Source organism: Vipera berus (assembly GCF_964194415.1).
Source record: "Vipera berus genome assembly, chromosome: 1".
NCBI classification, from domain to species: domain Eukaryota; kingdom Metazoa; phylum Chordata; class Lepidosauria; order Squamata; family Viperidae; genus Vipera; species Vipera berus.
In genome coordinates, this window is record NC_138202.1 from 297,983,101 (window position 1) to 298,470,744 (window position 487,644).

The 487,644-nt window shown below is 40.1% G+C and overlaps 1 protein-coding gene across 1 annotated transcript; it reads right to left on the bottom strand.

Moving 5' to 3' along the window:
• Positions 1-165,453: 165,453 nt before the first annotated feature.
• MDGA1 (MAM domain containing glycosylphosphatidylinositol anchor 1) lies at positions 165,454-486,897 on the bottom strand. Its single transcript, XM_081315387.1, has 17 exons — positions 486,810-486,897; positions 382,579-382,718; positions 375,636-375,810; positions 365,635-365,831; positions 354,027-354,159; positions 342,962-343,231; positions 341,866-342,195; positions 333,646-333,939; positions 281,918-282,187; positions 276,609-276,754; positions 226,999-227,176; positions 225,831-225,854; positions 215,456-215,608; positions 213,790-213,921; positions 176,949-177,073; positions 169,634-169,742; positions 165,454-165,928 (listed from the first exon to the last, which is right to left on the bottom strand). The coding sequence occupies exons 1-17, from the start codon at positions 486,874-486,876 to the stop codon at positions 165,837-165,839; spliced, it is 2,835 nt and encodes a 944-aa protein (XP_081171513.1). The 5' UTR covers positions 486,877-486,897; the 3' UTR covers positions 165,454-165,836.
• Positions 486,898-487,644: the final 747 nt, after the last annotated feature.

A 487,644-nucleotide genomic window follows, 5' to 3' on the forward strand; every position in this document is an offset into this window, starting at 1 on the left:
TCTATTCTCCAGAGGCACTTGATTATTCTTTCAGAGCCAAAGCAAAATCACTGTCCATTTAATTTCCTTTGTTTCTTCATTAAATCACACAGAACTTCCCTGTACTTAATTGTTGCAAGATGTGTTGCAGATGTGTAGGACTTCCATGCATGGAACAATGAAGCAGGCCGGTTGCATCATATGGAGCCTGTGCCCACCCCAGCTCCGGCAATGCAAAAAAAAGTCACGATACATCGTGACACATCATGTGACGTGGCGAGTTTGACATCCGTGCTATAGAAGATAGATATTAGGATATTGAGCATAGTCTAACAGCCTAGATTGGGATAATGGCATAGATAGCTCTTTGATCAACATAGGAACTCCCTTCAGTGTGTGAAATGGGCTGCAACAATCTAATGTACACCTGCCCTACTTTTCCTTATTGGCTGTCTGTGATGTACAATAGAGAGGTCATACAAAACTGTGTACCTTTAAATAGTTTACTATGGTGTTTAATGAATTAATGAAGAATATAAGAAAGGCCATATAGTCATCCATACCATTTATTATTCATCTGGCAGATCAATATGTGCAGATCAGGAGAGAACAAATATTATTCTGTTCCTCACCAAATGCCTATCTTGAAGGTACGCAGCATTGTTTGCTCATGACTCATGCTAAAAGCAGCGTAGTTAAATCCTGTAAGACAAAATATTGGGTAACAGAAAGGGGCAAGTCTGGTGGCTGCTGTTGGCATCAAAAACCTAGTAATAAATGTTTGAATTTCAATCAGGCAAACAAGTTTTGTAGGCTGCAATCTGGAACATGGAAGACCACATTCGTTGCAAAAAAAAAAAGGCAGATTTGCACAGGCCACTCTTCTGTCTGTCTGCCTCTTTCATCTATGAATATATTCCCATTTTATAAAAATCATTTTTACACTTTCAGTTGCAAAGATGCACATGTATTGCAATTTAACTAGAAGTTAAATTGTAAAATGCTTCTGAGGAATGAGGAGCATTCCTTATGTAATTCTGTGGCTCATTTTCTTGCTGCAATGATTACATTAGAGGAGAAGTGGGCTGGGCCAGACCTTAAATATAGCAGCACATAAAGTGCTACTTAAAGCTGTAATGTTTCATATTATCAGTAAATTCTCCTTAATAAATATACATAGATTAGTGCCTCATCAAAACTTTATCCATTTAGAGTAGAATAAAATGTAGAATAAAACATACAAGAACTATATCCGGGAACGACTTCCCATTGCCCAGTGCGCTCACACAGAGAGGGCCTCCTCAGGGTGCCGTCGGCTAGACAATGTCGGCTGGCGACCCCCAGGGGGAGGGCCTTCTCTGTGGGAGCGCCAGCCCTGTGGAACCAACTTCCCCTTGAGCTCCGGATGGCCCCGGATCTCCGGTCCTTTCGCCGCGGCCTTAAAACATTCCTTTTTCATCAGGCTGACCTGGACTGACGACAGGGATTTTTAAAATGTTTTTTAATTTTTAATTTATTAATTTTAATTTATTTTATTGGGGCTGTTAATTTAATTCTTTTTAACTTTTGTATCGCTGTATTTTATTGTTGTTAGCCGCCCTGAGTCCTTCGGGAGATAGGGCGGCATATAAGTCCCAAAAATAAAATAAATAAATAAATAAATATCCCCTTGCTTATCGACTCATCTTTGTATGTATATATGAATACCATATTATGCCATAATATCAATTGCTTTTTAAACACATTTGGACTTTATTAGGAAATGATGTGTTCATTTGAAAAGAGAAGTCTAAGGTCTTTGTTCAAACTTGAGAATTATTTCCCGTTTTTTTAAAATTATTCCAGAACTGAAAATGGATCATCACTTTTCTCTGAATCCTAGAATATTAACTGCTGCTGAATAGCATTATTAATTTTAACACAATTCTTTTATTTATTAGCATGGCATTGATATGACATTCAATCTCAAAATGTCTTTGCTGTGAAGCAGAGTTGTAAAATTGAGAACTGAAAGATTCTTTAAAGGGTTGCTTATCAGTTAACAGGGCCATTATTAGAATAATATACTTTTATGATAAGTTGGTCAAGACTGAATGTCACAGAAAGTCTTCTTGGAGTCAAACTTTTCCTTTGCATAGTGACCTGTATGTCCACGAGTCAAGGGCAAGCCACATACAGTAGATGGAAGAGAAATAATTTCTAGCCTTGGGTGAGCAACCCTAGCTCTCCAGATGCTGATAAATCATTGTCCCTAGCATTGCCCATGACAGTTGTTAGGGATTTAATCCTGAAACATCAGGAAGATTCAGGATCTGTGAAGTGGAGCAGCATATAACCATGTAATGAGGAGGCTGCCAAGCTGTGAAGATTCTTTACATCTTATGCATAGATGTATATATACTGTAAACAGTACATTAATTCCCCATGCCACAGGTTCATATACTATGGCACAAGGGCACATTATCACCTTAAATCTTGGAAACAGACTTCAAGTGCGCTTCACAAAAATTGTTAGCATATTGTAATATTCAATATCATGGGTTTGGGGTTCTTTGGCCCATGGGTCTTGGATGGGGTGGCACTGCCCCAAATAGACCCTGTCAGTGGTGGGATTCAGATATGTGAACAACTGGTTCTCTGTGTAGATGCCGCTTCCAGAAGTCCGTTCTGGGCCTGGGCAACAAAAACTTAGCTACCAGTCCTGCCAAACTGGTGTGAACCAGCTGAATCCCACCACTGGACCCTGTACATAATCTGGGGGTTCTCCTGGACTCATAACTCTTGCTCAAAGAGCAGGTAGCAGTCGTGGGCAGGAGGGCCTTTGTACAACTGCAGCTTGTGTGCCAGACTTGCCCTTTTCTGGACCAATAATCCCTTCTCACAGTCACTCATGCCTTAGTTACCTTCCGTCTTGACTACTACAATGCGCTCTACATGGGGCTACCCTGGAAAAGCATCCAGAAGCTCCAATTGGTGGAAAATGCAGCAAAATCCATGGTTTTGTGCAGACCTCGATGCGCACATGTATCACTTCTCCTGCAGGAGCTGCATTGGTTGCTGATTTCCTTTCGGGTGCAATTCAAGGTGCTGGTTGTCACCTTTAAAGCCTTTTATGGCTTGGGACCAGGTTATCTGAAAGACTGTCTCTTGCCAGTCACATCTATCTGATCCATTAGAGGGGAAGGCAAGGAATGTTGTGGGTCCCGTCCCCTAAGGAGATACATCTGCCGGGACCCAGAAGAAGGACCTTCTCTATGGTGGCTCCCTCTCTCTAGAACATTTAATTTTAATTTAATTTATTATCATTTCTATACCGCCCTTCTCCCGAAGGACTCAGGGCGGTGTACAGGGCAAGAATAAAACACAGAAATTTACAAAAATTAAAAGATAATTAAATGCATGCCCGATTAAAATACAATTGATACATAGTAAAAACCCCAATAAAAATGATAAAAAACCCCACCAATCCCCCCTCAGGCCAGGCCGGCTTGCTCGAACAAGTATGTTTTCAGATCGTGGCGAAAGGAGCGCAGATCGGGCGCCGTCCGGAGCTCAACTGGTAACTGGTTCCATAGCTCCGGGGCGCCCACAGAGAAGGATCTCCCCCTGGGGGCCACCAGACGGCATTCTCTGACCGGTGGCACCCTGAGGAGGCCCTCTCTGTGGGAACGCACAGGGCGCAGGGAGCTTGATGCCGGCAGCAGATGTTCCCTGAGGTACTCCGGCCCCATGCCATGGAGGGCTTTGAACACCATTACTAGCACCTTGAATCTCACCCGGAAGACAACTGGCAACCAATGCAGCTCACGGAGCAGAGGTGTCACGTGGGAGTATCGGGAGACTCCCAACACAACTCTCGCGGCTGCATTCTGTACCAGTTGGAGCCTCCGGGTGGTCCTCAAGGGAAGCCCCATGTAGAGAGCGTTGCAGTAGTCTAGACGAGAGGTCACGAGCGCGTGAGTGACCGTGCATAAATCATCCCGGCTTAGATAGGGCCGCAACTGGCGCACCAGGCGAACCTGGGTGAAAGCCCCCCTAGTCACGGCCACCATGTGATCTTCCAAGGTAAGCCGCGAATCTAGGAGGACTCCCAAGTTGCGAGCCCTATCTACGGGGGGTAATAATTCACCCCCCATAGAAAGAGATGGAATATCCGAATAGACCCGGGATGAAGGTATGCAAAGCCACTCAGTCTTGTCGGGGTTGAGTTGAAGTCTGTTCCTCCCCATCCAGACCCGAACCGCCTCCAGGCAACGGGACATCACGTTGAGGGCATCACTGGGGTGGTTTGGGGTAGAAAGAAAAAGCTGGGTATCATCAGCGTACTGATGATACCCAACTCCAAAGCCACGAATGATCTCACCCAGTGGTTTCATATAGATGTTGAACAGGAGAGGCGAGAGGACCGACCCCTGAGGAACTCCACAAACGAGAGACCTCGCGGTCGACCTCTGCCCTCCTGTCAACACCGACTGCGAGCGTCCCTGGAGATAGGAGGAGAACCACTGTAAAACCGTGCCTCCCACTCCCAATCCCCTGAGACGCCGCAGCAGGATACCATGGTCGATGGTATCGAAAGCCGCTGAGAGGTCTAATAGGACTAGAACAGAGGAATGACCCCTGTCCCGAGCCCTCCAGAGATCATTCACCAGCACGACCAATGCCGTCTCCGTGCTGTGCCCGGGCCTGAAACCCGATTGGTACGGGTCTAGATAATCCGCTTCATCCAGGACCAAAGGGAGCTGATGCGCCACCACACTCTCAACAACCTTCGCAAGAAAGCGAAGGTTGGAGACCGGACGAAAGTTGTTCAATACAGCTGGGTCCAAGGCAGGCTTCTTGAGGAGGGGCCTCACCACCGCCTCTTTCAAGACGGCAGGGAAGCTACCCTCACTCAAAGAAGCTGATATAACTGCCTGGAACCAGCTGCGTGTCCTCTCCCGGGCTGCATAAACTAGCCAGGAAGGGCACGGGTCCAATAAACATGTGGTGGAGCTCAGTCTCCCCATAATCCTGTCCACTTCCTCCGGAGTCACAGAATCAAACTCCTCCCAAGTGATATCGACAAGACCACCCGCGTCCTGATCGCCAGACTCTGCCCAGTCGGAGTCCAGACCGGTCCGAATCCGAGTGATTTTGTCCGACAGATAATTGTTAAACTCCTCGGCACGACCCTGCAAGGGTTCCTCCCTCACCTCCTGATTAAGGAGGGAGCGAGTCACCCTAAACAGAGCGGCCGGGCGATTATCTGCGGACGCGATAAGGGTAGCGAAGTGATTGGACCTCGCCACCCTTATCGCAGCGAGATAAGACCTAATATGGGTTCTTAGTCGCAATCGGTCGGATTCGGATCGGCTGGACCTCCAACCGCTCTCTAGGCCCCGTCTCCGGCGCTTCATCTCTCGGAGCTCCGCGGAGAACCATGGAGCTCGACGGGATCTGCATCGGGTCAGGGGCCGCAAGGGTACAACTCGGTCAAGAGCCTCAGTGGCTGCCCTTTCCCAAGCTTCCACTAAGGCATCTGCCGAGCTGTGAGTGGGGGAGGCAGGTGGGGACCCCAGCGCTGCCTGGAATCTCGCGGAATCCATTAAGCGTCTGGGGCGGTACCATCTAACTGGTTCCACACACCCACGGCGGGGGGTGGCAAAACGGAAGACCAGCCGCAGGAGATGATGATCGGTCCATGACAGGGGCATAATAATTGGGGAGCCCCCACCAAGATCATCTAACCACCGACCAGATAAGAAAACTAGGTCAAGGGTGTGGCCTCCCTCATGAGTCGGTCCTGAAATTACTTGCGTCAGGTCCATGGCCGTCATGGAAGCCATGAACTCCCGAGCCAACTCAGATGATCCTCCCAGAGATGGTAGATTGAAGTCCCCCAAAACTATAAGTTTCGGGAACTCAACCACCAACCCAGAGAGGACATCGAGAAGCTCAGGCAGGGCTGCTGCTGCGTGACTAGGCGAAAGGTACACCAGCAGCAAGCCCAACTGCGCACCAGGGCCGCATCTCAAGAAGAGAGACTCACACCCGACTATCTGCAGAACGGTGGCCTCCCGCGGAGCTAAGGTCTCCCTCATAACAACAGCCACTCCCCCACCCCTACCCTGAGCCCGAGGCCGGTGTAGCACCCGGAAACCTGGTGGGCAGAGATCAGCCAGAGGAATACCGCCCTCTGGGCCCAACCAAGTCTCCGTGATGCAAGCCAGGTCCGCCTGCTCACCCTCGACCAAGTCACATCATCCTTGTGAAAATTAGACTGGTCCCCATTCTAACACACATTTGGAAGGCCCTGAAGATGTGGTTCTGCCAGTTGGCCTGTGGAACCCAGAGCAGGAGGGAACTCATTAAATGGCTGGTATGAATGTGTATTGTCACCGGGGTAAGTGTGTGTGGTTTTATTTTTATTTTTATTTTTATTACTTTTACTTTTATTTCTTTTATATTGTGCTTTTATGTCTTGTAAGCTGCCTTGAATCGCCATATGTGAGTAGGCGGCAATATAAATTTTCTAAATAAATAAATAAATAAAATAAGGGGCAAGGATTCATTCTTAAATTGACATATAGAAAAACCTTGGTAACCCTATTTAATCACTCATGTTTTTATGTATTTCATTGTATAAGCTGCCTAATTGGGATGACTCAAGGCAACCTAGAGAAAATTTAAAAATACTTCATAAAAGCCCAGCCACGGGGGAACCTGTAAAATCAAAATATCACCTTGGCAAATAGAGAACAGGTAAAAAACATTGAAATACCATATTGCTAAGTGGTCTGATAAAACACTTGGGCTTAGGGCCTGCTACAGGAGTGGCATTTGTAAAAAAACAAAACAAAACAAAACAAAACAAAACAAAACAAAACAAAACAACCTGGAGCATGCCAATGCTACCATATCTTATAGGAAAGGCAAAAATGATTGGAAAAAGGTGGCCCCATAAATGTCCAAGCCTTAAGTATTAATTTAAAATTAATAGAACGTTAAGTTTGGTCCCAAAGGTGCTTTTTCAACAGACAACTGGACTTTGTTTTTCCTTGAAGACGTTTTGCTTCTCATTCAAGAAGCTTCTTTAGTTCTTTCTCTGAGTCAGAATTGAAGAAGCTTCTTGGATGAGAAACGAAACCTCTTCAAGGAAAAACAAGGTCCAATTGCCTATTAAAAAAAGTACCTTTGGGACAACCCATGACCTGGATGACTGAGGCTCTCCTTAAAATGATCAGTTTTGTCTTGATCCTATCAGAGTCTATCCTGCTTTTCTAGCCTAATAAGAGGCAAAAAGAAAATTACTGTATGCCAAGATCTGCTTTTTTTTTTTTAAAAAAAACTTGCTTCTGCCTTGCTTTGAGCTTGTCTGCCCTATACTTTGAGTTGTGCAACGATGATCTCAGTTGATCTGGCTCAACACTGTCCAGAGGTTGCAGCTGATGTTGTTCGGTGGAAAATGTCAGCAAGAAAAGCAACAGCAGCTATATCCTGAAGTGGCTTAAAGAAAATAATTTTTATTAAGAAAAAATGGTAAAAAAATCATAATAATTACCAGAGGAGCAGAGGTATGATCTCCCCATTCTCTTGAGGGTGGGGTGGCTGGCTTGGGAACAGCCATGTGGAGAGCACTAATCAACAAGTCACAGTTACAGGAAGCTTACCTTGATGAAATTGCTTCATTGCTATTCACAGGGTTAGTGAAGCAAGTGTCCAGAATTGGGTGCTAACTGAGGAAGCAATCAGCATTTCTGTAACTTCTCAGTATTTCTGAATAGCCTTCCCATCCCATCCCCACCAAACAAGAAAAACAGGCCTGTGGGGAGGAGGAAAATGATTAAATTATTACTAAGCGGCATGTTATGTCATGAAGCTGAGGTCTATGGTTGATTTTTAAAATTAGGTTCTTTTTCTAACTCCTCTCACTAATCTTTAGTTCTCATGACATTTTTTTCCTCCTCTAGGTTTTTTGGTATCAATTTGTCACCACTGAGACTAGGAAAGAATGGGAACATGACTGATTTCTCAAGCAGAGCAAATGAGACAGGTCTGCAGCCTTCTTATGTGACTCATGGCATATTATAGTCAAGTTAATCCTGATATCTGCAGTGCAGCCCCACTGCCTACCTTGTGATTTACTGCTCCACTGCCTGCCTAAGGAGAGACTCGAGCAAAATCAGATCAGGAAGAGGCGGAGCCTAATGCTTGGCTGTGTAATCAAGATGGAACTGGTAGAGCCAAACATCACATCTGTAAGTTAGGGCCCTGTCAAACTAGGATACTTAAGTATTGTGGTTGCCTTGTTGCTAGCCTGGTTCAGATATTGGGGTTGCCATGAAACATATATGCTATATTGATTCAAGTCCATACAGTAGTATCTGCAAAAAGGGGATAATATTCTGTGATATTTATAATAATTATTAAGTGTCTGCACATATTTCAAAGTTCAGTATCAATGCAATAGCTTCATTTCCCTAGTCTTTGAGATTTTGCACAGTGGACCTGCACAAACTCTTTATTAACTAGATGTGCGAAATCATGACAATTTTAAATGCCATCATTGTCTCCAAAGAATCTGTGATTTTTGAGGATGAACCCTGGCTTCCTATCTGTATCTGTGAGGTATGGAGCTTACTACTATTAGTCTGCTACTTCGTGATTTTATTAACTCAAATGCAAACGCTGATGTAGAGCCTCATTAGGAAATGACAGATGTTTATCCAGATATATGCATGGGCATACACGAGAGGGGGGACAAATGATGACACATATGTCATAACATCATCAACTATGTGGTGCAATTTAGCCTCTTGCATCAGACTTTGTGACACTATTACATAATTGTACCACTTTTATTAATATCTTGATGCATGTGTTGACTTTCTGATGTTATTGTGGCTTGCTAAAACACACACACAGACACACATCTCTAAAAGAAGTATATGACCTGTTATTCTCCCCCCACTCCACCAAGACAAAGATTTGTATGAAAATTCCATAAAATATGTATCTACAAATTGATATGTATAAATTTAAAACTTGCTCAGCAACCTGTGTCCTGTTGAGTCCTTCTAGTCCAATATCCCTGGACTTTCAAGAAGACGTTTTTCTGGTTCTGTCTCAGATGTTGATGACTGAATGTGGGGTTAACCTCCTCAGGGTGCCGCCAGTCAAGGAATGCCGACTGGTGGCCCCCAGGGGGAGGGCCTTCTCTGTGGGCGCTCCGGCATTATGGAACCAACTGCCGGTGGAGCTCCGGACGGCATCAGACCTCCGAACTTTCCGTCGTGGCCTGAAGACCCACCTATTTGAAATGGCTGGTCTGGCCTGACGGGGGATTATGGGTTTTAATTTGTCGTTTTAGATTTGTATTACTGTTTTAACTGGGCATGGGTTTAATCTTTTTTAATTTTTGTATTGTCTTTTTTATATATGCCCTGTGAACCGCCCTGAGTCCCTACCAAGGAGAAGGGCGGTATACAAATTAAATAAAACTTAAACTTAAACTTAAACTTAACTGCATGCAAACCATGGGCCGTGGCTCAGAGATACAGCACATGTAAAGATATCAGATTCAATTCCTGGTATCTTCAGACACCCTTAAAAATGTTCTAATAAAAATATATGAAATAAAAATATGAAATAAAAATTTCATAGTGATGAAAAACTGTGTCCTGATGATTTTTATGTCTACTGCTCAGATGCTAACAGTTGATAGGTTATTTTATTATTCTTGGTCTCATTATATGATGATGATGATGATGATGATGATGATGATGATGATGATGATGAATGAACCTTTATTGTCAAAGTACAACCATGTATACGTTAAGATTGGCTGAGCCTCCCTTCGTGCCCCCACCCCCAACTTACAGTGACACAAACCCTCCATCTTATTACACCATGTTAGTGAATTGCACAATGCACCGGCCTCTCAAGTCAATTCTCTATAGTAGACCAGTAAAAGAGGGTCATAAGCCGTTGTTCTACCCTGTTCTTCTGCAAGACCCTGAGAAAGTGGAGTCTTTGTTGGGCCTTTCTGGCCACCTGGGTTGTATTAACTTTCCAGGTCAGATCTTTGTAGAGGTAGACTCCCAGAAATTTAAAGGAAGAAACTGTCCACACAGTCCTCCCCAATGTAAAGTGTGGCAGGTTTCTCCTTTCTCCTCCAGAAGTCTAGCACCATCTCTTTCATCTTGCATATGTTCAGGTGCAAGTTGTTGTTACAACACCATATGGATAGTTTTTGTACCTCCGCCCTGTATGCTGTCTCATCCCCACCTGTAATAAGACCCACCACAGTAGTATCATCTGCGAGCTTAATTATCGCAGTAGATGGGTTGGATGATACACAGTCATATGTGTACAAAGAGTACAGGTAGGGGCTAAGCACGCAGCCCTGTGGTGAGCTGGTGCAAAGCTTCAGGGGGGTGGACAAAGCAGACCTGACCCTCACTGTTTGTAACCGGTCCCTAAGAAAGTCTTGAATCCAATCGTGGATGGAGGGGGAAAATTTCAAGTCAGTCAGCTTCTCGATGAGAGTGCTCAGCAAAATGGTGTTGAAAGCCGAGCTATAATCAACAAAAAGCATCCTGACATAGCTTCCAGGTTTCTCAAGATGACTTGCTACAGAGTGTAAAGCAGTAGCTATGGCATCGTCTGTTGACCTGTTTCCCCCTGTAGGCAAATTGATGTTTATCAAAATCCAGTGGGAGTCATGTCCTGAGATGTTGGAGAACCAGTCTTTTGAAGCATTTCATGACTACAGACGTTAATGCAACAGGTCTGTAGTCATTCAGGCACTCAACTGCAGTTTTCTTGGGGACTGGGACAATGGTAGCTGCTTTCAAGCACGATGGTACACATGCCGTTTGCAAGGAGATGTTAAAAATCCTTGTCAGGACCCCTGCTACTTGGTCGGCACAATTCTTAACCACTATCCCTAGCACCCCATCTGGGCCTGTGGCTTTGCTGGGATTCACAACCTTCAATACAGTTCTCACTTGGTCTTCAGATAGGGTGAGTTGCTGAAAATCAGAAGGCCAGTCAGCAGAGGCTACGGGGTCTGGTCTTTTTACCTTGTAGTGAGCAAAGAAGATATTCAGCTCCTCAGCCAACGAGGCATCAGTGTTAACCATGCTCCTCATACTGCCCTTGTAGTTGGTTAAGTGCTGCAGTCCCTGCCACACTTGCCTCGGATTGTTGTCTGCTAGGTGATTCTCCACCTTGTGTTTATATTGCTGTTTTGCCATCCTAATACCTCTTCTAAGATTTGCCCTGGCCTCTCTGTATGTGTCCCTGTCCCCTGCCTTAAAGGCAGAACCCCGGGCTCTCAGGAGTGTTCGTATCTCTGCAGTCATCCAGGGTTTACAGTTCCCGTAAACTCTAATGCACTTTTCTGTTGTTACACTATCAGTGCATGTTCTAATATAAGAGAGTATGGCATCTGTGTATGCATTCAGGTCTTGATCTTCGAATACACTCCAGTCAGTGGTTTCAAAGCAGTCCTGCAACTGGCTGAGAGCACCCACTGGCCAGGTTTTGACCCTTTTCGTGACTGCCTGAGTTCTTTTCCTGAGAGGGACAAACTTTGGGCACAACAGGAGTGAAAGATGGTCGGATGTACCCAGGTGGGGGAGAGGGAAAGCTCTGTATGCTTCTTTCAGATTAGAATACATGTGGTCTAAAGTGTTCTTCCCTCTGGTGGGAACTTGCACATACTGTACAAACTTGGGGAGAAGTGTTTTCAGACAAGCTTGATTGAAGTCCCCAGACACAACAAGAGTGCCCTCTGGGTGAGTTTGCTGCTGCCTGGTGATGACGTCATACAGCTTGGAAAGTGCCGTGCTGACATTGGCATCAGGTGGAACATAAACAGCTGTAATAATTACCACAGTAATTTCTTTAGGCAAGTAAAAAGGCCTACATATGACAGTCATCAGTTCCACATCTGGGGGGCAATACGTGTAAACTAATCTGGTGTTTGCACACCAGTCACAATGTATATACACACAGAGTCCTCCTCCTTTGCTCTTACTGGAGCCTTTATCTCTGTCAGAGTGGTGAATGACTCGGCTTGTCAGCTCCACTGCTGCATTCGGTACATCTGGATGTAGTCAGGTCTCCGTGACAACCATCGCACAACATTCACGGAGAAGCCTGCTTGCTGCCAACTGCAGCTGTAATTGGTCAATTTTATGGATGAGGGATCTGGCATTGCTCAAGAGAAGACTCAGCAATGCTGGTCTATGAGGCTGCTTTCTGAGTCGAATCAGTATCCCAGCCCTGCAGCCACGTTTTTGCTTTTGCTCCTTTCTCTTTTGCTTACGTCGTCTCCTCCCCGGCCCGAAGACAATCCATGGAGATTCTGGAGGCCTCGCTATGCAGTTTGGTATGTTATGGGACTGCTGAAAATCGCTGGTAATTCCAGATTGCCTTGCAAGCCCAATGTTTAGCAGCTCTATATGTGTGTAGGCTAATTAAGCCCCTTGCACTACACTCTGCACACTCATCCATACACACATTAATGCAATCACCACACACCAGTACCGAGAGCTCAGGGCTGCTATGTGTGAACGTGCCACCATCTTATTATTAATCTTTCCCCTGCTCTTACATTAAACAATTCTTCAAACAGACAACTGTTTCTATTATAGACCCATCCTATATAAAGTAGGATATTTGACCATCCAAATCAGTGTTGGGAAAAGGATGTTGAATAATATTTGTGACCATGGCTGATGATGTGTGTCAAGTGAAATTTGAAGCAAATCTAGAAGCAAGATAAACAGATCTGAAGTAGATTGATAAAATTGCTGGGAGATCATATTTGATTCACTGAAATGCTTAGGGAGGATCAATTAAGATATTGGGGGGGGGGAAGTTACTGATATTTTTCAGTATAGGGAAAGTTTTATACATTCTTGTGTTTGTTTTTCCTTGTTGTCCAAAAATGAAACTTTCAATTAATAGTTCTTTGTAACTATATGGCTCCTTAAACTTTGGAAAGCAGTCCATAGATCACAGGAAAAAAATGTTTTCCTATGAGGTATGTTTATTGCTATTTTTTTAAAAAAAAGACACCTATGTTTTAAAGTTAGATTTTTTCTTTCTGTCTTGACTTTGGTACTTTTCTTGTGCACGCTGAGGATCAGCTTCTAATTCCCAGTTACTCAATTCTCTTCAAGTGTACAAAACCAACACAGACTACAGTTGAGCGCCTGCAGCAGTATGACAAGGTTGCATGCAGCTTCACGGGATGATGTTATGTTCTACCATCTACAAAAATGAACAGGGAACTCTTGTCAAGATCAAGGCTGCACAGCTATGAGAGCAGCCAAATTTATTTCATTATTTTGATTCCTTTGTCTCATTTTGCATTCAGAGCCCAACTGTGCTTGGCTAAGCCCCTGCCCTCAGGACTGTGCAGCATGAGTAGATAAAGCATAATAAACTTACCTTCTTCCTACATCAACAAGAAAACAAAGAGAACAACAGCAGTGGGGGATGCAGAAACCAAATCTGTTTGTTATCTGCATTGTTTTATTTACTTAAGACATTTTGCTGCTTGCTCCATTAGGAAAAAAAATCTTCATTAAGAAAAGAAAACCAAACATCATATTCTCCTTCCCTTTCTTCTTTTGGTATCACAATTTTATCCAATAATCTCAAAATGGCTTCCTTTTTCCCATTACAATGAATATCCTCACAATGAAATAGGTTAAGTTGAGAAACATGAATGTATGAACTCATCCTGCCTATCCATTTATTACTTTGGCTATGGAACAAATCCTTTTAATAAAGCATTGTAGACATGGCACTATCAAATTGGGTTTAAACGTGTTGTTTTTTTTTATTACTGTGTATATTGTGTATTCCTTGAAGCAGTTCCTTTCAGATTTAGGGTTTTTCTGTATGGCCTTAAGCTGCTTCATTTCCATGCATAAACTGGCTGGAAATGAGGCTGGCTTGAGAAATCTCTTTCTCTATTTGAAGACCTTTTCCCACTTTGGCTACTGTGCTGGTCTGGTTTTCTGTCTAGCCTGTGCTTACCACAGTCCCCAACTGGTGGATTTTCCTATTTCTTTATCTCATCCCTCATGCTGGAAAAGCATGCAGTGCTCTGTTTCCTTTCTGTTGGTATTTCTTGAAGACTCATGCTTTCATGCTTCAGGCATCTTTATATTTGACACCTTCCTGCCTAAGGAGAGGAAAAGCAGAAGGAGAAAAACCACTGTTTTACCTGTTATTTTTCCTGTTATTTGGACTAGAAGAGGAAAGTTGACAGAACTGTCAATTTCACTTAGTGTTTTTTTTAAAAAAGAGAGTTATGTTCCATTAGTGAACATGTAAAATAAAAACACAGATGAACCCACTGTTGTTGTTGTTGTTTTAAAAAAAGGTCCGGCAACCCAGCATATTCCCTTTTAATCTTAGGCTCCATTTCTACTCAAACTCACAATTAATCATTGGGGATTCAGAAATACCACAAACAGGTGGCTGGATAGAGGTGATGGGTAGGGAAAATATGAGTGGGGGGAAAAAGAGCAGCTGAAAGGCTCATTGCTTTATTTGCAAAATAAGAAAAGAACCCCCCCCCAAAAAAAAACCAACCCCCCCCGAACCCAGAGGATCAGCAATTGAGATCCATTCAGACAAGGTTGCCAGCTCAGCACTCAAGAAAAATTAGCTATTGAAGGCAGTGACCACCAGTTGAAGGGGAAGGATATTCCTGTCATAGAGCACGTTAACCCAAACGGAATATTGTGATCCCTAATTTTTACTTTTATAATAAGCTATGTTGAATATTTTATAGAAAGTTTAAAGAATAAATGCTCAATATAGCAAACTACCAAGGTCAAGAAATCCAAGAGAATTTAGATATGGACCCCATATCCATCACCAAGAGGTAGGGAAACTAAGATAGATCATAATCGAAGTTGTTGAAGTTTTTTACATACACCCAAACACACACTGTCTTGTGAGGTTTGCTGGAGCCAGTCTCAGTTTACTGGGCCAGAAGAATAGACAAGCATTGTAACAATTATATACTTCTGAAGTGAGTGTAACCTTATTCACAGAAATGGCACAATCTCTGCAAATAATGGATGCTGTATAAAATGAATTTGTTACATAATAAATAGTCAGAATCACCCATGTTTTGCAGGAAACATAAACCAGACAAACACAAATTAGAGTCTTGAGTAAAGGGAACTATATAAACTAAAGTATATCAACCAAATATTTAAGTTGGGGAGGGTACTTTAAAAGTGGGATCAGGAGATTTGGAGCCCATATGGAGAAGAAAATGTGCAGCTTGGTTTTTTAAATATGTGTAGGCTTTACAACTCTCCCGGTTCCAAGCTAGTATGTTTACTGAGTGGTATTCCTAGGAATTCTGTGATTTATAGTCCAGAGTGTCTGGAGGATGCTTGTATGTCCAGAAGGGTCAACAGCTGTTTCTTTTGGATTAGGAAATATGTGGCAGAGGAAATATGATTTCTTATCACCATTTCTATAGAACCATTGAGTCGCTTTTAAATGTAATAAGAAGCATGGATAAGGAGTGGCATAAGCTTCAATGTGCTGTTTATGGGACAGTCCTTAAAAGCTGATTGACTTGAAATAACTGGCTTACAAGGAGGCAGGGAATGTAACTTCCAATAAAGATGTCTTCTACTCAAATGGAAACACTCCCCAAATAGCACCACTTTCCCTCTTGAATTCTCATTCAACCTCTGGTCATTAAAAATTAACCTCAAATCTGTTCTTCATTAACAACTGCCAACTTCATTCCTGGAGCTTCTAATATCCATTTGCAGGGCTCTGTTTAAGCAGTTTGTCTCTTAACACGTCACTGTCCTCTGACACATCTGGCTGTAGTGTAAGAGTGTCAACTGTCCTGGGTCAACCAGGCAGAAACACAACTAGATGAGTAAAATCTACTTTATCGTAAGGAAACTTTAACAGAATCTTGCAATCTGAAAGTACAAAACCTACCACCACCACTTTTAACAGCTTGATTTTATTTTCTTTCTATTACCATTAAACTTGCTTTATCTGATTGTTCCCCAGGCAGCATCTCTTCCCCTTGTCCTCCAAGGTCATCCAAAGAATCCATTACAGAAAGCTGGTTAAGATTGGCTTAGCTGGTCAAACCCTTTCAAGTTTTTATATGACCAAATTTCCATTCTACTAGCCACAAAGAGGACTTTCAAGCAAATGCACTCAGAAGTTTATTCCTTTTGAGTTGTTATTTATATTTGCCACAGTTTGTCTACTAATCATGGATTCTACCTTCCAATGTATTATCTTAGTTGATTTATAGATGATTAAAGATGATTTTTTTGGTCTAGTATCTGTACTTTTCAGCAATATTTAGATGATTTTAGTTCTCAGATAAATGATTAAACTAACTAACTAAACTGTTAAGTGGAGAAAAACATGCATGGGATAAAAGTGTCATAACCCCTTGCCCCCCCCCAAAAGTCCACTGTAGCCTGCCCACTATACATTTTTAAATGTTGTGCACATAACTCATGAGTTGGCAACATGACATCTGAAAGCCCCGGGATATCTCAAGGACCTCTCAAAAGTCACTGAAAACTGGAGAATATCTCCAATACCCCTTCATGGATTACTGCCTTGTCGTGGCGAAGGGGCTTGCGTAATTCAATGAAGCTATGAGCTATGCCGTGCAGGGCCACCCAAGACGGAAAGGTCATAGCAGAGAGTTGTGACAAAACGTGATCCACTGGAGAAGGAAATGGCAACCCACTCCAGTATCTTTGCCATGAAAACCCTATGGACAGTACCAAAAGGCAAAACGATATGACGCTGGAAGATGAGCCCCTCAGGTCGGAAGGTGTCCAATATGCTACTGGGGAAGAGCAGAGGGCTAGTACTAGTAGTGCCAGAAAGAATGAAGCGACTGGGCCAAAGGACTGGGCCAAGGACACTCAGATGTGGATGTGTCTGGTGGTGAAAGGAAAGTCCAATGCTGTAAAGATTTTTTCTCCATAGGAACCTGGAATGTAAGATCCATGAATCAAGGAAAGCTGGACGTGGTCAAACAAGAGATGACAAGACTGAACATTGACATCTTAGGTATCAGCGAACTAAAATGGTCAGGAAGGGGTGAATTTAATTCAGATGACCATCAGGTATACTACTGTGGGCAAGAATCCCTCAGAAGAAATGGAGTAGCCTCCATAGTCAATAAAAGAGTAGGAAAAGCAATACTGGGATACAATTCTCAAAATGACAGAATGATCTCAGTTCGAATCCAAGGCAAACCATTCAATATCACAGTAGTCCAAGTCTATGCCCCAACCACCGGTGCTGAAATGGATGAAATTGACCGGTTCTATGAAGCCCTACAGCACCTTATAGAACTAACACCAAAAAATGATGTCCTTATCATCATGGGAGATTAGAATGCTAAAGTAGGAAGCCAAAAGATAACTGGAATAACAGGCAAGTTTGGCCTTGGAGTACAAAATGAAGCAGGGCACAGGCTGATAGAATTTTGTCAAGAGAATATGATGGTCATAGCAAACACTCTTTTCCAACAACCCAAGAGATGGCTTTACACATGGACATCACCAGACAGTCAACACAGAAATCAGATTGACTATATGCTCTGCAGCCAAAGATGGAGAAGCTCTATACAGTCAGTAAAAACAAGACCAGGAGCTGACTGTGGCTCAGACCATAAGCTTCTCATTGCAAAGTTTAGGCTTAAACTGAAGAAAGTAGGGAAAAGCACTAGGCCACTCAGGTATGAATTAAATCATATCCCTGTTGAATATACAGTAGAGGTGACAAATAGATTTAAGGAATTAGATCTGATAGACAGAGTGCCTGAAGAACTATGGACAGAGGTTCGCAACATTGTACAAGAGGTAGCAACTAAAACCATCCCAAAGAAAAAGAAATGCAAGAAAGCAAAATGGCTGTCTGAGGAAGCTTTGCAAATAGCTGAGGAAAGGAGGGAAGCAAAAGGCAAGGGAGAAAAAGAAAGATACACCCAATTGAATGCAGAATTCCAGAGAATAGCTAGAAGAGATAAGAATGCCTTCTTAAATGAACAGTGCAGAGAAATAGAAGAAAACAATAGAATAGAGAGGACCAGAGATCTTTTCAAGAAAATTGGAGAGATGAAGGGAACGTTTCATGCAAAAATGGGCATGATAAAGGACCAAAATGGCAGGGACCTAACAGAGGCAGAAGAGATTAAGAAGAGATGGCAAAATTACACAGAAGAACTATACAAGAATGAGCTTAACGTCCCTGATAATCACAATGAGGTGGTCACTGACCTCGAGCCAGACATACTAGAATGTGAAGTGAAGTTGGTCTTAGAAAAACTGAGCAACAACAAAGCTAGTGGAGGTGACAGTATTCCAGCTGAGCTATTCAAAATCTTAAAAGATGATGCAGTAGAAGTGCTACACTCAATTTGCCAGCAAATTTGGAAAACTCAACAGTGGCCACAGGATTGGAAAAGTTCAGTTTACATTCCAATTCCAAAGAAAGGCAGTGCCAAAGAATGTTCAAACTATCGCACCATTGCACTCATTTCACATGCTAGTAAAGTTATGCTTAAAATCCTACAAGCTAGACTCCAGCAATATGTGGATCGAGAACTACCAGAAGTATAGGCAGGATTTCGAAGAGGCAGAGGAACTAGAGATCAAATTGCTAACATACGCTGGATCATGGAGAAAGCTAGAGAGTTCCAGAAAAACATCTACTTTTGCTTCATTGACTATGCTAAAGCATTTGATTGTGTGGATCACAACAAACTGTGGCAAGGTCTTAAAGAGATGAGAGTACCAGACCATCTTATTTGTCTCTTGCGGGCCAAGAAGCAACAGTGAGAACTGGACACGGAACCACTGATTGGTTCAAAATTGGGAAAGGAGTCCGGCAAGGCTGTATACTGTCGCCCGGCCTATAACTGAAAGAAGCTCAGGTAGATACCACCTTAATTCACATGGCTATAAGATTGGGGATGGGGAAGTATAATCAGACTTGCACAATTGTGTTATTATAACCATTCTCAATTAAAACAATCTTCCTAGTCTGATCTGCCTATTGGAACTGATAAGTATCCAGGTATTGCATGATATAAAGGTAAAGGTAAAGGTTCCCCCGCACATGCGTGCTAGTCGTTTCCAACTCAGTTTCAAAGCCAAAGAGCCAGCGCTTGTCCGATGATGTCTCTGTTGTCATGTGGCTGACATGACTAGATGCCAAAGGTGCACGGAACGCTGTTACCTTCCCACCGTAGTGGTCCATATTTTTCTACTTGCATTTTTATGTGCTTTCGAACTGCTAGGTTGGCAGAAGCTGGGATGAGTAACAGGCACTCACTCTGTTATGTGGCACTCGGGATTCAACCCGCCAAACTGCCGGCCTTCTGATCGACAAGCTCAGCGTCCTAACCCACTGAGCCACCATGTCCCTTATTGCATGATAACACAGCATAATTTCTCCAAAATTGCTAAGCCTTGACATATTTTTGTCTTTCTTATTGACAGTTGTTGAGTCTGGGATGTTATGGGGCAACTGCCTGTGTGTTTGAATTCTAAAATCTCAGAACACTTTAGCTTCTTCCTTTTCTATTACTTTCTCTATTTTATGGTCTCACCAGTTCTTTCTCGCAGGCAAATAGGATTTGTTGCAGATCTTTCAATGTGTTGTGATTCAGGGTCAGCCTGTGGGTTCGGCAGTTGGGTCGGACGACTCAGAGGAGGAGGGGGGTGTTGAAGACCTTGCTGAGGGGGTTGAAGATCTTGCTGATGATAGCCCTCATCCAGGCCCCTCCCACTTGGTCACCACGGAGAGCCAGCTGTGTGAGCCTGACAGTGTGGATGAAGATGACCCACAGCTGGCCCTGTTCAAGGATGCCCGATGCAGGAGGCAGTCAATTAGGAGTAAACAGAGGAAGGCAATGGGGCTTCTCAGAAGGAGGCAGAGAGAAGCCATGCCCTGAACTCTATATAAGGGGAATGTCTGGGAGGGCTGGTTTGCTGAAGGCAACCGCTCGGATGGTTCATGTTTCTTAAAGCTCCTGTTTCTTGGTTCGTGTCTTGTTTGTTTTTGTAGCTATAAATTTGGCAGGCGTAATTCCAGCCTCTTGCCGGTTGTAAAGGGGTTGTCCCTGCCTTTTCTGCAGGGCCGGTAGCAGGCTGGTACAGAACACAATGTACCATAGTTGCTACTTTATCACGCTGTTGTAGTCAGTCAATGCAGCAGCAGTAACCAGGTGGTCCACTGTTTCTTCAGCTTCTTTGCAGAGGCTGTACTTGCGGTTTGTTGTTGTCTTCTCAGTTCTGGGTTTGTATGCATTTGTTCTTTAGGCTTGGTCTTGTGCAGCCAGAATTAACCCCTCTTTCTATTTTTTCCACTTTCTTGTTCTTAGCCATTGCCAGGTTTTTGTTATTATCTGATTTGCATGTATTGGCCATGTAATATTATTATTAAATTTATTTGCCACCCTTCTTGCAGTTTGAGTGGTTTACAGTGAGATAAAAGATACAAACAATTATAAAATATAAAATTATATTTTATCTCACTGTAAAACACTCAGAATCACCTCAGATTAAAATTACAGATTAAAATTTCAAAAAAGTAAATAAATTAAACAAATTAAAAGCACAGGTTTGGAGTGGAGAGATGGGTATATGATTCCTAATATAAATTTGCATAATATACTGTACAGTTTGGAGCAGCCCTGAACCTTCTACTTGACCATTTGTTGTTAAGGTGAAGCAAGACCATACCGTAACTACCTTTGCAGTCTCACTAACTTTGCCAGAGAGAGAGAGAAAGAGAGAGGGACAGGAGAGAATAAAAGCCAAGCCTTGTGATGAATTCTGGCATCTAAAATCATCTGGCTCACTTGGGTCTTTGCAAGCTGAATTAACATATGCTGGCATTTGATTTAAATTGGGTATATTGGTAACTAGATTAATGTTGGCATTCTCAGTTGGTATAATGTGAGTGCTCATATGTCCAAGGTTTAATTACTAAAAATACCTTCAGAGAGATAGCACTTGATTATCTCATGTGACACAGAAACATAGGGCAATCTACTTGCTAACTGGAAATAGGAAGCAACAGTCTTTCCCTAGGGAAGGCTAATTCAGGAGATACTTTTGATATGTTCCTTTGTTATTGAACTACAACAGCTATACACGTTTCCAATTCCTTGGGGAGTATGTATAGTTCCAACAATAAATCCTGGAATATTACCATTTATTTAGGAAGTAGTTGTGAGATCACTTCATTTATTTCCTCTATATCTGTCTTTTTAATAAGCATTTGTACCCATATCTTTTATGAGTACTTTTAATCTTGGCACTAGGCTCATCCATAACATGCATATTTGCTTGGTCACACCAGTTGTGTCATTTGGACACCTGGCCCAGAAGTAGCCGTTCCTTGAAAGATCTTCTTATGATGTCCCTTTTTCCCTCCTTCTGCTGTGTCTGCACCAACAAGGGATGATGAATATAATATATTATTTGAAGACGAGCAAGAGGTAATTGAATAATTTTGGAGGGTTTCAGAATGCTTTATTCTGACCTGATTGTCATAAAAATAAAAGCATAAAACTGCTTAACCACTCAAGAACAAGCAGTGCTTTCTCAGTTTCCCTTCACAAGGTTTGCATTATCATTTCGGTCAGTATCAACAGAGCAATTCAAAGTAAATATGGAGAATCCTATAAAAGGAAAATCTGCAGTCATGATTTTAAAATAACAGGCTATTATTCCCTCTAGAAGAATCCCACCGTTTTGGAATAAAGTTAACTGCAAATGATATATTTCAGGTGAAAAATGAGTCCCACAGAGAAATCAAGGCATCTGAAACCATTCATGCTTGAACAGCCTTAGGAGGATAGTTGCTGTCCTACACAGCGAAGCAAAAATACGGTAAGCCCTTCTTCTTAAGTATCAGAAACTATGTACAGTTCCTCCAGGTGGAGAATTGCAATGGCAGCTTCTGGTGAATAACCTTCCAAAACTGAAATGATGCCATTCTCATGCATAGCTTGGCAAGTCTTTTGTGCTGAAACCAGCTACCTGTAGAAATGAAACCAGGAAGAATTGCTGGCTGGAGTTCAAACTGTTCTTCAGCTCTGGCAATGATGCTGGCATTCTGTCCTGACAGCAGTTACTATGACCCCTGAATGATGGATTCTCCTGCTTCTATACTCCTTTCACTTGTGCCAGGAAATCAAGTGTTATTCACTTCGTGTGTGTGTGTGTGTGTGTGTGTGTGTGTGTGTGTGTGTGTGGTGCGTGATTCCACTGATGCATATTTGCTATGTATGCCACATGTGCCACTTGGGCTGGAAGGGGGAACTGGTAGAGCTCTTTGCAATTCTACCTTTTTTAAAAAAAAGTTGTGTCATTTCACTGGTCCACTGGGAAAACTGTTTTTTTTTAAACTTTCCATTTTTATCAGTGAATCTGTTTGTTTGTTTTTTTTAAAAAAGATATAGTATTTCACTCTCCACTGATGGTAGTGGAAAACTAAAAGGTCCAGTGATTCCTCAACCTTCACTGATCAGCTGTCATTGCTACACTGGTACAGTAGCTTCAGAGAACAGATTCTTGGAAATATGGCTGAGACTTGCCTTCTCAGAGGCAGACTTTCTGAAAACGGCCATAAAGAGCAGAGGAAGCAGATGGCAAGTTCGTACCAGCATAAGTTGGAAAGCACCGCTCTTGATGTGGAGCAGGTAGGCACTATTGAGGAGGCTGCTGTCAGGAGAGAGGTGAGCTAAGGTTGATGTCATCCGTTCAAGCCCTCCAAATGAGACTGCTGAAGCATTGCCCACCAGTGGTTAGCAGGTACTTCAGAAAGACTCAAGACTGGCAGCTGAGTTTTCTGGATAAGAAGTAGAATGAAGGAATTCCTGTTGCAGCACAGATGTATTGAGCAATAAACGTATCTGAGATTTGGAATACTTTGTATTTTTAACCTTTCTTTTTGGTACTGATTTTTGATTTGCCTTATATGCTCTGGTTATTTTTCTGTCCAGGAAAACTTTAAATTGCTGCCCACAGCCTGATTATTTCATCACTTTCCGTCAACCATCTTTAGTGAAGCTATCTATGAAGTTCTATCTTTCAAGTTCTATGATCCAGAACTTATATGGCAATGAAACAGCTCTTGTAGGTCACGTCATCTTGACATTAATCATTATTAATAATATTTTTAGATGCTTTTCTGATAAAATGTTCATAGAATTGAGAAAAGGTCAAACCTTGCTAATAATAACAGTGGAAAAAAATAAAATCCAAACATATAAACAGGAAAAGGAGCAGAGCTATATTATGGAGCAGTCTCTAATCAATCTAACCCTTTCCAAAAGAATAAGACTCAGTGGGTTAGGACGCTGAGCTTGTCGATCAGATGGTCGGCAGTTTGGTGGGTCGAATCCCGAGTGCCGCGTAACAGAGTGAGCGCCTGTTACTCGTCCCAGCTTCTGCCAACCTAGCAGTTCGAAAGCACATAAAAATGCAAGTAGAAAAATAGGGACCACTACGGTGGGAAGGTAACAGCGTTCCGTGTGCCTTTGGCGTCTAGTCATGCCGGCCACATGACCACGGAGACCTCCTCAGACAAGCGCTGGCTCTTTGGCTTTGAAACGGAGATGAGCACCGGCCCTTAGAGTCGGAAACGACTAGCACGCACGTGCGGGGGAACCTTTACCTTTACCTTTTAACAATCCTTCTTGGCAAGGTGAGAGCTTCAGTCCAACGTATTTGGAAGGCTGGGAAGGCAGGCCTGATTGGGAGAGGTGGCGATAGAAGCTATGGAAAGAGAAATCAAAATTAATCATCCAAAGAAGAAGTTCCAAAGGCTGGGTGACAGGATAGTCAATTTGTGCAATTTGTAACCTCGTTTCTTTGTATTGCTGATAAATATGCCTTCACATTCTTCACTATTTGAAATTTCCAAAAACTTTCAAGTGCAGTTCAAAGTAAAGGATATTACCCAAATCCTGATTAGTTATTAGATTTCCAGCATTTCCGGAATTTAATTAATTCTGCTTTATCTCAAAAGGCTAAACTAGGTTTGGACCTAATTAGTGCTTGAATGGAAAATCACCAGAGAATCCCAGCACTGTACATTAGAGGGGGAAACCAAACCAAACCAAACCAAACCAAACCAAACCAAACCAAACCAAACCAAACCAAACCAAACCAAACCAAACCAAACCAAACCAAACCAAACCAAACCAAACCAAACCAAACCAAACCAAACCAAACCAAACCAAACCAAACCAACAAAAACCCCATATTCTAGGACAGGGGTGTCAAACTCAATTTCATTGAGGGCCGCATCAGCATTGTGGTTGCCCTCAGGGGGCCAGGTGGGTGTGGCCTGGGTGGGCGTGGCCTACTGGGTGGGCGTGGCTAGAGTGCATATGGCCTGCTGGGTGGGCGTGGCCAGCTCTACATCGTTCGCATCAAGGGTGCCTATGGGGGCCTGGGCAGGAGTGGGACAGATCTGAGGGTCTCTGGCAGAAGGAGGGTCTCTGGGCCAAGGAAGTGGGGGCCGTTCCCTCACTGTTTCCAGGATGGCTTCGCGGGCCACATGAAATCACTTCGCGGGCCGGATCTGGCCCCCGGGCCTTGTGTTTGACATGTCTGTTCTAGGAGAAGGCAACAACAAACTGCTTCTCCATTGTTGCCAAAAATATCATGTAGCTATTGTCATGAAGCCACCAGGAGTTTGGTTCACCTTGAAGGAGACCTTACCTTTCACATTAAATATGAAAGCATATGTGCTATTTTAGGAGTAAAAATACCTCAGTTGTTTTAATAAAAAATATACCCAAGCTTTATTGCGTCTCACTTTCTGATATAACTTTATTGACATTACATTACCCTCACATACTGTTCTTCTATCAGATGGTTTTATATATATATATATCTCAACATGAAGAATCCATTTCTTTAGGTAGACATGCAACATAACAGAGAAACACTCCCCCACCCAACTCATGAAGCCCTCTGAACTGGAACAGAATTATTCCTGTGTTTCCTAAGCTCCTAGTACACCATCTAGCAATTTATTTCAGTTTATTCCAGATGGGCTCTCAGTATGGCTTAGAGTCAGACATTATAATCAATTTAAATCAGCCAATATTAAAAAAATACAACAACAAATAACAGATTAAAATCATCAAAATCAGGTGGACTATAGCTGCTGGAACTACGAGACAATATTAAATTCCTTCAGCTATATTAAATAACAGTCATCATAATGACTACCTGGTTATTTACAAAGCTATTGTAGTCCAAAGACTTAAGTTTTCATCTTAGCTACGGCAACATCTTAGAGGCATGGAGCAAATTACTTTCCACATACTTTTCCTGAAAATTGAAAATAACAAAGATCTATGTTATGAGGCTGATACAAGGGTGAAATGAGTTCAGGTTCGAATTAAAAGTTATGCAAGCTATGCTCAAAAAGGCTAGATCAGTTATGCGGTTCAGACAGTGTCTCATAAATACCCAGCATTTCCATGACAGGGTCTATAGGAAGCTTCTCCAAGGATAGGGACTTTTGAGCAGCATGCTTTATGTGCCCCAGTGGAGGAGAGTAACCCCGTTTTTGTATCAGTTTCTTAGGTTCCTAAGCAGAGATCTTCCCTACTTGGTGAAGTACCTCCCAGAACTTTTCTGCAATTCTCAGCCTACATGACAAAAATCTCATTTTCTGACACAAACACAGCATCATCTTATAGAATATGTTGCAATCTGTTAGCTCAATCCTGGGAAATCAGTTGTGCTTATGATCTTGCATAAAATCTTCCTTGAATTGAACTTGGCCAGTGGTAGATTACCTGGTTGCATTCATGTAGTTTTCTTATCAATATTTATTGGATTCTGGGATAATCTTTTTACTTTCTGAGATTTTCTGGTGGTCTCCCATCTATGTTCTCATGAGGTCTTACCCTGTTTAGCTTTTTTGTGATCAGAGAGAAATAGGAAACAGCAAATATCCGTTGATAATGTTTAAGATGAGGATTTTGAGAATCTCATTCTATTCTATAAATGGCACCAATCTTTGGGAGAAGAGCTGCAAAAATGTTTGTGTTGGTTAAGCATTAACAGAACCAAAGTTAGGAAATTACAGAGTTAAAAACCTTGCATAGATTCCGTAGAATTATGGTGTGCCATGCATTGAAACTTAATAATTAGGGAGATGCTTACATGTGATGTCTATCTGCATGTGAAGGTGTGTGTTTAATCATCTATCAGTGTGAAATAATAAACCATTCAATAATTAATTGAGAAAGTCCAAACTTCATATTCCAAAGCTCTGGCTGAGGGTAGGCACTCAGCATTTGCAGAGAATTGATGTGCAAAATAATTGTCTGATGAAAAAAAAGAAAGATATTAACATGCAATTTCCTAGGTGCCTCACAGGAATTCATCACAGTAGGTCTAAGGCTTTGGATAGGATTTACAGCAGTAATTCATCACTAATTAATGTTTTAAATTGGACTAGATGTGGGAGGAGTAAATTCTAAGTATTTCATAACAAAGAAGTAGGATAATGGCTGACAAAAAAGGCTATATTTCCTTTTGAGGATTTGAACACTATGGCTTTGCAGATCAGGAAGATAAATTCTGTCTAACTTTTCATGCTGCTGTTTAATTAATTCCCAAATATAAGGTATTGTATCCCTCCAGCAATGGAATGTTAGCTTTATTAGTTTCAGGGTTCGGTTGCCTCACAAGGAAATATTAGGTGACTGAGGATGTTTCTGTAAGGTATGATCGATTATCACCAAATAGTGGGCTCCCCTTTACTTGAGAGGCCCCAAGGGCTAGTTCTTGAGGATTAATTTATTGGCTAATGGAAATTAAGACTAGTTAATTAACTCAAGGGCCACAATATTGCAGCCTTTTCCATCCTTCAATGAACATGTTGTCAACATCCAGCTTGAGAATCCAAATAAAACTCCAGTTTCATTCCGTTTCTGAAAGGTTTACTGTTTATTGGATACACTGCATTATGTCAAAGTGAAACTAACTCTGAGGTTCCAACACCAATTCATAGACTTAAAAATAATTTTCTCAGCCAAACCCCCAGTGTCTTATGTAGTGCATATCAGCAAGTTCACTTTGTTATGGGAACTGTCTGTTTTAAATCCACACCTTTTCTGGTGTCCTTGACAAGGCTTCAGGCTCCCACAGTCTTCAGCTGAATCAAAGAAATTTTGTTTCTTCTTCTTACCCACTTGAAAGTAACACCTCCGCCCCTTAATCTAAAGGCAAATTGAAACATAGAGGCTCATAGCTGCCAAAGTTTCATCCCCAACACATGTCTTTAGTGAATCAAAAATGAAGAACTTCATGGTCTTTGCTGTCAAAAGGAATAACCTTTTTGCCCTTTCACTTCGGCCATGGAATTGGCTACATGATGATGAGGTTATTGTTATCGCTACAGCTGGATATATAAAGAATGGCTCTTGTAAAAGAAAGAATTACTGTTGTATGTATAAGTGTTGAAACTCCTGGCAGAAGTATCTTCTGCCCTGCCTCTATCATAGGCAGGGCAGAAGATCTATCTAACTATCTAACAAAATGAAATTCAATTGTGAAAAAAGTAAGGTTCTGCATTTAGGCAGGAAAAATCAAATGCACAGGTATAGTATAGGTGGTACCTTGCTCGATAGTAGTAACCGTGAGAGGGATCTTGGAGTCCTAGTGGACAATCACTTAAATATGAGCCAGCAGTGTGCTGCAGCTGCCAAAAAAGCCAACACAGTGCTAGGCTGCATTAACAGAGGGATAGAATCAAGATCACGTGAAGTACTAATACCACTTTACAATGCCTTGGTAAGGCCACACCTGGAATACTGCATCCCGTTTTGGTCACCACGATGTAAAAAAGATGTCGAGACTCTAGAAAGAGTACAGAGAAGAGCAACAAAGATGATTGGGGGACTGGAGGCTAAAACATATAGGGAACGGTTGCTGTAATTGGGTATGTATAGTTTAACGAAGAGAAGGGTGAGGGGTGACATGATAGCAGTGTTCCAATATCTCAGGGGCCACCACAAAGAAGAGGGAGCCAAGCTATTCTCCAAGGCACCTGAAAGCAGAATAAGAAGCAATGGATGGAAACTAGTCAAGGAGAGAAGCAACCTAGAACTAAGGAGAAACTTCCTGACAGTTAGAACAACTAACCAGTGGAACAACCTGCCTCCAGAAGTGGTGAATGCTCCAACACTGGAAGTTTTTAAGAAGAGCCTGGACAGCCATTTGTCTGAAATGGTATAGGGTTTCCTGCCTGAGCAGGGGGTTTGACTAGATGACCTTCAAGGTCCCTTCCAACTTATTATTATTATTATTATTATTATTATTATTATTATTATTATTATTGTTGTTGTTGTTGTTGTTGTTGTTGTTGTTGTTGTTGTTGTTGTTGTTGTTGTTGGATCTGGGCCCTGGACTCAGGGATTCCTCTGTGGGGCCTCACCTCCAGGCCAGGGCCTTTTACTTCACAACCTGAATTGAAACTTTACATCTGGAAGCTGAAGGGATAGATTTACTCCTAGACCTCCATTCAGGTGAGAAGTGTGACTTCAGGCCCAGGCTGATCTGTCTTGACTGCTCAGGTAAGGAGCCCTGCTTCTGAGCCTAAAGCTGTAGCAAGGTAAAGAGTGACAGTGGCATGGAGGACAGGTGAGCAAGCAGCTGGAAAAAAAGTAACGGTACCTTATGGACCATGCTTTTGAGACCAGTAGACTAAATGATCCCTCCCAGCTTGAGGATTCTATGACTATACCAAGGATTACAGATATAAAGGTTCAGCTGATCATAACATGAAATACAATGGTATTTCCAGCACATATTGATCTCTAGGCTAGAAGAAAGTAAAACCATCTCTTCTTCCTTTTCAACATCAGTTCTAGACCTAATTGAAGCCTTGTTCAAACATTCATTTGCATCTGTGAGGACAAAATCAGAGTAAAGTGGATATGTGTCAGGGCCTGCCCCCCCCCCCCGGGAAGGCCAGAGCAGGAAATGACACAACACCTGTCATTATGTCATTGCTCAAATGATACAGATGATGAAAGTTGTGTCATGATGCATACGATGGCTTTGTGATTTGTACTAGCGAATTCTACCTCCCCATGTGTGTTTTGTGCATGTTCACTCTGTCCCTCAGTTCTGCTGCACTGCGTACTGTAGCTAAACCTGAACAAATCTACATGGCTTGGGACCACATTGTCTGAAGGACTGTCTTTTTCTAGTCATAATTACCCATCCTACCACAGAGCGGGGAAGCACAGAATGTTGTGCTACATCTGGTGGGACTCAGAAGAAGGTCCTTCTCCATGGTGTCTTCCTCTCTTTGGAACATCCTCCCTGCAGAGATTAAATTGGTCACCACTTGGACACACTTTCACAAGGCCCTGAAGATCTGGTTTTGCCAGCAGGCCTGGGATGAAGGGAACACTCTGGGAACCCAGAGTGGAATGGAGAAATCAAGTGGCTTTTATGATTGATTGTTGTCACCAGGAGAGGTGGGGTGGGGTGAGGGTTATTGTTTTTTATTGTTTGTATATTGGGTTTTTATTTTTGTAAGCCACCCATAGTAAGTGAGTGGCCATACAAGTTTTCTTAAATAAATAAATAAAAAGTCTCCCACACAAAATTCATTTGGTAGAAAAGGAGCCCTTTTCAGCCATATTGCACGATTCCTGCAGGAGAAGGTCAAGGGACAGTTCATACCAGTCATAGTCATTCAGGGGAACAGTCCACACATTTTATACCAGTCCCCCACCTGTCCTGCTAAGAAATTTGAAATTTCCAATAATTGAGAACTGCAGTTTCAGCATTGGCCTCCTTAGGGTAACATAGTCAGCAAATGTTATTACTTGCTGCATCTTACTTATTAATTAATCAGATTTATATCTGGCCTTTCATTCTTTCACTCAGGATTATGAAACTTCACCAAAAATATGAGAGAGGGACACTCCTGGGGTGCAGGCTCCTTTCTCTTTCTTAAATGATAGCATATAGCTGCCTTTTAGAAGCATCACCCATGGATTGTCAGGTCCAGCCACTAATATAGGTTTCCAAGAGTGGAAATCAGGGCATGCCACTGCAACCTAAAGGCACCATTGTTATAATCGCAGGAGGAAATGTTCCCTGCTTGGTCATTCAGAATTAGAGACAAGTGTTATGTACTGGGCTTGTGGTGATACACCACATGTGTTGCTGGAGCAGCTAATGGCTCCCCTGTAACCCAGACTAGCTGTCTCCTGTCCTGCAATTGGCTAGCCCCAGGAGGCAAGAGTGGGTTCAAACCTATTGGCTGCCGCCTAAGGGCTAGACTATATATTGTGGCTGGTTGCAGCCAAGTTTTAGTACAGTTCCAGCAAGAATAAAGTATGAGTTATCCTGTACTCAGCCTCGTGTCGTCATTCCTGCACCCAAGAGCCCACGACTTAACAACAAGGAAGTCAGGGTGAAGGTAAGAAAGGTAAGCATTTAGCATACCAAAGTGGGCTGACTGAAACTTCTTGGTGGGTGTTAGTAATGGGTCTCTAATTCTTCCTTTAAAAATGCTCACCTATGTGCAGGCCACTTTGATAGGAAATCCAATAAGCATTTACAAGCTCCAGCCATGAACGAATGGGTTCATAAAGCAAGAACTAAGGATAATCAATATGCTCCTTGGGGGCAAGGAGAAAGCACAGAGAGCCTTTGCTAATCACAGGCACAGCTGTTGGCATTATTTCACCAGCTCTGTCTATACCACTGGAGCAATATCCAAGCCTGGGCTGACTTTCCACCTCACCTATTCAGGCCCAGCTATATATATATATATACACACACAGTACCCTTCTTGTAAAGATCTGGCTGTTATTTCTTTTCTTCCTCGGCATAAGAGTGTGTGTGTGTGTGTGTGTGTGTGTTGGGGGTGAGGAGCAGAGAGAAAGAAAGGAGGGGCACCTCTAATGTCAGCTTATAGCAGCAGTGATCAATAGAAGAGCAGAATAGTAAGAAGGCCCTCTGGGGAGAAAGCTTACCAATAGGAACTGTGGTTTGGAGAGAAGTCCAATTGTATAGCACTGCCACTTCATAAATATCACAAAATCATGATAACCAAAGGGAGTCAGGTAAAAGCCCCTGAGGGAATTCTCTGCATTGATTAGCCTTCCTTGAAAAGCAACATAGGTGCAATTCTCCTACTTTTCCTCACTTAGCAAACCTGCTGAAGTAGCCAAATTGGAGAATACTTGCTGTGACTCAAGACCACCCAGTAATTTCTATAGCGCCACAGGATTTGAACCTACATCCATCCATTTTGTTTTCTTCTCCTTTAGAGAGTTAAGCAGGGTCAAATTGCCATTTTAATCCCACTACTTGCTGTGAAATTGGGCCATCCATTCTATAGCTCTGCCCTTTCAGAGCTACCCTAACCTTGCAAAAGTTTATTTCAGGCCCAGCATGGCTCCTTAGGACCAAAAAAAAAACCCCCACAAAAAAACAAGCTTGTAAGAGCATAAGATTAGAGCCATGAGTTCTGGGTTGCAGAAAGGACATTTTTTGTGGACCCAATCCAGTTGCTCTAATAGGAAAGACACAAGTTCCATGTGATGCTTTTTCCGTAGGTGTGGAGAAAATCAATTTGAAACTGGGGAAAGGAGTAATTGGTTCAAACAACTGAAGAACCACTTCTGCATGAAATAAGAGAGGGAAAAGGAAACTCCAATAGACTTTCAGGATTATACTAATATACCTACAGGAATAAGTAGAGTTCTAGTATACTGTAGGTAGCCTTTGTTTAATAGTCAGTCACTTAGTAACTGTTCAAAGTTACAACAGAGTTTCCCAGACCTACTTATAGCCTGGTTCCAGAGTTCTTATGGCTGCACCCCCAGCCTGGTCACATGATTGTAATTTGGGTGCTGGGTAACAGGATCATATTTACTGCTGTTTGCAGTGTCCAATTGCCACATGACTGCAATTTTCAAGTTTTCTTGACAGTTTTTAGCATTTACTTTTGTTTTGCAGGAAAAAAAAACATTGAAGAAAACAGCTTTGCTGAACAATTGTGGCATTTATTTAACAACCACAATATTTGGTTATAATGAGGTATAGTTTGTGGTGACTTGCTTAAAGACTGCCATAACTTACAATCATAATTCTGGGCTCAGTTATGGTTGTAAGTCAGGATGTGTAATTCTTATGGTGTCCATTAGACTAATTTGGTCTACTTCAGGGGTCGGCAACCTGAAAAAGCAAAAGAGCCACTGGGAACCAGTTCCATCACACATAAAAAAAGTGGGAGCCGCGCACGTGCATCCACGCACGTGCATAAAACAAAATGTTTTGCGCATGCACAAAATGTTGCTTTTTGTGCATGCGCATGCGTGAATACATGCGCGCGGTTCCACTTTTTTATGTGGATGCACCTGCACGCCAGCGGCGATGGGTCTCCGTGGTGACGGGCGCTGGGTTGCGGCACCGCCTTCAGCCCGGGTGTCACCGGAGCCACCCCCGGGACCTCCAAACTGCCGCTCAAACACCCGTTTGGAGACCTGCTGGCGCCGGTTTAGAACCGGCACCAGCAGGTCTCCAAACCTCACCTCCGCCCGAACAACAGCAGGTCTCGACACGGGTGTTCAGGCGGAGCTGCGCGCGCAGCTCTCCAAACCTTTGGAGAGGTGCGCGCGCAGCTCCGCCCAAACAGCGGTTTGGAGACCTGCTGGTGCCGGTTTAGAAAGCTGCCGCGGGTCGTGGCAGCTTTCTAAACCGGCACCAGCAGGTCTCCAAACCGCACCTCTGCCCGAACACCAGCAGGTCTCCAAACGGGTGTTCGGGCGGAGGTGCGAGAGAGGTGCGCACGCAGCTCTCCAAACCTTTGGAGTGGTGTGCGCGCACCTCCTCCCGTTCGGAGTGGTGCGCATGCACCTCCGCCCATTCGGAGAGGTGCGCGCACACCGGGCGACTGGGAGCCGCAGGTTGCCGACCCGTGGTCTACTTGAACGGTTGGCAATAGTTTATAAAGATTATCTCATTGATTTGTGGGAAAGACTTTGCATTTCAGTTCTTATCCCCCTCCCCCAATGAAAAGGTAATTGGAGTCAACTTAATTAACCCACAGCACGTCTGAAGAACCCAGACAATTAAGAGCTAATAGTGAGGGGAGAGGGAGAGAGAGAGAGATTTGATGGAATGGAATCTCAAGTCCTACTTGGAAATCAATAGAAATAAACATTTCTATATATCATAACTGCTAAATTACAACTGTCAACCAAGGCAGGTGCTTCATGTTGAAAAGTGAGATTATAAAAGCTCAGCCTAGCATAATACCAATGAAGAAGAAAAATAACAGCTCTCAATAGAAACAAGCATGGCTGCATAAAAAAACTCTGATAAACTGAAAGACAAAAAGGACAAGTATAAAAAGTGGAAAGGGGCACATAACTAAGGCAGAATATCAGCAAATAGCCCAAGCCTGCAAAGATGAAGTGAGCAAAGCTAAGACTCAGAACGAACTAAGGCTTGTGACAGAAGTAAAAAATAATAAAGAAAGCTTCTTTCAACATGCAAAAAACAAGAAAAATGTCAAGGAAATGATTGGTCCATTAGTGGGAGAAGGTGGCTAGCAACAAGCAATAGGGAGAAAGCAGAACTACTTAAGTTGTTTTTTGCATCCATCCTTACACAAAGGGAAAAAACAGTTTAACCTATCAAAAATAATACGGTAAAAAACAGATTAGAAACACAAGTTAAGATAGGCAAGAAAGTGGTAAGTGAACACCTGTCCGCTCTAGACAAATTCAAATCACCAGGACCAGATGGACTACACCCCAAGGTTCTGAAGGAACTGGCAGATGTGATATCAGATCCACTGAATGATATCGTTCAAAGATCCTGGAGCACTTGAAAACTACCAGACGACTGGAAAAGAACTGATGTAGTTCCCAACTTCAAAAAAGGAAGGGAAAAAAAAGATCCAGGAAACTACAGACCTATCAGCCTGACCTCAATACCTGGGAAGATCCTGGAAAAGATAACCAATCAATGAATCAGTGAACACTTAGAAGCAAATAAAATTATAACCAAAAGCCAACATGCATTTGTCAAAAACAGATCATGCCAAAAAGATCTTATTGCATTCTTTGACCAGGTGACAAAATTAGTGGACCAGAGGAATGTTGTGAATATAACTTACTTGGATTCAGTTAGGCATTTGATAAAGTAGACCACAACCTACTAATTGGTAAGATAGAAAAATGTGTGTTAGACAGCATAACTACCAGATGGATTCGTAACTGGCTGACAATCGCAGTCAATGTGTAGTCCTCAGTGGAACCTCATTTACATGGAGTGTATGCAGTGGGGTACCCTGGGGCTCTGTGCTCTTCAACATCTTCATCAATGATTTGGATGAGGGGATACATAGGGAACTCATTAAATTTGCAGATGACACCAAGCTGGCAGGAATAGCCAACAGTCCAGAAGATAGACTTAAGGTACAGAAGGATCTTGACACACTTGAACATTGGGTGCTAACAAAATGAAATTCAACTGTGAAAAAAGTAAGGTTTTACATTTAGGCAAGAAAAAGCAAATGGATAGATACAGTATAGGTGGTACCTCACTCAATAGTAGTAACTGTGAGAGGGGTCTTGGAGTCCTAGTGGGCAATCACTAAGTATGAACCAGCAGTGTGCTGCAGTTGCCAAAAAACCCAACACAGTTGTAGGCTGAATTAACAGAGGGACAGAATCAAGATCACGTGAATGTTAATACTCCTTATAATGCTACCATACCTGGAATACTGCATCCAGTTTTGGTCATTATGATGTAAAACAAATGTTGAGACTCTAGAAAGAGTGCAGAGAAGAGCAGCAAAGATGATCAGGAGACTGAAGGCTAAAACATATAAAAACGGTTGCTGGAATTGGGTATGTCTAGTTTAATGAAGAGAAGGATGAGGGGTGACATGATAGCAGTATTCCAATATCTCAGGGGCTGCCACAAAAAGAGGGAGCCAAGCTATTCTCCAATGCACCCAAGGGCAGAACAAGAAGCAATGGATGGAAACTAATCAAGGAGAGAAGCAACCTAGAACTAAGGAGAATTTTCCTGACAGTGAGAACAATTAATCAATCAAACAACCTGCCTCCAGACGTTGTGAATGCTCCAACACTGGAAATTTTTAAGAAGAAACTGGACAACCATTTGTCTGAAATGGTGTAAGGTTTCCTACCTGAGCAGGAAGTTGGACTAGAAGACCTACAAGTTCCTTCCAACTATTCTATTCTATTCTATTCTATTCTATTCTATTCTATTCTATTCTATTCTATTCTATTCTATTCTATTCTATTCTATTCTATTCTATTCTATTCTATTCTATTCTATTCTATTCTATTCTATTCTATTCTATTCATAATGTTCAGAACCTTAATTTCAGAACCTTAATGGGTCATGCTGCATTTAGGGTATCCTCAAACTGTTGTACAGGGGCCTGTTTCATGCAACCATGTAATCAAGATTTTATTTATTGATTGATTGCATTTAATTAAATTATTATATGGTTGTTATGATAGAACCAGAGAATCAACATTTGGGGAAAGTGTTTTATTTTGTCAACTTAAACGTGGTCTTCTAAGATACATTTGGAATCAAACTAGAGGTAAGATGAATTCTTCCATAATTATTTCTGTTCAGCCTTTTTTTGAAAAAGCAAACAGTATGCCCTTAAGTTGATCAAACTTTAACTGTTATCTTCTTTATTCCAAATTCTTTCCTGTCCATGTAGGGAATACATGAGTAATAATTAGTAGTCACCAGTCCTCATATTCCATAATACATATTTAAGTATCTTATATTTGTCATGGGCTGTTAAAAAAGATTTAACCTTTAGTTGTATAAAAGACCAAACCTGATGATACTGATCATAAGCAAGAAATGCCTTTTTAATGTGTGTGTGTGTGTGTGTGTGTGTGTGTGTGTGTGTGTGTGTGTGTGTAGAGAGAGAGAGAGAGAGAGAGAGAGAGAGAGAGAGAGAGAGAGAGAGAGAGAGAGAAGAGCATTTGCTTCTCAACCCATGACTGATCCTAATAGAAAGAGCTTACTGTGGATTCTGAAATTACAACACTCTAAGAAATTGGCACTCTGCAACTATAGCTGGGACTGCTAATGTGGTAACCTAGAGGAAGAAATTGCTTGCAGTCAATTGGTATGGAATTCCAGCTTGTGAAAATGCTTCTAACCTCTGCAGGAGGACAATGAAAATAAAGATGTCTGATTAGATGCAGCTTATCAAGGTGAAGGTGGATAAGGCAGCAGTGCCATTTATTCCTCATTCCAATTGACAGAAGCTATAATACTAGGCTTGGTTAAAGCTGACCAAGGGAAATCTATGCCCAATTAGATTTGGTTGGGCTACTTATTACTGTGTACAACATAATACAGAATAATATAGAAGTATGGGCCACTCCAGAATATTGGAAGAAAATGAGGAAATAGCCAGCAAAAGAGACTGAGAAAAAGATGCACGTAGGTAGGAGATGCTACATGTGTGAATTAAGTTTCTTTGTCTATATTGTTCTTAATACAAGGTCTTTCATGGACTTACAGGGAGTTCTGGGGCAGCCTCTTGAGACCAGCTTATAAAAATCCAAACAAACATCCTCAAGAGTTTGATACCATTAGATATTACGTGTACTGTATATTTGGAGTTCATTATCTCCAAATTACTTAACAGCCAAAGAATGTGACCTTGTGCCCATCGGTTTATTACATGTCTAACTGCTGCTCTCTGAAAAATCAAATTAAAAAAAAACCTCTTATGTTTTCTTGGACCTCTGTGGGAAGACTGGTAGTTTTGAATGCTCCTTTTAGAAGGAGCAAAAACAACCAAAAACAAAAAACAAACAAACACCCCCTCCCCCAATATCATAATATATCCTATGCTTTTGATGTCATACAGAATCCTAACATGTTAGGAATTCCATGAGAAATGCATCTCCAATGGACAGTAAAGAAAGCCTTTCTTACAGCTGGGATAAAGAGAAATGGCAAATAACTTTTTGAGTTATTGCAGATGTTTTTCACTTAATGTCCAGGATTGGAATGAGTGAGTAGAAAGATGCCAAAACACAATATATTGCTTATGAATTTGATTTGGGCTTGTGGCACTTCCATTTACCACCTTACCAGAGAGGGAGAAGTAGCAGACAGTGGAGAAAGAATTATTTTTTAAAACAGAAAAGGCAATGTTGTTGTAGTCTGACATTATTACAGGGACAATACTACTGAAGCAGTAGGCGTGAGCTTAAATGGACTCCAGAAGATGGTAGAGGACAGGAAGGCCTGGAGGAACGTTGTCCATGGGGTTGCGATGGGTCGGACACGGCTTCTCAATTAACAACACTACTTAGTTTCTGTTTTTTAATTATTAAAAAAGAATTTTGGGGAGTGAATCTGTGCTTTTCTTCTATTGTTGAACTACAGTTCCAATTTTCTCTACCCGTGTCCATTTGTGCTGGGGACTCTGGGTGTTGCATTTCAGCAACATCTGGCAGGCCTAGATGCCTCCACCACATAAATACCACTATGTTTGAGTGGAATATCTGAGAGAAAGAGCTCAAAAAATGTTCAGTCCTCTTTCAAAACATACAGAAGCCAAAATTAAACTTTGAAATCACTACCAGGCCTGTGGCCATAAGTGGTACGAACTTCATCAACAGCACAGTCGTCAGCCCTTTGCAAAGCTGAGCCCCAGCATAATTATCCATGAACATCTGCCTATGAATTACAAGCAGTTTTGTGTGGAGGCTCCTTTTTTCCTTTTTTCTGGCAACATAGTATGGGGAGAGGCTTATTTTCATTATGCAACCTTCAGGCAATTTCCATATAAAGATCCTGAACATTGCTTCCATGTATTTAGCTCTGGCTGGTAGTGATGATACTGGAATTATCGTATGAAACTGGCAACAGAATTGGCTGTTTACAATGTTGGAACCACTTTAATTTCTAGCATAAGAATTACTACGGAGGAACAGTTTTCAGCAACAGGGAAAAGAATCCATCATCATCGTTATTTTTTTTTAAAAGCTCGCCATTATTTGACAATGGAGAGCTTTTAGGAGTGGGATTTATTGGTCGATTTTTTTAGGTAGTAGTAGATTTTGGCCAATAATCTTTTCTCCAGTTTCATCTGTATGGTATTGATGGCCTTCTTCAACTGGATGACAGAATTCTAAGCTAGCTCTTTTCATCCTCTTCAGAGGCACAGAATATAAAGTTGTTTGCTGCAGATCCACTGGTAAGCTTGAGTCAAATTTAATTTGTAACCCTTATCCCGTCAATTTTTTGCCACTAGTTTCTTGGTGAGCTGCCCAAGCAAAATAAAATAGGATGACCTTGACACTGAGACTCAGTCATGGCTGGGACCTAATAGAACACATTAACTCACATCAGGAAGGGAAAATAACAGGCAGCTGAAATAAAAATCCTACTAGAGATGCAGTATCTGTTTCCTACCTTAGGGAATATTTCCACTCAGACAAGTTAAAAACATAAGAAAGGCTCTGCTGAGTCAGACCAAGATCATCTTACTCTAACATTTTACACCTCACTAGCCAAACTTGAGCCTCTTGCATATTTGCAAGCAAGAAGTGGAAACAACCCCTCCACACACCGCATCCCCTTCCCTTGCAACTGGGTTCATGGAGGCATTGCTGTTCCCAGCCCAGAGGTAACCCTGAATTTTCAAGATCAATAAATTTTGGCAAATATGTCTTCCTGATACATATCCAAAAACCTTTCTGAAACTATCGAAGTTAGTGACTTTTGCCACATCTTATAATGAAGTTCATAGGTTAATTATGCAATTAATTATGGGTTAATTATGGGAAGAAATGCTTTCTTTGCCTATTTAAATGTCCTTCCACTCAACTGCATTGGAAAGTCCTAGTCCTAATATTGAAAGAAAGTGATAAGAATATTTCCTGTGTGCCTTGCATGATATTATACACCTCAGTCATGTCTTCCCTTGGTTGCTTTTTGTCCAAGCAAAAGAGTTATAAACCTGTTATATTTTAGCTCATGGAGAAAGTACCGGTATTAAAGACCCCAATCATTTTGGTTACATTTCTTGGCACAATTTTCAGCTGTATTATATCCTTTTTCCAGGAGGGCAATCTGAATTGCATTTCAGATGCAAATATAGCATAGATTTGTGTAAGAGCGTTACACAAGAGCATGATGGCATTTTTCACTTTCAATCTATTTTCTAATAATTCTTAGCATAGAATTTGCTTTTTCCATAGTTGCTGCAGTGGGTTAACAGACACACACATACGTACACACACACACACACACACACACACACACACACACACACAGGCAAGATGATGATTAAGAGTGTCATTATTTTGTGTTTGTGATAGTGTATATTAGATGATTGAAGATTAAATAATGGAACACAAGTAAAAGTGAGAGATTGTTGGGTGAAGGAAGCCTGGGAGTAAGAGAAAGTGATTTGGAAGAATGATGGAACTGGATTCTGGTTGATGGAGTTTGGTGAGATATAGAGATAACATGTTGGAAGAAAGTCAGTTGTGAGTGCTTTGCTGCTTGGGAGAAGTGATCTCACACAGTGGAGTAATAATAATAATAATAATAATAATAATAATAATAATAATAATAATAATAATAATAATAATAATAATAATAATAATAATTATTATTATTATTATTATTATTATTATTATTATTATTATTATTATTATTATTATTGATGATGATGGAAGGGACCTTGAAGGTCATCTAGTCCAACCCTCTCCTCAGGCAGGAAAACCTATACCATTTCAGACAAATGGCTGTCCAGTCTCCTCTTAAAAATTTCCAGTGTTGGAGCATTCACAGCTTCTGGAGGCAGGTTGTTCCACTGATTAATTGTTCTCACTGTCAGGAAATTTGTCCTTAGTTCTAGGTTGCTTCTCTCCTTGATTAGTTTCCATCCATTGCTTCTTGTCCTACCTTCAGGTGCTTTGGAGAATAGCTTGACTCCCTCTAATCACCTTTGTTGCTCTTCTCTGTACTCTTTCTAGAGTCTCGATATCTTTTTACATAGTGGTGACCAAAACTGGATGCAGTATTCCAAGTGTAGCCTTACCAAAGCATTGTAAAGTGGTATTAATGCTTCACATAATCTTGATTCTATCCCTCTGTTAGTGCAGCCTAGCACTGTGTTGGCTTTTTTGGCAGCTGCAGCACACTGCTGGCTCATATTTAAGTGATTGTCCACTAGGACTCCAAGATCCCTCTCACAGTTGCTACTATTGAGCAAGGTATCACCGTCCTATACTATACCTGTGCATTCAGTTTTTCTTCCTTAAATGTAGAACGTTACTTTTTTTACCATTGAATTTTATTTTGTTGGATAGCGCCCAATATTCAAGTCTGTCAAGATCCTTCTGTATCTTAAGCCTATCTTCTGGAGTGCTGGCTATTCCTGCCAGCTTGGTGTTGTCTTCAAATTGGATGAGTTCCCCATCTATCCCCTCATCCAAAGCATTGATGAAGATGTTGAAGAGCACTGGGCTCAGAACAGAACCCTGGGGCACCCCACTACATACTTCCCTCCATGTAGATGCAGTTCCATTGAGGACCACACACTGAGTACGGCTGGTCAGCCAGCTACAAATCCATCTGGTGGTGATGCTGTCTAACCCCCATTTATCTATCTTATTAAGTAATAGGTTGTGGTCTACTTTATCAAATGTCTTACTGAAGTCCAGGTAAATTATATCCACAGCATTCGTCTGATCCGCTAATTTTGTCAGCTGGTCCAACAATGCAATAAGATTTGTCTGACACGATCTGTTTTTGAAAAATCCATGTTGGCTTTTGGTAATGACTTTTTTTTGCCTCTAGGTGTTCGCTGATTCGTTGCTTGATTATCTTTTCCAAGATCCAAGTATATAAGATTGCTTCCTGGTTGAGATATGTGTAGTGCATATTAGAACAATCAGCCTTTAGGCAATTCAATATAATGCCCAATAAAATTATTGGATAATCATTTGAAGAGACAATTGGTATCATGTCCAGAAAACAAACTGTGGCAGAATTCCTGGATTCCTGGAGTGTTAGATCACTTTTGAGAGACGCTTGATCCAATTTGGAAGATAGTTTGGGATGAACTATTTTCCTGTATGGAATCATTCTCCCTGGGCCAGAAGAGAAAGCCAAGGGTAGCAGCTGAGATGGATTTGTGGAAGAAAGACAGAGGCTGGCCTGGAGTGGCAGAAGTTCTTGTCTTCCTTACCACCCAAGGAAATACTGAAAAACCTCCCATGCAGTCTAATCATTGGCACATTGTAGTAAAAATAAATATCTGGAGATTGCGTACTGCTGGGTTGCAGGAAGAAAAAGAAGACAGCTGTTTCCCAGGAGAAGAGCTGTAAAGAGTAGAAAGGTATCAGAACCTAGTGAGAAAGACCTTGGGACTTACATGAACTATTGGGGAGGCAATTTTTCAGCTATGGACTGTGTGATCAGGTTTTCAAGCATGAAGTCATGATATATGTATATTGATTTGTGCTACAGTGCTGGAACAATGGTATTGACTTTTAATTTCAGAGAAAACCTGGAATAGGAACACAAGAAATAAATAATAAAAGTAAAAATGAATACCTGAGCTTTTGAGATTTTTCATTGCATCGAATTTGATTTTCATTGATATGGGGCTTTTGTGCCTTTCAACATTCCCTCTTCCCTCTCATGGCAGATTAAACTGGATAACACAACACATGTATTTCATTTGTATAATTTATTTGGGTTACAAATAAACCATTTTCTTTTCTGATGCCCAACAACTGGTGCAGTTTCTGGGTGTTTTTTTTTTAATAAAATCCTGTTTTGGGGGAATTGTGGCTCAGACATTGCAGGATTTGGGAGGGTGTTCCAGTTGGAGTGAACAACTGGAATGAGAAAAAAATCACTGTAAAAAGATGATGCTGGTCCCAATTAAGCAGCTGCTTAATATTGCCCTCATTTTCATTATACTCTTCTTAATGTTTCTGTCTCTTCTTTATCTCAGGACTCTCTCTATTCCCCCCCCCTTGTTGCTCTATCACCCAGTCTTCACCCCTCTCTATCTCCTGACTCTTTTTACTTTAATATTAATGGTATCCCAAAGCTTATTCCAGCTAAGACTGAAAGCAGCATGTGGACGAGAACTACCAATAGAAGCATTAGCTAGAATCAAAAAGGGGAGGAGGGCTATAAGGCTGTAAACAAAGGGCACCCATTATTGAGGGCAGCTGGTGAAGAACAGGTCCACTCTAAGTGGCTCTTTATCACCGCGAGTAGAGCGCATCCTCCTTCCTGAATGTGAATCACAATCCATTTGTAAAATAGGTTCTATTTAGCCAGCCCTATTTACTGTCCTGGTAAATGTTGATGTGAACCCTTGTGGCTCTTCTGTGCCCAGGTTTCTCTCCCCCCCCCGCCACCTGAACCAATTTATTAATAGCAGCACTTGAAATTCGCAATGAAAACTGTTAAATAGCGGGTTTGTTGGCGCAGGAATGAAGAAGCGTAACTGAGTACAGGGTAACTCATAGTTTATTTCGTGCAGAAACTGTACTGGGGAAATGGCTGCAACTAGCCACAATATATAGTCTAGCCCAGGGGTCGGCAACCTGAAAAAGCAAAAGAGCCACTGGGAACCGGTCCCATCACACATAAAAAAAAGTGGGAGCCGCGTGCGTGCGTCCATGCACGTGCATGCACAAAAAATGTTTTGCGTATGTGCAAAACGTTTTGTTTATTGCGCATGCGCAGACGCACATGTGCGGTTGCCACTTTTTTTGTGTGTGATGGAACCGGTTGCGCGGTGGCGATGGCCCGTTTGCAGAGCCGACATTAATCTGGCACCCAGTCAAACGGTCACCTCCTTATTGTGATGCCATCTTTCAACCACCCGCATAAAATTTTCTGGCAAAGCTTCCGTAATCTTAGAAATACAGGGAGCAACACAGAGCGTGAGCCTTTTGTTTTTTCATTACGAGAAAAGATCCTGTTGTTAAAGTGCTCTTTTCCCCACGACATAAAAGCCCAAACCTTACAAACTGGCAGCCCTCCTCCATTGCATCAGCTCTCCACACAGCCTAGTATTGTGCTGATTTAATTTAACAAGTCCCGGAGAGTTCCAAGGAACTTGCTCCCCAACTTCGATGTTTTCCCATTTCGACAAAATGGCAGAACCCCACCCCTCTTCTTGGTGCCATTCGATGCTTTAATAACTACGAGAAAGGCAGAAATTTAGCACGATCAGCCCTCAGGCAGCGCTGGCTGCCCCAGTATTTCTGCCTCCCACGCAGCAGAAAGAACACAAGGGGCGAGACTGGGTGGAGGGGGGTGGCAGAGATACGACAAACCCTTGAAAGAAGCCTGATTCCCTTTTCCTTACCCGCCGCGATCGCCGAAGCCTCGCATTCTCCCAAGCAGAAAAAGGGGACCTCTGTGCGCAACTACGTGAAGAGTAGCGCTGAGAGGCCCAACCGCGCCTACTCTGAACTTTCCTGCTGCTTTGTGGCTATAAAAAGAACTCCCGAGACTTAATTTTCCCAGCTAAACAGCCGACAGGTTTGGTTTTTCTGGAGCCTCTGAGAGCCGAGTCGCGTCAGGAACTGCTTGGCGCTCGTTAAAAAGCAAACCAGCCTTTCTTCTCCGGCCTCTTAAACTCAATGAAATATGGAAGTGCAGTCCATAGCATTTCCGTTGCCATCGCTTAGTTCAGCGCCACATTTTGAGTGGAAAAATTGCCCAGTTTCCTTAGAAACTGGCAAGTTATGTGTGCTCTGCAATATGTAAAGTTTAGTAACGGGCCGCAGCAACTTTCCATTTGGAGAGGTGTGCGCGCAGCTCTCCAAAGGTTTGGAGAGCTGCGCACGCACCTCCACCCGTTCGGAGAGGTGCACGCGCACCTCCACCCGTTTGGAGAGATGCGCGCGAACCTCCACCCATTCGGAGAGGTGCGTGCACACCTTTCGGAACGGGCAGTGGCGCCGTCCATTGGGAAAGCTGCCGTGGCCCGTTTGCAGGCTGCCGCCTTCCTCTGAAGGCGGCAGCTCTGCAAACAGGCCGCAGCAGCTTTCCCAACGAGCGGCGCCACTGCCCATTTGGGCGGAGGTGCGCGTGCACCTCCACCCGTTCGGAGAGATGCATGCGCACCTCCACCCATTCGGAGAGGTGCGTGAGCACCTCTCGGAACGGGCAGTGGCGCCGTCCATTGGGAAAGCTGCCGCGGCCTGTTTGCAAGCTGCCGCCTTCCTCTGAAGGTGGCAGCTCTGCAAACGGGCCGCAGCAGCTTTCCCAATGAGCGGCGTCACTGCGCGTGCGCACCTCTCTGAACGGGCGGAGGTGCACGCACACCTCTCCAAACCTTTGGAGAGGTGCGCGTGCACGTCTGCCCATTCGAAGAGGTGCGCACGCACCACTGCCCTTTCGAAGAGGTGCGCACGCACTGGGCGACTGGGAGCCGCAGGAGACGGCTCAAAGAGCAGCAGGCGGCTCCGGAGCCGCGGGTTGCCGACCTGTGGTCTAGCCCTTAGGCGGCAGCCAATAGGTTTGAATCAACCATTACTGCCTGGAGATAGCCAATTGCAGCACAGGAGACTTGTAGTCTGGGCTGCTGGAGAGCCGTTAGCTGCTCTAGCAACCCACGTGGTAATCCTCAAGAGCCCAGTACATAACAAAAACCATTCCCCCTCCTTTCCTTCACCAGAGGATTGAAACAGAAATCAGAAAAATAATCTCTAACACAAGTTGGTAAGTCTTGAGAGGCTGCATAGCAGATGGTTCCAAACTTCTGCTTGCTTTGTTCCACTAATGGGATGCGGGATAGTTTACACTGTAGGGAAGAATTACTCAGTAGAAGGCAAGAACCTCATCTCCCCACTCCCCCAGTTTATTTCTAGCCTTTTTAATCATATATTTGTTTGAGCTGATCGCTAGCATTCTGTAATACTTTTCTCTCATTGTTTCAGAATAAGACAATCCCTCAACCTAAGACATGGCAGGACCTAGACAGAATAGGGAAGACTCAATTTTTCCTTCTACTTGCAATCATTTGCTGTGAATTTGACTTGAAGAGAAGGACATTGGGTTGAGGCTCCATAGTATTGGAGATGTGCAGTTGTGCAGCTGGATAAATGAGAAGGTAAAGATAAGGAGTTCCTGCAGATTTTACTCTGTTACAGTGTTTTCCCAAAAATAACAACCATGTCTTTTTTTTTGCCTTCAAAAGAGGCACCAGGTCTTATTTACAGGGGATGTCTTACTCACCTCTGGCACAGACAGCCCCGCCAGCATGTCCACTTCTTTTGCAGCCGAAGGAGCAGTTTCATTATGCAGCTGCATTCCAGCCTGCATTTTGCAGTCAGGCCTTTCCAGAAGGCCTACGCAGCTGAGTACTGAGCTATGGATTGAATCCATAGCTCGGTCCTCGGCTGCAGTAGCCTTGCAGAACTGAGCTATAGATTGAATCCATAGCTCAGTTCTTGACTGCACAGACCTTCTGGAAAGGCCTGTGATTGAGAAATGCAGGCCTGTCTGCAGAAAATGCCATAGAAGAAGTGGGCTGGCAAGGAGAGGCCTGGCTGAGAAGTAAGCAAGTTGCAGGGTGCATGGGGCAGTTCCACACCCCCACCCATGCCCTAGCTTGATTTTTAGGTGTGTGCTTTGCCCCAAAACTAGGGCTTTTTGGGGTAGGGCTTATATTAGGCCCAGCCCCAAAAATTAAGCTAGGGCTTATTTTCAGGGTAGGCCTTACTTTTGGGGAAACCTGGTAGTTGTTGTCAACTATAGGGAGTGGTGCTCATGTCCATTTCAAGGCCATTGAGCCAGTGCTGTCCAAAGACATTTCTGTTGTCATGTGGCCAGTATGATATCACAAAGTGGTATCTATTTATTTACTTGCATTTGCATGTTTTTGAACTATTAGGTTGGCAGGAGCTGGGGCAAGGATGGGAGCTCACCCCATCCTGTAGCACTCAAGTCTCAAACCTGGGCCACCAGCTTTCCAGCCAACAAGCCCAGTGCCTTAATCACTGAGCCACCATGCCACCCCAGATAAATGAGAAAGCATAGCAAATGTTTTTTTTTGCTGTAGTCTGAATTAAAGAGGCTTAGAGTCCATAACTGGGAGTTCATAATGCATAGTTTGAATGTAAAGTGAGCATTAGTAATCCATGATGGTTAACAGTAGGTAGAAGCTGTGTGACTTGGCTGCTTAGAAATAGAGACATTCTGCAAGAACAGACAAAAAAGTATATTTAGCCTAGACATATTTATTCTAAACTATACATAGGAGACTATATATGAAAATAACTCCTAGGTGCTAAGTAACAAACTTTCATTGTTTCAGCAAAGATCTAAAGTCAACAGGAGGTAAGGACAAATATATTCTGAGTATGAATGTTAAGTTCTGGATAAATGTTCTAAGAGATCTGTGTATTGATTAGCAAGGAAGGGTTATTTCAACACTCATAGACAATAGAAATTTTCTCGAACTCTATGGAACCCAAAATCAGAAGAATCAGAATTCTATATGGGATGATTCCCTATTGCTTAGAGAGCTTCCGTGGTACTGGTATTGTGGAACATATCTCACTTCAAGTGTTAAATCTTGACATATCTAATCAAGGAATTGCTACTTAATGCCTGAATCAGATTCTAATATTTTGTTGTCTATACAAATGAGTCTCTTCTCATCTCATCATGGCTGCTGATTTTTAAATTGTTATGGCACTATTAACTGACAGTAGTTCCTACCTCTCAGTAGCTTCTCAGTATGGAAACCAGCTTAATATGTCAGAAAGGAAAAGAGCTGTGACCTCATGCCCCAAATCATTCATCCAACTAACTATTGTGTGATAAGCTCATGAGTGGTAAATACATCAATTAACATTACAATCAGAGCTATTAACCTTTGATTCATTAAATGCTGGGATTCCACAGTGTAAGGCTAGTTTCTTAATTAACCTGCAGTTAGGGGTGAAGCCAAAGCAAATTGTGAAACAGATCCTTTTCACTGTTAAACTCCAAAAGGAATGAATTGGAGTAAGGAACAAGGGCAAAACACACACTTCCTTTTGATTAAGGCATCAGGCTAGAAACTGGGAGTCTGTGAATTCTAGTCCTGTCTTAGGCTCTAAACCAGCTGGGTGACCTTCTGCTAGTCCAGGGGTGTCAAACTCGCCACATCACGTGGCTTATTGAACTGAGATTACACCACACAGTAAACCATAAACCACGGTTTACAAATTGCACTTATTACAGCAGAGGTGAAAAACTGCCAGCCTGCGGGCCGGACGCATCACGAGGAAACTGCACCCACCCCATTGCTGGCAATGGGGAAAAAGCTCCTATACGTTGTATGACATCATGTGACATCGCAAGTTTGACATGTCTGGATTAGAGTAACAGGATGCACCATGTCACAGCAAACTAACTGCCTATTGGCTTAGCTGCTTATATGAATGTAGCCACTGTGTATGTTGCCAACATTTAAATGAAGTAACATTCTTGTATTTGGTATCTTATTTATTTTTAAACTGAATAAACCATTGACCTTCCTTATCTGAAATGTATGCTTGCCATGGAGTTAATATGAGAAAATGTTGTGCGTTAGTCTCTCCGAATGTAAGAAGAAAAAATTCTTTTAGGAAATATTGAAAATTTAGCCAGAGAGGACTGTTTTCATGGATATTGATTTATGTCTGATTCTCCTTCTCTCCAAGAGTCTTCCAGTCCTGAGGGTTGGGGTTTTCTTAGCCATAGAACACATCTAGCCAACAAAAGTGTCAGGCTGCTGATTGGAACATATAGGAGTTGAAGTCCAACCTATGTGGACATTGCTGTCTTTATTCTGGACAGAGAGAACCACTGGTTTGAAAGAGGTCAAAGAGGCCATCTACATTAAAATTGAACAGCCCTCTCTCAACAGAGAGGGAGGGATATAATAAAGGGACGCGGTGGCTCAGTGGGTTAGGACGCTGAGCTTGTTGATCAGAAGGTCGGCAGTTTGGCGGGTCGAATCCCGAGTGCCGCGTAACAGAGTGAGCGCCTGTGACTCGTCCCAGCTTCTGCCAACCTAGCAGTTCGAAAGCACGTAAAAATGCAAGTAGAAAAATAGGGATCACTCCGGTGGGAAGGTAACAGTGTTCCATGCACCTTTGGCATCTAGTCATGCCGGCCACATGACCACGGAGACGTCCTTGGACAAGCGCTGGCTCTTCGGCTTTGAAACGGAGATGAGCACCGGCCCCTAGAGTCGGAAACGACTAGCACGCATGTGCGGGGGAACCTTTACCTTTACCTTATCTCCTGTCTTTTCAGCAGATCCAAGAAGATTGCACACACATTTGCACTCTGATTCAGGAGACCCTGAGGGCACAGATAAACCCCCAGGTGGCATCAGTGATTCTCAGAGAGAGTGCTAATGACCAGTTGATTGCAAGGAGCATAAATCCTTCCATTCTCCTCACCATTCAATCAGAACTGAAGAAGCTTCTTGGATGAGAATCGGAAAGTCTTCAAGGAAAAAACAAAGTCCATTTGCTTTTTGGAAAAGGACATTTGTGACAACCATGACCTAGATGGCTCCATAGAGAAGTAATAAGCCTTGAATGGGCATCTGGATTTGAAGGACATTTAACTGAATCAACACTTTGAATCAAATTTTCAAATGAAATCTTCCAATCTATTTTAAACATCAAATTTTGTTTTGATGCTTGGAAAAATTGGAAAAAAGGTTGGAGATTTGGTTAGAGCTCCAAATATTCTTGCTGCTTTTCTCTACATATAGAGACAAAATTGAGAGAGGCACTCAGTGGAGGGATGGGCTCCCTAATGCTAATAAGCAACTGGTTAATAGGTTTTTACTCCTTCAGCAAACCCTTCTGTGGCAGATTCTTCCATTCTTTGATTAACTTTATATTTAGAGAAGTTGACTTGGAGGAGGAGAGAAAAGGAGACTCAGTTTTCATTGTATAAGGGTATCTGAGATAGTTGGCTTGTTGCCTCTCTACTGTGTATGTATGTAAATTCTATTTCTTTATATCATATAGTATTATATAGCTTATAGTGATAGTACACTTCTCAGACTTTTTTAAAAAATTGTTGAACAAGCAGCACCTAACAGATTATTCCAATCATGCTGCAATAAGAACCTATCATCCCAGAAAAAATGTGGCCTGGAGGATTTTGTAATGTTTTGTAAGAACCTCTGAATAACTTTTGAAATGTTTGATGTTTACTTAAATACTATCTACATTCACGTTAGCCCTGAGAGGTAATACCGAAAACTACAACTGGGAGTATTAGCTCTATTCTTTATTGTTACATCAATATAATCTTGCAAGGCTAAAAGTATTTCTCCCCTCCTTTCTTTTTATTCCCTGGAAAACTAGAAAGGTCCCTCCTGAAATGCTTCCCATGGGCTGAAATATCTTTTACACACCAGTTTTCCTGTCTGCAGCTCACCCTCCTGTCTCCCAAATGTACATACATACAATTCAGCAATTTCTGCATAGGCTTTTTGTAGGACAGTTTGGAGATTACCGTGCTATACTCATCCCTGCTACCTCCTTCTTAAAAATGATACTGAAGGGAATATATTTTTTTTAAAAAAAAGATAATTGCAGTTAAATCCCTGAGGCTATTTGAAATGCTGTTTCTAAAGAGTCTGTCATTCCTGCTATTTCAGTCCACTCAGGTGAAGCACCTGAATATATTTTGATTCTTTCCCGTTATAATCTATGGTAAAAAAATTCTTGAACTGAATCTCAGATCTGCTTAAATCATGTTGCCTTTGAATCCTGAGTCATGTATTTAACCAGAACTTTGCCACCAGTAAATTGTGAATTCAAATCAGATGTTGGCTGATTTGTACCCTAAATTACCAGATATCTGAACAGACAAAGGAGGACACAGACAATTGGAAAGGAGGACAAAATGTGAGAAAGAGAACACACTAAATCACTTAACTTTCTTGGCATCTACATTAAAAATTATAGTGAAAAATTATATGGACATGGATGTATATACATCCATACCCACACATAACCAGAACAATACTTAGGCCTACATGTATATGAAAGTGTTTTTCCCAGCATCAGAGAAACCAGTTATTCAATCACAATATTTTTTCCAACAAATCTTTATTTTCAAGAATGTATGCTAGCAACAATATATAAGGGCCAATGACACTGTGATCACCCAGGGCATGGCACAGAGGCAATGCAGTCAGCTGGCAATTCAAACCACCCTTTAATTGCTCCAAATTGTCCCCAAATGCTCCCATGTTTCTGGCAAGTCCCAGAACAAAATAAGACACACACACCTTCAGCAGCGTCTGGCTGCAAGTAGTTTCATATACAGTTAGATTAGAAGAATTATTTACTCAAGGCCACGTAGATAACAAGGAATGAAACATACATCCAAAATCTAATGAGTCTGTGAAAATACAAGCTTGCCTGAGCAGTTTCAGAAGAGAAGCCAAAATTCAATCAGAGGTCATTGAACACCAAATCAAGTTTGTCAGCCAGTCCAATGGTCAGGGTTTCCAAGCAGAAATCACAACACAGAACAAAAGATCAGAGAGTTGTTTCCAAGATCAGCAACAGCACACAAAACTCCAAGAAATCAGCATTTGTTCCTGACAATTGCCCCTCCCCACAGCGTCTCCTTAAGTCTCAGTCTCCAGGTGTGCCTCGTGGAGAAGGGCAGGGCGCTCTCCTTGAGAGTAGTTGAACCTGCCTGCATTGTTCCCTCCTTCTCTCCACTCTCCGTGCTCTAGGACCAGGAGGGGTTGGCCCTTGCTCATTGCCTGAGCTTTGTCTCTCATGTTCATCCTATCCCAATCCTGAAAGGCCCTGGCCTGCCTCTGCCTGCTGTTCCCCACATCCCTCTGAAGCCACAGACACCTCTCCCTCGACCTCCATCAGATTCAGGCTCCGACAGAGGCATGACAGACACACTTTTCAAATCTCACCACAGAAACTTAGAACGTGTTATGTGATTTTCAGACCACAGTGATCATAGATTTGAAGGAGCTAGATTGAAGCCAATTTCCGGAATCAGGAAATAAATTAAGTGATGTACACCCCAGCAGCTGAATCTGTCAAGAGACTGAGGAAAAAGAAGCAGGCAATTAACAAGGTCACAATACATAAAGGTTTGAATGACTACTGTTGTGCAAACAGTCCCCTTCAAAAAACAACAGGCAAAAAACCCCAAACCAAAACAAAAACCTGACAGTGTTTGATTTTAAGGTGATTTCTGTTGGACAGAGGATAGGTCCTTGTTTAGCCAGATGTTTGGTAAACCTGCTCATGAAGCAGCAGGACAGAGCCTGTACACCACTATTATAACTCTGCTCTCTCAGAAATTCTCCAGATTTTCCATTCCTTAGGTCTCCTTGGTGTAGCTGATTCAGGGAATAGCTTCACCTGGTTCTCTCCCCCTTAATCCAGGTGTGTCTCTCTCTCTCTCTCTCTCTCTCTCTCTCTCTCTCTCTCTCTCTCTCTCTCTCTCTCTCTCTCTCTCTCTCTCTCTCTGTGTGTGTGTGTGTGTGTGTATGAAGACCCCATGGCCTACATACATTTACAAGCGAATATGAAAGACAAAAGGTAATAAACCTGAAACAAATTCAATAGCACTACAGAGGCCTGTAACACAAGCCCTGTGACTAAGGAAATCAGTCCCTCCTCTCTTGGGAGATAGATCAGACTCACCTGTGATAAATAAAATGACTTTATTTTTTTATGAGTGTAAATATGTCTTTCAAGCTTTTGCTAGTCATAAGTAAAACCAATAAATGGTGGATAAAATAAAAATGATGCACTGCTAATATCGCAAACAGCACCTCTTGTAAAAATTCTCATAAAAAGCAATAACAAGAATAAAATCTTGGGATGGAACTCAAGGTTTGCTGGATCTGTTCTTCAGAGACCCCCAAGAGGCATTTAACCTATAATAACTAAGCTCACATAGATAGAATATACATCAGAGACAATAAATTACCAGAAACAATAAAGATCTTTGCTTGCACATAAACATCAAACTAAACCAAAGACCTTGTTGCAATGTTTCCCCCTGAGACACTTATCTGCCCTTTACAGACCATCTGAGTTCCTGAAGCAGAAGAGTCTTGGCTTTCCTCAGATCTCAATTTTTCTGAAGCTGTAACTTCTAATCAAAAGTTTAGGAGAGCAATCTCCTTCTTTTTCCTAACTTTGGTTATCATCTCTCATTTTCCTGAAAATTTGCTTCCTGTTTTTTTTAAGGTCAAAGGCTTTTCTAACTTGATTAGGACAAAGTGAGGTGGGTGGAATTTCTTCTTACGTGAGACAAAGTTGCCTTGGGCCTGAAATTCACTAGTGCCTTTGTTGTAGGCAAAATTTGAGTTGCATTTTTGTCATTACTTTAATCTAAACAGAAAGTTCAGAAAGGCATCTCCACTAAAACAGAGGAAACTATAATACTAGGATTTATTTTCTTGCTTTCATCGTATTCCTACCAAAGAGTTTCTTGAGAAGTGTCACATCATACTTTCTAATACTGTATAAGATCCCCAAGGACACTCTCATTAAATGCATGATACATTTGCAAATCTGTGTCTGTGAGAAAGAGAAATGGCTGGACAATCACAAAAGAGTTGTATTGTCATCATCATCATTATTTGAACACAGGCCAAGGCACACCATCCTCTCTTGCATCTGAGGAGAGCTCCATGTGTTAGTGTAGAAGGCAGACAGCGTGACACGTACAGGTCTCTCTTCCAACCTTCTATTAGCATCTACCACCCCTCAGAATTTGCCTCCTAAAACAGCTTCCTTCATTTACCTAATGATAGGACCAACCCTGCCAAGGTCATTGTTTCCCCATTTGTCCTTCTCAGTGCTTTTTTTGTAAAAGAAAAAGGTGCCGGAACTCACACATGTTATACAACCCGCCTTGCCTACCCTACAAAGTTCCATCCAAAAAAGGTGCCGGAACTCCGTTCTGAGCGTTCAATGAGAAAAAAAGCCCTGGTCCTTCTCCTACAAGGTTGTTATGGTGATAACAAATAGGACTTGCAAAGGAAACAAAGAACACTGGGATGAATAGTTGAGATGGTAATAAATGGATAAAATATTGACAATCTGTGATGGATGGATTATAAGTCACATCAGTATAAGTTAGAGTTCTGTGGGTGAAGGTACAAGTTCACCTTTCACATAGGCAAAATAATTCTGAGTTGTATTCCATAAGAATAGGTGGGCTAAACGTATGGTGCTGGAAATATTCCAATGAATACCCCAAGAAGTGTAACACATTTAAGGGTGCATTTCCACTATATTAGTAAAGAAATACACATATTCCTTGTGTTGAGAGGTTATAAATATATGTTAATTAATTGAACATAATGCATCAAGCTCACAAAGAACTTGAAAATGTGTCTGGATAATTAGTAGCATATCTTCAACTATTTATTTGTTTTTTAATGCACTCTTGCTGCTACAGAAAATGACATTGTTTAACTAACCACCATGTTAAAAAGGGAAGGCTACATACAAAGCACAGCTTTTATTTATTTATTTATTTATTTATTTATTTATTTATTTATTTATTTATTTATTCTTAGATGTTTATTCAGCCATTCACTCAGGAACTAAAAGCAGTATATATAGTGCTCCTGCACAGGTTTTGTATAGAGACAATGCCAGGTTTAAGCCTTATTTCCAGGCAGGGCTAGGAAAACGTTTCCTACGAATCTGTATATGAATTATGGTTGATGGAATTTGGTGAGATATAGAGATAACATGTTGCAAGAAAGTCAGTTGTGACTGCTTTGCTGCTTGGGAGAAGTGATCTCACACAGTGGAGCTAGTACAACAACAACAACAACAACAACAACAACAACAACAACAACAACAATAATGTTGGAAGGGACCTTGGAGGTCATCTAGTCCAACCTCCTGCTCAGGCAGGAAACCCTATATCATTTCAAACAAATGGCTGTCCAGTCTCTTCTTAAAAACCTCCAGTGTTTGAGCATTCACAGCTTCTGGAGGTACCGTATTTTCCGGCGTATAAGATGACTGGGCGTATAAGACGACCCCCTACATTTCCTGTTAAATTATAGGGTTTGGGCTATACTCGCCGTATAAGACTACCCCTCTTCCAATGCACACCAAATAAAAATTAAAAAACATCAGATTTGATTTTAATATGGTAATTTCAATTCAAATGCTTATGACATGCAGGTACTTAGTAGGAAAACTGTCACTTATAAACATAAGGCTGTTTGTCTTCAAACATGTAAACATAAAACAGTGCAAGTGGATTAAACATTAATAATAATAATAATAATAATAATAATAATAATAATAATAATAATAATAATAATAATAATAATAATAATAATAATAATAAGTTGGAAGGGACCTTGGAGGTCATCTAGTCCAACCCCCTGCTAAGGCAGGAAACCCTATACCATTTCAGACAAATGGCTGTCCAGTCTCTTCTTAAAAACTTCCAGTGTTGGAGCATTCACCACTTCTGGAGGCAGGTTGTTCCACTGGTTAATTGTTCTAACTGTCAGGAAATTTCTCCTTAGTTCTAGGTTGCTTCTCTCCTTGACTAGTTTCCATCCATTGCTTCTTGTCCTGCTTTCAGGTGCTTTGGAGAATAGCTTGGCTCCCTCTTCTTTGTGGCAGCCCCTGAGATATTGGGACACTGCTATCATGTCACCCCTCACCCTTCTCTTCGTTAAACTACACATACCCAATTCCAGCAACCGTTTCCTATTTTCCTAATTCACTTTTTCACTTTTCCTAATTCACTCTAAAGCTTTCCCTGCGCAGAGCCTTAAGTAACACCAGCTGCCTGCAATTAGTGCAGGTTCTCATCCCACCAGGCTCAAGGTTGAGTCAGCCTTCCATCCTTCCGAGGTAGGTAAAATGAGGACTCAGATTGTTGGGAGCAATAAGCTGACTTTGTAATAATGCTGCTTGTGGGGGCGGGTGAAAGCTCTAATAAGCAGGCATATACATAGAATGAAGGCTATTGCTAAGCACATTGATTTGTGCTTTAAATTGTAAGCCGCCCTGAGTCTTCGGAGAAGGACGGGATATAAATGGGATTAAAAAAAAAAGACCAAATGGGAGATCCGCTCCAGGTTTTCCAGCAAGCCCGCCCAGTTCCTGAGTCAAATGTGTCCTTAGAGCTGGCTACGGCATTCCCCACCTGCCTTTCAAGTTGCTCTTGCATTCCCCACCTGCCTACAGCTGCTCTTCAACTTTAGAAGGAAAGACGCCCAGACCCCAGCCTGTAAAAAAATCACAGACTGCAGCTTCTACTCCAATTGGTCCCGCTTTCCCTGCGCAGACTAAATGGAAGATCTGCTCCAGGTTTTCCAGCCAGCCCTGTCCCTAAAGTTTCAGCACCCGGCGTATAAGTTGACCCCTGACTTTTGAGAAGATTTTCATGGGTTAAAAAGTCATCTTATACGCCGGAAACTACGGTAGGTTGTTCCACTGTTTAATTGTTCTCACTGTCAGGAAATTTCTCCTTAATTTTAGATTGCTTCCCTCTTTGATTAGTTTCCATTCATTGCTTCTTGTCCTGCCTTTGGCTGCTTTGGAGAATAGCTTGAGCCCCTCCTCTTTGGGGCAGCCCCTGAGATATTGGAACACTGCTATCATGTCACCCCTAGTCCTTCTCTTCATTAAACTATACATACCCAATTCCAGCAACCGTTCTTTATATGTTTTAGCCCCCAGTCCCCTAATCATCTTTGTTGCTCTTCTCTGTACTCTTTCTAGAGTCTCAACATCTTTATTACATCGTGGTGACCAAAACTGGATGCAGTATTCCAAGTGTGACCTTACCAAGGCGTTATAAAATGGTATAAACCCTATTAGTTTTAGATTGCTGGAGACAGGAATGTTCTATATCCGTGGTGGAGAACCTATGGCACGTGTGCCACAGGTGGCACACAGACCCCTCTCTGTGGCCACGTGTGCCATCGACCCAGTCCTAGGCCTTTGTATGCAAAAAAAAAAAAGGTTCAGTCAATCAATCAATTGCAACTTCTCGTGAGGAAAAAAAGATCTCGCAAAGTTGGAATTGATTGATTGAACTTTTTAGTCCCACCCAGTCTGCCGTTACCACTGCAGCCACACCCACCCAATGGGCCACGCCCACCCAGCACCCAACAATGCATAAGTGGGGTTTGGGTTGCAGTTTGGGCACTCAGTCTCTAAAAGGTTTGCCATCACTTTTCTATATCAATTAACTCATTGTCCCCATTGTTCAGTTTAAATATTTCTCCAGAAAATCTGTGAATTTAATGCCAAGTAACTCAGTCCCTTTCTTTGATAGGTATAAACAATCTCTTTTTTACATTTTTTCATTGGACATTGTGACTAATATAAATAAAGCCTTCCCCTTTACACCACTCCTTTAACCACATATTGAATTCTGCTATATGCTGGCCTTTTCCATTTTGTTCCTTATACACTGGTAAAACCTCTGAAAAAGTAATCCTACAGCCTATCCTGCTAAGTTCCTGCCCCAAGCTCTGGAAATCATTCTGCACAGAAAGTACATCTTTTTGGAACAGATCAGTAGTGCCAAGATGTACAATAGCATCCACCTCACAGTCCTTGCTGGTATTCTTGACTATCTTAAAAATATACTTCTTGTTCCTCCTGGCAGTAGCACCTAGAAGACACCTGACCTCTTTCAAAACCTCTGAATCCTTTCCTAAATTTACATCCCTTATAACTGAATCACCAACCAGAAGGTGGCTTCTCTTTTGGGATGCCTTGCTCTTCTTGCATGACTGATGTGTAATACCTGATTAGCACTTCTCCCTGTCAAAAACAAGTTCTTCATCTCAGACCAAAATCCCCTGCTTATTTGAGTTATCATCACAACTACCTTGACCTATCTCCTTAATGTCCCTATTAAGGTCAGCAAGGGCACTGTATCTGTTATGCAGGGACACAACGAAAGCTTTGTGTTCATGGTTCACAACTCTCACCCTGCCAGATCCCACGGTTGTCCATACTGCCCTTCTCCTGCAGGATCTTTGTAGTAAAGAGGGCTGATAGTGTGGCAGCTCAATAGAGCAGAAGGGCTGAACTGGACACCTAATTTCTGCCTGAAAAACACAGATTACAGACTCTAGATAAATAATCTATCCATGTAGACCAGTAATTTGTTTTCAGATAGGACAATATCAAATTTGAAAAGAGTACTGTGAATGACAACTGCAAAACAGGTATTGCACTAAACTAAGCCAGACATTCTGAAATAAAATGAAATCACAATCTCAGACCCACTTGCCCTGAATGTACTACTGCTGTTTTAGATTTAGATACTGCTATCCTTCTCCTCTGCACTGCCCCTTAACTCACAGCTAGCAGCTGTTCCCAGCAGCCCCTGGGAAGTTCAAATGCAATAGAGATCCAACCAGTAGTTCATGTAATATGTGTAATAACATTCAGCACATGCAGGATTAACCTTGAAGAACCAATGGTTTGATATAGTATATGAAGTGGCTTTCTGTGTTAGGTGAGGACATCATCTGGCTGTCTTTGTCTGCTTTAAGCAAAGTCAGGCCTAATTAGTACTTGGATGAGAAATTTCCAGGGAATTTAAGGACTGTAGGCTAGACTAGAAAGTTAATAGAACATCCCCAAAGAAGGCAGTGGCATGCAACTTTCCTTTTATCACCAAGAAAATTGCATAGATTCCGCATGGCCAGTAAGATCAGGTAGAATTGATAGGTTCTGTCATATTGTAGGACCTGGGAGAAGCATCATCTCTGTAGCTGTGCCTATCCCATATGCCTCCAATCCTTGTGGAAGATAATTGTAAATCAACATAGTTTAGGACTATTTCATAAAACCTCTAACATCTTGGCCTCTGTATGGAAATGTTCCTATTCATGGGTTATGAGCATGCACTTAGTGCATTTAAACAATATATTAAAGACCAGGAAGTCCAACAGAGTCTGTCTGCTCTGCCCATGAGAAAACCATGCTGTTTTCTTGAGCAATCAGCACCCCCCTTCTTCACAAATCAGTGAGATAATTATATGCTTTTTCTAAGCTTCAGAGGGCATTAACTCCAGCACATTGTAATGCTTTTCCTCACAGCAATTCTGTTGGGAGAGCGTTACAATACAAAAAAGTCCCATATGAGTTGAGATTTTGCCCCTGTGGTCAAGGAGCCATTGAAACCACAGCTCATGTCCTATTATATTGTATGCTCTATATCAGGGGTTCCCAACAAGAGGTGCAAGACGATATTCTGGGGGCGGGGGACAGGGATGAAAACTTGGGTTTAGAAGTTTCAAAATTATAGTGTATATGCATAATTCTTTGCCGTTATTTTGAACTTTTGGAAGGGATGCGAGAATATATCAGAAGCATTCTAGAGGTGCAGGATATAGAAAAGGTTGGGAACCACTGCTCTATATGAATACACAGACTTATTTTATAACTCCCGACCTGACAAAATATCCGAGAAATTCTGATCTCTTTTATGTACAGCTGTTACCGTCAGATCAGTATGATGCAGTTTCTTTGAACACAGCTAACTTCTGCTATACCAGGGGTGTCAAACTCAATTTCATGGAGTGCCGCATCAGCACTGCGGCTGCCCTCAGGGGGCTGGGTGGGTGTGGCCAGGGTGGGTGTGGCCTACTGGCTGGGCATGGCTAGAGCGCGTATGGCCTGCTGGGTGGGCGTGGCCAGCTCTACGTCGTTCGCATCAAGGGTGCCTATGGGGGCCTGGGCAGGAGTGGGACAGATCTGGGGGTCTCTGGCAGAAGGAGGGTCTCTGGGCCAGGGCCAAGGCAGTGGGGGCCGTTCCCTCGCTGTTTCCAGGATGGCTTTGCGGGCCGCATGAAACCACTTCGCGGGCCGGATCCGGCCCCCGGGCCTTGTGTTTGACATGTCTGTGCTATACTGTCTGTAAAATTAGGCAGAATTTGACTGCCCATTGATGATCTCACCACTAACCGTAATATACTCCTATGTCTTGTTCTGTTCTGTTCTATTTTATTATAATGTTTTAATTTTTCATTCTAGTCAGTAACCATAAGCTAAGACCATAAAAGCTTGATTGATTCACATGGCAAGTTTGCACAATAGGAGCCTTGGAAAGTTAAAACCAACTCCCTGATTTTCTGCTTCCATGTGAACAGTATATCCATATCTTATATATGTCTTATGTTCTTTATTTTTCAGCACACGTGAAACATTACAGTATATTGTCAGGCAGTTTGTTTTTTCTATAAGCAGTAAACAAAATGCAGACTAGCCAAAGGGAAGAGACGATGTCTGTGAACACAAAGGAGGATAGAAGACCCAAGAGGCTGGTTCATATGTTAGACACCAAGGATACAATAGTATAAAAACATGAGAAGCCACAGGGCAATTCTGAAGAACGTAATCAAAACCCAGATTCAGAAGGGAATAATGCATAATTGGTATGCTATCTAGTTTGCCTCTGAAAGTTAAAAAAAAAACATTGGCAGAACAGGAAAAGACTCCATGTTTACAGCTCCCAATTCTGCAGTTTGTTCAATGCCTCACAAATGGCAAAAATTGGCCATGAATCCATGCTACAGACCTCCAAATCTTTAAAACTGTTTTTTGAATTTTGTTTTTAACATTTTCCTCCTGCTCTGCTGTTATAGATATTTCAGAAATATTTTCATTTTTCCCAGGAGCTGGAGTCTGATGTTCCTTAGAGAATCACATGTCTGAAGGAAATCAAAGAGACAATAACATGGAGCTTCAATTAAAAAAGAATCACCGAACACTAATGGGAAAGTAATTGAACTAAATTGAAACATAATTGGAAAAATTATGTGACAAGCCTTGGTATAATACATTTTATTTTAATTTGAATCTAAGAGTTTATGGCTTCATGCTAAAATCTTTAACTTCGTGAATGCAGTGTTCACCAAAAGGGATGTTTTCTCCTGGGGTTGGAAGTTGAAACCCAAATTCTTCAGATAAAAGGATGGTTGTTTTTTTTAAAAAAAAAATATTTGAACCCTTCTAAATAGGATGTGGGGTTGGAGTAGGGTGTGTGGGTAGAATAGCCAATGAAACTTGAATGCTACTCGGAATTTGTGCAGGAATGTACAATTTCCATCAGCATGAAGAATGCTCCAGGCTTTGACATGTTTAGGGGAATATTCCAGAAATGAGCAGAGGCAAATCTTGTATTTGGGGAGACTGTTTTTTAGTGCCTTTGAGTCAGTGTTGACTCCTGATGACTACTTACACAAGCCCTTGCAGTTTTCTTAGCAAGATTTTGGAAGCAGTTTGATGTTGCTTCCTTCCTAGGGCTGAGAGAGGGGGACTGGCCCAAGGTTACTCAGGTGGCTTCAGGCCAAAGGTGGACCTAGAACTTATAGTCTTCTGGTTTCTAGCCTGTTGCTTCACTACAACACCAAACGGTTGCTCTTGCTCTCTCTTTTTTAAGAGATTGAGAATCCTTCAATGCTGAATTCATAGAACAGATCGCTGTGAGGTCACCTAGCATCCTACTTTCCAAATCCCAATGGTTCATTGACTTATCCTCTAGAAGTGCCAACCTCATTTAGTCTTATTTATGCTCTGTCTTCCTGGGTTTCAGAATTACATGTTTTTTTTCAGATTGAGGGCCAGACAGTGCAATCTGGCCAACCTGATGCACTTGAATAGGCCGCTAACCCAGGCATGTCTGCCACATTTTTCCTTTCAATCCTGTTTTTATGCTACTTTAACTTTTTTTCCAGATTTTTAATGTATGATCTAACACCCCTGAGAGCTCCCTTATAATGTGCCATGTTTTATTCAAGATAGTTTTCAGATGAGCTCTCTGCACACTGAGATGGCCAGTGAGGATTAGATAATTGCCAGGTTTGATTGTGCCATCCATTCAATTCACTGTCCTCTTGCCTACATTAACCTTTCCTTCCCACTGTTTCCAGCTCCTGCTTGCATATGCCTTCATTTCCATTCCCTTTTTCCTATTTTATCTGGGGAGGTATCACCGTTCATTTGGACTTTCTGACGTCTTGCCATTTGAACTCTTGTCATAACAAAAATGTTCCCTGTCTGTTTTTATCCTTTAGCAAGGTCACTGGGTTTGGTCAGAGAATGAGCTGCTGTGGAAAGAGTTACAGGTCCTTTGGTCTCTCCTTGTAATATGAGGCAGAGAAACAGAAGAAACTTCATACAAGAAGTTTGAAGTTTTGTTACCTGCATTAAAGAGGTCAATTTAATTGGCTTGCCAATAAAACACACAGACACACACAGAGACAAAGACAGAGACAGAGACAGAGACACACACAGACACACAAATACAGACATACACACACACACACACACACACACACACACACAGAGAGAGAGAGACAGACAGACAGACAGACACAGACACAGACACACACAGAGAGACAGACACACACACAGACACACACACACACAGAGAGAGAGAGAGAGAGAGAGAGAGAGAGAGAGAGAGAGAGAGAGAGAGAGAGAGAGAGAGAGAGAGAGAGAGACTGAGACTTTCAGAAAAGGGGCTTGATGTTTTCCATAGTTATACTGCATTAAGGGGAGTGCCACAGTTCACTGTGGAGTACACTTACAAAGCCTGCTTAGAACATTATGAAGAATAAATATAAGAAGGCTCCTTTACATGACACCTTTCTCCATTGTTGCATTTCTGTATACTGGACTCCCAAATTAGGATGTGAATAACCTAGTTCATTTTAGCACCCAAGACCTGGAATAGAAATTCAGTAGACAAAGGATGACTTCTATGGAAACATTTGTTTCTGAGTTGTATATTACTCAAATTTAAGATGCTGGCAAGCTTTTGACACTTAATGGTGTGACATTTCTTTCTGGTTGGCAAGGTAATTTCTAGTTAGGTTGTCTGCTTGGTATATAAAAGATACTTGCTGTGGACTCTCAACACATACAAGGTATTTCATGGATAATATCTATAAGCTTTTGATCTTTCAGCAGCTGTAATAATTCTGCTGGTGCTCAGCTTAGGTCTCTGTGCTCTTCCTATAGTCCTTTCCAGCCTCTTTTATTCCTTTGTGCTTTTGTTGTTGTTTATACTCAGTGATTACCACACCTTTGTGAAAACCTTAAAGGCATCAAATTATTACAACATAAAATCATAACCCATACAAAGCCAGTTAAAACCTAAGCCAAACAGAAAGATCAGCCTCATATTTTACAGTCCCTTGTAGCATACTAAAAATGTGTGAATGTGTTTCCAAGCAACTAGCAGCTTTAAAGCTCCGATCTTATCATATTTTCAGAACCTTCAAGCTCCTAAGATCAGAAAACTGCCATTTTTCAGGGTAGGGGGATTGGAATGTGGAGGGAGGTGGCTAACCAGCTATCTTGCCCTTGAGATAGGGAAAGAATTATTTCAGGTTTGAGAAACATTGATCCCTCTGTTCTTATGCCAGCTTTTCCAATCTGGGTCCCATCCAGATGTTTTGGCATTTCAGCTCCCATGTCAGCATTCAGCCAATATGAATCAAGTTGCAAGGTAATTATAAGAACTGAAGTCCAACTGGAAAACAATCGGAAAGCACAAGGTTGGTTGGACAAGTCGGCTAAGAGCTTTTTTTCTCTTGCTCTCTCTCCCTGACTGCTGACATCTTTCTCTGCTTCCTGTTCCTTCCACCCTCTCTGTCCCCCCATAAATTTTCCAATCTAGGTTAGTTAGGTGAGCACTCAGCCTGTGCTTATCAAAAATGAATCAAATAAAGTGGCTGCAGCACTTTTATTACTTACAAATGCCTTTGGGCTCCAGTGTATATGTAGGAAGCCTGCCTGTAAGTTTAGGCTGTTCTCTTTTAGAAATGGGACTAAATAATAGTAAGGTGAACAAAGATTAAGACTGAAACCACATTGGGCCATTTTCATTCAGCTCACTTAACTGAATAGCCATCTGGTTTTGGGCTCCAGTGAGGAAAGATTTCCAGCGGGACACAAAAAAGGGGAGCTTTATGGCAGATGTTTTCTTGTTTTGTACCAGCTTTCCCAATGTGGTACCCTCCAGATGTTTTGGGATTTCAACTCCCATTTCAACTTAGCCAATATGAATTAAGTTGCAAGGTAATTATAAGTCCAACACATCTGGAGGGCGTAAGGTTGGAGAAGTCTGTTTTAGGGAATAAATATGTAGTGTAATAGGAATGTGTCTATCTCTCTGTCTCTCTATTTCTCTATCATCTATCTGTCTGTCTGTCTGTCTGTCCATCCATTATCTATCTATCTATCTATCTATCTATCTATCTATCTATCTATCTATCTATCTATCTATCTATCTATCATCTACCTATTATCTATCCACCATGTTTCCCTGAAACTAAGAACCGGTCTTATTTTTTTTTCCTCCAAGAGAGGCACCAGGTCTTTTTTTTGGGTGTGGGTGTGTGTCTTAGAAACTTTGATTCTGGGTTTCACTGATTAGATTGATTTGTTGTTACAGTTTTTGTTGTTGGCTAGTTTTTACTATTGTGAAAAAGTAAAAAGTTGAGGCTCGACGTTAATGCTTTATTCTACTGCAACAGGGAAAGTCGGAAGTCAATCTCTTTTTCTTCCCCTCTCTTCCCCTCACTGTCTTCTCCCTTTTCCTCCCCATTGTGACCTACTATTTGCTTTGTATTTTGTATTTTCTTTTACATTTTAATAAAATGGTTAATTAAAAAAAGGGTTGGGGTGGGTGCAGTCATGAAGGACTTTATACATGATAGTCAGTCTTTTGAATTGTGTCTGGAAACCTATAAGTAACCAGTGCAGCAAGTGGAAGAGAGTCACTGTTTTCCTTAGTTGTTTTTTACACCACCGTTTCATCCTATACCAACTGAAATCTCAGAATAGTCTTCTAAGAACTATTCTAAGAACACTTGGCACTTTTCCAAGTGTGAGGTGATGGGAACCTGACTATAAGCAGAACATCTAGTTCCAGAAATGATCTGTATACCAGCAGGTGCACCAGCTGAAGATGAACAAAGTCCTCTTTGCTATGGCTTCTACCTGCCTTAAAAGCAGGAACTATGGGTCCAAGAGAACCTATAGAGCCGTGGTGGTGAACGTATGGCACAGGTGCCACAGGTGTCACACCGAGCCCTCTCTATGAACACGCGTGCTGTCGCCCCAGTTCTAGGCCTTCAGCTGGACTTGATAAAACCTTTTCACTTTAGGCCTCCACCACCACGTACAAAAAAGAAAGGTTCAATCAATCAATCAATTTCAACTTCTCGCAGGAAAAAAAAAGTTCTCGCAAAGTTGGAATTGATTGATTGAACTTTTTAGTCCCACCCAGTCTGCCGTTACCACTGCAGCCACGCCCACCCAAAGGGCCATGCCCACCCGGCACCCAATGATACATAAGTGGGTTTTGGGTTGCAGTTTGGGCACTTGGTCTCTAAAAGGTTTGCCATCACTGCTATAGAGTATGGACCTGCTTCTTTATAACCAGCAATGCCTTAGAGCAGGGGTGTCAAACTCTCAACATCATGTGACGTTTTGCAACGTATTGCGACTTTTTTGCAATTGCCGGCAATGGGATGGGTGTGGTTTCACTATGATGCATCCGACCTGTGGGCCGGCAGTTTGACACCCCTGCCTTAGAGGGACAAAGACTAAACCTCTTTAGGTCTATCTAGCTTTCAGGCATAAGGGCACCAACTAGATTTCCTGTTCAGCCCAAGATTGAGACGTACCACTGAATATATATGACTTTTTGTACTCTGGACTGACAGATGACTATTCCCAGCAGATTCGCAGAGCTGTTAACTTAGCCCTAAGGTACTCTACATTAGAGTGGCCCTGATTCTGATTTCTCTTCTCTATTGAATGACCATTCCGTTAGGACAGGGCAGAACCGTTGTAAAACCATCCTTCTAATTTCCAGGCCTTGCAAGGAGTGCGGGGGGATAACATAATCAAATGCCACTGAGATGGCCAAAAAGTCATTATAGGTTTCTATTCATTTATTGAAAAGACGTTCCAGTCTGCCTCTGCCAAGGGGTGAACCCAGACTGACAAAGATCCAGATAATCCACTGCTTCTTAGGTTTGCAATAGTGGTAAATATCTGTTCTTCCTAGATCTTCTTCTACTGAACTTCAACCACTTCCTCCAGAATCTTCCCTCAAAAGGGAGAGATGGTGATGGGGTGGTAATTGTCTAAATTTGCCAGGTTTAAGGCATGTGTTGTACCACCCTCTCTTAGAGGCATTTGGAACCTCTCTAATTCAGTCCTCTCTCTGGTGGTCTGAATAAGTCAGGAAGGGCAGGGCTCCAGCTCATAAGTAGCAATGCTCATGCAGCCGATGACCTTGTCCGCTTCCTTAATGTTCACAAGATCAAACAAATCTAAGATAATCAGGCAGGATGTCACTCCAGTCATCACATCATACTCTGCATAAGAAGTGTCAAGCTCTGGGTGACTATGAATGATTTAATCTTTAAAATGCTTCACAAAAAGGTCACAGCACCCTGCAGGGAAGTTTTCCTGCCTGCCAATCCCTTCTCTTCACCCTGAACAGAGTAGCTGAATGGCATTTCAAAGCAGCAATGAGGGCAGAAAAGTACTGATGTTTCACCCCTTTATTGCCGCAGTGTAGACTCAGACATAAGCTCCTGTCCATGAGCAGTCCTATTCACTTCTTATTTCTCATAACTGTCACTCTAGGTATTTCCTATCTAATATTCTCTCCTGGAAGATGAAAAACCAAAAAGCAGCCCTGGGGTGAAAGGGAGGGGCATTCTTGTTGATTCAGAATTTAAATAGTCAGCATGAAACACTATGGAATTGCTCATGCGATTGTTGTATAACCCCCCCCCCCCAAGTGTCATACCTTCAAACTAGACATCTCAGGAAACAAACATAAGGATTACAGGTGTGCTGCTTTATTTTTGCAGATTATAATACCAGAATCTTGTGGACCTGACAGAGTTTGTCTCTTTGCCCTCTGGGATATCAAACAGAATCAAGGCAGGATTATTTTGACCATTTTTCCCCTCATGCTTTCCCCTTCCCCTGAATGAAGTTTCTCCTCTTTTAATGGCTCCTGCGTTCCTTCAGGGTATCTCTTCATTTCTCCATATAATATGCCCACTGGAAACCAATAAGATTCATAACACACTGGGACAAACCATCTTAACTAGTCCCATTATCAAAAACCTCAGGGTAACAATAGAATGATCCAACAATGACTAAAAGTGATGGAAATATCCCCTATCTTCTCATCATGAACCAATTATTCTGATGTAAAGATCAATGTCTGGTCACTTGTATGAGTTGGACTAAATATCCCATGAAGGCCATGAACTCCTGGACTTTAGCTGATCCTGTCCTCAGAATAAGGAGTTTGAATCACCCAGCATCAATACCTGAAGGGAGATCAAGCCCCAGCCTAGAGATAAAAGTGAAAAGGATACAGCAGGACAGTCAATATACTAGTAGTAACCTGAGTCAAATCTGGTTAGAAAAGGTGATCCTGCAAGTACATAGGTATCCAGCTACATAAGTCTTTATAAATAAAAATACTACTTTTATTATGTGATTGAGTTAGATCAGGAGTCTTCAAACTCGGCCCTTTTACAGTGTGACTCATGGACTTCAACTCCCAGAATTTCTCAGCCACCGTGCCTGACTGAGGAATTCTGGGAGTTGAAGTCCATGAGTCATAAAAGGGCCGAGTTTGAAGATCCCTGAGTTAGACTCAACTTCTAATGGCTACCAGGGCACTTCAAGAAAGCAACAGTACAGGAGTTTTCTGTTGTCTTTTTCTGGGAATTCACTGATGGTTGACCATCCAAGTACCAACCAAGCATGACCCTCTTTAGCTTCCAAGCCTAGACAAGGCCAGCTGAGTGCTGCCAGCTGTATTTTTTAAAAAATTTATACAACACAGATAGAATTGGATTACAATAATTCTTTCCATCTCTTTTTCTTTTCTTAGGTTAATATGACATGTCTTATTCACAGATATGGAGGGTGCCACTTTGGAGAGCACTTGCAATGTGTACTACAAAATACTAAAAACAGGTAAAGATGAAAATTTGGGCTATTATGGTCCAACAAAATTCACTTGTAGAAAAAGGCAGATATTAGTGGTTTTTCAAAGACAAAAGCTTTCTGTTGATGTTGATTCACAATTATAGGGACAAACAACTTCAGCTAATCAATAGTTGCCCATGTAGTTCTTTGTAGCTTGAGCTTTTTATAGGAAGAGAGGCAGCCAATATCTTTTGTAGGATTGAAAAAAATTCCTGTGAGGCTATTTCTCTTTGTGACACATACTACAAAGTTGTAACACTAATCAAGGAATGGCTGACTGCCAGCATATAAATATGATCATGGAACTGTATGCTTAATTTTACCACAAGGTAAGAATGTTGGTCTCCTAATGAAACCCTCATCTGAGACTATGCATCTAGGCAGTCTCTATGTCTGCTTTTATGAAGCCTGCATTCAGTCATGGGTAGGAAATCTCTATATTGAAGGAAAGGTAGTCATCCATGATTATGATGATAACTTAGAGAATTGGCATGGCTCCAGAATCCTGGTAGTAGGGTTCATCTATTTTCCCCACCTCACCTCCATGTTCTACCTAGTGCTAACGTAGTAAGTTTAGTTTAGTTTAGTTTATTGAATTTATATACCGCCCTTTTCCCATAGGACTCAGGGCAGTTTACAAAGTATTTAAAAACGTCAATACAATACAAAAGTTAAAGACAGTTAAAATAATTAAATTTAATCCCTGAACAAATATAAAACCCCATTTAAAAACTCTCAGCCTGGGCCGGAAAGCTCAAAGAGCCAGGTCTTCAGGTCCCGGCGGAATGACCAAAGGTCGGGGGCAGTCCTAAGCTCCATGGGCTTAGTGACTATTTTAATTTTTGATAGTGCTCTAATATCACATTATTTTGATATGGTGCAGAAATTCAGATGGACGAATAGCCCCAAAGAACAAGCAGGGCATTTTTTTAATCCCATTTATATCTCGCCCTTCTCCGAAGACTCAGGGCGGCTTACAATCTAAGAAGCACAAATCAATGTGCTTAGCAATAGCCTTCATTCTATGTATTTGCCTGCTTTCGCCCCCCCCCCCAAGCGGCATTATTACAAAGTCAGCTTATTGCTCCCAACAATCTGGGTCCTCATTTTACCTACCTCGGAAGGATGGAAGGCTGAGTCAACCTTGAGCCTGGTGGGACTCAAACCTGCACTAATTGCAGGCAGCTGGTGTTACTTAAGGAGGCATTAGCCCACTGCTCCATCAAGGCTCTATTTGTTGGAAGAAGCATAAAAAAAGTCCACAGGGGGATGCAAGAGAGTGATCAACGTCCATTTTAATATCTGCATTGCTCATGTTACATGTAAGTAGCTTCAGTTGCAGGGTTGAGTCTACTCTTGATTTTTTTACACTCCTCTCACCAATGGCTGCTGCAGCAGTGAGCATTTTGCTAAGATTTCCCCCAATGTGGACCTAACCTTTGCCATCTTATCCTTTCACTTTATAGTGTGATTGTGATAGTCCCAGTTCTGAAAATACTGTAACTCCCTAGTTCCCTGTGTTTTCCCTACAAACCCCCCTGGACTTCATAATTTTCCAGGAGAAAAAGCACTGTTCTTCTCTGTTATGAGCTCTGAATCTCGTAATATGTTAGAACTGAGATGAGAGTCCTGATTCCCTCAGCTATGTGGGCTCATATATCCCCTTTTGGTTATCATCTAGAGCCCCCTCCAGGATTGTGCCACTGAAACTTCCTAATAAATTGCTGAGCTTCTCAGTTCCTAGCAAGAGAAATTAAAAGTAGCAAGGCCTTTGCAAAGAAACTACAAACAGCAAAACCACACACCATGACAACAAAATGAAACACTCTGATTCATAGGAGAAAAATGGGTCCAACTTTCTTTGTGTACTATTATGATATCATTGCTTCGGCTCCTATGGCTGCAAAAAAGAACAGTGAAAAGTGGAAGGGGGTTCCAACTGCCCAGATATTGCTCATTGATGCCCACAATTAATCTGCTGCCCCTCCCCAGCATGGAACTAAAATAAAACACAATTAATCCTAAAGATAACCACCTGAACCATTATATCTTATTTCCCATTTAATTAAATAATTAAATTAGTCGAATTAGTTGATCTGATTTATATCCCATTTTTCATTCAGGAACCCAAGATGGCAAACCTGGTCTTCTGTCTTTTGCCCACAGCATCAATTCTCTGAGGAAGGTTGGACAAAGAGAAAAAAAGGGAGTGACCAGTCCAGAGTCACTCTGTGCTCTTTCATGGCTGAGTGTGACCTGGAATCTGGGGCCTCCTAATCTTAGTCCAAGTCCTTCTCCAGCGCATCATACTGGCTGTAGCCCTGCTTCTCTTTCTCTATTGCTCCTTTGCTAAATTTCCCTGATGATATGTAGGTGGAGCAAGTATAGTTTCAAAGACATAAAGGTATGGAAAGGTAGAGTGAATGGAGCTGGTGTCAACTAGGGGAAGCTAGGTTTTATTTCAATTTTTCTTCTTTGTTGTGTTTAACTTGCTTGATTTCCTGTTTCTTATTCCTTTCCTGAGCAATGCATAATGTAGCTTATCTTGCAAGGGAATAGTATCCTGGGCAGCTATATAGATACATATCCATATCCATAACTAATTTTCTCTTTCTCTTCTTCCCTCCCTCTCTCTTTCTCTCCACACCCACACCAATGTACATAGGCACATATAGACACAGCTACATTTATGTTTGTGTGGGTGTGCATCATTAGATCTTGCACTTTACCGTTTGCACGAGATAGATCCGTGTCTGACTTTGCACATGAATATTTAGTTTAGAGCTGAGGGAGTTAAAAAGGCATTTCCCTGCTTTGACTGTATCTGCTTAGATGCAAAGATGTAAGCTTCTCTGTATGAAAATTGTCTGTACTGCCTGTTAGAAGAAAATATTGTGTGCATTGGGCTGCAGAGAAAATGAGGTGTGCAAGTGAATAAATACACACACTGTTTTACATTTTAAAACAGGATGTAAAAAGAACCAAGCTTTCCTTTAATAATTCCGTGCTATTCCATAATAATGTCTGATAAATAGCACATGTAATTTGCAGCAAATGGAGAACACCTGCTTGTTCTGCTGCTTTTGTGGCAGAAGGCAATGGGGGAAGTGGGGGCTGGGGAGAGAGTCCTCGGGTTGGAAAGGGCAGCCATATTGTGCTATTTTTTTCCAGGGCATTGCCATATAGGTAACAAGGATAGAAAGCTCCTTTTGTCCCCCCCCCCCGCTCCTACTGCTTGGTAAGATAACGAGGTCATTGCAGGCAGCACTGGTCAGCCATTTGGGCATTGATCAGTTTTACCATGTCTGTAAAAGAGATTCTTAAATGAAAAGAATGCTATGTTTTGTGTTGTGTAGTGGGTTTCTTGGAAGCAGGAGGCAAGACGAGAGGGTTCAAACAGGAACATTGCTTTATTGTAGTAACAGGAACAGAACTGAGAACAGAGGTTTCTACGCAACTACTTATACGGTTGGTCACTAGGCGGCGGCCACTAGGTTTAAAAAAACCTATTCCCACCCCAGAGCCAACCAATGATTGTCCTGGAGACTGCATGTCTGGGCAGCCAGCGACTGTTACACAGACGCCCTAATTAAGCAATCTCAAGCAGCATTCAAGACATGTGAAAACAGTTCAAGTAAAAGGCCCAATACACTACATTTTGTTTTGACTTTTTTGTTGTCGTTTTTTCTGTCTTGAGTTACTAACAATGGAATAAATGTTTTTATTAAGCATCAGATATTCCCTTCATCTCTCAAATTTTCTTGAAGAGATCTCTGGTCCTCCCTATTCTATTGTTTTCTTCTATTTCTTTGCACTGTTCATTTAAGAAGGCATTCTTATCTCTTCTAGCTATTCTCTGGAATTCTGCATTCAATTGGGCGTATCTTTCTTTTTTTCCCCTTGCCTTTCGCTTCCCTCCTGTCCTCAGCTATTTGCAAAGCTTCCTCAGACAGCCATTGTGCTTTCTTGCATTTCTTTTTCTTTGGGATGGTTTTAGTTGCTACTTCTTGTACAATGTTGCGAACCTCCGATCAAAGTTCTTCAGGCACTCTGTCTATCAGATCTAATTCCTTAAATCTATTTGTCACCTCTACTGTATATTCAACAGGGATATGATTTAGTTCATACCTGAGTGGCCTAGTGCTTTTCCCTACTTTCTTCAGTTTAAGTCTAAATTTTGCAACAAGAAGCTCATGGTCTGAGCCACAGTCAGCTCTTGGTCTTGTTTTCACTGACTGTATAGAGCTTCTCCATCTTTGACTGCAGAGTACATAGTCAATCTGATTTCTGTGTTGACCGTCTGGTGATGTCCATGTGTAGAGCCGTCTCTTGGGTTGTTGGAAAAGAGTGTTTGCTATGACCATCATATTCTCTTGACAAAATTCTATTAGCCTGTGCCCTGCTTCATTTTGTACTCCAAGGCCAAACTTGCCTGTTATTCCGGTTATCTTTTGGCTTCCTACTTTAGCATTCCAGTCCCCCATGATGATCAGGACATCATTTTTTGGTGTTAGTTCTATAAGGTGCTGTAGGGCTTCATAGAACCGGTCAATTTCATCCTCTTCAGCACCGGTGGTTGGGGCATAAACCTGGACTACTGTGATATTGAATTGTTTGCCTTGGATTCGAACTGAGATCATTCTGTCATTTTGAGGATTGTATCCCAGTATTGCTTTTCCTACTCTTTTATTGACTATGAAGGCTACTCCATTTCTTCTGAGGGATTCTTGCCCGCAGTAGTATGCCTGATGGTCATCTGAATTAAATTCACCCATTCCTGTCCATTTTAGTTCGCTGATACCTAAGATGTCGATGTTCAGTCTTGTCATCTCTTGTTTGACCACGTCCAGCTTTCCTTGATTCATGGATCTTACATTCCAGGTTCCTATCTTTACAGCATCGGACTTTCCTTTTACCACCAGATACATCCACAGCTGAGCGTCCTTTCGGCTCTGGCCCAGTTGTTTCATTCTTTCTGGCGCTACTAGTACTAGTCCTCTGCTCTTCCCCAGTAGCATATTGGACACCTTCCGACCTGAGGGGCTCATCTTCCAGTGTCATATCTTTTTTCCTTTTGGTACTGTCCATGGGGTTTTCATGGCAAAGATACTGGAGTGGGTTGCCATTTCTTTCTCCAGTGGATCACATTTTGTCAGAAGTCTCTGCTGTGACCTGTCCATCTTGGTGGCCCTGCACGGCATAGCTCATAGCTTCTTTTAATTACGCAAGCCCCTTCACCACGACAAGGTAGTTATCCATGAAGGGGAATTTTCTATATAACTAGGAGTTTAATATCTTGCTATGAACTCCCCCCCTCCCCGCATCACTGAAATCTGTTTGGCACTTCACCCTTCTGAAATCTTAGTGGAGCCATGTAGATACAAACTAGAAGCTTTATGTGCTGTAAATTCATGTCATAATTCACACACACACACACACACACACACAAAAGCTTTTGCACAAGCTGTGCTACTCCCTCTATTGCCTTTCGAAAGCCAATAGGAATTGCTGCTGAGCACGCCAAAAGACTCGTTTGGCAAACATTGCACAGGCAAGTTGTCTGCAGCAAAGGTGAGTTGGCAGGAACTTTGCACCCCTCCCTGCTGCCCAACTACACCATCAAAACTAGGTAAGTAAGAGAGGACAAGGAGTGGGAGGTGGGTTCTGTGGAGTCCATGTGCACTCCTTCCTTGAGCTCACCCATGTCAGCCAGGCTGGTGGCCTACCCGGTACTGGACCTGCACCACCGTAGCCTCGCCCTGTGCCCCCACGTGGCTGCCTTGCAGTGCCTGGCCTGTACTGCCTCCGCCACCTGCCCCACGCAGCCCCACCGGGTAGAGTGGGCCCCGCTGCTCCCACAGCACCAGGTGTGCCGGCTCCAGGGGGCAGCCTGCCGCCAACACCCCTTGCCCCTGTGACTGCAGCAGTGGTGCCGCCCCGCCTCCTGCGCCCGCCAAAATGAGAGTTCTGGTATCTTTTTTTTTAAAGAAAAAAAGCAGTACATATACATATGCATATGCATATGCATATACATATACATATACATATACACATACACATATACATACACACACGCACACACACACACACACACATATATATATACACATATACATATACATACACACACACACACACATATACACACACACACATACATACATACACATACATTTTAGCAAAACACAAAACAAAATGCTCCTTGTCATTCTGATTAGCAAGCCACTTAAGTGTGGGTTAAATGGCATGACAATAATTTGGATTTGAAAAATTGTGTTCAAAGAGGTTTGTTGTGAAACTGCAGAAGGAATTGAGCACTCCCACATTTTTAGTATTGACTGGCATGAAGGTGCAGAGGGAATGTTAACTGGCAAGATAACAAGAGAACAGAAGTAAAATTGGAAAAGATTTTCATAAGTTAGAGAAATGGCCTGAACATAACAAATGAAATTTAGCAGAGACTAACCAATGTTTCTAACTTTAAAAAAAGTCAAATGCAGAGATACAGGATGAGAAATGCCTTGCTTAGTTACAGTAATTGTGAAAACCGATCTTGAAAGTGTAGTTAGCAGCAGATGGAATATGAGTCACTAGTGTAATATGTGGCTGTAAAAAAAGGCAAATGCAATGTTATTCCAATGTAATTTTATACTTCTTAATCAATAGGATGCAGTCATAGGAAGCAATGCTTCCACTATTTTGTGTTAGTCAGACCTTATCTTAAGTATTATGTTCTGTTCCTAGCACCACATTTTAAGAAGGAATCAAACACACTGGAACAGCTTCGGAGAAGAGCAATGAGGATAATCAGAGAGTTAAGTCTTGTGAAAAGAGAAGGAGAAAAAAAACCAGGACTGCCTAGCCTTGACAAGAGAAAACTGAAAGAGAATATAATAGTATTCCTGAAATACTTGACAAGATGTCACACCGAAGTAAGGTCAATAGCTGTTCACTATGATCCTTAAATGCAGGACACAATCTGATTGATCCAAATTATGGGAGTACAGATTGTGATTGACTGCTAGGAAAAAAGAACCAGAAGTAATAGCACTCAGAAATATATTTATTACTTAGAATAGAATAGAGGTGGAAGGGACCTTGGAGGTCTTCTAGTCCAGCCCCACGCTCAAGCATGAGAACCTATACCATCTCAGACAAGTGACTGTTCAGTCTCTTCTTAAAAACCTCCAGTGATGGAGCGCCCACGATTTCTGAAGGCAAGCTGTTCCACTGGTTAATTGTCCTCACTGTTAGGAACTTTCTCTTTAATGCCAGGTTGCTTCTCTCTTTGATCACTTTCCAACCATTGCTTCTTGTCCTGCCCCCTGGTGCTTTGGAGAATAATTTGACCCTCTGTTCTTTCTGGCAGCCCCTCAAATACTGGAATACTGCTATCATGTCATCCCTATTTCTTCTTTTCTTTAGACTAGCCAAACCCAAATCCTGCAGCCGTTCTTCATATATTTTAGTCTCCAGGCCTTTGATCATCTTAGTTGCTTTTCTCTGAACTTTTTCCAGTCTCAACATCTTTTTTGTAGTATGGTGACCAAAATTGGTTGCAGTATTCCAGGTGTGATCTCACTAGGGTTTTATAAAGTGGTACTAATACTTCACGTGATCTTGATTCTATGCCTCTGTTTATACAACCCAAGATTGTATTAGCTTTTTTGGCAGCTGCTGCATATTGCTGTCTCATAGACAAGTGATTGTCCACTAGGACTCCAAGGTCCCTCTCACAGTTATTGTTTTTGAGCCAGGTCTCACCTAATCTGTACTTATATCTTTGATTTTTCCTGCCTAAATGTAAAATTGCCTTTCTGCACATTAAAACTCATTTTGTTGGATAGGGCCCATTGTTCAAGTTAGTTGAGATCTTTTTGAATCCTGAGCTTGTCTTCTGTGGTGTTGGCTATTCCTGCCAGTTTGGTGTCATCTCAAATTTGATGAGGTCCCCTTCTATTCCCTCATCTTAGTCATTGATGAAGATATTGAAGAGTACTGGGCCTAAGTTGGAACCTTGTGGTACCCCCGCTACTTAGTTCTCTCCATGTGGATGTAATACCATTGAGGACTACCAATTGAGTACAGTTTGTCAGCCAGCTACAAATCCATCTGGTGGTGGTGGTGTCTATTCCAACTTTTTCTAGCTTACCAAGCAATAGATTGTGGTCTACTTTGTCGAATGCCTTACTGAAATCTATAGTATGTCCACAGCATTTTGCTGGTCTACTAATTTGGTCACTTTATCAAAGAATGAAATAAGATTGGTTTGGCATGATCTGTTTTGAACAAACCTGTACTGACTGCCAGTTATAACTTTGTTTGCATCTAGTTGTTAGCAGATTTGTTTTTTGATTATAGTTTCCAGGATCTTCCCAGGTATTGATGTTAGACTGATTGGTCTATAGTTTCCTGGGTCTGTTTTTCCCCCCTTTCTTAAAGATGGGAACCATATCAGCTCTTTTCCAATCCTCAGGTACTTCCCCGGTGCTCCAGGATTTTTGAAAGATATGGTGCAGTGGTTCTGAGATAACATTTGCCAGCTCCTTCAGAACTCTGGGATGTAATCTATCGGGTCCTGGTGATTTATATTCATCAAGGTTGGATAGGTGTTCTCTTTCCATTTTCTTATTTTAATTTTTGTTTCTAGTTTGTCTTTTGCAGTACTTTTTTGGTATGTTGTGCTATAATTTCTTTTTTTTTTATTTAAAAAGTTTTACAATACATTTTGACTTTAATCCCCCCCTCCCCCACCCCCACCCAACCCTCCCTATCCCTCTCCCCCATTCCCTCCTCCCCCCCGACTTCCCAGAGCTAAATACAGGGTATAAAATCAAAAAAACAAACATAAGCACCCCTATGTTATCAGCAATAAACTATTAATTCTATCTCCCTCTAGCTCATGTAAAATGAATACAAACAATATTAATATTACAAATAAAGTAAAAAAGAAGAAGAGAAAAACAGAAAAAAAGCTTTACTCAGAATAGATTTTCTTAATCCCAGTCCTTATTCATATTAATTTCAAAAAAAAGAAAAAAAACTTTTTCACCTACTATTTACATTCTCCAACCTTTCTCTAATTTCTAGACAAATTCTCAGTTACGCGCCAAAAGCGCCTATCTCTATTAACCTTAATAATCTCCAACCAAACTAAACCATGATCAAAAATAATTCTTGCATGTATCACGCCAAATGTCTCACAGTTCCAAATCATCCTTGAGTTCAAATAAAAAGAGTAAAAAAAAAAGTTTAAGCAGTCTGTAAGACAACTTGTTATTAATTAGGAGCTTGCATACCCATTCTTAGTTCAACACGTACTTTTAGTCCATAACCCTAATATACTTTTCTAACAAACAAATAACATCAATCTTAAATTGTGTTAAATATTTAAAAAAAAAACTTTCTTTCTCCTCTATGATAAATTTAATCCATTGACATTCTAATTTAAAAATTTAATCAGCAATCTTGACGCCCCAAAGCTTTTGGAGCACGTCTGTCATGACCCCCAAAACTTCATTGGACCGCGCCCCTCCCACAGCTTCACTGTAAATACACTTTGGAGATTCCATAACTTTCTGCTGGTCTTGCTCTTGCTCTCGTCTCGCTCTTCTTAGGGCGGCACGCGTCATCCTCTGGCCTCCTGCAACATCCGATGAAACTGCATCTTGATCCCCTCCAACACCATTGTCCTCTATCTGTCTATCTGCAACATCTTGAAGCTTTCCCTCGCCGTATCCCTTTACAGCTTCCAAAAATGATAGGGGGGTTGCTTTTAACACATTGCTATAAAAATCACGTGCCTGGGCCACAGTAACCAGACGATGTCTTTTACTTTCATGCGTCACCACCAGTCCAACTGGAATCTCCCATCTAAACTTAATATCACATTTCTTAAGTTCCTGTACAAGAAATGCAAAATCTTTCCTTCTCCTTAAAATCTTCGGAGGAATCTCTTTTAAAACCAAAACTTCTTGCTCAGCCACTACCAATTTAGTATCATAAGCAGCTTGAATGACTTCATCTCTAATTACTCTCTTTGTAAAATAGACCACCACATCTCTGGGTAACTTCCTTTGTCTTGCAATCCATGAATTTACACGAAAAACTTTGTCCATATTTCCCTCAATTTCAGATGCTGGCTGGCCCAATACCCCTTCCAGAGCCTCAGAAATCAGCTGCTTTAAATCTTCTTTACAATTCTCCTTTAAACCCCTGATTCTAATAGCATACTGCATCTGATGATACTGAACAAGGCTCAATTCTCCGTCCATTTTATCCCTTATATTTTCATTTTCTAATACCTTTGCTTCTAATATAGAGTTCTTTTGACTGAGATCCTTCACTTTTACATCCAGCTGTTGCACACATTCAGCTACAGATTCAATCATAGACAACATGTCCACCCTCATTGCTCTAAACTTCTCTTCCATCTTCTTCTCCAATTTCTCCATTTTCTCCTCCATTTTCTCCTCCAGCTTTTTCAACTTTTCATCCATCATGTCAGACATCAATTGTGAATGATTTCCAAGAGCATCTTGTAAATCCTTAAGCATCAATGCCGGAGGAGGTGCAGGAGGAAGCAAAGCTTGCAATGAGGTCTGTTGCACCAGGGAAGACCCCGCACTCCGAAGAGCTTTAGAAGTTTTAGCCGCCATCTTCCCCCACTTTCACTTATTGCGCACTTTCACTTTAAAGCTATAAAATCCATTGAGCTAGAGAGTAAAGATAAGAGTCCACATCACCTTGACCTCCTGTACCGCTCTGCCTGCATCTTGACAATCAAAAGTATTTCCTTTTGGCAGGTGTGGTTGCTAACGCCTGGCTCTGCTCCATAAATCCCGGAGCAGGGGCACTGCGCAGCTCGGAGCAACCCAGGCTTCGGGGGGGCTCAATCCTTCAGCCGCCCAAACTCTCAGCTCAGGCGGCCCCGGAGAGCTCAACCCCTACCTGGGGCCTCACCCCCTCCTCTTCTCCCGAGGAGGGGGCTTCAAATCCATCTAAACAGCTGATCGGCGCTGTTTACGATGGAAAAACACAGCTGCGGAGCGGGCAGCCCGAAAACGGCTGTCTTCGGCGTCGCGTCACCACCGGAAGTCTATAATTTCTTTTTATGTGAAGACTGATGCAGAGAATAAGTTAAGCAGCTCTGCTTTCTCCCTTTTGCTTGTTAGATAAGTTGGGTTAGATAAGCTACTTAGATAAGTTTTTTATTTTTTTATTTTTAATTCCATTTATATTCCGCCCTTCTCCGAAGACTCAGGGCGGCTTACAAGCTTAGCAGTACCCTTCATTCTATGTATATGCCTGCTTGTTAGGGCTTTCACACACACCCCCAAGCGGCATTATTACAAAGTCAGCTTAATTGCCCCCAACAATCTGGGTCCTCATTTTACCTACCTCGGAAGGATGGAAGGCTGAGTCAACCTTGAGCCTGGTGGGACTCGAACCTGCACTAATTGCAGGCAGCTGGTGTTACTTAAGGAGGCATTAGCCCACTGCTCCACCAAGGCTGTGAGTTGTGAGTTTCTCTTCGCTGTATATATTGAAGCAGAAGCTAGATAACAATTTGAGAGCCGGTTTGGTTACTGGTTAAGGCTAAAAATCAGGAGAACTGTGGATTTTAGTCACATCTTAGTCACAAAGCCAGGTGGGTAACATTGGGTCACTCACTCTCCCTCAGATCTGGGAAGCAGGCAACAGCAAACCACTTCTGAAATGTTGCTCCTGCAGTTGCCAGGAGTCTCCCCCCCCACCTCCAAAAGTCAGCCAGTTATGAGGGATTTTGATCCTTGAACTGAAAAGAGGTTGGACTTGAAGGCCTAACAAACTCTATAGCATTGTGATGGAGGAGGGGAATCAAAGAATGCTTATTTCCCCTTTTTCCTGCTCCTTTTAGACTTCCCTTAGGCTTGCCTACTGTGCTTGGGTACTGTAGAAGAGAATGGCTAGGCCTTTGATTTGATCTAGCAACTTCTAGCAAAGAATGTTTGAACTTCAAATCCTAGTAGTGCTGGTTTCTGGCTTTTTTTCTTCAAGGAAAGGTGCATAGAGAAACACAAGGACAATGTAAGCAGCAATCATGAAAGAAAGCTTTAGAAGACAGGGAATTTATCATATTAACTGTAATGTGGTGGGTCCGACGCAAGGAAGAGACGCCAGCCGGAGTACCGGTTCAGCTCTTTATTGGGAAGTTCTGTACCTGGCGAACAAGGGCTACCTGGGTTCCTTATATACTTGGCCAGGTGGCTAGGTGGCTAACCAATGGGGTTGGCCCTAGGTTTCCCGCTGGAAGCTAGGTTTTCCCGCCAACCGTTCAGGCCAACCCCCCCAGTGGCCGCTGCTATGCAGGTGACCTGCACCTGGATACATAACATTAACCATCTGCATATTTGTGTGTGTGTGTGTGTGTGTGTGTGTGTGTATCTTTTATTTGAGAAATAAAGTATCAGCACTACATAGTCAAAACCAGAAACTAAATTGCCCTCCCCTGGATACAAAGTAACAAAGTGCAATTCCCTCCTCCAATAAGCAGTCATAAATCACAATCCCCAATTAGCTTGAAGCTCTCAGCCCAAACACAATCAGCTCTGGGCCCAATGTCCTTTGGTTCCCACAATTAGGTTATTACTGTTATGACTAGCTGGACTCTCATCCCTATTCCCCCTCCCAGCAGCAACTAATTCTAAAAGCAATAGAGAAAATGGCTGCATTTCCATCTCTTGTCAAAGCAAGAACATCCAATGTTAGCAGCATTGACATCTCTCCACAAAAACAAAACAGTGCATATTAAACAAATACATCATTTTTTTAAAAAAAAAAGCTACGTTGACATTAGCGTAAAGTCTTGATTTTAATCTTACCTGCTAGTTATTTAGCTTATTGTTTCTCTGAGTAAATTAACATGCCACCTGGCCTTCCGCCCTGCCAGCTATATATAAACGATCTTCTTATGTGTTTTCCTTTTTGTGTAGGAATTGTTAATATAGCTCTTTGTTCAGATGAAAGGTAAAAAGATGAGACATTAGGAAGGCATGGGTCTCTGCATTGTTCTTAGCCATGCTGCCACAGTGGCATCAGAATCAGCTTCTGGTCACCATTTTGAATAAAGGCAAAGAGTGTTCTCCAAGCACCTTGAGGGGAAGGAGTTTACAACTCAGAAGGGAAAATAGGGTTCATGAATTGATTGCTTTGAGGAGCAAAAAAGGGAATTTGGAATAAAAAAATCAGGAGAATTTTTTTTTTTTTTTGCTTAGTAAGGCGTATTTTCAACTTTTAGTGGGGATGTTTTTCCAGCTTGGCAACTTTAAGATGTGCGGACTTCAACTTCCAACATGCTGGCTGAGAAATTCTAAGAGTTGAAGTCCACACATCTTAAAGTTGCCAAACTGGGTAAACAATGTTTTAGAGGTAGTAAATATTCAGCTTTCTTGATACCTCAGTTATAACTAGATGGATTTACTGATAGAAGTGAATATTTACAGTAGCTCAGGTTTGAACTAAGGGTTGACCTTAATGTGCTTTGAGTTTGGCTATTTTCTTGCTTATGTTTCATTACCAAACTAGGTGACATCATCAGTGCTAGTAGGGAGTGGAATTTACTTTTATTTTATATAATAATGGCTTGTCCTGTCAGTGTTGGTGGTTCCTTGATTGGGCTGCTGTTTACCAATGATGTTTACTGCACTAATGATGTTACCTAGTTTGGCAATGAAACATCCGCAAAAAAACAACCAAACTCAGAGAGCACCAAGGACTCCACAGATGGATTTCTTTAGTAACTAAAACGCATCCTGGATTAACTAAAATTAAGATATCCAATGGGAATGTTTACTGATGTTAAAAGCCTTCCAGATATAAAAAGACTTTGCCAAGTGCTCGAAGAATATATAGGCACAAGAGGTTGCCTTTCCTGGCACTACTAGTTAGTGGTTGAGGGCCAAAGTGCCAGCATAAAAGAGTCAAAGGTTTTTATAGGACAAGGACAGGAAAACATTCTTCTATAGCATTACTATTGGGTATTGGCCAAACCCTGGCAAGCATTCCTGAAGATACCAAGCCTTGAAACACAGCACTCAGCATGTATAAGGAAGGCTGAAGAGTTAATCCATTTGGGACCCCTTAAATCAGGGGTCCCCTAACCCCCAGTTAGGAACCGGGTTGAGCAATTGGCGGGTGAGTGAGCATCTGTGCATACACGGGATCTAGTGGAAAAAATGTTTTCCATGAAGCTGGTCCCTGGTGCCAGAAAGGTTGGGGACCACTGCCTTAAATGACTTCAGCAAGGGAAATGGGATGGTCTCTTCACTCTCATGAAATGAATCAGATCATCCCCATTCTTGAATTACTTTCCTGAGGGAAATCAATGCTGCTTAACATGGACTAAATGGTATGTGCTCTGTACCTGCTTCTGGCATCTCATGTTGGTCTTAAGAAATGGAAGGTATTACTGGGGTTGACTTGGTTGCTGACATTTCAGCTGGTACTGAATGGTCATGTGTTGCAGGGCAATTTTTGGAATTCACTCCCAAATAATAAGGTACCCAGAGTGAGGGCTGCTCTAATGATAGTGCAAATAAGATAAATACTGCATTGCCTTATAGTAGCAATATTGCAAGTGGGCTACAGAAATCCAAATGAGCACTAAATGGTAGCAAAGAGTTAGATTTTTCTGTATTTATTTGTTATAAGCTGATGTTTGCAGCCCTTGACCTTTGTGCTATAGGACAATTACAGTAGAACATTATGTTCTTTCAGCTTATTTTGTGAGACGTTTCAGGAGAGATTCTGATGATTAACCTTCTATCCTAGGTGTGTGCCTTTGATGCACAGTACCATACATACATATCTGTAAATTTACTTGGTAATGACTATGTGGAAGTCTGATTTTCACAGTAGGCAGTAGGCACAGTATATATATATATATATATATATATATATATATATATATATATATATATATATATATATATATATATATATATATATATATATATATATATATATATATATATATATATGTGTGTGTGTGTGTGTGTGTGTGTGTGTGTGTGTGTATGTATGCGTATGTGTATATATATATATGTATATGTATATGTATACTGTATTATCTATCTATCTATCTATCTATCTATCTATCTATCTATCTATCTATCTATCAATCTATATATAGACAGGGACGCGGTGGCTCAGTGGGTTAGGACGCTGAGCTTGTTGATCAGAAGGTCGGCAGTTTGGCAGGTCGAATCCCGAGTGCCACGTAACAAAGTGAGCGCCTGTTGTCCCAGCTTCTGCCAACCTAGCAGTTTGAAAGCACGTAAAAATGCAAGTAGAAAAATAGGGACCACTACGGTGGGAAGGTAACAGCGTTCCGTGCGCCTTTGGTGTCTAGTCATGCCGGCCACATGACCATGGAGACGTCCTCGGACAAGCGCTGGCTCTTCAGCTTTGAAATGGAGATGAGCACCGGCCCTTAGAGTTGGAAACGACTAGCACGCATATGCAGGGGAACCTTTACCTTTACCTTTTATATATGTGTATATGTATGTATATGTATATGTGTGTATGTATATATATATGTGTGTGTGTATATATGTATATATATGTGTGTGTGTGTGTATAAACAAACGAAGTGAACACTGGGATAGAATAAGAAAAACTAAAACAGTTTTTATTGCTAAAAGATCAAGCTTTCGTTGGCTAACTGCCAACGTCGTCAGGATGGAAACGCAGGGGTGGGGAGATCGCGTTTATACTGTTGGTGTCTGCACTCTGCTCATGGAGCATGTCACCAATCTGTTTGTTGAGGTCAGCCGTATTTCTTTGAGTTGTCACGCATCCGTTTTTTGGGGATGTAGTTGTCTCTGGGTATCTGTTGTCAAAAGTGAATTGCTGATAGTTCTATGTGTTGTAGCCATAGCTGTAGTCATTGCCCGTGTTCTCATACCAGAGGTTCTAAATGGCTGTTGCTCTTCTTCTTCCCACCCCCAGGGTGGTTGTGTGTTGGTGCAGTCTTGATTTTGATACAATGAGGCGCTCTGTGAATGCTTGCGCTGTTTCCCTTCATATCGCACACGTCGTTCCTCTTCCCAATTCCTTAGTGCCTGGTATTCAGGGGGGAGATCTATGTGCCGGTTGATAGAGGAGTGGTTTCCTCCTACAGGAATGTGTTAAAACAGGATGCATTCAATGCTTTTGTATCAAACAGGATTTTGGAAATTACAGTCATAGAACAAGTTGAAGGAATCAGATTGAGGAATGCAAAAGTATTTGTATACATTTTAAATTTTATAGTGTTTTTACGTTAATATGATTTCTTTGTATTTTTATGATTGTTTTCTATATATTTGTTGTTTTTATTGATTGTTATATGCCACCCAGAGTCTCTTTTTGTGAGGTTTGGCAGTTATATAAATGTGATTGATTGATAAATATATATATAAATAATTTGGAGGTTCACTTGCCCCTCCCTTCTTTATTTAATTTAAAATATATTTTAACACCTCAACAAAAGAAATACACCACAAAAATCAACAAGCAAATAGGCACAAGGTGAGCCTTCTATGTAGAAGTCCTACAGAGCAAATTAGAAGATATAAAAGCAAACAAAGAGCAGTGAACCATGATGAAATTAAGTAGCCAAATAGCAGTAAATTAAAAACGAGTGATAGTTTTACAGAGGGATGCTGTTGTAGCAGTTAGCTCTTTGTACTGCATGCCATACCAGGGCTTTTAAAAGTATGTAGGAATCCTGAATGCAGGTTTATAGATTCGGCTTGCGAATTTCTTTGCTTCTTCCATAAGAAGGTTGGTAAAAGGCAATGAGCAAGAAATTTGGGTCTGTCCATCTTGTATTTCATATTTACACAGAGGTAGATGTATTGGCTGCTTATATTGAAAAGAATTATAGCTTTTAGTGCTGAAGTCAAAACCCAGTCAAGATGATGGGGATGAATTTATAAAACACCCAGCTTTTAAGAACATCTAAAGCATCTGGTATAATTTGGAGGGGAAAAAAAAGCATCTTGTATGATCAGTGCAAGTAGATAGAAAACTGTTTTCTATCAGGTTCGATTATTTGTCCATGTAGCCTATTATTATGTATGCCGAGAAGTAGCATCTCCCTGGGGGGGTCTCCAGCAATAGTCTCTAGCACAGGGGTGTCAAGCTTAACTTCATTGAGGGCCGCATCAGCATTGCGGTTGCCCTCAAGGGGCCGGGTGGGTATGGCCAGGGTGGGCATGGCCTACTGGGTGGGCATGGCTAGTGCGCGTATGGTCTACTGGGTGGGCATGGCCAGCTCTACAACGTTCGTTCACATCAAGGGTGCCTATTGGGGCCTGGGCAGGAGTGGGACAGATCTGAGGGTCTCTGGCAGAAGGAGGGTCTCTGGGCCAGAGCCAAGGCAGTGGGGGCTGTTCCCTCACTGTTTCCAGGATGGCTTCGCGGGCCACATGAAACCACTTTGCGGGCCGGATCCGGCCCCCGGGCCTTGTGTTTGACATGTCTGCTCTAGCACATCACATTTTTAAGAAAAACACATTGAGATCTCATGGGTCAACCTGAGAGTATCTGTATGCTCTCATGGAATGGAATTCAGCTTATCAAAGGATCTTCCTCTCCTCTCTTCCCCCTCCCCTAATGTTTAGCAGACAAATCTTGTACCACTTTGTACAGGCTACACAAATATAATGAACTTTCCCATCCACAGCTACTGAGATGATCCACAACTTTTAATTGGTTTCTCCAGCTTCCTTAAGACTGGAAAGGGGTGGGGGGTTGCAAAGGGAGAAAGAAGAAAGTTCCTCTGCCTAAGCATTTTCTTTACATCATTATCTCACATTTATTGACAAACTGTGAAACTCTGAAAAGGTTCCAAGCTGGAATCCACAGATTTATATTTTGTTAAATCAGTTAACAAATCTTTCTATGCACAGCAATGAAGAACCATGTATTATTTCCTCCCGGTATACTTGTACAGTTCCTTGTCTTGTAGTACTCCCAAGATCTGTTGATGACCAGTTGGTAGCTTTTAAAAAACTGTCAGGATAAAATACCTCACCCGTCAGTTATGATAGCTGAGAGCATTTCTGTTATGTACTGGGCTCATAGTAATACTATGTGGGTTGCTGGAGCAGCTAACGGCTCTCCAGCAACCCAGACTACAAGTCTCCAGTGCTACAATTGGCTATCTCTAGGTGGCAATGGTTGTTTCAAACCTATTCGCTGCCGCCTAGGGGCTAGACTATATATTGCAGCTAGTTGCAGCCATTTGCTCAGTACAGATTCTGCACGAAATAAAATCTGAGTTTTCTTGTACTCAGCTACGTCGTCTTCATTCCTGCGCCAAAGAACCCGCTATTTAACAATTTCTATATTCAGAAGCAGTATAAATAAGGCACGATGAGGACAGGCAATGGGAGAGAACCCTCGCCCAGGTGTGCTCTTTGTGGAACTTTACAGAAGCAAAAAAAAAAAAAGGCTGGGGTGATAAGATAAAAAGTCTGATGTTAGAACCCAGTCCAAACATGAAATGTGAATATAGAGAATGGGGTTCTTCAGCTTCTCTGATAAATTTTAGGTCGCTTTCCTCACTTGCTCATAATCATGTCAGTCTGGCAATATCTCTTGTTCTGCTATGCCCCCATGATGTCCTTTTCGTCTTGAACCCAGACTATTCATCATCCTTAGCTGTTCTGATGTTAAAGCAATCTCTTCCTTCGTTTTCAATCTGGCAGGGTTGGTGTGCTTTGGGTTCCATTGATTAAACAGTGCCATCTGTTGAGATCCCTACTATTCTGTAGTAGCTCCTGTTCTCTGGAAGAAGACTTCCCCCCTCCAGATTCAAATGACTCCCACTCTACAGATATTTTGGGGGGCCTTAAAGACCCTATGCTTCATCTGGAGAGGATGACTCACGCCCCTTTCTTTCTTTCTACTCCCCTCTGGGTTTGCTTTCTTTGCCATTATTGTTCTTTTGCTGGTGCTATTTCTGTGCTTCTTGCACTGTTTCTTTGTATTTAAATATTTTAACAATTGTAAACCACCCAGAGCCATTGGGAGTTGGATGAAACAGTTTGACTTTGACACCCTTTCCCCTGGAGAGAAGTCAACTGACTTGAAATGGAAGCCATAAAGGCCACAGCAAATTTCCTGCCACTACAGTTTTCTGTCAACACAAGAATGGGCAATGGCCCCCCAGAATCCCCTCAGGAACACCAAGATAATAGGAAGTCCTCACTTATGAAAAGATATAACTCTGGGTGGTAGCTCAGAAGCAAAGAGCTGGGGATCTTATACATTTGTGTTCTCACCGAAAGCACAAATGAAAGCCATCCTTTCCTTAAAATGGGGCAGCTATATACTTCTACACACCCATAGGGTGGGAGAATGCAGCAACCATTTTTTTCTAATCCATGGTAAACAGATGTATCATATTTCCCTCTTTTGGCATGAAAACAACAGCTTTATGCTCACTGGGCAATTACTAATTTTCTATTTTTGCTTTGAAATAGAAGCTTCACCACAGAAGCTTGCAGCTACAGTATAAGACCTTATATGCTTTCTCCTCCCCCCCCCCTTTTTTTCATAGACACAGAAATGGCTTTAGTTTTACAATGAAAGCAATCCAAGAGCTGACCTAATGGCTAATGAAGTATGTTAGCAATTGGGGATGGAAATAGTTGTTTAGAGTCAATATGCAGCACTTGTAGGATGTCATGGGAACACCCTATTAAAAGGGATGCCTAAATTGTCTGCCTTAGTGGTGCAAATATCCTGAAAAGGAAAGACATAGTGATGGCTTGGTTCAATGCTCGTTCAATGAAATAAATCTGTGAGGGAATGTTATAAAGTAGAATGTAATATTATCTTTTAATACCACTTCTAAGTATATTTAATAAGGAGGACTGAAGAGGTCTCACTGCATAGTACACAGGCTTAAAGGCATATTTTATAATCCATTTCTAAAAATACATTTAGAACAAGAAAGAACTTGGGTAAGAGAGAGCTTTTACATTTGGAAAATTCTGATCTAAATATCAGACTCTTTCTATTTCTGCTTACATTAGCTTTGTTCTCAGACTCCCGTATCTGGTTTGCACAAATCTGAGTGGCCACTAGGTGACCGCATTAGCTATATCAAACGAAGATTCTAATCCATGTAAGTTTCATAAGCATTAATCTACTATATTGCTTTTTGCTTTTCAGAAGCAGTCCTATGTAATTTAGAATATTAAAAAATATTACTGAAATTACTTGAAGAAGCATTAAAATAATTCCTAAAGGCTGTTAGAAAATCAGAAGCTGGAAAGAATAGGAAGTGGAATTTAATAGGAATGTGAAATACATAGGGTATCTAGACACCAAATTAAATCTCATATGTGAAAAATCCTTAAAGAATGTTAGTGTTTTTGGCATGACATTTTTTTAACCATTTAGCTTTAACTATACATTATATAATGTTCCATTGAAAGACAGAAACAACATTTTCAACAGTAAAGCTGTATCAGATTTTGTTTTATTGATATCTGCTAATACAAGACTTTAATTCTCTGAACATTTTTTATTCAAGAAGAGGATGAAAAAGAAAATATATAAAATTACTGTGGTTGACTTTCACACAGTGCCAAGTTTCTTATATTGATCATTCCATCTGTTGTAGGCAGCTTTCTAATTATCTATGTGCTCTGTAGTATTGAGCTGAATGATTCCATTGATTATCAACAGCACATTTCTTTTTTACATCTTCTCTATTCCCTGTGGAATTCTTTGCCACAGGAAAATTTGCAGCAAGAATAGCTTCCAAAAGCATTATATTAATTCACATGATGTGTCAAACTTTAGTTAACTCAAAATGCAGCTTCCATATTTAGAGAAAGTATATCTCTGAGTACTAGAATAAGGTTTTTTTAAACAACACTCTTCTAGCAAATTCTTCAAGAGTCTTTAGCTAATGGTTGTATACGACTCTCATCCTAAGTTCAGAAGTCTTCTACAAGCCATCTTTTTAGATTATTATGAGCACAGGGTTGGGTTACATAACCTCTAAGATTCCTTTCAATACCTTAATTCCAGGATACTATGATTTAGTAGCCATATTGGACCTGAGGGGAAATGGGTACAAGTAAAGTTGAGGACAGAAAGGCAGTAGGTGTGTAGAGGTATACCATTTCTATCCAATCTAAATCAATATCACATGCATCCAATCATTATTCTGTTCTATCAACTTCGTGTTTTCTGAAATTAAAAAATTAATCTACATAAACTTTTTGTTTTTGAAATTAATATTGTTGAAGATAACACAGCTGTTGTCCGATTCTTTTTCTAACATGTATACTTATGTGCACTTGGTCCAAATATAAACTTTCTGTATGTGATGTTTTCTAGTGGACTTTAAATTCCATGCTTGCCCATGTTTGGGTAGGTTCTATTTTGGCAGGCCACATAGTTTTTCTGACAGATTTCTCTAACTTTCAGAAGGGATGAGGAAATGGACAGAACAAATCATCCACCTCTTGGATGAGAAGTGAGACGTCTTCAAGGAAAAACAAAGCAAGTCCAGTTGCCTCTTGAAAAAGCACCTTTGGATTAGGCATGAAAGCTTAGCCAATCACTCTCTCTCAGCCCAACCCACATCACATTGTTGTTTTTGTGGGGAAAATAGATGGAAGAAGGTGTATTGGATATGTCCACCACCTTGACTTATTTATCAAAATAATAAAGGGAAGATAATGAAATAAAAATTATACTAAACTGTATCAGTGTCTGAAATCTTCAATGCAAACTTGAAGGTCCAGGAAATATTATCATCCTTGAACAAGTAATACTATACTTACTGACAAAAGCTTTAATTAGACTTTAGTCAACTAAATCCCATCAGTGTCTTTTATGCCACTGCAATTCTAGGCACAAGGGATGAGTAGGTCATGATCTCAGGCAACTTGATTACAAGGGTGCAAAATGATCCATTATGTTATTTATTGTGATTGTATTTGTATTACTTAGTGAAATTTGTTGCTTCAATTGTCCAAATAACTTGATTAGCCTTGGATATGATGCACTTTACTTTGGGAAGTGAAAGATGCATTTGCTGCTCCATTTCAGATCAATGATGTTTCAGTAATTAGAAAGTTCCCACGAGGCATCTAGTTGCTAGATGAAAGCGGCCTTCGTTCTACTTCCTCTGTGCAGCTCCCTTATGGATCTTTGCTTTCCTAATGCTCCAAATTGTGTTGTCCTGTTTTGAAAGCTGCAAGGGTACTGGCAGAGAGGGCTGGGCAATAGCTGCCTGTCTGTAACCCTTGATAAACACCATGGTGCAGCCAGCGTGAAATGAAGAAATATTGCTTCTGGTAAATATTTATTTTATATCAGAAATTAGCATACCAAATGTAATTAAAAACAACTTTATGCGTACATTCCCCCTTCCTCCAGTCTGTCAAATGACAACTTGGAATAACTAGTCATAAAGAAATGCAGCCTTAATTAGCAAGCACCAGAGCCTACTATTGCCATCTGATAATTACACCGCAATGAGCTTCTGAAATTAGATCTTCTTCTTCTTCTTCTTCTTCTTCTTCTTCTTCTTCTTCTTCTTCTTCTTCTTCTTTTCTTCTTCTTCTTCTTCTTCTTCTTCTTCTTCTTCTTCTTCTTCTTCTTCTTCTTCTTCTTCCTTCGTCTTCATCCTCATCCTTTTGAACTTGTCTCTCAGAAAAAAGCTTCATAAATGCTTTGCTGATTACATCACCTGAGTGACACCTGCTTTTTTTGTTGATGAGGTGACATGAAAATGGAGGAAAACATTTTCCCATTGTTGTGGTCTATTTAATCCATGCAAGGAGCATCTTCACCTTCCTATTACACCATGTAGTCATTGAGCAAGTATCTCAGATGTTTCTTCTTTGTTGATGTCTAGATTGTAAGATTTTTTTTTGCAGCAGGAATTGGCTCTTTTGTACTTTTTAACATGCCATAGACAGTGATGAATATATAGGAATAAATTCTGAAGCCTAGAAGAAAAAGTAAAACATTATACACATCTCCAACAGAAATCTCTTATTAAGCAGAAAGAAAGCTGTTGATTTCAGTCTCTTGCCTATTAAGACATTTTCTGCTTTTCTATAACAAAGGGTAGGATGGGGGGACAATAAAAAAGAGCAAAAAGTTTAGGAAAGATGCCTATTAGTTATTGTGTTGTTGAAGAAGATCTTCCTAAAGTAGAAATAAAAATGGTTTATAATTAAGTTCAAGTTTCATTTTCCTAAAATGTCTTTAGATGCCATTTGTAAGAGATAGCATGATACAGTGAAAACTATTGTCTTAAATTAGAAGAATCATGGCAAAAGTGCAGACTCAGCTATCAAGGTTGTCAAATAATTCTGGGAAATCACCACTGAACAATAAACTCTGAGTTTGTTCAAGGTGCATACATCTGAAGGGAAGGAATTCACTTGGGGCTTTGAAAACATTCAAAGCCTTTTAGACTTGATGTTCACCATAATTAGGTGAAGATTTAAAGGATAGTAGTGTGCAGATAAACATAGAGGGTGACCGTTTCCCCCTCCTTTGGTTGATTTCCCACAAGTTCCCTCAATTGACAGGATAATTGGCTTGATCGAGTTTCTTTACCTTGTTACAGTATTATGGTTAAGGACTGCAGATGAGGGACAGGATAGCTGGCTTGACTGATTATCATATTGAAAAACTTCTAAGACTTGTATCATTTTAACAGTGTGGAAAGGATGTCCTCATTGTGTTCCATAAAAATGAAAAAGAAGCATCTTATGGGATTGCAGCCCAGAGGCTGAAGTATCCAGATATTGGTTGAATATGAGAAATAGATTCACTAAAATAAAAAACATGAAGCCTTGTGTGGAAACAAAATGCTATTCATAAATGAAATTTGAACCCGAAAATTCTTACCTTTTCTTGAAAAAGAAGAAATATTGAGAGAGGGAGAAGAATGTGAGGTATAGAGGTATAGACAGCAGATCAGGGTCATCTGTTCTTTTAATCATATTCAAACAGGTATATTAAACAGATAGTGCCCCCTCTCATAGATCAAATCCTCCGTTTTTTAAGTCTTTCTTTCTTTCTTCCTTCCTTCCTTCCTTCCTTCCTTCCTTCCTTCCTTCCTTCCTTCCTTCCTTCTTTCTTTCTTTCTTTCTTTCTTTCTTTCTTTCTTTCTTTCTTTCTTTCTTTCTTTCTTTCTTTCTTTCTTTCTTTCTTTCTTTCTTTCTTTCTTTCCCAAGCAGCTTTCCAGGACAAAGCAATTAAATCATCCTAGGAATCACCAGTCTCAGTAAGAGTGGAAGAAAATTTCCTCTGGTTTTCTGGTCTTTATATATAGCCTTTATAATCCAGTCCCCATAGTAATATTTTATAGTAATCCTTTGTCTCAAGTATCCTGAAAATTATCAGTCAGGCAAGGTTGCAATCCACAATGTTCCCAGTGTTCAGAATGTTCAACCTCCCTGTAGCCAGAAGTATTCAAAAGTCAAATTTTTCTTTCTCTCCCACTAGCTCTTGAGATTAAAAGTCCAAGCTCAGTAGGTATTTATAGTCCATGAAGGTTAGGATGATAAATATTCCGGTTTGCGTGTGCGGCGCCAGCGGACATGCGAGAAGAACCCTGAAAAGGGTCAAAAGTCGCCCTGGAGGGGCGACCATTGTGAGAAGGCCCTCCTTGCGATTGCGGAAGGGTGGCAGCCCTCCGCTTGATCCAGAGCAGCTCCTCTGGCCTGAAGAAGAAGAGATCGGCCATTAATATGGCCTATCATTAAGCTGTTCCCTGATGAAAGCCAAAAGCACGATCAAGCACAACGAAGCAATCTGAAGGATCTGGGTGAGATCTTACCTTTCTTACTCCCCTAACTACTTTCCTGTGGAACTTTCCTGAAAATTCTCTCCCCACTTTTGAAAGAGCGGCAACTACTTACTTGGGGAATTAAAATTTTAAAGCCTTAAAAGAAACAAAAATTATTAACTGAATAATTAAGCAATTGTATTTGTACTTTTGGAACTCTTCGGCTATTAAAAATCCTTATTTTTATGGGAACCTACTATCCTATCTACCTTTTAAGCTGTGAAAGAAGGGCAAAAAGAAAAAAAATGGATTTTTATAAGTTTGGAAAAGATGTTACAGGCTAGTGAGGGCATCTTGTGGCGAAACCTGATACAGCAAGTAAACCTCCTCTCTGTTCTGAGATTTGGCTCAATTTCAGATTTGACCTTGATATTATCTTTAAAGATAAGAATTGGCAACACCTGGCAAAACAACTTTTAGGGATAGTGGAGGTGGACATTTATTGGCTTTTATTAAAAACAGCCTCTATGAAACACCTATCTGTAAACATCAAAGAAATGGAAGAATTTTTTCCACCACTTGACTATAAACTCATACTTGAAACAATCCTGGCAGCAGCTGAGCAAATGAAAGCCAAACTGCAAAATAAATCTGACAGCTTAAATCTACCAAACCAAAATGTGACTTTAACTGATGAACTGACAATTCAAAAACCAGGAAATTAACATCAAAATAGGGGATGCTAAAGAACAGCAAATACAATCTACTGAAGACCTTGATGCCCAAATCTTGACTCCAACCACAAAATTTACAATCCAAAAAACAACAGAAGCCAAAGAAAGCAACACTAAGATGGAGGATGCCAAAGGCCTTCTAATACAGTACATTGAGAATCTAGCCAACCAAACAACAACCAAAACACCGGACATGACCTCTTACCTGAACCAGATGGAACTGGAAGAAGAAGATTGAACTAATGACAACTATACTACACCAAACACTGAGTACTGATTTATTAAAGCAACAGTTTAATAATTATAAAGGGGAGATTTCTCTTGAAAAACTGACAATTAGATGGTCTCCCTGGACTCAAACAATATGTGTAGGAAGAAAGGGAGAAACACTTGAGAATTTAAAGGTACTGACATGGAAGCCTGTCTGGCACAAAAAAGAAAGCTAGAATTAGATTTTAAAAAATGGGGTCTTTCCCCCCCTCCTTGCTAGTATTTCTAATGACAGAGCTTAAAATTTTCTTTAAATGGACCAAGGGAAATCTTCAGAAGATATAATCTGATTTTTATATTTAGATTTTAGATTTCTAAGGGAAAAGAAAACTAGCTATTAGAACATAACTTTGAACTATATCATAGAATTTGGAATGATATAACAAAAGATTTTTTTTAAATAATTGATGAACTATTAAGAAGATAAACAGAATATATTTGTATAAAATAAGAATGAACTGAAATGAACAATGTTTGTATTTTAGACATGATAATTACTATATAATCAAATAGGGGAAATGTGGGTTACCAGAAAATTAAGTTTTCTAGATACTATAGGCTATTTTGGAACACTGTGTTGCAATTAAGTAAAATTTAACAACAGGACTTGGATATGTACAAGTGAAAATATATTGAAAATTGTTCTAATTGATTGTGTCACAATTAGAAATATATTAATTTGATTATGTTATTGTAATTAAGGGAACTGGAGAGGGAACTCTTGTTGATATAACTTAATAATAATAATAAGTAAGTTGGAAGGTACCTTGGAGGTCATCTAGTCCAACCCCCTGCTCAGGCAGGAAACCCTATACCATTTCAGACAAATGGCTGTCCAGTCTCCTCTTAAAAACTTCCAGTGTTGGAGCATTCACCACTTCTGGAGGCAGGCTGTTCCACTGGTTAATTGTTCTACTGTCAGGAAGTTTCTCCTTAGTTCTAGGTTGTTTCTCTCCTTGACTAGTTTCCATCCATTGCTTCTTGTCCTGCTTTCAGGTGTTTTGGAGAATAGCTTGACTCCCTCTTCTTTGTGCCAATCCCTGAGATATTGGAACACTGCTATCATGTCACCCCTCACCCTTCTCTTCGTTAAACAACACATACCCCAGCAACCGTTCCCTATATGTTTTAGCCTGCAGTCCCCCAATCATCTTTGTTGCCCTTCTCTGTACCCTTTTTAGAGTCTCAACATCTTTTTTACATCGTGGTAACCAAAACTAGATGCAGTATTCCAGGTGTGGCCTTACCAAGGCATTGTAAAGTGGTATTAGTACTTCACGTGATCTTGATTCTATCCCTCTGTTAATGCAGCCTAGCACTGTGTTGGCTTTTTTGGTAGCTGCAGCACACTGCTGGCTCATATTTAAGTGATTGTCTACTAGGACTCCGAGATCCCTCTCACAGTTACTACTATTGAGCAAGGTACCACCTATAATATACCTGTGTGTTTGATTTTTCCTGCCTAAATGTAGAACCTTACTTTTTTCACCATTGAATTTCATTTTGTTAGATAGTGCCCAGTGTTCGAGTCTGTCCAGATCCTCCTGTATTTTAAGCCTATTTTCTGGAGTATTGGCTATTCCTGCCAGCTTGGTGTCATCTGCAAATTTGATGAGTTCCCCATCTATCCCCTCATCCAAATTGTTGAGCTGATCACAAAAGATTTTGTTATTTGTTATTGTTAACTTTTGATCACCCAACCACCACACTGCTTCATAAATATTTGGATGTAAAATTAAAAGGTTGATTTCTTATATTTCTTATATTTCACCTCAATAGATTTTTCCCCCAAAGAGAAAATCTTAACAATTATCTCAGTTCTCAGCTTTATCAAAACTGTAGCTTTGTATTACTTTCGCTCAGTATTGTGTATTTCTTTGGAGCCTTTTCCAGGAAAATCAGATGTAAAATATTAAAGAAAGGATCAATATTCTCATCCAGTCCAAACATGCTGTTTACAATGTGCTGATTAAAGCTTTTGTTCTTTGGTTGTCAGTAGCTAATGGCCGGCTGCAGAGGTGTGGCCAGTCTTTCCACTGCTGGTTTAGAGGGCTTTCCTTGTATTGAACAGAGAGACCGCCATCTCTCTGTGATCAACAAGGCACCCCTCCTTCTCTATCCCCTCTTTGGGGTGACTTTAGACCCTTTTCAGGGCCCCCAGCTGGGTGAAATTGGGTGCAGGAAGGCAGAGCTCTGCCTTCCTGCATCTCGCCTCACTGCAACGCAAAACTGGAAGCCCAGTCCAATATTTTGTTAAAAGGTAAGCCTAATGATAACTGGTTATACTTTTATCTGTTGATTTATCTTAAAGTGAGGACATTTCAAATGAAACCAAAATTGTAGACTGAGAAATTTATTTATTTATTTATTTATTTATTTATTTATTTATTCATACATACATACATACATACATACATACATACATACATACATAAATACATACATACCGTATATATTTAACATTACTTTTAACCCAACCCAGTGGGAAAGGTTCAACAGAATAAAAACTGACGGTGACTTTGGGCCAGTTACTCTCTCTCAGCGCAACTCACAGGTTTGTTATTGTGGGGAAAACAGGATGCAGGTAGTATTATGCATGTTGGACATACAAAAACAAGCAACAACAATCATAATCCAACAACACACATATTTAGATAGAATTCACAATCAGATGAGACCACAGAGATGGTTATTTTTACTGTTTTCATTTGCTTCCAAAAAACAGTGGGTGGGATTAGAATTTTTGTGGGGAGAGAGTTCCATAAAAGTGTGTGTGGGGGAAGGCTACTATCCTGGAGGGCTGTCTTCTTTTTCATACCCCAAGGTATGCAAGGAGGGAGGACTGTCAACAGGCCTTCTCTTGACAATGAGATTCAGAGGGGGCAGATTGTATCCTAGCAAATTGTTACCTCATATATTCTTATATTGTACTGTAAGGTAATGACCAGCCATTTGAATTGCCCCTGGATATCTCAGTGTAGCAACCTTAAAAGAGATATTATTCTGCACTGGTGGGCCTATCCCACCAAGAGTCTAACTGCTGAATTTTCTGCCAGCTGCAGTTTTCAGTCATTCCCAAAGCAACCATGCTCAGAGCACATTGACAAAGTCCAGTCTCATGTTAATCAAGGCATGATTTACTGCCACTGAAACTCCAAAGTTGATGGAGCCGGAAGAACCTCTAAGGCTTTTGCAACCATCACTTCAAGTCAGGCAGACATTAGCTTCTAAGTTTTACTTGTCATCTCAGCTTCTGTTTTGCCTTGGCCCCTTCTTCTTTTTCTGCTCAGCTGCATTGCAGTGTTGGCTGCTGATGAATGTGCAGGGCACCTTTATTTATTTAAACTATAGATCATTGCAATTTTCAAGTATAAAGTACAGAATAAAACAGCTTAAAAATCGAAAGTGTATTGTAGCTGAAGTTATCTACCATTTGTGCTGATCTAACACGTTGGTAAAGGTAAGGGACCCGGTGGCTCAGTGGGTTAGGATGCTGAGCTTGTCGATCAGAAGGTCGGCAGTTTGGTGGATCAAATCCCGAGTGCCGCGTAACAGAGTGAGCACCTGTTACTCGTCCCAGCTTCTGTCAACCTAGCAGTTCGAAAGCACGTAAAAATGCAAGTAGAAAAATGGGGACCAATACGGTGGGAAGGTAACAGCATTCTGTGCGCCTTTGGTGTCTAGTCATGCCGGCCACATGACCATGGAGATGTCCTCGGACAAGCGCTGGCTCTTCGGCTTTGAAACGGAGATGAGCACCGGCCCCTAGAGTTGGAAACGACTAGCACGCATGTGCGGGGGAAACTTTACCTTTACCTAACATGTTGGTATATATTTGCCACCATAAATGCAAAATAAGATATCTTTTCCATAATGTTCCTGTCAGTGTTAGCTAACAATAGGTCCCTTTGTTGGTTCAACCAGTAAGGAATTCTTGACAGCTGATATTTTAGAAATCAGTGTCCTACCTCCTTATAAATAGAGCAGCTCAGTGGGAATTGTTTTCAGCTTCACATGCCTGACAAGTACAGTACTGTATTTCACATAAACCCTCATTTAGCAACTGTCTTATTTAGTGACTGTTTGCAATTACAATAGTGTAAATGTATGTTTAAGGTAAAGGTAAAGGTTCCCCCGCACATGCGTGCTAGTTGTTTCCAACTCTAGGGGCTGGTGCTCATCTCTGTTTCAAAGCCGAAGAGCCAGCGCTTGTCTGAGGACATCTCCGTGGTCATGTGGCCGGCATGACTAGACGCCAAAGGTGCACAGAACGCTGTTACCTTCCCACCGTAGTGGTCCCTCTTTTTCTACTTGCATTTTTACATGCTTTCGAACTGCTAGGTTGACAGAAGCTGGGATGAGTAACAGGCGCTCACTCTGTTACGCGGCACTCGGGATTTGACCTGCCAAACTGCCGACCTTCTGATCGACAAGCTCAGCGTCCTAACCCACTGAGCCACCGCGTCCCTCAACATACATTGTATGTTTACAATGATGTAAAAGTAACTTTATGACAAATCTTCACATTTATGACCTTTGCAGTCATACTGTAAAGCTGAAATGCTCTATAAGCACAGTTGTGGTTCCACTTAGTGAGGTGCTGGTCTCACTATGGCTGCTAAATAAGGAATATCTATAAATCTAAAAATAGTCAAGAATACCTAGTCAAGAATAGGAAACTCTCCTAAGAGGGAAGCCATATCTCAGATCTATGAATACTTACTTGGGGAAAAAAAGTTTACTCCTCAGAATTCTCTCCAGTTAAATAAGCATTGGAGCACAGTCTTCACAACATCCAGAAAATCACCCATTGTTGTAGGTTAATTCTAAGATTGAAAGACAGGCTGGATTACATCAAGGCCTTTTATTAAGTGCACTCCATACTTAATTACTTGGAAATAATTCCAGTTGAGACTTGGTCTGAATTCTTGGGATTTTTAAATTTTATTTTAGATAAAATATGTAATAGAGTTCTTTTCCCATTGGCAATAAAATGTGAAGTTCTTCCTTGAGGCTTTCTTGAGATTTTTCAGAATGTTCACCTTTAATGTCAGATGTTTCTCAGAAATTGGCTATTATTTGCTACGCCATTTCATGAATGTATACTTGTAAGTATATAAAACACTGGGATAACAAGGTGGGTTTGTGTGGAAGGTATTTTCAGTGCAACCCCCAATGCAACACCAGGGAGAATAGAGTGAATTTTTCCACTCTCAGTACTAGGGTTACCAGATGTCTCCCAGTGCATGAATTAGTGTCATTTGCAAATCAAGTTGCAATGGTTTAAGTTGCAATGGTTAAAATTTGGTTGGGTGAAATGTTAGAATATCAGTTTTCTAAACTTACCTTTTTCTTAATTCAGTTTGGTTTGTTCTAATTGAGCACCCACACAATTCCAGGTACATTCATTTCAACGGGAGACTTAGCTGCAGTAATTACATGTCTTTCGTACAAGAACTTTTAGCTTTTTCTGTATTGATCCAACGTTTTATTTTTGTACTTCCACAGAGTGCATAGCTCCATTTAAGCTTTGAACCAAATCATTTTCTTGTCCAGAATTATATGGCTATTTTGATTTTCTCACAAGTGCCTGATTTTGGTTATTAGTTTTGATTTTTTAAAACAGATTTTGGGTTGAGTTCAGAAGCAATGAATGTAACCTGTGTCTCATCCTGCCGCTGAAAGGAAGAAGCTGAAAATTAGAATATGTGCTGCAGGCCTGTTTCTTGTTTATGCATTATTTTATTGTCACTTGGGGATGGGGGCTTGCTTATCACTGTTATTTCTTTCATTACAGGCACTGGAGGGTGCTATGGAGATTTAGTAAAATCCTTCCAGTGAGTTGGGAGCAAAGGGTACCGTATGGCTGGAACTCTGAAAGATTGTTACAGTTCTATAGCGTGAACTTCAATAAGTGAGGGACAGATTCGGCTTAATTGCTCTCCCAAGGCAAATTCATTTCTTAATTAGAAGATATTTTAAAGTCCTTCTCCTTCTGATAAAAATGTCTTGTACCATGAAATAAAAAAATAGTACTATTGCTGTGTAGTCTTTGTTAAGACCATCAAATTGTGAATTGTGCTGCAATAGAATGGCAAGCTGCACAGTGGCTTTCCACCTTTTGTTTCTGAAGCAACAATATTTCTATACTGCTACACTGATGTTGCAGCTAGGGATTTTCCTGGGGTATCCCTTCACAAACACAACAGTTTAGTTTAGTTAAGTTTAGTTTTATTGAATTTTTATACCGCCCTTCTCCCGAAGGACTCAGGGCAATGAACAGGGCATATAAATAGAAATACAAAAGTTAAAAAAGGATTAAATTATTGCCCGATTAAAACAATCAAAATATAAAAAACATTAAAACCCTAACATTCCCCCATCAGGCCAGGCCAGCTTGTTCGAATAGATGGGTCTTTAACCCGCGCCGGAAGGAGCGAAGATCCGGTGCCATCCGGAGCTCAACCGGCAGTTGGTTCCATAAAGCCGGGGCGCCCACAGAGAAGGCCCTCCCCCTGGGGGCCACCAGCCGGCATTCTCTGACCGGAGGCACCCTGAGGAGGCCCTCTCTGTGGGAACGCACAGGGCGGAGGGGAGTCGACGCCGGCAGCAGGTGGTCCCCGAGGTATTCCGGACCCATGCCATGTAAGGACTTAAAAACCATCACCAAGACCTTGAACCTCACCCGGAAGACAACTGGTAACCAATGCAGTTTCTCCTCCATTAGACTGCAATCTGAAGAAATAAAAAGCTTATGGGGATAGAGAGGAGTGGGACCCAAAACAGGACTTCTGGCTATTATTTCTGCCCAATTGCTTTGTAGAACAAAGAGCTTGAACTGAAAGGTTGTACTCTCCTAATTGTTATTTTCTTATTACCAATTTGTTCTTTGAAATGAAGCAAAATCCAACAAACTTTGGTAGATGCAGGATCTTTTTCTCCTGTGCCACATTACATTCTTTAGGGTTCAGGATTTTTTTCTTCCCCCCCTTTATTTTCTCAGATGATGTAAGACAGCAGAGTCATTGGTTAACTTTTAAACAAAGAAACAAGGTGATGCTTATGAAATAACGTATGGGTAGTTTCACTTGTTTTTACATTGCATCTACAGTATTGGTACTTACCTACATTGGCACTACAGATATTTGTAAGAGCAATTCTAAGAGCAATTGCAATTGAGCAAAACTTCATTACCTTCCTGGAAATCCCAAAGGAGGCACCAGCAAGCAAAGAACAAACAATTTTATTAGTTTGGGACCAGCATGCAGAATAAGTCAGAAATGGGGCCATGAGCTTTGCACACCAAGTGTGATAGAGAGGGACATGATTCTGGGTTTCTTCTGTAAAGGAACTTAGAGCTAACCTTGATTAGGATGGGATGTGGTCAAGAAATTATTCAGTCCAGAGATAGAAAAAAAATCAAAATAAATCCACTTTAGTTTTGTTCTGTGCATTCAAGATTCTGTTATTATACCCTAGAACAATGAAGTACTACTATACCTGCAATCCCTGCGCTACACTGTCTATTCCTTTCTTATGCTTCTTTCAGGATCTGGACTGGGTAATCTCTTGTCCAAGTTCTTCTCAATTTTTATATAGTGCTGTTAGAATATTATCATGACTCTGTAACCTGATTTTTCCTGTGCACTGTTGTTTGTCATAAATTAAAGCGATATTCCTAATCTTGATTCCTAGACATATACAAGTTTTCCTAGGATTTCTCTCAGATATGAATATTCACTTATACTTCTCTTCTGTAATATGGTGGCACAGCAGTTAGAATGCAGTATTGCAGGCAAATTCTGCCCACTGCCAGGAGTTCGATCCCAACCGGGTCAAAGTTGACTCAGCCTTCCATCCGTTTAAAGTCAGTAAAATGAGGGCCCAGATTGTTGGGGAAATATGCTGACTCTGTAAACCATTTAGAGCTGTAAAACACTATGAAGTGGTATATAAGTCTAAGTGCTATTGCTATTACTATAATATAAACTTGGAAGAGGGAGACCCTGTGTCTTTGATTGGCAAGTATACCACCCATTCATCAAACCCACTGATTCTGATTAAAGATAGCTTGGTTACATTTATTTATTTATTTTTATTTATTTATTTTATTGAATTTATATACCGCCCTTTCCCGAAGATCCTTGTTTGATGTGAGTTGTGGTTCTTTGCCTCGTCAAGACATTTTTTAGAGAGCACAGTTCTATTTGTTTCTGCCAGGCAGAAATTTTTATTGCAGCATTGCCAAAAGGTGGCAGTGACCTGTCATAAAATCACATAAAAGGTCAAATCTCAATTGACAAAATTCTTCCTTCTCTGATATGTATTAAATACATAGCAACCTGACATTGTGTACCTATCAAGCACTTTTGTAATGGCTAGACTTGTTGGGCTATCTCTCTAGTTCACCTTTGCTAGCAGCCCACTTTCCTTTTCTTTTCTTCCGCCCACTTCTCCATAGTTTATTCTCCTGCTGAATGTCTTAATAATGATCTCACCTTCTGTGAAGCTGGCTGAACCACAAGGTCACCCTAAGTGGTCTGCTTTGTGTCTGTGATGCTAACTCACGGGCATTCTTTTTCCTGGCATAAAAATATCTGAAACTACTTCTCCATGGCCTCTGCATTTGCTAGCCTTTCTTTTTTTTTTCAAGTGGTGAAAAAGAATAAGTCTGGAGGGTAATTTAGTGTATTTTACTGAAATACACATTTTAATGAGAAAGGAGGTAGTTTATTTATTTAGAGATTGTGATCAAATATTTATGTTATAGGATTTATCATATGTGCAGTCTACCATTATATATGACATATCAAAATTGCATGTTGTACAAACTGTAGCAAATATAGCAAGCTGTATAAGAGATGTATTCTTCCAAGCGCTTACTAAACTATTAAATAAATTTCATTTTTAATTTTTTGAAAGAGGATTATGTTTAAGGCAATTTAAGTTGTCATATTAGAAAAATATAAAATGCTAAACCAATTTGGAAAGCACTGTGGTTTTTAATAATGTATAGAACAGAACAGAACAGAACAAAATAGATATGGAAGGGACCTTGGAGGTCTTCTAGTCCAGCCCTCTGCTCAAACAGGAGAACCTATACCATTTCAGACAAGTGACTGTCTAGTCTCTTCTTAAAAACCTCCAGTGATGGAGCACCCATGATTTCTGAAGCTGTTCCACTAGTTAATTGTCCTCACGCCATTTTGTGTGTTCTATGACAAAAAAAGCCCTGGTCTTACTAGGTTTTTTTTAAAGTGGTACTAATATTCTAGATGATCTTGATTCTATGCCTCTGTTTATATAACCCAGGATTGTATTAGTTTCTTTGGCTGCTACTGCACACTGCTGGCTCATAGTCAAGTGATTGTCTACTAGGACTCCAAGATACCTCTCACAGTTACAGTTTTTGAGCCATGCCTCACCTAATCTATAACTGTCATGATTTTTAAAGCCAGATTTGGAAAAGAGTACTTTTTCTTGATTCTTTTTCACTTGCCTCATGTAGTCCTATGTTAGCTGAAGTCCAAGAACTAGATACAAAAAAAACCTACCTCACAAACATGTACATAAACTTATGTATTTTGCAACATGCCTCACTACACAATGATGTCAAAACTATAATTGTGTAATCACATACGTAGCTAAATCAAGGAAAAGAAATACTATTAGTTTCTAGCTGCAGATATTGTTCTCTTAAAATGCAAATGCTGACCTTTCTCCCTCTAGTATGTGATAAAATGGGTTCTAGCTCATGCAGTAATACATGGGGGTCTTGTTTTTTTTTGTTTTTTTTTTGCTCCTGCAGAAGATTAACACGATTGCTCCTCTGGGATTTGGCATTTTAAACCAAAAGGTTTCTTTCTTCTTTTAATGTAAGCTGGACCATAAGCTTTATCTTCCCTCACTTTTATCTATTAACACTTGGAATGTGCATAAATACTCCATCAGTTTAGCCAATTGCTATGAAAAGGTTTCTTGCCATGACTGCAATGCAATATATATAATATATATGACAGATAGTGGCAGACGTTGATAATAAGTGTTTAAGGTAAACTAGTGAATTCATACAAAATTGATATATTTAAATTTGGACTCTATTCTTTGAAATGCTTTTTAGTTTGGCTGACATGATAGCTAATAACTCTACAGTTACTCTGAAGACTGCATAAGACTGCATTTATGTTATATTTATATTTTCATATAAATGGAGAATACATGAAAGTAGATAGGTCAGGAACTTTCAGTGTCTTAGCCTCAGTGGCGTAGCGTGGGTTGTCAGCACCTGGGGCAATTTGCGCCCCCTAACCCGGTGACGTCATGGCACCGCCGAAAAGACGCGCCCCGCAGCGGCGTAGACTTTCCAAGAAGAGTCGCGCGCATGCGGGATGCTTCCGGGTCCCTCTCGAGGGCGGCTGGGCGGGGCTCCGACCTGCAAGAGCCGCTGCATTCAAGCTCGCACGTGAGCCCCGCTAAATAAAGCCACGCATGCGCACGAAGCTAGGCCAGCCGGCCGGCGGGTCCGTCTTCGCTCGGCCAAGCCTGCCGGGGCGCCTGTGGGGCGTTTGCGGTTGGCCTGAGCCTGGGCGGAGAGTTGGGCGCTTCTATTTATTTTATTCAGTTTATGTGGCCGCCCATCTCACCTGCCGGACTCGTTTCGCTTTGCAAGAAAGAGCAGCTCGAGAGCGGAGCCAAGCCGACTCTGTGCAGCCCTTGGGGCTCCCTGAGCAGCTCAGTGCGAGCACGCCCCCCCAGATGTTGCGCCCGGTGCGGCCGGCCCCCCCTGCACCCCCCACGCTACGCCACTGCTTAGCCTTTACAATAGATCTGGATTACCTTGATAGTTTTCTTTTTAATTACTACCTTTATTAATTTTCAATAGCAAAATGCTTTATTAAGATATAATTTTTCAAGTCTGCCTCTGTTTTTCCCCTCCTTCCGCCTAAGTCCAGTGAGTTGGTGGTGAGGATCCAGTCTGAGTATTTTTCTAATACTTTTCCACTTCTATGGGCTTAAGGCATGCTTCAGCACTTGATATTGTCCTAATAGCTTCTGGATGTCTTCTTCAAGATCTCCATCACTCACAACACTTGTATTTATCTTTTGCTTGTTAATAAATCATCCTAATTCTCAGGAAGTAGGTAATACCAAGTGACTATATGAATACAAAGATAAATTTATACTTAGCCCTCAGGGGATGGGATCTATAGGAGACCATGGAGTAGGGCAAAAGTATTAACAACTGACTGGAATTAATTACAGAGGTTAGAGAAAGTTACAAATGCATGTTATAATATTGAAGAATTTGGTGAAGGTCTATTGGACCTTTATTCATTATCTTTGAGAAGTGCTGGATGACTCTAGGAAGGCAAGTGTTATTCATACGTTCAAAAACTAGAGAAAGGAAGATTCATTAAATTACAGACCAAATTGTTCTGATAGCAAAACATGGAAAGATTTTGGAATAAATGATAAACGAATGCATAATCACATTAAAAAAGATACAGTAATTATCAAAAGTCAACATGATTTTGTCCCAAACAAATTTTGCCACATTAATTTTAGCTCATTTTTTTTAACCAGATGACTTTCTTGATAGTTTGGGAAAATGCTGTACAAGTGATATATCTTGATTTTAGCAAAACATTTGCAAGGTAATTTTTGACATTCTGATTCAAATATATAAGTGTGTATCAAGTGGATTGACAAATAGGCGAAACAACAACAATAAAATCTAGAATTTTGTAATCAGTTAAATAGAGAACACCTCCTTGCAAATACTAAGTAATGTAAAATCTGTTTTTATAAGATCCTTTCCTTGGCAAGAGTACATATTGATTCCAGGCAGACAAGTGGAGATGAAGGCTCCTCAGCTATTTAGTTCTTTCTTTCCTCCCAACAACACCTGCCATTCCTCTACCCAGCCATTTTCCACCCAGCAAACTCTGCAAACATTTTAATTCTGTGCCCAGCTCTTGTTTGCTGGTTTGTAAAATATTTGAATTATATTTTAAAATTTGACAGGCTGAGGAACTGCTACCACCTTCGGTGACTGCTTATTTCAGATGATTAAACGAGAAATCTCATTTCTGATGTCTTAACTAGAGAAGAAAGGGGATTAAAGGAAACTTTCAAATAAATAGCATGCAGGTGCCTACTGGGTCAAGCTGCGTTTGTAATTCAGGAGCATAAATAGGTGGATTAGAATGCACAGAGGACTCCTTAATCACTGTAGCCTGTGATGTCTACAAAAGCCTTCTCAGGAGCAAGTAGAAGGTCCTGGACTGTTGATCTTTAGAATTGCAAAGAATCTTTTGTCTATGAGATGTGCTAAAAATGATGGCTTTGCCATGACAGCCATGAGCAGTATGCAGCATTTATACGGAACAATGATATGTTGTATAATTTGGATAGAAAATGGTTAATTAAATAACTTTGTTTTTTTATAGTAATCTTATTAAACATTATAATTATAATGCAAACTAAAAAAATAAAAAAATAAAAGTACAGTAAAAAAGGGAAAAGAAGAGGAAAAGCAAATAATGAAGAAAAATAAAATAAATACTGTATATAAAGAAGTAACTTCCCCATTCATCATAAGTACAAACAGTTTTAGTAATGTGTCTTCTCCAAAATACAACAAATTATCTCTTCCCATATCTCATATCTTATATAACCAAATCCTTAAAGCCTCATCAGTTCAGTCCTGATGTTAGCAAAAGTCTAGTAAGGGGTACCTGAGATAATAACATATCCGTTTTAACCTTAATTAAATAAGGTAAAGGTAAAGGTTCCCCCGCACATGCGTGCTAGTCGTTTCTGACTCGTTTCAAAGCCGAAGAGCCAGCGCTTGTCCGAGGACGTCTCCGTGGTCATGTGGCCAGCATGACTAGACGCCAAAGGCGCACGGAACGCTGTTACCTTCCCACCGTAGTGGTCCCTATTTTTCTACTTGCATTTTTACGTGCTTTCGAACTGCTAGGTTGGCAGAAGCTGGGACGAGTAACAGGCGCTCACTCTGCTACGCGGTACTCGGGATTCGACCCGCCAAACTGCCGACCTTCTGATCGACAAGCTCAGCGTCCTAACCCACTGAGCCACCGTGTCCCTTTTTTAATTAAATAAACCCTCTTTATATTCCTTCTGTTTACCTCTAACATTCTTGATCTTTATTCCCTTCAAATAATGTTGTTGAACTTGATTTCTTTTCATTTTTTCCTTTGTCCCTTCTCACAAAATTCTTCAAAACTTTAAAAAGACTTTTTTGTAAATCTAATATAGGATGTTGGTTTGTTATTTGTATATCCCTTTTAATTACTAAAACATCAGCTGGCTTCTTTATGTCCAGTGTGATATCTTTTTCCCTCTCATTCTTGTAGTCTGTCATTTTTAAATCCACTTTCAACTTAGTCTCAATCTTATCGGGTAGCATTTGTTCATCTTCCATTATTTTTTTAAACATAGTCTATAGAGGTAGACTCTCTTAAAATTAACTTCTGGGTTCTTTGTTCATAAATATCCATCAATATCTCCAATGTTAAATATTTTGCTTCATTCTACAATTGTAAGTTGAGTTTAAGTGTTCTTCTTTCATCATATCCTTTAGTTTTCTCTAGTGTCCAATTTTTAAAGTCTTATTATTATTATTTTTAAAAATCAAAACAAAAGCATTTTCCCATGGGAAATTGGATTGTAATTCCAAAATCTTATTTCAAATTCATCTGGATCCCCAGTTTATTTGTAACTTTCCAAAATCAAAATTTTCACCCCCTTTTTGATGTTTATTTTAAAGAAAATGTTTTTTTAGGGTTTTTTAGGTAGTTAAAACTTCTTTTGCTAAGGATTGAAGGAAACTCACCTGTAAAACATCTGGATCCAAATGTTCCCCAGTAGCTGAAAACCAATCAACAAGCATTTTGCTAAACCAATTAGAAAAGTAATTATGTAAACTCAGTGTCCTTTCAAATGCACTAACCACAGCTTGAGCAAGAAAGTTATTCCTTCATCTCCCAGAGTTCTAAATCAACTGGAATCACTAATTTGTGGTCTCCTCATGAGGAGCAACTGTCTGAAGCAATTTGTGGGCAATCTCAAGTCCTCTCCTTGTCCAGACAATAAAGAACCAATATATTTACCAGCTCTTCATTCCACCATGTTTGTCAGCTCCAGCTTTAGCACATCTTTTCTTTCTAAAGTTAAGTCCATAACTTTGGATTATTTGGTGTTATTGAGAGCTTTTTAGATGGTAAGAAGTATTTATAATTTGTAGTATCATTGTTCATTGGTTATTTAGGTCCATTACTTCTGACTCATAATTCTGGCAGCATCAGTGGTGCCCAAAATGTTCACAGTGATCCCTGATCGTATAGAAGGTTGCCTATTAATAGCTCAATGTGGAACCAATCACTATAGCGAAACATGAGACTTCCAAACAAGGTGTGAGTACTCTGGTTCATGGTCCCTGAAAGCAAGTTGCTTGGTTGAAGCCACAATTATGGGAACAGAAGGTACTGCCCCTGTTGAATTATGAGTAGTAGACAGTATGATGTCTCTGGATTATCTGGGCTCTACTTGAAGGTCAGATTGTTCTTGTGCTGTCTAGAGGCTTATTGTTTTATTAATTGCATAGACTACTGCTGCACATCACCTACACAAGAATTTCCACAGGACCAGCTAACTCCCTGGTACATATTGCCCTCAGATTTTAAAGTTCTCAATTAAACTAGAGATTCTTGATAGAATCATAGCAGTTCCTTGCAAGATATATGGAAGTACAACCATGGGAATATTGATTCACTCATTCAGTTATATTTTCCAGCAAAGCCACGGGATTTGTGAACAAGTGTGGCATTCAAAACTGATCCTATATGCATATATATTGTACTGCAGAATCGATTCAAAATGTAATAATGTAGGTAGGAAGCCTCTTTTTTTAAAAAAGAGTTTATTTTCTGGTTCTCTTTTTTTCCTCCACTAATTGCCTGCACATTTATAGCTTCTAGAGAAGAAGCTCTGTGATGCAAAGAGCTGTTATATATTTAAAGTTCTGTTTTTTAAAAAAATAATAATAACGCTAAAATAAAAAATTAGGCCAGTTGGATTATATAAAGTTTTGTAATAAAATACCTTTGTGCTTCAGAAATGTCAGTGTTTAATTAATTTAGAGAAATGATGGTCCCAGAAGGAAGAGTGAGGATCAGGTTTATAAGGAGAAGAATCTAAGAAGATTAGCTCTGTTGTTTTCTCTTTTTTATTATTATTATTATTTAAAATAAATCTACATCCCTAATAATTCAAAGCCTGAATGGATGATTGTATGGCAAGATCCATAGCAGGGAGGACCAAAAATCCAAAGAAATGGATTTATTGTTGGACCTCTGGGAGATTTGCAGTAGATTTGAAAGAATTTCTATTTAACAATAGTAGGAACAAAATCTGTTTTTGTTGTAAACGAATTTGCTCTAAAAACAGCAAGAAAACTATCCCCTAGCTTTAACTTTGGAATCTACACATGCATAGTCTTCAGATTACAGATATCCTTACCTAGGGAAGTTTTTACTCAAAATTTTGAGATCCTGAGATCTGCTTACTGGACCTTTAAAGATAGTAAAGCATCTTAGAAATAGATAATTCAAAGCTTATGAATTGATCCCAGTGGTGGTTGATATGTTTCCCTAATCCAATCTTTCTTCATTTCTTCAATGGTCATTGTTGCCTGTTGTGTAAAATAGATTAGAAATATTGCTAAGCTATTGAAAACTGCTTTGAGATCTACTGTAGAATCCGAATTAGCTTCTTTAATTCCTGTTCTAAGCCATCACACCCTTATGCTATAATATATTTCTTAAGTTTTCAAGGTGCCCTACTGCTCTCACTTGATTCTGCTGAAATAAAGATAGCTACCTTTTTAAATAAGGTTATTTATGGTCTAATCACTGTAGATACATATTTATTTGGAAGTTACTTTTAAAAAATAACATAGTATAGCTTAAGAATTCTTTTGTAAACATTTTACTTCTATAAGTGAAAAATAAAGTGTTTACTTCCTGGACTCTACAGCAAAACGTTTGTGCATACTTTCTAATAGAAATTGATTTGAATAATGATGCTACTGTTACCTCTTTCTTAAGTTTCAATTATGTAACCAAAATTAATTATTTCTCTGTAGCTTTCCCTGAACTCCAACTTCCTCTTATCCATATAAGATTTATTACTAAACTGTTCACTGCAAAGCTGCTTGGAAATCTGCAAAGTCATGGTTCCAGTTCCAATCTCCAAATATTAAGTCATTAGCATAATTGAGAGATTAAATATCATGAGCTTAGCACTACTTACCAAGGCTTATTGGTATTATTTATGGCTTCCTTTGGGCCCAAAAGTTCTGGCAGCAAGGGGACTGACCAATAAGAATGTACTGCTCGTAGGAAGCTCTTTAAATTTTTGCATGCTTGAGTTTGACAGGAATCAAATTAGAAATTGTTTTGAGGCACATGTACTGGAGTGCCAAGTATTATGAAAGACAGAAAACCAATGGGGGGATTTCATATTATGTTGTCACATGCCTAGATTCAATTGCTGCTCCTTAAGCATTCAGACAGGAGGGAATTGGTCCAAAAAAAGCCAAAAGGGAAAAGGAAGTAAAGAGATCTTGTTAAGTTCTCGGTTCGTTGAGACATTGACGAGGCAGAACGGTGAAAACAGTAATGCCTTTATTTAGTGCTCAGCTCTATTTATCCGGGCTGCCGCTAGTCGGCAGTCAATGAGATTAAACAATATCTTCCTGCCTTAAAATGTAAAGTAAGAACTCCGGAGACAAGCTGTCTGGAGTTTAACTGTAACGGCTGTTAACCATTGCACACACAGTTTACAAGCAACTTATCTCAATACATAATAACCCTTACACCTAGATGGTGCAAATCTTAAACAATGTACATAGTCCTTTAAATACATTGGTGTTTTTCGCTTTTGCTCCAAGCGTCTTGGAGCCACTGGAAGTTCCTGGTCTACCCGCTCGCTTGCCGGACTGGATAGACCAGGGGCTTGAGACCCAATTGCTTTGGATCTACCCAAGTCCCTTTGGCTGGCCTGTTCCGGTAGACCCGAGCCAAAGTCCATTTGTGCTACATTCTGAGTTGAGCTGGCAATTGGCGCCGGTTGCTGGTTCCGCTCAAATGGTGCCGTCTGAATGAGCGGCATTGAATTGCCTGCCGATAGTCCTCCCTCTCCATGGCTGAGTATCTCATCAATAATTGCAGGCTCTGCAGGTGGGGCATTGACGAATCGCCCCTGGGTTAGCTATGAAATGAGTCTTGTGCCAGCGGTTGGTTTGCTAGCCTCTGGCACAACTGGTCAATATGCTGCTGTATCACTCTGCCATCTTCCAGGACCAATTCATAAGAAAGTGGCCCTGACACCTTACCAACCACTGCTACCACCCACAGTTCCCCTGGACCATAGTTCTGGGCCCAAACCCGGTCACCAACTTGGAAGCATCATGGTGCTTTTGGCTGTGCAGTGTTGGAGGCAACTCTGTCTGGATGCAGCCGATCCAGCTTAATAATTAAGCGTCGACCCCATCTAATTTTGGCTGGGCTTCTGCCCATTGAAGTGCAGGGCATTGTGCATTGGCAAAGTAAGAAATCTGCTACCCTGTGCTGCCAGTCTCTGGTTACAATCCTCTTTAAGGAGTCTTTTGTCATATGGATCATATGCTCCGCTTGGCGTGCCTTATCAGGTTAGCCCTCAGGAAAGACTGGAATTCTGTAGCAGTAAACTGAGCCCCATTGTCTGAGACTAGCACATCAGGTAGGCCGTGTGTTACAAAGATCCTGCACAGTTCCTGGATGGTCCTGGCAGTAGTCATATTTGGGACTGGTGTGACCTCTAACCACTTAGAGTGGATGTCCACCACCACTAGGAACAGTTGTCCCTGAAAGGGCCCAGCAAAGTCAATGTGGATTCTGCAGTTAGCAGAAAGTAGGCTTCTTCAGGAATGTTGTGTGATAGTTGTCACGGAGACCTGGCTACATTCAGAGATACCGAATGAAGCTGTGGAGTTGATAAGCCGAGTTTTTCACCGCTCTGACAGAGATAAACGCTCCGGGAAGGGTAAAGGAGGAGGACTGTGTGTGTATATACTCTGTGAATGGTGTGTTAACAGCAGATTGGTATATACGTATTGCTCCCCAGATGTGGAACTGATGACTGTTATATGTAGGCCTTTCTATCTGCCTAGAGAAATTACTGTGGTAATTATTATAGCTGTTTATATTCCACCTGATGCCAATGTCAACATGGCACTTTCTAAGCTGTATGACGTCATCACCAGGCAGCAGCAAACTCACCCAGAGGGCGCTCTTGTTGTGGCTGGGGACTTCAATCAAGCTTGTCTGAAGACAGTTCTCCCTAAGTTTGTACAGTATGTGCAAGTTTCCACCAGAGGGAAGAACACTTTGGACCACGTGTATTCCAATCTGAAGCAGGCATACAGAGCTTTTCCTCTTCCCCACCTGGGTACATCTGACCATCTTTCACTCCTGTTGTGCCCAAAGTATGTTCCTCTCAGGAAAAGGACTCAGGCAGTCACGAAAAGGGTCAGAACCTGGCCAGTGGGTGCTCTCAGTCAGTTGCAGGACTGCTTTGAAACCACTGACTGGAGTGTATTTGAAGAACAAGATCTAAATTCATATACAGATGCCGTACTCTCTTACATTAGAACATGCACTGACAGTGTAACAATGGATAAGTGCATTAGAGTTTATGGGAACTGTAAACCCTGGATGACTGCAGAGATACAAACACTCCTGAGAGCCCGTGATTCTGCCTTTAAGGTGGGGGACAGGGACAGATACAGAGAGGCCAGGGCAAATCTCAGAAGAGGCATTAGGATGGCAAAACAACAATACAAACAAAAGGTGGAGAACCATTTAGCGAACAACGATCCGAGGCAAGTATGGCAGGGACTGCAGCACTTAACCAACTATAAGGGCAGCACGAGGAGCATGGCAAACACCGATGCCTCGTTGGCTGAGGAGCTGAATATCTTCTTCGCCCACTACGAGGTTAAAAGACCAGACCCCGTAGCCTCTGCTGGCCGGCCTTCTGACTCTCAGCCACTCAACCTGTGTGAACACCAAGTGAGAGCTGTATTGAAGGCTGTGAATCCCAGCAAAGCCACAGGCCCAGATGGGGTGCTGGGGATAGTGGTCAGGAATTGTGCCGATCAATTAGCAGGGGTCCTGACAAGGATTTTTAACATCTCCTTGCAAACGGCATGTGTACCATCATGCTTGAAGGCAGCTACCATTGTCCCAGTCCCCAAGAAAACTGCAGTTGAGTGCCTGAATGACTACAGACCTATTGCATTAACGTCTGTAGTCATGAAATGCTTCGAAAGATTGGTTCTCCAACAACCTAGGACATGCCTCCCACTGGACTTTGATAAACATCAATTTGCCTACAGGGGAAATAGGTCGACAGACGATGCCATAGCTACTGCTTTACACTCTGTAGCAAGTCATCTCGAGAAACCTGGAAGTTACATCAGGATGCTTTTTGTTGACTACAGCGCGGCTTTCAACACCATTTTGCCGAGCATTCTCATCGAGAAGCTGACTGACTTGAAATTCTCCCCCGCTATCTGCGATTGGATTCAAGACTTTCTTAGGGATCGGTTACAAACAGTGAGGGTCGGGTCTGCTTTGTCCACCCCCCTGAAGCTTTGCACCGGCACGCCACAGGGCTGTGTGCTTAGCCCCTACCTGTACTCTTTATACACTTATGATTGTGTATCATCTGACCCATCCACTGCGATAATCAAGTTCGCAGATGATACAACTGTGGTGGGTCTTATTACAGGTGGGGATGAGACAGCATATAGGGTGGAGGTACAAAAACTATCCATATGGTGTAGTAACAACAACTTGCACCTAAACATTGGCAAGACGAAAGAGATGGTGTTAGACTTCCTTAGAAAAAAGGAGGAACCTGCCCCACTTTACATCGGGGAGGACTGTGTAGAGAGAGTTTCCTCCTTTAAATTTCTGGAAGTCTACCTCTGTGAAGATCTGACCTGGAAAGTTAACACAACCCAGGTGGCTAGAAAGGCCCAACAGAGGCTTCACTTTCTTAGGATCTTGCGGAAGAACAGGGTAGAACAACAGCTAATGACCCTCTTTTACCGGTCTACCATAGAGAGCGTCCTCTCGTATGGTATTGTGGTTTGGTATGCTGGTCTGACAGCCGCGGATAGGAAAGTATTACAGAGGGTAGTGAGCACAGCACAAGACATTGTGGGCTGTCCCCTGACACCACTGGATGACATCGCCAGGGCTCGTTGCCTTGGAAGAGTGAGGAAGATTCTCAGGGATGACTCACACCCTGGACGGTATCTCTTTACTCTCCTACCATCCGGTAGGAGATATAGGAATATAGCCAGCCGTACCAACAGGCTGAAAAATAGCTTTTATCCGTGGGCTGTTAGGCTTTTAAATGGGACATAATCTTATGCAGAATTGACTTGGGAGGCCGGTGTGTGGTGTAGTTGGTTCACATAGTGTGGTGGGATGGAGGGTTTGTTGTCACTGTGTGTTGGGGGGAGAGAGCACAGGGGGAGGCTCAGGTAATCTCAATGTACATATGTTGCACTTTGACAATAAAGGTTTATTATTATTATTATTTATTATGACCACGGAGGGTGTGTGGCTTCCCATCGGTGGACAGGGGCTTGCGGCATTTCTGGTCTTGATTGCTGGCATGTGAAACAGCTATGAACTTGAACCTCAATATCTTTATCCAGCCCAGGCCACCAAAGGTAACTCCTCATGAGAGTTGTGATTCAGGGTCAGCCTGTGGGTTCGGCAGTTGGGTTGGATGATTCAGAGGATGAGGAGGAGGAGGGGTTTGGAGAGCCTGCAGAGGACAGTTCTGAGGCTTTGCAGAGCTCTCAGCCAGGCCCCTCCCATCTGGTTACTACTCAGACCCAGCTGTGTGAGCCTGACAGCATGGATGAAGATGACCCACAGCTGGCCCTGTTCAAGGACACCTGATGCAGGAGGCAGTCAATCAGGAGTAAACAGAGGAAGGCAATGGGGCACCTTGGAAGGAGGCAGAGAGAAGCCACGCCTTGAACTGTTTAAAAGGGGAATGTATGGGAGGGCTGGTTGCTGAAGGCAACCGTTTGAGCAGCTTCTGTTGTAGTGGTTCGTATTTTGTTTTGCTCAGTTTGCTCTGTTTTGGATCTGTTTTGTGTAAATAAATTTGGCGGGCGTACTTCCAGCCTGTTGCCTTTTGTAAAGGAGTTGTCCCTGGCTTTTCTGCAGGGCCGGTAGTAGGCTGGAACAGAACAATGAGAGCCTTCATCCAGACTATTCCTGGATGGCCCTCATGCAGAGACTCTAAAACCCTGGGTCTCAAAGAGCTCGGGACTATAACCCGACTGCCCCAAAGGATGCACCCCTTATGGGCAGAAAGCTCATCATTCCTCATATAAAAACTCTGGAAGTTTGGCCCCGGACATTTTTCAAACCATCCCGTGTACACGCAGTTCAAAACGCAGCTAAGCATTTTGTCAGTGGCTGTTTCTGCAGCTACATCCCCAGCATGAAAGGGAGACTCCGGCAAATCCTGGATAGCCAGGATGCAAGCAGCCAGACCGGGATCTGTCTCTAAAAGTGTCAGGGGAAGCCTGCTGAGGCCATCTGCATGGCCCATTTCTTTGCCCGGTTTGTGAACCAGACTGTAATTATAAGTGGAGAGGAAAATAGACCACCTCAACATTCATGGGGATAAGATCTGAGGTGTCTGTTTGTGGTGAATAACCCTAGAAGTGATTTGTGGTCCATGAAGACCGTGAAGTGACAGCCATACAAGTAATCATGAAACTTCTTAATACCGGCCACTATGGCCAGTGTTGTTATGATTCCGTGTCAGCCTGTGCTCCCAAAGGAGTCACAGCTGAATCTGTTTAGAGACGCTACAAGCAGAAGGCAGTTGAGCAGAGCAGACCAGAGGAAGTCTATGAAGCAACTCAGCAAAAGGAGGAGAAGGCATTGAGATGCCATGCCTTGGGGCTGTTAATAAAAGGAGAAGGTGTGGGCAGTGCTGGTTGCTGAAGGCAACCGTTCGTAGAAATCCAAAGAAAATCCTGGTCTGTTCTTGCTAATCTTCCTGTTTGACTCTTGTTTGAGGTTTGAATCATTTATTTTTGTTAAGGAAAATATTCTGCTGCTTTTTTGTTTGAAGGACTTTATTATTTGGAACTGTAAATAAATTTGGGTTGGTTTTTCCAGCCTATTGATTTAAAAAGAAAAAAGGGGCTGTCCTTGAAGCAAACTGGGATGGTCGTAGGCTGGAACAGAACACCCCCTTAGTCTTCGGACTGGGAGCCTGCTGGATTGCTTTGAGCTTAGAATCCACTGGATGAATGCCTGCCACATCTATGCAGAACCGAGGAATTCTGTTGAATCTACCCCGATCTTGCACTTTTCTCTTTTTAGCTTCAGCCCCGCTTCGCGGAAACGCTGAAGGATGGCTTTGAGCCATTCGGCCAAAATCTCCTCTGACTCTCCAGCTATGAGGACATCATCGAAGTAGGGGCACACACCTGGATGTTCTTGAGTGTGCACTCCATCACTCCCTGAAACAGCCCTGGGGCTATACTGACCCTGAACTTTAGATGCCTAACCTTGAAAGCTCCCCTGTTGGTGACAATGGTTTGAGCTTCTGCCGTGGCATCATCTAAGGGCAGTTGCTGGTAGGCCTGTGCCAAATCTAATTTGGCGAATAAACGACCTCCCTGTAGTGACGCCAAAATGTGGCTGACTACAGGCACCGGATATGCATGTTGTTGAAGTGCTCTGTTAATAGTGCACTTATAATCTGTGCATATGTGCACCTCACCGTTGGCCTTAAGTGGCGTGACTATGGGGGTCTCCTACACCCCACTATCTACTGGTTGTAACACCCCCTGTTGCACCAGCTTGTCTAGCTCTGCATCGATTTTGGGCTTGAGGGCAAAAGGCACTTGATGAGGCTTGGTCCATATTGGGGTTATGGTAGGATCAAGGTGGAGGGCAATTGGAGGCCCCTTGTATTTTCCTAAGTTTGGGCTGAACACATCAGCAAACTCTTGACAAACTGCTGACAGGTCTGCTGCTAGCATTTTATGAATGCCAGTTACTTGGATGCCCAAGGCATCAAACCAATCTAGGCTGATGAGGCTTGTGCGGTGGCCCTCGACAACCATGATGTCCAATGGACCCTCAAACCCCTTGAACTGCACCTTGAGTGTAGCTTCTCCTTTAACAGCTATGCAGGAATTTTGAAAGTCCGTCAGCAACAGGTTAAATGGCCTCAGTTTTACTCATTTGCTACTGCGACTGCAGATATGATTAAAAGTTCCTTGGGAAACTATTGATAGGGCTGACCCAGTGTCCAGTTCCATGTTACATGGAACTCCCTGAAGCTTTAGCCTAAGCTTCTCTTTAAGGGCACCAGTTCTGAACATGCTCCTTCAGCTGGAGCAATAGAAAACTGTGTGTTGCCCAGGGCCCCTGGTAAAGGTAAAGGTAAAGGTTCCCCCGCACATGCGTGCTAGTCGTTTCCGACTCTAGGGGCCGGTGCTCATCTCCGTTTCAAAGCCGAAGAGCCAGCGCTTGTCCGAGGACGTCTCCGTGGTCATGTGGCCGGCATGACTAGATGCCAAAGGCGCACGGAACGCTGTTACCTTCCCACCGTAGTGGTCCCTATTTTTCTACTTGCATTTTTACGTGCTTTCGAACTGCTAGGTTGGCAGAAGCTGGGACGAGTAACAGGCGCTCACTCTGCTACACGGCACTCGGGATTCGACCCGCCAAACTGCCGACCTTCTGATCGACAAGCTCAGCGTCCTAACCCGCTGAGCCACCGCGTCCCTGGTACCTTTCCTGAATACTTCTTCTTGCAGTATGTCTCGCTGGTGACCTCTGCAAATGGCGGCAATGTGCTTCTTTTGGTGTCCTTGTGGTGGACGATTTCTGTGCTGGGAGTGTTCTTGGAGGGCTGTAAGGCCTTGATGGCTCCTCTGGCGGCTTTGTTGGCCATCACCTCCTTCAGGCCATCTTGGAATGAAAGAGTCTCTTTTGCAAATAATTTATGTTGGAGATCTTGATTCCTCAACCTGCAGAGTAATCGGTCTCTCAGTCTTTCTTCGAGATCTGTAAAGTTGCCTAGCTGGGATGCCTGATGAAAGGCGACTATGAACTTGGCAGCAGACTCTCCTGGCTGCTGCTCCCGCTGCTCAAACGCATGCCATCATGTGATTATGGAGAGTTTCAGCTCAAAATGGTCTTTGAGCTTCTTCTTAAGATCTGCGTAGGCAACTGACTTGAGTGTAGCCGGGGCAACCAGGTTCTTGGCTATGTCGAACATAGCCAGGCTGCACATGCATAGGAGTGTAGCGGCCTTCAACCTGTCTTCGCTAACCTGGTTAGCATGCAGATAATTCTCGACACAGGAGATGTAGGATCTCCACCTCTCAGGATGCACCACGTTGAATTCTGCCAATTTTCTGACTTTGGCCATGGTGAGTTTTCATTGTCCTTGCAACATCTTGTGCTGCTGTGCTGGCCCTAGGACGGATCCTCAGGGCGGGGTAGTCTCTAGCATGAATTGCTGGCAGACTGAGGGGGGGAATGTAGTTCCTGCCAGGCTCAGGTGCTGGTCTCACCCCCTAGTGACTTCTATCTTCTCCTTGAGCAGCACATCCCACCTTTGTCGACACTGTTAAGTTCTCAGTTCGGTGAGACATTGACAAGGCAGAACGGTGAAAACAGTAACGCCTTTATTTAATACGTACAACAGAAACAGCCCCAAACGCTGCTCAGCTATATTTATCCGGGCTGCTGCTAGTCAGCAGCCAATGAAATTAAACAGTAACTTCCTGCCTTAAAATGCAAAGTAACAACTCCAGAGACAAACTGTCTGGAGTTTAACTGTAATGGCTGTTAACCATTGCACACACAGTTTACAAGCAACTTATCTCAATACATCCTCAATCACTGCTAAGATTTCATGCAATTAAGATTTGGGAGTTCATAAAAAGCAATAGAGGAACACACTGAAGCCTTTTATTTCTTCTAAGGGAGGTGAAGTCTCTTATACAGCTGTAAGTGAAGAAGAATTTGTCACCCAAGGACAAGTGAGCTTGAAAATTTAACAGTGGAATTCCTTTCCACTGAGAGAGCAGCCTCTGTGGCTGCCACATTCCAAGGCCAGGAAATCATGATCTCAGCCTCAGAAGTGGGCCTTCTTAGCATTTAGTAAGGGGAAGAGTAGGAGGAAGAGGATCACCAATCTTCAGTGCTTTTTTTGTAAAATAAAAAGGTGCCGGAACTCACACATGTCATACAACCTACCCTACAAGGTTCCATCCAAAAAAGGTGCCGGAACTCCATTCTGGGCATTCTATGACAAAAAAGCCCTGCCAATCTTCCATAAAATAGGACAACACTAAAATAAATGAAATAGAGAGAGAGACATCTTGGTTATATGATAGTACACTTTATGTACATTTGAGCTGGTAGGATGCAGGATTGTACGGGAGCCTACAGATTAGAGACCCTACTTTATGTACATAACTTTGCAGTGAAACTTGGCTTTGCTTTGTCATTATTGCTTGGAGGGAATCCTGCATATGGCACAGGAATGATTGAAATTGATAACCCAGTCTATATCTTCTGCATATAGCAAATACAACTAGAACTGACAATTCAGTTGCTAAAAGAAGTGGTCACTAGGTGAACTGTGCTTATGATTTTATTTCAGCTCTCCTTTGCTTTACAGACTTGAAAAGATCATAAATGCAAGAATTGATTGTGACGTTACCATTGTAACTGTAAACACTTGCTGTATGAGGCTGTCATTAAACAAGGATTACCTGACAACTTTATGAGAACGTTTTGATTGAACAAGCAGCAGTTAATATCTTTTGGCCTATCTGGCAAGAGCAAATTTAAAATTAAGACATAGAATGGAAGATGGGTAAATAATAATAAGCATGATTTAATGAATCAAATTGAAAGCAAAATACAAATATGATACATCCATGTGCTCTGTGTCTGTGAAACTCAAGTAAAGGAGAAGGTGCTAATAGATTAGAATGAAACAGAAGCAATTAATATATTCAGGAAGTTGAAGGTATCGGTTTAATCATGAAAAAAAAGAGCTCAAGTATAACTCAGAAAGCAAGAACTGCTGTCATATAACTGCTGTTATATTTCTAGTCTGTGTGGATAATAGCAAATGAATTAATCATTAAAAAGACCCCAAGAAATGTAAAAGCAACAAAAATTCAAGAAAGAATCCAAGGAAACTAAATTCAAAAGAGTGAAAGAGCTCTGAAAAAGCCCAATGGCTCCAAAGCACCAGAGTGTTGGTGCCACATCTTCTTAAAGGCTTGGCTTAGTCACTTTGAGAGCCTCCCAACATCGCTGCATGATCACATAGACAACATATCCTTCAAAGCAAAATAGCCACGACAAGACAATAAGACATTTCAACAACTGAAACAGTGATTTTGGAGTGCACTTTGCTCACTTTATTTTGTTTATTAAATGTATTATGACTGCTCATTCCAAAGGCTTCTGGGTGGCAATTTTTCAAACACCCCTCTGAATGATTTTTGCACAGAGTAATAAATATATGAAAGGTTTTTTTATAAACATTATCTGTTCTTGGAAAGAAATTGGCAAACACACTGCGTGACTATCATACATACAGATAGACCATAGCTGAGACAAGTGAAGGCAAATAGAATATTAATGGGCTCATTCCTAAGCTATAAGTGGGATGAAAAGCAAAATAATGATGACATTTGTAGACTAGGGCAATAGCATTTCCCTCTATTAAGCAGAGGGATTGTGGAAATGAAAGAATGCCTATTGATTGATTTCAATATGGCCCATTACATATATCATCTGGATATTGACATATTAATAGTGCTATTCCATTAAAGAGAGAAGCCAATGAATTCTTTGGAGACTTCTCTAATTAGAAGCTGCATGCTACAGGTGGCATTTAGCAGCATAATAAGGGAAAAAATAACATCATGTCTGACTTCTGACTGGAAAAATGCTGACTGGAAAAATGTTGCACTGAAATAGACTGCTAGATGGCCCTGCCTGAGAATAAAACATGTATAAAGATGTTTTTGATGGTGCTTTACTTATAGACCTTTCTCCATTGCTCAGAAAGCTCTACCCATCCCAGAGGCAAATGATTGCTGTTCCCATTGCCAGACCTGTCCCTACCTCTATTGGCTTGGTTTCAAGGCATTGCAATCACCTGTCATCCCTTCAAGGTAACACCTGTCAAATACCAGCAGATTTTATGCACCTTGAGGCAGCCTTCAGACAGTTTTGAAATAAGGGAAGAAATTCAATTGTAGTAATGACATACCTGTGGACAACTTAAGGTTTGTGTTGCTCCTGAGCTGGGGAATGAGATGAATGCAGTGTCATGGTTATAGAGCAGAGAAAAGATGTTGCCAGTGCACCATCATCCTGTGGTTAAATTCAAGTAGGGGGGAGATATCTACCAATGTTAAACAATGTGGTATCTTCTGCAATCCCATCTGTGAAAAACTATACTGATTAGGCTTTCACAAGCTCGTTTTCTTTAGTGCTTGTTCCTGGATGTACAAACATGTAAACATGATAACAGAACATATTTTCTTTTGATGTATTAATTTGGAGTAAGAAATAAGGCAATCCATGCTACAAGACGATGTAACTTGTTCCCTCCAATGCCAATTCAGTGGTTCTGGTGTTGGTGCTTCTGAAGCCAAAGGAGAGGCTTTGACAGAGCTCAAGAGAACACTATTTTTTACAAGATTTAAAAAAAATCTTCAAGAGAAAAAAGAAAGGAAGGAAGGAAGGATCTGTAAATATCTCCACAATAATTAAATGGCATAAAAAATTGAGAGACACTGAGAAGAGAATAATCCATTGAATTGGAAGGGAAGGGGAAGAAATGGAGTGGCTGCGAACTGATCAATGTCACTGTGGTTGGGTCAAGGCAGCAGGGTGTCAATGGACAGAAAAACAGGTCATGAGGACATAACTGCTTAATGGACAACATGGACAGACTTGTTGCAGAGAGGGGAATAGAAGATTATGGAGCAGCTGGAATTTGAATACATGAACTCGCCATTGCATTAGTTTTGCTGCATGACCATATTGGTAAATGTTCAATCAATGCTGTCGGATGCGATATCTCATAACCCCTTCAAGTCTCTATTTGCTAGTACAGCAATCAAGTTCAGTAAGTCCATGTGTGAAATTAGCCACACTTGTCTGTAATTATTAAAAGAGTGTTGAAAATAAATTAATTGACATTGAATGATCTTAAGTATCTATCCAGCCAAGTGGCCATTTACCTAGATTTTGGCATGTGATATTTGACAAGAATAGATTTGACAGAACCATTTGTTTATTAATATGACCTGTCTTGCCCTTTGGGGAACATATTGTTAACTACATTTTCTATAGAATAAGTATGATTACAGGTTTTATCTCTAAGAACGTGGTATGGAAATTTTACAGTTGTACGTTATTTTTCTTTTGGCTTTATGCTAAAAGTATTTTTTTTAAAAAACGAACATTGTTGAATCATGTTGTTGTTAAATATTCATTCCAGATTTGGTTCTGGCATCTCTCGGTTTTCTTGTGTGGTCTATTAAGAGCTTGATTTTATAATGCTGCAGAGATATCCTAATTACCTAGTGCTGTAGAAATCACCTCTGAAGATTCAGCAGACCTGATTTTTTTTCTGGAAATGCTATTTTGGACCTGGTGTTAAAGGTTAAAATGCAATTGATTTTATTTTATTTTATATTTTTTTTTAAATTAAGGTATGCTTAATGTCATTTATTATGCTTCAAATGCATCTCTACCTGGATGTGATCAAGGAATGGTGGAAACTAGAGAAGATCAGAAATCAAATCTGTATTAGCCATATTCATAAGATCATGGAATTGGAAGAGAGCAGTTAGATAATTGAATCAGCCCCCCCCCCATAAATCAGATTTAAAGTATCCCCAATAATTCTACATTTTGCCTGAAAGGAAAATTGAAAAAAATGTGATCCGGTGTTTTTTCTCTCTGATGAGGTGGTTATTTTCAGAAAGGAACATTTAGTGGTTCTTGCCTTACCCTTGGACTTGTGTTCATCAGTATTCTAATTTGAATTTCATTTTGTTCATGATCTATATGAAATCACTGGACGAAATTATCTGGAAATTTTAAGGTAAAGCAGGGCTTTTCAACCAGTGGTATGGGTACCACCTGTGGTACATTGGCACCTGGCAGGTGGTACGCGACCATCCTAGAAAAGTGGTAGTGGGGGAGGGGAATAGCTGAACCGGTGGCAGCACCACACAAGCCTGAGCGAGACAGCTGGAGCTGCAGGGCTGTCAGGGCTCAGTGGAAGCGCCAGGATCAGCGCTTCTTTGGGGCTGTCAGGGCTCAGCGGAAGCACCAGGATTAGCGCCAGGCTCCAGCTGGAGCTCAGCGCTGATCCTGCCGCTTCTGCTGAGCCCAGAAGAAGTGCTGATCAGCTGCAATGTTGCAGCATCTCCAGGGTCTTGTGATTTACATTCAGATTCTTGACAACTGATTCATATTTATGATGGTCACAGTGTCCCAGAGTCATGTGAAGTGACCAAAACCTGCTGCAACCACCCAGCAGAGGTGGGGGAACAAAAACCTCAGACAGGAGGAAGAGCGCCATCACACGGGCAGCAGGTGTCTTGTTCAGCTGTGGCTTGGGGGGCACTTTTTTCAGTGCCATTGTAACTTCAAACAGTCACTAAGTGAACCGTTGTAAGTCAAGGACTACCTGTACTTCATCACTTCTTTCTTTCTTTCTTTCTTTCTTTCTTTCTTTCTTTCTTTCTTTCTTTCTTTCTTTCTTTCTTTCTTTCTTTCTTTCTTTCTTTCTTTCTTTCTTTCTTTCTTTCTTTCTTGTCATCAAGTTTTTGACACCTTGCTAGGCATCTGGTGATACTCGGATGTTGCCATTTCCTAAAAATGGTACAATGGGTGAAAAGGTTGAAAAGCCCTGAGGTAAAGTATTATTAATATAAAAGTCAGTTTGGTGTGATGGTTAAGGCATCAGACTAGAAACTGGGAGAATTGAGTTCTGGTCCCATTTTAGCGGTGAAGCCAGCTGGGTGAGTTTGGTCCAGTCACTCTCTTTCAGTCCCGAAAGGAAAACAATGGCAAACCACTTTCAAAAATCTTGCCAAGAAAACTGCAGGGACTTGTCCACATGATTAGCAGGAATTAAGATTACTTGAAAACATAAATTTATTACTAATACATGAAAGAAATGCAACACTATATTTCCTTTCTGTCAGATTAGCGGAAGCCTAGAGGGACGCGGTGGCTCAGTGGGTTAGGACGCTGAGCTTGTCGATCAGAAGATTGGCAGTTTGGCGGGTCGAATCCCGAGTGCCACATAGCAGAGTGAGTGCCTGTTACTCGTCCCAGCTTCTGCCAACCTAGCAGTTCGAAAGCACGTAAAAATGCAAGTAGAAAAATAGGGACCACTACGGTGGGAAGTTAACAGCGTTCCGTGCACCTTTGGCGTCTAGTCATGACCATGGAGATGTCCTCGGACAAATGCTGGCTCTTCGGCTTTGAAATGGAGATGAGCACCGGCCCCTAGAGTTGGAAACGACTAGCACACATGTGCGAGGGAACCTTTACCTTTACCTTTAGAGATTCTGAATGGATGTTTTTAAAACATAATAGATTGAAAGCCAATAAAGTAAAAATAAATCAAAGAAGACCAAACTTGTTCTGAACTCACTGATGAGATCAGTGTTTTATTTTAATGGAATTGAACTCACTTTAAACAGGGATGGGCAATCTGAAGCCCATGGGCCATAAGTAGCTTTTAAAGCCTTTTCTTCAGTCTCTTTCATTGGTATTACATTCCCCCCCCCTTTTCTTTAGTTGGGATTTCCTTCCATGTTGGACTGGGTGGACCTGTAGATTCAAAATCTGTGCTTTAGATCACTCTTTTGTCCTCCTCCCACTTCTAGGATTTCATTTGAATCATCAATGATCAAGATTAAGTTCTAGGTACCAGGCCTCATACTTGATATATTAGAACTGAGGAACAGAATGCAAAAAGTAACTTTTCTCACATAACCTTTTCCCAGCATGGCAGGACTCTTGTCAATTCACCACTCAGATCTGGGGTGATCTGTTGGAAACCTGCATGAAGCCACTGGGTGAGATCTATGGGATGAATTATCATCAATATGTGGGGCTGTTGGTTTGATCTCTGAGCTTGGCAACTTGGCTGCAAATGTTTCATCTCTGTTTGGGGGGGGGCATCTTCAGTGCAATTTAAATTGTGATCGTCTGTCAGAACACTGGCCTTTAAATACCTTTTTGTGTGATGTAAATTGGTGTGGGTGTTATTTGTCCAGATGTTTCTGAGTTGTGATCTGCTTTGGCCTGTTTGATTGGCTGGTTGTTGTTGTTGGGCCATAGTCTTTGGTGTATAAGTATCATCTGAGTGATGCAAAAGGTGTTTGTTTGATTGCCTCTGAATCAAGGTCTGGTTTCAGGTTGTCTGGCTGGCTAGCTGTTGTTGTGGAGATGTCTGGTTTCTTGGGGGGGTTGTGTTTTTTGTTGCTGTGTGGTGGGGTGCCTGTTTGTTCATTTAAAATGCTGCCTTCGGGATTGCAGTTGGAGAAATTCTTTTGTTCTCCACGCTTGGTAGTTTGGGTTGATGTCAATGTGTCTGTTTATTGACACATTGCGATTGGTGGAGAACCAGGCTTCAAAGAATTCTCTTTCTTCCCTTGATTTCACTTGGGTTACAACTGTGGTTGCACAGTCCCAGACACACCTAGTGCACAATCTAGAAGTCCTCCTGAACTTACAACTTCTGCTCATGGAGCAGGTGCCTGTCATGGCTAGGAGGGCCGGTCCCGGACCTCTTTTCTTCTCCGACTGGCTAGGAGGGCCATTGTTTAACTATGTTTTTGCACTAGCTATGTCTTTTCCTGGACTGGGAAGCCCTTCTCTCAGTCACTCATGCTATGGTCACCTCCTATCTGGACTACTGCATTGTGCTCTATGTGGGGCTATCCTTAAAGAGTAAATGGAAACAATGTCTAGTCCAACCCCCTGCTTATGCAGGAAACCCTATACCATTTCAGACAAATGACTGTCCAGACTCTTCTTAAAAACTTCCAGTGTTGGAGCAATCACCGCTTCTGGAGGCAGGTTGTTCCACTGATTAATTGTTCTAGCTGTCAGATGATGATGATGATGATGATGATGACGATGATGATGATGATGACGATGATAATGATGATGATGCAGTTGGAAAGAACTTCTATACCATTTCAGACAAATGGTTGTCCAGTCTCTCCTTAAAAACTTCCAGTGTTGGAGCATTCACAACTTCTGGAGACACGTTGTTCCATTGGTTAATTGTTCTAACTGTCAGGAAGTTTCTCCTTAGTTCTAGGTTGCTTCTCTCCTTGACTAGTTTCCATCCGTTGCTTCTTGTCCTGCCTTCAGGTCCTTTGGAGAATAGCTTGGCTCCCTCTTCTTTGTGTCAGCCCCTGAGATATTGGAACACTGCTATCATGTCACCCCTCGTCTTTCTCTTCATTAAACTAGACATACCCAATTCCAGCAACTGTTCCTTATATGTTTTAGCCTCCAGTCCCCTAATCATCTTTGTTGCTCTTCTCTGTACTCTTTCTAGAGTCTTAACATCTTTTGTACATCATAGTGACCAAAACTGAATGCAGTGAGGCCTTACCAAGGCATTGTGAAGTGGCATTAATACTTCACGTGTTCTTGATTCTATCCCTCTGTTAATGCAGCCTAGCACTGTGTTGGCTTTTTTGGCAGCTGCAGCACACTGCTGGCTCACATTTAAGTGATTGTTCACTAGGACTCCGAGATCCCTCTCACAGTTAATACTGTTGAGCAAGGTACCACCTATACTATACCTGTACATTTGGTTTTTCTTGCCTAAATATATAACAGATAGTCCTGGGTGCCCTTACAGCTGTACATATAATATCTCTGCTGTGTGAGCTTCACTGAGTGCTTGTCCTCTTCCAAGTCCAATTCAAGGTGTTAATTAAGACCTTTAAATCCCTTTACATCTCAGGCCACATTACCTGAGAGACCGTCTTGTTTCAGTTACATTGAGCCATCCCATCTATTCAGGTGGGAAGGCAAGTTATGCATCCTGTTGTTAAAAAGTTCTGACTGATGGGGTTTAAGAGGAGAGCCTTCACTGTTGTTGTCCCCACCCTATGGAACATTTTGGTCCTTAAGGTGAGTTTGGCTCCCACTCTTATGGCCTTCTGGAAGACTGTTAAGACCTGGTGCTGTCAACTGGAACGGGGATCCAAGAATGTTCCACAACCCTAGGAGTACTTGGTGGCTTGAGGGCACTCTCTCTCTCTCTCTTTTCACCTTGGTTATATTTTGTAAGGATTTAATTGTGTGTTTTTTTATTCCAAACTGCTCTGAGCCACTTACACTGTGAAGTGGATGTTGAGTTGAATTGAATTGAATTGATTAAATTTATATGCCGCCCTTCTCCCTAAGGACTCAGGGCAGCTCACAACAATAAAAAGTTAAAAAACATAAGATACAATTTTTTAAAAAAAGAATTAAACCATAAATGTAATAAAAACATAACAATTAACCCAATAAAACCAAATTTAAAACTATAGATAGTCCTGGTCCGATTGTTGGAACATCCATGTCTTCAGGTCATGGCGGAAGGACTGAAGGTCAGGGGCCATTCCAGAGGATGTTGCAGAAATTTGATTAAAACAAACAAGCTAACAAACAAGCATACTGATCCTACTGGGAAGGAGGGCATATGAGAATGAGTAACCTTGAGTACCATGCTCCACAGCAGGAATCACAGTATTGTAGATTGCAGGCTACCAGTGACTACAGCTATCTGGTAGTTTTTCAGGAATACAATTGTATCAAAGAGGATGTGCAAGGGGAAATCATTCATATTCCTCAAGGTTAAAGGCAGAGTTTCAGTTGAAAATCGCTTCTCCCCTTCTCATAATAAGCTGGAAAGAAACAACTATCTTGATTTAAATCCTGTCCTCCTTTCCAAATTCATGCTGCTTTGGGGACTGAAAATTTCACCACCTTTATTTTCAGTAATTTCTGAATCATAGCGGCTTACGTGAGCCCTACAATTGTTGGAGACTGCTGTGCTAAGTCCATTTTTTGATTTTTACAAAATATTATGTGTAGGCCTGCCTTTGTGTCTAAGGTACATAAAGCATATCTCCAATCTTTAAGCAGCTACAAAATCATCTAATTTGTTTTTGAGTTCAGGTCAGAGCCCTCATTAAACTATTACCATGAAATGTGTGTGTGTGTGTGTGTGTGTGTGTGTGTGTGTGTGTCTGTATATATGTATATATAATATGTATATCTATAGGTGTTCCCTGCTCAGTCATGTCCAACACTAGGTGGTGGTGGTCATTTCCGTTTCCTAGATGAGGGAGCCAGCATTGTCTGAAGATGCTTCCATGGTTCTGTGGCCAGCATGACTATATGCCAAGGTGCACAGAATGCTGTTACCTTTCCACCAAAGTGGTACCTATTTATCTACTTGCAATTGCATGCTTTTGAACCCATAGGTTGGTAGGAGCTGGGGCAATAACGGGTGCTCACCCCATTAGACAGTACTTAGGTCTCAAACTGCCAACCTTCTGGTCAACATGCCCACTGTCTTAACAATTACAGCACTTATATAAATATAACAACCCTTTTCTCATAAATATAGCAGATTAATAAAAATTGCCTTTGTACAGTTATCCCTTTGGAGATAAGCCAGGTGTTGATTAGGAAAAAGACCTTCTTAGTTATGGGCCTTGATTTTGGAAGGACTATCCAATGTATTTTTAACCTTGGATAAAGGCCTACTGATCTATACGAGCTTTAAAAGTTGTGTTAGAAATTTGATCTTTTGCTGAAACTTTCTGAAATTCCACAATTCTCCTACTTTTGATAATTATCCTACTGAAATGACTATATTATTTTTTTGCTCTATATTTTTTATTGTTTGGTAAATCACTGTGGGAGTTCTTCTGGACTGAGAAGTGAGATATTAAATCTCACATATAAATAAATATTTCCTTTACAAATCAGTGTCACTCACTATTGTCTTTTATTCATACATATTCTGTGTTAATTATTGCCCTGTGGCTTTTAACTACTGGAAATTAATAGAATTTTCTCAGTTGGTGTCAGACTGGCCTGCTGAAATAGAAATATTGTGCCCCTCCTTAAATCCTTACATTAATAAGAGTCTTTAAGACAAAACACATTCCAATAGTTTTTGTCACTGATTTCCATAACTTGGTTAATATTTACCTCTAAAGAGATTTCCTGAGCTTGGACTACAATTCTCATATGCCAATGATTCCTTAGAATTATGGGAATTATAGTTCAACACATGTAAACTGTAAGTTGCCACCTCTGGAGAGTTATAGTTGCTATAATGAGATTATTCTCCTTCACACTGTAATTACTGTATATGAATTGTATGAAATGATCCACACAGCTGTGATCTTCCATTGGCCCCATTCTAAGGATGCACAATCTTTCTGATAGTCACATATTGCTTGGACATCTGAAGCAGTGGTTAGCAGTGGCTAGCAGTGAAACATAAGGCAATGGAATTATGCAGCATTGGCTGCATAAGGCAATGGAAAAGAGTAGCAGAAATTAGGGGCAATGGGAGGAGTGTAAAAATGAAGTTAGTCTTGAATTCAAAGTTGGGCTGTAAGCTCTTTCAGCATGAGCTGCTGGATCTTTTACTGTAGAACTTAAGAAGAAACAATACTCTTTCCATTGTGAAATTTACAGAAGCTGTTTTAGAATTCATAGAAAGTGGTTTACATAATCTACCATGGTCCTGGCAAAACTTTCTGGTTATATCAATTACTTATTTTTAATTTTGCATTTCCTAATTAGATGTGTAATTTATGTGATTCATAGAGATGCAAAATATTATACAATGCTTCATGCTTGGTCTCAGATCAAGAAGTCTCTATTGTGCTAACGTTTTAGGCATAAGGAACAGTCAAGCATAAGCAACAGATTACATCATTTTGCCTCTCATCACTCAAGAAAAGAAAAGGGGAAGGGGAGGGGGGAGGGTGGGGTAGGGCTGGGAAGGGGGTGGGGGGAGGGGTTGTTAAAGATAAAATGTATTGAAAAACTTCAATAAAAAAAAGAAAAGAAAAGAAAAGGTTTTATGTTTTGTAGCTACGGATGTTTTTATTTATCTAAAACATTTATTTGGCCACACAATTTGAGCAATGAAATTTTGGGTGCTCTACGATAACCTGAAGAACAAAAATGCTAACCCCCCCAAACAAAACAAACTAAATAAGACTATAACAGCAAAGCAGTATTTTTGTGTGTGTGTGTGTGTGTGGAGGGGGTGAGGCACTGATTCTAGAAATCATGCTTCTACAGAGAAGCAAATGAGAAAAGAGGAAGCATTAGTTCTTGTGTATCAGAGAGCCCAAGGAATGGTAATTTAAAAAACTCAAAATGGTAGGCCAAGATGATACGATGCCACCTCTGGCTATTTTCCAATGTGTAACACATGTGGAACACATGTAAAAAATAGGCAGAGTTCTGATTTTACCATTGCAGCCATTATCTTATCTTGACCACACCCCATGGATGCACCTCCTGTTTATTGTGTTTCTTTTGCAAATCCCCATTTTAAATGAAATACTTAGATTAGCCATTCAAATATTTTCTTGATATTCTTTTCAGCAAAGAAATAAATATGAAGGGCAAACATATATTTCCATTCGTTACTAGGTTTTCTAGAGTGTCTCAATTTAGTTGGATGATGACTTGATGACATTTTAGAAGCTTGCTAGCTTAGGGTCATAAAGATCAAAGAGTGGGGACCTGGCACCCATAGCACATCTGTGGTTCTGGCAATCTCACAGCATTTGTACAACTGTATTGTATGTTAAGGGACTTTGGGATGACAAGTGATCAGTCTGCAGATTACAAGCTGATAGCTGTTCACATTCTCCTTAGGTTACAACCAGATCTCACCATCCAGGTTGGTGTTGCTGCACATCAACAATTCTGGAGAAAAGCAAACAAATTGAACTGCTTTGAAGTCAGCCACAGAACACATTACAAAGCCTTTGTAAGCATTCACCCTGCTCACTGACACTTTCAGTTACAAGCAGATATTGAATAAAAAAACCCCTAACAATCTGCAAAGCTCCTTCAGTCGTGGGAGAGTGTAATAGCTTGCGTATTGCCCCTGCCTCCCCCAGGATAGCAGGGAGCAGTGATGTGACTCTCTTATGAGGCTGAGGGAGAACAGGGCAAATCAGGAAGAAGGCAAAAGATTTTTGAAACAAAACCTTTCTAATAACATGTAGTCACCAGGAACAGCTTGGCTTGTGGGAAAGCTGATTTGGATTAGAAGCAAAAAAAAGGGAATAGAGAGGTCAATTCAGACTAGAGCAATGCCCCAAGAGACATGGCCTTGATTTTGACAATGAAAATTGGCTTGAAAGTGATTTACAGCGTAATCCTATACAAATTTATTCACTTAATCCCTAATAATTATAATTTGAGAGCCAGTTTGGTATTATGCTCAAGGTCCGGGGCTAGTAACCAGGAGACCATGCATTCTGGTCCCACCTTAGCAAAAAGTCAGGCTAAATGACCTTGGCCCAGTTACCCCCTCTCAACTCTAGGAAGAAGATAATGGAAAACTATATTGCTAAGAAAACTGGATGGACACCAGCAGTGTCATTATTGCTGCTGCTGTTGTAGATAGGAGATCATTATACTGGGACCAAGGAAACACGTCAGTTACTCACATGAAATGTCATTGAAGAATTAGTGTCTCTGGTTATAATGGATGAATTATAAATCTGGCTTTACCATCTATTGATAGACAGTCTCAGTTACTTATCTATTCCTAGAAGGTAATTGTTATAGGCTGGATATGATTGCAAAAATTATAAGAGATTATCAAAGAGATTATTATGTGAATCAATATAGGTTAAGAGCAGATGCAATAGTTATGGCAATAAATCGAAGTTTAAATGCTGGGTATGACTGAATTTCCTCTTCCTCACAGAAATGAAACAGGCAGTATGTTATAGGGCACATGTCTGTTTTTCCTTTGCTCTGATGAAGTGTCTATAAATTAATAAATGGGAAAATGCAGATAAGTAATACATAGGAGGGGTAATACTATTCTGATTTCCCTTAGTAATAATTCTATGCCTCGAAGCATGAGCATCAATTATCTGTTGTAGTATTTGTCTAAAATATTACCTTCTTGTCTTCCAATTTGTGTTAATCAAAAATCAATTAGACAATCTGTAGGACAGGCAGGCAGAAGATTAGCAGACTGCATCCAGGAACACAAGCTAGCAGTCAAAAGACACAATGAAAACATTTTAAACTCATAACATAGAGAGGCTCAATATAGTTTCAACTGGGAAACTGTGAGCATTCTGGGCCAAACTAAATTAAAAAATGCTAGGGTATTCCTTGAAGTCTAGCATTCAGACAAAGCAGCCATCAATAGGCACATAGAGATAAACCCCATTGACACACCATTCCAAAAACAAAACCAATAAAAAAAGCTAAGAAGGAAACAATACGACCAAAGCACATCATCTCCAGCAATCAAGTCATATAAGCAAGGATTTCCACCAGACAAATAATCAAATAAGCAGAAAACAATACCCTAATCAAGAAACTGCCAAGGACAAAATACCAAGGAGAAAATAACACACCCCACTAACACTGGAAGTATAAACTTCTGTATATAAACAGAGAGCGAACCTCGCACTCACTAACCCTTTCATTACTTAGGTAATGAAAGATATGCAAGTAAACAATCAAGATCAGAGAACAACAAGGATTCCACAAAAATCCTTTTTTAATCTTTAAGGCTGTAAATATTTAAGTATCTGTTCCATGTCCTGATAAATGCGTGCCTTGTTTGCTTTGTTTGCAGTCCCATCAAATCCGACATAACTTTGACATTTCAAGGAACATCATTGTTTTTGATTGACAATCCTTGAAATCCCTGATCTGGGACAGATTATACATTTGTGGCCTAAAGCTGCATCCTGGTCAAACCATTCTTCCACACTCTTCCTCTGTAAAATAGGAATGTTTTAGACCTGTTGTGAAGGAAAAATACGGGAAGGAAACTGCATGTTTTGCAAAATGAATGGGCACCTTGTAAAATAGCTCCATGTGAAATGTATTGATCTGAGTATCTAGTTAGTTACACATTCAGCATGGTGCTGTTCACAAAGCCTTTAAAGTGAGTGGATTTCAATGGCACTGAGTGACTTGACCTGAACTGTCCTGGCTCTTTAATATTTTTTTTCTGCTCATGTCTTGTCTGGAGGAAAGAAATGGCAGGCATGAAATGCAGAGATCTGACGGGAACCAGAGGAAAGAGCATTAACATAAACCTGGAAGAAGTAAATGAAATGCTTGGCAGAGTTCCCAAGACAGGCAGGAGGAATCTGACCAGGGAAGCTCCTTAAGGGCTTTATCTTAACATTGTCAACAACTGACTGGCAACAAATCAAAGTTGCTGTATTTGTCAAAGGTTTTGCTATGTTTTCGTCTAACAAAGAGGCAGGGAGGGAAAAAGAGAGAGAGAATTTGAATGATCGAGCCAAGCAGTGCCAACTGGAAAAGGGCAAAGAGCCGCTGGAGAGACAGGACAGACTGCTCTGAGTGCTGGATAATAGAAGCTTAATCCTCTTAATGAAGATCTTGGTGCAGATCATTAAACTGCTTATTGATGCCCACTTTTGATTGTTGACCTTTCTGATTCTGAGGATTATGCTCATTCCAACTTCACCTTTTGTGGAAGGCATTAACAAAAGTCCTATGTGGGGCCTTCAGTACTGGTACAATCAGCAGATGAAGCTGTTGAAATTAGGGAACTCGTTGATAGGTCTTCATAATAGAATGACTTTAGCTTGAAAGAGAGAATTTTATATAGGCCTCAGGCCTCTCCTTCTCCAATATTATTTTACTGGTAAACTTTGTGAACTAACCATTGACTGGGCCCTGGAATCAGTGTATTTAGGCTTTTGGACAGAACACCCACTCTTCTTCTGACACACTTTTCTGATGTAACGTTGCAAGCAGTAAACTCTTGTTGTAGAAGTGTCTTTGCCTATGCAAGATTTCTTCTGAAGGACGGCAGCCATCAACTTTGGCTGCAGCAGAATCCTTATCTTGGCCCAGCAATTGCCATCTACTGATTATTTGAAATACACAATGCTTCACATACACAAGGCTTAAATTGCTTTTCAACCTCTCTTGTGCTATTTATGTTAATGGCTGATAATTTTTCATGCAGAAGAGAAACTGAAGGAGATGCATTTGTAATGCAAATGAGCATTCTGCCCAGTGTAGGCTTTACACTTGAATTACAAACACAATTGAATATTTTATCCTCATGTGTGAAAGAGTGAAAGAGAGTTTCAGACAGACACTCCAATCTGCCCACTATTGCTTAAATCCCCTGATATTATGCCTCATTGTTCCACCTCATTTTTCATGATAAATACCAGACTTTTCAGGATCCAGAGTTTCCCACTGAAAAGTGGCCTGGACTAATTCTAATTACATTACTTCCTGTATCCCCATAACACACTGTACTTAGCCTAATTCAGGTTTACATCCATATTAATCTATCTAATAGAATAACATCTCAGCAAAACACAACCACTTGCTTGCAGCATTTAGTGATGACACCAAGCTGAATATGATCCAGATGAAATGAGGCATGGCAAGAGGGAGAGACAATGAAAGCCCACCTGAGTCTTTATGTATGGGACTCTGCTCTTAGTAATTTACTGCTGCCTTATTATACCCAGGCATCCCAATCAAAGAAATGCATACTTAGGCAATATTTCTCTTCTCAGGAAAGATGTCATTAATATACAAATGCCGCATCTCTATATTCTATCTGAAAATAGTAAAATCAAAACAACATCAGATTACAATGATCAAAAGCATAATTTTTTGATCCGTCAAAATATTGTACTTGCTGCCAGAGTTGGAGCAAGTGTAGAACTGGAAACACTACTTTTGTGAAGGTTTGGCCAAGCCCAGTCCTCAAACACCGCATTAATTGTAAATTATTGAATTGAAAACATTCCAAACATGGTGGATAGTCAGTTTAATCTGAAGCAGCAGAAACTGCTAAGACGTCTGCAGCACTTTTATGATTAGCACCATGTTCACAATGCCATAATTCATTTTAATCTTTAAGAGGTTTTTAGCTTTGCTTCTCCTGCCTTCCTTCTTTTGTTCTTTCTGTTCTTAGATTTCAGGCTGTTTAAGTGCTCAGGAAAGAAAATTGTCCTGTTTTAGACCCTTATCTACCATGGACATTAATGGCTCCAAATAAATATATAACATATTGAGGTTTATACAGTGCTTTTTTTCTAAAAAAATGGTGCTGGAACTCAGAGGTGCTGTCACTGGGAGCGATGCCAGTGTCTTGCTATGGCGTCACCGCCTGTCCTTTATACCCCCACCCCTGCGGCTCAGAGCCACATGCCATGGGGATTCCCCTCCCTACAGCCGCCGTGGGGATTCCCCTCCCTGCAGTTGCCACACCACGGCCCATGCTGAGCCCCCACCCAGAGCTGCTCCGAACCCCAACCCAGAGCTGTGTTCCTCATGGCAGTGGTCTCCGGTGCCAAACAGCCTCTTTCCAACCACATCCAGAAAAATTTGTAACAAACATTAGAATTCTCAAGGCCATGTTTGGTATTTCCCAGCAATCTGTTACTGGAAGGAAAAAGCAATCCCTGCTGTGTTACTGATCCCAGAGAAGCATTTGCATGTATGCAGGTATCCTTAGGGTGCCATAGTTATGGATGAGAAATATTGGTTGCAAAGTTGGCATTTCTGGATGTAATACAGATATTTTGGACTTATTTTTGTTTCTTTGCATGTTTGATAGTTTTAAAAAGGCATATGCTACTGACTACGCTTATGCACATATGTAACATCTTTTGCTAGGATACATGACCACTGCTTGTCCAGAATGTGAAAAGTGAAAGATTGTGACTAAACAAAATTTTAATGTACAGATAATACCACCAGAAATTATTTTAGCCTTTTAATAAATGTTGTTATTGATGTCAAGCTAAATCATGGAAAACATCATATATTGTTATGTATATGCTAGGTTAATTATTTAAAGACTGAAGTGCAACATAACTAGATTCTAAATAATCTATTTTTCAAAACACACAACAGTCCAAACAGTAAAAGTAAAGTCCAAATTAAGAATATTTCATTCTTAAGAATTGTTTAATTTAAAGTGGTTTAGATGTAATAGGGTTAGGGACGTGGTGGCTCAGTGGATTAGGATGCTGAGCATGTCGATCAGAAGGTCGGCAGTTTGGCGGGTCGAATCTCGAGTTCCACATAACAGAGTGAGCGTCTGTTACTTGTCCTAGCTTCTGCCAACCTAGAAGTTTGAAAGCACGTAAAAATGAAAGTAGAAAAATAGGGACCACTACGGTGGGAAGGTAACAGTGTTCCGTGTGCCTTTGGCGTCTAGTCATGCTGGCCACATGACCACGGAGACGTCCTCGGACAAGCGCTGTCTCTTCGGCTTTGAAACGGAGATGAGCACCAGCCCCTAGAGTTGGAAACGACTAGCACGCATGTACAGGGGAACCTTTACCTTTACCTAGTCGTAATAGATGGTTATAGATTCAAAATAGTTTTCAAGAGTGTACAAAAGATACTATTTTTTTCTAGCATCAGCTAAATTAGACATAGTACATTGAGAAAAATGTTTCTCATTTCTTTCCTGTTACCTTTATTGATTTCATTGCAGAGATGTTAACATAGGAAATAGATTATTTTGTTATCTAATTTTACCTTCCAAAAGACAGAAGCAGATGAAGAGTGTGAGGTTCTTTCCTGTTGGCTTTTTTGAATTAGCTGTTTTAGATTCTAAAAGTTTAGCTCCTAAAGAAGTAACCCTGTAAATAATTTTAATGTCCTCCTCTAGTGCAGGGTAGGCAACCTTGGCTCTTTGCAAAAAAAAAAAAAAAAAAGGTGCCGGAACACCATTCTGAGCGTTCTATGAGAAAAAAAAGCCCTGGGTTTATATCCTCTTTCAGATTCATGGTGATTGTTTCATGGACTTAAAAAATGTTCATAGCTTACAGAGAAGGTGCAGAGCCTTTCTTTCTTGCTAGGCAAAATATGTCTCAATGCTAACATGTGGGAAATTTGCCTCACTGTAGGAAAACACAAGTTTTCATTCTTCTTTAGAACAGCCAGTATAAGGCTTTTCATCTGCAATCTTCAGGCAATAAAGAAAGTAAAGTTAAATTATTTTTAAATTGGAACAAATTCTTTCAGAGCTATGGCTAAAATAAGTACTGTTTAGAAATTGCAGTGTTCCCCCCCACACACCTCGGAATAATAGGTAGAAATGCTACCTCAAGTAAGCCAGCCTAATTAACTGTACTTTCTCTTCAAATACTTAATTCAAATGTTCTCATCTTGTAGCAATTAAAAAAGCATTTGCCACACACTGGAACTTTTAATTAGATCTAATGTCTAATAAAATTAGAATAAACCAAACAAATAGTTTTCTCTTTGGTGAAGAGTTTATAATAAACTTTCATTTGGAGGTGTTAAAATTCAAATAATAATCATCCAGTGATTTCAATGGCCTGATGGCAGATTTCATTATGAATTACTGGTGGGACCAAACTGGTTAGAGAAAGGAAAACCTCCATACCCAGTTAACGAGTGCAGGGTTGGGAAATAATCAGGAAATAGCCACATGAAACTATTGGATATGAGAATAAAAGGGATTTTTTTTTAGTAGCCAGATAGTTATTTCTTCCCCTTTTATGGCATGTTCAGAGAAGGTGGACTCTATACACCATTGTGATTGCTTTTAAGTTATTCCTTCCTACAACATGTCTAAGTGCCAGGACCTGAACTGCTCTTAAAGCTGGTGTACTGTATAAAGCTAAAGATCCATGAGCAGTGCTTTTTTTGTAAAAGAAAAAGGTGCCGGAACTCACACATGTTATACAACCCGTCTTGCCTACCCTACAAGGTTCCATCCAAAAAAGGTGCCGGAACTCCGTTCTGAGTGTTCTATGAGAAAAAAAGCCCTGTCCATGAGACTGATTTCCTGTACAGGGTTTGGAATTTATAGAATAACATCTGGCTACCCACATCTGAAGAGTTCCCAATAAGAACTAAACCATTATTCCATGCTTCTTTCAGGTTAGTGTGAGTGTTTTAGGGATCTGAACCTGGATTTCTTAGTTCTCTAATTATTTTCACACTGCTTACAATGGCCTCTGCACAGACCTTCAAAAGCAATTTAAAGATGAACCGTGGCTAACTTTATTTTTGACTGACTGAAAATGCTAATGAAGAGCAAAAGATATATTTTAATCACTTCTCTATCCTGAAACAATCATAGGTCCCAAAGAGCCAAAAATCCCATCCTCCTCCTCATGCAAATGGAAAATAAAAGAAAATGCTTGCATTGTTCTCCCAGAGACCTTTACTTCGTATTGTGCACATTTATCTGCTGGTTTGCAACTAAGTAAGTAAATAATAGATGATAACACCTGAATGGCCATTTTGTGGAAAAGCTGGAACCTAGAGGCCAAGGAATCTGGGGAACAAGAATTCCCACAAGAGGGGAGATGGGCTCTTCATGAACTCCACTGAGCCATAGCATTGTGAAGAAAAGATTTGTTTTTCTGTACTTTTAAATGTGCCTCAGCTGAGCTGGAAATAAATGGGTTCGGCTGTCAAATCCAGAGAATGGTGGCCAATCTACCTAGATGCGGAGGTGATTGCCCTGTGTGGTGCCCACCCCCAGCCCACTCCATTGAAACAAGTGTGTTTGATCTGACTTTCGCATTCATATTTGCTATTCCACAAAGTGGAATGTAGAAAGGATCAAATGAGAGCTGAGCTCGTTGTCAAATGTTTTATTTAAAAATGCATTTTTGGGATGGAGTAGATGAAGCTGACTTGAAAAATAAATTGGAATAAAGACATGGAGCCTATATAGTAAGCAAATTGCTATTTCCTTGCCTGCATCTGTGACATGAGAATAACAATTTATCTCAGAGGATGCAATGAGCTGGATGTATTTGTGCTTATCTGCACACTGCTTCTCTGTGACAGTACGTGGGGCAAAGATGGACAAACTTCCCCTGGGATGAGGCTGTAGGACCCTCCCCCAACCCCCGAGCAGCTGGAAGGCTATAGTGACATCAGTGGAAGAGGTGATATCATATTAAGAGGAGGGGCTCACTTTAATCCCCCCCAAAGTGTTTTAAGATTCAGATGGGAGTAGCCAGTTGCTCCCGTTTCCATTCTTGAAAGGTTTTTCTTCAAATATTTTAAACTATACTGCTGAAATCTGGTAGCAAAATGGCTGAAGCTGAGCTGATTGTAGGGGGAGGTTTTGAGGAGCAGAAACTAGAGAATCCTTCTGCTTTATCACCATCCTTATTACTGATGGAAAAATGTCTCAGAATTGTGCCATTGAAAATTGTGGTGTGATCTTGGGGTGCTGATATTGATTTGTTTTCAGGCCATTAAGTGCTCTTACCTGGCTGTTTTGCGTTCAGGAATATTTGAATAGAGATAATTAGTATGTGGTGTTTCCCCCCCCCCCAGGAGCTGGATTTGTAGATGTAGATCATCATCTGACAAAACCTAACATCTTGCCTAGCCTCATAACATAAATCTTTGGGAAAGCTTCAGAGTGATACTCAAGAAATTTAGCTACAGTATAATCAGTTTTCCCATTGTGCTTGTTGCTGTACATACTACCATTACTGTGATGGATTCCAAACTGAGCTCTTTTCTTTCAGCACAGATACAGAAGATGTATTTGAAAACAGAAGATGTCTATCACTTGGAAAGATTTAGAGGACACCAAGGTTTCCACTGTCTCCTTGGTAGGTCAACATTGCTCCCAAAGTTCATGGAGTAAGTCAAACATGCAGCAGATTGAAAGTGTCAAGAAAAAAAAATCAGCAACTGAACTGGGAGCTATTGCTCTGGTATTCATTGGGCATATTGCTGAGAATCAATTATCTTTGCATCATTATCTCATTTGGCCGCACTTTGAATTGGATACAAAGTTCAGTCCCTACTTCCTTTCTATCGTTTATACCTTCCCAGTCCTTTGCAGGGACATGGTAGATTTTTATTTCTGGAATGGAATGGAGGAAACAGAATTGCACAGTGAAATTCAGCAGCATCCCCACCATCTTTCTATATGTTTTTTGTGAGGCAGATACCAATAAAGGAGAATATTAGTAGCTGGGTTTTGAAATGAGAGGTCCTTGGTGCTCTCTGAGCTTGCTTGTTTTCTTGCAGACATTTCATTGCCCAAACTAGGTAACAAACAGAATTGGCCTTGTGGCTCACCAAGAAACCTTGATATATAAGCACCCAATAAAGAACAGGAGGAGGAGTTTCCAAAATAGCTGGTAACATTTTAACTAAGCTAATCTCATTCATTGTAAAATGTAATTTATGAATTAAGCTGTGAGCTGCTTAAAGATGTCTATTTGCTGTGGCTGATGGGCACCAGGGGGATGCATCTGGAGGACCATGTGCATCATTCGTCCAATAGTTTATTTAAGAAAATAACAGGCTTTAAATGCATTTTAAAATGCATCTTTATTATGAAAGACTGATTCACATATGCATGTCTTTAGTTTCCCCATTAGATAGTTCTGCACTTGAATCATAGATGTATGCACGATGACTTCCCCAAAGTATCATGATTGTGATAATTGGAGATTATGTAAAAATCTTGCCTATAATGAGTTGAATTCTATATCAGGCTATCACTTGATAGGACATACATGCTGCCTAGAGTCACCTTGTAGGGACATGGGCAGCAAAATAAATAAATAAAATAAAATAAAATAAAATTATGAACACCACTCTATTTCTTTAAATGAGTAGGCAGGTCTTTTTCTAAGCAGACATTATAGCCAGTACAATGTATGTATCAGGCAATTGAAGACTGCAAAATAATATAAAAAGAAATCTCTTGATCAGACATCCAAAGATCCAAATTCTCTTCCTAAGAGTGACTTAGCAGAATTTTGGGAATATCAGAAGGCTAATATACATGCCATAGTACTTTCCCAGTTGGGTTTCTTAGGAACTGGTCCTGAGGGAGCACACTGACTTTAGTGCTGCTGGAGATAATATAAAACTCCCACAAGGAAGGCCACTGACGGCCTTATCTTCCTCCATGAATTTATCTAATCAATATTTCCTGCAGTAGTAACTATGCACATAGTGGTGAGCCTAAATCTAGTCATTTACAGAGAATTGTTGTGGACCATGACTTTCACCTCAGGAAAATTACCTGCGCTTAACTCCGATAAAAACAAACTCACCACATTTTAAACAGTCATAAAACAGAACCCCGCTTGGTTTAAAAAACTGCTCCAGTGATTTTTTTTCCAGAAGACTATTTTGAAATCCATTCTTAGAGGGAGGCATGTTCTAATTATCAACCTGGACTAATGGATACTTTATGTGGCTTGTTCCTGTTCTAATTTTTCCTTTAAATAATGTTTACCAATTTTGCTGTGTTAAGATTGGGTTTTTTTAATTGAAAAGTTTTACAATTTTTAAATACAATGAACTCCCTCCCCCCTCCCCTCTCCCCAACCCTCCCCTCCCCTCCAATCCCCCCTCCCCGACTTCCCAGAGCTGAATACAGGGTATAATAATACAAACATAAACTAAAATATGCTAACAACAAAAATAAAACATTAAGTTCTATTGGACTTTAACTCTCCATAGTCATAATATTAATAAAGTAACAAATAACTAATCATACATCATAAAAATCCACTACTTATTCAAATGCTAAATGAAACTTTTTAGTCCCATATTTATTCTGAATATATTCAATCCATCTTCTCCATTCCACAATATATCTCTGTTGCGATTGATCTTTCAAATATGCCGAAATCTTTGCCATTTCCGCCAAGTTGGAAACTTTCAAAGTCCACTCTTCTATAGTCGGCAATTCCTCCTTCTTCCAATATTGCGCAACTAAAAGTCTTGCCGCCGTAATTAGATGCAACATCAACTTAGTGTCTATAACAGTAGTATCTGTAATAATACCCAATAAAAACAATTGCGGAGAAAACTTTATCTTTTTCTTAAATATCTTTTGCATATTCCACCAAATTTTAATCCAAAAGGCTTTAACCTTTGTGTTAAGATTGTTTTGTAAAGTGCAACTATCTACTAGCCTAAATAGTAATATAATTTCCCATTTTGCATCTGTAAGAGTCAGTACAGCAACATCAATGATATTTCCCATTATGTTATGTATAGAACCAATTATTCTCCAACTGCAGACTTCAAAATTCAGGAACATCATAATTACCATAATTCAGCTTTTATGGAATTAAGGTGCCCGTATACGACTGCAGTCTAATAATATTGGTCATAGAAAACATACCATTCAGAAAGCTGGCATGAATAGCATTGCCTTTATCCCTCTCAAATAAAAAGAGAAGAGATGTAAGAAACCTCAGAGATTTGAAACAGATACAACTAAGATCAAGGCCCTGTAGGGCTTAAATTGTTTATTGGCGTTTTCTCTCATCTTCAATATCTGTTGAAAACAACAGATAAATGAACATTATTAAAATGTAATTCAAGAATTAATTTCTGAATTGCAAAGACTTCTGAATGATTCAACCATGCTGAGTGATTATTAGCGTAATAACAGAGCCATTCGTCTTCAAGGCTCAAGTAATGTCCACATCAAACTATTTGAGTTTACAGGTGCTGCTGTTGCTCTTGGCAATTGTGCTGTCTAAAAGAGATAATATTTTTGTAACTGGAGGCCATAAATGTTATTTACTGTTGTTTGGGGGTGCTGACCTCCTACTGTTATTTGGGGGTGCTGACCTACTCAGGAATAGCTGGTAACCTTTTGAAAGATTATTTGAATAATAATGTAGAAATTACATTATATTTGCAACAATAACATATTCAAGGTCTTCAAGAAGATCTGGTTTCCTCCCCCTCCCTCATTTACTTAGGGTATCTATAGTTGCACTTACCTATGCACTTACCTATAGGAATTGTTTCTGAGCCTACAGGAAAAGCAGCCACTTGTATATTTCTAGAGAGAGCTTGGTTACAAAGATTTGCAAGAAAAAATGTGGGTTGATCACACGCCACCTATTGGATTCCCATTTTATTTTATTTTTTTATTATTTCTGATTGGGAACTCCATTAGCTTGCATCTCTCCCAAAACTGACTTGAATAACTCTGGACTTATTTGTGGCAATCTACATCTAGCGTTTCACAATGGAGCATAATTTTATGAAGAATACAGTAGTACAATGGCACTAATTCTACCACATCTTACCATTCCTGCTCTTGGTCTTCAGAATAGATTTTCTAGGTGGTTGTATTTAGCTCCCCTTAACCTGTTTGGATGGAAGAGTCAGAAAGGAGAAAAGGAAAAGCTGGAGGAGGGTATGCTATGAATCACAGGATGAATATAAACCAAAGTATAGTTCAACTTAGGGACGCGGTGGCTCATTGGGTTAGGACGCTGAACTTGTCAATCGGAAGGTCGGCAGTTTGGCGGGTCGAATCCCGAGTGCCGCGTAGCAGAGTGAGCGCCTGTTACTCGTCCCAGCTTCTGGCCACCTAGCAGTTCGAAAGCACGTAAAAATGCAAGTAGAAAAATAGGGACCACTACGGTGGGAAGGTAACAGCGTTCCGTGCTAGTCATGCCGGCCACATGACCACAGAGACGTCCTCGGACAAACGCTGGCTCTTCGGCTATGAAACGGAGATGAGCACCGGCCCCTAGAGTCAGAAACGACTAGCACGCATGTGCGGGGGAACCTTTACCTTTTTATAGTTCAACTACCAAAAAAGCAAATACAATTTCAGGCATAAGCAGAAACCTAGGGTCAAGATCAAGACAGCCATTACCTCTCTGCATTTTGCATAGTCCTAGAACATTTCACCCAGTGCTTGCACCACATTTTAGGAAGGACATTGACAAACTGGAGAATCAGCCAAACTGATAATGATCCTAGTAAAATTTATTAGGAGCAGTGGAAACATTTGGATATGTTGAGTCTGGAGAAAGAGTGTGTCGAAATGGGATAGTTGTCTGCAGATATCTGAAGGGCTAACTGAAGATGGAATGGAATGGTTTAATGTTGCTCTAGGATAATTTTTTGGTCTCTGTGAATCAGTATTATCTCCTGGAGGCTGCCTGGACTAGTCCTTGCAGTTTTCTTGGCAAAAACCTTTGGAAATGTCTTGTCACTGTCTTCTTCCTAAGAGAAAAAGAGAGGTCTGAAAGTCACCTAGCTGGCTTTGAATCTAAGGTGGGACTAGAACTTGGGGTCTCCATGTTTCTAGCCTGATGCCTTAACAAATATACCAAATTAACTCTCTAGGACAAGAAATAGTGGGTTATTATTACAAGGAAATGGTTTCAACAGGCCATCAAGAAAAAAAAATCCAAATAGAGTTGTTCAACAATGGAACAGGCTGCCTTGGGATTCTTCTTCGCTGGAAGAGTTTAAACAGAAGATGGATGGTCATCTGCTAGAGATGCAATAATAGTGGATACCTGCACAAGGCAGAGGGCTGATCTGGATGGACTCCAAGGTCACTTTCAATACTTACTTTCTACAGTTCTATGAAACAAATGTTATAGAACTGAAAACCATAGCTTGCTTGTCTGTACTAGTAGGTTTTCCTGTCTCTCAGATGCCAAAAGCAATTGTCTCCTTTTCATCTTTATGGACCCTTGACACTCAGAAATGGCACATAACTACAACATATTGCTTTTCTACTATGGCCCCTATCCTATGGAACGACCTCACTGTAATACTGTGGACTTTAGTGCTGATATATTAAAATAACCCACAATCACCTTTTTAGATCTGGCTTCTCCAGCTATTAATTCTCTCCTAACATTTGTTTTTAAGGGATTATTTTGAGCTATGTTTTTTACTGATATGTAAATTGATTTGGGATTTTTTTTTGCAATGAGAAGTGGCATTAAGTATTTTAATTCATTGCAACCATAGGAAAGTAGTGCTAAATAAAGTTTGAAAGAAAGAAATGGGGGGAGGGTGGACACAGCTCTACCTGGAGGACAAGAGTCGTAGATGCAGAAATGACTCAAATAGCCTGGCACAGCTATTCCCAAAATCCAGACACTTCACAATCGGGGGGGGGGGGAGCTGAGATACCTTCTCAGTTTGCCCAGTGAAGTTTAAAATAAATAAACCTTGCAAGAACTAATAAATTCTTTTATATACCTTGGCAGAACCTGTTGTGCCAATCTGCTAGGGTAAACTTTCTCAAAGTTAGTAAAATTAGACTGCAACATTTCAGCTTCTCCCATACCTCAGGTTCACGGCTTGGTAAAATGGGATCATTAATCCTATTCATTTTCAGTTTCTGTTAACTAATTCCTGCCTGCACTTTATAGTGATTCAGAATCAGAATCAGAATAGAGCTGGAAGGGACCTTGGAGGTCTTCTAGTTCAACCCCCCCCCCCCTGCTCAAGCAGGAGACCTTGTGCAATGTCAGATAGGTGGTTGTCCAGTCTTTTCTTAAAATTGAATTGATACTTTCTTGTAGCTTTGATGTCTTGAAGGGAAGGGCAATGGAGAGCACTGATGCTATCCAACTTCCAGTTTAGATGGATTTGCATTCACCTCTAAATGCATCCTAGAAGTGAATGGAGCTCTCGTCATTCATTCACATGCCATAAAGTCAAACGATGTAAAGCATCTCCCCAAATGTCTTTGGAGACAGCCTCTGTGACGGGAAGTGGGTTGGACTGAGGACCTGAAGCTGAGCTCCACTGGAATGCAACACACGATGTAAGCGGCTGCTTATGAGCCCCAAGGGGTTGGCTAGATTTAAGACTGGGTTATTAACACCATAAATCATGGAGACAGTCCTGAGGAAGGCTGACGAGGCTGGTCTGGCTGCAAGGAGCATTGCAAGGGAGGGGTGATGGCCAATGAAGTTGCGCAATCTCTCAGTAGTGCTGCATGTTATTTTAAGAATCTTTCATTTTTATGGCTCTGCTGTCAGCAAAGAAAAAAAGAGAGAGATTTCAAACTCTTGAATTTGGCATCCAAGCAAAGTTGCTTGACAGTCTGGGATGTCAGCAGGATGGAAACAACAGCAAGCGACTACAGCAAGGACCAAGACAATGCTGATTCTGGAAAGGGGTGTTGGTGGGATAGTCTTAACATTTTAGGAGCCTGTGGGTTGTGCTGTGCAAAGCACTGATGCATACAAGATTGGGGTGATTTTTCTTTTCTTTTATGAAGGAAAAACCTCTTGGGTTCTTTGCCTTTTAAGCCTATTGTAGGATCTACACTACAGTGTTTGTATATTACTTACCTGAAAATGAGAAAAAAAATCTGCTATCTATTTTCAGGAAGAAGCAATAAATAAATAAAAATAAATTGGACCATCAGGCAATTGTATTTGCCCCAGAAGAAAGTTTTTTAAAGTGTAATCAAAAGTGATGCATTTGTTTGTAATTTTTGTAGGGAATATTCATTGGAAAAGTGCTGGGTGGGCTTGGAAAGGACATTGACGAAACGGATGTAGGAAAAGATAATAATAATAATAATAATAATAATAATAATAATAATAATAATAATAATAATAATAATAATAATAATAATAATAATAATAATAATAATATTTATTTGTATACCGCCCTTCTCCCGAAGGACTCAGGGCGGTGAACAGGGCAATAAATACTAAAATACAAAGATACAAAAATTAAGAAAAGATTAAACAAAGTGCCCAATAACTTACAACAATAAGTTAAAATACGTTAAAACAATAATAAAACCCAAACCCATCAGGCCAGGCCGGCTTGTTCAAACAAGTAGGTCTTTAGATCCCGTCGGAAGGAGCGAAGGTCGGGCGCCATTACTTGAAGGGGGCTTCTAGCAGAGATGAGTCTTACAAGTAAATTTGCATCGTAATGAGATTGGGAATGCAGCTAAAAACCTCATAGGATCTCTTGCAACTCAGCCATTTGTGATCTCAAAGTGTCTATGAATGGATTTATTGTCAGCATACGGTGCTTGAGGCAAAGCTAATGTATTAAATTTTGGGCAAAATTACCCAGCTCCTCTATCATGCTGACTGTCTTCTAGTTTTCTGTAATTGGCTTTAAAAATGACTAAATAAATAAAGACAATTCTTTTTCTATCTCCATTTCTTTTTGCTAGAGAAGATGTTATCAAGCTTGATGTATAGGTGAAGATGCTGCCAGGAAAGAGATGTAGAGAGGGAGAGAAGGAGGGAGAGGGAGAGAAAGAAAGAAAGAAAGAGAGAGAGAGAGAGAGAGAGAGAGAGAGAGAGAGAGAGAGAGAGAGAGAGAGAGAGAGAGAGAGAGAGAGAGAGAGAGAGAGAGAGATGTTTATCAGCCTTTATCTATGCTGAGCCTGAATATTGGTTAAAAACAATGCAGCTACTACAAATACTATAGTATTTGTGATATCATCCTGGATAAAGTTTAGCACCGTTGATACCTTTAACTTCCTGGCAAAATTGGGAGTTTATAAATATTTGTTCAAGAACTGACTCATTCATTTCTTTATACTGTGTATAAATGAATCTTGTGTGGTTAAAGAATATTTAAAGAGCATTTATTATGCTTTTGAGGAATGGTGAATTGAAAATATCCTCTTTTTAGATTTTTAAGGTAATCAGGATGTATTGCAGTATTTTTATGGGCAAATATGCAGCATGTTACATCTTGTGGTTGCATTATTTTGCAGCTGATAATTTAGACTTAATATTCTTAAAAGGGCCTCTTACATGTTAACATTTGTAACTGCACTACTCAAAAATTTAGTGAGCCAACCTTGATGTATTTTGGAAGCCCTTTCAGCTTATTGCTCTACAGAACCTGGGGTGATGCTTCAACAGATTTGCCATCATCACCCTTTGGGTAGCTGATAAACAACCTGTGGATGGCTGAACCTTTCATGGGCAGTTCTTTCTTCTACCTTGTCCAACTGAAAAATTCTCCAATAAAACACCAGGAAGATGACCCTGACTTCATGAGACTTAGGTGACTAATATGTTTATTTCATTTATTATAAGGGCTTGGAATATTTTATATGCATTATGTTTGTAATTTTTCCATAAATCAGGGAAGCCAGTATGATTATCTGTTTATCATATGCATATCTGCTTAGAAGAAAAGCCCATTGGAAAGTATAGTATTGTGAGTTGTACGGTAATTTGAAGGTCACTCTCTCTTATCAATGCTTTGTCCTTATTTCAAGCTTGAAACAGTGATACCAGTGTAACATCTCTACAGCAGACACCAGAACGGTATCTAAGTATGTGTGGTGTTTCAAACAATATTGAGTTACACAAGTGTATATTTATCACCAGAATCTCTTTCCTTTTCTTCCCTCACTATCTCATTTGCCAAGGTCATGCACTGAGCCACAGATGTAGCATTAATATTAATAGTTCCTGTGTGAAAAATGCCAGGTGTCTTCTTTGGGAAATGTCAGTGATTGCTTGAGTTATGCAGAATTCTTGCTGTGATGGCAATTGGCATCTGTCTAAGAAATGGAGAAACACTTGGAGGCTGTTGTGAACTATTGTGGCCTAATCGATCATCGTAAGGATAGCAAAACAAGTCTGCTCTGGCAGAGACCTTTTTTTGGAGCTGCTGATGGGAGCAACAGGCTGCATCTACCTGCCAAACTTTATCGGAAACAAGGGACTTCTAACACTGAGCTTCAGAAGAAACAGCTTACCGTAACGTAGAATGACCAGTGCAAAAAAGAAACTGCTTGTTAAGATTCTCTGGTGAAGGTGCCGGCCTATCTTGTTATAGTGCATGCAAAAAAGATATGCTTACATTAGAGATCAAATACTGCTGGAAATTAATGCATTGATGAGAAAATAGCCATACCAAATTGCATTCCTTGACCCAGAAAGCAGTTTTTATTTTTCCCTTACCAAGAATAGTTTTTCTAGCGAGCAAAGCATATTTTGTACATTCATAAGAGGAATCCATTTGGATCAATCCAAAGGCTTATTTTGTCCAGCGACTTCTTTTCCACAGTGGCCAACCATCTGCTTATGGGAAGCCAAGAAGCAGGACCCAAGGCGATTTTTCTTAAGATGTTGCTGCCCAGTAGCTTCCTCTAAAACAACATTTATTATTTAAACATCTACATGTTGCCTCTTGCCTACTTTCTTATCGTCTCAGGAGTGTAAATCTGCATGTTAAATTCTACTTTTGATTTAGATTTCATTCTGGTCTCTCGCAGTGTAAGAGTTTATCCCCTCAGGAAGTTATTTTTATAAAGATAGAAAATGTCTTGAACTATTCTGTAACTTTGTGGTTTTGTACATCAAAAGTGTCATGTAACCATCTGGAAGAAAGTTGGCTTTGATCCTTCCACCGGGAAATAATATTTTGCGTTTGTGCTTATACTGGTCATAGAGACATTCTTCTATATTCTTCTATATCTCTATGTAATCAGGTTTAGATATCAAAGTACTGCATATCTAAGTTTCTGTTTTATTCTGCTGTACTGTATGTTTTATTTATGTACATCTGATGATGATGATGATATGGATTTAGTCATGTCTGATTCTTGGTGATTCTCTGGGCCAGGTCTTGCCACATCTTCTCATCTTGCACTACTTCTTTGAGTTGTTCTATGCTCTGGCTGGTGTCAACTTTGAAGGTGTCCAGCCACCATGTTCTTTGATGGATTGTCTTCCTTTTACCACTAACTCTTGCAATTACAATTGCTTTCTCCAGTGCTATGTACATCCACTTGGTTTAATATTCCAGAATTATCTAATCCAGAGATGGTTAAACTTGCCTTTCATTTAGATCCATTCTGCGTTCCAGACACTATTCTGGGATATCTGTTCCCTGCACAGATTTATGATACTATGGCTAAAGCCATTGTACAGAAAGAACATCACTGAAAGCAGAGTAGTATGAGTAATATATAGTACCATCTCCCAATATTTGGCTAATCTAGATTTCAATTCATGGGATTGTATCTGATTTTATCTATTGTTTTTTTCCAATTTAATAATAGGGTTTGGGGTAAATGCCATATCAGGGGATTGTTTTTCTCACAGAGATTTTCTTTTATTGAGCTTCACAAGACAGTTAGTTGAAGTTTGTTGTTGTTTCTCTAGTCCTTTATGTGCCCATTTTGTTGGCTTTATACTTCCTTTTCCCCTCTTAGGTCATTATATTATGTGCCATATTTGCCTTTTTCATTCCAGGCCTCTTCTGGACTACAAGATTGGAAGTGGGGGAGGGTGTGTATTAAAATGGACATCTATATCCAGGTAAATCCTCAGAGGATCAGAAGATACTTACAAATCATTGTGGCTTAGTAACGTAGCTATGCCTCTACAAAAACTCAGGAGGGGCATTTGGCTATATCCCACTTTAGATTAAGAAGTCAGGGGGCAGGTTTTTCTCCACACTTTTCTCTAAGCCTTCTCTTAGAAAAAATAAATTGGTTGTATGGGGAGAAACGATGCTTGCTCCAAGATGGAACGAAGACTTTCAAGATTCCGGAAAGAAATAATTAATCACAATAAGACTTAAGTGAAGACTAAGTATATTACTTATTTTTCTTTTTTTAAAAAAATATTGGATATGCTCAAACCAGTGTCTGAGGTTGATTCCTTTCACAACCATTTTTCCATTAGGCTCAGTCTCCATTTGGAATGAGCTTGCCTATTGATTTTTGGTTTATATTTACTCTTTGAATCCAATTCTTTTCCTCTAAACTCTGTGGTCCACCTGTGTTTCTCTTGATGGTTGTGTGTTTTCTAATAAAGCAAATACTTTACTGTTTGAAATAGAAATTTTGCTACCAATTTATACTTTGAAGAATTGTAATCTAGAAACACATCTCTGATGGCTAAAGGCATTGCAAGCTAATTATCAGCTACTGGGCTCAAACTGCAATTTTATTTTCCCCCCTTTCTTTTAATTAATGGAAAAGAAAAGTTCAAATGGTCAGGAGTGTGTGTGTGTGTGTGTGTGTGTGTAGGTGATAGCAGACATACTAGAGAAGTCATTCTGTTCTGTATTCACATTTATTAGTCCCAGTTGGGTGGGGAAGGGCCTGGTGGGTGGGTAGGTGAGGTTAGTCAGTGGGAGAGACCTCCCTTTGTTAGGTTCATCTTTATCAGCATCACATTAGAGCTACCTTATCTTACTGATTCTGAGAGTTTCACCTCTCCAAATACGTTTTCATACACTGATTTTTTCTCTCTCTTATGAATCTACCTACTGAAACACTAATGGAATTCAAGGCTTGTTTTCGCATGTCCTAATTTTCAATTACTGAGCTGAGGGCTGCTGAAATGAGGAATGAGACTTGTGTGTGTGTGTGTGTGTGTTCCCCCTTTATGCACTCCAGAGCCATGGCTGTTTCCTGCCATCCCTTTGGAGAGTCAGGATTCTTGATCAAAATTTGTCAGACAAACTCTAAAGCAGCATTTCCCATTTCATGCCTCATTAGGCTTATGGTCACCTTTCACCATGTATATAAACTATATCACTTAGTTCTCCTCCTTTATGGGATGATAGATGACTCTCTGAAGTGTCCTATCAACATCTGATGCTCACTGATGGCTACCTTAACTAAGTCACATTTTGTCAGAAGTGGCTTTATAAGAAATTTGGCTGGATGTGTTGGAAACATGAACACAGGACACTCCTGGAGAGCTGAGAGAGATTCTTGGATAATACCAGTTCTAGCACCAGTTTTCATAAATCGTTCTCATTCAGCAAAGTGACCTGTAGTGAGTCTTAATTAGTAGCCCTTAGACAGATTTAATTCATTTTCACTGGTTCTGTTTATAGTCAGACTGTCATTTTATTACCCACCAAGACTTAACATCATGCAATATTGTGGCCATTGTTGAAAATTATAGTGGCAAAGGCACAAAGGAATGAGGCCGATTGTTGCTCAAGGAAAGGACAGTGTCAAGATGTGACAAATGTAGGGATTACATACATTTGTGGATGATAAGGTTATCATTAGCTACCAGTCTGAATGGCTGTATTATCACCGACGTCAATGGCAGGGTGGCTCCTAGCATCAGTTGCTGGGGAAAACAAATACTGTTCTCCTTGTAAGCTTTTCAGACACATCTGGCTGTCCCCTGAGAGGACAGGGTGCTGGACAAACCCCTTTTTTGTTTTATGTTTTTACAACCTCGAAAAATAAATGTGGAATGGTGGTGGCAAAGTCAAAGACAAGCCCTAGTTTGTATCTTTTTCCTCCTAAAAGGCTGAAAGCACAGACAAATTATTTATTTTTTTCCCTGTCCCTTTTTGTTAGTTTATTCTGATTCTTCAAAACTTGATGCTATCTCACAGCTCATAAATCTTCTCCCTGTGACCCAGTCACTTGGGTTTCCTCTCTTGGGCTTATAAAGCAAAAGTGTCAGAGTATTTGAAATATAGGGTGGTTTCATGTTCAGAAATTGATGCGTCTGTGTGTGTGTGTGTGTGTTGGCATTGTAGTACCTTCTTTTAAATTGAGTTTAGATCTTGAAATTGCTTGGAGATATGGGAATCCAGAAGGATCCCTTGGCATGGGCATTTGCAATCATGAATTGACCCACTGACAGCATTGTGCAGCCCTGCCATTTTACAAATTGCTTAAATTTGACAATGGTTTCCATCCATATGGATCTTAAAACTGTTTTCTTCCCTTGGTTGTGTTTCTCTGTTATCAAGAAAAACGTGAAGCCTTTTCTATAATGGTGCTGTATGAGACAACTAGATATTTCACCAAGGAAAACTTTCTTGGTCCAAACTTTTCCTGCTTTTGGTACATGGTTTGCTCTGACCCCATTTCACTTGTTATCAGAAGATATTTTTTAAAGTACAGGTCTGTTTGCTGCTCTTTTAAATGTCCAATTCTAAATGGGGCCTCAAACAAAACGTTGCAGTGCAATATGCTCCTACTCAGCATTCCAGTCAGCCAGGCTTTTGTCCAGCATGCTGTAAACATTCCCTCATCTGGGCTCTAGGTTTTACCTGTCAATATTTTGTGGTCTGTTGAACATGTCCTGTCTCCATTCACAAGTACAGCAAGCTCTAGATTTCCCCAAAGCCTGCCAAGCTTTATAACTAGTAAGATTCCATCCTCGGGAAAATGAGCTTGCTATCATTATTTAGAATATTTTTCACTGTATTTTAGGATTATTGAAATATGGTAACTTGGGAACATATTGTTTTATTTTTGCTATTACCTCTTGCTTCTTGAAATATATTTTCCATTAGAAAGGCCAGAAATAAGTAAGCTGCCTGATAGAAGAAAATATGGATAAGACATCACTGTGTTTATTAGAAAGAAATGAATAAATTAGAGCAGCTCTCCCTAACCATGTGCTCTTCAGATATATTACTCCCATAATCTTCAGGCAATATGCTAGCAAAGATAGTATTTATATAAATTTGTTATAGCTGCCCACTCCAGTAGATTCTGGGCAATTTTAGAAAACATCAGTATTGCGGGTGGCTAAATTATAGTGACATTATGGTAAAAAAAATTGGTGTGTTTACTCAAATTTGATAAAACAACCTGATTACTATCTGAATTTGTCTTATTGAACTTTATACATATTGTTCATTAAGGGCTGACACAATAACGAGACAGCTGTTTCTTGCAACCTGTACATATGGAGATGGTGCTGCTTTCATAATTGCCTGAATTCTAGAAGAACAAGATGCATACCTGGCCATGTGAAAGCAAAGAACAGTGTAATGCGAGTTCTTGAACTGGTTATTGTTCATAGAAACTGCTTTCAGGCTAATATAAAAGAAGGAAGATATTACCAATTTTTAGAAAGTGCTGGACAATTCCACAGGGTTATGAACAAAGCTTTGCATGTGTTACTTGGAGGTTTGGGGTGGGGGAAAAAGAGAAACAAGTGATACAAGATTCTAGTGACTATCCTTAAAAGTTCTTTATACCATTGGTTATACATTTAGGTCTCCTTTGTCATTCTGCTCCTCATAATTGGTTCTTGCAGTTTGCTACCTTAATTTTTAATGTGTTGAGAGAACCAGCAGAAACACACACATGAACTTGTATTTTTCAAATACTGCAGCTTTATTGGAATAAAATAGTCCATGTTGATATTTTCAGGGAACACAACAATGGTCAGAGAATGTATGGTGGGGAAGCTTATAAAACATCTCACCTTGTTTCAAACATTCTTTTAGTCCCTTCATATTCTGTGCTTTTATTATTTTAATTATTAGATACTTTCTACTTCTGCATGATGATGATGACAATGACGACAATGATGATGATAAGCCTCATGAAAAGCAAAGAAGGTGCATAAAATGAAGATGAAACCACAGGCAGGTAATGGAGCCAGAATTGTCCATTTTCTTCTCATGATCCTAATGAGAAGGACATCAGACACCATCTTGCTCTCTCTGTTCACCCACAGTCTTTTTTGTAGCAGCTCATGGGCTCTGTCTTTCAGGTCCCTGAACCAAAATCGCAAATCAGTTCTAGGAACCTGCTAATTATATGATCCTAATTATTTATCTCTGAAGACCAGAATGTATAACAATTCTGCTTTTCACACTGTAGTAACCAACTATTTCCTCTTACATTAGGAACTAACAATTATAAACTGTAAATACAAGCATATGAAACCTGGGCTGAAGGCAGGTCCCATCATCCTCTTCTTAACTGTACAACAGGTTTTTAATGATACAATTACAATCTTGTGCAATTTTGTAACACAAATTTCGTTCAAAGAAAGCAATTTTAGATGTTATTAACAATTTTGCACATGGATTACTTAGCTCAACTATGAACAGCTTGTGGCAAGGTAAAAATCTAAACACAGCATGTTACAGAACAATGATTCTATTATTACCCCTCCTCAGTGTTATTCATTTTAAATTATAAGCTATATTAAGAAGGTTTGAAGACTATGGAAGCGATGCATTATTATTTTTTTCATTTGCTGCTCTGCCCCAGACAATTTGTGGAAAACATAATATTACGGTAGTTGTATCCCACTTGCCTCTTGAAAGGTTAGTTAGCATGCTCATGTTGTTCCAGCCTAACCTGTTTGGCCAGAGCTTTGGAAATGCAATGATATAAGTACCAAGCTTGCTTTATTTATTTGTTTGTTTATTTATTTAAAGATTGCAACTGGGTGATAGAGAACAGAAAATGCAAGGTGCACTATGTCATTTTTGCTAATAAAAATAGCGCAGGTACTAACATTTCTTTATCGGTATATAAACATTTAATTTCACATGAGTTTGGCTTTCCAATTCCAACTATGGACTTTAGAAAGACATATCTTAATTTTATAAATTACATAAGAGGTCACATATGTTTCAACTTTATCAGTTTTCTAATACTCGTATTAGTAATTTTTTCCATACTTCAAAAATCAGCTCTCATCTCATACAGCTTAAATGGTACCTAGACAGACTGTGTATACCAAAACTGAAAATTAGTTTGAGAATGTGATTGTTAAAGAATGGCAAAAATGAATTTCAAGTGCTTCTTGAAATATGTATGTAGGCTGTCACTGGTTCGAATAATAATTTAGCACAATACCCCCCAATATATTTTCATCTGAAGGCATTTAGTGAAAGCTATTCTATAATTCTGTAGTGTATACCTTAATGTTAATATTAAACTATTGGCATTTTTATAGAGGTCTCTTCCCAGGCGATCACAAGTAGGATTCCCTTCCTGTCCAATCATTAGTTTACATTATCTCACAAATAAGTTGTCAAATTTGAAACAATTTTAGTATTGTTTTTGGAACTTTTGTTGCACTGATTGCATTTTGATTGAAAAAAGAAAATAAGGGAATGGTGGAAGTTGAATAATTTGGGTGTAAAGGTAAAGGTAAAGGTTTCCCCGCACATGCGTGCTAGTCGTTTCCAACTCTAGGGGCCGGTGCTCATCTCTGGTTCAAAGCCAAAGAGCCAGTGCTTGTCCGAAGACGTCTCTGTGGTCATGTGGCCGGCATGACTAGATGCCAAAGGCGCACGGAACACTGTTACCTTCCCACTGTAGTGGTCCCTATTTTTCTACTTGCATTTTTACGTGCTTTCGAACTGCTAGGTTGCCAGAAGCTGGGACGAGTAACAGGTGCGCTCACTCTGCTACGCGGCACTCGGGATTTGACCAGAATGCCGACCTTCTGATCGACAAGCTCAGCGTCCTAACCCACTGAGCCACCGCGTCCTCTAATTTGGGTGTATACACACACAAATGCAAAGGTTTGTTCTTCAAAGCTGATCAGGTTACAGCTGTTGCCTGCACTTGCTATCTGGTAAGTCTTCTCAGGGTTTCCCACTGATGAAGAGACCCCACAACTATTATTTAGAGCCTCCTGTCCTATAATGGCAGTTTTGTCTCACCATTATAAATAAAACCTGCCATCTAGAGTAAGGGAGATTGAAGTTACCTGAAAGAACAAGGGAAATTAATAGGGGACTGTTTTTGAGCTGTTCTTGGCTTGCTGGTTTTCCACTGCCCCTCAAATATTTTTAGACAAGCTGCCCCCAACACTTGACTCTGTTAGGACCCCTATTTTATGAATTTGTACCTAAAAGAGTTATTTCGCTAAAAAAAATTCTCATGAAGTTTCTTTTCAGTAAAGAAATAAACCACAACATTTTTTTCTTACATATGTTTAGATGTAATATGTAGTTTTACTGTGAGATGAACTCCTAGGTTATATCTGTTTTACCAGTTCTGTATCCAGCCAGCAGGGGGCAATGGAGCCTTTTATTTACATGTCTTCTCTAGTTGCTCAGTTAGAAGAGCCATATTAAATCTTTAAAAACTTGTGTTTTAAAACATGGAGCTTAAGGAAACATCATACCCAATATCACATGACTTATCTAATTTATAGCAGGTTCCATTGACTGGGTTTCCCCAAAACCGTTAAACAGCAAAATTGCTAAATGTCTCCATAAACAACATTTGCACACATGTTAAAACACAAGGCTTAAATGTGATTTGAGCCATCTGGGCACCTGAGCAAGATAAATAATGAACTAAAAAAGAAGCAACTCAATTCACCAAAATGAAACATCCATGTTATAACTTTGAGGACAATTTTGAACACACAGGGCTTATACAAAATGAACATAAGGCAATTGGCTTATACTAAATAAGCCCCCATACATAAAATGCGCAAAAACAAGTACTCTGGACATCTGTAAATTCAAAAAAAATGGAAAGTAGTGAGCTATATATAAACTCAGTGAAATTTTCTGCATAATTTTACACTGGGAAATTGGAGAAAATTACTTCCACCAAGTTGAATGACAGCTACATGATTTCTGCTGCTTAAGTCCCATGGGGCTAGGAAAGCCATTTATACTACAGGTAGTCCCCGAGTTATATAAACCCTGACTTACGAAAATCTGATACAATGGAAGGGGCACAATAATGAAGCCCACCATGTTGACATCTGTGCAGCATACAATCCAGTCTGCACAAAAATTAGCTTATGAAAGGTGGGGCTGCAAATAATCAAAACACTTCACCTTTCCCCCCCCTTCAGGATGGATTTTTAAAAGGAAAACATTCCCCACAGTTTTGACTAATATTTGATGGATTAATAGTAGTTGGCATCACCTAGTCAACTTTGACTGATTTGCACAAACTAAGAGATTGAATTTGTTTAGTATCTGGGCGGAGGGCAACCAGAAAATTTCTGGGCTATAGGCTAGAGCAGAGGTGTCAAACTTGCAGTGTCACATGACATGTCACGACGTATCGCAACTTTTTTTTCTATTGCCGGCAATGGGGTAGGCGTGGTTTGGCATGATGCATCCGGCCTGCAGGCCAGCAGTTTGACACCCTGGGCTAGAGTGAACATTGAAACAGCATACTAGATAAAGCAGTGGGAAACCACTTCTGTACTGTTGTAAGAAAGCTACACGGATGTATTTATAAGTTGAGCTCCACTTGAAGGAGGCTTGAATTTTTAAAATAATACATTACAGTCTAATTCTCAATATCTTAGACCAAATAGCATTTGACTGATATAACTCTAAGAGTTGTCAACTCTTAGGCAACTACGGCAGCTTGTGACTGAACATTATGCATCCTCTATTGATAGGACTTCAGTGCTATCTAGGAATATTGATGGCTATCTAAGGAAAAACTAACAAACAATCCCAGTAGTTGATTTCAATGAATCTACCAACTCCCACTAGAATCCCACACATCTTTACGGTGGCTGAACTTAACCATCAGTCAATTGCTGCTTTGGCTTTGGAATCTGAAAAAGACAGAATCAAGTTGTATAACAGTTTTGCTTCCAGAAACATATATGGGCGCTCTTTGTTGCCTACATTGTTCATCAAAGCAACACTGTAGAAGAAAATTAAAGGGTGAAAATGTGGGTTCTGAATCATTCTGTCATTAACTAATGGTGGTCTAACATTAATAATTGCTTGGCTCAATATATGAAATTATCTACCTCCTAACCTTTGGCTATATTAATGGATGGAGCGTTATGTCTGTCAGATATTCTTCTCCAACTTAGAATAATAAATAAGAGTCTGCTCTCCTGATCAACATTCAACAGATCAGATACTTGAAACCAGCTATTCTGTAGGCATGTGCATAAAAATATTAACATTTATTGATTTTTGAGAGTTTCTCATTGTATTTTGTGGACTTATGAGACAGCGTCCATGTTTACTACAACTTCCATAACACCCCATTCAACTAAAATTCTCAGTAAATGTAAGCATGCACATGTAACACCATTCATGTTTTATGAACCAAATGTATAAGCAAAAAGAAAATGTTTCAAAAACAGTGGGGATTCTTCTGGTAGACAAGTTCAGCTTCTAGCTATAACTGCAGCCTTTTCAACTGTGTTATTAAAAGTTGTGTGATAAGCTAAAGTAACTGAATTCAATGAATAGGGAGAAACATTTCCTGGAAAAAGTGAAATTGTTCATGTATTCTCAGGTTTTATTGGGTCACTTTGCTTGTAAGAAATAAACCCTGCATGATTTACTAGATATATAGAAATTCTAGACTAATTCTAATTCTAAGGGAATCAATGGCTAATTTTCCAAACTCTCTTCCTAAAGAAAGTCACCTCACTCTGCCTAATTTCAGTGACTAAACTCACAAACGATAAGTCTCTTGAAAAACATTCATTTCTCTTGCATTGTTGTTTTAGAGAATGACATTAAGACTCAAAGGTCATTCCTTCTAATGCTCTGCTTGATAAAAGGTCAGTCCATAAGACAATACTTAAGACAGTTTTCCTAAACTGTGTGAACCTATGCATATTTGTGTTTATGGTACAATTTAATTCACTGGCATATAAAACAGGATTGAGGGACAGAACTCCGTTCATAAATCACCAGTATTCGGCTGGCAGAAATGTAGAAAGGGGTTATCTAATAAACAGGAAAAGAAATGATTGAATAAATAAATGTCACTAACAGATATGGAAAGGGGACAAGATGTTCTACTACATCTTATTTGCATTTCTTATTTTAATATGGATCCTGGGGAGAATAACAGAGTGGCTTTGTAAAAAATTAAACTGGGATGCTTTTGCCTGAATATTCTACAGACCTGCACATTTAACAGGTTATAGGTATAAATAAGCTGCAGTCAGAGCTTCCAAAGAACAGGATGAAACAACTGGCTTCACTTGAACATGGCATCTGAGCAGTGCAGTATGAGATTGTTAACTTTTGGGCCTAATCAGTGGGCTGCCGCTGGCTATGGTAAATCCCAACAAAAAAGCAAAGAGATGATGGTTGACTAAAATGAAGGTGGCTTCCAGCTGGGCACATAGTAACAATCTCTTTTCAATACAGTAGGCTCATCAAATCATCTAGCAAACATTTGGAATCTTCTCTTGCCTTATTGTTTATCTGAGTGTTCTTCTGATTTTCTGCCCAGGGGAAAGCCATTCTTCTTTGTAAGACATTCAAAAGATCAAGTATCTTTCAGCCCCTACCTTACCAGGATTTTACCACCTAATTTCCATTTCATTTTGCTGTTGTTGTAGCCCATATTACAGTGAATGAGAAGGGCTACTATCTAGTTACATAGCATCTCATGACCCAGCTGTGGTCATTTGAAAACTCTTGATTTGATGCAGTTCTCTCCTTACTGTAAAGCTGGGGACTACTCAAACATGCTCGCCTTCCTCTAAGGATGCCGAGCAGCCTGATGTTGACAGCCCGGTGATAACCATTGTCTCTAGACTGCAGTTTATTGCTACGGAGTATAAATTGGTCCTCATTAAAATGCAATTTTTCAAGGCACTATGGGCAATCTTTCTCAGTAAATGTCTTGCTCATTTATTAAGCATCATCCAAGGTCAATCAGGGCAAATGAAAAACACAGAAAATTAAGATAGCACTTCAAAGATTGGCAGCTCCTGCATGGAGAATGTGAGCCTTGACCTTGGCTGGAGCCTCTGCTGTGCGTGTGGGAGCTGAGAAGCAGTCTGTGCAGAGGGCTTCAAAGATAAGAAGGACCCAGCTGCTTAAAACCAGAGCTTAGTAGAGAAGAGAAATGTTGGCAGAAGTAAAAGCCAATTCCATAAGAAAACGTTAATATTTTCTATCTTTTAGGGTCATCATCATCATCATCTCAATAGGTTAAATATTCCATAGGGAAGCTTAAGCAATGGTAGACTAGTTTTTTAAAAAAATTCTCTTACAAAGGCCAGCTTCTCTAACCTATTATGAACCAGATGTATTAGGACTACAGCTCCCAGGGGTGTCAAACTGCCGGCCTGCATCATGCAGAGGCCGCACCTACCCCAGCTCCAGCAATGTGAAAAAAGTCACGATATGTTGCAACACGTCACATGATGCTGCAAGTTTGACACCCGTGAGTTAAAGGGACCAGACTAGAAAAGGATGAAGGATATTTCTCAGGTATTGGTCAATATCAGTGCAGTAATTCCACTCTTGCATCAAAACTCTTTTTGCTTGTGGAAGGTGCATTGTCACTCCAGCTCCTTTACAGCACAATTGATATTGTGTACACTAGAGGTATCTGTTCAATTACAGTATTATATCGCTGGAAAGTAGTACTCTCACATGGACGATTTCAGGAATAATGGCATCTGTATATTTAACATATTCCCTTTCCTTGTTATTTGTGCACCATATTTTAAAGTTCCAATTCTACATCATTGACCTAGAATAAAACCCATTGAATTTAAAATAACTTATTTCTGAGTAAAAATGCACAGGATTACAATAATAATCTACATTTTGCTTTATATTTGATTCAGTCCTACCTTCAGAAATGTTTCCAGGATTTCTTATGACATTTCCAGTATACATTTATTTATTTAAAGGATTTGTAGAGCTGCCCATCTAATGTAGCATAATCCTGGACAGCTCACAAATAATATTTAGACAAATCATTTTGTTCTTTTGATTAGATTTGTCTTTGTATTAGTTTTCCATGTGTATTAGGGAGTTTGATTCTGGTTAGAATATATCCCCTAACCTGAACAATTTAATGGGATGAGTAGTAAATGGTACACAATGCTGAAAAGGTAAATAATTTTTTTTTTCTGTACATGAATCCTTATGTTTCAATCCACCTCCCTTCAACATGTCCTTGACAAGTTTGCAAGAGAAAAAATATGTATAGTAATATTTTGTAATTATTCTCTGGATTAAAGGGAACTAATGGATCTTCATGAATTGACTTTTTGGAACATGTGTTGTGGATTACTGTCATATGTATAAGATTGTGTTCACACAACACATTTAATTGAGTCAGGCAAGCAACATGCCAAGTGGAGCTTTTGTATGTGCATGCATGTGTCATAACATGGCATGTAAACTTGGGACATTTGATTGGATTGTTGCACAAATCCATAAAATAGATTAATTTAGCATATTGTGTGAATGCCACTATAATGCAATGTTTGTGTATATACCTTAACCTTTATCACATATACTCTATTTAATTGGGTTATACTCTTGTCTCCTCCAATATATGTCCTCACTGAAAACAACAGCACAGTAGGTTTATATATTTTTGTGATGGATGGATCTGTTATTTACAATTATTTTCTTCAGTCATTGCTGAGAAGCAGTGATGCATCTTACTTTGAGGAAGTAAAGACTGTCTTATGGAATAACTATATCACAATAGTGAAGGGTTATTAAATAATACTACATTCAACTACAGACTTTAGATATAGATATCTACGCATTGCCTAGATATATATATCAGTTATACGTCTAGACAATTTGTACCACTTCAATAGATCAATATGTATGTATGTGTGTTTAAGTATGTATATAAGCATATGTGTTTTTATATTTATCCACACACAGACAAAATGACAGAATATCTGACAATATTGAGCTATAAACAATAAACAAATTATTTACAAATAATTTGATTCCTAAGCTTTTTTTTGAGGTCTACACTGAAATATTCAATTAGATCTGAGATGGTAACTCCCATGCTTTCTTGAGATCAGTTTTTCCTCTGCAAACCTGAAGAAGGGTGTCACTAGTTTTCAGGTAAAGCAGATTTCTCATTTTGATGGGATTACCTTTAAGGAGGAGGTATTCAAGGTGTTTTGGTCAATGGGACCACCATCTTTCCTTCCTTCCCAAATCTTTCCACAATAATGCTATGCCACGACAAAGCTCTGTTCTCATGCAACATTCTATTCTAAATTGGGGCTGCAAAAATCCAGGAGACCCTGAGATGACATGAAGGATAGGCAGAAAGACAGGCAGAAAATGCCAGCCCTTTGTTGCAATCTAGTGGCTGTCTGGATTTCACCAGAAAAGGGTTAGCATTTTCTGCCTATCTTTCCAGCCATCTCAATGTTTCCTCTGCATTTTTTCAACCCAGTTCCTAATTAGAAAAGGAATGTGTCAGACAGTTACTAGCTGCTACTTCAAGCAGCTCTGAAAGGTTTTCCCCACCTTTCTGTGAAAACACTAGCAAATACAAACACAGCAACAAACAATCTCTCTGTTTGGGCTGAATTAGCCAGCATGACTCAATATGAGCTTTTCTGATCCTAACATTGGGTTTTACGCACAGTTGGCATTTTCCTGCACAAGTGAAGCAGCTTCACCACTATGTCAGTTCATTCCATGCCTTGTCTTGGCAATCTGGACAATGACTTGAAACCCTCCATTTTTAACCTTCCTGCTTCTGACAAGGCACCAGAAACATCAACTCTCACTAAGGAAACCTGTTCCTCCCATGCCAGAGAAAGAAAAGAGCAATAAAAACAAGAAGGGTATTGGGAAATGAGGCTCCCTGAGACTTCTTGATGATTAAAAGGCTGATATTTCATTGATAGATACCTGAGCCAGTGCTAGCTCACCCCATCCAAGAGAGAACTTTGTGTATCTCCTTTGAAAAAATAGGCACTTCATTAGTCCATTACAATTCTCACACAGATGGACACTTAAATCAGGAAGCTGCTGCAGAAATAGGACAGAAAGAAGGAAGACAACAGCTCAGGATCTGCATTTTGTTCTTTATTTCCCTCCCCAATCTCTCACTCCTAATCTTCCAAACACCAGCTGTCTCCTTTTGCAGTAAACTTCTCTAAATTCTCAAAGTAACTCAGAACTTGGTATTATTTTTAGCTTGCTTAGACTAAAAGTCAATATGGCCTTTAACTGTGCAGCCCTATGTAGCTGCATTCCTGGGAGTAAGCAGGAGCTGCTTCACTGTGGAGAGTGTACAAGTGGCCCAGAATAAGAATCAGCACCAAGAGTTATGTTGCATTTTCCCTTTTAGAAGTTCATTCTCTTTTTGAGACCAAACGGAATGACTTTTGCAGCACAGTTAATGGTCAGATACAGAGAATATGCCATTATATAGAGAATCCATCTTTGTCAATCGCAGACTCAAATGGAACTTTATTAAAAATGACCTATTGTTCTAAGCCTGGGTTCATAAACCTGCAGGAAACCTGGGGAGACAGTGGGATTGGTAGGCTAGGCTAATTTTCGAAGTTGGAGGCTGGGGAGATCCCTGTATCATGTTACTTGTGATGAGTTTCTCAGTGGCCAGATTGTGCCTCCTGGTTCCCTACTTCTGTTGACAGTCAGTGGAAGTTAATGTTTAAATGTATGATAAAGTGAGCATCCTCAGTACTTGACCTCAATGGCTTCAACAAGCTGAGGCCATTTCTACCTTTTAGAGGGAAACATCAATACCAATCATGGAAAGGATTTTGGAAGTTATTATTAAGGAAGGCCACTTTTGCAATCCACTCTCCACTATTTTCCTTTTAGCAAGAGATAAGTAGAACACAATTCTTTCACAGATAGCTTTTTGCAATGAATAATCAAAACTTTCTATCTCTGGGCTGGTGGAAATGCTAAAACTCACCTGTGCCTTCTATGAGAAAGAAAGTATGTAATTAGGTCAAAATTAAATAAGAACTTTATATAAATCAGAATCTGGGTTAGCATTAATTATCCTTCATCCTATTAGTACGTTTGTAAACCCAGAGAATACAGAACTACACAAAACATCACCAGACATCATTCCCCCACCACACTGCTTGCTCTCTTCTACGTTTTGAGTTTTAAAGCAGCTGGAAGTAGCATGTAGCAAGTATTTGAATTGCTAGATCAACTTCCCCAACCTAATGCTCTCAAAGCAAGTTGGACTGCAAATGCTACAATTCTCAGCCAGCTGAAGATTATGAGGGCTGTAGTCCAATGTGTCCAGTAGCTACTTGGTGTGGAAGACTGTGGATGGAGGAAAACCTTATGTTGCCTGAAGTCTTAGGGACCAATTAAGATGTATGTGGAGTATGTCATGGCTGTAGTAATGTCTGACTGTTAGGTAGACCAGTTCTGCTTCATATAATGATTTAGAGTTGGCTTTAAGTGATCTTGCAGGCTCAGGACTACCAAGTGCAAGTTGGGCTTTCCTGAGAAAACATTCCTCTCACAGTGGTAGTGTGGTGTCCCTGAAAACAGTGTTTTTTCCTCTGTCTTTCTGCACTGTACAGATATCTATGTACAGGTAGTCTTCGTTTACTGACTGGCTCATGAAACAACTGTCCGCACTTACAATAGTACCTTTGTGACCTATCCTCACATTTTTGACCTCGGCAGGTCTGTAAAGCAAAGCAAAGATGATGTCAGTTTATAAGCACAGTTGCAATTTTACTTAGTGATCACTTTGCTTAACAACCAAGTTGTTGATCCCAATTGTGATCACCAAATGAGGACTACCTGTATATTCTTCTTCACAACTATAACAGCCTGCCTATCCTGGTTCCTTTAAGTTGGGACAGCTTTATTTTCTACTTCCATTTGACTATCACCTCATTATGCAGCTGTAATACAGCTGCCCAATCCTTTAATACCAAATCAAGCACCATGATATCAGCATCCTTGATTAATAATATGCCAAGAATAGGTACTATAACCGACAAGGAAATATTGCAATTTCAGATGTCATAAGGGTGCATCTGTATGACTCCCCTTGTAGTTAAAAAAGGAAGTGGAGCTGTAAGGACTCAATTACTAAAAGGAAATAGGAAATAGATAAATTAGCAGCAGCACTAATGACAACAAGGTGGAGGAAATCCTTGCCTTAAGGCTTCTGGAGCTCATGCTTTGATAGTAACTGACTGCAGTGTCACTACTCAGTTTCTTTACTTTGCTCCTCAAACAAGAAGCCTTTTCTTTTAGTCTCTGTGCTGTATTGACAATCTGTCTCTGGGATGGTAGAAAAAAATAAGTACTAAAGGGGAGAAGTGAGCAGCTGGAAAAAGGAGAAAAGAAGATGGGTAGGTGAAGGATGTCAACAGCTGAACCTGCAGCTTATGTTTGCCCTAGATTTCTCCATTCAACTCCATAATCCACAAGAGGTCTGACTCTTTGCTTTGCTGAGCTGAAGTTGGGGATGGATGGGTCAAGGCAAATTATAGATGGGCGAGTAAATACATGAGAGTCTTAAAAACGCATATGAACACTCAGAGGTACATGCAAATGAAGACAATGTTCTGTGGTCACCAGAGATGAGTGGGAGAAGTATGAGGTGGCGCTGCAGTAGACAGGTTGTAGGCAAAACCGGTACGGGAGAAGTCTTAATACAGAGGTACCAAAGGATGGCACTGTGTATGCTAGAATATCTTCTAAACTGTGGTTCTGCAGCCAAGAAGGTAACAGTTCTGGTAGAAATTTGTGCTTTAATGTATTTTGTTTTTGTTTTAAACAAAAGTTCCTACTTCCCTGAGGAAGTCTTGTCCACTGTTCTTAAAGGAACATGCCTTCCCCCATTCCAATGATCCTTTTAAACATCATTTTCATCCTCAGCATTGCCTTTCATTCTTTGCTTCCATTTCTTCTTTCCATTGCTTCCTCCCTCTTTCTTTCATTTGTTTGATTTTATTTCTTCTTTAGTTATATATATTTTGTTTTTAGACAGTATGACTTCCTCCAGGAATCCCTTAGGTTCTTAGTTGGATCCCTTTTGCGTAGTCATGCATGTTAGTCTTTGGTAACATATGGACACTTTGGTGTGCCAGTGAGGAGGGGGAGATAGAGGAGCAGAGGGTGACCAAGTAGGAAAGGAAGAGGAATGTCTCAGACAATGGGAGCATTCACTGCTATCATCTGAGCAGCACATAAAGAAAGAAAATTAGAGGCCCGCAAAGAGAAGATGTGTATCGGGTGACAGCAGAATTTCCTGGAAGGGCAACTGCTGTAGGGAAAAAAAGAGAAAAGTTACCTCATGAAAACTATCAACGGTTTGCAAAGCAAATTACTGTAGAAAGCACTAACAATATAAAATATAGATTACTGTGGAATGAAAGGATAATCTCAAGAAACTTAAACTTAACTTAAAATACCCACCAAAAGAAAAAAATTGGATGTACAGCTATTCCTCAACATACAACTACAACTGAGCCTAAAATTTCTGCTGTTAAGTGAGACATTTGTTAAATGTCTGCCGGTGGAGCTGAGAACTGCCCCCGACCTCCGATCATTCCGCCGGGGCCTGAAGACCTGGCTCTTCGAGCTCTCGGGCCCAGACTGAGGAGAAATTTTTAATTTGGGGTTCTTTTTAACTGACTACAGGGTCAATTTAATATTTTTTAATTTGGTTCTTAATTTTTGTATTTTGGATTTTTAATTCCCTGTAAACCGCCCTGAGTCCTCAGGGAATAGGGCGGTATATAAATATAACTAAATAAATAAATAAATAAATAAATGGGTTTTGCCCCATGTTAGCACAGTTGTTAAGTGAATCACCACAGTTGATAAGTTTGTGGGACAGTTGTTAACTGAGTCTGGCTTCCCCATTGACTTTGCTTGTCAGAGGATCGCAAAAAATGATCCCATGACCTTGGGACACAGCAACGAGTCGGTCGACAAGCATCTAAATTTTGATCACATGATTATGGGGATGTTACAAAGGTTGCAAGTGTGAAAAATGGTCCTAAATCACTTTTTTTAGTGCCGTTGTAACTTTGAACAGTCACTATAGGAACTGTTGTAAGTCGAGGACTACCTGTACTGAAAATTAAAATCACATGAAACCAAAAGGACAATTAGAATCCTAAATGCCTAGTTTTACTGTGCAAGCTGAAACTAATGTGTTCAGAAACTAATGTGTTTTAGAGACTATTGTACTACACGATCTTAACCAATTTCTTGCCATATTAAGCATGCACAATAAAACAGATATTTTTAGATTTTGTCTCTTTCAGATTTTGTATAAAGACAAACCCATACCTCAAAGAGTAGAAGAGATATAAAAAATAATGTCCAAGGACAATGGCCAATGAACTAAAGAAGGAAGCTTCTTCATAACAGGCTAGATAATTGTATTCTTCTTTGGTCATACTACATCCACACTTTAAGAAGGATTCAGAAACAGTGGGATGGGATCAAAGATGACCAAAGGACTAGAAACGAAGCCGTATAAAGAAAGATGGATGGCATGTTTGCCTTGAGAAAAGATATTTGAGAGGGGATGTGGCTGTACTCTTCAAATGCCTGAAAAGATGGCATGTAGAGAAGCATCAGGATCTTTTCCTCTCTCATTCCAGAGTGCAGTATGCAAAATAAACGATGAGACCTGACAGGAAGTCAAATTGCAGTAAATCATTAGAAAAAGAATTCTTAACATTTAGTTCAGTCTGATAATGGAAGCAATTATCCAGAAAGGGAGATAGCTGCCCCTTTTCGGATGTGTTCAAACAAAAACTAGACAGCCACTTTTTTGGGATGGTTTAATTTGAAACTCCTGCACTGAGCAGAGATTGGATATGATGGCCTCACCCAAATTAATGACTCTATGATTTGTTCAATCACTCAACAGTGACTACTTCAACTAACAGAGACTTTCTGGGGTCTAATGCAGAAAGATCACTTTCCCATCATTTGGAATCGGATCCTATTTTTTGTTTGTTAGCTTGTTTGTTTTATTAAACTAGAAATACCAAGGATTAATTCTGGACATACTACACACATTGATGGCTCATAGTTACCTTTTCTCATTTAAGCAGAACTTCACAAAAGAATCTAATCAAGTTCTGCTTAAAATAATCCTAAAAATATTGACTAAGGATAATTCTCAAACAGTGAGAAGAATACAGTGGTCTCCTCTCTAACGCTGATTCTGTTGCCCTTGGCATAGGATGGGTGGGAAACTTTGAGACAAATATGCCCAGGGAAAAATATATATTTAGAATTTTGGAAGACATCTCTCTCAGACTACATAATAAAAAGCAATAGATCCATCATCCATCCACCATCACATTTTTATGCTTATTATTACTGAATAATATTATCTTGTTTTGTATGCTATTGTTATTGCTACAATCACCTTTTTCCTAGATCTGTAGATTCTAAAATTCCAACCTGTTTGGTAACAAATTTATCAAAGGAGCTGAGGAATAATGTACATTTCACTATTTTGATTGTGTGGATCACAACAAACTGTGGCAAGTTCTTAAAGAGATGGGAGTACCAGACCATCTTATTTGTCTCTTGAGAAACCTATATGCGGGTCAAGAAGCAACAGTGAGAACTGGACACGGAACCACTGATTGGTTCAAAATTGGGAAAGGAGTCCGGCAAGGCTGTATACTGTCACCCTGCCTCTTTAACTTATATGCAGAGCACATCATGAGAAAGGCAGGGCTAGATGAATCAAAAGTTAGAATTAAGATTGCCGGGAGAAATATCAACAACCTAAGATATGCAGATGATATCACTCTAATGGCAGAAAATGAAGACAAACTAAAGAGCCTCTTGTTGCGAGTGAAGGAGGAGAGTGCAAAAGTTTGGTTGAAACTAAACATTAAGAAAACCAAGATCATGGCATTTGGCCCTCTCAATTCCTGGCAAATAGATGGGGAAGAAATGGAGGTAGTGACAGATTTTATTTTCCTGGGCTCTAAGATCACCGCAGATGGGGACTGCAGCCAAAAAATTAAAAGACGCTTGCTTCTGGGGAGGAAAGCCATGGCAAATCTAGATAGACAGCACACTAAAAAGCAGAGACATCACCCTGTCAACAAAAGTGCGTATACTCAAGGCTATGGTCTTTCCACTTGCAATGTATGCCTGTGAAAGTTGGACCATAAAAAAGGCTGAGCACCAAAGAATTGAAGCCTTTGAACTATGGTGCTGGAGAAGACTCCTGCGAGTCCCTTGGACTGCAAGGCGATCAAACCGGTCAGTCCTAGAGGAGATCAACCATGACTGCTCTTCAGAAGGCCAGATCCTGAAGTTGAAACTCAAATATTTTGGCCACCTAATGAGAAAGAAGGACTCACTGGAGAAGAGCCTAATGCTGGGAAAGGTTGAGGGCAATAGAAGAAGGGGATGACAGAGAATGAGATGGCTGGATGGAGTCACTGAAGCAGTAGGTGTGAGCCTAAATGGACTCCAGAAGATGGTAGAGGACAAGAAGGCCTGAAGGAACGTTGTCCACGGGGGTCGCGATGGGTCAGACATGATTTGGCAACTAACAACAACATTATTTTCTGTGGCTAGATGGTTAAAAACCATGTCAGGCATTGACATTAACCTGAGACATTACAATAAATTAAATGAGGTTGATACATCACAGCCAATAATAATTATTTTTCTCTCTTTCTATGGATATTTTATTTTATTTATTTTATTTAATTAAATTTATATACCGCCCTATTCCCGGAGGACTCAGGGCGGTGAACATATGAACAAATATATGCTAATTATGAATAAGTATATTCTTATTATGGATACATCATCATCATCATTATTATTATTATTATTATTATTATTATTATTATTATTATTATTATTATTATTATTATACATAAACATTGGTTAATATACACAGCTTTCCCATTTTTCCCCCTTGGATTTGGGATGCAGTGATGCATACAATTCACCAAGGATAATTACTTACCTTTATTTGGGACAATTGGCTTTCTTGGACAATCACCTTTTTTCAGAGTAACATCATCAATGGCAATATCTCCCTCAGAACCTGTCCCACGGACACCTTCAAAGATGATCTGAGGAAAGAAAACATCAGACTTAGAAAGGTTTTTAAATGTCTAAAAATTTCAACTCAGTAAAAAGAATGTTAGGTTGCCTTCCTGTGACACTCAAGCCATCAGTCCCAAAGACGAGTAGCTCCCACCCAACACATTGTCTACTTGCCCCCATGTTTCCTGGAAGTTTCAATCTTGAAATGTCTCCAAATGGGGCATGATGGGGTGATGATGTTACTCTGAAAAAAGGTGATTGTCCAAGAAAGCCAATTGTCCCAATCTCTCATACTCCCAGATGAGATAGAAATTTAGACCAGCTTAAAACAAGAGAGAGAGAGGGAGGAAGGGGGAGAGAGGGGGAGAGAGGGGGAGAGAGGGGGAGAGAGAGAGAGAGAGAGAGAGAGAGAGAGAGAGAGAGAGAGAGAGAGAGAGAGAGAGAGAGAGAGAGAGAGAGAGAGAGAGAGAGAATGTGAATTTCTGCCCCAAATGATCTTTTTTATATTACGATTGCTCTGCAATACTCTGTTTGTTGTTATTGTTAAACAAAATACAAAACTGACTTGGGTACAATTAATAAATCTTAGTGAAATCTTAATGAGAAAAGAAAATTCAATTCTTCTTTGCTACCCTTCACATATCTACATTTTTGGGAGAATTCTTTTTGACAATTGTACCCTTTGGGACTGTGTATAAGGTCTTGTTTTTTTGTTTTTGTTTTTTGTTTAAATGCTTTAGTTTATCAGTGAATTGTCTGCAAGGTGTTGCTGCGTTGATAAGGTAGAAGGCTGGAGGCTTTAAACAACCTCCTAGAAACTCTCTCAAACTTCACATCCTGGCCCTGGCTCTGCATTGGAGCAGAAGGTTAATAGTTCTCTGTGTCACTGACTAATCCCAGGACAATTTCCCCTGATATCCACCCCATGAACTCTCTCACAATGTTCTGCCAATTAAAAGGTGTAAAACCAAAAAGCAAAAGAATTTCAATATTGCAAACTCCTGGTTGTGTAACATGGAGGCATATGATTGAGGTCTTTTCCCCCTCCTTGGGAGATAGACAAATAAATAAAACTTTATTTAAAAAGTAACAGTAAAATGCAAACTCCCTTTTAACTTGATATATTAAAACATAGTCAACATTGATAAAGGTAAATGATAGAGCTATTCCGATACCATTGCCAACTAAACAAGAACATTTCCAAAGAAATTGGAAGATGGCACTAGTCTGCTACAAACAGCAGATTCTCCCTGTCTGATGGGAGATGCTGCAATTGAGTCTTACAAACTGCACAAACATTATACAGAAAATGAATATCTTCACGTCCTACCTGAAGAATGATAAAAAAAGATAAAAAGATAAGATAAAAAAAATGAAATCACATAGAACTCACTACCTTGCACAGAGAAAGACAAGGTAATTAGCACAACACAAAGAACTAGAAATTAAATGCCATACAATTCCTGGCCTGTTTTTAGACAGCTGTTGAAGCAGATGTTTCCTTTTCCTCAAATTATCTGGATTTAAATAAAGACTGTGTGGAGTGATCTTAAATTCTACATCTTTCCAGAGTTGGTCCAACAACTTCTGTCTTTTTTAAAAAAAAAAGACCAATCCCTTCTTTCTATCTACAGGAGTGTCCATGACAGACAGCATCTCCCCTACATGGAAGTGGATTCTGTATGCCTGAGGCTGTGGGAAGGTAAACTGGGTGTCAGAGTAGATGGCTTATTCAGGCTACAGTCACAGCAAAGGCATGGTAATACCCAACCTTTCATTCTGCAGGGCTAGGTTGCCTCGTTCACACATTCTGGCTTCATTTCTGTAACATACAGTAGATCATATACCTACAGCTTGACACAGAACCTCTGTTATGCCATGAACTCCAGCTCTGTGCGTCTTTCGTGGCCAATGTAAAGGAGTTTTAAGGTTTGGAGGATAGGATGAAGCCACGGGGCAGCGGTGACTTCTCTTATTAGAACAGGTCACTGCTCTTTTGCCTTTTGTCCCTGCCTTGATATGAGGCAGGCCACCCCAAGAGCGGATTAAGGGACAAAATGAACTGAGTTATCAGCTTGGGTGCCAAAATCTCCATAACTCGCTGCTATGAAGGCCAGAGCTATCCTTCTCCCCCTGTACTCCTGACTTTGGAATCACAGGGGGCTCCTTCATTCTCCGAGCTTGACAGTTACAGCTTCATTAGCCCGTGCCACCCGTGCTGTTCCCATGGATACAACACTTTACAGGCAGCAAGGGCAGAGGCCCATTCACCTCCCATTCCCTCAGGAGTAGAGCCAACCTCTGCATTCATGTCCCATTATGCAAGCGAAGACTACAAGCCTGCCATTACCTGTCTTCCGATGATATAAATCCTCCTCACACTGCTCGCATACTCAGTGGATATTCAGCATTGCTGCCTTCCTATTTGCTGAATACTGTGATAGGAGATTTACAGAATAAAGACCAGATGGAGATCTGTGTACACAGGCTGTGAAATTTCATTTGCCCCCAACCAACCTCTCTTTTATTTTACCTAAGGCAAGTGTGGCAGGGGTGGGCATTTGCAAATGTTAATCGGTAATTCCATTCTATCTCCTTGCCCATTCTGCAAATCTGTATTTCTAAAAATCTACACAACCTTGGTGTTTACAACTATTTCAGTACGTATCTTTTGAACATGTTAGAAAACAAGTGTCATGCATTCACTTTATCCTCAAATGCATAGTTTAAATACTTTTTGATTTTTTTTTCTGAGCCACAAAACTCCCGTGTAATATTAAGGGAAGTGAAAAATCCATCTGACTGCTAAGTTCAGACCTGCACTTTTCTCTAGAAGAGGCAGATCAATTCAGGTTGAAAAGAGATTGCTCCAGCATTTCTAGTGGCAATGATATCACATGTGTATATATTTATGTGTAGAAAGCAAAGGGCAGATTTTTCATGCTCAGCTGCTCTGTTTTCCATAGAAAAAGGACTTGATCTGTGTATGCATACTATAAATGCGTATTTGTTTCCTATTTTCTGTCCTGTTCTATTTTTCTGTAAGGCAGCATTTCTGTTGTAAGAATATTCCATTCCCTGAGATCAATATATTGTTCTTGGGAAAATGTAATATTTTCCCCCTAGCTAACACACTGTTTGCTATTAAGTTGGCTACATGGAACCTGGCTGGCAACATACTGGCCACATATTGTATGTGATATGATACAATACTATTTTCTCTCTCTTTTACTCTTTTATGAATTTTCCAGTTCATTGTCTGGAATTTCTCTGAGGCAGATGTTATCTCTCTATATTAATTCTGCAAAGGAATACTCATGTATGAAAAAAAATCCCTACATAGCTTTCAGTTATTACCAGCTATTTTTACAGTGCAATCCTACGTGTAGCTATTTAGAGGAAAGTCTTACTGAATTAAATGGTACTTAAGGCCAGGTAAGCGTGTATATGGCCTTAACCATAATTCTCCCCAGCAAAATGGCTTCTCCTTGTATATATTGGTTATATAGAGCCTGGTGTTACTTTTTAGTCACTAAGTACTTGGAAATGTTCCAGTTCTTCTTCAGTTCTCATAGTCTGATGAAGAAGAAATGAACTGGATAGAAGGGAGGAAATGTTGATAATATAAGCCTCGTGACACACCCTCTAATGCAGGGGTGTCAAACTCAATTTCATTGAGGGCCGCATCAGCATTGCGGTTGCCCTCAGGGGGCTGAGTGGGTATGGCCAGGGTGGGCGTGGCCTACTGGGTGGGCGTGGCCAGCTCTACATCATTTGCATCAAGAGTGCCTATGGGGGCCCGGGCACGAGAGGGACAGATCTGAGGGTCTCTGGCAGAAGGAGGGTCTCTGGGCCAGGGCCAAGGCAGTGGGGGCCGTTCCCTCACTGTTTCCAGCATGGCTTCGCGGGCCACATGAAACCACTTCGCGGGCCGGATCCAGCCCCCGGGCCTTGTGTTTGACATGTCTGCTCTAATGGAAATGAATCTCTCTCTCTCTCTCTCTCTCTCTCTCTCTCTCTCTCTCTCTCTCACACACACACACACACACACACACACACACACACAGACACACACAGATTAGTATTGCTTTTTATGCTCCTTTGCGGTCCAACCTATTCAGAGACACTTCTGCAAAAGAGATGACCATCCCCAGGCTGTGAGTCAACAAGCTGGAATAAGCTCATACTAACTGAATGGTAACAAATTAGTTGCCCATCCCAGTTTCACTAAGCACACAGCAATAGTTGAGCTACAAGCAATAAGCAACAGGCTTACAAGTAACCAGATCATTGTTTTATGGCACCCCAAACTATAGTATACACTTTAGGGCTAAGTAAAAAAATGCCAACCCAAATGCTCACAGCCTCGCCCAGTACAAGCAGCATAAGGAATCATTCACCAAAGACAATCAGATGCCAGGAATAAAATTTGCAATAAAACTCTCAGGGAATAAACACCTGTGGATTTTAACACACACACACACACACACACACACAGAGAGAGAGAGAGAGAGAGAGAGAGAGAGAGAGAGAGAGAGAGAGAGAGAGAGAGAAAGAGAGAGAATAATAAATGGATATGTATGACCCTCTTCATTCCCCAATACAGTTCTATTTATTTTGCAGATGCATATCAGTTTTATACTTGTCCAATATTTACAGACCTGAAAAAGATCCCTGAGAACTGGTTTGCTAAGATTTGGGGGGGGGGGGTTGGAAAGCAGCACTGTTGATATAACAAAAGATGGTAGAATTTCCTTTATACTCTGGGATTTTAGAGTCTGGATTTCAAGGTACCAATATTAAATCAAACAGTTCACACAAAATCTGAACATAAACAGAGTTCATTTACCCAATAATGCTAAGTAAATATGTTTTTGTGCAACTTTCTATCAACAAAAATTCAATCTCTATGCCAATTTGCAAGCATAACTCTGCTTTTAAAAGACCATAACTGAGTTTTCATCTCTACAATGAAAGAACAATCATAAACATGTCTAGTTCTTAATAGTAAACATAAACTTTTATGCAATTTATACATGCCTCATATGCTTCCAAAATAAAATAGACATTTGAAATCCCTAGGGATGGAATAGCACTTATAAATCATCTTTGTAGAATCACAGTGTGCAACTGTCTCACTACTCACAAACAGCACAGAAAATTAATGCATAGTGGTTAAATTTTGCATAGATTCAACACACCATCACGGAATCTTTCATGAAACTATACAAGATTTCCACAATAACCTTTAATACACACCTACCTACAGGAGGTAAGATTTATGTAGCTATACAGCTTTACTTCCTACACAATTCTCACCCACCCCCATGTACAGGTTTCCCCCCCCCTCTCAGATCAACAGAGAGTTAATCTATTGATTGTGACAGGAATTGACTAACTGGCTTGTCACCCAAGCATGATGTTGTAGGCTGAGAGTGAGTGCTGGTTCCAAAGTCACCCAGCCAACTTTCACATCCAAAGTGAGACTAGAACTCAGAGTCTCCTGGTTTCTAGCTGGACCACTAGACCAATCTAGCTCTCAAAGTTTTACTCCAAAATAGTTATGGGTCAAGATGCTATTGAACATGCAAAAGCAAGGATGGAGCCCATAGGACATAGGACATCACATTTTTCAGGACTGTTTATACAGTAGCATTGACAGAAACACAGTATGGATCTGAACATTTCTATTTAACAGATAACACTGTGTACATTGGAAGAGACTTGCTACTGTTGTGATTCCGTGCCAGCCTGTGATCCCGGCAGCTGAGTCCGGGGAATCAGAGGAGGAGGAGGAGGGGCCTGGGGAGCCATCAGTTGGAGGAAGGCTCTGATGAGTTACAAGACTTACAAAGTGAGGAAGAACCTGGCCCATCCACTCGTGGTCAAGCTGAAAGCCACCTGTGCTGGGAGGATGAGTCAGACTTGAAGGCAGCACAGCTGGAAGACCTCAGAAATGCAGGTAAACGTAGACAGGTCACACAAGTAAATCAGAGAGAGTCAATGGGTTGACTCCAGGGGAGAAGGAGAAAGCAGTGAAAAACCACGCCTTGGGGGCTGTGTAACAAAAAGGGAATGTGTGGGCAAGTCTGGTTGCTGGAGGCAACTGTTTGCAAAGAACTTCTGTGTCAAGAGATGATGGTCTGTTTATTTTACCAGTGATTTATTTCCTGTTGGCTCGTGCTCTGTTTTGTTTGTGGACAAGGTCTGTAACTTCTGTAAAAAGGGGTTTATTTATCCAGTCTACTGCTAAATTAGGGTTGTCTTGTGAAGTAGCAAGGAGGTACGTAGGCTGGGACAGAACAGTTACCCTGGATGATTCCACAGCTGACAGGTGACATTGCAATGAATCAGAAGTAATAGTTCTGAGTTTCCTTCACATTTCTCATTTCTGAAAATGTCTAGTAATATGGTTATAAAACATGGCATCATTGTGCTGCAAGTTTCCTCATGTAACCAGCTGCTGTTTATTTGAGCAGAGATACTTGCAGCTGAGTTGTGGTCATCTTAACAATAAGCACTGCACCATCCTTGCATGCATTCCCACCAGCTGAGCCTCAAGTCAAGAACATTCTATATAGAAATACTCTGGTACCAGGATCACCTGTATGCTTTTCATTACCATAAGAGGTCACGGTAGGAAGCTGCCTTATCCTTATGAAATCTAGCTCTGCACAGCCAATGGCTCACTAGAGTTCCAGATATGAACTCTATTCCAGCTGTATCTAGTTAAGGATTGCACTCATGACTTCTGCATGCATAGTAGTACCACTTAGATACAGCCTTTTCCATATCTTTTTTCTCATATGATAGCAGAAATAATGAGGTACTCTCCTATTGAGCAGGTGGGAGATTATAATGTGAACTTTCTGACTGGGCCATGATTTGCACCAGAAACTCCTAGCCACATAGCCCATGCTACCACAAGGAAGTAGTGGCTACACCCAGTTTCCCATATTAGAACTCATGCAACAATGACGAAGTCCAAAGTAGCTGTTCAAGCCACATATTAATACTGATGTATTAAGTCCTGTTATGAATCATAGAGTTTGGGGGGGAGGGGGGAGAAAGAGAGGCCTGCCTCCTAAGCTTCTTTATTATAGGAGGCCAGAAGGAGGTATTCTGTTTTGTTGAAGTTGTGTTGTTGCACATTTCGCCATTCAACATCTTTGCCTTAAGGTTTGGTATAATAAATCAAAGACATAATAGCAGGTATTATAGGATCTGCTTACCTGGAAAGGTCCTGCAGGATTGATGGGTACATGTACTTGCTGCCACATATTTCCTTTGTCGCCTTTGAGTGACAAGGCTTGAGTGGGTTGCTTATTCTTCACATGAACCAGGAGATTTAAGGATCCTGTAAGGGAATGGCATGAAACACTGGAGTCATACTGCTTCTTTGCAGCAATCCTTTTGTCACAGGGATCAATTGACATTTGCATCTATATTAGATCTTGCACATTGGTTCTTTCACTGAATGCACAAGATGTGAGTATGGGCTATTAACAATCTATATATCTTTCATTATTGCAATCTTGGAGCAAAGATATAATTTAAATGTCTTATGCATTATTTCCCTGAAGAATTCTAGTTAATTCCCGGTTAATCTTATTCCAACTATGATGCTCTTTAGACATTCAGTAAGTAATATCCCAGTTAATCTATGCCTCCATTCTCTCCTCCTCATTTTTCTTATGCTGATAAGGAAGATCTAAAGAAATGAACATGTTGCAGTCCTTTATTACTGTCAGGATCCCTGATCTGGTACAGTTCTAGTGTCTTAGACTACAATATCTACATCCAGGCAACCTTGCTTATAATTATTCTTGGGGATTTTTGCCACTATAGGGAGGTTGAGGGAAACGAATTGTGACATAGATTGAAGAAATGCAGCATTGAAGATTGACACTGAACTATTTGTAAACCAAACTTCAAACTAAACTCAGCTGCAGCCATGTAACAACAACAACAACAACAACAACAACAACAACAACAACTGCCACAAAGAAGAGGGAGTCAAGCTATTCTCCAAAGCACCTGAAAGCAGGACAAGAAGCAATGGATGGAAACTAGTCAAGGAGAGAAGCAACCTAGAACTAAGAAGAAACTTCCTGACAGTTAGAACAATTAACCAGTGGAACAACCTGCCTCCAGAAGGGGGGAATGCTCCAACACTGGAAGTTTTTAAGAGGAGACTGGACAGCCATTTGCCTGAAATGGTATAGGGTTTCCTGCCTGAGCAGGGGGTTGGACTAGATGACCTCCATGGTCCCTTCCAACCTCTTCTTCTTCTTCTTCTTCTTCTTCTTCTTCTTCTTCTTCTTCTTCTTCTTCTTCTTCTTCTTCTTCTTCTTCTTCTTCTTCTTCTTCTTCTTCTTATTATTATTATTATTATTATTATTATTATTATTATTACTACTACTACTACTACTACTACTACTACTACTACTACTACTACAAAGTTGGAAGGGCCCTTGGAGGTCATCTTGTCCAACCCCCTGCTCAGGCAGGAAACCCTATACCATTTCAGACCAATGGCTGTCCAGTCTCTTCTTAAAAACTTCCAGTGTTGGAGCATTCACAGCTTTTGGAGGCAGGTTGTTCCACTGATTAATTGTTCTAACTGTCAAAATTTTTTTCCTTAGTTCTAGGTTGCTTCTCTCCTTGACTAGTTTCCATCCATTGCTTCTTGTCCTGCTTTCAGGTGCTTTGGAGAATAGCTTGCCTCCCTCTTCCTTGTGGGAGCCCCTGAGATATTGGAACACTGCTATCATGTCACCCCTCACCCTTCTCTTCATTAGACTAGACATTCCCAATTCCAGCAACCATTCCTTATATGTTTTAGCCTCCAGTCCCCTAATCATCTTTGTTGCTCTTCTCTGTACTCTTTCTAGTGTCTCAACATTTTTTTTGACAATGTAGTGACCAAAACTGGAAGTTGTATTCCAAGTGGGGTCTTACCAAGGTGTTGTAAAGTGGTATTAACACTTCACGTGACCTTGATTCTATCCCTCTGTTAATGCAGCCTAGCACTGTGTTGGCTTTTTTGGCAGCTGCAGCACACTGCTGGCTCATATTTAAGTGATTGTCCACTAGGACTCCAAGATACCTCTCAAAGTTGCTACTATTGAGCAAGGTACCACCTATACTATACCTGTCACTTACTAAACACAAGTAGGGTAAGTAGAAATCTCTTCACCGAACAGAGGGTTAGATTCAATGGTCTACATTACCACTTCCAACTCAATGAATATGAATTCAAGTTCAGTTAACACTCCCTGTAGAAATTCTCTCCCAGAATCATCTTGCAGCATACACCTCTATAATAGGCATCTAAGGAGCACTAAAGCTAATAAAATATGTGTTTAATAGGCTTCTGGTCTGGCAGACCTTATCAAAGAGCTAGCTCCAATGAGCAAGCTCTTGTCTGCACATATTGTTTTCTGAAATGAATGTTTATTTAATTGATTTCAAGCTATACAAATTTTGCATAGAAGACAATTTCCAATTGTAAGGTTGTGAATATACTGCCTGAGAGATTCACAGCCTGGCTATATATCTATATATATCTCAGGCAGTATATTCACAACCTTACAATTGGAAATTGTCTACCTGAAATCAGGAGGAACTAGTCTAATGGGAAGACAACTAGAATGGCACTCGCAACAGAACTTCTTAGAAAATGGCTGTGCAGTTGCTGTTTGCTAATGGTAAGTGCTACGTATATAGTAGCAAAATGGCTGTGGTTGGACAAATACAGTTTGAAACTTCAAACTCCACTTAGGCCATGAGATTATTAGATGTTGTAGTTGAGCCCATCTCACAGAGTTACTTATGAAGGTAAAGTAGAGGAAGACATGCCACCTAGAGCAGCACTTTTAATTACAAGACAAAGCTTCCCCTAGAAATCAGTTTGTCCTTTCTCCCTTTAAAGCTCTAAATTTCACGTACTTTTTGATCTATTGTAAATTACTAGTCATTCAAGACATGCTAAAAACACATAAAATCCAGATATTTCATTGATCTCTTTAGGATAAATGTCATCACAACTTGTCTCTGTAATATCCAAAATTAATTATTAAAGAAAGAAGTCTAAACAAAATTTTAAAAATTCTGCTTAAACCCATACTATTCTTGTCTCAGGTGGTTTAAAAAATGTTTTCTACGTAGGAGGGATGTTATGTGTGTTTGTTGGTGTGTAAATGGATGCTGATATGTATAATTTAACTTCACCGTGGTAATAGAAGCATATATCTGCAGAATGAACGATTAGCGTTAAACCAAAGAACATAGTCAATTTTGGCCATCTGAGGAGTGTAACTTGGAGGAAGGAGAAACAGGTTAGCCTGGCTCTATGACACTGGACAGATGGCCAATTACAATTTCACTTGCTTTGCATTATGGATAGCCTGATTTTTCCTTAAATGGAAAATCTGAGTAATATGCTTTAAACCAGAAGTTTTAAGTTTGGTGATTTACATCCCTAATTTAAATCATTCCCCTCTAGAATCAACTACTGTCCCTAACAGCTAAGAAGTAAAAGATTTCCTTGACATTACTCACCAGATTACTGTTCTGAAGAGGCAGGCAGCAATATTACAAAGCAGGCAGGTTCTGTTTTAACACAAAAATGTGACTGCACACCGCATTTTCATGGCTACACATTCTAATAGAACCCAAATAAAATAAAATGGAATTGCCATATTTAATTCTGTCAATCTAGAAACATATTAATCAGCTCCAAGAAGGTATTGTAGGAGGGGTGGTCTAACAGCCAAATATTTGAGTTCTGGTGTGCTATGAATATTTTCTTCTGCTGATATCTAAGTTTATACACATTCCATATTAGGACCAGGCTAGCAACAGAGCTAGCCTGGTCTGTTCCAACATTGCCTTAATTAAAAGTGCATGCATGCATTATACACATATAATAAGCACAACAATTATCTCATGAACCACAGGAATGGGCATTTTCAGGCTCCATTTGAAATAAACTCCTTTTCTGCAACCATGGAGCTTTTTCTACCTGAATTACTAGATTTCAGTTTCCTGTTGCTTAGGGAGGGGAACAAACACACAAAAACTATTTCTTAAATTCCCTACTTTTCCCTGCTGCCTCCCCCCCACCAATATTTCTCCTGACACAACTTCATTCATGTACAACTTGGCTCCTACTTTATGCTATTGCTTTGGGCACTGTGGCTCTCACATCTCTCCAAACCATTAAGCCTGATTCACAGCCAATGAAAGTTTGCTCATCCTTTATGTTCAGTAAGGCACTACCTGGATGAAATCTGCTCTCCCACTACTAGAAGAAGTTGGTCCTTGGCAAACTGGGGATAAGGTTGTTCTCTTCATTTTCAATTTTCAGACTTCCTTAACATCTGATGCCTATGTGAAAATGGACATCAGATAGAGATCTGGCTAAACTGGCAAGGCAATCAGAGCTGTTGACAAACTGGAGGAGGTTTAGAAGTGTGCAGTGCTGATGAGGATCCATATGGCTTTTATCCTATAGCTGTTCCACAAATCAGTGAAAAACCTGGCTTTGTTCCCAGGCTGGGCATAGGATGGTTGTTGAGGCAATGTTAGGGGTGGTTTTTTTTTAATGTATTGGCTTGTTTGTTCTGGACATGCATGGGTTTTTTTTCCTTTTCTCTTTCTTTACTTTTTAGTTATAAGCCACCTAGAGTCATTGGTCAAATAAATCCAAATGAAAAAAAACAAAACAACAGTAAACAAAGTCATAATTTGGCTTTTATAGTGAGACTGCTGGGGTAGCTCTGATGAGAACATTTTTTTCCTGCAGGACCATTTCCATCAGTTTGAATGGGAAGCACTAGGTCAGTTCAATAAAAGAATCCCGTCCACGTCTCAAGCTTTAAGAAATAATTTATTTTTTATTTTATTTATTTATTTATTACATTTATATACCGCCCTTTCCCGAAGGACTCAGGGCGGTTTACAGGGTGATTAAAAAACAGAGATACAAAAGTTAAAAACAGATTTAAAAAATTATATTCATCCCTGCATAAGTAAAACCCCAGTTAAAATTAAGATTAAAACTAAAATTAAAATTCTCAGCCTGGGCCAGAGAGCTCGAAGAGCCAGGTCTTCAGGTCCCGGCGGAATGAACGGAGGTCGGGGGCAGTCCTCAGCTCCACTGGCAGCTGGTTCCAAAGGGCAGGCGCCCCCACTGAGAAGGCTCTATCCCTGGGTGTCGTCTGTCGGCAATCTCTTACCGGTGGCACCCTGAGAAGACCCTCCCTGTGGGAGCGCACTGGATGAAGGGAGCTTGATGCCGGCAGCAGGTGTTCTCTCAGATATCCCGGACCCAAGCCATTTAGGGCTTTATAGGTCATCACCAGCACCAATAATCCTGAAAACTATTTTAGAACAAATCTTTTGAACAGAGAAATGGAATTTTAATGGACATCTCTCTCTCTCTCTCTCCCTCTCTCTCCCCCTCCCTCCCTCCCCTTTCCCCTCCCCTCTCTCCACTCTCCCTCCTTCAAGCTAGATAAATGCCAGACATTGCACTCATTAAGTTGTGAAGACATCTGGCAGAGACTTACATTTTCTTCATTGTCCACCCAAGAATCCCTAGCTTTTCTGGCTCACGTCATGGATAATAATCAATTTAGCAAAAAAATGCCAGGAAATCAGGGATCATTCGTTGTTCTGATCTTATCTACTCATCCTAACTACAACCTTCCAGGCAAAAAATATGGCAGCACAGCCAGTAGTGGAGCAAATTATCCAGAAAATGAATTCTAATGCCTGTATGAAGAAGGAAAAGAACAAAAGGAAGTGAAGCAGCATCTGGAAAGCAAAAAAATATGCATGCTTTAAAATTCTCACCACCAAGCAAACTGAAACAATGCAAATCCTTGTTGCATGTCTACAACAATCAAGGAAGGAACAGGAATCAAGAAAATGCCATTTTCTCAACTGGAGACTCGGGAAGCATTTTGAAGGAATTATGGTTTATTGGTTAATCTCATTCCTCTTTTTCATTTAAAGTGGAAGAATATAAATGGGACAACAGGACAAATAAACTGGGGACATACAACTCGGCTGTTCTGTTGCTTAGGATGAGGAAATTTAAGTTTTTTGAATGCTGTACAATCACCTTAATCTGAATAGCAAGAGGAGATGGTATGCCTAAATTTGAACAATATATTTTAAATACTGTAGTCTAACGTTTAAAAGACTGGAAACTAAGTCCCTAGTGATGAGATCATAGAGGGCTATTGGGCTGTAGTGATAAGATATTATGATTATTAGTGAACCACTCATCGAAAGGTGAGAATATTTGAAACTCAAAGCCTACAGTAATTCAGATATTGCACAGAGCCTGCATTTTAGAGAGAGCTTGAAATGTTCAAATATTAAAAGGGGAGAAGTCAAAGTCTTAAGTAAGATTGTAAGAGTTATGCCAGGCAGAAAGAACTGCCTGCATCTTTTCCCCCAACTAGTTCTTATTCAGTTTGATGAAAGAAAATGTTCTTTGAAGATGACAATTTTGGAGAAATTTACATCTTTAGCTCAGATATAGCTGAGGGTGTGTGTGGATGTTTTGCTTTGTGGAATAATTTCTCTAGCAGTCTTCAGCTTCCCTGGCAACTCATCCCTCTGGATTTTTTTCACTACTGATGGTACTGATTACACTACAGGCAGGAATGGAGAGAATGCTCTTGAGAAATTGTTGAGGAATCTCCCCTGGACACATTAAGTTAAAATAAACTGATTCACCTAAGTTCTTTTCCTTTGGATAATTTTCTTTTTGTTGAGGGAACATTGGTGGTGATGGTGGTAAGGGACTCTCTCACAAGCATATCTCCTTTTCCCAAAAGAACCAATGTACTGTAGCTCAGCAGGCACATTATACACATGCAAAAACAGAGTTTTTTCCATGCAAGTTTGGAAAAAGAAGTGTATAATGATATATGGAAAATAATAATAATAATAATAATAATAATAATAATAATAATAATAATAATAATAATAATAATAATAATAATAATAATAATAATAAAATTCTTCTTAGTTCTAGGTTGCTTCTCTCTTTGATTAGTTTCTATCCATTGCTTTTTGTCCTGCCTTCAGGTCCTTTGGAGAATAGCTTCACTCCCTCTTCTTAGTGGCAACCCCTGAGATATTGCACCATTGCTATGACGTCACCTCTAGTCCTTTTCTTCATTAAACTAGAGTCAAACTCAAACCTAGCAGACAACTTTGTCACCCAAAAAGTAGAGAAGGGAACTAGGGGATTAGCCATTTTGGATCTAATTTTCACTAACAGAGATGAAATGATAGAAGGTGTTGAAGCCACAGGAACCTTGGGAGGAAGTGATCGTGCAATATTGGAATTCAACATTATTGAAACACAAGCAATAGAACACAGTCAAACTAGAGTCTTGGACTTTAAGAGAGCCAATTCCAATAAACTTAGAGAGGGCTTGGGAAGGATTCCATGGATGAGAATCCTCAAGGGGAAAACAACTCAAGAAGCTTGGGAAATTTTGAAAAGTGAGATAATAAAAGCCCAGTCTAGCACAATACCAACAAAGAGGAAAAATAAAAGCTCTCAACCAGCATGGCTGCATAAAGAACTCTCTGACAAATTGAAAGATAAAAAGGACAAATATAGAAAGTGGAAAGAGGGGCACATAACTAAGTCAGAATATCAGCAAATAGCCCGTGCCTGCAAAGATGAAGTGAGGAAAACTAAGGCTCAAAATGAACTAAGGCTTGCAACTAAAGTCAACAATAACAAAAAAAGCTTCTTTCAACATGTAAAAAACAAGAAAAAAGTGAAGGAAATGATTGGTCCATTAGTGGGTGAAAGTGGCAAGAAGGTGACAAGCAACAGGGAGAAAGCAGAACTATTTAACTCATTTTTTGCATCTGTCTTTACACAAAGGGAAAAAACAGACCAACCTATCAAAAATAGTGCCATAAAAAACAGAATAGAAACACAAGTTAAGATAGGCAAGAAAATGGTAAGTGAGCACCTGTCCAGCCTAGATGAGTTCAAATCACCAGGACCAGATGGATTACACCCCAAGGTTCTCAAGGAACTGGCAGATGTGATCTCAGAACCACTGAACTATATTTTTCAAAGATCCTGGAGCACTGGGGATCTACCAGAGGATTGGAAAAGAGCTGATGTAGTCCCCTTCTTCAAAAAAAGAAAAAAATGGATCCAGAAAATTACAGACCTATCAGCCTGACCTCAATACCTAGGAAGATTCTGGAAAATATAATCAAACAACAAATCAGCGAGCACCTAGAGGCAAACAAAGTCATTACTAAAAGCCAACATGGGTTTGTCAAAAACAGATCGTGCCAGACAAATCTTATTGCATTCTTTGACCAAGTGTCAAAATTAGTGGATCAGAGGAATGCTGTGGATATAATTTACTTGGACTTCAGTAAGGCATTTGATAAAGTAGATCACAACCTTCTACTTGATAAGATAGAAAAATGTGGGCTAGACAGAATCACCACCAGATGGATTTGTAGCTGGCTGACCGGCCGTACTCAGTGTGTGTGGTTCTCAATGGAACTGCAAATGCATGGAATGTGTAGTGGGATGCCCCAGGGCTCTGTTCTGGGCTCAGTGCTCTTCAACATCTTCATCAACAATTTGGATGAGGGGATAAATGGGGAACTCATCAAATTTGCAGACAACACCAAGCTGGCAGAAATAGCCAACACTTCAGAAGACAGGCTTAAGATACAGGAGGATCTGCACAGACTTGAACACTGGGCCCTATCTAACAAAATGAAATTCACTGGTGAAAAAAGTAAGGTTCTACATTTAGGCAAGAAAAACCAAATGTACAGGTATAGTATAGGGGTCACCTTGCTCAATAGTAGTAACTGTGAGAGGTATCTCGGAATCCTAGTGGACAATCACTTAAATATGAGCCAGCAGTGTGCTGCAGCTGCCAAAAAAGCCAACACAGTGCTAGGCTGCATTAACAGAAGAATAGAATCAAGATCACGTGAAGTACTAATACCACTTTACAATGCCTTGGTAAGGCTACACTTGGAATACTGCATCCAATTTTGGTCACCACAATGTAAAAAAGATGTTGAGACTCTAGAAAGAGTACAGAGAAGAGCAACAAAGATGATTAGGGGACTGGAGATTAAAACATATAAGGAACGGCTGCTGGAATTGGGTATGTCTAGTTTAATGAAGAGAAGGATGAGGGGGGGACATGAGAGCAGTGTTCCAATATCTCAGGGGCTGCCACAAAGAGGAGGGAGCCAAGCTATTCTCCAAAGCGACCAAAGGCAGGACAAGAAGCAATGGATGGAAACTAATCAAGGAGAGAAGCAACCTAGAACTAAGGAGAAATTTCCTGACTGTTAGAACAATTAACCAGTGGAACAACCTGCCTCCAGAAGTGGTGAATGCTCCAACACTGGAGGTTTTTAAGAAGAGACTGGACAGCCATTTGTCCGAAATGGTATAGGATTTCCTGCCTGAGCAGGGGGTTGGAGTAGATGACCTCCAAGGGCTCTTCCAACTTCTTCTTCTTCTTCTTCTTCTTCTTCTTCTTCTTCTTCTTCTTCTTCTTCTTCTTCTTCTTCTTCTTCTTCTTCTTCTTCTTCTTCTTCTTCTTCTTCTTCTTCTTCTTCTTCTTCTTCTTCTTCTTCTTCTTCTTCTTCTTTCTTCTTCATTATTATTATTATTATTATTATTTCCAATTCCAGCAACCGTTCTTCATATGTTTTAGCCTCCAGTCTCCTAATCATCTTTGTTGCTCTTCTCTATACTCTGTCTCAACATCTTTTTTTACATCGTGATGACCAAAACTGGATGCAGTATTCCAAGTGTGGCCTTACTAAGGCATTATAAAGTGTTATTAACACTTCGCGTGATCTTGATTGTATCGCTCTGTTAAGGTAGCCTAGCAGTGTGTTGGCTGTTTGGGTAGCTGCAGCACACTGCTGGCTCATATTTAAGAGATTGTTCACTAGGACTCTGAGATCCCTCTCAAAGTTACTACTGTTGAGCAGGGTACCACCTATACTGTACCTGTGCATTTGGTTTTTCTTGTCTAAATGAAGAACCTTATTTTTTTCACCATTGAATTTCATTTTGTTAGATAGCACCCAATGTTCAAGTCTGTCAAGATCCTTCTGTATCTTAAAGCTATCTTCTGGAGTGTTGGCTATTGGAGTGTTGATGAGTTCCCCCATCTATAGAATCTCAGACCTATACCTGCTTCTCTGAAATATTTCTTTTGAAGAATTTGCACTTCCATTTTTTTTAGTTTTTTAGTGATCACTTTCAATAAAGATCTCAAGAAGTGAAACAATATCTTTATTACCTCATAGTTATCTCATCATCTTTTCATTTTCTTCTCTTATTTTTCTTCTCCTGTTTGGCCATTTCTTCCCAGACTAAAATGCATTTGGCTTTTCCTTGAAACATCTGCACTGAAAAGGACTGGCTAGGGATCAATGCCAATGACTTGCAAAGGATCAAAGTTCCCCATGGCAAGGAACAAAAAGAAATCCCTGGACTCCAATTGTTTTCTTGGCGTTTTTCACATATGGGGATGAACGTGGTATTTATCTTTTTATATAAATATTTAATATGCTTATTTATGTTATTATTATAACTATATTAACCAGAAGACAAATAAAGGCTGATAATAAATGGTGAGGAATTGATCAATGTGCGGGAGAGCTGTGCCTGCTGCTGCGCCTGCTGCTACCTCTTTATAAGACCCGAGCTGGCATTTTAGAAGAGCGTCTGGTATACAAAAGAGCACCAGCTGTGATACCAGATACAGTAGCCCAGGGGGATGCATTTAAATGCTACAGATTTCTGGATGAAAAGGTCTGATTTCAGTTTCCACACAACAGAAAACTTACTTAGTTAGATGGGAAGATGTACCTAAAACCTGTTGCGGATAGCCCAGTGATGTTAAAGGAAGCATGATAAATTGGTAAGTCTCTATTTTTCACAATCATGAGTTGTGGCACATCGTTCTATTCTGCAGACATGGAGAGAGAGAGAAAGAAAGTAGATGGCTAAATTTAGAAGTTATGAGAACTTCTACAAGAATGCCAGCTCCAGAAGTCATCCCAAAGCTGATCTCAAATCAGCAATTGGATTGTTCAGTAATATATTTAGGAGAGTTAGAGGTAGATGTGTAGTTGTAGTTTAGATGAGAGATGAGGTAGATGGTTCATGGTCAAAAACCCTGGACAGTAGAGCACAAGATAGACTGAAACTAACATTTACCAGCAACCATCTCAGTCTCTGATGATGCCTTATAGCACTTATGACTTACATACTGCTACATAGTGTTTTATAGCCCTCTCTAAGCAGTTTACAGAGTCAACCTAGTGCCCCCAACAATCTGGGCCCTCATTTTACTGACCTGGGAAGGATGGAGAAGGCTGGGTCAACTTTGATCCAGTATAAAGCTCAACTAGTATTCATTGCAATGTTGGGGTTCCCTCCCCCTCTCTCTCTGAGATGAATTTTGCAGTTTGTCACTCATTGACTATACAGTTGGGAAGAGGAAACTAGGATACAGGATGACAGCAGACTGAAGGAGAACACTATCTTTTTATTTTCACAGACTCAGCATCAAGGTAGTGAGGTTTGCAGGCAAAGGTCGGACAGGTCAAGGTGGCACTCATGGCTATGTTTTTAAAGTCCCACCCTTGACATGATGCAAGTACCTCAAGAACAGAGGCCTTCAATATGCAGACGTGACCACCGTCTTGATCTTTTTGACCCCACTCCCCATACGTATATTCTTGTATCACGGAATGAGGAAATTTGGCTCCAAACTCTAAAAATATATAGTCTAAGAATTATCATTTAGTTCAAATAGTTTCTGAGAAAAAGAAAACCACGTTACCAACAATAACTTACATGACAGGAAAAAGGGGCTTTTCTGTTTATTGCATAGAGAGCCAAATATATGACTTATTCCTGCTGGGAATAAGTTCTTCTGTGTTTTTCTTCCTTAGAACTTCCTTTCCCTTAAACTGCTCAAGATGTACTTGGTTTAAAATCTCTGAAGCTTCTCTGCTGCACCTAGGTCTTACTTTGTATCTTCATTAAGTACAATGTTAATATCACCATCACCATATCACTTTTGGCAAGTGAAGCAACTGATTATAGTAAAGAGGTGGTCAAGTGAAAAGAAGCCCTGTGAAAAATTAGAGATCACTTGATCCCAGTCATATTTTTATGCTTAACAGCAAAGAGGTTATTAGAAAAAATATACTATAGGTTTACTTATTCACACTTCACTTTCATCATCTTTTTAATGAAAATATGACATTAATATTAAGATGATATGGAAGACCCAGAGAATCCCAAAGTAGATAGAAATCCATACCTTGGAAACTCTGACTCAAACATAAAACTTTTACTTTTTTTAAAAAAAAGAAACTTTTCATCGGTAACTTACTTATGTATAGATAATAAAGTTAAAGAGAAACACACACTGTCTTTCAATATGTTGTTGTTGTTGTTAGTTGCGAAGTCATGTCCGACCCATCGTGACCCTATGGACAATGTTCCTCCAGGCCTTCCTGTCCTCTACCATCTTCTGGAGTCCATTTAAGCTCACGCCTTCTGCTTCAGTGACTCCATCCAGCCACCTCATTCTCTGTCGTCCCGTTCTTCTCTTGCCCTCAATCTTTCCCAGCATTAGGCTGTTCTCCAGTGAGTCCTTCCTTCTCATTAGGTGAGATCTGGCCTTCTAAAGAGCAATCAGGGTTGATCTCCTCTAGAACTGACCGATTTGATCGCCTTGCAGTCCAGGGGACTCACAGGAGTCTTCTCCAGCACCATAGTTCAAAGGCCTCAATTCTTTGGCACACAACCTTTCTTATAGTCCAACTTTCACAGCCATACATTGCCACTGGGAAGACCATAGCCTTGACTATATGCACTTTCAATATACAAATATATTATCTATCTATCTATCTGTCTGTCTGTCTGTCTGTCTGTCTGTCTGTCTGTCTGTCTGTCTGTCTGTCTGTCTATCTGTCTATCTGTCTATTTATCTATCTAATCTATTTGCCACTCATCTCACAGTTCAAGGTTTAATTTTAACCATTAAGGTTAAAATTTGATGTAGGTGAAAGTGACTTGTGACTTATTTTAAGAGATTTACCCTGGAAATATATAAAGGGCCACTGACAGTTCCATTTTTTTTAAAAAAGCGCATCTCTTAATTTAATCTCTTCTGGCTTTCACTAGCTGTCTAGCATGATTTTCTCTAACCTGATATGCACCAAATATGTTGAAACTACACCTCCCAGAATTCCTGGCCAGAAAGAATTGGGCATATGGAAGAAAAATTATTTTGACTTGGCATCTGGAGAACTTCACAACTCCTACCTTGCACAATCTTCCTTAATCTGGTTTGTAATGACCATTTTTGCAGAATTTTCTACATTTGGTAACTTTTTTTTTTATTCTCTGCTTTTAAGCATTACCTGACCTAGGAATGTGACATCAAATTTAATATAACTTTATAGATCATGACATCACAATTGAAAGCAACTTTTATTGAATTTATTGCTATTATTATGCATGGTTGTTTAGAAATGATAGCTCTAAAGGGATTAGAAATTGGCCTTACACCCAGTAAGACCAGCACTTCCATTTATCTTATTAAAGTCTGCACAGGTAGATAGCATCTCTCCAAAGTTTCAAATAGCAAGTCCTTGGAAATGATGGCAACCAAACATAGGGCTTTCTACCACATGTAAAACAGAATACTACCAAACAATGATTTGTGATCTAACATTTAATAAAGGAGATACTTAGCTACATAATAATTGGGACAGCTAAACTCAAGAAGAATTTACATTTATTTCAACTACATCTGCCAAACTTTGGTACAGGACTGGCAATTGGGTTAGAAATATCGCCTTGTTTCCAATCCCCTGAAATAAACAGATTGTAAAAAACAGCTCCATTCCTTCTGATGATGCCACCACATCACTGGATTGTTCTCTTGGAACCCTTCAGAAAATTGGGAGACTGAGTTGCAGTTCTGATTTTCTGATTTGTCAACAGTTGCTCAGCCTTATAAAGGATATTGCTATTTCTCCAGAATATTCATTTAACTTATTTCCTTGTTTGAACCACAGGCTTGCATTGAGATGAGTCCCTAAAAGAGTCAACTGCTATAAGCCAACCATAGCAAGTGCTTGTTAATTGGTAAAAGCTCAGTTTATTAATTATATAGTCAAGAATGTTTTTTTTAAAGGTCTTAAGGAGAAGACTGTCATTTAAACAGGAAGGACCTCCAAAAATAGGGTTTTGGACATCACAACTGTTTTAGAATATTTTATAAGGAGAAGTTATGATGAATGGGAAAAAATTCCTTTCCAAAGAATTCAAGCACTTAAGATGGATAAATGAGCTGACCTCTTGATCCAGGTAATAGGCAGGGACAATTGAAGTCTGGGAAAATCAAACAGAGAAACCAGTCAGGTGAGTTTCCACTTGACTAGAGTTGGTAAGTGTGAATATTCATTTTGATTTTCTTTCTCTAAAGAAAAATGGGAATACTGTATCTCTCATCCATGGCTCTTGGAAAACCAGGTAAGAAAAGCAGCCCCATGGAGATCTGAGTTGGAGATCAAGGGCATTTTACTTAATTTTTGCCCAGGTTTTACTGCAGTATAATGCACTGTATGGGAAAGCATAGGAACAGTACAAGGGAGATAGCAACAGAGATTGTACCACCAAACAGTTTATTTATTATTTATTTATTAATTTAATTTATATACCGCCCTTCTCTCAAGAGACTCAGGGCGGTTAACAGGGCAATACATAAAAACAGGTACAAAAAATTAAAATTATTAAAACATGATTAAACAGTGCCCATAATAATACAAATTTAAAATTAAAATCATAAGTTGCTCCCTGGTGTTCCAGAAAGGAGTAGATCCTACTGGAAGTCCAAGCCTGAAACAGCACAGAGAAGGGCAGCAACTGACCTTGAATCGGCAAAGGTGTGGAAGTGGTTTGTATGTAATCAAGAAAGGCAACAGTAGTTGTGGTGGGTAGAATAACATACGGTAGTACTTTAAAAAAAAATGGAACTGTCGGTGGCCCTTTATATATTTCCAGGGTAAATCTCTTAAAATAAATTCCATGTGGGAAGGTGATAGGTATTCCATTTACAAAGCAGAACTTTTAATTGCATTTATTAGTGATTTTAATTTGCTTTTATTTTTGATGTTGTGTGTTCTGTTGCGATTTTTATTCTGGGAATTGCCTTGGGATTTTAAAAATGGATTAAAATGCAAATTAGGCTAATTTGCATAAGACATGAATTAGGGGCTGTTGCTGCTTGGATGTTTAGATTATTGCAATCCTAGGTATAACTTTAAAAGATTCCTGATTTTTTTCCCTTTCCTTTTCTCTCCCCTCTCCTTCATCTTTGTGTGTTTTGTCATCTAAAATGTAAACTTGAAAGCTGGGAAGTGTCACAGCACCTGTTTGTACCATGTTATTCTGGAAAATTTTGGCCCTGAAGTGGGGCTATAATACTTTGTGGTGACCTAAATAATAATAATTTCAACAGACTCACAAGCTGGAGATGGATAAATGTTTTCCCAACAACTGCAGAAACGTGACTATTTGGCAAAGTGCTGGACTCAGGAGTACCAAAACCCTGAGAGGCCAAATGCCAGATGCTTAATTTCTGCTTTCCCATTTATTGCCTCTGTTTCCCTGGCTGTATTTTCAGGAAAGGTGGCTCTAATGCAACATGTGATAAAATACTGGTCTCACATAAAGCCCCCTGCAGGAAAGTCCCGGGAGTGAGGTACAGCCCTCAGTAAGAATCTATTACTTTTCATAATCTTACAAACAAATATGAGGTCCTTTGTCTCATTTAAATCAATGATAATGAAAAACAATAAGGAACAAAGGCCATGCAGTTCTGGTGGCAAGTTGCAGGTCTGCAGAGAAGTGGGGGCGGGCAGGAGGGCGAGAGATGGGAAAAGCCAATTCTCTTGATAGCAGAGGGAGAAAAATCTCATGCAGCTCCAAGCTGAGATTTTTAGTAATGCAATTTGTCTCTGTGCCACGATAAGATGTATTTACTCTTCTCTTGGCTCTAATGATTCTTCATAAAGCAACATGTGTCTAATAGGCGCAACTGCAGGATCTCAGCCGCTTCATGATTCCATCCACTCGGCGCATTGTTTTAATCACGCTAGTTGGTATTCTGCCTAAATTGCCCAGCTACTACTAGCCCAGTCAGCCGGCTCCCTCACAACACATAAAACAGTTTCTATTACACAGAAGCATTTTATCCAGGTCACTTTTGCTATATAGTCTCATTCGGTGGCCTAATGAACACAAATAAGTCATCCTGATGGCTAAATGCAGCAGTAAAGCAATACTACGAGAACACGGTATAAAATAGTGCATCCCTCTAGAATAAAACTCTGGTCTCTTGAGGGTGACATTTGCTTAAAACAGGACTTCAAAGCTCTTTTTTTTGTTTTTAATGCGAGGAAAGTGCTACAATGTCCTAGCTAGCTTTTTCCAGTGATATGCTTCTCTAGGGAATACTACTTCTTATGTACTCTTTGAGTTGCTAGAAATTACTGGCAGTAACTGTCCTTTTATTTATAAAAAAAGCAGCTCTATCACCTTTTGTGTGTGTGTGTGTGTGTGTGTGTGTGTATAAAAGAGGTGGAGACTCGTGGCCCACATCTAACATCTGGAGACCCTTTTGGCATTGTCTGGAGCATGCCCAAATTGCACTACCAAAACTCAGTGGCAAAGGACAGACAGTGTTAGTGGGAAACCCAGCTGCAAATTCAACCTTCTCCCTTTCTGGTAGTCATGTCAGGCCCTGGTCCCTAACAAAGCTCAAATTTAAAAAAAGTGGTTCTCCCTAGAAAAAGGCTACCTGCCCCTCCTCTAAGTCTTTTCAACTTGCCTTTTAAAACCAATTAATTTGGTTCCAACAGCACTTTCTTGCAAAGTGCATAACTGAGTTAATGCTACAGAATGTTGTTCTTTGAAGACACACATGGGAATCCCAAAGGGTGTTTTTTCACGAGGCAACAGGACTTTCTTTTTTTTCTCTGTAAAGACGTTTTGCTTCTCATCCAAGAAGCTTCTTCACCTTCTAAAGAAGCTACTTGGATGAGAAGCAAAACGTTTTCAAAGAAAAACAAGAAAGTCCAGTTGTCTTATGAAAAAGCACCCTTGGGACAACCATGACCTAGATGGCTGAGAATCTCCGAAAGACACATGTGAGGATGTGTCTACAGAACACCTGGAGTGGAATGTCTATGGATATTCTCAATAATCCAGGTCATGGTTGTCACAAAGGTGCTTGTTCAAGAGGTAGCTGGACTTTATTTTTCTTTGAAGATGTTTTGTTTCTCATCCAGAATTGAACAAGCTTCTTGGATGAGAAGCAAAACGCCTTCAAGGAAAAACAAACGAACTCTAGCTGCCTCTTGAACAAGCACCGTTGCGACATTTGGAGTGGAACATATTTCGTGTGACTATTCCAGATTCCACAGGTTACTAGCTGGTTGTAAATAAGACAAAGAGTTCTACCATTGGCTAATATCTCCCTGGAAAAATCCTGTCTCTCTTTGTGAGATTTTTTTTTTGCCTATGCATATTTGAATAATTATGGCAATCTTTCTTCAGAAAATCTTGTTTCAAATGTCTACAGTGTAAAAAGAGTAGTTTTAGGAAGATTGATTCACATTACCTCCAAACAGGTAATGCAGAAAGTGGTTGCTGCTTGTTTATTGTGATTAAAATGTTTTTTAGTGGAAATGTGATTTTTTCCCCTCCTCCACTCATCTCACTGTGCAGAGCAAATTGATCTGGATGTGAAGTGAAGCGATTATATGATTGCTTTGCTTAACAGCCGACTCTGGATTCTATGTGTATTTTGGATTGATTTGAAATCATATAAATCAATGTTTGACAGTCTAAAATCTTAATAAGACATTTATAAAAGGAGTAATAGGGCACTTCTGGCATTTTGCCTAAAAGTGAATTTTAGGATGTGGAGTGACCTTTGACACTCTTTTTCCCCCTCTCTGGCGCCCCATATACAGTGTGTTACTGACATGATGACTATTGGATTGGAGTTGACCTATAAGTAATAGAATAATTTTCAAATTAAATGTGTGTGTTCAGAAGAGACCATGAGAACATTATTTGATATACAATGTCTAATTATTATTTCATGTATACTCCATAAGATAATTCAAGTACTTCTTAGTGACAACACTCTGATATAATGTTTGCCAAACCATCATACATTCTTCTTTCAGAAAACAATTGAACAACTGAAGGCATGCCTTTTTATCCAACTATAACAACAGCTTCTGGATTAGACTGTATTTTAAATTGCTTAAGGTTTTGCTTTATTATTTTTATTGTTTTTTAAAATCATATTTAGTTTAATTGTTGTATATTTTTGTTTTTAAATATGATTGGTTGTATTGTGGTAGGTTTATTTAGATTGTTTTTTATTGTTTTTTACATTATTCTAGGATGCTAAAAGGAATGCGAGTAGCATAAATACGAACACATATGAATACATTCATATGAAGAGATGCTCAAGATGATTATTCTTATAGCTCCATCCAACCATTTTAACATACAAGAATTGTTCACTATATGGATCAACCACACTTTGGGAACAATCTTCTTGCTTCTCTCCATTATTTCAGAGATTGAATGTGATTGAAGACCATCTGTCTTAGGACAAGGATTTTCAGAAAGTAGCTCTAGAGACCTAGAAAATCACTGGGCAAACAACAGCAAAGAATATTAATGATTCCCCATCTAGACATAGGAAACCATAATTCTTTGCTGCCATGTAGAGTTGTCCAGATTTTTTACAGCCTCATTATGGTAAGCTAGGAAGAAATATCCCCTTCCCTAAAGAATTAATCAGCTCTAATATTTGGCCTCAAGATACACTTGAAATTCTGGTAAACTATAATATAGATTTTTATAAACCTGAAAGGTCTCCATTCTTGTCCCAGAATCTCAATATGAGAAGCAACACCTAATTTACAGAATTCCAGGATCGCTCCATGAGAATGAAAATGCTTACAAGTTTTTTCTTTTTTTAAAGGCTTTGGTACTGTGGGAAGTCAGCTCTCCCCCCCCCCCGAGAAAGAAATATTTTTCGGAATATTAAAAGGAAGAATATTATATTTCCCCAAAGTTTATTAAAGGCAGAAACCAACCCCCCCTCCCAAGTCTCTCTGCCCCAAATAGAAACCAGATCTGCAGAAATGCAGATGTGATAATTTTATCAGAAAGAATGGAGCCAGGAAGCTGGGATTAGAAAGACAAAGATCCCTAGAATCAACAATCCCTCACACCAAAAAAAATCCAACACTCATCAGCCACAGCCCCAGGGAAGCAGGATATGACCTTTGGGACATAATAGGATTAACCTACCACCATCATAATACCAAAAAGGCTGACTCAGGTCAAAGTTCAGGTCAAACTCCAAACAGAAGCCCAGAAGGAGGAAAGCAGAGAAACCCTGAAACTGTAACTTAGTCTGAAAAAAAAAATCCCTTAGTATGTTAAGTAGATGGTGAGAATGGCTACCTTCTTCATATTTCTCAGCTGGACCTGCTTTTATTGAGAATCCAGCAGTGAGGAAAACTAACAGTGATTTGGATTAAGTCAATTTGCAAACCGCTGCAAACCACTGAGTTTCTCCTTTCCTGCAATGAGAGGTTGGAAAATAATGTATCATAGCTTTACTTACCTTTGCAGAAACGGTACTTATACTTTCAAGGCCAAATAGTACCACACAAATTACTTGCCAGCAACCAAAGATATGCTGGCCTGAGTGAAGAAAAGCCTTAGGATTCCTCTGTGGTATATCACATAGACTGATGTCATGTCAGACATTCTATCTCATTTTCGAGCCCACTATGTAAGCTGACCAAACAATCAAACTCTTTCCTTGCTACCTACATTCAACAGCTTATAGCTCCGAACACAATGTTAGTCTTCTCTACTATTTTCTCATCATTGCCATAATCTAATGTAGGCATGCACATTTCTCATGGAACAGTGTATTTGGCCTTTAAATACCATGCTGGAGGTTGCATTCCAAAAAGGAATAGGCAGGCTAATTTTATTTAGTTCAAATTTGATTAAAGTTAAATGTAGTTGATACAATTACTCACCGTTCATACATCTCACAAAATCTATCATCTTAGAATTATAATTTGGTTAACAACTTTTGGACATTTTTGACAGTCATGATTAAAATCTTGGGGACGGTATTTGTGATCCTGAGATCATAGATTGTGTGCTTCTGCTGTGACTAAACTATATTGCAATGACCAAAATCAAAGATATGTAGAAAAATACAACATAGTATATAAAAAGCAAACTAAGGGTCCAAGTAAAGTCCAAATAACAGTAATTTATTTCTACAGTAGTTACACATAAGACTTCAGCAATCTTAGCTATCTCTCCTCCAGACATTTAGTTGGATGTATCTTGATCTAAAAGTTGCATACAGTCAACATGACTGGTGGCCCCTGAGTGTTGCATGAATGTGGTTAATTTCCCCTGAAAACTAAGCCAAATAGTGGCTATCTTTCTGGCAGCAACTGCTGTTAAAGTAAGCTAATTATACATTGCATTGCATTTTGGCTACAACTTTATCAATTATTAATTTGGACTATGCACCGTGTTGTTAGTTTTTGTTTATAAACTGGGCTATCGCAATTGAGCCAACACAAGGGACTTAGCAGACTTCTGTTCTTACTATATAAGCTTCCCACTCCCTTTCTCCACATGCATGCCCATACAAATCTTGCAACTTTGTTATAGCACAGGGGTGTCAAACTCACATCACATGACATGTTGCGGTGTAGCGCCACTTTTTTTTCCATTGCCAGCAATGGGGTGGGTGCAGTTTCGGCATGATGCATCTGGCCTGCGGGCTGGCTAGTCTGACACTGTTCTAGGGGAAACTCCTCAAATCCTCTGAAACAAGCATGGGGCACAGGAAGCTCCTGGAAGTATAGGGAATTTGTCCCCATGCTTGGTGGAAATAATATAGGTGTATTTTTCCATATACTTGTATAATGTGCACATTACATCTTCCGGTTGAGCTCCAGATGGCGCCCGACCTTCGCTCCTTCCGGAGCGATCTAAAGACCTACCTGTTCGAACAAGCCGGCCTGGCCTGATGGGTGATGGGTTTGGGTTTTATTGTTTTTATGTATTTTAACTTATTGTTATAGTTTTTGGGCATCTTGTTTAATCTCTTTTAACTTTTGTATTCTTGTTTTTTAACATGTATTGCCCTGTTCACCGCCCTGAGTCCTTCGGGAGAAGGGCGGTATACAAATAAAATTATTATTATTATTATTATATTACTTGCATAGATAAGACAATTCATTCAATGGAGAAGGTATATGTGCTTTTCTTTTAACTGCTCATCGAGTACAGAAAATTAAGGAGATGACCTTGATGGAAATAGGCAAGAAAATCTATAGATTATGCAAAAGAGACAATCAACCAGCCCAAAAGAGAAAAAGACTCCAGCACTTCTCCACCAGTAATCAGCACTCTGATCAGCATAGATTAACTCCAAGGTCAACTTCAGGCCAACAATCAAGTAAGCAATAGCCCAATCAAGAAGCTGCCACAGAGCCATTACTGGTAGTAAACAGTCCAACCAAAGAATCCCTAAGACCAACCCCACCCACCCAGATAGGCAAGACACCAGAATATAAACAGACAGCAAACAGCACTCCTTACTACCACTGTTGATGTTACCTAGTTAGAGTAATGAAACATTTGCAAGAAAACAAGCAAGCTCAGAGACCATCAAGGACCCCTCATTTCAAAACTGAGCTACAAATATTCTCCTTCATTGGTGACTGGGATATAAAAGAGGGAAGGTAAAGCATCATCACACTTGCAAGAGCTTGTTATTATACTTTATTTCAATAAAGTATAATTTTAATCTTCCTGAAGAGTCTGTTTCCTGATCACAAAGAGCTTACAATGAGATACCCCAATTACACAGATTGTTATCTAATTAGTAAACCAATTATTCTTGTGTCAAAGCAAAACAATGTCAGCATGTAATGAACTGATCTGTTTGAGTTTTTGATAATATATTTGGGTCAGGATTGTCTAGAGAGTGGTCTAAACACTCTTTTTCTGCAAATTGGAGATCAAATATATAATGATACCTTCCTTCAAGCTTCATGAAAGTGTTCTGGTTTATTATGCAAATCTGTACTTGTTAAGATGTCTTTTCATGATTACCCCAGGAAGGCTGAGTTACTCTTTTTCAAACAGCACAAACATTTGGACAACACTACTCAACTCAAAGAATCTCCACATCCTTTTATTACCATAATTGTACCTTTCACTGCTGGATAAATCATGGTAGGTTTGATGCAGATCAGCAGCTCCATAAATGGAAGGACTCCTCCATTTATGTGAAACTGAATCAGATTCAGCATAAGCTCCTACCCTGAGGATTGGTCACTCCCACAGAACAAAGGGATATAACTCACTTTCTACCTGTTCCTTGACCTTCTGACGCTGTAAACTTTAAGGACATGCATGTGAATGGGAAAAAATAAAATAAAAACACCTCTGCTATAAGGAAGTGCTATTTGAACTATTTAGTTTATACATTTACATGTTTTTTTTACCATGAAATTCTTTTTGACTTGGAAATAGCAATATTTAGCCTTCAAGAACTAAAGTAAATGATCTTTGAAAATTGGGACCTTTAGAATTATATGCCACTGACTAGAAGGGGAGAATCTAGAATGTGGATGAGCATTTCTTGTAAACCTGATTCATTTGTTTAAACTATTTCCACTTTTTCCTAGAATCAGCCAATTAAGTATGACTCAAACTTCTGACTACAGCACTAAAACGCTTTTGACAGTAGCAATTTTTTTTTACATTTTTTCTCTGCCATTCAGTTGAATCTCTCAGAACTACCAGCATCCCAGAACCAAATGAAACAGCAAACATCAATAGAGGGGCAATAGAAACAAAGAGAAGGAAAGGAGCTCAGCAGAGATAAAATTAAAATTAATACAGTAGAAGTAAAAGTCCCTTGCTCAGAGAAGAGAAACATAAACTTCCATTCAGGCAAAGTTTAAATAAAGTTTTAAAAGGGAAAATAAAAAGCTTTTGATTTCGGCCTAGGGCTAAAAAAGACGATAAAGCACAACTCCCCTGATAAAACATTCCAAAGATATCACAGAAGAATCCCTCTCCTCAGCTTCACTTTAGGTGACAAAGCTGTTTCCAGAGAAAAATCCAACAAACCAGGGGTGAAAAATTGCCTCTTCAGGTATCCAGGTCCCAAGACAATTAAGGTTTATTCAGAGAACCATCATTTTGAAGTGTGGCCATAAACAGCAGGCAGCACGTAAAGATGTTTCAGCATTGACAAAATATGTTTCCACAAACTGTTTCCAGTCTGCAGCCTAGATGCTGCCTTCTCAGCTAATAGCAGCTGCTGAATTCAAAGGGTGCCCTGTACGCAGTGGGATAATCCAATCTCCTGTTGAATTTACCGACAGAATAATCTTCAGAAGGGGACTTTATATCCCCAGAGATATGTGTGTCATAAGATGAAAGGGGGAAGAGGTATCTGGTCAGGAAATCTGACACATCCTGACACTGTAACTTACACAGTGTCAGTTCTTCAGCATGCATTGCTATTGCCCCAATAGTCCAATTCTGCAGGGATGTTCACTCAGCACAAGGACCTTATTTTGCCCTGTTACTTCTCCTCTCCAGCTTTCACCTCTTCTGTAGGCCTTCTTCTATCCATGTCCCTATCTCCTTAAATAGTCCTCAGCTAAGTTGCTGTCAGACAAAGCTAGAAACCTGCTTCATAGGGACATAACAAGGTTCAAAGCAGCACAGCGACATACTGAGAAAAGGGGAGGGAGGGAAAAAGCAGGAAAGAAAACTCACTTGTTCAATTTGCTTTCATGGTGGTCTTAGGAATTCTAGGTCAGGTGGGAAAAGGTCTCCCAGGGTCAGCTACAGACAGAAAGACGGGCTTGTTTTCTTATCAGGGTATGGCTTCCAGCCAGTGCAACCATGACCAGATTGCATGATGTTGCAAATATGATGTACACCCTCCCCTGTCGTGATAAAACATCCTTGACTTGTCATTTTGAATAGACCACAGGTCTGCAACCCGCGGCTCCAGAGCCGCATGCGGCTCTTTCAGCCGTCTCCTGCGGCTCCCAGTCCTTTGCTATGTGTAGTCCAAAAAAAAAAAGTGGGATTAAAAAAGTTCAACCAATCAATTCAAATATGCAGGGTAGATGCATATCTTGCCTTGGCTCCACTCTTCAGTCAAACCCTGTTCTGCGCATGCGCGCATGTACGCACATGCGCACACATTTTTTTGCGGCTCCCAGTTTTTCCTTTTGTGAGGGAACCGGTTCTGAGTGGCTCTTTCACTGTTTCAGGTTGCTAACCCCTGGAATAGACAGACTTTTGTGCTGGTCCCTGACCTGAAGGATGTTAGCCTGAGCACCAAATAGGTCTTTCACAGCTGAGTTTTTCACAAGAGGAAAAACAGTTATTAGAATTTAACTGAAAATATCCTGTCAATTAACTGATATTCATATCAATTAATATAGTTGACCTGCTATAGATTTACAAATCTTCCCTCTTTTTTTCAGATATATTAGGCAGAATGTTTATTTCTGGTAATACTAATGAAGTATTAATTTGCCCTATGTAGGCGGGAAGCTTGAAAATATTAACTAGGAAGCACTGTCCCACACAGACTGAGTTTATGCGTTATGAATTCTCTAATCTCTTTTTGTGTTATAATTTGTTCTTACAAATCAGCCATATGCATTGTGTGGTATTTTACTCAGATGTTAGCACTGCTTTATTCAAATAAGTATGCACAATTCGATATGCATTTATTTAACAGAATAATTCACTATATGTCTTTTTAGAAAAGGTCCAAAATGTGTTTTGGATTACTTCTTTTCAGGCCAAAAATATCTTGAAAATATGGTATCAAATGATAAACTTGATGGTATTGATATATGGTATCAGGTGATAAATACAATAAAAATATAAATTAAAATATCTAACAATGAAAAAGGAATACTTTCTTAAGGATAAACTTTAATTTAAAATGTATTAATAAATAAAAAGGTTTTAACAGCATGATTAAACTTTTCCAACAGTTGCCCCTTTTGTATTATATATGGCAAATATATGAATCGAATGAGAGTAGACAGAATTGGCCATTAAAAGAAAGCAGCCTGCTGGTATGAAAGGAAGATTAAAGGAATGGTTTGATAGAGTGAACATGACATGCAGACAGCCCCAGTTAAATTCTGTTTCCAGACATGCTCATATTTTTTTAGTTTTTTATGTTGCTTGCTTCTTATGTCTGCTGAACTGACTTTTTTTTTTTGCATCTGGCTTCCTAGAGCAAGTCCAAACTTATTGAAGCTAGAAAGTTCCTGCATAAATTCTTGGCCAGAACTATAAGGTGCAGAGGTTTCAAACAGGCTTCTGGACATCAAATACAAACAGGTACTTAGGAAGATGCAGTAGAACTGGAAAGAATTTATAGCATAGCCATATATGCATATTCTCTCACAAATAAGGCCCATTATACTCTTTCCATGACGTCCTTCCCAGAAAAGAGTGAATTGGTTTGCTTGGCTATAACTCTTTATGCATTATCCTAAGAGGAAACCTCAATAAACTTAATAAGATTGATTCTAAATAATTTGGATTGTTGTATTAGTTCTCTTATAAGGGACGCGGTGGCTCAGTAGCTTAGGACGCTGAGCTTGTTGAAGGTTGGCAGTTTGGCGGGTCGAATCCCGAGTGCCACGTAACAGAGTGAGCATCTGTTACTTGTCCCAGCTTCTGCCAACCTAGCAGTTCGAAAGCACGTAAAAATGCAAGTAGAAAAATAGGGACCACTACGGTGGGAAGGTAACAGCATTCCGTGCGCCTTTGGCGTCTAGTCATACTGGCCACATGACCACGGAGATGTCCTCGGAAAAGCGCTGGCTCTTCAGCTTTGAAATGGAGATGAGCACCGGGTCCTAGAGTTGGAAACGACTAGCACGCATGTGTGGGGGAACCTTTACCTTTATTAGTTCTCTTAATTTCTATGACAGGAATAGCTTTCAGTTAAATACCAAATTAACAATACACTTTTAAATATATAGTTCATAGGGACTTACTACTAAGAAGCAGTTTGAAGGCTGCAGCCTAAAATTTTTATGGTTAATAGTATGATTCCTATGATTTATAATCCCATTTATGTTATTACCTTAAAATTAAACCTCAGTAATCAATCAATATGGCATCAGAAATCTGTTGTGAGCCTATCAGAATTTGCAAGGAATGAGGTAACAGCAGTGGAGGGATTCACATATGTGAACAACCGTTTCTCTGTGTGGATGCTGCTTCCGGAAGTCCATTCTGGGCCTGGGCAATAAAAAACTAGCTACCGGTTCTGCCAAAGTGATGCGAACTGGCTGAATCCCACCACTGGGTAACAGGAGTTCTCACTGTGCAGATAATGAAACAATGGTTTGTGAACTTGGTCAACTGAGCAGCTGGCAGTAGGGACAATGATGTCTCATGTACATTTATGATATTTGCACAATTGTATGTGATATAGATTGCCTAATTCACCTCATTTGCACATTTGTACCACATATATGGTGTGTATGTATACACACACTCATACAAACACAAATATATAGGTATGTATACATACATATCATTATATAAGTATCATATATAATTGTACCATATATATGTACCAGATGCCAATTGGACATATGGCATTTGGCAACTGCAAACAAACAAAAGTGGCTCCCACTGTCACCACCCCCAAACCTGACAGTGATTTCCAACAGCAAAACATAGACACCATTCCCAAAACAAGAAGAAAGTTACCTTCTTACAGTGAATACTATTGTATGTTGACTAAACTCCCCATAATTTCAGACTTCTTCCAATTTCATAAATAAAAAATACAGTGAAATAAGAAATAATGCCTCCATTATGGCTGATATACACATATTTTTCTTTGATATATTTGTGGTGTCTGGAAGAATGGGTACCCTGAAGAGCCAGAAGGACAGACAGAGGGAGGCAGCTGAAAGGAAGGAAAACACTTTCCATAATGTAAACCCCTTATTTCAGTTCTGAAAGATTGTATTATTTTTTTTTGAAGTCCTGATTTTACTGCATATTGTCCAGCAACAAACATTTCTGATATTAAAAATTCATATCTCTTTTATATTAAAAAAAAACCTCTCTGAATCTTATAGCACAAAATCCAATATGCTTGAATGCTATGAAATCTAACATCACAAAAAATCCGGCACTGGGTGCTAAGAAATAAAGCAAATAGCATGCCAGGGGCTTATGTTGATATGTGAGCAATAGAGCCTGATGATGAGAAATGTACTAAAAACAAATGCCAAGGACTAGAAACAATAAACAATAACCCAAACCATAATGGAAGGTACTGCTTAAAGGCATTGAAGGAGACCCAAAGGATGGAACTCTTGGAAAAGGAGGAAGGCAGTTGGTAGTTTCTGGTCCTAATATATCCTACCACCTGTATGGACAATACCATATCTGCTGCTGGAGACACAACCTTGTGCCCTTGCATTGATGGTTGTAGTACAGCAATGTTGATCGATTATGTACCATTATGTGGTGTTGACTTTCAGCAACCACACAGAAAGATTTTCCCCATGACAATGACTCTAACCTGCCCCTTAAAAGTCACCCAATGCTGCAACTGGTGGAGCCTTGGTGGAGCAGTGGGCTAATGCCTCCTTAAGTAACACCAGCTGCCTGCAATTAGTGCAGGTTCGAGTCCCACCAGGCTCAAGGTTGACTCAGCCTTCCATCCTTCCGAGGTAGGTAAAATGAGGACCCAGATTGTTGGGGGCAATTAAGCTGACTTTGTAATAATGCCGCTTGGGGGGTGTATGAAAGCCCTAATAAGCAGGCATATACATAGAATGAAGGCTACTGCTAAGCTTGTAAGCCGCCCTGAGTCTTCGGAGAAGGGCGGGATATAAATGGAATTAAAATAAAAATAAATAAAAATAAATAAAACTGCTGGAAACAAGTGTCTATATGGAGATTCTCAAGCATCCAGGTCTTGGTTGTCCCAGAGATGCTTTTCCAAAAGGCAACTGGGCTTTTCTTGTTTTTTTTTACCCTTGAAAATGAAGAACGTAAGAAGCATCTCAGATGAGAAATGAAAAGTCTTCAAAGGAAAAAAAACACAAGAAAAGTCCAGTTGCCTTTTGGAAAAGCACCTTTGCTGGAAATACGGTTCTTTTCTTTCTTAAACACTTTGGAGTGGAGAGGAGCACTTATACAAACACATCCCTCCTGCTCTATAGCCAGGGTTGTAGAGGCTGACTCTGTCTCCTGGCAAACTCCAGAAACAGGTTTGCCAACTGTATTTGGTACAACTGATGTAGAGAACAAACAGGTTTATCCTCAGTTGGGAATTGCTTGCAACAGTTTGCTGACTCCATTGATTTGAGTTATGGCAGGGATCATTACCCTGCAAGGGCTAAGCAAATCTTAAGTGCTGCCCTTGTAACTTTTGGTGGTTCTTGATTCAGCTGTTACAATTCATCATATGGCCTCCTTGCTGTCACTCAGGAAAGGAGGAGGAGAAGGTGGGAAATGGAAAAGGCACAGCTGAGAGGAAAAAGTTGCAGAAGAGGGAAGGAACATCCATGCCTGGGTTTACAATAGCGGGTGTGTAACAAAGAATAACTATAAGGGAGAAGTAAATTTATGGTGAGGGTTCCTATAGGGAGAGTACTCCAGGTTGTACTTCTGAGTGTGTTTCATGGGTTGTTTTGTGTGTGTGTGTGTGTATCCATATGTGTGCAAAAGGGGAAAGGAAATTATATGTGGTGGAAAGGATGAAAATATAGCAGCATCCACTGCAATTTCTGCAAGGTTTGCATTTATGGCTTTATTATGGTTAAAAATATTACATGGGTACCTTAGAGAAGGAAGGGGACATTCAGTTGTAAGGAGACACAATTACTTGGTTAGATTATAGGCGTTTCTTACCCTGTTCATAGTAGTGTCAGAATGAGTGTCTGGATGTTCCCTGAAACCACTTTCTATAGATTCCTATCCTCCTCCTTTTTAGTCTTTCTGTAATTAACCTTTGAGAGTTTTTACTCAATTAGGTTTTCTGGAAGAGCAATAATAACAATAATGTGTATTATTTATAAGTACCCCTTGGACCTGGCACTGTACTATAATTAAACCAAAAAGATTAAAGCCTTTCTGCAGGCTTAAACTCAAAGAACACAGAAATACCCCAGGGAAGCTGTATCTTTGGATTTAAGCATTTCTTTGACAAAAAGTAGCTTTATAGCCATATAATTTTAAGAAATTGCTGCTATATGTTATTTGTAGAAATGTTATTTGTATTATTTATTATTTGTTTAATAAATTTATCTGTGATTTCATTATATAGTCACTGAAGCAGCTCAATAGATCAAGTATACAGATCAATGTTGCATGAAAGAGTAGGGATTCGGCCGGTTTGCACCAGTTCGGCAGAACCGGTAACTAATTTTTTGTAGTCCAGGCCCAGAACAGACTTCCGGAAGTGGCATTCACACAGAGAACCGGTTGTTCACATATTTGAATCCCACCACTGGATTGATGGGAGAAAATGGTCCCCCATTTCCCCCCCGCCGAATCTGTTCTTGTTTTCATGTAATTACTTTTTTTTGTTTAATAGAAAGATGAGGTTTTCCTCCCCAAATAACTACCTGTGAATATTGTGTGTACATGTGCAAACGACTTCTTAGATTTACTGGGAAGAACAGATGCCACTATGAAAACAAAAGAATGGGTGGGATGTGCAAACTTTGCTGCTGTGAAGCATGGATAATGCTCAAAATTAGAGCTGGAGCTGCTTGCCTGCTGGATTTTAAACATGTAATGTCTATTCTGCATTGCTTCATTTCACTCTTTTCTTTCCATCCCTCTCCAGTTGCCTTGTCTTCTCCTCACCTCCTCTCCTTCCCTTATAGTTTCCACTACCCAGGGCAGCTTCTTCTTCCCCATCTTATTCCTGATTTGGATGAAAGGCGAGAGGCAGTAGTGTGTGTGCATATGGGTCTCTATTCATTTCTGTGGATGACAGTGGTTTCTGTGTAAGAGTGAACACTGTTGGCAACAGCAGACAGGGGGTTAATTAGTTTTATTAATTTTACAGGAAATTAATTTGAAGCCATAATTCTTACACCAATTAATATTTATTTTTTGTTCCAACTCTGGCCTTTTAGAGGTGTGATTTCAAGGCATATGGGTACGGATTTCTGAAGTTTATATACACACAGAGATTAGTCACATGCACATATTTATTGAGGAACTGGAGATTTCTAGGGTTGATTTTGGCAACTGATGAACTGGAGAAGTTGTCTGGATTCACTCTCCGTTCCCATCCCATCTTCTCTTTCTTTGGGTGGTTTGTCCTATACTCAGGGTCATATTCCTTTTGGGTTAATAACATTATTTTATAAACTAGACTAGTTAAGATGAAAGTCATGGACCTTAGACATTCCATCTATACTTATTTATAAGGCTCAGGTCAATAAAAATTGAATCATACAATTGGCAGTCTTCTTTGCAATTAGATATATCTGTGTTTTTTTTACAAATAACTACATACTAAAATAACAGAACAACAGATTTGGAAGGGACCTTGAAGATCTTCTAGTCCAACCCCCTGCTCAGGCAGGAAGCATTCAGAAAAATGGTTGTCCAGTCTCTTTTTAAAAACTTCCAGTGTTGGACCACCCACAACTTCTGCAGGCAAGTCATTCCATTGATTAATTGTTCTAACTGTCAGAAAATTTCTCTTAATTAACTGAAGTTACTGAAACCTTCAGTTAGGTCCTGTAGTATCTGTATGATTATTCACTTTTCAAAAACAAATCCAATCAGTGAATTAAAGAATGTGAGCAGGAAAAAAAATACAAGACCTATTTAACATTTTCTGTTCATCCAAATGCAATTCAACTATTATCTAGAATATGGGAAGAATTTGAATCACACTGTTTTAAAAACATGTGCTCTTTCCTTTGGCTCAACAGTGTGTGCTTGCATTAAATTCTGGGACATTGAAATTATTAAGAGAGATGAGATAATCATTTTACATATCTTGCATGGGGCCATTTTCAGCAGACTACTAATAAAGTCAATGTTTTTGTCAGTTTTTGTAAAATGACATGTCTGCTTTTTATACTAATAGAATGGTATAAAGTATGCTTATATTAAATACATTCTTACTACAGAATTATATGCAATGCCAGAAGGTGGCTGACATCAGAGTTTAGCTCCAGACAAAGCACAATTTACTCCATCTTCTGTGCTTAACTGCATTCCTCATTCATTACAGTTACTCAGTGTTTACTATCCTACCTTCTCTAGCTGCTTCCTTTATCTGCCTCATGTATTAATTGCTTAATTGATTGATTAAAACATTTCTATTTCACCCTCAATTGTTTGAAGACAATGGGAACCTCCACTAGCTAAAACAAAAATAAAGAAAGCATTAAGGGCAATCAATAACCAATAGAACAAAAGCAATAAAGCTACAGTAAACTGTAAAATGCCCCTATAAGATGCATACCCTTCAATAAACATTAGAATCATGAGCATATGGATCAATTTTAGCCTGCTTGAAATGTTATGAACTCTGTACTGGTGAACGCTTTTCAGAGCTGAGTTGCCATGGCGGAAAGATCCCTTTCCTAATCAGCACCACAAATAATTTATCTTAAGAAACCATCAGGGTGTGTCAGGACCAACCAGAGATTGTCCACTGTTTACCATGAAGAAAAACAGAGAACTCCTTCTCTTGTGATCATGTGGGAGCGGATGCAATGGAATATTATTGTCCACACTCTTGAGGGCAGGAAGCAATTGTAGAGGGCTCTGTCCTCACCACTGTTTTCCAATACTAACCCATTGCTCCACCTCAGCAGCCACCACTTCTACTTAATGACTAGGCCAGTGTGGGAAGTCAGCTCCACAGAGAAGGAAATATTAAAAGGGCAGAAAAATATATTTCCTCAAAAGATATTGAAGAACCAGAAAAGCATGCCCAGTTTGCTTAATAGCCCCAGTTCTCCCTCCCCCAAGCTCTGTACAAATGCTTAGGAAGACAAAGACCTAAAATCTATAGGAAAGCAGGATATAACCTTAGGACATAATAGGATTAACTCACCACCATCAAGAATACCAGAGCGGCACACCCACACTCAGGTCAGAATACGTGACACAGGAAATACAAAGCCTGAAACAGGAAATAACTCCAAACAAAAGTCTCCAGAAGGGTATAAAAACCCACTCCCTACATGTGCTCAGCCCTTTTTCTGCTAGAACCATCTTTCTGTCTGGCTCTCCTCTGCAATAAACTGTAACCTTCTTCCTAAAGCAGTCACCATGTTGTTTATCCCCGGCTTGGACTGAATCATGATGAAGACTTTTCCTTCAATGCCAGTTCTGGCACCATTGTTCTAATCCTTTTCAGGCTCAAAAATAGAAAACCAACCCTTTGAATTGTTCCCCAAACCAGAGGGGCAGTAGGGACTGATTGTTCTTCAGATGGTGCCATTTCAGCATACAGAATTAGTGCCATGAAAGTCATATGGAAGAGCAGCAATTATAATGCCCTTCCAAGGATGGTTTACTCAGGTTTATAATCAATTTCCTTTGGGTTCAATAAACAACTGGCTCTTATTAGTTACAAAGGCACAGTATGGGTTCTAAGAGGCTGAGAGGGGCCCCTCTTTGGTTTTTGGGACATTTCAAGTCCTCTGTGAAATACAAATCAAGAGGAAGTGTACTATAATTCAGACACGACAAGACAAACATGGTAAAGAGAAAGGAAGGAAGAAAAGAAAGGAAGAAATGAAAGGAAGGAAGGAAAAAAGAAAAAGGAAGGAAGGAAGGAAGGAAGGAAGGAAGGAAGGAAGGAAGGAAGGAAGGAAGGAAGGAAGGAAGGAAGGAAGGAAGATGTGCATTTTTGTGTGCATGCACACACATGAGAGAGTCAGAAAGCCCAGCAGCCAAATAAATCAGAAGAAATGTGAATGGCCTCCGGAGAGCTCTCCCTGCACCCGCAGCCTACTCAGCTGAGAGATATTCAACATCACCCTACTCTATTAGTTACTGAATATTTTATACTCTGGCTACATTCACTCCATTTGTATTCTGCGTCTCTCTTTCGTCATATGCATTATAAACGAGCAGTGTCTGGAAACTCTCTCTGGGAAGATTTGCCTGGATGGCTATGGATATTTTATAGTCAAATTGTGGGGAGCAAGCTAGCTTTCTGAGTTGTGCTGTGAAAATCAGGAAAGAAAAAAAGGTCATAAACTGGTTATTAAAAAAAATAAATACATGTCAGACTGTACAGCATTCTCCTTCCATTGTGCAATGAGATTTAGCTGCCCAATGATGGGGAGTGGTGATATGCACATGATAAATCTGAGAAAAGGACATTATGATTTGCCAGGCTGGGTTTGTTCAAAAGAGTTGAACAAACCAGCCCCGTTTCATTTTATCTTTGTTACAAGCCTGCAGCCAAATTCACATTTCATGAATGAGAAAGATGTGTTGTTAGACTGGAGTAAGCAACTGTTACCTCCAGATGTTTTGGATTACATCAGTGCTTATGGGATTTATAGCTCAACACAATCCAGTAAGCACTGGGGTGTCCAGCCCGTTTTCAGAACTGGTATCTTTTTCTCTTAAAACATAATTTACACATACTAGTTCAAAAAGTTACAGGATAACAAGAAGCATAATTTTTATAGTCAGAATTAGTAGGAATTATGTTTATCTCATGATAATTGAAGCCATTACTTGAACAGTGAAACTGCTGTAACAAATTTTTGGCACTTATCACCTCAAGTGATTGCTGAACAAGAGGCAAGCTGAGAAGTGATCATGGCAAAGTATCACCTATTTGGACACACTCACTCAGTTTACTGAAGCATTCTGTCTTATTAAGAAATATATCTTAGATTTAGTCCAGATGTGCTCAGATGTTACAGAAAAATAATTAGAAACAGAAACCAAAGTGATGTGAGAACTAACAGAATGGAGGGAAGGCAGGCTGGCAGGCTTAAATGTTGGGATTCTTAATCATTTATTTCCTCTTCCTTTGGTATATGCCACAGCAGGTTGCAAAAATCTAGCCAATCTTGATTGATCCCCAAAAGTTAACCACTTGCATGGAAGGCCACCAGAAAACCCTGGACTGTGGGCTAGATTAGGAAGCAGAAAAACAATCATCTAAGAAAAGGCAATGGCAAAAATGCTTCTCTGTGGCTGCCAAGAAAACCACACTGAAATCTCCAAGCAACCAGAATATCAACCTTGATTCAAGGAAGATTTTTCTTTAACCTTAAGAACCCTCAGGGACTTCTCAAAACATCGTAACAAAACAATGCAGCACCTTGTGCAAATTTAAGATATTCTTGGAATTGCTTGAGCTTGTCTAAAGCTTCAGTGGAGGAACTAGCAGTGTTCTAAAGAGGTTTGGAAGATGATGAAAACTCCAGAGTATAGGTGGATTTGGATGGGTGAAAGATACATAAATATTTTTTCTGGTTTTCTTAGTTATCGTACTCAAAACTAAATATGTTATTACACTGAAATGGTCCAAAGTAATGCCCATATCATTGCACCAATATCAGTACCTCTACGTATTGCTTGAATCAGGGAAGCGCTGATGGTAGTTAAGATATTCTCCTAATCCAGAGGTCATCAATCCTTATTTTTGGACTAATAGCCATGATTCTTGTGCCTGATTGGCCTTACAGAAGCCGAAAAGTGAAGGGCTGCTTTTTGGATAATTTGGAGAATTTGTAGAACAGGGTAGAAATGGGAGTGGTTCACTTCCCAAAAGCCCCGTGCTCCCTTCCTAGCCTACTTTTCTGATCTTAAAAGTTAAAAATGGCCATTTCACCACCAAATTACAGTGGCTGTACCCCAGAGGGCTTTGCAAGATCCCCAAAAGTGTGGGGTAAAAAAAATATGCACAACCTCCAGATTACCCAGCATTGTCATATTTTTAAGAAATTATATTCCCATATATAAAACATCCTAAATTTGTTTAAAGAAAATGTAAAAGAGCTGTTCTTGGTATCTTTCTATAGTTCTAGTACTTGAAGTAAAAAATCTTTCTCAGTTTAACGTAAGACACTTAATGGTAAAATTTATCAGTTAACCAACAAATGTGTCCCAAATTTACCAGACAGTAGGAAAATAAAACAGTTCTGCCTCAGGCCTGTGTCAGACATCTTAAAGGCATTCTTGAACTAATGTGGAACAAGACTTCTGCCTGCCACGCCTGGCTAGCTTTCAATGAGGCAGACATGGGTATTCATATTTCAAAGAATCATAATCTAACACAGAGATTCTCGTTCTTTTGTCTTTAAGAAAAAAGTGCAGAAAACTAATTTCTACTTGTGATATCTCATGTGCTTAGATACAGGAAGATGTACATTAACTCTGTTTACCAACCTTGTTTATCAATAGGTAGACATACTACTTACTGGGCCCTGATTTCTCAGTCCAGCAGGTGATTAATAACTTAGTGGCTTTTGAAAGAGTGCATTTATTATTGAAATTAATGAAATTATAATCAAGAGGTGACAAATTCGCAAATGCTCCTCGATTGACTATGAAAACTCATTAGGCACATTTGTGGCATTTACCCATGTACAGCTTCATCTTAACAATCATAGACAGGAGGTGAAGAGGGAGGGAGTGAGATATCCTTTGAAATGACTTTGCCTCATAAAACAAATCCTTATTTGCACATGATTTTTGCCATTTTCGGATTTTGTTTACTCTCTCTAAAGCACAGTGGTTACCAGAAAATCACTACTGCTATCTGGATTGTCCTGCCCAAGGAGTCTATTTACACTCTTTCCAAACTAGACCCCAAATAGTCTAAAAAAACAAATTACTGTCCTCAATCTAATCCAATCCAATCCAATGTAATCTTTCAATTAATATAAGAAAATATCTTCTTAAGAGGATTCTTACAGAAGCTGCAAAAATGATGAAGCTGTATCACAGCTATGGGAAGCAGAGGATAAAGCAAATTAAGTTGGCTATAACCAGTGGTGGGATTCAAATATGTGAACAACCACTTCTCTGTGTGGATGCCGCTTCCAGAAGTCCATTCTGGGCCTGGGCAACAAAAAATTAGCTACCGTTCTGCTGAACTGGTGCAAACCAGCTGAATCCCACCACTGGCCATAACCATGCCTCTAACAACGTACACATGTAAAAGTCTCCCAATCTTTGTAAGTCTGAAAAACACCAAAATCAAGTTTCTATCTCTTATGGTACAGAAATAAATCTATCTGAAAAATAGTGAGGATGTTCTTCTAAAGCTGCCTTCCAAATCTCTTATGTTGTATCACCATCTCCAGAATTTTCAACCAGCACAATGGCCACTGGTGGAGTTTTAGTTCAACATCTGGCCAGTATCAGATAGATGAAGTCTATTCTAAAGACTTAGAAAATGGATGCAATTTATACAAGTGCTGGTGATCTGTATCGGACTGACACAGCTATCTGTAATTTGTCTTTCCATACAACATATTCCATCATTTCGGCTCTGCACTGAAATGATGAAAAACAGAGATGAAAGAAACATATACACAGATCATGAGAGAGAGATGGAGATGTTGTCTTCAGGATTCAACTTTGGTATTGCTTTCCAAATAGAAAAACAACCTGAACACAACTCCAGTGCCAAGAAATAAAACAATCCAAATTGACAATCACCCCTGTAAAACAAACCTGGCATATTGTACACTTGAGAGCATTATTTCCCTGTAATTTGCAATGAAAAGGCAATCCCTTTAAATCCCAGAGTGTTTTTTCTCCATCCCAATGAGCAGCAGTCCTTCAAGGTTACTTACCAATGTGCTTTCCATACATGTGATAATAGAAGGAGACACAGAATCTGGCAGTCATGTTGTACATAGGGCTGATTAATCTAGCTTTGTCATCCTTCACTCGGGGTGCAGAAGCTTCAATGAACATGTAGTATCCTAGGGAGTGAGAAACCAAGATTAGGAAAGGTAACACATTGCCACAGTCCTTTTCATGTCAACAGTATTAAAAGAACCGGTAGTATGAAGAAAAGCAAGGATTTGACTCAGACCCTTTTGGAGGCGCTAAAGTGGAATTTGGGGTCTCAACATCATCTTTTCTCTGAAAGTGACAGAAGTTGGACTTAGGTCACCTAATTTACTTGTTTATATCTATCTTTTCTCCAGGATGTCTACCTGGTTTATGTGGAATGTAAGCGGGACTTATTGATCCAAATCCAGTGAGCTTTCATGGCAGAAGATGGACTTGAAACTGGGCCTCCACATATTAGTTCCTTTCTTCTACACTATTGCTCTTTGTTCTAATCCTACTATCTTCTATTATCTCAATATTTTTTCAGCCTGTTCTGAGATGTTTGATGTTTCTTGGGAGCCTAGCTTTACGGCCAGTACTGTATGCTAATTTGTACTAGCCAAGCTTCCATAGAAAGAGTGTCTCCCTACCATAAATCTTATATATGCTTATATGTATTGTAATCACCATGAAACATAGATAGAAAAGGGCTCTGGATATGAGGTAAAGGGATAGGTTGACTAGCCTCAGCTTCCAAAATCAACTTTGCATCATGATTTATACCATAACCTTTTCTGAGAAGTTGCATGGAAAAGCACAAGGTTTTGGAGGCTTCGTTGGACTCCTGCTCCAGAAGTCAGACAGACATTTTAGAATGTTTAAACTTGTTTCCCCAATCCTGACTTGCTTCTTTCCTCTGTGCATGCATCAGTGGAACAAGGACATTTGGCAGCAGTAATTAGCCAGTAACGAGGACTAATGTTCTCCTGATTCCTTTAAACAAAGCTGTGGGAGTTTTAATTGGTTATTTAATGTGAATAAGAACATGCAAATTAGCTGCCTGTTCCTCATGTCCAAAACAGATCAAGAGAGTCTGTGTGCATGCACATGCACTTGAGTGTGTATCCTGTATGAAGCTATGTTTTATATATTTTATTATATTTATATATTTTGTTATCATATCTTAAGATGAAGCATAATGTAGTAAATAATATAACATAATATAGTAAACAATTTGTCCTTAGAAAAGATCTGAAAAAATCTAGAGGCAGAAGTTCTATCTATCTCCTGCAAATTCTCAATATTGCAATCTGTGCAAATTGAAGATTTCAGATAGGAAGAAGGAAGGGGCAAACTGGTGGGTGATGGGAAAAGCTAAGAATTGAACTGAAAGGTTTCATTCCCAACAAAAATTGCTAGACGCATTCTAGCTTTCAGCAAGAATATGAGAGACAGAAGTTTGTTGTGTGCTAGACAGACATTTTGGGGGGTGTAGATTCAAAATAAGTAGAAAGCTAGCAGATGGACATTTGCATAAAACTAATGGAAAATACCATTTCGTAAGTACTTAAGAAGTGGAGACTTCCTCTTTCCTTTGTTAGAAGTGTCATCGGAGAGAAGGCAGGAATAGGAAAAAGCAAGGGGCGTAACTTTGAATCAGGAAACTGGTGGCTTGCTCACCTTCGGGGGTCCCACTGAAATCCATGGTGGGGCCTGTGTTGGCAGTGCGCTTCGGATCATGGGTTAGACTGCTTTGACGAATCCAATCAAAGTTGTCTGTTGTGTCCTGAATATAACCACAGATCTTCTCATCTTCAAAGTGGCAGGTGTTACCTGTAGGCAGGTAAGGTGCCTAATAAGTAGATCATTCCAACATGATCTTGTCTGGTGGAGTATACAGGAGACAAAAAAATAACTTCCTTGTAATAATGATGCTTCTACACTGAGAGAATAACACTAATTCATGGAACAAGTTGCATCTCCCATCCACAAACTGAAGCCAGCAAGAAGTTGCAAAAACTAATTAACAGCCCTGCCTTTTTCTTCAGCTTTAAATAAATATGGGAGAGCGTAAAAATCTATACATTGAAAAATGTCCTGCCTGTTTATAGATGAGTTAACAAAGCACACTGTGATCATATTTGTGTGATGGATGGATCTAGACAACATGTGGAGTTGTTATGATATTTTTTAACATTTCCCCGATGACTTTCCAAGTACTTCAAAACGCTGCTGCTGCCCATGCACAAAAATATTCTATTCAATCTTCACCCGCAAGGAATAAAAAAGCAAAGATCAGCATAGACGCCTTGTTGCCAGCATTCTCACGTTTGGCTCCTCTGTAAATCTTCCATAGAGAATCTATAAATGAACTTAGCAAACTAATTACAGATGTAAGGATGATCATATAGACATGTTCATTCATTAACTTAGTAGCTTTAGCTTCCTTAATCCAAGAATATTACACAGACTCCATCTTTTTAACAGCTCAGATTATGGGGAAGCACGCATACCTATGTTGGAGTCCAGCTCCTCAATGTTTGGTATTACCTAATCCAATTTTGAATATTCATTGACCACTCGCTGTTTATGAATTATGATCATAGAAGGGACTCAAAAGGGCTGGATCACCTTACACAAAACCAGGGAAAAGTCGACATGCTGAGCAAAATAATAATAATAATAATAATAATAATAATAATAATAATAATAATAATAATAATAATAATAATAATAATAATAATAATAATAATAATAAACCTGATAAAAATGTGATCAGCTTTGGGATAATGTCAAACTCCACTGATATGAAGGAGAAAGTCAGGATATGAAGTATAGCTGGAAGGAGCAAATGAAGTTTGTCTTTATATCTTTTGCTGTAGTCCCAATCTATTATTTTAAGTTCCCTGTTTAGCTATTTTATAGACTATCAATTTGTAAATTAATCATATTATTTTACTGACAATTTCTGAACTTGGTTGGGATGATGATTTACAGGCATTTGCATAACCACACTTAGCATACTAGAATAGAATAGGATAGGATAGGATAGGATAGGATAGGATAGGATAGGATAGGATAGGATAGGATAGGATAGAATAGAATAGAATAGAATAGAATAGAATAGAATAGAATAGAATAGAATAGAATAGAATAGAATAGAATAGAATAGAATAGAATAGAATCTGGAAGGAACCTTGGAGGTCTTCTAGTCCAGCCCCCTGCTCAAGCAGGAGAACCTATACCATCTCAGACAAGTGACTGTCCAGTCTCTTCTTAAAAACCTCCAGTGATGGACCATCCATGATTTCTGGGGGCAAGCTATTCCACTGGTTAATTGTCCTCACTGTCAGGAGGTTTCTCCTTAATTCCAGGTTGTTTCTCTCTTTGATCAGTTTCCAACCATTTTTTCTTGTCCTGCCCTCTGGTGTTTTGGTGCAGAGGTCCCCAACCTTTTGGACACCAGGACCGGTTCCATGGAAAAAAGTTTTTCCATGGACCAGAGTGTGCGTTTGTGTGCTGCCTGAATCCCACAGATGGGGCTTTGCTTGTTTGTGCAGACTGGTTGCTGGCATGCTGTGGCTTGGTACCAGTCCATGGACTGGGGATTGGGGACCCCTGCTTTGGTGAATAATGTGACCCCCTCTTCTTTATGGCAGCCCATCAAATACTGGAATGCTGCTATCATGTCTCCCTTATTTCTTCTTTTCTTTAGACTAGCCAAACCCAAGTCCGGCAGCTGTTCTTCATACATTTTAGTCTCCAGGCCTTGGATTATCTTAGTTGTTCTGCTCTGAATTTTTTCCAAACTCTCAACATCTTTTTTGTGATATGGTGACGAAAATTGGCTGCAGTATTCCTAGAGTTTTATAAAGCGGTACTAATACCTCGCATGATCTTGATTCTATGCCTCTGTTTATACAACCCAGGATTGTATTAGCTTTTTGGGCAGCTGCTGCATATTGCTGGCTCATAGTTAAGTGATTGTCCACTAGGACTACATGGTACCTCTCTCAGTTACTGTTTTTAAGTCAGGTCTTGCCCAATCTGTACTTGTACCTTTGATTTTTCCTGCCTCAATGTAAAACTTTGCTTTTCTCCACATTGAAACTCATTTTGTTGGATAGGGCCTATTGTTCAAGTTTGTCAAGATCTTTTTGGATCCTTAGTTGGTCTTCTGGGGTGTTGGGTACTCCTGCCAGTGTCATCTGCAAATTTACTGAGTTCCCCTTCAATTTCCTCATCTAAGTCATTGATGAAGATATTGAAGAGTACTGGGCCTAGGACGGAACCTTGTGGTACCCCACTGCTTACTTCTCTCTGTGTGGATGTAGTCCCATTGAGAACTACTTGTTGAGTTCAGTTTGACAGCCAGCTACAGATCCATCTGGCGATGATGTTGTCTATTCCACCTTTTTATAGCTTACCAAGGAGTAGGTTGTGGTCTACTAGCTACAGTCAGTATAATTTCTCAGTGATTACCTATGCTCCTTTTATGTCACATCTATGCTATTGCAACACATTTTATGGACAGTTATTCTTGAAGGCAATCCAGAATTTTAAATGTTAGAAATGTGACAAATGTAATAATGCCAATCTAATTTTAAAACCCTATGTTGCTAGCCAATTGTATCCAAGATTTTATCTGTCTAAAGGGCTTCCTATTTGTATGAACCTGTCATTCTGTTCTGTTCTGAACTTGCCACATTATTAAAATCTGCAGGAGAAAGGGAATACCTTTTTACAGACTTACTTTTCTGCTAAACCAGAAATAGCTTTCTCTGATGACCTCAAAAATGCACTTTTGGTGCTGTGATTGGTTCCACTGACTCCAGAAAGTGTGTCTTTTAAAAGTATTGTTTCAGCATTTTCCTTAAAAAAAAGCTTTAATATAGATGTTATTTTTCTGAATTCTCAGATAATACCTCCATATTTCTCAGGAAGTTGGCACAAAACTACTTGAAGAAATAAACCCAATGGCCTAAGGTGTCATAATCTGAAAGGGGAAATAATGGTTGGCAAATGTCTTTACATTCTCCATACCCCATCAATCCAGGACTGGATGAAAAATCTAACTTGATACTCAAAAATAAGGCAGTGGAAAGAGATGGAAATTGATTTTATATGGAACGCATAAAGAAAGATAACCCAATAACAGACCAGCCCTGAATAAAAGGATGAGAACTTTAAAGAAGAAATGTACAAAGCAAAACAAACAAATGTGAAGTGCTAAAAAAACTGGTGTCAAGACTGAAAGTGAGGTTAGTATCCCCCCCCCCCCGGTCTCAAGCTTCTATTGCATATCACATTTTCCTGCATTAGATTGTGTGTCTATGAGTGTCAAGATCTTTTTGGAATGTTGAGCAGATGTGTACACCTTTTCTCTTTCTTTGGCCTGCTTTTGGCCTCCTTCATTTTATTCCACTTCCATTTCTCTCAAGATAGAACAGGGCTTAGTTTTAAACTCAATAAAATGGGCATGCAGTGCATGCTCATTCAGCTGGACTCTGGGCTGGATCTGAAGGATCAGTTTAAAGTAATTTATTGGTTAGAACTGAAGGGCAACCACTGGTGAAAGTCTGCTGAGCACTTGCCCTGGAAGACCTCATGAAAACTCAGCTAGCTGGCTGGTGAAACTCCTGCCAGTGAAGTAAACACAGCAGCCAAAGGGAGCTTGGCTGGCCACTTAACCACTAATTAACCCTGACTAAGTGCTCTCTACGCGGTCCATTCAGTTCTAATTAGCATCCTAATCCAAATTAGCCACAGTTTTTAAATGCTGAATGCTAGGGACTGCCTAGCTTCTGTAACTGAAGAAGAAGCGGAACATGCACACAGGAGATGTGAGACTAGGAAATCACAAAAACAATCTGTTTCAGGTCCTGAGAAGCTGGGACAGAAGTGAGCTTTTTAACAGATCTTCCAATACATTATTGGCATGAAGATGATTGAACTCCAATTGCAGCTATATGGATTAAGGACAGAATGGCTTTAAAGGTTGTGAGGGAGGCTTGGTCATTTCACCCAATCCCACCGCATAACCTCAGCTATAGATGATTGCATTAATTTTGAATTTCTAAGAGGATAAACTATAATTGCAGTTCCTACAAGTAACCATGCCATTATAGGTTGATTTTTGTGAGCATTGTCAGATAAAAGCACTCTTCCTCATTCCCATTGCTTTCAGCAAAGCAGAATTTGTCACTACTTGTTTTGTGTCCATATGTGTCACTAGAAAGCTAAGTAGGGTAAAGTCTAGTTAATATTTCCATAAGGTTTCCACAGGGTTGTAGGCTAGACAGTAGACAAATGGCTTCAATACTTCTCTCAAGAAAAAATTCACCAGAAGCTTTGTTCAACTAGAAGACTTTAATTTGCATCTTCCACTTTAATTTCACTGATTTCAATTCTAAACTCAATTTATTGCCAATGCTAAACAAAACTAATATAAAAAAATGACTTTGCAAGAAGTAAAGGTAAAGACACTTCAGTCAAATGAAACCAAATTTGGGCATACTTGTTAAGTAATAAACTGTGTTATCAACAGAAAGTCTTAGATTCTGCCTATCAGCATTCACTCCCACCATGCAAGCATTAGGCTGCCAATGAACAGGACAAATCGTCCTCTCTGTGAGGCCAGAAATAGAGGACACCCCACTGGTGGCCCTTTCTATCTTTTTTGAAACCCAACAATTACTGCAATTTAATTTTTGCTTTTTTATTATAAGGGAGGAGAAGACATGGAAGCTCCCATTCATACCCACAACAGATATGCTAAATAATTTATTTATCAATGCCAAAGCTGACAACTTCTATTATCTGTTGGCTATTTAGGTAAGCACAGACACTTTTCAATATACCTGTGTCTTTAACTGATTATTTGTACACTTTCCCTTTACTTCAAGCTGGTTTCCATCTTAAGGCTGGAGTCCGCTTTTGCAGAATCTGTGCTTTATAGCAAGTGGTCTGGAATTAGTTCATCTGCAAGCTCATCAATGAAGAAGATTAAAAAACATAGCATATAAAAGAATGTAAAAGGTTCAAACCACAAATCTCTCTACAATCTGATTTTTTTTCCTATGTGGGTCCACCAGATATGCAACAGCATTTTTTTGTCATTTTCTACAATTATTTATATTTAAGACCATAATGCAGCCAGCTCAGTCAAAGCATTCCTTTCACCATTTTCTTAGGACTTCTAGGCTGCTACACAATATCTAAAAACTCACAAGTAGAGCTAATTAAAAATTTAAGGGGGCAATGGAAAGAGGGTGTAATAAATATTAATTCTGGGATTCTCTCTTTAAAAAAAAAGAAGGCAGGAAGGAAAGATTCTCAGAACTTTTATGATCAAAAACTAGTAAGGAGCCAGTCAAATCAAGAATGGAAGCAAACATTCAAAATTAAATTTAGTTCTGATATAATTCCTGTATCAACACAAATGTCTGGAAAATAACACTCCATTAACTAGCTTTCATAAGTTATGTGGTCAGATGATATAAAATTCCTTGTGTAGCACTGTATGACATGCAAGCCTTAATAATGCAGAGAAATCTTACTAACAAAGACAAAGCAGATGGTGAAATAATTAAATTCTTTCCTAATCCAGGGATGTCAAACTGCTGGCCCGCGGGCCAGATGTATCATGCCAAAACTGTGCCCCCCCATTGCCGACAATGGATAGAAAGTCATGATACGTCACGACACATCACGTGACGTTGCAAGTTTGACACTCCTGTGGACCTAATCTATAGATTAATCAGCATTATGTGTCCCTAATATCAGGCTACTATAGGAATTAATCTTACCATAGGCAAATTAATCTTTGCCTTTCACTATGATCCATGGAAAATCCCATCGGAGGTTTATTGGAGAGCCATGTGTGATGGTCCTTCCATCCTTATAAACCAACTGCTCAGTGTCTCTCCTACAACTTCTTACAAACATCAGTTGGATAATTTAGTACAGGAGTAAATTGAGAAAATTTCCAAAAAAATTTCTGTCCAGCTGAGAGCATCAAGAATTGGATTTAGACCAACCATTTGGGCTTGACTGCAAAATTACTTTCTATTCATCATGGACCTTATATATACTGTTTTAAACAAATGTGGTATTAATAAAGGAGAATATTTGCAGCTCAGGGTTGAAATGAGGGGTCCTTTGTGCTCTCTGAGCTTGGTTGTTTTCTTCCAAAAGTTTCATTACCCAAACTAGGTAACATCATCAGTGCTAGTCTAACATCATCAGTGCTAGTCTAACACTGATGATGTTACCTAGGATACCTCAAACAAACATAGTAGGAACAGATCTCTTCACAATGCCAGGGAGACTAGTAATAAATGAAAAGATGGTTCCTTTCACATAAATATTTTCTTCTTTCAAGCAATTGTCAATGGATATTTCTTAGATACTATATCTCCAAAGGGACAGGACCTGGATTCCCATTATGTAGACCTGACCAATAATCAACTCCAGAGGAACGGCAAAACTTTTATTAAGATTAGCTATAGTAAAATAATCTTGCAACTCTGATTGTACTTTACCTCTTTCCCCTCTTATATTCATATTCACTAGGCAGGTACCTGTCATTTTCACATTCCTTCTGCTTGTTCTGGACTTAAGACATATTTTTCCTCTCATTGTTCTGGTAATGTATATTGCCTACCTTTGTCAAAACCAGCTTCTTTACTTTCTCCAGGTCCTAATATCTGTGGAAGCAATCCCCATGCACTGAAAAGGGAAACAGCTAGAGGTTCATGTGGGGAATTCTTGAGCTACGGAATGAGCAAAGGGATTCCTATCTCTTATCCACCCCTCCCCCTCCAGTTTATTCCTTCAGATCTGCAATCTCCTGAGGCTGGTCTTCAAATCTGTGGTAGCAGTTTGGGGTGATAGATATGAATCTGCTTTCTGACAAATCAGAATGATAAGAAGAGTTATGTTGTTTGACTGCACGGCATAAATTGCTGGACAGTTTACATATTTATTGTACCTTGGGATGGGATGGAGGTGGAAAATCTGCCTTCTTCTTGAGATGTTATTTTAAGCACTGTCAACACCCAAAAATGAAAATGAACCAAAAGTCACCAAATTTTAAATACTGCTTATTTCCATCTTTATCGCTGTTATCATCTCTTAACAGTATTATTATTAGCACTCCATTTAATGGGCGAATATATCTTGGGGGCCCTTAAGAACAGCAGTATCTGTAGCAAACTACGATGATGCCAAAATAACAACACACTCACAGTGAGGACATAATGTATTCGGAACTTGATGTCTGATTACAGTATTTGCTTGATGAGATCATCTAATATTTCGTCATTTTGTTGCCGGATACTAAACTAGAAGGAATAGCTTTATAATCAGTAATAGCAAGTCCTCCAAAAACCTTTAGTATCCATCAGGATCATCTCAGAATACAAAGGTAACAAATGGTCCTTTAGGAGAAATACTTACTTCACTTCGGGGGGTGGCAACAAAAACCAACCAACCAAACAAAAAAATCCTGACAGCTTTATAAGCTTAGAGAGATTGAAAAGTTTGAATGGATGGGCTTTTGCCAAATAAATTAAGAGGAAAAAAGGTTTAAAAGAACAAGATAAAGGCACATGCTGAGAAAATGGTTGCCAAAATGGATTCAGTATATGTTTTTAATGAAGGTGGTTTTTACAAAGATATGGTGGAAATGAACAGATGGAAAGAATCTTCCAAGATGCAATCATTTCTCTGTATTATGTCTTACAGAATCCAGGGACACATTATGTTAATTTTTTAATTATTTCCCACAAGGGATTCAATGGAAGGGTCAACCATAATAATGAAAAATGCAGCAGCATTTACACTGTGGAATCTGAGAAACTGAAGCACACTGAAAGGAAAAGGTTTTCAGTTTGATGCAGGCCACTCTATAGTAGCAGAATCCAAGACCCTGAATTCAAATCTTAACAGAATAACACAGTTGGAAGGGACCTTGGAGGTTTCTAGTGTAACCTCCTGCTCAAGCAAGAAACCCTATAAAATTTCAAATAAATGGTTGTCTAATCACTTTTTACAAACCTCCAGGAATGGAGCTAAACTATCTTGAAATGAATTACCTTCTTTTGCTTATTTAAGAGGCTTATTTTCTTGGATGGCCAAGAATAGTTGGGTGTGTGGATAAAGATGATAGATGGATGGATACATAGATATCAATTTTGATATTAAAAAGTATTTTATAACTTTTAAAGGACTAAAGAATCCTCAGCAAAACAGAAGTATGTACTTTTTGAAATTATTCATACAAAAAATAATTTTTATATATAAAATATTATTCAAAGTCAACATTCTATTCCAGGGGTGTCAAACTGCCGGCCTGCAGGCTGGATGGATCATAGCGAAACCACATCCATCTCGTTGCTTACAATGGCAAAAAAGTCATGATACGTCATGACACATCACATGACGTTGCGAGTTTGACACCCTGTTCTATTCCATATTCCCCATTATTTTTCTAGCCTAGTTTCTACTTGTCTAAATAATAAAGAGTTAACTTTATTTGGAAAGCACATTTCTACAGCCAAACACCACAGAGTTTCCTGAACTGTCCTAAATAATCATTTTCCTTTAGAATCACCCTGTCCATTCAAAACTCTGGGGACATGGCATGTTGAAGATAATGAGAGCGTATAGTTCAAGGCAAATCAATACATACATTATGAATAGAGTGAGATTCTAGCATTAAGTACCAGAGAAAATGTAGCCTTTCCTGGATGATAATTAGATCTATAAATAACTACATATATACAACAGTAACAACAATACCATCAACATCAACCTTCTATTATTCCTGTGATTCAATTTTGGATTTTATTTTAATTTTTTTTTGCAAGTGAACCATATATCTGAAACAAGAACCTGACTCATGGAAGAAGCTAAGCCTAACTAGAATATTGCGACTCTTCTGTTCCTATTGGTCTTTAAGTAGATGTACATTTATCTCCGGATAAATATACTAAAGGCTGAAGCCCTCATAGATACTGTATGGTCTGTGTGGGTCAGAGCCCTGGATCAAGTTCAGATAATTCTGCATGCCATCCTCTTCTTAGATCAACTACATTCATATTCACGGACACAACAAACAGAGTTGGTACAAATAAATGATTTGTTTGTAAATCTCTAGTTAAAAGGATTCCGCAGCAGGTGATGGAATTCTAGAGATCTGTTGCTGATATCATTAGACAACAATGGGGCCTGATGGATGAAGAGTGTAACCTGAGAAAAATTAAAGCTGCCATAATCTGGCCTGTAACAGTCTCAACAACCATTAGATGGCAGTAAGAAAACCGACTCTTTACTGCCATCTAATGGTCATCTGCCAGTTTCTTATGATCAAGTTGTTGGAGAGAGACTGTCACATTCAGGAGGAGGGATCAAGCGGGGGATCAGTCTGGAATCGTTATGTAGACACAAGAAGGCAAGGTCTGACTCTCCTTGAATACTGTTGAACCTTCCTTAGTCTTTCTGGTGGCAAACTGCCAGTCTGTGAAGATTGCTGTGAAATATGCTTGAGTAATAAAGTAGCTATTTTATACTCTACATGTGTGAATCTAGTTATTTGCACCTGACACAAATAGATCAAATTGTCTTTTCTGGGTCTTCCCTACTTTCCTGTTACTTTTTGTTTAAAAATACTAATCCTACCTCTAAGCTTAGGCACTACATCATACGTTATGTTGTATGCATACAGCATCTTCCTTTATGTCTGGCTGTATTCTTTGGCTTAGCTGATTCTTTGCTGGTAAACACTTCATTTATTAGATACATTTAAAAGAATTCCTACTTGAATAAAATTCCTTGGAAATGTAAAGCATACAAAAGTGGCATTGATCCAGAAAACAAATAGCTGGGTATAATTATTCTAGGTGTTTTAAATTAATTTTATTACATGTGGTAAGCAAGGACTTTCAATAAATTTTAGTTTCAAAGAATGTTTTTCACTATCAAGATTCCACTTCAATTCTAAGAAGCAGGATATATAAAAAGATAAAGAAAGCACGGGGGAATAATCACTTACCTACTGGGTTAGGGTAGCTGATTGCTGAGAAAGGAAACAGAAATAGATTTATAAAAATACTTTTATATTAACAGTTAAAGATGCAAGAGAAAAAAACAAGTACCTGGATTTGATCTGATTAAATACCGTTATCCTTTTGTTCCTGGGCAGATTCAAAGCTGAGATTGAATGCAGATAATTTATAATTTAAATCTTGAAAATTGCCCCAACAGAGACTGGCCACAAGAAATTGTGTTCTTTTTGAGAAATAAGAAATGTATTATATTTATTTATTTTTCATCCATCTATCCACTCATCAAGCAGCTCTGGGTGGTTTACACAGGATTGAAAACATAAAGAATTCCATTTTTTCATGGAACTTGGTGGGAATTAAGAAAACTTGAAAGAATGGATGCCAATATTTGGGAATGGTTGTACCTTGTATCATATCATTAGACTAAATTTTATATGAAAAGAAGTTTGGGAGAGGATTAAATCCTGTAGGAGAAAGCTCCATATCAAAAGAATTTGATGCCCCTTGTTTTCCCATTAAATTGTTATATAGTATGCTTGCATAAAACCATGTCCAACTTTATATTCTATACTAATAAACCAGTAAAATGTGTGATAGAAAAAGGTTTGATATTCATTCGATGCTAAAATCAAGGCTCACAAATTCCTCCAGATCTTGTACCTTTCAATGGTCTATAATCATAATAAAGATTTGATCATTTCTTTCTAAATTGGATACACTTACCTAAGATGCTATTTGATCATCGAACTATATACTGTTTATTCATTTCCCCCTAAAATGATTCATGGATACAAATGACCTTGTAACCTAATAGTTGGAAGCAAATTGATGACATATTTCACATTAACTGCTTTGGTGATGGTAGTTGAACACTGAGACCAGTTTATATGGAAGATAGTCTGGGTAGCACATACTGTATATGATATATATAAAAAATCACCTTGATCTCTGGAGGTGTTGAGATATAACACAATTCCCTGCCAGGAAATTTTGAGATTTGTTGATCAATATATATGGGAAAAATCAGTGGGAAAACGTTTCTCTGAATAATGCAGGTCTATTAAGATTTTGTCAAAAGAAATACACTTCCTTCAGTTAATACCCGCCTTTGAGGATTCAAAAACAGTCAAATAATGGAGAGAAAGAGACACTCACGTTCTATATAGTGGATGATACGGGTAGCCATGTCCCCCATCCCAAACCGGGTTATGGGTGTCAAACGAAGTTCATAGCTTTGAGGCACCTTCAAGTCAGTCAGGAGGTATTCCTGTAACATGCCCTTTTCCATCTTCCTCACAGAAATGGATTTAGGGGGCAAGTCCCTGTGATTCAGCTGTGATTCAGAGATATAAGGCGGGATTGAATTAAATAAGAGTAGATAGTTATGGAAACTGAACATTGAAGGAATTTTGTATTTGAATTTTTGTATTCCAAGTATTTCTTCTCTTCTCTTTGTCAATTAAGAGTTGTTATTCAGAGTAAAAGCTGCTGGTATTCGGCACATTCCTGCATATGCTTGACTTAGTGCTAAATTCTAAAATATGGAAAAGGATCTTGAGTCCTCAGAATCTCAGAAGTTCATAAATTTAAAAAGTAGCAATTGTTTTTAACTTCTATAATGATAAAAACTCAACCTACTAATGGATTTGGGCTTTAGTTTCTACTGAATAGATTATGAGAAGTTTGTAACTAGTATAGTAGGTACTTTCATAAAATTATGGAGCAGATGTTCTATTTCCCACTGTGTTCTATGCAAACAAAAGCTGGACTCAATCGTGATTTGCACAGTATTAATGCTTTTTGCCACAGGCACACTTTGCATTTATAAATATACATTTTTCAAAATTGTAGTGTTTTAAGAAAGTCCATATTAATAGCAATAGCATTTAGACTTATATATTGCCACATAATGCTTTATAGCACTCCCTGCATGGTTTATAATGTCAGCATGTTGCCCCCAATAATCTGGGTCCTCCTTTTGTCACCCTCGGAAGGATGGAAGGCTGAGTCAACCTTGAGCCAGTCAGGATTGAACCTGTGGCTCTGGGCAGAGTTAGCTTGCAATACTGCATTCTAACCACTGTGTCACTAGAGTTCCTCATATTAAGGCAACATGGACAATCCCAGATTTTCTTGTGTACTTAAATGTATATTTATAAGGACTCATCAGCTTTGGGACAAAAGTCTGTGATCTGATCCTTCCTTCCCTCAATTCTCTCCTCATTTTAATTGAATTTCTCTTGAGAGATTTGGACTGAACTGAAGTTGCCACACTGGCTTAGTTCACCTACAACTCTACTCCATGCTTTCCTTTAGTTGTGTTTTGTTCTAGAACCCATGGTGCCCTGATTCACACATGGTGCTAAGCTAGGATTTACAAATACAATGGCTGAGTTTATATTTATATATTTATATTTATTAAACTTATATACCGCCCTTCTCCCGTAGGACCCAGGGCAGTTCACAAGGCAATTAAAACAACATTACAATACAAAAATTAATGCCAATTAAAATAGATTAAATTTTCCTTAATTAAAATCTAAAACCCCTATAACTCTGATTAAAAACCCAATTACAATAAGTTAAAAAATTAAAAAATCCTCAGTCCTGGCCGGAAAGCTCAAAGAGCCAGGTCTTCAGGTCCCGGCAGAACGAACAAAAATCAGGGGCAGTCCTAAGCTCTATGGGTAACTGGTTCCAGAGGGTAGGTGCACCCACAGAGAAGGCCCTCCCCCTGGGTGTTGCCCGCCGGCAATCCTTTGCCGGTGGCACCTTGAGAAGGCCCTCCCTGTGGGAGCGCATAGAACGAAGGGAACTTGATGCCGGCAGCAGGTGTTCCCTGAGATATCCCGGACCCAAGCCATTTAGGACTTTATAAGTCATCACCAGCACCTTGAATCTCACCCGGAGGGCAACTGGAAGCCAATGCAGCTCGCGGAGCAGAGGTGTTATATGGGAGTATTGGGAAGCCCCCATCACAACTCATGCGGCTGCATTCTGCACCAGTTGAAGCCTCCGAGTGGTCCTCAAGGGCAGCCCCATGTAGAGAGCATTGCAGTAGTCTAACCGGGAGGTCACGAGCGCATGAGTGATTGTGCGCAAGGCATCTCGGTCCAGATAGGGCCGCAACTGGCGCACCAGGCGAACCTGGGCAAAAGCCCCCCCTGGTCACGGCTCCTATATGATCTTCAAGGCTGAGCCGCAAATCCAGGAGGACACCCAAGTTGCGAGCCCTATCAAGGGGGGGTAACACCTCACCCCCCATCATTAAAGATGGAATAGAATGGTTCACTCGAGATGCCTGTACACACAGCCACTCAGTCTTGGCAGGGTTGAGTCTGAGCCTGTTTCTCCCCATCCAAACCCGAACTGCCTCCAGGCAATGGGACATCACGTCGAGGGCATCACTGAGTTGGTTTGGGGTGGAAAGAAAAAGTTGGGTATCATCGGCGTACTGATGATACCCCACCCCAAAACCACGAATGATCTCACCTAGCGGCTTCATATGGATATTGAACAGGAGGGGAGAGAGGACCGACCCCTGAGGAACTCCACAAACAAGAGACCTCGGGGCGGACCTCTGCCCTCCCGTCAACACCGACTGCGAACGGCCCAAGAGGTAGGAGGAGAATCACTGCAAAACAGTGCCCCCCACTCCCAACCCCCTGAGACGTCGCAGCAGGATACCATGGTCGATCGTATCAAAAGCCGCTGAGAGATCTAATAGGACTAGGACAGAGGAACAACCCCTGTCCCGAGCCCGCCAGAGATCATTCATCAGTGCGACCAATGCCGTCTCTGTGCTGTACCCAGGCCTGAAACCCGATTGGTACAGGTCAAGATAATCAGTTTCATCCAGGAACAGAGGAAGCTGATGCGCTACCACACTCTCAACAACCTTCGCTAAAAAGCGAAGATTGGAGACTGGATGATAGTTATTCAAAATAGCTGGATCCAGGGCAGGCTTCTTGAGAAGGGGTCTCACCACCGCTTCCTTCAAGGCGGTGGGAAAGACACCCTCGCTCAAAGAAGCAGATATCACTGCCTGGAACCAGCCTCGTGTCTCCTCCTGAGCTGAATAAACCAGCCAGGAAGGGCACGGGTCCAATAAACAGGTGGTAGAGCTCAGCCTCCCCATAATCCTGTCCACCTCCTTGGGAGTCACATGATCAAACTCAGTCCAGATAATACTCTCAAGACCGCTCGATTCCTCCCTGTCAGACTCTGCCCAGTCAGAGTCCAAACCGTTCCGAATCTGAATGATTTTGTCTGCCAGATGCTGGCTAAACTCCTCGGCCCGCCCCTGCAAGGGCTCCTCCCTCACCTCCTGAGAAAGGAGGGAACGAGTTACCCTAAACAGGGTGGCCAGGCGATTATCTGCGGACGCGATGAGGGCGGCAAAGTAATTAGACTTCGCCGTCCTCATCGCCACGAGATAAGACCTAGTGAAATATCTTATTCGCAATCGGTCAGATTCAGACCGGCTGGATCTCCAACAGCTCTCCAGACTCCGTCTCTGACGTTTCATCTCCCGTAGCTCCATAGAAATCCATGGAGCCCATCGGGATCTGCGCCGGATCAGGGGTCGCAAGGGTACAACCCGGTCAAGTGCCTCGGTGGCAGCCCTCTCCCAAGCCTCCACCAAGTCATCAGCCGGGCTGTGGGTGAGGGAGATAGGTATAGACCCAAGCGCTGTCTGGAATCATTCTGGATCCATTAGGCGCCTGGGGCGGAACCACCTGGTCGGCTCCGCAGCCCAGCGGCGAGGGGTAGCGTATTGGAAGACCAGCCGTAGGAGGTGATGATCGGACCATGACAGGGGGACAGGTTTGCCCATTCAATTCTAAAATCACATGATCTCTTAGCACAGTTTGCCAATCAAGTTTCTGTCCTCAATATTTAGGAAGATAGTAAATGGGCATGCTTCCATTTATTCATTTTTACTTATTAAACTGTGGTGCAGACAAAGGATAAGAAAAAATCAGAACCACACAATGGTGAGGAAGAGTTCCCTTTACTTTGCTCATAAATGCATGTATATCTGTCCTTATATCTGCCTGACTAATGAGATGAGCCATTTCCTGCCTAGTCCAGATGTCTCTTCTTGGCTCTCCATCTTTGCGGAAAGTAAAATGAAGTCGAGGCACTATTTGACCAACCTAAAAACAAATTGTCCTCTGGTACCAATCTACCCACCCACCCATTATTCTATTTCATTTTCACTGTCAAACAACCATCCTGGTCTTTGATATGTTAATTTTCAGATTCATACTTCTAAATTCATCAAGCAGTATTTCTAATATTCACAGCAAAACATTCAGATTTTATCCAGCAACATGTCATTGCCTGTATATAATGCACTTACACTCCTAATCAAGACCCCAATCACAATATTTATTCATAAATATATTAAACAACCAAAGGGATATGAAACACCCTTGTCTTATTTCCTGCCCAGTCTTGAATCATTCACTAAACATTCATGATTTATATTATTTAGCAATTATCTCTCTATAATTATGCAAAAAACATGTCCTAATTCAGGCCTATTCATGTTATCCCACGTTTTCTCTATATAGACAAATATGCAATCATTTTCCTTGCATTCATAGATTCTTTTAGTGACTTGCTGAAAAGCCAAAATCTGATCAGCATTTAGATACTGACTTGTATATGGCTATCAATGCTTTGCTGAGTCAAGGTTTCATGTAATTCTTTTTAGTAGTACTACATAGAGAAAGTTATTAGCCTTAGTTGTACATGTGTCATATGCAGCAATCCCTTTCCTAATTATATCACAGGCATGCCTAAACTGGTCTACTTAGTCTAGGGCAGGGGTAGGCAACTTCGGCTCTTTTATGACTCATGGACTTCAACTTCCAGAATTCCTGAGCCAGAATTCTGGGAGATGAAGTCCATGAGCCATAAAAGAGCCAAGGTTGCCTACCCCTGGTCTAGGGTCCTTAACCTAGAGACTGCCTTGCAGGTCAACCTATTGTCCACAATCCACTAATTCAGAGATTCAGATGTACACTCAAGTTGTATGGTGTTTAAATTATTTTTTGGGGGGGCTACAAAAGATGAACATAGCTACCCCTACATGTTATAGTTATTTCAAATGGACACTTTTAGACACCACATGGTCAAGATCCTTCCAATATAGCAGAGGTTCCCAACCTTTTTGGCACCAGGGACCGGTTTCATGGAGGACAATTTTCCCATGGACTGGGGGGTGGGGGTGGGGGAGGTTTCAGGATGATTCATTATATTTATTTTAATTTTTTTTAAAAAAATAAACAAATACTGCACTTTATTTCTATTATTTTTACACTGTATCAGTGACTTTCTGCTTCTAAGAAAGTGGGAAGGAAAAGAGGCAATCCTAAACTCAGCCTTCCAGCAAAACAAACCAAAGACCCAGCACGTTGAGAAGTGCTGAGAAAAGCACTGAAAGGGGGGGGGGGGAGGGCATTGCACAAGCCCAGCAGCCTTGGAAAAGGTACAGATAAGAGAGGGATTCCCTTGGAGACACAGTGCCTAAGGAGAAATGTAGCTTCTCCCCCTCCCCCCTTTCAAACTGGGTAGGAGCGTGCTTGGCTTGCAAACTTGAGAGCTGCACGAAGAAAGGAGCGCGAACACACACACACACACCAAATTAAACCACAAAAAAAACAGGGAGGAAATTACCAAAACATGAGGCACCTGGAGCACCATCCAAACAAAAGCAAAAAATTCAGTGGTCTTAGAAAAGGTACAAATGAGAGAGAGAGAGATTCCCTTGAACACCCAGTGCTTAAAGTGAAAGGTGGCTTCTCCTTGCCCCTATTTGCACCCCGAGAAAGCACCCTCACAAACACATACCTTGGGGGGGATCCCTCTCCAAGGAGGTTTTGGGGGGCCCCCAGGTTGCAAGCTGGGCTGGCGTGCACTTGCCTTGCAAACTTGGAGACTTGCGCAAAGGGACCACGAGCCCAGCTGGGGTGCTGGGAGAGGGAGAGGAGGAAAATGAGGAAGAAGAGGAGGAGGAAGAAGAAAAAAGTAGCAGGAGGAAGAGGAAGCAGGAAGGAGGCAGAAGAAGAGAGAGCACAAGAAGCAGGGGGAGGAAAGACGCTGAGCTCAGATGTTGCAAGCCAGTTGCCAGCGCAGTGCTGGAGAACCTTTGCACTGAGAAAGCTGGATTCTGCCCTGCCATTCTCCCATCCCTACCCAGACCCCTGAAGATTTGCTGCCTGCCTCCAGCTCTGCAGACGGACTGAGGGTTGGGGACCCCTGTGATATAGGATCTGATGCATATACATTTTGTATGCTTATTTAAGTTTTTAATAGAAATTAAGAGGTTTCAGACTGGAAATAAAGAGATGAATGAAAGACAAGGCTTTTTTTCACTCATCCTGTGTCTCTGATAAACACTGTACCATCTCCAAATAGTCTGTACACATTTCCTGTAGTTTAATAAGCAATTTGGAACTGCATGATCTCAACTGAAGTCATAGTTTGCATATATGAAGTGAAAGATCAGTGCTCTCTTGTTTCTGTGCAACAGTCTTATTCTACAATCCTTTGCCCATTCTGCATTAATACTTAAAAAGCTGCACAAGTGATGCTAATCTTTTATATCAATTCTAGTTTGCCATTCAGCTGTATAATTTACAGATGGTACTATTTCTCAAGATGATCAAACTCCAAGCTCCTTGAGTGACTATGTTCTTCTGTATGCATCTTCAAGCAGGTTGTACTCTTGTTTTTTCTCTTTACTTGCTTTTGCTCTTTTAAACAGAGCTTAAGGAAGTCTCCCTTGATTGCATGACTGCTACCTAGGATAAAAAAGCTCCTCAGGGATTGAAACCAAACAAGGAAGAATTATTATGCTTCTGGAATCTTGCTAGGGTCCATTTTAATGCAAAGGGGATTCACACGGCATCCCTAGACTTCAGCTTTTCTATTGATCTCCTACCAAGCAAAACACACTCGGAAGCAAAAACTTTTGTAAGCACTCCTATTTGTCATTTTACTTATAATAAAACCGGGGTAAATTCCAGCATCAAAGAAGAAGGGCTATTTTACAATATTGAACTAAGCATTTCTGATAGGGAGACAGCTGTCCTAACTTTAGGGACAACTGTTCCTTTATATTTGACAACTGTGTGAAGCCCAATTCACACAGCGTTAATTTGCAGGCCTGGAATGACTTTGATGATTCCTCTGTGCTTGCTCTGTTTGCAAATGTGTAGAATAAAAGACTTGTAGAATTGCATTTTACTTTTCAGTAATCTTGTAATCTGCAAGTTTGATTTTGTAAAACTGTACTTCATGGTTTTATAGAAAAGTGAACTGCATATACGATAGAGTCATGAAATTCATTTATATCTAGGCATTTACCTATAGAGGCCATTCAAGGTGCTGGTGATGACCTATAAAGCCCTAAATGGCTTGGGTCCGGGATATTTGAGGGAACACCTCCTGCAAGCATCAAGTTCCCTTCGTCCAGTGCGCTCACACAGGGAGGGTCTTCTCAGGGTGCCGCCGGTAAAAGATTGCCGGTGGATAACACCCAGGGGGAGGGCCTTCTCTGTGGGTGCGCCTGCCCTCTGGAACCAGCTGCCCGTGGAGCTTAGGACTGCCCCCCGACCTTCGGTCATTCCGCCGGGACCTGAAGACCTGGCTCTTTGAGCTCTCCGGCCCAGGCTGAGAATTTTTAACTGGGGTTTTTATTTTAAGGGATAATTTAATCTTTTTAAATTGTTTTTTAACTTTTGTATTTTGTATTGCTGATTTTAAATACCCTGTAAACCGCCCTGAGTCCTTCGGGAAAGGGCGGTATATAAATCTAATAAAATTAAATTAAATTAAATTAAATCTGGCCTTTAGATATCGGATTTTAAGACCAACCCTTACAGCATTTTCCCATAGTTTGACAGCTTTCTTGCATTGTTTGCATGATTATATATGCATATGTGAAAACAAATGCAGATGCAAAAAGCAACAGTACCATTAGAATTAAAATCACATTAAATCACATATATTTCATTAAAATGTTAGCTAATCTAATATAAGTGGGAAGCTGTTAACCCCAATTATTGCAGTAGGCTTGTTTTTCTGAAGTCCATCTTGCCTAGATTGTCTCAACCAGTCTGCTCCTATCATGTGTTCAGGGAAACTTAATTCAGACTGGGTCAATACATAACTAAAAATTAATTGTGAAAGAAAAAAAAACCCTTACATGGGTCTAATGTCCTGTGAAAAATATGATGTGAACTACATCTTTTCTTTGTATCCCTACTTTCTATAATCTGTGAAAAAAGAACTACTATGTCACATAGACACATAAAAGTAACATAGAACAGACTTATAAGAGCAGATAAAGAAAAAGATACTTTCCATATAAATAAACTTCTGAACTGTGCAGTAGCAAACTTACCAAGAAATCTTCTGGATTACAACCTTGGAAACTCTGACTAATAACTTTTGAGCAAGCTGTGGTGTTCTACCATTTTAAACCATTCTCAGATCTTTAGTCATAGTTCTTGCTCTGGGAATTTTAATGCAAGATTTTCTTTGTTTGCTCACATGAAGACCAAAAGACAAGGGTCTTCCTATATCTGAAGCCTCACTGTATATTATGACAACTTTATTCACTGAATAGACCAAGATTTCTCAACCTTGACAACTTTAACAAATTGTGGATTTTAATTTCCAGAATTCTCAAATTAGCATTAACTTTCCAGTTCATTCCTTCTAAGCACCAGGAACCTCAAGCTAAATAAAAGTTTAGGGTAACTATAGGGGGATATTTTGCAAGACCCTTTTAATCCACAAGGGGCTTCTTATTCAACAGACCGCTGCTAATGTATTATTATAGTACTGCAAAATGTTTTTCCTGCATGATTGATGTTGGCATTTCTACACAGAAACAACAGCATCGAATCCCTCAATCTGGGAGATTTTTCTTCCTATAAGGCTTCTGACATTATCTCCTACCCTGCTCTCTTATTATCTTTGTATTTCTCTCCCTTCCCCCCCAAAAAAATTTACTTTCTTTCATGAACACACTATCCTAGAGCTATGGTCCTATATTACTCTGGAGCAGTTAATAAAATATACAGCCAGGCAAGAATGCTGGGGGAAATGGAAGCAGCTTTATTAGAGATTCTCAATCCTCAGCGGAGGAACCTGAGTAGGACCCAGCAATGAGCTCATTCATCACTGGGTGCACTTAGCTGCTGATGGAGCTGAAGGAGAAACAGTAGAGAATAGTTCTCAGTCTTGATTTTTTGCCTTTACCTCCTCCCACTTCATCTGAGGAATGTAAGACTGGGTGGGGAAACCACATCGTTTCCCATACCCATAAGCAGCATGCTGCAGACATCCCAAAGGAAACTCTAGGAAAAGTGGAAAGCTGGTAACCAAATGATTTGATTCACACAGGTGAGGGCGCTGAGCACCCATCACCCAGAAGGGAAGCAGAGAAGGGCTTCAGTGGGAGAGTTTCAATTATCTCTCTTGGCTCCTTAGAATTATAGTGGAAAGTCTTCCTTCTTCTCAACCGCCTCATTTATTTATTTAGCATATGGTCTCTTTACAGCAACCTTTATGAGTAATGTCAAATCTGTACCCATCTCATGATATTCACAAACACTTGGGTCTGTATTTTGTGCAGTGTAATTCCCACTGAATTCTCTTCTTGAGTCTCTCAAAGCTTCTGAGGACACATGCTTGGAATTATCCATTTAAGTATCCTTGAATCTTTGTCCTCACAGATGCTCCTTTTCTGTTCTTGTGAAGTATTTCTACCAAGAATGCTTTGTGCACTGAATAAGTTCCCAGCCTAATAAGGAAGTGAGAAATTGGATGTCTAGTAAATTCTGTTTTTTTTTCAAATGTTTGGTCTTGATGTTGGGCTCCAACCATGTCTGGGTGCATCTATGTATCTTTAACTTGAAAGAAAATGTATTTTAAAAAGCTGTTGATTTTGTTGTTTTATTATTTTTGTCAATTTTTAATTTGCTTTTTAAATCCTATTGTATAAGCTATGAAGAGTGACTTTCTGATTAATATGGCATATGAGTTGATAAATAAACCAAATGGTTAAATCTGAATTTTCATGGAAATTACTTTTTATAGTATAGATTGATGTGTAAATGAGGAATCAATGAATGTATAGGTAAAGAAATATAAAAGAGAGGGGTTGGGATCAGACCAATTCATGTCACTATAATCTACATGAGTGCTATCATACTATATACTCTATGGAGCCAGAATTCTACAGAAGACATAGAATGGTTTCAGGGTTCAACTTTAGTTTCCTGTGAGCAATTCTTCCAAATAAGAAGATCAAACAGGTAGTAATTTTCAGCTGAATATGAGACATATCAGTATCATAAGCTCACCTAAAATGGCAAATGTACCTATGTTGCATTTTTTTAAATTAAATTGTGTCCAATTCTCTGAGACTGCCCAGACAAACCCCTGCAGTTTTCTTGCCAAGGTTTTTTTCAGAAGTGGTTTGCAACTGCCTGCTTTCTAGGGCTGACAGACTGACTGGCCCAGGTCACTCAGCTAGCTTTGTACCTAAGGCAGGACTAGAACTCATGGCCTCCCAGTTTCTAGTCTGATACTTTAACCAATGCACCAAGCCAGCTCTCACCTACATTGCGTACATCCTCCTAATATCTTTTCTTTGGCATTGTGTCATAGAGATGTCACTGGCGAGCAGTTTTGCATATTGACATATTGCATATTAGATTATTTTGTTTACAAAATATATATGTCTCCTATTCACTAGATTCTAGGTGGCTTATAATAATAACAGACAAAGTATATACCATCATAATCTAATAAAATCAAAATAAGATAGATGACCGCTACTCCCTGCTGTCCATTTCGGAAGCCCCTCCTTCCTGAAGGTCCTATGAAAAGGGATCAAAATTAAGTTAAAAAAAGGATAGTTGATAGTCCCTTTTAGAAAGAGTAAAGGTGTGTGTGAATGGAGGCAGAAGAATCCAAAGTGAAGGTGCTCCTCTTGAAAAATCCCTCATTCCCTTGATCACTTGGAGGAAAGTCCTCTGGCATCCCCTTTGATGTTTAAAATGATTTATTTTAAGCCTAACATACCACTCACATTGCTGATCAGGTCTGAACAGCTTAAAGTTCTATCATAGATACTCAGGATTAAAAGAATGAAAAAATAATATATCCAGATAAATGACATGTATTAACAGCCTTGAATTTCACCCAATGTTCCTATGGTGAAGACCCATAAAACTCCATGCAAAGAAGGAATCTCTCTCAATTCATCTTTCTCACAGAATTCTGTTTTTGTATTGTCTGAGCATGTATGGAGTTTTCACATGTGCTTGTTAAGGCAATGAGGTCTTTGGGGGAACTGGAATGTCTGTTTAGTTTGGGGGAGACGGGGAGAGGAACAGGTTTCCCCAACAGAGCCATTCATTTTTCCACAATTAAGCAGTGAGACACATAGATTTCCCAGTCAATGTGAAATGATGGAATGAAAGTTCAGAACAAATCAGATTTATTGCCATATAAAACTTTAGACAGAGAAACTAGAGATACCATGTCTTAATGGGCTCAAAACCATGACTGAGTCAATTTAAGAACCATACCAAGCTGTATGGCATGTTGAAGGTCCACTCCAAAAGTATGGCTGATTTGGGAGAGGGTTTGCAAAGAATAGCACTAGGTTTAAGCAGTTTTGGGACCAACTAAAAGATTCTAAAAATCCATAAACTGTTCCTCCCCCTAATTCAGATTATTTGAAGGCTCACCTTCTTATATATCAGCCTCTTTAGAAAGATGACTGGGATGGAGACTCACTTGTTCATTTCAAAAACTTCTCAAAGACATTAGGAGGAAGGCCTTTTGCTCAATTATGGTTAAGCTTTGGAATGTTTTTCCAGGAAAGCCTTTTTTTATTCAATTAATGACTTCCCAGAAGCTAATAAAGATGATACTTTTTTTCTAAAAGAATCTGTATATAATTTTTATTTGCTCTTTCAATTGGTCTCCATTCTTTAATATATTTAGAATATTTATATTGCTGTATACTGGTTTTTGATACTATTGTTGTGTTTCATATGATGTTGCAATTTAGAAATACGATTTTAATTGTAAATTTACCATTGGAAGTTTCCTAAAACACTTAAGACGCAAGGCAGGAAAGACATCTTTTAAAATAAAATATTTTTTTGCATAGGATGCTGAAGAAATATTTTAGTATTCATGAAATATTTTACTATTAAACATATTTTACTCCAAGATCCATCCTAGAGAAAGTTGGATAGATAGACAATGTAACACAACTTTTCCAAGCGATTCCGTGTGTCCTGAATATTTTAGTGGAATTGACTCATATTGTGAGTAGAGAGGAGACCAACAATGAATAAAATAAAAAATGAAAAATATTTGATTGTTAGAAATGTTCTTGTTGGCCTTAAAACAGGAATATGTAAGAAGAGGAAAGAAATGGAAAAAATATCAATGAGATTCATTCATACATAGAACGTAGCAAGAGACACCATAGTTTATAGATAAGAAAACACTTCAATAAAACAGTGGAAGCACGATCTACTAAGGATGAAAAAGACATCAAAGTATTTTAGGGTGTTGGGCGTCTATTAATTTTTAGTGAGTACTGTATGCTCTACAGAACAGGAATAGAACCTATTGAGAGCCAATTGAAATGTGGTAAAAGATTTCTAAATGAATTATTAAAAGCAATCACTTAGAGAATTGGAGAAGGAGAATTAAAATGTTCTTCACAGTAGTTTACCAGTATACCTCCCCTCTTCCGAACTGATAGTATTGTGGTGTCTTTCCCTTCCCACACCTTTCTCCATTATTAGAAAATGTTTTGCAAAGAAGAATTAAAACAAGAAAATTGTATTGAATAGAACAGCTAACTTTCCCTTTGACAGAACCCTGGGCACATTAAAAATAACCATTTAACCCAGGGCTTTTCAACCAGTGGTACGGGTACCACCTGTGGTACATTGGCACCTGGCAGGTGGTACGCGACATCCTAAAAAAGTGGTAGCGGGGGAGGGGAATGGGCTGAACCGATGGCAGCATCGTACAAGCTGAGTGAGAGATAGCTGGAGATGCAAGGCTGTTAAGGCTCAGCGGAAGCACCAGGATCAGCGCTTCGGGGCTGTCAGGGCTCAGCGGAAGCACCAGGATCAGCGCTTCAGGGCTGTAAGGGCTCAGCGGAAGCACCAGGTACAGCGCCAGGCTCCAGCTGGAGCTCGGCACTGGTCCTAGTGCTTCTGTTGAGCCCAGAAGAAGCGCCGATCACCTGGAATGTTGTGATTTACATTCAGATGCTTGGCAACTGATTCATATTTATGACAGTCACAGTGTCCCAGGGACATGTGAAGTGACCAAAACCTACTGCAACCACCCAGCAGAGGGAGGGAAATAAAAACCAAACACCACACCACACCACACCCCCACTGCCAATCCTCAACAGAAATGCTCACAACAATGAAAACCTTGGACAGAAGGAAGAGGGCTGTCGGGCAGGCGGGCGGGCAGGTGTCTTGCTCGGCTGTGGCTTGGGGGGCACTTTTTCAGTGCCATTGTAACTTCGAACAGTCACTAAGTGAACTGTTGTAAGTTGAGGACTACCTGTACTTCATCACTTTTTTCCGTTGTTTTTTTTTGGTCATCAAGTTTTGACACCTTGCTACTCGGATGTTACCATATTCTAAAAGTGGTACAATGGGTGAAGAGGCTGAAAAGCCCTGATTTGTTGTTGTTAGCTGCGAAGTCGTGTCCGACTCATCGCGACCCTATGGACAACGTTCCTCCAGGCCTTCCTGTCCTCTAGCAAGCCCTGATTTAACCAACAGAAAAGGCACAAAATGGATTACCCACATTACAACATGCTGGCCTTGAGAATCAGTGAATGGTAAACAATACTGGTGAACCAGAATGGGAAGATCTGAATTAATGAAAGACCATTTAACATGTATCAACAGCACAAAATATGTGTTAAAAGCTGATGCATGTAAAATACAATATTTTGTAAAGCTTTCAAATAAAATAATTTGGAGGGGGTAAAGTTTTTCCCTGATTGGTAATTAGACTTGAGTCATCATCATCATCATCATTCAACTTTCTTTGTTTCCACGGCAGGCAACCCCCTCCTCCAAAAAGGAAGGAAAACCCCCCACAAAAAATGAAATTGAAATTGCAACTTCTGGGGGAAGCATGATGACTGAAGACATATCCACAAAAGTGGAGCCAAAGACTGTGGCAAAGACTAAAAAAGTAGTAAGCCAGTTCTTTGGAGGGGATGAGAGATGCCTCACAGGTGCACTGGACAGCTACTCTTTGCAAGGAGAACACAGAACAGCAGTCCTCTGTGGGCCTGAGGGTCAGGAGATTAAGGGATTAGCTACCTTGCTCACAATCATGGTAAAGCCTTTACCTGCAAGCCTCACTTTCCAATCACTTTAATACTTAAAAGTATCAGAGACCTTCAGAACAACAACTTTGAAAATGTAGTGGAATTCAGTGAATTCAGCTTCAACTCTGAGCAAAAGAAAAAAATAATTATAAGCTTAAGAACTTGAAGAATTTGAAATAAGCAGCAAAAAGCTAAATCAGATTTTGACCTAAATAGATTAAAGGTCCAGATATACTTGGAAAATTGTCTGTATATGGAGTATTTTGAAATTAGCCACAAAAATAGCTTCTCACGGGAAGCAAATTTATTTGGCTACTTTAGGTTATTGTCCATCAAAACAAAGATAACCATCTTTATGATCTTAGAAAATGGGAACTAGAGAGGATTATGTAGAAGGGAAAAATACACCCCTGCTTCGGTGTACTGGGACTTACAAAATGACACAAAACAATCAGACTGGAGCTAGAAAATAGCAGCTACAACAGACGTGTCAAACACAAGGCCCAGGGGCCGGATCCGGCCCACAAAGTGGTTTCATGCGGCCCGCGAAGCCATCCTGGAAACAGTGAGGGAACGGCCCCCACTGCCTTGGCCCTGGCCCAGAGACCCTCCTTCTGCCAGAGACCCTCAGATCTGTCCCACTCCTGCCCAGGCCCCCATAGGCACCCTTGATGCGAACGATGTAGAGCTGGCCACGCCCACCCAGTAGGCCATATGCACTCTAGCCACGCCCACCCAGTAGGCCACGCCCACCCAGTAGGCCACACCCACCCAGCCCCCTGAGGGCAACCGCAATGCTGATGCGGCCCTCAATGAAATTGAGTTTGACACCCCTGAGCTACAATATCAACATGTCAGTAATGCTGTCTGACACTATGGATGGGCTATGTCCAAAAGGACATAGGGAATGAGGGAACGACAGATGTGGAACAAATTTTGTCTGACAAGACAAAGAAAATACCAAAAGTAGAACTACAAACAACAGGCCTAGAGAATGATTTGGAAAGGATACCTTTTTGAATGTGCAAAAGAAACTGGCTGAAGTTTTTAAAATTAAAGGGCAAATGCAAATGACAAACCAAGAGAATGACTTAGAAATTTTTTTCTTATTAAACCCTTGAAGAACTCTGTGTAATGGGATAATGAAGTATTGAAGAGAAATCAAATCCTACAACAATATTTGAATGAACTAAATACGAATTCTGTTAGAAGTAAAAGGAAGGAATATAAAATTAGTTTATTTCGTCAAGATTAAAATAATTCTATATGGACTTTTTGCTGACCCAGAATTGAAAAGCTGATGTTCTATGGATTTGCTTAAAGATAAGGGATGGGATATAAAATAAAGAGATATCTGTTTATAACCTTATAGAGAATGAAAAGTTACAGAATTTGTCTATATTTGTAATGAAGCCTTCCTTCCTTCCTTCCTTCCTTCCTTCCTTCCTTCCTTCCTTCCTCCCTCCCTCCCTCCCTCCCTCTCTCCTTATATTTTTCTTACACTTTTTATTTTCTTACTATTTTCTTCTCTTTCTACAGCTAGAAGTTTGGTTTGTATTATTTGTTACTATTGTAACTTGTTGAGATGGGTGGCTATAAAAATTGAATAAATACATAAATCAAAATCCTTAATAAAAACTATCTAAGGAAAAAAAAGTTGAATAGTAAGCAACGTGGATTTATTAGAAGAGGTTATTGAGGGAAAATAATCCAAACAAGGCTAATATGGAAAAAATTGGGTCTGGCAGAAATGAATATACGCGGAAAGAAAGGGAGAAAGTGGAGAGAAAAACATAGAAAAAAATAAGTTTTGAATGAAAAGCCTGGAAACTTGACATATTGTACTGACAGAAAGGAACTTTTTTTGGGGAAAAAAGAAAGTAGTGATTTAATCAAGCAGCACCAAGAAGGCAGTTTTTAACAAAAATATGATAATTGTACATATCGTACAACTTCATATGATAACCCAGTTCAGGTCTGAAAATGTTTATAATTTTTTTATTGATGAGATGGTGGCTGACATTAAATTTCTGTATGACTTTTGTAGAATTGAAAAGTAAATGCACACTGAGTAGGACTATAAATTGTCTAAAGCAGAACTAGACAATTAACATCCTCCAAATGCCTTGGGCTTTAGCTATTATCAGTTCCAATCAGCATGGCTAAAGGTAGCAGAAAATAATTCTATAATTCCAAATAGTTTGGCAATTATAATACAAAATATCTGAAGGGCATTTAGCTATTTACCTTTGATCTACAACTAGCAGCTAGCAAAACCAAGAGTATATTTTACTAAAATTGTCTTCTTGATTTGATGTATTATCACAATCATGTCATAGCCATTGAAACACTAATTGAGATTTTTGGAAGGTGTAAGTCCAACATATCTGGGAGGCATGAGATTGGGTAATTTGTAGGACAAGATGTTATTATCTGTGAAGTTTGAAAACGTGAGATGTCTGCTATCAGTATCAAGCAATAAAAGACAGGTACAATGTCTAGATACAGTGTTTCACTGATGTTAGAACAAATGAAGTTCTTGTTTACACTGAACTTGAGAATAGACTGCAAACACTAAAATGTCTGCATAGTGGTGTTTACTGGGATCATCAACCCTCTTGATGCACATCAGGAGATTTGTGAAAGGCTTACTCTGACCTTTCATAAATCTCTTTTGTTTGGTTCCATGTGCTCTAAGTCTCCAAGCCAAAGAAGTATTTAATGAAGTCTGCAGTCCTTAGCTACCCCAAAGGCCCTGTGATGAAACCTAAGATTCTCAGTCTTTGGTAATGCCCATCTTGCCACAGAGAATCTTATTGGTAATTTGGAAACCTGAATTGAATTATCTCCATTTAGTTGTCCAATCTTCAGGGTATGCAGCACTAACAGAACAAGGGACAACAAGAGTCTGGAGGCAAGAAGAGAGTCTAATTGGGATTTAGGTTTTTTACAGAGATGTCAAAAGCTTTGCGAGAGTTGTTGGTTAAAAAAAAATGTTCATAACTTTAGCTGCCCATATGACAGGGTGGATAAACAAAAACCAATTAAGGAGAGTCAGAAATTGACAGGTTTTAACTAAGCAGCCTCTTTATGTAAAAGTATAAGTATGAGATGAAAAGGGAGAAGGTGACATACAATCAGTGATGGCTTTTTTTAGCCATGAAATTAAGACAAGGGGTAGTAGTTATATTCCAATCAGCTAAGAAATACAGTACATAACAAAGCTTGAAGTACACTAGCCATACAAATGATTATTTTCCTAAATGTGAAGGCAGTGATTGCTGCAGAACATTTGCACAGTCTTTGTATCCTGCATAGCTATGAATCACATCTGAAAAGCTTATTAAACCACAGGCCTAAGGGAAATAGAAAATTAAATGTAATGTACTATAAGCAACATGCACCTTTGTTGAGTTTTGCAACCCAGAAAGTCTTTTTTTCCAACACTGATGTAATCTTAATAAACTTGAGGAGTTTACCCTGAGTTTTTTTGGGATATCTTGAATTTTACCCAAGTTCAACCTTAACTATTATAACTCTTTATTATACAGTTTGCTAATTCTAGCGTCAAAGGACAAAGACAGCACTCTTTGTCTAAAATTGACACTGAGGTTTCTGAGATCAGATCTTTTAAAACAACTGGTCAGGAGAGGAAATTGGCTTGGTAGAATTGCAGAAGGACTTAAGACTGATGGTGGAAGTGTAAATATTGTAGCTTTAGTGCACTCTTCCACATTTTCACACTTTCTTTCCCCAATATTTTCTGATTTTTTTTCGCTGTCTTTACAGCCTTAGCAGTTTCGGACTTACATGCCTCAAAGACTTAAATACATTCAGAATTCATAAACTTCAGACAAAAGCTTGATTTAATGCCTCCGATATTAGAGACCTGTGTATTTATGGCAAGTATTTTTTTTCTCAACCTGATTCAAATCCCTAAAAGCACTGAAGGAGCAAATGAAATATTAGCTGCAGACTGTTTTCATAAAAGATGACTCATGTAAAGTTGCACTGGAAGCCACACAAATTGCTGGCTAGTGTTCAGGGCTGATGAATCTTGAGAAATTGCATATAAAGAATGGTTGCTGGAATTAGGTATGTGTAGTTTAATGAAGAGAAGGGCGAGAGGTGACATGATAGCAGTGTTCCAGTATCTCAGGAGCTGCCACAAAGAAGAGGGAGTCAAGCTATTCTCCAAAGGACCTGAAGGCAGGACAAGAAGCAACGGATGGAAACTAACCAAAGAGAGAAGCAACCTAGAACTAAGGAGAAATTTTCTGACAATTAGAACAATTAATCAGTGGAAAAACCTGCCTCAGAAGCTGTAAATGTTCCAACACTGGAAGTTTTTAAGAAGAGAATGGACAGCCATTTGTCTGAAATGGTACAGAGTTTCCTGCCTGAGCAGGGGGTTGGACTAGATGACCTCCAGGGTCTGTTCCATCATCATCATCATCATCATCATCATCATTATTATTATTATTATTATTATTATTATTATTATTATTATTATTATTATTATTATTATTATTGAAAGGTCTTCAAGAAAACAATCAAGCTCAGGGTTGAAATGACCTGTTAGTTCTCTCTGAGATTATTATTATTGCTGTTATTATTGCTGTTGTAATCATTATTGCTGTTGTTATTGTTGTTATTATTATTATAAGATAAGATAAGATAACCTTGTCACTTTTTATTGTGGGCACACACTGGCACACATTAGAAATGAAATTCTGTTGCCTGCTCTCAAAAGTGTACACATACATAACACACATATAAACATGCTATATACATACACATGTATATACCTATACCCTTACATATAAATACATATAAATATTAATTACTGTCCATCTTGAACACATAGCAGAAAGAGGAAGCTTGAGAATCCACAAGGTTAATACTGTATGGAACAAAACTGTGACTGAATCTGGTTGTTCTGCTTCGGATAACACGAAGCCTCCCCCCCCAGAAGGTAACAAGGAAAACAGATCATGAAGAGGATGTGTAGTGTCCCAGACAATCCTGCAGACCTTCATATACATCATGATTTTGGTCCAGCCGCTATTTTTTAGCTCAATCTGTCCCAATTAAGATTTTTTAGAAATACTGGGAGGCAATGCTATATAGGCTGCTCTGAATTTATGGAGGATCTGTGCTATTAAAACTAACAAATAATCTCATCCTATTTACTTCTATTTAAATTCCCATCCATCCATTCTTCCACACTTCCATCAAGATCCTGTTAGCATCAAACGTTATGCTAGCATCAAATTCTGTACCAGTTCCCAGAAACGCATTTTATGCTTCAACAAGGGTCTTATTTATTAATCATACTCTTACTTCATAAGGGTCTGCTAGCATCTATATGTGCATATTCTGAAAGTGAGCTCTGAATATCAAATACCGGTCCCATTTATTATATGAACATGCTCTCTAAGCAAGCTACCGTATATACTTGAGTATAAGCCAACTCGAGTATAAGCCGAGACCCCTAATTTTCACCCCAAAAAACTGGAAAAAGTTATTGACTCGAGTATAAGCCGAGGCTGGGATCCGCCGTTCTGCAAGCCTCTGCCGCCGGCGGAGGCTGGATCCGTGCTCTGCAAGCCTCTGCCGCCAGCAGAGGCTGGATCCGCGCTCTGCAAGCCTCTGCCGCCAGCAGAGGCTGGATCCGCGCTCTGCAAGCCTCTGCCACCAGCAGAGGCTGGATCCGCGCTCTGCAAGCCTCTGCCGCCAGCAGAGGCTCGATCCGCCGTTTTGCAAGCCTGAATACACAGGAATACCCTGTGTGGCCGCGGCTCTTGGGGAAGCCCTGGCTGTCCGCTTCCTCGCTCCACGCTGCCATTCGGGGCCCACGCGTTCCCCGGGCAAATCACGGTGCCCAGCAGGCGAGGAAACACGCCAGCTCCAGTTGCCCCCCCTTCCCTCAGGAGACGCGAAGCAAGTGACCGCCCGGAGCTTACCGAGGACTTGCGTGCGGCCGAGGCTTCGGTGCTTCTGGGATCGCGCGCACCTCTCCCAAGCCGCCGCCGTCCGGAGACCTGCCGAAGTTTGGGGAGGTTTGGGGAGGTGCGCGCGCACGTCCCCAAACCTCCCCAAACGTCGGAAGGTCTCCGGACCTCCGCGCCCTGCCTGCCTGCTTCTTTCCGCTGCCTGGCTGCCCTACGATGTAACCCGCTTCATGATCGAGTGCGACGCCTGCAAGGACTGGTTTCACGGCAGGAAGGGGATCTCTGCCCTAGAGCGGGAGGGGGGAGGGAAAGGGGGGGAGGAAAGGCCCGATCGCTTTGTGTTACCTGCCGTGAAACCAGTCCTTGCAGGCGTCGCACTCGATCATGAAGCGGGTTACATCGTAGGGCAGCCAGGCAGCGGAAAGAAGCAGGCAGGCAGGGCGCGGAGGTCCGGAGACCTGCCGACGTTTGGGGAGGTTTGGGGAGGTGCGCGCGCACCTCCCCAAACCTCCCCAAACTTCGGCAGGTCTCCGGACGGCGGCGGCTTGGGAGAGGTGTGCGCGATCCCGGAAGCACCAAAGCCTCGGCCACGCACAAGTCCTCGGTAAGTTCTTTTTTTTTGTTCACTGGAGTATAAGCCGAAGTGGATTTTTCAGCCCAAAAAGTGGGCTGAAAAATTCGGCTTATACTCAAGTATATACGGTATTTAGATATACTGTAATGCCTACTCTATAACTGTGAACGGGAAATTTATATTTTGGGGTTTTTTTAGAGCTATTGTCACATATAGACTTCATTCCCAGCAAAAGTAATTTTTCTCTACATTCCTTTTTTTTTTGCATCAGCTACTTCACTTTTGTGAAGTACACTCATACTTCAGTAGACTTATAGTGAAGTGTCTTCTGTGGAGCTCAATTGAGCAGAATGTGAATGTCTGAAAACAGCAGTTAGCCACTGTATATTCAGCTATGATGTATTGCAACAACTTTCCCCAACCTGGTACTTTCCAGGTATGGGAAATGCTGAGAATGTCCGGGGAGTTGTACACTAGTATATCTGCAGAGAACAATATCCTAGCCATAAAAATAATCCTTTGAAAGTTGATCCCTCTTTTAAAGTCAGACATCTCAGCCAGGGTGGTTGCAGGGAGGCCTTTAGTGGCTCTGCTTCCCTGCTGTAATGACAAAGGCTTTCAGAGAACACAACCGAAGTAAAACACCACGGACAATGAACTAGAGTTGAATGGTCAAATTTCTGCTCTTTGAGGCTTCATCAATAATGTATCCATGAGGGTGGGGCAACAGAAACAAGTTCATCTGAGAATCTGCCTGCAAGAGTTTTGATGCAAACTAACTTGCCTCTTCCAGCCTCTGATGGCAGTGCCGTTCTGAGAGAAGAAAAACATTCTTAACCTCCCTGGAGTTTACAAAGAGCTTTTTTTTTAAGGCTGGAATTTTGCCACATCAACAGCTCCTCTGCAGTTTCTTGTTTCCCTGGGGCTTTTTTGTGAGGTTCAGACCTGGAGACAAAACAGAATAATGTGTTCTGTGGCAAGGGAAAGTTGATGTGGCTCAGTTATGAAACCAAGCCCTGGGAGTCTTCTCAAGACTTTGGCTTAACTTTCTTTATCCACAGCAAGTGGATGGTAAAACTTCTCAATAAACAGCCTGAGCTTTTTACGGCATATTCACTGTCTCGTGGAAAGAGATGTCAGAAATAATGACTGTGGGTTTTAATGATATTTTCTGTCCAATTATGTATGCTTTCATCCATCAGAAAAAGCATGATTAATGGCAGCTTTCCAGAGGAAACAGCCACAGTTGCAAAATATGAAATCTGCTTACTACAGTTTTGGGTACAGGTGAGCTTATAATTCATGTGCTTGTTTTTCACAGGCTCTCGTGATAGAAGACATGTGATGCTTCCTTTTTCTTCTTTGAAAACCAGTGAAGGATGTTCACTATAAGCAAAACAAAACCAGATGTTACCTGAATGTAGTCTTAGTATTGTTAATATTAGGTTACATTGCTGGAGGAGAAGGACATTCCAGATGCGATTCAGAATGAGTGGGTGATTTTTGTTGAGCAGCCAGGAGATTCTGATATATTTAGCTGCAGAGAAGATCTCTCTCTCTCTCTCTCTCTCTCTCTCTCTCTCTCTCTCTCTCTCTCTCTCTCTCTCTCTCTCTCTCTCTCTCTCACACACACACACACACACACACACACACACACACACACACACACACACACAAACCAAACAGGCTCACAGAATCAACTGTCCATCATTATTAGGCTCAGAGAACTGCAGTTTACAGCTTCCCTGAGAATCAAATTGGTGCTGTCATGAATTGATGTAGCTGCATGTCCTACACATTTCAGTAATGTCTTTCATTAGACAATGATAAGGAAACAATGCGTATTTTATTAGCATGTTTTCCCCCTCTTCTATGTTGGAGAAGATCAGAGCTAATCTTCAGTTTATCAGGAAGAAAGTTCAAGTAAAATCTGCAGCTGATTTGGGGCCTATTTTTATCAGCCATTTAAATATCAAGGTCCAGCAGAACCCTCCCTTCCTTCTGTTGTCTTCTGAGAAAAGCTAGGTTATGCAAAGCACAGAAAGAGTAAGAAATAGTAAACAAAAACAAATTAAAGATGAAACAATAAATAACTAAAATTTAGTTTACACCAACACTGTTGACCATACCTTTTCATTCTTCTATCTGAGTATACTATCCTTGCTTCCATCATACTAATTAATATACCACTTTTTCTGCTTTAAAATCATCATATCTCTTTTTGTTAAGGACTTCATCAACTCCATTCAGCTATGCCATTTTAAAGTCTCCTATTCTCTTAAACACATCCGTTCTTGCTTCTTATTTTTGAATTTGATCCTCATTTGATTGCTCTAATTTTTCACCATTTATTTACTAGAACTTAGTCATTCAGTTAATTTTTTCTGTCAGGTGGAGTGATTTTTGATACATTTTCAGACACTTAGTCATTGTTATGTTATACAATCTGTAATATTTACTCTAAATTGTAGGATTCTTGGGCAACAACACCTCATTGTAGACAAACCTATGTACCTATTCTACATTCCCAACCAACAGTTTTCTAATGTTGCTACAAGCTTTCAATAGTTATTTATCTACAACAGGGTGTTAAACTCGCCATGTCATGTGATGTGTCGCAACTTTTTTCCCCATTGCTGGCAAAGGGGTGGGTGCAGTTTCGCCATGACGCATCCAGCCCACACGCCAGCAGTTTGACACCCCTGATCTACAACTAAGGTAGCTGGCTAGGAAATGGGAAACCTTTTATAACCTTTTTTTGTGGTAGTTATGAAACGAATACTATGGTTCTAAAGCGACCGCCATGGTTGTTAAACAAATCCATTGTCCACAATGGTTGATTTTGCCAGAAAGCAGAAGTAAAGGCCAGTTCCCAGCGGAACATGCAATAAATGATGATCACGTGACCACTAGATGCTACAAACAGATGTAAATGGTCAAGAGCCCAAAATGCAATCATATGACCATGGAGGATTCACCTGGCCATTGTAAATTTGAATCTGGGTTGTAAGTAAGCTCTGGGAAGGTCCATCATAACTTCAAATGTCACTAAGCAACCACTCATAAGTAAAGGATTAATTGTAATATGATACTGAGGAAGCAGGTAGACTACATAAAACTAAAAGAGTGTAGCCATGGAGTCAAAATAAGACTGAATATAAAACTAATTAGAAAAGAAATTTTGACTTGAAAGGGAAGTCAAGGGTGGTATAAAAAATGATATGCTAAAAGCTGCTGTGTTGATTCTGAAGCAGGGGATTTTTTTTTTATTACCAATTAGAGCTGGAAATAGATTAGAGGTCAGAACTGGGTTCTGGGTTCATATTCCAATTTTTCTTTTTAGTAAAATAGATTTGTAAATATTTTAACATTTGTATATTTACTAGAATCATTCATATCTCTATAAGTAGAAAAATAATTATGGAAATGTATTTGGCATATTGGGAAAAATGATATTTAAAATCTAACTCGGATAAAACCTTATATTAAATCTGCTTCTTAATATCAGTTAACTTATTTTCTTTTAACTGTTAATGTTTTTCTTTTTTGAATATTTATATTGTGCTTTCATTTCAGGTCTGATTCCTATTTTTTTTTGCCATGATTCAATTTTATCTCTAGTTTTGGATACTTTTTACAATACTTTTAAAAGTTTGTTTTACTTTTTTGCTATATCCAAACATAAATATGCATAATATTCATTTTTTCTTTGAGTGATTGATTTCCATGATCTAGCCAAAGAGATTTTATGAATTGAAAAAATATGCCTTTCTTCCCCATTCCCTTCATAACAGTTGGATAGATTCATATAAGACCACCAAGTGTTTTTCTTTAAGTGAGGATGGGCAAAGTAAAGCCCTGATGCTACTGGATTGTAATTCTCGTCAGCCAATAGCCAATGATAAGAGTTCATGGGAGCTGTAGTCTGATGACTTTTGAAAGGTCACAGGCATCATAGGAGTCACCTGTCACTTCAACACATTGCATAAAGTATAGCCTTCCACATATTATACTGAGGGATACTTTTTCTGATTTTGAAATGTTGATCTGGCAGCTACAGTTTCAGGGTTCCAAAGATTTTTTTTATATACCGTATATCTTCTAGGGATGACCTGCAAAAAAAGTGCTAATTCAAATCAAACAGTGCCAGGAGGGAAGTTCTCTTATTATTTGGCCTTGAGATGGAACATCCAAGTCAAAGGTTCCATTGTTCCATGACCAGAGCTGTGTCATATGTTACATTCTACAGCTATACTACTCAGCACTTGTTCTAGCAAAATACATACAAGCAGTCCAGTTCTGTCTTCAGTGGTTGGTCCCTGTGTAATTAAAAGCACTATAATTTAGACAAGGAAGAACTAAAGTGCAAATTGTACTTAGGAACTGAGATAACTAAACACAAGCAATAATGACTGAAATGTCTCTAAGAGATAAGAGGCAATGCACCCCACATGAAAACTTATATGTTTTCATTTATAATAGAGAAGATAAATAACACAGGATATTTTTATTACAGATTTTTATGATTCTGGAATCATGTAACTATTAGGAAGTGGAGATTGCCTGAAAGTGTGTGTGTGTGTGTGTGTGTGTGTGTGTGTGTGTGTGTGTGTGTGCTAATATGTTCCCATGGAAGAAGGGGGAACAGACTGAAAAGCAAAATTTATATCTCTATTAATAAGACTTTTACTGTTGTTTATGCCTGTTTATTGCAAGCTGCTCTTAAATCTCTTCACCTTAGAAATATAAATAGCCCGGACTCACTTAGCTGAATTGGGAGGCATTAGAAATTGGATAAATAAAGAAAATAGCAAATCAATTTTTTTAAAAAATGAAATGAACTAAAAGATTGGGTGTCTGTGGAGATTCTCAGTCATCCAGGTCCTAGTGATCCCAAAGATGTTTTTTCACGAGGCAACTGGACTTTTTTGTTTTTCTTTGAAGACATTTCGCTTCTCATCCAAGAAGCTTCTTCAGCTCTGACTGGATGGTGGGGAATGGAAATATTTATACTCCTCCAGACAGCTGTTCATTTGCATTCTTTTAGCCAGGCATTAAAGCTACCCGGAGGCTTATCTGTGTCTTCATGGTCACCTGAGTAGTGCAAATGGGTGTGGAGCCTTCTTGGAACTGTTGAAAGGACTGTGTTGTAGACTGGAGATAGATGATGTCAGATCCTTCCCCCTCTGTTGAGAGACGGCTGTTCAGTTTTGACATAGATTTGCCCCTCTTTCAAACCAGCAGTCCTCTCTGTCCAAATGTGGATATTTCTCACCATACAGTCAGAGGTGAAGAAGCTTCTTGGATGAGATGCGAAATGTCTTCAAAGAAAAACAAGAAAGTACAGTTGCCTCATGAAAAAGCATCTTTGGGATAAAAGATTGGGTATTATTTAAAAAAGAAATGATCCCAAATCTGCAGATATCTCTCCTAATTAGCTTTAATACTTCTAAATTCTAGCAATTTGACCTTTTAATGTTTTCTCTCCCTAACACTGAAGTGGACCTTTCCTTCCTTTTGATAAAGTGACACGCTCTTGAAATAAATCACAGCTTCCAAACACACTTTCCCTCAAGGCACTTGGTTGGTTTACTCTGCCACAAAGGAAAATTCCCTGGTGAACGAGTCTTTTCTGCTGCAAAGATAGATAACATGTGTTTCTCTTTTTTATTATTATTATTTACTATTCTTGTAGTTATTATTGTTTATACATTAATTAGCCAAGGGACCTATTTCAAATGTTAACACGCACCCTTTAGTCAGTGTAGGAGGAGAAACAAGTTAATCTGTACTAGCCAAAAATCAGGAGGGGGACTGGTAACACCTTTTCAGAGTAAAATGTAGTTTATTTCTTGTGAGTTGCAGCTCTGTTGACTTTGAGTTGAGGCATTTTTTTTTCTTCCTCTCTCCCTATGTCTGTATTTGAAAAAGGAAAGAGGAAAAAAAAAGAAAATATGAAAGTAATCAAAGTAGGGTTGAAGGAGAGAGGTAGAAAGGAAGGAAAGATTTTCTCTCAGAAAAAAAGTCACAACCTTATTTATCCAAACTTCCAGAAAGGATTATAGCACAACTCTGTATCTGTCAAATAGGAAACAAAACAAAACAAAACACTTCACTGAATTCAAACCAGACTTACTTTCATGTGAGAGCATGTAAACACCCTTTTACAATCTGGAATCTACCTGATACATCAGGCTGAAACTCCCTCTCTCGCAGCCACCATGCCCAAAGACTACCTGAAGATAATCCAACATATCTGCTGGGCAGATTGGGGAAGGCTGTAACCTCTGTACCTCTCTGTGGTAGCCAGTGATGACAAACAGGGATGAAAAAAATGCTTTGTGCAATGGCTGCCAAGTCAGAAGGTAAATGGAACAATAATTTGTAGAGAGGAAGAGGGCAATTTAATACAAGGGTACCTTTTTTTTCTTCTTTTCAATGGGTTATTTTATCCAGCCCCCAGCCCCGGAAAAACTACAGAAAGAGCTGATTCAGTAGCTCTGCTGTTCCAGCTAAATTACAGTAACTGTTTGGATTGGCAAAGTGCTTTCGAAGCTGTCCCTGACTGCTTGTTTATGTTATAGATGGTTTCTGTGTTCATTTTTTGTGGCCAGAATCCAGAGATTCATTTGTGTTTATCCTTAAATTCAACTGTGTCTTGTTAGTATTGTTAGGAATTTCTAAAGTTTTGGTCTTTGAAAATCAATAGGATGTACTTCAGGTTGAGATTCAACTTTATTATGCTAATTGCTTAATGTTTTATAAATCAAATTGTATTTTAATAATTGTAATTCTTAATTTGGAATTTGGAAATTAAATATGGAAATTAAGAACCAAAAGAAAATATAAGTGAAGAATCAAAAAGTTTAAGTACAGTCCTTAAGATGCTAAAAAGAAAAGAAAATCTAATTAAAAATAAATAAGTTAACAGTAGCATATTGATAAGAGATATTTGCTTTGATATTTAGAGCTAAATAGACACCCAGTTTGCTCTAGTTGTTAAGGAACCATGCTAAAAAATGGGAGATTTTAAATTCTAGTCTTAGCCATGAAAGCCAGCTGGGTGACTTTGGGCCAGTCACTCTCTCACAGCTCAATACACCTCACAGGGTTGTTGTTGCAGGGAAAATAGGAGGAGGAAGATGTTGGATATATTTGCCATCTTGAGTGATTTGTAAAAAAATAACAAGGGTGGGATACATAAATAAATACATAAATAATAAAATAAATTAAGAATTCCCCTCCATTCAAATATCAATATGTTAATCTGTATAAAGCATCACCTCCCAGAAGACCAAAGGTAACAGTCAATAGGATGTAATGAATTCAATACTTTTTAGATATGTTTTAACTGGATCAAAAGTGTCGGGGAAAGTAAAACTGGAATCTTGGTCAGTTCTTCTATTACTAGGAGTAACAACATAGAACCATTTGGAGCAGGCGAAAAAAATATTGGGTGGAAAAAATCAACTTGCTGAGGGGGAAAAAAAGTCCCCCCCTCTGTTTAAAATTCTACTCTTCTCAAATTGCTACCAGTGAGTTAATATCTCACCTTGCATTTAATCCCAGCATAAATACACCCTGTTTTCCCCCGCCATGTCCTAATCAGAAACATCTGCGGGATTGAAAGCTTTCATCAAAATATTGAAAACACAATCTTGCCATGTCAATACAAGATACGCCTTTTTCATATACATTCACAGTGTCATGGGGCACACAAAAAAGGAGCAGGCCTTCCTGCATGGAGTTGCTTTCGTCATTAGCCCACCCTTCATACACACACACACACACACTGTGGATGCCTCTGATCTTGAGACTTCTGTTCCAGCTCACCTCTCTGCATGTCTAGTATTGGAATGATTACAAAAGTCTGCTTCCCCCTTTTATCATATTTTATCACAGCAATAGTGGATAAATATGGTTAGTTTGTATTTCAATGCAAATGTGTCTGATTTGCATTTCTTGAACAAATACATGAAATCGAAATGCCTTTATAATTTGATATTTACATTTTTCCAAATGTGGTATAGTTTGCCAATTTTTAAAAAGTGTACAGGAATGAATATATTACAAATGTGAAAGTAAACAACCAATGAAAAAATATAAAACTACATGCTGATAGAGAAAATGCATTAAAATGCATGTACCGAAATAACCATGAATGACATTGCAGTATAAAACAATTTTTAGTTTGTAAAAATAAGATTTTTTTGTATTTCTAATTTGGTATTACAAGTGTTCAAACATTAGAGCCCAAACCCAATATTTCACTTGATTTGAGGTAACTGCAATTTTTTTATTATAACTTCATGAAGAACTACTGTATATGAAGAACATATAAATAAAAAAGTCAATTATAGATAAAAGATATGGGCTCCAAAAATCAAATGTTGTGGCCAAAACCTAACCAAATCATTTTGAAGATACAGTGTAATTTTATTTGTCTGTACTGAAATAATAATAAACTATATCAGTCCTACCCACCTTAGAGTAGCTGTTGTGGGGGAAATAGGAAGATGTGTGGGATATGTTTGTTGCCTTGAGTTATTTGTAAAAATAATAATAATATATATCTCCCTCCTTTATTATTTTTACAAATAACTCAAATAACATATATATATTGGAAGGAACACCCCACCACCCCCACCACCAAAGCTTTAATATTTTGTTGAGTAACCATCAGCAAAGGCAGAACCAGGGCTTTATCTACCACATAGGAGGGCAAAGAAAGGCAAAGACCCAGTTGAAAATACAGTGTGAAGTTGGAATATTTTAGAGAAACCCATCCATGTGACCCTATTATTTATCATTCCTACTAAGTCAGCATTTGTGAATAGAGACATCACTCGGGATCAATTCAATTTCCTGTGAATGCTTTCTTATAAGGGCACTTTAAGGAGTTTATATGTTTATGGGTATGTATGTGGGGAGGGCATCTGATAGGTCTGGTAGTGAATGCAACTTATATGCGTATGGGGAAATACTTTTTATAGCCACACAAGTGACACAGAAAACCAATAGATTTTGGCTGCTAATTAGTAGTTGTCCAGATTTTTGTACTCCTACATCAAGGGTGTCCAACCTTGGCAACTTTAACACAAAATAGCTGGCTGGGGAATTCTGGGAGTTGAAATCCACAAGTCTTAAAGTTGCCAAGATTGGACACCCCTGCACTACATTAAAGGATGAGAGGTGATAGTACAACATACAGGCCTTTGCGTAGACTTATGTATATAATGCTTGATTTCACATTATGCACAGACTAAGACGTATTTGTTTGCAGCTTTAAATATTTTTTTAAAAAAACTAGAAAACTTGATTCAATTATGTAGTTTTCTAAGGACTGTTTGAACAGATGAATGCATTGGAATTCTGAGAACCCTCTGAGAAAATGATTGCCACCGGAGAGTATATTTGTGAAGGAATGTCTGTTTCACTCAGAGAAGAGAGTGAGGAATGCAGTCACTATTGAAAAGGTATCTGAGTCCTAGGAAAGACCAAAGCATGAAAAGGAAACTCTATGCCTTGATTATGTTAGATATATGTTGCAGAGGATTTTACAGGCTTTCAAGATCAATTACAATACCATATCTAGGCTTCCGGTTTTGCCCAGTAGCACAGCAGCCAAGGGATTATGGGGCACCACACCCTACGGCCAATTTCTGCCTGCTAGGGGACCCTAAATGGGCCTGAAGTTGCCCCGTATTGGCAATAAAGAAGGAGGGAAGTCCCACCAAGTACGGAAGATGGTGGTCAATCCAATCAGTCTGGGAAAAGTCTTCCAGAAACCAGCAAGAGAAAAGCTAACTTAACTTCAGAGTCTAGCCCAGGAGTTCCCCTGGGGGTGAGAGACGATATTCCGGTGTGTGTGAAAACTTGGTTTTTCAAAGTTATAGTGTATATGCATAATTCGTTGCTGTTATTTTGAACTTTTGTAAGGGGTGCAAGAATATATCAGAAGCATTCTAGGGGTGCAGGGTATAGAAAAGGTTGGGAGCCACTGGTCTAGCCCAAGCTACAAGGAGCCAAAGCCCAAAAGCACTATTTTAAGCTGACTTTAAACAATGTGCTTGGAATTGAGTAAGAAGAGTGATTTTCTCTCTTCTACTTGGTAATTGATTTCCTGGGGAAAAAAACAACCCAAAGAAGCAAAAAGCCTCTGAAAGTGAGAAGGAGGGAGATTTCCGCCCTACCCTCCTACAGACAGAAGCAGCAAATTAAACCCTTAAGAGGGGACATAAATATACTGAAATGAAATTAATATAAGACTTAAATCTGGATAAGTTTGAAATTGGTGGAATATGTTAAGATTTCTTTTTTAAATCATGAAAATAGAAGAAAATAATTGTTTATTTTGAAAATTGAAAACTGAAAAGCAAACTAGTGCTGACATCTAGTGATGGATGAAAATATAGTAGTTGCTTCAATACAGGAGCTGGCAAAGCCCAGGAAAAGATAATTTGTTTTTGGGTGACCTTCAATGTCTTAATAACAGAGAACAGCTGTGACAAAAAGAAAACATCTTGGCCTACCTACAAAGAGAGAACTATACAGTTTAGAAAAAAAATGACCTTTCTGGATTATAAATACTTATTCAACTGTGACTTTAAAGCTGTCTGCAGAGAAAGGAAAACCCTGATTTTTGGCTATCATGGAAAACCAGAGATCTGCAGAAAGAATATACCAAGAAAAAATAAATACTTTTCAGGAGGAGATATATGCTATATTGCAACTAATTCAAACAACAATGATCTCAAACCATGAGGAAATTAAAAATAACTTTGAAAATATAAATGAATGCATCTCTAATTTAACTTTACAACAAAATAACTCTCAGAAAATAAAAATAGAGTGTAAGCAGATAAAACAGGCAACTGACGAACCAGAGAAGAGAGATTTAAAGATGAAACCTAACAACAGAAGGAACTATGACTCAACGCAGGTGGAAAAAAATTTACAGGAAATAATGGACATGGAAAAAAAAACTTATACTTTAAAATGATAAAATAAGTCTGAGGACAAGAAAAAAGATTTGACAAAATGGATTACAGAGCTACCAGGAAAACTACGAGGACTTAAGAGACAACAAATGATAAGAGAAATTAAGAGAGAAAGAAAGGGGAAAAAATTCAATGAATATGAAGAGGCGAAACCTTCCTATGAAAACATCTCACCTGATTTGTCTTTTGTACCTACAACAACATCCACAAGACTATGGGAAGACTCTTTGATTCAGAGAAACATATTGATCAGGAAAGATGTCTGGCAAAATAAAAAGGCTAAGGTGAGAATCAAGAAATTAGATGATGGGATCTGTCAGAGGGAATATTTGAAAATTAAACATCTGTTTGAATATGGTTAAAGAAATAGAAAGATTTTGGATATAAATGAATTTTAGTTTAAGAGGGATGAGCCCCTCAAGTAATATAGTATTTTTCTTTTCTTTTTTCCTTTGTGTTTTGTTTTTTGACATAAGAAATATAAAAATGTTGGAATGGTTTATATAAAGGAAATGTTTTAGATACTTAAGTGAAATTGATCTTGAGAAAATCTCGAATGGATAAAAATGCTTTGATTAGATCTAAAAAATTAGATAATTGGATTTATTTAAACGGAACACTTAAAATTAAGCATATGCTTGAATATGGTTAAAAAGAAGAGAAAAATTCTGGATAGAAATGTACATTAGTCTATGAGGGATATGTATTTTAAGTAGTATACTATCTTATTTCTTTTTCTTTTCTTTTTTCTTTTTTTTAAGATATGAGAAATGTAAAAGTGTTGGGATGGCCAGTATGAGGAAAAAGACTTAAATACTTAAGTATAATGAAAATCTTAACCAGTAAGAACGTTTTAAATATTGTGAGGAAAACAAATTTAAATAAGAATTTTAAACAGGATTTATGATAAGGCAATCAAGATAATCAGTTAGAAAAGAAGTTTTCTATCAATGTGGTTATTATTTGCACAAATATTCAAAAAATGTCTGTATTTAATTGTTATTTATCCAAATAAGAAGAATTGTATTAATTCAAGGATGGCAAAGGAGAACAGTTTTGGAAGAAGAGAACATCAAGCAAAGCTATTATGTGGACCATAGAATTACAGAAGCTAATTGTTATTGATTGTTTTTTAAATATAAACCCAGACAACACGATGTTTACCAAATATTAACATGATTATGTAAAAAAAATAATAAAACATATTTTTTAAAAATACAATACCATATCTGCATATCTGGAAAGCCGGGAACCCAGGTTTGAGACCCAAGTGCCACATGAAAGGATGAGCTCCTGTCCTCGCCCCAGCTCCTGCCAACATAGCAGTTCCAAAGCATGCAAATGCAAGTAGATAAATACCATGTTTTCCCGAAAATAAGACCCAATCTTTTTTCCCCCCTCCATAACAGGTACCATGTCTTATTTCCAGGGGGAGTCTTTTCCACTCACCTCACAGCGGCGGCACTGACAGCCCCGCCCATTTGGCCCACCTCTTCTGTGAAGGAGCAGCTTCATTCTGCAGCTGAGAATGGAGTTCCGGGCTGCATTTCACCATCAGAGGCCTTTCTGGAAGGCCTCTGCTGCCAAGAACTGAGCTACAGATTGAATCCATAGCTTGGTTCTCAGCTGCAGAGGCCTTCTGGAAAGGCCTCTGACTGCAAAATGCAGGCTGGGGGACGCTGCAGAAGAAGTGGGCCAGTGAGGAGAGGCAGTGTTGATTCATGGGAGGCCTGGTAAATGGGTGTGGGGCAGGTGGGGCAGCTCCATTCCCCTCTCCCCCCCTAGCTTGATTTTTAGGTGTACGCCTAGCCCCAAAACTAGGGCTTATATTAGGCCTGCCCCCCAAATCAAGCCAGGTCTTATTTTCGGGGTAGGTCTTATTTTTGGGGAAACACAGTAGGTACCACTTTGGTGGGAAGTAACAGCGCTTTGTGAAGTCATACTGGCCACATGACTACAGAAATGTCTTTGGACAGCACTGGCTCAATGGCCTTGAAATGGAGATGAGCACTGCATCCTGTAGTTGGCAATGACTAGCAGAGTAAAATCCGCAGGGACTCCTTTTATCTGCATTAAAGTTCATTCCAAGACTTCAATGACTTTTTTCCTTCCTTTGCCTCTCTTAAAGGGCTATCAGTATCTCACGTATACAAAAAGGCTACTGATATCAATGAAGCTTCTCAGACAACACTGAATCAACAGAAGACAAAATTCCTAAAGTTCTTCCCAAGCTTTTCTCCAGTCCTTTAAAACATTTCTTCTCACCTGGTTTTCCTCACTGTCTTTTTCAGGTTAAATGGACACGTTTCTCAACAATGCACTTGAGTTAGGCATTACTTTTATTTTATAAAAATGCTTATGTGGGTCCAAGGCCATTCTTGTAAATAAAAAACATTGGAAAACAGTATTGATTTTTTTTTTGGCTAAGGTAGAGCAGGGAATCCAGTAGATATCAGGGAAGGTGTTTACATGTACCATGCTGCTTATTCTTTCACGTGATTTCCATTTTCTTTGTATATCTCCCAGCATGTTAGCTGTTAGCAACCTTTGGGACTGCTTACTTTTCTGACTTCTTATAGCATGAGGTGTGCAAAAAAAATAAACTTCAGGTAAATATATGACTTGTGATAAATAAGTGGGAAAAATTCTCATTCTCTTCAGAAAGGCCAGATTAGGGGAATTCAACTCTAGCCCCAAAACCTCTGAAAATCCCAGGAAGTTGCCATTAAAGTCTACCTTCACACAAGCAAGCACTAAGCCTCAAAGTAATGCTGTCATGGACATTGGGTTGTCCTAACAGGCACATGTGGCGCCGTTTCCTTGGTGATCATGGAGTTGTAGAGATAGTCTGTAATCTCATTGAGGTGACAAAAAAATTAACCTATTTGTTTTCAAAGTAAATTCACTCTGTCCTGCAGGAAGAGAGAGAGAGAGAGAGAGAGAGAGAGAGAGAGAGAGAGAGAGAGAGAGAGAGAGAGAGAGAGAGGGAGGGAGGGAGGGAGGGAGGGAGGGAGGGAGGGAGGGAGGGAGAGAGAGAGAGAGAGAGAGAGAGAGAGAGAGAGAGAGAGAGAGAGAGAGAGAGAGAGAGAGAGAGAGAGAGAGAGAGAGAGAGAGAGAGAGAGAGATTGTTTCACCTCTAGCAATGTTCTTAGTATTTTTTTGCATGAAACAAGGGCTGCAGAGCCAGGTCTTATATAGCTTTGATCTATATGCAGGGAGGGAGAATGGGGCAGGAAGCTGATGAGAGAAAAATGGGTTGCTGTGTTCATTTTCTGGCCAAGGAAACTAAATGCTCTTGCTGCGGGTAGATGTGCACATGTGCACACACTCAACAGAGGAGGGTCTCTTGTTCGCTGGTTTATAGTAATTCTTGCTATATCCCAGCATTTAAAATAGTATCTTCTCATTGGTCCAGTTCAGTTCAGGGGAACAATTCATTCCCTTGCTGACTGGGGAATTTGGGGAAGCTGAAGTCCATATCTTAAAGCTGCCAAAGTTGAGAAACATTTATCTAAGCAGAAGCTCTGTGGTTAGAGCATGACTTTGTTGCTCTTGGGGCCTTCTGTAAAGTTTACCTATATGGACAGACTTAGTAAAGACACATATCTTCCTCATAGTGGTGCTTTTATGTGGGAGAATGGGAGATAAGACAGGTCTGCAGCCTATGTTGTGATAGGACATGTTCAGCTTGAATGAACTGCTCCTTCTCCACTATTTATGAAGCTCCTCTTCGTGAATTTCCCAGATTTAGAAATATTAGTGTTTAGTTTCATAAAATTATTGAGGGGGGGGGGTTGGGATCTTGGAAGTCAGGTAGCTCAACAACCTGCTCAATTCAACATCTGCAAAGCAGGATGAAACTTCAACATCTCTGAGACCTCCATTCAGCTTTTGCTTAAAACCCTTTAATGAAAGAGATTCTATCAGGTCCTGAAGCCGTTTGTCCTACTATCAAGTGGTTCTTACCATTCCATAATACTGATTTACTACACAGCAATTTCTACATATTTGTTTTATTCTTGCTCTTTGGAACAATAAAGAACTGGGCAGGGCTACTTCAGTGCAGCAGGCTTAGACATCTGAAGGCAATTATCATGCCCTTCTTTAATTTTCTCTTTTCCAGGCTAACTATACAGTGCACTGAAAATCACAGGTTGTGCTACAATTGTATCCAATTAAACATTAACACAGTAATTAGAAAGCTGTGATCTGAATTCTTTTATGTGTCAAGCTACAGGTTCCTGGTGACAATTATTTCAGTTGCAATGGCTGACAAGTTTGCTATGGTTGCAGAAACTATTACTGAAAATAAATAGCTGCAGCCTTGGAGGGTGTGTTTGCATGCTGCAGTTATGTATGCATCTATTATCTCAACAAGAGCATTTCCAAAGAGAACTATAGCATTTAACAAGTGCAGGGAGTTTTTTGCAGCTTTCATGGTGAAATGGCGTCAGCCCTTCAAGATAATCAGGACCAGTAAACCAAAACCAAGAATATTAATACTACTTTTATTGGAAGGTATATAATTGTATCTTAAAAGTCTGAAAATGCTTGCCTCTCCAGAGAAATCAGGAGGGTCAATTCTGAGAGTCTTTCCCCACTGCTATTCCTGCTATGGAGACACATTTCTCTTACCAGGCCAAGGTTATTCTCAGTGGCCAACACTGAAGAGGCTGCTTCTTTTAAGAAGTGTAGCTTGGATCTATTTACTCTGGAAGTTACATTTACAAACTAACAAAAGCACTTTCCTCTCTTTCTCATGATGCCATGAAAAAGTTGTATTCCTTTCACTGCCAGAATGAAATCATTTTTTGCAAACTTTAAAATAATGCTTTTGTTAATTTGAACGTGTGATCAAACTAATATGGGGAAAAGAAACTGGGGTTGCAAATGTCATCTCCAGAGAAATTAGATCCATGTACATGTATCTCAGGGACGCGGTGGCTCAGTGGGTTAGGACGCTGAGCTTGTCGATCAGAAGGTCGGCAGTTTGGCGGGTCGAATCCCGAGTGCCGCGTAACAGAGTGAGCGCCTGTTACTCGTCCCAGCTTCTGCCCACCTAGCAGTTCGAAAGCACGTAAAAATGCAAGTAGAAAAATAGGGACCACTACGGTGGGAAGGTAACAGCGTTCCGTGCGCCTTTGGCGTCTAGTCATGCCGGCCACATGACCACGGAGACGTCCTCGGACAAACGCTGGCTCTTCGGCTTTGAAACGGAGATGAGCACCGGCCCCTAGAGTCGGAAACGACTAGCACGCATGTGCGGGGGAACCTTTACCTTTACCTTTACATGTATCTCACTGGAACAATGCAGTACAATTTCATCAAAAGAAGCATCTAGAACAGACCACAGTGGACAGGAACATATGAAAGAATAAAAGATTAGGTTCAGACTTATTCATGAGGGGAAAGAGCAAATAATAAATGACAGCTATACAACATGACTTTATAATGCAAACCTTGTAACTTATGACATTGCTTCCTGGTAAGATCTGCATTGTGATGTTACCCTTCCATTTATTATTATAAGATTATATACACAAAATTCATTATTATTTACTGTCATCTTTGCAGCTAGTAACCAATATTTATAATTAGGATACATGTGGATATTTGCACATGCAGTTCTACACTGGACTTCTGAATAGGTTCATTCATTGTCACCCTTAGAGAAAAAACTTAGGTAGACTACAGGGTTTTGGTACTGCATGGAAAAAGATTTCTTGAGTTTCTAGGAGATAGAAATTCCTGCCTGAAACTGTGGAGAGAGACTAATTGCATAGAGACCACCAATACAGATTGACCAATGATTTGACATGATAAAAGTAGCCGTTCACGTTCAAGCATAAAACAGATTAATTATGACTTTGTTAGATTTACACACAGGCTTTCCTCTGGGAGCTCATAGCGTTCCCTCCGTAAGGAACCCGTGAGATAGACCGGGCTGAGAGAGTGACTGGCCCACAGTCATCCATGTAAGCTTAATTTGGTGCCTTCTGGTCCTAATTTAATACCTTAACCAATGCACTGGCTCTCAGCATGAAAAGTTTCATGTTTCATATGAATTAGAACAGAAGGAAAACAACTCACCTAATTCAGTGTGTGTTTTTGTCAATGTTATATCCTCACTGAGAGTGAATTACAGCCAATTAAAAGGATAAGTGCTGTTTCCTACAGTGCAAGAAGACGCTTGCCAGTCTAGGATTATCAAGTGAATGAGTCACTTTACAGTAATATGCAGGTAATCAGATTGGACTCTATGCTGATATCATGAAGGCAAGTACAACAGATTTAGGAAACATTACCTTTGTTCTGAGTGGGTGATTATTTCAATCTTTAAAAGCAACCCTGAAAAGAAATCAGTGAGGAGGAGCAATATTTTTACTCAGACAACATGCATCCATTAATAATGTATCTTTTCACTGAGAATTTCTCTATTCAAGGACAGAGTGCATCAGAAAGCATGTTTCGTACACAGGCACACTACAATTGGCTCACCCATGGAGTCAATTTTCAGGCAAACAGGAAGGTCAAGAATGTCCAATGAAGCCAAACCAAGGCATGTATAAGTAAAATGAAAAATCATCTTTTGGGCACCAAGGACAGGTTCCGTGGAGAGAGGTTTTCCACAGACCAGAGAGCGTGTGGTTTCACGGGCTGCCTGCATCCTGCGAATGGGGCTTCGCTTGTTTGCATGGCCTGGTTTCTGGCGTGCCACTGCCTGGTGCCGGTCCATGGACCAGGGGTTGGGAACCCCTGCTCTACAGTGATAAATTACATATTCAAAATATGTTTCTTTGCCATTCATGCCTACATTTTTGAACTGATGTATTACACAGCTGGACAACTTTCCTACTGGATTCTTATAAAAGCATTAATATTTACAGGGTTGGAAATATACTACTAGCAAGGCTATGGGATGTAGCCATCAACATGTAGAAGCAGTACGTTTTTGGCAGATAAGTGTAAGGATATGGGAAAATTTCAATAATTTATAGCAATTTATGTGCATGGTTAGAAAACAGCTCCTATGCTATTAAAATCCATTAATCTCATTTTGCTTCATATATAAATCAAACATTGCAAGTGAAAATCTGCCTAAGTGTGACCCACATTTAATGATAAATCTTGGGTATTTCACTGGCCATCAGAAGACCATCCAGTTTCTGTTCTAATTTTCATCAATACATCTCTGGAACTACTCCCCTTGTCCCATGCGAGTCTTAACTGGTCCATTAGTTGTCCTTCTGCCTGGCGAGCCCAGCTCCCCACTGCCTTAGGCCTCATTAGCACTACTCTGGCTGTCTGATGAGATGAACAGCAGTCAACTCTAGACCCAAGACCTGTTTGTAGACCACAGGGAATGTTTATCCAATATGGAAGGAAACAAATTGCAAAACCAAATGAAATGTCTTGCCTCCCTCCAGCTCTCACAATCATTCAAGCATTTCTCTCATTAAAGAAACACTAGGTGTCTGGTAGGAATTAATCTGATGTGCAGACTTGGTTCAGCAAGTGGGCCTAGTATGGAGGCTGTTCTAAATGAAATAAAAAAGGAGACATTCATTCTATGCTCTAGCCTGTGGAGCATCCAAGACTCATCTTGGATTAGGTAAAAGAGAGGTTTTGCTTCTTTTTCATTTGGGGAGATACACCATGAAAAGACACACATTGCTCTATCAAAGTTTTAAGTTTGTATGGAAAATCCCAAGAATTCCTGGTTTTTTCCAGTGGACATAACCAAGATTAAGGACAGCTTCTGCACCAAACCTTTTGTTGCTTTCTCTTCCTACAAACTCATGTCATAGATGAGATTTTGTTAATTAACTGTTCAGTGATTTTTGTCCCTCTGTCCCTCTAAACTTAAACAGCTGCCATGCCTGCAGTCCTTCCTCCTGATACATTTTTATCCATCTTCCATTTCATTTTTTAAAGCAGATTAACAAAAAGATACCATACAGTCAAGGAGAAGTATATGAGACATATATTTGTAAAAGTACTTTAAAAATGCCTTCACTCTTTAGCAGAAAAAAACCCCCACTAAATTGATTTTAGGCAAGGTTTGTTTAATTGTGGGCCATTCAAAATCATCAAGCCCTGCAAGGCTTTTTCTATGTTGAGGATACTTATGGATACTCCTGGATCTATCAAGTGGCAACATAAAACAAAAACAAAAAACTAACATCCATCCAGTAGCTGAAAATCCTAGGTTTTCAAAAATGGATGAGCATGATCAATCTTTGGCTATGATATACAAAGAATCAGAAAGCGGGAGGCTGCAGGGCTGTGTTAATTCTTCACTGGGAAAGTTCTTTGCTTTCAATCGAAACTGATCCTGGTGTCTGACAAGAGAGAGAGAGAGACTTCTGACTTGTCTAAGTAAGACCAACTTTAAAGGTATCTTGTAAAACTCACCTTCAAGCCAATCTCTCTCTGAAGAAGTGGTTACAGTGAAGGAAGAAGGAAGAGTATTCTAAATCAAAACCAAGCAAACTATACTAGAAATGGCCTCAGCCATAACTCCTAGTGAAAACTGAGGAAGCAAAATATTCCACAGTATCTTGGCTGAGGCCATATCTAGTATAGTTTGCTTGGTTTTGATTTAGAATACTGAATGAAACCAACCATTGTGACCTGTAAACCGTTATAGTAGCTTATGTTGCCAGAAGTCAACCAATTGCAGTAAATCCTGTATGTTTGATATTACATACTTACAAGATTTACATATTGCCCTGAGTTCATGCATGTAAGTTTGTAATAACTGCAATATTTAAAATTCTTCAAAAGAAGTTGATTGAGAATGGCCTATTTTATAATTAACATACTGATGGGAGAGGAAGCTTATTCTTCTTCTTGTGCCATATCTGTTGTGGGATGTTGGCGATCATGTTGGCGAACCTGTTTTTATCGGCAGCCGCACAAAAAAGTGCTGCTGAGATTTGCCCAAACCAGTCCCTTAGATTTTGAAGCCATGATGTACTTCTTCTGCCTGGACCTCGTTTGCCTTCAATCTTTCCCTGGCGGATTAAATGGAGTATGCCGTATTTTTCTGGGTGTCACATCACATGTCCGAAATATGTGGGAAGCTTATAGGAAGGCAATTTGTCTATTTGAGTAAGACAACAACTGACTCAAGTTGTGCTTTACTCCTCATGACAGCAAAGACACGTTCAGATAGTTTTCTTGGTGAAATACAATAATAGCTTTGTATTGTTTTCTTTCTGGATGCTTTCTCAACTTCCCAGTCTAGGTTTTGACTGGATATCTCTCATCTAAATACTAACCAGTTCTCACAATGCTTAGCTTTTTTTGGGATCAGCTAATATCATCCAGATGCAGCCAATTGTTGTAGCCTTTCTGGTATATAATTTTGAAGATTTTCTATTGATTAGTAACAATGCTACATATACAGAATACACCCACTTGTCATTTATTCAAACATATTTTCATGCAAATACCTTTCAGGCTGAAGAACTGTTCAAGCATTTTTTCATGGGCTTTTTTGTCCTTTTCCCAATTGCGTTCTCAAGTCTTTGTACTTTCTCCCAGGAGAGAGGTACTCAAGGGGATAAATAAAAATCCAGATTGAAAACAGGTGGTTTGCTATCTTGCCACAAGAAAATCAGAAATAAAATACAGAGAATTAAAGAATTCTAATCTATGCTGTTATAGCAGGAAACATGGATTTTAAAAGTTTGAAGCTGAAGGAGAGGCCAGTACTTCGGTCTTCTGACTCACAGTGAGGATCCAGGTCTACAGAGAAGATTGAATCCAAGCAGCTATATTTGTATAGGAAAGGATTTGCAAGTGCCAATTTTCAATTACACACACACACAAAAATATATATACTGCCTTCTTGAATCCAACCTTCTTCTTTCTCTGCCAAACAATTCAGCATCAGGACTTCATCCAGAACAAAATCTTTTGGTAAGCTACTACTGGCTTCTACAGACAGGTAAAAGCAACATGTTAACTTACTGAATTTCCAATATGCAAGCATTAATAGCAATAGCACTTAGGCTTCTCTATACTGCTTCATAGTGCTTTACAGCACTCTCTGAGCAGTTCACAATATCAGCATATTGCCCCCAACAATCTGGGTCCCCATTTTATACCGACCTTGGTAGGATGGAAGGCTGAGCAAAAGTAATTTAAGTTAACTGTGCCATTATAAGAAAAATTAAATAAGGTTTTGAAGGCTTTAATCATAAATACACTTGGTAGAGAACTTCCTCCCTCCCTCCCTTCCTTCAACTGAAACAGACATCAGCAGTTTACAACACATAAACTGTTTAATAATAAGAAAGCCAAGGCACTTAATCTAAGTCAAGTGGCATCATGCCCCAAATACCCTTGGGAAGACTTCTATCTTCAACTTCTTCTGGAAAGTGAACAAGGTTAGAACTAAGCCAATCTCCAATGGGAGGCCGATCCAGATGATCAGTTCAACAATGGAAAAACAATATCTTTGGTCTTTGGCTCCTCTAACCTCCCCCAAATGGGGAAAAATCTGCTAAAATACTTCTTCCAGCATGACTGAATCTGCAAACAGATAGTCCTGTAAGTAACTTGGGACCAAGCCAAGTGAGAGCTAGCAAAAAGTGAGGTCGCAATAAGGAAATAACTATTGTAGAGATCTGGCAGATTTGATTAATATTAAGGACTGTTCCAAAATATTGTTATTTTGGAACACCCCTCACCCTACTAAGCTGCATATTTGGACTCCCTTTAAACAACATCTGAACTGAGGCATGACACATCATGTATCTGAATTTCTACTTGTCCATTTAGGACAAAATCTGTCTGTATCTTTGCACATGGTTAGTTGGAAATTACAGTGGCAAAGTTCAGCATAAAGCAAGGCTGCTCTCAGACAAAGCTCGTTCATTATAAGAAGCTCCCTTGTGTACTGGGTTGGTAAAATTGTTATTATTTGTTAAGCACTCACAGTGTGCTCTACGCTGTATGAGAAAGTAATACAGAAGCAGACAGTTCTCTAGAGAGTGAGCCATCACAAAGAACGGAATGAAAAAAGATATTCTGTCTGACCCAGAGAACAGAGGTGCTCAGATCTTTTGAAATTGTTCTGTCCTCTACATTGAAAGTAAATAATCTTTTACTTCCAAGCTCAGCCTACCCTATTACCTGTCACAATGTGCCCCAGCAACTCTGAAAGCATCATCCTTAAAATCTTCATCTTTGCACATCACTTTAGTGAAGAGTGCATTATGTCTAATAAAGAAGAAAATGGCAATAAAAAGACCCTGCAAGACTATTACGGTGTAGAGAGCTCTCAATAGAATTAGTTTCATACTGTAAAGTTCAAATTCAGTGTTACAAAATCAAATTGGGGAACTTAAATCGTTACAATCATCATGTTCTACAATGTCCTGATTATTCTTACTGTCGAACACACTAGTAGGTGCTACTACACTGGCATTGTTCATGCATACTTCAGCTCTAATATGCTGTTTACAGATGGATATGGAATTTGTCCAGTCTAAATTCCTACATACGCTTATCAAATTTATACCTCTGAAATAAACTTATGGTAGAAGACACATCCCTGTCAAAATACAGTGTGCAATAAAATATTCATAAAATACATTAATGAAGTATAACATGCACAGACATGAATGTTCTTTCCTGCAAGAATGGATTACATTGACGGAAAATTACTTGGGAAATATTTGCACACTAGGAAAAGTGCATATGGTAGATGTTAAGAGAAATGTGGAGAAAAATGCAAGGTGGGTGAGTGGGGGGGGGGGAAGAGAACCCATTTGAAACAGATGTTGAAAGAGCCCAGAATAAGCTTGTGATCAGGAAAATGACAAGTTAAAGGAAAACAAAGGTGACATATTTATCCAATCCTAGAATACCTAAATATAGCAGCTGGAAAAATGTGGCATGGTTACTTTGGATCTTCGTGTTTTGCAGATTCATGTTAGAGGTTTGGAGTTTGGTCTAAAACCAGGTCCTAAATAGCCCAGGTTGATGTCAAACAATAAACACACTGAAGAAATTACTTTAAATAGAAGATTCTTAAAAATTAACAGCTATGTCAACATTAACCATGAAAAGTATGTCACCAGATGTGAAGTGCACATTAAAATTATTTCAAAGAGTCTAACGCAGGTAATATTAATTATATTAATTTCATAGCTAGCAAACATTTCAATAAAATCATTGCTTTCTACCAAATAACAATTTATAAACTACAAATGAATTAACAAGAATGAGTTGCCTAATTTAAAATAAAAGGTCAGATTATATCCTCTTTTGGTTTTGGCAGAAGAAAGGCCAGATATGAACAAAATTACACAGACTACACAGTTCAATGCATGGTAAAGGATAAATCATAGTAACTGACAAAAGATTTTTCCCTTTGGGCCGAAGCAATTTATCTAGCCAAAAGGAATAATTTTTAAGCACAGAATCACCTCAGAATTCCAGCAACTAAAACAAAAATTGCCAAGCACAGCAAATAGTCTGAACCCCCAAATGGCTAAAATATCCCTCAGAAGTACCAACCACAGTTCCAATAGCCATCAAAGGAGAATACAATCTGTAATCAGAAGTGATACCTTTTCTCCTTCCCAGCATTGGCATCAGCAGGAAAAGGCAGTGTTAGGAAATAATAAAACACGAGTAATAATAGCATCATAAAAAATTCTATGATGTACACATTTGTGTCCAATACTGAAATGCAAGTATGCGCAGCCATCATTTCCATGACCGTGCAACATGCAAAGTGTCATCATTTCAGCATTTCACGGTTTGCGGTGAACACTAGTGTTTCCCAAAAGACAATGGGCAGAGACAGAAAAGCTCATTTCGCCAATGACACCCAGGGGTCACCAGAGGAATACACAATCAAATGCTGGAGGGAAAAAAAGTTATATTCTATTATGTTGCATAGATAAAGGTAAAGGTTCCCCCGCACATGCGTGCTAGTCGTTTCCAACTCTAGGGGCCGGTGCTCATCTCCGTTTCAAAGCCGAAGAGCCAGCGCTTGTCCGAGGACGTCTCCATGGTCATGTAGCCGGCATGACTAGACGCCAAAGGTGCACGGAACGCTGTTACCTTCCCACCGTAGTGGTCCCTATTTTTCTACTTGCATTTTTACGTGCTTTCGAACTGCTAGGTTGGCAGAAGCTGGGACGAGTAACAGGCGCTCATTCTGTTACGCGGCACTCAGGATTCAACCCGCCAAACTGCCGACCATCTGATCGACAAGCTCAGCGTCCTAACCCACTGAGCCACCACATCCCTATTATGTTGCATAGCTATCTGCTTTGTTGATAAAGGACTATATATGATTCTACCATTCTATTTAAAAGAAAGCCTATGGACTTCCGGATGGCAAGGTATCGCCGAAGGCAGCCATTCCTAGGCTGTCAGCCCCGCGGCTCCATAGAGCCGCTGAAAACAGCGCCGATCAGCTGTTTCGGCGGCTCGGAAGCCCCCTCCTTGGGAGAAGAGGAGGGGGTGAGCGCCCAGGTAGAGGTAGAGCTCTCCGGGGACGCCAGAACTTAAAGTTTTGGCGGCTGAAGGATTGAGCCCCCCCGAAGCCTGGGCATGCTCCGGACTGTGAGGCGCTTCTTCTCCGGGTTTTTTGGAGCAGAACAGGGCGTCCGCAACCATCCCTGCTAGCAAGAAAGAACTTTGGAGAACGAGGATGCAGGCAGAGCGATACAGGAGATTCAGATGAAAGTGGACTTTTGATCTTTAACTCAATGGATTTTGCTGAGCTTGAAAGTGAAAGTGCGTAGCAGACAATAGTGGGTGAAAATGGCGGCTACATCTCCTAAAGTTCCTGCTCTGGTGCAGCAGTCTTAGTTGCAAGCCTTATTGCCCCCTGCACCCATATTTGCACCAGCCCTTACAGTTAAAGATTTGCAGAATGTGATGCAAGAGATTATGGAAAAGCAATTGCAACAATTTGCTGAGATAATGGATAAAAAGCTGGAGGAGAAGTTAACAGAAAAACTAGCTGAGGTTGTGGATGAAAAGATTACAGAGAAACTAACAGAAATAAGAGCAGACATCTTATCTGCATTTCAAGGGATGGCTATATGTATTGAGAATTTGGATGAAAGAGTGGAAGATCTCAGTCAAAATAATACTAGATTAGAAGTAAAAATGACAGAAACTGAAAATGTGGTGGAGAAAATTGATTGTGATTTGACCTTGGTACAGTATTATCAGATGGAGTTTGCCGTGAGAATCAGAGGCTTAAAAGAAGATCCTAAAGAAAATTTGAAGAAAATAGTTTCTGAGGCTCTGGAAGGGGTGCTGGGGCGACCAGCAGATGAAATAATGGAAGATATAGATAAAATTTTCCGTGTTAATTCGTGGATTGCAAGACAAAGGAAATTACCCAGAGATGTGGTGGTTTATTTTACAAAGAGAGCGATTAGAAATGAGGTTATTCAAGCCTCCTACAATACTGAATTTGTAATTGCTGAGCAAGAAGTCTTGATTTTAAAAGAGATCCCTCCAAGAATTTTAAGTAGAAGGAAGGAATTTGCTTTTTTGACACAAGAATTAAGACGTGATATCAAGTTCAGATGGGAGATACCAGTGGGTATGGTGGTGACTTATGAAGGTATGAGGCATCATCTTACTACGGTGATTCAGGCACGTGATTTTTATAGTAATGTTTTAAAAGCAGCCCCCATACCACTTTTGGAATCTACAAAGAAGAAAGGTGAGGGAGAGTCTCAACGACACAGAGAGAATCTACAAGGTGCTGAAGGAACAATGCAGACAGATGAGAAAGTTACAGGAGTGGGTCAAATTTCAGTGTCACTGGAGGAGGCCAGAAATTGGAGGAGGCGTGCTGCTTCTAGACGAATGAGACGAGCCTGAAGATTTAGTTGTAGAACTGAAGGAGATAATAATGCAATAAGGATCATAAAAGGTGGTTTTAGAAGAGTAAACAGGAATTGAAATTGTTAAAAAGGTTAAATATTTGGGGATATATTTTTCACCCTCAAATGTAGAGTTATATAAAATAATTATGTTTTGTAATATTTTATGTTGTTTTAATTTTAAGATAATTATGAAAACCTAATTGGGAAGAATTGTAGTAGTGCTTATTGAAATTTTGAAGGTCATGATTTGCTATTTGGTTGGTATGTATATCTATTGTGTGATAAGAAGGTGGATAATGTGTTTAAGGTATATATTTTATGACTTGCTCTGTTGCGAGTTTGGGAAAAAGTATAGATGAAAGTTAACTTGTAAGCTACTTTTATGGGCAATAATGAAACACGTAATAGAAAATATAAAAATGATGTGATTACATATAAAAAAAATTAAGTTTGGAAAGTAATGTATGATACTTGAAGCTGTATAATATATTAAGAGAAGGAAAGATTGTATAAACTTGGTTTTAGTATGGAAAATTAAAGACCAGGTGGAAAGAAGAATAGAAAATTGGTTTTTTAATGATTGGTGTAAATTTGTTTTGTCTGTAATTGTTTTTATTGGGTATTTTTATTGACACTACTGTTGTGGATATCATGCGGATGTTGAATTTAACTACGGCAGTAAGACTTTTAGTAGGGCAATATTGGAAGAAGGAAGAACTGCCGATTATAGAAGAATGGACTGTAAAAGTTCCCAACTTGGAGGATATGGCAAAGATTTTAATGTACTTGAAAGACTATTTGCAACAGAGAGATACTGTGGAGTAAATATGGGACTAAAAAGTATTATCCAGCATTTGAATAATTATTGATGTGATATTTATACTGTTTGGAGTTAATTTATATGAGTTAAAGTGCGATAGTTTTAATAGTTTATGATTGTTTGCATAAGGTAGATTATGATTGTTTGTATTCTTATACCCTGTACTTAGCTCTGGGAAGTTGGGGAGGGGGGAGGGGGAAGGGAGGGAGGGGCTGGGGAGGGTTGGGGAGTGGGAAGGGGGTGGGGTGGGGTTGTGTTTTGTTTGTTAAAAATAAAATGTATTGTAAAACTTTTTAAATAAAAAAATTAAAAAAATTAAAAGAAAGCCCATGAACTAGTGAACATTTCCCTGAATAGAGGAATAGGGGCATCCCCACCATGCTTCCCATGTTTTTGAACAAGACTAATTGTTTAGAATAGATTAGGGACTACAGGAGTTATAGAAGGGAAGAAGAAATCAGGGGATATTGCTTTCTTCTTTGATCAACATAGTCTTTGCTGGATCAAAGAATATTCTGTGAATGGAAGAACAGTGTACAGAATATGCAAGCATAGACTTTGGCTCTCCTCATAGCAGTTCAGCCTAATTGCTTAGAATTTAATCTTTCTCAGGGGCTTTTACGGCGAGCAGGTCTAAACTTTACAAACGTCAGCATAACTCAGAGCAGGCAGGCAACCCACAGCCTCAAGACCAGGTAATAGTCCTCAAAAATGCAGACTGACCTTTTCTACAAAGAGAAAATATATCCCTTTCCTCTGTGTAGAGAGGGTATAAAAAAGAGAAACAGAACAACAGATCTTATAAGAACACTAAGAAAAAAGAACAAGGAAAAAAGAACAATTTTAAAATGCAGAGAATCTGTAGTCCCATTCTTTTTTTTATTGAAAAGTTTTACAATACATTTTATCTTTAACAATCCCTCCCCCCCTCCCTCCACCCAACCCTTCCTAACCCTCCCTAACCCTCCCCCCTTCCCCCCTCCCCCCTCCCCGACTTCCCAGAGCTAAATACAAGGTATAAAAGCAAAAAACAATCATAAACAACCATATGTTAACAACAATAAACTATTAAGTCTATCGCACTCTAGCTCATATGAGATGACTACAAGCAATACTAATATCACATAAAAAAAGAAAAAAACTTATTCAAATGCTAAGTGAAACTTTTTGGTCCCATATTTGTTCTGGATATAATCAATCCACTTTTTCCATTCCATAATATAACGTTGTTGCGAATGGTCTTTCAAATAAGCCGAAAAAGTCCCATTCTTTTTTATATATATATACTGACTCTCCCTATTTGCTTAATCTACAGAGACAGAGCTACCTTAGGCATATAGTCCCTGAATTGTTTCCATAATCTTGGTTTAACTAAATTATACATTAGCCGACAAATTTAGGAATTTGATTGTATGTCTGATTCACAGGTCCATGCTGAGAAAAACAGAAACACATGCACTCGTACACATATATGTAAGCACCTATGAATATATTTCAACAGTCTAGCATAGCAAGTATTTTCTTCTCCCTGGTTGTTGTTTATGATTCTCTTTCATTCTGTAGTACTCTTTTGTCCCAAACCTTTCTTCAGAAGGTTGTAATAATCTTCCCTTATTATTATAACAGCTTGGAGAAGGGCTTTGCACAACGTGAACCGCCAATGAATTTTCTTGGCAGTTTGAACCTGGTGTGCCCTTCAATTTACAGTCCTTTGTTGGTTCATAGGAAAGAATCTGAAATCCCACCCTTCTAAATGGTTGGCCTATGAAATCTACAAAAACTACTAATGACTACAAGTTTTTGTTCTTGTTACAGCTTTAGTGAAAACACAAAGCTTGAAAATTCCAAGGGGAATCAATAGACTTTCTTAGCTCTCAAATGTTTGTGCATCGGAATTTATAATTAAAGGGTATGTCATACAACAGATTTCTCGGCCATATAAAATGGGGAAAGAAGCATCATGCTGTCTGTTCTAACCTGCTTTGCAAATATCAAATTCTAATCTAGGTAGGTATGGAAAAAAGCATTCTTGTTTTAACTCTGCAACTATTGTTTGGAAGCTGGCTACAGCAGCAGCTGAATTTCTGGGCTTAAGTTGCTATTATAGCTCTTACCTGACGGATATCTAGACGGTAACTAAGAATGGGATCAACAGCATCTGGTTCTTTCTGTGTCCACTGTAAGACATAGGAGTAGTTCTTGGACTGCTTCCTTGTAGGATTCGGAGTATCATAGTAAAATTCTGGGCTATAAGCTTTAGCTGAAAAGCAGAAAAGAGAATGAAAAGAGATGAAAAGAAAGAAGGGAAAGAACAAAACAGAGAGGAAAGTTGTTATAACTCAGTGAGCACCATAAGAATCCATGCATGCAACTCATCAAGAACTTTGAGTAGGAAGATCATGGACACCTAATCTACCAAATAGATATTTATTTTCTCTTTAGATATTTATAAAACATATTGTTAACTTCATATGCACTATCTACTACTTCTGGGAATATGAATAGTAAAATTTATTGACCATAATAAAGCTTAATAAAAACTCTGCATTCCAATCTACAACTAAACCAGCTTTGCTTTTGCTTCTACCTGTTAGCAAGCCTTGAGATGAGGAAAAAAAACCACAATGTAATATCTGTCCGTTACCAGTTACTTCTCCCTATTATGGCATAGTAGTTACTGTAACATTGCCCTTTCTGACACAACAAATTTATTGCCTAGCAATTAAGATAACCAATATAGGAGAATTGGATTTCATTTGGGGAAAAACAGCCGGAATGGAAAAGGAAATAGAGACAAATGCAAAATTCTTTGCTTAGGATGCAATTTAAAGCTACATTAACAGAAGAACAATTTCTAGGTCAAGGGAAATACAGCAGAAGTTCCATTATAATCTTCATTGGTCAGTCCCCATATCAATTACCATTTGTGGCTTTGGCATTTTACTTTAATTTCGAGGTCCTAAAACAGTTTCATAGAAAAACAAGAAGTATGATCAAGGAAATGGAAACTATATCTTACAGGGAGAAACTGAGTGTATATTTAATCTTGGGAAAAGTTGATTTAATGCAGATACATTTTCACTTTTCAAATATCTGAAGAAGAAAGTTAGTTTCCCCCCCCTCCCTCACATAGTACTCTCTTAGAACAAGTCCAGTTGCATTTATGAATCTGTTCTTAATAGTAAGGAGCTGTTCAACAAACAAACCAATTATTAAAGAAAACAGTGGCTCCTCCTTGGATGTGTTGCGGGACTGCGTTTTGTTAAAAAAATAAATAAATAAGACCCTTAACCTGAATGTCCTGAAATAATCATGTTATCAAAGTTTGACAGCAAAATAATAATAATAATAATAATAATAATAATAATAATAATAATAATAATAATAATAATAATAATAATAATAATAACAACAACAAATAAAAGCCTAACAAAATAGCAACAATGGTACATTGGAATATTTGCAAGGAATATAATTTACCTACAATCAAGAATTAGTGGAACCACAAAATAGAAAATAAAGAAGCTAAAGTGCTCTGACAAGCACCTGACACATAATAACCAGGACTTAAAATTGTTGATAAGAAAGGCAACAAATCTGGATAGTGGACATGGTATTATTATTATTATTATTATTATTATTATTATTATTATTATTATTATTATTATTATTATTATTATTATTATTATTATCGTTGTTGTTGTTGTTGTTTACTTATTACCTGGAGACAGCAGTAAACAAGAAACATAATAGGAGAAAATCACATACAACATCTGTAAACAGAAGTAGAATGACTGTGGCAAAGGAAAAGCAAAAATACTACCAAAAGTAATAGGTGCCTTGAGTTCTATCCCAAAACAATGATATACGCCTATTCCAGGTCCTTGGGAAAGAGTCACTAGGAGGATGAAAATACCAAATCCATTTAAACATCTGGCTTACTATGCAACCAACTATAATATTAATACACAAATGCAGTGATTCTGGGCAGCTAATAAAGATTAAAAAATAAACTATAAATAACAGTATAAAAATAGATTTCATAGTCATCTAATCACCAAATGACTAGTCTCATCTAATGGTTTAAGACACTGCCTAGAAACCAGGAGACTGTGAGTTCTTGTCCTGCCTTAGGCATGAGTGGCTGACTTTGGGCCAGTCTCTTTCTCTCAGCCCAACTCACCTCACCGGTTGTTGTTGTGGGGAAAATAGGACAAAGGGGTATTATGTATGTTTGACACCTTGAATTATTTGTAAATAAAGGTGGAATAAAAAATATTTTTTATAAAAGTGCAACTAGTACATAGTATGAAGCAAGTCCAGGAGGACCTTCAAATTGCACACTGTGTTTGTGTGGGACAGTGGGACATCATATACGACTAAAGATGGAAAACTACCAGATCTAGTAGGCTTTAAATCCAAAGTCATTCTATCTTACTAGATTTGAGCTGAGTCCTTTACTTTTCCATCCAGACCCCAACAGCCTATAAGCATTTTGTCTACTATAGACAAAATTTCCACAGTATCCCCAGGCTGACTGGGACAGCGATATACAGCTATTTCCAGTGTATTGATAATACATCATGCTCTGCTGCTCAGTTGCTTCAACTAGTAGCTTATGTTGATATTAAAGAGGAGTGGGGAAAGAGTTGAGCCCTCACTAAAGAGAAGCCTGAGGACAGATCTCTCCCTGTCATAAACACTGACTGGAATTGGCCTAGGAAGAAGGAGGAGAATCAAATATGGATTGAACTCCTAAGCCCTGGAGTGAGTGCAGAAGGATATCATGTTCAGTGGTATTGAAGGCCACTAGAAAAATGCAGAAGAGTAATGGTGTTTTAACATCTTTATCACCTCAAGATAGGTCTTAAAAGCAGCTCTACATTTGTTCAGTCAAGTGTTCTCCAAGTTTCCTTCCAGGAGTGCTTTAGATGTCTCCTCTCCCACTTCATCTCTCCAAGCTCTCCTCTAAATTGATTTCATGCAATTTTGGAAGGATTGGGGTGGTTAAGGTGGAAATGAGAATGGCTTACTTTCATTGCCACACTTTTTTGGGAGGGGGTTAATCATAACAAAAATACAGCATCACAAATGCAGCTGTCAAGTTTCAAAACCCCATCTTGCTGGCGTGACAGACATTGCTTCTTAACTTGCCAACAAGCTGGGGGGGGGGAAGGAGGAGTAAAGTTTGGAATGTAGACTTCAAAGACTAAGGAAGCAGGCCATGGGAATCAAGGACAATGACTAGACCTAGATGACTAGACCTAGAGATGCTTTCCCATAACAATAATTTCTAAATTTATTGGGCAACATGACCTGACCCAGAGGAAGGAGGAAGAAGTTAGTGCTTTTATTATTATGGGGGTTTGGGAAGGGGCCTGCCAGAGCTGGTTTTACTTTCATATGTGCTGATATGGTGTATTCAATAAAATTTTGCATTAAGAGCCTGAAGAGACTCGGAGGTGTTTGCTTGGCTGGGTTTGCTAGTCCGAACCTTGACAGCCTTGACTATTTTGCTGCAGAACGTTGGTAGTGCAATCTTGGATGCTGGGACAGTGTGGTGCTGGGAGTCTTTTGTACCCTGAAGATTGATTACAAATATTTAAAGTCCTTCCATTCACCCACTCCTCGCTACTGATTCACAAGGAAGACACTGTGGTCCCAAATCCCAGTTTATCTCCAAAGCAAAATCTTTTCACAGAAAACCCTATCTACATGCTAACGTTTGGCCAATTTAAAATCTCAAAAACCATACAATGGGAAAATATTCAAAGACAGGCAATAAATTTTACAGGTATTCCTTATTCCCAAAGTTTTCTTCTTTTCCGTTCCTCTTTATCCACCCCAATTACTAGCTCAGCCATTCTTTTCTGCTCTAATTAAATGGAAATGATTCCATGTTTATTTTTATTAACTCAGAATGGTAATATTGATGTTTACTCCTGAACCCCCTTTTGTTATTATTTTTATTGACTTATATTTTTGTGTATGCAGACATTCAGAGCCACCTTGGAGACTAATTGTTGCTTATTCAACTTGTATTGACTGTTAAGTCAAGTTTCATGACAAATTTAGAAAATAAAATCAGAGCAGACAATCATTATCTTATGCCCATTTTTATAATTAATTGATTCCCAAGATAAAAGACTCCATCTCCAGTAATATAATAATAAAGTTCATTGGACTCTTTATAATTTTCCTCTTGCTCATATATATCAGCCATGGAGCATTTTGCAGCTATTTGAATACACAGAAGAATTAAATAAATGCTGGACCTCACCTATAACTCTACATGTGTGCACTCTGCTATAGAAAGAATGGAAAATATCCATACAGATTTTGAAAGAATGAAAGTTGTACACAAGCAGCTATATCAACTGTTGGGAGATGAAGAAACTGGCATATTTCTATATTAAATTCACATAGACTTCTATTTAAATGTGCAGAGATGGCATTTCTTTTGGTACAAGCCTGATAACTGAAGTGTGGAGGTTTCCTTGTGGTATACACTTGATGTTGTGATAAGGTGTAAAAGTTACCTAGCACTTTTATAGTGCTTGGAAAATGCTGACTAAAGTAATTCATATTGATTGCAAAGAATAGACTATGTTAAAGGATTGTATGGCTGCAAAATGCCAAAGTCTATTAATACAAAGAGACCAAAAAAACCCCACAAAACCTAAAATAAAAAAAAATCAGGGAAGTCCAAAGGGTATGTATGACCTCTAGCCACTCATTTTCTGAGACAGTTTTGCAAGAAAACAGAATAAAAGGGTCAAAGAATATTTTAAATCCCTGAAGCCCAGATGTCATGGAAACAACAGTGACACACAGGAGTTAAACTTCCCATTTTTAAATCACCAGATCATATTTAATTACATGCTGCATTGTGGCATAAAGTCTATTTTTTATTCATCAACTCTATCAATTAAAAAACAGAAACTGCCCTCAGGCTTCCAAACTTAAAAGACAAGATAGCAAAATGTAATATAGGAACTAATCTTGGAGTGAACAATGAGCTACGTGCCTCTTTTGTTTTCATCTTGCCATATATTCCTAGGAGGCAGGTGAAGGAAAGTGTGAATATTGGCATCTTATAGGAACCAATTTTTGTGCCTCATTTTATCAAGTTGGTATTGGATCCAGACTTGCCCTTTCCTAAATGGAATGTCTCCTTCTTTGCAGAAAAGCTGGTGATCCAGGGGAGATTCCTACTGGAAAGATTAAGTCCAATTTCTGTCCCAGCACTATGTTTCTGCTGCTCCGGAACTGCTCGGTAAATGGAGAGATGGTAAAAACTGGGTCTCCTTGTTTTATTAGAGTCTCATCATGGGCAAATTTCCCATTTCATTCATGTACCAGTTATTAGCCAAGTTTAATCATACTAGTATCCACTAAATAAAAAAGCACAGGTAAGACTTACCTGATACCTGGAATTTGCAAACTGCTACCCCAACATCATTGGAGATACTACATTCATAGTTGCCACTAGTCTCCCGGCTTACACTGTCCACTTTATATTCTGAATAGTCTTGCTGCTCTGTTGGAGGCACTGTTAGAAGGCTACCATTAAATCTCCAGACAGCTGTGGCCACTTTCATAGGGCTTCCCTTTAACATGGTACATCGAAGGATTACACTACGTCCCATGGCTTGCCGAATATCCTGGAAGATGGGTTCCACGACAGGGGAGACTAGAGGCCAAAGAAAGAAGTAGGTCTTATTCAGTGAATTTATGGCAGATTATACTGTGGGCAAAATAGAAAGTGTATTAATGCAAAATTTCTTGCCAGAGGTGAACTTTTCTTTAACTTGTCTTCCATTTCATGTTATTAGCTGCCATCTGGATACAAAATGAAAGCTTGAGTGTAAATGTATATGACACAAAATGAAAGCTTGAGTGTAAATGAATAAGAAATGAAAGGTTGAGAGTAAATGTATAAATTCATGGACATTATCCTGTTTATAAATCTTATGCATAAGTAAATAAATTGTTATGTGAAGAACCTTATTTCAGTCAATAAGATTGCCCCAGTCATTAGAAAGGATGGATGGAAAGAACACAATAATAAACACAAATATCTGAAAGATACAGATAGTTACTAGTGTTTCCCACAGGTTTGAACTCCGTATCTCCTATACCAGAGGAGTAATTCCTTAATTTTATTTAACAGTTCACCTACAGATGAAAATAGATGCTTAAATTATTAAGCATATATTCTTGGAGGTATGGTATTTTTTCCTGCCACATAGCACTGAACTGAGCATACCTAGTTTACAAGTTTTTAAAGGTTTCCAGCTGTAGGGCTTTAACAGAGAAGAATGGATTAAAGCCACCCTATGATTAAGCTTAGAAGGGACGCGGTGGCTCAGTGGGTTAGGACGCTGAGCTTGTCGATCAGAAGGTCAGCAGTTTGGCAGGTCGAATCCTGAGTACCGCGTAACAGAGTGAGCACCTGTTACTCGTCCCAGCTTCTGCCAACCTAGCAGTTCGAAAGCACGTAAAAATGCAAGTAGAAAAATAGGGACCACTACGGTGGGAAGGTAACAGCGTTCCGTGCGCCTTCGGCGTCTAGTCATGCTGGCCACATGACCACGGAGACGTCCTCGGACAAGCGCTGGCTCTTTGGCTTTGAAACGGAGATGAGCACTGGCCCCTAGAGTCGGAAACGACTAGCACACATGTGCGGGGGAACCTTTATCTTTACCTTATGATTAAGCTTGCTTTGCCCTATGATTTGAGATGGCCAGCTCCTTAGAGACTGCATCCCACAAACAGGTAGCTTTGTTGAAGGTTCCCTTTGCAGAACAATAATTAATCAAAAGCAGTGGAAAAGTGAAAATCAATTTTATCCTCAAAACTTGCTTTGGAATGTTTGAAAAAGTGGCTTTTAAGGGAATTGACCTTCAGGTTCTCCATCTTTGTATATGACTCACATCAAAAACTGAACTGGTAAAACAAAAGGCTGGCTTAACAAATTAACATCTTAAAATAATTGTTCAAAGTTTGAGATCCAGCAGGAGGTGAACTTTCCAAGGCAAAGATGAATTAAAATACCATTTCCAGTTCTGGCCTGCTCCAGATAGATCAAAACTGCAACCCCCAGAAATATCCATAAGCAGTCTTGCCCTATGTGAGAATGTCATATCTGGGGAGACTAATTTAAAACATGATGCCAGGGAGCCCATAGGACATTACACAATACTAAATCCAGGACATCAGGTCAGCCCCTATACTAATTCCCTCCATCCCAAAGGACTGATATATTGTGGTTTTCAGAAGCTTCATAGGCAACAATTGGTCCATGAGATGTATTCATAGCATGCCAATTTTCATTATTTCCAAGTCATATGAGCAGGAGAGCAAGGGCTTTGAAAGGGACATGAGCCTTAAAAAAAGAAAAAGAAATGCAAACTAAATGTGACAAATTAAGGAGGGTATCTGTTCAGAACACAGCTCTTGATTTGGGCCAGACTTTATTCAATGGTTATCTGCTCCACATCCAATTGGTCCTTCAGAAGAGGAGCAACAACAGAATTTTCCTTGGAATTGCATATGGTGCAGCTTTATTGTAAGATGCATTGTATTTAAGGTCTGCAATACAGTGGAGAAGTTCACAGGGGAATTTGCTCTGCCTTTCTTAAATATTAACCCTTTTTAAAAATGTCAGATAAGCTTCCCACTTACTATTTTTTGGTAGACTCCTTAATTTATATGCCAATTACATAGCAGTTCTACTTAATTATAGTCATTTCTGCTAATTTGCATTTATATTTTGAATAGGAATTTGCCTATTTTAAGACAATGTTTGCTGCCTTTTCCTGTTGCAGCACAAGTGAGCCTCTTGGCAGCTCAGCAGGAAATAACCAGATGCAAAGACCTCACAACTGATATTTGTGAAAATAGGGCACACCCCCATCAAATTGTACTCAAAGCCTTGGTTCTCTGTGTTTTGCAGCAACCAAAAAATGTGTAAGATATTCATATCATGCTGCTTGAACTGTGTGTACCTTAAATATACTGCTCTGCATGTTAGTGTTTAATTATGCAGATGTCAGATGCTTCCTTTCTAAACTTTAAGAATTAAGCCACAAATCTAGTACAGTATACGTATGTGATATGAGAAACAGTAAAAAAAATGGGGACAGGGAAAGAGATGCTAGAACATCAGCCACTACCACAAGCAATGCTTTCTTGGACTAGTTCATATTCTGCAGTTCCAGAAACTGAGGTCAGACTAATTATCTTCAACACCAAAATAATTTTTCACTTATTTTTCAAGAAGAAATTGACTAATATCGGAAGTTCTGTGTCTACTCAGTGTTGTTTTGAATCCTACGTAGTTTGTGAGAATTCACTTATTATCCTTGCTGGAGCAGGATATACAGGAAAGGTTTGTATTAGACAATTATAGACATTTATATACTATGTCTACTTCAGTAAAAGTGCTATACAACAGTAGGTAAAAAAGCAAGAGACCAACAAGTAGATAGATATTATAATTCCAAAACCTTTCACTTTTCCACGTTAAAGAGATTAGCAAATCTGGAATTTAGTCTTTAACAGAAACAATGCTCCAAAACATAAGGTTGACTGGAACGTGATTAAATTCTAAAACCTACTTCAAAATTTATTTTTCTTTTGTGCTGCAGGCAAAGGAAAAATCTCACCAAATACTAATCCCTGATTGTCGAACATACTTAAAAACTGGATGATAGGAATACTCCACAGTGTAAGTTGTAGGAGGGCTACCAAATAGGTGTTTTAAATTTTCAGTGTGAGTCATGGATGACTGGAGACGTCTCTTTGAACAAGCAGAGAGGACAACCATTGTGAAGAATGAAGGTGGATCAGTCCTCCAAGTCTCTGTGGAGGATAGAATGGGAGAGGGACCACAAGTGTTCTGAAGGACAGTTTCTTCCAAGGAGGCCATAAAATAATGGCCTCCCACAGGTTTTTTTTTTTAATCCCATTTATATTCCACCCTTCTCCGAAGACTCAGGGCGGCTTACAATCTAAGCACAAATCAATGTGCTTAGCAATAGCCTTCATTCTATGTATATGCCTGCTTATTAGGGCTTTCGGGGGCCCCAAGCGGCATTATTACAAAGTCAGCTTATTGCCCCCAACAATCTGGGTCCTCATTTTACCTACCTCAGAAGGATGGAAGGCTGAGTCAACCTTGAGCCTGGTGGGATGCGAACCTGCACTAATTGCAGGCAGCTGGTGTTACTTAAAGAGGCATTAGCCCACTGCTCCACCAAGGCTCTCAAGGTTTGAGCACCAGGAGCCAAGTGAAATCATATCTTTGCTTTCAGCAGCAGGGGAGCCTTTAATAAGGAAATTAAATCAGCTGAACTTACTTTCTAATCACATTGAGAAATGTTCAATTTAACCACTTTATGAATATTGGATATTATAGAAGAATGTTCTATGGACAAATGAGAGCAAAACAGAACTTTGGTGAAAGGCAAAACTCTGCATTCCAGCATAAGAACCTTATCCATCTATAAATCATGGTGATGGAAGTATTATAGTTGGGTCCTGCTTTGTTTCCTCTAATTCCTCCCAACCATTATGCAGGACTGATTAAGAGTTACCAAAAACATTTAATTACCATTATTGCTGGCAAGGGAAGGACATACCACTTACTGAAAGCAAATGTTCATATATTTTTGCTATACACTAAAAAGGAAGCTTTGGATCATTTTCCTCAATGAAGAAATGAACAAATATGTTTTTTACTTGTATGTTTAATTCTCTATTTTGTGTTAAGACTTTTATGGAGAACAGATCTCATTTTATATCATATTTATGCAGAAATATTAAAAATTTGAAAGAGTTCACAAACTTTTAAGCACCACACTCTGTGCATTACTTTCTGCTTAGTATACAGATCTAAATTGCTATTCATAATTTTACATGCTGAGCATATTCAGAAGTCCTCAAGCGTAACTGAACTCTGTTCTTGCTGGCCATGCTTCACCCCTATTCAACTAGTTGCCCAGAAAGCAGCTGGCTTGCATCTTTATTGATTTCTGGAAGTACCTGAGGGAAACTTGCTTTGAAAAGAATGATACATTGATGTAACATAGAAGTCCTTTCTGAAAAAAATGAAGTAGAGAACCAACCGGTCATTTCAACCCTGAGCTTGGTTGTTTTCTTGCAGACCTTTCAACAACAACAACAGTTTTGGAAGGGATCTTTGAGGTCTTCTAGTCCAACCCTCTGCTCAGGCAGGAAACCCTTTATCATTTCAGACAAATGGTTGTCCAGATGTTGCAGCAATCACAACTTCTGGAGGCAGGTTGTTCCACTGATTAATTGTTCTAACTGTCAGGAAATTTCTCCTTAGTTCTAGGTTGATTCTCTCTTTAATTGGTTTCCATCCATTGCTTCTTGTCCTGTCTTCAGGTCCTTTGGAGAATAGCTTGGCTCCCTCTTCTTTGTGGCAACCCCTGAGATATTGGAACACTGCTATATTATGTCAACCCTTGTCCTTCTCTTCATTAGACTAGACAAACCCAATTCCAGCAACCGTTCTTTATATGTTTTAGCCTCCAGTTCCCTAATCAACATTGTTGCTCTTCTCTGTACCCTTTCTAGAGTCTCAGGATCCTTTTTACATTGTGATGACCAAAACTGGATGCAGTATTCTAAGTGTGACCTTACCAAGGCATTATAAAGTGCCATTAACACTTCACGTGATCTTGATTACCCAAACTAGGTAACATCATCAATGCTAACATCAGGACTAGCACTGATGATGTTACCTAGTTTGGGTAATGAAACATCTGCCACAAAACAACCAAGCTCATTTCTAGATACTTCTCATTGTCATTTTAATGGCTAAACAAGCCTTGTTTTCATTGATTACGTTTCACTGGGTCATTTTTGACTTCTTGTGACCACACAGATATTCTTCATGACAATCTGTCCCTAACCTGGTCTTTCATGTCTTCCAATGGGGCACTCATCACCACTGTACTGAATCCCTCCTTACTGCTGCTGGCCATCCTTTTCTTCACTTTCCTTCCAGCTTTCCCAGCATTAGAGCCTTTCCCAAAAAATCTGAAGTAGGATAATCTGAGCCTGGTCATTTGTGCCTTGACTGAGAACTCTGGATTGATTTGTCTGATGCGTTTATTTTCTTGCCCGTCCATTATATTCTCAATAGTCTTCTTCAACATCATTCTTCAGCAGTCTTCCTATCTTGCTTCTTCAAAGTCAAACTTTCTCTTGCATAGAATGCCACAGGGAATACTATGAGTTGCACAGTTCTGATCTTTGTAGGTACAGACACATCACTGCATTTGAATACCTGTTCTAAGAACTTCATGGCTGCTCTACCAAGTACTAGTCTGTAGAGTATTTCTTTGCTGTTTGTTCCTTTACTGTTGAAAAGCAGAAGCTCTCTATTGTTTAAATATCTACATAGCAAATTCTAAGGCTGGTTGTTTTACTTGTTGTAATTAGTTTGGGGTTCTTTATATTTAATTTTTGTCCCTTTTTTTTACTTTGTCGCTTAACTTTTATTACTAGAGTTTGTATAGCCTGGGCATTTTTGGCTATCAAGGTAGCATCATCAGCATAGTATAGATCAGTGATGGCGAACCTTTTAGAGACCGAGTGCCCAAACTGCAACCCAAAATCCACTTATGTATCTTCGGGTGCCATGTGGGTGTGGCCCATTGGGTGGGTGCGGCTACGGTGGTAATGGCAGACTGGGTGAGACTAAAAAGTTCAACCAATCAATTCCAACTTTGTGAGATCTTTTTTTTTCCTGTCAGAAGTTGAAATTGATTGATTGATTGAACCTTTTTTTTGCACATGGTGGCAGAGGCCTAAAGTGAAAAGGTTTTATAAAACCAAGCTGAAGGCGTAGGACTGGGGTGAAAGCGTGCGTGCCCACAGAGAGGGCTCTGCGTGCCACCTGTGGCATGCGTGCCATAGGTTCACCACCACGGGTATAGATTATTGATGTTTCTTCTTCCATATTTAAGACCACACTATTCTTCTTTCAATCCGGCTGCCTTTAATATATGTTCAACATATAGGCTGATGCAAGTGTTTTATATTAGTATGATCAAAGGATGTCAGAATATCAGTTCAGTTCTCAAACATAAGTTGGTTTTCGCTCCACTGTGTAGCTGCTTGATTGATCCAGCTAGTTTGATTTATTGATCCAGGCCTCTGAGCAGAGACCTGGAGGATACAAGAGAAAAGCTGCCAAAGTAAAATGGCCTGAGAAGACAGTGTCCAGGGACTGGAGGGAGGGGACATATTCACACCAGTCTAAAGTGGCCAATAGGCGACAAGCTGATTCCCTCCTCTAAGGATGACTGCATTGGTAGAACTTTTGATAAAGTGAATCAGACTGTATCCGTAACAAAACCTGTGTTAGGGTAAGCATTATTCAATATTTCTACAGATAAGAACAAAAAGACATTGCTGGAGCATGATTGTGCCTCAATTAGATTATGATGACAGTTAAAACACAATAAAAGCATGATTTAGAAACAATATAAAGTAACCAGTTCGACTCAGCAACTTAGCCATCTCCGATGTGCTAAACAGAAATATTTTTTGCTTCTAGAGGAGGTATAGCAGGGAGAGAGTTAGCTTGATGTATCTGAGAAAGGAGTCTCAAAGTCTAGAAGCAGCTATCTGGGAAAGCCTACTTGCACATCCCTATCCTTGGGATGGTGGCAGATTTTTGTTTTTTTCTGAACACTTCATTGCCTGGATAGAGTTGTAAGGGAGGATTGTAAAATCTTTCAGATTCTGTAGAAGGATGTCTCTTATGGGAGTATGCTCAACACCCAAGACAATGCTGTAAATCTGACACAGAAGTTAACTCAACGGAAAACATTTTTGGATTATAATTCTATCTACGATGTGCTTGGACCATATTTAAATTGTGAATTTCTCTAAACATAAAGTCTTAATATTACTAGCTTTCAATGATCTATAAAATCAGAAAAAAGTGTTTAGTAGCTTGGATGTAATTTATTGTAATTTTTAATCTTATTTTATGACCTATATTGTGTTGGCCACTCTTGCTGATACTTTATATATTGCTTGGTTATTAACAATAATCTGTAACTTTTAAAACAATATAGTACATTTCCATTACTTGAAACCATTTAATTAAGTATTGAGCAATGTAACCTAATTCTCTGATGCTTGTAAACTCCCTGTTTATTGCCTTCATGTTTCATATTTCTGAATTTCCTTTATATATTTTCAAAAAGGTTAATATAAAAATAATTTAAGAATAATCAAAGAGATCTTTCAGATTGTTTCAAGTCATAAGCAAGACTTTTTACTATGCCTGAAAACAGATCGACTGACAATAAAATTGTTTTAACAAGAGTCACTTGTCCCCTCTAACTGGCCCCAGTCAATATTGCTGTGCTGTTACATCTAAGCACCCCAGCACCCCATTAAGCAGCAATTGACTGATTTCCCCTGTCAATATATTTTAACTGAAGCAGAAGCTAAAAAAAAAACCCACTGCAACATCATTGAGATAGTCCAGGATTCTACCTCAGAGCTTCTTGTCTTAGCAGACTCCAGCAAATTAGTTCTGCAGTTAGAGGAACAGAGGTGTAATTTCACAAATTCAGTAATTATTTCTACTCAACTGGAAGGAAGCACAGAGATGTGAGAAAACATCATTTTAAGGAGAGTAAAGGCAACACCTTGACGTGAAATAACATCAAAGTCGGTATCACCAAGAATAAAAGGACTCAGATATCATATTGTCAGATCCATATTGACCAGGAGCAAACTGGGCAGAATTTGAGTACAACTGCACAGGATGTCAGGTGGTATAAAATCAAACACTCTATTCAAGCAGGAACTTTGAAAAAAAACAACACCCCATAATTTCAAATCATGTAAGATCTTTTGTCCAGTAACATGCAGTTAGCTGTTGAGATATTAGTGAAGATTCTAGCTGCTCCAGCAGTATTCATACTGGTCTGTGATCCTTGTGACCAATAAAATTGGCTTCTCTCCACAGCCAGGTTGTGCTGGAAGTTAGTTTCTTGACCTGAGGTCATGGAGGGAGTTTCAGGTTGAGTGGCCTTTGCTCTTAGGTGTCCCACTTGTGTTCTAAAATATCAAAGTATCACATTTATTCCTTATCATGGAATAAAAGATTCAAGGGCAATGACTTTGGGAACGTTTTGGCAAAGGTTATTCTTTTAATTCCCAATGCTTATTTTTTAATGACAGCATTAAGCAGATCATTGGGAGTTGCAATTCTAAGCTCACTTACTTGAGAGAAAAGAAAATGAATGAGAAAGCCCTGAATTTCTTATTTTCCATTTTTCCATAATATAGTGTTGATAGAAATGGATGTATCCATCTGTTTCATATTCTATAATGTTCACATGTTTTATGCACAAGTTCATTCTACTCTGCTTTTGCTTCAGCTTGTGGAATTTTAAAAATAACTTCACATCAAAAATTTGCATACATGTTTTCTCCTAATACACTCATTTGTTTGCAAGCAGTTTGCTCTAAGCCTTTTTGTCTGTAATTTCCTTCAATGCACACAATTTTATAAGTAATTTCCCTGAACGTTCACATTTCGTTGACTGAAAAAGTGCATTGCAAAATTTGGAGGAGCATAAAAATCTAACACCCATGCTTCCTTTCAAAAATAGGTAGCTATTAGACCTGGGCTGGAAAAAACTGTTGACCCCTCTGATAGCAGTAAAGAGTTCATCTTCTGTATCTCATTGCTGTTATCTGGAGCCATCCAGATTTTTGTAGTCCAAAGGGGAAGGGGCAAATAATAATTAAAATGTCAGTCAAACAGTGTTTTCTCCTGATCTCTAATACTATCATAGGGCATACTATCATTGTAGTGTGAAGCTTTTTCCTATTGATCACATCATTCTTTTCCTGTTTGCTAGGACTGGAATGATCAAATGTCGGGAGATACCTTTTTTATTGAATAGTATGTAGAGGAAAAATTCCTTCCTTCCTTCCTTCCTTCCTTCCTTCCTTCCTTCCTTCCTTCCTTCCTTCCTTCCTTCCTTCCTTCCTTCCTTCCTTCCTTCCTTCCTTCCTTCCTTCCTTCCTTCCTTCCTTTCTGTTGAGAAATTACTGCTTGAATGCCACTGAATCTGGCTTAGTTCACTGAACTTAGTAATTATCAATGCACAGGGTTAGTCTCTCAAACGTGTGTGTTATTTTGGCTGGATTGTGCCTCTTATTCATAACACAATGAGGGAAGTTGACGTTAAATAGCAATAAGAAGTAAAAAAAAAAGTTTGGCAGTTCTATTTTTCTAAAGGTTGAGAGAGTTGTGTGCACATATGCATTGTAAGGTTGTTGTTGTAATAATAGTGTACAGCTAATTAGTCTTTTCTCAGAGGAGTGACAGATGACAGTCAATTTACAGTGAGAGATGACAGTGATCTTCCTTGATGTTAGAACTCATAGCATTTACACCTACTAAGCCAATTAACTGAAGTAGTCCAATTGTCTTCGGATAAATGGTACTCCCACTCAATGACTTACTTCCTTATCATTAATTGATAATGGCCCAGATTTTACTTCACAAATACCGGAGAAAATGTCATCCTGAGTGGAATTATTTTGTTTGACCTTTTTGCCTCCAGCTTGCCCAAATGCCTCAACTTGAAATAGCCAATCACCAGGTGTAATGAAGCTTAGCTTAGAAGCTGTGTCCAATTAAAACATGCTAACAAGACACTATAAAGGGAAGTACTCAGTTGTAGCCCTGCTATTCCTGTAGCTCAGTTATTGTGAACTCTGGAATTATAATACATGCTGTCTTCTTAATTTTAAATGATGCACTGTCTTGGGTTGTGTTCAGAAAATCAGATAAAGAAATAAGCCCTTCTTATCTACACTTTATTAATGCAAATAATTTATAGCTGAGCTGCACTAAAGGAGTCTCATTCTTCCATACCAAGCATAGGAGAAAAAATTACCCAAGCACTGGAAAGCTATAGATTCATTATTATGTCAGGAAGAAGAGATAACTAGGATTGTGGTACAAAATATTTCTTTTCTGTTGATTTGTTGATTCCTGACCAATTGATTCTATGAACTGGTCAGGGGTGTCAAACTCAATTTCATTGAGGGCCACATCAGCAGTGATTTTATTTTCTCTTTTCTAGAGAGACAAGCCAGAAGGAGGGAGAGCGAGGTAGGAAGTTTATTCTCTGGAGAGAGAATAAAAAGCCTTTTTGCCACCTTCCTACCTCGCTCTCCCTCTTTCTGGTTTGTCTCTCTGGAAAACAGAAAATAAAATCATCTTCCCCCAGTCAATCTTCTCTTCCCCTTTAAAAATCCCTCCCCAAGAGCCCCGCCCTGCCACCAGCCACTGCAGAGGCCGCTGGAGCTCCCGCCCTCTCTGCCAAATCTGCAGAGCTCTGGCAAAGCCTCCCAGCCAGCGCTGATCACTTCCCTCTCTGCTACACTTTCTTCCTTCCTTATCTCCTTCTCATCTCTTTCCTTCCTCCACGCTCATGGGAGAGGTTGCCAGTGCTGCCATGTTGCTGCCGGTCTTGCTATCCCGTGTGTTGTGTGGGGGTCTGTAACAGTGAAAGGAAAGCCTCGTGGCTGCAAGGTTGGAGGTGCTGGGGGGTGGGTTGGTGCTGATTTACAACCTGGTTGCATCCATCAAAACCAGAATGTGCTCAGCCTAAGATCCACTGGAATCAGCAAGGAGCTGCCTTGCCACCTCTGCCCTGGCCTCCAGGTGTGCGCACAGGAGACAGCCAGCGCTGGCATCCTGGGTGAAGTCAGCCTGCGGGACAAGACAGCCAGCAGGGACGCCAGACTCTGCTAGTGCGTGCACCCAGGGGGCAGGGCTGCCCCATGGATTTAAAGCTGAGCACCTTCTGGCTTCGATGGATGCAACCAGGTTATAGATCAGTGCTTGGTCAGCCTGGGCCAGGCCAAGGTGTGGCGGGCTGGTCCATTGCTCTTTCCAGAGCAGGTCCCCGGGCCAGATGGAACCATATGATGGGTCACATTTGGCCCGTGGACCTTGTGTTTGACATGACTGGGTTAGATGCTTTCATGATGCATTAGACCACACATGTCAAACTCACCATGTCACACATGACGCATCGGAGCTTTTTCTCCATTGTCGGCAATGGGGTGGGCGTGGTTTCCTGGTGACACATCCAACCTGTGGGCCGGCAGTTGGACATCCCTGCATTAGACAGTGCAAAAATAGTTTGGGAAGATTTCTGAATTGGTAGTTGGAACCCCAAGAATTCAGATTCCAGGTCCTAGTATGCTACTTGGAGATTTTTGAGGATGGGAACTACCTCAGAAATATTGAATGATAGAACCAGGGGTGTCAAACTCACATCATCACATGACGCGTCATGATGTATCATGACTTTTTTTTCCATTGCCAGTGATGGGGTGGGCGCAATTTCGGCATGACACATGATGCCCGTGGGCTGGCAGTTTAACACCTCTGTGATAGAATGTACGAGCTGGAAAATTCTTATAGATCAATTTAAGTAATTCCTGCTGAATGAAAGAACCTTTTAACATCCCTGAGAAGTGGACAACCATCCTGCATTTGAAAACCTCCGTTCAGGAAATTAGTCCAGCATACCTATGATCTGATGTCAGATTCTACCTTTGGACACTGGAGTCCATAGTTCCCTTTCAAGCAGGTTACAGATGTAAAAGAGTTGTTTTATATCTATGTAAGAAGCAATTGGTGAAATAGTTACTCCTGATACAGAACTCAAGACACTCGTCACCAAAAGAGACTAACTGGTAAAAGGAATGGAAAGCTTATGCCATTAAGTAGCTGCCCTTTTGAATAGGCAGCAAATCACACATGTTCTACCTCTGCCTTCAATGTGATTTTTTCCCCCTGTTCTTTTTCTCTATAGAATTTTAGACTTTAAGTTCATTGGAGCAAGGACTCACCTCTTACATTCTGTAAATGACCAGCATGTAAAGAAGTATGTTTGAAAATCTAAATGTAGATTCTAATTTATATAATATCATTTCTAAAATCTTGGTTTTCAAAGCAATGCTACATCCCACTTTTTCCTCATCTCATTTGTTCACTTTCCATCAGTATCTGTTTATATAAATAGGCTCATTATCCTCCCATTGAAAAATTTATTCACTGTATACAAAATTCACACGTTGCAATATATATCATGATTTCCCTTGTGTAAGAAAAATACATCTTACCATAGATCAGAAATCTTGCTTGGCAAAACACAAGATTTTTTTATATATATTGCCTCTCACAATATATAATGCTGAAACGAAAAAAAATCATGGAATAAACAAATCGAAAAATTGCCTTAAGCAGTGAGAACAAGTCTAGAGGATATGCACAAATCAAATGGTAGATAAACCATAAGCAATGTTGGCTAGTAAGGGATCTTCACTCAACTGAAACTGCATACATTTTTTAGTAGAGAGTATTACCTTGAAATTATTATTTTTTATTTTATTGATAAAATTTATTGGCTGCCCATCTTATCACAGGGTTACTCTGGGTTGCTTATTAGGCAACATAATATCTAAATCTTGCCAAAACTGGCAGCTCTTATATTGTGTTCTGTTCTCTACTCTTCTTCTCCTTGGGAACTAGATCCCCAGTAGACCCAGCTTAGTTCTCTGGTTTCTTTGGATTCTAGCAATACTGCTTTGTTTTCTACCTAAAAATTGCAGAATAGGATATGTAGTAGAGGAATGCACATAAGTAACATCAGAATATGTATACACTTGCTACCTCAGTAGAGGAGGTAGACAGTTGCTAAGTGCATATCATAATCTCCAGTTTGGGCCTTGAAGATCTTCAGATCAAGCAGTCAGAAAAAAAATGCTCTGAGTTCTGCTTTTTAGACCTGTACCAAAATTGCTTATCAGGCCTATCAAGTGTACTGCTGGCAAAAGGACCATAACAGCTTCTACAGGGAAAGTAAATACTTTCCCTGGATTAAGCGGTAGTACAAAAGAAGCTTGAGGCCACATTTCATTCTTAAAAAAAAAAGCTCTTGACAAGATCACACTGGCATTTATTCTAGTTCTTAACATTTCTTTTTCCTGTCCTCTTTCTCTGATCGTAAGCACCCAGGAGTGCAATGCATTATTTTACATTTACATTTAATTTCCTACGGGGAGAAAAATTGCCATGAGTTCTAAATGCCAGTAGAATCACATGCAAACTAAATTGCACTACCCCCCCCAATCTTTTCTCCTAAGTAACATGGTAGAGGCTAAAGAAAGATTGAAGCTCTTCAAGAGAAACTTGGAAAGAGAAACAGCACCCAAGCACTGAGCATCAGTTAATGAAGATAATCTCATTCTGCTATACTAAAATCCCATTTGCAATTTGTATTATTAAGCTTGTCACAATTTTATTTTGCTCAGATGAGATAAGATAAGAGTCACTTCGGAATAAGAAAGTAGGCAGAAGTTTTTTTCAAGTGTCTAATGCTATTGCCTTGTTTTGCATGATAGTGTGGTCAGCAGCTTTTGTTTACAAAATTTTAAATCTCACAAGATCACCAACAGTTGTGACATATTCCATCCCATCCCCATTATTAACAATTTAATGGCAACATCTTATTTACAAAGCAACATCTTACACAAAGAAGAGGGAGCCAAGCTATTCTCCAAAGCACCTGAAGGCAAGACAAGAAGCAACGGATGGAAACTAACCAAAGAGAGAAGCAACCTAGAACTAAGGAGAAATTTCTTGACAGTTAGAACAATTAATTAGTGGAAAAACCTGTCTCCAGAAGCTGTGAATGCTCCAACACTGGAAGTTTTAAAGAAGAGACTGGACAGCCATTTGTCTGAAATGGTATAGGGTTTCCTATACGACTAGATGACCTCCAAGGTCCCTTCCAACTCTATTATCATCATCATCATCGGAGACGGGGCCTAGAGAGCTGTTGGAGGTCCAGCCGATCCGAATCCGACCGATTGCGACTAAGAACCCACATTAGGTCTTATCTCGCAGCGATAAGGGCGGCGAGGTCTAATTACTTCTCCGCCCTTATCGTGTCCGCAGATAACCACCCGGCCACCCTGTTTAGGGTGACCCGCTCCCTCCTTAATCAGGAGGTGAGGGAGGAACCCTTGCAGGGTCGTGCCGAGGAGTTTAGTCAACATCTGTCGGATAAAATCACTCGGATTCGGACCGGTCTGGACTCCAACTGGGCAGAGTCTGATGATCAGGACACGGGCAGTCTTGTCGATGTTATCTGGGAGGAGTTTGATTCTGTGACCCCTGAGGAAGTGGACAGGATTATGGGGAGATTGAGCTCCACCACATGTTTATTGGACCCGTGCCCTTCCTGGCTGGTGTATGCAGCTCGGGAGGGGACACGAGGCTGGTTCCAGGCGGTTATATCTGCCTCTTTGAGTGAGGGTAGTTTCCCCGCCGTCTTGAAGGAGGCGGTGGTGAGACCTCTCCTCAAGAAGCCTGCCTTGGACCCAGCTGTGTTAAATAACTTTCGTCCGGTCTCAAACCTTCGCTTTCTTGCGAAGGTTGTTGAGAGTGTGGTGGCGCATCAGCTCCCCCTGGTCCTGGATGAAGCGGATTATCTAGACCCGTGCCAATTGGGTTTCAGGGCCGGGTACAGCACGGAGACGGCATTGGTCGCTCTGGTGAATGATCTCTGGAGGGCCCGGGACAGGGGATATTCCTCTGTCCTAGTCCTATTAGACCTCTCAGCGGCTTTCGATACCATCGACCATGGTATCCTGCTGCGGCGTCTCAGGGGATTGGGAGTGGGAGGCACAGTTCTTCAGTGGTTCTCCTCCTATCTCCTGGGACGTTCACAGTCGGTGTTGGCAGGGGGGCAGAGGTCGACCCCGAGGTCTCTTGTTTGTGGAGTTCCTCAGGGGTCAGTCCTCTCGCCTCTCCTGTTCAACATCTATATGAAACCGCTGGGTGAGATCATTCATGGTTTTGGAGTTGGGTATCATCAGTATGCTGATGATACCCAGCTTTTCATTTCGACCCCAAACCACCCCAGTGATGCCCTCGATGTGATGTCCCATTGCCTGGAGGCGGTTCGGGTCTGGATGGGAACAGACTTCAACTCAACCCCGACAAGACTGAGTGGCTGTGCATACCGGCATCCCGAGATATTCAGAATATTCCACCTCTTTCCATGGGGGGTGAGTTTTTACCCCTCGTAGATAGGGCTCGCAACTTGGGAGTCTTCCTAGATTCGCGGCTTACTTTGGAAGATCATATAGTGGCCATGACTAGGGGGGCTTTTGCCCAGGTTCGCCTGGTGCGCCAGTTGCGGCCCTATCTAGACCGGGATGCCCTGTGTACGGTCACTCATGCGCTCGTGACCTCTCATCTGGACTACTGCAACGTTCTCTACATGGGGCTTCCCTTGAAGACCACTCGGAGGCTCCAGCTGGTACAGAATGCAGCCGCAAGAGTTGTCTTGGGAGTTTCCCGGTACTCCCATGTTACACCTTTGCTCCGTGAGCTGCATTGGCTACCAGTTGTCTTCCGGGTGAGATTCAAGGTTTTGGTAATGGCTTTCAAGGCCCTACATGGCATGGGTCCGGAGTACCTCGGGGATCACCTGCTGCCGGCGTCAACTTTCCTCCGCCCTGTGCGTTCCCACAGAGAGGGCCTCCTCAGGGTGCCACCGGTCAGAGAATGTCGGCTGGTGGCCCCCAGGGGGAGGGCCTTCTCTGTGGGCGCCCCGGCTTTATGGAATCAGCTGCCGGTTGAGCTCCGGATGGCACCTAACCTTCGCTCCTTCCGACGCGGTCTGAAGACCTATCTATTTGAACAAGCCGGCCTGGCCTGATGGGGGATGTGTTGGGGTTTTTATTGTGGATTTTATATTATTCCATTGTTTTAGCTCGGGCTCTTATTTAATTCTTTTTTAATTTTTGTAATCTGTATTTTTATATGTGCCCTGTTCACCGCCCTGAGTCCTTCGGGAGAAAGGCGGTATACAAATATAATAATAATTAAATAATAATTAATTAATCATCATCATCATTTGAGAATGGTGAAATCACTTCAATTTTGGCAATCCTATCAGATTCTGGATACATGGTTGCACACATAAACACAAGTATCTAAGATGTCAGATGCTATTTTAATCTTACCGTATTAAATATAACATTTACTATTAACCTATTACAATTTTAATAAATATGTCACCATCAGAGTGAGCCTTTGGGGAAAAATTCTGAGGTCGGTAAAATGAGGACCCAGATTGTTGGGGGGCAATATGCTGACTCTGTAAACCACTTAGAGAGGGCTGGAAAGCACTGTGAAGTGGTATATAAGTCTAAGTGCTATTGCTATTGCCTAACCATAAACAAATCTCTCGGCCAACTCCCAACAACAAACTAAGGTGAAATACAGTACACTGCCCTCCCCCACCCCCAAAAAACACCCTCAAAACTCTTTTTTTAAACAAGAGAAACTTAAAAAAAATGGAGGACAGGTTTTAATGATGATGGTGGTGGTGCTGATAATATTGTCAAAGGATTTTTCACAGATAGGTACAAACAGGTCTTAACGGCTACCCGTAGTACTGGGATTAAAGGAGCGTGATGGATGCATCATGTACCGCAAGTTACTTGTGTATACAAGCCTTTGATTGCCATAGAATTTGTAGATTAAATTGCTGTGTGTCAATTATTAAGAAATGCAGTTGTTGCCTATAATGAATGTAAATCATTCAGAATACCATGCAACTCCTTGATTGCATAAATAATCATCACTACATGACATTGTTCTTTGCAGCTATAAAGTCCCTATATACATTATGTCCTCCTCCTACTTCATCCTCCTTGACATTATAGTGCAGATTATTCAGAAAAGTTTAAAAGATAGGCAGTAACACTTGTATTTGTCAAAGATGAGCCAACTTAGAAAACCTTTCCACCCAGTGATAGTGAAAATGCTATTCCTGGCTCTGATTTTCATGTGGCATATAGTTGCCCAATAGGAATTGCACAGAGCCCTTTGGACCCTTAATATTTTCGCACATCCTACTGAACAGCTATCAGCTTGGAATGACTTTTGTTATTATGGCATTGGCTTAAATTCAAAGTAGCATTCTGGAGAAGAAAAACTTCACAGCCTGCTACCAGCTGCTTGAGCAACCCCATCACATCTGTTCATTTGGTTCTTTTTTCACAGAGTAATTGAAAGTTAAACCAGCTATTGCTGCAGGTAAAGCAAAAGCTATTGGAGGGGAAGAAGGTTAAGATCACAGTATCAAAAAGTAAAGCAATACAACTCAAAAATATCATTTATTGCAGGGTTTAATGAATCACTGACCAGTGAGCAGATGACAGATAAATTTTATTTCCAATGGCTATTGTTGTTATGAGGAAGGTCACTATTTCCTATGGTTTGGTTGGGGAACCCCATGTGCCTACAGTCACAGAACTTTGTAATCTTCCAGAGCTAGGATATTTACCAGCATATATTATTCAGAGATCTGGATAGTCCTCAGGAATAGATTTGGAGAGGATGGGAAAATGCCAGAAATAGTTCCCTTCTCATCTTAGTGATAAGAAACAGACTTTTTATGATGCCATGGGAACACAACAAGGGTATGAAGAAATTGCTCTGGACTTGGCCTCCTAATTATCCAGTAGCAAAGATGAAGTAATCTCTATGGAAGAAGCTGGCATGAGAACAAGCATAAGAATTAACTTGCTGATTCACATCAAGGATTGTGTGGCTCATCTTCAATTTCCTAAACAAGCAACCAAAATGTCTCTCGGGGAAGCAAATATCAGCTTATATATAATAAGCATTCAGTGTGTGTAGAAGTTTCTGAAAATCTAAATAGAAATTAACCTTGAACATGGAATTTTCACTTAATACATATGACTGCACTTTCTGGACAATTCTGGACAATTCCAGAAAGTTGCAGGAATAGAAGAAAACGGATCAAGTGGATCAATCAGATTTACTGAAATGTCTTTGGCAGAGATGCAATTTGTCACCAGAATCATGTTGAAATAGCAAGTATTTTTATACACAATCTTTGGGGTTAGGCCTGACTCAACAATGACTAACTTAATTGGATCCAGATGTGAAAAACTGAGCTTCGTACTGCAGCTTCCATAACTCTTGGCTTTGCTTCTTTCACCTTATGGTATTTGGTTTAACATTTTGAATAGAGGGAAACAGCAGATGAATGAAAGGGAGGGAGGGAAGGAGGAAGAGACTAACTTCTAACTTAGTAACCCCTGATTGATCTTGTGGTCACTAATACCTTCACTTTGTACTGGATGAAGAAGTGATTCTTTAAAAAAATAGTTTAATGAATTGCTAATCACATTATTGCTTGACTTCATGTTCCTATAGTCAGCTTGTTGTAGGCAGCACACAGGACTACGAATACCTAGGATGCTTCCCTTTCACACCTTCTTGGTTCCCAACAGATGGAAAACATTGAACCCCAGGCAGCATTCCTACAATGGCTACGGTTAAATGCTTTGTGCCTTCTGACAGCTGCTTGATCTGCTTAGGGAAATATCTCTCCCCAATTATCAGGCTCTTTCTACAACAATGGACATGAGAAAAGAGGAAACTGGCCTCTGTTCAAACCTTGTAATCTGCTCCTCAAGCTGGCCATATCCTCCTCCTCCTCCTCCCTGATTCCCCATCTGGACCATAGTTTGATCTCTATTTCATACAGATTCTGATCCAATGAGGATTTACAGTATTAGTTTACCCAGGCAGTAGATAAATATATTCTGACATTTGATTTCTCAGGCTCCTTGACAACTATTTTCAGTCCAGATGACCAGCTTCAGACAAGCCAAAGCCATGGATGTACATAGCTCATCACATAAACCTATTTATACGGGCAACTGGAAAGACTCTTTTTTAAAAGACCTCTCACTCTAGTCAGAGTAGTGATAGGAAATGTACTTTCTAGAAATAAGCTCTTCCTTGTCATTGATTGGCCATCTCCAATCAATGCCTTCCTCATACACTGGGGTTCTAGTTCCCAGAAATCCTAGGTTGACAAGAAGTTATTGGATGTTATAACCTCAATACTGTACATGTGTTAAGTGCCAGGTTTGGGAAGACCTTGAAAGACTAGGGGCCAACACAGATATTAACATGGCTCATGTTTCAAAATACCACAGGACTACATGGTCCATCTTACAATTCTTCCCCACCTTTCCCCTTTAGGTTAACTCTTATGCAGGGTTGTTGTTGTTATTGCATTTAAAGTAAATATTTCAGTTCAAAATCCTGGTTATCTTTAAACACAATTAAGGACTATGGATGAAAAGTTAGGGAAATGTGTCTCAAACTGAAAATCTAGAGTCCTGAGGAATGAATGAAAAACCAAAGACTTTTTCCTTCCTGTAGCAGTTTGACTGAAGAGGGGAGGCTTCACAGAGTCTAATCTAAAGTGTACAATAAAGTTTTTCTGTCGTAGCCAGAATTACATGTAGGTGACACTAAAAAAGCAGATTAAATCACAAAGCTGCTTATCCCAAGGTATAAACCTTTTGCTTTCATAAAGATATGCATACACAAAAAAAATGAGTGATGATAGTTATCAGTGGAAAACTGTTGGAAATGAGCTTCAAAATGTCATCATTTTGTTTACAGCCAATTAGCTGCTGCAATTTTTCATCTTTCTCCAATTCCTGGGTATCTCTGTTTGGCAATAACTCCTGCACTTAAATGTTTCTTCACTCATAGTCCCAGTCTCCCATTTCACAGCGCAGCAAGTAATTGGCCAGAGGTCATGTATTATGCATATGCTGCGAAGTGTTAAAGGAAATCCCAGCAGGATTGTTACCATTAAATCTATCTATATTGCATTAAATTCTTATTAGCCACTATGTTTTGACTCACAATTAAGCTGCCCCAATACATCTTCATTATATATATATATATATATATATATATATATATATATATATATATATATATATATATATATATATATATATCTCCAGTATATATATATATATATCTCCAGTATATATATATATATATATCCAGTATATATATATATATATATCCAGTATATATATATATATATCCAGTATATATATATCTCCAGTATGGAACTCCCTAATCAGCACAAATGTTATTTTCATTTATTTTCCCATGACTTGGATTTCTTGGCTGCAGTTAGGGCTGTAATGGTGGTAGGAAGGCAGTTTCTGCCATCACTTTGACGGAAGCCAAAATAGTTATCTACTCGGCAAATGGAAGCACTGGGTAATTTGCTTGGGGTGAAATGTTTTGTGGAAGTAGCATTATCTCCAAAGGACTGTGTCAGGTAATCTTATTTTTCCCCCCACCAATACCATGTCTTCTTAGGCTTATAGAAAGTTCCTGATGTACTTATAAATATTGTGGAGTCTTTAGTGAAGCCAGGTCTATTATTAAGCAGAGTGACCTGACAGCTTTAGGTAGGTAACCGTGGAGAGGGTATTAAGCTATTACTTCTGTATGATCATTTTTTCATGTCACTATCCTCCTAAACTGGCTGTGGCAATACTTATTTGTTGATCTCCTGGAAAAGCTGTCTATCTTACTTTGTTATCTACCATGACAAAATTGCCCCTGGGGAAGCACTCTGATGATACAAGTAGGGTATCCCAGAACCACACATGACAGTTCACTGGTGCCATTACTGCAACAGTGTGGCATTTTGTTTTAGTGCCCACAATGGGAAATAGTTTGCACAAGAGTAGACATTATGGAGAAAAAGGGCCTTGTGGAAACAAGGAATCTGGCTTTGTTCAACCTTGAGCTCTGTCACAAATACATTGGATGCATGGAGCAAATAGCTATTTCTCAAGAAACTAGCACAATGGTACTATATGTTTCTATCACAATGTTTTACAGGCAAACATGTTTTGTGTTTTTAAAAGTAATATGGGAAGTTTTATATCAAAATATATTTTATTCTTTATATTGTCTCCATCTTCAACATTAACAGAATCCACAATGGACTGAGAATCAGCATCTTGGCTAGATAACTGACAGTCAAGCTGAAACTAAGTTAACCAAATAAAACTAGCAAATGGGGGGGGGAATCTTTTACTCAAATTTCCTCAAACCACCAATAAGACCTTATCCACATATCAAAGGAGAAAATCTGTAAACACAAAGAGAGTTAATTAAAAGGGTCTCTCAGTGGAATTACAGTTTCACAAGAATAAATATCACAGATGACATGTACTTACACATATCAACGCCCCTCAACTGTCACTCTAGAATTAGCACATATACACTTCCACACCCAGGACAAACTCTGCTATAAAACAATGTCTCTGTATCCTGTTTTCTCTGTGTGTTTTTTTTGCCTTTGGGAATAAATATTTCACCTTTCCTCATAGCTGTCTGGATTTCATTTTTATTTATTCTTGCACAACCCCAGCTTAAGTTGGAACCCCAAATTATTCTTCAGACAATCATTATAAATGCAGTAGTCCCATCTTTTATAAAACCTTCAAAATCCTCTTTCAACTCTGCTTTCTAGCCTTTGTAGGAAAGGGAAACAAACCCAGGGTTTCAGGAACTGCTGAAACTACTGCAGTGTCCTTATATGTATTTATCTTCCTGAAATCATACTTGATAGAATGCATGCTGATGTTACTTGTTTGGACATTGTCACCCAAGGCTGGAGTGGGGATAAAGACTATGAGGGCCCGAATGTGTCAAAATAAGCTCAGATCAAACCCCTAAAACCGCTGGGTGAGATCATTCGTAGCTTTGGAGTAGGGTGCCATCAGTATGCTGATGACACCCAGCTTTTCATCTCAACTCCAAACAGCATCAGTGATGCCCTCGACGTGATGTCCCGCTGCCTGAAAGCGGTCCGGGAATGGATGGGGAGGAACAGGCTTCAACTGAACCCGGACAAGACTGAATGGCTGTACGTACCGGCAAGCCAGGATACTCAGAGCATCCCACCCCTTAACATCGGGGGTGAGTTACTACCCCCAGTTGATAGGGCCCGCAACCTGGGTGTCCTCCTAGACTCGCAGCTATCCCTGGAAGATCACATAGGAGCTGTGACCAAGGGGGCCTTCTCCCGGGTTCGACTAGTGCGCCAACTACGACCCTATCTGGACCTGGATGCCTTGCGTACAGTCACCCATGCCCTTGTGACCTCTCGCCTAGACTACTGTAACGCTCTCTACATGGGGCTGCCCTTGAGATCCACTCGGAAGCTTCAACTGGTGCAAAGTGCAGCGGCACGGACACTTTTGGGGGCCTCCCGATACTCCCATATCACACCTCTCCTCCGTGAGCTGCACTGGCTTCCGGTTGCCTTCCGAGTGAAATTCAAGGTGCTAACAATGACATACAAAGCCCTACATGGCATGGGTCCGGACTACCTACGGGAGCACCTTCTGCCAATGTCAACACCCCACCGTCCTGTGCGCTCCCACAGGGAGGGCCTCCTCAGGGTGCCACCGCTCAAGGAATGTCGGCTGGTGGCCCCCAGGGGGAGGGCATTCTCAGTGGGTGCGCCAGCCCTCTGGAACTGCTTGCCAACTGAAATCCGGATGGCCCCCGACCTCCGCACCTTCCGGCGCGACTTAAAAACTTACATGTTCCAGCAGTCTGGCCTGGCCTGATAGCTTTAATTGGGGTCCCAGTTTGTTTTGACTATTGTTTTTTCAGTATTGTTTCAATCTGTATACCTACCTTACTCTGTACACCGCCCCGAGTCCCTCGGGAGAAGGGCGGTTTATAAAAACAAACAAACAAATAAATAAATAAATAAAAGTTGGAAATTCTGTTTGTCACTGATCAATCTATCAATCAGAATAGAGCTGAAAGGGACTTGGAGGTCTTCTAGTCCAGGGCTTTTTCAACTGGTGGCATGCGTACCACTTGTGGTACATTAGCACTTGGCAGATGGTACGCAGCCCTGCCTAGCCAATTGTAGTGGGGGAGGGAAAGAGCCAGCGCAGGCAAGGACTTACTGTGAGAGAGTCCTCCGGAGCTGCAGAGTGGCTGGGGCGAGGCAAAGGCCCCAGGCTCACTTCTGGCTCACCCTCCCCCATGAAAAAGGAGGAGGAGGGGGGGAGGAGACAGGAGAGGCTATAAAATGAGGCAGTTTGGGTGGGAGAGAGAAAAAAAGAAGCAGCCTTGGGAGGAGGGAGAGGGAGAGAGAGAAAAAGAAGCAGCCTTGGGAGGAGGTGGAGTCAGCTCCAGCTGTACCAAAGGAAAAGAAAAAGGAGGAGGGAGGAGAGGAGAGGAGAGAAGATCAAGCAGGCCAAGCAGGCCAGCCATGAGCTGATCTACAGTTTCTGTGGCAGCCAGCTGTGCTGGCAGCAACAAACAGGCAAGAAATGCAGCGGGGGAGGGGTTGCCCTCCATGAGGAATGAAGAAAGGTAGCAATGAAGAAAGGCAGCATCAGCTGGAGGTGATACACGGAGGGAGGGAGATGGAGAGTGGAAGGATTCTTATGTGCTTTTGTGACTTTGAAGCTCTGGGATTTGTGCAATGTGGGCTTTGTGTTCTTAAGGAATGTTTGGCAATTTCTATTTGGCTGATGGCTGATGGCTGGTGTTAGCTTCTATTGCTCTGCTATTGTTAGCTGTAGGTTTTGCTGCAAGGGATTTTGAACTATTTTTCTCCTGAATGGATTTTGCCTGTAGCATTCCTTTACTTATGAATGGAGCCATTTGGGGAGGCTGCCTTAGCAGCCAATACTTACTACATTTTTTTTTCTTAAGTGCTGGCTGCACTACTTAACTTTCCTTTCTAGCTTAATTCTTAAAGGGGAATGTGCCTTTTTAAGCTAGTCTTTTAAGCAGCTTGTCTTTTCTGTCTCTGGAGGCTTTTCCTTGTTTGAATAATATATAGAAGAGAGAAAATAAGGGGGGTGTCTGTTCAAATTCTTCCTTCAGAAGGAGGTGGGCATGAGAAAGAGGAAGGCAGGGAGGGAGGGAGGGAAGTCCTGCCTTAGCACTTGGCCACCAGCAGCCCTGCCATTGACTTTGCTTGTCAAAAGGTTGCAAAAAGGGATCACATGACCCTGGGACACTGTGACCATCATAAATATGAATCAGTTGCCAAGCATTCAAATATAAATCACATGACCCTGGGCATGCTGCAATGGTCGTAAGTGTGAAAAATGGTCATAAGTCATTTCAGTGCAATTGCAACTTTGAACAGGGGTTGGGTTTTTTTTTTGTCATCAAGTTTTTGACACCTTGCTAGGTGGTACTCGAATATTGCCATATCCTAAAAGTGGTACAATCGGTGAAAAGGTTGAAAAGCCCTGTTCTAGTCCAACCTCTCAAGCAGGAGACCCTATACCATTTCAGATGGGTGGCTGTCCAGTCGTTTCTTAAAAGCCTTCAGTGACAAAGCACTTACAACCTCTGAAGGCAAGCTGTTCTAGCTTGAATCTGATTCCAGTTTTGTCTCCTGATAGGGCCACGTTCCTCTAAAGTATCAGGGCTGCAATTTGGGTTCCTTCTGAAGTCAGAGTTTCTGTTAAGAGCAGTTAGGCAGAGGCCATGGCCACTGGGAGCTTGGCCCAGTTTCAGTTGATGCACAAAATGTGAGCTGGTTTGGACCAGGATATCAGTGCAATAGAGACTCCTATGCCTGTGTCCTCCTGTATTTTTTTTTTAATCCCATTTACATCCCACCCTTCTCCGAAGACTCAGGGCAGCTTACAATTTAAAGCACAAATCAATGTGCTTAGCAATAGCCTTCATTCTATGTATATGCCTGCTTATTAGTGCTTTCGCCCCCCCCCCAAGCGGCATTATTACAAAGTCAGCTTATTGCCCCCAACAATCTGGGTCCTCATTTTACCTACCTCAGAAGGATGGAAGGCTGAGTCAACCGTGAGCCTGGTGGGACTCGAACCTGCACTAATTGCAGGCAGCTGGTGTTACTTAAGGAGGCATTAGCCCACTGCTCCACCAAGGCTCAATTTTGACTATTGTAATATGCACTACATATGGTTGTCTGTGAAAATGACTCTGAAAGTACAACTGGCCTAAATGGTGGTGATAGCTGAATCTGTCACCTTAATTCGCAGATGGACCACCACCATTTGGGCCAGTTGTAGCTTCAGAGTCATTGTCATAGGAAGTCCCGTGTAGACTGAATCCCACTTTTCTGCCATTACTGTACGGTTATGAAGTTTAAGCTGTGATCTAAAACCTATCTATCATCTATTTGAAAATTTCTGAATAGCCATGAAGTCTTCATAATACTGTTAGCACCACGACGTTTTCAGGAGTACTTGGCTGTATGTATGTTACAATGGTTCCAACTGTTTTGGAATTCAGGATGGCCGTCTAGACTCAGTTGTCTCCAGAAGCCTTTGGGGACCAGAGATGTCCCCTTTGCATTTGTCATTTATATATGAGATTGTTCTTGTGAGGCCTTAGGATTTTTGATTATTAGTACTGGATATTTTTTTTTTATTACATTTATATCCCGCCCTTCTCCGAAGACTCAGGGCGGCTTACAAGCTTAGCAGTAGCCTTCATTCTATGTATGTTTGCATTGTTTAATCCTGGTTACAGGATTGTTTAATCCTGGTTACAGAGACAGAGCATATGCCGTTTAGAGCTGGATATGAACCTATCCTATAATAATAAATTAATAATATGACCTTTGCTTTCTGTTAAAATGGAAGGAAGGGTTGCATGTTGTTTAAAATATCCACAGAAACTGTTCTAGAAACAAATTGAAACCCTACCTTTTTCATATAATAACTTGGGCTCAAAACAAAATATTCAGAATATTGTAACAGTAGGAGAATACACAAACATATTTGTATATCATTCTTATGCAAAAAACCCTCCCTTTGGACAACAGTAATTGGTGAAGCTCCAGAACAGTGGGTCACTAGCAGTCATGGCTCATTAGAATTAAAAAATAACTGAGAGTGTAGCTTCCTATTAAGGTTCTTGTTCATCACAGAAATTGTCCCAAGAGGTCTTTGCCTTGATAAAATCTCCTCATGCAGACTATTTTTTATAATCTGTGTTACTATTCTAAACACATACATTACAGAGCCACTTGGCTGAGAGGGGCGGCTATAGAAATTGAATTAATTCATTAAATAATACTAGGTGTCAGCCCTAATGTTTAATTAACCAAACCTGAAAAATAGTAGTTAAACTCAAGTTATAATGTAAGGAAATAAATTATTTTCAAATGATAATTTGTAATTCTGCCTTGCTTTCCTGAGGAATGTGCAAGGGTTGTCCCTGTTTTAAATAACCTATCATGGTTTACAACAAGTGGATAATACTAAAGACATAAGGGACAAGAACCGAGCAAAAATTAAATGTGATTTAATTTAACTGTAGTGCAGTATAATTTACATTCTCTCTTATGTATATATGATTACATCTTACATATGTCATATTTTCACCTTTTGCTATATTAAACACAGTTATTTTGCTACTATAGTTCATGTGAAGTGAATCATAATAGCCTGAGGAAGGATGGCAAAAGAAAATAAATATCTCCATCATTATTAATTCCTTCTAAGCTTAACCCCTAACCCACATCAGGCACCCCACTGACTACACCTAGTGAACCAAATAAGTCATCTCATCTGAGTGGAGAGAGGTACTCAATACAAGCTGTACACTGTGGAGCACAGTGGCGGTCTCATACTTTGTGAACCAGCATCATTAGAAATTTATCTTAAAACTTCTGGAAAGCCTTTCAGCCGTAAAACACATGAGAATATTAACAGACAATTAAAGTCTGCTTTTGCTTGAAAAAACAACAACAACCCAACAGAATTCTGAGAGAGTTTCAGGTGCAAATAAAACTAGAATTAGGCCTAGTTCTATTTACAATGATGGAGTTTCGTGCTTATTTACTGTCCCTTAAAGGTAAAGGTAAAGGTAAAGGTAAAGGTTCCCCCGCACATGCGTGCTAGTCGTTTCCGACTCTAGGGGCCGGTGCTCATCTCCGTTTCATAGCCGAAGAGCCAGCGTTTGTCCGAGGACATCTCCGTGGTCATGTGGCCGGCATGACTAATTTTAATTTAATTTAATTTAATAATATTTATATACCGCCCTTCTCCCTGAGGACTCAGGGCAGTTCACAGGGCAGAATAAAATACCAAATACAAACATTAAAAAGAGATTAAATGATTGCCCAAGTTAAAACAATAGGAATACAATTCTAAAAACCCCAAGATAAAATTAAGACACCAAAAATAAAACAACCCCACCGATCCCCATCAGGCTAGGCCGGCTTGTACAAACAAAAACGTCTTGAGATCGCGACGAAAGGAGCGAAGATCGGGCGCCATCCGGAGCTCTACCGGTAGCTGATTCCACAGCTCCGGAGCGCCCACAGAGAAGGATCTCCCCCTGGGGGCCACCAATCGACATTCTCTGATCGGTGGCACCCTGAGGAGGCCCTCTCTGTGGGAACGCACAGGGCACAGGGAGCTTGATGCCGGCAGCAGATGTTCCCTAAGGTACTCCGGCCCCATGCCATGGAGGGCTTTGAACACCGTTACCAGTACCTTGAATCTCACCCGGAAGACAACTGGCAACCAATGCAGCTCACGGAGCAGAGGTGTAACGTGGGAGTATCGGGAGACTCCCAACACAACTCTCGCGGCTGCATTCTGTACCAGTTGGAGCTTCCGGGTGGTCCTCAAGGGCAGCCCCATGTAGAGAGCGTTGCAGTAGTCCAGACGAGAGGACACGAGCACATGAGTGACCGTGCACAAATCATCCCGGCTAAGATAGGGCCGCAACTGGCGCACCAGGCGAACCTGGGCGAAGGCCCCCCTAGTCACAGCTCCTATATGGTCTTCCAAGGTGAGCCGTGAATCTAGGAGGACTCCCAAGTTGCGAGCCCTATCTACGGGGGGTAATAGTTCACCCCCCATAGCCAGAGGTGGGATGTCCGAATAAACCCGGGATGAAGGTATGCAAAGCCACTCAGTCTTGTCGGGGTTGAGTTGGAGTCTGTTCCTCCCCATCCAGACCCGAACCGCCTCCAGGCAACGGGACATCACGTTGAGGGCATCACTGGGGTGGTTTGGGGTCGAAAGGAAAAGTTGGGTATCATCAGCATACTGATGATACCCAACTCCAAAGCCACGAATGATCTCACCCAGCGGTTTCATGTAGATGTTGAACAGGAGAGGCGAGAGGACCGACCCCTGAGGAACTCCACAAATGAGAGACCTCGCGGTCGACCTCTGCCCTCCTGCCAACACCGACTGCGAACGTCCCTGGAGATAGGAGGAGAACCACTGTAAGACTGTGCCTCCCACTCCCAGTCCCCTGAGACGCCGCAGCAAGATACCATGGTCGATGGTATCGAAAGCCGCCGAGAGGTCTAATAGGACTAGAACAGAGGAATATCCCCTGTCCCGAGCCCTCCAGAGATCATTCACCAGCGCGACCAATGCCGTCTCCGTGCTGTGCCCGGGCCTGAAACCCGATTGGTACGGGTCTAGATAATCCGCTTCATCCAGGACCAGAGGGAGCTGATGCGCCACCACACTCTCAACAACCTTCGCAAGAAAGCGAAGGTTGGAGACAGGACGAAAGTTGTTCAATACAGCTGGGTCCAAGGCAGGCTTCTTGAGGAGAGGCCTCACCACCGCCTCCTTGAAGACGGCGGGGAAGCTAGACGCCAAAGGCGCACGGAACGCTGTTACCTTCCCACCGTAGTGGTCCCTATTTTTCTACTTGCATTTTTACGTGCTTTCGAACTGCTAGGTGGGCAGAAGCTGGGACGAGTAACAGGCGCCCAATTTCAGGACTTACATTTGCTACATAGATAGCAGGTTAAATTGATGGAGATGACTATTTGTCTGACATATAACATTGCAAGCTGGTCTGCCAGATACCAAGGGAGATGGAACACTTGTTCACATGGCAGAATAATAATTTTTAGAGGCATGGTTGACTGGAAAGACAATCTAAATTTATTAACTAATTGCCTACTACACGGATAGCCAAAGCATTTGATTCAGATTTTAAAATGTTGACTTGGGGGGGGGGTATATGCAATTTCAGAAATTCCCAGCCAGGTTGACAAATCACAACCAGTTGCTATTTCTGTGGATCGTGAGGTAGGGGTGGTTAATTTAATCTTAAAAGACACACACCAAAATATTTTTTTACATATCAGTATATAGGTTGACAAGGGATGCGGTGGCTCAGTGGGTTAGGACACTGAGCTTGTCGATCGGAAGGTCGGCAGTTTGGTGGGTCGAATCCCGAGTGCTGCGTAACAGAGTGAGCGCCTGTTACTCGTCCCAGCTTCTGCCAACCTAGCAGTTCGAAAGCACGTAAAAATGCAAGTAGAAAAATAGGGACCACTCCGGTGGGAAGGTAACAGCGTTCCGTGCGCCTTTGGCGTCTAGTCATGCTGGCCACATGACCACGGAGACGTCCTCGGACAAGCGCTGGCTCTTCGGCTTTGAAACGGAGATGAGCACCGGCCCCTAGAGTCGGAAACGACTAGCACGCATGTGCGGGGGAACCTTTACCTTTACCTATATAGGTTGACAATCATAGTTTGTTTTCTAAAAGCCACATCCTCTATTTTCTAACAACACTGCTTTTCTCCAGTCTTTTCCACGTTCATAATCTCTCTTATGAGTCTTTAGATTTACTCTTTTCCTACATAATTGTAATTGAATTTTCCTAAATGGAAATTCTCAGCATTTTCACGTAGGTATTTGAAAACTCAGGCTGAAGTCCTAGAGGGTCTGTATTAGTCCCTATAAACTGGGTTCAGTGGATCAATGGTCCAATTCAATGTAAGAAAATTCTTTTATAAAGAAGATTCAAAAAAGAGATAGAGCAGATTACATTCAGATTACATTCAGTAAAGGGAATGTCATTTGTATCATAATATTTCACTACAATTCAAGTGAAGGAGGGTGATATGTTATTTCCATATGATACAATCATGTTCTCAAAAGTTCATGAATATAAATCTACTCTTTGTCCTTGCCAATATTTCTGAGGACTTTTCCCATGGAGCTTTGAAACCTTGAAATCAAAACAGAGGAAAATCTGTTTGGAATTCAGGAGAATAGGGCTTGCTTTATCTCTAAAAATCAACGTTGGTTGCACCAGTGCCATTTTATAGCTCTAGGGGACTGAAAAAGGGTTTGGGACACTTATTATTAGATTTCTGATGGAGTGCATAACTAGGCTTTTATAAAAGGATGGAAACATTAGCATCCCTTTTCGCTGTAATATGCAGATAGGCTATTATGGTATTGAAATGGAGGCATGTTCTTAAATGTCTCACCGATCAAATACCTGAAATCAGAAAGACTGGCTGTTTAAAATAAAGAGTCATTTTATTACCAATATTGCCAACATACAGATTTCCATAAATGAAACCCTATTATAGATTGATGATGAACTCTTCATTCTTAAAAGTTAAAGACTTTTTTTGTTTGGTGACACTTTGGAGACTTCATAGACAGGTTTGTGCAGTATTGTTTGCAACAAAATAATACCTTTAGGTGCCTACCTGAATCTGTGAGGCCTTTGAAATGGCCCCACTCCAATGTTTTCCCTTAGTTTTACACTTTGCCAGTTCAAGTGACAGGAGACCTCTACCGAGTGAGGAGAATTCACATCAGACCTTGACATTCAACACAACCACTTCATTCCTTCTACTTGAATCTTACTTCCCTGCCCAAACTGATACCTTCAATAACATTCTGAGCTGGTTGCTTGGAAGAAAGATGTGACATACTGAGGCCTCTGAGTTTCACTTCATAAATTCCAACCAACATTTGGTTCTGTACTTTCTAAAGGAGTCCTACTGTATGTGGCTGATTTGCTTGTTTTCCTACTTTTTCCTGATAATCCACTATTATAAATCCATATAATCCACTGTTTAAAGTATGTGGCTTCTTATAGAAAATGGTACTACAATATTTTGGCAGAAAGGGGCCAGAATGATAAAGTTGGAATAATTATTAATGTCTTTGAACATATCTCACATATGATGTGCTGTTTTTATGATCAAAATCCCGGTGTAAACCTCCAGCTCAAGTATCCAAATAAAGTCCAGGATTTCTTTCATCTCTGAAGATCTTACTGTTTATTGAATACATGACATAGTATAGGCGAAGGAAACTCTAAAACTCTAAAATCCCAAGATGTCTAACCAAAGCATGTAACAATGACATTCCCAGCCAAACCTCCCAGATGTCCACTTAGTTCATGTATACATCTTCTTCTTGTTTTGAGAACCTTGTTATTTTCTTCCCCTCACTTAGAATGTCCTCAAAATTTTTCCATACATCTGTGTTTCAACAAACATCTGGAGAACTGGAGAGGTTTCATTTCTTTAACTTAATCCATCAGAAGCCTCATCTTCCCCCCCCCCCCCCGCCCTTACTCTAATGAGAAGATGAAAATAATAAGGCACTCTTGACACCTGGTAAAGCTCAGTCTGAAAAAAAAAGGAAGTCACATAATAAGATACTTTTAGAGGTAGCATCAGCTATGCCATGAAATACCCTACAAATATTAGTTCAGTTCCTATTTATTTGCCATCTTCCTTTCTTTTTCATAGGCCTGATTGAGACTGTCTTTAAAACGTATCTGATTTCACCTGCCTGGCACGAGTTTAATATACATTATGATGGCTGACACTTTTAATTTCACTAATGGCTCTATTCCCAATGCACATTTGATAACCTGTCATTATAATAAAGTTTGTCTCATCTAATGTCCCTTTTATTAAAAACCACTAACTACTCTGAAACAATTATTATTTTATTTTTTGTGGGGGGGAAATCAGACTCAGTCCTACCTGGAGAAATTATAGCACAGGAATTGGACTGGTCCCACTGTACCATAGATGAATATGAGTATTTCCTCCTTTAGCCACTCTGTTTGATACATGTGTGTATACAAACACATACACACACACACACACATGTTTTGAAAACACACACACACACACACACAAATTACATGGTTTAAGGGAAGTATTCTTCATCCTTCTTTGGAGAGGGAAGAAATAGAGATTCATGAATTTGAAAGGAAAGGGTTACTGAAGTTGTCATAATATACCTTGACTTCAGCAAAGCATTCAACAACTTCTCTAACAAAATTCTAGCATGAAGGATGGAAAATGTTGATTGGATTTATTTATTTACTTAAAAAATGTATATAGCTTCCCATCTTATATCAAACTGGGCAATTCTCAACCAATAGTTAAAACAACATTGATATATCATTACTACTTACTTACATGTAGTATATCTGTTAAAACCAGTATGCTACCATAAGATGAATGCAGAGCTGGTTGAACACTTGTATTCAATAAGTGTATATTAATGAATGCATCAAGCAGGAAGGAAATGTTAAGTAGTTTACTTCAGGATTCAGTTCTAGGTGCTATGCTGTTCAATATGTTTATCAATGACAAGATTAATGCAATTATCAGATTTGTAGAAGACTAAGATAAGGGACAGAGCAAAGACTTTGGAGGACAGTATTAAGAATCAGGAGTATCTTGATGAACTGGAACACATGGGCAGAAACCACAAAATACATTTGGGATTAATGCAAAATTCTACATTTGGGTAGAAAAAAAATCAAAGGCATGAGTATAGGGTATTGGGAACCATATCAGGCAACAAAATATGCAGACGGATCTAGGCATCTTGATGGATCACTAGGGGAACACGAGCCACAGTGTGATACATCTGCAAAGAAAGCAGATGGAAATATAGGCTGCATCAATAGAAGTATACTGTCAAGATTGGAATAAGTCACTGCTCCTCTTTGTTTTTTTTTTTTTATTTTAATCCCATTTATATCCCGCCCTTCTCCGAAGACTCAGGGCGGCTTACAATTTAAGCACAAACCAATGTGCTTAGTTTTTGCCTTTCTCAGGCTGCATTTACAATAGTGTTCCAGTTCTGGTCAATGCATTTTTGTAAGGACATTAACAGACTGAAACATTCCATAAAGCAACAACCAGGATGCTAAAAGACTCGGAAGAAAAACAAAAAGTTTTGCATACTAGTTGCAGGATTGGGTAGGTTTAACCAGGAGAAGACTGCAGCATGAATGCTGCCTTTGAGTATCTGAAGGCTGCTGTGGAAAAGATGGGCCAGAATTGGTCACGGCTGTTTGAGAAGCCAAGACAACAAACAATGAGATTCAATTGCAATTCAATAGATTCAGTTAGATAAGAGGAAAATGTTCCTAACAGTATTGGGCACCCGCCCAATACATCAAAAAAGATCATGAGCAATACAGAGGAAGATAAAGTGCTTCTGATCACAAGGTAAAGAAGTTGGGGGGGGGAACCTCATTCTGTTGTTTTTGTGACACTTTCTGATGTATTGCTGTTGCTTTACTGTGTTGGTATGAGCAAAGTAAAGGAGCAATGAAAATTAAATGCCTTCACTTTTACATTAAAGGAAGCAATATTTTCATATTATATCTGACATGCCCATGCCCTAGCATAGTATAGCAACAATTAACATTTATTTGGGGATAAAGGGTTGCAAAATGAATGGATTTTGTTTTTGTTTTTGTTTTTGACCTTGTAATGTTTACAGGCCACAATTTTGATCTCTCTTCCCCATAAAAATGGTGGAAACTGTTTTCAGCACTCCAGTCAGAGGTGATCGTAAGGTTTGTAAATGGGGGACTCTTGTTTGTAGGTTGATTAGAAATATCCAAGCATGTGACCCAGCATACAGCTTCTAACCATCCTTACTTAAAAGTTAGAAAAAGATGTACAAAAAAAAAGAAAGAAAGAAGGTTTGTTCTAAAGAGACTAAAAGGATATGTCATCTCCTTTTGATTCTTGGGTCAATAAAGATGTTCAGAGAAAGCTATAAACTTGAGGATCACCAAGTAACACCTTTGTGCAGCATTTACTATCTGACACAGTGCAAGTATCATTGTGCATTGCATGATATGTATCTTGCCACCGTGTCATCAAACCCAAGTAGAAAAATCTGGATTTTGAAAAACAGACTAGCTGTGAAATAAATGCATTGCTGCCTGCTTAATTGGAGAAGAAGATCGCTTTATTTATTTTTTTCTATGCAAGAAGCTGCAGTTAACCTTAGATTTGTCAGAAAATGGCCTTTTACATATTTAAAGAAGTGTTTCATCCATTCAGAACTAGATATACATATTAAAATCCAAGATGATAATTTTAAATATCCTATATAAAATACTTAGGGAAATGGATAGGAACATACTATCCTTACTTCATTTCTGAAAATAATATGTAAGATTCTTTATTCTTTTGAATTTTAAAATATATTGATGATCAACAATTAATTAGTAGTTTGCAAGCCACCATCCACTCCATCTCACAGTATAGCAGGATTACTCTCTCTTTCTCTCTCTCTCTCTCTCTCTTTGCAGGTTTGTGTAAAAGAAAAAGAAGAAAAGGGAAACGGAGAAACAGTTTCTGACATCTAATCAGATCTGCTGTATTGATTTTTTTTTATAGCTTCAGCTTTGGAACAAATCAGCAAAACAACCAAATTATCATCCAGAACTGACTTTTCCCAAGCCATATCAATTCAAAAGCAAGTCACAAGTGTGCACAGATACAAATATATACCTATGACTCTCTCTCTCTCTCTGAGCAGATTCTCATTTGGAAACACTAAGCCAAAGAAAAACTTGGTGGAGCAGTGGGCTAATGCCTCCTTAAGTAATACCAGCTGCCTGCAATTAGTGCAGGTTCGAGTCCCACCAGGCTCAAGGTTGACTCAGCCTTCCATCCTTCCGAGGTAGGTAAAATGAGGACCCAGATTGTTGGGTACAATTAAGCTGACTTTGTAATAATGCCGCTTGGGGGGAGGCGAAAGCCCTAATAATCAGGCATATACATAGAATGAATCATTGATTTGTGCTTCTTAGATTGTAAGCTGCCCTGAGTCTTTGGAGAAGGGCGGGATATAAATGCGATTAAAAACAACAAAAAAACCCTTCTGCTTTCATGAGGGAGCCTTCAGTGAACACGTGGTTTCCCTTTCCAAGGATATTAGAATTCCAGAGCAAATCAGAGAACTAATGAGTTGCTCATGCTTGAGAGCAGCTGTTCAATTAACCAGAGCAAGCGCACTCACCCTTCTGTATTGCCAAGCTACCTACTATGAGAAGGAAAGAGATAAATGAGAGGTTCTTGGTTGAGTGAGGAGGGGCACAGGTGACCCTGGAGGTGATTGCTGTGTTCTCCAAATAATGAAGCTCATTTTTAAGAACGAAAAGGGTTCTGAAAAGAAATCTTGTTGATGGCTCTCAAGGAACAACTACAAGGTCTTGTGGTGGAGGCAGTACAGGGATGAGATATCTTGAAGTTAACCCCTGGCTCCTCTTGAAAACAGACACAAAACTGCATAAGAGTTCACACAGCTGCTTCTGTTAATTTTTGATGCCATAAAATCAAGTATGTGGCAAACTCTTTAAACTGGCTCATATTTTGTGCTATAATGTAGTTTTATCTAGTTGTGGATAGGATTCCAGTTCTAGCCCAAAACTATTCTGGTGTTCCTTGATATATTTCATCTTTCCCTCTGGCTGTGTGTCTTAGGACTGGTCTGAATTTGGAACATAAAAAAACCCAACAACAGTTCCTCTTCCATAAGAATCCCTTTTGGAAAATAATGTGCCTCTTTCGGAACGGTACATTTTAGAACAGGGGTCTTCAAACTTGGCCCTTTTATGACTTGTGGACTTCAACTCCCAGAATTCCTCAGCCAGCATGCCTGGCTGAGGAATTCTGGGAGTTGAAGTCCACAAGTCATAGAAGGCTTGAAGACCCCTGTTCGAAGACCCCTGTTTTAGAAGGAAAAACAGAATCTGCTGGGAAATACTTGAACTGGAACAATTCCTTTTAACCATAGTTGGCTTATATGATCTGGTGAGGCATTAACTATGGATTTATTGGTTTATTTGTGTGATTTAAAGCTGCCCAACTCCATAAGACTCCAGGAAGCTTACAACTTTAAAATCAATGAAAAACAGAACAATAAAAAGGAAGCCAAGCACGTTCAGGAAAAAAAAATCTAATCAGACAGAGTTCTATGGATGTTCCATGCCCACTTTAACCCAAGACCTGAAGGAATAGTGAGGGTTTCAAAGATTTATTGAACATCATCAGGTGGGAGCCATTTGAATTTCTGGAGAGATGTCACTGGGCAGGAACAGAAAAGGCATGTTTCCTATGTCCCAATGGATGACATTATGAATTAAAATGGATTAATTCATATACATGCTAAATCAGAGATGGAACTCCACTATTTTTCTAAAACTTTAAAGGTTAAAGAGGGTCTAGTGACACAATGGTGTTAATACAAAGAGCAAACTGCAATGCTATTCCTTGGTTAATACTTGCAGTGCCAGAAACATGCATTTTAACATATCTTCTCAAAAAGAAAATTTTAAAAAAACCCCAGTGAAAACCTATGTAGCTGAAAATTATACACTGGCAGGCTGATCTTGACTATCTGATTTGGCAGTCTGATATGGACTGTCTGAAATGGTATAGGGTTTCCTGCTTAAGCAGGGGGTTGGACTAGAAGACCTCCAAGGTCCCTTCCAATTCTGTTATTATGTTTTCTTGGGAGGTTCTGGATAAAGCATACTATATGAGGGCCACATGTGATATTTCAATTGTCCATACCTACTCTGAACCTAAACCAAAGTAACTACCATTATGTTTAGCATAGGAAGGGAACTCACTCATCAAATGATTTTTCAGCACATTTTCAAATCAAAACTGATTGTATTCCTGAAAATTTCTGGGGGGGGGGGAAATGGGCTTAATAATCTGTGCCTTGGAAATACTGAAAATTCAAGCCTGCATGCTACCAATCAAATATCAAATGAAATTAGTTTGGGCTGGCTTTAAATAAAAGGTAAAGGTAAAGGTTCCCCTGCACATGCGTGCTAGTCGTTTCCAACTCTAGGGGCCGGTGCTCATCTCCGTTTCAAAGCCGAAGAGCCAGCGTTTGTCCGAGGACATCTCCGTGGTCATGTGGCTGGCATGACTAGACGCCAAAGGCGCACAGAACGCTGTTACCTTCCCACCGTAGTGGTCCCTATTTTTCTACTTGCATTTTTACGTGCTTTCGAACTGCTAGGTTGGCAGAAGCTGGGACGAGTAACAGGCGCTCACATAATAAGGTTTAAAATGCTTATGCCTCATTTTTCTGGTCACTGATGGAAGTTGTTCTTGTTTATAAAATAAACACTTTATGTAAACCCTTTGAGAGCCAGTTTGGTGTGGTGATTAAGGCATCAGGCTAGAAACAGGGAGAGTGTGAGTTGCCACAAACTAAGCTCCCTCTCACAGTTACTGTTTCTGAACTACGTTTTGCTTAATCTGTCCTTGTATCTTTGGTTTTTCCTGCCTAGGTGTAAAACCTTGCTTGTAAAACCAACAACATGAAATTTAATGTGGATAAAAACAAGGTTTCACACCTAGGCAGGAAAATCCAAAGGTACAAGTACAGATTAAGCAAAACGTAGTTCAGAAACAGTAACTGTGAGAGGGACCTTGGAGTACTAGTGGATGATCACTTAAAAGTGAACCAGCAGTGTGCAGCAGCAGCAACCAAAAAGGCTAATACAGTTCTTAGTGGTATAAACAGAGGCACAGAATCAAAATCAACTGAAGTATTAGTATTGCTTTATAAATACTTAGTAAGACCACACCTGGAATACTGCATCCAGTTTTGGTCTGGCATTTCATTTAGTGCCTGACTTCTGTTGATTCAGGAGAGTAATGCACATACTGTATGCGTGCAGTTTGCTTCTTAGCATCTAGCTATAATCTGAGCCTTGCCTCATCTCTTTAAACTGAATGTGATGTTATTTGCTCTGTGATATTGCTAGTGGGGGAAATTTAGACAACACAATTTGAGGGCATTTGCTTAGCTCTCAAGTTTTTAGAATATGCTTCCTTTTCTCTGCAGTGGCAAATGAGGAGGATGAAGAAAAAAAATGCACTTGAATGAGTAATGCTTTCCCCTTTGAGTATAGCAGTGCAGAGAAGGTGTCTGATAGTAAAATTAACATATTTTCTCTTAATCCAATACCTGCCAATCTCACATTTCAGAAGCCAAAGTACCTATGTTATTCTGGACATATAATCCTGAATTTTTTTTTTCTGATGATTTGGTATCTTGGCAAAAAGAGTTTAATTCAATATATATGGCCACCAGTCTCTCATAAGTGTCCCTGGTTGGGGAACATAGCTAAAATGTCGATATATTAACGTAAAATGAAAATTATAAAAATATAAAACATAATAACCAGAGAAAAACCATCCATAATAAATAAGAATATCTCACAGGCTTACCTAACCTCGTAACCTCTATACTTGGCAGAACAGCTAGTTCTTAAAAGCTTTCTGAAAAGCTGCAAGGGTTGGGCCAATCAAATCTTGGGGGGAACAGTATTGCAGAAGATAGGCAAAGCAACAGAAAAGGTATGCTCTTTGATCCCACTAGATGACAATTTAATAGAGGAGAGTCAGAGCATGCGCCTCCTGATGTGGCAGGAAGAGGCAATGAGAGAAAGGCAGTTCTTCAAATATCCTGGTCCCAGACTGTATAGAGACCATAGAGCTGCCCATCTCAGTCCAATTTTAGATCAGTAAAATAGAAGTTTTTTACTGAAAAAAAAGAGAACTAAGATGGCATCAATGAGCAGGCAAAAAAAAATCCATTTACTCCATTTTTATTTTATTTTGTTGTATTGCATTGCTTTGCACGGCATGGCCTTGTACTGCATTGCATTGTTTTCTATTTTTATTTTACTCCATCAAATTTGATTGATACTGATTCCTTTGGATAATTAAATAAATGTAAAACCCTGAGGATCTTGGAATTTAATATTTAATATGTCCTCTTAAAAAAGAATGTGGAATGTGGAAAAAGAGATAATGTGACAGAACAACTCCAAGCGCATAGGCTACTTAAATCAACAAAGTAACCAAATATTGATAATCATATGTCAGACAAGAGTAAATCTAGGAACAACAACAACAACCACAACAACAAACCTCTAAGCTATACCTCAAACAGATATTACATTCTGAACTCAGATTTAGAAAAACATTTAAAAGCAAACTCTCTTCTCCTCATGAGGAGTTAACTTGTTAGAATGAACCCCTGATTTGGTTAGCTTCCTCCTCTTCTGAAATTGCTTCTTCTTCTGCAGCATATTTATTTTTGGGGAAGGACAAGCAAATTTGTGGCAGACCTCATTGCCAGACAATGCTTATTGACTGCATAAACAGTAATTTCTATCTTTGAATTTTTAGTATCCCTTTTGGGATGGTGGTGGTAAACATAATATCAAGTCACGTTTGGTGACTCCATGAACACATCAATGGATTTTTCATAGCAAAAATATGGAAGTGGTTTATTCTCACCTAAGATGCTTTTTTTCTAAAAAAAAAAAAGTTAATCGATCCCCCATCTCTAGGATTTCTTGGGTGTTTATCCATTTGAGTAACCACCAAGTCTCCTCTGCTTAGCTTTGTTTAAGATTAACCACATTCAGATAGGTGGATTTAATCTTCCATTTCCTTTTGGTTTGGGTCATTGGTTGGAACAAGCCAAATTCTATTCCTCTCTGTGCTCAACTTAAAAGCTATTATTAGCTCCACTGGCATCCTGGGAAGATTTAGGAATCACTTTTGTTAAGGGATTGATGCTAATCTAGATAAGTGTAAAGTCTCCAGGGCTAGATGAATTACCTCTAAGGCAGGGGTGTCAAACTGCTGGCCCTCAGGCCAGTTGCACCATACAGAGGCCACGCCCACCCCAGCTCCAGCAATGCAAAAAAAAGTCATGATACGTCGCCACACGTCACATGACACAGCGAATTTGACACCCGTGCTCTAAGGCAGCGTTTCCCAACCTTAGGAACTTGAAGATGCATGGACTTCAACTCCCAGAATTCCCCAGCCAGGTTCAAGTTCCTAAGGTTGGGAAACGCTGCTCTAAGGTATTGAACAAGCAAAGTACTTGCAGAATTACTGCCTGTAGTTTTTTAACAGGTGAGGTCCCAGAAGATTGAAGGAGGGCAGGTGAGGTCCCAGAAGATTGAAGGTGGGCACATGTTATTCCTGTTTTCAAAGAAGAGTAAAAGCAGGATCCAGGAAACTTGAATGAGCTTCACTATCCAAAGTGACTCTGGGTGGTTTACAATGGTGTAAAAGTATAAATGTAAAAGCATTAAAATTAACAATTAAATAAAGGTTGAAAAGCAAGAGCATGGACAACAGAGGGGGTGGGCTTTTGAATCTCACTCAAACAGCCACCTCCAGCATAGTGTGCTCCATTGAGGCCCCAGGTCAACAAGCAGAGCCCTGTTTTAAGGCCCTTCATGAAGGCCAGAAGGGTGGAGGTGGATCTTACCTCTGGTAGCAAGATGTTCCAGAAAGTGGGGACCACAGCAGGGAAGGCTCATCTCCTAGACCAGTGGTGGCGAACCTATGGCACGTGTGCCAGAGGCGGCACTCAGAGCCCTCTCTGTGGGCACACCTGCCACCGCCAGCAGCTTGCGCAGGTCCATTAGGCCAGCCCCGGCGCCCAGAGCGGCAGCCCCACCCAGCACAAAGAAGGAAAAGCAGCTGGCTAGCAAGCTCAAGTAGAGGTGGTAGATCACACCCCCATGCGCTCGCTGGCCTCTGTGTGTGGGGGCGGATGGTGTCAGGCAGCAGCTGGCTCTGCCTCACCTTGCCTTGCCCCACAGCAATGGCACCCCCCTACCCCCTGCCTCACCCTGCAGGACAAGCCTCCTGCCCTCCGCCCTACCCACCAGAGACCCTCTGGATCTCCCCCAATCCTGCCCAGCCCTCACAGGCATCCCCCCATGAGCAACATCAAGGAGGCCATGCCCACCCAGTCTGCCATGACTACCGCAGCCAAGCCCACCCAGTGGGTCACACACCCCACACACCCTGAGGGCACCAAAATGCTGATACGGCCCCTGGCACTTTGTGATAAATAAGTGGGTTTTGGGTTGCGGTTTGGTCTCTAAAAGGTTCACCATCACTGTCCTAGACCCTGCTAGTCAGAATTCCTTGGCCAAAGGGGTCCACAGAGGGCCTCTTCTACCAAAGTGAGTAGGGCGAGCCAATCACTTTGGGGCAAGATGGTTCTAGGTAAAAAACTTGTACAGCTGGCTCAAAAGCAGCTTATGTGCAAAAGACTTGGGTGTACTAGTGGATCACATACTCAATATGTCCAAACAGTATAATACAGTTGCAAAGAACGCAATGATATCTTGAGGAGTATTAAGCGAAACATAGAGTTTAGACTGTGGGAAATAATTATTTCATTCAACTCTGCCTTGGTTAGCTCTCACTTGGAGTACTGAATTCAGTTCTGTACATCCCATTCTTTCTTTTCTTTTCTTTTTTTGTAAACTGGAGCAAGTCTGGAAAAGATCTACTAGGAAATCAGGTCCTAAAGGAATGGTTAAAAGACATTTGGCTTGTAGAAGAGAAACTTGAGAAGGGACATAATATCTGTCTTTAAATATCTGCAGGGCTGTCATATTGCAGAGGATTTGGACTTATTCTCACTTGCTTCAGAGGGTAAGACTAGAAACTAATGGGATGAAACTCAAGGATGTAGATACACTTTAATCATCAGAAAGAACTTCTTGACAGTAAGAGCTTGTTGATCAATGGATTACACTATTGCAAGGAGTGGTTTCTTCCCCTTCAGTGGAGATTTTTGAACGGAGGTTGGATAAGTTATTTATCATAAATGAATTCTGCAACGTTCAGGAATTTGGATTTGATGAGCTCTTAGGTCACTTCTATTACATATAAATATGTTACTATAGAAATAAACCATATTATTAAATCATATTATGGGGTAACCACATTTAACAATTTACAAAACTCCAATAAATTGTGTGGGATTTTCTTGTGGGGGGGGAATTAGCTGATAATTTTATAATTAATTTAAGTCCACTTAAATTAGTCATGAAGCTGTTTCATATTTTTTTGGTGCAGAAATTAAAACTGAATTCAGTTTATCACTAGGTGTGTTGAAGAATTCATTTAACTTAAGCATTTATCGGTATATGCTACCGATCCTTTGACATTTTGCATGAGTTCCAATTGTTGGAGGGATCTCTTGAGATCTCAAGGGTATGGAAGTATATATAAGCCCCATTCCTCCTGGCATTTTGCATGACTGTTAAGCCCTTCCTATTCCATTGGGACTTTGGTAGTGACTGATAGGGGAGACCTTTGTATTAATAATGATGTATTAATAATGATTTTCATTTTGTCTTGAATCTACATTGCCCAGGGTCATAAGTGATTGGAATGATTCTTGGTTATTCCAGACAATTTAAATGAATAATACCACTTGGAATACTAAGCTCAAATATTACGCTTTTGTACATCAGAGAAAGATTTATCATTTTTAGTATTTAGAAAACAGAAAAATTGTTTTATGTATATGAGAAATCTCCAAGAAATGTTTAATAAGGATCGGCCATATTATAATAAAAGGTTTAAGAATAAAGGGATGATTGTAATAACTATCATCTTTAGATGCAGTTCATAAATTGGATGGAACATTAACTCACATAATCTGGGTATGTCCTATTACTGACACAGTTTGGGTTTAACTCCACAGAACTGTTAATGCTATGGGATATTTATAGAGTTGCAAAGGAGCTATTTAGACCACTAAATCTAGCCTCCTGTTCAGTACAGGAATCAGAACTAAAGCTTACCCCTAGCTGCCACTTGAACTATAAAAGGGAGGCCATCTGGTTCTATTCTTAAACGGCTCTTGCTGAATTTTCTCCCCTAACATTTAGTTTCAATCTATTTTCCATCACTATTTTCCATCTTACACTATGGACTGATGGAGAACAGCTCTTGACTTTATTATACTGCATTTGAAAAGTGCTTATCTGAAGAGTGTTATCACACGTTTGGACCATCCTCCTTTCTGAAAGCTACTTTACCTAGCTCTTTCACATTCTTTTGGTAGGATGTGATTTTTAATCTCTGATCACCCTCGCTGCTTTTTTTTCTGAATCAGTTCCAGTTTGTCTGAGTTCTTTGGATGTGGTATTCAGACATGGGCACAATATTCAAGAAGGGATCTGTCTCAATGCCCAGTAAAGTGAAATATTAATTTTTGGTGATCTAGAAATGGTTGACAGCCTCAAATTGCATTTGTCTTCTGTGCAGTCACAACACATTGTACTGATTCATATCCAGCTTGTAATCAACTACAATTACAAGTTCTATTTCACAAGTTTTGTCAGCAAGTTACATATCCCTCATCCTACACCTGTGCATCTGATTTATGCTTATTAAATGACTTTTTCCTCTACTACAGGCATGTCAAACTGCCGGCCCTTGGGTCGGATGCATTACAATGAAACCGCGCCCTCCCCATTGCCGGCAATGGGGAAAACGTGATACGTTTGACATGCCTGCTCTATTAAATTTCATCCTGAGTTTTTCATTTACCAAACTCTCAAGATGTTTGTGAATTGCATTTCTATTTTCTATTCCAAGTAACGAGGAATTGCCATTGAGTCTTCCCTGAGATCATTTTCAAGGTACTTCCATTTGCTTGTAATCAGCAGTGGGATTCAAATACCTGAACAACCGGTTCTCTGCGTGGATACAGGCCTAGGCCTCTGAGGACTAGAACGGAGTTCCGGAAGTGGTATCCAAGCATTTCCAGTGGGCTGTTCTAGACCTGGGAGGCCTCCTCCAGGTCTCCAAGGCCCAGAAGGGACTTCCAGAAGCAGTGTGCATTCAGCTGGTTCTCGGATTGAACCGGCTGAATCCCACCACTGCTTGTAATATTCACACATTTGTTGTTAGCTGCGAAGTCGTGTCCGACCAATCGCGACCCTATGGACAACATTCCTCCAGGCCTTCCTGTCTTCTACCATCTTCTGGAGTCCATTTAAGCTCACGCCTACTGCTTCAGTGACTCCATCCAGCCACCTCATTCTCTGTCGTCCCCTTCTTCTATTGCCCTCGATCTTTCCCAGCATTAGGCTCTTCTCCAGTGAGTCCTTCCTTCTCATTAGGTGGCCAAAGTATTTGAGTTTTAGCTTCAGGATCTGGCCTTCTAAAGAGCAGTCAGGATTGATCTCCTCTAGGACTGACCGGTTTGATCGCCTTGCGGTCCAAGGGACTCGCAGGAGTCTTCTCCAGCACCATAGTTCAAAGGCCTCAATTCTTTGGCGCTCAGCCTTTCTTATGGTCCAACTTTCACTGCCATACATTGCAACTGGGAAGACCATAGCCTTGACTATACGCACTTTTGTTGACAGGGTGATGTCTCTGCTTTTTAGTGTGCTGTCTAGATTTGCCATGGCTTTCCTCCCCAGGAGCAAGCGTCTTTTAATTTCTTGGCTACAGTCCCCATCTGCAGTGATCTTGGAGCCCAGGAAAACAAAATCTGTCACTACCTCCATTTCTTCCCCATCTATTTGCCAGGAATTGAGAGGGCCAGATGCCATGATCTTGGTTTTCTTAATGTTAAGTTTCAACCCAAGTTTTGCACTCTCCTTCTTCACCCGCAACAAGAGGCTCTTTAGTTCTTCTTCACTTTCTGCCATTAGAGTGGTATCATCTGCGTATCTTAGGTTGTTGATATTTCTTCCGGCAATCTTAATTCCAACTTTTGATTCATCTAGCCCTGCCTTTCTCATGATGTGCTCTGCATATAAGTTAAATAGGCAGGGCGACAGTATACAGCCTTGCCGGACTCCTTTCCCAATTTTGAACCAATCAGTGGTTCCGTGTCCAGTTCTCACTGTTGCTTCTTGACCCGCATATAGGTTTCTCAAGAGACAAATAAGATGGTCTGGTACTCCCATCTCTTTAAGAACTTGCCACAGTTTGTTATGATCCACACAATCAAAGGCTTTAGCATAGTCAATGAAGCAGAAGTAGATGTTTTTCTGGAACTCCCTAGCTTTCTCCATGATCCAGCGTATGTTGGCAATTTGATCTCTAGTTCCTCTGCCTCTTCGAAATCCTGCCTGTACTTCTGGTAGTTCTCGATCCACATACTGCTGAAGTCTAGCTTGTAGGATTTTAAGCATGACTTTACTAGCATGAGAAATGAGTGCAATGGTGCGATAGTTTGAACATTCTTTGGCGCTGCCTTTCTTTGGAATTGGAATGTAAACTGATCTTTTCCAATCCTGTGGCCACTGTTGAGTTTTCCAAATTTGCTGGCAAATTGAGTGTAGCACTTTTACTGCACTGTCTTTTAAGATTTTGAATAGCTCAGCTGGAATACTGTCACCTCCACTAGCTTTGTTGTTGCTCAGCTTTTCTAAGGCCCACTTCACTTCACATTCTAGGATGTCTGGCTCGAGGTCAGTGACCACCTCATTGTGATTATCTGGGACGTTAAGCTCATTCTTGTATAGTTCTTCTGTGTAATTTTGCCACCTCTTCTTAATCTCTTCTGCCTCTGTTAGGTCCCTGCCATTTTGGTCCTTTATCATGCCCATTTTTGCATGAAACGTTCCCTTCATCTCTCCAATTTTCTTGAAAAGATCTCTGGTCCTCCCTATTCTATTGTTTTCTTCTATTTCTTTGCACTGTTCATTTAAGAAGGCATTCTTATCTCTTCTAGCTATTCTCTGGAATTCTGCATTCAATTGGGCATATCTATGTTTTTCTCCCTTGCCTTTCGCTTCCCTCCTTTCCTCAGCTATTTGCAAAGCTTCCTCAGACAGCCATTTTGCTTTCTTGCACTTCTTTTTCTTAGGGATGGTTTTGGTTGCTACCTGTTGTACAATGTCGCGAACCTCTGTCCATAGTTCTTCAGGCACTCTGTCTATCAGATCTAATTCCTTAAATCTATTTGTCACCTCTACTGTATATTCAACAGGGATATGATTTAATTCATACCTGAGTGGCCTAGTGCTTTTCCCTACTTTCTTCAGTTTAAGCCTAAACTTTGCAATGAGAAGCTCATGGTCTGAGCCACAGTCAGCTCCTGGTCTTGTTTTTACCGACTGTATAGAGCTTCTCCATCTTTGGCTGCAGAGCATATAGTCAATCTGATTTCTGTGTTGACCGTCTGGTGATGTCCATGTGTAGAGCCGTCTCTTGGGTTGTTGGAAAAGAGTGTTTGCTATGACCATCGTATTCTCTTGACAAAATTCTATCAGCCTGTGCCCTGCTTCATTTTGTACTCCAAGGCCAAACTTGCCTGTTATTCCAGTTATCTTTTGGCTTCCTACTTTAGCATTCCAATCCCCCATGATGATAAGGACATCATTTTTTGGTGTTACTTCTATAAGGTGCTGTAGGGCTTCATAGAACCGGTCAATTTCATCCTCTTCAGCACTGGTGGTTGGGGCATAGACTTGGACTACTGTGATATTGAATGGTTTGCCTTGGATTCGAACTGAGATCATTCTGTCATTTTGAGGATTGTATCCCAGTATTGATTTTCCTACTCTTTTATTGACTATGAAGGCTACTCCATTTCTTCTGAGGGATTCTTGCCCGCAGTAGTATACCTGATGGTCATCTGAATTAAATTCACCCATTCCTGTCCATTTTAGTTCGCTGATACCTAAGATGTCGATGTTCAGTCTTGTCATCTCTTGTTTGACCACGTCCAGCTTTCCTTGATTCATGGATCTTACATTCCAGGTTCCTATGGAGAAAAAATCTTTACAGCATCGGACTTTCCTTTCACCACCAGACATATCCACAGCTGAGCGTCCTTTTGGCTTTGGCCCAGTCGCTTCATTCTTTCTTGCGCTACTAGTACTAGCCCTCTGCTCTTCCCCAGTAGCATATTGGATGCCTTCCGACCTGAGGGGCTCATCTTCCAGCGTCATATCGTTTTGCCTTTTGGTACTGTCCATAGGGTTTTCATGGCAAAGATACTGGAGTGGGTTGCCATTTCCTTCTCCAGTGGATCACGTTTTGTCAGAACTCTCAGCTATGACCTGTCCGTCTTGGGTGGCCCTGCACGGCATAGCTCATAGCTTCATTGAATTACGCAAGCCCCTTCGCCACGACAAGGCAGTAATCCATGAAGGGGATTCACACATTACTAGCTTATTAAAATGCCATGGGGTACTTTCTCAAATACTAAGTTGAAATCAAACTATGTTATTAATATTATGTCCCCGCAATGTACTAAAGAATGTAACCAACAAAAAAGTTGTCAAGATTCATTTTTAAGAATCCATGCTGACCACTAGTAGCTGCTGCATTGTCTCCAAGGTCCTTATAAAACAATCCTTTTATGATCTCTTATAGAATCTTCCTGGTTATTGCTGTCAGACTGAATGATTTATAATTCCCTGGACCAACATCCCCATTTCCCCCAGCATCATATTTGCAAGCTGGGATAATATTTATATTTCCCCCCAAAACTAGCACTTCATCAGCTCTCCAGAATTTTCATTAAGGTTCAGTCAGACCATTACCAACTTATTTCAGTGTTCTGCATGTAAATCATTTGGCCTTGGAGATTTAAACCAATTCAGAATATATACTTCTTCTTAAGTATCAATCCTGTCCATTTATCTAGTTCTTTACAACTGCATGCTGGAAAATACACCCTTTGTACAGTATTTACCAACCATTTACATTTATTTATTTTTTACTCTGGACAATCCTTGAAATAATTTTCAGGTCTCAGGAAATACTTGCATAAAAATGGCAAAAATATGAAAATCTCACAAAACAATTTGCTTTTAACCTACTTATGTTTTACAACAACAGTAAAGAGGCATGCTTGCAGCTGAATCATAGCACATAAAAAATTTCCAGTGACTACTAACATTGTGTGGTACAGAAAGTTAAGAAAATGTTTGTTTGCTGTTTTGGTCATGATCTCTTGCGAAACCCCTAGTGGCCTCATGAAATCTCAGGATTCTCTGGATCCCCAACTGAAAATGGCTGTACAGTACTAGACATCTTTTTTACTATATCAGGACTCTCTATTTTTTATGGTACTCTCTCTATTAGAGAATAAAATAGAATAGAATTCTTTATTGGCCAAGTGTGACTGGACACACAAGGAATTTGTCTTCGGTGCATAAGCTCTCAGTGTACCTATTAGCATTTCTCTGTCTCAAATAACATCTAATACATTCTACTTAATTTCCTATTGGTGAGCACCCCAAAGCTTAAAGCTCTCCTAAGAACTTGCCATGTTTTGACCACACACATTTAAAACCATTCTTATGAATTGCAGTCTTCCCATACCAGTGGACTATGATTCTAAGAAAGCAGATCAAGGCCTCAGAAAACAAACATGTCTTCTGTTGTCATTGATTGTATAGCCAATGATAGATTCTCCCTTTTCAAGCCTCTTCTAGGGACTAGTGTAAGGGATGAGATACTGCCTCTGTAAAGCTTCCATCTTAAATTTTTGACGTTCCTGCTGATGCAGTTGTTATTTACATATTATTTGTCCCCATGTGTATTAGCAGAAAGATAAATTCATCTTAAGTAATTTCTCAAAGTTGTTCTGTCAAAACTCTGTGTCTGACTCCTGGTAAACAAACACAAGTTCACAAGGCAATGGGCCTTATTGGCACTTTTTGGTAATGACAATTATCTTAACTCTTCCCTTTGGGTTCTTTCAGAGTGCAGAGTTTAACTTCTCTGCTCTATAGGGATCTAGTCAGACTCCCTGGCTGAAACTTAGGAATGGCTACCCAACACTCAATAGATTTTTTTATTGCATGCTACAATAGAACTACGTAAAACAACCAATTGCCCCCTGTCAACATCAGAATATAGCTCCCTCTTATATCTACTAGAGCTTTCCCCATTTCCTCTGGTTTAAGGCATAACCTGTTTTGCAGTTCTCAGCTAGGGTTCAGTTGGTTATTGAGGTAACTGGCATTTCTATCCCAATGTATCTTTCCTAGATCCATTAATTCTGTTCTGCTCTTTCTTCCACTGAAGATTTTGATCCTGATTATATTGTAAGAGTGACGACATTCAGTGATACATAATATTCTCAAAATGTTTTGCTCCTGGTAGTCATTTTATTTAGTGGCTTGTCTCTTTTTGATTCTCTTCCAATGGAAAGTTGCTTTCTCTTCCTGCAATACATGTCGGATTATTCTCAGACAGGAAAATCACAAGGACACAAGCACTGCAGAACATAACTGCAGACTCCTGTTTTTTCCCCACTTTGTTTCCCCTTAAGATACAGGTAGTCCTTGTTTAGCAATTACCTTGTTAATGATTGTTTAAAATTATGATAGTGATGAGAAAGTAACGTTATGACCAATCCTCACATGTTTGAGCTTAGCAATGCAGTAAAGCAAAGAAAGCTGGAATAGGATCATAAGCATACCCCCAGTTTCACTTAGCAACTTTCACTGCACCATGAGTAGAAAACTTTTATTTTAATTTTTTTTCTGTACTCAGCTTCTCAATTTAGTCAAGAATGTTCATTTATAAAGAAATTCCATAAGATTTCCCAGGGCCAAATTTCACTGTTCTTGTTCAATGACCTTACTCTCTGAAATGTGGCTGTCTCTTATATTCCTCCTACATACATCATCTACTTAATCAGCAGAAAGCAGTCCTTTGATTATTTATTAAATGTGTATGCAACCTGACTCCCCAAACCCCTGGGAGATACCTACAACAGGCAATTTGTGCTTCTCAGTAAACTTTGCAGTCAGCAGCTATTCAGGAGACAACTATTCCTTTCTCATAACTGACATACAATCTCTCAGAATATATAGCTTCTCTGGTCATTCTCCTCTCTTGTTATTTCTCCTTTGAACTCCACTAGCAGATTTGCTTTCTGTTTGCTCCCTGTTCTTTAATCTAATCATTGTTGAACATGTAGATCTTCCTTTTTGAGTATTTTGAATTGATCACAATATCAATAACCATAGATCTCTCATGTGTGGGATATAGCTAACATTATTATTGCTTTTAATACAGTGTAATGATAAATCTACACCCACTTTTCAGCACAGGATTTATGATGTTTTATTTGTCAATATTTCAATTGTGGGTTTTTTAAAAAAAACACAAATGAACAAAGAAGAAAAGTTTTGAACAAACTGCCTTGTTTTTGATATACATTTCCAATTTTCTTTATTTAATTTTAATTATGTCATACTATTAATAAAATTGTATATATATATATGTAGAAGGGACGCAGTGGCTCAGTGGGTTAGGACGTTGAGCTTGTCGATTGGAAGGTCGGCAGTTTGGCAGGTCGAATCCCGAGTGCCGCGTAACAGAGTGAGCACCTGTTACTCGTCCCAGCTTCTGCCAACCTAGCAGTTCGAAAGCATGTAAAAATGCAAGTAGAAAAATAGGGACCACTACGGTGGGAAGGTAACAGCGTTCCGTGCGCCTTTGGCGTCTAGTCATGCCGGCCACATGACCACGGAGACGTCCTTGGACAAGCACTGGCTCTTCTGCTTTGAAACAGAGATGAGCACCGGCCCCTAGAGTCGGAAACGTCTAGCACGCATGTGTGGGGGAACTTTTACTTTACCTTATATATATGTAAGTTTTGATATCATAAAATAACGTTAAAATATTTCTTCTATTCTCTGTGGCTGTTATGGATTCGGGGGCAGATATGTGTTTTTCGGATGTGAAGAAAGCAAAACAGTTGGCGTCACATTGCTCGACATCAAAATAACTTGGGCCATTCAAGGACACACAGGATATCTTTACAGAATGACATGCTCACAAAGCAGAGATTAAGTAGCCATCCCTCTCCCCACTCATCATAGGCAGACAGTTCATCAATTATGTTTGGTCAGATACCAATGAACACATCCAGGTCTCTATCATAGCACAAACATTGGGATATAACTGGGAAATGTTCTTAGGAAAGTTTCTGAGTATTCTACTGACTTATGTTAAAATTATATATTATAATATATCTATACATTACATAAAATTATATATTACATTATAACATTTTTAAACACTAAATCTGAGATTTAAACTTTTCTGACCCTGTGCAAGTACAAGATCTAGTAACTCAAACATACCCTTTTCTGCACACTAATTTTGTTATTAAGGGGGGGCGGGGGGGACAGAACTATCTAATCTGCAAAAACAGTAAAGATAGATGTGCTGCATTGAAGAAAATAACTTCCTCATTTATACTCACACTGTACGTTGAGTTGCACTAGGGCTTCTCGGGGTCTAATGTTGAAGCCATTGTATCTGGCTGTCTGGCATTTGTAAATCCCACTCATTTTTTGAGTCACCTTCTCAAAATGCAGCTTCCCATCATTTGACTCCACTGTCATGGTCCCCGAAGGCATAGGAGCCTCTTTATCAACTCTGGACCAGATGACAGGAGGTTTGGGTTTCCCTCGGACTTCACACTGTAACTCGGCTCTCGAATCTTCGCGGACAGTAATGATGGATTGACCCTTGGGCACCATGATCGTTGGAGGCACTATTGGGAAAAAGATGACAAGAAAAGAACCATTATTCAACACCAATGTTTAAGAATTAGCTCATTGGAGTGGTATGTGTATGTAAAGGATTGCTGAAGCTGAAGGCATATTTAATTCTTCGACCTTGTTATTTTAAATAATGCTGATTCAGTCAATCACCATCATTATTTATTCTGTATACCACCACAGAATTTGGCTTCTGCCTTGCATAAGAAAAAAGCCTTCCTCATCCTGTTATTCCTATCTTTAAAAGAGGAGGAGAAAGAACCCATGTAACTACATACCAGTCAGCTTAACATTGTTATTTGTCAACGCTCTGGAACAGATAAACAGATAAACATGAGTTTATCAAGAACAAATCACGACAAGCCAATGTGATATTTTTGACAGAGTGAGTAATTCAGTTAACTATGAAAGTCCAGCAACATGTACCTTGAGTTCAGGAAAACTTCAACAATATTTTTCATGAGATTCTACTGTGAAGCATGGCAAAATATGGGCTGGACTATGGTAGTTTTAGATTGATACAGAGCTGGTTGAACAATTGTATCCAATGAGGATATGTCAATGGCTACATTAGTAGAAATAATAGTGTCAAGATCAAAAGAAATCATAGTCCATTTATAATACTGGTGTCAAACCCAATCACGTCTTGTGACGTATTGTGACATATCGTGACATTTTTTTGCCATTGCGGAACAGGGGTGGGCATGGCCTGCATGTGATGCATCTGGCCCGCCACCCTGATTTAGAACATACCTAGAATACTATATTCTGTTTTGGACACTACATTTTAGGAAGATATAAAAAAATTGGAAGAGTTCCAATGAAAATCTAGAATGATAAGAGACATGAAATAAAAAAACTTATTTTATGATGTTTGATCAATTAGTCTGCCAGATGTTTAGACTGGATTTGGCATTTTTATCTACCTGTTGAGTCCTTCCCAAGAACCTGGGATAGGCAGATGTTTTATGGTGTTAAAGGTATTGTCACAGGATGTAAGCTGATCACTGTAATAGACCAATGGTGATTTTGTCAGTGCTGATGATGTGTTTTGGGATTGCATCCAAGGCACCTATTATTATTGATATTATATTTGTTTTCTTTGCCACAGGCATTTTACTTCTATCTGCAGGTCTTTGTATATTGTGATTTTCTCTTCTGCTGTCTCCAGGCACTTCAACTTGCACTATTCCAACTTTGGTTTCCTTATCAACAATTTTATATCTGGGATGTTATGTGGCCGAGGCATGTCTGTTTGCATTCTAAAATCCCAAAGCACTTTAGCTTCTTCATTTTCTAATACTTTGTCTATTTTGTAGTCTCACCAGTTTTTGCTTGGTGTTGGTGCATGGTATTTCTTGAAGATATTCCAATGCCCCTTTGTCATTCTGTTGTTTGTAGTCAATCTATAAGATCTTCTTGTGGCACCTAACTAGGTGGTCCACCGTTTGTTAAGTTTCTTTGCAGAGTTGGCATTTGCTGGCTGTTTCTGTCTTTTCAATTCTGGCTTTGTATGCATTTGTTCCTGAGGCTTTGTCTTGTGCAGCCAGAATTAGCCCCTTTGTCTTTTTCTTTAACTTGCTCTTAGCCACTGACAGGTCTCATTATCTGCTTTGCCTGCTAGTTTTTTTTAATATATTGGCAGTATAATACTTTGCCTTGCCATGCCATGCCATGTCTCTTCTATTCTTCATTTTGTTTGTTATTGTAACATTATATAACAATTATACTGTAGTATAACATTATAGAATACATTATTATAAATTATTATAATGTATAATAATAATAATAATAATAATAATAATAATAATAATAATAATAATAATATACATTATAATATACATTATAATGTATAATAATAGTCCAACTCCAGTGGACTCCAGTGGGTAAGGAACTCCTCTAGATGGAGGTTTTAGTCTGGAGAAGACAAAAGATTGTGAAGACATGATAGCTGAACTAGACGATCTTCAAGGTACCTACCAACCCCCACATTTCTATAATTGAAAATGTGATAATTTTTTGTCACCTTATGAAGCAGTCTGTAACTTGTTCCCATTGGTTCAAATCCAAATGACTAGCATACAAAGAATGAATTTGTTCCACCATCATTGCTTCTAAATTTTACTTTCCTCAATTCCTTCAACTTTCAGAACTTGCTCTTCATAAGCTTCACCATCTTCTTTGCCCTCTTTTTAAGATTATAATTAGGGGATACAGATTCTTCAGGGCTGCCTACTCCTATTTGTTGATCTCCAAATATATTTGAACTCTAACTTTTTTTTTCCACTAGAAATTCCGGGAGTTGTATGCCCTGAAAAACTGGTAGGACACCTGTTGGGAAAAATTATTGCAGGGAGTATCTGTACTAAAATATCACGGAAACGAATAATGATTGTACTTGATTCTTTGCGAAGTCCTCTTTCTCTCTTCAAATATTGTTATGTATACTTTTACAAGTTGAAGGGATTTAAAAATGCAGTGTAAAAGTTCCAAATTTATTTTTACCTGCATGACCAAGTAATGCCTGCGTGTAGCCCATAAACGTAAGAGGGCCAAGAGAGAGCGTGATGATTTTAATCACGCAAAAATGTAGCGCATAGCTAGCTTAAAGGCATATTTATGTGGGTCTAGCATCCCGTATCTCCATCAGTTATATCGCTAGGCAATAAGAAGGTGAATTTTCAATTTGCAGGCCTTCTGTGGGCTATGGAATCTCATCAAATCCTCTCTTATATGGTGTGAAGATTGCGCTGCACCCACATGGCTCAGTGCTGCCAGCATATGCTCACCTGGCAGGAGACAATTTTCTTTATGGGAAAAATGTGTAAATTGCATTTGAAAAGTTTTTAATTAAAAGCGGCTTTCTGGGACGCTCATGCTGGATGACCTGCTTGCTAAATCTTACGGGAGAAAGGATATTCAGAAAACCAGGGAATAAATATACAGTACCACCATTTCTATCTGTGGTCAAACTCGGGGGGGGAAATCCACACACTTCAGTAGAAACGTAGTTAACCCTTTTTTCAAAACCCATGAAAAGTTTTACAAGGGTGGAAACCTTATACGGACTCTTTACTGAGAAAAAAAATTAAGAATGAATTGCTGATCTTAGGATCTGGTGATTAAAATTGAAGCTAAATAAATAAATAAACCTTTATTGTCAAAGTACAACATGTGTACATTGAGATTAGCTGAGCCTCTCCCCGTGCTCCCTCCCCCCAATACACAGTGACAACAAATCCTCCATCCTACCACACCATGTGAACCAACTACACCACACACCGGCCTCCCAAGTCAATTCTGCATAAGTTCACAGAGATGGAGAAAACTTTAAGATGATAATTACTTGATAGAAAGAAGTGTGGAAGACACAGTTGCATGCTTTGCTTTTCTTTTTCCACTTTTTTTTCTTGTGCCTCTAGTTCTTACTTTCTATGTTCTTGTTTGTTTTGTGTGTGTGTGTGTGCATGTGTGTATGTGTATTTACAGTTCCATACTCCATTCAGATTACTTCTGAATTTCTTTGTGGTAGGAGCCTTGCTTAGGATTTTCTTTTGGAAACTTTTTATTTAAGTGGACTGCTAGGCTTCCCATTGTTTCTCTGATAGGCACCTGTGACCTTTGTTGCAAACACACTTCAGAAAGCTCTGTTCTCTAACTGCCTTACCTCCAAACCTCCCTGAGAGATGAAGTACATCTGATGCTAAGTGATTCATTAGAAACTAAACCACTGTTTGTTTTAGTCAATAAGTATGAAGGCTATTTTCAATGGAACAACAGTACATACGGTGGGGAAGTTTATTTAGTTGCATTTATATACCGCCCTATTCCCTGAGGACTCAGGGCGGTTTACAGGGAATTAAAAATCCACCATACAAAAGTTAAAAAACCAATTAAAAAATATTAAATTACCCTGTATACATTAAAACCCGGATTAAAAATTTCTCCTCAGCCTGGGCCTGAGAGCTCAAAGAGCCAGGTCTTCAGGCCCCGGCGGAATGATCGGAGGTCGGGGGCAGTCCTCAGCTCCACCGGCAGCTGGTTCCAGAGGGCAGGCGCTCCCACAGAGAAGGCCCTATCCCTGGGTGTCACCCGCCGGCAATCTCTCACCGGCGGCACCCTGAGCAGACCCTCCCTGTGGGAGCGCACTGGGCGAAGGGCGTTTGATGCCGGCAGCAGGTGTTCCCTCAAATAGCCCGGACCCAGGCCATGTAGGGCTTTATAGGTAATAACCAGCACCTTGAATTTCACCCGGAGGGCAACCGGAAGCCAATGCAGCTCGCGGAGTAGAGGTGTTACATGGGAGTATCGGGAAACCCCCATTACAACTCGCGCGGCCGCATTCTGCACCAGTTGAAGCCTCCGAGTGGTCTTCGAGGGCAGCCCCATGTAGAGAGCGTTACAGTAGTCCAAACGGGAGGTCACAAGCGCATGAGTAACTGTGCGTAGGGCGTCTCGGTCCAGATAGGGACGCAACTGGCGCACCAGGCGAACCTGTGCAAAAGCCCCCCTGGTCACGGCTCCTATGTGATCTTCAAAATTGAGCCGTGAATCCAGGAGGACGCCCAGGTTGCGAGCCCTATCAACGGGGGGTAACGCCTCACCCCCCATCGTTAGAGGTGGAATAACTTGGTTAACCCGAGATGCCGATATGCACAGCCACTCAGTCTTGGCGGGATTGAGACGAAGCCTGTTTCTCCCCATCCAGACCTGAACCGCCTCCAGGCACCGGGACATCACGGAGAGGGCATCGCTGGGTTGGTTCGGGGTGGAAAGAAAAAGTTGGGTATCATCAGCGTACTGGTGATACCCCACCCCGAAACCACGAATGATCTCGCCCAGCGGCTTCATATAGATGTTGAACAGGAGAGGTGAGAGGACCGACCCCTGAGGAACTCCACAAATGAGAGACCTCGGGGTGGATCTCTGCCCTCCTGTCAACACCGACTGCGAGCGGCCCTGGAGGTAGGAGGAGAACCACCGTAAAACGGTGCCTCCCACTCCCAACCCCCTGAGACGCCGCAGCAGGATACCATGGTCGATGGTATCGAAAGCCGCTGAGAGATCTAATAGGACCAGGACAGAGGAGCAACCCCTGTCCCTAGCCCTCCAGAGATCATTCACCAGCGCGACCAATGCCGTCTCCGTGCTGTATCCGGGCCTGAAGCCCGATTGGTACGGGTCCAGATAATCAGTTTCCTCCAGGAACAGAGGGAGCTGATGCGCCACCACACTCTCAACAACCTTCGCCAGAAAGCGAAGGTTGGAGACTGGACGATAGTTGTTTAAAACAGCCGGGTCCAAAGCAGGCTTCTTGAGAAGGGGCCTCACCACCGCCTCCTTCAAGGCGGCAGGGAAGACACCCTCCTTCAAAGAAGCAGTTATTACTGCATGGAACCAGCCTCGTGTTCCCTCCCGAGCCGCATAAGCTAGCCAGGAGGGGCACGGATCCAACAAACAGGTGGTGGTGCTCAGTCTCCCCATGATCCTGTCCACATCATCAGGGGAAACAGGGTCGAACTCAGTCCAGATAACGTGCTCAAGACCGCCTGATTCCTCCACGTCAGACTCTGCCCAGTCAGAGTCCAAGCCGGTCCGGATCAGAGCGATTTTGTCCGCCAGATGATGACTAAACTCCTCGGCTCGTCCCTGCAAGGGATCCTCTCTCACCTCCTGATTAAGGAGGGAGCGAGTCACCCTAAACAGGGCGGCCGGGCGATTATCTGCGGACGCGATAAGGGAGGCAAAGTAGTTAGACTTTGCCGTCCTTATCGCCGCAAGATAAGACCTTATAAAGGTTCTTAACTGCAATCGGTCGGATTCGGATCGGCTGGATCTCCAACCGCTCTCTAGACCTCGTCTCCGACGCTTCATCTCCCGGAGCTCCACAGAGAACCATGGGGCCCAACGGGATCTGCGCCGAGTCAGAGGTCGCGTGGGTACAACGCAGTCGAGTGCCCTGGTGGCAGCCGTTTCCCAGGCCTCCACCAGAGCATCGACTGGGCTGTGGGTAAGGGTGATAGGTATAGGCCCAAGCGCCCTCTGGAACCGGTCCGGGTCCATTAGGCGCCTGGGGCGGAACCACCTGGTCGGTTCCGCCGCCCAGCGGCGGGGGATGGCATGACGGAAAACCAGCCTCAGGAGGTGATGATCTGACCATGACAGAGGGGTGATGGATGGAGAACCCCCTCCCAGATCATCCAACCACTGTCCAGACAGGAACACCAGGTCGAGAGTATGATCCCCCTCGTGAGTAGGGCCCTCAATAACCTGGGTCAGGCCCATGGCTGTCATGGAAGCCATGAACTCCCGAGCTAACTCCGACGACCCCCCCAGTGATGGCAGGTTGAAGTCACCCAGGACTATAAGCCTGGGGAACTCCACCGCCAACCCTGAGAGGGTGTCGAGCAGCTCAGGCAGGGCTGTTGCCACACAGCTGGGCGCCAGGTATGTGAGCAACAAGCCCAACTGAACCCGAGGACCACATCTCAAGAGGAGGGATTCACTCCCGGCCATCTGGACAATGGTGGCCTCCCGGGGACACAAAGTCTCCCGAATAACCACTGCCACCCCACCACCCCTGCCCTGAGCCCGCGGCTGGTGCAGCACCCGGAAACCCGGCGGGCATATCTCGGTGAGAGGCACCCCTCCCTCCGAGCCCAGCCAAGTTTCCGTGATGCACGCTAGATCCGCACGTTCCTCCTCGATCAGTTTAACTGTGATCCCGATGGAAATTTCTCAACAATATGCTGCGGATGGTTTTGAGCTAAAATAAATAAAACAAACAAAATTCCCTAGCAGAAACAAAATCTCCCCCCCCCCCAAAAAAGAACATCACAGTGCATGTGTGCATGAAGGAGGGGGCTAGGGCCTAGGGATGGAAAGTTTCAATAATTTTCCCTTGGATTTATCCCTGAAGAATATCATTCCCCATCTCTATTACATTTATTTTAAACCCCTGATCTATTTCAGTGATGTAGTTAGTGCCATATCAAATTTGGCTCTTAGCCAGAACTTCCCAAAGCATTAGTAATGTCATCCTCAAAGAATATCACAAAATTACTCTTTCTCAGAGCCACTTTGCATGGCTAGATGGTTACACCCTGCCTATCTCTTCTCCTCAATTTGCTCCTGATTTACATGCAGAGAAGTTTCTAATGTGTTCAAAGATGAGTCTGGTCCTTCACTTTAATATGCTGTAACTCTTAGGCCTTTTTGTTTTGAAAGGTTTGTTATGCTTTAAGAAAGAAAACATTGGAAAAACAACAACATAATTTAATATTATCTAGTATGACATAGGTCGGCAGTTTGGCGGGTCGAATCCCGAGTGCCGCGTAACAGAGTGAGCGTCTGTTACTCGTCCCAGCTTCTGCCAACCTAGCAGTTCGAAAGCACGTAAAAATGCAAGTAGAAAAATAGGGACCACTACGGTGGGAAGGTAACAGCATTCTGTGCGCCTTTGGCGTCTAGTCATGCCGGCCACATGACCACGGAGACGTCCTCGGATAAGCGCTGGCTCTTTGGCTTTGAAATGGAGATGAGCACCGGCCCCTAGAGTTGGAAACGACTAGCACGCATGTGCGGGGGAACCTTTACCTTTACCTTATGACATACTGTATTACATATAAAGAAATTTACTCAGACTGACTTCTTCTGTAGTTATTTATCTGAAAACACGAAATCTGGAACAGAGAGAAAGAAGTTGCATGGCAGTGCAGCCTTCCATCTTAAACCCTCCAAATAATTTGAAAAAGATTTATCCTGTGATTAAAGCTAATCTACCTATCTGGTAAACAGATCTTAGGCTCTTTATGAAGCTCCTGGGATAGATTTTGATTAAGCGTACAACATTCCTTTTTTAACTGTGTTCTATCCTTAATCGGGCTTCTGGATAAGTTAAAAATTAGATGAAAGTTTACCTGTTTCTGAAGAAATGTTCACCTCGACACTCAGGTCAGGGATGGGTGCTCCTTGGAAAGATGCCACACACAGGTATGTACCATAATCAGTGAAACGGAGATCGATTATCTCTAGGCTGCTTGTCACGGGGGGGAGTTCCGGGTCATTCTTGATGACAACTACTCGATCTGAGAATTTGGCCAGCTTCCCATTCTTGTACCAGAAGTAGAAAACTTTTTCTTGTGGGACAGCATCCACATGGCATGAGAGCTTCAGGTCCTGCCCTAGCTGGATGGTTTCACTCTCTTTGATGACATCAGGAGTGATCTGGAATGTCACATTCTTCATGGCTGGAGGAAATACAAAGGCCAAACTGGTGAATATATCAAGGCCTGATCTTCAAGTGGTCAAAGTATGTCATGTCATGTTGTGTCATGTCATGTCCTGGTTGACAGGGCATAGAAATCTGAGTAATTATGTAGCACAAAAAGTATACCAATATAATTCACATTCTTATCAACAGAATTTAACATTCTGTTTAATATCATCTCCTTTTCATAGGCAGAAATAATTCTGGAAAGTTATTTTCACTGAGTCCATGATGCAGGGGGAACTGACTATCTGAACCCCTGCTTGCTATAATTTCATTCTTGGTAGGAGAGGGATACAAACATGATTTTTGAATAGGCTACCTTATACCTGTATGCTAATATAATGTATTAATTTGACCCTCAATAAATGGAATGTGGCAAGAGAAGTCGCTTTGACAGAAGTGGCTAAAGAAATCAGGAGAAAAACAAGGAGAGAGGAAAGTTTTAAAGAACATGAGAAAACTTATTTGTTTGCATCCATCTCCTATCAAAACCCTTCTCCTTTCAATGTACCTTAGTGTGAAGCAGTGTGTGTGTGTGTGTGTGTGTGTGTGTGTACACCCTTATGTGTTGAAAACAAATCTGAAAATTACGAGAAAAGGAAGCAATGCAATATAAAATCAAGCTTGGTTAATACTCTTTCTGTCCTGAAGTACCAGTCTTAAATTTATTCCAATCTTTAAAAGGAACAAAGTGAGCTGGAAATTCAGGCTCCATCCCCAATCAGATTAATAGAAAGACGTACATCGCACCAATAGGTTCACTGTCTTCTTGGCTGGATTCCCAACATTGTTGATGGCTGTACAGTTGTAATAACCTGAATCTTCGGTTTGAATGCCCCAGATGGTAAGATTGCCCCCTTGAACCAGGCTGTTCAGAGGCATAGGACCAGGTGAGTGAGACCAGACTACCTGAGGCAAAGGATCCCCGCCTGTTAACGAACAGTATATGGTAACATTATCCCCTGGATTTACCACTAAAGTCTCATTCACAGATAGTTTTAGAGCTGGTGGAGCTGTAAGAAAGAGAGAGAGAGAAAAACAAAAAGAGATATTTTTTTAAAAAAAGACAAAGATTCATTTCTAGGAAATATGAATTAGCATATTTTGCAATATATACAAGAAAGCCTGATAAAACTTAGATTTTTTTTTTAAAAAAAATGCATACTGTGCTTGTAATCCGGTCAGATGATAACTCTTAAATGTCTGGAACTAGGAGCCCAGTCAGTTTCAAAAACATACAGATGAAAACTGGAGGCATACAACAGTGCTATGCTCAAAAAGGTAAGTTTGTCCTTTGCTGATCAGCTTGCCAAATTATACTGGGAGAATCTCTCTCTCTCTCTCTCTCTCTCTGAAATCCACTTTTTGCCAATGCCAACTCCTGGTTTTTCAAATATTGTTATACAGTAATTTCCATCAATCCCATCCAATTATTTAATTTTTTTCCCCATTGCATAACTGAATTGTTGCTTTATAGGCTTCAGATCTCTCTAATATGTTAAATTGTTACTGGGATGTAGATCAATAATTTATGGTCCCTTTTCCTTAAATGTATGATATATATCACCACTGTTAAAACCTGTTAAGAGTTTACACTTCTACGATCTGGTGCCTTCAGGGCTACGACACCTATCATCCTCCATCAACAAGGCTATTTACACCGCATCAGATGTGGGACATCCATAAAGCTTATACTACCTTTCTGCAGAGATATAAGACTCATTTTGACTTGATGCCATTTCTTGCACTGGAGTTATAAACATGTGCATCTTCAAAATGTGACACAAAGAATAATTAGAAGTTCCCAATCACAATTTGTGGTGAAACTATCTTTTCCAAATTCCCTGCACCTCAAGTGTATAGCAAAAAGTCTTCCTTGGGTATTTAATTACAAGTAGCTTCACATTACAGCAATGAAAGAACGGAACACATTTAACTTGTTAATATCTTGCCCCACGTGCCATGCCCGGCCTCCTTCTCCTAGCAATTACGGCTAACCTCTCAGAGCTCTTTCTTTAACTGCCATACATTTCAAATGCTGGGCTCTAACTGCATTCACAAATCTTTGAGCCTCCCCTTTATGTAAGGAGTCATATTATGAATGGGTAGCTCCTCTGCTTTAGAATGCTTAACCTCAACCCTTCTGATTAATTCCTTTTCTTCAACATCCCCAGACACAGATCCAAAAGGCTTTTCTCAGTGATTTCTGTTTAATCTCTCAAAGGCCCTTTAAAGCTCCTCCTCGGGAGTCATCAGAGACTTCACATGGAGCTCAGAAATTAACAATCAATGGGACAACGGCTAAGGCATGTTTTAAGTAACAGCTGCAATAATGCAAAATAAGGCATCGTTACATATTCATAAAGCTTGATTTAATGACATCATTATTTCTGCCACCTCTTCTTCTGGGCCCTCTGTTAATGACCTGGCTTTGCCCTGAATTTCTAATTCAGATGAACAAAAAAACCAAGAAGGCTGTTCTCTTAAAGGGGCAAGAAAATACATATTTCACAACTAGTCTGATTTTCCCCCACATCCAAACCGATTGGCTAACACTTGGACACTTTCAAAACTAATATTCCTTTTCTTAATTCCAAAATATGTAGACTGACATAAGTGAAACACTGGTCAATTATGACCAATCTGTAAGGGAGAATCAATGTAGTGTAATAGGTAAAAGTAAAGGCCATGGATTACAGGTAGGAAAACTATGGATTTTAAGCCTGCCAGAAACATGAAAGCCAACCTTGCCCCTTCCTCTCTCCCTCCTTCCCTCCCTCCCTTCCCTCCAAGAAGTTACTGGCCAGTATATTCTGAAAATGTTGCCAAGAAACTGCATCAAGTGACAGGTGACTCAACAACAATAACAAGTATTCTGATGACTTGAGTTTTGACTTCAAGATTGCAATGCATTGCAATGAGTGGGAAGTGGATGACCATCGGTCACCAGGAGATAACTTGCCCACATGCTCATCCTGAGTTTTCCATCTCACAAAAAGCTCACAGAATGGGAGGGGGCATTTTGCTGAGCCCCAGCTAGGCCTAATCTAGCACTGGGATATGTGGAGAAACTGAATTCCAAAATGTGGTTAGAAGTGAAATATGACTGGGATTTTATTAATGTCTGGCGTGCCAATACAAATACTTCATTTGGCCTTCCAGTTAAAGGGCTGATGCTTTACTCTTATTTTGGGTTTCAGAAGGATTGTAAGTCTTGAAGAAAATGAAACCCATATGATAGCAGTTTTATGATAGATAGGCTGAACAATATTTAATCACATGCTGCTGAAGCTCAAATCAGGTACACTATTTTGCATTGTGTAAACATAAGCAGTATGTCAATGTTAGAAGACATCACAATACTTCTCTGCACTGTTCAAAAAACATCTGGTAATGCATATGTGTGCTATTATTCCATTTACTCTTCCAGTAGAATTTGGAAGTTAATGCAAATGTATAGGTGTTATATCATATCACACAGACATCCTTAAGGATTTTTTTTAAAAAAATGTGAATAATTTATAACGGGTTTTCAACCAGTGGTACGGGTACCACCTGTGGTACATTGGCACCTGGCAGGTGGTACGCAACCATCCTAGAAAAGTGGTAGCGGGGGAGGGGAATGAGCTGAACTGGTGGCAGCACCGCACAAGCCTAAGCGAGAGTTGGCTGGAGCTGCAGGGCTGTCAGGGCTCAGCGAAAGCGCCAGGACCAGCAATTTTTCAGGACTGTCAGGGCTCAGCAAAAGTGCCAGGATCAGCACCAGACTCTAGCTGGAGCTTGGCGCTAATCCCAGTGCTTCTGAACCCAGAAGAAGCGCTGATCAGCTGGAATGTTGCAGCACCTCCAGGGTCTTGTGATTTACATTCAGATGCTTGGCAACTGATTCATATTTATGATGGTCAGTGTCCCAGGGTCATGTGAAGTGACCAAAACCTGCTGCAACCACCCAGCAGACGGAGGGAATAAAAACCAAACACCCATCCCACCCCCGCTGCCAATCCTCAAAAGAAATGCTCACAATGAAAACCTTGGACAGGAGGAAGAGCGCCGCCGGGCGGGCAAGCAGATGTCTTGCTTGGCTGTGGCTTGGGGGGCACTTTTTCAGTGTCATTGTAACTTCGAACAGTCACTAAGCAAACTGTTGTAAGTCAAGGACTACCTGTACTTCATCACTTTTTTCCTTTTTTTTTTGGCCATCAAGTTTTTAATACCTTGCTAGGCGACTGGTGGTACTCAGATGTTGCCATATCCTAAAAGTGGTACAATGGGTGAAAAGGTTGAAAAGCCCTGACTTATAAAATTACAAGGATGCTAAAAAAATATTTTTTCTGAATAATATGAAGAAGCTGAATTTTCTTTGCCTAAGTGGAAAAAAAGATGATTACAGAGGTCTTTATCACCCCAGAGGTTAGATTTTGATATTGCAGTAAATGGTATTATACATTTTTAAAGTTTTTTTCTTATTATTATTTCCATGTATTAATCTTTAAAGTGCAGAACAGGTACCATACTGTTTGAGCTTGTTAGCCTTATAAATCTTGTTAAGAAATAATACATAAATAAGTAAATTCAAATTTCGTCTTTGGAGAAGCTTCTCCAGGAGTCTCCACCAAATGATGTCTGATAGAAATTTAGTAGGAATGAGACTTACTAGTTGTAGCAATCCAAATGTCTACAGATATACTCAATCATCCAGGTCATGGTTGTCCTAAAGTTACTTTTTCCAAAAGACCACTGGACTTCCTTGGATTTTTTTTCCCTTTGAAAACGTTTCGCTTCTCATCCAAGAAGCTTCAACAGTTCTAACTGACTAGTGGGAATGGAAGGATTTATGTTCTTTGCAGTCATCTGGTTGTTAGTACCCTGAAAGCTGGTCGTTAGCTCTCTGAAAGTTGTTGAGGTCACTTGGGGGTTTATCTGTATCGTCAGAGACATCTGAGTCAGAGTGTAAACAGGTTTGGTTTAGGTTTGGTTTATTAAATTTATATGCCGCCCTTCTCCCTGAGGACTCAGGGTGGCTCACAACAATAAAAAGTTAAAAGATATAAATACAAAAATTAAAAGAGGATTAAACAATATAAGAAATAAGAACAATTTAAACCAATAAAAAACCAAATTTAAAAACCATGATCAGTCCAGGCCTGCTTGTTGGAATAACCAGGTCTTTAGGTCACGGCGGAAGGACCGAAGGTCAGGGGCCATCCGCAGCTCCGGGGGCAGTTCGTTCCAGAGGGTCGGTGCGCGCCCACAGAGAAGGCTCTCCCCCTGGGGGTCGCCAGCCGGCATTGCCTGGCCGACGGCACCCTGAGGAGGCTGACTCTGTGGGAGCGAACCGGGCGATGGGAGGTTGACATTGGCAGCAGGTGGTCTCGCAAGTATCCCGGGCCTAAGCCATGTAGGGCTTTAAAGGTGATTATCAGCACCTTGAATCACACCCGGAGGGCAACCGGAAGCCAATGCAGCTCGCGCAAGAGTGGTGTAACATGGGAGTATCGAGATACTCCCATAAGCACCCGCGTGGCCGCATTTTGCACCAGTTGAAGCCTCCGGGCGCACTTCAAGGGCAGCCCCATGTAGAGAGCATTGCAGTAATCTAGGTGAGAGGTGACAAGGGCATGGGTGACCGTGCATAGGAATGCTGACAGGAATACATTGTAAATAAGAAATAGGTGGTGTGGTATCCCTCCCTCTCTGTTTGAAAGCTGTTCAATTTTAACATAGATGGCCTCTCTGATTTCCCTTTCAGGCCAGTGGTCTTTTCTGTCAAGATTGTGAACTTTGCTGTCTTATGAAGCACCCTTCCCTGAGGACCCCACCTCCAATATCTAACTTTTAGGGTTTTAGATTTTAAAAAAAAGTTTTAATTTCACTTTTAAATCTAAAGTCATACCACCTCTAGCACGTTTTAAATTTTAAAATGCATGAAAGCTGCACTGCCCTTTCAAGGTTTATCCTCCAATTTGGTGGGGTTTTTTTACTTTTTTACTGTATTTTTTGAATTGGAAAAGAGCAAAGAATCCTTTTAAAGTGATGGCATATAAATGAGGTGCATCAAATGGAAAATTTAGAGAGGAAATACTGGGCTACTCAATCCATCAAAAATGTACGATATTTGGATTAAGGAATGGTGCCACAAATTGGACTTTAGATTATTTTATTGGTCTTCGGCGTCTGGAAAAAACCTCTGTGAAGTGTTATTTCTCCTGTTTTTAATGGGAAGTCCAGATTTCTTGGTTTACCATTTTCAATAAAATAATTACACGGATGAATAATAAAAGAACAATATGAAATAGGATGCAGTTTACGACCTAAAATGAAAGCTGTCGATTTTTGACCTGAAGAAATGCAAATAAAGCATTTTTTTTTACCCTAATGGGCCTTGCTATAAATAAGAAAAGTTCCTGAAGCACTGGTTTAGGCAACCATTCAAAATTATGTATTTTATGTCACTTTCCCAGACTTAATAGCTAAAACCCTGTGTAGCAACATTTTGTTTTCCATTATGTCAAACAAAATTGACCTAACGAGGCTTGTTTATGTGTATAACTGGGCCAAAAAGAACCCATAAATCGTTTCCCTACACCATATAAAAGTGCCAGAAGCATTTCTCCAGACTCCTGAGTTCTGACTAGATAGCACAAAATCCAAGTTCAGCTGTGGGTCCACCTTGGACCGCATCCTCTTGTTGTTAACAGATGGAGACTAACAACATGCAGCCATCCTTATGCAGGAGATCAATCTAATTTATTTGCAACTTGTAGCAATTACTTTTGTTCTCTCTCTCTCTCTCTCTCTCTCTCTCTCTGCCCCATTCTCTTTGTATCTCATTCTCTCTCCCCCTCCCTCTCTCTCAAAAACAACCCTCACACATCTTGCTGGCAAAGTAAGTTGAGGAACAAAGGGAGGAGGGAAGCAATAAAAACAAAGAGTCACTTTTAATTCTCTTTGAAGTCCAATTTGCTGCAATATAACTGCAGGAGAGTTCTCCTTTCTTGTGCTTTAACTGTGTTGAAATCAAGGCAGAGAAAAATAATCCTTTATTCACCTGCCCCTGCCCTGCCCTGTCCAGCCCCTGTCCTGACTGTGGGCTGTCAAACCTCTGGACTTCCTAATTGTAAAACCATTAATAGTAGAACAGTAAGGAAAAACTGGGCATATATGCAAAGTCACAATGGTTTCTTGCATTCGCATTTTGGAATCTGAAAAGCAGCAAAGAGTGATACTTCAGCACAATCCAAAGTTACGGCTTGAGATATGATTCTAAGGCTTTGATGCATTAAAGTACAGAACAAGGGGAAAGCACTTATTCTAGATGAATTTAACTGGCACAAAAAGATTTCTACAGAAGCATTCTGTCTGAGTTGCAGTCTGTCACCTCAAAACAAGATAACTAGCAATAATACCATTTGTTCAGGCTGCATTTACTAGTCTAAGAAAATAGCTGGAGAGTCAATGTGGTGTAGAGCAGAGGTCCCCAACCTTTGCAGCTTGGAGTCCCAGCTGGGCGTGGGAATGGAGAGGGGAACCGGGTTGCATGAGTAGAGGGCCAGCGTGCACGTGCACACTCAGCTCAACACATGCAAGTGGTGGGCCAGCGCACATGTGCATGCACATGCAGCTCGACTGCATGTTGAGCTGTGTGCACATCCGTGCTGGCCCACCGCTCATATGACCCAGTTCTGAATAGACCACGGCTTGGTAGTGGGCCGCGATTTGGGGATTGGAGACCCCTGGTTTTGGAGGTAGTCCTCAATGCATAATCACAATTGGGACTGTCAATAAGCCATCTGGTCATTAAGTGAGCTGTGACTGATTTTATGATCTTTTTGCCATAATATTTGCCATGGCTGTTAAGCAAATCACATGGTTGTTAAGTGAAACCAGCTTCCTCATTGACTTTACTTGCCAGAGGTCAGGTGGGATGGTCGCAAATGGTCAGCATGCGATCCTGGGACTCTGCCACTGTCGTAAATATATGCCAAGTGCCCAAATTGTGATCACATAACCATGGGGAGGCAGTTGTAAGTGCAAGTTGTCAAAAGAAACATTTTTCAGTATTGTTGTAACTTTGGACTAAATCAGGGGTAGGCAACCTCGGCTCTTTTATGACTCATGGACTTCAACTCCCAGAATTCCTGAGCCAGCTTGGCTGGCTCAGGAATTCTGGGAGTTGAAGTCCATGAGTCATAAAAGAGCCGAGGTTGCCTACCCCTGGACTAAATGAATTGTTATAAAAGGAGGAATATCTGTAATGTATTGAATTAGGATCAGAAAGCCCATTTTTAAGTCATCTTCAGTAACAAGAGAAGATTGTATGGGCTGCATCAGAGACGCACGGTTGTGGAGCCAGTTTTTTATGCTTTGTTTTTTTTTGTTTCTTGCTTTTAGTGTACGTATAGTTGTTCATTCTTGTTTGTAAGCCACCCAAAGTTTGGTTTAAATTGGGTGGCTATACAAATGTTTTAGATAAATAAATAAAGACAGCTCACTAGAATGATTGATTGATTTTGGACTAGTCACTCTCTTAGCCTGAATTATCTCACAGGGTTATTGCTGTGGAGAACAAATGAAAGATTTATGTGATTTTCCACTGCCATTCTTAACCTCTTTCCTATTTATTAAGAGCCCTAACAAAATTCAACAGCAAACATGGTCAATGTGTCCTTCTGGTGTATTCAATAGAACCAATACTTTTATCCGTATCTTGAACAGAATTAGCCAAAAAATGGCTAATGACCACATTGGTCTACAGCACACCTGAATTAACCAAATACCCAAAGACTGCAACAGCCATGATTACAGTATGGATCTCATAACCTCTGCCTATTTACATACCTCCAATTTGATGGACAAACCTACCAACATAGGTGTAACCACAGTTTAAATTGGGAAAGTGGGACCATCTTAGACCAAGCCAAATCCCAAAATGCTAGGCAATTTCTAGAAGCCTGGCATTCTGACAATTTAGTTATCAATAGACACATAGGTATAAACAATATCTATATACTATGCAAAAGAGAGAATCAACAAGCCAAGAAGGAACAAAAAGACCAAAACACCTCCCCACCAGTAATCAGCACCCAGATGAGCATAGATTAACTCAAAGTTTAACATCAGACCAACAATCAAGTAAACAAAGCCCCAATCAAGGAACTGCCAAACAAGCCAACAGTAAGTCCATCCAAAGAATCTCTAAGACCACAAGCACCAACGCTGACAGGGCAGGCCACTAGAATATAAACAGAGCAAACAGCACTCCTTACTAGCACTGATAATGTTACCTAGCTTGAGAGCACCAAGGACCTCTCATTTCAACCCTGAGCTATAAATATTTTCCTTTATTGAAAGCAAATCTCACTCCTTACTAGTACTGCTGATGTTACCAGTTTGGATAATGAAATGTCTGCAAGAAAACAACCAAGTTCACAGAGCACTAAAAACCCCTCATTTCAACCCTGAGCTACAAATATTCTCCTTTATTTTTCAATACACCAATAAAGCCAATGTAGGCTTTTCTATCTTTCCACACCACATCCTTAATGAAGCGTGCAAACCAGCGTCTGCATTTCCTGCATCAGATTGTTCTGTACCAGCCTGCTACCGGCCCTGCAGAAAAGGCAGGGACAACCCCTTTACAAACGGCAAGAGGCTGGAATTAAGCCTGCCAAATTTATTAAGATAAAACAGAGCAAAACAAGACACCAACCATGAAACAGGAGCTATGAAACAGGAACTAATCAAGCGGTTGCCTTCAGCAAACCAGCCCTCCCACGCATTCCCTTTTTATACAGTTCAGGGCGTGGCTTCTCTCTGCCTCCTTCCGAGGTGCCCCATTGCCTTCCTCTGTTTACTCCTGATTGACTGCCTCTTGCGTCGGGCGTCCTTGAACAGGGCCAGCTGTGGGTCATCTTCATCCACGCTGTCAGGCTCACACAGCTGGGTCTCCGTCGTGACCAGGTGGGAGGGGCCTGGCTGAGGGCTCTCATCAGCAAGCTCTCCAACCCCCTCAGCAAGCTCTTCAACACCCCCCTCCTCCTCTGAGTCGTCCGACCCAACTGCCGAACCCACAGGCTGACCCTGAATCACAACACAGATGAGGAGAGCACATCTCTCTCCTTCTGTCCTGGCCACTTTTTACAGAGGCACAATTGAGAGCATTTTAACAAACTGCATCACTGTCTGGTTTGGTGGCAGCAGTGCCTCAGATAGAAGGTAAGGACAGAGATTGATAAGGACAACTGATAAGATCTTAGGAAGCTCACTCCCTGGTATTCAGGATGCTGCTTATAAGCGCTATGTGCTTAGAGCTCAAAGCATTGTTAGAGACCCCACGCACCCACTTTATGGTTTGTTTCTGTTGCTCCCTTCTGAGAGGAGTTTCAAAGTATTTCTAGCAGGACTATCCGATTCTGTAATAGCTTTGTTCCCTATGCCACCTGCCTGGTAAACTCACAAGCTCCTAAAACCTGATGCCAATCACTTCATCCCCAAAGGTCATATGTCACTGAAAGAAAACATACTCTGCGTGTAAAAGGCCCTCGGTCTCAATCTACACATTGCATGCTATGTTTCAAAATGCATTCAGAGACAGTGGAAATTCAGCATAGGCCAAAGGCTGGCTCTCAGATGAAGTTAAGTCCGTGAGCTTTCCTATGAACAACTTTGTTGTTAGAGTAATGCTCGGAGAAAAGGTGGTGCATCTTTTATATTTCGAGTGTTGCTGAACTGCAGCTTGCACCATCCAATACAATGACAACACTGGCTAGAATTGCTGGGAGTTGTAGTTCAACATCTGGAACATCTTGTTTATGTCAAGCTTTTCCTGTCTTCTTCCAAACAAAAGAATGTCTGCTGCCGAGATGGCACTAGCTACCCTATTATCTTCTCAGCACACTGATTTCAAAAGACTGCAGACTACAAAGCTGGAAATGTCCTCTGTTGAGGGTCATACTGATGCACTTCAAAAAAAAGTATCAGAACATGTTTAAAACAAACATTTTGGAGAGGCGTCTTTGAATGGTATCTTAAGAGAAAGTATATTTGAAAATAAAGCCTAAGAGCATTTTGGGGGTTGATTTTTAGAACATCACAGAATAACAAGGAAGCAAGTCAGAACACAAAATGATCCGGGTCCGAAACAGAGACGGGTACTGTTCGATCTAAAACTAGGATTTTATTATCCTCAAAACTTTATTTTTTTTTAAAAAAAAACATGTTTCCATAAGTGCAAATATAGGGAAATATTAGAAATTAAGTTGGAATTAGACATCCATGTATAGTTTTTAAAAGGGAAAGGTGGACAATTATTAGCTTGTGGACCACACAGGGATCCCCAGCATTTATTTATCCATTTCATACGGCCACCCATCTCAACAAGTGGGCAGTGAACAGAATTCAAAACAAAATAAAAACAATAACAAATATAAAAGTTAAAAATACAGGCAGCTGGGAAACATCACCACCACAAAAAAAAAAAAATACGAACCAAGTACTTAATACCGAAAACCTCCAAAACAACACTACATCGCACCATTAAAATTTGGCAAAACCCTGCCCCCCCCCTCCACAATGTGGACTCCTACAGCCTTCAGCAACAAGAACTGGAGGAAACAGCAGCAATTATGATAATGCCCCCCCCACTTCCTCCAAATCATTTTCATCTACTTAGAAAGATTCCCCAAGGAACCTGAGGTCCTTCTGATCAAACTTCCCTCAAATTCTTTTGCCATCATTAATCTCTTGAAAAAAGAAAACCTTAAAAGGGCTTCTTCCCCTTGTTGATCTCAATGGATGGGAGTGACTTACCGGTTGTGTTGGTAAGCTCGAAGGTGACTGTCTTATCAGGGATGCCACACACATTTCTGACAGATACCTGGCATGTATAACTGGCATAGTCGTGGGGTCGTAGATTTTTCAGTTTCAGAACTTTTGTTTCCCCCTAGAGTGTTGGAAAAGAAACAGATGAGAGAAGTTAAGTGAACTATTAGGGTACATGAGCCTGTGTAGTAAACTGAACACCTCACATACGCTTCCAGTGCTGCCAAATTCCTTTCAAGTAATTGTATCAGATTTACTTGCTATTTGGGGTGGCTTGGTGGGGGGAAGAGAATGGACTAAAATATAGCCTAGTGAAAGAATAAGAAAGCAAGGGTCTGTATGCACCAATAGAGTCAGAAACTCCGTCTTGGTGTCTATCTTGCCCCATTTAATAACAATAGCACTTAGACGTATATACCATCCCATAGTACTTTAGAAGCACTCTCTGGGTGGTTTACAGTGTCGGCATATTGCCCCCAACAATCTGGGTTCTCATTTTACTGACTTCGGAAGGATGGAAGGCTGAGTAAAACCTTGAGCCGGTGAGAATTGAACTGTCGGTGAGAATTGAACTGTCGAACTGCTGGCAGTCAGGATAAGTAGTTTGCAATACTGAGTCAAACTTGAGCCCCGTCTGAATAGAACTCCTGGCTGTGGGCAGAAGTAGCCTGCAATACTGTATTTTAACTACTGTGCCACTACGGTTCATTAACCTTTTTTTAAATGAAAATTACCATCATGCGAGGCACAGCACTGGCATCCAACATCACTTTCATTTACAACAATCTTTCTCGGCCTCTTACAAGTTTAATAGACATTCTTAGAAAATAAACATGAGGAATGGCTTTATTAGGAAGTTGGAAAGAAAGAGGCAATGCTAAAGTGGGCTGCCTAGCCAGCTACCTTGTTGACCATCATTTATCATTTGTGGCACCAGGGCTGGTAAGGACTCTGACACTAAGAGCTTTTTTTTAATCAATGTGATCAGTTTGTAAATTGGGTGTGCCCCCATTGCAATCACTTTTTGAATATGATAGCTGTCTCTAGGATGGATAGCTGCCCATGAGATGGTCTCAGGATTCTAAATGGGCTAAATTAATCCTGCTTATAATGGAAGCAAGAATAATAGGAATTAAGTATTGCTAAGGCTTCTAGCAACAGGACTGACAGCTTTGTCTGCCATATCTCTCTAAGTATTTGGCTCTTTTTATGCTTAATTACAATTCAGCATCTGAGAAGGGTGCTGATAAGTTTTTGGCATAGGTTTTTGGGCAACATTATCTTGTTTTGAGGTATTCTGCAATACAGTAGTACAAGGGTCACTTTATTTGAATGAACAGTGAAGGTCATTATCTTTGAAAAGGTCATGGTGTAAGTGAAAAAAATCACCATGCTGTTGGGAAAAATTCACTCCATTATTCTCTTTATAGGGGAATCATACTAATCTATGGGAGCAAAATATCTGAAGATGTCTAGTAGTAATGAATATGATCACTGATTGCACTGATTGCATTTTATCACATAGACCAGACATGTCAAACTCCCGACGTCACGTGACGTCGCGCAACGTATTGGAGCTTTTTCTCCATTGCCGGCAATGGGGTGGGTGCGGTTTTGGGATGACGCGTCTGGCCCACAGGCCGGCAGTTTGACACCCCTGACATAGACCTATGGAAATGAATATCAAAGTTACGATGGAATTGGATGACACGTTCATTTCCATCAATCCAATACTTCCACCCCATCATCAACCTCAGATCAGAGCTCTAGGGAATATGTCCACTTCCTTGATGACATCATAATACAACACATACTGTATATGTACAAAGACATTACAGATAAGCCTTGACTATGATTGGTCACTTAGTGACTGTTTAAATTACAACACCTGCCCAAAAGCTACTTATGATCTATTGTTTGAAGTTACAACAGCTACTCCCACGATTCCATTTTGGGACCTTGGAAACCAGCTTATCTTGACAGCAGTTTGCAGTGTCCCACAGTCATGTGACCACAATTTTTGATATTTTTTGTGCGTTTCTGGCATCCATTTCTATTTTTTTAGCAAAAAACACCCCTTGGAGAAAACTGATTTGCTTAACTACCATTATCAAAAATTGGATCTGGTTGTATGATGTCTCAACTTACATGAATTACAACTGTAATTCCAGGCTCAATTGCAGTCATAGGTCGGGGACTACCTATATATGAGAAACCTACACATCACCATGCACACACCCTTCCTCCATCTAGAATGTGCACCATGTCTATCATTTATAGCCAAGCTCTACACTACAACTACATTTGTTTTGACTCATTTGACAGGGATGGTCAATTGATGGAATTAAACCATTTAGGGACTGCATTACCAACCACAAAGATCAATAGACAAATCAATAGAGTCAGATCAATACCCGGAGAGGACCTACTACAAAGCTATAGAAACAGAGCAAGAGAACAGCAGTGGGTTGTCATCTACAACTCATAACTCAAACTACTCAAACACATTATTTATAAACTACAACCAAACTGGACAATGATACTGGGCTTTCTTAGGCACCAGGTGACAAGTCCATACTTTCATACTGACAACTACTCAATCTGAAGTGAATTCTCATAAGCAACAATGGTGCTTATATAGGAAGTAGGACCTGCAACGAACCCAGATAACTACTTTGCCCCAACATACCATCACAACAGTACCATCACAAGTGCACACACCAGATTAAAGGCTTTTTCACATGCTCTTCCTCTAAGGTGATATATGCCATCACCTGTCAGCAATGTCCCTCTGGATTCTATGGACAAACTTTACACACAAAATTAATGAACACAAGTTTGACATCGGAACTCAAAACAAGGACAAAGTAATAACAGCATTTCAACCTGCCAGAACACACTCTATGCCAGACCTCAGAGTGTCTATTTTGGAAAAATTGGACCTCCGCAACACCCTTGAGTGAGAGATTGCAGACCTCATATGTATTAAAAGGTTTCAGGCAATCTGAGAAGGTCTCAACAAACACAACGGCTCTTGAACATATCATAATTGTTAATTTATAATATCTGTGGCACATTAATCTACATTTGCAGAGGCAATCTATCTTGCCCTCTCTTTCTTCCCCCTCCCTTAATCTATATATATTTAGCCACTCTATAACATTTGATGAAGTTTATGAAAACTTATACCTTTTAATAAAATGTGTTTGAAAAGCTGGTACCAGACTCCTGATTTCCCCCCCCCCATTATCCTTAGGGTTCCTAAAAGCAATCTTTTGTTGTAATACCTTCCTGACTTGAGAAATCAAATTGATAGGCTGATAGCAATCATCATGTTTTCAAAGAAAACTCTTTTATTTTTGTTTTGGTCCCAAACATTTTTTTCCTTTTGGTGGTAGTGGAGTATGCTTTCACATTGATGATAAAACCAAAACTGCCCTGCTAATACTGCCTGCCCACGGGCCGGATGCGTCACGAGGAAACCGCGCCCACCCCATTGCCGGCAATGGGGGAAAAGCTCCGATACGTCGCACGCTGTTCACGTGACGTCACGAGTTTGACATGTTTGCTTTAGACACTTCATATGCATTCCAATTGGCTCCCTTTGAGTGTTACTTTACAAATTCCTTTGCTTGGTGCAAATTTTGATGTCTTCCTTGAAATCAAAATAATAAAAGTTATTTTTTAACATCCTTTGACATACTATCTGTGAGAAGTACTGTAAACCAAGAGACTGGTGTTCTCAGGTCAGATTTGGAATTTATGCAAAGCATTATGTAATTTATGTAAATGCTGAACAATTGCTTAGCTTCTGGGCCGCCAAGGGTTTATTAAATTTCAAGAAGAGAAGGTAGAAAGAAGTATGGATCTGAACCATACTGTGTATAAAAGGCAATCACAACCTCACATGGCCATTGGGCATTCAACTGTTCTGTTGGGTTTCATTCTTGCTTGCAATAAAGATTCTTATTTAGCTAAAGTGTTTCTGAGAGACTTTTGCCAAATCCAAGCCTAGGAAATTAATTCAGCTGTGTAAAGGTCTGTGATTTACTGTTAGGTCCTGGTCAGGAGTGTCTGACATTTTCTTTCTCTCCTCGCCTCCCCCCCCCGCCCCCCGCAATTGTATCTTCTGCTTTGCCTTGAGCTTTTGTGAAATCCCTTTTGATTTGTAACATAATTCACTAACACAGTCTATTTTCTGCCTTGACTCTTCTGATTTTGCCAGAATACCCTTATATTAAACCAGTGCAGGCTTCCCTTAGTAATCTGAACGTTACCATCTTATACATCTTTCCCTTTTGATTTTCAAATTATTAAAACATGCCTCCTCCCGGAAAAAAAGTGACCCAAAGTGAGGTGCAGTTTTTCTTTTTTTCTCCCACCCTTTTTTTGGCCAATTGATAGAACATTGCTTTTTGAAGCTGTGTTTCCTGCTACAAAGGTGAAGTAGAACTTGATTCTCTCATTCATCTACTCTATCTCATTCATCTCAGATGAAGCTATTTGTGGACAGATGGGTTGCAGAAAGCTGCAAGGCCAGGAAAAAAAAAAGAACAGCTAAACTGACTTGTTTAAAAAAAATAGCAAGAGGCCGCAGAATTCATCTTAGAGTGAATAGAGAGAGAGAACAAGATTTGACGATTCAAGGTAGAATTTCTCTTGGAGAACTTAGTGTTTATAGTTTTCTAATTCTCAACGCTAAATATGTTTAACCTTCTTGTGTCTGCTTAAGAATACAGAGGAAAGGATTTTCAGGGAAGAAATGGCAGGTTGAAGACAGTTCCATGAAAAGCAGAACCAATTACTGTGGTGGAATGAAGAACCCAGCCACTAGACCTCTTCTTCGATAATTCCTCTCTGGACAAGAAGAGCGCTTGAGATTGCCCAGAAGTGCCACAGACAGTTGCTCCTCACACAGAGACTGCAAGTTAACAATCTCTGGTAGGTTCCTCTGATGAGCGAATAGCCATCTTGCTCAAACTGGGAACAGCACCTTTGAAAAGACACTTTTGCATGTTTCATTTTCTAATCACTCTTGGAAACTACTTGTCAATTGCTTTTCAGCCATTAGGAACCTTTGGATTGACATGTTTTATAGCACTGGGTGAATTTCCTTTAATCCTTAACAAAAGCAATTTTGAATATAAGTTTAAAGACTTAAAACATTATTTTGAAATAAGCAGTAAGATGGTTTAGGATAATTACAAATAGACCAAGGGCCCAGATGAATTTGAAATAAGATTTTGGAATTAAATATAAAAAATGCTTCCCATGGAAAAATACTTTGGTTTTGAATTCTTAGGAAAATAAGACTTTAAAACTGGTCACTAGAGGAAACTAGAAGGAACTAAAGATTACAGTTAAAGGAAGAGAACACTCAAACTTGACTTACAAGTACAGAATGAGACAAATATTGAACATTGCACATATTGAAGGAAATTTATGAGCAATAGAGCTAGAAGTTAATTTTAAGCATGCTTGACACTATTGATAGATTATGTTTAAAAGATGTAGTTGAAGAGAAACAAGTTTTACCTGACAAGATAGAGACTGACTGAAAGTAGATTTTAAAATGACAGACTACAAGAATGACATGGAAACAAATGTTACACAAGCCGTACAAAAGAAATGGGCTGATGTCTTCATAATTAAAAGGGATATGGAAATAATTAATCCAGATTATCTTCCTATATTGGATTTACCTGTAAATTACTTTATTGTGATCATTAACCAGAACAAGAGAATTGATATTCAAATACTGAAAATATCCAACACTAAATTGATAATGTCAGGATGGTTATGAAAAGTACATACAAACGAAAAATCTGGCTAAAAGACAATATTAAATCAGAATAGGCTAAATGGCTTGCTCAGGCTATACATTTAGAGCAAAAAGAAATTAAAATTAGCAATCCTGATAATACCTTGATCAAATAAACCAACTTTACATTCTTTCCAAGTTTATATTATCTTAAAAACTTCCAGTGTTGGAGCATTCACCGCTTCTGGAGGCAGGTTGTTCCACTGGTTAATTGTTCTAACTGTCAGGAAGTTTCTCCTTAGTTCTAGGTTGCTTCTCTCCTTGATTAGTTTCCATCCGTTGCTTCTTGTCCTGCCTTCAGGTGCTTTGTAGAATAGCTTGACTCCCTCTTTTTTTGTGGCAGCCCCTGAGATATTGGAACACTGCTATCATGTCACCCCTCGCCCTTCTCTTCATTAAACTAGACATACCCAATTCCAGCACCTGTTCCTTATATAATATTTTAAGATAAAATGATAAGTTAATAAAATTACTTACACTTGTGATAAAAGGGGAAGTAATTCTTTTATATATTTCTTTTCTTTTTCACTACAATATTCTTATTTATATTTCTTTTCTATTTTTCTGCAATTTTAATTTTTTATTTTTAGTTTGTATTATATTTTAATTGTATTTTTTTTAAATAAAATTACTATAGAAAGGAATGCAGATGAAGAGGTTAATTGCTATACCTGATATTAAACCTAACCCGAAGTTAGGCATGGCAATTAGATAACTTGTTATTTTCATTCAATGGCTTACTAATCAGATCTCGAATAATGTTTGCCTCTCTTGTTTAAAGTAAATCTGTTTTAGGGCATGTCTTTCATCAGACTGACCTCATGCAAAGCTACCTGAATGCATTTGAGTGGACTGTGTAGTTCAGAAGGCAAAATTCACACAAATATGGAAGAGAAAATATAGTCTTAGAGCAAGATAAATATCAAAAGGCCACAATAGTACTGTGAAAAACTGCCTCCAGAAGTTGTGGGTGCTCCAACACTGGAGGTTTTTAAGAAGAGACTGGGCAATCATTTGTCTGAAATGGTATAGTGTTTCCTGCCTGAGCAGGGGGTTGGACTAGATGACCTCCAAGATCTCTTCCAACTCTGTTATTCTGTTATTCTGTTCTGACAATAACATTTAGAACCTCCCTGTCAAATACCGATTTATGTATGGTTTAAAAGGTAAAGGTAAAGGTTCCCCCGCACATGTGTGCTAGTCGTTTCCAACTCTAGGGGCCGGTGCTCATCTCCGTTTCAAAGCCAAAGAGCCAGCGCTTGTCCGAGGACGTCTCCGTGGTCATGTGGCCGGCATGACTAGACGCCAAAGGCACACGGAACGCTGTTATCTTCCCACCATAGTGGTCCCTATTTTTCTGCTTGCATTTTTACGTGCTTTCGAACTGCTAGGTTGGCAGAAGCTAGGACGAGTAACAGGAGCTCACTCTGTTATGCGGCACTCGGGATTCGACCTGCCAAACTGCCGACCTTCTGATCGACAAGCTCAGCGTCCTAGCCCACTGAGCCACCGCGTCCCTTATGTATGGTCTATATACATCTAATTTATTGATCCATAAAGGTGGGGTAAATGTGTAATTTTATGTGTAAAATTCTGTACAAAGCTTAAAACGATTAAGTTTACAATTTATCTGTTGATGTACTCAACTGTCCCTAAGCTTCTTCTAAAGACTAATGTAGGTAAGCCACAATTCTGAGAAAACAGAAAGCGCACACAGGAGTGAAACATCATGCATCCAAACAAACTGTTCTCTCTCTTTTTAGCAATACCATGATATACTATAGACAAGAAACTGTTGTCTCAGATCTGCTTCCTCTCTCAGATGCCCAGTTTTGGCTTGTCAAAGGAATGTAATATGTGTTAGCCTATCACCGGCATATAAAATGATTACAACTGTAGGCTAGAAAATAACAACAACAAATTCATTCCAACTCGTTCTGCAAGTAGCATCAGGCAAACTATTTGTAGAGCTGCAATTTTTGGTAGCATGCCAGTTATTAAGCTTTTTCCAATGATAAAATACCTCTCCCTTTCAGAAAGATCATTTTAAGAGGTAGTGTGATATAATGGTTAGATTTCTGAGAAGGGGCAGATTTAGGATCCAGTCTCTGTCGGTAGTTTGAGCCAGTCAGGATCTCTCAGATGAACTTACTCGTGGGATTGTACTGAGGATAGAAGTGAAAGAAGCATATTATATGTGCTGTCAAGAGGAATGATGGGGTGGGCATTTAATAAATAAGAAAAAAAAATTCCTTCCAACAACCAATCAATAAAATCCTTAAGGACAAAATAATTCAAGCTGGAAGCAGATGCAAGGCAGAAAAGCAGGTGCAAAGTAGACAATTGTGCCAACTACAATGTTACAACCAAGAGAAGACAAAGGGACTGGGATTTCCAGTGATGCTCCAACACTGGAAGTGTTTAAGAAGAGACTGGACAGCCATTTGTATAAAATGGTATAGGGCAGGGGTGTCAAACTGCTGGCCCATGGGCCAGATGCATCATAAAGAAACCGCGCCCACCCCATTGCCGGCAATGGCGAAAAAGCTCTGATACATCGCTTGACATGTCTGGTATAGGGTTTCCTGCCTAAGCAGGGGGTTGGACTAGATGACCTACAAGGTCCCTTCCAACTTTTGTTGTTGTTGTTGTTATTCCCTGCATGCAGAAGGATAGCTTTGGTATGATTTGAATGAGAGACTGCCTAGGGCATGCTTCAAAAATCAAATGCAGACAGAATCCAAATAGAGCCCAGCCTGAGGTTAGTACACAGATGTGCAGAATGCCTCAATATCATCTGCCCTTCCCTTCCCTTCCTTTCATAAAGAGAGCGAAATTAACTATGAGTATGCAGATAAAGTGGAGATGGAGGGTGGGTGGGGGCTAATTTTCTAGGTTGTTTTGAGGAATATAAACCCAATTTCCTAAAACGTCAAAGAAGAAAAATGTTAGCATGTGATTTAAGAAAGTCAGGACATGGGAAAATTCTGAGAATTTATGAAGGAGAAAAATAAAGAAAAACACATTCATTGTGGAGATTGTTTCTGAATAGTACTTCACCACTAGGTATTTGAACAATCTCAAGAAAAGCCAGTCATCAATTTCAAAAACTGAGGCAAAAGCATTAATGAAGCATAGACAATCCACTTGGCGGTAGGAGAGGGGAGAATTCAGCTTTCTGACATAAGATTTCATAGGTTAATCATATAGTCTGAACAGCTATGGTTACAAAAAAATGAGTGTGATGTTTTTCCTTAGTACTCAACAAGCTGTTCCTTACCACAAGAAATCTCTTAATTATTTTTTTAGGTACAAGCTTTCATTCTTTAATGAACAAGCAGACTTTTATAGAGGGATAGACAGACAGACAGAAAGACAGAGAGTATTTGAAATAGATTTTTAGCAGTTTGGTAATAGAGCTGCATCTAGAATGCTGGGCTGTGAATTTTGAACTTGTACATAGGGATTGCCAAATCCATCCATTTTCTTTCATTCCTTTCTATCTCTCCCATTTATCACATATATTAACTTTCCTGAGTTAATACCTTTCTTGACCTTATTGCCCCTTCTCCTTAATGTTATACTGTTGTGGTTCTTTCTCCAATCTTAGAATCTTGTAATTCACTTTTTGGACTCAGTTGAGTCACAGGCCCATACCAAGCATTATTAGCATACCCACTTCTATGTAAACAAACACTAAAGTAATCCATCCACGCAGCATCATATAAAAAGTGAATAGTTATGTTATCTGAAATACTGCACTACAGGGATCTTAGCTTGATATCATTATAAATCAATCAAAGAAAACGCAGTGGCTACTATACTGCATTAAAAAAAATCTTTGTTGGGATTCACCGGAAGTCAGAAGCCTGTATAAGAATCTAAGGTAATAATAATAATAATAATAATAATAATAATAATAATAATAATAATAATAATAATAATAATAATAATAATAATAATAATTTAATTTTAATTTAATTTAATAATATTTATATACCGCCCTTCTCCCTGAGGACTCAGGGCGGTTCACAGGGCAAAAGTCAAATACAAAGTACAAACATTAAAAAAAGATTAAATAATTGCCCAAGTTAAAACAATTAATACAATAATAAAACCCCAAAAATAAAATTAAGGATACAAAAAAATAAAAACCCCACCAATCCCCATCAGGCTAGGCCGGCTTGTACAAACAAAAACGTCTTGAGATCGCGATGAAAGGAGCGAAGATCGGGCGCCATCCGGAGCTCTACCGGCAACTGATTCCACAGCTCCGGAGCGCCCACAGAGAAGGATCTCCCCCTGGGCGCCACCAATCGACATTCTCTGATCGGTGGCACCCTGAGGAGGCCCTCTCTGTGGGAACGCACAGGGCGCAGGGAGCTTGATGCCGGCAGCAGATGTTCCCTCAGGTACTCCGGCCCCAATAAGAAGAAGAAGAAGAAGAAGAAGAAGAAGAAGAAGAAGAAGAAGAAGAAGAAGAAGAAGAAGAAGAAGAAGAAGAAGAAGAAGAAGAAGAAGAAGAAGAAGAAGAAGAAGAAGAAGAAGAAGAAGAAGAAGAAGAAGAAGAAGAAGAAGAAGAAGGGACCTTGGAGGTCATCTAGTCCAACCCCCTGCTCAGGCAGGAAACCCTATACCATTTCAGACCAATGGCTGTCCAGTCTCTTCTTAAAAACTTCCAGTGTTGGAGCATTCTCCATTTCTGGAGGCAGGTTGTTCCACTGGTTAATTGTTCTAACTGTCAGGAAGTTTCTCCTTATTTCTAGGTTGCTTCTCTCCTTGACTAGTTTCCATCTGTTGCTTCTTGTCCTGCTTTCAGGTGCTTTGGAGAATAGCTTGACTCCCTCTTCTTTGTGGCAGCCCCTGAGATATTGGAACACTGCTATCATGTAACCCCTCACCCTTCTCTTCATTAAACTACACTTACCCAATTCCAGCAACCGTTCCCTATATGTTTTAGGCTCCAGTCCCCCAATCATCTTTGTTGCCCTTCTCTGTACTCTTTCTAGAGTTTCGACATCTTTTTTACATCATTTTGACCAAAACTGGATGCAGTATTCCAGGTGTGGCTTTACCAAGGCATTGTAAAGTGGTATTAGTACTTCACGCGATCTTGATTCTATCCCTCTGTTAATGCAGCCTAGCACTGTGTTGGCTTTTTTGGCAGCAGCAGCACACTGCTGTCTCATATTTAAGTGATTGTCCACTAGGACTCCGAGATCTCTCTCACAGTTGCTACTATTGAGCAAGGTATCACCGTCCTATACTATACCTGTGCATTTGATTTTTCCTGCCTAAATGTAGAACCTTACTTTCTTCACAATTGAATTTCATTTTGTTATTCATAGTGGAAATTCTACATGTAAAGTTGCAGAAAGTGGAAAAAAAGAATAATTAAAATGATCAAGGTCACAGAAACAATCCTCTTTATAAAAAAAATCTTGCATTAGTTTTTAAACAGAAAAAGGTAGATATGAAATAGATAAAATTGGGCATGATGTAAAGGAAGTTAATATGTGTTAGTTTACCCTCCTCTCTCATATTGCAACTTGGCATCTTCCAAGAAAGCTGAACGATTGGAGATTCAAGATAAAAGATTGTATCTCTTCACACTATGTGCACTTAAACTATTGAACTGGAAGCTTTTAAAACAGGATTAGATAAATTCATGGAGATAAGACTCAGTGACTATTTGTGAAACCTATATATTGTCACAACAAAATCCAATTCCCCCAAATGTCCAGAAAGTATGTGGAGAGATAACATCTATCTCACCTCTGTGTACAATGGTTCATAGATATCCACTCCATTATCCTGACTGTGGGAAAGAGTCTCGGAACCCCTTCTCCAGATGAAGCGAGCAGGTGGATTAGAGCTGACCGTGCATCGAAGGAAGACGGTCTTCTCATGATAAAAACTCCCACGGACATCACTGATAGTTTGATGGACAGTAAGAACGGGCTGGTCCAAATCTGCAAAGAAAAGAAGGAAGGAGAAAATCCACAGAGATTGTTGATGAGATTTAGGCCAGAATGTGCAAAGTCTGTGGATCACCCAATGCTCCAGATGTATAGGAAAATTCATTCCATCCACCAAGCAAAGTAGTAATAGGACCTATAACAAAGTGATACCTCTCTAAAGTAAGGCTAGTATCTGTTAAGTATCTGCATAGCAACTGAGCTTTTCTAAAACAACTAAATGAGGAATAGGATAAATTGCATTTGCCAGATTGATCAGTAAATACTACAAGGACCGCAGTCTGTAAATTATCTGGCCCCAGAAGACTGGAAAGCTCATTTGTCCTGGGGCTAGTGAACATGTCACAGAAGTCCTTTGAATAAATTGTGCATTCTGTTGTCTGTTATCAAGCCAGATGGCAAAAGAAAACAGGAGATAGACTATTTTTAACTTGGCGTATTGATATTTTAAGCACTATGTCCGGCTTTGTGCCAGTTGATAAAATTCAAGTGCTTTGTATTTTGTCTGTCATTGTGGAGTGGAGATCTTTAATAATGCTTGTGAAAACTTGATGCCAAATCTGGTTGTTTCCGCCTAGCCTGCCAAATGCATCTTTTCATCCCTTTTATTCTACTAATGATACTTTGTAGTTTCTTTAAACTGCAGCTTCTCTATATTTGAATGAAGTTCTTGCCCCATCAGTTGAGCTACCACTACCTCAGAAAAATTAAAGATAAGCTTTAATCTTTCATCTTACATGGTCTCTTAACTAGAAAGACATTTTAAATCTCACTTCCTAGCTAACCCAAATTTGCTCATCCTTTTACAAATTTAATATTTTAAATTAGTTTTTTGTATACGGTTTGCAATAATTTGTTTCTACATTTTGGAGATAATCTTTATTTAGTACAAAATCAAGAACTTTAAGAGTTATTCTTGAATCACACTATTGAATATTCCTCCATTCAAAAATCTTCATACAAACAAAAATTAATCACAATGAAAAGCAATTTGAGCAGGACCTGCTCAAAACCCCACAAGCGCAATATCTTTATTTGCTCAACCAATATTTTATCATCTCTGCAAGTTTTCATGTTTCTTAAAAATCTTTATCAGCCTCAAGGAATGCAATTTGGATGTTGTTCAATACAGCAGGGTGCAAAATGTTTCTGAATTACAGCAAGGGTTTTTGTAAAGATATAGCTCTCTGAAGATGCTAGCTGTTATTTCATGTAAGTGGCTGAATAATATATATTAGCCACAAATCTCATGTTCATTTTTCTGCTTTTTAACTATTTCACTTCATTAGAACTTTTAGGAAACTTGAAAGCTTGTGATTAATACTAAATTTTGGTTAGTACAATAAAGATATTGCCTCTATAGATTGTTCTTATTTCAATTTTTTTCCTGGCCAACTCATCTGTCATTATGGAAAAAGTATAACTCAATAGTTGGGCATATTCTTTAAATTCAGAAGAGTTAAATTAACTCCTTGCCATCTCCAGATAACACTGAAACTGTTTCCTTATCAGAAAACTTAAAAGATACACTCCCAGTAAACAATATAGTTTGTGAACGAATGACCCAACCTAGTAAAAAGCAGTCTTCTTTGTCCCCAATACTATTCTTATATGGGACAAAATTCAATATTACAAGTCTCTGTTCACTGCGTGAACCAAAATCCTGAAGGTAAGACTCAGTATATAATTCTGATAATGACACTAATTCAGTGCATCATAATAAGACTTCTGTTCCCAAGATGCCTTTCAAGATTGAGTAGATTAAAGGAGCAAAGAACCCTTGAATCAAATAATATAACTCTTGCCATCCATTTAGGTTCCCACTTCATTTAATGTTCTGCTAATGAGGAGAGACAGAGCCAAACCAGATTAATGAAAGTTGTCAATGTGCATCATATGTCCCTGCTTTCAGACAGTTGGGTGTGTGTGTATTTGTGCACTCTAGGGTTGGGGAGATGGATAATCATTAAACTCAGTGGAGAGAAAAATCCAGATGTACACTAATGAGGACCAAATGCAGAGCTTTTGTAAAAAAGAAAAGTCCTGGCATATTTGAAACATGTGACCACAGAGCATATGAAGGCTCCTTTTTTTCTTCCATAGAGCTCTTATATGCTGTTGAAATTTAAAATATTGATTTAGTTATATATGTCTGGAAATCTGGTTTCAAGACAAGATACTACTTTCAACTAAAAGCAAACATTTTCCATTAGATATGTGCCTAGACCAGTCAATTTGCATATTTTAATGAGGCACACATTTTGAAGAGCCAGTATTTGTAATAAATGTTGAGATTTGTTAGTCTGATAATACTAGAAGTGTATTCAGACACAAGGGCAGATTTTTTTTTTAGCCGAATAGTGATATTGAAAATGGCAGAGGAAAACATAAAAGAGATGTAGAGCCAGATTAGAGGGACTTCATAAATACTTTGTAAGGAGTTTCAACCAATATATACTAACCTTCATTTCACTACTCCAGTTAATCTAGGCAAACTTCATAATGTTACCTTCCTGGATGACTCCTAAATAAGCACCAGGACTCCACTTTCCTTTATAAATCATTTTTAGTTCCTATAATAACCTCTGGATTGTTAGGCACAAAACTATTCATGTCAATGTATACAGAAACTCTTGTTTACATTAATGGGAGAATGGGGTCTTTCTATAGTAGCTAAATATTTATGTTCTTTTCCCAGGTGCTTTGTGATCACATCATTCAAGTGAGAAAATATGGGTCATTGCTATTTGTTTCCTCTGCATTTTGATCTTCCTTTGCAGCAGTTCCTACTTGGATGGGTTTCAATTGTTCTTTGCCTTGTTCCTTCCACAAGCTAAAGAAAGAGAAAAAATATCAGTGACAATGAAACAGCTGAAATAGCATAAATGGGCTTTAAACAATGACATGCAAATGGGACAGCAATAAAATTCACCTGACCTAAGCCTCAGTTGTCTGCTGCCTAACTCTCATTCATTTTTGATGCTGTGCGAAGCAGTTATAACAAGGTGACTTACCCTTGGTCATTTCACCTGGAATTTTTTTCTGCCCCCAAAACTCTTTGTGTAATAGTTTCTCACCTGCACTTCATCCCAGAGACCTTTAATTTCCTATCAGTCTCCAGTGACAGCTCTAATCTCTTACCATACCGCTTTAGAGTATTTTTTTGGGGGGAAACCTCACTGTGTCAAAGTAAGTGATTAAAATAAGTTGAAGGGATTTAGGCTCATCATATTTAAATGTGCAAACTGTGTCAGAGGCTCTTTTAATTCAGGTTCATGCCTTTTATTATCTTAAAGCCAATTTCTCCCATCTAGTATTCAGTAAGTCTATAGGAACTAAAGGTAAAGGTTCCCCTGCACATGCGTGCTAGTCGTTTCCAACTCTAGGGGCCGGTGCTCATCTCCGTTTCAAAGCTGAAGAGCCAGCGCTTGTCCGAGGACGTCTCCGTGGTCATGTGGCCGGTATGACTAGATGCCAAAGGCGCATGGAACGCTGTTACCTTCCCACCGTAGTGGTCCCTATTTTTCTACTTGCATTTTTACGTGCTTTCAAACTGCTAGGTTGGCAGAAGCTGGGACAAGTAACAGGTGCTCACTCTGTTACGCAGCATTCTGGATTCGACCTGCCAAACTGCCAATCTTCTGATCGACAAGCTCAGCATCCTAACCCACTGAGCCACTGCGTCCCTTCCTATAGGAACTACAAGGCCCAAAACTCCCTGCACTCATGTGATACCACTTTTCTCATCCATAAATAGCTAGATGCCTTGGAGTCAATGTTGATTTCTGGTAAGTTGCTAGACAAGTCCCTGCAATTTTCTTGGTAAGATTTTGGAAGTGGTTTGCTGTTGCCTCCTTTTTAGAGCTGAGAGAGTGATTGGCCCAAGGTCATCCAATTGGCGTTATACCTAAAGGCAGGACTAGAACTCAGTCTCCAATTTTCTAGCCTAATGCCTTAACTCAGGGGTGTCAATCTGCCAGCCCGCGGGCCGGACATGTCACCAGGAAACCTTGCCTACCCTATTGCCGGCAATGGAGAAAAAGCTCAGATACATCACGCGATGTCACATGACGTTGCGAGTTTGACATGTCTGCCTTAACTAGTACACCACTACACCAAACTAGCTCTTTCATCCTTTCTTAAGATCCTTTCTCATCCTTATTTATCCTCATACCCAAACTAATGCAGCTAGTTGCAAATTCACTAATGGTTCTTCCAACCTAAAGAAATCTGAATATAAAAATTGCCCTCTTCAAAAATTCTGAAGAAAATCACAATTTCACTAAAGAATGCCATCTTTCTTCCTTGTTTTCCAAGTGGTCTCTGAAGATAATAGAAGAGCCAAGAGGCTTTTCCATGCCTGCAGCAGTTTGCAAGTGTCCGTTCTTTTCACTTAAGCCTCAGCATGTCTCAGCCAAAAAAAAAAAAGGAATCATTAAAGTATTAAATCTTAGCAAGTACTGATGATAGTAGAAATGGTGATTATGGAAAGAATTGTACTTATTTTTTAAAAAATAATATTTTAAGTATTCAAAGCACCTCATCTATCTCTAGCTAGATGCACTAATGCCTATAGTAATACAAATTTTAATAAAACTATATCAGAGCTTAATTCAACCCACAGTTATTAGCTTGCCAACTGATACAACCATGTGGGTTGTTTCAATATCAGTATAACTTTTAAATGTCCCCACTTTCCATCTGGCTTTCCTATCTCTTCCTCCCAACATGGAAAAGCTCCAAGGAAAAGCTTCCCTAATTAATAACAATATCTGGGGACTTTGTGCTAGTGCTGGCAGTTTTCTGGATCTTCAGCAGACCTGCTTTGCTGGCATCAGCTGAAATGTAGCAGCAGTTTGGCTGACATTCTTCTACAAGGATTTATATGAAGCTTTGAAACAGGTTTACATGAATCAACGGGTAACACACGACCTGATGTTTTCCTGAAATCTGAAAGCTGCTTAGGAATTTGGTTGGAAGATTGAGAAATTTCATTTTTTTTAGTAATCCACTATATTTGTACCGAGGAAATCTCATGAACAAAGGATCATGTTTATAACTGGTCTGAACTTCCCTTGATGGGAGTATAGTAATAGTAATAGAATATGTGGCTAGTTCTATACAGGCAGTCCTCGACTTATCACCGCAATTGAGCCCAAAATTTCTATTGTGAAGTGAGACATTTGTTAAGTGAATTTTGCTCCATTGATGATCTTTCTTGCTGCAGTTGTTAATTGAATTACTCCAGTTAGCAGCATGGTTATTAAGTGAATCTGGCTTCCCCATTGACTTTGCTTGTAAGAAGGTTGCAAAAGGTGATCAGATGACCCCGGGACACTGCAACCTTCGTAAATATGAACCAGTTGCCATGCATACATTTTTTTGACCACGTGAACAAGGGAACCCTGCAAAGGTCATAAGACTGAAAAATGATCGTAAGTCACTTTTTCAATGCAGTTGTAACTTTGAACGGTCTCTAAATGAACAGTTGTAAGTCGAGGTCTACCTGTATTTGCATTTTACTTTCTCCAAGTGTCAGGAATGATTACAACTTGATCTGTGAAACAAGCACACAGACATCACTTCAATTCTGAGCAAACAAATTGTTTCAGATACCATATAATTTTAGGTCAGGGCACAAGTAACTGTAAAATTATCATCAACAGTAAACAAAAGGGAATGTTTATTACATATTAAGGAAAGACAAAGACAATGTCATGAAAGGTGCAGTTAAGGGCAACAGTGGTAAGGATTAACCTAGTCCTTTCCTACTCCTTCATTCATCTATCTATCCATCTAACAAAGAGTTACAAAAAAAGTGCAAATTCTTTTCTGGGACAGCAGCGCATGCACGCACACAAAGCAAGAGACGTATTACCAAGTCCATCTGTAGAGTAGATGTTAGTATTGAAAAGCCCTTGGCCACCCAATTTACCCCACAGCTCTAAAGGTCAGAAATATAGGAAGAAGAGCAGGACTCTGCATCAGCTTAGATCCAAGCTCCATTCTAAAAGCAAAGGGAAACTGCACAAGAAATCAATTCCCTTCTGAGATGGGACTCTTTAATAACCCAAGATAAATTATCTATGGTAAATAAATTTACAAAGAAAAGGAAAGCACAGGGAAGCTACATAATAGAGGAGGACAAGAAGAAAAACCTAAACCAGCCTTAACAAAATTGGCACCGTCTCTAGCTGTGTTTTAAATGCAATACCCAAAATTTCCAAACAATGAGGATGACAAGTTGGTGAGGCTTCTCTTAAATATTTCAAGAAAAGAACGTTAATTTCCTAGATAAGATTTTAAAAACTTCTCTGCAGTTGGCACTACAGGGGCCCCTATGCTAATGTTTTGTACATATATAATTAAAAATAATATACAGGTAAAGATGGTCTTTTGGGGGGGGAGGGAGAGGACAGGCTGTGAAGTAAAATGTGAAATGTTTAAGTATATATTGTCACAACATTCTCTTTGGGAAAATGCATTCCAAAACCACTTTCCAATTGCTTTTTGCTAGCTGGCAGAAGGCAACAGTGGCTTTCCTCTCCTAGCATCCTGGAAGAAAGCCAGAGGTGTATTTACTGAACCAACGTACACATTTCAAGAAAGCAGGAAAGTGAGGATAATTATATCATTCATTATCAGATATCTTAACAGGTGATTATCAATGTAAGAAAAGTCTTCCAGGATCAGGCCAGGGCACATTTTCACCAGCACTAATTACCTCTAGAGCACCCATAAGCAGACATACTGATGTTTTCACACAATTGCCATTAAGCGAACTGAGTTTTTTTACTTTAAGCTTTGAATTTAATAATTCATAAATTTGTTTCATTCATCTGATCTCCCTGAATTTATCTGATCTCCTGTTAAAGCTATGCAAGTTATGCCGGTAAATTGGTTCCAGTCCTATTCTCTCAAGCAATAGAGAAAGTTCGCTCCTTCTTCTGTATGATACGAAGGTTGCAATAATGTCTCTCTCAGTCATCTTATTTGTAGGTTGAACATACCCAGATCCTTCCCATTCCTGACTATCATTCCTGACCAGACTTGATTTTAGACACTTCACCATCTTGATAGTCACTCTTCAAAATTTCTCCAGTATGTCACTGTCCCTTTGAAACTGATGTGCCAAGAAGTACATACAATTCTACACAAAGCAAAGTACCATGGGAATGAGAGAAACTAGGTTCGCAGTAGTATATGTGAAATAGTCCTTATCAGCTATAAGTTAAACATGAGCCAGCAACATGTTAAAAAGGCAAATGTTATCAGGAGCACAGAGAATACAGATAGTCCTTGACTTACGACCACAGTGGAGCCCAAAATTTCTTTTTGCTAAGCAAGACAATTCTTAAGTGAGTTTTGCCTCCTTTTACGACCTTTCTTGCCATAGTTGTTAAGCGAATCATTGCAATTGTTAAGTTAGTAACAGGGTTGTTAAGTGAATCTGGTTTTCCTATTGACACTGCTTGTCAGAAAGTCGCAAAAGCGGATCAAGTGACCCCTGGGACAGTGCAGTCGTCAAAAATATGAGTCAGTTGTCAAGTGTCTGAATTTTGATAACATGATCACGGGGATGCTGCAACGGTCGTAAGTATGAAAAACAGTCATAAGTCACTTTTTTTCCAGTGCAATTGTAAATTGAAATGGTCACTAAATGAACTGTAGTAAGCCAAGGTTTAAACTGTAGAACATGGGAAGTAATTTTCCCCACTGTACTCTGCCTAGATAAGACCCTTATGTAGAACTGTACCTAGTTTGGGGCACATCACTTTCAAAGCCACAGTGACGTATTGGATACATTTCGAAGAAGGGCTATCAAGATGGTGAAGTGTATAAAATCAAGTCTGGTCAAGAACGTTTATCAGAAATGGAAAAGATCTGGGTATGTTCGGCCCACAAATAAAATGACACGAGAAAGATGACAGCAATCTTCAAATAGCTGAAGAGCTATCATAGAAAAGGAGGGGTGAATTCTCTCTATTGCTAGAGAGAATAGGACTAGAACCAATTTACAATTTTTAATAAGAGACTAGACATTCACCTGTCTGTGATGGTGTAAGTTCTCCATCTTGAGCAGGGGCCTGGACTAGAAGACCTCTAAGGTCCTTACAGCTCTATTCTATTCTAAAATACAAGGACATCAGGCTAGACTTTAAGAAGAAATTTAATGTTTAAAAGCTATGTGAACCGTCAGCCAGTGGAAGAGATTGTCACATGAAGAGGTATGTTCTTCACTAGAGATCTTCATTCAGCAATGCTCTAATGCATTCTACACCAAAGAGCAGATTGTAATTCTATGATTTTATTAAAATATGAAGAAAACCCCGGGGTTTAATTATTGTGTTCTCATTTTATTGTATCATTTATGTGTTTATTTGTGCAACTGGGTGAATCAATGCCTTTGTGTAAGGGGTAGAAGGAATAACTTTGAGGAATAGGAGGAAGAACTGCAATTAATACCACAGCGAAACAAAAGAAATCTGGAGCAGATCTGAAACCCAAGTAAGTATCCCAGACAAGACCCTCTCGTTTTTCACCAAAGTAAAGGGAAGGAAGGGAAAGCACATTTGGACTTGCAAGACTGTTGTTACAACCTTATCATAAAACTAGCATTAACTCTGATTTCCTAGTCTGGTCTACCTTAGAGGGTTAATACTTTGCCAGGTAGATGAGTCTCATGTTAGAAGGCAAGTAAAATAGAAGGGCTTTTAGTTTCATGTAACGGAATCTAATATAAAGTTCATTATTACAATGAAAGATCTATTTTGCATAATACTAAGCTATGGTTTACCATTAGTAGAACAAAGAGAACCCAGTCTCAGGACTACTCCTTTCTCCTCCTGTGTGGCCACTGAGAAAGGACATTACGCCAGACAGGAGTCTGAACCTAGAACACTCTTGATTCATTCCAATGACTGTTCATTAACAGCCCAAGAGCAAATCAAGTTTTAAATGAGACATAGCAATCTAGTGCTCTACAGATATTTTGAATTCCAATTCCAATAACAGCAATGGCTCTTAAGACTTATTTACTGCTTCACAGTGCTTTACAGCCCTCTCTAAGTGGTTTACAGAGACAACATATTGTCCCCAACAATCTGGGTCCTCATTTTATCGGCCTTGGAAGGATGGAAGGTTGAGTCAACCTTGAGCCAGTGAGAATTGAATTGCTGGCAGTCGGCAAAATTAGCCTGCCAAACTGCATTCTAACCATTGTGCAACCATGGCTCAGAAGAAGGGCTTTTCTTAATCTAATTCCTGACTACAACCTGAAGCTGAAGTTGTTAACCCAAAATATTTGGTTGGCATCCCTTCGAATTACCTTCTTTTTAACTAGCTAATGTTCCAACTCTCATTTGATGAATTAACATTTAGTTACATTAAAAGAGGAAGCAAGGGTTCTTAATTTCTGTACGACTGTATGATTAGGAGCAAACAGACTTGCATCTACCTCTTCATTTAGTGTTAAACCCAGGGCTATATCTGAAATGAGCAAGGAAATCCCATCACTGCACAGCTGACTAAGGTTTCCTCTATCCAAATGGGCTTCACCAAATTGCAGCATGCCACTGACTATAGTACACATGCCTTCTTATCTGACCCTAAGTTCATGAGGACATTTTGTCCAAGACCAGCACTTTCAGGAAAGGGAGCGTGGATAAAACAAGGTCTGTCCCTTTACCTCAGAGGTATGAGAATGAGTCTAGGTCAATGCAGAATTTCACTAGCCAAGCGATCAAGATATACACAGTAGAACTGTGGGAAGTCTTGGATGGCCGCAAAATGACTTACACTGCACATCTACTCGAATGGACTTGATGGCAGGGACCCCAACCCCGTTCTCTGCTTTACAGTAATAACGACCCCCCTGAAGCCTCTGGATCTTCTCAATCAGAAGGGTCTCATTTAACACCGATGTCTCCTGGAATTTGTCCGAGGCGCTGCCGGCAGTTTTGGTCCACCTCACCTAGAGGAGGGAAAGGAGAAAAGCAGAGAGAAATAAAGCATAAGAAACAAGCAAACTTTGATCTGGGCCCCGGGCCCATCTATTTATTTGAAATGCTTTTAGGCTGCTTATCATGCTATGCATCTGCAGAAAATATGTATATAATACAACTGTACAGAGTGTACCATTTAATATAAAGGTAAAGGTAAAGGTTCCCCCGCACATGCGTGCTAGTCATTTCCGACTCTAGGGGCCGGTGCTCATCTCTGTTTCAAAGCCGAAGAGCCAGCGCTTGTCCAAGGACGTCTCCGTGGTCATGTGGCCGGCATGACTAGACGCCAATATATATAAACATGAACAATGTGGTAAATGCCAGAGCGAATATCAATGTCAGGCTTCCTCTTGACTGACAGTCAAAACTAGAGGTCTAGCAGGCAGAGATTTCAGGGCGCAGCCTTTGATCATCTAGTTTTATTAGATATTTGAAAAGCTATCATTAGAACAGAAAACTAATAACTACTAACCATGTCCCATAAGGCAAGTAGATCACAGTCCCCAAATGCCAGGCTTATCTCTCTTTCTCCTGCCATTGTGTCCTAATGGATAGAGAGCTGGGTCTTTATCTGTAGATTTATCGATAACTGATACAGGAAGTCCTCGACTTACGGCAATTAAAAGCCAAAATGTTCATTGCTAAGCAAGGCAGCTTTTTAAGTGAGTTGTGCCTCATTTTATCATCTTTTTTGCTATAGATGTTAAACAAATCATTGCGGTTGTTAAGCGAATCTGACTCCCCCACCCCCCGTTGAGTTTGCTTGTCAGAAACCAGCTGAAAAAATTACAAATGTTGATCACATGACCCTGGGACAGCACGGCTGTCCCATAAATACATGCCAGTTGCCAAGCGCCCAAATTTTGATCACATGGCCATGGGGATGTTGCCATGTTAGTGTAAAAAAACAATCTTAAGTCACTTTTTCCAGTGCCGTTGTAACTTCTAACGGTCGCTAAATGAATGAGTATAAATCAAGGACTACCTATATTTCTGGATTGTTATTGTAATACACCTTTAGACCTAGGATTTTTGCATCTGATCTTTCTGTCCCTCATTAAAAAAATGTTTTCAGCATGCATTTAATTTAATATGGAATTGGCGTTTGTTTTATGTCTCGCATTAGTTTTCTACACAATCTGAATCAGCCTTTAGACTTCACACTTGGGTCAAGAAATATTGCTCCCCGAGCATGATCTTATTTTTGTCAATAAAGAACACTCTCCTTATAACTCTGGAGATTCCAAGGATATTAGCAATAACCCCTGCTATTTTGCTTTTGATTAGCTATCATGCATGCTTTGGAAGCCACATTTGCATAGCTGCATCAGGGCTAATTGGGATCATCACATTTCTGAGCAGAGTAAGTTTCAGTCAATTCTCTCTAGACCCTGAGAATCCTGAAATGGTTAGTTTTCAGAAGGATGAGGTGCAGATCCACTGTGTTGCTTCCTTTTTCTTAATTAATCTTCCCAGTATGTTTGTTTATGCTTCTGTTTGAATACAATAATTTCACTTTGTTATTTATTTTATTATCTAAGTGCTCTGGGCAGTGAATGAATGTTTTGCAGAGTTGAAAAGGGTAAAGCAATAGAATTAGATTGTAAAAATATCAGAACTTACAGAAATGGTGGGAGAAAAAAAACATTTTTTTTTTGAAAGACTAAAAACCTTATATGGAATTTCCGCTGAGAAGAAGAAAGAAATTACATGATGATTTATGGATTTGAAGATTAAATAAGGGCTGAAGGGATTTGTATAACATCTTAGGGATAGAGATAATGAAATTGCAATTGAAAAGAAGATCAGAAGTCATTTATATGTTTCTTAATTTGAATTTATTTTTTATTTTTTGTACTTTCTCATTTCTTTTCAATTTGTATTTTATTTTATGGGGAAAATTCTGATATGTATGTATGTGTGTGTGTATATGTGTATGTATATATGTAGATCTTTGGTCATTCAGGTTTTTCCCCACATAGAATTGGAGGTATCAGGGCAACGTTTCGACGAAATCTCATCCGTCATCCTCAGGCTGGTGACTTCAGCTTCGTTCTTCTGGGAGAAGTGTGTGGTAGTGGCTGTTTTTTCTTCTTTTGTAAACTGCCAGAGGCAGTTTATATGTATATATATACACATATACATACATACATACATACATACATATATATGTATATGTATATATAATTTCACAGCCTTAGACACACAGAGACACACATGGCAGTGAAATATATTGAGAAAAGGAATAGTACACCCTGCAATCATTCAAATTTTTCTCATTTAGAAAGGGGTTTACTTTGGTGTCCCAGATACATAAACCCAGGTGGGCAGGGAGAAAGAAATGGGTTAATTGAGTAGAAAGAAAGAAAAGAAAGAAGGAGGTGGGACCTGACACGGGACCTGACATGTAATATTCAAATTGTTGGCTAGGCCAAAAACAATACGTTGCTTCCATTTTTCATTAGAGCAGATGGCAAACTGGTTAGAAAGCTGGCAGATGCAATGGAAATGCAGAAATGGGAGCAGCAGACTGGTGAGCAGAGGGCATGAGGAAAGTTGGCAAATAATCATATAATGGTATTTCTACCCATGGTGGAATTCTAATTCCAGAAAAGAACAGGCAGACCACTGTTATCAGCCGCCACTGTCAATCTGCCATAATCTGAACTAGCACTAAAATCAAAAATATGTGCAGGAAGAGCATCTTGAGTATGATCTCACCTATATTGTGCGAATCAAATTACAGAATAAATGAGTAACACATTACAGACTGGGAATGTGCAACTGTCTTGCAGTGGACTGCCTTATTATTTCTTTTCTAATGATAATGATAATGATGATGATGATGATGATGATAATAATAATAATAATAATAATAATAATAATAATAATAATAATAATAATAATTCTTCCCCCAGTGTGGCACTACCTTGACGTGGTTGTGGGGCTTGTGTACTCTGAGGAAGATGAGAGCTATGCCAGAGATTCAACCATGTCTTTTTATGTCTCTCCCATAAAAAATATGGTGAGACGTAAATTTCAGAATGCCATACCGGCTCGGATGTCGCCCGGGTTAACAAGGTCCGCACTAGATGTTGGAGTTCCTGGTTATCTGGTGAAAAATGGGTTACAGGACTCAGGACTGTTGGCTGAGCAACCAGGGCCAGCAGCTGCAGAACTACTGGAAGAAAAGAAAAGGTGTTTACCCGTCGCAAATACACAGTGATTGAAAACAAAGAAATAATGATCTGTTATTACAGATCAAGTCCAACAAGAAGAGGATATCTAAAACGAATGCACCAGTTCTGGAAAGAACAACATCCAGAATCAGAAATAACATAACAGAGACTAGCAGATCATTAAAAAAATAGCTGGGAAAGCAGATAATAACAAGACCTGGCAATGGCTAAGAGCAGGAAAGTTGTTGAAAGAGACCGAGGGACTAATTCTGGATGCACAAGACCAAGCCTTGAGGACAAATGCATACAAAGTCAAAATTGAGAAGACAGCAACAGACAGTAAGTGCCCCCTATGCAAAGAAGCTGAAGAAACAGTGGACCACCTGGTAAGCTGCTGCAAGAAGATTGCATAGACTGACTACAAGCAGTGGCATGACAAAGTAGCAACAATGGTGCATTGGAAGATCTGCAAGAAATATCATTTGCCTGTAAGCAAGAACTGGTGGGATCATAAAATAGAGAAAGTCATAGAAAATGATAAAGTTAAACTGCCCTGGGACTTCAGAATTCAAACAAGCACCTGCAACATAACACCCCGGACTTAACAATTGTCAATAAGAAAGACAAAAAAGTCTGGATAGTGGACATGGCAGTGCCTGGAGACAGCAGAATAGGCAAGAAAGAACTGGAGATGTTAACAAAATACAAAGACCTACAAATAGAAATAGAAACACTGTGGCAAAGGCAAGCAAGGGTAGTACCAATAGTAATAGGTGCCTTGGGTGCAATCCCAAAACAACTGGAGCACCACTTGAACACCATTGGCACTGACAAATTCGCCATTAGTAAAATTGCAAAAGACGGCCTTACTAGGAACTGCTTCCATCCTGTGACGATATCTGTAATACCATCAAACATCCACATCTGCCTATCCCAGGTCCTTAGTAAGGACTCGATAGGTAGACAAAAGTGCCAAATCCAGTCTGAACATCTGGCTGACTGTGCGATGATCAATATTAATATTAATAATGATGATGATGATGATGATGATGATGATGATGATGTATGGCCAGTGCTTTGTTCAGATTATCTGAACATGTTGAGATTGGAGAACAAGTCCTGGTCTGTTTCACAGTATTGTCAGAGATCAGTTACTCCACCCCATGATTGCAAATGTTTATAAACATGCTGGTTTATGGTGAAGACATGGCCTAAGCCTCTATCTTTCATCCAGGGCTCTGCGACTGGCAATCTCAGGGTTATGTCTTGAAAATGCCAGGTTATGCCCCTTCTAGGTGAATAGTATTTAGGTTGACAGGATGAAGTTGTCCAGATTTCCTGGAGGAAATTCTCTCTATCCAAAATGGAGTCTACTAGAAATTGAATCTGAATTATTTCTGTAGGTAAAATGCATGCTAACTACTCCGCAGAAAAATCAGATTTCTCATATGCAAACATGGACATTTTCCTGTATGCATTCCTACTTCAGGGTAATTTAGGCTAGCTTCTTGTCTTACAACTTCTCTTGACAAGTGGAGCCAAATATAGACTATCTATATACCTCTAATAAGTTGCCAGAATCAGTAAAGTTTCAAATCCCACAATTTCATCAGGAAGTAGTACTTCAGTGCCCCTCCATCCTCACATCCAGTTCCTCTGTCATTACCTTGACCTTTTTTAGTAAGGTAAGGATTTAATTCCTCAGCTAGCAGAACTAATTCCTAAAATATCAACTACTAGACCTATACACTTAAAGAGAACAGAAAAAACTAATAGCAAAAGGATCCTTTAAATTGAAATTGGTCTCCTTAACAATTGTGTTAGCTTTAATTTATAATTATTTATCAGGGATATTGACCTAAGGTAGGATGTGAGCTGCTGCTGGTGAGGTTGCTAAGGGCTCAGGCACATACATCCACCACGCAGAAAACATCAAATTCTTCCACTGACATTTCTAAGCATGAAAAGGAAAGCTTCCAGTATGAAGTCTTAGTCATTATAGACCAGCCCTATGAATACTGAAAACAGCATGCTATATTCCACCCACATGATTCAATACAATCATAACCATATCTCTAGCCCTGATAATCAGGCTAGCTTTGTCCCAGACGTGGCTACTTGTCAGTCCAAACCTAATCAGCAGCTTTCAAGCCACAAAACTAGCCTTGCAATGATATGGTCCATACATGCTTTAATTTCCTTGACTTCCCTCTCCTGCTCCATGTGTGGATTGAATCAGCGGGAGGGGGAGAAATACAATTGACATTTTTTTATGGAATTCACGTACTATATTTTGGAGGGTTCAGAGTGAGTGAATATACTGTAAAAAGTGAGTTAGTGAGAGAAAAAGTAGATGTGGGTTTGGAGACAATTTTCAGTTCAGGCTGGATGTACTTTTCACACATTCAGCTGTGTGATGAAAGGCAAAGTTATTCCCATTTTGCAGATGCTAATCCAAAGCTTAAACAAAACAAGTTTGTCAAATTCAGACAAGACCCATGAGGGACAAATGGGAATTAAGTTGTTTATCAAACCCTATAAAAGTGCAAAGCTGGAAAGCAACAATATTAGCACTTTCACATGCTTTTGGTAATCTTCTCCTTGCCCACAGGCCTATATGCAAGGTGGCTTGGATTCCAGGCTTGGGGTGATCAGCTTAAGCAACCCCATCTTGCTCGGCCTGTAGAGTTAATGGCAGCCAGTGAGATTTGTTTAGCCTTTGTCCTCTCATTAGAAGCCTGAAGCCTCTTAAAGAGTATTCTGTTTGCATGGCTGCTTCTGTCAGTTCTTTAATCTTTCCTGCACTTTTTTTTCCATTTCAGCTTCATTTATTTAGTTTGACCATATTTTGGAACTTTAATGACTAATTGAGGGAAGAGTTGGGAAGGGATTAAGCAAAGGTTAAAAGACAAATCTTTGATTTGGAGAGGGAGCAGAGATACATACAAGAGGATGAGAAAAGAGGGAAAGAATTAGTGTGGGTTCCTGTGTGTGTTACTCATCACTCAAATTGTTAATCGAAAGTTTTTTTATGAACTTTAAACCGAGTTTCAAAAACTCTGTCCCTTCCTAATATTAGGCGAAGGCAAGAAAAGTAGTTCATTAGAAAATCAAAATAAAAGGAGGGAGTCCTAGAAATAAAAAAATGGATTTATATTTATGCTGTAAATTCAGATGCCGTGGATATAACAGCCATGACATGAGTGAATAGAAATTCTTTATCTGTATACTAAGTCTTCCTCACGCATCATGTATAGTATGAACAAAAAGACGTTAATCTACTATTTCTCTCTACTTTTAAATAATAATAGAAATATATTCCCAAGCTCTTTGCCACCCTCCCTTTATTGCACTTGCTATCTTTTTTTCTTTTATTTTAAATGTTTTACTATAATATCTTTCTTTGGTTATTGAGAGCTTCCCAGGGTAGCACAGAGTCAAGCAGAATAAAATCTGAAATGATGAAGTAGGAAGAAGAATCCCTATGCTGATACAGTGGTCAATATCTGAGAATACCTGGCCAAGCAACATTCCTGATGATAAGAAGAGAAAGCTTACCTGTGGCCGTGGGTGGCCTGTAACCAAACACTGCAGAACAAGGATGTCACCTTCCCGAATAGTGTACACTCGTTCACTGATGTTATCTTCCTTTACAACACATGCCTGCCCAGCATGGATGATCTGGGCCTGGGCAGGTGCTATGGAAAAAAAGAGAAAAATTGAGAAGCAAATATCTGAGGGGTTTGTGTCTGTCTACTGCATCTGTCTCATATTCCACTTGTCCTTGCAGCGCCTGACTGCAGATATAAACAGTGCTATCTCAAAGCTACTCCAAAGTAAATCCCACTATGCTCAATGAAGCTTGCCCGTAGGAAGCCACTACAAGATGGCAGCTTCAGATACCACTAAGATCTTTAGATTATGTATCATAAAGACTATGCCATTTTCCAGAAAAAGAACAATGGCTAGATTTTTTTTATTTTAATTCCATTTATATCCCGCCCTTCTCCGAAGACTCAGGGCGGCTTACAAGCTTAGCAGTAGCCTTCATTCTATGTACAGTATATGCCTGCTTGTTAGGGCTTTCACACACACCCCAAGCGGCATTATTACAAAGTCAGCTTAATTGCCCCCAACAATCTGGGTCCTCATCTACTGTATATGTATGAAGTAGTGCAAATCAAATGATCACATGGTTACATTTTTATTCATTAAAAAACACATAGCATCAAAATATAAACTGCTTCTGCATGCCAAGCCATTAATTTCGCAAGAGCCATAAAGACAGAGGTTACATTGCAGTTCTGAACTTGTATCATTTGGGTTAGATTATTGTTTTCAGGAGATTGATTTAGACTAGGAAATGATTTCGACTAGGTTGAAGAGAAGACAGATTCTTATGCAATGATTATCAATTCCATGGCCACAGAGCAAAAAGCAGAACAAGCATGGAAACAAAAAGGAACGCCAAAGGTGTTTTTTCAAAAGATGACTGGATTTCCTTTGTTTTTCCTTGAAGACATTTCACTTTTCATCCAGGAAGCTTCTTCAGTTAGTTCTGAAGAAGAACTGAAGAACTGAAAAAGCTTCTTGGTTGAGAAGTGAAACTTCTTCAAGGAAAAACAAAGTTCAGTTGCCTTTTGAAAAAGCACATTTGGGATAATGATGATCTGGATGACTAAGAATCTCCATAGACATCAAACAAAAAGGAAGATAAGAAAAGGTCATACATATTTTATTCATATATATTTACCTAAAATAATTTTTATTTCACATTTCCAGTGGTACAAAAATAAAACAAAACCATCATTAAAAAATAATTAGTCAGGACAATCAATTCCTTTTTTTAAACAGAGATCCACCAAACAAAAACAAATTAAATTATTGAGAGCTGCACAGTATTATCTATCTATCTATCTATCTATCTATCTATCTATCTATCTATCCACAATGAAAGAGAGAGAATCATTCAGATGTACCAGAGCAGAAAGTTCAGTAGCCATAGAAAACTTTTTTTTTCAAAGCAGAAATCAATCTTTAAATATTATACTCCTATCTAAGGTAAGAGCATGCAACATGTGGTATTTCAAAAATGCTGGACTTTTTTTTCTTCCAGGGATGAAGTAACACAAGCACATATATTTACAATTGTTTATGATATGGATTCTACACTGCTGATTTAAATCAGATATCAATAATTTTGGAAGGTGTTTTTTTAAAAAAATATTCTCATCCACATTTAAGGGTGGAAAGTGTACTTCTTTTGCCCACAAACCTAATTTGTATTTTCTGAACCAACAGGTAAATTGACATGGAAAATCCTTTAATGTTTGCAGAACTTCACATTTTATAATGTTAAATGCATACATGATGCATTTAGTTAAGTAGAATTAGAGAGAGAGAGAGAAATGTGTATACCATTTTTGCGCCAACTTCTTTATTTTCATGTAGAAATAGGATGAAATTACCGTAACCTAATATTGTTAACATAAGAAACTGGGGGAAAAACTGGAGCTAACAGATCCATCAATATCTACTTTTTCAAATTGGCGTATTGGACTTACAATTCTCGTACCCCAAATGGAGGAACTGTGACAGTGGAAATCCAGACTGTTGGGATAGCTCCGAATTGGTAGGACAAATCTATTTTCTATCTACATCCCATTCTAAAAGGCCACTGGCACTGTTTGTTTTCTTAATCTAGCATTTTGGTAACAAATGAATTCAGAACTAGAACAAACATCTTAGGAGAGTCATAGTCTAAATAAGAAAATAAAGCAAACGCAGTCCCACGTATCTAAACTGTTCAGAGATTATCAAGAAGCTTAAACCTGTTAAATAAGGTCACACTGACATTAATAATATACAAATGAATTCAGATATTTGGATCATTTAAGATAATTGCCGTCTAGTGGAGCAGATCTTTCATAAACTATTATCAGAAGCTGTGAATAACATCAGGGTATCAGAATACCAACTTAGCTAATGTATTGCCCTGAATGAACAGAAGGCATCTCCATCCTTTTCCCCTGCCTACTCCATACTTTGCCTATGTGTTGGCCTAACCCTTATTGTTTATTTTGATGTTTATCCTGAAGTTGGGCCTTTCCATGCTCTTCGGCTTCTAAAGCCATGCATGAAATAACTGGTGACAAACTACCCCTTCCTGAGCATATACAGGTAGTCCTCAACTTACAACAGTTCATTTAGTGACCATTCGAATTTACAACGGCAAATGGCTTATGACCATTTTTCACACTTTTGACTGTTGTAGCATCCCCACAGTCACGTGAATAAAATTCAGATGCTTAGCAAGTGACTCATATTTATAACAGTTGCAGTGTCCTGGGGGGGGGGGGTTAGTGTCACGTGATCGCTTTTTGCAGCATTCTGACAAGTAAAATCAATAGGAAAGGCCAGATTCACTTAACAACCATGTCACTAACTTAACAGTTGCAGTGAGTCACTTAACAACTATGGCAAAAAAGATTGTAAAATGGAGCAAACAGAAATTTTGGGCTCAATTGTGGTCGTAAGTCTAGGAGTATCTGTAATTCATTCATTCAACTTATATTTGCATTCACAGAATTATTACAATATCTAATAATGTACGTGCAAGAGAGACAGTGTGTAAGACTTCAAATTTAAAGGAAAAAAATGCTCTGGGGTGCAGATTCAAACTCAAAAAGGCACTTTGGGATACACATGGTTACCAACCTAACACCTTTCCAGATTTCCTCAAAGCAGCTGAATTTTCTCTGGGTTTATGAGAAGCATGCGTAATACGTATAACTCTGTTTTTGCTGTGCATGTCCACTTTTCTCCTGATTTCAAGCTGTTTCTCCAAAAAGGCAGTTCTTATGAGTACCTTGATGAGTTAACTGGGAAATCTAAGTTAAAATAGTACCTTACACCTCTTTTCCAATGTATTTCTAACTCTGTATTTACAAGAATGAATAAAATTTGGGATGAAGATCGGGTAAAGGTTATGGAAACTAAAAAAATGTGAGTCCCAGTTCTCCAGCAGATTAAATTTATATATGTCATATAATCGTAAGACCATGGCAATTGCTGAAAGACACCATAGTCTTGTTTATTCTCATCTTTGCTCTCTCTACCCATTGCATCTCAATTAATGGCTACTGAGTGGACGAAGACCCTGAGTTATACCAGCTTTGTTTTACTGCCTGTATGTTGCCTCCTTTCTCCTTGGAGCAGCAGAAGGCTGCTGTAGGGAAGAGTTTAAAATCAGAAGGCTGCAGGAAAAAGGGGATGCCTGCTTGCCCCCCTACTCCTGAAGGCCTTTGTACCTCAGCTCCTGTGGTAGATTTGCAGGGAGGAGAAGGCCAGTGGGGCTCAGGGGCTCCTCACGCTCTGCAGCTACTAATCAGGATAAAGAGAACGTCTTGCTTCAGGAAATTTGGGAATGTCAGACTCCTGTGTCATATCATGTTCCTTCTCTTTCTCCCCTTTTGATTAAGTTATATCCTTTCATTTTTCCTTTCATCCCAGAGTTTCATCCCACCAAGTTTCAGTAATGCCCACTATATCATATTTGACTTCCTGCATTGTGACTTCTAATTCTTCCTCTTTCCACCTGATATTCTGAATCTTTATAGAGATTCTGGAAATCTTGGGTCAGGTACCTTGGATTATTCCTTCCATTATTTATGGTGTATCTTGCATAATTCTCCTAGTCTTGTCCCGGCACGTGGCATCACACTACTGTCTTGGGGCTCTTTCTCCTCTTCACATGTGAGCAAGGTGCCTTCCAAGCATATGCTTCTTAGGTGTAGCCCACAGGTCGGGAACCTGCGGCTCTTTCACCCTTCTCCTGTGGCTCCCAGCTATTGCGCTTCCCTTCTCTCTCTCTCTCTCTCTCTCTCTCTCTCTCTCTCTCTCTGTGTGTGTGTGTGTGTGTGTGTGTGAGTGAGTGTGAGTGTGTGTGTGTGGGGGGGCTCCTCCCTTTGCTGCGTCTCCACAGGAAGCAGGAAGAGAGCCAGGCCAATAGGAATGTGTGTCAGCTTGTCCTGAACAGCCTGAAGCCAGCTTGCCAGGTAAGTAGAAGCAGTGCTTTTTTTGTAAAAGAAAAAGGTGCTGGAACTCAGCTTAAAGAATTTCTAGTGATCACCAGCATTGCCTTCCCTCTTTGGGGCAAAGGCCATAACCCTTCCCTTTGCACAATCCACATAACCTTCCGTAAAACCTGTGGCAACTGCTCATCATATATCTGTTATGGCTCTCCCACTGTTCCTTAAAAAAAAACTTAGTAGATTCTTCACAGATATTTGAAAATACCCCCATTTTTGCTGAGATGATAGAATGATAGGTACATTAACAGTTAGTTAACTTGTTTTAAGAGATAGTAATGTAATAAAGGGACATGGTGGCTCAGTGGGTTAGGACACTGAGCTTGTCGATCAGAAGGTTGGCAGTTTGGCGGGTCGAATCCTGAGTGCCGCATAACAGAGTGAGCACCTGTTACTCGTCCCAGCTTCTGCCAACCTAGCAGTTCGAAAGCATGTAAAAATGCAAGTAGAAAAAAAGGGACCACTATGGTGGGAAGGTAACAACGTTCTGTGCGCCTTTGGTGTCTAGTCATGCCGGCCACATGACCACGGAGACATCCTCAGACAAGCACTGGCTCTTCGGCTTTGAAACGGAGATGAGCACCGGCCCCTAGAGTCGGAAACGACTAGCACGCATGTGCGGGGGAACCTTTACCTTTACCTTTTTAATGTAATAAAAGGGCATAGCAGTTCTTCTGCCTCCTTCTCTCTCTCCCTCTTCCCTCTTTTCAATTGACTGGTGATTTATTGTTGTCTATTTCCACAAGCATTATCCAAACAATTATGGATTAATAGATTCTTAGAATGCCTTCACAACAAATGCACAGGAGTTCATCAAGGACCTCCTTGCCCTACCTTCAACATCTGCAGATCTCCTGCTGTTTTGCTCATAAGAACCTCAGCTGTCATTAAAAAATAAATGCACCCAAGGCACAGCACAAAGCTCTGCAGGCAGAGCTGAGCAGATGGGAGGCCTGCCCTTCCCAGGTGGACAAGGGATTAATGTTTATTAAGCATGCCAGTATTAGAAGGATGAAACATTTATATAAACCTAAAAAGGGGATTTAGAGCTTGTGCAAGGAAGATTGCAAGAAAAAGGAACAAAGACACAAGAGAATAAACACCTTTGCCATAACATCCAAGCTTTACCCTCTGTTTCATGACTGCATTGCTAAACAGCTGACTGTGAGCACGCTGTTGAAGCATACAAGCTCGCTATCACCAATGGGGAAAGCATATTATGCAGCACATAATTTAACCAATGAAATTAACTACAACAAATCATGTTGATAGTCACTAATTTGGATAGCTTTAAGAAGAGTTTGGATAAAATCATGGAGGACAGGTCTAAACAAGGGCTATCAATATCCCAAAGGTGCAACCATGACCTGGATGACTGAGAACCTCCATAGACAAGAACTATCAATCTTGGAGGCCCGGTGTTTCGTTAAGGCTGGGGGGTATCATGGTGACAAGGGGCAGAGAGCTATGTCTCAAGCAACCCAGGGGCATCTTGTTGACCACTACAAGAAACAAAATGCTGGAGTAGGATGGGTTATACCTGAGTCAACAAGGTTACTGTTACAGTCTTCTTCACTTTCCAGTCAAGAATGTTGAAACTATTTATGTGAAAAGCTATTTATGTGCAGTGATTTATGATATGAATCTGTTATTTTTCAATATTTATTCAATGTTAAGGTACGAGTGGATTCTGCCATGCTAAGCTCTTTTTTTTATGAACACGACACAACCTACTCACAAGTAAATGTCACCAAGTAAAGTATAGCTTAAGGTGATCCATACTTGCAAATTATTAATGTACAACTTGATCTTATCTTTTTCAATTTTGAAATGTGTGCTTGATTTGGTCAAATGAATCCATCTGGATTCCTGGTTAAATTGTCTCTGCTTTGATTGACGATATAGTTCCAGAAATGGACCACTATGAAGAATTTCTCCGATTGTGGTAGTAGCGAAAAACAGATTTGTATTTTACTTAGATGTAGGTATATATTATATAAAAATATTATTCCCCCCCCAAAAAAAAATCACTGAAAGCTGATTGCTGTCACTCCACCTACCTCTGAGTTACTGGCTACATTAGCAAAAAAAAACCTTTGGGCTAATTCCCCTTCATTTGCGCTTAATCAGTATGGTAATTTACATTGGCTTCATTCTAAATCAACTAAACACTTTTCAATAAGTGAATTTCCTGAATTCAGGTTCTGCCTAAAAATCTAAGCCTCACTACTTATCCTATTTCTCCTCAGACTTTTTATGACATGCCTCCAATCCTCTCAGTCTTACTTCACCAAATCTCCTTAGCCTTGTAGAAGAAGTTAAGCTCTTGTTAAGTTGCTTTAATGTCTCTGGGAGCAATTTGATGTGGAGAGCTCATTTCTTTACCCTTGTAAAAACAGGAGCCTGCTGCTTAAGTTAACTTCTAGCTACTTACTGATCTTGCTTTGTTTGTTTGTTTTGTTTCTCCTATTGCTATGGCTCCTATTCAAATCTGTGTTTCCATTGCGTCCATTTGTTCCACTAAAGCGTTCATTAAGGGAACGGGAGAAATCTGAGAAAATCCCCTTTCTTCCTTTTGCAACTCCCCCTGTACTACCTACTATGTTATTCCAAAGAGCCTCGCTAATCCTCTGTAGGGCAGCGTAGAGAAAAGAGGAAATTTACCTCTCCTGCTCTGGAGAATCTCCTCTAGGATCAAAGCATTTTTTGTCACCAAAGGGCACACAGCTGAGTCCAATCCCTTGATATTTTGTTCCTCCTCTGAGGTACAGTCAGAGCAACTCAAGTTTCTCAAAAAGAACATTCCTATTATTATTATTACAACTGCAGTATTTGTACAGCACCTAAAGGATTCTAAGCACTATATGGATATTTAAAGAGGAAAAGCGTATCTCTGTAAGTCTGCAGTGCCTTATGAATATACTGTATACATTGGGAAAAGTTCCTAAGATTACATATGAGGACATAACATAAGAGTCATATATGTCCTTAAAGCACCACAATCAAAAGGAAAACAATCATTATGAAAAATGCAGCAATAACAACTGCTTTCAGACATTCTCCATAAGCCCTATCAACAATTATATTTCAATTATAATGTACCCTGACAATGCTCTGCACATTACCCAAGCTAAATAAAAATGCAAGACACAGCTAAACACAATAATCACATAGAAATTGATCTAATTGTGTAAACATACTCAGTCAAATAATTCGTATTTAATATAACCATTTGTATACAAAGCATTATTTTCATGGAGTTACATCCACAGAGAGAGCAAGCAAATCCTTCTGTTTCTTAATTTTTGCTTTGGGACATGAGTTTAGGAAATCCCTTATGTCCCAGAAGGGAGTTTAGGTATCTAAACCCTGGACATATTTACAAGCATCTACTGCTGTATTTATAGATGTCTATATTGCGGTGGCTCAGTGGGTTAGGACACTGAGCTTGTCGATCAGAAGGTCGGCAGTTTGGCGGGTCAAATCCCGAGTGCCGCGTAACAGAGTGAGCGCCTCTTACTCGTCCCAGCTTCTGCCAACCTAGCAGTTCGAAAGCACGTAAAAATGCAAGTAGAAAAATAGGGACCACTACGGTGGGAAGGTAACAGCGTTCCATGCGCCTTTGGCGTCTAGTCATGCCGGCCACATGACCACGGAGACGTCCTCAGACAAGTGCTGGCTCTTCGGCTTTGAAACGGAGATGAGCACTGGCCCCTAGAGTCGGAAACGACTAGCACACGTGTGCGGGGGAACCTTTACCTTTACCTTATATTGCTCTTATTTATCTTGAAGAAGTCTATCTATGTGATTGCTAGGAGTCAAAACCAACTTAACAGAATTACAGAATAACAGAGTTGGAAGGGATCTTGTAGGCCATCTAGTCCAACCCTCTGCTCAAGCAGGAGACCCTACATCATTTCTGTGTCTTCTTGAAAGCCTCCAGTCTCTTCTTGAAACCCACAACTTCTGAAGGCAAGGTGTTCCATTGGTTGAAAATTTCTTGTTTCTAGGTTAAATGTCTCCTTGATCAGTTTTCATCCATTTTCTTTGTCTGGCTTTTGGGTGCTTTGGAAAATAGGTTGTCCCTCTCCTCTCTTGTGATAGCCCTCAGATATTGGAACACTGCTATCATGTCATCCCTGGTCCTTCTCTTCACTAGACTAGTCGTGCCCAGTTCTTGCAACCATTCTTCATATTTTTTTAGCCTCCAGGCCCCTAATCATCTTGCTCTTGTTCTTCTCTGCACTCTTTCTAGAGTCTCAACATCTTTTTTATAGTATGGTGACCAAAACTGGATGCAGTATTCTAGGTGTGGCCTTGCAAGGGCTTTATAGTGGGTACTGGTAGCTCACATGATTTTGATTGAATCCCTCTGTTAATGCAACTTAGGATTGCATTGGCTTTTTTTTAAGCCACTGCTGCACACTGCTGCTTCATATTTAATTAATTGTCCACTATTAAGCCAGGTTCCACCTAATCTGTATGTGTCCTTTTGGTTTTTCTTACTTAAGTGTAAGCCTTTACTTTTCTCTACGTTAAATTTCATTTTGTTATATAGGGGCCAGTGTTCAAGTCTATCAAGATCCATCTGGATATTGAGCCTATCATTTAGGGTGTTGGCTATTTCTGCCAGCTTAGTATCATCTGCAAATTTGGTAAGTTCCCTTTCTATTCCCTCATCTAAGTCATTAATGAAGATATTGAAGAGCACTGGGCCTAAGACGGAACCTTGTTGTACCCCATTGCTTTCTTCCCTCCATGTAGATGTAGTACCATTAAGGACTACTTGTTGAGTTTGGTTTATCAGCCAGTTACAAATCTATCTGGTGGTTATGCTATCTATCCCAACTTTTTCTAGCTTACCAAGAAGTAAGTTGTGGTATGTTTTGTCGAATGCCTTATTGAAGTCTAAGTATACTATGTCCACGGCCTTTCATTGATCTACTAATTTAGTCACTTTGTCAAAGAATGAAATAAGATTGGTTTGACATGATCTTTTTTTTAACAACCCCATTCTGACTTCTAGTAATAACTTTATTTGTTTCTAGATGTTCACAGATCAGTTTTTGATTATCTTTTCCAGTATCTTCCCAGATATTGATGTTGGACTGATTGGTCTATAGTCTCCTGGGTCTGTTCCCCCCCCCTTTTTTTCTGAAGGAAAAAAAACTTGATGGCATATAATGATTCTGCACTGCTATTACATGGCTTCTTTTCTGATTTGTACAGTAGTGAGTTACATTTTATTTCTTTATTGCATCAGTGTAAAGAACTGGCTACAGTGGGCCATTAATAGATATCTCCCATCTCCAAAATTATCAATCATTTGATGGGACATTATAATGCTCTATCTCCTCCTGCATAGATAAAGCCTGAGAGTTCAGATAAAATGGTTTAGGATTTAAAACATTACAATTAGGACTTTTAGTTACATCCAGAAATGAATTTTCAGCCAGTGCAAGTGGAACAAAAGAAAGAAAGAACACACAAAACTCCTCTGTGTAGTTTGGTGGGGTATCTGGAGGAATCTACGTATGTGTACAGCCAGCTTTTGAACCTGAGGAGAAAATAAGACGACAGAAAAACCTTTTGTTGGTGGTGTCTTTACAAAAAATGAAGACAAATGAAACAGACTCTGCCGCTGTGACCTGCACTGCTTTACAATGTCCCTGCATGAAAATATATAGTCCCAGAATTGGAATAAGTGGCTACACTTTGTCTAATGAAACAGGATGGAGATTGATCAGACCACATAAAGGAGCTGATATAGACACAGCCACCCTAAAAGGAAGACAAACAAACAAAAAAAGGAATTATCCCAGCAAATAAGAGGGGCAATAAGAAGAGATAGGTTCATAGACACTGAAACTTAGAAATAAATCTCTGGCCTATACAGAAAAAAAAACAGGCTTGGTGTTTCAAGCAAGAAGAGACAATAGATCCTTGAACAATGGAGTGGATGTGGCTGCACCCTGCAAGAAATCAAACAGAAATAACTACTAACTCGTAACTAAATTATGAATTAAAATGAATAAGAATTGACTGGACCTATCATCCCAAAAGCATTTGTTTGCCAGAAGCAAGGATTAGAGATGGGACAGAACAATATCCAAACCCATTAGCAATTATTTTGTCTTGCTAATTTATTTATTTTTTAATTTTATTTATTTTATTTTAATTCCATTTATATCCCGCCCTTCTCCGAAGACTCAGGGCGGCTTACAAGCTTAGCAGTAGCCTTCATTCTATGTATATGCCTGCTTATTAGGGCTTTCACACACACACCCCCAAGCGGCATTATTACAAAGTCAGCTTAATTGCCCCCAACAATCTGGGTCCTCATTTTACCTACCTTGGAAGGATGGAAGGCTGAGTCAACCTTGAGCCTGGTGGGATGCGAACCTGCACTAATTGCAGGCAGCTGGTGTTACTTAAGGAGGCATTAGCCCACTGCTCCACCAAGGCTAATTTAGGGACAAATGATACTACAAAGAACAGATACCATCTCATCATGGACATGGAACATCTTCTGAGAAGGGCAACAAGGACAATGAGGATTTCTGAAGCGAGATTAAATGAATTTTTCAAGTTTAACCTTGAGAGAAAAAAGTCTGAGCCATAATGTGATAACACCCTTATCTCTTCAAATTCCTGAAAGGATATCTCACAGAAGTTCAAGAAGTGTTATTTTTCTAGAGGGCAGGACAAAAAATAATGGATTTGGGAGGGAAGAAGGTGCTGATGAGCTAACAGAACAATCTGTAGCTTTATCTTTTATTGTTATTTTTTAAAAACAAATTTTATTCACGCTCTTTATTTTATTTTACTCCATTACTCAACTTTAACTATTCCTCATGCCCCCGTGAAGATTAGGCAGCCATCGTGAGCCATCCAATCTAATGGATTTAAGTTCAGGAAGGCAGGTTTCTAATGAACATTAGAGAAACTTTCTTAGTAATCAAGAACAGTTTGATCCTCAAATATACTACATAAGTTGGTGGGTTCTCCTTAGCTGGATATACTTAAGTGGTGGCTTGACAGTCATCTTTCAGGGTTGCTTTAATTTGGATTCCTGCACTGAGCAGAAATGGGACTTCCAACTTTATGATGTTACCCGAAACATTGGCATGGTAATTGGCAGAACAGCTTTTGCTAAGTAGGAAATATTTTATATTCTTTTGGAGCAGCTTATGTTTCTGACTTTCAAAAGAGAAAGGAAGAAAGGATGAAAGGATGAAAGGAAGAAAGAAAGAAAGAAAGAAAGAAAGAAAGAAAGAAAGAAAGAAAGAAAGAAAGAAAGAAGAAAGGAAGGAAGGAAGGAAGGAAGGAAGAAAAAGAAAGAAAGAAAGAAAGAAAGAAAGAAAGAAAGAAAGAAAGAAAGAAAGAAAGAAAGAAAGAAAGAAAGAGAAAGAAAGGAAGAGAAGGAGGGAGGGAGGGAGGGAAAGAGGGAAGGAAGGAAGGAGGGAGGAAAGGAAGGAAGGAGCGCTTAAAAAATACTATTAAGAAAAACCGTGTTACAATTAAGTGGAGGTGCAGCTTTTAAAGGGCAATAAAAGCTTTTACTGTTCAAACTCTCCCAGTATGTCTCAGCTTTCCTGGAAACTCAGCATCTCTTGGATATGTTTGGCCTTTACATGTACTTGACCTCTACAGCGAGCTTTCTAATGAGCCCTTTGCCTGATGTATATATATATACACATTAAAATAAAAGGAAACTGAAAGGTATAAAATACCTTTATGCCCAAGGCAGGGCACTCTACATTCCTATTATTACCATAACGTAGGATGTTTATAGGATTTCTGCTACTAAAAGGAATGGGCACATTCATAAAAAGCAGCATCGGAGAAAGAAGTTGTTTTTTCACCAGTATTAAAACCAACAGTTTATTTTAAGCTATAATTAAGATTATTTAATTCAACATAATGTCCAAACTACATGCAACAGTATGTAACTAATCAGGAAAATGTCTGCCTTTAAAAAAAGTGGGGGAGTGGGAGAGTTCGGGATTAAGAGTTAAGGAAGGAATTGGCACAAAACAGTGCCAAGTACAAAATCCTTTGGCTGTTGTGAAGAAGAGTCCAGCTAAGGGAAGCTACCTTTTTCCCCACTTCATTGTGGGTTTAAAAGGCAAGTATCCAAGCTAGCAAATTCTTAAACCACTACTGAAGACAAATATTTACAACTACAGTATATACAATGGAAAGGAATCTGTGTCAGTGTGTGCCTGAATTGCAGTTCCCAGTAAAACAGGGCCAACAGTGAGAGATGCTGCAAATTGCAATTGCTCTTATACTAGTATGCCAGTAGCAGCCAGTGAACTAATTCTCCAGTGCGGATCCTTATTGTTATAAATCAGAGAGAGAGGGGGGAGGGAGGGAGGGAAGGAAGGAGGGAGGGAGGGAGGGAAGGAGGAGGAGGATGTGAGAGGGGAAAGGGGAGGGAGGAAGAAGAGATGATATGTGGATAAGCGAATAGAATAAGAATAGAATAGAATAGAATAGAATAGAATAGAATAGGAGCTGGAAGGGACCTTGGAGGTCTTCTAGTCTAGCCCCCTGCTCAAGCAGGAGAACCTATACCATTTCAGACAAGTGACTGTCTAATCTATTCTTAAAAACTTCCAGTGATGGAGCACCCACGATTTCTGGAGGCAATGTTGTGATTCAGGGTCAGCCTGTGGGTTCGGCAGTTGGGTTGGACGACTCAGAGGAGGAGGAGGGGGGTGTTGAAGAGCTTGCTGATGATGGCCTTGAGGCTCCGCAGAGACCTCAGCCGGGCCCCTCCCACCTGGTCACGACGGAGACCCAGCTGTGTGAGCCTGACAGCGTGGATGAAGATGACCCACAGCTGGCCCTGTTCAAGGACGCCCGACGCAGGAGGCAGTCAATCAGGAGTAAACAGAGGAAGGCAATGGGGCACCTCGGAAGGAGGCAGAGAGAGGCCACGTCCTGAACTGTATTTAAGGGGAATGTGTGGGAGGGCTGGTTTGCTGAAGGCAACCGCTTGGATAGTTCCTGTTTCATAGCTCCTGTTTCATGGTTGGTGTCTTCTCTTGCTCTGTTTTATGTTAATAAATTTGGCAGGCTTTATTCCAGCCTCTTGCCGTTTGTAAAGGGGTTGTCCCTGCTTTTGCTGCAGGGCCAGTAGCAGGCTGGTACAGAACAGGCAAGCTGTTCCACTGGTTAGTTGTCTTCACTGTTAGAAAGTTTCTCCTTAATTCTAGGTTGCTCCTCCTTTTGGTCAGTTTCCAACCATTGTTTCTTGTACTGCTCTCTGGTGCTTTGGAGAATAATTTGATGCCCCTTTTTTGTGGCAGCCCCTAAAATACTGGAATATTGCTATCATGTCACCCCTGTTTCTTCTTTTCTTTAGACTAACCAAAGACAAATCTTTTCTTTAAATCCTTCTTTTATTCAGAAACTGAAGACGGCATGTGTACCAGTCCCTCCTGCATTTTTCTTCACCTGTGAGGTTAGTCGGCTAGACCAGCGCAAAGTTGTTCCACGGGTGGGATGGAATAGAACCAGTATCTCCCACTCAGAGATCATAAAATAAATTTTAAATCTTTTTTTCTCTCAATGTGTTTTGCTTTTTATGATTGAGACTTCATCAGTGATATACTGAGCATCAACTATACTATACAACTTTTCCAATTTCTCTGTCCATTTACTGTGACCTACTAAAATTATATCTGAATTTTTATTTTTCCTTTTTTATTCTTGTATGTCTTTTAAAAATAGATGATAGATAGACAGACAGACAGACAGACAAGCAGGCAGACAAACAAACCCTGGATTTCCCAGTTCCGATTCCAGCTCCTTGACCATTACATTAAACTGGCTTCCTCTTTTGTACACGAGGGAAATATCAAGACCTCTGGATAGATGGGCACAGAATAGAAAACACATCACAATACATGGTATCATCTATCATGATTGTGGCGTGCTGGGTGTTTGTGAATGAAAAAGGATAACCTCCTTCCACTTTTGCTTCCCAGCTACCAGTACTGAACATGTGCTGAATAAGAACACTTTATTTTCACCGAAAGCATTTCCTAAAGATTCCACTTACTGTTTCTAGAGCAGATGTTACTCTTACTCATAACTTGAACTAGTGCGTTCATTCTCTTGCAACCTAACTAGCAGCTGTTTCGTTCTGTATACCAATATTTATCAGTGACCCATGAATTGATTTCTGATGCTTTGGGTGTTAATCTCAGTGCAATTCAATCTCTTGCACAATTTGTTTGCAATGGGGAAAAAAAAACAAGAATCAGTGACTATAGAACAAATGATCCTAGACTCAAAGTACGCATGATAGATACGTGCTGTATTTTAATGTCCAGTGTAGCAGGGAAGGGAGACGGGCTAAAATAGATTGGAACCATGGTAGAAAAAAAGGGATGGTTTGGACTTGATTGTGGCACCTGGTCAAGCTATGGAATAGCCTTAAGGAAAGAGGAATCTCAGAACATTTTACTGTTTTCATGCAAATCTTATAAATAAGACAAGAATCCACAAATCAGACAGAACATGGTAAAACAGACTGGCTCCTGATCACCAAAGGAATGAGGTAAGGGTGTATAATCTCTCCTTATTTATTCAACCTACATGCTGAATATACATTGAAGCAGACTGGATTGGAAGAGAATGAGCTTTTGTTAAAATTGGAGGAAGAAACATCAATATCCTGCTCTGTTGATGGTTATTCCTCTGCTAGCTGAAAATGTAAGTGATCTGGAAGCTTTATAATGAAAGTCAAGGAGCATAATGGAAAAAAAATGGGATTAAGATTAAATATAAAGAAGATCCAACTAATGATAACAGATAACAGAGTCTTTGAACTGACAATACAAGTATTGAAGGAGTGAATTGCTTCAGACTTTTAGGACTGACTACCAACAGAAAGGAAAAAAAAACCAGCAGTCAAAAAGTACAGTATGTCCCAGATTAGTACTTGGTAACAATGAAGGCTCCTTCCTTCAGGGCTGATTCCAATCCGTGATGATGAAGGGGAGGAGAGATCCTGCCCTTGACCTGTGTGGACTACTACAGAACTTGGTCCTCTCTCTTTTCCTCTTTATCATTTACATGAGGCTGCTGGGTGAGCTCATCCATTGCCATGAGTTGCGGCAACATTAGTATACTGATGACACCCAATTATATATCTCTACCCTTGGAGAACTAAGAATTGCCAATCCTGATGCATCGGGACGCGGTGGCTCAGTGGGTTAGGATGCTGAGCTTGTCGATCAGATGGTTGGCAGTTTGGCAGGTCGAATCCCGAGTGCCGTGTAACAGAGTGAGCACCTGTTACTCGTCCCAGCTTCTGCCAACCTAGCAGTTCGAAAGCATGTAAAAACTGCAAGTAGAAAAATAGGGACCACTACAGTGGGAAGGTAACAGCGTTCCATGTGCCTTTGGCATCTAGTCATGCTGGCCACATGACCACGGAGTCGTCCTCGGACAAGTGCTGGCTCTTCAGCTTTGAAATGGAGATGAGCACCGGCCCCTAGAGTTGAAAATGACTAGCACGCATGTGCGGGGGAACCTTTACCTTTACCTTTTATCCTGATGCATGGAAGTGTCAGAGTCTGGATGGGGAACAACAGGATGCAGCTATTGCAAGACTGAGTGGCTGTGGATTTTGTGGCCTGAGTGGCCACTGGGGATAGTGACTCACGTTCTGAGGACTACCTAGAAACTGCAGTTGTTACAAATGCAGTGGCCAGGATGTAAGTGGATAAAAGCTGCCATTATACGCAATTTGCTGGTCATTGCGTTGGTTAACTATACATTTCCAAGTCTAATTCAAAACATTTATTTTGACCTATACAACACTATATGGTTGGTTCCAGAACAGATTAGGACAATTTCTTCCAGGTGGAATTTGCCTAGCATGCCAGGGAAAGCAAGGTTGCCTATCAATCTGAACCTATGAGATCAAAGGGGCATGGACCCAAAGACAATCCTTCTCTCTACTGGTTCATTTGCTAAGGAACACACTATCACTTGAGGTGCACCAGCCCTTCTTTCTGTTTCCTTTTGGAAAAGCCATGAAAATGATTTATTTCAATACGAGTTTGAGGATTGATCTTTAGCATTCTGGCTATGACTGTCTGTAGGGCATTTGGTGAGCCATTTTTTATTGAGCCCCTGTCTCACATATATGTTTTCCTTTTATAATAAATCACCCAGAGTCTTGGGTATCAGAAAGTACATAAATCCATGTAAATAAATAGAAACTACAGTTGCCAATAAAAAATATCAAAAATAAAAGTTCAAGAAGGTATAAGCAGTAAAAGGACTCAGAAAGCTTGGAACAAAAGATGAATAATCATTTGAAAGCAAAAATTGAAAGCAAAAATATAGAATCTTGGAAAACCTCTAGGGATTTCATTCTAGAGATGGGTGCCCATGCTGAAAATTCCCTCTTTTAAACCACCTGCTTCTCTTCATATGGTGGAGGCATCCAGAAGAGAGTCTTGGGGTCATGGTTTATAAATAAGGAAAGATAACTTAGCCGCAAGCTTATTTACACTTTCTGTGGCTCAAAAGAAGTTCAGAGACAGGCAGGGGGCAAATTCAGGTAAGTACAGTAATCACGCACATCTTATGCATGCACTGCAGCCACATATATGAAAGGGCAGGTGTGTCCTTTTTCAGTTTGATTTATTTATCCCCCATTGAGGGGCTGCTGGATTTCACTTTAGTGGAGACCCATTGAAGCAGACAAAACCTTGGTGAAGGAAGCGTATAATTCCTACCACCAGCTGATTTTTTTCCTGCGGAATGTGTGTAAACCTGGCAACCTTAAGTTTTATTTTGCAAACCTGGACTCTGATAAAACCCAAAGGATTAAAAAACTACAAAAGAGTTTTGACTATGTCGAACATGCATTCTACTGCCGAGATTTATATTTTTCTCTGAAAGTACAAACAGAAAAGAGAGTTGTACATCACTCACACCTCCTCTGCCAACACTGGAGCAGTAACCTGCAAGTCGTGTCTGATAGTGACATCTGAGAGACAGCACTTGTTTACCTTATAAGATCCCACTGGAACGACACTAAAGAGAAATTCAGAGACTCTGCCAGAAATATCTGGCAATCAGACGTAAACATTAAGAGCTGCTGCTTTTTGAACATTCAGGTTCTTCTGATTTGAGAAGGAACAAATGCTCAGAGCAGAACTTAAATCATGAGGAAACAGTAACAAAATGACAGAGAACAATAATCTGACTCATCCCTGTCTGAGTTGCTTTATCCCAAGTAGATGAGTTATTTGCATCTTCTCCCTTTCTTCCCACTTCCCGATTTGTGAAAGAAGACGTGCAAATGCCATGCACGCAGGAGACAAAAAAGAAAAGCTTTCTAAGAAATTTGGCTGGGAACAAGATGTTAGGCTCAACAGAAATGATGGAGTGTAAGACTATCTAGGAATCAGTCACTGATCGCAGACACAAAAATATGAGGAAATGCTGGGGTTATACAATGTCGATAGAAATGTTTAAGCAGTTCCTTTTCCTACCCAGTCCATATTTCATACATGTCTGGACATTTTTGCACCATTGCACCATATCAGGGAGAGAGAGAGAGAGAGAGAGAGAGAGAGAGAGAGAGAGAGAGAGAGAGAGAGAGAGAGAGAGGGAGGGAGGGAGGGAGGGAGGGAGGGAGGGAGGGAGAGAGAGAGAGAGAGAGAGAGAGAGAGAGAGAGAGAGAGAGAGAGAGAGAGAGAGAGAGAGAGAGAGAGAGAGAGAGGGGGGCAGGCCTTTTCCCTTATTTTCATCATACCGTCTTGTCCATTTCATCTAATGTTCCACAGAGAACTGTATTATTCACTCACATGAGGGATTGGGAAAGCAAACACGGGGGAGGAGAACTTTGTTCATTCACAGAATCTCTCCATTGATTTCCATGCAGTTGCACCATCACTACACACACTCCTCATTTTTAAAGATGTTAACGCCAAACAAACCGACCAACAAAACGTAGGGTTGGGATGGATGAATCTACTTGGTGCCAATAGACAACACCCGGTAAGACAATCTGTTCCTCTCCTTTTCCAATTGTAAGGTCTCAACAGGATTCCTATTATGGTCTGGCAAGCTTTTGGAACAATGGCGATAGGTAACCAAGGCAGCACAAAGCTTCACAAACTGATGCTGCACAAAGCTATACAGCAGGACCTGCAGCGAGGACGCATGCGGTGATTACTGGGAAGAAGAGGATAAACTCACCAACCAAGTTTCTAGGAGCCATCTGCTCAAGTCCTCTAGACCTGCCAGCTGTCCTATTTTCCTGACTGGATGCAAGAAGCATCCAGCAATACAAGCTTTGCACCTGGCACCAAGAAAGAAGTAAATCCGAGTGCCTGGAGTTTCTGGCATTTAATTATAAAACCCACTGTTTATTTTCCCCCGAGTTGTTATTTTAGGCTGCTTTCATATGTTTTGTTTATCTCATGGCAGAAGAGTAATAAATCATCACCTGGTAGCATTCCATTAACAATCATTCTCAATATTTATGATTGCTGTATTCTGTTCTTATTTCTACCCGGATGAAGGTGGAACATGGGGATGCTTCTGCCCATGAAGCTTCCTGGATCATATCCCAGAATACAGGATGATAAGGCTCCCGGGAAGAATTTGCCTGGACAAGAACTTCCGGTTCCCCCTTTTTGAATACAAAATGTAGTCTTTCTTCCTCTCACCAAAGCACATAAGAGGAGCCCAGGAATGCTACATTGGCAGAAAAGGGTCTAGGTTCAATTGTCAGCAAGGCCAAGCAGGTCCTGCAACCCCAGTGTGGAAAGTGCATATTTTAATAATTTAATAATTTAATTTGTATACCGCCCTTCTCCCGAAGGACTCAGGGCGGTGAACAGGGCAATACATAATAAAAAACAGGATACAAAAATTAAAAAGTGATTAAACCACTATGCCCGTAGTAATTGATACATATTAAAATTAAAACTATTTATAAAAACCCAACCCTATCCCGTCAGACCAGGCCAGCTTGTTCGAAAAAGAAGGTTTTGAGATCGCGCCGGAAGGAGCGAAGGTCGGGGGCCATCCGGAGCTCAACCGGTAAGCGGTTCCAGAGGTCTGGCGCGCCCACAGAGAACGCCCTCCCCCTGGGGGCCACCAATCGGCATTCTTTGATCGGCGGCACCCTGAGGAGGCCCTCTCTGTGGGAGCGCACTGGACGGAGGGAAGTTGACGCCGGCCGCAGGTGTTGCCGTAGGTAATTTTATTTTAATGGGCTGATGGTTTTTAATGTAAGGCACCCTTGTATTTTCACAAATCATCTTGTCTGAATTACACTATGATATTCGGTAGCGCCAAACACCTGAAAACAGTGCCAAGAAACTGACAAAACAAAGTGCTATCTAGTATGAGGGCAGGCTAAAAAAACCTGAAAGAGCAGAAACCTGCTGCTTGCTGTTACTTGGAATGATTGCTGAATATTTAAATAACATCATTAGCAACGTAATATTTTGAACATGTCACAACATGTTGCTTGCTGCAGTATTAGAAGAGTTTTCAAGGGGAAAGATAGGATTAGAACATTATTCAAGAACTTAGGAGAGCACTTTCAGGAGGAGAGATCACTCAGAAATAGCCAGAGTTCAGAAGTGGAGCGCATCTTCAAGGTCACTTGTTCCATCACTTGGTACTTCTGGTTAAAAAGGCTCTATGGTGGAATGTCCTCAGCTTGCAATGTTGAAGAACTGTTTCCAGTCAGAACAGTTTGTACCAAGCAAGATTATGTGGTTCAATATAAAGTAGCTATTTGCTCCCATCCCCAAAAGTGTATTCAGTGTTAAAGAGGAAATAGCAGAATTATTACAGCTTGTGGCATACCAGCTGCTTACTTAGAAAGTAGAATTATAAGGCTGGAAGGGACCTTGGAGATCTTCTAGCCCAGGTCCCTGCTCAAGGCAGCAGACCTTATATACCAGGGGTGTCAAACTCAATTTCATTGAGGGCCGCATCAGCATTGCGGTTGCCCTCAGGGGGCCGGGTGGGTATGGCCAGGGTGGGCGTGGCCTACTGGGTGGGCGTGGCTAGAGTGCCTATGGCCTACTGGGTGAGCATGGCCAGCTCTACATCGTTCGCATCAAGGGTGCCTATGGGGGCCTGGGCAGGAGTGGGACAGATCTGAGGGTCTCTGGCAGAAGGAGGGTCTCTGGGCCAGGGCCAAGGCAGTGGGGGCCATTCCCTCACTGTTTCCAGGATGGCTTTGCGGGCCACATGAAATCACTTTGCGGGCCGGATCCGGCCCCCGGGCCTTGTGTTTGACATGTCTGATCTAAAGCAATAAATGCCAGTTTAAATATTTGCAAAGTGATGCAGGATCTTCTTATTTGTTGGCCAGTTTTGGCACTTGGATGGATCACATAATCGGCAGCAATTATAAAATGTAACCTATATGATTCCAAACAAACTATATAAATTCTAATCTTTGTGCCATTTTCTTGGGTGTTGAGTGGTAGTTCAGCATAGCTTATTTATGTAAGTTCCTCCACATATTATTTTTCTCAGTTTTACCTGAACTAATGCATTGACCTTAGACTTCCAAAGATCACTGGCTAATAGAGAGGATGCAACATGTATACAAAAGACAATTTTATACAGTAACCTTTTTTTTTTATTGAAAAGTTTTAAAATACATTTTATCTTTAACAATCCCCCTCCCCCTCCCCTACCTATCCCTCCCTACCCCTACCCCCCCTTTCCCCCCTCCCCCCCCCGACTTCCCAGAGCTAAGTACAGGGTATAAAAACAAAGAACAATCATAAACATCCATATGCTACCAACAATAAATTCTTAAATCTATCACTCTCTAGCTCATATAAAATAACTACAAGCAATATTAATATTACATATAAAAAAAAAGAAAAAAGAAAAAAGAAAGGAAGACTTATTCAAATGCTAAGTGAAACTTTTTAGTCCCGTATTTCTTCTGGATATATTCAATCCATTTTTCCCACTCCATAATATAACGTTCTTGCGAATGATCTTTCAAATAAGCCGAAATCTTTGCCATTTCTGCCAGGTCAGAAACCTTTAAAGTCCATTCTTCTATAGTCGGCAGTTCCTCCTTCTTCCAATACTGACCTATTAAAAGTCTTGCTGCTGTAACTAAATTTAACATCAACTTAGTGTCCACAACAGTAGCATCTGCAATTATACCCAACAAAAAGAATTGCGGACAAAACTTTATCTTTTGCTTGAAGATCTTCTGCATATTCCACCAAATTTTTATCCAAAAAGCCTTGAAATTTTTACAAGTCCACCATATGTGAAAATATGTTGCATCTTCACCACCACACCTCCAGCATTTTGGCTGATAGTTCGGATACATACTTGCAAGCTTTTTAGGATCTAAATGCCATCTATAAAACATTTTATAAAAGTTCTCTCTTAAGTTTTGAGCTTGTGTAAATTTTACGTTCCTCACCCAGATCTTTTCCCACGTATCCATTGTAATAACTTCTTGGATGTTCTGGGCCCATTTTATCATACAGTCTTTAACCAGTTCTGTTTCTGAATCAATTTCTATCAATGCAAGATATATCCGTTTGATATGTGCTGGACCCTGATTTCTAATTTGCTTTATCAAATTTTCATCAGTCATTGCAAAACCAGTTTTCTGATCTTCTTTCCACCTGGCCCGTAATTGAGTATATTGAAACCAGGTTTGAACAATCTTCTCATCTCGCAAGAAATTATACGATTTTAAACACCATACACTTCTTTCCAAGCTTAAAATCTCCTTATACGTAGTCACGTCATGTTTGAAACCAACATTTATGTTTTCTATTGCGTGTTTTGGAATTGCCCACAATGGTATCTTACAGTCTAACTTGTATCTATACTTCTTCCAAACTCTCAACAATGCCTGTCTTAAAATATGCACTTTAAACACATTATCTACCTTCTTATCATACAACAAATACGCATGCCAGCCAAATAACAAGTCGTGGCCCTCAAGATTTAATAATCTCTCTTGTGTCAAATTAATCCAATCACTTATCCCTGCTAACGCAGCAGCTTCATAATATAATTTAAGATTGGGCATTTTAAGACCACCTCTTTCACGAGTATCCTGCATAATCTTAAGTTTAACTCGTGGCCTTTTCCCTGCCCAAACAAATTTATTGATACCCCGTTGCCATTCTTCCAAATTAGAATCTTTCTTAAGAACCGGTATCATTTGAAATAAGAATAAAAATTTAGGCAGGACATTCATTTTCACTGCTGCGATTCTTCCCAACAAAGACAATTGCAATTTTTCCCAACTCTCCATTTCTTTTTGAATTTTACCCCATAGTTTTTCATAGTTATTTTTATATAACTTTGTATTAGAGGGTGACAAAAACACCCCCAAATATTTGACCCTTTTAGCAATCTCAAATCCAGTTAATCCTTCTAAAAGAGCCTTTTGCGATACTGTCATATTTTTGGCCAGAATTTTAGGTTTTTGTGCATTAACTTTAAATCCAGAAACCCTCCCATATTGCATTATTATCTCCATCAGGTCCACAACAGAATTTTCTGGCTGGGTCACTGTAACAACCAGATCGTCTGCGAACGCCCTCAATCTATAATCATGATCTCTAATTTGAATACCCTTAATTTTTCCCGAGTTCCGAATTTTTATCAATAATATCTCCAATGTTAAAACAAATAATAAAGGTGATAACGGACACCCTTGTCTTGTGCCCTTCTCAATATTACATGCTTCAGTCAAACTATTGTTAACTATTATTCGGGCAGTTTGTTTTTGATATAATGCCCTAATTGGTTGCAAAAATTTATCCCCAAAATTCATTTTATCTAAAACTTTCATCAAAAATTGCCAATTCAATTGATCAAAAGCTTTTTCAGCATCTAAGAAAATTAGCGCCGCAGGGATCTGGTTGTTCCTTTCCAAAAACTCTAACACATCAACTATATGCCTCACATTATTTTTCATTTGCCTACCACTAATAAACCCAGTTTGATCCCCATGAATCACCTGTTGCAGAACCCTCATCAATCTGTTAGCCAACACCTTAGCAAATATTTTATAATCTGTATTTAGAAGTGATATCGGTCTATAATTTTTAACTTGAGTAGCATCTTGATTATACAGTAACCTTTTTAACTGCCACAATGAGACACAGTTAATTTTCATCTAATACAGACTGGTGACTGCATCTCTAAGGAGTTTTCCTTCATTACTCTACTGGTGACATTCATTATCCTATCAAGGGTGAAAGTTGCTAGCATCACAAAGATTTAAACAAAAAACAAATAATCAGCTTTCTTCTCATTCAGCCTGGAGAGCCAGGACAATATCGATGAAGATTTTGAAGTGGAAAATTTATTCCAGCTTGAGGCCAATTATGGAAATAATAACATATGATCAGTAACCATTTAATCCATGATGAACAACAAGGATTGATTATAGCAAGAGCAATACCACTTAGACTTGTACATCGCTGCACAGTGCTTTACAGTCCTCTCTAAGTAGTTTACAGAGTCAGCATATTGCCCCCAACAATCTGGGTCCTCATTTCACCGACCTCAGAAGGATGGAAGGCTGAGTCAACCTTGAGCCAGTGAGAACTGAACTGCTGGCAGTCAGTAGAATTAGCCTGCAATACTGCATTCTAACCACTGTGCCACCACGGCTAATTATGTATTATGTATTAATGGCTGGTAAGAAAGATAATTCTATGCCCATCGATATAGTTAAAACAACAAAACAAAGCAACAAAAGAAGAAAGAGGAAGAGATTATGGAGAGGGTATGTTGACCAAGGCTTATATTGGTGAGCTGACAATTTATGATTTTATCTTTGTTCCTCCAATTTTTCATAATGTTTTCTTGGCCCTTCCTCTACCTCAGTTTTGAAATATTTTGGGAATCCTTTGGATTTGTCTGATTTGGACAGTGTGGAAGTTGTGATCTTTCTAGCTTTTGGTTCATACAGATTAATCTTGACCTTATTTCTCCCTGACCACTTCAAATTGATGGCTGACTTTGGATCTGACATTTAACAGTTTGGGGCCTATTCTCACTGGATCTTGATAGGGATTTTGGTAAGTTCCCATAAAAATGTCTGTCACCTTCCCCAACATCTCCCTTTTTTATTTTTGTTTGTGTTATAGTTATGCCCATTTGACAATTATCAACTAAGAGTGAACAAGGCTGGGTCAATTTTAGACATATAGTGTCTTGTTTCTGATTTCCTTTTTCTGAATATGCTGAACAAGTTCAGGATATCTGAACATCCTGACAGGGAAAACGTCTTGATTCACTATGTCATAGTGAATTTCCGAAGCCTAAATATTTGACATCTCTGCTTATAACTGATTCCTGAGAAACAGGACAATGTGTTAAATCTCCAGGATGTTTTTAATCTTTCTGAAAGGAAATAACCCACAATAGTAGTTTCTATGAATTAGCATCCCACCAAATCAAACTCATTAGCTTGCTGTACATAAACATATCACAGGATATAATCAACGTGGAATATACACAAAATGCTTTACCAACATGCGCTTGTTTTCAAAATGATGAACCAACAATGCTACAATACAAGGATGACACTATACTACAATGAGTGTGACCCCTCAGTTTATCCTCAGTTTCTCTTTGCTACCCTTTCTCACTTTAAAATCAGAGATAAGATTATCTGCTATATATATTCTTTCTTAACCTTTCCCTCTGTTTCAAGGCTGGTTCTTCTACATCATTCTATAAATTGTGTAAAAATAAAGAAATAATAATAATAATAATAATAATAATAATAATAATAATAATAATGATGATGATGATGATGATGATGATGATGATGATGATGATGGATCTTGGAGGTCTTCTAGTCCAACCCCCTGCTCAGGCAGGAAACCCTATACCATTCCAGACAAATGGCTGTCCAGTCTCTTCTTAAAAAACTTCCAGTGTTGGAGCATTCACAAGTTCTGGAGGAAGGTTGTTCCACTGATTATTTGTTCTAACTGTCAGGAAATTTCTCCTTAGTTCTAGGTTGCTTCTCTGTCTGATTAGCTTCTATCCATTGCTTCTTGTCCTGCCTTCAGGTGCTTTGGAGAATAGCTTGACTCCCTCTTCTTTGTGGCAATACTGAGATATTGGAACATTGCTAACCCCTCGGCCTTCTCTTCATTAAACTAGACAAATCCAATTCCAGCAACCACTCTTTATATGTTTTAGCCTCCAGTCCCCTAATCATCTTTGTTGCCCTTCTCTGCACTCTCTCTAGAGTCTCAACATCTTTTTTACAACATGGTGACCAAAACTGGATGCAGTGTTCCAAGTGTCATCTTACCAAGGCATTGTGTTAGGCATATGGTGATAGCCTACAATGTTGGGTTGAAAATATATTAACCATGATGTTATGTCTTTAAGATGTTAATTGGCCAATGGGTGTGTAAGTGTTCTCATGGCCATAAGAGGGAGCTAGGAACGTAGCTTCTTTCTCTCTCTGAATTCACTGCTCTCTACTATTACTGTTTTTGCTCTGTTTTGCTATACTACTGTGATAAACCTGTACAACTGTGTATTGATCTCTGGACCGGTAAGAAGACTTTGTATTTTGGATTACACCTTGGACTGTTGCTATTGTGTATGACCTGGACTGTTTATTTTTGACCGTGCATTCTTGTTCTTACACCACCTCTAAAAGTAAACTACTTTTTGCTTTTACAACTCAGTGTATTCTTGTGGTTACTGTGTGACTCTTACTGCTCTCACTACCCTTCCTTGTCTGTGCAACTCTTTGGTAGCACAAGGAGACCTTTGCACAACAAAATCCTTAACACATTGTAAAGTGGTATTAACATGTCACATGATCTTGATTCTATCCCTCTGTTAATGCAGCCTAGCACTGTGTTGGCTTTTTTGGCAGCTGCAGCACACTGCTGGCTCATATTGAAGTGATTGTCTACTAGGACTCCGAGATCCCTCTCACAGTTACTACTATTGAGCAAGGTACCACCTATACTATACCTGTGCATTTGATTTTTCCTGCCTAAATGTAGAACCTTACTTTTTTCACCACTGAATTTCATTTTGTTAGATAGCACCCAATGTTCAGGTTTGTCAAGATCCTCCTGTATCTTAAGCTTATCTTCTGGAGTGTTGGCTATTCCTGCCAGCTTGGTGTCATCTGCAGATTTGATGAGTTCCCCATGTATCCCCCTCATCCAAATCATTGGTGAAGATGTTGGCACTGGACCCAGAAAAGAGTCCTGGGGCACCCTACTACACACTTCCCTTCATGTAGATGCAGTTTCATTGAGGACCACACACTGAGTATGGCCAGTCAGCCAGCTACGAATCCAGACTATATTAATCAGACTAAATTAATATTGCAAATATATTTTCCATTCTCAATAATACTTTAGTATTATGTACTCACTTCAGATGTTGCAAAGATAGATCTATTAAATCTAGACAGTATCGTTAAATATATAGATCTCTGATACATGCATTAGACTTTTTCCCAATATCCTCAACCCGTTCATACTGTTTAGGGAATATTAAGCTCACTTTCCAGCAAATAGAAATGAAAATCCTTTGCAGATTCTTTGAAATGAAGAGTTTTGAAGGCAGGTTTAGGGTAAACTAGTACACATCACTTATGCAATATATATGAATAAAATTAAGAGCATGGTAAGATGAGGAACAAAAACCTATGGGAGACATGTGATTACCAACTTTTTTCTTTTTTTGTAATTATTGAAATTTAAGAAATGACAATGTGATTTTCTGAGTTTCTATGAAAAATAAGAAGTAAAATAAATAAGCCCTAATCCATTATTATGTTTAATGAATCTGTTTATCTTTTAATAAAACAAAACACTACTTACCGGTACCTCCTCCCCAAATGAGGAACAAAATAACCCCAAACTTGCTTCTTTTGTTATGTCACTTTGCCACTCTGTTTTTTCTCCCACCTATGTTTGAGATCAAATAATTTCCAAGGTCGCAAGAAGCACCATTTGTTTTATTTTCCCTCTTCCCTTTACTACTCTAGTGCAACCAATTGTGCTCTTTTTCTACAAAGACATCTGGGTCTGATCCTTCTGAAATCATAGCACTTTGAAACTCAGCTGCTGCTTTATTGCTACACAATTCCATGGAAGAGTGAAAGAGAAATCCAGACAAACATGCTTTATCCCTTCAAAAGGAGAAGGAAAATATCAATTTGCTAATCATCTGTCACCTGGATTAGTCGCAAGAATACATTGTGTGTTTTGATTAATGAGGGATGTTGAGATCTATTTTACATCATGCCATTGGGCAACAGCTGTGGCTTCTGTGTTAGAAAAGTGACACAAAGGCAGAGTGAGAAGTGCTATACGGCTGTCTATGGCAGACCAACCACCAAACCTTCAAGACTTCACTAAAAAAAATAAATGAGGCCTCAGCATAAGAACAATAAGCAACTTATCCCACAGAATCCTCCATCATTTATCAGCTGCAGGCTCTAATGCTGAAATCCAATATATCAGGGGTGCCTGGCTGAGGAATTCTGGGAGTTGAAGTCCACAAGTCATAAAAGGGCCAAGTTTGAAGACCCCTGCAATATATATAATTACTTCGGAGCAAGTTCTACTGGCTTCAGAGTAGGGATGTAGAGGACTGAACTACAGTAAAGTAAATCAGAATCCAAACAGGGCAAGGAGCAATCTACTTCCACGGGGTGAAGACTTATTCACGGCTTGTAGAACTGGATCTTGTGCAAAGCATTTGCTGAACTCCGCATTGGCTCCTTTCTGTGGGAAAATGAAAGGCCACTCTATGGATTCTGCATCAAAACCCTGCTCAAATGATATCCCATTTCCTACTCCATTACTAGGATGAGGCTGAAGCATGCAATTGCCAACTACACTGATTCCATTTTACATAAATCATCAGGACAAATGGCCCTGGGACAAAGAGAAGAAAAATAACAGATAGACAGTGACAAACAGCCAACTATATTTGCTGCTGTTATTAACATTGAAGTTTGGAGAGGGGGCTTCTCTCTTTGGAAGAGGTTGTCAAAACCCACTGCATTGCAAGGGATTTTGATAACCTGCTCCAGGGGTTATCTGTGCCCGTCTAAACAGCCAATTTCCATCAGAGTTAGAAATTATAGTTGGATGCTATTAATGCTCACAAAACAGAAAATACTCACGTCTCAATTTTCCCTCTCTAATCCCCTTTCCTTTGGTATCATGGATTTTTTAGATTTTAAGTATGGAAATGGGGTTATCTGGTTCTCATTTTTCTGGGAACTGCTCTGGAAACCCTTTGAAAATGAAGAGCGGGAGTATAAATTCTTTGCATAGCCAAGAAAACAAGCCAGGAGGAAGAAGGTCCATAGGATATTGTAACGGACATTAGTTAAGCATCCCTATGTTGGGCAGACACTAGAAAATCATACGAGTAAAAAAATGCACATGCACATAAAGTGGATGTTTGTTAGACAAGAAGTTGAAAGCTGCACAAATGTGTGAAGACAACTGGTTCATGCAATGACACTAATTCAAAACCCAAAAACTCTGCTGAAGGTCCAATCAAGAAGCATAAGGAAAAGGAGCTTATAATGTTAGTGCTATGGGAAGAGACATTAGCTCAGATATTCTGTAAATACCTCTGTGAGGACAATTTACAGAAAAAGGATTTTTCACTGCTCTTGTACTGTAAAATATTTTGGCAGCAGGTTTAGGCTGAAAATGGAAAGCGAACAAGTTAAAGAAACAATGATAAGAGGGGCGAAAATTTTTGGATACAATATAGAACTAGAAAAATGGCAAAATTTATGGGAAGGAAATTATAAACTGACAATGTCAACTTCCTACAAAGAAAATTTATACAAAATGTTTTATAGATGGCACTTGCCACCAGCAAGACTAGCAGAAAATGTTTAAAAACATGTCAGATAGATTTTGGAAATGTAAACATAAGTTAGGCACTTATTGCCATGTTTGGTGGACATGTGACAAAGTAAAGAGTTATTGGAAAAAGATACATGCTTGGCTAGAAAAGATGTTGGGAGAACACATAGATTTTAAATCTGAACTTTTTTTATTAGGTATAATGCCAGGAAAGACTGATAAACAAAGTATATATTTGATTTTGCATGTTACAATAGCGGCAAGAATTATATTTGTGCAATATTGGAACAATGAAGGAATACCATCAGATGAATAATTAAAAAAATACTAGAATGCGCACAGATGGATAGACTTACTATGAGACTGAAAGAAAAAGAAGAAATGGAATATTACCAAACTTGGGACTTATTTTATCGATGGCTAGAGGAAAGAATAAAGAATTAGGAATTAAATATGTATTAGCGAATGTAAACTCACACAGCACGCTTGCTGAACAAATATTACTGAATGTATGGGGGGAAAAACCAATAAAACCTTTTTTTTAAAGGGCCCCATTGCTTGTATGCAAACCTGTGCTAACAGGTAACCAACATTATGCAAATTGAAAATCAGGATTAAAAATAGTAAGAAAAAGTCATGAAATAAGGAGGGGGAAAACGAAGTATATCTGGATCATAGCAACACTATTTATAATACCTTTCTATCCTAACAGTCCATCTTTACGCTATTTCATATATTGTCTTTTGTTTTTTAAACTCACATCTCTCATTTGAGAATTTTACCAATTCTGTCCAAGGCCACAACTTTCTTGATTTTCCTGTTTTCTCTTGATAGATTCAATGCTTTTTATATATAGAATTCTCATTCATTTTCTTTATATGAGCAAACCACAATATTCATGCGGACAGAAGCATAATCTTGTACAAAGCTATTTTCACTATCTCCAACAAATGATTTTTTTTACAATAGACTATATATAAACCCTCTACATTTCTATCAGTATTTCTACATCACTCTTTTCATCTTTAGTAAATATTTTACCAAGAACATAAAATACATATACGTCTCCTTTTTCATGATTTATTACATTTTGCAATCACAATTGTTGTCTTTTATATATTCATGTCCATTGTTTTATCATGCAATCTACTTAAAAGTTGGTGGAAATAATCCAATTTATCAAATAATAACAGGATTAACTATTTACCAAAGGACATATATAGTTACTTTCCAAACAACACACCTCTAATCCTTATTCATTTATTGATAAAGGGGACATAACACCTCGTTTTATTCCCTACTCTGGGTTGAACTGTTCACTAAGCATTTTATAGATTCATAAGCATGATTTACATCCATTGTTTCCCACTTTTATCACATTCAGCAATCAATCTTCAACTCCACGTTTGTGTGAAACATATCATAATTCAGGTCTATTCATATATAATCATATATTTTCTCTAATTTAGCCAACCTACAATAAAGTTCCTGTCTCTCATTCTCATTTCTGGTAGCTAAAGAGTAAAAATTTGGATTCTATCTGCCCTGCCAGGCATAAAGGTGATTGTATCTCTCTGCTTTTTTTCACTGACACCTCTTGGACCTTTTTAATCAGAATTGTGTGCCAGACACTTTCTCTGATACAGCTAACAGAGTAATTCTTCTGTAATTTTTAAATTTATTCTTGCTCTCTTTCCCTTTCTATAGTGCAATAATAGCATTCTTCCCATCATCAAGCACAAAGACCATCTGCACACTCATGTTAAACAAGTTACACAGCAATTCCAAAAGCAAACATTATCTACATTTTAACATTTCTCTACATTCACCTTAATATCTTTCAATATTCTCATAGTTTGTATGGCTTTCTTTTCATCAGTGTTTTCTGGTACTTCAACATTTATAGCATTTACTTTGATCTCACTCTTCCAATTTCACTATCATTTCTATACAAATGTATTCCTTCCAGCATTCCTTGTATGAGTTTTAATCCTTTCCCCCCCCCATTACATTTATTCTTCTTAATTTATCTCATTCTGTTGGAGGCCACCTGTTTAGTCTGCTTCGTCCATTTCCCACAGATTGCTTTTTTTTATTAAATTTAGATCAAAATTATCCTGCATTTTCTCTTATTTATTTATTTATTTATTTATTTATTTATTTATTTATTTATTTATTTATTTATTTATTTATTTAATTTGTATACCACCCTTCTCCCGAAGGACTCAGGGCGGTGAACAGGGCAATACATAATAAAAAACAAGATACAAAAATTAAAAAATAATTAAACAGCAATGCCCGTAATAAATTAATACAGATTAAAAAGTTAAGATCAATTTATAAAACCCAACCCCATCCCATCAGGCCAGGCCAGCTTGTTCAAAAAAGTAGGTTTTAAGATTGCGCCGGAAGGAGCGGAGATCAGGCGCCATCCGGAGCTCGACCGGAAGATGGTTCCATAAATCCGGCGTGCCCACAGAGAACGCCCTCCCCCTGGGGGCCACCAGTCGGCATTCTTTGACCGGTGGCACCCTGAGGAGGCCCTCTCTGTGGGAGCGTACTGGGCGGAGGGAAGTTGACGCCGGCCGCAGGTGCTCCCCAAGGTATTCCGGACCCATGCCATGTAGGGCTTTGTAGGTCATTACTAACACCTTGAATCTCACCCGGAAGACAACTGGAAGCCAATGCAGCTCGCGGAGCAGAGGTGTGACATGGGAGTGTCGGGAAACTCCCAACACAACTCTCGCGGCTGCATTCTGTACCAGTTGGAGCCTCCAAGTGGTCTTCAAGGGTAGCCCCATGTAGAGAGCGTTGCAGTAGTCAAGACGAGAGGTCACGAGCGCGTGAGTGACCGTACGTAGGGCATCCCGGTCTAGATAGGGCCGCAACTGGCGCACCAGGCGAACCTGGGCAAAGGCCCCCCTAGTCACAGCTACTATATGGTCTTCTAGGGAAAGCTGTGAATCTAGGAGGACTCCCAAGTTGCGAGCCCTATCTACGGGGGGTAATAACTTACCCCCCATAAAGAGGGGTGGAATATCCTGAATGTCCCGAGATGCCGGTACGCACAGCCACTCAGTCTTGTCAGGGTTGAGTCGAAGCCTGTTCCTCCCCATCCAGACCCGAACCGCCTCCAGGCAACGGGACATCACGTCGAGGGCATCACTGGGGTGGTTTGGGGTCAAAATGAAAAGCTGGGTATCATCAGCATACTGATGATACCCAACTCCAAAACCACGAATGATCTCACCCAGCGGTTTCATGTAGATGTTGAACAGGAGAGGCGAGAGGACCGACCCCTGAGGGACTCCACAAACGAGAGGCCTCGCGGTCGACCTCTGCCCCCCTGCCAACACCGACTGCAAGCGTCCCAGGAGATAGGAGGAGAACCACTGAAGGACCGTGCCTCCCACTCCCAATCCCCTGAGGCGCCGCAGCAGGATACCATGGTCGATGGTATCGAAAGCCGCTGAGAGGTCTAATAGGACTAGGACAGAGGAATATCCCCTGTCCCGAGCCCTCCAGAGATCATTCACCAGCGCGACCAATGCCGTCTCCGTGCTGTACCCGGGCCTGATGTCTTATGTCTTTCAATCTTAAGAATCCTTTGCTTTTTTAAACTACATTCTTTGCATATTTTGTTTATATACACATTAGACAATATATTTATCTCTTCATCACTTGTTACAACATGCTATGGATTTTTTTTTTATATTCATTCACAGTTTTCTTTGCTTCACCATTCCTTCAAAGCATCCTTTTTCATATTTCACCATACTGTAACAACACACAATTTTCTGGCAGTCTGCAATATAATTCTTTTGATTCTGTTTCAAGCAACTTCAACATTCTCTTTCTTTATGTCCATTTTCCAGACGTTACCTGAATGTAGAGTAAGGAAGGGGACTTTAATGAAGATATGCAAGCTCTGTTGACAAGGCAATAATGGGTAAAATATTCATCTGAGTTCAGATCAGCCAGATAATTTCTGGAGATGACTCAGAAAGAAACCTTGCTAATTATTATTATTATTATTATTATTATTATTATTATTATTATTATTATTATTATTATTATTATTATTATTATTATTATTATTATTTATATACCGCCCCTCTCCCAAGGGACTCGGGGTGGTGTACAGGGCAATTAAACACTATAAACAACACATAATATACAAAAATTAAAATGAAATTAAACCAATAGCCCTAAACAATAAACACATTCTAAAATTTAAAATTTTTAAAATTTAAGATCTAAAATCCCAGTCCCTCAGTCTAGGCCGGCAAGTTCAAATAGCCAAGTCTTCAGGTCGCGGCGGAAAGAGCGAAGGTCGGGAGCCATCCGGAGCTCAACAGGAAGCTGATTCCAGAGTGCAGGCGTGCCCACAGAGAATGCTCTCCCCCTGGGGGCCGCCAGTCGACATTCCCTGACCACACAGGACGATGGGAAGTTAACACCGGCAAAAAGGTACTCCCGTAAATAACCCGGACCCATGCCATTTAGGGCTTAATTAATTGAACTATAAGAAGGAGAAGGCATGTCATGTGATTCTATTCCATAGAAGGCATATTCAATAAGAGGAGAAAGCAAAAAGAACATGATGCAGATCCAGAAGAAGATGAAGAAACAAAGACAACACTTCAAAGACACACTACAACAGCATTAAATAACAATAGCTGAGGCTGCCAGAAGTGCAATAACCAGAACTTTGTATTTCCCTTGACACCAGGAGGGGGAGGGAGAGGGGGAGGAGGAGGTCAAGCACAACAAGATTTACCTAAGTTATTCAGTTATCACAACCTATCTCAATAAAAGTATTTTTAGCCTTCCTATAGAATTGATTTCTTTGTCTGATTCCTGATTCAAGAACAGGTACAATCAGTACACAAGATGGATTTGTGCAAAGGTTTTCCTGAACATAGCTGCTCTCCACTCCTTAAGTAAGAGCTGTAAGTGCTGGAGAACCCTTACTTTTGGCACATTTGGACCAGCATACCAAAAATGCAATCAAAGCCTAGCTTTCTCCCAAGCTTGTCCATGCCATTCAATACAAGTTAGGATCTCTAATCTAGAGACCATTTTGCAAGCCTACATGCTGCTGCCCACCTTCCACCAACCATAGATACAGAACTCCGGGCTATTTAGTTTGGGGGAAAAATGCAGCCATATCATTATCGAAAGATGCTTTTACTCCTTGTACAATTAATGCACCAATTTCAACGTAACTTAAATATACCACAGTTTGCAAAAATTTCCCACACTTGAACTCCTAGAGAGGATATCTAAATTTCATTCAAAATATTCTTACCTCTGTCAAACCTCAGTCCAACAATTTAAGACCATTTTGTTCTGATATTTCATGTGATCTTTAACATCCTTCTATCATTCTCTGGAGTCCGCATCTCTGTAATATTGCTATTAAGGTACCAAGCTTGTATCTTTGTGTATTCGAACTCTGACCCAAATAGTTTTAAGAATAAAAAAAACTCCTCTCTGTAAACAATCTGGTTTTTGTATGATGTGGCTAAAACTGCAGGCATACTGTGGCTACCAAACCATTCGGGTTTTTCTTTTCAACACATAAGCTTTAGAAGCTTTATTTTTAACATGTGGGGTTGAGTGGATGTTAAAAGAATTCAATGATGAAATGAGAAATAATATTGAATTGTAAAACCAGGTAGAAATACATCCCAATGCAAAAACAATGTTCCTTTGCAGCTGTGAGATCTCACTGCATGTGAGGTATTTAAAATATTTAATTAAAGATTTCTTAGCAACTCTCAAAGCTGGATATAGCCAGCAATAATAAAAGAACACGCAGGTGTATATCTTATAAAACACTGTGCTGCAATTACAACTACATTACATTAGGAACATTCTCTGATCTATTGTGACATTTTTTTTTTCTTTCTTGTATAATGTATTTTGAAACTAAACCATCAGAAAATTCTCAGTCATAGTTTAAGACACTTTTACAGGTAACTTATTAGCGATTACATTTCTATCATGTCCACAAGAGAAAGAAGCCATGTCTGCCATCCAAAAAGTATGCTTTAAGCCTCATGATATTGATAGCAGCATTCCAGTATTTGAGGGGCTGCTACAAAGAGGAGGGGGTCAATTTATTTTCCAAATAAATGGGAAGGCAGGACAAAAAACAATGGATGGAAACTAATCAAGGAGAGAATCAACCTGGAATTAGGGAGAAATTTGCTAACAGTGAGGATAATTAACCAGTGCAACGACTTGTGGGTGCTTCATCACTGGAGGTTTTTAAGAAGAGACTGGACAGCTACTTGTCTCAAATTGTATAGGATCGCCTAATTGAGCAGGGGGTTGGACTAGAAGACCTCCAAGGTCCCTTCCAACTCTCTTCTGATTGAATTGAATTGAATGTAGCTAGGCACTATTTTAACCTGCCTCCAGGACTCAAAACTCAGTTCATGCTCACAAAAATGGAAAATAAGCCTGTGGATTTTTAGATTGACAAACTAATGGTGATTGGCCCTTTGGTGCCGTTCAGTCTAAAAAGCCAGCAGCAGCTGGCAGCTGGAGCGATCCTGCATGTCAAGTATTCCAGCACAGTTTAATCAGCCACAACAACAACAACCCCCAAAGGGGTTGAGGGAAATACTTATACTGAGCACCTCTGGATATCCTGCCAAGTCATTTTCATCTTCACAGCATCTCTTTAAAATGCCTATAAAACCTAGAGTGCACAAAGGACTGCGTAGCCCCTCTTCTTCTCTTCTCATGTCCTAACATTAAAAAAAAGAGCCAGCCAGCCAGCCAAACACTCTATTGTGTAGTGGTTTTTTGGAGGCATTAACCAGAGCAATCTAATGCAATACTATTTTATTACAGCTAAGACAGAACTGAGAGTAACAGTTATTTATGCTTGCCGCCTCTAGGCGGCGACCAATCAAATCAAAAGCTGTTTTCCCGCTCAAACTTAAACTTAACTTTCCCTCCAAAATAGTTGGAAACACGTTAACACATTAACTCTAGATATCAATACATAACACACTCCATAAATTCCTTCTTCCACCAATAAGAGGAGCTGTTACCTCCTTAACCCTGACCATCTCCACTGTTTTATTCTCTTCGAGTTTATTGATCCTTTTATGCATGTAATGCAAATTGACATTTAATAACTCAGCCAAATTAACAGAACTTAAATATTAAAAGACTTTTCTCTTTTAATTAACTGCTGCAAAACAGGCAACAAAGGCCTGCAAGCACTTATTTGCTGAAAGAGTTGTCTCCAGCATCTTGTTCCAGGTTCGGCCCAGCTAATAGGGTGCTATCCTGCTTCACAGAACAAAGCATTCCCAAAGGGTTCTAGTGTGTCTGAGCTGTTAGCCCTTTCAGGTAGTCCAGACAAGAGCGCTAGCTCTATTGTTATTGTAAGGTTACATGAACAATATCTTGCAAGATGGAAAAGTATTTCTTTCCTCTTCCCCTCACCCCCCATAAAATAGGGAGTGTCCCTTCTGAAGCACCCTACCCTCTTCTTCTTTTGCAAACTGGAATCTCTTTTACATGCCAAGTCCACTCTGTGGCTCAGTGAAGAAGGAACAATTCTTTAACCATTTGAATAGTCACCTGTCTGAAAGCCAAACTGTAGGCCAGGATCTTCAAACTTGGCCGCTTTAAGACTTGTAGACTTCAACTGCCAGAATTTCTCAGCTAAGGTGGCTGGCTGAGGAATTCTGGGGATTGAAGTCCACAAGTCTTAAAGTGGCCAAGTTTGAAGACCCCTGCTCTAGGCACTTACAATCCAAAAACACAGGAAAGTTGCTCATGTTATTTATTTGTACAGAGCTCTAAAACTAAGATGGCTTTTGATGAGGACAAGTAATGCTTACCACAACTGATTCTAGACTGTAAAATTGGGATGCCAAAATCCTGGCTTACACCACTTCCCCTTCTTTAAGCAGGAACTAGGAAAGCCATTCTATTCCTATTTCTTTTTTTCAAAAGCTTTAATACAAAGTTGCAATGGTGATTCCTTGCTTTCTTTAAAAACCAAGTTGACTATATTTGATTGTTAAAAACAATTCTCAAATAAATAAACAACAAAAATATATGAGCAGCAGCATCCCATCAACCCATCTATGGCTCTAATTATTTGTGTGCAGTTTGTATGGAATCACTTTCTAAATGTACTAGTATCCATACTGACTTTGTTTTCAGTTTTCCGCAACAGACAGGATTTTGTCATAATCTGTTGTGAAAACTTGCTGTTTGCAGTTGAATCTAATGGATCACATTTTGAAAAAAATATTTCTATCAAATCATATCAAAGCATTGCCAAGGTGGAACAGCAATAGCTTATTTATTATTCCTTCATAAATCTCGGCTTAATAACCTGTTTTCAGCACGCACAGTATATAGCAAGCAGCAGAGAATAGAGGTAGTCCTCGTCTTACAACCACAATTGAGTCTGAACTTTCTCTTGTTAAATGAAACATTTGTTAAATGAGTTTTGCCCCACAACCTTTCTTGCAGCAGTTGTTAAGTGAATTATGGCAGTTGATAAGTTAATAACCTGGTTGTTAAGTGAATCTGGATTCCCCATTGACTTGGCTTGTCAAAAGGTTGCAAAAGGTGACCCCATGACCTTGGGACACAGCAATACAACTCAGGTGGCCAGAAAGGCCCAACAGAGACTCCACCTCCTCAGGGTCTTCCGGAAGAACAGGGTAGAACCACGGCTAATGACCTTCTTTTACCAGTCTACTATAGAGAGCATCCTCTCGCATTGTATTGTGGTTTGGTATGCTGGCCTGATAGCTGCGGATAGGAAAGTATTACAGAGGGTGGTGAGCACAGCACAAAACATGGTGGGCTGTCCCCTGACACCACTGGATGACATCGCCAGGGCTTGCTGCCTTGAAAGAGTGAGGAAAATTCTCAGGGAAGACTCACACCCTGGTCAGTACCTCTTTACCATCCAGTAGGAGATACAGGAGTATAGCCAGCCATACCAACAGGCTGAAGAACAGCTTCTATCCATTGGCTTCCAGGCTCTTGAACGGGAAATAAAATTTATGTATGATTGACTTGCAAGGTGGGTGTGTTGTACAATTAGGTCACATGGTGTAACAAGATGGTGGGTTTGTTGTCACTGTGAGTTGGGGGGGCACGAAGGGAGGCTCAGCCAATCTTAATGTATACATGGTTGTACTTCGACAATAAAGGTTCATTCATTCAAATGGTTATAAGTATGAACCAGTTGCCAAGCATCTGAATTTTGATCACATGATCATGGGGATGCTACAAATGTTGTAATTGTGAAAAAATGGTCATATGTCTCTTCTTTCAGTGCCATTGTAACTTTGAACGGTCATTAAATGAACAATTTTAAGTTGAGGACTACCTGTACGGTCTGTATTACTCATTATTCTCAAAAATCAATCAACTTTGAGCATCAATGAATGTTTCTCCAAGCATCAGAGTATGATTGGCTGAAAATTTACTGTGTTGATCCCTAGTATCCATTGTACACTCTTTCACCTATTTTTTTTTTCTCCAGGCAGCAAACAAAAATAGAAGTTGTGGCTAAATTATACTGAATTATTCCCAAACATCATGATCATCGATCATAAGTCAGGCTAGTGGTGGAGCTTCCTTTAATAGTTCAACCTAGGATATTCATATTTATTTATTTTGTATTCCATCTTTATTATTTTTATAAACAAGATGACAAACCTTCCTCTTCCTATTTTCCCCAACAACCTTATGTGTGAGTTGGGCTGAGAGAGAATGTCTGGCTCAAGGTCACACAGCTGGCTTTCATAGCTAAGGCAGAATTAGAACTCATGGTCTCCTGGATTCTAGCCTGGTGCCTTTACCACTACACCAGCTAGCTGAACATCAAACATATGGAAGGCAGTTGAGGGGTAAGATCAAGAGCTTCTCAGTCAGCAATGTACAGAAATGTAGATTTCTCAGGGCCCAGAAGTTGTTAAAAAGTTGCAGTTAAGATTAGGGTACTGTCCCTGAATGAACAATGATCTATTTTGTTCTCTTTGCTTATGATACCAGTGAGCAGTACAAAGATAATTATGGAAGATAATTATATGGAAGATGCAAATAATGTGTGATGAACTTATCACATACTAATGTACTCTCTACATGTGTTGGACTGTAACTCATATAACTATGCTGCCTTGGGATGATAGGAACTGCATCACAACAGTTCTGGGTGTTCTTGCAGGGATTTTTTTTGGGGGGGGCACGGGCGGGAATGACACACGTTCTCTATCTACTAATCATACTGTCTTGATCACCATGGGGCAAATTTTTTATGCATCCAGATATTCTTCTTTATTCTTTATTTTACTTAGCAAATTCATATTCTGGCTTTGTATTTCAACCTTTATAAAATGGTTTACAGGTTACAAATAATCACAGTCTAAATCAGTCAAATGTTACTGGTTCTGTTTTAGGAAAGTGCAAGATAACAGTTTTGTAAGTGCACTTACAGCATCCTTAGAACACACACTCCCCAAATTACAAATATGCCCACTAACCAAAGCAAAGCCACAAGCTACACCTGCTCTTTCTCATGTGCAGAGCCATAAATTTATTTACCTAGCCCACAGAAAGCCTGGATTTGAAATGTGTATGCTTTGAAAACGATTCAGGAGAGGTGCTTTGCAATATCCAGAATGTGAATGGAGCATCTCTTTGAAATAGCAATTATTGAATGGTCGTGAAGTGGTTAAAGTGCAATATTGCAGGCAATCTCTGCCCAGAGCCTGGAGTTTGATCCTGATGGGGCTCAAGGTTGACTCAGCCATCCACATCCTTCTGAGGATGGTAAAATGAGGACCCAGATTATTGCTATTAAAAAACTAACTGCTTTAAAGAACTACTACAATTGCATTTCCCTTGTCTGAAGCACTTTTTCCAAATCACTACTGAAGCATGTATAACCCTATCAACCCAAGCTAGCGAATTGATCTTCCTGGATAGAAAGGACTATAAAACAATCACGTTCAAATTAATCCTTGTCTGAGCAAGGTCTTTTTGGTTAGGGTGCATTCTTGTGTCCATCTGCTGGGTTGTCCTTTCATACTGGCTTTCTCTTTTCTTTTTCATTCCTAGATTTGGCACCCAGTTTACTCTCCAAATTCTGCTTTTGGAATATCACACAGGTGATTCCTGGTATGTCTCTTAGCTCTAACATCCTGGCTAAATCTTTGGCTCTTATTTCTTGGCTCAACTCTGACTCTATTGCTAATGGAATGGGGTTGCCAGCAGGATATAATAGGCATCTTAACTAGATGCCTAAAATAGCATTGCAATAGTGGCAAGTTTTGAGGAAAGGAAATTCAAAAAAATGATAAGAGTTACTGGAAAAATCATGTTGCTATTACTGACAAACTAATTTCTAAAGGAACGCTACATTTAGGGATTGTAACTGATGGCCTGAAATATGACAGAAGGAAATCTTTCAAAATGTAACTACTATACAAACCATTTCCACTACCATCACACCCCCCAAAAAAACTGAATTATACCAGAAAAAGAAATACAAAACCTAGCAGCCGATATGTACATCTTTAAGGATCAGAGAACTAAAATTACTACGAGAAATTAAGTTCCAACATAGAACGTAAGCTATGGAAACCTTTGAACTGAATCTCTGATCATTCTTGGCCCTAAAAAGGCCAAAGAACCTTGGTTTGGATCTGCACTAGACATTTCCTTTATGGGTCTTTCTGCAGATTGCTTTAAATATGCCACTCTCTGCCACTCTCCCCCTCATACACATCCATGGTTTCAATCTATGATGAAGAGTTAAAATGGTTTATGTTCCTTGGTTGTTATTGGAGCCACTGAACAAATGCACATGCATTTTGAGAATTTCAGGGCACTGTATAAATGCCAAATTCAATCACCAACCAGCTTTGGATTCAAGGTACGGGGTTGTTTGTATTTTTGTAAACAATCCATGGAAGTATTCATTTTTTCCCTAAAAACCTCTAATGTATGCGCAAATACTCCTATGACAATACAAATTAGATGAAGGAAAACAACAAGACTGGAAATTTATAAACACTTTTTCAAATATCTAGAGGTTTATACTCCAAATGAGAGGATGATTAAAAATATCATGGTTTGGTATATTAACAGTGGTGAAAGTGTCTCTAGTTCCTTGCTTCTTAAATCTTCCAAACAATTCAACATGCACAGAAATGCAAAGAAACAGGTTCACATATGTGATGGATATGTAAACTTATTCAGTCTTTTTTAAATGAACTTTTTATTAAAATAGGACATATTTGTTCAGTGGTTCCAGTAACAACAACCAAGGAACATGAACCATTTTAACTCTTCATCATAGATTGAAACAATGGTTGTGTATGAGGGGGAGAGTGGCAGAGAGTTGCATATTTAAAGCAATCTGCAGAAAGACCCATAAAGGAAATGTCTAGTGCAGATCCAAACTAAGGTGCTTTGGCCTTTTTAGGGCCATGGAAGTATTCATTTTTTTCCTAAAAACTTCTAATGTACATATCGTAATCATATTGGATTATATTATATTGGATTCTAAACTGGCTTTACTCAGGGTTTTTTTTTTAAAAAAATATAAAAATAGACAATACCTTAAAACAGGGATTCCCGAACTCCAGTCTGTGGACCGGTACCAGGCTGCACAGCTGGAGTTGAGTGGTGGGCAAGCAAAACTGTACACGCACAGGATCTAGGTTGTACGGTTCTTCTCCCCTCCCACCTCTATCTAGAAAAACTGTTTTCCATGAAACCAGTCCCTGGTGTCAAAAAAAATTGGGGACTGCTGCCTTAAAACATAAAGATTTGTTAGTTTTCTTATTAGCTGCAGCCAAAATGATTCTGGAAAACAGGACAGGATTACAATACTTCCACATTGTGGCAACGAGCATATGCTGAAAATTGTTCTAATGTAAGAAAAATTTGACCCCCCCCAAAAAAAGATGCAAATGTCATAACACAGAAGATGGCATTTTACACCTGCTTAATTCTGCACAATTATCTGCTACCCACTTTGAGATTCCTAAATACTCTACTTAAATAAGGTTAGATGTATTTTGCTTCTGTATATATTCCACAGCACTGTTCATTATTAGTGAAGGATGCTAGTCATCCTAAAAAGTGCCTTCCAACATTTTGAACTTATATATTAATATGCATTTGCAGTGAAACGTTTTCTTTGGGAGAGTGGGGGAGAGAGTTGAAACTGAAAAAATGTAATCCAGCTCACTAGATAGTAAGTTAACCTATGCTATGATGATTATTCTTGGCCATTCTTGGCAGCCTCTTTTCAGCTTCCAGGAGAAACTGAATTTAGGGAAGCATTTTGGAGAAGAAACACAAGGCATTAAGTATTTAAACCTTCCCGTGTTACCATTAATCCAAATAAGGTTTGTTCTCAAATTATATTCTTTATTGGTATAAAGATGGGTTTGCAAGAATGACAGTCACAAAAGCTTTGAATTTTGCCATCTTAATTTAACAGTAACCTAACATCAAGTATTTTGGAGGACCTTCTTCTTTGATAACAAACATAACAAATTTTTATTTAATACCCAATGTTTTTTACTTAATCCCATGAAAAAGATAAATAAGATGAAATATTTTTCCTATCACCGTGCATAGCAGCTACTTGCATCAGGGCACATCCGCTGGATAATCATGCAACAAAATAGTGTGACCATCAGAACAAACAGTTTATTTTGTGCCCCATTAATAGATTTTCCATATGCTCATCCAGCTGTGCAGGACAGCTGGCCCAGCTGCAACAACTGCACATATGTTAGTTATTCTTGTATTTCTGCTTGTCAACAATCAGCTCCCAAAGAGAATGCAATTCCCTCTGGATATGCAGTTCTTCTAAGAGATGTCATAAGTAATGAAGCAATGGCCATTTTGCAATGTCTTAAAGATCTATTTATCTGAATCATCCTTCTGTAGCCATTACCTATACCTAAGGCTACAGCTTAGTTCAACTGAAGCAGCTGTCCTCAAATATAACATTAACCATTGAAATGCTGTAGTATCTACTGTCAACTGAAAATCACTTTGGTCCTTTGTCTGATGTGAAAGATTTGTTCCTAACCAGATTAGCAGCTGTTGACTTCTGCAGCTCAGAAATCTCCTCCACAAAACAAGAAGCAGGGCAAATCAGTGTAACTTAATATCTTGAATGACTGACAGTGATGAGATAAATTCCTAAATCTCAGCTGATGCTGGCAGAAAGTACATATGATTGAAAGGGAAACAACATTTTAACAGGAGACTGTAAACAGGCACACACATCCCTTCATAACCAGGTTCAGCCCCACAGAAAGCTCTACATAAAGATTTTTAGCTATGCTGGACATACCAACTTTATGGTTTGAACTTAAGATAAGGTTATAGATCTTGTTTAAAGGATGAAGACCTTGACAGGAAAGGTCTAAAAGGTTTATCTGCTAGAAAAGCTAGGAAAAAGGGTGTCAGCTGGAAAGCATTTCTCCATTAGTTTCTTATATCAAGAAACAAAACAAAGGTTCTCCCAGAGACATAATTCATTTGGCAAATATGGTACAAGTAGCAAGACTTTCACAAAAGATGATTCTGAGATAAGCTGGTTTCTTTTAAAAAAAAGTCACCTGGGTAACTTTTGCAAATAGGTAAAGAAAACCAAACTGATTACAGGCATTGGCGTAGGGTCTCTTGCTTGAGCAGGGGGTTTGACTAAAGAAGATGTCCAGGATCCCTTCCAACTCTGTTATTCTGTTAGCAAGCTCCGAATCAGTGAGAGAGAGAGAGAAAGAGGGAGAGAGTTATAAATTGATATTAACACTCCACGTGATCTTGATTCTATCCCTCTGTTAATGCAGCCTAGCACTGTTGGCTTTTTTGGCAGCTGCAGCACACTGCTGGCTCATATTTAAGTGATTGTCCGCTAGGACTCCAAGATCCCTCTCACAATTATTACTATTGAGCAAGGTACCACCTATACCAGACATGTCAAACACAAGGCCCGGGGGCCGGATCCGGACCACGAAGTGGTTTCATGTGGCCCACAAAGCCATCCTGGAAACAGTGAGGGAACGGCCCCCATGGCCTTGGCCCTGGCCCAGAGACCCTCCTTCTGCCAGAGACCCTCAGATCTGTCCCACTCCTGCCCAGGCCCTCATAGGCACCTTTGATGCGAACGAGGTAGAGCTGGCCACGCCCACCCAGTAGGCCATATGCACTCCAGCCACGCCCACCCAGTAGGCCATGCCCACCCTGGCCATACCCACCTGGCCCGCCGAGGGCAACCGCAATGCTGACGCGGCCCTCAATGAAATTGAGTTTTACACCCCTGACCTATACTATACCTGTGCATTTGGTTTTTCTTGCCTAAATGTAGACCCTTTCTTTTTTCACCATTGAATTTTATTTTGTTAGACAGTGCCCAAGGTTCAGGTCTGTTGAGATTCTTCTATATCTTAAACGTATCTTTGTAAAATACACTGGGGAAGTTTTTGAAGAGCTGATCTGTGTGGGTACAGAGTGACTGTGTAGAACAGGGGTAGGCAACCTTGGCTCTTTTATGACTCATGGACTTCAAGACCCAGAATTCCTGAGCCAGCATATCTGGCTCAGAAATTCTGGGAGTTGAAGTCCATGAGTCATAAAAGAGCCAAGGTTGCCTACCCCTGGTCTAGAATATGGGCCTTCATGTACAAATAAAAACTTATACATGGGCTGGAATAGCAGTGGATAGCAGCTCCCCACTGCAGACCATTTTGAAGGCTAGCTCCTCAATGATGTCAGCACAGTGATTTTGAAAGGGGAGTGGCAAATATATTCCCTGAACAAGGCTATTGTTTACAAAGTGAGAAACTCATTTCTGCAAAAACTTTGTTATGGTCTGGAAATCTAATCCTCTTTTCTATTTCAGTCAATTTAGGGAAATACATTGTATTTCCTTCAAAAGGCTTCTCATCCTGTCACTTTCTGATGCACAACTACAGACAACAATCCATGGTGACCAAAGAAAACATCCCACACTTTATGAGTTAAGGATATGTGGCTTTATTCCAGGCCAGGTCAACTATCTACCTATCCAGGCTATGTAATCTATTCTGACTAGCAAATGTTCTCTGGGTTCTTGTCATTTGTTATTTAACTTTTTAATTTAAGAGAAGGAAGGAATATTTACCTCTAGGGCTACACTTTTTTTTTAGCATCCAAGGTCCACAGATGGCATGGCTAATATTGTAATGAGGCCATCAGTGAAGATGAAGCTAAAAATTTCGACTTTTTCATTTTCATGGTGTTTTTGCAAACACAAAAATGTTTTCTTAAGCCTCTCAAAGGCTTAACATTCTTATTTTAAACCTTAAATAGTTAAGATTAAAACTCAACGGGAACTTGAAGGTTACAAAAATGATGAGGAGAGCCCTTGCATACTGCTCTCTTTTTACTGAAAATGCCAGTGGGGAATTTCTGTATTTATGCACACACACTCTGAGATTGTCAAAATCTACAGATGATCTCCAGAGAATAGCACCATGATAATAAGAATGACTGAAATAGTTCTGAAGTCATTACAACAGAGTCATCTGCTATGTTTTATTTGCTTATTTGTTTTTCACATTTCTATCCCATTGCAATTTAAACAATCTTGCTGGCTTAGATAGAAGCTGGAACATCCATGATAAAAGATTCCATAAAAGCAACATCCACCAAGCATATAAATAAAAACAATAAAAAAGTTAAAGAAGTTGTGATAAAATCAGGTTCTCATCAAAGAAAGGTAATATCTGAAAGCACACACAGTGAGGTAAACGTGATTTTTCTCCTCACCCAGACCTCCCTGCATTCCTTATGAATAAAACCAGCTAGTAGAGTATGTGCCCAAGTAATTTACATGAAAGAGAACCCGCATTTGTCAAATATTCTGTGTCTTTATTGATAAGAAAGAAGCTTCCAGGTGCCTCTTTATAAAATTGTCTTGTAAAATCTCATCACAAGGAGAGCAAATCATTACAGAGACCAAGACCGCTGATATCTTCACAGATGTCATCACAATATAACAATAAAAGCATATTTTGTAAGTAGAAAAAAGAAACACAATCTCACATTTTCCTTTAAATTAACGTAAACCCCTCCAGATGAGGTGCAGAATGTGAAGAGAGCTACAAATAGGGAATTCATTCAGAATTTTCAGAGTTCCATTTCCAATTTTGTTGTCTCGATTTCCAACCTTGGGCAATTTTTTTAAACTTCTTTCTTTTTCAATTTCCCTAGACGATTAATGGGGAATTATCATATTGCTCCTTTGTCATTTGATATTTATAAGGTTATTGTTTGTATGGCTTTTGTTGAACATGCAGTGTTGTATAAATTGTTCAGTATTATTGGTGTTATTAACTTCCACACAGGGGGATTATACGACTTTATAATTAATGTTTGTAAAACAATCTCAGATCATCACATGGAAGGGGCCAGAGAAGTGCAAAGGCTTAAAGTGTTCAGTAATCTGCTGTGGGCTTTAATTTTCTCTGCAATGCTTAATTGAAAAAGGAAAAGGAAAATAAATCTAATATTGTTCACCCTGCAAAGAAGAAGAGCTGGGTTGATTATGCAATGCATTGTATCATCCTATCTTAATTTAGAGTTATACCATCACCTTCCAGAATCTTGTATAGAGAATGCTTTCTTGCTTCAGGCAGTGAATGAGCAGTGCTAATGAAATTGACTGGTACCTGTCACTCTTACTAGGTAGACCAGACAGGATACATAATTGGATAAACTAGTTCTAGTTTTCCATAAAGCTATTATTAACAGAATCTTGCAAGTCTGAAAATACAATTTTCACACCGTCATATTTAGAGTCCGAGAACTTAGGGAGATTCTCTTCTGAATCTGTTGCTCTGCTCACTATGCAACTGCAGACTGTACTGTCTCTTTTCTAGCCATTCCCAGCCTAGGCAGCATCTCCTCACCCCGTCTCCCAAGGCCATTCTCATCACAGTACCCCCAAAGTATTAAGAATATGAAATAAGACAGTGGATACACTAACCACAATGCGCTGCAACCATTGCCTGAAGTGTAAAACTGGAGTAACAAAATGAAAGACAATGATACCCTTATGGTAACATCCCAAACCACAAGAAACTTCAGAGCAATCTGATTTTTACCTGGTGTTTAAGGCTCCAATTTTGAAAGAGTGAATTATGACAGTGATAACAAAAATACCAATTGAAGTTAGCTTTTTGGGACCCGGCTAGTTTTATTTCTCTTTCTCCTCTTCATTTTACAGAATGTTCAAGACCGGTCCACAGGCTGGGGGGTGGTGACCCCTAGCTAGCATATTTCACCTCTCTCCAAAGTAAGGACAAATTATGAGACATACACAAGAGTGCATTGAGACATACACAAGAGTGCATATACGCACATACAAAATTACATTCCAAATGACTACATATATGTAGGATCTTGGTTAACTAAATGTTTGAATAAAGTAGTATTTATTTAGATTACAAACCAATAGATCTGCTTTCAGTAAGTTTTGTTCTGAATGTAGGGTAAAAACAGATCTTTTTCAAGAGCTACTGCAAAATTTGAGAGAAAATTATAATCTGAATATGAATCTTGATTATTCAAAATTTAGAAACTTTCAATTGTTTTATCATGATTTTAAAATATCAAATATGGTAAGTTATCAATTATGAAATGTTACTAGTTTTCAGTAAAAGTAATTAATATAGTATTCAGCTAACATATCTGTACCCAGTAATATAGAAAAAGCTATTAAATTCTTGCACCAAACATTACACAGTCCCAACTATAGTCAGCAATAATTATTTTCAATAAAATCAAATCTGAAACAGTGATATCTCATTGCAAAGATTTTTCAAATATTCTGGGCATTTTGAGAGAATATTCCATAAGCAGGATTGCAAATTCAGTGGAGCTCTATCATCAGGCTACAACTTCAATGTTAAATTAAAGTTAAAGCGTTCAAAACCAGCTAGGGTTAATGAACCATCTAAAAGCTGCCAATTTTCTGTTATCACTGAGGACTGCATACTGAATGTGAAGTGAGGTAGATACTTTTGTATATGTGCTCAACAACCATGACCCTGCTTCTGAAGGAAACGTATAGAAGAGCTTATAAATATATTAGGGGATAATTCTAGATGTGATAAAATACCTTGGCTTTATTCACCTTTCAAAAGTTTCTTCATGTATGTGTGTGTAGATTAGGCAGAATACCTCTTTTCCTGCAAGGGACAATTGGGTGAAGGAAACATTCCCCTCTTTGACTAGCTGGCAATCTAATCAGTCTTTAAGTTCAGTTCTTATGTTTCAGAAGGAAGACTCTGAAGTCAACATGAAATATACAAGTAGTCCTTGTTTAGCAACTGCCTTGTTTAGCAATCATTCACAGTTATGACGCTGATGAAAAAGTAACTTTGCAACCAATCCTTGCATTTACGACCTTTGAAGGTCTATAAAGGAAAGGAAAGCCGAAATAAAATCATAAGCACAGTGGCCATTTGATTTAGCAACTGCTTTGTTTAATGACAGAGTTGCTGGTCCCAATTGTCATTGCTAAATGAGGACTAATTGAATTTAACTGCAGCAGTTAGTAAATGTTCCAGCATATAAACAACAGCTGGATCCCCCAAACCCAGGCCTCCATTGAAATTTCACTTAGTGCTCTGCTGGACTCTGATACATTTTAAGGAAGGAAGGAAGGAAGGAAGGAAGGAAAGAAGGAAGGAAGGAAGGAAGGAAGGAAGGAAGGAAGGAAGGAAGGAAGGAAGGAAGGAAGGAAGGAAGGGAGTCAACTATATTCTGATGGGTGGGATGCAGGGTTATTTTTGCAGAGTTTATTTTTGCAAAGTGACTAAAAGTTGCTATACAGTGCTCCTCCACCCCCATTTTATTCAGTGTACAGTCCAGCAACTGCAACTAGTCTTACTTCTCAGGCTTTGATGAAATATTGAAGGACAACATGGTGAATAGACCTCCTCCTCTAGGGCTTTTTTCAGATTGGAAAGCAGGAACAGCAGTGAAGAAAATGGCAAGACAACGAGCAGAAGAAACAACAACAGCAACCACCTCTTTTAGTCTACGTATGCTCAGATGTTAAAGTATGAGATATTAAAAGTGGACTTTCCCTTTCAGGAAAACAAAACGATCAAAACACTGAAAGGCAGATTTTAGTACAGTACAGTCTTTGTGTTGAAGTTTTGTAACAGAGAATGGGTCTGGGCTTTCCCATAAAGGACCTGTGAGAATAAACTGGGGGGCTGTGAATGCTGGATAAAATTGGGACTGCGTTGTCAGGTGAAACTTCTATGATCTGAGATAAAGAAACCAACAGACCTCCCCTTCTCCCCCCCCAAAAAAATCCAACAATATAGATATTGAGAAGGAGTGTGCTAAAGAGAAAAGGAGAGAAAAGGAGTGGGAGAGAAAGTACTAGAAATTGTAATGTATTGGGATTTTTACCTGATTCACGTGTCTGTTTGAATGCTGCTAAAAGGTTGCTCAATGGTGTGTCTGTGTAACAGTCACTGACTAAGCCAGACTTGTTGTCTCCAAGAAGATCATTGGCTGATTTGGGGCGGGAATGGGTTCCTTTAAACCTATTGGCCACCACCTAGTGGCCAACCATATAAGTAGCTGCGCAGCAGCCTCTGTTTCAGTTCTGTTCCTGTTTGCCTAAATAAAGCATGTTCCTGTTTGCAACCTTCCATCTCGCTTATTGCCTGCAAAGAACCGGCTACACAACAGAAACTATTTGGAGATTCTTGGAAAATTACTCTAATCTGAGAAAGGAAATCACTGACAATTCCATTAGCTGCTCCAATACCAGCTGTCTCCCCCCCACACAGATGATGCAAGACTGAGCAACTTGACTGCACACAAAAAAACAAAATAGCCTTCTGGACCCTTAATGTCACGAATTATCATGAGTACATACCCACACAGCCCGCCCCTACTCCCCAGGATAGCAGTCGCAGAACATGCAGTATGAAGTCTACATCTCAGGAAGCCATCATGGTTAATCCTATTTAGGTAGTTACATATCAACCGGTGGAGTCACCAAATCATGGTGGAGATCTAAAACTTACTACAAACATGAGGAGGAGGGGGGACTTTGCTTTTGCTCTGTTTTGGTCCTAATTCCTTCTGGTGCCAGCTCTCTCAGGCAGGATGCCAAGGAGACAGACAGTAAGCCACTGTTCCTTTTGCAGATAAATGATTTAACCAATTAAGTTCGAAGAAGAAGCCATCACATATTCAGGGATCTGGGATGAAGGGAGGGGGAAATTGGGGGTTTTCTTTGCTGGGGATTGCCTTTTTCTCAAGACATTTAACACAAAAAGACCCTTGCAGTTTTTATTCCAAAGCTTCAGTAATCAGCTACTGGAGGGTTTTTTTAAAAAAAACAAACAAGCTGGCATTCATCAGGAGAGTATAAACAATATTAGAATTCAGTCTCTAGAAGCTATTAGCCTATAAGACTGTTCCCTAGCCCATCTGCCTACACATAACAATGTGATTTGTTAATGACACAGGAGGGGGGGGAACTGTCCCTCTTTGATTGACAGAAAGTTTCCTGCATGTTTTGCTGAAACTAATTCTCAGACCCCCTCAAATGAATAAGAAAGATAATGACAATTCCCAGTCTCTTCACAATCAGCAAGTTGAATCAGCATCCCTCTCCTTTCTGTTTTGGGAGAAGAAAAGATTGTATTCTATTTAGCATCGTTTTTCTCCTTCCCTATATCAACCTTAAATATATATCTAGCATAGTTTGCACAAGTGAGAATAAGTGTTAGAAGCATATCCATACGGTCACAATTCAGTGCTGCAACGGCACAATTAACTGTAACTGCGTATCAGCTGACTAGCCCTAGTACGTTTTTTACAAAAGCTACTAAAGCCCTCTCTCCATTTATTTCTCTAAAAGGTTCCATTTCTCATTGGTAGTATGGGGAGCAGGCAGTTGATATCCTTTGGCACTCTTCCACTTAGAATTTTCTTGTAAATGGAATGCTGGTAGTAACACATATTAACCTTGTTACAAGCAACTTCCTTGCTTCAGAGCATGGTAAAAATGAGATAGGGCAAGAGAAGTTCTGGAAATGAAAACCGATTCAACTCCCCAACGTCTGCTGGTTTACAGATTTTAAAATCCTGTATATCAGCCCAGGCAAAACTTTAAGCAGCACCTTTCCAATGTTCAGCTGCTTGGTTCTAGGATGGGGAGGAGGACTAAATGCTTTTCCGTCCCGCTTGTAGCCCTTCTGTCAGCATCTGGCCGGCCACTGCTGTATAGGAAATATTGGTCTCTACCTTAAAGGAAAGGAATTCAACATACATTACCCAAAGAATAACAATGAACCTACAGTAGAATGGACGCCACAATGACAAAGACTGAGCAAGGAAGTTTTCTATGACAGTTGTTGAACAATGAAAAATAGTGACAGGCAGGTCATCTACATTAACATTTATTGCTCTTGTTCTTAAAACTACATCTGCAGGCAGATTAATGTGGTACTTGTCTCAAAAATGCCTGCCAGCGGCAGGATAATTCATAGTCATCTAAATGGCATGGAAGCCACAGTATAGTAAACATTTAGCTGTAAAAATACACACCTAAGCTGTATAAAAAATGAGAAACTTTCACATTACAGTACTTTTTAAAGAATATTTCAAGATGTCACCTTTGAAGTTGATGCCGAGTATTACAAGACAGATATGTCAGCTGTAAACTAAGAAGCAGTAGAATATAACTAGCAATAATGTTGTAGTTGTAATTTTTTAAACATGGCTTTTACTTCACTTTTTGAAAGCACATACTGTATACCGCCATGGATATAACTAAAAAAAATCACTATGGTGTGTGCATAAGTCCTTTTCACAAGGAAGATTGGGTCAAATAACTTTGATTTATGTATGTACAGCAGAATATCTGAATGAGGCCTACATGGACCTTGGACTTTGGGAGCAATGACTGCCTTAACAGATCAAAACACTCTGCACTGAATGAATACATACTGTATGTATTGACAGGCCATTGAATGTCTGTGACTATGTGTAGGGATATATGATATGAATAATTATCTCTCTGGCCATAGTGGCTGGCACATAGACATGTGAACCTCCACCGCCATCTGAAAAATGATTTAAAGGTGCAATCTGCCATATTCACACTCTGGTGATTCATTCCCACATGCAAGTGACTTAATGCTAAAGGTCTTGATTAGTTGCACCAAGTCTGAAAATGTGCTGTGTACAAGAGAGGATTATGCAGGAATGGAGACATTAAGAAGACTTTCTGCTTATCCTGCTGAATCTGTGATGAACCATTCATGTAATCTGATATAAATTCCTGCAGGCTAATCCATCCTATTTATTTCTGCAAAAGGCAATAGTCCACTACCTGTTTTAAAGACCAACTGGTTTGGCTGCCAGGATCCTCCTAGATTCATGGCTAAATGGAAATGATGGAACCCATGTGATGAATAATCAATTACCTCTTGACACCAAGAATTCCATGGCTCATCCTACATCTTCTGACATTCTCCTAAACCAGGGGTAGGCAACCTTGGCTCTTTTATGACTCGTGGACTTCAACTCCCAGAATTCCTGAGCCAGATATGCTGGCTCAGGAATTCTGGGAGTTGAAGTCCACAAGTCATAAAAGAGCCAAGGTTGCCTACCCCTGTCCCAAACTCTCCCTGGCTTAATAAAAGGGGTAAAGGTGGAGATGATGACAACTACACTGAATTCCAGTTTTTTCATGAGCACATTCTATGGTCATGGTTTTGCATGGCTCAAATGGTTTTGAGCCAACATATCCAAAAAGTTTTTTAAAAATTGCCTATTCAGAAATTTGGCTGAGTGTCCCAGCAACAGAGAAGGCTAGATTATTTTGTTATGATGTTATTGTATAAATGTATTTTTTTCTATTTATTTCTGCCCAGTGGCAGAAATGTGATTCATAAATGTTTTTAAGCATAATATATTTTCTATAACACTGAAGTAAAGGTACCAAAACAGCCTACTGCTGTCTTGCTATCAATTCTCTCTGGCTACACTGCATCTCTCCTGACCTTTTCTGCAGGTTAGAAAAACCAGCCAAATCATGTATGCTTGGAAGTACAAGGTGCTGAAAATGGAGGCGTGGGAGAAGGAAAACCTATTGAATCAATGTTCCTCTTTCTTGCATGACCCACCTTTTGCACTGAAAAATGAAAACACCACGCTTTTGCGAAGGCTACTGTTGCTGCTGTTGCAGTCTTCTTTCCATCCAACTATATTTTTTAGATTAAGGATGGCGTGCCCTATCAGATGGCTTTTTAACAGATATAATTTTATGTATCTCTGGCAGGCAAGGCACATCATTTTGAAACCTTTTTTTTTACTGGGTTCCCCACCACAATGTAGTCCATCATTTTCAGCCTTTCCTATTCCATTCTACTTAAATAGAAATGGAAAATCCTAATAAACTAATTTGGAGAGTTAGTAGCTGTTGAAGAATTCAACCTTCTGAAAATCATCCTGGTTTCTGCATAAGCAGGACATTGCAGAATTATTTAGTGTCATGCACATTAAGAGCAGGATTCATTTCATTGGGCACAACGTCAGCCTATTATTGTTAGCCTATATGAGTACAGAATTTAAGGAAACCTTAAAGCAGTTCCAGAGATATCAACAAAGCTATTCGTGTACTAAAAGACACCCACATGCTTAAGTACCTGAAGGAACAGAAAGCATTTGGACTGCAAATCCCATCCTACCGGAAGGGATTATAAACATAATAAAAGGGGGAGGATGGAAATCCTGACAATAATATTCAATGCAGATTATTTGTTGAGCCTGTACTTGATAATAGCTTTGCTGATACGTAGTGTGGGTGAAGCAAAACAATTGAAAGCTTGCTAATAAGACTCACAGAGTGTTCTCACTTGGAAATTCTTTAAAAATACCCTGTGCCATAATGCAATCTTTTACAAAACAGAAGCAAAACAAAATGCAGGCTATTTAGGTGTATTTTTGAGCACCATAGGGATGCTATTTTAGAAGAAAAGCAAGCTGGGTGAAGGCTGCATCGAGTGTAGGCCTCTCACCTCAAGTTCTGTTTCAATATGAGAAGGTGGTACTCAAAATTCCCTCAGTTGAGCAAATTTCAATATATTTTTGCAACTTTTCAGAGAATAAGAAAGATTAGCTTCCAGTAGTGCATAACTTTAAGAAGGAAAGCTTTTTTGCTAACAGGACAGGCATAATAAGGATATAATCCAAAATCACTCAGGTTTTAATTTGAGTTTACTTATACCTAAACTCAAAATTCTTAATGAGCCCTGCTATTTCCTATAGCTCCCTTGTTCCTTCAAGAACTTTCCTACCCCACTATGATTATATCCCCATATTCCACCTGTTGTTGTTATTAGATGTCATCAAGCTGATGTTGAGTCATGGCAACTCTGTGGATCATTGCCCTGGACTGTGTTCAGTTTTCAGTCAGGTGGCTAATCTTTGGTATCCATAGCTGTTATTACTGTATTACTGCATTACTTTCAAGGTCTTCCTGTTTTTCATGTTCCTTCAATGTTCCAAACACAATATATTTATATAGGATCATCAAACATTTCAACCTAGGGTTCTCACTTGAGGCACAAATGACTAGGCTCAAATTATGTATTTTAGACACATTATGAGAAGGCTTACTTCTCTGGAGATGATTGATAATATTGAGAAAGATAAAAGGAAAGAGAAGATGACCAGCAGCAAAATGGATAGCCTCAGTTACAATAGCAATGATTGCACTTTGGAAGAGCTGAAGGACAAAGTTAGAGAAGATCATCATGGAGAAAATTTATCTCCATATGTTGCTAAGAGCTGACCACAATTTAAAGGCATATAATCATCATCAAATGTTCTTTCTGTTCACATTATGTTTAAATTATGAAAGTCATGGTCTTGTCATTAAGCTTCTAAGGAAAGCTTAGACTCGATTTCATCCAATATAGATTTATTGTTTCATCCATGGCACATGCCAATACCATAATTCAAAAGCACCTGTTTTCTTTCTGTCATGTTTCTTTATTGTTGAACTTTACACCAAGATAATATTGAAAAGACCATGGTCCAAACAATGTTGGACTTATCTGTATATAAAAAAACATCTCCACACTAAAAGATCCTAGGACATCTTGATGCATCTAAAATCCCAGAAGCCTAGGGAAATATACTACTAACATCACAACACTGAGTCTCAGTAGCTTTCTTCTCTGTTCTCTGAAACTCATTTTGGTGCTGTAGAGACTTTTATTTTCCTGGCAACTCACCTATTCTCTTTCCATTCATTATGTATTATGCTGAGCAAAGTATGACGTATTCCAGCATCTCAAGAGATCTACAGCTGACAATGAGGCCAATGGAGGAAAAACTCTATGATGCAAGATATATTTTGGCTCTGCCTTGAATCTCAACTTCCAGTGCATAGGAAGGTCACACTACTTCCTTGGCAGGTTAGAATTATGCTGATCTTCAGTTGATACCAATTAGTTATGATCAGTGCTTTTTTTCTAAAAAAAAAAAAGGTGCCGGAGCTCTCATCTTGGTGGGCGCAGGAGGTGGGGGGGGCAGCGACGCTGCTGCGGTCACGGGTGTGAGGGGTGTTGGTGACCAAGGAGTTAACTTGGAAAGGCAAGAGGAAAATCTAGAAGAGGTCTGTGCAACTTGTAGAAGGGAAAGGCCCACACTGATAAATTAAAAATCTTTCTGGTCTGCAAAGGAATGCTGGTGGGCTAATCAATGATTTGGTGACTACAGGAGTATCTACAGTGTTGGGGTTTGTGGTCATGGTAAGCCATGGAGGCACTAGGCAACATGACTTTCAGGGCAGTGGTGGTGATTTTATTACTTTTTTAAGTCTGTGCTCTGTCCAAGGGTGCTTGGTAGGCTGCATGTACAGGCCTGGTCTTGAATTTATTTTGGAGCATTCAACTATCTAGAGCAGGCATGTCAAACTCATTTTGTTTGAGGCAACTTCTTATAAAAGAATTGCCATTAATTTGTTTTAATAAAATAATTTAAATCAATTTTTCACTTGATTTCAAATTAAATGAATTATATTGGTTGACAATGAGACTTTTTTTAGTACAATTGCCAAATGCAATAAACTGGTTTTAGGTATAAGTGTGCACTAATTATTTTAACACCAATACATTTTAACAACATATTCTATTTGTAAATGAAGGCAAATGCAAATTATACAATTTTTTTGTGCAAAAATAAAACAAAATAACAGATTTAAGAGCTGTTATCATTAGTTATTCTTAGATAAAAAATAATTCCATCATCCAAAACTTTGTTATACTGTTGCAGAGATGTTAACATAGGAAATAGATTATTTTGTTATCTAATTTTACCTACCAAAAGACAGAAGCAGATGAAAAATGTGAGGTTCTTTCCTGTTGGCTTTTTTGAATTAGCTGTTTTACATTCTAAAAGTTTAGTTCCTAAAGAAGTAATACTGTAAATAATTTTAATTTCTTCCTCTAGTACAGGCTCTTTTATGACTCAAGGACTTCAACTCCCAGAATTCCTGAGCAAGCATGGCTCAGCTTGGAAACCTCTCCCTTTCCCCTCAGCATGGTTGGCTCATGATTTCTGGGAGTTGAAGTCCACGAGTCATAAAAAAGGGCCAAGATTGCCTAGCAATAGGCTTTCAGAGGGAGCTTTTTTTTTTTTGCAAAAAAAAAAGGTGCCGGAACGCCGTTCTGAGCGTTCTATGAGAAAAAAAGCCCTGGTTATGATTAACTCAAATAAAGTCTATTGTTGTGGCTAGCCCTCTTTCATCTTTCAGAAACATGCTCAGTACCAATATAACACAAATATATTCCCACCAGTGAAGAGGTATTGAACAATTTTAGCCATTTCAATGCTCATCCCATCCTTGATTAAAAAACTTCAAGAGCCTCTGCTTAACTACTAAAACAGTTTCAGTATTTCTGTATGGTGCATAGATAGTGTTCATATTGATTACCATGGAATTCCACATTACAATTTGTCCAAATGGTTATTTCTTGATGACTAGACCCTAAACATAAAAAACTAAAAACAAAGTTTGCTTTTCAGCAACAATAAGCTGAATGTTTACATTTAAAGTCTTCATCAAAGGAATTGAAGTCTTGTTTACGACCCACAGGTTTGGGAAGCATTATTTCTTGCAACTGCTATTGCCTTTCAGTCAGTGGGAGCCAAGAAAGGAAACTGAAGGTACACAGAGGAGCAAAAGGGAGAGAACTGTGGCAGGGGGAAAAAAACTCATTCGTACCATTAATCATCTTTTACTGTGACACATATTCCACCAAACAGCAAACAGCCCAGGAAATCTAAAGATGAATTAAGAGAAGCTGAGTGGGAATCTACATATAAGTCATGCTCCTCCTTACCAGGGCTGAATCTCCATTCTGCCTCTCCCCAGAGAGTGCTGAGTGAATGTTATTACATTCAATTCAGCATCCCTCCTCTACTGACTAACGGTAACTCAATTTTACTGGACCCTGAGGACCTGTGTGATACATTGTTCTCACTGTGTAGAGATTACATTGTTTAGTGGACATGTTAGTCCAAACAGCATAATTTTATTAGCTGTCAGCACTGATGACAGGGGACAATCAGAAGAAAAACATGAGTTTTAAAAAATAATCATAAAAAGAATGTCAAAGAGCAGAGCAGTCTTTCTTTTTTTTCTTTCTGGACAAAATAAACCTTTTGTATGATCTTGGCATATCTGTGGAATATTTCAGTTCTGATGATGACATGTTATTATCTTATTTTAACTCCACACTGCTGGTCTTTAGCATTATTCAATGCCACAAAAGCATTCTCATTCCACCATGATATGAGAACAGTTATTGTGTGTGGAAACGTAACTAACTAGCATCAGGAGGTAAGAAAGCAGAGGAGTCATCCTTCCAGTGCAATATTGCTTTTTTTTTCTTCTTTTGTTCAGTGCACTTTGGTTCTTTTCAGAGTAGATATCTAACTGGGAAAAGATATCGTGAAACCATAAGGAGATCTACTTTCTCATGAAGGGAAGGGTGATCTAGTTTGTTTCTTACAGAATGGGAGTTGCCATTTTTGTTGAATGTTTAGAATAGCTGTTTCAAGGGGCAAAAAGAGATGTCAGGAAGCAAACTTCCCTTTTAATATAGAAAGTTTAGCATCTAAAATAGCAGGCAAATAACCTGCTTTGATGCGGCCCTCCATTATTTATTTATTTTATTTTATTTATTTTAATTCCATTTATATCCCGCCCTTCTCCAAAGACTCAGGGCGGCTTACAAGCTTAGCAGTAGCCTTCATTCTATGTATACTGTATGCCTGCTTGTTAGGGCTTTCACACACACACCCCAGCGGCATTATTACAAAGTCAGCTTAATTGCCCCCAACAATCTGGGTCCTCATTTTACCTACCTCGGAAGGATGGAAGGCTGAGTCAACCTTGAGCCTGGTGGGATGCGAACCTGCACTAATTGCAGGCAGCTGGTGTTACTTAAGGAGGCATTAGCCCACTGCTCCACCAAGGCTCTCTATCCCTCTCTGTTAGTCTTTGCATATATGCACGTCAATCATACAAGGGAATACAAAGGAATAAACCAGGGATCTACAAAACCACACAAGAAAAATCCAATTCCCACCTCACCTATCTGAATTCCAACCCACTCTGAAAGCTGCAGCTTTGCATTTCAACATAGCCTGTTTATTCTATCGTGGACTGCTCATACCTGTTCATAATACTTGCTGGCCCACTGATTACTTGAAAGAAAAATGCTAATTCCAAAATAAAATTAAAAAGCTGAATACAAGCTTCATCTCTAGTGTCACTGATACGTGTTATGATCAAGAACCAAAAGAAGAAATGTGTGTGTGTGGGGGGGGGAAACTTGGAAAAATTGTCAATAGTAGAAACAGGAATTTCATCATGGGTACATATAAATGTCATTTTTGCTATCACAAAAACAGTTCAGCCATTTAAGACAAGAACTGACGCCCTCTCTTTGTTAAGTCACACACAGTGGACAGATTGTTTCCAGAAAAGCACTAATGTAACTTGTACACCAATTCCAAATGTGAGCCTTTCATATCTTCTGTGGTAGCTAACCAGGATCCCTTCCACTCTAGTTACTAAATTCAACAGAATTAAGAGAGGCCAGGAAATGGAAATGAGGATAGAATTCCTCTTCCAGGCATCACACTCCATTAGACAATCATCTGGAAGGACAGAGAAGAACCAGAGTAATGAGAAGATGGAAGTTCCATAAAATAACTTCATTGGGAATCCTTAAGGTGTTCTGAATCAGAAGGTCTTTAAGGGTTTATAAATATCACCGGAAAATAACCCATGCTGGAAGTGTGATTCTGAAATCACATGCAACCTAGAGAAAGGAAATCAAGTCTGGGAAAGCAATCTAAAAATACTGGGAAACCAACATGATTCCTTAATAGGAAGCGGAGTTACTTGGAAAGAAAATGTAACTATAGGTATTTTAGCTGGAACGAAGTTCCAAATTTTGTAATTAAATTTCACTGGTAGGGAAAGGAGAAAGAAAGCAGATCAGACCATCAATCTGAGAGGAACACTAAGTTCCAGTCAGTGGGAGCCAGAGGGCTTGTTCAGTGAGGTTAAATATGGAACAGAAAGTCTTCTTTCTATCTACCAGAATCTGCCTTAAGGTGTTTATTTGGCTTTAGCTTATTAAAATGCAGTTTATTTTTCCAACTTGCCCCCAACTATAGCTGCAAACACAATAAAAGTCATGGTTCAGAGGACTAACTTGTAGTCTATGTGAATCAGAAATAAACCTGGGGCAGAGCAACAGATCATCAGTCAAGAAAGTGGAATGGCTTGCCTTCAGAAGTTGTGGGTGCCCCAACTTTAAGAAGAGAATGGGCAGCTTGTCTCTAATGGTATAAGGTCTCTTGCTTGAGCAGGTGGTTGAACTGGATGATTTCCAAGCTCCCTTCCAACTCTGTTATTCTCATAATTCTATTAATTCACAGCTTCATGGCATTCAGCGCTTAGTGTCCCATTTTTACCAGAACAAAAGAGCCAATTTATAGGTTTTCTATGATCAACTCACATGATTAAAGCCAGAAACTCCAGGATTCTGGCAATTTCACAGATCACGTAACATATAGTAATTAGACCTGCAAACATCCTTAAACATAGGAATAGGCAATTTCTTGAATTCTTGAGTACGAGGAAGCTGATCGTTAATTCAATTTTTAAGCTTCCTTAAAGTTATAATGGAATTCTCAAAGGTGTTAATAATCTAACATATCAATATATCAGACAGACTCTCTTCAGTAAAACCACTTTTGAAATTATTCTTAAGTGAGGGCTTAGAGCCACAGCAGTTTCATGTCTGTCACCCTGCTAATGAAGGTTATTCCAGGTGCATAAAAATTACTATTCATCAACTATCATTTGTCTAGATACAGCTGGTTGGCACCATCATCTCTACCTAGAGTGGGTATTGCAATACATTTAATTGGTAAAGGGGGAGCACAGTTGCTTTGGATTATGGGATGAGACATAATTTTATTCTATCACAGTCCAGGAAGATAGGCAATGTTTTACAGATCCCTGGGTTATGGGATGTATGTAATGAATGCACGTGTTCAAATATTTAGTGGAGAAGGAAAAGGAGAAAAAAATGTTAGTTATTCCCCATCCTTTCCAGGGCTGTGCATTTGCCTTTCCAGAGTTTCAGAACTTACCACATGTAAAACTATCACTGGCTTTTGTCCTAAAATGGTTTAACAAAGGCAAATGTATTAACAAAGACAAATAAATATGTAAATAAAGATGTTACTACATGTAAAAGATAGAGGTTATTAGAAAACTTTGTACAGTACAAAGGAAGCTACTTTAGACATTGATAGCTTTGCTCTCCACAGAATTATAAGTGCAATGGAAATGCAGATAATACTGTTCCAAACGTTTTTTCAAAGATTTGATATTAGAAGATAGTTATGAACAATACCTTATAGCCGAGTGGTATAGAAAAAGGAGTATAAAAAGTCACAATTTGATCTCTGATATTTTGACTAAAGTTATCAGGTTGCAAATAATACAAAAGAGTAAGAGTTAGTACAAAGTTAGTAGAAAAAAGTTTCCTATATTTCTGATGAAGACGAGTGTATAACACTGGATATTTCTGTGCTGTAAAGAAATTCTTGGTAGTAACATTACCAGCAAAAGAATCAGAAATCTCAATTTTCCAATTGGCAGGTTTGATTACATACAACTTGTTTCTGGGCAAACTGATAGGTGCTTTAGAGTTGCATACTTGTACACACTATATGCTAAATTCACATACCAGATTCCCAACACAATAGAAATCTTCTGCAAATCTTCAGCTTATCTTCTCACAAGAAATCTCAGAACCTGTAAAAGGATGATATCTAAAAACTCTCCATGGCCAGAGATCCATAAAACAATAATTGCCTTTCTGAACTGTGAGAGATTGTCATGTCAATAAACAGGAGCCGTATTATTACAAATCCTGAAGAACTGTTCTTATTCTCTCAAACTAGCAGAGAAATAAAGAAAATGACATTTAATACTAACAAAAAAATGCAAATAGAGATTGGTCTCATTAATCTCAAGTGCAGCAGATGGGTCATTTATTTCCCATTGGAAGTTTAGGGACTGGTCATTCTCAAAGCAAGATTCTAAGAGTTATTGGATCAATTATGTGGCGAGCAATGCAAAGCTTGTGCTCCTGGTGGGATACAATCAATGGCACTTACAAAGCAAGTATCACTTGGAGTTTCATTGTTCCCCATTGCTTTGAAAATAGCAAGTCTATATTGCAGCTATACCGTATTTCCCAAACTCTGAGAGTGACCAAAATGAATAAAACTTTCTCCTCGGCATCTACACTTTTAACATCCTTTCTGGAGGAACAGAGCGATTGTGACTTCTTTCAATAATCTACCTGCTTTTTTCTTTGCTCACTCACTCACCAACATACACACATGGACATGTTTTCGATAATCGCACAATTTCTAGACTAGACACTATTAAAAAATTGCTTAAACATGATAAAATATCAGTATTTCCTCTTTTTCTCATCAGTCCCTATCTTTTCACCCATTGTACCACTTTTAGGATATGGCAATATCCGAGTACCACCAGTCGCCTAGCAAGGTGTCAAAAACTTGATGACCAAAGGAAAAAAGTGATGAAGTACAGGTAGTCTTCGATTTGCAACAGTTCGCTTAGTGACTTTGAAGTTACAATGGCACTGAAAAAAGTGCCCCCCAAGCCACAGCCGAGCAAGACACCTGCCTACCCGCCCGGCAGCACTTTTCCTCCTGTCCGAGGTTTTCATTGTTGCAAGCATTTCTGTTGAGGATTGACAGCGGGGGTGGGGTGGGGTGTTTGGTTTTTATTACTCCCTCTGCTGGGTGGTTGCAACAGGTTTTGGTCACTTCACATGACCCTGGGACACTGTGACCATCATAAATATGTGTTCTGTTCCAGCCTACGACCGGCCCTGTTTGTGTGTCAGGGACAACCCCTTTTTCATTTTTACAGTCAATAGGCTGGAAAAACCCAACCCAAATTTATTTACAGTTCAAACAACAAAGCAACAAAATATTTCCTTCAATAAATGAATCAAAATATCAAACAAGAGTCAACAAACAAGAGTTAAACAGAAGTAGCAAGAACAGACCAGGATTCTCTTAGAATGTCTCCAAATGGTTGCCTTCAGCAACCAGCCCCGCCCACACCTTCCCCTTTTAATATCAGTCCCAAGGCGTGGCTTCTCACTGCCTTCTCCTCCTCTCACTGAGTTGCCTCATTGATTTTCTCTGCTCTGCTCTGCTGGATTGCCTTCTGCTTCTAGCATCTTTGAACAGATTCAGCTGTGACTTCTCTGAGTCCGACACCTCGTACTCACACAGCTGAGCCTCATGAGGAACATGGCTGCAGGGGCCAGGCTGAGAGTCCTGCAGTGCATCAGAGCCTCCCTCTGACACCAAAGGCTCTCCAAACCCCTCCTCCTTCTCCTCAGATTCATCAGACTCAGATGCTGGGAGCACAGGCTGACACTGAATCACAACAATATGAATCAGTTGCCAAGCATCTGAATGTAAATCACAAGACCCTGGAGATGCTGCAACATTCCAGCTGGAGCCTGGCGCTGATCCTGGTGCTTCCACTGAAGCCTGACAGCCCCAAAGCAGCACTGATCCTGGCGCCTTCGCTGAGCCCTGACAACCCTGCAGCTCCAGCCATCTCTCGCTCAGGTTTGTGCGGTGCTGCCACTGGTCCAGCTCATTCCCCTCCCCCACTACTACGTTTCTAGGATGGTCACGTACCACCTGTCAGGTGCCAATGTACCACAGGTGGTACCCGTACCACTGGTTGAAATGCCTTGCTATAGGGGACTCTTGGTCTGACTGCTTTACAACCTCATAAACTCACAAACTCTTTCCTAAAGTCAGAGTTTACAACTCTCCATGGAATTTAGACCAGTTCCCTAAAAGTTACGGCTAAATCAAGAATATAAAAGTTTGATTTGAAAAACTAACTGGACTTAGGATTCAAAGTGTTTATTTGTTCCTCTCCCTTTCCAAATGTAGTCTTTTTTCTGTCAGCCCTTCTGTCAAATAGTTCAGTGCTAAGTCAAAATTGCAAGGTACCCTACCTGTTTCCCACTTATGCTTATTTCATATTCTTTTTCCTCAAATCTTCTGATTTTTTTCTGTAGGTTTTTTTTCTGTAGGAAAGCATGTGGAATGCCATCTTACTGACTTGCAGTCCTACAACTAGAACGGATGTATGACAAGTGATGGAAAGAATCATCTAAAAATGGGGAAAAATCCATTAATGTTTTTTCCACTGAAAATTGTTTCTTTCTGCTTTTGTGATATATGTCTCAGAGGACAAAATGGAAATGTTACTCTTTGAACCATCAAACAAACGATCACTATCCACAAAAGTGTTCTGATCAAACATATGTTGGGATAACTTGGCCAGATCTGAAGAATCCCTAACAATTAGCTAGTGAAGATGCTTGGTTGTTGGAAAGGCAGGGGAAAGGGAACAAATCAACCAAATATAATGTAAAATACAAAATTTAGTCTCATTTCGGTTTCTTTACAAACAATGCTGTTTCCACAGTTGCCAGTGCTTGTGACTCAACCCAAAATGGGTCTCAGTAGACTCCAGAGGAATTTCCCCTGCAGGGCTGGCAAATGTTAGCAGCCAGGGCTATGATGTGATGGTGTCAAACTGATAGAAAAGCAGAGGAAGGAAGACCTGTGGCATTTTGGGACAAAGAACTTAAAAGCACTGCTGGGAGATAGGTAGCTGCAGATGCAGAAGCTTAACAGCGACAAAGTGTGAAAGGATACAAAGCTCTTAAGTATTAACTGGGCTTTGTTTGGCTGTTTTCCTAGCTCAGGTTTGACAAGCCCCGCCAGCAAACCGCCCCCCTCCCCCATGCAATGCCTCCTCCATACGTGGTGCAAATTGGAATACAAATCAAAGGAAAAAGCTTTCTTCTGTTTGAACAAATTGCTATAGATTCACCCCCGTCTCAGGTCAGAGCCCCCGATGGGAAATATTTTCACTGGCTGACTGCTAATAGACTCTGGAGCAGCCATGGGATCAATAGCTGAATAAGAAAATTAGCCAAAGCACACCACCTGATTTCGCCTTGTTTTGAATTACAGTAGCTTTGGTGAGTCTATTTTATTCTCTTCTTTTCTTCTCAGTTTCTCTCCCTTTGCGTTCCCTGTTCAGCTATCTTTCAAACTGAGTCATATTTGCAGGGGTACAATAAAACACACACAAGAAGATGCGACACCTTCTTAGAAATGTTTGCACCCATTAATATTTCCTGGTCCAATGGCAGAATAGCAATTTCCCTCAACAGTGGAAAGATTGGGGTGGCTGTGGGATTTGCCACATTGACATACAGTACATTGTTCTTAGGAAGGAAGACACGTGCGAAGCACCTGCAGGAAAACACTTATCCATGCAGGTAAAGAACAAATTTCTGAATATCTAAAGGCTTGGTGGCAAAAAATAATTTTAAGCATTATAGATGAAAACAGCTGTTTTGGCAGGCAAGTAGCAAGGTTACTAAAGGACTGATGAAAACAGATTTCTAGCAAAGAAATCACTGTTGGGAACTGAAATGCAAGAAATGAGCCAGGAAATACACCATTATCTTTAAACAATTATAAGCTAAGGTTGAAATCTGCCCACAATGCCCCACTCTTAAATCAAAGAATGGAATAAATAAACACCACATTCAGTAAAATGTTATTTGTACATTCATTTCAAAAAACCCAGCCAAAAATTCTGACTATCATTCTGGCAGTCAAATCTGCCACACACTCAATGAATCTGCTTATGAATTATTCTTGTATGAATGAACATTATGTACCTGCATAATTTTGATATTTACACTTCCTTGCAGAAAACTACTTTTTTTTAACCCAGGAAATGTTTAGCCCTTTAACATGACCAACCCTCTATTTTTCATAATATGTAAAAATAAAAAAACCTTCATTTTAAAGATATAATGTCTCTAGAAACTTATATCAGGCAATGCAGTCATCACATGGTTCTCTACAACTACAGAAATAAAGTACATATGTGGAGGAGAGAAATGATCCATGATGCAGTATTCCAGACTATCCATTTACTTGTCCATTCTCAAGCAGAGAACATTTGTATTTAATACCAATGCTATTGTAATCTTTTCCAATGTGGATGTTTAACACTTCAAATTCTAGAATTTTCAAAAACTTCCATCCCATGTATTTGGAAAACAGCAAGTTGGAGAAAGTAGGTGTACAACTAAATGTTTGCTGCTCTAATCCTGGTCATCTTACATGTAACCAACTTCCACATGCATTACTCTCTTTCTACAACTATTTATCACTTGATCTGGCAGATCCCATTATAGCTAAGGAAGTAGAGACTGGATATCAAAACTTCCCAGAAGCAGGATTTGACCTCAACAATGGTATAGTACTTCCATATCAGAACTCACTGTACAGACAGAAAAGCAAACTGCTACAAAACTGTTTTTCTGGAAGGGTACTTCATATCTTAATTTTGAGCCTGGTGCAGGCAGACTATACCTGTGCAGTATCTCAGGGGTCCCCAACCCCCGGTCTGTGGACCGTCAGTGGTCTGTGGCATGCCAGAAACTGGGACACGCAAACAAGCGAAGCCCCATCTGTGGATGCAGGCAGCATGCACAACCACACTCCCTCCAGTCTGCGGAAAACCCGCTATCCATGGAACTGGTCCCTGGTGCCCAAAAGTTTTGGGGCCGCTGCAGTATCTCATCAGTGAATGGAAGACAAATTGGCTTCAAAGGCTGCACTTTGTATTAAATAATAATACAATAATAAGATTCTGTTTATTATTAATGTGAGCCAAGTTTTTCAACACAGCATGGTTTCTCTTGTAACATTAATTCCAGCAATGGAATATGAATTCTTGGATTTTGTACAGGATTAACAAGTGGGACTTGCAACACCTTGTTGCAAGGGGAGCTACAGCATTTATGCAAGAAGCAACTGTTGACAGCCGTCTGACAGTTTGTTTCTGTTTTATCTTGTCTTTTTTTTTTTAACAATGGGAACTATTGCAAAATCAAGTACTGGGGCTCAACCAGCAGTGTTAGGAAACATTGCCTCAAATGAGTCAGAAAGCAAGAAAATGAATAACTGTTATTTTTATAATTCAGTTTCACTAATATGTTCTTTTTTACTCAAACAACAAACTGCTACCATAGCTAACATGATTTAAGAAATAATCAAAATTATTCAGTTCAGCCATAATAACGAATAAGAAACATGTGATCTCTAAGCCATAGGATGACAGGATGAATTTCAAAATATCCTATCACTGAAAGAACAACATTTCTGATGGATGTAACCATCAGATTTCCACTGATGACGATATCTGAAATGCCCCTATTTTAGGGCATGTGAACAAAAATAAGATAGTCCTTCAAATATCCTAGAGTGGGCTTAAAGGTCGCCCAAAATTTAACAGGGAGTCTTAGCATTCCCCTTGTCTCTAAAAGAAGAAAAAAAACTTAAATTGCCATCAGAAATTCAGAAAGGTTAATAATAGACATAAGTAAATAAATAGAAATAATAACTCTCTTATCTTTAACAATTTGAGAAGGTCTTCAGACTATAAAGAAATTTCATAATTTTCTAGAATTATGTGGGGCAGAGCAAGATGGAGGCGAGAGCAATGGCCATAGCATGCTTGATTGTTTTGAAATGTCTGAAGTGTATAAAGATATGAGTTCCTTGGGCCATTCTATACAATCCTGCTTCAAAGCAGTAGTGAATTAGTGAAATAGCTTTATTGTTCGTAACAATAACTCTTTCTGCTTCTCTGTTATTAAAAACTTTGTGTTTTAATTGTTGAATTTTAAATTGTTAGTTTTGATTATTGTTTTTTTATTGGACACCACTCAGAATTACAAATCTGTGATGTGGATGACTATATAAATATCTATACATTGATGATGATGATAGTGTTTAGAACATGGAAATATACCAATGAGTTTGGCCATGAGTGGGGAAGAGACATGGCACAGATGTTTCTCTGTCTGGACCTCTGGTTGAGAAGCTTCAAGAGATTTTACTGATTTGAACATAAAATGTCATCAAAGGCCCATATTTATCTACCATATTGATTAGTTACTTTGTTATTTATAGGTTGGAGATGAGACTTACACTAGGTCACATTATGGACATGTTATCTCCCTATTTTTCTCTCACATGAGCAGAATGAATACCTGCAATGGATTCATGTTTCCAGAATATTTGACATTTTCCTATAATAAGCACTTCAAAGGCAGGAATCATATTCAGACCATTTGGAGTAAACATTTTAGATTTTTGTTAGAAAATGAACTGTTCTACATTATATATATATATATATATATATATATATATATATATATATATATATATATATATATATATATATATATATATATATATAATTTGTAGGAATTATGGCAGTTTTCAGTCTGTCATATGTTCACCAAGAATGTATGTGGGTTGCCATCTGCACAATATGTACAGTGATTTTATAATATAGTATCAAAATAATGATCCATGATAGGTTTACCAATTCAAATATACGTTTGTGTGTGTGTGTGTGTGTATGCATGTATGTACAGAACAGCTTCTTTGGAGATATAATACATTAAATATAAAAATGAAACAAAACAATAAAAAGTTACATGTATCAAAAACAACTAACAACAAAAGAACTAACAACAAAAGAACAGAAATATTAATCTTACCATCCCAGAAATCCACAATGCTAATCAAGCTCTTTTAGAATCTGGATCAGAAAACTGAACAGGCCTTCTCCTGGACTCTTAAAATACAGTGATGAATAAAGGCAATGATTAGTTGACAATGTGCTATCTATCCATAAATTCCAAAAATGCTGCTCTATAATGATGCATGAACACTATTTCTCTTTGGCTATTATGTAGGAAATGCAGGTAACCTAGGATGATTACTACTGCAACTTGATGGCATCTAAATTCTAAAAAGTCCAATAGGGTTTATTTCCAGAAAGCGAGAACAGATTTGTAACCATATTTCAGTGCTTTTGAGCCTCATTCAAAATGGCTCCAGGTTAACTCAGGTTTCCTTCCAGTAAAGTTCAACTTATTAAAATATATTCTTGCCCTACTTCCTTCTCAATCCATTTCAAGTGTCAAAGGTATTTGACTTTGCTTCCAAAAGCTCAGACCCAATGAGTTAGTTACTCTCTAAGGTGCCACAAAACTTTCCAGCAGTGAGGAAATCACTGTACACCTCTGAAATATGTACTTTGATTTGTTTTTTTTAAGTAACACTCATACATCAAACGTATAGCCAGCTCACCATTTACTCTGTCCCTGCCATAATCTAATATCACAATGTTAGGAAATGGTTGCTGTTTGCCTTGACAATGGCCAAACCAACATTTCCCAGGCTCAATTATCTAGAGCACGGGTGTCAAAATTGCCGCATCACGTGACGTGTCGTGAGATATCACGACTTTTTTTTTGCATTGTCGGAGCTAGGGTGGGCATGGCCTCCAGTATGACACCCCTGATCTAGAGGGATAGTCCCTGCTGGGATGATGAGAAAAAACAACAACAACTTGTTTGTGTCAATTAACCTGAGCAAATGCAACTTAAAGCCCTAAGTTGAAAACCAGTATCTCCTGGGAAATTCACTAAATCAAATATGCTTTGTAAACTTATTAGAATGCCCTTAACCAGATCAGAACAAGAACAAGCAGAACAGAACGCATTAGCAACATTAAGATCAGTTGCAGAACACAAATAAAAGCAAAATCTTATCGAGGATGTCATATTACATTTTATCAATAATAAAAATCCAACAAACCAGTAGAAATATATGCAACACCTATAGCATTGGCACAATAATTCACAATAAGACACTTACTGACAGATATTGGCAGTACAATACAATGTAAGTGGTAGAGGGCAGAGACAGATCTTCAGGGTCTTTCTGAATGCCAGCAAGCTCTAAGCCACCCCCATCTCAGGGAGCTGTTCCATAGGTTAGACACAGCAATAGAGAAGACAATAGACTTTTAGGATCCCAGTACATGGTACTACTCTGTAATACATAGGATCTGGAGTATACCAACCCTGTCTGATTTTGTTGAGCAAGCAGAGATAATGGAAGATGGATAATTCCTCTGTACCATGTATGGTTTTCTAGGTGACAGTCACATCTTGAAATGTACCCATAACCTAACCAGTAATCACTGCAGTTCACACAGTAATGGTGTTACCTGTGTATGCCCATAACTATCTGTAATATTGCATTCTGGACTAGCTGTAAGTTTTCATGTTTTTTAAGGACCCATGTAAAAATACATTGCAGGAATAGAAGCAAAAGGACTCCAAGGCACAAGTGACCATGACCTGGGACATCTAATAGAGGAAGTGAGACAACTGACAAATAGATGGGTTTGTGCAATGGTTGTCCTAGCCATGATAGCAATCTGCTTTTCAAGCAGGAATCATGTGTCCAGGCGGATCCCCAGACTGCATATTAATTCTGATTGAGGCAGTCCAGCTTCACCCAGGAAAAAAAATCTCCTGCACTAAGTAATCCCCAATCCATATCCATTTGATTTTGCTTGGGTTAAAGTCTGATATTTTATTTCCTGCTCCCCATCCAGACTGCCACAGCCTTCAGACCATGAACTAGAACTTAATCATTTAACAGGTTAGGGCAGACATGTCAAACACAAGGCCCGGGGGCCGAATATGGCCCGCGAAGTGGTTTCATGTGGCCCGCGAAGCCATCCTGGAAACAGTGAGGGAACGGCCCCCACTGCCTTGGCCCTGGCCCAGAGACCCTCCTCCTGCCAGAGACCCTCAGATCTGTCCCACTCCTGCCCAGGCCCCCATAGGCACCCTTGATACGAACGATGTAGAGCTGGCCACGCCCACCCAGTAGGCCATACGCACTCCAGCCACGCCCACCCAGTAGGCCACATCCACCCTGGCTATACCCACCCAGCCCCCTGAGGGCAACCGCAATGCTGATGCGGCCCTCAATGAAATTGAGTTTGACACCCCTGGGTTAGGGTAAACTGAACTTAAGAAACTGAATACTGTATTTAGTCAGACAGATACAACCATTTTCGTACCACATAATCTGGAGGGTTTCCCCCCCCAATATTCAGAAAACAAGAAATATTTTCTCAGAAGATTTGAAGAAAAGCAGCATGTTGTGCAAAGCCAGCTGCTTTCTGTAGAAGTGTTGTTTTTGCAAAAAGTCTCTGTATAGTAGTCGACTGTTAAAGAGAGATAAGCAACAGATGCAGCTAATTTCTCTTCTAAGTAATTTCTCAGGCAAAGGCAAATGCTATGGACCCAGTCTGCAAGGGGGAGTAACTTTGACTGCCAAAAAAGGGAAAAGGGTGTATTAATGCTAATCAGCCTGGAATAACTATTAAGAAAAAAAAACAGCACTTTTTTAAAGGTTTAGCTTACGCTTTGTGGTTAAATCGGCTTATTTTTATAAACCATGCTCAGTTCCAACTCATTGAGTAACCACTGAAACATCAGCATGTTTCTCTGTCCTTTGCCTCACGTCAAGTTATCAAACAATAACTTGAATACTGATTGATAGAGTAATGAGGAAGTTCTTTATTTTGAAGAAAAATAAAACTGAGTAATTAAACACGCATCTTGAATTGTGTTTTTTTTTTTAAAAAATCTGGATTTTAATAAATTCCATAACAGAAGACACTATGGGGAAAGGTGATCATGAGAACCTCTTGAGAATTCCTGAAAAAGGAGATACTAAAAGCGCAAGTGGAAATGCTTTTAAAGGATTTCCAGTTACGTAAGAGGAAAAAAGAAGGAAACATCGATATAGGGGCACAGAAATTTTAGTGAAGATCTGGTGGGAGAAGGGACATTTAAAGAGATGGAAAGAGAAAGGGTGACCAATGAGAAATAGATATAGGTATTACAGAATAGGAAAGTGTATCAGGAAAGCTAAAGCTCAGGATCAGGAGAGGTTTGAATAGAAAATTAACTTTGAAAAATACTAAGAAATCAATTAGGATATCAGCTGCTAAAGAAAGATGGCAAAATGTCAACAGGTAAGAAAGACACAACAGGGAATACGCCTGAAGCAGCAAATGGATTCCTGTATACTTAAAATTAAACACTGCATTCTAGAAGTTTTCAAGCTATAACCGGCTGCAGATTTGGCTGAAGAAATAAAATCCACAACAATTTGACTCGTACCTGAAAACTGCTTCAGATATTTTGGCCAGGGGAAACCATAGGTATCTAAGCAAATTCTTGGGCTACAAAAATCTGGACAACCACTAGCCTGAGGCAACAAGAAAAAACACATTAATTCTTGCCCAAATTTGTGCTACAGTTTGTTGTATGTGTCCTATCCAGGGCTTTTTTTTCTCATAGAACGCTCAGAACGGAGTTCCGGCACCTTTTTTGGATAGAACCTTGTAGAGTAGGCAAGGCGGGTTGTATGACATGTGTGAGTTCCGGCACCTTTTTCTTTTACAAAAAAAGCACTGGTCCTATCTATGGTTGAAATTTTGCACAAATTTATATGAATATCACTACTATCTCTACTACAGTTACCATAGTCTATATTATATAATTTTATTGTATTTTATTTTTTTAAAAATTATTACAGGCTTATGTATTTTACTGCTGTGCTTTTTGGCTTAAAGGTCCTAATAAAGATTATGTTAGTGTAGATGATGATGATACATTTAGTGATCCTCCAGATTTTTGCAAACAAAATCTGCTAACCTTTGCTTTAACTTTCCTTAAAGATTAGTCCAACAATTTACTATGAAAATACAGATATTCTAACTGAAAGGATTACGAGAAAAACTGACCTTGTTTTTCTGACCTCTCACATAAGATACAACTCATTCAATCAACTATCTCTTCTAAGCTACAAAGTCATGCTGGTAGGAAAGATTAAAGTTATTCCAACCAATTCACTAAAATAAACCTTCTCTCTTCAGGGAAAAAAAGCCCTATACGAGGAAATATAATTTTTATTTAGGATATTTATTCTTCTAATTTATATTATATATAAATTATGGCTTCTAGGTAGGAAGGTATAAAATAAAAAATATACCTTCCTACTTGGTAGCCATAATTTATATATAGTATAAATTAGAAAAATAAATATCCTAAATAAAAATTATATTTACACAATAAGTAAACAATAAGTAATTTTTGTATTGTTATTTATATATGCCCTCTTAACCGCCCTGAGTCCTTCGGGAGAAGGGCGGTATACAAATTTAATAAAAGTAAGTAAAGTAAGTAAGTAAGAAGAGAACTTATGAATCATGCACACATCCTTGAAACAACTCTTTATTCTTGATGTGGTAAAGTAATGGAAGAAATGAAATAAAATAGTCTAAAGGAACAAATTCAAATATAGCTTTGCAACTAAATGAACTATGGACTCCAGTAACAGAATAAAAGAGCATGGACAGACTGGATTCTCCCACCTCCCTCCCAGCATGCCAGCTAGCATGGAGCATTGCTGAATATTTAAATGCATTTTAAAGCCCTTACAAGATAATGGAATGCCCAAGTTCAAGAAAATCAAGCAACGGCTTCCGGATGGCAAGGCGTCGCCGGAGGCAGCCATTTTTCGGCTGTCAGCCTCGCGGCTCCATAGAGCCGCCAAAAACAGCGCCGATCAGCTGTTTTGGCGGCTCGGAAGCCCCCTCCTCAGGAGAAGAGGAGGGTGTGAGCGCCCAGGTAGGGGTAGAGCTCTCCGGGGCCGCCAGAACTTAAAGTTTTGGTGGCTGAAGGATTGAGCCCCCCCAAAGCCTGGGCATGCTCTGGACTGCGAGGCGCCTCTGCTCCGGGTTTTTTGGAGCAGAGCATGGCGTTCGCAACCATCCCTGCTAGCAAGGAAGAACTTTTGAGAATGAGGACGCAGGCAGAGCGATGCAGGAGATTTTGGTGAAGATGGTGTTTTGATCTTTAACTCAATGGACTTTGCTGAGCTCGTAAGTGGAAGTGCATAGCTAACAATAGAGGGTGAAAATGGCGGCTATATCTTCTAAAGTTCCTTCTCTGGTGCAGCAATCTTCGTTGAAAACTTTATTGTCCCCTGCACCCATATCTGCATCAGCTTTTACAGTAAAAAATTTGCAGAATTTGCTGCAAGAGACTATGGAAAAGCAAATGCAACAATTTGCTGAGATAATGGATAAAAAGTTGGAGGAGAAGTTAACAGAAAAACTAGCTAAGGTTATGGATGAAAGGATTACAGAGAAATTAACAGAATTGAGAGCAGACATTATATCTGCAATGCAAGGCATGGTTAAATGCATTGAGAATTTGGATGAAAGAGTGGAAGATCTTTCTCAAAATGATATTGGACTGGAAGCAAAAATGACAGAAACTGAAAATGTGGTAGAGAAAATTGATTATGATTTGATCTCGACACAGTATTATCAGATGGAGTTTGCTTTAAGGATTAGAGGCCTAAAAGAAAATCCTAAGAAAAAATTGAAGAAAATGGTTTCTGAGGCTTTGGAGGGGGTGCTGAGACGACCAGCAGATGAAATAATGGAAGATATAGATAAAAATTTTCATGTTAATTCTTGGATTGCAAGACAAAGGAAATTACCCAGAGATGTGGTGGTTTATTTTACAAAGAGAATGATTAGAAATGAAGTTATCCAGGCCTCCTACAATATTGATTTTGTAATTGCTGAGCAAAAAGTTCTGATTTTAAAAGAGATCCCTTCAAGAATTTTAAGAAAAAGGAAGGAATTTGCTTTTTTGACACAAGAATTGAGACGACGTGATATCAAGTTTAGATGGCAGATACCAGTGGGTATGGTGGTGACCTATGAAGGTACGAGGCATTGTTTTACTACGGTGATTCAGGCACGTGATTTCTACAGTAATGTTTTAAAAGCAGCCCCCATACCATTTTTGGAATCTACAAAGAAAAAAGGTGTGAGAGAGTCTCAACGTTACAGAGAGAATCTACAAGATGATGAAGGGCTAATACAGACAGATGTGAAAGCTACAGGAGTGGATCAAATTTCAGTACCACTGGAGAAGGCCAGAAATTGGAAGAGGCGTGCTGCTTCTGGACGAATGAACCAAGCCTGAAGATTTAGTTGCATAACTGCAGGAGATAATAATGTAATAAGGATTATGGGAATTGAAATTGTTAGAAGGACTAAATATTTGGGGATATACTTTTCACCCTTATAAAATAACTATGTAATATTTTATGTTGCTTTAGTTTTAAGATGATTATGAAAATTTAATTGGGAAGATTTGTAGTAGTGCTTACTGATACTCTGTAGGTTATGATTTGTTATTTGGTTGGTACATATAGTTGCGGTGTGATAAGAAGGTGGATATTGTGTGGTTGGTATATACTTTGTGATATGCTTTGGTGCAACTTTGGGAAAAATTATAGATGAAAGCTAACTTGTAATATCTTTATGGGTAATAATGGAACAGGTAATAGAAAATATGAGAATGATGTGATTATATAAAAAAAATTAAGTTTGGAAAGTAATGTATGGTATTTTAAGTTGTATAATATATTAGGAGAAGGAAAGGTTGTATAAACTTGGTTTTAGTATGAATTTAAAGCCTAGTTGGAAAGAAGAATAGTTTTAGAAAATTGATATAAATTGTTTTATATGTGATTGTTTTTATTGGGTATTAGATTAAAAAGTATTATTTTGTATTTGAATAATTATTGATATGATATATATATGTTTGGAGTTTATCTATATGAGTTAAAGTGCGATAGTTTAAATAGTTTAGGATTTTTTGCGTAAGTTAGATTATGATTGTTTGTATTTTTATACCCTGTATTCAGCTCTGGGAAGTGGGGGGGGGGAAAGGGAGGGAGGGGTTGGGGAGGGGGAAGAGGGTGGGAGGGGAGGGGGTTGGGAGGGTTTTTTTTTGTTAAAGATAAAATGTATTGTAAAACTTTTTAATAAAAGAAAAAAGAAAATCAAGCAACAATGACACCAAGCAACCAGTTATTCTTAGCTTATTTTGATGACTCTTTGAAAAGCAAACAGCACCGAAATCTCATTTTTCTAGATCCCAAGTTTTCATGCAGCTATCCAATTTTCTTCTGTGACTTATATTATTCATGTAATTATATCTCACAGAAATGGTGGAAATGAACACAAATGAAATAAACTCTCTTGATGCTCTCCAATATAATGAGCATTCTTCAATAATGAGATGTATAGAGTCACCAGTCCAAGCTTTATATACTAATTGACCTACATGGAATCTCCTCCAATGTACATCGGTTAGGTGATATAAGACAGGAATTCATTACATGACTTTCATATCATGACTTCGCTCCAGTGAGCAAATGTCTGGCTCAGAGTGTGATCAGGTGAATTGATATGTTATGTTCAACATTCATCCTTTATTATTGACCATATAATAGAATGTCCCCAAGGTGCTTTTTCAAAGGCAACTGGACTTTCTTTGTTTTTCTTTGAAGACATTTTCCTTCTCATCCAAGAAGCTTCTTCAGTTCTAAAGAAACAGTCCAGCAGTCCAGAACTGAAGAAGCTTCTTGGATGATAAGCAAAACATCTTCTTCAATGAAAAACAAAGAAAGTCCAGTTGTCTTTTAAAAAATTACCTTTGGGACAACCACGACTTGGATGACCGAGAACCTCCATAGACATACAGTGCTGTGCAAAACTTACACTTTTGGCCAAACTGTTTATTTCAGTGAATCCCTAAGTGAACAGAAGCTGACACAGAATTTGCATGATACAAAATTAAACACATATTTCTACAAATGTGAATACATATTTGGTATTCATGTCTATTTGTTAAAAATTCATAGTTAAGAAAACAGTGAATATGTAGAAGTTCAGACATCCTTCTAGTCAGTATTTCATAATACCTTCTTTGTAAGAAAAGAGTTTTCATATATTTCCTATAGTTATCTGCAGCCAGGAGTTAGTTATCTGCAGCCAGGTTTTCCTTGGATCTTGACACACTCTTCCTTGTAGAAGACATCTAATTCAGAAATATTTTTTGTTTCCTTGCATGTATAGCATGTTTACAATTTTCACACTGCAATTGGTGGTTAGGTCTGGTATTGATCTAGCACCTGCCTCCCGTTTCACACTCTGTTGGAGACAGCTATGATCTTACAGACATTTATCCATAACAACGTGACAATTGTGGTGCTAATTGGACTGTTCCCCCCTTGGGGGAGAATTCACACAATCAGATGCAGTTTGCGAGCAATGCAATTTAAGGTGGCATCTAACAGGCTGTCTTCTGGATATTGGGCTACTTTGGATACTGGGTCTGCTGTCCTTGAACATGAAGCCACGATTAAGATTTGGCTGCCCAGAACACCAATTCATGGTTGACAGACACACAAATTTCATCTGCCATATGTCACTTAAAGCACCTTGCCATAAATCAGTACCCACCTGTGTCTGGATTGTGCATCATGAAAGTGCTGGAGTTTACAGGATCAGATTGCTTTCAACCTATTCTCACTATTACACAGTAAACAAGAGATAATGAGATCTAATAGTTAATGACAACCAGATGGAGGAGACACCAAAGTCCAATCTCTTGCTTCCTGCTGCCTTCTTCAATCACTGTGCAGGCAGGTCTCTCTTGCACAGAGAACAGGGGCTTGTGACTAGTTGGCAACATGAGCTGTCTAGACGTGGAAAGGATGCCTGAATTATGCCTAAGGAGACACCCACAAAGTCAAAAGATGCTTTGTGTCTTTCAGACTGCTGATCCATGGTTGCAGACTGCATAACATACTGAATAACAAATTTGAAATGTTCTCCTATTATGTTATCCTCAGGCCCACAACACAACTACCTTGGTTGTAGTAGCTCTTCTACTGGCATGTCTGGATTATCATCACATTCCAAGGACTCTATTTCGGGCTGTGTGTATGTCACCTTCTCCTCCTCTAAGCTCCCACCCCTAAGTAGTTAATAAGCTAGAGGGGACCAACAAGTGTAAAATGTCACCACTCATACCTCCTCTGCTTGTACAAGAGGGGAAGAGCTCCTCTCCCAGCTGGGGGACGTATCTCAGCTTTATCTATACCAGCATGCCAGGAGAAGCTGGCATGACACTAATACCAAGCCTTATAGCAGTTGCCCTCCCCTTCTCTTCACCAGCATTGGCAATGCCTACCCTTCCACTAATCCCTATCTCTTCCGACCTTTTGTTCAGGAGAATTTTATCCGAGGGAAATGTAAAAAACCGAGTCCTAAACAGAGTGGGCATGACTGAGAGGAAAAAAGCTTTAAGACAGAAAAAGGGCTCTATATAATGTGTATGCATGTGTTTATAACAATAATTTTTTTTTTTTTTTTTTTTTTTTTTTGCCGGCTCCGAAGATGGCGGACGCGCTGGGGAGAGCTCCGTAGCCCCCAACAGTAAGGCGTCCCCCCAGGAGCCCCCCAGGGACGTCAATGGACCCCTGGGGTGGGGCAAGAATTTCGGGCAAAACAGCTGGGTAACTATGCCGCCCGCTGCCTCCCGGAACAACTGCAGGGGTGCCAGGACACCCCTGCCCCGCCGCCTGGGCCGCTGGCGACCGTTATAACGGAGCCAGCACCCTCCGCCCTGCCTCTGTCAACTGCTGAGCAAGGGCGGCGCCTCCGCCGATCAGCTGTGCGGCGGAGGCCCCGGCGGGAAGGATGGCAGCGGCTGCGGCAACGATTTTTTTTCAAGCCCCCAGGCTGGTCGTGGATCCAGGGACGCTGGCAACGGCGATGGCGGTGGCGGCGGGGCGCCTCCAGGCCCCCCCCCCTGGCCATCGAGGAGGGGCCGGAGGCTCTGCTCTGCCCCGGCCCCCCCACAGGCTCCCGGGCGACGGCGGCGTCTCCAGGTTATCAGCGGAGACGCCGCGGACCAGCTGGACCAGCTGGGTGGCGGAGGCGAAGGCATCGGCGGCGCCGGAGGTGAGAGACCCGCCCCTGGACCACGGCAGCCGTCGCAGCCATCCAGGAGGGGCCGGAGGCTCTGCTCTGCCCCGCCCCCCCCCCCACCGGCTCCCGGGCGACGGCGGCACCAGCTGGACCAGCTGGGTGGCGGAGGCGAAGGCATCGGCGGCGCCGGAGGTGAGAGACCCGCCCCTGGACCACGGCAGCCGTCGCAGCCATCCAGGAGGGGCCGGAGGCTCTGCTCTGCCCCACCCCCCCCCCCCACCGGCTCCCGGGCGACGGCGGCACCAGCTGGACCAGCTGGGTGGCGGAGGCGAAGGCATCGGCGGCGCCGGAGGTGAGAGACCCGCCCCTGGACCACGGCAGCCGTCGCAGCCATCCAGGAGGGGCCGGAGGCTCTGCTCTGCCCCGGCCCCCCCCCACCGGCTCCCGGGCGACGGCGGCCGCCGGAGGTGAGAGACCCGCCCCTGGACCACAACAACCCTGGACCACGGCAGCCCTCGCAGCCATACAGGAGGGGCCGAAGGCTCTGCTCTGCCCCTGACCGGCTCCCGGGTGGCGGCGGCATCTTCGGCGGTAAGAGCAGCGGTGCGGCGTCTCGACCACCGTGGGCTGCCCCTGGACGGCGGTGCCTCCGAAAGATGCGCACCAAAGGAGACGCTGGACAATGGAGGCGACGGCCCGACCCACCTCCTCGAAACATCTTGATCGGAGACGGCAACACCAGGGGCATGACACCAGGGTCTCCCGTACCTCTGAGATGCCACGCTCTGGACGGTCCCCAACCAATAGGGGCCATGGAACTGCGGCCGGGAACAACGCCCAGAGGATCAGGGAGGGAACTGTTTGGGGCGGCTGAACCACCGGAGCTGACGCCAATTAATGGATCCCTCCATCCTGCCTTCTGCCCATTCTCACCCATCTTTGCCCATTCTCTCCCCACAGGACATAACGGGCCTGGGTGCTAGCCACGGTGGCAGAGTGGCTGGGCCATACACCTGCTACCCCATAGTGGTGAGAGCTCTATGGGGTATGCCTCACCCAGAGTACGTTCTGGACCACCTCCGGAAGCAGAGACACAACCCATCGTGAGAGGATGAGGAGTGGCCTGCTTCTGGGGGTTCGCCCGGCCAAGTGGCAGTGGCAGGGCGACGATCCAGATACGCACCTACCCGGCTCGACCCTCCTGCAAATTCACCATCCAGGGGACAGCCTTCCCGGAACCACCTGTGACTATGCCCGTTCAATACTCTAGCATAGCACTGCACGCCCTCAGGGGTTCCCCACTCTCCTGGGTGCGACCCGCCTTCATCACATCCAATCTTGATGACGGGCCCAACCACTGGGCCTCTGAGAGATGGCCGGGCAGGGTCAGGGGCCTCCAGCACATTCCCATCAAGAGGCCCCTGATTAAGTTCTTAGCTAAGTTTTTTGTGGGGTTAGGGAGGGGGGAGGGAGGAGACTATGGTTGCGCGGGAAAGGCACACCTTCCAGCCACCATAACGCATGCCAGGCCCACGGCCGTTCGCGACGGCGTACAACGAGGGCCAGTCGCCGATAACACCCAGTGGCGTACTGACGAACGTCCCATCCCTAAGATGGTGGGGAATGGCAGAAGGTGCACAGACAGAGGGCCGTATCGTCACCGGGAGTGTCATCTCCGCTCTGTAAAGGCGGTGAGACGCTCCGACCCTCTGTTCTCCCCCGGAGGACCCGGGAGCAAAGGTGCGCACCCTCCCATGCTGAGGCTGGTCTACCTGAATGCAAGGTCCGCAGCCAACAAAGCTCACCTCATTCGTGACCTATTGGAGAGTGAGCATGCGGACCTGGCCTGCATCACGGAAACCTGGCTGGGCCCAGAGGGGGGTGTTCCTCTGGTTGACCTCTGCCCGCCAGGTTTCCAGGTACTGCACCAGCCCCGGGCTCATGGGAGGGGCGGGGGAGTGGCAGTTATCATCAGGGAATCCCTTAGCCCGCGAGAGACCACCGTCCCTCAGATGGTCGGGTGTGAGTCTCTCCTACTGAGATTCGGCCCAGGGGCGCAGCTGGGTCTGCTGCTGGCGTACCTACCACCTAATCGTGCAGCGGCGGCCCTACCCGAGCTACTCGATGTCCTCTCAGAGTTGGTGGTTGAATTCCCAAGACTCATGGTCTTGGGCGACTTTAATCTACCGTCCCTGGGAGGATCGTCCGAACTGGCTCGGGAGTTCATGGCTTCCATGACGGCCATGGACCTGTTGCAAATAATTTCTGGGCCGACTCATGAGAGAGGCCACAACCCAGACTTGGTGTTCTTGTCTGGACGGTGGCGTGATGATGTCGGTGGGGGTGCCACAACTGTTACGCCCCTGTCATGGACCGATCACCACCTCCTGCGGCTAGACTTCCCCCTTGCCACCCCCCACCGTGGGTGCACGGTGCCAGTCAGATGGTACCGCCCTAGGCGCCTAATGGACCCTGATAAGTTCCAGGCAGCGCTTAGGGACTCGCATGCACCCCCTGCTCACAGCTCGGCGGAAGCCTTAGTGGAAGCCTGGGAAAAGGCAGCCACGGAGGCTCTGGACCGAGTTGTACCCTTGCGGCCTCTGACCCGGCGCAGATCCCAGCGAGCCCCATGGTTCACCGAGGAGCTCCGGGAGATGAAGCGTCGGAGACGGGGCCTAGAGAGCCGTTGGAGGTCCAGTCGATCCGAATCCGACCGATTGCGACTAAGAATCCTCACCAGGTCTTATCTCGCTGCGATAAGGGTGGCAAAATCCAACTACTTTTCCACCCTCATCGCGTCCGCAGATAATCGCCCAGCTGCCTTGTTCAGGGTGACTCGCTCCCTATTAAACCAAGAGGTGAGGGAGGAACCCTTGCAGGGTCGAGCCGAGGAATTTGGTCAATATCTGCTGGATAAAATCGCTCGGATTCGAACTGGTCTGGACTCCAACTGGGCTGAGATGGAAGAACAAGACATGGACAGTCTTGTCGACGTCATCTGGGAAGAATTTGATCCTGTAACTCCTAAGGAAGTGGACAGGATTATGAGAAGGTTAAGCTCCTCCACATGCTTACTGGACCCGTGCCCTTCCTGGCTGGCCTATGCAGCTCGAGAGGCGACACGAGGCTGGTTCCTAGCGGTCATCTCTGCTTCTCTGAGTGAGGGTCACTTCCCCACCGCCTTGAAGGAGGCGGTGGTGAGACCTCTCCTCAAGAAGCCCACCTTGGACCCATCCTCTTTGAATAACTTTCGTCCAGTCTCCAATCTTCGCTTCCTTGCGAAGGTTGTTGAGAGCGTGGTGGCGCACCAACTTCCTCAGATCCTGGATGAAGCGGTTTATCTAGACCCGTACCAATCGGGTTTCAGGCCGGGCTACAGCACGGAGACGGCATTGGTCGCTCTGATGAATGATCTCTGGAGAGCCCGGGACAGGGGCCATTCCTCTGTCCTAGTCTTATTAGACCTCTCGGCGGCTTTCGATACCATCGACCATGGTATCTTGCTGCGACGCCTCAGGGGACTGGGAGTGGGAGGCACGGTTCTGCGTTGGTTCTCCTCCTTTCTCCAGGGTCGCTCGCAGTCGGTGCTGACAGGGGGACAGAGGTCGACCCCGAGGCCTCTCGCTTGCGGAGTCCCTCAGGGGTCGGTCCTCTCGCCTCTCCTGTTCAACATCTACATGAAACCGCTGGGTGAGATCATTCGCAGTTTTGGAGTAGGGTACCATCAGTATGCTGATGACACCCAGCTTTTTATCTCAACTCCAAACAATATCAGTGATGCCCTAGACGTGATGTCCCGCTGCCTGAAAGCGGTCCGGGAATGGATGGGGAGAAACAGGCTTCAACTGAACCCGGACAAGACTGAATGGCTGTACGTACCGGGAAACCAGGAGATTCAGAACGTCCCACTGCTTAACATTGGGGACAAGTTACTTCCCCCTGTTGATAGGGCCCGCAACCTGGGTGTCCTCCTAGACTCGCAGCTCTCCCTGGAAGACCACATTGGAGCTGTGACCAAGGGGGCCTTCTCCCGGGTTCGACTAATTCGCCAACTACGGCCTTATCTGGACCTGGATTCCTTACGTACTGTCACCCATGCCCTTGTGACATCTCGCCTAGACTATTGTAACGCTCTCTACATGGGGCTGCCCTTGAGATCCACTCGGAAGCTTCAACTGGTGCAAAGTGCGGCGGCACGGACACTCTTGGGAGCCTCCCGATACTCCCATATCACACCTCTCCTCCGTGCGCTGCACTGGCTTCCGGCTGCCTTCCGTGTGAAGTTCAAGGTGCTAACGATGACTTACAAAGCCCTACATGGCATGGGTCCGGACTACCTTCGGGAGCACCTTCTGCCGATGTCAGCACCCCACCGTCCTGTGCGCTCCCACAGAGAGGGCCTCCTCAGGGTGCCACCGCTCAAGGAATGTCGGCTGGTGGCCCCCAGGGGGAGGGCATTCTCAGTGGGTGCGCCAGCCCTCTGGAACACCTTACCAACAGAAATCCGGATGGCCCCTGACCTCCGTACCTTCCGTCGCGACTTAAAAACTTTCCTGTTTCAGCAGGCTGGCCTGGCATGATAGCGTTAATTGGGGTCCCAGTTTGTGTTCATTAGTGTTTCTTATTATTTTTATTGTTCGATCTGTATACCTTCCTTCCTCTGTACACCGCCCCGAGTCCCTCGGGAGAAGGGCGGTTTATAAAAACTAATAATAAATAATAATAAATAATAATAATAATTAATAGGAAGAATTAGTTCCCATAAATCAAGGCTCAACTGAATGGAGTACTGTTGGATTTTTTTAAGAGACAAAACCTTGTTTAAACTCAGAGAGAGATAATTTAAGAAGCAAATGAAGTGGAAGGGAGTGGAGGAATCTGTCTCTCTGTGTCTGTTTCTCTGTCTGTCTGTCTCTATCTAAAACCTCTACTTACCCCACTTCAGTAAATGAAAGCTGGAATTAAAAGAAAACAAAAGAAAATGAAGTTGTGGATGTGGATGTTGCCTCAGAGACAGGCCGACAATCAACTACTTACCACCATTCATCACATCTCCAGTAGATGTACCGAGTACAGTGATTCACTGAGGCAATTTATTTCTCTGTAGCTCGCTCTCCACTTTTTTCTTCAACAGCAGCTAGAGATAGAATGGCTTTCCCTCGTGGGCTCTTTAAAAATACTGCTCTGTTCCGAAACTCCCACTCAGATAACCACTGGCCTACCCACTCAGTAGAAAGACCTTGACCACTTCCTCTTGTTTTGGTGCAAATTGGGTAATTTAAAAGACAATAATCCATTTTCAAAAGACAAGATATCTTCCAATTATAGCATCTAAAACAGAAGGCAGCAGCACCCTAAACATGTCTACTCAGACATCCTCTTTTGGTGCGTATCTGTTTTCATTTGTCTTGAACAAAACATCCAAAACCATTTTGGTTTGGTTCAGGCATTGGCCACCTGAAAACTGCTCTTCCAAGAAGAGAATGATTTGTGCATGGAACACTTTGTGCAACCCTACACAGTTCCTATTTTGGTCAACAGCAAAATGTGCATTCTACCTGGCAATTGTGAAGACAGGACTGAAGTTCCAGTTAACGAGTGAGAGAAACATTGTCAGAAAAATACCTGTTTAGTCTTAGAGAGTGTAAATCACTATGGCCAGATGAACTGCATTTATACTGAAGGTACTGGATGAAGGTCTCACAGACACTTTATATATTTACTTTGGAAAAATCCCGAAGAATGGCTCAAATATCTGATTTCTGCAGGAGGATAAATGTTCTCTCTATCATTAAAAAAAAGGTCAGGAGGAAGGATTGAAAGATAGATCAGATTGATTCTGACACCTGAAAAAATAGAGGTGTTCATAAGGGGATCAAATAAAGTAATTTGAGAAGTCAGCGTGTTTTTGTCAAGAATATGTTGTGTCACACTGCCGTTAATGTGTGTGTATGTAGGGGGAGGTTAAATAGACTGCAAAAATAATGTAAGCATAACACAGTGTGTGTGTGTGTGTGTGTGTGTGAGAGAGAGAGAGAGAGAGAGAGAGAGAGAGAGAGAGAGAGAGAGAGAGAGAGAGAGATGTAAAGATATTCATATAGGATACAAAGAATGGGGGCTATTTGTCCTGGCAAACGTACTTGTAAAAAGTTACTTGGATTGGTACTGGATTGTAAACTGAGTATCAGTCAGCAATTTGATGTAATTGCAAACACACAAATGAAATTTAGGCGGCATTAAAGACATTTAGCATTGAAAAAAGAAAAGTGTTTCTTTGAAAAGTGAAAGCACTACTCAGCAGCTGGTTGTCAGTTGTACAGGGTGGGAATCCCATAGTTTGAATTCCTAACTTCTCCACAGAATGACCAGATGGAGAAGTCTTCTATGAAAACCCACTAAACACCAAAAAGCCAAGGTACGTCCCTTGTCTCTGCAAGGAGTGGGGAGGAGAATATCAAATAAATTCAAGATGGCAGCCACTACCATGCGATTTGCAACCATTACCTTGCTGCTTCTTCTTCTTCTTCTTCTTTTTTTTTGGCTTTCCTCCTCCAGGATCTCCATCAAGTTCACAAATGGTTTCCTAAGTATTACAAGCCATTCCCTTGCTGCATGTCTTTTGTTTGCAGAGAGAATCTGAAGCTGATGTGCGTTTCACTACCCATTTCTTCTTCTACAGGTCAGAAAAATGATGCCCAAAACTCTAGTACAGATTTAGTTTATTAAATCTGTTTCCACCCATGAATGAAAAATTATTTTTGTCTATACTACAGTGAACACAGTGGTAGCAAAAAACTTTTTTATTCTACTTCATTGGAAATATCTAAATTTTTATCATGCACTTGTGACAATTCTCAGTATCAGATCAACTTCTCATAACCAGAGAAACATTTTTTTCCTTTTTCTTCTGTAATTGCAGATTCTGTTGCCACTAGGGCCAATTTCCATACCAGGATAAAGCAATAGCTGAACAAAATATTTAGGTTTCTATTTTAAGAACATTACACTGTGTGATTTTTCTTTATGGTAGAATGGCACAATACAATTTATTATTATACACATATTTTTTTAAAACATGCATTTATATTTTATGCCCTGCACAAGCAAATCCAAATTCATTGTGTGTTGACACAAGTATTGCTTTTTCTATTCTTGATATAATTTGCATTTCTCAATCTCTGTGTAGATATGGAAATCCTAACCTTTGTGGTTTTGTAATTAAGAATAATAAAAGTTTCAAGTATGGGAAGAAAGAATACAGAAGCTGAAAAGGTGAGGGAAAAATAGATTATTCAAATCTACTTCATAATGTAGGCAAAAAGAGCTGGTGGGAAAAAAACGTTAACTATCTCCTTATGCCAGTGATTTTTTTTTTGGGGGGGGTATGTGTAGTAATGTGCCTAATATATTTTTTTTACCAAATAAAGCAAGAATGGAGAATCAATGGCCTCTCAAGTTTGTTGAAGTACAAATTCTCACCGTCCTCACAATTGTGCATATTTGCTAACCCACCTGGAGTTCTATGGAAACATTTGGCACACCATTGGCTTCCTAGTTCTGTAATAAATGTAAAAGCAAGATATCTATCACCTCATATCCTCAATGCAGTTGTAACATAGATTGGCACTTTTTGATGCCTTTATGGATTTCTATGGTGAGAAATATTGGGACTATATTTCCAAAGGGGGAAAAATGATCCTGAAGAAAACACATAGGGTTTATCATGTTGTAAAGAAGCTAGTTTATCAACATTTTTAATAATATCAAACATGGTATCTTCCAGGGTTGGAGGGTTTTTTTCCCCACAAAGGGGGCTTTACACATTCTGGGTAACATCAAATAATGACCTTGCATGCAATTCAGAATAAACCATGCTAATTAGTGTGTGGCAGGACATTCAGTTTCTGCCAGCAACATTCCCAGAAAATTTCTCCTGAGGAGTGGGAACAGAATAGGATGGATAATCACACAGAGGACTACAATCAGTGGTAAAGCGGGTACTTGCTATTTTAATACTACTAATTACTCTTAATTATTCAGACATTCAGATCACAGGAAAACAAATGAACATTTACCATTTTTTAAGATTAAGATTTAAGATTTATTGAGATTTTTATACCGCCCTTCTCCCAAAGGGACTCAGGGCGGTTCACAGGGCATAAATATAAACAACAGTACAAACATTAAAAGATAATTAAATTAATGCCCAAGTTAAAACCAGAATAATAAAACAAACCTATAAAAAACCCAAGTACCCCCATCAGGCCAGACCCGCTAGTTCAAATAAATGGGTCTTCAACCCGCGACGGAAGGATCGGAGGTCTGATGCCATCCGGAGCTCAACCGGCAGTTGGTTCCATAACGCCGGAGCACCCACAGAGAAGGCCCTCCCCCTGGGGGCCACCAGTCGACATTCCCTGACAGGAGGCACCCTGAGGAGGCCCTCTCTGTGGGCGCGCACAGGGCGGAGGGGAGTCGACGCCAGCAGCAGGTGGTCCTCGAGGTATCGCGGACCCATGCCATGTAGGGACTTAAAGATCATAACCAAAACCTTGAACCTTACCCGGAAGACAACTGGTAACCAATGCAGCTCACGGAGCAAAGGTGTAACATGGGAGTACCGGGAAACTCCCAAGACAACTCTCGCGGCCGCATTCTGTACCAGTTGGAGCCTCCGAGTAGTCTTCAAGGGAAGTCCCATGTAGAGAGCGTTACAGTAGTCTAGGCGAGAGGTCACGAGCGCATGAGTGACCGTACACAAGGCCTCCCGGTCCAGATAGGGCCGCAACTGGCACACCAGGCGAACCTGGGCAAAAGCCCCCCTAGTCACGGCCACTATGTGATCCTCCAAAGTGAGTCGTGAATCTAGGAGGACTCCCAAGTTGCGAGCCCTATCCACAGGGGGTAAAAGCTCACCCCCCATAGAAAGAGGTGGAACATCCCAGGTGTCTCGGGAAGCCGGAATGTACAGCCACTCAGTCTTGTCAGGGTTGAGTTGAAGTCTGTTCCTCCCCATCCAGACCCGAACCGCCTCCAGGCAACGGGACATCACAGCGAGGGCATCACTGGGGTGGTTTGGGGTCGAAATAAAAAGTTGGGTATCATCAGCATATTGATGATACCCAACTCCAAAACCACGAATGATCTCACCCAGCGGTTTCATATAGATGTTGAACAGGAGAGGCGAGAGGACCGACCCCTGAGGAACTCCACAAGCGAGAGTCCTAGGGGTCGACCTCTGCCCCCCTGCCAACACCGACTGCGAGCGTCCCAGGAGATAGGAGGAGAACCACTGAAAAACCGTGCCTCCCACTCCCAATCCCCTGAGACGCTGCAGCAGGATACCATGGTCGATGGTATCGAAAGCCGCCGAGAGGTCTAATAGGACTAGGACAGAGGAATACCCCCTATCCCGAGCCCTCCAGAGATCATTCACCAGAGCGACCAATGCCGTCTCCGTGCTGTGCCCGGGCCTGAAACCCGATTGGTAAGGGTCCAGATAATCCGCTTCATCCAGGACCAGAGGGAGCTGATGCGCCACCACACTCTCAACAACCTTCGCAAGAAAGCGAAGGTTGGAGACTGGACGAAAGTTGTTCAATACAGCTGGGTCCAAGGCAGGCTTCTTGAGGAGAGGTCTCACCACCGCCTCCTTCAAGATGGTGGGGAAACAACCCTCACTCAAAGAAGCAGATATAACCGCCTGGAGCCAGCCTCGTGTCCTCTCCCTAGCTGCATAAACCAGCCAAGAAGGGCACGGGTCCAATAAACATGTGGTGGAACTCAGCTTCCCCATAATCCTGTCCACTTCATCAGGGGTCACAGAATCAAACTCCTCCCAGATAACATTGACAAGACCGCCCGTGTCCTGATCGTCAGACTCTGCCCAGCTGGAGTCCAAACCGGTCCGAATCCGAGCGATTTTATCCGACAGATGTTGACCAAACTCCTCGGCACGACCCTGCAAGGGATCCTCCCTCACCTCCTGATTAAGAAAGTATTTTTAAAGTATTTTTATTGTTCACTTTCTAACTAGAAGCTTCATTCAGTAACTAGGTAGCTACGCTATGCTTGAGTTCCAGAATAATCAAAGAAGGCGGTCTATCCTGCACAGTAACTCATTTGATGTAATAGTTACAGTCCCCATCTACTGTTAAAGATTCCAACAAGACTTGGTCAGTTGGAATCACTTGAATACCAGTATCTGAGCCAATTCACATAACACTTTATTTTGTTTTGCAAACCATGTCTTGTTAAATCTATTGTGCCTCTGTACCAACTTTAAGTGAGTCTCTTATATTCCCCTTTCCTTCCTTTCTTCCTTCCTTCCCTCCTTCCTTTTTCTTCCTTTCTCTTTCTTTTTCTCTTTATCCATTCACATCTTCAATTAACAATTAAAGATCAATATATTCGTAATTGCAAACACCACTGGTAAAACTATGGTAACAATAGTAAGAGGATTAGTTAAATCATCATATTTCAAAAATTGGAGATAGAACTATTTTCTCAAAGGACTTTTACCATTCCAGAAATGTTTGAATCACTGCTTATCAATATCCATTCCAAGCAGAATAATGAAGAATAACCATCTTCACAATAACCATTCTTAAGAGGTTTTTAAAGTATCTTAGTCCACACCAGGTTAAGTGTATTTTCTTTTGTATTTTAAAGTATTTTTCAAAGTCATATTGTATAATCTAATACCATGCGCAATGATTTAAACTAAAAACCTTTATGCTTCAGAAATACTTGATTTAAGAATACATAAATCATGTCTTCGTTTTCATGATGGGAGACAAAGATATAAAGTCTCCCATAAGAAGTTATTCCCCCTAAATCTATACCTAAGTGCTCCATTATTTGATGCTCTTTCCAGAAATGATTTTTCTCTCTACTGGAGATGGATCTGCAACAAGAACATTAATTTCAGAGAATTGGCCACTAATTAGCAATATCCAGCACAATAATTCCCAAATGTGGTAACCAGAAGACAAGGAGGTTGCTTATATTAAATTCAATATTAAACTCTAATCCCGCTTTAGCTATGAAAGGTAGCTGGCTGACTTTGAGCCAGTTACTTACTCTAGCCCAAATTGCACAGGGTTGTTGTGGAAAAACCTGACAGAAGAGGGAGCATTAGGTATATTCACCCCCTTCAGTTATTTTATAAAAATAATAAGGGGGAAAAGATTAAAAAAAATCTTTAAAAAGTGTGTTTTAGGTATGTGATTTTTTTTAAACCTCTTAATATCTGAGATTCTGTTTAATGCAGAAATCAAAGCTGGATTCTTTTAAATACAAATCATGTTCTTAAACTCACAGTAATGGCTCATCTTTTCTTACTGGAGTATAAGTAGAATGATTTTGCTCCTCATGCTTTAAACCACCATTGCCTTCTTTCCAAAATACATTTAAAACAAACCAACAGAAACCTTACTGGAAAAGCCAGTCATACTACAAAGAATGAATCAGACTTCAAGGTTATTGTACAAAATTCAAATGCCTGGGATTCTCCAGGTGGTTAATCCAAGAAAGATTGTCCTGAACAGGTCATTTTGTGTAAAACAGGAAAAAAATGAATGTATGATCTATATTATAACTTTGACAATTAGGAAGGATAAAAAGAAGTGTCATAATGTAACTTAGAGAAAGAGTTAAATCTACAATTGTACTTATAAGTCCTTTATAGAAGTTCAAAATCCATCTCTTTATATCTTTTTTCTTTTTTCTTTTTGCACTCAGCTTTGTTTTATAATTTCTATTCTTGTTTTTATAACTTTTAATAAAATAATATTTTAAAGGGTTAAAATAATACCCCATAAAGTGTTTACTCTGCTTAAACTTTTTATAAAGCTTTTCTCAATATTTTATTTTTCCCAGCTGTTAAACAGCTTCTCGATAAGCCATCTCAGTCCACTAATAAGGGTAAAATGTTGCAAATATTTTAATTAAAAATGGCAGTTTTCCACAAAACTTTCATAAACATAACCATTTTAAAGCTGCTCATTTATAAATGTTTTGTCTTTTCAGATTGAAAAAGAAAAAAAAATGCCCTGAACAATGGATTTAAAGACACAAAGGGTGTCAAGAGGATATGCACACAGTACCTGTGGACAACTCCTTAAACTAATTGGGTCCTTCCCCAAGACTGCACTGCAACTACAGAAGGAAAAGATATTGCTGCTTTAAGGCACTACATACATGTTCTGAAATCCCAGTTCTTCTCTGAACTAGAAACATGATATAACCTTACTAGATTAATGGTTAAATCACGAGCTTCTTCCTTCGTATGACAACTTTTGTGTTTTTAAACATCCGCTCAGGATGAATTAAACTGAAGTCAACTAGACAAACAGGTATGGCTAGTAATTAGAAAAGGCATTTTGGGGTACAGTACTTACAGAATCCAGAATTCAATAATGGGACACATGCAAAAATAATAGCGACAAGCACTCCCCCTGCTGGTTAGCATAGCAGAGCAAAGCTAATTCCATGCACCACCTCTACCTGTAGGCAGCAACATACCTTGTACACATGGTAAGGAATCTACTCACTCATAGCCCAAAATCAAGGTTCAAAAGAAGTGTGGCTAGAGTCAATGAATAGATGTTCAAACATGAAAATGCTACAGTAGAATATGGTTGATGCAGATCAACACGTTGGGTGAAACAGCTGTAGGCAAAGGGGTGATCCTCTTTTCAGTGTGAAATAAAGAAACATTGTGTAACTGGAATCTCTAGAGCTACTGTAGGGTAGACAGTACATATTATCGGTCATGGCAGGTGTCCCATGGGACCAGGCTGAGAAGACCAAGCTTGTTTTCCGTAAGACTAGTTTCAGATCACATAGAAAATCACTGTCTCAAAAAAACCCCACAAAACCCCAACCTTCTCCAAGTAGACATTCTTAGCACACAGAAAACTAAGGTAGCAAAGAGAAGGCTATACAAGAACCATTTCTTGGATCTGTTAGTTTTCTGCATGTAAACTGTTGATCTGTCTGAGGTTCCTTACTTGCAGCCTAATACAGGTAGTCCTCGATTTAGGACCACAATTGAGCCCCAAATTACTGTTGTTAAGCGAAACATTTGTTAAGTGGGTTTTGCCCCATTTTACAACATTTATTGCCAAAGTTGTTAAGTGAATCACTGCCGTTGATAAGTTATATCGGATATAACCTGCTTGTTACATGAACCTGACTTCCCCACTGACTTTGCTTGTCAGAAGGTTGCAAAAGGGGATCACATGACTCTGGGACACTGCAACGGTCGCTAAGTATGAATCAGTTGGCCAGCATCTGAATTTTGGTCACATAATCATGGAGATGCTGCAAAGGCCGTAACTGTGAAAAAAGATCATAAGTCACTTTTTCCAGTGCCGTTGTAACTTTGAATGGTCACTAAATGAGCTGTTGTAAGTCGAGGACTACCTGTATAACACATTCAAGCATCAGTTCTGTGAAAACTCACATGTCCTGCAAGAATCCCATTTTTATCCATTCGGCAACTTCTCTCCAGTAGACATATAATTGTTATTAGATGGTGTGTGACTTCTGCCCTTGGTTCTTTATTTCCTGCTTCAGGTTATTGATTCCCTTCATAACTCACTTTAAGTGTCAGTTTCGTACCATCTTTGCGGAGTAGCATATAATAATAATTAAAATAAAACCTTCTGTCTGCTAATTTTCTGCTCAAAAGAAATAAAAGCTTGTGAGAATTTTCAGTAGAAATAGAACCATTTTTTAAAGATTAGGTACTCAGGATACATGGTTAATAATAATTTCTAATTAAGATTTGTAAATCTCTGCCCCACACATTCACATGCTGGACCATAGGACCCCTTGAACAATCCAGAGTACTTTTCTCCTCCTCCAGAGCAAGTTTTATTTCTGTTGGTCACCATCTGAGAATGCTGAATGCCAGATACTAGCAAAAGTAGAGAAATTAGAATGGAATGGAACTGAATAGAATAGGAAATCTTTATTGTCACTTTAAATGTACACTGATCAGCATACACTAAAATGAAATTTCATTGCATTCAGCTCTCAAAAAAATCATATGCATATACCCACAAACACACAAATATATGGCACAGAGAAACATCACAGTTTAGTTCAAATGTATACATATACTGTACATGGGGGGAAAATCCTGCAAATTTACAAAACAGATGGCATAAGGAACAAAGCTGTTACAGAATCTAGTAATTCTGCTATAAATACTTTGGAACCTCCTCTCAAAGGGGAGCAACAGAAACAGACCATGAAGCGGGTATGTGGGGGTCTATAATAATGCTTCAAGCTCTAAGCACATAGTGCTTATAAGCAGTATCTTGAATAATGGAAAGCGGACTTCCTATAATCTTCTCAGTTGTCCTTACCACTTTCTGTATGGACCTTCTATCTGAGGCACTGCTACCAACAAACCAAACAGTGATGCAGTTTGTTAAAATGCTCTCAATTGTCCTCTGTGAAGTGGCCAGGACTGAAGGAGAAAGATGTGAACTCCTCATCCAATGCAAGAAATGCAAATGCTTCACTAAAGATAACACATGAAGAGACCAATATCAAATACAGACCTGTACCTGGCGATCATCAAATACCTATTCCTGTATTTTCAATGACAATCAATATGCTATGTTGTTTTGCATCTAGATAAAAATGGAAATTATAAACAAATAAAATGATTGTAGCTACCTTATGAGGCTGGTGGGAGATAAGTGGTTTGAATAAGGAAAAAATGAGGAATGATAAAACCTGAACATTTCTTTTTTATGGATTTTAACTATTCAGATCTGTCATGCTGGATGGGGGAGGGGGAAACCTTAAGATTCTGAATATAACATACGTTGAAGAAAACTGAATTATTAGTTAATTGCAAAAAAGAGTTTTTCCCATTTTTTTAAAAAATGTAATGGAAATCTTGCAACTTATCTGTAGGAATAAGAAGGCTTTTGAAAAATATGTCTGAATTTAGTGTAGCAGAAGACCAATTTTATTTGGTGAACGAAATTAATGTAACTTAGAAAAACTGGTACACCGCATGCTTGTTATTGCATCCTCTTCAACCTGAAGATTTGTTAATTAACTAAATTGCAGTAATTCCATAATTACTACAGACATACTGTAATATACATCATGATTATGAAGCTGTCATATGCAAAAACCAATGGCTTTTTTATTATTATCCCAGACCCAGGCCATATCTCACAGGTTGCCTACTTTTCCAGCCCTTTTTTTTTAGAGCTCCTTATATCGCAAGACTACACTGCTGAAATTCTACAAGGAAGTAATTCCAGAAGACTGTTTGAGATAATGACAGAACAAAGAATGCACATTGCTGGACATGTGCTCTGCATGAATGAACAATGTCCAGCAAAAAACCACAATCAATGGGAGACCACCAGATTGGTCAGAGAAAAAGAGGAAGGCCAAAGAAAACCTGGACCAAACATTTCAGGAAGATTTGAAAAACCTCAACCTTAAATGGAAGGATGAAGAGACTGCACCTGTGGACTAAAAATTGTGGAGTAGGCTTGTAACCCAATGTGCTTAGCACAGGACATGATGGTGATGATATAAGTCATCTAAAATGAAATGGTCTGTGAGTTTAATTCCTGGCAGAAGGTTTGAATCCCATAGAAAAAAATCTGGCTATATATAGCTGATGAGACCCAGTAACGATGAAGCTGGTCATGCACTTCCTCCTAGTGGTTAATAAAATTGCCTTCAATATCTCAGCATATGTGGAAGCAAGAGTGGGATCAAGTGACACTGTATTTCCCATTCAGCTAGAACAAAAATTGCTCCAACAATCTTTCTCATAACTATTTTGAGGATCAGGCATTTTTTTCTAAAAAAAATGCTTCTCTGCTTTTTCAAGAGGCTATTTTGAAAATATATCTTCAAACTTTCTTTTGTCACTGTTACTTCTTTCCCCCCATCAAAACACCCTGAAAGGATTCTAAGACTGCTGGCTCACAAGGCCAGCAAAGCAAAGTGAAACTTTCATCTGCATTAACAGCTATATTTTATTACAACCATGGTGTCCTCTCCCAAACATTGGCCAAACTTAAATCCTTAAGGCAGGCAAGGTCAAAAAACAGGCATGGCAGGAACTCCAGGAATATTCTTTATTACTGTAGGCTAAAGTTGTGTTTCTCTTTTTTATTTTGACAACTTTATGAGATTTCAGAAAAGTATAATATACAAAGAACAAAAAAGGTTCAAGGGGAAAGAGAGAGGAAAGTGGGGAAGATGCAAAGTTAGGGGCACAGACAAGGGACAAAAGTAATGTCCAACTTTCTTCAGTACAGATGCAAGCATGAAACATAATAACTCTTTGAGCTAGAATAAACATAGTACATCTAGTAGTCATAAACATTTCTAGTCAAGTCCCAAGGTTAAAATTTATTTCTTTCAGTTTCAAGAAAAAGAAAAGTCCCAAAGTGATCTCCATGTATAAGGATAGCGCTGCGTGTCTTAATCTTAGCAACTTTAAGGGAAGTGGTCTTCAACTCCAAGAATACTGGTTGCTACTGAGAACTTCAGCTTTCCACAATGGTGGGGAATTCTGGAAGGTGAAATGCACGCCAGCTAAAGTTGCAAGGTTGAGAAACACTTGTAACAGACACTTGAAAGCCTGAAAGAGTTTTTCTCTGCTCCATATTATACCAAACAAAAGCAAGGCAGGATTAGGTATGATTTACTCCTCATGCTTTTTATATTCCCAAGAAAGTTGTTATCTTTTCTCCTCCCTTAATGATTCTTTGCTCTTTTTCCCTTTCCCAAGATCAGATCTCACAGAACTAATTCTGCAAGGGTCTTTTGAATGTGGGAAGATGTAGGATCCAATCTGGTAAGAAGCCGATGTTTTAGGACTGAAGGGGATGATAATCTAAGAAATATCTCTGTGGTGGAACACCAGAGCCCCCACAAAAACACCTCTCTGTTATTCTTTTTTTATTATATAAGGGCACACTGCTATTTTCAATTATCACAAAATGCCATTCACTATGATGGGAACCCATCTAGCTTTTCAGCCCCAACAATCCTCTCTTCCAGCCTTAAGATATTTTTCTTTACTTGTTTTAACATAGCTGTAGAAAGACTGAAAAAATATAAGCCATGTTTGGATTTATGACCAATCCTTACACCATAATTAAACTTATCTTTGATTTGTCAAAACAAGCTAGCATATCCTGGCAGCAATTCAAGAAAATTTCTTTCCATGTCATAAACACAGGCTCCATTCTTAAGATAGCTGACATTTATTTCTGTATGTTTTAGAAATGATAACACATTGATTCCAAAAGGTCACATCTAACACATACAAACACATACAATATTATTTCATTCTGATCTTGACTCACTAGTTAATAAAGTTCTTTGCTCCTCAAACTGCTCACCAGAGACCACTGTACAAGCTGAACCATCAGCCTAAATTAATGTTTGATTGTACTGTATGTTTATTTATTCTTATTTCCACATTATAATTCTAACTAATTCTGTAGAAATGTCATTTGTTTAAATTATTATACAACAAATAATTGCTTGAAAGCATTTTATTTCACAAGCACTTATCTTCTACTATCTACTTACTTGGTGCACACACTCAGTAATAAATTATGTCAGATTGTGATGATTGATATATTTATTCATCTTCTTAGAAAAATATAATGCAACAGGATGTCATCTGTACCTTCCCCTTTTACAACTTGATATCTTCTGAGGAATTGTAACTTTGGCGATCCTCAGTCAGCTGGCTAAGAACCCAGAAGTTTTAGTTCCAATGTGTAAGGATAGGAATACAAGGGGAATGCTTTAGGAGCTTACTGTGTGTGAAATACATGTATTTTATGGGTATTTTATGTCTGAACATATGTATTATCAGAGAGTAAACTGGATTCTGATCCACAGCCCATGTACTTACAAAAAACATAAGCAGGAATAAGCCTGTTACAATAGCTAACCTGGTTCCCATTTCATAATGGGCATGAAGAGAAAGGAATTGTTGTTACAGACCTGATATATAGCAAAACGCTTTCTTAGGGCTCCTTTTTACAAACCAATCTTTCTGGTGCACTATTCCTAAAGGCAATTTATTTATGCAACCCAGAAGTTAAAGGCTGAAATGACAACTACGGTAGCTGCCTCTGGATAATGAGGAGTCCTTGTCCTTGTTTTGCAAAGACAATTGTGTGGACCTAAAGATTAGGCATGCAAGTAAAGCAGACAATTCAAAGCATATACATAGAGTTCTAAGAATGAATTGAAATAGCAAGCAGAAGGTTATAGGTGAAGTACTGTTGGGACACCTTACAGTGATACTAGATTTGTTCACTTTGGATTACAGTCCTAAAGTAACTGCTCCATTGTTTCAGCAACCTCCACTTGTCTAAAAAAACAAGAACTCCATCTGTAGAAGCTACTGCATAACAACTACTTAGAAAAAGAACACTTTTTAAATTGCTAAAGCTGCTGGCTGCAAAATGCAAATGCCTTAAAGGTCTTTTTCCACCCAATGTTATTTTCTTTCTCTCTCTTTCTCTCTCTCTTTCACACACCCTTTCCCCCAACACACACACCGTTACCACACCTTCACTCACTGTCTTTTCAAGTTGTCTGGAATATGGATTTCCTCAAAGAATCTGACAATAACCTGACATGGTGATAATTTTCTAAGCTATGTTATTCATGTCAAATTATTCAACATCTGTCTTCATGTTCCTACAAAAATTAGCATAAGATAGTGGTTTCTGATGACACCTCTAGTGAAATATTTTGACTCCTACCAGTAAGTTGCAAACAACCTGTCAGGTGGATAATGTCAGGTTCCACGTCCTGCATACTAATATGGCTCTGTGGGTTGTTTAGGGGTTGTATGGAATGGCCTAAAGCTGGGTTCAGGCACTAAAAAGGGCAAAGACAATTACATTGAAGAGTAGTATCAGCAAGGCAGGCAACATGACTCATGTGCAGCAATAGCTAGATGAAAGCTAGAATCCATATTGGATGTTAGGCATTTTGGTCCGTAGAAAGTAAACAAAAAAAACCTGTTAGAAACAAAAAGGAAAAGTTACAAAGATGGATTTCTGTGAGTAAAAGCTCTATTAAAATGACATGGGCTTACTGTGAGAGGTAGGAACAAACTGCAAACACAGTTATGGAGCACCAAAACTCACTTAAGAATTTTACTGCTCTAAGAATAAGGCTGGTGTCCCTAGAAGTTGCATAGTCATTATCGAATAGATGAGGAAAACTGATGGAACACAGGACAAATGAAAATAATGTATTAATAAGGAATATTATTTTACAGATGCCCAGTCCACTGAGATCTCTTCAAGCTAGGAAGGTGACCATTTTCATGAGAACAACAAGAAGAAAGATCTATGAAAGTTGGTTTAAAGGGAAGGAGGGTTAAATAGCATGTAGTCAAGAGGAAACACATTTCATCCTGCTTTAAAGCAACACAGCAGTACCAGTTCATATCCCTAGATTTGGGGATATCCTTCATCCTCCATGTGATTCCACAGTAAAGAAAAGTAGACTGGTTTTTAGGACCGAAAAGGTTTTAATGAATTCCCTACTAGAGAAAAACTTGACCTGCCCTCCAGTATCGGCTCAATTTATTGGAGTTAAAAATTAATATTTTACCCTAGTGCACCTGCACATCAAGCTGCTGAAAGATTGACACCCCAGTCCTAACAGTGAAGATAAAAGTTGAAGGAACAGAGGACTCTTCAGTAGAACAGCATGATAACCCACAGTGGTAAAAAGAAAGCAATAGTCTCTTCCTCAACCTTTCTCCCAGGATGTTAAAAGAAGAGTATTTCACTATACACCTTGCCAAGTTCAAAAATACAGTACCAATGCCATAATCTTAGAAAGTGGGGAATCATTCACTAAGCCAATTTCCCCCCCCCCTCTTTCTCTCTCTTGTCAGCAGTGAAGAATAGCACCTGCTGTGCATATTCTGTCTGCTTTGCAAGTCTACAATAACCACAGCTTCCCTTGTAAGATTTCTGATTGACTGCTCACGAAAGATGCTTTGCCCAGATAGGCAGCCAAATGTGTTCCTCTGAAGCTCCTCCCTTTAGTTTCTTTTTGCCCTGGAAGGTTCCTTGAAGATTTGCTTTTTTGCACGAGGACAATGATGGGGAACTGCTAGCCGCTGAGCCTTTTCCTCAGTGCACTAAGAGAAAGTTGGGCTGTCAGCAGATCCATGTTAGCAATAAAACACTCCTATCAAAGCTTGTTAAATCCTCCTTCTAAGGTAAATAAAACAGCAGTCCAGCTTCTATAGTTCAAAAAGGAGCAGCAAAACCCTCTCCTCACTAGATTTATTCTGTGAGCTTTAAAATACAATTTCTCCCCATATATATATATATATATATATAGATAGATAGATAGATAGATAGATAGATATAGATATAGATATAGATATAGATATAGATATAGATATAGATATAGATATATAGATATATAGATATATAGATATATAGATATATATATATATATATATATATTTCATATTAATTCCAAGATAAAATATATCTTGCAATCTGATATTTGTCTGGGAAAATAGAGTATTTCCTTTCTCCCAAGTGTCTTTCCACTCACCTCCAATACCCATTTCAACCCATGTTTAAATAGCTATTTTAATGTCTTTATTTTTAATATATATATATATATATATATAATTCAGCTGATGCTTAGGGTATTTTGTTACAGAGATACTTTCCGTGGCTGAACAATCTATTGCCTTATGCATACGGACAAGGATAATATGAGGGAACTTTCCAAGGATCTTTTCATAATTCCCACTTTTCTAATAAAGAATTAGAGGTGACAACCAGGTATTGTTTCGCTAACACAGTACAATCTAGTTCTGGCAGATAATCTTTACTGGCATGAAAATCCAGTAAGATTCAGACACCTCCTGATCAAGATGTTTAGTCCTCCAATTCACCCCAACTCGCACAGAGTTCTGTCCCTGAACTGCGACTATTCACTGCAATCTCTCCCTCTAAAATACGGCCCACCCTTGTCAATCACAGCCTTTAAAAACATTACAGATTTCTCATCTATCCAAAATAAGAGGTTATGGGGAGAAAATGAGGAAAGGGCCTTTTTCTGTCTGGTGTTGGGTTTTTGTTTTTTTATACTCATTTATTTCTCTCCCAGGAGTCTTTTTTTTTATCAAAACTGTAACCCGCTAGGGCCAGCTGACAAAATGTTGCTTCCTGTTACAGAATAACAAATGGTGCCCACTCCAATTAAGATGCAGAATACCTAAGGTCAGCCCAAGTGTTTTGGGCAAGTAAGCCAAACAGGGCTTCCCTTCCTGAAGGTAAAAACACAGTAAAAGATACATTAGATTTATTGCTCATTCACAATACCCAAATCCAGGCTCCCAGCAGAACTGCAACACACTGTTCAATAGAAGAGCCAGCTCTGATTTATTTGTCACTTCAAATCTCTTTCCTATGGGAGCCCTATTAGATGGCGAGTCATTCATGCAGAACAGTTTGTTCTGTAGTTGAGAACAGGATTTTCTTTAACTTTTCTTCAGGGTTACAGTAGTAACCTTTTTCCCACATAAAATGGCATTCTGCGAACTCCACAAAGTATGAAGCAGCCCATACTGAGAAAAGGGTAGGAATTAAATTACATAAGAGATCTGCTAACGTGAGCGATGAGCTGCTTCATATGCACATGTGAACTTCGTCAGAGAGTCATTGACAGGTTCTCTTTCACAGCTAGAGTGCATTTAGCAGTTGGGGAAGGGGTGTGCGTGCAAAATTTGGTAGACAGCTTAAGTTTATCCTTTTGGTAAAGATGGATGAAATCATCTAACAAAGGAAAGGAAGAAGACTTAGACTTTGTTCAGTCATCATGTCAAAGATCAGTTTGCATAGCTAGCTTCTTCAGGTTCTTCTCAGCCAGTGGTACAAATGCTTCTCTTAGCACAAGTCTAATCTGTTCCATCCATTCTAATAAAATGTGGTAGACGCCTTTTATAGAAGTCCACAATAGGTAAATAATTTAGTTTAATGTGATTTAATATTAATTAGATTAGTAGATTTTATTTACAGCTTTCATGACAATGTATACAAGGACCCTTTCTTAGCCTTCTTTTATAACCATTTTGGTATCAAATGTAATGCCTAGGTGGGAGAATATGCTGATGCAATAACAGTTCACAAAATTTCCAGGGTCAAACATGAAGGACATCAAACTCTCATATCCCATTCAGCTCAAAGCTACACCTACAGCTCCAATTTAGTGGAGGGAATAAGAGAGGGCAGGACTCTGTAATTCTAGATTAGATTTTCTTCCAGAGCAAAAAGCTGTAGTTCAACATTGCACAAAACATTAATAGCTCCCTCTTCAGAAACTAAAATCATTAGCAATGGCTAACAACTGCTTTGGAAAAAGAAAGAACTGCAGATGTTTGGCCATGGAAAGTTTGTGAAATACTGATTCCACTCATCAGAACTCCAATTAAAGATATTAAATTAAAATTAAAATAGTTATTCTCTCCATAAACCATTGAAAAAGAAATAAGAGAAGACAAATAACAGTCAAAGGAGCAAATAAACTCTTGTTGATTAATAAACTGTACTGTATTGCATCTTTTTCTGCTTGATTTTCTACACATTCTGCCCCCCCTTCCTTCTCTTCTCTTCAATATACCTGAGTTGTTATGCTAAACATCTACAGATAGGAAGGAATGCATAAAGAAAAATCTAGAATGAAAGAAACAGGAGAGGGGGATAAGTTCATTAAGAAGTAAGAGTCAGACACAAGGCTGAAAGAATACAGTCAAGTATGAATATTAGCAGCCTTAAAAGACTCTGAAGATGCCTCAGAATAGAAACGCAGACCACTAGTTCTGCTTGGACAGCAACAGTCAAGCTAATTAAAAATAAAAAGTTTGGCTGGGAGCCTATAAAATACCCATGGGGATGTGAAAACCTGCACACACAACATTTTTTTTTGTAACCAAGACATTACATACCCCATCTCACTTCTTTGGGGCATGCCTTGTAATTTCCCTCCGGGTTTTTAATCTCTCCCCCATATTCTCCCTTTTTCTTAACAGGCATTGGGGGAGCGGAGAAAATAAAACAATACTGAAAGCAAATAACTGAAATTGACAATTGTAGCCCAAGTGAATGAAGAGAAGAATACATTCCCTTTTATTTTTATTTTCCCTTTTCTGCATCATTAAAATGACTACAAGGGCTTTAGCTGTAGGGGGGTGGGGACTACAACCTTAAATGGAAAGGTTACAGACTGGAAAACCAGCTGAACGTGGCCTGATCCCCATTAAGTTCTAGATAAGGCCTAGGATCTTTAACCTCTCTGCCTGCAGGGATGGAGAGGAACAGGAATTTGGAGCATTTGATTTTACAGCTATGGATAAACAAGGCTGTTGTGCAAAGGGGATGCTATGCCTTAGGAAGCTGAGTCTCCACCACTGCTACACAAAAGCGTTGACTGAACAGTGACTGCTCCATCCTTGGCATCTGGAGGAGGCAAGCCTGTGTGTCACTGCCTTGCGTTTATGCTGCCAAGGGATAAATCATCTTGTGTTTCTTCTAGGGGTACCTCTGACAAGCGTGGCTGCTGTTGCTGCCAAGTTTTGCGTTCCTGCGTGTGAACCGAGCGTCCTTTTGCAAACGGGATACCAACTCCTTCACTAAATCTGTGGAACGGATCTCCTCCCCCCAATCCTCAATTATTATTATTATTATTTAAAAGGGGGGGGGGCGTATTTTAAAACAGTAGCCAGAAAAGCGAGGAGGGACAGCGTGATCCACGAGAACTAGTGTATTAAAAATTCCCCGTTGCCTCTTTTTTTTTTTAAAAAAAAATCTTTCTTTCCAAGCATCGCTCCAAGCACAAACACTCGGTCTGCAAGCGGAAACGCTCATTGCCCACCACCGCCCGCTCCTGTCTGGCGCCAGCCTTCACCCTTTGCCAGGGGTCTTCAAACTTGGCCCTTTTATGACTTGTGGACTTCAGCTCCCAGAATTCCTCAGCCAGGCATGCCTGGCTGAGGAATTCTGGGAGCTGAAGTCCACAAGTCATAAAAGGGCCAAGTTTGAAGACCCCTGCCCTTTGCCGTCGCTGGGGCTCCCCCCCCCAAGCGCCTCTCTCCAATTCCGGGAGGAGCGAAAGAGAGGGAGGGAGGGGGGGGGAAGGCATCCCAGCAGCAACGGCGCCCGTGCATGCGCTGTGCTGTTTCGCAGAGCTCGCTCGGTCCCGCTTCATTTTAAATTCTCCAGAGCTCGGTGACGACTGGAGCGGGACGCCTTTTTCGCGAGCCGGAGGCAAAGCCCCCCCCCCCCGAACCACACCGCCCGCCGCCTCGTGGCAGAAAGGCAACGGGTCCCTTTTCCAGGCACAATCGGCCTGTTTTCTCCCCCCCACACACACACGCACACGCGATCGGAAGGTATCTTAGGAGCCGATAGAGAAAAGGGAAAAGGGAAAAAATAATAATCCCCAAAACCGTTTTCTCCCTTCTAGGCTCCTCCTTTGAAAAGGAAAGCAATCCTTAACTGGCAAAAAGGAGGAAAAAGGGAAAAAGGTTGGCGGGTCGTTTTAGTCACGGGAACAGGGCGATCCAAAAGGGGACAAGAAGCACAGGAAAGGAAGGGGGAGAAAAGAAAGGAAGGGACGCAAACGGACCAGCTTTGTCTTCCCCAAAGACCAGCAGAGGCTGGAGGCGCGCGAAATGGCCCACCGCTCTTTTAAGGGCGCTTTTTTTTCTGTTTAGGAACAACAAGTTGGTTTGTTTTCCACCGAAGGGAATCGCGCAGCTTCCAATTTTTGTTTTTCCCCCCTCGTGCCGCTCAGACGGAGGCTTTCAAAGGGTTTTAAAAAAAAATAAAACGCACAAACACTGAGCGGTTGCGGTTTGGTAAATCATGCGAGGGTCGAGGTTGGAGGAGAGGAACGGCGGCAAAGTCACCGCAGCAAAAGAGATTACGAAGTAGCTGGACGGGGTCGCAATCGGGAACTTCCCACCCTTAATTCTAGCCAGGGTCATTTTTTACTTTCTTCCGCTGCAGGTGTTTTCCGAAAACGAACCCCCCAAAACTTTGATCCGATTATAGCACAGCCCTCCGATCCCTACTTCCCTCCCCAACCCCCCCCCTCAGTCTTTTATTTCCTCCCGAAGGCGAAAGCTACCTTGCCTCTTACCATAGACCCCTTGTCCCCTGATGTACACCGGGACCAGCGAGAGGAATAAAAGCCAGAGAGTCTCCATCTTCAAGACAGAACCTTCATAGCCAGCCAAGGAGGAGAAGCCAGACCCAAAGGCGAACCCAGACAGCCTCAGATGGTGGATCCAAGAAAAAAAAAGGCGAAGAGCGTTAAAATCCCGTTTGTTGGTACCCCACTTTCGGCGGCCTTGAAGCAGGGGAGGGATGGAGATCCGGAGAAGAAGAGCAGGGGCCGGCCGGGGAGACGCCTCAGCCCGGCTGGCGAACTCGAGTCAGCCAATCTGCCTCCCGGGAAGCTCGCACTCTCCTCCTAACAGACGCGCACATAGGCAGTGGGAACCGAGTGAAACAGCTCCCCTCCCCAGACCCCGAGCAGGAGTTGCGGAGGGAGGGCGGGAAGGGGGGCGAAAGGTGTGTGTGTATGGGGAAGCAGGCAAGTCAGGGGTCTTGTTTGCCCCGACCTCCTCTTCCCAAGCTCCGAGAAGAAAATAAACACAAGCTTCACTCACTCACGCCCAGATGCACGAAGGTGGGGGGAGGAGGGGAAAAAAAGAAAATAAATAAATAAACGAAGGGTGGCGTTCTTAACCGAATAAAGAAAAAGTCGCTAGGGAGAAGAGGCGATCCAGCGTTTTGGTGAAGCAAATCCAGAGAAACTTCGGCGATTCTGCCCTTCGGCGCTGCCCCGATCTTTTCAATCACGTTTGTGCTGAAAGAAACGTCAAGCGCTCTCCGAACGCTTCAGCTTCCCAAACTGGCTGCCAACTTGAAAAGAGGCAGAAACAGCGAAAGGCACAGATTCGGGGGACCGG

Coding starts and splice junctions, on each gene's coding strand:
- MDGA1 (XM_081315387.1), bottom strand. CDS start 486,876: ATGGAGACTCTCTGGCTTTTATTCCTCTCGCTGGTCCCGGTGTACATC. Junction 333,940..341,865: donor GAACATTTCTTCAGAAACAG/GTAAACTTTCAT, acceptor TTTTCCCAATAG/TGCCTCCAACGATCATGGTG. Junction 177,074..213,789: donor CATGTATGGAAAGCACATTG/GTAAGTAACCTT, acceptor ATTCCCTTACAG/GATCCTTAAATCTCCTGGTT.